The 482,095-nt window shown below is 44.6% G+C and overlaps 9 protein-coding genes and 1 long non-coding RNA gene across 27 annotated transcripts; 6 read left to right on the plus strand and 4 right to left on the minus strand.

Annotated features, from left to right (window-relative positions):
* Positions 1-23,677: 23,677 nt before the first annotated feature.
* LOC104138534 (urea transporter 2) lies at positions 23,678-65,440 on the plus strand. The gene is made up of 18 exons (XM_068926385.1): positions 23,678-23,761; positions 26,135-26,324; positions 27,686-27,814; positions 29,641-29,833; positions 30,963-31,110; positions 32,673-32,807; positions 33,556-33,605; positions 35,151-35,403; positions 49,521-49,602; positions 52,486-52,681; positions 54,550-54,712; positions 55,414-55,603; positions 55,988-56,116; positions 57,267-57,459; positions 59,530-59,677; positions 60,282-60,416; positions 61,397-61,446; positions 62,280-65,440. The coding sequence occupies exons 1-18, from the start codon at positions 23,734-23,736 to the stop codon at positions 62,454-62,456; spliced, it is 2,589 nt and encodes an 862-aa protein (XP_068782486.1). The 5' UTR covers positions 23,678-23,733; the 3' UTR covers positions 62,457-65,440.
* Positions 65,441-85,733: 20,293 nt separating this feature from the next.
* On the plus strand, positions 85,734-94,627 carry LOC104138533 (sialic acid-binding Ig-like lectin 15). The gene is made up of 5 exons (XM_068925950.1): positions 85,734-85,785; positions 88,713-89,096; positions 92,080-92,439; positions 93,507-93,537; positions 94,531-94,627. Exons 1-5 carry the CDS (start codon positions 85,734-85,736, stop codon positions 94,625-94,627), a joined length of 924 nt encoding a protein of 307 aa, XP_068782051.1.
* Positions 94,628-96,584: 1,957 nt separating this feature from the next.
* On the minus strand, positions 96,585-154,321 carry LOC104138532 (ectopic P-granules 5 autophagy tethering factor). Of its 4 annotated transcripts, none has more exons than XM_068926194.1 (44): positions 154,228-154,321; positions 150,170-151,108; positions 147,995-148,238; positions 147,031-147,167; positions 146,325-146,432; positions 145,709-145,782; positions 143,510-143,618; positions 142,795-142,909; positions 142,165-142,315; positions 140,740-140,895; positions 140,123-140,280; positions 136,186-136,340; positions 135,498-135,638; positions 135,072-135,236; positions 133,692-133,811; positions 132,110-132,369; positions 130,669-130,809; positions 129,092-129,236; positions 127,953-128,150; positions 127,303-127,413; positions 126,369-126,488; positions 125,323-125,489; positions 124,907-125,134; positions 122,574-122,697; positions 121,498-121,642; positions 120,840-121,011; positions 119,712-119,874; positions 119,000-119,142; positions 117,540-117,696; positions 116,381-116,575; positions 115,024-115,237; positions 114,072-114,232; positions 113,746-113,953; positions 112,869-112,944; positions 111,836-111,939; positions 110,823-110,998; positions 108,939-109,124; positions 106,256-106,465; positions 105,981-106,125; positions 103,738-103,980; positions 102,690-102,909; positions 101,070-101,285; positions 100,033-100,147; positions 96,585-98,523 (listed from the first exon to the last, which is right to left on the minus strand). In XM_068926194.1, exons 1-44 carry the CDS (start codon positions 154,285-154,287, stop codon positions 98,341-98,343), a joined length of 7,758 nt encoding a protein of 2,585 aa, XP_068782295.1. In that variant the 5' UTR covers positions 154,288-154,321; the 3' UTR covers positions 96,585-98,340. The 4 variants fall into 4 exon arrangements, with proteins under 4 accessions (XP_068782295.1, XP_068782294.1, XP_068782296.1 ...); XM_068926193.1 differs by having other exon boundaries at positions 133,692-133,814; XM_068926195.1 differs by lacking the exons at positions 150,170-151,108; positions 154,228-154,321 and adding an exon at positions 149,204-149,438 and having other exon boundaries at positions 133,692-133,814.
* Positions 154,322-155,559: 1,238 nt separating this feature from the next.
* LOC138064309 (proline-serine-threonine phosphatase-interacting protein 2-like) lies at positions 155,560-181,968 on the minus strand. 9 transcript variants are annotated; one of them, XM_068926202.1, is made up of 17 exons: positions 181,858-181,933; positions 180,027-180,134; positions 179,690-179,841; positions 170,663-170,763; positions 167,950-168,027; positions 166,786-166,820; positions 164,769-164,875; positions 163,514-163,576; positions 162,895-162,993; positions 162,532-162,577; positions 161,636-161,715; positions 160,658-160,756; positions 159,640-159,736; positions 159,234-159,315; positions 158,041-158,075; positions 157,462-157,519; positions 155,560-157,278 (listed from the first exon to the last, which is right to left on the minus strand). In XM_068926202.1, the coding sequence occupies exons 3-16, from the start codon at positions 179,816-179,818 to the stop codon at positions 157,470-157,472; spliced, it is 1,101 nt and encodes a 366-aa protein (XP_068782303.1). In that variant the 5' UTR covers positions 179,819-179,841; positions 180,027-180,134; positions 181,858-181,933; the 3' UTR covers positions 155,560-157,278; positions 157,462-157,469. The 9 variants fall into 9 exon arrangements, with proteins under 9 accessions (XP_068782303.1, XP_068782304.1, XP_068782307.1 ...); XM_068926199.1 differs by having other exon boundaries at positions 155,681-155,818; positions 181,858-181,905; XM_068926200.1 differs by having other exon boundaries at positions 155,704-155,837; positions 181,858-181,906.
* Positions 181,969-181,998: 30 nt separating this feature from the next.
* Positions 181,999-190,740, plus strand: LOC138064311 (uncharacterized). Of its 5 annotated transcripts, none has more exons than XR_011137570.1 (5): positions 181,999-183,113; positions 183,233-183,411; positions 184,481-185,549; positions 186,450-186,716; positions 190,550-190,729. It is a non-coding gene; the product is annotated as an uncharacterized lncRNA (long non-coding RNA). The 5 variants fall into 5 exon arrangements; XR_011137568.1 differs by lacking the exon at positions 190,550-190,729 and adding an exon at positions 186,829-186,965; XR_011137569.1 differs by lacking the exon at positions 190,550-190,729 and adding an exon at positions 186,829-186,965 and having other exon boundaries at positions 185,328-185,549.
* On the minus strand, positions 186,891-195,057 carry LOC104138531 (ATP synthase F1 subunit alpha). The gene is made up of 12 exons (XM_068926208.1): positions 194,584-195,057; positions 193,546-193,624; positions 192,285-192,454; positions 191,288-191,461; positions 191,034-191,200; positions 190,739-190,887; positions 189,589-189,740; positions 189,234-189,458; positions 189,020-189,127; positions 188,202-188,346; positions 187,830-187,980; positions 186,891-187,100 (listed from the first exon to the last, which is right to left on the minus strand). Exons 1-12 carry the CDS (start codon positions 194,641-194,643, stop codon positions 187,019-187,021), a joined length of 1,662 nt encoding a protein of 553 aa, XP_068782309.1. The 5' UTR covers positions 194,644-195,057; the 3' UTR covers positions 186,891-187,018.
* Positions 195,058-195,352: 295 nt separating this feature from the next.
* Positions 195,353-206,228, plus strand: LOC138060896 (HAUS augmin-like complex subunit 1). Its single transcript, XM_068926210.1, has 9 exons — positions 195,353-195,444; positions 196,123-196,297; positions 197,459-197,594; positions 198,642-198,776; positions 199,741-199,864; positions 200,656-200,721; positions 202,370-202,441; positions 204,373-204,420; positions 205,908-206,228. The coding sequence occupies exons 1-9, from the start codon at positions 195,424-195,426 to the stop codon at positions 205,989-205,991; spliced, it is 861 nt and encodes a 286-aa protein (XP_068782311.1). The 5' UTR covers positions 195,353-195,423; the 3' UTR covers positions 205,992-206,228.
* Positions 206,229-214,179: 7,951 nt separating this feature from the next.
* LOC104138505 (arkadia (RNF111) N-terminal like PKA signaling regulator 2N) lies at positions 214,180-260,660 on the plus strand. 3 transcript variants are annotated; one of them, XM_068926213.1, is made up of 6 exons: positions 214,180-214,313; positions 229,180-229,996; positions 248,554-248,736; positions 253,731-253,857; positions 255,462-255,521; positions 257,641-257,723. In XM_068926213.1, exons 2-5 carry the CDS (start codon positions 229,273-229,275, stop codon positions 255,487-255,489), a joined length of 1,062 nt encoding a protein of 353 aa, XP_068782314.1. In that variant the 5' UTR covers positions 214,180-214,313; positions 229,180-229,272; the 3' UTR covers positions 255,490-255,521; positions 257,641-257,723. The 3 variants fall into 3 exon arrangements, with proteins under 3 accessions (XP_068782314.1, XP_068782312.1, XP_068782313.1); XM_068926211.1 differs by lacking the exon at positions 255,462-255,521 and having other exon boundaries at positions 257,641-260,660; XM_068926212.1 differs by lacking the exons at positions 248,554-248,736; positions 253,731-253,857; positions 255,462-255,521; positions 257,641-257,723 and adding an exon at positions 236,448-243,223.
* Positions 260,661-270,379: 9,719 nt separating this feature from the next.
* LOC138064195 (E3 ubiquitin-protein ligase ARK2C-like) lies at positions 270,380-315,801 on the plus strand. The gene is made up of 8 exons (XM_068925795.1): positions 270,380-270,521; positions 303,380-303,689; positions 305,370-305,495; positions 308,643-308,772; positions 309,698-309,802; positions 310,544-310,639; positions 311,706-311,812; positions 312,520-315,801. The coding sequence occupies exons 1-8, from the start codon at positions 270,461-270,463 to the stop codon at positions 312,635-312,637; spliced, it is 1,053 nt and encodes a 350-aa protein (XP_068781896.1). The 5' UTR covers positions 270,380-270,460; the 3' UTR covers positions 312,638-315,801.
* A 5,490-nt stretch (positions 315,802-321,291) lies between these two features.
* On the minus strand, positions 321,292-470,997 carry LOC104138530 (lipoxygenase homology PLAT domains 1). The gene is made up of 41 exons (XM_068925839.1): positions 470,715-470,997; positions 447,182-447,296; positions 439,792-439,872; positions 438,778-438,962; positions 425,228-425,326; positions 423,537-423,685; positions 420,858-420,981; positions 418,787-419,037; positions 417,683-417,818; positions 414,509-414,669; positions 413,255-413,341; positions 409,635-409,770; positions 408,081-408,235; positions 404,712-404,872; positions 397,711-397,787; positions 396,672-396,868; positions 396,148-396,340; positions 395,251-395,411; positions 391,940-392,237; positions 391,010-391,164; positions 389,605-389,738; positions 388,544-388,692; positions 387,161-387,265; positions 386,284-386,412; positions 385,383-385,547; positions 381,180-381,361; positions 378,205-378,321; positions 374,213-374,375; positions 371,893-372,047; positions 370,822-371,031; positions 369,290-369,413; positions 364,442-364,650; positions 359,269-359,454; positions 356,409-356,536; positions 351,626-351,743; positions 344,849-345,026; positions 339,182-339,367; positions 327,427-327,597; positions 326,147-326,285; positions 324,539-324,700; positions 321,292-321,958 (listed from the first exon to the last, which is right to left on the minus strand). The coding sequence occupies exons 1-41, from the start codon at positions 470,977-470,979 to the stop codon at positions 321,478-321,480; spliced, it is 6,777 nt and encodes a 2,258-aa protein (XP_068781940.1). The 5' UTR covers positions 470,980-470,997; the 3' UTR covers positions 321,292-321,477.
* Positions 470,998-482,095: the final 11,098 nt, after the last annotated feature.

Here is a 482,095-nt window from a genome sequence, read left to right on the forward strand (position 1 = left end):
AAAAAAAAAAAAAAAAAAAAGAGAGAGAGAGAGAAGGAGAGACTGCAAATGGACCTCTAACTAATACATACATTCATTTTTGTATGAGTGTATATGTACATGTGTGTGTATGTATATATATCCATAAAAAATAAAAATGTGTGTGTTAACACAGATAAAATAATATATTAAAAGGAGGGAGACAAAGGGTTCTTTGTTTTAAATGTGGTCCGAGTCCAAAATTTGTGACCGTAATTTTGTTTATAGGAAATCCTTTATAATGCTAGTTTAGTGTTTCCATATGGAATTCTCATAGGACTCTTTTTTTTTTTTCCCCCCTCCCTTTTTTATTTGGATAAGGCAAGAGAAAAGTGAATGTACATTCCAAAGATGCATAGTCATTCCGGATCAAATTCAATGGATTCTGGCAAGAGTTGAAAAACACAGATGCAGTGTTTTAGGTCTCCTGCTGTGCAGCCTCCAGCCGTGAGTGTCTGGTTGAAGCACTTTGTAAAATCATGAAAACCCTATTAAATTCATGAAATATGATATACTGCATTTTCAAGCTAACTTTCCATTGAACTGTCCATGAAGATGGAATTTAGCTGGCTTGCTTATACGGCGAGCATGCACACACAAACGCACACACACACATCCATGTGTGCACGGGCAGCAGCCCAGTCGATATGCCAGGAGTTGCTGCAATCTGTCAGGTCTTCTACAGCTGAACCTTCCTCTCTAAACCAACTGAATCAAAGTCTGAGGACACAGTTTTCACCGTACCTGCTCTACCTTTCATACCACACAGCTCGCTAAATGACCTCCCAAGAGTTGAAGTGCCAAAGAGGTCCTGAAGTTTCGGTGAAGGAAAGTTAGCCTCCAACCTTCGGTCACCCTTATACCTGCTTCCTTCTGACTGATGCGCATGCAGCTGCCCTCACCCATGTGAAAACAAAATCCCTTGCTAGGGAGCTACCCAACCAAAAGCAGTTTGATATTTTTACTTCATTTCCTATAGGGTTTCACATAATAAAACTATCATATGCTTAGGCTTGGATTTCTTTTCTCTCTCTCTATTTTTTTTTTTTTAAATAAAAGTGTTCTGTTGTTAAAATTGTCCTTGAGACCCAGGCTCTTTGCATGCCTGTCAGAGTGAGAGAAGTATGTATTTTAGTGAAACTAGCCTGGCCTTGCTTATTTATGTCTAGGCACCCACTTGGCTGAAAGTTGCAGTAAGTTTAATAACATGTGCATTGTACCTGAGCTCACTATACAGCTGCATAGGGTTTTCTTTACCTCTGCATAAGGCGGATGGAGCCCTCCCATAAAATACATTGTACTTCCAATTGGGCCTTTTACTGAAGGATCTGTAGGTACTTTAGAAACACTGAAATTCATAAATGTTCAGGCCAGAAAGGACATTTTAGCATTCAGCCCACGTAATGCAGACTGTAAATTTCATCCTGTAACTGCTGTATTGAGTGTAGCAATGTGGACTTCCAGTTTTGAGATGAAGACTTCAAGAGAAAAGGAATCCCCTGCTTTCCCTGATAGTTTGGTCCAACAGCTAATCAACCCTTCTGTTAAAAATATTACCAGCAATAACTCATGAGGTTTATGATAATATTGTTAACGGGAGGTTTTGAGTGGTATGTCCGTGGTTATGTCTGTCCAAAGGAATCTTAACTCCAACTTTTTTGAGCGAGAGTTGTGATAATATGCTTCCTTTTCCCTCCGTGATCTGATCAAATTCTGGTCCCCCCCCCCCCTCAAAATCACAAGAGAAACATCCAGAACTTTGGCCATTTACTTTAAAAAAAAAAAAAAAAAAAAACAAACACACTAATCCCTTTAAACTGGAAATAAGGACTGAGATGTCAGGACGACAGCGCATGTTTGACACATTAGTTGGTCCCAGATATGCCAAAATGGAGATAATAGGTGGTTTGCTATTTCCCATTCAAAATAAGAAGGATAAAGGGATGTCACAAGTCCCTTAAGGACTCACTCATGTTTTTATAAATAAAGTTTTGAACTTGAACTTGTGACACTGGTGTTTGCATAAGGGTTAGAGGTGGGTTCTCTTAGGTGGTGATCAAATGAATTACCTTCTGGAGCCGTCCATTTATCTCCATTGACTAAAAAGGAAGTCTAGAGTGCCTTGCCCAGACTTATGTGTCTTTTTAGACATTTATTTTGGGTGAGAATCCCATTTTTTCCTTAGGAAAATACATTGAGATCAAGAAAACTGCCAAAGTGTTATTATAGCTGTGATTGTCTAGGAACATAAGCAGAAATGGATTTACTAGAGATAATATACCTTCTTTTTCGCTGGCTAGAGGTTATAGGGTGGTGTATTTCTGTACCACGTGCCTTCAGTGTCAAAGGGTCAGACAAGTTATTTTATATGTTTTTGCAAATGTCATTGATATTATGATTCATAATACAAAACTCTGTAGTGTTAATTTCCTTTAAATTCACTGAATCATACATTCCCAGATGCTACAGGAACATTAATTAATGAGGTTTATGTTAACAGACATCTTGAGAGGATTAACATGCAAAAATTAGACAACTAAGTGCATGCCATTTAGGCTTAAAGTGCAACTCCTGCTGTGTTGTGTGAAAATGTTACGCAGAAAAGCACCTGTATTCTCCATAGTGCAACAAAATAATGGGGGACTTATTAGGCTTCACTAATTTGATCTACAAAGTGGCAGGTACAGGACGCATGCATTTACTGCTCTCTGCATTTTGGCACGGAAGGCTGTTCAAAGGGAACATGCAAAAGAAGGTTTGGGACTATTTTACTGGATATCCTGTTAACAAGCTGAGAGAAAAGAAAGTGACAAATTTGGGAGGCCCTTGGCTTCTCCTACCCTTCCCACTCTTACCTGGTCCCCCGTAGGGTACAGCCATCAGCTGATATCAACCGCAGGGTGCATCACCCTTTTGACAGAGATAGAAGGGAATAATCCCATGGGGTGACATGTGACCAACGTGCATGCGTTCAGGTCATACATGGGGTCCCTGTCCTTTCGAAGCCTCCAGAGACTGAAGGAAACGTGACCTGGAGGTCACATTAGGCTCCTACGAGCATTTGCTACCACCTCTGATTGAAACATCACACCCTGCAGTTTGGTGAAAACTCACATCTTCTCCAATTGTATAAGGATACGCTGTCTGAGGACCCGAGCCTCACAAGCACGGATTTACAGACTACTTCAGACACCATCTAGGTGAGGAACACAATCCACAGACTTTGCAGAGGTCTTACCCAGCCGCCCTTTACTTACACAACAAAATAAACACAAAGCCGAGATAACAAGACAGTGTTACACACTTCTGTGTCTCAGGTTTCCCACCATTTCTACATGGTTTGGACTTGTATCAAAGTCTTTTCATGGAGGCAATATCCTACTTTCCTCCAAACATGCGTACTTCTTGTTTCTTTTCCTCCTGTCTCTGAAATGGCTAGTGAAATACTTCCCTTCTGTAGTTTCTTCCTCTCTGTCAGGTTACCCCTGGTCAGGTCACCAGGTGATCACATTTCTCCTTAGTTACTTATCCAGCCAGAACGTTTCTTCTTGCCAAGAACCTACTCTTTACTTGACTAGTGATCTCATTCAAGTAGAAGATCATGACGATTTAACAGCTCCTTACAGTATTCTCTGTGATGCTTCTCATTTGCATTTCAGACCACTACAAAGGCAAAAATGAGCAAACACAGCAGCCACTTAAAATAGAACTTTAGGCATTGTCAAGCTGTAAGCTAATAATCTCAAATTAAAATTCAGAAGAGGAACAAAGGTTCCCAAATCACCATGCTCAGTGAAACCCTTAAATCTATTTCACAGGGACCACTGAATTGTCAATGGACCATCTCATCTTTCCTTTTAGTCGCCTATCTAGCTGCACATATCCCCAGGTAGTAACTGACCTTATTATATTTGGACTGTAAACCCTTTGGAGCAGGAATGATCTATTGTCCTGCATTTGTGCAGCATCTTCCAGTGTCCAACTGCATGGTTAAAGCAGCAAGTGCTACCACTGTGCAAATAACACCACTTGGCCTAGCTCTAGTCATTAGGATTGGTAGAAATAGCCAATGGTTCCATAAATTTCCACTGTCAACAGCCACAGCTATTCGTTACTTCAGATCAGACCCGTTTAAGGTCAGTGGTGTTTTGGATCACAATCTTTCTTCTTCCTCTCCAGTAACAATAGCACTGTTAAAAAGGAACACTGTGTTCATTGCTTAAATGTAATGACATGTTTTGTCCACTACACAAGGAGCCAGATCCTAAAATCTGCTCTGCTTCCTCAGGCAAAACTCCCACAAGACAATTCAAAAAGACCACGCTGTTACTGGCACTCCACTTAATTTGCGTTGGGGGTTTCACCATGGAGTAGTAGGGATGGGCGTACTGCCCTAGTTATTTCCTAAAATCCCATTTAGAAAATTTATAAGTGGAAATTGCAGTTAGTTGAAATATAGTTCCCCTGTCCACTTGCAAATCCCAGTGATGAAAGAAAAAAAAAAATCACTTTGAATGAATCTGAATGTCTCTCTTGCTTGTGGCATTCTATTTTTAGATATAGGCTTTGTGCTAGATGTTCTACGGCAAGCTTGATTATGTTCGCTACTTTTATTCATATTATTCTTATTATTCACATTACATTCCTTATAGAAGCCTTAATCATAAATCCCACTGGGCTAGATTCTGTACGTACTCAGCCCAGAAAGATGGCCCTGTTTCAAAATAGCTTTGGATTGAAATATGAAACAAGATACAGAAGACTGATACAAACAAACAGATGGGAAAACATGAGCAGAGCACAGGGCAATATCGGTCAGCCGAAGAGGCAAGATCTCAGCGCGTCAGAAGTCTGATTGTTACCAAATGCTACATTTTCACTGTTCAGACCACTGGGCTAATTTCATTCACTTATTTCTGTGAAAGCAGTTAGTCTCACCACCACCACCTTATTTTCCCAGTAAGCCTAGAAACAACTGGCAGGTAGAGGGAAGAAGAGAACATTGGAATCAAAAGATTAATATCAAATTTAATGAAGATCTAGCATGGCCTTTCCACAGAAACACTGGGAGAAGGAACCTAGCTGGTTTTCAGATGGACAAAGATGGCCCTGCGTATGGGATTATAAAATGGGTTTCCTGGTAACAATCAGGAAATGGACTGGATGACCCAGCACTGCAGTTATAGATATAGTGAGCTTTTTTTTGTTTTACACCCAAGCTAAAAATATACAGGGATATGTTTCAGGTAACCAAAGTGAAATAAAGAAAATAAAAGTTATAAAAAATGGAAACTATATACAAAAATAGTTTTATGGAGAATAGAGGCCACGTGGCTGAAAATTATCAGCTAATTTTATGAGCAGAAATCACATTTGCATTGCAGATATGCAAGTTAAACTCCTGTTCTTGCAAACAGGCATATTCTCTTACTTGGTTCATTGAAGGGATCCCACTAAAGCAAAAGCTATTGTCTCCTTTGTTCTCTCAGAAAGGTTATTTAACCTGCTCAGAACTCTAAATTATCACAGCTAAGCTACTTCTGGCCCAGATATTTCTCACCATACTCTCCACAAAGATTACTCCTATGCTTAAAGAAAGAGCTTCAGATCTCCTGCTTCCTGAAGCATTTAGAAGACTCTACCATAGATGTCAAAATAACAAAATAAAAGGACTCATGATCTCATGGTATTCTTGAGACTGTAAATCAAAGTCTTGTAGCCCAATCAGCTCTGGTGTAAAGAAGGAACCTGACCATCTTATTTTTGTGAATGGTTCAAAGCAGTGGGAATTTCAAACTAGTATTTAGTTGGGGAAGGAACAGCAGACCTTCATGAGTGGAAAGGAATATGTAAATGTTAGAGGCTGGAGTGAGATGAAGAAACAGCCACCAGCTGTTCTTCAGAGCTGAGATCCTCTCCCATGCTCATTGCGGGCTGAACTCCTGCAGGGTTTGGGCTCCGCTCCTCATGCTTACAGCCCACCCCATTCTGGATGTGGTCGATACCCAGGATATGGTGGACTCTGCCTAATTGCAAATCCTCATGCTTAGATCCTCATCACATCTGCCAAGATGTGATGTTACACCTCAAACAGAATTTGTGGGCTTCTTACAGAAAATTTTCCCTACCTTGTTCAGCTAGTCAGAGCAGATAGTGACAGGGCTTTCTCCATCAATAAAAAAAAAAGTATAAATTCCTCCTGTGATCATGGGTACAACAGTTATCTATTTACAGAGTTGTTCGTAAGCATCTCTTCCTTCTTTCTAATAGCAGAAATAATAAATATCCTAGGCGTTAGACTAGGCACAACTTTTCCCCAGCGTTGGCGCAGTGACTATGTTTGGACATACCTCAGCTAAGGCAGCGCTGTCCTTTTCACAGGTTGTGGCCCTCAGTCGCCCAGGGGCTGTTTCATACGCTGCCGCTGCTGCCCTCATCATTTTGACTTGCTGCCTCTCCACACTCTAATTTCTCTTGCTCCACGACAGCACTTTCCACCACAGGTCTCACAGCATGTTTGGGAACATGCATCAGTTGAGAGCTGAAGTGGGCAACTATTGGCTAAAATTTGCAACCTGAAAAGGCTATATATACTGCAGTGCCAAAGGCCTTCATCCAGAACCCACTGAAGTCAAGAGAAAGTTATAATTGACTTCTGTGGGTGTTGCCTCTAGCTCATGAGGATTCGATTTCCAAGGCTGTCGATCCGTTGCCCTCCATGAACGCTAATTTTTCTAATGCATTTTTCAATGCAGTTCAGCTATCACTCGGATAATTTCAAATGTGCCAAGTCAGATGGATGTGCTGCATGCCATGGTCCATAAAAACGAAAGGTCAGCTATTAATTGGCCTCAGTCTAAGCTCGGTGATTTTGGAAAAGTCCCTTTCACAGCCACAATATTTAATTTATATATAGATATATTTGGATCTATTTATTTCAACAACAAAATTCTCTGGTTTGCAGCCATTGATTTTATAAAAGAGATAATAAAAGTGTAATGAGCATGAAGACGCAAAAGTGGAAATGACACTGAGAAGGTAATAAACATTAAAATAAAAATATAAACAAGTCTATAAACCAAACCCTGGAGACATTTGCCATATGCAATGTAACTTTTATACCTCTTACTTCATAATGCATAACTTTCAAAGAGAATTAATTTAATCCTTTTGCTAACCTTACCCAACCCCAATCAAGTAATAGGTAGTAAGAAAAACAATTATATGCACACACAGTAAGCTTTCATTTAGTTCAAGTGGTGACTCAAGTATTTTGATTGCATAATAAAGACCCGAAACCCATTTTACCAATAGCAGCACCGAAACCTCAGCAACTGTTTTCTACATGAGGCTGCCCAGATATTTAAACCCCGCTTATGTTTTTAAAGCAGAGGTTTTATGGGACACTTACTTATCTGTGCCGGCCTCTCCAAATTTCATCAGTTATTTTAGCCATGATTCAGTAATATGCTGAAAATACGGGAGCAGTCTTTCAGGCAGGACTGGGCCTGTGGCCAAATTTTGCTGCCAGACCAATAACCAGCAGCGCCGGAGAGAATGACATCGGGGTCCTAACCCGAGCAGGCAGGAAGGGAAGGATGTGCTTCCCCTTCGGCCCGCAGCACAGGCTGAAGTTAGGGGCAGGCTGAGCTTAGTTGGTGCCAGGGCTTTGAGGGGTCTCTCTTCAGCTGAGACTCTGCTCAGCGGGGCCAAGCGCCGGTTGAGCTCTCAGTAGGATGCCCAAAGGGCCTCGTGCAGTCTGCAGGACTCCAGGCAGGATGCACGTCCTAGGATGCTGCGAGGGGGTTGCCAGGATAGAGGCATAGGGTCGAAAAGCCCTTTTATTTATTTATTTTAATCTTGTTTCGGCCTTTTTCGCAGGCAAACAATGCCAGCCTTACGCATCTCAGGTCCAAGTCTCAGTTTCCCCACCTGTAAAATGGAAAATCAGACCCTTCACGCACCCTTCCAAGGCTCAAGATAAGGCTATTTCTAGAGCAGACTGAGGCCTTAGACAATGAAAGAACCACCAGAAAGTCCAGAGACAAAAGATGGTATATGCTGCAGAGAGAATAATTAAGAGGCTTTGAGAACCAGGAAAGATTAGTTCTGTAGTAATAAAACCCTGCAGATCCTGCTGCCCTTGAGTTCTGGTGAAGTGGCTGAGATATCTATAGTAGTATAAAGGGTGCAACCCTGTGAAGAGCTTCGTTGTTAGCCAAAGGCAAGATATGAATCATAATAATGATTGATTTGTGTATCAATTAGTTTTAGTGCATCAAGGTAGTTACAAGGCAGGAATTGCAAAGGCCAACTCCCATCCCATGTATCCGGCTGCAAATGACTGTTGAACTTCAAAACTAATTCCCTTTTCCAGATTCTCAACTTCTTAAGCATTTACAACTCAAAACACTTATCTCTCCCATTACCTCAACCAACTTGTTGATATGTCAGATGAGGAACATGTTGGCAAATTGGCTGCAAATGTTTCTTCTCTTTCCCCTAGCATGTCCAAAACACACAGATTACGCCATCCTGAACTCACATAAACTCCCAACTGTGTTTATTTCAGAGCTGTAAAGCTGACTTGACTTTTCAAATTGATACAAGGAAATAGAAACAAATCACTTTACAGCCTCCAAGTTGGCTTCTGCTGCCCAAACATCTTTCTTTGTGCCTCAGGCCTCAACAATTCCCCACCAAACGGGGCTGAGAACAAGCTCTGCCGATGAGTTAGTTCTCACACATGTCTTTTAGGGCCTTTCACACTCAGATCTTTTTCTTTTTTTTTTTTTTTTTTAATTCTCTAATGTCTGGCTTTCTTTGATCATTCACATATTTACTAAGGACCTTGCCAATGTCCATTTAAACCAAACGATGTCTTCTCAAATGGTACCAGTTCAGGCTGTCCAAAAAACTACCTTATGGCATTTTTCTCTAGTATAATCTATAATGAGAACTGTGCAAATAATTGATTTTTCATTTAAATGCTTGAACTTAAAAATGAAGAAAAAATAGCAATGGATCAGTTTGAAACTGTTTCATTTCTCTCAAAGGAATGAAAACAAGCACATAAACACAATAAATGTTTCATTGTGGTATTTTTCTCCTTTGAAAAATTATCGCTGAATTTAGCTAAACTAGGCTTTAAAAACATCAAAACTGTAACCCTTTGATTTTTCCCTCCCTGCATTTGATCTATTTTATTTTGTTCTGACAAAGTACTCTGCTAAATACAGCTGTTATTTCTAGATGTGGAAACTTCTTTGAGCAATAAAATGTATCTTCGTCTCAAAAAAATATTCTTCTACACCCTGAGGGGGAAAGAGAGAGAGAAAGAGAGATTTAACCTCTTCTTCCTTGATAGCACAGAGCAAAGAGGTATTTTACTCTTCCATGAACACATTAGCCAGGAATTTCAAACGCTCCGAGATTGTTACTAAAATCTCTCTGGTAACTTCGGAGGCAGGTGCTGTTTCATCATCCCTAACAGCAAAAGCGGAAGAGCGAGCAATGCTTCGCGGTGCCAAGCGGCAACGGGAACTAGCGGTGCCCTGCCTAGAAAGCAGTAATTCCCAGTATTATGGAAAACATAATCTGTGGCTGAGGGGAGAAATATCTGACGTCTAGGGCAACATTATTTATGGCACGTTTCTTTCATTGACTGTATCACCATAGCATTTCAGCTCTTCCTAGGAACACGGGAAATCCCAGAGTAGCCTCGTAATTTGGCCAGTAACAAGGACCCTCGGGTCCATCTTGACCCCAAATCTAACCCTGCCTTTGGCTCTCGATGAGGCACTCAGACGAAGGGATTCAAATGAAGTGGAAGCAGCCCTCGGCTTTTCTCTTCGCGACTGGCAAACGTCAGCCAAAACCCTGGCTTTCCAATTCAACTTTTCATGACCCTCCAGACTAATCCTAACCTTAGCACTGGCTTCAGTGCAACTGGCAATTTTATATTATAAACCTCGTTATGCATCCTTTAGTCTCATAAACCCTACGTTACCCAAGCACTGGCTGTAGAGAAGGCACTCAAGACCTCACAAGGCTAAGAACATGGCATTTAAATCAGCTGACATTTCCTGCACGCGACAGGCAACCTTCATTGAAACAAAATGTTGCATTTGGAGCATTACACTAGAACTAGCCCTAAATCTAACCTTGGCCATAGATAAAGCAGATTCTTCGGTGTGAAGATTCACTGAGAGTAAAATAAGCTGATACAAACTGTATTCTTCTTCACAGTAGTGCCAAAGTTCAGCAACAAGCTTGTATCTGCAACGCTTCCTTTCAAATCCCCTGAAAGTAATTTGAACAATAATACAGGGAATGAAAAAGGTATAAAGCATCGCGGAAAACTTTAGCATGAGGCATTCAAATAAACCGATACCGATATTCTCCATCATAGGAGTAACACATTTGAAAATAACCTCAGCTCCGTAATCACCAGTTTCACAGAAGCCATCCTGAATCTAAAGTCTAGCCTGTGCTAGGAATATATATCATGCAAAAATTAGAATAAGGCAACTAAATCAACTGAGAGCAACGTAGAACTTTCCCCCACAGGATCAACAAAATTCAACCCTAATCTTCATTCTGCAGCAATTCTTTTCACAACTCCAACCCTATGCCAGAACTAGCTTCTTACAGTAAAAGGCACACGCTGATAACCAAAAATTAGGAATGCAGCATTTAAAAAAAAAAAGAAAACATACAAATCCTGAACATCTCTGTTGTGAACATATTTTAAACTTTCAAATATAACCCTAAGACCTGCCTCCATGTTCTTCCAAACCACCTCCGTGCCTGCAACCAACCTTAAACCTCAGACAACCCAGGCTGCCCAGCCCAAGGGTGAGCCATTCAAACCGGTGCCTGCTGCGGCAGTGAATGGGGTTTTGTTCACACACATGGGCTGCAGTTGGGAGTGTGTGACACAGAGACACTACTACCACATTTTCACCTCTTTCTGCTTGAATAACTAAGTATGAACTTCAGGAATTGGCTATGACTTTGGCTCTGCTTCCTTGTTTCACAGACCCTAACTCTAACCTGTCTCCAACTCCCACTCCCTCAGTCCCTCTCCTCCAGATGAGTCGAGCACTGACCTAATCCTGGCTCTCCAACCCTTCTTCTCTGGGAGCCCAAGCTGAGCACATCATATCCAGCCCTTGGCTGAGCTATTTACAGTACTCACACTTGCAAATGAAACACAGGAGTAGGTCTGGCAAAATATTCTTACCACTCTCCCACCCCTTTCCTCACAAGCATCAGCGTTCAGCTAGAGTAGATGCCTGCACAAATCCTAGTCTCACTTGTCCTCTAACCCTACTCCCAAAATTAGCTATGGACTAGGCATCCGCTGGCCCCAGGTCCCACCATAGCCAGACAAATCGTCACCTCGTAAAAACTGCCCTCTGCATGAAAAGATCAATCAATAATCTGAGATGTGAAGCCTTGAATAGAGCCTAACCCTGGCTCTATTTCAAAGTCCACAACTCAGGTGATAAGTATCCAGGAAAAAAAAAGCAGATTCTGATGGTGGTGGAACTCCTCAACTTGTTCATTTGTCTCTAGTTCAAACTATCTTCTACAGAAAAAAAAAAAGGGTATATATTTATGACAATGTTTTCCATAGGAATAATATTTTCTGTCTTTCTGACAACAAGCTACAAACGTCCATCTGAGGATGACTCTTCCTATGCTGTGTCAGTTCCTGGATACACATGTACCACCTCTCAAAGCCATAACTCCTCCATTTCATCATTTCCTGGTGAATGCCACCAAAAGCCTGGTTTGGCACCCAGTGATAACATCACCCCATATTTCTGGGGAGGGCAGAAACTGAAACTACATTTGACACAACACAACAAGGGTGGCCGCAGAGTGAGCCAGCGATAGCCCCCTTTGCCTACCCAGCACACTAGGCACACTTACATCATGGTGTCCACAGTAGGCGACCTAGGAATTGTCAACTACCTAGCACTGTAGGTATGACAGACCCTTAGATACGTCTATCTAGATCTGCAGACCCTACTTTAATGAAGTATTATGTCTTCTTGGCCTTGCAAAACTGAACAACACAGGCTATGATTTGTCCATTTTCCATCTTCGCTCTCTCCTGTTTTCCCACCGACCTTTCTTTGGTTTGGCACGGTCCCACTCCGAGCTGCGGTATCACCTCCACTAGTATAGATCTAAAAGACTTCCGGGCATAACCTCCTATGCCTCGACAACAGTATAACCTGTCGGATGTTTTCACAGTCCAAAGGGTAGGGGACACAGCCGCTGTCTGCTCATTGCACAGCACAAGGCAATCAGCTGAATGACAGGTACGCGGCAGAGGAATTTATCAAGGAGAAACAAGTCAAGCGAGTTCCCAAGGTACAAATCTGACATGCACTCACTTGTCCAACACTGAGCTGGTTCAACAGCTCGTGGCCCACGCTGACGAGGGGAGGTTCGCTGCACGTCTATGCTGATGCGCCTAGGTGCACGGGCTGACCCTGCACAAGGAGAGCGGTGGCAGGCAGGCACAAGAAACCGAGAAATCCGACTGTGCTGCAGCCGTTAGAGAAACAAAGATGAGGATTACAGTAAAGGAAGCAGGAGGCAGCGTAGCAGGGCCACCACCGGGAGCGTGCATAGCTCCTGCTCGCGTTAGGGCAAGCTCAGTGGCAGGCAGCAAACATCCTCTGGCCTGCCCCATGAACAATCTCCTTGTTGTTTCTGCTGGGAGGGTGAAAACTTCCTTTGCCTCCTCCACAGATCTTCTGTTTAATAGCTTTGCCACAGCAGTCAGAGTTCCTGGAGCACATGCTGCCCTTCATATTAGAATTAGGATTAAACTAATTTGTGCATTTGTTATCCGACCCTCCTAGCACTCAAATTGAATTTTAAAACTTTTTGAATTTCTGATAAATAACACCCGCCTCTAATTAGAAACACCATTTATTCAGGTTTTGTGTGCTTTCAACCTTATTAGATCCTTGTCACAACTTTGTGTGTGATTCAAGCATCCTGCTTAAACACAAACACATTGACCACCAAAAATATGTCAAAGATGTCTTCTGACGGTAGGAGGCATATGATGTTTCAGTTATATGATATTTCAGTTCCCACAGCACAATAACAAAACACTAGACGAAAAAGTTTGTAGCCACAAAACAAAGAACTCCACAGAAGTGCAGAAATCTCAGGAGACAGCGATTTTCTCCTGAAAAATCCCTAATGCTACTCAGCTTTTAGCGTTCCAGGTTTCATTCTGAAATCACACTTCATTTTATCTGTAACCTTGTATTACAGATATGTTAGACTGCGTTTTTAAAAGACTGAAGTGACATGCAAGATTTTGAAAGATGCAAAATTTTAAAAAAGTCATTTTCAAGTTTTCACATCCTAGAGACTTATGTGGGGCGGGGGGGGGGTCATTCCGCTTTAGCAAAGCACCCCGTTTCAAAATTTCTACGTTCTTCGCAAAACAGCATTTCAGTTTTTCATCGAACTCTTTGTCTAGCTATACATAGATATACTTAGTAACCTAAGTGGCATCTCAGTAACCTAGGATGTGGCACGCAGGTATATCCACTGGTGGAAGGTGCTGTAGGACTGCACTGGAACGTGCACCGATTCAGTAGCCTGTAGAAACCCAGCTCGCTCCTGCAGTAAACAAGCCCCCATCCGCTAGCAGTGCCAGGAGCAGCTTTTACATAACGTTAGCACAAATCCAGAGCAGCTCCAGCGAGGTTGATGGATATGACCCTTCTCTCACTTATATTAGTGTTATTCTATTAACTACAGAGGGATAAATCCTGAGATGAAAACCAGACTCCATCAAGTAAACTCTGGACTTAAGCTGCTGTAACAAAAGGGACCCGGGGCCATGGAGCAGTGCCAATTTCTGCCAGGAGACTCGGCAGCTCTGAAATTATTATCTGCAGCTCTTGCTCCTCTCCTCTTGCTCCATCTTAGGGTCTGACGCGAAGGCCTTGAACGTTGCGGGAATCCCTCCGCTGCATTCAAAAGGCCGCTTCCCGGTGTGCAAGTTTCATTCGTTTTGCTCAGGAACGGCAAGATTACTACGCGGGTTTGGACATAAAACCCAGCACTCCGGCACAGCTGTCCTCCCGTAAGGTGCCCTACTTTTTCATTTTCCTCTAGTCAGTTAAGTTCCAATGCTGTGAGCAACTCGGGAAATTGGGCCTGTCGTCTATAATCTTTGAAGTGTAAACTTCAGATTCATGCAAAACGGAGAGCAGAAGTGATGAATGTATTTTTCAGGTGAGCAATGCTGCAGACTTCAAAGGTTCAGGATTAAGTCTGTGAAGCTCCTTAAAGATTGTCACCTGAGTTTCTCAAAAGCTGGCTGAAAATGCATCTGTACATCCAGATAAACGTATTCTTTGATCTGAGTGATAAAAACAACTGTTTTTCTACATGTAAACTCCTTTTTTGTAAATGTTTATGAACTGTGGGAAATTATGTCTCTGCCAGAATTTAAAATAAAGTGATTCAATAGGTTTGCTTTACATTTACCGTTCATTATACTCACTAACATAGCAGGAATCCCAACAGAGTTTTCAAGAAAGGTTCATGGTGTTGTAGTTACCAGGGAAACACACGATAAATTGTTGCTATCTAAGAAAGAAAATCCCCATTAACTTTCTATTAAAGAGCAAGCGATGTGAACTATATAGAGAAATGCCTTTATGGTTACCCTATTAAAACACAGTATGTTTTGTTTCAAATCTTAACCAAATATTGGCCAAGGTCTGACATTTTTATTCATTGTGAACAGTATCTAGCGCTTTACAGCCTGTGGTCTACCATGCATTGTTAAAGCCAGTCTAGTTTTCAGCTGGGTTGGCCCAGGAACAGCAGACATCGGGCGATCATTACCACAGTTAAAATGTTTACGGGCGTAGTTTTGCTGGTGAGAGGTTTGATTTTTTCACGCTACGCTAGCAAAACCTCTAGTGTAACTCACATCAAAATAAAGTTCCTTTGCCAATCCCTATGATTCGTACAGGGCACCAAATCCAAGTGGGAGGGTTTACAGCTATAGCTGCCAACTAACTCTTTATAGTATAGCAAGGTCTCTGAGTGTGTGTCTATGTTATCAGTATTTTAGTTTGGACCTGCAGCACACTTTTGAAATAAATCTCCCAATTGTCTCTCCTTTCCACACTTCTGTTTGCATCCCAGAGTGGTCTCAGACCATGCAAAGTGGATTTTTTTTGGATAAAACTAAACCGAAAGGTATGCTCTGGAAGTGAAGCCAACATACTCCAATCACTCATGGTATTAAGCCACATGAACCCGACTAGAGCTAGCCTGAAATAAAAAAGAAAGCACTTATAGCATGGATATTGTAGCTGTTTCATTCAACAGCTCTGCTCATACTGGGCTGCTCTCCTTGCTAAAGGCGTATTTAGCCTGACACTTTTCCATTCTCTGTTTCCCTTTTGCATTATGTGGAATTGGCCTTGGTCTAAAGTAAAGCATTACATGTCACATACCACCTTGGCCACAGCAGATCAGTCGTGGAGACGTAGATCCTTCAATCCTGCCTCACCCTCCATGCTCCAGGAGTCCAAACACCATGTGCCTTCTCTTAAGCAGCCATATTGAGAGACCAGGAAACTTCCTTGTTCACACCTGCCTTTGCAGATCAGAAGGGCAGTTTAAGAAGTTATCACCCTCAGCTGTTAACCACCACTTCTCAGAGGGAGGTAATGACCCCTAACTCAGCCTTTGGGACTGGCCACAAGAGCTACTTCTACCTCATTACAATGCTAACAGGCTGCCAAAAATTCCATCTTAAGCAGCAACTAAACTAGATATGGTTTCTTCCACATTAAAATATCCTAAAAGCATCTCATCCTCTCCTTCCCACTATCAGTTACAGTATCTCAGCTAGGCAGAGGGTAGCTTCCAACCAAGAATAGTAGTTTTTACAGCTACTTCAAATGTTTGACTGTCCATGTCTGTCACACTCAAGCCTTACAGAGTAAGTCGCAAAACCACAGTAGCAGCTGAGAAGGATTATTCTCATTTAATAAATGGCCCTAGAGGTAAGAAGGGATATTCAGCAGCTGACTTCCCTAAGTTTCCACTGTGAATTAACAAGACAGCAGAGCTGTCTTCTAGTGTCTTGCTCCATTATTCCCAGATTGCCACTTTGGGGATTAAGGCATTAATATTGTTGGAGCTGGTATTGGGACATCAGTGCTTTGTCTCACACAAGAGGACTTTTAGAGATATTTCTGGCAAACGGAATCAGAATTATGGGTCAGGTGGATGTGGAATGACAGAGAGTGAAGAATGGCTCTGAAAGTGAAGACAGCAGCTCATGGTCAACGTGAAGGGGAAAGAGAGAGGACTGCAATCAAAGTGAAATTTGGAAAGACAGTGCTGCAACAGGGCAGGAATGACCATCAAGACCTCAAAGACAGATGTTGTGCTAAAGGAGAAGGGATATGATGGGAGCCTAAGTGAGAGCTTTAGCTGCTTGGATGGATAGAAAATCTCTTCTTTAGAAAACAGTCACACAAAGAACTTGCAAGATTTAGACGCAGCTTGGATGTGAGGCTCTAGAGTGAGCTGAAAGAAAAGCAAGACTTACGTGTGGGGCAGATAGGATGGGGGTAGTGACAGATGAGAAAGGTGAGCCTAAAAGCATTGACTCCGGAGATGAGGGGTGGGGCTTTTTTCTGGCACGTGCATGGACACAACCCTACTCCAGGTCAGATGGGATGGCCTTTTGACAATATATCTTACTTCCCCTGCCAGTTCTCCAGCTAAAGTATTGCGTGCCTATTCTGCTTATAGTCGTGTTTCTAAGGCCGTAACCCTTTAAAGGAAGGCTGGTTATAGGGAAATTGAATTCTCTTTGAAAGCAGGGCACTGGTTTCAGCCCCCTTCTCCGCTCCCAGGCCATTTTGCTGGTTCCTCTGAACACCCAACTTCTAGGGCATCGTAACAGAGCTGTGGCGCTACTCCAGCTAGAAGTTAGACATCGCACAGCTTCACGCTGTGGGTTGATCTTAGCTTTAAATCTGTGTCATTGAGATGTAAAATAATGGAATGAAAGTCTCATTTGAGTCGGCTGGACTAAAAGGTTGATCTGTTTTCTTTTTCCTTTCCTCCTTATTTTTATTTTTACTGGTCTATTTCTTAAATTCATTCCTAAAACAAGCAGACCTTTTTTGTTTCCATTTGCAAAGGATGAAAAAAAGAGAGTGAGACACACACACAAAGCCAAAAAGAAACAGAGAATCCAAGTGGAGAGGTATGTGTTATTGGACAAGTGTTTAATTTATGGAACTTGGCCCACAGAACAAGAGTTTGAATTGTACTTCAATAAGTGGAGCTCTTAGAATAAATGTGGCTTGTAAAGTTGTTTTACAGTCTGCTTTGCAGAGCAGCCAACACCTCATGGAAACCTTTGAAAAACATTCTGTTTAGAAGCGACGGTGTTTATATTTCATATTTTCGCTATTTGTTTTCCCCTCTGGTTTTATAACTGAAACCATATGCAGGAAAACAGGATTTTTGTGTCTTAAAATATCTACCTAGGCTGACTGCTTTTATTATTAAAAAAACAGCTCACATTTTGAAAATTCTTTATATATTAGGCACTTGGTTCAAACACTAACTTGCCCTTGTTTGATTCACCAGTCAGCTACAGATTTCCTGAATGATCTCCGGATAGTCGCTTTGCTGGGATTCATCTCCCCTCTCCCTAGGTATATGCAGTGCAGAGGTCTACATCTGAGCTGGCTGGTTATTTTTCCCACTATAGACAACAAATGTAACAAAGTTTAGGACATGATTCCTCTGTGCAAGATGAGATGGGATGAATCATGCTCTAGACCTGTCTGTTGCCCAGCTCTCCACTGTCTATGGTGGGAGTCAGAGAGAGTTGCTCAGATATAGACACCCACACCAGAGATGTCCTTGTCATGCCAGACTTATCCCATCCGAGTCTCTCTGCATAGCCAAAGGAACGAGACGGACACCTCTGGAAGGAAATCTATCCCACCTTGAGAATGATGAGGGACACACCTGGGTAAAATGCCCCAGCCGGAGACAATACCCATCTCTCTACATTGACTGTAGACAAAGGCACAACTACAAGCCTTTAGATGGCTCATGGGAATCTCACTCTACCAAGATCATTTAGAAGACCTGTGGTAAAGCGGGAAGTCAAACCCTCCTTCTCCGTGGTCACACACACATATATGCATATATGTGCGATCCATACATAAACTGTATGAGTGCACTATCTCACCAAGAGGCTAAGACAATCCAACAAACAGACTTTGTGCCTCTGTTTGTCACATGAGGAGATACTGCTGCAACGGAGAGGATAGAAGAAGCAGTACAGAAAAATATCTCCTTGGAACTAAGCACAGTATTGCATTATATAGAACACAGATTGGAAAGGAAGATACGGGAAGGCTCCAAGACCACATCATAAAAGCCAAGTATCTAAATTAGGATGTAAGAGTCATATTTAGCCACATAAGTTAAATTGCCCTGATTGCTAACTCTATTGTGTGGTAGTTGTGTTTATACAGATATGACAGAACTGCTTTGGAATGTGTGTTCATTTAATGCCTGTGATAGGAAACAAGTTTATTTGGGTATTTCGTTTCTTTTGGGTGGATTTGTTTTTTTATTTAAAAGTCTGTGGCTAAGCATTTTGTACCTGCTTTCTGCAACTGTATTGCATTCAGCCTCAGTGAGTATTTTGAAATGCCCTACTTTGTTCATTTATTTTCAGCGTCACGGGCTGATCCCTGGTAGAGCCTTGCTCAGTAAAATCATTACGACTCAGCCAAGCATTCTGTCACCATCCCAAAGTTTTGCCCTCTAGCTGTATACTGTATTTCTTTACAGATTTCTTTTCTATTTCTTAATGGTCTGCTCTGAGAGCAACGTGCTTTTACAAACTGTTTCTTTTCAAGTCCCTACGAGGCCACATCCCTTGAAGTCAAAACTTTTTCTGATCACTTCTATGCTTTCAGCCTTCCTGGCTCCTCTGCTGATTTCTTTTAATCTCCATGTCCTAGAGTCAGGTGATACCACGGGACTCGCATTAAAAAATAACCGAAGTTTCTAGCCTGGGTGATTACGTGGGAAAGCTACCAAACACGATGACAAAAGACTGAAATAGCCTGAAAACGAACATGGAAACCCAGGACTTGTTTAAATATCTTGTAATTTTAAAGCTAGAATTTTCATTCTGAGGAGGGAGGTTAAAGCACAGGCTTGCAGTACCTGGAAAGGAGGAAAGAGCAATTGTCCAGGCTTGGCTTCGGATATCTTAGTTTAAAGGCTAAGCTGCCTATTCAAGCAGTAGAGAGAGCATGAATCTAGAGTCATAGCTCCAGCCACACCTTCTCTGCTGTCCCCTTGCCTCCCTCCATAAAATTTAAAATTGAGTCATGGCCCAGAACTGCATTGGTCAACTGATGGAGGGGACAAACGGCAGGTGGGCGGGAGTGAGAATTGCGGAGTTTTCTATTATACAATATTAATACGAGAGCCCCTCAGTCTCGCTAGGCTTCAAGCACTTCTTCAGGGTGTGTTGCAGTGCTACCCAGTGAACGTTTTCTCTAGGAACAGAAGCCAAAGAGTTAAGACCGCTAGGAGGCCTAAATTCAAATCTCTGTGCTATCGTTACTCTGCATACTACAGAATGCTGTAACAGTAGTGCGTTTGGAAGTGCATGGGCACAGCCAGGTCAAGAGATGGGCCCTAACCAACAGGTATTACACTGCAGCCTGAGAAATGTTCATACAAAGCCGGACAGCTCATCACTACGCTCATGAACCAGTGTTTGCTGACAAAATGCCCTTTTCTCAAGAAATTCTCCATCAGCCCTAGGTGTGCCATAAGGCTCTCATTAGCCCTAATTAGCTAATTGTTCAAATGGTTTCCCTATTATTCATGGAGTATGGAGTCTGTACCACGGAGCATAAGCCTATCAATTGGCAGGTGCTCGCTGCAAAGAAACTGTGTCTTTCCAGGGTGATGTTCCTGTAGAGATCACTGTGCCCTTCAGAGCCCTGAAGGACCTTCTCTGCCTGCTTGACCCCTTGAGCCTCTCTCCTGCAGGGCCCTATGGTTCACCACCATGGCAGTGCCAAGCGTTTCGGCATCCCCACATCTCTTTTTGCACTTTTTCTGTCTGTAAAAAGTTGGTAATTCTTCAGCCATCTCCTCTAGTTCTGTCCTAGGTTGCTTTACTGTCTGAGGTGAGTTAGCTTGCTGTCTTCTACGCAGGGATTTAGTTCCCTTCTCATCCATAGAGAGATAGCAAACAAAAATCATAGGAAAAGAGTATGATTTTTTCTTAGCCTCAAAAAGGTGCCCTTCTTGATGCAGATTACAGGTCTATTACAGATGGCTCAATGATTTAAAGCACTAGCCTGGGACTCCAGATCCCTCCTCCATAAACTTCAAGGTTGACCTTGGCAAAATCTCTTGGGCTGGAATGTCTCTCACCTAAAAATAGCCATCTAAAAGCTCAGCAACCAGGCTCCCTCTACAGCCAGTGGAAAGAGAGAGCCACCCCCTTGTTCATGCCTAAGATAGGTGTAGAAGAAAAAAAAAAAAAAAGCTATGAATCACTTTCCAGAGGTGCTAACCTTTCTCTATATTGACCGCAAAGGGCTCTTACGTGACTACTTTGCACTGCACACTTAAAAGTTAAAATGTGTGAGAGAGGGCCAGAATTTTAAAAATATATAGGTCCCACATCTCCGTTTCAGTGGGAATTAGGCAGTCTTGTAAATCTGGCCTTTAGAAGCTTTGCAGTGATGTTTCTGCTTTGTAAAACAGAACAGTAATTTTTCCTAGTAAGGATTAGAGTGACTGTAAGATGTTCAGATGCTATAAAGACACAGACACGACCATTCAGTATTTATTCTCCCTGTTGGTTACAGCTGCGCTGTGCTGCTGGTGGTGAATGTTGTTCACAACAAAGGGGCCACTACCTTTTGCTACAGATGTGTCCCCATGACTGGGAATCCCATGAGATGTCCCAGCCTCCTTTGTGTGGATCCCACAGCAGCTGTCCAAGCCTATCCTGCGTTCTACCCTTAAACTCTTTGGAGAAGTCTCCTGGAAGAAACGTGAGCAAACAAAGAACAGGCGATACCGAAGAGATCTCTGACATCAGCAGCATCAGCTAAATGTGAATGTAAAGGAAGAGTGCTGGAGGGGAAACAATCCCTGTGGCACCCTCTCCATGTGCTTGCCTGATCCTTGCTCTAGAGTCTCTTCTCTGCTTCCGCTGTTGACCTTCAGCACCTGTTTCCCTCCCAAAAAACATGAGGTGTTTGACTAACACACTCGGGTTGAGCTGTTGCTGTTTTCTTCTACAGTCACTGGAAAGTATGGGAAGTCCCAGAGGCAATTTCGGGCTGAGGTAGGTTGAATCCTGCCCAAAGGGGCCTAAATCCACACTGACTACCAGGAAGCCCAAGGCAGTGACACATCTTACGCTGCCAAGTGTTTATGGGATGTGTCCAGGCACAAATGCCCAATTCCCCTGTGAGACTTGGTCTCTTCCTATCTCACAGGGATGTAGACTCAAAATATTTGACCATGAGCAGATTCCTTCAGCCTAAAAGACACACAGGAGGAGAAAGGAGTCTCCTGCTCAGTATTCCCTGTGTTGATATCCTCCTGGCTGCAAAGTAGCCTTTTAGATCCACAAGCAGCTAGCCAGAAATGACAGTCACCAAGGCTGCTCTAAACTGACCAGCAGTTTGACTCAGCTGCTGGCCAGAATCAGATTACAGATAGCAAAAAGAAAAAAAAGCCACCACCTTCCTCTTCTTTTGCTCCTCTCTTGCTCCTGCACTAGGTGCAGCTGGGCAGGACCTGTGAACCTGCCTTGCTCGGGACCACACGATGTCAGTAGCAGAAGAGGAGTAAGGTTTTGATGGTGTCTGCTCCTTATCTAACCACATCTGTTATTTATTACAAAGAAGGAAGGCTCACTGCCTCCTATAATCTGCCACTGCCTTAGGATCAAGTAAACTGAGCACAAGTTTGGTTTACGTTTTACAGGTACACCTAATTCCCTTGCTTGCCAGTACATCCAGCCTGAGGCTGACGCTTGTGCACAAGGTCATTACAAAGACTCTTGCTGCGGTGGGGACAAGCTGCCGGCAGAGAGAGCCAAAGCACTAGAGAACAAGAGCTGCGCAATGCATCTCCAGGGCTGCACTGAACACTATGCTGCCAGGGGTGAACGGAAAACCTCTAGGGATGTTCAAGAGCCCTCTTATTTGTGCATCCAGAACCATAGATATTTTTACTACCTGTCTGTCAGTGTTCCTCCTTGCAAAATATCCTTCCTTCCAGCCACGCATCCCTCCTCATCCTACCCGCCTGCTGCTACAGGCTTTACGCTGAGAGCCAGCCTGTTCAAGCTACCAGAAACCGGACTCCCACCAGAAGGTGGTGCCCATATTCCACAAAACACAGAGCAAGCTCTCTGCAACACTGCCCACTTTGTTCAACGCCTGGAAATGGAGCCACACAGCTCCAAAACAATCAGAGCAAAACGCCAAAGCAGCTGAGGCCAAACTCCCTGAAAAGTGCAATGCCGTTTTTGTGAAAAATAACCTGCAACGTAGCTCACTGGGGTGCAGTGCAGTATATTTTATCTTACAGGTTTATGCCTTAATGGGCTTTTTAATAAATAGAGCCCTGCAATTGCAATTAGGAGTTTAATAAACTCACGATCCTGCCTGGACGTTCACCTGCTACTTAAAGAGCATACAGCCATGAATCCATGCAGATCAGTGCTTTTTTTTGTCCAGAGCTACATTTGGATGTGGATTTCGGCACAATACTTTGCTGCTACCACGTTTGCTCTTGATGATCAAAAGTAGATGGGGGAGACCAAGGGAGACCACAGATTTGCTGTGATATATGAGAGCACTGACTCAGAATCAAGAGGAATACAGGCCCTGGCCTCTTCTCCGGTATTTTCTGATCTCCTGCTGTCTACTGCTGTACTGGCACCTTGCATCACATCCCTCAGGCTCTCTCCTAGCTGAACAGCAACAAGCTCCCTCCTCAGTATCATCAAGAGTAGCCTTACATGACCAAGCAGCACTGGTTAGCATGCAGATATCAGTCAGTTGTGCAGCAGATATATATCTCGCAGCCTATCAGTAGCCCATCACAAGCTGCATCAGGGTGCGGTGCTGTGGGACACCTACAAACCATGTCCCTCTTCCCAACTGCAGCTCTGTGCCGTGGCTCCTTAACATCAGTGGGTCATATCCAGATCCTAGTCTCCAAGGGTGGACATCAAGGCAGCAGGCACACTGCTGCCACAGACCATAGCGCACACAGCTCCTGGTAGTGCTTCAGGCAAGGTCATGGCCGCATGGATGTCCCTTCTCCAGTGAATAATCCCCTCCTTGACTAAGAACATCATCGTGGGGCTCTAAACTACAGCAGAAACTTGTCAGGGCACAACCGAACAGGTTTTCTAATACAGGCTTTGTGATTTACAGTTCCCTCTTCTCACTGCCTGAAGAGATGGAGCTTGGAGAAATTGTTGTTGCTGAATGTCCCAGTGAGAGAAAGCCGCATGCAGAGAAGGAGCCAAGAGCCCGGGACCTGCTGTGGAAAAGCGGAAAGCAAATCTACCAACTTTTTGGTTACCTCACAGGAGAAATGAAAGAATGTGGAGACTGGATGAAAGGTAAGTGTGGGGTATGTGTTTGGGACTCTCCAGGTAGGAACAGCCAGGGGGGGTCATCTACACCACTGTCAGCACTTTCCGACACAGGGAGCAGAGGGGCATGGTCAGTCCCCCTCACTGGGGACTTCTGCCTTCGCAGCCCAAATCATTTTGTTTTCAGAAAGGGAATCCTACTGCATACTCTTGCCCTTTCCGTGACTGCACACATAATTTAGCAGAGGGGAAAGAAATTTTTTACGCTTAATCAGTCATGTGTCACTATCATCATGTTTCTTAAAGCAGTGCCCTCAATTACATATCAGGACTGGGGAGTTGGTTTCATTTGTAAATGGTTTGGATCAATGAATGTCCTCTCATCCATGTGTGGGCTGACAGTGGGGACTTGACTCCCGATTGTGCAGGGAAATGCTCTCGTATTACCAGCCTTGGGGGAACAATAAGCATTGTGGGTGTTATGTGGCTATAAAATACAAAGCAAGTACTGATCTCCAAGTTTTATTGTCCAGACAGGAACAATACATGACCAGATGGTCCCTGTTACCCAGAATTATTAAGGATATGGAGCTTTTGAGATGCCGTGTAAGACCGTGGGTGCTGTGTCAAGACTGGGTGCATTAACAGTACAACTCCAGCAACAGAAGAGAAATAAGAGAAATAAGAGACAGCTGCATACCATCTGCCTGCGCAGTGGCTATTCCTGGGGATGTGGCAGCCAACATGCCCCCAGGCAGGGAGCTTGGCTGGCCCACAGTGTGATCCCCAACCACAGGAGGATTTCTCCTCCTGCTTTCTCTTTTCCAGTAGGTAGGAGCTGCTACTCCAACTCCGGTTGGTGCTCCAGTTGTCCATAGTTGGTAGACAGCTTTTGTTACTCAGTGTCCTGAAAAGTCTCCTGCCCCTCCCTACCAGTTATATTTGAATACTTACCGTTAATACTTGTATCTGAAACCAGCAGCATTGCTGATATATTTCACAACTCAACACCATTCATCAGTAAAAATTATTTCAAATGAGCCCAGTCCTTTTTCCTCTTCTGAGGAACACGTTCCTCCCTCACTGTACCTGTCCAGTTCCCCGACCACCTAGGTCCCGGAAGTGCCTTAGCTAGCACCAGCCCAAGGGGATGCTGAAGAAGTCAGCTACCAGAACAGTATCCAGCCCTTCAAAGCTCCTTTATCCAGGCTACTGTCCTCAGAAAACAAGACTGGAGACTCCAGTGCAAATACAACACAGAATGAAAGTAGAAGAGAAGGGAGGGTTGTTATTAGGAATAAGGCAGCTCTGATTAAAAAGTAGCCTGACACTTTGTGCCATGCCCAATTAATAATTTAGTCAATCATATATTATTAATGTAGCTGAGTAATTCAATTAATTTTAATATTTAAGAGCATGAATGAAAGATGCACATAAACGTTTCATGAACAGGTGCTATATTACTCACAAATAGAGCTTCTCTCACATTCAAATCTCCTTACAGCGTGCATAATAATGCACAGCAGTACAGAAACGGTTACGCTCTTCCCAGAAGCGTGGTGCTAAGAGACCTCAAGTCAATTTGCAATAGAAGAATCAGCAGTAAGGAGTTACTGCCGTGCTACTGAGACCCTTCTCTGCACATTGAAATCATGAGGAGCACTGCAGCTAGATAACCTCCAACAGGCAGCCGCCAGCCCCATATACATCCCACTGCCCTTATGCACTCACCTGAGTAGCCGAGCTCAGCACCTGTTTGCCTCTGCTCTATCCAGATTCAATAGTCTTCTCTGGAGAGCAATTCCCATCTTGTACAGGCCAAACTGTGTCTTTCCACTGAGTACGGTCAGAACTGTAACTATTCTCTTAATTCAGGTTCTTTAGTTCCTAAAGTCCATTTTTAGGGAAGTAAACACCTTTACAAGCCTGAACCCATCACCTATATATGATGTGCCTCAATGTTCTGAGTCTGGCTTTTTCCCTAACAGTAGAAGTGTTTTCTTTTCATATTTCCCTATAGACATACAGACTAGTTTCAGTCTTTGCCTAAGTGTCTCTCTGCAGCTGAATTATACACAGAAGTGGGTCTGCTTCCTCATTAAATTTATAGCAGAATCTTATGCAATCTACCATGCAAGAAAGACTATTTTTGACCATCATAAATAAACCGATTTTTATTAATCCCTCCACAAACTTCATAGCAGTGCCCAGTCCATCCCTGTTAGCCTTTCAAGTGCCAGATGCAAAATATGTTCAGACAGTAATAAATCAGAGACCAGTTTTACAGTACTGTTGATACTTTGCCTCTATTCTGTGGCCAGCAAGTGACTGTAAAGCCAAGTGTGCTGTGAGTGCTGCAGTGATGTTTTATCTTTAGGGCTTTTATTTGATTTCCTTCAGATAAACCCCTAATGGTTCAGCTCGTGGACTGGGTCTTGCGAGGGACCTCTCAGGTGATGTTTGTCAATAACCCTCTCAGCGGGATAATCATTTTGGTGGGGCTTTTCATCCAGAATCCCTGGTGGATGCTCACAGGCTGTACTGGGACAGCCGTTTCGACATTAACAGCCCTGATCCTCAGTCAGGACAGGTAGGTGGTACCTTGTGTCTGGGCACTTAATAAAAATTGATCATCACATTATCAAGATCACGTTGATGGGTTATAGTCCATGTGTTTGTGTAGCTTTGCTCTCCAAGGAGGTCAGTGGACAGGTGGGGCTTGCACCCTATGCCATAGAGATGAAACAGTATATGCTGCTGTTATGAGGCCAGGGTGGCTCGGTTGAGCACACAACAGTGCCACGTGGCTCCCTTCCCTTCCCCCGGGTCTCCATCATGTGCAGGTCAGCTCTGTTTCTGAATCCCTCCGCAGCTGAAGCTGGGGCGTCCTCATTCCAGAGGAGACCTTGTCCCCCCACCCACATGGAGAGTTAGGTAGGAGACTCTGCTTTGGGGGAAATGGTGGCGGTTTTAGACATGAGCTAGGCACCCAACGACCAAACACTGTCAGGGCCTAGGTTAGGGAACACCCAGCTCAGATAAGTGAGGGAAGCCAGCGAACTCAACATGCCTCCAGCACTGGGTCACACATCTCACTCTGCCTCAACAAGTCCTCTCCTATAGGCCCTCACAGAAGCCCTCTTACCCACCACACAGTACTTTCTGCAGCATACAGTGTCCCTTACAGGCTTCTAAATGTCTCCACATGTCCCATAGCATCTCTCCTATCCTTCACAACACCTCCAGCTCCTCAGAAGACCCCCGCAGCCCCACGCACATAAAGGCATACACACTCCGCTCCATGTTGCCCCAGGGAAGCCAACTGTGACTTCTGGGTTCCTGTTCTTTCTCAGTCGTTGACTCCTGAAATGGTTTTTGTGCCTAGGGAAGGGGGTTTTGCAGGTGCAGACTTGAGAGATTTTTTTTGTTTGCTCTTTTCCTGCTTGTCTCCTGTTTTAAGACTCCATGGGTCATTCTGCCTCTGGGAGAGGCAGACAGTGGCACCTTCACAGTGTCGGGCACAGAAGTCCCCAAGTGCCAAGTTCACAGCTAAAGGCCAGCAGACCAGCTTGTGGATGGCAGTAAGGTGACGACAGCGCTATGGTCCCAGTGCAAGGGTCCCTGAGGAACTGGCCTGTCATAATAGCTGATTGTAGCTGTGAGAGCAGATCATTATACCTCTCTGGTTACCATTAAAATACCCCATCATTTCAACCTCGCAGGTATTCTGTTCACTCCAGGTACCCCATCGCCATTTAGCTGGCTTCAAATCATGCCTTTCACACACCAATGCAAATTGAGCATACAGCAGCTACCTCGCTACTCTTTCATCCTTTCCCTATGGTCGCTTTACCAGGAGCAGGACACTTAGAAACTGCATTTGAGTGAGTCCCTGGGACAGATCACCTTCAGCAGTGCTTGCTTCCTTGTACGCATTTCTTTCGATTGCAGGTCAGCCATTGCAGCAGGGCTGTATGGCTATAACGGGATCTTGGTGGGACTGCTCATGGCTGTCTACTCTGACAAAGGGGATTACTACTGGTGGCTTCTACCTCCTGTGGGGGTTATATCCATGGCCTGGTAAGCATCATTTCTCTCTGCCCCAAATACCAGTCACTCCTCCTCTAGAGATGATTTCCTGGAGAATGAGGAACCCCAATATATGCAGGTCCTCTCTGTGAGTCCCCTACACCAGCCCCCTCCAAGTAGTCCCCTTCTGTGGGCTGTGACACAGCTTCCACCACTCCACTGTGGTACTGGAAAGGGCATTCATCAATGCACAGAGCTTGAAGGGTTTCAGCATGAGGCTGAGCGAATCCACAACACCAATTATAGCACATGGGAAAAGCTGCCCTGCTTCACTCTGCAGATGCCCCTCGTCAGCAGGCCACGTTCAGGGTGGCTGAAATTGTGCCCGACACAAATGGTTCTTATGTATGCAGGTGCTGAAATGACCTGGCGCTTTCCCTCCGGCTGAACTGAATCTTCCCTGTCTGAGATATGCAACCAGTCATGAGCTGAATGAATTCCTCCAACTAACTCTTGAGTGCCAGACAACAACCTTGATTAAAATCAAGTTTACCATTTTTAAAGACAGACCTTAACAGCACTACAGAATCCATTTAACAGCCTTAATAGAAATTAATTCCAGGTTTACATTTTAATCATTGTTAGTGAGAAGATACAAATCATTATTGCATTTCACTGCTTCTAAAATAAGATTTCTTCATATTTTTTTTCTTTAGTCACTCTGAATGAAGGTCATTTTGTAAAAGCCTCTCAAAACCCAGAACATGTTGCAAGAATGTTTAGTCTGTCTTGTCTGCCAAAATTCCTTGAGGCTTTTTTATTCAAATTTTTTTTTAAAGACCGTAAGACTCAGGGGGGAGAGCTGAGAGATTTTAAAATTAGACATTTCAGTGATTTTTTTCCAACTGATATTTTAAATTTCAAGTTTAAAAGCCAGCATTTTTGAAATAGTTTCTTTTTTCTTCCCTGACAAGATGTACAACTGGCAGAAATTATGTATTTCAACAGAGAAAAATAGGACACCACTGTCACAGAAGGGCTGACTTTTTTCTACAACTACAAGCAAGGAAATTTGTAAACTGCTCTGGAAGCTGGACTTGTCATAAAAGAATAGGCTTCATCTGAGATTATACAGGGAGAACAAAGCATTTTCTCACTGATGGTATCCACACAACAGGACACAAGATGTTGCTTTTGAAACGCCAAATAGTTTAGTTTTTTAAATTAGAACCAGCTTACAACCTTCTAGGACTCAAATCTAGCTTCTTGAAAAATGTATTCAAGTCTAAATTCAATTTTAAGCGTGCAATGTCCACTCCTACTTGGAGGTGGACCATAAGAGTGGCTCAGCTCACACATATCAGGAAAGCTAGGCTGAAACCAACAGAACATGGCCCATTTCCATCAAGGACAGGACGTGGCTATTCACTCCATCCCACATGCTTTCTGAGCCCTGTAAGAACCAGATAATACCTTGTCAATTTGCTCTCAGAAAGGCCATTCATGCAGGACGCCCGCTTCAACTGGAAATAGGGCAGTCTGAAAATCTCCTGAGTAAAGCGGATGTTGTAGAACTTATATCCCAGCTTCTACAGCCAAGACCTTTGGGTAAAGTCATATACAGCATTTCAAATGCTTCTTAGCATTTGTTTGGTCTCTAAATCATTTGAGGGTCACCCGAAATACTTTACCTACTGAATAGACTCTGTCCTGTTTCTTAAGAAGGAAGCTCAGTTCACAGAAAATTCCATATAAAGTCAGAAGTATTGGGCAGTGTACAATTACGTCATGAGGTTATGACCAACGTGGTAGGATGTTTCACCACTGTAACCACTACAAAAAAGCTATATTTGTTTATTTTTCATTTTTCTTTTCAGTCCAGTCCTGTCCAGTGCTTTGGCATCAGTTTTCAGTAAAGGGGACCTTCCTGTTTTCACTTTGCCTTTCAATATTGCAGTAACTTTGTATCTGGCAGCCACAGGACACTACAACCCCTTCTTCCCTACAACCCTCATCCAGCCTGTAACATCAGCACCCAACATTACCTGGTCTGCAATTAGTGCGCCCCAGGTAAGCTTCCCTACAACACCAAATTTATCTTATTTCATTAAAAAGGTGAGCATGAAGGCCTTCAGCTCTGGATATCAACTCTGCATGGGGCAGAGTGGGCAGAAGATAGGCACAACCAGTAACAATTCACAGAAACAAATCAGGTCAGTCGTTAACAAATGACACTGCCATAATAGCCCCAGGGACAGCCTTGGCCGATGCCCCAGAAAGGGCTATGGTGGGGCACGCTGATTTGAGCTAATTTGTACCACCATGGCCTCCTTATTTTCTAGCCTTTAGCCAAAAGGGTTTGCAGCACCTCCTGCTTATATACTTCTTATGTAGTTGTTTTTCCTTCCTATCCTTTCTTTCTTGTCTGCACAAACACTAGAATCACAAGTAAGGCTACTCTCCAGCTTCATATTCAGAAGGACCATGTGTTAGCCCAGAAGTTATTCAGGTATGTTAGGAGGTATACTGGGGTTACACTTATCTCCTATGTCATTGTTAGATGATCACATCACATACTCAGCTGTACCTACTATCTGATAGAGCTATCTTGTTCAATTGCAACACAGTAAGGTTTTTTTTCTCCCCCCCCCATGTCTTTTCAAGTCACTCTGATCAGCTGAATTTATTTAAAACTTTGAGGAACCACTGTACTATGTGCTAAGTTCTAGGAATATTGGACTAAAGTCCCTTCCAGAGCAAACCTATTCAACCCCAGAGAGAGTGGGGACAGGAAAAAATCTGGTCTTTTCTTCATACCATAACACACACTGACATACTCAGTACCAAGAGCTAGGAGAGGCCACTACAGTCTCTATGAAGGACATCATGAATAGTTTTCCCAGGCTTTCATTTTTGCAGAGACATTCTCCTGAGCTGGTCCCTTCTCTGCTTTCACTTCCTCAAAAAAGGAACCATATTACTACATTCCAGAAGAAAGAAAAGTCTGTCTTGGACTGGTGAAGTTCAGACCAAATAGTGCACTAACTGTGGTCTGAAGAATATGTGTGCCTACATTCACCTGACAGTCCAACAGAACCAGGTTTACTTCCTTCCTAACCGATAGCTTTGACAAAATAACTGCTGTGTCCTCTTGAGTACAGGGATACCCTAACGTGCTCTTTTCTACTGGTTGCTGCAGCTCTTGCAATCCATACCAGTTGGTGTCGGTCAAGTATACGGTTGTGAAAACCCTTGGACTGGAGGCATCGTTCTCCTTGCTTTACTTATCTCGTCCCCATTGATTTGCTTACATGCTGCAATTGGATCAACAGTAGGGATGCTGGCAGGTAAGAAATAGTATTTACTGTATCTAGTATTTTTTGTATCTAGGGTATCTTCAGCCAAGCCATTATATAACTCTGTCCAGACTCCACACTTCCATAACTTTCGTACTTTCATACTTGGGTCTACACTCCATCTTTGAAACTGGCTGTGAATTGGAAGTCTTAGTGAAGGTTAGCCAACATGGTGAAGGCAAGAACCAAAGTAGATTTATATTTTGAAGCTCAGAATTTGTTAGTACGCTTAAATCATGCAGGTGGTTTCTTCCACCCTGCTTACCCTCCTACCATTGCAGTTGATGAATCCCATGGAGACAAAGAAACTTAGAGAAATAACTCCACTGATCTCTTGACACCACAGGCATGCAGATGTCTGCCTCAGAGCTGATCAGTCAGATCAGCTTCTTCTAGGATACAGTTTGTCCTATCCTGCTGCAGACATCTAAAAAAAGGTTACATGAATCCCGTCCACAAAGGCCTGTCTTTCCACTAATCAGAGAAACAACCTCGAGTTGAGAGGTGAATCTGACCCTTGAAGTTAGGCAAGATTACTGCTATCCATTTGATCAATTGTAATAAAAAAATGTGATTGAATAAGTGTGGTCTGAGAAACTTACTTTAAAAAAAAAAAAGAAGGCACAGTCATCCACTAATGAGTTTTGATTTGTATTCTGAAATGCTTTGTACAAGATGCGAACTGCCTCGTGTCTGGATTTTGAAACACAACTATACACATATTGTATGGCTAGGAGCATTTGGCAAGTTTTATACAGGTCTGACATTTAATCCTGAAAAGAAGGATCAAGAGAAAGTACTTGGGGACAGGCATGGTGATGTGGAACAGAAAACAAAGGAGGACATTGCAGTGGGAAATGTATTAATCTTAACAGTGACACAAACAGCTACACTCAGCTGAGAAAAGCTGGGAGCACCTTTCAGTGGCCCGTTCACTGCGTATTGTGCTGTCCTTTTTACTGGCACTCAAGCCTGTGAAAAATCTTGCAGAAGCACTTAAGCGGTCAGGTTTGGAGCAGACTCTGAGCTGCTGTCCCACTGGAGAATTTCCACATCAGTGACAGAGTGACCATATCCACTATATGAGCAGAGGTTACTAGGAAGAGATGGAAAAATCCTGCTTACTCCCACATAAGGCACTCAGCTGTTCCTCTGATCTTCAAGAGCAGGGTATGTATGAAGCTTAAATGATCAATGTGAGCCCCAGTTTCAGTGAAGGACACCCAGGTGAGAAGGTCATGCTATACTCTGGCTGGATCTTCCATCTGGGCATCTGGGGGACTAACTACGACATGCTTAAGGCGTCCAAAAAGTTTTGCCTGAAAGAGTCTTTGAGACTGGGCCAAACTCCAGCTCCAGAAACATCATCACAGCTCCAAAATAACGAGCCCCATCTGACTCCATCCCGTCTCTGCACGCGGCAGTTATGTGAGTGTGAGCACAGTAAAATTTGCATAGGCGTCAGAGGGAAGACACAACGGCCTCCCAGCAAATGACAGCTCCTGCAGATGTATCTCATACCTGACCTCACAGCACTGCTTTTTGCCTTGCAGCGTTGAGCATTGCAACACCGTTTGACAGCATCTACCTCGGCTTACACAATTATAACTGTGCGCTTGCTTGCATTGCGATTGGAGGCATGTTCTACGCCCTGACCTGGCAGACTCATCTGCTGGCCCTTGCCTGTGGTAGGTATCTTGTATGAAAAGGGAAGCCAAAAAGATCCATGTAGCCAGGCAATCTATGAACTGTGTAGGATTAGAGTGACGGTTACACCTCTGCTGCAAAACTAGCTATTGCACAAGAGTTATTTCTATGATGGCATCAGATATGAGCTTTGGACGTCCAAGTTGCAAACGCAAGAAGGGCTTTTAGGCACTCTTAACACGGAAGCATCGAGAAAGGGCAGAAGTACAGTTTCTGTGAGAAGGCGGCTATGCCACAAGCAGGCCTTCTAACGGATTAGCAACCTAGATTCACAGAAGCAGCCATTTCATAACTCCGCATATCCTTAGAGGAAGTGTCTCATAAGAACATCAGAGCTGTCGCACATGGTTCAGTGCAGTTTAAGATCCACCTAGCCAAATGCCCTGGCACAGAGTGGTGGAGAGTGGCCATGATTCCCCCACTGCACACAGGTCAAATTGTATTAATGCATAAAAGAAATACCACTTGTCACCTGTTCTTGACAAAATAGAGTGCTTTTCATTCACCATCCATCTAAACAAAGCAAATTTGGGCCAAATTTAGTTCAAACAGGCAGATGCAGCACTTCAAAATTCAACAGTTAGTGAAGATGTCAATGTTAATCTCGCCACAGGTAGCTGGGGAGATACCTTACAGGGCATTTGGAAAGAATTACTATTTCTGATAATTTCTTTGGAGGGATGAGCAAGATTTTCTCCACCTTGAGCTAGCTTTTGTCTTTTTTTCCAGCATTATTTTGTGCCTACTCTGGAGCAGCTCTTACTAATATACTATCTGTGGTAAGTTGGGGGTTTTGTTTTTTTAAATACATTCTGGCTCTCTTGTGATATCAGGACAGGGAGAGTTTTGCAGCATTTCCTTGACAGATTTGGCAGTACTGAAGTGTGAATTCTGCAGCCAGTGGCGGATTTTGTACAGCGCCTGTGTCAGCTGAATTGTGCACTTACAGATGCTACAATTGATAATAAGATTTCAAAGATCTTCAAAGCATCTGATTCACAGTAGGAGTGTGCATGTATTCGTGAATTCCAGCAACAACTCAGTTTGAGATATAACATTCAGTTGCATGCAATGCTGGTGAGCAAATTCCAGTGGTCTAAAGTTTTACTTATTTCTTCTGAGGTCTTTTTCTCCCCTACCTCCATTATTATTCAAGTTTGGTCTGCATAAGAGAACTAGTTTAATGAGGAGGAAAATACATTTTTTCCTGTCTTTTGAGCTGTCCAAACATACCGGTCTCAGAGAAAGCTGAAGCTAGTACTGTCAAGCTTTGTTTCTTTTTAAGGTCTCTCTGAGAGACCAAAGCAAAACCATATTTTAAGGAAATTGATTTGGCAACTTAAAAGATAAAGCATACTTAAAACAAGCAGCTTCACACATTAAACGTATTCATCTGGCATCCTGTCAATACAGTGTAGGTTCCTGGAGAGGGCGGCTTTGTTAAGCCACACCTGCTTCTAGGATGCATCAGAGGCAGAATACCTTTGGGGTTTTTGTTTTGTGGGTTTTTTCTGAAGATGAAAGACCTGGAAAATGAGAGACCCAAAAGTTATAGTTTTGTAATCAACTTCATTTGCCCACCTGAACCTAATTAAACCTGCTGCTTTTTTCCCTTAGGATCTTGGTTTTGCCAGATCCTTAGTGAAGTTTAAAGGTGGGGTCACGCAGCAAGACAGCGGGTTGGACTCAATGCCAGTAACGCACGGGTGTTGAGGACAGTGAGAAAGTGAATCTATGCGACCGGTACTTGCAGTAAATGGTATTTTGCAGGCTGCAAAAGTGGGATTTGGTTTGTGGATTAGAGCACTTAAAAGTCTGCATGTGAGCTGGGTGCCTTGGCTTTCAGCAGAGCCAGCAGAGCTCTGGAGCTTGATTCAATTGCTTAAATATTGCTGTTGAGCACCATCCTGGCCTACAGTTACGCCTCCAGAAGGAGCCAAGTGTCCAGTGTAGGATGCCTTATACTGCCCAACACATTTCCTGTATCACAGGATACCAGTGCTTGAGCTGCTGAATTGACATTTGGTTAGCAGAATAACTTCCCAGATCGCACTGACTAGCTCTCCTTTGACTGTAGCAGGACCTTAGCTCACAGGTAACCACCTCCAAGTAGCTACCTGCATCTGGGTATCCTCCTCTGCATCTGAACAGGGATCCGGTATGGGGGATTTGAGGAAAGCATGTCCTGTGTCAGAACTGTCCTCAGGGAAGCACAGACTCTCCCAGCTCCTCAGCTGCAAGAATATAGGAACAGGCAGAAGTGAGCAAAGGGAACATGCAAAGAGAGATGTCAAAATGCATCTGTCTGTCATTTCCTCTCCCAGCTGGGATTACCACTCTGCACGTGGCCTTTTTGCTTCTCCGCACTTCTCTTTTTGCTGCTCGCTTCAGACAACCCAGCCATCTACAGACTCCCACTCTGCAAAGTCACCTACCCAGAGGCTAACCGCATCTATTACCTGAGGATGACGAGAAGAGCATCGGAGAGCAGAAGAGAGGAGCAGAAAGGAAAGGAGCCAAAACCCTCTGGCGGTTCGAAAATCAGAACTGGAGGCACCCCACTGTGCGGTCCTAAAAGCAGCCATTCTTACTGATTTCCAGTGCTTGGGAGTCAGCAGTTTCAGAAGTTTTTCAGATACTAGCAAGGCAGCAATACTTTGCAGTTACAAATATCACCTTCAGCAGCATGCTGCAGGCTGGGGATTCTGCGTAGCACACTTCGGAGGAAACACGATTTGCCCTTGAGCTAAGCTTTCTAAAAAGCACTCAGGTAGCACAGTAATGGCTGTCTTATCAATCCACATGCTGTTAACTTGAAAGCCAACTCTTTTCAATAATAATTATGAGAATAGGCAGAAGAACATAAACACTGACAAGAGGCTATATTTAATTTTAGATGGGTAATTTAACAAAATAAATACGCTGGGAGGGACTTTGTATCTAATAATAATAAATAACATAAGAACTGCTTCAAGTGCTGCACTTTAAATTAAAAACATGTATATCTGAAAAAGCAATAAAAAGATTGATTTCTTCCTTTCTCGCGTCCCATCAGTGTCTAACCCCCGTTATCCCACTTTATCAGCTATAATGAACACAGGTAAATGTTCTTTCAGAGTGTATACTATTTTTAGTACTGTTTCCTGACTCATCATTAAGTTCTAAGACAATGAAGATATGAATATATGTGCTTTCATTAGACTGGAAAAGTGACTAGGTAGTAATGATTGCAAACGCTTTTTCCTTGTATCGCTTTCCCCATCTTCCAAACAGAAGATCTGTCTCCTGTTGAATGGACAGGAGCAAGTCTGAACCCCCCGCATGCATCCAGTAGGAAGTAGGAAGACTTTACATGAAGACCAAGACAAACGTTTGCAGACGGTAGCAACTACTGCAGTTCTTTCTCTCCCCTTCCTGCAGCAGCACTTCCTTTACGTTAAGCCGTAAGTCATGAACTAGTTAAAGGCTCCTCTTGAGGTTTGAATGTTGGACTGAGATCCTCTCACCTGTCCTCAGTGCCTGGCCCAGCCCACTATAAGCTCCAAAAGCACCATCAGAGATAGCTGTGGGAAACCACGAGGACCTTCTTGCCGCTCTGCCTCCCGTGGGTGGCTGTTTATAACAGGCCCAAGGTAGGAGGAGAACACTGCCACTTTATGCTCCCTCCAAATCCTTATAACAGGGAAGGGCCAATTTCCCTAACAGGGACTTTTCCTGAGGACCTTTTCTAAAACCACTACAAAACAAGCTTAATGAAAAGGCTTCCTTGTTCTGAAATCACTTAATTAGGACGCTTGGTTTCCTTCAGCAACAAGCTGAAGGCCATGCTGGCCTTTGACAGGTCCTTTTGCTGAAGGTGACTGATGGAAAAGAGCTTTCCCTGCCAAGCAAACAAGGGACCCAAAGGACTTGAAGATTTACGGTAAAAACCCAGAGAGACTATGCAACCACACAATGCTCAGATTAGATGCTGTCCTTCCCTTCTCCTGCTGTGGTTAAAAACCACCACATGAGGAAGCTTGCTCCTCTTGCACAGCTCAGTCTCACCCCTCCAGGATCCTCAGCTGGGTCATATGGCAAATCAGGGGGCTGTGTGGCCCTATGTGAACTGAAGCAGTGGAAATCTGGAGAGAAGGCTCACAGGAGCGCCTTGTCCAGGCATCAGCACTGTGTCCCTTAGCAAGAATCACCTGCAGAGACCCCCCTGCTGCGCTCTGACAAGCAGCGGGAAGCTGAAGGCACAAGTGTGTTTCTTTAAAACAGGAGCAAGAGAGAGGAACCACTAATTTAGGCAAAACAGATTGTTTGCAAAAACAATCTAGTATCAAAGCATTGGACAAAGGCAATTAAGCCTTTAAGCTATCATCACAGGGGGCAGCTGGAAACGGAGCAAGAATCTTGGCCAGTGCGAAAAGGACCATTTGTAGGCTGCGCACGCAAGCTGCCTGTTTCTCCAGAAAAAGCAATAGAGGTCAAGGACACCATCAGAAAAGGTCTCAGCAGGCAGGAAAGAAAGCACAGGGCTATAGGAAACATTGAGGAAGCCCAAGCTGCCCTTTAAGCCGTGATGCAAGCAAATCTGCACTGGTAAAAAGCAGTCCCCCATGGTCACTGCAGACCGCAAGAGCAGGGATAAAGACACCCCAGTGTGATTTCTACCGCAGAGAAACAAAGGCAGGCAGAACAACACATGACGTGATATACAGCTGTCTGAACACCTTCCCTCTATAACTGCCAATGAAATATTAGGCTTACCCAAAATGGCCAGACCTATTCGTCTGCCCTGCGCAATTTAGTTTAGCTCCTACACGCATCCAGCATCAGAGAAACATTTGATTAGTAACATCGTTAAAAAAAAATAAATACAAAAATAGTCTAATAAGGTCAGCTAAATTATTAGAATCGATATTATTGAAGAAAAACTTAACTGGGATTAATTACAACACACATATTATTTAGCTTTAAAAAAATAGTAAAGCCCAACCACAATATGGCTCTTGAGAATTATGTCATGTAAAAGACACTACAAAAATAATTCCTCAGTCACAAGCAAATCCATCCTGAAATCAATTAGCAAAGCAATTTCTAGAGTTAAAGCCATCCCTAAACAATAGGGTACAAACAGAGCTATTAAGTCTCTAGCTAACCAACAGATTTGAATAACTACAGTTAGTACCTATAATTCTTGAGAAGAGAGCAAATATGAAGGGTTTCCTAGAAATGAGCAGTAGATGGCAGAAGCACTAACTACAGTTACCAGTGGTAGCCCCAGCAGTCTGCTGCCTATCGAGTTCTGTAGGAAATATTCACTAAGAAAAAGAGTTTTCAATTTTTTAATGAAACTAATAAATTTTAGTCAATTCCAGTAGCTCCAGAGAGCTAACATAAGTGTGTCAATTAAAAAAGGTAAGTAAAATTGTTCAAGAGAATAAAACAAAAAACATCTTCTATAGCTACAGCTGTCACTCCAAGAAGCTAAATAAAATAAAAATTCTTGTACAAACAGATACCTGCCCTATTAGTTGCACACATAAAAGCAACCCCCTGAAAATTTGCCCTTCAAATTGAACATCAATGGCAAACGGGAGCAGACTGTAAGCATGTTGTAAGCAACATGGAGGAAGCTGCAGCATAGAGACCTCTCCGTGGGAATGGACATGACCATCTATGCCCTAATAACTGGAGTCCAAGGTAGAAACCATACATATTGCACGGCTCTAAGAAAAATGCTTACCTCATTGTTCCAAAAGTCACTTTTTTTCTCACTCTTCTAATTGATCCTTAACACCCCCTCCCTACTTTTGTCCTTTCCAAGACAACGTTCCCAGCTCTTCTCACATGGACATAGGTGTTCCTGTATATAAAATCAGCGGCAGACCCTCTTACAGGAATAACTGAGGGAAAGCCAGGAAACCTCCCAGCTCAGGGTATTGATGACTCCCAAATGACCTGTTAATCACTCTTCATAGTCAATTAGCAAAGCTGCACTTACGAGCAAATGTGGAGGAAAAGGATTTGCCTTCTCATTTGACTTTAGTTCTAACAGATTAGTACCATGGTGCCATCCACCCTAGATGAGATACTTCCTAGCTCCTTTCCTTTCTGAGTACTTCTCCTGATGGCCCTTTCCAAAGGGAGTCTGGGCTGCAAAGCATTTGGGCCTCTGAGTAAGGCTGGGGCAATCAGATCTGCAATTTGATCTGCTATCACAGGTCATTTGCAAAAGCCCCAACACTCCAGCCCTTCCTCAGCACCCTGCAAGGCCCGTATCCCAGTTGAGAATGCCTGTTTTTTGCTTTCTGCTCATTTTCTTTTCTAACTTGCAGCAAGATATAAGTTAAACATGAGCTCTTAAAATAGGGTGGCACTATAACTCTATGAAGCAGTTTATAACTTGCAAGAGCTCAGGCTGGAAATGTTTGCTTCCTTTTTGCTTTCATCAGGAAGTTCAGCTGAAGCCTGTTCAGCTGAAGGTTCATTAAGATTGAAAGTAGGAAGAGTTTGACAAGTTAGAGGTCCCGGAGGTTTGCAAGGAGCTGACAGGGAAAAAAGAATTTATAGCCAAAGGCTACTAGAGAATGTATGTTTAAAGATATATTTGCAGGCTTCTGGATGCTGTAGGAAATTCCTCTGAAGTTTGGGCAGCATCTTTTCCCTGGCTCCGAGGGGCTTTGGGCCATCCTCGGCACCATCTCAGGTCCCTGTAGGGAAGGAAATTACCAACCAGCAGGGATTCTGACAGGAGTGAATGGTGGAAAGAGTAAAACAAACCACCTAAAATCTGCCAAAGGCCCAACTGGGGTGCGCTTCAGCTGTCTAACCCTCAGAAAAAAATTATAGTAATGGAGGTTGTAGCCCTTGAACAGGCCTAAAGCTCACTCAGAGCTTGATTTGGGGCCACAGATTTCTTTAGACACCCAAGCATAGGGACCTGTGCATGCTCAAATCCACCCAGCCGATGTCTAATAAAACAGATTTTATAAATCACTTCCCTCTTTGTGAATCTTGACAACAGTAGCCTGAATATGGCTGAACCTCAGCCCAAGGCCAGAACTAATTATTTCGCTCAAAGCCTAGCCTACCATGGAGAAATATCTGCCGAGTATGGAGCAGCATGACCTCAGCATTAGCTGAGAAATGGAGTGCTCCCTGCTGGGGTGTGAGGGCTTTAAAGGTCAAAAATAGCCTCTTTAAAACTTGAAAAGTGCTCAGCTGGTGCTGGTCTGAGTAACTGAGGTTTGATTTGGCCAGGGGCCCACACTGTGGCCATGTTTTCGAACCCAGACACAGAGGTTTTGAGTTCTACAAAGCTCCTCTAATAGCTGAGGGAAATAAGCACTTTTAAGGCAAGGTTTGCCAGACTTGCTTTAGGGTGCCATGAGTAAAGGGAGCCAAATGTAGATATCTACATTTAGTGAGCCGAACGCCACCCAAACACACAGCCTATTGCACTCAGAAGCGACTAAGAGGCACTCAGGAGAGAACAGCAGCACTTAAACACAGCTTCTATCCCAGGCTGCTGAAAAACCATTCATTACAAGCTGGCAAGAACAGAGAATAACACAGCAACCTGCTGTGAATAGGAGTACGGAGACAGCAAATTAGTTTTCCGAGAAGAGAATCCCAGATAATTGCTTAATGGTGAAATATAACAGCAGATGCACTCAGAGGAATTATCTGAAGAGAAGCGGAAGGATTTAACAGACCCTTGTTCAGCTAGGAAAATACGAAGTCTACAAAGGTAGGACTTTGTCTCATCAAGAGACCAGCTCTAGATTGAGGTACCCGTAGGTCTGGACATCTTCAGCTAGAAGGACTTGCTGCTTTTGTCATCCAGTATCACAGACGCTCATCTCTCAGGTACACCTCCACGAAACAGCAGACACATCACTCTCTTTTGGAGCCGGCTGCCGAGATGAACCTTGGTCAAAATGAAGAAATGCAAGTGAGAAAAAAAATAAATGACAACAAAGAGGAAAGGTGGTCAAGCATGATGGACAAGAAGAAACACCTAGTCTTCTGGTGGGAGTTCAAGGGAGACAGGCAGGATGAGGGAAGCAGGTTGAGGGATGCCATCAGATGCTGGAGGTTATCCTCAAAGCAGATTAAAGCCTGACATCCAGCCATCCCTTCCTCTACTAGTGGGTCCAGGGCTCACAAACAGCAGCATGGCGGAAGACCGTTATAGGAGACGGTGACACCTCTCAGCCCAGGAAGGTTACCCAAAGCTGTAGGACTAGAAAAATCCATTGCTACACTTTCATACGGTGATAGGCAGAAGCACCTGGAGGGCTGTATAAAAAGCAAAAGCCAGATAAACACAGAATATTGGGTTCAAGTCTGCTGTCACGGACTGCAGGAGTTTCTTGCTTGTTTGCTTCCACTCTCAAGCTGCCAGTCATCTCTCTACCCAAGTGCATGGGGGGCACAAAAAGCTTCCTGTGTCCTTTCTTCTGCTCCTCTCTTACATGAACCTGGGCACCATTCACAGCTTGAAGGTTTGTCAGCTTAAAATAACTATTTTCGTCTTCTCAGACAATCTCACAAAGCCCCTCTGCAATGTCAACAGGTCTTCTCCCCATATCTGCAACTGCAGACTGGGGTCTCTGCACAAATAAGAGTATGGACTTGGCAGATGTCCTCCATGGTCCCCGACAGCCTGCACATGGAGCCAGCCAGCAACCTGAAAGCCAAATCCAAAGTCTTGGGATGGTCTTTATGCTTCGGAGGGGCTCAGCCCCAGAGTGCTTCTTCTGGGTACCCCAGCAGTACAGGGCTCAACACACTGAAAAAAAAATCTAAATTTGATAGTATGTCCAAATAAGATAAGCCTCTAAAATTTCTACTTGCTGGAAAGTTGCTCTGTGCTTTCTCAAGGTCAGTGATCCCTAACATCTGAGGCTCACTCAGCCTTTTACAGATCGCATTTGCTGGGGTAAGAGGAAATATCACCTTTGCAAGGGTGAGATTGGTGTGCTAGATATTGTCCTCTCCCTCACCTGTAAACAGAAGGGTGTATTTTAATTTGGAACATGGAAAAAGAGCTGAAACAGGAAAACAAATAGTTGGTTGCAGTTAATTTTGCAGTTCTCAGGGGGTCTTTTACAAAATCCTGCAGCGGTTGTCATAACTGGAATTCACACATCCCAGTGGCCAGCCGAGAAGACCAAGGATAGCTCTGCGGGAAGCAAAGGTTTCTTCCACTGCAACGTTCCCCCTGGGAATGAGCAGAGAGTTTGCATCTGGGCATCTCTGACTGCAGCTCAGCAGCTCCTGAGCACCCTCGAGTCCATCAGTACGTTTAGCCACTTACACTGCCGTGGAGCTGCATCCTCACGTCCTTCTCCAGGGACAGCCCTTCACCTAAATCTGCGCTGCTGAAATCACAGCATAGTCAGGCTTGGAAGGGACCTGGTGCAGCTTCACATAGTACAGCAGGGGTGAAGCACCAAATGCAAACGGGAGCCCTTACAAACACATCCAGCTATCTCAGCCACCCAAAATGCAGAGGCACAGGTGTGTGGGCTGCTCTGCACGCTGCGGCAGCTGCAAATCAAATTATGCTATGCATCAAATTGCAAGAGGCAGAGAGAGAGACATAGAGACACCCTCAAGCTGTGCGACTAGAATAATCTGGAGGGTTTTTTTTTCCCCCGGTTCAGGGCTCCCCAGTCTGCATCTGACCTTGCTTCTCTGCACTTCCCTCCTTCCAGCTAATTGCTGATAGCTCTGTTGCTCTGTCATCCACAAATCTCTGCTTTGCAAAACCACTTAGGCAGAAGCCAAGCAGCCCATTTCCTGGCTGTGGAGAAAACCAGAAAGGCAAAGATGATGACAGACTATCAGCCCGCTATGGTTTCTTACTGTAGCTGAGTGAGTTTATTTCACTTGTGTGAATTAAATCCTGTTCAGGGCATTTTCCATTCCCAGAAAAAAAAAAAAAAAGAGTTATCCAGCAGACATGACTTGTTTTTCTTTTGTCTATTACAAAACGTGACTCTTTCCTGCAAGTAGATTTGCATGTGCTTGTGTGCGTGCACGAAAATGCTGCTCTGCAATACTGCTCACAAAAATCCTGCAAGCATCTACAGCCAGTGTAACAATACTGCTACCCGTTGCCTTGATTATTATTTTCCATTGTTTCTGCTGTCTGCCAGTTCATCTCTGGAAGCTACCAGTCTTCTTTGTCTTGTTATTTAGAGACACAATCCATGCTATGTACATCACCTTGCACTTCCATTAAGACCTTCTTGGAAAGATAATAATCACTGGGATTTATTTGCTGAAACAGTTTCTTTTGGGGATTATTGCAGCATCCTCCTCTTTGCTGAGGCCTAACACATTTGTTTCCTACAATGTGCAGGTTTGTGAGAACGGTTTATTTCCTTGAAAGCAGGCACGTGCTGGGTGAGACTCGAGTCCCCACCATGAGGGCAGAGGAAGGGGGAGGGAAATGAAACTCTGCTAAACTAAAATTAGATGGGGGGGAAGGGATAGTACTGGCTGCAAAGAGAGAAAACAAATGCAAACAAGAGGATCCAGCCAGATAATTACACTCTGCTTTTTTTGACTTATATTTCACAATTCCCTGGTTTTTCTTCAGACCTCAGAGATGTCTCCTGTGGTGGTCACCACAGCTACACCAGCACCAGTAAATAGGTTGATACCACGCACCAGCACATCACCTCCTAGCCTTGTCAGTCCCTAGTGCGGTCCTTGGCACACGTTGGCCTTGGCTAACCAGCACACTCCCAAGCAATGCCTGGTTAGTGCTGCAGCGCTAGGGTGGGCCAAAAATTGGCTGCACCAAGTAGTCTGGATACGGCTGCCCTGATTTCGAGGGTGAGAGAGTTTAATGCTAGGGACACTGACTCTTCCTTGCCAGTTGGCCTCAGGGCTAGAGACTGGTCCCAATGACAAAGTAATTCCCAAGTACAACCATTGCCTAGATGTACTGGGGCGCAACTCCTCCAAGCCCCAGGGAGCTGCGACCCACAAGCTGTGGCTGGGACAGGGAGCAGGTTCAGGCCCTGGGTGCTGCCCCTGTGAGATTTAAAGATACATCCCATGTGGCATATTGACTCTGGCAGGCATCCAGCTGGTAGCCCTCAGGAGAACCAGTCTGACAAAGGCATATTACTCTTAAGAAGGTAACATATTTACATTCTTCACTCTTGCTAGCAGCAACTTCAAAAAAAAAAAAACTTGAAAAATTTGCAACTAAGAGATGAGCTCTTTGCTAACCCAGCGCTCTAGCATTCAGAGCATCAAGCTGCAGGAAAAGTGTTTGAATCTCTGGGTAATGTTGGCACCTAATTTCCGTGATGGCTTAGACTTTTTCTATACCCTGCTTTGTGCCATAAACCATTGACATGCCCCCTTTCACACATGCCTGTCCCACTCCCACACCAGGAGACAGAGGCTATGGCTCTTATTCAGTAAGTGGATTTCCAGATGCCAGCTATGTGCTCTTGCAGCTGCACGGACTGAGACGGTGAAGCCTGGAGCCCTCGAGCTAATACGACAGTACAGTAGGTCTCCAGAGGCAGTGGGCAGTGGAGTAAGGTGACATGAGCGCATTATGAGAACTGCCTATTTTGGGAGTTTATGTCAGCAGCTGTATCCACAGCCTTACATATGCCCAGAGCACAGGGAGATTTGACCGAGCCAGAACCAGAGAACTGGTGTTTGTGAGATCTAAAATCGATGGCAGAATATTCGCTCTGGTTTTCATACGTGGCTGTGCTGGAGGCACACCACGAGAGGGAGACGGACACCAGAGCCAGCTCTCTGCAGCCTTCCCAAAGGCTGCTGGCTGGTAAAAACATGCCACGGTCGCCATGCAGAGGAATGTCAAACAGCAGCTTTCTCTAGAGAATTTTTACAGGCCAAAATGAAGGAATAGAAGCACTCTCTGCCTTCAGCTTGGCTTTTGTTCCACTCTCTATAAACCCCAAACTATTTCCCTCAGCAAACAAGTGCGAAGTTGAGACAGATCCCTCGCATGCTCTGTGCCGAAACAGATTTTTCCACTCTGCTTTTGCTCATAAAAACAACATGATGAAAAGCAACGAGATGCCAACAGATGCAGCCTTGCTGATGCTGCTCCTCTAGGCACCCTGCATCTGGGACCATCCAGTTCTTATCCAAGCAGAGGAACTGCCTCACCAGCTTCCACAGGATCACCCACAGGCTAAGCACTACTCTTCCTATGTCTCTCTCCCCCTCCTGAGATCTCTGAGTTCATTTGGGTTTGAGGCATTTGCCCATAAGGTTGCAAAATGCTCTGTTTGCTCCACAGCTCCAAGAGACTGAGCAACGGTGGCTCGCCAGGAGGTTCCCCAGCTCGCTTTCCAAGCCCATATCTTCCCATGCACAAGACCTCCTCGAGAGCAAAAACACCCCAGGACTAAACACCCACTTCTTCTGTATCTCCACAGTGAGCTGCTGACAAACCTTCCTGGCAGTATTTTTAAAAGCCACAGAGAACCAAGCCTTAAAAAGCATTTTATAATAATAACCTTCTGAGGTGAAGAAAAATCTGTAAGAGTCCTGGTGAATAGGGATGCGAGAGGAATGAAACCATGTCTACAGGCATTTTCAGTCCTTCTTGTTCCAATCTTGCGCTGCGGGGCTGAAAGGAAAGGCTGGACGGAGCTATTTGAAAGCACATTAACTTTTAATTCTTTGAGGAACAGAAAAGTGGTAACCGATTGCCACCACTTGGGAGACCAAGCGCTGCAGACAAATTTCGCCCACTAAGGAGCTCCTCAGAGCTGCTCACAGAGCGACGGGGCTGTGATCCAACATACCTCAATCGCCATTGCAACCTCTCCACCCTCCTCCAGAGAAATCGCAGTTCGGGAAAACTTCTGAAAGTGAAGCTGGACATTTAAGTCATAGTTGACCCTGTGTGGGGCAGGAGGCTGCACTGGATGACCTCCCGGGGTCCCCTCCAACCTGAATTATCCTATGATCCTAAGTCACTCAAGCAATTTGGTTGGAGACGTGAACGGTATCATTTGCTATGTAAATTCAGCTTCTGGGACTGAATTGCCCACAAACGAGGCATGACGAGGAACCCACAAATACTGGCTACATTTCACACATCCACAGTTCAGCCTAGCACAGGCAGGCCAGGACCTGAGTTTTAGCAAGCTGCAGTGCTCCATACGTAGATTTACGTCATTTTAAAGCACCTGCTGGAGTCCACGAGCTGGTGCAGCTCTCTGTGCAGACCTAATCCCTGCAGTGTAACCTGACCCGAGGAACACGGCCAAATCCACCAGTATAATGGCAATCTGATGCTAAGTGGTTTCCAATGCACCTCTTAAGGGCAACTGAGCCTGGAGAGAGGTGTGGAGAAAGAGCATGTGAGGCTGGATTAGGGCCATAAGAGTTTTTCCTGGAAGAGCTGACGAGTTCGAGTGCTGTACCCGACTAATGCAGCTAGATAGCTTCTGCCTGGCTGGCTGATAGGCTCAGGGATCATTCAAGCATGTCTCTGGGATAGTCCAGGTGCTATACTGTGTGGCTCAGCATTCCCTGTCTGCTACTCAGGCTGCTTGGACACTTGAATGCTTCCCTCTGTATGCCCAGAGCCACTAAAATATTGCCAAAACTGAGCCTATCCAGATCTACCTTGAGTCTGGTTGGAATCCACACATCAACCCCTCTTGTGACCGTGTCAACCACTGGGCTCAATCCAAGAACTGTTCTCAGGGCCACCTTCCCGCAGAGCACAGGAAGAGAGAGAAATGCGTCAACCAGCTTCACTGGCAGAGAAGTGATGAATTAAGCCATGGATTCAGCCCTCCTCAATCATGCAGGATAGGTTCCAGACACCAACCCCAGCTGCCTTCTCCTAGCAATAGGTGGTCTTCACGAGTGCCTATAATTAATAGGGAACTCACTGGTCACTCATACGTGTTACCTGTATGCTCAGTTCTCATCACTACATGATTTCCAGGCCTGGCACAGACCAGAGGGACTGGGACCCCAAACTAGTGGTACTCCAGCTATGAGGCTATCAAGTAGTCACCACATGAGCATGGTCTACCTCGTCTGTTAAAACAGGAGCAAAACCATGCAGGCAGAAATGCAATACTTGAGCAGAAAAGGAAAATGTAATAGAAAGCCTGTCCCTGGCCAGGGATGGGTCTTTTAAGCTGGAATGAGGTGCTGTGAGGGTTCTGGTCTCTGAGTTATTTTCCTCCACTGTTTAATCTATAGTGCAAAACTCATCACCTGGAAAGCTAGGACACTGCAGGGATGTAGCAATGGAAGTTCAGTCCCTTTCAGATGCAGGCAGACCTGGAGCTGAGGTGTCCCACTCTCCAGGCAGATGGTAAACAATAGGCACACGACACTTCTTCCTCCCTTTTAAGAGTGATCTCTGTCATTTCAGTCTCCCCACATTGAATCCCAAACCCCAAAGGAATAGATACCTCAGCACTTGAGTCCTTCGTACTTGTCCTGCATACAGTTGGAGGTTAGTGGTGGACACCTAACTTTGTCTGGACTGAATTGTGCTAGGGAGGTTTTCCACGGCTCCCACCTTCCTACACTGGTTTTATAGGAAATTTCAGTCTTTAACTTACGCAATCAGGATTATTTTGGCTGGGTAAGGCACACAGCCATGGGCAGGCGTTGCAGCTCCTGACTCCAGCACCCAACCTGGGATGCGGCCCAGATCTTTTGGGAAGATAACAATCTTGTTTGAATCTCAAGGAATCCCTAAGGGAGTCGCTGCAGTAGTTAACTGTGCCAGGAGTTGGCCACATCGACGACCGAGCGAATCCGTCACGTGGCAGTGGATCTCATCACTTCTGCCTCTAGTTTGCAGAGCGGTTGCTACCAGAGACCTCATTCCCATATAGGTATCAGCGACTGTGATCCCATCACTTATTAACCCGCTCTTTGATAAGCTAAACAGAGAGTCATTACAAGACATTCAACTCAGATGTCAAATCCCGTGGCTGTTTCGTGAATCCCCTCCAATGTGTCAACAACTTCTCTAAGGTCCAGAATTAGACAGGGCAGTCCCGAAGCCGGTTCCCTGGAGGGCAACCTTGGCTGCTGGGTGCTCAGAGGCACCGCCGGCACGCTGCAGCAGGAAGCAGCGCAGTCTAACAGCCGTCCCTGCCTGCCTGCTGCTCCCTGAGCCTGGGCCCTTTCCCAGACAGCAGCTGTTTTAAATGACACTGAGGCTGGGCAGCCCCCAGAACCTCCCTGAAACGTGGGAGACATAAAGTCTAAACCTTGATCTAAGCTCTCGCCCAGAAGCCCAAATTCCCCGTGAGGATCTCCCATCTAAATTGCCCACTGCGTTTCTCTTCTTTTGAGATGCAAGGATTCATTTTACCAGGAGGGAAGCAAAGGCAGCCCAAGGAGAAATGAATAGTAAAGAAAAAGAATTGTACTGAATAGGAACGAAGCCGCTTCTCCCGCAACGTCTCCTTATCTCATGTAACATGTACTACTGGGCGCAGAGTCAGTGGATGGCAGCATCTGGCTCACTCGCAAAGACTGGTGCCTGTGAGATTAGATACGGACTTGCTCACGCAGCAATACTAAACTGACAACTGCTATCGGAAACCCGGCGCTGAGAAAAAATGAATGCAGTCTCCTGTTAAAAACATCTCCATCAAAAGCGAGGCACCCTGGGAATGAACACAATGAGAATAACATCATTTCAGTTAACGCAGAAGCTGAGCTTGTATTTCCACGGAGCTGGAAGCAAAGCCATAAAGCTAGATGGGTTCTGGTTCAATTCAAACTATTCACTTCAGCACTTGGGTAAAATTTCAGGGTCGCTTCTCTAAGCGATCGCTCTTCTACAGTGGTTTAAATTAGCATTAACAGATTCGTTAACTTCACAAGCTTTTTCTCTGCCCTTTCCTGTATAATTCGCTCTCTCAAGACTTCCCTCTCCAGGCTCATCTCTGCCTTTCACAGCAATTTCACAGCCTTATAAACCTCTCAAATATGCCACAGTTCTAATATTCCAGATTCCTCCAGCAAGCCAGGGAGGCCAGGTTAAGGGGAAAAAAAAAATCTCAAGTTACTGGTAAAAAACAATTAAACAATGAAAGGCCACCAGGTACTCGCTGGCAGGTCACCACTCCGGTGTGTTAACACAATTGTGCTTCTGAAAACTACCCAGAAACAGAGCCAAATCGACACACTGCTATGGACACTCCCAGGTCAGGGGTGGGCTCAGGCAAAGTTTTCACATCTGGCTCCAAATTATTGTTGTGGCTCTGAAGTCTCCCCAGTGGAGACACCGCAGTGAATGCTTTTGCTGTTGGTTTCCCTCTCGGCTACAGAGCCAACAGCGATGTCCATGCAGAGACAGAAGGATTGTCCTGAATAAGGAGATTAACACCGGTGAGGTCTAGCTCAGGTCCACTGTGAGTCTGCTGTGAAGCCTTAGAGGCTTAAGCCAAAGAAGGGGGAGAAAAGACTGGGTTAAAAGGGACTTAGTCAAAAACAAAAACAAAAAAACAAACAAAAAAAGCAGCAGGGAAGAGGACATTTGAAGAGGTTATTGGCAAGAGACCAAGGACAAAACAAGGGGAAAGGTGGAGAATTCAAGCGGGAACCTTCTTGACATGTGTTTGGAGCTCGCAAAGTGGGAGGAGACACAAACTAATTAGTAATATCAGGACAGGAGCCACGCTAGCCTATATAAGCTGGTGGGGCATTTTCTTTTTCTATCGTAACCCTGCTGTACTGCCCAGCGAAGCAACAGCTCTCCCCGAACTCATCGAGAAGGTAAGCATACTTTGTTCATTTCTTTTAATGGACAGCAATAAACATGTACCACGTTATTGACTGACTGACTTATCTCTGAGTCTTGCTCCTTGACTAAAGCACAAAACAAACAGAGTTTAGACCCTCCTCCTGAATGAAAGCACTAGGGCAGGCTCAAGAGGAAGGCTGAGGTTAGGGAACGTTGCAGGGATCTTAATTATCACGAATTCTCTAGCAGGCTGAGGACTTCTTAGTATTTCTTAGCCCAGTTGGCTGAACCTTTGAGAAAAACACTGGAAGTCTCTACCACCTCCTTCCACTGCCTTTCTATTTTGCAAAATGAAAAATGCCCAGACAGTAATAATATGCAGTTAATGTGATAGTATATCTGGATTTTGCTGTCGCGGAGACAGATCTCTGAAAATCTAAATGGGAATGGGTTTAATGAATATTTGAATCTGAGATGAGCTTCCTTTTTGAACTAATGCTTTGAAATGTATCTTCTGTGGAAAACCCTGACCTTCTCTCTAGCAGGGGTCAAGTGCACTATAATCTCTCTGCTTTGGGGAATGTGCTTGTGCATGCTTGTGTTCGTATACATGACACAACACTTCATACCCACCCGGCTTTCCTCAACCTCTAATAATTGCACAGGCTGTGCTGAAGGTAGAGTTGGGGAGAATCTGGCCCTTTCCTCCCATTGTGCTTGGATGCAGGAATTCCTCTAAAAACACACTGCGCCCAGCGCTGGCTGGCTGCATGCTGCACAGGAACAATGCTGACAATGCAAGATACAATGGCTGCAATTGTGTGGCAGCAGCCTCTCAGGCAAACAAACACCACCTGTTAATTCAAATCCTCTTGATTTTAAATCAAGAACTACTTGAATTTTGTCAGAGAGGGAGGAAAACTCCAGCCAAGGGGAGAGAGCGCTAGATAACTTTTCTGCCTTTTCAGGGACAAAAGACCAACACCTAGTGATAAGAGAACCAATCTGGAAATGAGAATTATCCGTGAGAGTTAAGATAATAAGCCAAATAACAGCCTGTGTTCCTATACCAGCCACAAGCACACAATGAATGTGTCTAGGGCTTGTCTCAACTTCAACAAGTGGATAAAAAAGTATTTGCAGGACAGATGCTGCAGGACTGAGGCACCGGCATGGAGTTTGCTAGGCTACTGCTTTAATGAGGCATTACTGAGATGCCGGTCAGTATGGCGTGACATGGAAGAAATGTACGCAAGTGGAAGGAAAATTGATTTAGGGAGACCCAAAGTTGCATAATATCAGTGCTTTGCTACAAGACACTTACTAACTCTGAAAAGATGAGAAAAAATCAATAGATTGGCTTCTTGGCCCTGTGATGACTTCTTTTTCATACATGAAATATATATTTTTTCTCCTGTTCTCAGGGGTTCCATTTCATAGCCAATACAAAAATATTTAGATGCTTTAGCTGAGAAACGCTCAGTCTTGCTTATGTGAACATCCTTTCCGAGGAAAACAGTGAGACACTTGTCCAAAGGCACAAAGTTTTCTAGGTAAGAGGTGCTGCAAACTTCTGGAATCACTGGGGAACAGCAACAGCGCCCCAAACCTAGCTCTCATTTATATGGTACACCATGCTAAAATAGTTTGAAACGGTTACCTTGCATTTTCACCACAGCACAAATCAGTACTTGAACCCTAGAGGTCAGAGTCACATCCAGACTGCTGTTTGCCTGGGTCATCCTGCTGCTCCTTTATCACGCTAAACTTAGATACCAGCATCAGGAGTCCACACTGGCTTTCCTGTCAAATGTATGTCTGGAGCATCTCTCCAGAGCTTATTCAAGATCACGTAGGGCACCTAAAGTGACCTATCTGAGCACAGAACTTACGGTCTTTAGTTAAAAAACTGAGATCAAAAAACACTTTCACAGAGTGGTGGAAATAAGGAACATAAAAATAAAAATATCCCCCAGGAAGTCAAGCACTCCGTTCCAGCAGAACAGTCCTTTCACAATTATTTCCATTTTCCTCTTCCTTGCATCAAGAAAAGAAGCCCACTTTTGGACACTGAAAACTAATTTTAATTTAACTTTAATAGTAGATCTTAAAAAGATCTGTTGTAGGCTGGCCTTCATGCAGTACCCATCAGAATACACACATTTCAGCTTAACTTTAAATTCAAGCACCACTGTCTTAAACTTCTCTGAACATCTCCACTGTTCTGGAGTCAACAGCTGGGATAAGCCACTATTTGAAGGATTAACTCCCTTGTTTCTCACATCCTTTTTTAAATAGCTGCTTTTGGCCACTCCATGAAACAAGATAAGGTGTTAATGGACCTTTGCTCTGAGTATTTGTGGCACTTATTGCTGCTTCTTCTTATGTCACAAGTCATTAAAAATGCCAAAATATCCTCTTCTACCTCTCCTGGTGTCGGTTTCCAAGTCACTGTTCCTTTCTGTTTTCTTTTGTCCACTAAGTAGAGGTAGCTTAAGTCCTCCGCAGTCTGTGCTTCTAGACAAACAGGAGTTTCTGAGGAAAAGGTAAATATACGTTTTGATACTTTCTAATGTAGGTGCTTGCAATCATCTTAGCCATTAACCCTGTGAAGGGAAAATGCAAATCATCCAGGAATCTTCGGCAAAATGAGCTGATCCTGCTTACCCCCAGCCATGGCGAGAAAGCCCTCACTGCTGTGGTGATAGCCGAACCACCGCACGCAGGAAGACAGCTGTCACTCAGAGCCTGGGATGCGATTCGGGGTGGCAGTGAAGCCAGCAGGACTAGATCTGGCTCTTTACAGTGCTATGAAGACCCCACCTGAAACTGAGCGTGCTCTTGGCCTAACTGTTACATACCAGGCTGCTCTGCAGATGATGGGTATGTTTCATACTGATTTCCTTCCCCTTTAGCATACACAAACTAATAGGAATGGCGACCCGAAGTTCTCTGAGAAATATATGTGATCCTTCCAGTAGCCCAGTCTTGAAAGACACATCACTTGACGGACAGAGACATAACGAATGTGAGTTTAAGCTGCACTGCTGGCCAGAACGTGCCCATGATCTCCCACCAAGCACTCCACTATTGAATACTCTGGAAGAACAGGTATGCAGAGCTTTGACGCAACCTTCATCGGGGTGAAGTTCAGGGCAGGCTGGTGGCACTGACTCACTCGGTCACCTGGTCTTCTTGCCACGCCAAATGCATTGAGCTGATGCCTGTGAAAATCCAGAACAAAGGAGTTCTCCAGACTCAGACTTGCACTGTGCAGTACTGACACTCGCTCTACACAATTTCCATCTTGGCAGCACAGCTCAGGTGCCACAGCCAAATAGCACCCCAATAGCAGATAAAAGGCTTCAGATCTCACAGGGCCTTGTGTGCAATTACTATATATCCAAGGATAAAAATTTGCGTGAACAAGAAAGAAAAGAGTCTCCACTCAGTCGTTCACCCCAGAAGTTCTTTGCAGTTCATTCTGGTCCTGTTCAGTGCAGCCATGAATTCACGCTGCTTCACTGGGAATTGGGAAGTATGCACTTAAGTGCCTTCCTGTAGCAAAGCAACAAGTATGTGTTTTGATGAATTAGGGCCTCTAGCATGACCCTGTTACTTCTCCACTGTGCAAGCTGACCAGACAATGGCTCTGACGTTTCTTTGCGTGCATGTTATGTTCCAAGCTGCACAACGTCTCCAAATTCCTGCAGCACAAACAGCTTTTCGCTCAGCATTCAGGGAAGCATATAAGGTATGCTAGCACTGGACACACAACATTTCTTTGCAAATGCAGCATCCTTTGCTTTTATGACTTAGCAACACAGAAAGCATAAGTTAGGTAAAAAGAGAGATTCTTTAAATTGAAAATGTAAATGCACTTTCACCAGCGAACAGCATTTATCTTGGCTGGAAATTGTTGCTACTTGATTTAACTGAAAGTACATCCAATTCACTTATTCCATTATTTCAGAATAAAAGATGAGAGAAGTGAAGGTTAATGAATCAAGGTAATGAATTATAACTGAGCCAGGAAAAAGCCTTTCAACACTGAGAAACTATCCCTAGCATACTTTTCTTTTCTTCCTCCTCTATTTAAGCCCCTTATCTATTGTTTCCTATCCACAGTTAAATTCCACACTCTTCTACTTAGTGGTGCTGTCTTCAGCCATTTTCTTGTGGAACCTATGCTTGCAGTAACTGGGCCCTTCCAGAAAAAATATAATCTTTATTTATTATCTGCGCAAATATTTTCTACTTCATGAAATACCACTATCAGCCCTCTAATAATATATAATAAGAAATTGGCCAGGATGCACGTTAACCAGCCACTCTTTCAACCAGACTCAAAACCGCTTAACCATATGTCTTAGATCTGCATGAGTAAAACCTAGGAGTGAGGCTGCTTTAGCTTAAGTAATCTATCCCTATTTTTGAAGTATGAATTCTCTTCCTCAGCTGCCAAGAAGGCTTATACCAAAGTTGCAAGTGAATCAAAATCTAATTCCAACAGTTATGTGCTGATATCATCTGATTTAGACTATCAACTCACAACCTAAATGCTTTACATCTCACATAATCTGTTATTCACCAGTCAAAACTAATGCAGCTCTAGTTTTGTATTCATTCAACAATGTGCTTTGTCTCATGTTTTCTTTGCCCTGACAACTACCAAAAATTAGTCTGATCCTTCAGGAAACCGAGTACACACCAGGGAAAGGTTTGGCCATTTTTAATTTGCTGACTCACTTAATCATCGAAACAACTTCCTAGATATGGTGGAATCTCCATCACAGAGAGTCTTGAGATTCCAGCTCCAGGGAGCCAGTATCTCCTCAGGAAATCCTGCCCTTCCTGAAAATACCCTTTCACCAGGTGGCCCTAGTTTCCAGTATGCAGCAATAATGAATGATGGAGAGAGTAAACAGAGGCATTGTAATGTAATGTCTTTTTTTTTCCCCCCATGAATTCTACCAAAGGCTCAGAACATCATCATGGAAAGCAGCATTGATGTTAAAAGAGAAACCAAGGGGGAGAGAAAGCCAAGAAAGCAGAATCCATTGAGCAAAGGTGGAAAGAGAGTCTGCAAAGCTGTTGGCTACATTACCGGGGACATGAAGGAATTTGGAGGCTGGCTAAAAGGTAAACCTACTTCGTTGTAACTAATTAGGGTATTCCAAAGAACTATATCAAAGCAATAATAAGTAACTTCTCAACCACATGATTCCGATTGGAGTGGAACAAAAATGACTGTCCTAATCGACTTCATTTTTGTAGGAGACACTCAGCTTTGTACAGAGAGCTACATACTGCTTAAACCTTGAGGAAAACTGAGATGACATTTACCTCCCAATATGCTATGTATAATGTGAATTTTGTCTGATGGAACATAGCCCAGAATGCTTTTGTGTTCTGTCATTCCTTATAACATTCTCTCTCCTTTCAGCTGAGTAGTTTCTCAGTCAAGCCTAATGCCACTGTGACGTTAAATTACACATAGGTAGGTGTGTTTGCTCCCCATTATAAATCAGCAATGGGATACTTCCACAAGTTGCCATCTGAGACACAGACGTCATAAATTAGCCCGTTCATATGAAACTGGTCCAGTGTACTTTATAACGGGGGACTCTGGCAACCACACTGTTCATCTCAGCTTTCCAGCTGCAAAGCTTAGTATAGACCATAATAAATTCTGGTCAGCTTTTACAGTCTTGTTGATTCATCGCTTCAGTCGTCCTGCCAAGTTCCACTGCCAAAACTCTTCTTGAGTTTCAGAAAAAAAATCCCAAATCAGTCTCATCTCTGTGCTTTTTTATGTATTTATTTAATTTGATCTCTTCCAGATAAACCTCTCATGATCCAGTTTATTGACTGGGTGCTACGTGGGATATCCCAGGTGATGTTTGTCAATAATCCCCTTAGTGGGCTTATCATAGTTGCTGGTTTCCTGGTGCAGAATCCTTGGTGGACACTCACAGGCTGTTTGGGAACAGTTGTCTCAACTTTAACAGCACTTGTTCTGGGTCAGGACAGGTAAGTTCATCCCTTGCCCCTTGAAAACCATACTGTCAGGTCAGTGCTGACATGACATGCTGAAAAAGCAATTTGGACGAAAAGCATGTGTTTAGCCATAGCTAAAACTGTTAGGAACAGATAGCTCTTCCAGCCAGCTGCATCTGATGCGTAGGGACACAGGGTATGCAGCTGTGTGCAATGACAGGCTGCATAAATGCATAAGGAGTAGTCGGGGCTGACAGGACATGTAACTCAAGCATGTGAGATTGAAGGTCAGTGCACGAGATGTGGCAGGTCATCATCATACAGAATCGCGACTGTGCACGTGGAGGAACAGTGTGATGTGAGCACAGCACTTGCAGGAGAGAAGATTTCAAGATAGCTGGCTTTTGTTCCACACAGATCAGCCATAGCAGCAGGCCTGTATGGCTACAATGGAGTCTTGGTGGGATTGCTCATGGCTGTCTTCTCCGCTAAGGGAGACTTCCACTGGTGGATTCTACTCCCAGTAGCACTGGTGTCCATGACGTGGTAAGTCACGCATCTCTTTGGCTCCTTATTCCAGTCCTCATGTCTCTGCATTGAGACTGAGCCAAGATATTATTATGTGCTGTGCTTTACAGGATCCAAACAACAAAGAAACATAACTGGCATGCTTGTGCTTCTAAAACTGTATCATTATCTGTACTTTTAAACCTGAATGTAAGCCCAGAACAAATGAAATACACATTTAATCACAAATAAATCCAAAGGCCATATGGACATTGATGGTTACCCATAGTTAATTCAGTGCCTTAAATGTTAGCCATATTGCTGTGATGCTTCAACTCATTTTTGTCTCAAGAGAAACATTATTTTCAGCATTCCCTGCCACCATCAACCACAAGTGTTTCATCTATTTAAGCTACCATATAAAAATCTCATAAAAATTTACCACTCTGGGTACAGAATTACAAAAGCTGTTCAGTAGTTCTAAGATGATGGTTGATGCTAATGAAAACAAACAACTAAAAACACTTTACTCGCATATGTGACACCATACTCTGTTGAGTAGTTGGACAGTGAAAATTTTGAAAATTGGTCTTTGAGCCCCAAATGTCTGGCTGGAGATTACTAAATCATCCATGCAGATCATCGGCCTGACTGAAGTTCATGTAGTTTTATACTCATTTTAATAAACATACTTCCCATGCCAGGAGTTACTTCTGATGACCCTGAACCATAACCTTAAACAAGAACATTTCTTTCCAGTTCACTGAGATCTGGCCCTGGCGTCCTAAATTCAATCCACTTCAAGTACTTAAAGAAAAATTAAGCACTGAGATTGAGCTGGAGAATAACTCCTCTGAATCACTGGAGCTTCACCAGTTCATACCAGCAGGATCTTGGCCCCTTCACGGTCACCAAATTAAACACAATATCATATTGCAAAACTCAACAGGAACCCGCACGCTGCTAACTGAAATGCCCTGGGAAGGGTATAAAATTTGCAAAGTGACCCTAACATATCTCTCACTGTCAGAAAAACTGACGAAATCAAACAGCTTCTAAGAAAAAGAATGGACAAAATGAATTTCCTGCAGTTGTCCAAATACTTTTTTTTTTTTTTTTGCCTAGCAGAGTTACTAAAAGTCATTTGTGATCACAAGCTCCTAGTGAGATCATTATGTTCTTCTTTCAGCCCCATTTTCACCAGTGCTTTAGGCTCAGTCTTCAGTAAGTGGGATCTGCCTGTTTTCACCTTGCCTTTCAACTTGGCCTTGACTCTCTATCTGGCTGCCTCAGGACCCCATAACCTCTTCTTCCCTACAACTCTCATTCAGCCTGCAACAACAACACCCAACATCACCTGGACTGATGCTGAAGTGCCAATGGTAGGACTCCCTAAAAATACAGCCTTCTCCATTTACAAAGAAATCCACTATGGAGCCATATTACCTTCCTTTATATTACTGCGATAGGGTCTGGCAATACAACATAGCATTTATAAAACAGCTATTACCCAATACATAAAGGATGACTCCAGGAATTGACATTTTTGATAGCTTCAAAACGAGAATCTTTTTCGTATCTGGTAACTTTTGTTTACAATTAGATCTAAATGTAAATATTATAATCTTCAAAGAGCCTCTGGAATCTAATTACCCATTACTATGGGTATACTGGTCATGGATCTATAGCTCAGGCTATGCTGAGACTCCAGTTAACTTACAGGTTAATTTTAGTGTTCTACACAATAAGTGTTGTGTTTTCAAAAGTACATCAAAATTCAATCTTTCTGTTAAGAAATGAGCATACAGATATTACTATGATGGAATTATTACAAACTTGGGTGCAGGCACATATCCGTATATTTTTAGCTAACATTCAAGTGGGACCTATCCAAAGCAATATTTTATTCTCCTGCATGGCAGAGTAAACAACAGAGAGAGATAATAGAGTAATAGCTTTCCCCTAAGGCTCAGTAGACTATTTTAAGCAGTTCCCAGAGAATGATTAAGAAAAAGAAGTTAGCTGATGCTAAATAGCAATCCACATAGGTGACATTTCTAAAGGGACCTTTATCTATGATGGATAATTTCATGGGGACCATAACTGGACTGTTCCACACGGATGGAACAGAACATTTTGAAGAAGAGTGTCCCAGAATCATCTCTAAGCTGTAACCAAGTAGGACTCTGTCCCACCAACTCTGCAACTTTCATGCATTCATATTCCTAGTGAAGGGTATGTGAGGAATACAAATAGATACACTCTTACCTGGAAAAAGTCTTGTAATGCTGACCAAGTCGTACTGGTGTTTCGTCCTCTGATCTGCCCATCATCTACCTAAGCACTTCCATCTCCTAAACTGATTATCATGTTCCATAACGAGTTGTAGAAATGGCCAAGTCAAAGTGAACGGCGCATGTAAAGTCAATGAAGAAACCCTTCTGAGTCCTTTAATGGCTGATATTTACCCTTGACATTATCATTATCAGAGATCAAAAACCTGACTGAGGAATTATTGATACCAGCTGAAGGAACAAGGCTTTATTTATTTTCCTTAAAGCCCCGTGGCAATGCCATGCTGTCTCCCTAGAACTGTAAAAACTTTCCACTTACAATCCAGAAAGCAAGACTGCATCCAGCAAATGCTGACTACAAACCAGGCCTGTATTCTGGAGGCTGTCACAGTCTATACCTGTTTATTCTTTTCTCTGCATCTTAGAAATAAAATAATTAGAGGGATCTACCTAATTAGGGAGGTGTAATGCTGTAGACAATACTTGATACATAAAGGGAATTTCTATACTGAGGCAGAAGGTAAATGTTCTCATTTCTTGTGACTGTCAGCACACCAAGGCCCCCCATTACCTAACTTGCTTTTGGGTCACTTATTAACACACCCTATTACTAGGTTTGCAGAGGAAAACAAAGAAGCAGCTCAGTGGGATGAGAAACGCATGAATACGTGAGAGAGAGTCACAATAACTAACAGCTCCATCACACCCTGAGTCAACTGCCCAGAATAACTGCTCTGTTGCTAAGTCAAAGGAGACTCATCAGTGAATTTGACAGGACATCAGAGAAAACTTGGAGTAATTTCCATTCTCATCTGTCCAAAGTGAGGACAAATCCATTTTTCTGGTAGGGGTTTCTAGGCCGTATATTTTTATAACAAGGAGTCCCCTCAAGAGTGCATTTGAAGGCAAATTCCCTCGGTTTCAAGGCTGACGTACTGAGTTGGATTTTCTGATGCACGGTAGTGCAAGCTGCTGCCTTGGGCACTAAAAGTCCATCTTTTTCTTCCATCCAGCCAGCTATTTTTACAAAACCTCCAGAACTTAACAGAACTTCTGTCATTCATTCAAATTAGGTTGAAAGTGGCCAAGAAAACTAGGTTTTTCAAAAAAATGAATTAACCAAGCAGATAACAAATTGTCCTTTTTTCATTCTTGCAGCTGCTCCAATCCATTCCAGTCGGAATTAGCCAGATATATGGCTGTGATAACCCCTGGACTGGGGGAATTTTCCTGGTTGCTCTATTTATCTCTTCTCCACTCATTTGTCTGCATGCAGCAATTGGATCAGCAGTGGGGATGCTGGCAGGTAAAGATTTGATTTCTGTCACAGATTTATACAGAAGCACAGGGAATGAAATAACTGGAGTGGCTGGAACATTTATAGTCACAAATGTTTTTTCCATTGGAAAATGACAGCTTGAAAAAGAATATAGACTTCTGTCTTATAAATTCTTTTGATGGACTTCCCCATTTTCTTAACTCATTTTACGGGAGTGGAAATATTAGGAAGAAAGAAATGTATTTTTGGTTAAAATGTATTTTTATCATGAAATACTTCATTTCTGGACATAGTCTGATGTTTTTAGGAGCAGTTTAATAAAAACCATAGCCATGAGTCTGGATGCATTTACAGTTCAAATGTACCCTCGTTCACCCATACATCTTTCACTGAAATCGCAAATCCAATGACTCTGAGCTGGGCCAAATCCAGCTCAGCTGCACCGGGGAAAGTCCAGAGTGATTGCACTAGATTAAGGTGGCTTTAGTCTTAGATGGTAGCAACTTGACTGCAAATAGGAATTTGGTGTACGTACACAAGCTTGAGCCCTCTAAAACTTGGATTCACTCCATTTCTCAGCTGCTTTCATCTCTTTGGCCAAGGAATGACATATGTTTGACTTATTTTACAGCACTGAGCTTAGCAACACCTTTTAGCAAAATCTACGCTGGCTTGTGGAATTACAACAGTTCCCTCTCTTGCATTGCAATCGGAGGCATGTTCTACGCTTTCACCTGGCAGACACATTTGCTGGCAATTGCCTGTGGTACGTACCCTATGAATTTTCCCTACTGCTTTATTTCCTTGTGAGGTGAGATAAGATGCATTTGTATTAGGGGTGGTCACATCTAGACAGGCAGATGGACTTAGGTGAGATGGATAAATGATCGAGACAGATGTTAGAGTCATTGCTCTAACACACCCTCACAAAATAAAAACAGTGCAATTGCCCTCAGCCAAGAATTACATTCAGAACAAAAGAAATGATCAACGGAAGCTGATTAACTAAGGTCTTTGAAATCAGGTGTTTCTTTTTGAGGTACTAAATGCGTTCACTCGTTGTTGTTGGATGCATTATGTTGGTCTTTTTCAGCGTAGATACCGTTTCCTTCTTTGGAGAAGGGCATATCTAACCCTTGAGAAACCTTGAGCTCAAGATCAGCTTGCACCTGTAATTAGATAGTTCATTTTCCTAAGTCTATTGAAATGGCTACCAGAGGCACGAGCTAAGCACCACAGAATCATCGAAGAATTATTTATAAGGCAATTCCAAATTTCAATATCACGGAGAGCTGGGACTGAAACTATTGCTTATTCAGTGTGCATATAAAAAAGATTTAGCTTTGTATCTCATTGACTCACCTTCTAGCCCTGGAGGCAGGATAAATGTGGGAGGCAGGATAAATGTGAGTGGAAGGGTTATTTTCCTGTTTAACCCCATCCATCAAGCTACATACTTTCCACATCAGCACATGTTTCAAAAGCCTCTGTTTCCATAGTCACATTTTTCATTACTCCACCTCTTTTTCTGTTTTGACCTTTCTGCGGGCTCCAGGTTGAAGGGGACGTTCTGTGCAAAGGCAAGTTCTAAGAGGGGGCTATCCAGAAAGTTTTGTAAATACTGACTAAACAGGAGGAAGGAGTTACCCAAGACAGTGTGAGAGCTTGCTCAAGATGTTTGTCCTTTCCAGTCTCCTCAATGCTATGAGCAACCGAACTCACCAGGAATTATCCTTCTTTTTACAGCACTCTTTAGTGCCTACCTGGGAGCAACACTGGCTAATATGTTGGCTGTGGTAAGTAACTGGCTCTGAGTTTTGTTCAAGGGCTGAGGGATCAAATGAAAGAAGTCCCGTATTAAATAGGGTTTCTTTTTTTTTTTTTCCTTTCCTCAGTTTGGGTTGCCATTACTACTTACTATTAGCTCAGTACAACATAATAGGGAGGTCTTATTTCTGAATACAGATCTGAACATTTTATAGTTTTCCTCGCTTGTGAGGGAAATGACTGAGACTCGGAGAACAGTTCGGCCAAAGGCAGAACAGAGGCAGGAGAGGGGACACAGTCTGCCCAAGGGGTTGTTGTGGTCCCCACTGAAACAGGTCACTTACAATCATTATTTACCACTTGTCATCCTTGGAGCTCACATGAACATCCACAAATCAGCCCTCAAAACCCCCCAAAATAGTTACATGGCCTTACTTTGTACCTAACGTAACTGAGAGAGATGAGAAAGAGACCCACCACATGCGTGAACAAACCCTGAGTTTGTTTCTAATTGCCTTGCCCGAGCGCCAAAAGGCGGTCAGTACAACAGCCTGGGTTAAAACTGAATATTTCTGGTATCCACTCCTATTTTAGCTTCATGCAAAATCACAGAAGAGGCATAAAGAGAAGGCAGCCCTCTCACCAGAGTTGATAGATGCTATATGTTAACACACAATGTCAAGGTCTCATTAAGAAATCCTGCCTCTCTGGGAAGATGCTCCATGCAAAAATGCATCTCAAGGCTTCCTTGAGAAAGCATATTCCAAGCTGTCTGGCTCTGAGTTTTGTTCAAGGCCTGAGGGATCAAATGAAAGAAGTCCCGTATTAAGTAGGGTTTCTTTTTTTTCTTTTCTTTCCCCAGTTTGGGTTGCCATCAGGAACCTGGTCTTTTTGTTTGTCTGCACTGACATTTCTGTTAATAACCACAAACAACTCTGCCATCTACAAGCTGCCCCTCTCCAAGGTCACCTATCCAGAAGCCAACCGAGCTTATTATCTGAAGGTGAAGAAACATCAGAAGTCTTGCTGTGAGGTATAAAGGTCCAAGAAGAGAGATGCTTTGCAGTGTGTAAGGCAAGAGCACAAGGTGTTTCCCCCTAAAAGTGATTTGTGTGCTACAAAGTCAGAAGACAAAAAAATCACTGCCTTCTGAGTGAAGAGACTTCCTCCACGTTTGTTTGTTCCATCCTGTTTAGATGATAGAATTGTGCTGTGTTGGAAGAACCCTTCCCAAGATCAATCTGTAATGATTTAAGAGCATATATGCTTTAAAAGACACTTGAATTTTAAGCAGCGGGGAAATGACTTAGAAGTTGGAAAGAAAACTCTGTTCATGAAATCCAGGTCACACCAATCAGATGTAAAGCAAGGAAGAACAGAGCATTTCTTGGCATCTGATAGGACTCCTAATTTATGGCTAGAACCAGCTTACCACAGCAATAGGATGAGAGCTTAGAGAGCTTCATAGTAGCAGAGAACTGGAATAAAGAGTGCTTTTTGCCAAGTAGAAAATAGGTGGTGGAGAATTCTACCTGGAGGATCTCTCAAGCCTAGCAGAGAGAGAGGTCCATTAATAATCACTGTATACAGGATGGACACAGATAAATTATGGGCAATGTTGTTAACATGTGCAAGACTTGTGGTAAAAAATCACAGTAACTGGGGGTTTGTAAAGCCCCTGCTTTTGAATGTTTTAGTGTGCACTAGTCTCTAACATTTCATAAAAAAAATTTCAGGCCCACCCAGTTGCAGAGAAAAGTCTGTAAAATTGAAGCCAAGAAAGCAAGTGTCAGTGAAAAGAATCTGTTAAAAACAAACAAACAAAGAAACAAACAAACAAACAAACCCCATGATTTTATTTTAATCTCATATTGTTGTTTAACAGATTTGGTCATGGGTTGAAAAAGAGGGGATAGCAGCAAAGTCATTGTTGTCCCATCCCTATATAATGAAGTAGTTCCTTTCAGTCTGTGCCATAAGTAGCATTAAGTTGAACTGATCTCCTTGACCTCACTTCCTAAGCTTTCCCCCAACAGTCTACAAATATCAAGTAGGAAAATGTGCATGTCCCAGCTTACTGCTGAAGTCGCTGCTCAGCCTTTTCCCCTCTGCCCGGGTGTTCAGAAGGGGACAGACGGTGGCCTGGTGGATTGTAGCATAGATAACCAGCAACTCGTGCCGACTCTGGTCCTGGAGAACATCATGGCAGGAGATAAGTGTAGCTGAGCTCTGCAGCAGACAAGTGGTGTGCTACCCTTGTATGGACTCCTAGGGTCTGGAGATAGTGAAGGAAGAAGTTGACTTTGCACCCCACAGACAGATTCCTGTGGCCACCTCAATGGGTGTTATCTCAGCCATCTTTCTGCTTGACTCATCAAGATGAGTCAAGCCCATGAGCCTACTTTTCCTGGCCCATGAGCCTGCCTTATCACCGTCCTCCTAGTCCCTAAATCCCAAATAAATTTAAGACTGGCAATAAGGAAGCTGATCACTCCAGGTAATAAACTACCAAAGGGCATGCAAAGGACTTCATGGAATAATTGTCAGTGAGCATTCAGCTTCTAATCTGGGTTTCTGTGTGATGCACAGCTGGTGTTGAAACTGGATACACAGCAGAAACAGAGAGAGGGGTCACCAACCAGAGAATATGAGCCAGATTCTAACATCTTGACCACAAATACTTTCCTCCATGCCCAGGTCCTTCAGCTGGCATTAGTCTACATAAGCTAGTAAAGCTGCTCGCGGGAAAGCAGATCAAAATCTGTTCCTCATGTGGCAGAGTAAATAAAATGTAGATCGTGAATACGGCAGCTGATTTATAAGGCCGGGAAAGGAAAATGTCTTTTTTAAACATCAAAAAGATCTGAGTGAAAAATATTTGGGATGAACTACTGGCACTATTTTCTGGCGAAGTGTTAGGTTTTCAAATATTTGACAGTATTTCTTTATGAATGACACTGCAGAGATCACTTGTAAAACGTACCATTTGCTGTGTTTTCCTCAGTAAATATCTACATAACATTTTTATGGTGTTAATTAAAAAAAAATACTCATAGTTCTTTGAGTTTGATGTAAGTTTTCCTCTATTTTTCATCACTGAGCTCTTCGAAAGACAAGTAGCTCTTAAATTACATCAAATGGTCTAGAAGATATTGGAAAACAAAATTATGAAATCGGCGGCGGGAAGAGGAGATCCCAGGTATTTGGGAAACTTCCATGCATTATATTTAAGGCATTTAGCTGCATCAACATCTTAAATGTACAAGTGCAAAGTCTGCTTCTGCAACAGGAGGTAGAGTTAGCTGAAGGCATAGCATGTGCCTCTAGAAGTACAGTCAAGGCTGAAAAACTCATTGCGAGCAGGACATAAGGACCTGATCCAGTGGTTCCTAGGGAAGTCACTGGACCCCTAGATTGGGGTTAGATTAGGTCAGGGGATGCATCTATATCCCTGTCAAATTCTCACGGAAAGGGAGAGCTTTCGGTGTCTAAACTGAAATCTCCCTTGTCAGGGACTCACGCCCTAGAGACAGGGGCCAGGGCTAATGCAGTGAGGCTAAAGGTAAAGGCTAGGTTTCATTCATATGCCAAAATCTGCACGCTAGTATAGAGTACACACTTTATGACCAGTGTAAATCAGCACAGTTGCTTTGACTGGTGCTATTTCAGGTTGCTGTTGCTGAGCAACAGGGCCATTTTAGCAGTACTGTGGAGGAACCACACACGCAGAAGAGAAAAACAACAAAAGAGCAAGGCCGTGTCTCAGCCGTTAGTATGACTTTGCACATCGTCCAGCATTAATCCTTTATTCAACGCTCTCCAGAGAATTCAAAGTCTTGCCGTAACCCTATGCAGAGTAAAGTTTATTTGGTAACTTGTCACATATATCACTCTGTCAGAATATGCATGCCATGCTTTTTCCAATATCACCCCTAACAGTCTTTTCTTACAGGGCTAATTTATCTTATTATTGAAACTGTTCTGTAAGGTTTTTTTCTTTATATCAAATAAATACTATTCAGAGTTCACAAATCGCTGGTGTTTTCAAGAACTCTTTTTGCATCCTTGCTTTTGACATACAAATAGAAGCAACATCAGAATCATAAGAAACTTTTCTGCGGGGCCAGAGTTCTTCGGGCTCCTCTCTCGACTACTTCCTTCCCAGTGCAAACATCACATAGCGGAAAAAAATCTCACAGCATTAAACATCTTTAAAAAGGGGGCCACTTGAAAACACTGACATCCGCTTGGAAAACAGATTTCATCCAAAAGTCAAATTCAAATGAACTCTCTCACTGTAATTTGTTGATAATTGTCTAGTCTTTTGAACCTTGACATTCAGTACAAAGGATAAATTGATACAGAATTTGGCCAGAAGTAGGAATAATACACCGGCTAAGAAAGAGCCCAACACTGAGGAAGCAGAGCTACGTATTCAGAGGAAATACGTGAATATACTTGAACACTTCCCTCAGAGTCCAAGCGCAGTGAAAGCTAATATGGCCAGAGAATTATTAGTCGCAAATGAACATCTTTCTGATGCTTTCTCTTTGTAATTCTCAAATCCTTACCATGGAAACATATCCTCAGTTGGTAAAGTCTTTTTTTGTTATCAGTAGTTCAGCTTCCCTTGAGATTTTATATGAGATGGAGAAAGTGTGTAACTTGCAAAGTGAAAAGACCCCAATGACTTAAGAACCTCGCCCTGTTTATTCTCAGAGGTATAGATAGACCAAGGTAATTAGGCTCCCATACAATAAATGGGAAGTGTTCAAGCAGCAGTTGGAAGTCTTAATATTTCACAGATCCAGGACAAAAGACTTGGGTGAGGTCCCCAAAGACTACATCTATAGCAGGAAACGAAAAAGCTCAGGTGCTGGCACATGCACATTATCACCTCTTAACCGCTAGCATATGCCCTGGCACAGCGGCAGGTTGACAGCCTTTGTCAACCAGCATTTCCCAGGCAATGCCGAGACATGGCTCAGTAGACAGCATGGACCTCTCAGCTCCTCAGCACACCCTAAATCGCCTAGCATCTAAAACATTGCAAATGGGCTCTTGAGGTTAAATCTTTGAATGGGCTCTGGAGGTTAAATCTCTCGTAGACACCTCCTGACTGACCATGAGGACTTGCTATCTCATTTCAAGCAAGAGTAAAACAATTTTGCTTTATAGCACTCCTGCAGTTTTCATCAGCAAGAGCCCCTTTATGCCTCTGTCAGCCACACAAGTCCTCGTGGTGCCGTATAGGCTGGCGTTTAGATCCTGAGCTTCCCACACTGCCGGATGAAATCCTGCATGCAATCCCTGTATTTCAAACTACCCTAGAGGGAGATGCAGCTTGAAAGCTGTTCCTAAATGCAGAGCATGTTTAACCACCACGAGAAGAAGTCCTTAGAAGAAATTCAAAGGCTTACAAGTGAGCAATGAAATCAGTCCTGCAATCAAACAAAAGTATTTATGCAGGAAAAGATGACTCGGTTGTACTTGCAACATCAGAGCAACGGTTTCCGCTTTTAGGTCCAGTGAAGTCACCGGGATTACTTTTGTGAGTAAAATAAAACCACACGTGCACATGATTGCAAAAGTGGGGATTTAAAAATAAACACTTTCTAGGAAAATCTGTGTTTTCCTTTCTTTTGCCCCCAGTAAAATATATATAGATTGGAAAATGGATGGGAACCATGAGCGTGGAAAACTGACAAACTACAGAACTACTACAAACCCCCCTCACTTTAGATTAAACATTCTTGGATCGGTCATCAGTTTAATCAGGTAAGTTTGAGATCAGCAGGAGTCTGAGGATCAGATTTTTTAATTAGTATAATTAAAGAAATAATACTAAGAAAAGTGTGCTCCTGGCATTGGTACTGGAAAGAAAAAGAAGGAATTTTGGGGAGTGGAATTTTCCAGCAGACACTGCAAACAGTACCAGTGCCTCAGCCATAAAGGAAGCTGACAACCTGCTATAAAACACATTATAATGTACAGTTTTGGTGGGGGAGGATGTGATACTCCATAAAAAAAAATCAGCCAGTCTGGACTCCATCGCTGCACAAAGGATTTACTAGAGATGAAGGCAGTATTCATGTTGTTATACTGCACTGACAGCACAGCACGTACCACAGCGCAGGACAGCCCAGCATTGTGGGTTTCAACTTTATAGGAAATCTTTTGATTGTCTAATAATAGATTTTTTAAAGTTTTATTTTAAAATAAATTAAATGAAGGGAAATAAAGACACCTTCTCTTTATCTTTGGGCTTTCCTTTCTGGTAAAGGGGCAACTCTAAGAACCTTATGCTACTGCTTCCCTTTTGATGTGAGCTGCTTATGAGACACACACAGAGGAGGATATTGGAAAAGATAATGAAACTTTAATACAGCTCCTAAGAAAGAGAGAGGGAAATTACAAACCGATGTGAATAAAAATAACCTCCCGGGTCCCTTCCAGCACTAGCATTGCAAATTGTGCTGGAATTCACTCTCGTGCATAGGATAAGACCTTCTGCCACCCTGACACAGTAATGCTCTGCATTGTTATTGCAGAGACTGCAATGTCTGTGAAAGGCATTACAAATGGCAATCAAATTTATAGGGCAAGACAGTTATATACATCTAGAAAAAAACGCAGAGGAGCAGATACAGCCCTAGACTCCAGGAAAAAAAAAAAAGAGAAAATGGCACAGAACACCAGTGAGCTATGAATTTAACATCCTGACTGTTGTTAAGGATCTGCACGTCAGTCTCTAGGGTTTAATCCTAAAAAAAAATCGGGACAGAAGCACGACTTCGTGTTAAATGCCCAGCACAAGAATCCAATATATGTGCCTCTGACTACACATTTCTTGGGTAAACTCTTTGTGTTTGTCTTTCTCATGCCTGAAAAGAAGATATATCAACCTCTTTTTCATCATGCCTTGTTTATCTTTACCTTTCAGATTCTTCTGTCGTCCAGGCAATGCTTGTCTCCTACTGGGCTCTCTTATCACAACAGCACCTGGTGCTCACTGAATGCTGCCCTGCTAAGGCCTAGATATACCCCATCTAACCTCAGGACCCCTCACTGAAGCGCCAAAGTTTGAAGTCTGGTTGCCCCAAGGGAGAGTCAGTGGAGAGGGATAAGCACTTGAGTGAAATAATTGAATCCTTCCTAAAATAGATAGCTAAGATAAGTAGGAGCATTTTGACTTTCTCTACTGACTACTTTCTCTACTATTTTCTCTACTCGACTCTCTACAGCCTGTGCTGAGGCTGAGGGCAACTAGATGTAATTTTACTTTACAATCAAGTTAGATGGAACACATCTGGGCTTTAAGAGTAGATCCACAAATGGGTTAGGTCTGCAGTGAACTAGTTCTGAAGATGTACCACATGACTACAAGTTGGCTAATTACCAACTTAAGCCTAAATTCAAGATTAGATTCTCAAAACTGCTGCCTAACTGTGCCTTGTACCCCAGAGGCACACTGAGTCTTCACCTGTAATGTGTCCAGAGGTAGGAATAGGAACACAGATTAAGAAAACTAAATTTAGACATCTACATGTTGGTATCTGCATTAAGTGTCTAAGTCCTGCTATAGGCAATGGAAATCCAGTCAATGATGTCCCATCAACTGCAGTCCAGACAGCAATTCAGCTGGCCAAATATAGGGGTCAACTTTAAGGAAAGCTGGATCACTCTCCAGACTGCATGGACAATATTGACTATAACTACATCGACCGTAACAAAAGTGTGGATACCTACTCAGGCAGAGACACCAGCAAGTAGGTTTGTCAACCTGGGAGGTGACCCTGCCCCAGACGCACAAGTCCTTGCTCTTGGACACCTACAGACCCATCTGCATCCTGAGCCACTCATGCCTAGCCCAATAACCCTCACAAACCACGTGCTCGCCCATCTAGCTTGCCTGGAGGATCTAATCCAGCAGGAAGCCTGAGTATTTCAGAGCATGCCCACAGACCCCATGCACCCAGATACCCCAAGAGGAGGAAGAAGTGGCATTCCTTTCTCTGTCTTTAACCATACCTGTAATCACCGCTATACAACATGGAAATACGCTATCCTTACCGATATTGCTATATGCTCTAATTATCTCCATTATGTATTAATTTATACAGAGACTGGAATCTCTGCCCTACTGAGTCATGAATGTTGACAGATTAATGAGAAAACACAAAACACAGATTAGTGGGTGGCCTAATTCTAGATAGTAGCCCGAAGGAATGGATAAAGGTTCTGATGGACTTAACAGAAGTGACACTTATGTCACAGCTTCCTCAAAGCCTTCCTACTGGGAAGCTCCCAGGTAGCTCCCTGCCCACCACACTGGCTTTGGTGAATCTCACTGATATCTCGTGATATTCTCCAAGCTTAGACATCTGCCTCTGGCCAAGAACACCACGGACAGCATTACAACTCTGTAAATTTAATCCATCTGGCTGGCCTTAATGTGCATTCATTAGCAGAAGATAACATTAGAAGTAGGCTAAATCAATATAGACAAAAGATTAGAAAAAATTGAAAAGACAGTATATACCTGATCTTAATGTTAGTTGTACCAAGTTAAGCTAATGGGATAGCAGGAGAGCATAAAAAGCAAGAGGTAAGATGTGATTTTTCACTAGTAAGGCTAACAAAATACAAGCTCAACTCTCCAGAGCAGAACAGGTATATTTGTTTGCCTTATCTAGCAAGAGTGTCACAGTAGATAATAAAAGAGATGCTCTAAGACAATTTTCTTTTCTACCTTTAGAGACACAAGTTAGACTCCCTAATAATAAGAAACCTTTTCTCTCATCTTTGTTATCTGTAGCTTCACAGGCTTTGTACTGCAGTCTTCCACTTCACCATGGATGAACTGTATTGCACATTTCTTATTCACTGTGTTGTATTTACATTTTTAGTAAAGTACTTACAATATCCTGCGCAATTCTCTAGAGCGTTTCCTTGAACTCCCTTGTAAGTGCTCTCTTTATGAATCCCTGATGCAACTGGGGAACTGTAAGCAAAGCACTTACAGGCTAAGAGCTGGACCAGGGAACCTCCCAGCTTTTCTGTCCAAGGTTACATTGAAAGCAAAGAACATCACTTATAAGTGGAAAAGGCCTCTTCTCTAAATAAAATTAGGTGTGAAAATGAGCGGGTTGCTCTTCAAACCAACGTAATGGAATTACACACTCATAAAATATGAGCGTGAGTTTAACTGGGGTTTAACTATTCATGGAGGAAAAAAAAATTACATTGATTTCTTTACATTCAGATGTTAAAACACAAACGGGAGACTCAGGAGTCAAGGGGCATCTGTCTAAGGAGTCTTCACTGCTAGTCTGTGAAAAACATCATCACCTTATTTGTCAGCCCTAGTGAACTGGCCACTCATCTCATTAGCTATCCTAATGCTGACGACCTTTTGTGTGGGTAAAATAGGTAGATGAGGTCCTTCCAGTGCCTTCAAAGTCTCCTAGCTAACTTTTGCAAAATTGCTGTATAACAAATAACCAGAGTCAAAGGTTCTGGTAAGGTATTTCACAATGATGAGTTTATTACTGTGTGCTGCAGCGCATACAGTCTTGTGCTACAGTCGTATTACGTGACTCCAAGAAATTAAACTATTAGATATGGCCTCCCTTCCAAGTATCACTCAAACACTACAACATGCATCTTTCTTGTATGCATTAATTATTATTCTTCATTGTTTGTAGAAAGTAGGCAGGTTATTGCTGCTAGCTCACAAGCCCCTCCTAGTTCCTCAATCAATTTAGGAGTGGTCTGCTTTTACTGCTACTGATTTTGAAGACACAGTTGCAGTTCAATGTCTTAGGCTTTCTTCTTTCGGTGGCGCATGAAAGCCTGGCTCTAGAAACATTTTGCACCCATTATGGAAGGTAACAGTCAAGGTCCAGTAAGACTTAAAAAGCAGTATGAAACATTTTGCCACAGTTACTTTACGACCAAAAATTGGGGTTTATCTAAGCATAAAATTAACTTGGTTTGTGACACGGAAATACTGAAGAATTCTACTGAAAATCAGAAGTCAAGAGAATTCAGAGCTGAAAAATCAGAGCCAAAGAACAGAAACAAGTTAGTTTCAAAACCTGAAATATTTACCATTTTCTGGTTTTCAGCTATAATTATTTCCTGAAATCAATACCCAGTACAAGAGGTAGAGCACGGAAAAGTGAACTGTTTTAGTCCTATCTCATCTTCTCAGCCCCAAGTTCTCACCATGGTTTCACTATTCATTTACTGTGTATTTTCATCAAATTCTTTTCCTGAGCAAAAATCTCCCTATGGAACATCTCTTGTGGCTTTTTTTTTGTTAGGGGTGACCAACAAGCTACATAAGAAAGAGCTTGTGTTACCTCTGTCTCCCCTGACTTGAATCTTCTCTTGTCTGCAGGACAAGACAATAAGAAAACCTACCTCCTGTATCTGGAATAACTTTTTTTCACAATAAGGTTTTCATTATACATTCCCAGCTCCTCATCATCTTCCCTTTGCTTTCTTCTGCTTCTGTGAGCTCCCTCTCCTCCTGACTTCTGCTGTTTTCACACAGCTTCCTCTCAAGTCCATTTTCTACCCTTGCTCCTTCCTATCTTAGAGGATAGCTGCTCGTAACCTCAATCTTCCTAATACTGACAACCTTTTTCCTTTTTCCTTCCCTTTTCCTTTGGCTCCTCTCCCTCTAAACATCCTATCTTTGCTTTCTGATTGTCTCTTGGGACACCTCCTCTATCCCCAGTAAAACTTTTTACTTCTTCACCCCTTCATTATCGTGGTTCCTCACCAAGACCTGCTCGCTCTGACCCTGCTCCCAGGACCCTCTGCCCACTCCGCTACAGGCACTGAGGTGAGCCCCCGCTGGAGGATGATTCCTGCATCCTTTGATTGGGGTCACACAGGTGCTAGCAGGACAGCTTCATTAGCAATGTGCAGCGCAATCGTACTTTTTGAATGCTGACCGTGGGGTACATTTATGCTTCCAAGTCCTGGGCTTGGAAATGTCACCCTTCGTTCTGCACCAAGTGATCTTGCAGTGATCACTGTGGTAAAACACACTTCCAACACGTTGGAGGTTTTCAGAGGAAAGGCAAAGGCAAGTCAGATTTGCTGTGTTTACATGAAGAGGAAACAACAACACATTAAGCACGAGACTTCTTTAACTCTCGTGTCCAGCACAGTCTCTGTGTGGACCTTCCTAAGCAGAATAGAGTAAGAGGAAAATATAAGGAAACAGTTTCAGCACCAAAAAGGAGGCAGAGGTTTACAATGGCACTTTAGCTATTTTTAGAACAGCTGCTACTGTGCTTACTGTTAAGAATACAGAACAGCAGTAAGGAGAGCATTAGTGTTACTACACTGTGCTGGCGCTACTTACGGGCCAGGACTCCACTGCGCAAGCAACTGTTCATGCACAAAATAAGATGGGAGACCTGTGCCTGCAAAAGTGCCCAGGCAGGTCATATGGGACATCTTGCCACAAGATGTGTTTGACGTCTCCTATGAAACGGACCCACACAGGCAAACATTCATTTTAGGTAATATATCATGCTTGCTATATGTGCGCTTGAGCTTTAAAAAAATGTTAATGACTTTATGATTGGTTTGCAGTTTTACTTGCAACAATACTGGATGTTAGCTTTGCAAAAATTAAGTTTGGAAAGTGCTTCAAGTGTCTATAGCCTGGAAACGTCAAAAGGCAGAAGCACCAGATTAAAAATGGACGGATACACAATTGCATACAAGATATATGCGTAAGCACACACACTACATGTGGGTGTATTTGCATTATAGTTCTTCTTCCCAGTCTATACGAATTCTGTGCATTCTGGGTTCTCTGGAAACTTGGAGGAAATCACGCCACTCCTGCATATGGCTATTTCTACCCAGAACACTTGTGTGTGACACTTTCCTCTACTCACAGGGCAGAGGAACCCACAGCAAGTGGCAGGATCGGACAGCAAATGCAGGATCTTCAGCCATCTCCTGCTCCCTGAAACGTTCTGCCTTCACTCTTAGCCAGAGGAAGATACAACCCTTTCCTATGGGAGGTTCATACACCCCCTGCATACAAAGCAGGAGTTTTCATCTGAACAGGAGGATCCAGAATGATAACCCCCTAGACTCATCTCTCTGATTCACATGAGCGTAACCCAACAGATCACTTATCTTCTTTGACTTACCTACACAATTTAGATAAGGATGACTCAACCCTACCTACACACAGAACATCTTTAAAATACACACCCGCCTCCCCTGGAGAGAGAAATCCCACTTGTAGTTAAGTGTTGTGCAGTGGTGGGAGCTTAGCAACAAGGCGCACTTCTGTAGGTAACCTTTCTGCCAGCCACTGTTGGCCACACAGCAGCTAGCAGGCTTTCTGCACGCAATAAACACAAGTTTCATCCTAGGTAGAAGGAACACAGCAGTAATTTGGAAAAACTGTGCAACAGTGAATCACCAGCACACAAATTGCAAGTCAAAAAAAAACCATAAGGGGATATTGAGCTGCTGCCCTTTGCCCCAAGCATCCCCTTCCTGTTTTGGCGATGCTGCAGTGAAGGGCTCATTGCGCCTCTTCCCTCTTCCATCCCCCCATTCCTGGAGTACTCTGAGCATGTTGTTAGTGATATACATCATCATCGATCCATCTGAAGAAGCACTCTGGCTTCTCTGGCACCACTGACCACTTAGACGTCACTTTGCCACCACATGTCTCTGGATGCCAGCAATAGCATTGCAGCTCTTCCAAAACAACAGTGGGGTCTGAAAGCACCTCTACACAACACAGTCATTTTTGTATCTGTCAGAGAAGAGGTCCTTAGTGAGATGGGGTGTACAACCCCCGCAGTGTGCAACCACAGTTTGCTCTGGGGCTCTCACATGCCCCAGCCACAACAGTGTCCACCTGTAGGCACAAGCAGAAGCGGGACCCTTACTTGAGTTCACTCAGCCCTTGCAGCCCTCTGCAGCTCTGTGGAAAGTACATACCTTTCATTTCTCTCCTAAAATACCTAAAGGTACAGTATTTCATCTCCACAGGGTGAACTCACATGCACCGTTGCCCAGGGACAAGAGCAGCATTCCCGTAGGACTGGGAGAGCAACAAAACTGTTACCAAGGTATTCAATTCAGGTTTCATGGACTCCTCCCTCAAGGTAAATTACATACTATTTGATCGCTCTTTATTCACATAATAAGGAAGACAAGGTCTGACTACTTAGCTGAATCAGAAAAGACAAAAAATGGATTCTGGAAAGAGAGGTTCCACACAGCACTGCCTCAGACAAACCATCTCACCCAAAACATAGCAGGGATTTCATACGAGGGAGAATGGGATTACATTCAGCCAAACATGACTAATACAGCATTGGAATGAACTTGCTGTGTCAGAATTTTTTTTTCCCAAGCCAAAGATGAAAGTTGGTAAGATGCAGAGTCAGAACTGCATTAGTTTCAGAAGGGCAAACGCTCACTAACATAGCAAATGATAGATGCTGTGAACTGAAAATCATGCTGGGAATTAAGAGAAGAGCAGGGACCAAATCAGAAATGGAGATCTATGCTTATCCCTGAGAACTTTGCACATGTGCTGAAACAGGGGGTGACAGAAGTAAGCTACATCAAATGTGTTTGGGAAAAGGGCTCAGTTAGATTAAGACATCCAGACTTTCTCTGCTATCGTAAGTTCTTTTTATAGAAATGTTTATTGTTTTATATTTTGCTCGAAATGAAAACTTCCCCAAAAAACCTTCCCCCAACTGATACCCCTGGGAATCTTAAGTCCTTTCTCATCTTCAGCAAATTTTTGTCAAACACAAGATTCAGAAGAAACAGATGCCAAAGAAGAAATGACATTTTCAGGGACTACAGTCTCCGTAGCTCTGGCTTAAACCCCTCTGAGATTTTGGGGAATGGTCCCTCACAGCAAGTCAAACCACACATCAGCCGCTTTCCAGTATAGCTGAAAATCATAGCTGCAAGCATTTTGCTCCTTCCCAGGGTGGTAGTTCTGCAAACAAGCAGGAATCCAAAAGACTCCCATGGACAAACCAGGCAGAACCAGTGCCATCCTTCAAGCCACAGCACGTGGCAGGCCAAAGACTTTGGAAGTCTACGATATCAGAGGAGGAATGTTAGAACAAAAGTCATGCAGGAAAGGCACATTGTCGTTATAATTCTCCCAGAGGAGGTCGCTAACTTGTGTGCTACAGATTTACGTAATAAAGCCAAGGAGGTAACAGAGGGCCTATTTGCCATGTAACTGATAATCACATTGGCAAGTTTTGCAAGTTCATTTGTTTCATTGTCCTTTCAAAGAATTATGGCTATTCATAAGACTTGCAAAAGCCTGTGCTTTTAGATGAAGCTGTGAACAAGCAATGAAAGAAACGCATCTAAACATCTGTGACTTCAGACACGTGGGGCTGTCCGTGCGCTCTTCAAATATACATAGCCAGATTTCTCCTGATCACAGGAGGGGTAACCAGCCAGCGGTGCTGGAGAAGACAGCTGCTTTCAGGCATGTGACAAGGCCATCCACAATGTAAATTCTTCTGGGAATCCATCCAAAAGCATTCAAAGGATAACTGAATGGCATTTATACATTCAAAGAGAAAAAGGGCTAAAGGCTGGGAAACTAATATTTATTCAAAATAGTCAAGCTTGACAGGCAAGTAAGTGATTACACCACAAAGACTGCACATCTCTGTTCTGCCTTCCCTTGCTATATCATGGGCTAATCTTTCTACAATATGATTATCTGCTACAGGGTAAATAAAGCCTTTCGCCTACAAGAAGTTGGCTCTATTTCACCTATGTGCGCTAGACCAAAATCCATCTGTATGACCCAGTCACCTGCAGTCCACTCCTTCAAAGCCTGTCTGGATGGTGTTAGTCAGCCAGCTCCCCATCAGAAGGGGAAACACTCCTTTCCCCTCCTACTGATGGAAAATACAACAAGGGGGAATCTAGGGCCAGATACATATCGTTATTTAGGTACTTAAGGACATACTGTGACGAGGTGATTTTTAAACATATGCAGATAAGCTCACACCCAAACCAATGGATTGCGGAAATCTCAGAAAGGGTTTACTTCTACCTTTTTGGACTGCAGATCATCGTCACATTTTTGCCCAACCCCAAGTTGCACCTCTTTTTCATCCCACTTTCTAACTGCGTTTCCTCACTTTTCCTCACTTCACCTTCTGTGTGTTGAGCAGCTTCCCTCCTCTGGCGCAATTTGACTTTCTGATCTTGCCTCAACAGGAACACTAAGCTTTCATCAAGGTCCCAGTGGTGATTCAACGGCCACTTGCACAGATGGCTGTAAGCAGGAGGTACTAAGTGATGCAAATTGATGTATTGTTTGTTTCAACTCCACGTGTGGTGAGAACTGATATGAACAATGCACTCCCTCAAACACTTCTCCTCCAGGTTATCAGCCTCTGATCTTAATCCCAGGAGTCGATGTCATAATTCACAACACTAAATGAGTGTGAATTCCCCTAGGCAGGGACCTTATCTCACTTTGTATTGAAAGAGCCATGCAAGCTTATGGCAATAGTGCAATTAAGTAAAGGTTACAGAGGCCCAAAAGTGTTGGCCTGAGCTGTTCGGGAACACCTCTATTTTATTAGAGACCAGAGAAAGCAAAAGTAAGTGCTTTTATACGCTCTAACTCACGTGTCTCCTCCTGGCATTTTCACCAGTGGGACCTCCCAACCTAGCAGATTCCGGTACCAACACAGAAACTGCCAGCCTTGGGCACCTACCAGCATGCATGTGAGCAAGTGCTGTGATCTGAAGACAGCATTCAGCACACTGCAGAACAGTGACTCAATAACCTTGAAAGGAGTTTGCCATTTATTGCCACTAAAATCTTCCATTGGCTATCAGAAAGTTCTTGTGAGGCAAAGGTAGATAAGAAGCGAATACATGGGCAATAATATTTTAGTAACATGCTCTGTTTAGCCCTCTTGTCTGCACCTATCAAAATAGCACACCCTCTCTCAGCACACTGAACTCTAAAATAACAACCCCAAATGAGATAAAATAGCAATACAATCCCATCTCCAAATCACCTTCGAGGGAACTCCTGCTACAGACAGCAAAAATGATTCCTTCTCCTGGCTCATCCATGGGAAAATCACTCCACCAGGGCAGGCAAAGTTGCCACAGCACTGCCTTCATCTCAGCTAGTTCTTCTCCCAGCTAGAAAAGGAGCTGAGCCTGTATCCCCAGGCTCTCCTGATAATTCAGCTAAAGGCCTCCTTTTTCAGTAGTACCTACACTGCTTACCCTTCACGCAGGTCATGAACTACCTACACAGACTATTGGCAGTGGTACCCTCAAAGGCAAAAGTGCCTACAATACTCTAATAAGGGCATGCCCTTAAAATATACTTGCATCTGCCTATGACTCAACTGCAGATTTAACTGCAATACAGACAATGCCGGGACAATCAGATCAAGGTTGTCAAAGAACATTGCTTCTGGATGCAGTTCACGGGAAAGTCATCACTCTGTCTTGCCTCGTGGATCACCTCAACAGCTTGACTTCAAGAAGCCCATCCACAGCTCACCTTTCCGCTCACGTTTTCCCTCTGTGGTGGGGAAGGGCCCGAGTGCCTTGCCTCAGTCCTTCCTCTCGCACGTGGAAACTCAGTACCTAGGTCAAATTCAAGTTTTGGAGCTCAGTAGAGGAGCAAATGGATGAAAACCATGTGTGTTATAACGGAAGTTATATACTAGGTCAGATTAGGCAGTGCAGTGGTCTTCTTTGCCCTTTCAACCTACCCTTGAAAGTCATCACCTTCAAACACGTATTTAAGAGTGAGCACAATGGCTACATGCTCACACAGAATGGAGAACCTCTTGCTGGCACTTACAGGTGCATAAGCTGAAGAGTAGTCAGAGCACCTCCGGAGGTGTAAACTGACAGATTATGCCAAGAGGAGTAATTCAGCTGATGTCTGTAGGTGAGCAAGGGAAAACAGCTGCATAGTCCAGGCCTTAATCACATTTCACATATGTGCCAGCTTGGGGCAGTATGGTTAAAAACAAAACAAAAAAAATTGCCATTTGGGTCAACGAAATGCTATGAACTATTAGACACTACAAAAGCGCTGCAAATCTGCCTCTAAGGACTCAGGGCATTAAGTGCTTCTGAGTCTGTTTTGAGTCTGCAAAATGAGACAGCACAGAGGCGATGGCGACCTGAGCTGAGACCATGCACTGGTCCCATTGCTTCACTGGCTGAGGCTGTTGTATTAAGGGAAAGTTCAGGACCTGCTTCTGATACCCTGTGCAGTCATGGATGTAATCAGTCCATGCTCTTTTCCCAAAGTGCAGAGCACAGGAACACAACTCCTATCTCAGGGAAGAGCTTTGAAACGCACAGATAAAGGAGCATAAATCTCTTAAGTCATCAAGTTTTGCTCATTCAACAAGGAAAGATACAGCACACAGGCTTTCTTCAAGGTAGAGGGGGAAGGGTGAGCCAGGACTTCTTTTGTTGTGACATTTCAAGTGCCTTTAATGAGACATATCATTTGGATCAGGCTAAAGGACAAGGTTTAGTGGCTCTGTACTGCCAGTTGGCTCACCCCCTTTCTCATTAATTCCCAGCATCGCACATAGCAATCTGCTCTGTGCAGAGCTTCAATGCTTAGCAGTCCAAGGGAAATGAACTGCCCAGTAGCGACTGCCTTGCTTGGCCAAAACTCCGCATGCACAGTTGAAACTGCAGACAGGACCTGTATGCAGGAGGTACCTGTATGAATGCTGCATCTTATGCAGAGCGCTCATTTGGCGTTATTATTCGCACGATGGCACATCCAGGGTAGGGAGGAAGGACAGCAGTGGTTAACTGGACCCAAGCTCACTTAGACTTGAGAACCATTGTGTTCAATCTTAAAACTCTCCATTGGTGTCTTTAAGCAGCAGTCCAGTCCCAGGTCTCTTTTAGGTTGTCAGTATGGTAACCTGATGGTGCTATCAAGCATTTCAAGTCAAAGCAGTGATTAAGCCAGGTGCATCTACACTGTTAGTTATGCTTATGATCAAGCCTGGTGCTGAGACTAGATGATCCTACTGTAACCTCTGCAAGCCCATAATAAAAAGTTACTCTATCCTGAGCCCTAGTGCTGCCTGGAAAAGGTGGGCACAAGTGTTATCATGGCCCCATATTCATTTTCTCATATGGTTTTGACCTGTCTTGGTATGGGCAAAGTTGAGCATACCACATCCCTATCTATCAACAGTTGGCCCAAGATGCTTTGAACAATCAGGCTAAACAGCCAGCAGTGGGGACAGAAAGTCTCCTTTTAAAGAGATCAGGCCTATTCTTCATTTCAACATATGGACATGACTGCAGAAGTCAACAGATATGTGGACAACGCCTTACTGGAGAGAGCCTTCCTTATACGCTTGTTCTTCCGTCCATGATCCTCTGCCAGCAATCAGACAGAGGCTGAGTTTTTCCTACAGTGATGGTCTGCTAGAGGAAAAATACCCAAATATGGATTTAACTTCTTTCGGCTTAATTTCACTAAAGGCAACAAGGGCTCACCAGCATCCCTGTTGATACCCCATCAATTCACCACTGCACGTTTGATGATGGAACAGCCCTAGGTATTGCAGCAACAACTTCGCAGGTGAGCAGCTGAACCTGGTTTCAAATGGGATCAGCAGGAGCTCAGCGCAGTGGAGACCGTGCCCTGTAGTGGTGCTGAGTGCCAGTAAGCAAGCTCAATGTCACCTGCAGGAACGCTGCCTGGCTTAAGCACCCTCCATCCCTTATTAACCCCCCACCCCGATGTACTTTTCTTGCGCTGCAGGTTCTTTGTTTTTTCCCTCCAGCTCTGTGAGGATCAAGCAGACACACAGGGGAGTTTGGCGGCCCATTCTGAGAACTGCAGCGGCTCCCTGAGAAACTCAGCTGGCAGAAAACAGTCGGAGGGAAAATTCCACTGGCTTCTTGGATTCACCTCCCAGCTACTTCGCAGGCCCAATCTCTTCAGGGAAGAGTGCCAGATTTGACAAAACATAAGGCTTTTGCATTGAACATGTGCAGACTGGCACCCTCAAAGGAATAGGGGCAGGACTTATACATGCCACTGAAATAATTAAAGTAGAAAACCTTGGAATTAGAATTAAGGCTCAGAGGGAGGGAGGGAACAAATGGCTCCAGTCTGGTCCTGGAATAAGGGGGTGCATTGTCAGCAAAGGCACCGATACACCAGCACAGAGGAAAATCTCATTGTGTAGGTCCTCACTGCAATGAGTGCTGACATGCCCTTCTCCAGCTACATGCTGCAACTTGAATGCACTTCGCTACCCTCTAGGACTGGACAGGCACTCAGATTGCAGCAGTTTAATACAGTGTTCAGCACAGAAGAAATCCAGAGGGTTTAGCTAGCAAATTGCTGTCTGCCAGCAGATGTGGTGCACAGGATATCACCGGAGGGAAGGGCCCATCAGCTAAGAAATCGTTCTTGAGTGCTTTCTGGTCTCCCTGCAGAGATTGTCAACTGTCCCTTACAAAACGCTGCTAGAGACGTTAGATGGAGCCAGACAGCAGCAACATGGGTGGATTCAGGAGACTCACCAAGTTGTAGCACTGGTTAATACCAGCAGTAGGAGAATGATGCTCAGCGTCAGCCATCTTTCCACATCTCCTCTCCAACGCTAACCTCTACAAGAAATCAGCCAACTAGGAAAGGTTAAAAGAAATTAGGAAAAGCTGCAAGGCCAGTAAAATATTTGTACTAGCAAGATAAAGCCACTGACCACTTGAGCAGTTTATTTGTACATTATTCACCTTTTCTCCTGTGATTTTGCTATCAGATTGTCCTTTTAAATTGCAAGCTACGTGATATGGCATGTAACTCCTTACAGTGCTACTAACAGATAGTTAACTACAGCCACAGCCAGACACAGACCTCCTGAAACCACACATCTCCCACCTTTCTCAGTGCCACTAGCACTCAGGGCAGACAGCTGAGGCAAAGTCCAGGGAAGCAAAGGCTGATGATGACATTTGCTAAAGGCAGTGGGAACTAGTCAGTACCATGTTCTAAGGATGACCTTCAAAAACCTAAGACTGCTATTTACAGGACCACACACAGCCATAAAGGTGATGGGGGCATGAGATATTCTCCATCCGTTGACAAAGAGCATGCCATGAAGTGGCCATACCATTAGTAGCATAACAGATATCTCCCTGTACTTTGCTAAAAATTTGTCCTTGCCTACATTTGATCGCTACTGATACTTTTTTTTACAGGCTCACCTAATTTTAATTACAGATTCTTTTTATTTAAATGGGTTCCATCTATCTTCCAAGTGGCAAAACACACACAAAAAAAACCCATTCCTCCCTATTTCTCTAGATTCCTTATATTTTCATAGCACAAGAAAGCAGTGGAAACTAGGGTATCTCTGGAACCAGATCTGCCATTGATGCTTTTGTACAAGTACTGAGGGAGGACATTAGCCAAGTGGCATAAAAATTGCTGTACTTCCCTATGGTCCTTAAAAAAGATTTGTCGTGAAGAAAAAGGACACTTGATAAATATGGAAGGCTTCCTGTTTTGGGTGTTGGATCGGAGGCAGCCTTCAGAAATCTTAGACACTCTCTCAGCACAAAAGCAGAGGAAAAGGTCATTACAGCTGATACCGAGTCTGAATCATATCAATCAACAGTAGATGACTAGAACCATTCCTTCATGCCCACACTCAGCTTGTGCCAGATGGCTTCCTGTACATCACCGCAGTTCAACAACTTGCATCAGCAAGATGCTGCTCTGAAAGCATGCCTTGTAGTCAAGTCGCTCTCAGTGAATTTGCACACGTGCAATTGTCTGGAACGTGGTACATGAGCCTGCTGATACAGTGCAAGAAGAAAAATGGAGTCAAGCTCCCTTGCTCCCAGCAAAACTGCCAGAGCTAGCCCTTTCCAGGGCTGAAGAATAAGACGCTAATTTGCATTTCACCTCAGACTGGCACCTTTGCTGTGTTTCAATGCCTCTGAGAAAGCACAAATCACAGCCTGAGAGCAGAGACTAATGTTTGAAGAATTTTATTTGCAAAAAACACCTTTCTTCCACTTATGTGAGTTGCCTACCTAAGCTGTATGCCCCTCAGATAGGAGGGAGCAAAATGCTGGTCAGCACAGGCAGTTTCTTGTTTGTATATACTGTGTTGTCAGGGCTTTTAACAAGCCTAAGAACACCGGTATGGCAAAAGGCAAATGCAATTTGTCTGCTGGAAAGGAGGAGAGAAAAGATCAAAAGATTAACATACTTCTGGTATCTCTATTAGTGGCTGAAAATGGAGACTCAGCAAAGCACTTAGATACACAAGACATAACTCTTCAGAGCGCATGGCGCTCTGGAATGCACGCCGAGCAAGGACAAGCAACATACCGGTGTCTGAGCATCAGACAAATGCCTGGTAAAACCCATCCCAAATATCTCAAACTGGGCTACAAGTCTTCATTTACCTCACAGGACGCAACATTTACCTGCTCGAGACATTGCACGATTCCAGCTGCCCAACAAAGCATTAACTCTTCCTAACCACCAGACATGTTCCAAGACATGGTCTTAAACACACGGTCTGAAGGCAAAAGTCATAGTGTGTTGTCAGCAGGAGGAGTATACAATTTCAGAACAAAATAGCACTTTTTAAAGCAAATTGGTGTGTGATGTGGAGGGGATCATTTTTCAAGTATTTTGCAAACATTTACAGTTAAAGATTTTCACCTCTCTATTTTCAAGCTGGGGAAACATTTCACTACTAATAGTGAGATCATATTTCTCATGGTCTGAAAAAGTAGTCTGAAAAAAACAACCAAATCCAAAAGACTGATACTTCTGCACTACACTGGTGACCCTGCTAGCAGGACGTGATAGGTTTTACACCCAAGAGCTAGGCAACTTCTTGTCCACCATTTCTTCCAGGTGTCCTCCGTACCCCGAGGCTACCTCGGTTGAAGTCAGTGGCCTGACAGCTGCTCAGCAAGATGGCACCCACTTCTTTGCCATGGTTCAAGCATTTGTAAGCACTGTGCAATCATTATGGGCTGTACTCCCTATACTTTAGAAAGCAACAAAATTTTCTTCCGACCATTTCCGTAAGTACTGGATCAGACCCTAAATTACTGTATTCACACCACTGTAAGGAAAATTCAGCCTGCCATATAGAGTGGGCAAGATTTACCAGCTATTCGTCCAGAGGCCAAAACAAAGTGAAACATCAGAGAGGAAGAGGTTCATGATGACTGTGAACTGCAGCTATTCTTACCATTGATTGTTTAGGCCTCACTGCAGCAACATGCTTTAGGCGTGGACTTTACTTAAAGATCAGAGTTGGTGAGACCCACTGTGCTAAGAATGGGAAAATCGCAACCCCAAAAAGTTGGTAGAACAAATAGACAAAAATCACACACAGCCCATGACGGAAAATGGGGAAGCTAGCCAGAAAAGGTGTATAACAGATTGGATAAGAGTGCGGATCTCTCATCCACCGTTTCTGCCACTCAGATGCCCAGATTACTCTGCTGACCGCAGCATATGTTACTTCTCACAGATCTCCTGAAAGTTAGGGAACAAAGGGAAGACCTGGCATCAGTGTTGTGGGGAAGTAGTTAGGTCTCAGGCACAGAAAGTAGAACTCATTACTAAGCAGCTTTTTCTTACATTGGCTATGGGAGCCCTCCAGTGGCTGCACACCCGCTGCTGTCCAGAAGAGGAATCACAGAGGTGCATCTGTCCCGCTCCCCAAACAGGAGAGAGGCAGCAGGCTCCTATAGTGGACTAGCCTCAAGGAGGAGAGGAGGGAATCACTCTTGCCTCAGGTCTGAAGCAAAAGCCGCAAACTTCAAGCTAAGCCCAGAGAGGGAATACCCACTCCAAGACTAAACTTAATGTCACTGGATCACTAAATGGGAGAGAAGAGTGAGGGGGGGCACAAGCAGCATTTCATAAGCCCTGATCTCTGCATCTCAGCAAACTGCACAGCAAGTTTGCTAAGGCTAAGCCCAGGAGGAAATAGCAAGTATTTGCATACGGATTCTGAGCAAAAGCTGGAGCTCAACTTATTTCAAATGCAGGATAACAAGAAGGAGGAAAATGATTCATCATCTGTCAGAATCATGGGAATCTGGGCAGAACGATACCACGGGGCACTACAAGAGTGAGATCACAAATCTCTGCACCTGCTCCACGTCCATGATATTCAAGATATTCATGATGCTGAAGATATTCAAAACACATGCAATTCCTGCCACCAGCACAAAGCCATCAGAGCTAGGGAAGCCTGGTCAGTGATCTGTTCTACTTCACGCCTCACCACAAGTGAGATTGCAGCCTTTCTACCCACATCTCTAGTGCTGGTTCTCACATGGTAAACCAGAGAGGTCCTTTGTGTGATGCCCTGCATGACATGCACCATCAGATTCACCCAGTGAGCCCTGTGGATGGTCAGAAATATGTATTTTCGAAAGCGGTGGAGGAGCCTACTGCTGTTCTCACCCAGCCTTACAGGCAGTAGATGATATCTTCTAGATAGGTGGCTGGAAGACTTGCTTGGAAATAGAAAACCCAAGGGCCAAAGCCACTGGAATAAACACAAGACAAAACAAAGCCCATCTACAGAGATGTAGGCCAGCAGAATCTATTCCTACAAGTCCAAAAGTATATTTCTCACTGATATGATGAAGGGGAGAGATTCTCATGATGAGAAGTAGCCACATCATTTCCAAAACAATCTCAAACAACAACAGCTTGGGGCACAGTGGTCAAAGGCCACTGAAAGAGGTGGGGTTCTACATCCAGGGATGACAGCAACCAGGAAGCACAAGGGGTAGAGCACAGCGGGCTTGCAGAGTCCAGATTCAAAATGAACTGCCTCAAGCAAGGAGAGTGAGGGTCTCACTTGCTGTCCTCCTTTGGTAGGACTTCCTCATGATCAGCAACCAGGGGGCACCTGAAAGCTGGTCCCTTTTGTCCCATCACACACATGGAGTGGGAGTTTACAGCCCCAGTCTGCAGCCCCCATCCCACCCCCCCCACTTCAGCTGGAAAGTGGTAATGCTTTGATTTCCTCCCTTCTATTTTTCACATGATTGACCACGAAACTATTAATATCTGAATCCAGTTCCAGTTCAGCCAGACAACTCATTCCCTCCAAGGAGACGAAAACCACAGCTTCTTCCATTCCTGGAAAAACGTTTTGTGGCTGCAAGACCAGTAGCTCAGACGTAGCTCTGGTTTGCTGATACATCTCAGTGGCGACCGTCAAGCAGCATGAAAGAGTTCGGTTTGTTTCTTCTCTGCCTCCTTTGCATCTTCAAGAAGGGTGAGTTCTGAACTTGTTTTTCTTCTCGCTGTAGTCAAAGTGCCAGTGGAATTTACTGGTACAACTAGTTCTCTAAGAATTGTCCAATCCATCATGCTGCTTAAAAGGATCCTGATTCCAGATGTTTGTGACAACACTGGAAAAACCTGAAGTTTGACTATGCAATTGTCAGAGGTGTCTTTGGTTTGTTTCCTTTCTGTCTTAATTTTTGGAGGGAATTCATCTTCATCTAACTTTCCCCTATGTTGTCAGTTAGATGCAGCATTTTCACCAGCATCCAGAAACGCTGCTTGACCTTCCTAGGAGTTATTTTGCAATGCATGCAATTTGCTCAAATTCAACTGAGCACTTAAGCTCATGTTTAAGTAGGTGCTTAACTTCCATTAAAATTAATGGGATTTGGTTAAGGGTACTGTCAAACACTACTTGCTAGAGCAGGGCTAGTTCTTAACGGTGTCTGTGGTGGTCTCCAGCTCTTGATCTTGTTATCATGTTTGTGACTGCAAATCCTTTCTACTGACAATTGGCAGAAGCACTTACCTGACAGCTCCTTTCAGGAGTTATCTTGCGTGAACAACTATTTTCTGCTATTTGCCTGTGACCTTTTATTTCTTATGAGGCCTTCAATCCCAGGAACAAACGGAGACTGGAAAAATAGCACGAGGAAGCTATGGAAGACCCACCATGTCGAAGCTTTAAGGATGTAACAAAAGCTCGACAAGGAAATTATACACCAGATGCTGACAATTCCGTCCACTCATAATCTGGGGTCTTCAGGTAGATAGTGTTTCTATAGAAATGGATGAAGTTAAAGACATTAGAAGGACTTATTTTTAACGCTATTTCTCATGTGGCAGGCGAGGGAATGTTTATGTGCTAACAGAATGCTCTTTGCTTAAGGTAAAACAAAGTGCAGATGAGAAACGTGGCAGAGAAAAGTAAATCACGTACCAAAAAGTACATGATTTGCAGTCCTCCAAAACTAAGGGGTTACACTGACACACTTGAGTACACAGATGAATTATTCAAGCCACGGTCAACAGTGACAGGAATGGAAACAGTAGAATGTCAGCCCTGCATTCTCTGTACTCACAGGTCTGCCTCTGATCAGAGAAACGGTCAGAGTTATGGTAAGATTCAGAAGATCCAAAAGAAATCAGAAAGCTAATCAATAGCAAAAAGGGCTAATTTTGTAGTGTCAAAATAAAGAACATGAAAGAAACTGGAAAGCAATAGCATTCTATCTTTGTACTGCCAGTTCCCAATGTTCAGAGTCCACGAGCTTCATGGAGCTGCCGTGGCCATGTAGCCTGCTGTATCAGACTACCCAGGCTGCGAAAGAAAATCGTATTGTTATAGCAAATGACAAGGCAGCCCAACTCCAGACCTCAGGTGATTAAAATACCGGCTTGGCACCAACCGCAGAAAAATAACTTAAAGAGAATCAGTCCTGTACTGGCCTTGGTACATTGTGAAGCATACAACAGGTTAGTACTAGCTGCCCAGTCATGGAGAGATTTGCCAAATGTTACAGAGAACAGATATGAGAATAAGGAATAGCCCTTATCTTCAAATTTACTTGTACTGATTAACCTGACAGCTGAATGCCCACAAATCACAGTGAAGCCAGCAGGATCAGGGATCTGCAGCAATTATTTATTGGAGGCCGTTACATTTTCCCCAAGTATTTTCCTCTCAGCTACTGACGGGAACACTACTAACTTGATGAAGCCACCAATGAAGCTTTTTAAGACATAGATGTAGCCAAAGACATTCCTGAAGCCACAATCTGGTGCAACAGCTGTTGTAACTGCCATCACAGTCAGTAAATATACATATCCATATAGAAAGGGAAGGGCTTCCTACAGTTCACGTTTGTTAATGCTAGGGGTTACCGGTGGATGGAAGTGGGATGAGACACCAAGTCTTCCCTAAATATGCATCAAAGAGGGGGTGCGCTGCTTCGGCTGAAGGCTATTTTAATCAGATAGAAATAATCAAATTGAGTCTGGAGGCTATAAGGTTCAACTCCTCCAACAGTGCTAGGATTCACCATGGCCAGATTTGGCCAAAAGAGCAAAATTCCAACCGTTTGCAACATATCAGCTGGAAAATTCAAAATTTCCCCTGTTGTGACAGAAGGACAAGGCCTGCCTGGGAAGTTACCGGCAGCTAGAGTCCATATGATGATAACCTGCTCTGATAACAGAGGGCTTCCTTCCTCCTACAAATCACATGGGAGGAGAGAGAGGGAACTTATCTATTCACACCAACCTTCGTAAGATGAGCATCTCCGAGTCTATATTTGTGAATAAGATATGAGAGGATCTAAATAAGAGGTCACTGTGTGACAACAGCAGCATTAGCTGTTAAAAATATCAGACGTTACTACCCTCCCCAGAAATAATGCAACCACCAACTCATTTGCATAACAAATTCTAAAACACAGGAGTGTGTGTGCGTGCATTGGGGCACGCTCAAATACAGGGCTATCCTACTGTATTTCAGTGCTGATAGTCATTGAATTTCTGGATACGTTCAAAACTTTTTTGCTTTTTTTCAAATTCCTCGCCTCCAAGCACACAAAAGAAACAAGTGGCAACTGCAAAAGACTTATCACAACTTAAGGTGCTACTGAAAAGCAAGATGCCTGCTCAGACAGCAAACTGCTTTCAACATGAGCTAGCTAGACAGTCCCCTCAGTTCAACTGAAGATCAGTAACTAGGCACACCACAGTGACACAGCTGTTTAATCACCTAGAAGCCCTCAGCAAGAGCCTCAGTCAGCACAGGGCCCACCAAGGGAACAGAGCACCCATTTTGACTAAGATTAGAGTAGATGCAGAAAGGATTCCCTAGAATTTTCCTCTCCTTCCCCATTCAACGCTCCAGGTAAATCAGTCTCAATTGTTTCTTTTTGCTTCTAGGTCTGCAGTCCAGTGGCTGGTCCATTCAAGTCCCATCTGATGTTACTGGTGAATTAGGGAAGACGGTCATTCTGCCCTGTACTTTCACACACCCCTACAAAATATTTGACCGGACCCTCACTGCCATTTGGAGGATCAGGGAACCTTACAATGGTACAGTCGTTTTCAAGTGCGTTGCTCAAGGCTCCAGTGAACTCTGTAAGACTGCTGTCAGCTATAAAAACAAATACAAACTGCTTGGCAACCCACGGCACAAGGATCTTACCATCAGGATCGACAATCTGACCTGGAGTGACAGTGAGAGATATTTTTGTCGAGTGGAGCTCTCTGGAGATATTCACGACAAGTATGAAAGCAGGAATGGGATAAAGCTCCATTTGATCGGTAAGAGAACATGAGAGCCAAAAGAGGCACCACCACCCCATGGGGAAGTGAGAGCGCCAAAAAGATGAGGAAATTGATGAGACCAACCAGACCAGTGACAACAGATGTTCACCTGAGATGCTCTTCCAAAGGGCTGGCTATTCTAACCCTAGTCAGCCTGGGAAAAAAATCTTAACAACGGGGCTGGGTACACTCTTCACCCTCTAAAGTCTTCCAGTATGAGGTGATACGCACAACACAAGGAACGGAATAGGAATAAAACAGAGCAGAAAATGTGATAAGGAAACAGCCAGCCCCTCTGGCTGCCAGGGGTAAGGGTCAGCCAAGTCCGGGGCCTCCCACTTCTTCCCTGCAGCAGAAAATCTGTGCAGCTAGCAGTCAGCAGCTCATGGGGTAGGGTTAAAGATATCCTTTTTGTCAGGACTTAAACTGGAGAGCTCAGCCGGTGAGTATGTGTTAGGAAACAGGCCTGCATGATAACAGGGGCTCAGGAGGACAAGATATCTGGCACCCCTGTGCCAGGATTTGTAGGTCTAAACTTCTCTGGAGCACGAAAGGGTAAGTACAAACAACTCTGACAAAAGTCAGATCCTAGGAGCTGGCATACCATCTTCATAGCTCTCTATGAAGAGGCCTCTCTATTCTTCCCCTCTCACAGCCACACTTACTACCACCATCAAGCTGCTTCATTACAGCGCCTTGTCCTCACCACACAGGATCACAACCAGGCCACAAGCTCCTTGGTCTCACCAGAGCGTGGAGCTGCACCTGGATTAGGGGAGGCAAGGAGGAGCTTCACCTTCTCTTGAAGGTGTTCACAATCTCCAGCCTGGACTGTGAACCCTGAGCAGAAAAACCCTGAGCTTGTACTGAGGCCTGTTACCTGTCCCTGTCTGCGAAAGCAGCATCTGAAGCTGCTTTAGTTGCATGTAGCTAACTGAACATAATATTGTCCCACTGGAGACAGTGCAGTCCCAGGCATCTCCAGACTTGGCCAGAGATCCCTTAAAAACCACAGGTGCAACAGGGACAAGGCAAAGCATCTTCGACAGACTGCTAGACAGCAGTCACACAAGGTGAAATGCCTATCCACACCTTATCAGTGACAGAAAAAAAAAAAGAAGCTGCAAGAGGGACATATGAATCCCCAAATGAGTTCAGGACCCAGGCAACAGTTGTTAATGGGCATGATGGACGTACACAGGGACAGGACAGGACATGCTCCTTCCTGAGGAGTCTGTAGTCTAAACAGACACAGGCCAGGAGGGAAATACAGACACAGCGACAAACCACACAGCAGCTCGATGCCAAAACCTCCGTCTCAAAGTTACACCTTGCCCCCACCCCAGCATCACACTGCTCCTACTGAAACCCATAAGGCCTTCACAGTACAGAAATCCAGCATAAGAACTCGCTGCTGCAGCAGGACTTCTTGTTCTTTTTCAGCTGATAATCTGGCTGAAAAAATACCTTCTTCCAGGGCTGCTTAGCATGACAGGGACACGGCAGAGTGAGAAGAGGGTGAATTTCCAGCACAGACCACACAACTCTACCTGCACCTCTTCACTGTGTTCCCTCGCAGGCACGTCCAGGGCTCCCACACTGCGTGTGGCAAACTCACCCCCAGGCTGCTATGTGCTCGAATCACACCAAGCATTCAATTATAAGGAGACCCAGTTCAGGAAAACTCTAATTCTATGTCTGAGGGTGTGCTTACAGATGTAGAGAGTGCTGGTAGACGCACAAGGTCTCGGGAAGAGACTCAGACCTTAACCAAGAGTGCAGAGATACTGTGCGTTGCATCATTTTGCTTGTGAAGTGAAACTGCCTTACCTCTGCTGTGCACTGCGGGGCTCCAGACAAGGTACAAGCATGAGTTAAGTTACTTCTCAGGAACTTCTGTGTATTGGAAGCTCTCATTTAGAGCAGCTCCTTGGCTTTCTTAAGTACCCCTATCCAGAGCATGACCAGGGCAGAACGGCAGCAAGATTTGTGTCCTAGAGGCTGCCTGAATTTAAACACTAGAGGCATGATAACCAGCCTTACCCTCCTCCATCTCTCCAGTTCCCTGTATAGTTCCCTCCGCACCTTGGCCAACAGATCTAGCAGGAGAACACCAGTGGTTAAGACTAGCTTGGTCATGTCAGCCACACTTCCTTGGGAGACTAGACCAAATGTGACGTGTCTAATAAAACCTCTCAACATTCTGCTTCCCCCAAATGCTCTTCACCACTGTTCATTCAGTCATACAATCTCACGTGCTTCACGTACAGGATATGCAGTTAATAGCCCTGTCTTAGTATCAATGTGCTACCCTAAAGCAACCAGGGGGCCAAACCTGGTGGTCACTATCAGGCTGGAGTGAAACACCAAATACAGACTGTACCAGAGAGGGGAAAGGAAGTAAGTGTCCGGACAATAATTCATCAAACCTGGCAAGTCTCAAGCACTGAGCAAAGGACTTGCACAAATGGACCCCTCCTCATGGGCTCTGCAGGTCACAAACCAAGGGAAGAGCCGTGACATACTCAGAAGAGAGCACCACAGTCACCTGCTCCGTGACCCACTGCCAGATGCAGCCAGCCTGTCCGAAAAGCTGACTGGCTGTACCCACTGCCTAAGTCACAGATGGCACTGGGCTGTAATTTATGGTAAAACCACAGAAAACAGCCCATCTTCAAGGATGGTTGCCCTGCTATAGCACAGTGCCTCTGCCTTGTCCCATCACACCAGGGTGACGTGGGCTGAAGTCAATAACAACTTAGTAATCTGCCTAAGAAACAGCAGGGATAAAACACAGTTCTCATCTCTACGCATCAAGTGAAAAAGTGGGGGGGAAAAGTAAAGTGAAAAGTGAAAGTGAAATTTGATCCCAGTGGTACCCTGTTATAGCATGTTGAGAGTCTGCTATGACCAAACATTTTGCATGAGAGCTGGCTTTGAAACTCAACACACTCTCTCTCTTTTGCTCCCATTTCTGCAGCTGCCCCCAGGATCATCAACATCACCGTTAGCTCGAATGGAGATCGTACCTTCAAAGCACGCTGCACAGCTGAAGGGGAGCCAGCACCTTCCCTGACATGGACCGGCCCTCACTCCAGCAACTTCACCTCCGTCACGAACACGAATCACCAGGTCACCAAAGAGCTCCAGTACCTGACACACGATGGAAAATACACATGTACTGCTGTCAACAGCCACGGGAGAGCAGAAGGGGCTGTGTACTTCTATAAATTCAAAACGTCCAACAGCTCCCTTTTCCTGATCCTGATTTTTGTACCGTTGGGAATTAAAGTACTTGTTTTGCTGGTGATAGTGAGCTTTACTGTTTTCTGGAGAGGAGGTACGTATCGCTCACTATTTCCTTTCGTAGTCTTCCTCCATCAGACCGGTAACAAGCAAAGCAACGCAGCAGATAAAATCAGGCAGGAGATTTTTTTACGATTATTTTCCACCTTAGGAAAATGACATTTATAATGGGAAATCCAAGAACAAGTAAAAGGAAACTCCTGGCTGGCTGGTCACAGCCTGCAGAAGTGAGGTCTTATTCTGGAAGGAATCTTTAAAAAGATGCAGTGAACAGGAGTTTCCCTAAGCTTGAGGAGAAACGTTAATAAACTAACAGATGTGCAATTAGCTGAGAAACCGCTGCCTACGAAGTCAGATTTTTGTTTTGTTTTTTTTTTGTTTTTTTCTGGGGGGAAGTAGACTAATTACTAACTTTTTCCATTTAGCCCTTGGGCAGGATTTACCTTCACTGCATTCCACCAAATAGTTTAATTTCCCAGGGTCAGCATCCTCATTTTACAGATTGCCCATCTCAGTCCCCACGGCCTCGATATCAGAGTGCTTCATAATCATTAGTGAAATCTCATCTTCCCAGTGTGCCAAGGCCATGGGAGCAGGGAAACATCTAGTTGTCAGAGATGAGAAACAGCTCACAGCGAACTAAGAGACTGCCCAAAGGTCATACAAGAAACCTCCAGCCAAGAAACCCAAAGGCCCCTGGCTCCCAGCAGAGCACCCAGCCTAACACATCATTGCTTTTGTGCTACACTGCAGTGAGGATCAGTCCAGGAAGAGTTCCTGGGTCTGGGTCTCAGGCCAAAAGAAACGTGACACCAACAGGTATAAAAATAGTCTGATAGCAGCAGCTTGCAGGGAGCTACTACTTGCCTTGAACTGCAGGAGGTATAAGAACAGCCAGAAGTACTTTGCTCCTTATATTCAGGTGCCTAATTCCTACCCTCCTGAAGGCTAACCACAGAACTAATCAAACTTTTTTTCCCCCATTCACTGGCATTTTATAATCACCCTGTAGTGCAGTTTCCCTAGAACTCTAGGTCAGTTGTGGCTTCCCAGCTCACTCTGACCACACGGCTAACTCGCATCTTCCTTCTTGGTTAACAGGTCCCTTCACTACCCCAACCAGCCTGGCCCGGTAAGAACATCCTGCCTTCTATTCATGTCATCCAGTAGAAAGTTGGAGATGGCCAAGGAGAGAAACTTGGCCTTGGTCTTGGCAACAACCTTCTGGCCTGAGAGCAGGCTTCTGGGACAAGGACAGGGCTGGGCTGATGGCCAAGTGACCCCACATGAGGGACCACGGCCCGGGCACTGCAGGGAGCGCGTTCTGGCTTGGGTATAGGTGAGAACACACCCTACTGATTTGAGGATGAGCTGCTCTGAGCATAAGCGCCTTGGGCAGCAGCTTGCAGAGATTAGACGTAGCAGCAGCAAGGGACTAGCAAAAAGTTCAGGTGGGCCACTGGCCCAGAACACGGTAGGAAGCTGTGATGAACTAGCAAAAGAACCATCCACCCCTGGGATGGGTGCAGGAACCGGTGGGATGGGGTCACGTCCAACCTGAGTTACCCTGTAACCCTTACTTGATGTCTCCTTCCCTCTTGCACATCCAAGAAACGTGGTCATCTGAGCAAGACGCTTAGGTGCACACCAGCAGAGGCAGAGGGGACTTGCAGGTAATTAGGAAAAACATTTAATTGTAGAAGCATAGCTCTGCTGATTTAACAGTCTAAATGATACCGCATCCTTCACTGCAGTATCATGTATTTGTATCATGACAGAAAATGAAAGCTTAAAAGCCAAGATGCTCCATGCTCTGCATATGCATTAGAAGACCCTTAACACTATTTCTAAAGTGGGAGAGGTTTGTCACTACCCTCTTTAGCTTCTGAAACAGCAGACAAGCAGTAGTTAATGCTAATAGTGTTGGAGGTCATTCCGGAGCCTTTAAGATGCAAAACATTAGATGCAAATCAGATACTGAAGAACCATCTGCTATAGAATGGAGGATCCATAAGCAACAGTATAACACATCCTCTGATGCTCCTTAACTCTTAGCTGACGCCACACAGAAAGACTAGTGCAGCCAAAAATGCATCTTCACCTTATTCACTTCTCTCATTGTCAGGCCACAGTCACAGGACTCCACCTATGAGAACCTGGACCGCAGGCACTGCGGCAGCCCCACTTCGCTAACAGAACGAACTGCAGCACCACGAAGTTAAGGATCTGGTCTGTGACACTTGTACCTGCTTGCGCGGTTTGATTTCCTGCTTGTCAGGTGCAAAATCAGGTCATTTTAGGGTGCTTAGCTCCCCAAATATAAGACTGCAATTGACTGATATGTGGAAGATCAAACAGGACTTCCAGGTACATGTTCTCCCTCCTGGCTGTGACTTACAAGCATGAGCAGCCATCAAAGGGAAGACGGATAAAGAGAAGGATGCAAAGGGAAGATAAAAAGGCGGCTGGAGCTGGAAGAGCAGAAGAGTCGTCTACTCAATCTGTAGTTTTCAGGCTGTATCAAGATAGCGCTTAGCAAGCAGATGGGAGTCTACCATTTCCTCCTGTCTTGAAGTAACTTTTTTTGCTACAAACTTTTTTTCAGAACTACTTTTTCTCCACTCCACTTTTCCAAATACATGCAGCTTATTAGAGCCAGCAACTGGACTATTCTGCTATTTGAAACTTCAGGTGTGAAGAAAAACTGTTGCAATTTCTGTAGATTTTTTCTTTTTTAATTCCTTAACTTCCAAAAGAGGTGTTCTGGAACTTTAAAAGAAATCTTAACTTTCAAGAGGAGCCCAAACAAAATGAAAACAGGAAAAGAGAAGTCTTCAGAAAGCTGGGAGAGTTGAAAACAGGAAATTGAAAAGGTGGTCTGTACTGCAAGTTCACTTGCAGCTCTTGCTAGTACTACCACAACTGGTACATAAGTAAGTGCACATGCACACACAAGCACTACCTCAGGGCTTTGAGATAAATGTCATGACCATCTGCCATTACTTCTTATTCAGGCCAAATACAAAAAACCCTGGTCTGGGTCACTTGTGAATGGTGAAAGAATGGGACCAACGCATTGCCAGTGCCAGAAAACAGCACTAGGCTAGAATACAGGGCCACATCCATTTATCCCTTTGGCCAAAGGGTGTTCTTTCACCATGCATGAGTAGACAGACCAAGATCTCAGCTTTCATAAAGCATTTTAAAGGGGGGAGAGGGTGCAAGGAGACTTCCCATGCTTTTCCTCCCTCTGTTTAGAAATACTTTTTTAAGATTTGATTTGGGAACAAAAATACAAGTATGGTAGAGTAAGTGGATTTGTATTCTTCCCTCCTACCAGTGCTAAATTAGATCAGTTTAAGACAAACGGAGACGGCACATGCAAGCTCTTTACCGCATCAGGTGTAACACAGGACAGCCTGAATGCAAACAACCTTCACCAAGAGGTTCTGGCAAACCATTTCAATTGTAGCCCATAACGAACAGTTCTCTGAGGAAAAATTGCAATTGGCTGAGCTTCATCAGTAAGAACAGCCTGAAAACATGATCCCATCAATACCACGTCCTTTGAAAGACTTCATACATCAGCCTCTGCAACAATTATGGAAAGGCAATAATCATCATGCCTGTACAGAGAGCCACACAATAAACAGGTTTGTTTAGACTTGAAAATACTGCAGACAAAGAATGAACAGTTCACCTAACATTAATGACCCAAAAGTCAGCATCTAGCTTTCATTGTAGGCAGAGTGAGAAACAGGTACCACCAGAGGGCAACTCATTGCATCTGTTTCAGACAGTTTTCTTGATGCGACGCACACGCACCTTCAGACCTGTAAGCTGTAACTACAGGAAACGGGACAAAAGGAAAGGGTGACACTAAAAAGCCCCAAGAGATTTGTGGAGTTTTACTAGGACAGAGAAGCATCACTTCTGCCATTTCATAGCTGAGCTTTCTCCTGGGCCCTGGGAACAAAAAAGACACTGTTGCGTTACGTACACGTTAGGATGAACAAAAGCAGAGCGTGGATTTAATCCCCTCATTTCAGAGAGAAGGCTCCCTAAACCTCCATCAACTGAGTAACTGAGTGGCACTCCCCCAATCACACTTTCATCTCCAAGAACAAAGATGCATTACCTGCTTGGAGTCTTTCATCAAGTTGAAAATACCATGGTGTTGGTCAGGAATTACTTGATTTTTCATTTTATTTTGCATGGTCTTTGCAGATAGAGCATGTTATAAATACATCATTTGTAAAAACTCAACAGCTGAAACATTATCATTTTAAAAGTGCTTTTCATACATATATTTCTGGCTTTTTCACATTTCTTATACACCAACTGATAACATCGAACCTAATAAAACCAGTGTTTTTCAGTCTTTGGGGAAAAAAGAGAAAAGAAAAAAGCAGCAAAACATATTCTTCCAGTTGTGAAATTTCCAAAAGAGTCTGTTAAAAACCATGCTGCATTGATGGTTTCATCTGGTTAATATACAGAGGATGTACATATACGTGTAGGCTCGCAGATAGAGCAAAGAACTGTAAGACCACATGAAGGTGAAGGTGATCCAATGACCCAGCTGGCATAGTTAGCAGGATCTGTCAAGAGAGAGGTGGTTTGTTCTCCAGCACTGAAATCCCAGGTAAGTGCAATCCTTCAAAGCGATTCGTTATTGAATGGACAGTAGGTAGCACACTTCCTTTCCCTAGTGACCAAAACTAAAGTTTAATGTGTGACCATGTTCTAAACACAAAGGCACAGTTCATACAGGAAGAAAAGAAGCTGTCATTGCTCCTTCACAGAGGTCTACAGATTGGGACTACAGGACCTTGGGCCCCCTGGAATAGGTCCAAGTTAGGCAAGCAACTTGGAAACTCACCTTCTGCTTTCCCTAAAGAAAGGTGCATCTTACACTCAGACAAGGCAACAAAACCAGAGATCATTAAGCTGAAATAACAGATTTACAGGCTCATTGTCCATGCTTTGGCAACAGAATTTTAACAAATGATCACCAAATTCAATACAAGAAAAATAGCTTTTCACAGTGTCATCCAAAACCCTGTCACATCATGCCCAGCTACGAATAAAAGAATAAACTTCAAGCAGTGTCCACTTGACATACCACTATCTCCTAAAGAACCAGACTTTCAGAATTAAGGAATCCGTTACCTAATGTGAACATAATCACCTGTTCCCTTCCCAGATGCTCAGAAATCCTGAAAAATCAGCTTCTAGACATTATCTGACTTAAAAACAACATGGCCAGAAATTAGTTGCATTTAATTAAGCAATATGGAAGCAGACCCACTAGGTTTTAGAAAATAGGAACAAAAAATAAAAAATAAAAAAAACAGTTCTTTAGTTCAAATTTTAGCTTGTATTTAGAGAAGTGGGAGAAGATTGTAAACATGCCTTTCAACTACAGAGTTCTGTGGGATAGCAAAAAATTTTTTAAATGCTATGTTCCCAAATCTAATGAGTTTGCAAGTCTCTGAACACACAATCACATAAGATTTAGAGGTATCTTGGGTAAGACGGTCAAAACCTCTTTTATACACAACCCTCCATCCAGTTTGCACTGGCTCAAGCGATGACACATCGGAAAATGAAAAGGCACAAAGCAAAAACTTAAGACGCTGCAGGAAACAAGGATGAGCTTTGCTGTCTAATGATTTGTATATCTCCCCCACAGGTGTGTACACACAGGAAGACGCGCAGGTCTTTTCAGTAGACAAAAATTGAGCAATTCCACAGGCCTACATATCATAAGAGCTTTAAAGAAAAAGAAAAGGATAAAACTTGCCAGTGTGCACTCACACCTCTGACTTATTTAAAGTGGAACTCTGCAGGTAAAAGTTACTTGTGCAACAACAACTTCAAATGTAAACCAGAGTAATCCAACATTGCGTGAAGCTTTCGGAGCTCAGTGCCGCTATCGGATGCTGTCCAAATAATGCACTTCTGGGTAGAGAGTGTTAACAAGGAGAGCCAAGAGATTATTGCCATCTCGAAGACAATGTTCTGGATGCTTGATGAACTGAGAAGCCTGGGAAAGCTGCTCTTGATAATCCATGTATTGTTTGTTTGATGCCATAGATTCAAGAGCATTCAGTGCCTATAGATACAAGGGAAAACTGCATTAGCTGTGTAAACTTCGGTCCACATCTTTTGCAGGTGTAACAAACCAGTTGCTGAACCACCATAAGCACGATTCCACTGGAAGTTCCTTATCAGCTAGAGACTATGGAGTATTCTGAATAAAGCATTTGTACAAATATGATCAGGTAATACTGCTTCAAGTCACCTCATATTTTCTAAGCTGTTCCCTCCCTGAAATCAACACAACAGATGTTCTATTTTAAGGCTTGCTATGAATCTGCAATATAAGTGTTGACATATATTTACATCATGCACTAAAGACATCGTCTTAGGGGAATCAAAATACACATGAAAATACAAACTGCAACAGTGTCTTACAGACATCTTTAACTTTCACAAATGTATTACTTTGCTCCCAGTAATAATATTACAGGGACAGCATCAGGCTAGAATTTGTATGTTAAAAAAAAAAAAGTTCCTCACCTATGTTAGCAGTACCGCCTACGGTGAACGTTGTAAATGAAATGCGTGCAGAAAAATCTTATTTCTCAGAGAACAGAAACCTTATGCACCTACATACCGAAATAACATGGATGGCATACAAACTGCAAAAGGAATATTTGTCATAGGGCTTTTAAGTCCTGCTTTCACATAAGCAAGCGTTAGTGCAAATATCAGCTTAGTGTCATTGCAGCCTATAGACTGTCCTGAAAAGCAGGACAACCACGAGACAGCATTGTTTATCATTACTATTTTTTATTCCTTCTGTTATGTTCCAAAGTTTCTGAACTCGGGCTTTATGGACATAAATTGATCTGTACCTTTTATTTTTTAGTTTAAGATTAGAAACGGAGACCTTCGTATTAATATAGAAGGCTGTGTGAACAGGTTTACTTGGGAGTCAACTTAGGGTCCCTTTAGCTTAGGGCTCAGACATACAACCCTCCAACCACAGTTCAACAAGTTACCATCCATCAGCTGAAAAACAGTGTGCCAGCTCTCAGGTCCATGACAACGGCCAGGCAAAGCACAGTAGTTCAGACTCAGCTTTAAGATGTTTCAAGCCACTACATTTTAACTTGCACTTGATGTGAACTGCTGTGTACACACTATTGATCACAGCAGCTCAACTGGAACCCAAAACACACCCAGGTGGAACGCAAGAGCAAAGTTTTAAAAACTCACACCATCTCCAAGCCCACCCTGCCACTGTCTCTGGCAAATTCCAAGATGGTGGTTTGAAGTATAGGAAACGTTGCATGAACTTGTGATACATCCCATTCCCATGAGGACGCAAGGGAGAGCAACAAACTATTTCCGGATTCAGATGTAAAACGTTAACCAAAAAATTAAACACAGGAGAAAAAGTCCAGAGCGTATTCATTGCTGAATAAAATCAAAAAGTTCATACAAGGATTTAGCCTGAAGCTCCAATGCTTGCAGTGACCCTTACGTGCCTCACCACACAAGCCAAGATAGCACACAGAGAGAGCAATCCAAGAAGCCAATGACCGGCACACAATACCTGCTGGGCCTTCTGCGACAGCTTCGGCTCTGAACCCACTTTCAGGCGGACTTGATTCTCTGCAGGAATCTGCACCAAGAGGAAGGCGGACAAACTGCGGGCAACCACCCGGAACCTTACACAGGGAAAAGGAAAAGGGACATCAAATTTCAAAGTCCTCAACAGCACAAACTTAAAGTTCTGTCCTATGAGACATCTCTCACACGGGAAACAGTAGAGGCTTTGGAGGATCTTTTGAATGCATGAAATAAAAATACTGTAACATATACCCTACAAATATATCATGATATACACTAGAGGATAGTATAATACCATGTATATCAAATGTGGCACCTCCCTTAAGGCTTAGCTATAGCCTTGAGGTTGCATCTGAAATATTTGCTTAACAGCCTTTGAAACATCCACATCACCAAAACCAAAGGATGAGCTGAACAAGAATAAGATTTCAGAGTAATTTCAACAGCATCAGGATTGCATCCCAGGAGGTCTTTATGAAGTTACACTTAAATACTATGTTGGATTGGTGCTCCACATACATTTACGTATTTCTCCTTGGCATTCTTTCCACTTTAATATCTTACAGCCAAGTTTGCTCTCTCTCTTCAGAGAGAAAGCTGAGTAACAAGCATGTATTTCTTTAAACATCTCTTAACATTTCCCAACACCTCAAGGTTAAGATGGAACAGGCAGAGTGCATATAACCATACAAAACACTTGTGATGCGAACTGGAGCAGCCTTCCACAGATGAGGTTAAAATATTTTCCTCTAATAAACAGCCTACCTACAAACTCAGAGATGGTAGCTGAGCCAGAATCACACCCACTGCAGTTACTATAGCTCACTACAGTTTCTCTCTGATGGGTCCAAGTAACTTCATAGATCTGGGGACAGCTTTGATTCAGAACATCTTTCGACATTGCTCGACAGATGTATGATCTGCTCGACAGATCTATTACAGTCTGGATTCAAGCTGCAGCTTTTTTAACATGACAACTCACATTTGAATCAATGAACTCACTGCACCTCCAATCCTTACCTGGGTGACAACGGAGACCTCCTGCCTAGCCCAAAAGCACCAAGTATGCCAGAAGTCAGTCTCTCTTCAGCCAGCTGACTCTGCCTGCCCTGTATTGAGAGCAGCGTCCGAATGACGGATTCCATCAGAATGGCATCATCTTGCTCCATCTGAATTAGGGATAGCTGCATGGCCTTGTGCCACCAAAGAAACAGCTTTGCCTCCTCCTTTGCTGAGCTTTCGGTAGATTAAAAAAAAAAAGTCAGAAGTATAGGTTAAGAAGATTGTGCATCTCCCCATTAGCCCTGTGAAGACTTCAGGTGGTAAGTTAACAACAGCTAATCTTAATTTATCAAGTCAATGTAAATTATTGTGCAGCTGAAACTCTTATTATTATGGACTAGATGCAGAAAATAACCAGCAGGTGTTCATAGCCTGTAAGAAGACAAAAAACAACGCTTCCTTTCAAGCTTTAAATCTAAGAATTAATGATATTGCAGCCATAAGTGCATTTAAGCCTATTCTAAAACTTGGTCTAAAACTGATGAAGCTGGATCTCTACCCCTTTCCTTTACTTGCCATTAAAACACCTTAGGAAGCACTAGCTGTTTCCACAATAACTTAGACTTAAAGATATGATCTTCTAGAAGAGGAAACATCGAAGGTTTTTGCTGAGCAAAGCACAATGTGAAGTTCCCTTGTGATATTTTTAAGTCTTCCTCAAACAGTTGCAGTTGAAGGTAGTGAGCTCAAGTTTTCCACATATAGCACCAGCACGAGCTTTCTGCATCAAACCATCCTCAGATTACTCTACCCAGCTGTTTCCCTCAGGCCAGGCACACTCAGTTTTGAGGCACAAAACAAGGATTTAACTGGCTGCGTAAGGTGGCTTTGCTGGCTTCTCCCAACTGTGGTACTCAAATTACTACAACTGTAAGCTACCTGCATTAGTCAAGGTATTCTCTGAATTCCAAGAACACAGAGGGAACGTGCATTTTCCTAAAATGTTCCCTCACAGCAAGTAGGAACACTATCAACATTAAAATACAAAGATATTCACCAAGTTTACTAAATTCTGGCAATAATTTTAGCAGCCTGTAAATACAGCTGTTAAACATTGTAAATACAAAGTATTACCATTCTAACACTAAAGCTATCTAGAGCCATCCATCATGTTGTCCCACCACAACCTTGTTTCCCAGAAACACACACCTCTAACTTTGGTCACCCCACCAGACACACTGGATTTTATTCAGAACTGCTGACATTCCTCACTGCACAGCTCTGAACTCAAGACCTTTAGAGTATCAAACTAAGTATTTAGCACATAACCCATCCCACCTAGTGGACATTCTGGAAAGTGAACCCCACGGTGATTTAGGATTTCAGTAGTAATTTTAACTGAGCATAAATCCAGGCTGCCATTGAAATCAGGCTCCTCTGATCGAAAAGAAAATAAGAGAAGTGTTCAACCAGACAAAATTTCCCCTTGTGTTTCATCACATGGCTATTGGTCTTGGCACTGGGGCCAAAGATACATGGAAAGATCGACTATCACATCCAGCAGCCAGGTTATAGTGACTATACAACTACAGCCTTACTTAAAAGTCAGGGCACATTCAGAAGACTCGAAATCTGTACCTTGGATACACTTGCTCTAGCCATTTGCTAAGGGTTTGCAAGATTTTCATTTCATTGGTAAGCGTCTGGTCAGTGTTTAGACATTGTAGCAGGTAGACATATAGGGTCAAATAGCTTCCCAAAGACAGACACTCCTGCAGGAACTCCTCCATGGTTAGCTCAGGAACTTGGAGGGAGGCAAGTATAGGGCCCCAGCCTAAATCCTGGTGGTGAGGATACTCTAGAAAGAAAGCAAAAGGACAGCACAAACAGCATAAGCAAGCAGTGCTTGGTAAAACCCAAGAATGAAAATTACCTTACTGTTTTCCTTTAAATGGCAGAATTCAAACTGTTTTAACTGTTCCAGATAATCAGTTTGTGACACCACTGTGATGGCTAAAGATTAAAACAAACCAACCAACCAACCACACACACCCTGTGTGTGCTGCATCTCCTCAAGGTCAAAGTGAGATGTTTTCCCAGGGTTAACTTAGTAAACTTTAAAATTTTAACTATGGAATTGTAAACATTTCCTTCAGGTAGACTGACATGTTATCAAATAGAGCGTGGTAGAAATCATTATGGAGATCTACAGGGTTTATGAGGGGGTGCCACAGAATTTGAGAGATTTCCCAGTAGTGCTCCCCCACCCACCCAAACCAGTTCACAGAACCCTACAGGAGGGGACACGAATCTCTGTTTTGTCCTCTTGGGATGGTTCTTAAAAATTATCCACCTCCTTAGCTACAAAAAGGGCAACCATTACACAGAGCAAATCAGTTTAATAGAGAATTGACAGATACAGTTCCCAAGAAAACAGTTAAAAACAAACCCAAAGCACAATGACATAACTTCTTTATATCTAATTCTCACAGCACATACATACGTGAAAGTTAGGAGCCATCCAGTACAGAAAAAGGAGCTCTGATTACGAAAGGCAGACTAAAAACCAGTTCAAGCTATCAGGCAGCATGAAGTTAAAAGGAGTCCCGGGTGATTCATATTTAATGGGCATCAAAAGACTGATCAACGCTCTTGACACAAGCGGCAGAGCAAGCCGCCCTCCTACCTTCAATGAAATAAGCTGTGATGCAAGCTTCTGTCGTCTCAGCCATATGCCGGACAGAGGCCAGACTCTGACACGCCGCTGTGAGAAGGGGCATCGCCAGTAATCCATGCACTTTACGGTCAATCCACCTTCGCAGGCTTCCCCGTAACGACTCAGCTGTTGCGACGCTGGAGTTGTTCATCATCATCAGTGTTTCTGTGAAGAGGCTGCTGAGGGCCATATGACGCGTTTGCAGATTCATATCTGAAAGTCAGAAATCAGGGAAACGCAAACCATTTCAGCATATGGAGGCTAGGCCTTAGATGACCTACATTCAGCTTCATCCCCATACACTCCTTCAGGTCCTGGGAAAAGTCAGTTGTTCGTTACATACCTGCAATAAGACACTCTCGTTCCTAATAGCCTATTTCCTTGATGACTTAATTCATAATTTACAAAACAGCCAGAGTCAGTTGATAAGACTGTACAGCACCCAGTATATCTAAGCCTATTTTTCAGTTAGGGACTTTCAGCACTACTACAGTGCAAATAAACGGAATAGTAAAGCATGTTTATGGTCTCCAAGAAAGTGTAGGTATAAAACTACAATTTAAAGCCCAGCTCAGAGCCAAATCACCAAATTTTTAATGATTTTATATGAAACATGATCAGGTTGAGCCCTGAGATTTTGCAATCCTCTTATGCATTTTAGGCTACCTCTCAATCCCAGCATTCACATCCAGAATCTTTTTCTGAAAAAAGATTTTTGATTGTTTAAACGCATTAACATGGGCCACATATAAGTGTCCTTGAAGTGCACATATTTCCTGCACTTAGCTCTTAAAAGTCTAACTGCAGAGCAGAGCTTTCCACGTGCTAATGAAAACATAGCGTTGCTATAACAGAAAGTTTTCAAGCAACGTCGCAGATTGCAGCGAGGAAAAATTTCAACTGCGCATAAGGGGAAAAAAATTATGCACAAAGAGGGACTAATTACTGGGAAAAAGTTTCCCAAAGTGGCTATGAAATCCCCAAAGTGTCCCCAAGTCCCTCTAGGTCAAGCACAGAAGCTAAATCTAACGCACACCACCTCTCCCCTGCCACGACGCCTCAGGGCTCCTGCTCCACAGCCTGGTTGTGCTGGGTGAACACCATGGAGCTTTCATCCATCTCTTTTAGCCCCTTAACACATGCACGTACATGCACAGGCTCACGAGATGGAGCTGATCCTCTTATTATTGGAGCTCCTTTCTCCTCCAAATTCCCTCTGAACTTTCTCAGCTGTCAGGAGCGTCAGCAGCAGCAGACAAGCCCTCATTTCTATTTCAGCCAAAAAGAGTTCTTCCAGCTAACTCTGTGGCTGCCCTACAGAGCTTCCCCAAGTTGAGACACAGACACTGAGACCCATTTATCAGTGTCACAAATTTTCAAACTGAAAATTTACAAGGGAAGTCATTTTTATTATAACATTCCTGATGTGATTCCAGTAACTTATCTTGACAACACTAAAGCAAAAAAAAAAAAAAAAAAAAAAAAAAGTGTCTGCAGTTTTCTAATAGAGGGAACACTTCTGTTCACTTTTGCTAGTATACTTGTGTGGATCGTGGACAGGACGTGACATGACTCCTACCAAGCACTTTGCTGTAATACAGCAAAATGACTAATTTGACCCAAACACTTATTCTGCTTGGAGGAAGGTCAGGATGGTACTAGTACCAAAAAACTAGGTCAGTAAAAATCCTGGGGGTATGGACACACCATACTACTAATGTACACCAATGTAATTTCCCTACTTCAACATTGTAAAATTTCCTGATTACAGTGTTTTAGAATCCTTGCTTTAGAATCACTTGTTCGACTGCGAGCATGTATTTGAAAGTGTCTTTTTTTTTTTGCGGGAGAGGGGGAGAGGCACTGATAGCAAAGAAAATCCCCTCAAACTTTGTATTTTAAAGGTTCTTCAGGTTCAAACCAATGACAGGGGGAAAATCCATCTCTAACAGATCTAACGCTCCTGGACTAGGAATATTGTATGCTGGCCAGTTTCAGCTGTAACATAACCCATTTTTTCTGTTGGTCCTATCCTTCTTGACAGCTCTCTGGAGGATCATATTTTTGTTTTGTTACCTAAAGCAACATGTCCTACCCATAAGGGAGACTTTACAGTAATGCAATTACATAGTCAATAAAAGTCCAAAAATCCGTACGCTAGAATAAAGGATCTTGACAGCTTTAAAACAGTTCATCACCTCATTTATACAAACCTGGAGGATTAAAGATGATTATATCATCTAGCAACTTGGACATTTCTTGTTCCAAAACTGCAAGAGTAATCTTTCCGCTTTGTTCCAAGGTGCTAAGAAATTGAACCACTTGGTGAATATATGCTCGGCACTTCAGCGTTGCATCCTGTTAATTAAAATTTAAAAAAAAAAGTCATTCCTAATATTACTTCCATGGTCTATGTATGATACATAAAAGGTGGGCCTTGCAAGTGACCAAAACAGCTTAAAGACACTGCAAAAACAATTCAACTTACAAGGTGGATGTGAGTGTCCGAAGATGCACCAAAGCCTGCTGAGATTTTTAGGAGCTTCACTATCAGTTCAGCTGCTGCATCCCTGGCAAGGATAACAGAAGGAGGATAGTGGCTGTTGCAGTAGCTGATGATGCTTTGATAAGATGAGATGCCCACAAGTTGCCAAGGAAGGGAGCTGGTCTGTCCAAGGAGATTAATTACTGGTGATTCCTGAAGATTTAAAGACATGATTCTGAGCTCTACCTTCTTTGATGTTTTAAATTAACATTTACAATACTCGATATTGGATATAAGTTCAGACTTCAAAGTTTGAAGTAGCCAGAGCAGAAAACCCACAGAAATAAATGATTGCTGGGAGTCCAGCTGAAAAGCAGCTGCTCATTTCAGCAGCAAGCAAGCACACACATTTCGCCTCTACTAGTCACACAACGGTATTTAGACTGCTGCAACAGTCTTAACCAAGCACTGTGGCCAAAGGGAGACACATTAATGTTTGATATCTAACTATATAAAGAAAGTTCAAAAGAAACAGAGACCCTAACAGGTAAGGCAACTCGAGCAGAAGTTAAAAAAAGAAAAGTAAAAAACAAAGTTCACCGCAGATCCAGGGGCAGAAGCCAGGTCTCAGAGTTTTCTATGCACTGAATTATCTACTAACCTAGAGGGCTCGTCAATTATGCGTTCCTATAAATAACATCCTGAACAGTACCAATAGCTGGCTACAACATCCACAACTCTCACAGGCAGTGCGAGTATGCAGACTGAAGTTTCTCTGCCAAAAAGAAGCAGAAGGTCTAGCCTCAGCTACCACCTTCTTCCTCTCAAGGGTTTCTCCAGAGAACAATAAAGAGCAGCATCACCTGGACGCTGAGAAGTATCAAGTTACTTTAATTTTACAATGAACAAATATTGGAATTGTGTTGACAGCCAACATAACCTAAATGCTTTAAGGATTCAGGACTAACCAAATGAAATTATATCAACGAGAACATTACACTGGTTACAGCAAGTTGTTGCTCAAGTTGCCCTCGTACTGGAATACGAGGCTCAGAAATAAGAGTTTGACATTTAGGTCAAGTTGCCACAGGAGCACACTGGGAAGTAAAAGCAGAGTAACAGCATGCTATTTGAAACACATTCCTGGAGGCTAGAAGGAAATTCCTAAGGTTGACTCACACAACATACAGACAGGTATCTTTTGAAGCTTAGGAAACTTCTCCCAGGCAAAAACATTCAAGGCAAAAACAGCCTGCTATCCACAAACTTCAGTAATTTTCCTAAACTGGAATACAGCGTTGACCAAAGGCCGTGGTGACATCTTGACAGAGCATCATGCAGTGCTTCACAGGAAACAGAAAACGGAAGACACTGCACATGGGAAAAAACAGATGTGAAAGGGGATTTCTTGGAGATTTCCCAGCCGCTCTGGAAGAGTCTCCCAGAAGCAGTGCACTAAATTGGACTATATCATGCACCCACAAAGAGCTCTTAGCAAAAGCAGGGTTTGGAAAGTTCATTGCAACACCCCGTGTTTCTCTTTCCTATTCTAACACTTCTTTTCTTTCTCAGGCAAATACTGAAATGCAACCGTAAATGTGACAAGTGCTGAGGAATCAGAGATGATGAAATTTGTCTTCAGAGCGAGGAAAAAAAAAAAAAACTCAACCACTTTCAAGAGATGCAGTAAACTTTCCCCAATAACTCGTCACAGACAGACACTGACAGGCTTCTTAAAGATATATTTGGTCTTCAAGACATTATATCACTGTGACATGTCATCACAGTCTATATGTCATCCTGAGTTAGAAGGGGGTGCATTTTATGGTAAGAAATAAATGTTCGCAAGAAGCAGTTCTGAAGCCTGAATGACAGTTATTTATAACTTCCCAGAAAACATGTTAAAATAAATGAATGGATATTTTCCTCTTAGGCAGCTATAAAAGTATAAAGCCTGATTTCAACTATATCAAACTAGGAGTGATATTTCAAAGTTTATTGTTTTATAGTCCTGGGTGATCAGAGCTGGAAACCCACACCATATGGAGCCTGGCTTAGCTTTAGGTCCTTAATGAAAGCAGCAGGTATCGTGACACTACAGGGGAAACGGGTAAGGGCAGCATTAGACTAGCCACACTTAAAATTGCGAGGACAGAAATAACGAGAGATGCATCTTCCTGCAGAGAGGAAAAGGCTACCGCAGAGCCTGGAACAGCACAGTTCATGAGTGGACGCAGGACTCGTTTGTGGAGTCTGCCGATATTACTATGAAGGATCCAATACTTAACTACAAAAGGAAAAGCAATTGCACAATAGCTTTACATGATAACTAAATTTTTTAAACACTACTGAAACTGACCCCACATATTTGTTCCCTCTCCCCACCCAGAGTGTCACTTTGTGACTCCTGGAAACTGCCAGTACTTACTTGTTCACTCTTTAAACACAACTGGGTAACAGCTCTTATAGAAACTTCTTAAAATGAACAGCAACTCTTCCTTTCTTCATCCAAGTGATACCAAATGCCTCACATAAGGACTTAAGTCTTAGCCATCTCAGGAGTACTACTGTGCTCTACACTTACATCCTACAAGTGAAGTAGTAGTCACCACCTGCCTCCTTGGCATGGCAGCAAAGTAATCTTCTTCTTCAAAGGCAGACAGGTCTGAACCTTTGCAAAACTCACCTCTTTGCCTATAAGCTGCTCCTCCTTTGCCAACAGGACCATCATATACAGCAAACAGACAATCATGTTGTGAGTCTCAGGACGGGGGTTGGGAGTCCAGGCATCAGAGAGGACACTGACCCAGTTTATCTCACATAAAACATAACCCAAGAATAAGAAACAGCTCTTGGGGCTGCCTCTTTCAATCTAGCAAGGAAAAAGAAAAAACAAGGCATATCAAACAATGTAAAATAAAAATAAATCCATACTTTCCAGCTCCTTAACCAAACATAAATCTACAGTAGCATTCTAGGTCAACAGCAGTAGACACACACCACCCCTCCATCACTTCCCACCCCCCACCAAGAGTCACCCATGTAACCTTCTATCCCTCTCAAATAACTGGTACTTTATGCTAAGCTACTACAAACCAGAAAGAAATAATCTGTTAAGTTTAATTGCATGATTGCAAAGATTTTGTTTTGTTTTGTTTTTTTAATTAAAGGAAGACAAAGAAACTCTAAAACCTGTTTAGAACTGCATGAAGAATTCAATCCCTAGAGAAGTAAATCCTGGAGCATTTCTACCCTCAACTGCAACCTTACATTGTAGCAGACAACATGAAAAATGAAAAAAGAAATACTGGGGATCACTCTTTCCATATGGTAATTTTAACGTCAAAACCACTCCACAGGCAGTGGCAACATTTATATATAGACTCATTTCCCCAGTCCATAATTATTATGGCCTACAAATAAAAAAAAGTACATTCAAAAGTCTTAGGAAGCGTCCTCTATGATGGCATGCTTTCAGTCGATTAACAGCTATTCCAGAACATGAGAAACTCGCTACCTACTGACAACCACAGCAGGACCAAACTGATAATAAGCATAATTATTTCCAAGAGGTGCAAACATCCAACGACAATAGGCTGGAAGCAAGTGTGTTCTGACTGCTGCCCACTATCCCCGACTCCTAGTATTGTTTTAAATCTTCCTTGCTAATTAGCGCTGATCAAACTCTAGGCCTTTCATGGCAAGTTTACTAGGGAGTTGTTCTGTTTCCCTCCCCCCCGCCAAAGGGAAACACTGTGCAGAGACTGCAGCGTGAACAGTCAAGACGACCACAGGAGTTTGAAGTGTTTAAATCAACAGTACGGCCTCGGGGGTAAAGGAGATTTGTTCTTCTTCCTGCCACAGAAACCATAAAGACTTCTACAGGCTCATATGAGACCAAAGACTCAAAAAACTCGTGTCAGATCTATGCATCAGCAGTACCGACTCACAGGCACGCAATTACCTGCTGAACTAGCCAGGGTACAAAACATGGGAGTTAATGCTGCTTTTGAATTTACAAGCCTAAACTCTTCCAATTGTGAGAAGATGGGTAGTATCTGAAGCAGTTAATAGTCTGCTCATACAAAGTCAACTCACCAATGTTTTGTGAGCAAACCTGAATCAGCCCCAAAAGGGGCCAAAAGATAGATACGTTATGTCAAGCTTTTAACCTAACAGTCAGAGGCCTAAAATTTGATTCACTGCATCAATCGAGACTTCTCAGCCTCAGTTCTCAGTCTGTTACAGCACTTCCCTACCTTGTAGGGTAGTACGAGAATAACACTGCAATAGCGAAATATACGAACTCTAACTACGGATATACGAAATACATATAATAAATGAGACGTTCAGATACAGCAGTGACAGACTACAAAGTCTGCCTTACAGCTCCCCACAACTTCATATAAGACTCAGTAACACTCCTTCACAAACACCATGCATCACAGAAAGAGCAGCTGTGCTTTCTGCAATAAACTTTAAAAGCTTACCAGTTAAAGAACTGTCTCGAGCACTCCATTACTTCCAAGGACAACACAGATTATGAACTCAACACATACAAGGTACTCACTTTAAAGAACTCTTCCATAAGCATCCGGTCTGGATGCATTTCCTTCCACGGAAGCCTTCTGAATTCAGTATGGAAAGCATAGAGGATAAACTCTGGCATTCTGGGGGCTGTACAACACTCACAGTAATGCATTAGATGCAACCAGAGCGCCCCACGGTGGCCTGGCAACAACTTATCTAGAACAAAAGGAAATAGTCCAATTAACACCAGAAAAAACTCCAGGGAAGCTTGGTTACAGGAGAAAAATCCAGGTTTCAAGACAACAAATGATAACAGCAAGTTAAAAGGACATGAGCCAAAGGCAGAGGGAGGGGCAAAAAGCAAACCAACCCACCTCTTTAGGCTTTTAGATTTTTGGTCTCTAAATCCACGAGTGTGGAAATTGTACAGATTTCATGCCCTATCTCGTTCTTTCAGAAAAGTTGCTGGACAATAATCTGAAGTTAGAAAACACTCCTTCCCTGTAGGACTTCACTGCTTTTACAGATTCTTTAAAAAGAACTAATGAATCTGCAATCTTAGGATGATATGCCGCGTGGCGATATGGTACTTATTTCCTTAACATTAGTTTGAATTCTGTTCACCCCTAGAAGCTGTTGGCTGTTAAGCAGCGTCCGTGAAATGATTTGGTGGGTATTTTCCATTCCTATGTCTAGTTATGCACTAGACTCAACAAGCAATGCTAAATACAAGCTCAAAATGACTGAACCTAGAGATTAAATTACCCCTCCTGGCTAGCTGCTGAGACACATGCATTGGTCGCTGCTACATCCTTTGCTTTCCTCCACGTTAACTGTACCATCTATCAATCACTTTATCCGCCCATGCCACAAAAACAGCTGTCTTTTAAGGCTGAGATAAAGAAATATGCTGTTGGTACCCCCTGCAGTCATCATCTTAGCTAAAAGCCCCTAACAAACGAAAGAATCCCTTGTTTCACATCTCAAAAAACATGTTTTGATGAGAGAGAACAGAAAGTGCTGCTAAATTGAAACAGCATGGACTTCACTCACCTTTAAAGCTTTCGTGCAAAAGCTCGACGCAGTCTGTAAACAAATGGACCATGCTGGATGCTACAGCAGTGTCACTCTCTAACCAAGGGTAGCAGGGCTGGTTACTTGAGAAAACAGAGGAAGTGAAGCAATATAAATTTCAGGGCTGACTTACCAGCATAAATACTTAGACAATTTAAATACTGTAAATCACAGCAGACAAATATAGTACAGGTTGTCAGCAGCCCTTTCAAATTCAATCTTTAGCACCATCCTTTTCTCCCTTAAAATAGGAAAATATTTTAATGTCACAGTGAAGGCCCTCAGTACCATTAGGCAAGCAGAGATTGCTTATTTGATATTTCATAATTGAATTACAGTTCAAAAGTGCAGAAATTTCTGAATGTCAGCACATATCACCGGCCATCAACCTCCTAATTAAATGCTGGAGATGCCTTCACAACTCAAAAGGCTTTTGGCTTTGAAAGAAGGTTGAATTCAAGTGTGTAACGTGAGAAATAACTCTTCTTGTGAAAACAGAGGTACGCAAGACAACTGCCAGTAGACCACTGTAGGACCAATTTAGCTAGATCTCTCTTTATACACTACTGGCATTTGAGGTTGTACTTGACTGGATATTTGGGGAGGGTGTTTGCTTTTTTTTTTTTTTTTTTTTTTTAAACTAGAGTTATCCATACTATGGAAGCTAAAAAGAAATAAATAATCTAAAAACTGTATTTTAATGCATTTCCAGAACTAATTGCAAACTATGTTCTTCTCCTCTCCACTTCTCGAGGAGTAATTGGTTATATTTCTTGTACCTAAAACAATTATTCTACAACGAGTCAGGAAAAATTGACTTAAGCAACACATGATTTAGTTCCATAACTGTTAAGGATATGACACAAGTAATAGCTATTTAAATTAAGGGTTACAATACAATGAGTTGGGGGAAAAAAAAAAAAAATCAGGTGACAAAGTAACCCATTACTACAGGGCTAAAGTCCTTACTTCAGCAAAAATTGATTTAATTTTGAAATGCATCAGTACATACCTTGCATCTTCCTTATCTAAGACCAGTATCCACGGTTTAAAGAGTCCAGCAATGATTGAATACAAGGACTGCAACGCTAGAGGAAAATAAAGCATAAAAGTTCACCTAACGTTAGCAACAGTATCCAAATCACGCTTTTCTAGACTCAGATAAAATGACCTTTGCTTATTCCAACATTAAATCAATTCTGCACGGTCAAATAAAAAAAGAAAGTACGATATGATCGTCATTAACTTCAGTTAACAAAACAATTGTCTTAAATTTAAACAACAACAACAAGCGTTTTGCATTGTTTAGATGTTTTATTAATACCACTTCAACCTCTACAATCTGAAAGATGCGTTATTATCCACATTTTAAAATTGCACATACTAAAAGAAAAGGTTTGTAAGGCTATTTTCTCCAAGTCAAAATCAAACTATGATAAAATTCAGTAGTCTTTTGCACTGAGCATAAGCTGGGGAACAAGAGACCATATTTTCCTTTGAAGAAATTTGAAAGCAAGTTCTGGATCAGGAAGTGAAAACAAGCTTCCTCCAAGAAACAAAGATAAAAAAGGAAGAAGTGCCACACAGCCATAACGTAGCACCGACATATCCTTCCTGTCCGCATTTTAATGGACTCATCATTGCATAAATACAGAGCGATCAAAATTTTCTGAAAGCTGGCTAAGCACAGCAACTGCCCTTCCTAGCACCGCAGCTCCCAGGGTCTGCCAGTGCTGAGATGCCAGAAAACTCCTTAGGATGGCACTCATATCCTTGCAGAAACCCTCACAGTTAGGATTTTACTGTATATTTAAATGAAACTATCTTCAACAGAAGAGATTAAGAACAGGATCAGCTTCTTTAAGTCATTTACTATTAAGGCACATTACCCGCTAGAATTCTGTTACTGCCAACAGGCTCCTGGGCTAAGCTGACAACTTCAGTGTCAATGAGCCGCTTAGTAAGATACTCCAGAAACGTATTCACTTCAGCCACGTAAGGACTCCACTTGGAAAACAGGCCAAAGGTCCTGAAGTCCACTGAAGCCAGTCGGAGTTTGCAGAAAGAGGTAGAAAGCCATTCTATCGTCTCTCTAATCTGTGAGAAGCAGAAAGCTACAGATCAGCTAAAGAAAGCCTGCACGGCAGTTATTTGTCACTGGCAGGCATCTGTTTTAAGGTGTAAAATGTAGTTAATCAACCAGAGAAGTGCCCACCTGTTCTGCAGAGAGCAGAGCTTCTGCAGCATCCCGCAATGCAGGACTTCTGGTAGAATCACTCTTCTTGAAGCTTCCCTGTTCAGTCACCGAGAAGCCACAGCCCAAAGCTTTCAGTGATGCCTTCCAGCAGTCAGGGCTCAGAAGCTGCTCCGAAGAGCCTTTTGGAGAAAGAGAAAGTAAGCACTTACGAAAGTCACAATAAGGATATTTATTCCTTTCTCGATACAAGCTAGAGAAGCCTGAAACTGGAGCTCTCTAGTACGGAAAAAAAAAAATTTGGTAAGGCAACGCTTTGAAAACATCAAGGTTAAGGGCAAGAGACGTCCAACGCCCAAGCACAGGTAACGTAGATGCCAAAGAGGAATGTTAAATACTTTCTTCTCGGAGAGTTTCCCAGGCACTTCATACATCCGTGGCTACCATAGTCTACTAAGAGATAGTTGCTGCTCATCACATAGTTTGACAGAAAGGAAGCACTGCTGTTCCCATTTCAGAGGCACAGCAGATTATAGGTAAAATCTAATGTCAAACAGAACGTGTACAGCAGACTTCAGTATCAGTCCCAGGTCTTCATAATTCTTGGTTTGACAGTGAAGACTGCTCAAGAACAGGGATGCTGCACTGCAGATGGTGGCATAATTACCAAGTGCTTCCATTAACAGAAAGCTCTTCTTGGCCCTTCTCCTGTAACACGGGCCGAAAAATCCGTCATCACCAACGTGCGTACTTTGGTCTGCAGAAGAATGCTGCTTTCTAGGTAAAGCTAAATTAGGCCTCATACAATCGTATCGCGTAGCGCACACACAAAAGCGCATAAAGAAATCTAAGGAAAAAAAAAGTGTAAAATCATTCTGTTTGTTGCTGTGTAACTTTTCTAGCCTAAAAATACAGACTACACGCAATAAAGTTCTGCGTGAAAGAGTTGGAACGCATTGGTTCAGATACTCACTGTGCATGAACAATCTTAAGAAATCACTATAGTGATCAGGGAACTGATACTGGAGAAGGTTGGTCCAATGCTTGCAGAAGATATTAAACGGCATTAAAATATCTTCTTCAGGTTCAAGGCCACATGCATTGAGAGCCAAGTGAATAGATTCCAGAAGCCTGGTGCGTTCAGATAAAGGCGGCTTAGTAATGTTTAACCATTGCGTAAGGTCGAACTACAACAGAGAACAAGAAGCAGTTATAAGCAGAAGCTCTAGCATTTAAAAATAAGTCACAATATCTTTGGGGAGATGGTGAGGAATAAATTTTTCGGGGAAAAATTCAATTTTTTTTTTTTTTAATATATATTCAAGATAGACCTTAGAAATTTGCATTGCATCATCTCTAGCTCTAAACCAAGGTAACCCTCTCTAAAGGGATATTTAGCATATATTTTCAGCATACTACAGAAGTTCCTGACTTCATGAAATAACCTTTTTTAATCTGTTCTCCAATTCAGAAAAGTACATGCACATTTCTATTCTTTAGTACCACTGCCAAACCTTAACACTCGCAACCGTTCGACTGGGCTAATCTGCATAAGTCCATTAATTCAGGCAGCGAGGCAAGGCCTTTGCAGACTCTAGGCCACCTGTTCAGACCTAGGTCAGCAGTGACAATGGTGATTTTTGACACTAAGGACGACTCAAAGGCGTGAGGAAACTGGATCATCTGCTGCTCACAGCTGCCAAACCCCATCTCTGTATTACCAATGAAGAGAATCAGCATGATACCAAAGGATATCCTAACTTCACTGATAATACGGGGAGCCAGTATCATGCAGCCCTGAAACAAGAGACACGCTAATTACTTGCTCTTCTCTAGCACTGGTGTTTTTTAAAGACTGCATACGTGGCACCAATGTTCTTCTCACCTAACAGAGGTGAGAGATTCAGCCATCATTCCCAATTTTTATTTTATTTATTTTTATCACAAATCGGGATTGATTGCCTTTTGGGATGATAGGCTCTGCAGAGATATCAGACAGAAGAAGCCATCAAGAGCCTCCATACTCTCATATCAAGAGTAAGGGCACACTGAAGAAGCAGCCCAAGGAAACACACACTGAGGCTATTTGGGCAAGGAAAGCGTAGCTTAAGCTTCCTATTCAGTCTTGCCCTCAGCCTCTCCTTAGCTTTATTACAACAAGCACCATTCATATGGGCAACAGATACAAACCCAGTACTTTAAAATAACTCTGATGGCTAGTTCTGTAGATCTCTCTCTTCCTTAGCCTAAAGTCAGAGTCTTTAGGGATGCAACACCTACACAAGCAACCCACAAACCAGCAAAAGAGACAGCATTCTTGAGTAATTTACCTTTGTCAGCAGCATGAAGACAACATCGCTGTTATCGTCACTTAGAAAGGCCACAACTTTCTCATACAAAATCACAAACTCACTAGGAGAGGCAACAGGAGTGAAGTAAGGAGAAAGGAGAGTACAGAGCCTTCGATTCTGGAGGATTGTCTGGAGGAGACGCTTGCACTCTGATTTGGTCCCACTGATAAACACCTGAAAAATGGGAAATGGAGAGAAAAATGGCCCAGTATGAACCCACTGGAAAAATACCTCTTAAAGCTTTTTGCCAGGACAAATACACTTTTTCCCCACCAAAATAGCTTTCTCAAAAACAAATCGTATGTGATCAGTTTCAATTAAATACTTCCACTCCACAAAATCTAACTGTAAAATAAACGCGTTTACCTAGCACGCTTAAGAACAGCGCTTGTAGCCACAGAAGCGGTACAAAAAAAAAAAAAAAACCACACCTAGAAAGCCAGTTTTTCTGATGGGTTAACAGAAGAAAACGAATCCGTATTTCAGTAGCACCAGCTGACTTCGGTAGAAATTTAAACATAATTATGACAAAGGAGAGCTCTCCTGCACCTTAGCCGTCAGAGGTGCATAAGGACAGTCGTACATGGAAACAAACAGCATCTAAGAGATCAAAACAACTGTTTGGACACAAAGTAGAGGCTAATGCTTTTTTTCCAGAGCACTCATGTAGTAAGCTCCCCAGAGCAAACAACAGGCGCTTGCTTACGCTGTCTGTTAGCAAGCTTCTGGCTAACTCCCGACAACGAATACTGCAAGGCTTTAGAACGGAGGTGCCTAAACACAGAGGCTGAAAACACGTCAGCTAGGAAATAATTAACAACAGCAAATTATAGGCCAAAACTCTATTTTAAGCACGGCAACTGCCCACAACTTAAGTACTTAAGTACCTACTTCGACATTTAACACATCGAATATTTATTGGCACTAAGCAGACATCTCAGAGCAACAGGTTTTTTTTTTTTTTTTGCTTATATGCAAGCTTGAATTCTTCTACAGCTTTGCATACAGTTGGCTCAGATAAGAACGGCACAGAAGCTCAAAAGTTAATTTTAAGCTTCCAAAGGTTTTAGACCCTCATTACCAGCAGGCAATTGGTATACATGTTAGGCACGCAAAACTGGAGAGAGAATAAACTCACTTGGCCTAGGATCTCGACGCAGGAAGAGAAGAACTGCCTTGTGGGAGGGTTGCGCTGGGTTTCATCACATACATACTCCACTACTGTAAAAAACAAACTAATTCCAACCTTCTGAATCGCTGGCAGAGGCTGCACCTTGTAGATATTTACTAAGGCCCTGTTTAAAAAAAAAAAAAAAAGCAGATTAAACTTAAGTATGGAAATCAATCTACGGTAAGAAAGAAAAAAGGTTTCTTGTCAATGTACGGCAATTAAGATGGGCACTTCAGCGTTACAGAATAATCAAGCGAGGTTTATCTTAAGTAATTTCACTACCTTCAATGGGTACCTCCAAACCTCACAGTCTCCATAATCAGAGTCAGAAAGTGATCATTAAGACAGTATAGTTCAAGAAGAAAAAATAAAAAAAAACAAAAAAACAAACTACTACTCCCTCATGTGCTTAGGCCATCTGAACTACATTTGTCCTGCAAGAACACTTACCTCACTTTACTTGTTAACTTAAAAGACTCAGTAATAAAAGAATGAAAAAAGGATCAATCTTTTCTAATGCACTGTCAATTAAGTGTTTTATTGAGCTCAAATCAAACCCTCCGCAGTCTGAGTCTGAATAAATTACGTTAAAACAACACTGGCAGAACATGGAATTCCACAGATGTAAATCCCAAGGACTGGATCATGTAACAGAATTCTTCAGGTTAATGATAAGAAAGAGCAAGCAGAAATAGCTGCTGTTTTACTTGTAGAGCAAGTATGCCTTGTAGGTAGTCAACTACATTTAAAAACAAACCAACAAAAAACAACAAAACCCATAGTTTTCCAACACCATTCTTCTTGATCTTCTAGACTTCAGCTAGAAACTGGGATGAAGTCTTCAGGAGGCCTTCAGGAAGAAAAGGCCTTAGGCTAATCTATTCATTCACCCCAAAAGTCAGATTATATAGTCCTCTTCTCCACTGCAATACATTTTGAAAAGTTGCTACGATTGTTTCAGTCATAACTCTCATCATCACAGAACTACCTTCTCTACTATTAGAGGGAATGGCCTACAGACACAGGTATTAAAAACGACTAGTTATAGCTCACGGCTGATATAGCTGTGATATAAGTTGGCTATTTCTCAGAATTTTACAGAGCATCCCTGGCATTACAAAACTTGCTTTTACAGGGTTAGAAGGGCTATTCTAATGCAGAGCACAATCAATTAAAGTAGAATCCAGTGTCATGTGCCACGTTGAGGCTGAATTACGTGCCATGTTGAGGAGTTACCTCTTCTGATAATATGTGGAGTTGCTCCTTTAGAGGTCTTTGTTACAAACATACAGGTCTCAGGATTCAGACTCTGTTGTCCAGCCAAGCTGATACGCATTACCAAGAGCACACAAAGCACATTGTCACTCCAATACACAGAAAACTAAGTAAAAAACAACACTGCCTAAAACAGTGTCTGAACAACCTACGTTATAAAGTTTTCCACATGTACTGCTGCTTCCACAACACCCAGAGAAGGTGGCTTTGTAGCTTCTGCTTGCAGCTGTCTCACTTCTTTACGCAAAGCATGAAGCTGCTGGCTCACTGCTTCGTTTTTGTGCTTCCCTTCAAACTAAATGAGAAAAAGGTATTCATTTCAAAATAATATCTCCTGCTAAAATTCATCCAATGCTGCAACTAATTGCAAAAATGAGGCAGAGCCCGGCAAGCAGCTCAGAGTATAGACCGTTTTCCCCAAGAATTTTGATCAGATTTAGTACGTTCTGCCCAAGTGCTCGTTCTGGGCCACGATCCTATTTAATTATCACATGGTGATATGATCTATGCCTTTTATGCAACACTTAGTTCACAGGGACTGAAACTTAGAGGGGATCAAGATATTCACATACTGAGCAACATTCAAAAGCTTCTGTAAACGCTTTCATACTTTTGTTCTTATGAGCGAGCATATTCCTACGTTTCACACATCAGGAAGCAGCTGAGAGCAAAAGCTGAGAAATACAAACTTCACTCAAGGACTGACTCTTCTGCAGCTGATCTGCAGCTCCTTTTGAGCAAGGATCATTAGGCGTTTAAGGGTACATAGCACCACCAAACCAAAAAAATCCACTCTCATAACCATTTAATCATTTCAATAGCCCCAAAACAGCCCAAGAACAGAAACAAAGCCATGTCTCTAACCTGGACTGTTAGAAGAGCTGCTCCCTGGCAGCCTTTATTTGAACTTCCTCGGCACTCCAAATGGAGGGTGATCTGTTCTTCCCGGTTGACATACAGCTTCGGTATTGTGTCCAGTATCTCACTATTGAGAGCAACATGCTGGGATTCCCAAATGGCTGCAGTTCTGAAAAACATTTATTGCTAAAGTTACCAAAGTCTTTAGCAAAAACAGTAGCGCTAAGAATTTAAAAGCAAGAGGTAGGACTTCAATGTGATGTGCTATACAAAGACACGTGACACTCTTCTAGAAAAGATAAAAGGTTATTAAATGAAATAGAGTTAAGTTTCAATGTAATACTACCTCGAAGTATCAACAAGTGGCTTAAAAACAAAAACTACTCAAGTCTGCATGAGTTTTGTTTTTGTTTTTTTTTGAAGTGATTCTATTACAATCTGACAGGAAATTAAACCATAGACAATACAACTTCTTCATCAGACAGAAAGACAGACTGTGGGATGATTCAGTCAACAGAAAAAAGCCCACTTAAAATCGCTGCTGGAAGCATTTAGATACATCCCACCTTGGCCTTCGGTTTTTTTTTTTTTGACCTTGTTTTTTTTTTTTTATATTGTTACTAACCAACTACATTGGGTGAGACTAGCTATACATTCACTAGCGCTCTTTGAAACTCTGAAAATACTTCAGCTGGATTCTCTTAGCAAGAGCATTAAAAACAGTCTCCGCTCTTTCATGCGCAAAGTTAACAATGCCAGAAATCAGATTTCTCTCTGGAGGGCTCCACTGCCTCAAATAACCATCACTGAATTTGTTTAAAAGGGCAACTAAATTCACTGTCAACAAAAACCTAGGCTAAGGGGAAGCTTGGTTTTATGAAGTGTTCCAAATAAGAAAAGAAACTGCAGATGTTAGATGTGAGCTGATGTAATCTCAGTCATTAGATACAACTTGCACAGTCAACAAAAGCAGTGGAATAACGATATCATAGCCAAGTTAAAAACACGGGGCCAAGAAGCAGAAATTAAGTACTGCTAGTCTTATGCTAACACTACAAATAAGGCTGCTATAAATGGCAACTGAAAGACAGCTAGATACACTAGTAAGGCAGAAAAAAAACAGCTAAGTCTTACTTGGCATGTTGCTGCAAGATGTTAAGGTCCATGCGTATAAGCTGAATTGCTTCTTTCTGACTTACTAGACTGGCAGAGGAAATAACTGGCACAGGAGCTTTCACTGGCTGAAGTGGAAGAGGGGGCTTGGGAGTATCAAACTTCTTCAAATTATTCATTATTCTCTCTTTGGCTAGAAAGGAAAGTGGAAGCACGTTTTGTCAACAAGAAAAATTTAGAAACAAATGAAACTAAAACATTACTTAAGAGAATTCTGACTTTTTTTTTGTGCATGAAGCATGTTTTTAACAATGGACAAATATTTATTTTCCCCAGGATTCCTCCCTTTTTATTATCACTGAGCTGATCTTTCTGTTTGCGTTTACCAAGTTTATTTCACCCAGCTCATTTTCATTCACTAGCTGCCTTACACACCATGGGAACCCAGGCCCCACTGCTTCTCTCTGTTTCCCTCAACCATTCCTACTCTCTATTCCTCTTATTTTCTACTTCTTACCCCATTATTTTTAGTTCATCTGACAGACGCTCCTAGTGCCAATCTGTTAAGCCAAAGGCATCTTCCTTCCTCTGCAGCGCTATGTTCCTAAAGGAACCAGGACTTCCACACGTTAATAATTCCCTCCACCCCAGCTTGGTTAATGTTATCCTTATCTCTTACCTAATAAAGGGTTAGTGAAATCCATTAGCCCTACGGAAGTACTAGGGGCTGCATGCGATTCGAGCTGAACCTGGAGCCAAAGGTTTAGGGCTTCCTGAAACTCATGGTGTATGAGTTCAACGTTGACATATTCCATCCACAAATCCTGAGGCACAGAAGAATCACATTATCGTGACCGTTTTGTTCATTACCACATACCATAAACCCATCCCAGTAGCTGGGGCACTAAAATAATTAAATCAAACTAGAGCCTCTGGTTTTAAGTCACAGTAGTATATTACTAGGGGGGAAAAAAAAAATCTAAACTACAAAAGAAAAAAACCCACACAACAGAAGTCTTATATATATAGATAAGCCATGAAAAGCATTCATGACCCTTAGAGAAGTCCGACAAACACATGTGGTCTAAATTCTAACCAACTAGGAGAGAGAGGAAGAGACAATTAAAACTCCTCTCCTTTTAAAAGAAGCGGAGGAAACCAAATTGCCTAAGCATGAGTAACTAAAATCAGAGTAAAGCAGGCTGCATTTCAATACTCACATATACTGCAGAGAACAAAGCAGAAATACACTAGGAAGCACAAAAAGAGGCTCTTCCAAAGCCTCCCTCTCAAAGCTCTTTTAACTATTAATCTCTCTTCAGGCCGAATGGACAGAATAATATACACTTCCCACGTGCTAACTTAAATTTGATCCAGACTTCTTATAAACTGCCAATGTGAGCAGACTTGTGCTTCCAGTCTTTTGTTATTTAAAGATTCAATTTAGATAATCTCTAAAGTTCTCTGAGAAAGCAAAAAAAAAAACAAAAATTATAGAACAGTACAGAATAAGGCATGTCTCAATGAGAACAGAGTCAAGAAGCCTGCGCATGAATGCTGACTTAAATGTAAAGCAAGGCAATTGGGACAGCATGGGATTTTTAACAAAAAATGTTAGAATTGTAAAGCTACCATACTTGCCATGGGCATAGCAAAGACCAGTGACACTAAGTCTCTCACACTACTAAAGAGCATCCACTTTACCAAGAGAAGTGAATTTTGGATCCCAGATTGCCAATGTTATAAGCACTTCACCTGTTGATTCTGCATGATTTTAGCAAGTCTATATGCATCATACTGCTTCGGTAAAGAAGGAATGTACGTGTCTCCTTTCTGAAAACTCTCTTCTTCTAACCACAACACAAAAACATTACAAAGCCTGAGAAGAAAAAAGGAAAAAATAAATTAACATGAACCTTAATTGCAGGCACGTGCAGAGCATATATTACACGGTAGACTGATTCTAGGAGTTAAAGTCAAGGCAACAAATCATGCTGTAAGGTGACAAGGTTCAAAATTTAGATGTTTCAGATGCTCTTAGTTCAGTGGAAAGACACTATTTAGAAAATACAAAGGGCAATAACCAACACAATTTTTAAAAAGAAAAATATTTATTCTAAATAGCATAGGGGACTCAGGACAGGAAACGTCTCTTATGTCAGGAAACTACATCTATAACCCTATTCAAAAGGCCAATGAAGAAAAAAAAAAAATGTTTGAGCAAGTTTGGCTCCTTGCCCCACCGCTTCTCTAGAGAGCCTGTTCCAAAAGCTCACACCTGCAATGAATTGCTACACCTTCTAACTTCTTTTTAGACTTAAGTTCATGTCTGGTTTATTCTCAATTCCTCCTCTGCTAACACTGTATTACATATATAAATATATATAAATATAAATATAGATATAGAGATATATATATATATAAAACATATATATATGTAATACCACACATTTTATTCGCTGGCATTCACTGCGCGTTTATAGCGAGTAAATACATCCCCTCTATCCACTTCTGCTTACCTAGCTCACAAGCCAAGTTTCTGGTCATGTTCCTCAACTAAAACAAGCTTTTTCCATTCTAGTAGCTTTTCTTTGCAGCTATTTTAGTTGGAATTTATCATTCCTTCTCACTGCTGTGCAACTCCATACATAGTATAGCAAACAATATTTAGCCAGCGTCTAACTGATGAATACTACGCATTCATTCATTACATATGTATTGTTTTACAGCAACCGGAAAAACTTTGCCCAAAACATACTAGAATCATTTTAGTCTTTTCCACAAACAGGTCATCCTCAGTCATTCACACAAATCCTTTTCCCGGTCCTTTCTAACATGCATTCCCAAACAGGCTGTAAGGTCTCGGGTCGATTGAATGGCATTAAATCTTCATGTCGTGCTATTAAATACCACTAGCAAACTCATGTTTTATAACCCAATATAATTGATGAGAAAATAAAACTGGATTGGTCCCAAGATTCAGCCCTGACAAACTCTACCAATATTTCCCCTCCCGTCCAGCTGGCCGTTAAACTTCCTGAACATAAGATTTACTTGGCTGTGGAGCAGTCTGACTTTCTGATGGAGTAGGGAAACCCTTTGAAATGAAAGGCTGACAAAATATTAGTCAAACTATAGCCAGTGAGCATGTCTGGATTATTTTTCATATAGGACTGAAAAGGATTTATGGTTTCCCTTGTTTGTACAGTATCTATTGACTGCTGAGGAGGACGCATTTAAAAGCTTAAATGTGTATACGCAAGCCCCCAGAACCAGGGACTCCTTCCAAATAATCCTTTCAAAGATAGTTTCTTGAAAAATCCAGATACTGTAACACGGCAAATATTTTTAAGGTAGACTTCTCAAACCAGAAATCTCCGTGTAACAGAAAAAAGAAACACGGACTTCAGAACAGCACAGTTAAGGCTGCAGTGTGCACGAGGTACAAGGCGCTGAAAAACAGCCAAGTTAAGACTGCTGACAAAAATGAGTGTTCATCAGCTGAGCTGCAGTGACCGACCACGTGCGTCATCTCAGCCCACTCCAGCACGAGGAGACGCTCTTTCACAAAGCTCTTAGTTAAGCAAAGTCATATCACTTTCCGGCTGGTATGTGCAACACTGACTGCTACCGCAGCTCAACTTCAGCACAGCAACTGGGCAAACTGCACTACCTGAATCATGCGTTAAAGTCCCAAGTTCACTGGTGATGTTACTCAGACATAAATTGGGCCCTAGTCCATGACAAACAGACACAGACAAAGTAGCACATTTACAGTGAGTGATACACATATAGGTAGTGGCTATGTCTAAACAAATATTTGACCAATATGGGGACAACTTTAAAGAGCAAAGCTCTCCCAACAGGAGAGTGACAACTGTATCAACGTTTCTAGTAGTAAAATCAACCCCCTCAAACAAAACAAGTTGCAGCAACAGAAGGGCAGACTTGACCATGACTCCACGCTTACAAGAAACGTCTGCGGTAAATCTAGCTCAGTCAAGGGTCACGTCCCTTCGCACCTCCCACTGCTAAGATTATGCTCGAGTAATTGCTCAGGTCGTTGTGGTGGGAAAGGTTTTCTCTACCTGACGAGTTCCTTATGCAGTTCTGGGGAAGTCAGGTAATCTGATGAGCAGCTCCCCTTCTCCGGTGATCTGTCACTGCCATCTGCAGGGCTGTCCACTCTAAGTGCTTTACTAGCAGCATGGTGAAAGTCTGCTACCTCTATTAAGCGCTGTTTCATTTCATTTAACAAACTAATATGAGCTGCACTCTGGAAAAACTTTCTTCCAATGCAGCCATCTACAGGTAACCTAAAAAAAGGAACAAAGAAAGCTCAGTAAAAAGCGTCAAATCAACAAACTGACTTTTGTTTAAAGAAGTTGCTGGTACCCGCCGCTTTCAGGTGAGTTCTTAGCATGAACCATTTACTAATCTCGCTTACGACGCGACACACTAGCGCTTGCTATTCTGCTAGAGCCTTTACGCTCAATGGACTCACCCATACTGTGGTCCTGGCCGGTGAAGGTAAAGGAGGAAGAATTTCTGCCAGATTAGTGGCATGAGAGGGTGATCAGCAGGAGTAGCAAGGGCCTGGTGAGCCCAGCGGTAAATCATTAGCCTCTGAAGGGAGGGTACAATGGGCAGCTTCAGCTGGGTCTGGGCTTTCTGCAAAAAGAACATTTTCAAACAAGTGTCCCACTGCAATTCCCTGTAACAGGCTGTTTTCCATGGAAATAGATATGCAAACCAAGGCACAAGTGTTCTCCAGACTAGTTCCCAAGGGCTCAAGACATGTGCCAGCCAGCCTAGATGTAGCCCAAGAAAACCCGTTTCCTTAAAACTTCCAGGTTAACTTCTTCATCAAAAGACACTGAAACAGCTGTGAGCAAGGACAGCCCAAAAGTTATACTCCCAGACTGCAGAGCTTTGGTTTCAACTTGCTTCACTCCAGACTTTCTAACTGAGTTTGGGCAAGGAACATTGCAAATATGGTTTAAAACACATCAGACTTTGTGCCTTGTTAAGGGAGAGACCTGAACAGTTCTGAAAGTTTTGGAAAATAATTCGGACACACCCGCAAGCAACCAAATAGAAAACAATAAAAGCCCAGCTTTGTGTGAAATTCAGATCATCTGAAAAACACTCTTTGAAATATAAGGAGTCATTTTCCAACCTGTAAGATAAAGTATCTACACTTCTCATCTCAGGGGTATAAAATAAATCCACCATAGATCAAAAGGTGTTCAGATGACCCAGGAAAAAAAAAATCATATAAAAGTACTAATTACTGAATTAAGTTTTCTGTAAACAATGATATATTAAGACCAGACATTTACCTAGTAGCTTTTAAAGGCACCATTCAAAAAAGTAAAGGAAACCGTGCCAGAGGCATATATTCTCCTGGACAAGCCAAGCAGGTAAGGTCTTAAATAGTTATACTTTTGTCCTGGTAAGAAAAAGTGCCTAAAGAAAAACTAAACAATCCAAGAGAATATTTTCCTACAGCAGTTTTCTATAAGAGAAGAGGATAAACAGTTCTCTCACCTTCAAAGCTTGATCAGGAGTTAAGGCATTAATAACCAACTCCCCCTCCACGACTCTGCGAAGCTGTGAGTCTTCTTCAAATATTGACTCCATATTTAACACCACCCATGAAAACCAGACCTGTACAACCCAGTAATAAAGGAAATACTGATCACAAAACGGGGCAGGAGGAGGAGGGGATTTTTGCCGTTTTCTTAACCAGAATGTTTTTTCCAGATTCTCATTAAAGTTGCAAAAGCGGTATCACACGAAGACACAAAAAATCAGCAGTTTCCTCCCTGTCTGCATTCATCTACTCCCTTTTGTATTCTGTTCAAATTTGTGCAAGAAAGAGGAAAGCAGGTTTATGGGACCGTACATAGAACTATCCAGAGAGTTCTAGATTAACTAACCTAGTCAAAGATCATATCAAGGTCTCCCCTCTCCCACATGCACTACACATCTCCAGTTGGGATACTGCCAGGTTTTTGTTTCGTTTGGTTGGGGTTTTGCGGGGGTTTGTTTGGTTTTTTGGGGCTTTTTTTGTTTTGCTTGAATGAGGTACAAAGAAGAGAAAGTGCCTAATATCCAAAATACTCATCAGAAAAGAACCGATCTAATAGTAGAGTAGGTCTTTGCCTGTTTTCCCTCATTAAGCGTGTCAGGAAGAAATGAATAATATTTAGTATTAATTTTTACTAATATATCCAATTATATGAATTCTTGGACACAGATCAGATTAAAGCTTGATCAGTGAAAAACGTCCATCTTCCCTTTAGCGTAACAAAGTCGCAGAATTAGGCTAAATTAGGATTTTATCACAGGAAAACTCAAAAACAGAACTAGGGAGAAAGAAGGAACAAGAGAACATCTGCAAAGACTTGTGACAGCAGTGAACAACTCCCACATATTGCTTATGTCGGGAATGTTCCTGCAACACCATCACACCATTTACCTGAGAGGAATTTGCATTGCCCTCAATGAACGAAGGTGTCACATTGCCTGCCACAATCCAGCTGACAAGCGAAGACAGCAAACCTTTGTCACAATGATAGCCTAAAGCATTCTGCAAGGAAACACAAAACACCGGTTTCTGTGAGGACCCAAGAGATGATTTACAACCTACAAAAACGTCACCGCACCTTAATCTAGGTTCCTTCCTACATCATGTAGCTACTTCACAACCTTCATTTAGAAAGCCATCATTGAAATGCTTGCTTATACTTCCTTTCTCATAGGTGCAAATATTCTGTTTCAGTTTGCCACTGTTTGCTTTCTCGGCAAAGGATGTTCTAAATACATCATTTGTTCTAAATATAGTATTGAACACATGAAATCCACAGACTGCAGATTAAAATGCTACGATAGAACACCTTCAAATGAAACCTGTATTATAAACAGGTTTCTATTATTATTCTTCAAATATCAGCTACGTCATTAATCTTGACCTGTTCCAAACAGACCAGAGAGCACAGCCTCATTATCAATCATCAGGACTGCGCTGGTTACACTTAAGGAAAATATATTCACATAAAATATTAGAATGAGCAACATGCAACTTGACCACCAGCTCAACAGCCACACCAATACACCACACCCATTTACCTTGTGTTGTTGGTAGAGCAGCTTTTGCACACAGTCTTCTTGACTATATTGAAAAGCAGCTTTACATAAGTCATCCAGCAAGAGCAGCGTTGCCCTCTCCCTGTGCCACAGCTGCTGGCTGGTGAGCACCTGAACCCAGAACTCCAGTACTGCCGCGGACCCCACTCCGTTCGGCTGGCTGCTTAGAAAAACGTGAGTCTGCCAAATTAAAAGGTAGAATTACCAAGAGCTTGCACCTTCAGGTAAAGCGTAAGAATTTATTGAAGAACTCTTTAGTTCATATGAAGCTGTGGGCCTATCCTTAAAACAATATGATTTTTACCTGAGCATAAAGAGCATTGCTATAAGTTATTTGCCATCTCCAGCCTTCAAGCGAGTTGCTGCAGCCTAGAGATCTGTGAAGTTTTTGCAATCAGCAAAATAGGTACAGAGGCCACGCACAGGACCCTCTGCAACCTGCAGGCATAAACAGCACCTATTTCTGAAGCGTTCCTGCAAGAGCATTTCCCAGAGCAGATGTGTTTCCCTTTAGCCCTTATCCCTCTCTAACGTTAGTAAGTCTTAGTTCATGATCTGTTTGCACTAGAAAAATAAACTACTACTGTTTTCTAAGCCAGTAATGTTTTTCATATCTTGACCATAAATCAGTGGTCAAAAGCAAAACTTTCGAGTGCTAGTATCTGCTGCATTCCTCAAACACAAGTAGGAAAGCAGCGTTATAGTCGCATTCCTTTTTTTAACAGAGTTTTGATCTGGCATCTGAAAATCTGTTTTCCAAGATAGCACATCTGCTTGACATGCTCAGAGTCATATGGATTGCCAGATTTAGAGTAAGGATAGGATTCCTTCCCTATCCCCCTCCCAATATCAGACTGGTACAGACCTTAAGTGTTCTCTACTTCCCTCTGAAACGCTGAAAACGGTCATCTGTTAAAGCAATCCCAGAAACCCAAGACACCATTTTTCCTGTTCTCGAGGACGCAGTTTAAGCCAAAGCGTTTCAGGAAAACAACCCCAACTCTGACCCTGACACAGGATATTCCGTGGCTGCAAGACTGGCAGATTCAGCATCCATTCTGACTTTAAACTCTAAGCCAGTCAAAAAACCCTACCGCTGGTGGTGGAGACAAAACACTTACCTGGATCATACTACTGAGTAACTTAACATTTTCTCCATAGCTCGCTCCTGTCAAGTGCTGTGTCACCTTATGGGTAACCTGCTGGGTCACACCTTGAGGAACTCCACTATCCAGGTGAAGGAACAGTTGGATGTTAGATAAAAACCTGGGGATGTCAACAAATTCAATCAATTCTAAAATTTCTCCTACAACATAATATTCAGAAGAGCTGCTTCTAAAAAATTCAAAATTTATATAGTATGCAGCACAGCTCAGCAGCACTGGTTGACCCCCAATATACAGGGCTTGGCTTCAAAACCATGCTGCAGAGTATTAATTGCTCCACTTAAACCATATCATAGACATAGTATGTGCAATTCAAGGCAGCTTGTAATGCAAGGCAGCTTATCAAGACTGAATACAACCACAACATGCACACTTGCACAAAAGTTAGGAAAAATTTATATGAGAAAGGAGTCTATGCATTGAAGATTATCTACACAGAAGTTACCTTGCACAGAAAATTATAGCTGCAGCACTGCCTGCTTTAGAAAAAGAAAGAAAAAAGAAAAAAAAAAAAAAAGAGGCATAGGCACATTCAAAACTACTCTGACATTAACAAAATAACTAAAACCTATCCCATAAGTATTTGGAACTGTAGGGCATTCCCAAAACCCATGAGAACTGAACAATGACTAACACAGCAAAATAAGCCTTCTTGCCTGACCTAACTGTACAGCAATGTATCTTGAGTTTTCAGACAGCAAACAGCAGCACATATGTTTGACAGCCCAGAAATTCACTTTCCACCTTTCTGGAGAAGACAACGCTCATCATAAAAACGTGGTAAACCCGAACAGAGGTTTCAGCACCACGTTAAAAAGCATATCCTTGTCAGTACTCCAAAGCCGCAGCATGCTCAACAGAACAGCAGTAACTATGTGACAGAGGCTCTGTCAAGCTAGTAACTTAAATGTGCCGCAGACCGTTTTCTGGCACTGAATCCAAGTGGCATCGAGCAGCCTGCCCATCCACTATTAATCCTCGTACCCTCCAAAAGAGGATGGCCCCATCAAGGTTGCCACTCGGGAACATTTCTTAACCCACTTTAACACCCAAATCCAGCTCAAGAAATTGTTTGGGAGACTGGTAGGTGGACCAAGTCAAAAGTGCACCAGGGGACCCTATCACTAGTTTACCAGGACAGACAGTTGAGGTCTAGCTCAACTAGACCTCCCAGCTGTTGCTCAGCTTACCACAATAGACACAGATAAACAGGCGACATTCTTTAACTATCCAGCTCATCTAAAGACAACCGCTCTTGTCAATACAGCTGTCCTGAGATTGGTTTTGTGGCACAGTGGCACTGTCGTGAAAGACATTTGTACACGTGATGTCAATAGCCCAGGTTTCCATAACTGTGTCATTAACCGGAGCCAGTGACAAAAAATAACTTGGCAAACCAGAAGTTCTTCTAGTCACCTGTGTCACGTTCACACTAGATGCAAAACCCAGAATGAAACATGATACGTTTAACAGTTAATCTTAACTTTCACTTTTCTTTAGCGATAAACATATTAGGAACATATCATGCTTACTGTTCATTCTTCAGGAGGTAATACTGGCAAGAGTAGAACAGGGGTAAAATTTTATCCAGCACATGGACTACCGTTCTCAGATATCTAGACTGGACGAGTACACCCAAAAGAGAGATCCCTTCGACACAGAACTTCTCAACACTGTCAAAACAGAAACAAAATAAATAAGCAAAAGCATAAAAGTTGGGTGACGGAGCACTGAAACAGCTTGCCCAGAGAGGTTGTGGAGTCTCCTTCGCTGGAGATATTCAACACCCGCCTGGACGCCATCCTGTGCAACGTGCTCTAAAGGACCCTGCTTGAGCAGGGGGGTTGGAGTAGGTGATCTCCAGAGGTCCCTTCTAGCCTTTGCCATTCTGTGATTCTGTGATAAGGACTATCAGCAGCAAGAAATAGGGTTTTTTTTGTAACCTGAGATATACAGACATTCATATTCTTTATACATAACCTTTGAAGTCCTAGAGAGTTAAATCCACAAAGTTTTTTCTTCAGTTTATTTATCACAAAAGTGATAAGATCAGCCTTATTGTTCACGCAGAAGAGGAATGTCAAATGATTCTTCGCAATGCCAAATAGGGTGATTTAAAAAAAAAAAAAAAATCAAAATTAAAGACATTCCTTGTTTTTCTCTGTGTTCAAAGTCACAAACCTTCCACTCTCAAACCACAACAGCTTCATAATAATCTCAAGTTACTCTAATACTATGAAGGGTCATAATACGCAGATGACAATCTTGGCCTCAAGCAATGGCTGGGGTAGGAAGAACTCTAAGACAGTTTCTCTTTGAGGAGTAAAGCAACGTTCCACGCAGAAAACATAGTAGTCAAAACTCTAAATAAGAGGAAGATAACTAAAGTGATCGGATTCAGAGAAAACAGACCTGAGAGAGTCTTTGACAGAACTCTGCCCCTGTATCTGTACCTTAAGCAAACAGTACATTTGAGTCCAAAGAGCCTTATCTACAAACCAGCTGAGAGCACTCGGAAAGACTGTGCTGGAACACTGTTAGGGCTAGGCAGTTCAGCATTAAGATTATAAAGCTCTCAATTTATTGCTATCAGCATGAGTTTTCTTCCTCCTCCTCACTGACTATCCTGCTAAAAAAAAATTGAACTGCAGGACAAATCTTTCAGCAGATGCGGTTAAAAGTTATTCCTGTCCACAATGGTCACACTAACCCCAGCAGTTTCAGTATTTTTTTTTAAATCACTATTTCACCCAAACATGCAAAAGATCAAAATCACTACTAGCAAAATAAAGGAAACGGCATGCTGTTCAAAACTACTGTCCTTGACAAAAGCTCAACCCTTTGCATCAGAAGCCCTTTATCATCTTTAAAAAGGCAGAGAGATGTTAACAGCCCTTAGTTCATCATTAAGTAGGATGCTCAGCAGCCAGGGCTGGGCATCCACTCAAGGCAAACACAAGAAAGCACACTTACCTATGACCTAGCGTGGTCATTGCCAGCGCCAGGTAACAGCCGATAGGGATGACTGCTTTAACAGCCTTCAGGAGCGGGTGAAGCGTGACCGACTCCGTCATGTCGGGCACACTGTCAGATATGGGGACTGCAGGCCGGCCCTCCTGCACGCCACGGTCATTTCTGTGAAGCTTTAACCTCAAAATCAAACCCCATGCCCACTGATTAAAGGAAGTCTCTGGTGTTTCTCCGTAACGAACAATGCTGGCTAAGTAGGAGACCTGAAACAAAGCAGTAAAACAGGAATGAGAGGAAGCACAGCCATGCTACAGCAAGTACAGCACTAGTCTAGGACGTGGGTCAGCTCAGATGAATTTCCTCTTCTAACATGACCCTAGATCAAAAAAATTAAAAAAAAAATTAAAAAAAAAAATCAAAGCAACAGTCATTATTTTTCAGACCCACTACGCAGCACTGCCAGTTAGGTTTACCTGAAAACCCTGTTTCTAAGTTCGTGTTCACCCCCAGCCCTTTTGGTAAACTCTATCAACCTACGCTGTTTGACCAAAGTTTTCCACACTACATATCTGTCTTGGATTCAGTTTTATTTGTACTTAAAAATATATATTTTCATATGTAGCATTATGCACTACTTACATAGTTCAGTAATGCTTTTCTATATAAATGTATAGGTATATTTTCTCTCTATATATGTGTGGCATTTATATTTACATATAAACATAAATATTTATATAAATATATATTTATATTTACACATAACACACACACACACACAATGTTTAGTAATGCTCAAGACCACTGGTGGGAAAAGAAAAAACACACAAAAATATCATCTATCAACCTGAAGACTAAAATCTGCCAGGTTCTTCTTGGAAAGGAAGCCTGTAATGTAGATAGGAAGAGTCTCTGTATTTATTGGCGAGGTATGTTTGTCTGTTATCGTGAAAAGTCTGTCTGGATTTGAGCACGTTTTAAACCTCTGGGAAAAAGTGTTGTACACACTCTTAGAGAGCAGCGTGAATTTCAGATCTGGAAAACACTGCAGAGATTTCATCCTCCCTGAGCAGGGAGTAGAAGAATCTGAACAGAATTTTTACTCAAGTTGCAGCTATAGGGCTCATGCAAGTCAGCACAGACCTAGCAATACAGGTGGCAACCACAGTCGAAATGAGCCAAAAAAAAGAGAACTCATCTAGCTGGCACAAGGCAACAAGCAACAATCAAGTAGTACAGAGAAACAAGACAGGACAGAGCGGAGACAATAAGGAACAAAGTGCGGGAAGAAAAGACTGGGCAAAAACACATAGGAGGAGAGCAGAAAACGCTGTACGATACTGAGAAGACAAAGCCTAACACAACGCTAAGAGCTCTGAATAAATAAATTTAAAAAAGCATTTTGGATTTAACATCCAAGAAAAAGAATTTTTAACCTTGACCCGTCTATCCTTCCATTCCCCTTCTGTAACTTGGGGCCATACCTTCCTCAGTCAAGCGTGTGCTGTAAAAATCAAAAGGGGTCTCGTCCCGCAATTTTTCTATCATTAGCAATAAATTATTCCCTATTATTCTGAAGACTGAATACCTGTTTTATGCTTTCAGAAAGCAGCCCAGCGTATGGTTTCTGGGGGAGATATTTCTGATACGCTTCCAGGACCATCAATGCAACTTCAGAATGGACAGCTGCATCCAGATGAAGAGCATCCTGCTAGAACAGTATCACAAACTTCACTTTATTTTAAAATCACATCGTTCCGTTGCACTAAACAAAAATAAGCCTTAACCTGAACAGCCAGAAAGAGGATGAGTGCTGTAATACTTAGCAGAAAATTTGGCCAGTAAGAAAAATTCTGACCCAACACTGAAGGATAACGAACAGGCATTGAGCATTACAAAGCTCAGCAGCTAAACTATTTCCAGAAAAAGTGACCTTAATAACCAGCTCATGTACCCTTTGTGAATTTATAGTAATTAACACACTATCTATGGATCTTTGGGTTAAATCACTTAGTATAAAGACTGGAAATCTCACAAAACAAAGAAACAAAAAACCCACCATCCTACTACAAATTGTATCAAAATACTGGAATTCCTCTTATCAATTACCACTTTAAAGAAGTGTTTTCCCCATAGCAGAGGGCTCCAACCTAACTCTTATCTCACAGCAAAGATCTCACATTTAAGTTTTCTCAAGACCTACTATTCCTTCCTTTTCATGCCTGTTATCAAGAAACGAGGGGCAAAAGTAAAGCAAGCTTCACGTCAGAGTATCAGCAAAGGGAAGAGTTCAGTACAATCAAATGCATTTAGTATTCTGTGTATCACTGTACTCCTATATCTAGTCTTTTAACACAGGCAACAGGACTGTCCCAAATTCATTTCTGTTTCTCTGGAAAAACAATTGACCTGGACTGAGTCCCGAACAGATGGAGCTCCCAGAGTAACCCATTCTTTTCCAGGCTTTTAAATCATGCTCAGGGCTTTGCATCTCTTCATTTCAATTATGAGTTTTTTTGAATTGTACAAAGTATACCTGCATATAATCCTTCAAACTACAGTAACACCAGTGTCATACACACCTCTCGGAGGATTCCTCTATATCTGCACTATATCTGCAGCCACGGATTACCTTAGTCAAGTGACTCACAAGAATTGTCCCATCAAGCTGTTTCCTCTTGTTTAGAAAGAGGAAACTCCTGCTTAAATATCGCTTTTAATCTCAGCTGCATCACTATGGAAAAGCGACACAAACAAATCCTCAGGCAGAACGCTAGAAAATCATCGCTAAGCCTGCAGTGCCATGCCTTCAAGTGCGCGCAAAGCAGCTTATCATACCAAAAGCATGCTATTTTAACTGTTTTCACAAATTCATAACTATAGTCTCAGACTGAGTAATACTTTTTCCTCTCGAAAACTGACCAGGTGTCACGCCTCCTTTTTTTGTTTATTCATTTTTAATACTTACATGTTCACCAAGTCCCCAGTTTAGACCTTCCAAGATAATGCAGGCTAGTTTATTCTCCACTGTGGTTAGGCTGTTATTTAATAACCAGTCACGAATCAGTGCTATCTCAGATGAAGAAGGCTTCCACAGGTGCAATGGCAGTTCTTTAAACAGATACAAAGAAACCTTTGAGGACAGAAAACAGAACAAAAGGCTAATTGGTACTTAGTATGAAACAATAATCAGCACTAAGCCTTTCTACCACACACTTAAACAGTGATATGATCCAAAAAAAAAAAAAAATCAAAAAAAAAAAAAACAAACCATGATTGACAGCTCTTTACCATGATCCAGGCACACCCAGCTGTATCTTACAACACTGCTTGGTACGGTCTCTTCCCAGTTTTAAACAGGTGCCTTCTTTAAAGGACAGAGGCTAGCACTTACCATCCCAACTTTTTCAATGGTGTCTCTAACTCTATCCAGCAGTACAGAAATAATCTGTGTATGGGTGCTGGCAATTGCTCCCAGGAGTTCTCGACCAACTTTTGAAAATGTCTCTCTTGTGGAAAGACTAACGTAGGACACCTGAGAAGACGAGCAGAGAGAAGCTACTCACTATGGTTGGCCTTCACTGACAGTGCGATATTCTCTCTTCTGGAGAGCACAGAACCAAATTGCTCTTGCTCATCCTGCACAACATGGCTGATAAGTGCAAATGCCTATAGTAAAACTGATTATCCTAACATCCAAGACACCTTATGAAATTGTTACGAGACAACGCCAAAAACAAAGATCAAAACTGAACATATGAACAGTAACAAAAAAAAAGAGAATATACACAAGGAATTTCAGAGCTACAAGTTAAACCTGAGAGAGAAGAATCAAGCAAAGAAAAGTTTTTTTGTTTTTTTCCATTCTGGTTTGGTCTACAGAAAAGCTGTTTTTTCTCCCAAAAGAAAACAAGCATTTTAGGATATTCTAATTCAGTCTTAGATTGTTCGGCCATGAGACCAAGAGAACTACTTGCAAGGTTTATAAGCTATGGAGGTGAGATATGCTTCACACTTTTCATTGCCAGAAAGACTAAGAGCATGTTCATCCTTTTGCTAAACAGACCAGTAACATTACTCACCTCATATATCTCCAGAACAATCATTTTGATAAAATCCTCATCCACATCAGCCCACTTGGTTTGTGCCATCTGAGCAAATGTGGTAAGCAGACAAATTTCTTCTGAGCAGTTCATTGATTGGAGATACTTTTCAAAACTTTCAAGGTGCTCCGGATCTAGGAAGAAAAAAAAAAAATGCACAAAACAAACATAAATGAAGTGCTATAGGAAGTATATCATCAATACTTACTCGTTTATTCACAGTTCAACCCCAGAGAAGGGATCAGAGACAAAGAAATTCTCATCCCTGGCGGTCTGCAGATTAGTATCTCTCTTCAGAAGTGACTGGTACCAGCTGTTTTGAAATACGGGGCAAAAAAATACTGTAGTGTGTAGTGATGGAACAACGTGCCCACATGCTTCAGCAAATATGGCAGGAACTCATGATGAAAACTAAGACTATTTTAAGAACAGGTAGAATTTAATTTTTAATATTGACTATGCAATGCTGATCATTCATAGGAGGACCTGCTTGGATCTTTTTGCTTCTAAAAAAATACTGCTATGGTTTTAGCTTCCAATATATATTGTAGCAATTGTATAGACTAAAAACTGAATTCCTGCATATAACTTAGAGTTAATTAGCACTACAGTCACGAGAAGATGAAAACTAGGCACACATCCAAGCGGAGCAGAGAGGTTTTGATCAAGAGACTTTGCCAATTCCACATACTATGATTTCAAGCAGCAAGTAAACTAGGGAAACCATTCTACACTGATTACAAAAGAGACAGTACTGAAAGCATCTAGCCCTGGGCCTCAGTTACATCCAAGAGTTGCATGGAAAGATCACTTTCATTTCTCGAACTCAGTGAAACAAAAGTATGGAGCAGACTCTTGGAAAATACCTCTGCAAAACAGAGAACTGAAGTAGCACACAAAAGATACAAGATGCTCTTGCTTGGATTCAAGACAAGTCTCTCCTCATAACCATTATGGACATGTTGCAGGTAAGTTTTAAAATAGGATAGAAAGAAGTAGCCAAATGTAAAAAAAACATTTCTCTCCATTCCTCCCTTCAGAGGCTACCACAAAACTTGAACAGCACTTTAAAAAGAAATTGTCTTCAATTCATTCCAAGTAAACTAAGTAACAGGGTCTGCGCTGAAGAGCAAAGGAAGTGTTGAAAGCTGCATTTGGGCTGTAAAATAGCTTGGCCAGTGGTCTGCTTCCTCTGTAGTGTAACATACCAGCAGAAATGGTTTACAGTGGTCTTATCACAGCAGTTGAACATACAGAAAAAGTACTCATTGAGGTACTCAACTATTCAATCTGCACAGCAGAGTGCATTTAGCATGCTAAGATTAAATACTTCCACTTCGGTTACGTTCTTGTTTCAAGTGCCTTCAAGAATCTTGCAACTGTACCCCAACGTGAGAGGGTCAGACTTAACAACCAACACATCTCATGAAGAAGGGCGCTGGAGAATTGTGCAATTTAAGTTAAGAGCTTCTCAATAGCAAGATAAACTAGATTTTTGACACGTACATGTGAGAGGCAAGTCACAAAGCTGCAGCAAGCTCTGTCCCATCCACTCATCTCCCCTTTCTTCTCATGTTATCTTTTGCCTTAAGAGTAGAAGTCAGGAAGTTCATTTTTAAGGTAGTGGATAAGGACCAAAAAATATATATATATATTAGGTCACCACTGTATAAACAGGCATAGCAGAGTGAGCCAGAGAGCAGGGAAGGGGCAGAACACACAAGTCATGAACAACCCAGTGACAGCAAATGTCATATAACCTGCCATCACTGTAACCAGGGTCTTCCACAGACTCTGCTCTGCAGGCCCTAACGCCATCCCCACAAACTCACGTCAAGCTGCATCTTGGGACTGAAGGAAGGGGAGAAGAAGAGAGGGAAAAAAACAGGCTCTGTCTAAATCCTCCTGCCTCAGAGCAGAGCAATGTCATTTTCACCAAGCAGTTGCTACTTGACCCAATTTCCTTTCTCATCTGCCTATTCAATTACACAACAGCCCACTGTTAAAGTTGAGAGACCCTAAAAATCAGTTGCCCCTCAAATCTTGGTAATTTCCCTTAAACATGACAGTAATGAAGCTGGACAACATTTCTGGTTACAGTTAAGTTCTCAATACCTAGTGCAATGGAAGCAAAATGACAAAATTGTCAATTCTACATTTATGAAATTTAGGGAGAACAGACATTCGTGTCCACACAGATGTCAAAGCTCAAGGAAAAAAAGCTATGAAGTCATCGCTTACCAATGAAAACGTGTGTTCCACAGTAAATTTAACACTCGTCCCTCTCAAGAACACCTCAAGCAATTAGACTTCCGTGATTTCCCCCAGGGCTTTATTCTACATTTGGCAGCTCTCACAGTCCAGAGGTTGCCCTAACAACTACGTTCCACCGCTTTATTCCATTTTATCATGCTGATTCTGACCGTCTCTTAAAAACAGCTATTCTCCTGCCTTTACATGTGCGAGCCTAAAGCTTTCAACAATGACCAAGCCTCACTAGCATCTGCAGATGCACCACTGTCAACATTTCTCAGAGTTAATTCGGGAGATGAAATGAATAAAAAGGGTCTCCCTGCCTCGCCTCACAAGAATGTTAACGCCAAGGACTATTAGGGTATGATTTATGGGAAACTAAGTCAGCATTTTATCATTAAATGTCAGTCAAAAGATGGTATTTCAGAAGATTAGATGGATTTCACTAAAAGTATTGTTGATTTTCCCTGTCTAGACATTTATGAAAAATACCAACAGGCTGACATAACCCAGTAAGGAGAATGAAGAGGATAAAAAATATCCTGCATCAGCATACCAGGGACTTCAAAACACAGAAGTTAGCTAGATGCAAAACACCGCTCATTACTGCCAAAGCTACAATCCACTGCATCGTATTATGCTCTCTTTGTTTGAGACATCAGCACTTCATAAAAAGTGCATAGCTTCAGTCTTGTTATCCCTGTCCTAATCTGCGTAAACTGACTTACACGTTTGCTGAGTTTGCACAAACATAAGAAATATGCTCAATAAGCTCTCAAGATCTCTTATTGTCTTCCGCTTCCCCATCAAAAAAATTTCTTTGTGTGGCAACAGCTATCTGGGCTACCAGCTAGCTGAAAAGTAAAAGCAACCAGGAGTAAGATTTTTTTTCTTCCATCTGATAGTCCCAAGAGGGAAAGAGCTTGTGAAATGGGGAGTTACTGCTTTGTTTAGCCATCTCCCTGTCAAACAAGTCCTGAAATGTTTTCCACGTAGAAGGCAGCAAAAGGAAAATAGCATTCAAGTACTTTGAAATAATCCTGCCATAGCTAAAGCCACCACAATTACTGCAGAGATCAAAGGACATAAGTGAAGGGGAAAGAACGGATGGCGCACAGAGCAAGAAAAGCATCCAAAGAAGATATGAGATAAGGGCAACATGCATAGCTATGAAAAATAACAAGCAGAACTCCAACATAATAAACTACTGAAGACAAAACTGTTAAGTTTGGGGGGGGGGGGGAAGAGGACTGGTGTATTTATATGACTAAGAACAGTCAACAGCTCACAACCGAAAGAGAGCTAGAAGGGATACAAAATTCCATGTCTGGATTTAAAAACTCAATCTCCAAGTAATTTTAGAGATCAAGATGGCACCTGATACGATTATACACAAAATGTACCTACTGCTTGGCATTCTTACAGCTCTCTGAAGCAGCCAGTAGTAGTCACTGTTGCAGAGAGAAAAATCAAAAGGACAGTAAATTTCAACCTATATGACAATTCCTGATGAAATGAGAATTCAGTCAAACTGGTGCTACAATCCCACAAACCGCTTCAAGATACTTCTGAGGCCTCTGGACCAGTCATGCAGCCTGAACAGAATTAATGATGCAGCAGTAGCTGAATCAGTTAAAACTGGTTCTGAGCAAAGGGATTCTACCTTTGAGCCTCTGCTTGCAGTCAGCAGGTTGTAGAGTAGAGCAGAGTTTTTCCAGGTGCTCGTTCTCCGCGCAGTGCATGACGAAGAAGAGCTTCCAAAGCATGTTGCTGGATAAAGTTCCGTAAGGCATCTCAGACATGAACAACCAGACTCCCAGCCTGTTGGATTTGAAAAAGCAGACAGAAAGTGTTTTGTTCTGTCCCAACACTTGAAAAGGAGACACATGCCCAAACTCTGCCACACAACAGAATTAGGAATGTGAGAATGTGTCTTCGCACCTCTTTCTAAGCTGATCTCATTCGGAGCTAAGCAAGTTCCCCTAGTCTGATCCCAGGGATCAAGGCTTTTAAATCCCTCCCTATCTTGATACTACCAGTAAACTGAAAAATCCTGCATATTACAGACTTATCTACATTATTAAGAGTAAATATTAAAGCTCCTGCAACTCCCAGCTTTAAATATCTATTCCCAGTTTAATTATCTAACTCCGCCAAGCCAAAGCCGGTTTCCACTGAAAGAGAACATCAGGGTGAAGGAACTGATTTGGTGTGACCTTTTGCCAAGACACTCATTCCAGGATATCGGCTTTTCAATGCAGTATTTTGGTAGCAGCCTACCTTTTGGCCTTCAGAACATGTAGAACAGCTCTAAAGAACAGCTCATCAAACTCTAGTTGCAATTTCTCCACAGAGTAGGGATGCGCTATTGATCCGTATTGTTTATTGCAGCTAACGTATTGGGCCCAGTGGTCACTGACGTGACAAAGTGTCATCCTACACAGCAGAAATAGAAGAAACAAGTTGCAGAAAGATCGTTAAGTACGTCACCACAGTATAAAAACAGAGACACGTGCAACTAGACTAGTCTAGTTACAAGATGAACAAGTTCAAGTCTCTACTCTCTAATTTCTAAGAGGCTTCCATATAAATAACATGTACCTTCCCCACCTCTTCAAGTAAGTTCAGTCTATGAACTCCAGTGCTATCCTTTCTTGGTTTGGCAAACAAACACCACGTACTCCGTTATACGAACTTAGTTTTTTCCTAATTAACTTTTGAGCCTTAAAGCAATCTTACCTTATAAACTTGCAATACATGCAAAAAACCCAGATAGGAGTAATTATGAGAGCACTAACTTACTCAGTATAGCACAAAGGAAAATACGGATTTTGTTTCAAGGAGGACACTGTTAAGTTAGAAAACATAATCATACTAGTCAGGACATATGAAGTAACTGCTAGAGATTCAACAATAAAGAGCAACTTCTCCAAATCCTTTTTCTTATGACAATATAAGGATTTTCAAGGAGTGAAATATCCTAAAACAATTCTAGACTACAACAGAGAGAAAGCAGAAACACCAGTTATAAGTAGTGGTGATCAGAGAAACTGCTGGATTTCCACGATCTTCCAGGACAAGCCTGAGCACATCCCTGATGGAAGTCTGCCTGTCACTCCACACCTCCCCCAACTCCTCTTGCCACAGCATTTCAACCCTGCAATTGCCCACTACCCAGGCAGCTTTGGAGTCCAGAGCTCTGGGGCTTCAGATTCCTGGATCAGCTAACCCTACTCACAGGGCAAAGGCTACCCAAGAACTGAGTTTTCTATTTTATTAACAGCTTTGAATTTTAAGCCAGAAAGAGAAAGACATCTTATGAGAAATATATTTTCTTCTGCAATGGAAGACTCCATAGGAGCAGGGCAAAATTGGCATGCGCACACACACACACACACCAAATTGCTACCTACTGTTTATAAACTGTTGCAGAAGGCAGTGTTATGCAAACAGTCCACTCTGTCTTATGACTTCAGCACTTCATAAGACCTCATTATGCTGGCAAACACCCACTTGAACAGTGAAGTTACAGTAAGGATGATAGCACCACAATAATCCAAATAACAGACTTTGCAGAGGAAGCACAAGCTCATGCACATGTCTTTACTTGTACTATATCACTTGTGACTAAGAACTCCTCACTTAATGCAAAAGTAACAGAGTCTGTGCAGATTCAATGGTATCATAGAGAAGATATGCTCTTACTTGATCAGCTGACCAATTCGTTTCACAAACTGCCGGTAGCGGGCTCTGTTAAATGTTTCCAGTCCCACAGACAGAAGTTCTACTAATGAGTTTGCAAAAGCAAAAATCTTCATCATCTCATAGGGAGTTGTTTTTTCAGGAAAATAAGAACCTAAAAAAAAAGTATTCATTGTCAACTGAAATTTAAATATGAAAATATAAATAATCTATACAGATTATAAGGTCTTCAGCAAGCAGTATCTTCATATACTTGTCCAGAAATTAGAGAAAAAAGGAAAGGTGGGGGGAGAGAAAAAAAGGAATTGGAGAAAAATCACAGTAACATTACAGTCATCAAGCAAGGGGGAAGAGATTAGCTCTGAAAGCACATTTGTTAGCATACCTCTCAAGCAGATCAAAATTCAAGGGAAGGACTCTAGTATTTTGCATGTTGGCATTGCTATGAATTTGCTAGTGCTAAAACGTTCAACTTGACGTTATCTCATCTATTTCGGCTGTGAGCTGTTTGGGCAGGTTCACTTCTTACTCAGTTTGAAGAGTATCTCTCACAGCACAGTAGCATTTTTGGTTGTTTTAGTCATTAATACATTTAACATAACTAAAAAGAAGAATACTCAGCAGTTGATTTACCTCCAGACTTAATTCCAAGAAACTGCTGAAACAGTTCATGAAAGGGAAACTGTGACAACAGGACAATCAAGTCGTCTTCCAAAAGCAGAATCCAGCTTGTTTCAGGATCTTCATCCTGCAGACAAATTTAGCTTTTAATAGCTTTCCCAGCAAAAGTTATGGTAGAAGAACTTAGCTACCGTACTAATTCCAGTTTGCTTGCTAGGGGAAACAAAGAAAGCACGCAAGAAAGGACAACTGAACTCTCCTTCCCACACACACAGGCCCCTCAATTCAGGCCTGCTTGTGTTTTTATATAACAGCACTCATCAGCTAGAGAACAGAACTAAACATAACGTACCCTATTAGCATAACCAACATAACCCCCTAAAGGGAAGCACATATTCAAATGCACGTCTATTTCCATATCGTATATACATATTGAAATCCATTACGTTGCATTAAACAAGCTGTATTTTTCCCTCCTTTCGCATGCAATAGTTCCAACAAAGTTTAACTTATACCTGTTAACATTCATTACTGGAAACTCAAGTCTCCAGTACTATCTACAGTCATACCACAGAGATGCAAGGAGACAAAAATAGGTCTAAATTTAAAGAGATGCTTTATAACCGAGTAACAGTCACCTTTACTTCCTCCAGTTCACAAGACCAATACAATAAGCTTAAGCAAAAGCATTAAGAAAAAAAAAAAAAAAAAAAGTTCTTTACTGTACCTCTTCTCCTCCTTCATCTACTAGTGTCCAGTTTCCAGATTCTTTTCCAGATGAAGAGGAAGTTTTTCTTTCACTTGGTTTCATATGGCACATGAAGTCCACTCGATTCCTGAGGACATAAACCCATTTAAGGTGAAAATCACAATTAGAAAAATTAGAAAAAAAATAAGAATTCTGAATTTAGTCACCTCTTAGTTAAAAGAGGACATTTTAAACCAGATACAAGAAAATAACCAGTATGTCAAATACCCTGATGTCCTACAAAACTCACACCAATCTGATGTCTGAATTCAGTTTTCCATCTTCCAAGCAATATTCTGAACAACGTAAGTGGCTAGCACCCCTGTACAGCAAGTCACATTAAATAGGTAAGAAACAACGCTATTCTTTGTTTGTCTACACTAAAAACCCAAAAGTCAAATTAAAAGGAAAAGTTATTGCTAAGAAGAGGTACTTCACAACTATCATTTAAGGCTATCAGCTGGGGAGACTAACAGGGCAAGCGCAGGCCAGCTCCACTCCACATCTTGTACAGCCACATTAGCTAGACACCACATCAAAATTAGCAAGGCTCATCCTAGGCACGCTGAGCTACCGCAACTAAACAACTTCCAGAAAGGAGCCGCCTCCCGTCAAGCCAGCTCCAAGTGCGGCACAGAGATTCAAGTTTGTCTGTCTGAAACCATTTTGGCACACGTTAAGAGTTGCCCTGTTCTAACGCTCACTCATTTATTCTAGCCTTCTTCAAATGAGAAAGCGTATTTGTTTCAACTTCCAATACCGCGAACCTGACAAAATCTAGAGGAAAAATAATTCATATATCAGACCGCCTTATATCTGGGACACTAGTTTTCAGGCTGCGTACTGCATAAATTCTTAGTTGTATAGGCATATACCAGGAAATCAAATGAACATGCAAAAAAAAAAAAGGACTAAAAAAGGTTAAAATCGTAACATTTAACTTCTTATCAGCTAGGAACGTACCGGTAGAACTCTGCACATATCGCTACAAGACACCGGAAGCATATCACCTGAGCGGTCACAGATTTGGAGTGAGGGAGTATCTCCCAGAACTCATACTCTGATAACATGAACATTTTACAAACAGAACACAAGTGTTAAGATACCAGTTTCGCAAACCAAATTTAGAATTAAAACTTGTTCTTGACATGCACCAACCACAACAGCGTCAGCCCTGCGATGGGCAGAACAGCCACAGCGAAAGTTTGGCATTCTTGCATCAACAGTTGGGAGAGCCGCTCCAGACACCCCAGAAGCGTCTACGTTCAAAGTGCAAGCAACAAAACACGCTAGCAACGTGCTAGCAACGTCCTCAGCACGCACTTGTTCCCCAAACAGCTCTAGATAGGAACTGTAAAACAAAACCCTTTACTGTAGGCTCTTATTTTAGTTCCTAAATAGGAGTCCAAGTTAATTTAGGGTCAATCTATCAAGATCCAACTGACAGCCCTACGGACCAGCAGTTTGATCCTTTGCAATTAACATTTACACAAAAAAACATCAGTCTACCGTTCTTAAAGGGTACAGACTTAATGTGTTCGGGCCACAGACTTGCAACCTTCCTACTGCAATGAGCATGCCCAAGTGGGCAACTATCTCCCCATGCTAATCTCTAACAAGCAAATCAGAGAGAAAGGCTAATGACTAAAGAAGAACTCAGAAGGGGAGCAGATTATGCTTATTATGTTTTATCCAAAGCACACAACAACAGTTTTCGCTAATAAATGATTTCATTAACTAGCTTTTCCAAGCATCATGTCTTCCTTCTAGATAAGAGGGGAAAAAAAATAAAGATCACAAACTCCAACTCTGCTAAACCCTTTCCTCAAGCACTTTTGTTACAGAGATAGTATTCCCAGCAGGTAATTGTGGAAACGCGGTCAAGAACGTTATTTCAGAGTTCACAATAACAAACACGCAGGTATGTCAGAAATCACTAGCTATTCGACAGGTGAAAGCAAGTTCCAGCATATGGCATGCAGTAGGGTAACATAATGCCAAGGCTGTAATCTGAGGTGAATAAAAAAAGTTTGAATTTAACTACAAATCTCTTAGCCGTGCCTGCTTTTATGACTTTGCCTGCTGTATGCTTTCAGGGTTGTACAGGTAGACCCTGTACCATTACATTTTCAACTATTAATCCGAATACGTTTATAAAAGCATATTTTTCACACTTACTTGACAGGAGACATAAGCAAGGCAAGAGACTGCATGAAATGAAAGACACCTGAAGGGTTATCCAAGACTTTGATCTGAAAGAAAACATAAAATCCATAAAGTCTAAGTTAACCAAAAGGCAAGTTAGTTTTACCAGAGAAATTCATATTCCAAGTTTCACATTCCTTGTTGCCAGCTTTTTGTTCAGATGAAAAAGTATACACGAAAGACAACTCCAGCCCCTTGGAGGAAATGGTGCAATGGTACAAGATTAGATTTTCTCAACAGAAGGAGGTAAAAAGGAATTTAAAGGGGTAGGGGGGGACACCAAGCACACTAAAAGCTCCACCCAATCCTCAATTCCCTTTTGAGTCTCTCTAGCCAAGGAGGAGTGAGAAGAGGTATTGCATTTCCCTGCTAACCTTCTCGCGGTTGAGACAACGCGTGTGTGCGTGTGTGTCTGTGTGTGTGTACACATATACGACTTGACAACCTCCTCACTGTTATCTTGACTCCACACACCCAGAAACATGCAGCAGTCACAGGGGATTGATTAGGAACTAGACATTCTCCTCTCCTATCCACTCCACTCCCACTCCAACCTGCCAAAAAAAAAAAAAGAATTAAACATTCACACCTGAATGAATGGAACAGCCCATTCACCGATCCCAGCTGGACACCGGAGGATGTGGTTGAAGAGGAAGAGATGGTCACCTGGACAGCCAATTCTTTGCAACACTGACACCTAAAAGGAAAGTGTACAGGAACCTTGTAAATAATTTCAAGGTTCATTCTTTTACAGTCTCGCTAAACAGAAAAATAATGCTTTTTCATTTCTCACACTTTTCAACGAGCCTTGGCTTTCATGGCAAGTAATAGGAGAACAATGTTGAAAGGCTGCTGTTTGGCTTATGAGCTACAGCACCATTTTCTCTGGTGTAGGAAAAAATGTAGTAAAATTGTAAAGTAATTAAAACTAATTTATTTAAAAACTAGTAAGAACAAAAGTTTCCCAAAACTGACAGGACTGAACACTCTTACTTCCAAAACAAGAACAGCAATGCGCAATATTCGTTAAAACACTCATGTCCACCTTGAGCAGTGTGGGCTGCCAGCAGTGATAGCAGTTGGTCATGTGCCAGACCTCATTAAGACTGTTCATCTCCACTGACTTTATCAGACAAGGGAATTCACTTTAAAGATTCAGCAAGAGATTCTGTTCCCCAATGAGAAAAAAATAAAATAAAAAAGGATTGCACATGGGACAGCAGTGAGAGAAACACGACTTCTGAACTGATCTCAGGTCCTCGATCACACAGCTATATCCATGCTCACTCCCTCACCAGTCTCCGCAACCAGGTGAGAAGGTCACTTTGAAACTGAGGGTCTTCGATAACTCTACGAGTGAAACTGAAAAGAACGCTGATACATTCTTTCAGGTGGCTCAAGTCTGAAGAAAGATTTTCTGACTGCTTCGAAACTGTAAATTAAAAACAGAATTAAGGAGCTTTGATGAGCAACTCTTGCAGTAGTAGCATAAGCAGCGGTTTGGAGATTCTATAGAAAACTTCCTCTCTCTGTATATAGATATAGAGATGCTTCAACACAGTGGCTCTCTAGAACGGACAGAAAAGATGACTCAATTATAATATTATATAAAATACTTTAAATAAGTACTGGACACCAATTACAAAAAGAATATACTATAGTTATTCTCATAAAAGGCCTCCTTTCAGCATGAACTTTGTAAGAACCAGCACATTTACTATGCATATGAACAACTGGGGCTGGCGGAGGACTAGGAAGAATAAATACACAGTAGGAGGGATATTTTAGCTAAAAGATGGTATTGCCACAAGCCCAAATCAGTGAGGTGCTTCAGAAAACCAAAAAGATATCTAAGGATTAGAGCTGTGAGATTGCAAACAGCCTTCCAAAAGGATTAAAGCAGCAAGATCCAGCTGGTTTTAAAACAGTCTATAATCAGTCTGGAAAAGGGATTGTATCGTATGCTGCCTTTGACAAGGGGTCAGGATGTCCCACCCCATCCAGTATTCCTCCAGGGTGACCAGTGGCAGTAGATAACCTAGACAGAAGGCAACGCTCCTGCACTCAACTTCTGCTCTACTGCAGGCTAAGGTAAGAGAATTAGAGTTTTTCTGCAAGAGAATAATTTCACTGATCACTGCATAATATCTACAGAAATACTCCTATACATAAAACCCACCACAAGAACTCCAAAACTCCAGGCAAACAAGGTGTTCAGCACCCCGGCAGCACAGGCAGCTGCCCAGACAAGCAACACACCTTGTTCTTGCTGCTGAAGAGCCACCGACCTCAGCAGGGATGAGCTGTTGAGCAACCTGTAGATATAAGACTCCACTTGTAAGCGAGACAACACCGAAGTGTACAAGTGCAGCGCCAGCGTCTGATGCACGTGCTCTGCTTTAACTTCAAACAGCTTTTTCAGTTCCCCCAACACGCTTTCATTCATCTCTACTGTTTGATAGCGATGGTGACCTGACACTTTGCACTGATCTGCACAGACACCCTGAAAAGAAAGCAATTATTTTATGTAAGTGGTTTTTGTCATTTTGTTTGCTTAAGTGTGCTTACAGAAATTAACTCTGGCACAACCCTCCACTCAATAGATTTCAAAGCTTTCATGAAAGTGGCCACTTTACAGATGGAAAAGACAGAAATCTGGGAGCATCTTACTTAGTTTTCAGAGTTGCTGACTGCTGAAGATGCAACAGATCCCAGACTTAAAAAAAAAAAAAAAGAAAAAAAAAAGAAAAAAAAACCCTTCAATAACCCAAAATTCAGCAAATCGATATCAGATGAAGTAACTTGTCTCTATCAGTGACAGATGTGAACAAAATCAGGGTATTCTACTTCCAGCTGAGTGCAACTGCTTTTTAGTTTATGGATTTTCATAAACATTCAGATCTGCTGTCTTAAAGCCAAAACATACACTGACGCAAGCTAAAAGCTTTTACAGGCTCCCAGAGCTCAATATTTATTAGTACTTCCCCAAAATACACTCACAATTTCTCACATGAATTGCACTCCAACTTTTCCCAAACTGGAATTCAAGGCTGAGAACAATCTTCCTCCGCCCCAGCTCTAATTCCTTAGCACAAGGAAACCACAATAAGTAACATCCCTGTTTTTCCCTTTTACGCAGCCACAAAACGTGCTTCGCAGCATGCACTTAGGAAGCTTGGCTTGAATGTATTCTTGTGTTAACTTAGTTATTATAATAACTAAGTTATTAGAATTGATATTAAAAAGACAATTATCTGCACATACACACAATAAACAGTAATTTGGAAGGGACTGAAGCAAGCAGCAAACCGGCAAGCTTCGCCCACTGTATGTTGACCAGTGGAGATGTAAGAGTGAAGAGAAAATTACTTTCAGTGTAGGAACTGATCAAAATAAAACTGGAAGTCTAATAATGTTCAGTAGAACAGGTTCACTGCATTTTTATTCTCTAGTAGAAAAGACTCACACCTGTTCAGTGGATGTCTCTCTGCATCTTCTTAACTCTAAGGAACTGCATAGGAGAAGCACTAGCTTTAGAACTGCACTTGTAGGAAACAACAGTGAAACCACCATACATAACAGTCTTCAGCGCTCTTACCATCGTGTTATCAGAATCGGTTACAAACAGTATCAGAGAAATAGTTTCATTGCTCCCACTATGACCAGTTCCAAAAACAAGTTACACAGAACAAGTTCAGGGGAAGATTTCTCCGGTGCATGCACCAAAAACCTCCCCAAAGCACTCTGGTTTATTGACAGCACTGCTACAGAGTACTAGGGCCACCCTGGAAGTTGCTATAACCACAGTTACACTTATGGAGCAACAGTTACGGGAATCGGATGCATCTCACACTCCCTACGCTCCACTCCCTATGCTCCAGACAACAGGGTCAGCGGGAGCAGGACTTGTTCCACTGCACCCGCAGCCTCTGCCAGCAGGACAGTCAGGAACAACATCAATAAAAATTACTGCTGTAGGCAGCAGTCCAGATGCAACAGGCAGAAGCAGCACCACGGTAATTTTGAAGTCCTGGCTATAGTCCTATTCCACCATGGATCGCTTGCGCCCAGTCCTTGTGAAGGACTGGAGTGGCACAAACGTGACCCAATCACAACGAGCAGAATTGACTATACACATCTCACTCTGACTGAGTACAAAGGAGTTCGGCTCCAGAAGAGATCATTAACAGAGATTGTGCTATCCTATATTTGTCAAAGTTTAAATCAAGGAACAAACTGTCTTAAACGTCAACAGGATGATATTCTTAAGTACTGGAGGGGGGTTACTGGGACAGTGCAGAGAAGGAAAAGCAAACGTAACCATCTCTTTCACAACAAACCACCCTCAATTCAGTGAACACGATGACACGGAAAGTTAATGTCTGGAATCATGTCCAAATAGTTTTAGTTCAGAAGTAGTTTCAGTAACAGCACCTGCACAGTTTTCTGTTCTTCTTTAAAAGTCCACAGCCTCCCCTTTGCGTTTTGGCAGTCTGTCGTCACGGCCTGCAGCTCAGCCTCAGCCAGTAATAGCTGCTTCCTACAGCGCATGTAGTTCAGGAGCAGTTCATGAAACTCATGCCTATCCTGATGAGCAACACTTCCAAATTCCTCTGCATAGCAGTCAACATTTTCCAGCCATGAACACGGCTCAAAAATTTTCAGCTGCTCTCTGGTAAACGGCACCAGTTCTGGTTCAGTTGGGATTTCTGGATACAGCCTTTCGTTGTGTAATAGCGGTTTGACTGCCACTACGGTTGGTCTCTCGTAAGACAGTTCAGCTGACAAGTCTGGATAAACAGGTTTCAATCCCAAATGTTGAACATACACTTTGGATTTCTCACAGGGCTGTGACATGGTAACAGGAAGCTTCTCCAAGGAACGGACAAGAGGATTTTTAACATCTTGAACGCTTTCAGTTCCTTTGTCCTGTACAAAGCCCACTAGTGTCTGAGAGCCAGCAGCACTGGAATGAAAGGTACTACCCAATACATCACAGCTTCCTGATTTACTGCCAACAGCCTTCCCAAGGCTCTGGGGCCTGCCCAGCTTGCTTCTCCCATTCTTCTCATCATTCCCCCTACAACCCTCACCTAAGGGATGAGCTTTGTGCTCTCCTCCATCTGCTGGAGGCCCTAAAGTCACTGTTGAAGATACTTCGCTTGCTAAGGTTAAAGTACTTGAGGGGATGTCACACGCATCATTTATAGTTTTTCCATCCTCTGCTTCATCATTGAGCTGGATTTCTGCAAATCCTTCAGGATGTTCCACTTGCACTTTACTGGCTTGAGAAGACACTTCTGCCACAGGCGGGAGGAAGACATCATCAGACTCCTGGATCTGGGGCTCTTCATTACTTTTTTTCTTTTTTTCCTAGAAATAAATTAACAGAGAGTCATTAATAAACAAATCTCTCTTCCCTGCATCCCAAACCCAACCATCATCAGAAGTAGCGATTGTTAACCGCACAACTCCAAAAAGCCCTTCTTACCAGGTTAGTTTTCATAATACTAAAGGTAAAAAGAAATGCACCAAACACAGATCCTTGTTCCTTAGCTCCTCATTAAAGACTATCTATCATTGGTCAGTTCTGGAATGATGCTTCAGTGTTTCTCCATAAAAAGCTATAAAAAACCCAGAACAGAGTCTGTCTTATTAACGTACAAAATAATCAAAGTACCAGGACGCTGACCTCTACAAAGAGTCACTAGATTGTGCCCCAGTAAGTTACTTAGAAATGCATCTTAGGTTTTATTGAGATATTTTAATGCACTGAAAAGAAAATAATTTTCAAGAATAAATATTAATTTTGAAACAAAGAGAGGTCTGGAAAGCATCTGTAAATTATATCTAAAATCATCATGAAATCTGTACAACTACCAAAATATCTATTTTCTATAGGTGTTACATGCTAGAGAGACAGAAAAGCTTAAAAATAACAGACATTTAAATTGCAAAGAGATTATTTACTTGCAAATTAAGATCAGTTTTGAGTAGACTCCCCATAACCCTAGCCTGAAGTGTACATTTGTAGTCTCCTTCCCAAAGCACAGTTTGTGAAATAATGCTACATATAAAAATCAATAAAGATGTGATAAAGATGCACTTGTAATTAGAGTATACTTATCTGTTTCTAAAAAGAGAAATTGGGAAGAGCTGGGTTACACCCCTCCAGTTTTGAATGACCCACAAAATATAACAAAGAACATAACAGAAATTATAAAAAGCTTCCATATTCCTCCAGAAATAGGGAGGAATTGTGGATATTTGCTGGTAATTTCATGGACACTTTCACCAAGCAGCTGATGCGTGATTTTGTCTTATGAGAGGGCATATAGGAAAACAAGTCTAAACATCAAGGCCTTAGCTAACCTTGATCTCAACTGCCTACTTTTAATTAAAGCAGATGCTCTCAGCTCCCTTACAAAAGGGTAATACACTGGCTTTTGCTTGCAGACTGCTCTCAACAGTGTATTAAAATCTGCAAACACTTTTGATCACAAAACGCTGCTGACACACTCCAAGACTAGTTAGAGCTATGAAGGAGAAGTTAAAAATACATCAGCACAACGAAGCAGAACCTGTAGTTACAGTAAACATCTCCTGACAATTAATTACAAAGTCAGTATTTTTCAGAGGATACTACATCACAGTTTTGTTGACAGCACTGTGATCTGCACGCTTCACAAACATGCAAGACTGCTGGTTCGTTCTTCTCTACAATCTCAAAGTTCCTCCTTGCAGCCCTCGTACAGTTGAAACTCCCTTTATCTCTGAGGAGCATTCTCCCACCACCAGGATATTCAAATGTTACTGTTAGACAAAAACAGCTTCTTGCAAAATTTATGAAGTGTCTGTCAGCTCTCACTTTCGGGGTGGGGGAGGGGGAAGCTGTAATCTTAACAGGTATTTCACCTGAGAAGGGATGAGAGAAATCAGGCCCTGAATTCACATAAAAGCTTAACTTGTTGTTCTCTCTTCTGAGCACTTTGCCTTTAAGTCTAAAGATGACGTTAGCTCATTAGGCTTGTCCTGTGCCTAATCGTTCTTTCCTAGCATTGAAGTGAACTAGTTTCAGCAGAAGACATCTATGTACAGACAACTATCCTTTCCGGAAGTATTTCTGCAATAACTGACTAGCCTTCAACAGTTCTGGGTTCACGGGTTTTGCTACCTCACTGTGTTTGAATCAGTTTATCGTTACTGGTCTGCCCAGGCTCAGCTTTGGGCATGCTGTTTTCAGAAAGCCCCAGGCTTCATCCCACTCGGCAGCATGCTGAGCCTGTCTGGGGCAAGGCAGCCCTTCTCCCAGCTCTCAAGAACGACACCTTTTCAAAGGTCTACGGCTGCCTTGGGACAAGGGAATGGAAAACTCCTTACTGTGGTTGGGCCCCAAACTGCATCCTCAAACATCCCTGCACATTAACAGAGAATGAGGGTGCAGAATATAACATCATCATCATCACCCAGAAAGGGAGCAGGTCACATGCAGCCCTGCAGCACTCTGGATTCTCACACGTCCTGATCTCCCAGGAATCTTCCTCCCTCACGAGTAGTTTCACAGTGAATTACACCTGGAAGGGACAGCCAATGACCGCAGCCACCAGAGTCACTGTACACACGTAGTTAATGAACCACCAGTCATCTGTGAGTCACTGCCTTCCTGCAGGGAACTGATTCTCTTAAACAGCAGCCTCAAACATTGACAGCCCTGTGCATACTGTGGCGCTGAATCAAAACACAACCATGACATGCTTACTCTTCCAGCGTGAGATTTTTTTTTTTTCCTTCCAGGCCTTACTTGCTTTGGATTCAGGAATCACAGCTGTAGTTTGCACTTCGGTTTAACCCTGTTTACCAAATGGTGTTCAATAAATGCATCTGGTTTTTTTTGGAAGACTCTGACAGCCTTTGCTCTATGTAGTACAACTTGTAACAGGCAAAGCAAAAAGACATAAACAATCACATAGATATGCTTCCATTTAAACTCAGCTCCGCGGCAAGATATTTCAGTTCAGGCCTTTCCCATGCATTACTGAAATACCAATACAGCGCAGCTGCAAGAAGAGCAAAGCCTTCGGGAAGCCGATGGCAACAGCATCCTGAACCGCGAACACATTCACGTCCACCTAAAAGTTACACCTGGCAACCGAAGCACCGGCTGCTGGAGAAGCAGCAGTACTCCGCGCCAGGCACGGCCTCGCGCGCTGAACGGCTCCCAGCCAGAGCGGCGCGTACGAGCGCCGCGAAGGCTCTTCGGTCCCACGCTAGGCCGACCCGTCGCTGAGAGCCAAGGAGCCCTCGCGCGGCTTCACCTCGAGGGCAAATCCAGCGGCCTGGACGGGCAGAGCCGCTCCAGCAGGCCCCGCGCCGCAAGCATAAAAAGTTTGTTTACGCCAACGCCGAAAAGAAGCCCCTTGTACGGCGCAAAAACCATCGCAACAAACGCCGCCGCCGGGACGCCGGAGACCTCCCCCCGCCCGCCGCCCTACCTTGGCTCTGCCCTTGGCCCGGGCCTTGCGGGGGGGCCGCACGGCCGCCGCCTCCGCCATGGCCCCGCCGCGGCCCCGCCCGCCTCGCGGCTGCCCCGGCGGCGGCGGCGGAAGGGGCGGTGGCAGGAGCCCCGCGCGCGGCCAATCAGCAGCGAGGCGAGTACGGCGGCGGCCGAGGGACGCAACACGGCGGCTGCGCGGCGGGGCGGGGCTGGGCGGTGCACGCAAGTCGGGTTGGGTGGACGCCGCCAGGTCAGAATTTGTCTGCCCCACTTGGAAAACTGCCCGGGAAGAGAAGTTTCTGAAGGCACAAAGTCAGCTCAGTGCTGAGGGGCACGCAGAGGTGTTTGACAGTAGCCCCACGGAGGGGAGGGGGGCACGTCTCTCCCCCCGAGCTGAGGTCTGCTGGGCTCTAGCCCCACGCCGAGAGCTGGTGTGTTGAGAGCGCGAGAGCTCTGCTTTGGGGCGACTTCTGCGCGTTTACTGACTCTGCAGCCCAAGCCTCAGCCTCAGCGGGGAATCTCCACACCCAGAAGAGCCCTAGCCCCACCTATGGCCCTGGGCCAGCTGGGAAATCCCAATAAAGACAAGATGCAATGTGTTTTAGAGCAGGCGCTTTCCCGTCACCATGCTAACCTCGTTTCGGCAGCGGCCTGTGGGAACTGTAAGGTTAAAGTATTGCTAAGCGTAGTCAGAGTTCAATTTTCTTCCTCCGTCTCATGCTCACATGATACCAACATCCAGCACCTGCTCTGCAGAGCTGAACTCAATCAATCACCTACAAGCTGGCACGTATTGAAAACATATTAACATGACTGATGAGTTGCAGATCCCACCAACCCTCAAAAAAAAAAGGCCAAAACCAGGCAACCTGGGGGGCAAACTGCCTTACATGTCCCAGGCCGAGGGTGAGATTACCTTTGGCAAAGGATTCTGCACCAAACTACAGGGTTTGTTCTCCTTTTAAAGGCCATTTAGATCGCAATAGGATATGAATTCAAAATGCAATAGCGATTCCTGAAGAACTCCATGCTTAGGCAAGTTATAAATTTGGGCCTGTGGCATTGTGGTCTAAGCGACGTAACAGTTCATGGCTGATCACATGTATTTGTTCTCATGCTAACCTTCCCTGGTGCGTTCTCTCCCACAACTCTCTTTGTACTTAAAGAAAACAACTTCTGAAAAAAGGGCTCAGGGAGGATGTGCTCCTGTGGGCTTCCTTACAAGAGAGGCAGCTCACCCCTCCTGATCATCCAAGGATGCTTGGAAGGTGTATTAGACCCAGCCTGATGGGAATGAACAGCGCAGAAAGCAACACATCCAGCACACAAGTTTCAAAACTGTTATTTTTAAGTTATATATTTAAAGAACTAAAACTACAATAGATTCCTTCAGAAGAATATTAGGAGATTTGGTCTTCTAGAGAAAAATAGGGCAAATTATTCCTTTACATGTGCACTTTGTACATTTCATTACAATGCAGTCAGACAGAATTTAAAGCTCACTGTGGTCTCTTCCACACAAGGAAATACAGCAAAGCTCCAGAAACCGATGATGGGCTTGGGTACGCACTGAAGTCATGCAGATTCACCTTGAAGAACATCATACAACTGAATGAAGAATCATTTTTGTCACTTCAAAGTGAGTCATGTGGCACCGGATTTAGACAAATAAAATTCTATCCTGATGTCCCTGTGTCCCATCCCTAGGTCTGATGGACGTAAGGCACTGAGGGAGCTGTTAAGTAACACTGCACATGGAGACTTCGGTGAGGCTAACAGCCCTGAAAAATGTGTGCTTATGAATCAAAGCAATCATCAGACACGAGGTAACAAAAGGGGCACAAACTTTGAGGAGATCTGATCAGGAAAGAGTCTCATGGCTCCAAGCCAACATTAGTAGCCAAGTTTGTTTCTAATCATGTGTGGTCAGTCCCCAATTGCAAATGGAAATTCTGCTATGGGCTTCAGAGGGAAACAGAACCAGATCCCAGCAGGATTACTGCTGAGTATGCCTCTGGGAGACAGGAAACGTGGTCAGAAAAATATTTTTTTGTCAAGCTTATTATTAGAGCAGAGGAGGAAGGGATCAGGATAAACAATTGACAATTTCCCTTTCATTTATGCCATCACTCCAATGTCCCCAAAAACTGGGTTCTGAGCCTGGATCTAGCATCAATATGTGTCCAAAGTGCAGGGAGTCCTAGAAGTTAGCCAAAGTCAGGTCTGCAGAGCCCATGAACCTAAAAAAAGGCAAGCCCCTCTACAGAGGGTGGCTGGAAGAGGCGACCGACTTCCTTTCAGATCTTCAATAGCCTTTTAGGGTGAGTGACTTCCCAGCAGCTCTGTAGCAACTCAGCCTCCCTTGGTGGCTGTGCCGAGGGCTGCTACACCAGGCAAGATACAAATCAACTTTCAGTATCAGTGCCTAAACCTGGAGCACATGTACAGCAAAGCCAGACCTGTGTTTAGCATTGTAATCCCTGGTGCTGCTCTAAATAAGCTCCCTGAGACTCATTACTAAAATTAAGTCCAGATTACAAACTTAATCACACTAATGACAAACTTTAGAAGTGGGCCAAAGTGGAACCTCAGCTTTGAATAACCTTAGACCTGCGTAGGATATGTATGCTCTCAACACAAACCAGCGTGCCCAAAGCATCACACAGAGCTCCTCTTGGCACATGTGACTTCTCAGTTATCTAGAGAGTAAAAGGCTCCAGACTCTTCCAGATGAGCACACATTAAAAGAACTTCAAATCAAAATTTCTGCTGACACAGAAGATCCCCTTGTGTCCAGGTCCAGTGCTTATATTCCTTTTCTTTCCCTGAGTGTGAAGATGAGATGTCTGTCTCCAGAGTTTGCTGATGAAAGGAGCAGATTTTTAGCAGCCACGTTCTGAATGTACAAGTAATTATCAGAGTCCTCAATTACTTTCTTAAAACGGAGAAGCACTTCAGTTCTGTATTGCTGGGAATAACTAAAAACATGGCCTCTGCCACGCTGGTCAGACGGACAACATCTTCTGCTTGGAAGTACTGCCCAGAGAACCTACAGAATAGGATTTTTGGTGTCTAAATCACAGCTCCAGCTCAGACAAGTTTTGGGAGGGCTGACGTGATTGTCACTCACAGCTGGTCACCTCCAAATGTCATCCCCTTTCTTCCTCAATGACCCCCCCTATGCAGCTGCATCTCACAATAAATCCTTTCTTCACTGAATTCAGTTACTTACTGTGGCTGTTAATGATGTATCAAGCTGTAGCCATCGACTGTAACGTAATCAGGATCATCTAAAACACAGCACAAAAATAGTAGGTCTGTTCATGAGGAGCACTCATAAGAGCTCAAGGGACTTTACACAAGGACAAAAACACTACGTACTACAGCCCACCCATGATAAAGGGATGGGAGGCAGGGATGAATGCAGGCTCAAAGAGAAGATTTGCCTCAGACCCTAAGCCCCGCTACAGTATCCCATCACTAAAGCAGCACTGAAAATGATATAGCTAGTGCAGTTTAAGCAGAGAAAGGCCCAAACGGCAGAGGCAGGCTGGATCACAAGCCCAGACATCCTTAAGCTTCAGAAATGCCTATACGCAAGGCTTTGATTAGAACATCTTCCTGGGTGAAATCGAGGCTCCAAAGGCAGTGGCAAACTTTGCAGGAATTCCTGTGGGGACTGGATTTCCTACAGGAGCTTGGCCTAAAGCAATTCCTTTCGAGAGCTAATGGTCATGAAAAGAGAGCAGAGAGGTCTTCTGTGGTGGCAGAAGCCACATAAAAAAAGGACCGACGCCCACAAGTAACTCACCTGGCCCGCTGGTCGGGGTGGGTAAAGGTCCTCTCCTGCACAGAAAGAGACAGAGCTGAAGATCTGCTACAGGATTCTCCCCCTTCCTAAAAAGTCTGTTCAGGCTGTTGCTTGACTGTGTGACTCCCCACACTGCACTACCCAGAGCCTGTGAGAGGGCCCGACGTTTGGCTGGCCTGGGTTTTAGAGATCTATTTCCAAGTCATTTCATGGTTCGTTAACCATCAATAGACTGTTTGGCAGACACGGGAATCAAAGCCGATACAGTGTGGGAGAGGAAAAAATAACTAGAAAGCAATGATTTGGCAAAACATTTACATAGGAGTCTTGGGGCATGACACGTGCACTTTACAACATTTTGACATGCCCCTCCCCAAACTGAGACCTCAGAAAGTCATAATTGGGCATGACTCCTGTAGTGACTCAACAACCAAAACGGGACACTCATTCATCTTAAGCAACAATCTTTAGCCCTGAATCCTCCTCTTCCCTGTGGCAGAAGCATCCTTCACTTCACCCTCCCTGCCCAGCTTCTGCCCTGGGATAGTGTATTTTCTTGTCCTCTCCTCTCTCACTGCAGCTGATGCTGTTCTTCCCTCTACTCACACATGCCTTTAACTGATCCAGCCCTCCTCAGATAGATAACAAAGGCAGGGAGAGGAGAACCATGCAAGGAAACTCAGAAAGTTTCAATCACTCTTGGTAGATTAGGAGCCAAAGGCTGCTCTCTACGGGATCTCCAATTGTTTCCAGAGACAGCAAGACACAACACTTGAAATTCCATGGCTGCCCAAGGACTTCTCTGCTGTCCAAGGACTACAGCCCCTCACTTCAATCCAAAGGACCACCGAAGAGGCTTGGTACGAGAACAGATGAGCACAGGGTGTCCAAAAGCACTTTTAGAGTAATGTTCCCAGCCATGAAAAGGGAGAAATGACCCCAAAAGAGAAGTGGGAGCAAAAAACTCTACTCTGAGTGGACTTGAGGAGGTCATTGAGCAGTTTACTATAGGTAGTACATTGGTATAAATCCTGCTGTAGGCAGCGACGCACTGCATAGTCCATGGCAAGTATTTTCCCTTAACACTCCCAAATCAGGATTCCAACAGACTGAAAGCAACAAAATACAATTTTTGGAGAGCTTCATTTGCAATAGCTAATCCATCATTTGAAATTTCGCGTTATATCCCTTACCTTGATATAGGTACAGGCGCCTGACTTCTCACAGGTGTTGCATTTCTCTGTGCATTATAGTAGTTTTCATAAACAACAGGAGCTAGAAAAAAATTGACAATAGTAAAGTACAGACCTTTTATAAGCATGAACTAATTTCCAATACCAATATTCAGCTGCTAAGCCTTTCCTCCTTCCCTGGGAAGACGTCTGATCAGCTTAAAAGCTTAAAAACTACAGACAGGGGAGATCTCTTCAGGGACTGGTGATAAGTGAGTGGCAGAGGCAACAGTGCTGCATGCCAGAGAATGAATGGAGGGACATTAGAAACATTTTTTGCACCCAGACTGAGGCTGATCAGAGCAACACCACCGTGAGGAGGATTAGCCAGTCAGCACTACTTTGGGAGATGGCACTGAGCTCTTACCTGGGGCCAAACTTCCAGTTTTGCGTAAATTTACAAAAAATTCAATATCCTTCTCAATGCTGCACATTTCTAAACTCTTGCGGATTTCCTCATATTTCTGCAAAGGAGAAATAAAAAGCATTTCTATACATCATGTTGAAAAGCAAGCATTGGGTTTTAATCATCTCTCATACCTGGGTTGAAAGCACAGTGCTCACCCTCAGACACAAGCTTCTGTGGTAGAGGAGGCAAGGGGGGAATTCCTGGAGGAATTATCATCTGTAAAAGCTCTGGTCAAAATCCTCCTGCCTGCATGCTCCTGTTGCTGGCTGGTGGCTGATCAAAGGCCACAGGCCAACCTGGACGTGACACAGTCCAGCGCATAGGAAAGCAAATAAGGCTCTGCTTTCCCATTCCCAGTGCTCGCCAAGGAGCTCCTGCATAATCTTTGGCAAAGTCACTTCCCACTACACTTCCATTGCCTCGCCTTTTTCAGCTACAAGTTTCTTAAGCCAGGGAGAACGGTAAGGGGGCTGAAGACATGGGTCACAGCAGTGAAGGTTGTCGTCTATGAAATTCTAACCGTTATGCCAAGATGCTTGACCGAACTCTCGGAAACCCCTCTGGCTGCGCTGAGGTTAAAGCAGGTAGCCATGGCAAAAGTGGTGGAGGAGACTGTGCAGCAGCAGGCACAAAGAGCTGATGTAGGAGTCTGCACCATGCTGCCCAGCACTTTGCGAGAGTTTATTAGACCACATATAGAGCAGCATAGAGCCAGTCCACTGCTGGTGCCTGGTCCTGAGCTGATTAATCTTCCCAGGTCTTGGAGCCTGAGACACACGGTACAGAGAGAGATGGGGTCTCTGTTGCTCCAACCACAGATACCCACAAAAGCTTAGACTTAGAGGGTCATTATTGTTACTACAGCCTGACAAAAAGCTGGGTAAAAAGAACCCAGATGGGTCAGCAGGGATTCAAAAGAAGACTTCTCCAGTCCAAAACAAAAATGAAGGTTTGGAGAGTGCTTGATTTGACTTACGTCATCATTCTGCACACAGTCCTGAGAGAGCTGGTTGGCGTGAAGCCACAGGGCACTGCGGAAGTAGTTGATCCGTTCGCACTCCTGAGTCTCAAAGAACTGAAAGAACAAAGACACAAAAGGACATGAGGGTCCTCTGTCAGCACAGCGAGAAAGGTCATGACTGCAGTGGGGACTAGTCCTCCGAGTCCAGCTGCTCACACATGTCCTAAGCAGCAGGGTGATCTGAGTTCACATTTCACCTCTTGATCGCATTTTAGTCTTGCCTCTGCTATCTACCAGAGAACTTTACCTGACCCTGAGTAAAGAAAGTGGATGTGAGCAAAGGCACCTCTGACTGCTGTGATCCTACGCTCTGTCATCCAGCAACATCTTTAAATGAGAGTGCATCCCTTTTTGCTGGATGGTTTGCATCCCCAAGTATCATTACAAAGAAATCTATCCCCAGCAAAGGAGCAGGTCAGGAGACAAGTCTCCCAGAGGAGAAACCATGCCCTCTATGCAATGAGGTATTTATATCAGTTTTATATATATATATATGTATGTTTGTATGTATGTATGTATGTATGTATGTATGTATGTATGTATGTATTGTTTACATATATATATATATATATATGTATTAGCAGTTATGACCTTTGCATTGTCACAGTGAAGTGACTGTTCTAGCCAGACGATGGCAGCACCAAACATGCAGGTAAGTAACAGACAAAAAGGTCACTACTTAAGTGCATTGACTGTCAATTTTAAAGGGTAAGGAAAGAAAAAAAAAAAATTCAGAAAGCTTGAAGCAGTGGAACCTTGAATCCAGTAGCCAAGCATTAGAAACATGCAGGTTAGCTGCAACAAGTCCTGCTGTTTTACTGTGGAGAGAATACAAAGCAGTGTAGGCAAATCTGCTCTAGCCCTAGCTCAAGCAGCAAAGAGAAGGAAATCAGAGGACCACACTGCAGCAGGAAGGCTTTCCACAGCATTTACCTCACAAGCTTTGATGTGTTCTTTCTGCCATTCTTCCCGGATCTTCTCCAGTGCAGCAATATTCTGCTGGTAACTCCTGTCTGTGATGAAAATCAAATTGTCGATTCATTTTAAATCAATTAATTAAAAAAAAAAAAAAACCTTACAGCTCTGTATGTGGAACATCCAAGAGAACAATTCTTAGCAATGCAATGCAGACGTGGAGAACTGTGGATCATCTACAGTACACAATGTGAATGGGACATAGTTTAGCATATGCATTTCCATTCGTTCTGGTTCTCCGCAGCGTGCGAGAGAACTTGCTTGCATTCCTTCCAAGGCATAAATGTGCCTGCACTAGCTAAGCAGAGACTGGATCTTCTCCCTCCCATGTGCAGCCTCGTGGCCTTGATGCACAGTTACGGTGGGGCCCTACACAGCCTGCCCCACAGCTCACCAGAAGGCTAAGCAGACGTGACACATCTCCTGAGTTCACCCTTTGGACAGGGAGATCCATCGCACAGGCACACGACCAGAGCAAAAGCAAGAGCTCCTGCCCTCCCCACCTGCCTCAGGCACTGGGTGCCAGCTTGGCACTGTTAGCATCCCCAGCCCTGGTGCCTGATGCCTGCTTGCCCATACTGCACAGCAGGAACAGAGGGAGCAGTCATGGCTGGGGTCATGCAAGCAGGGTGACAGAGGCTCCTCCAGGGCAAGTGCCTGCCTGACAATATCTCTAGACAGGTGTTTCTGAGGAGCTGCAGCTAAACCAAGAGCTGGAGAGTCCACCCCAGCGTCCAAGTGCCTTATCACAGCTTCACACCTCTCGAAGGGCGACCCTCTACACTGCCTCCTGCCCCAGAAAACACTCCACTCGCCCTCCAAACATAACCAGTACACTTCATTTTCACACTCACCAGAGTCTTCCAGAGCTGACTTTGTCTGAGCCAACTTCAGGAAGAGCTGTCAAAAACAGGAGAAAGAAGAAAGGTATAAGACAGCTGTGGTGTATTGCCTATGGCAGTGCAGTCCAACTGGGGAAGACTACCAGCCCTCCCATCTCACCTCAAACCCCAGAGCTGAGAGAAGAGACACGAGGCAAATTCTGACCAGGAAGAGACACTAGCTCAGCCAGCAGTGAGTCTCTCACACAGCACAACACTGTGTAGAGGTGTAGGTGCTTCCCAGTTTGGAGCACGACCTTGAAACGGTGCAGGAAGCCTGCTGCACTGCTCACTTCCCTTTCTGCCCCTTCCCCATGGCCACCTGCCTCCCTTTACCTTCTCCTGCTGCTTCTGTGTGACCAGATTTGCATTGCGGTGCACAGCCTGCTCTGCCTCGTCTTTGTCCCTGCAGCGTTGTTCATAGAGCCGCTTAGCCTAGGAGAGCCACCAAACGGAGCAGGAACATGTCAGCAAGCAAAGAGATGGAAATACAGCTAATAAAATCTGGCATGCAGGATACTTTAGAGGAAAGCACAGCCTATGAATGAAAAGGCTGGTACAGGCAGAGCACTCAAGTTCCCAGACGTCCCAGCCCTACTGCCTGAGCAAAATGACAACACAAGCTGCTCTTTGCTCAGGCAGAAAAGCTCACGGTGATTGAGTCACTGACTTAAATCACTCTTATCTGAGCCTGCAAAACTGCCACCAGCTATTTCCCTTGCATATTCTTCTGTTTTGTTGAGTAGGCTCTGCATACCGTTTATGCAGACACAACACAGAGAGAACTGAGACAGAGGAAGGCTCTTGTGGTGAGGTCTGCCCCAGCTCCATGTGGGTGCATTTCAGCTGTGCTAACTCGTAGGGCAAGAAACAAATGTACACAACACAGGTACTGCATGTGCCCACGAGTCCCAGGCGTGCGGCTGCAGGAAGCAGAGCAGCGTGTTTGCTGTACCTCCATGGTCTTCTTGTACTGCAAATTCCTGTTTTTGTGAATCGCCTCCATTATGAGCTCTATCTGTGAAGAGAACAGACCCCGTGTCAGCATGTCTCTGACCTGAAAGCTCAAGGGTGAACTACAAAGAGGCAAGGACCACATTATGAGATGGGTTTAGGCACCTTCCTCTACCTGGAGTTAGGTGCTCCAATATTCTAAACCAGTCCGAAACATTCACCCTTGTTTCTATCTAAGCCTCCATTTGTATAAGCAAAGGAGCTCTGTAAATGAAATACTAACAATATAGAGTACTGTATGACCTCCATAGGGCCTGGCAAAATTGGCAAGCCCACACTGGCTTTCCCCTCTGCTGAGGCCCAACCAGCCTCTGGTTCTGATAGTTTTCCCTCATTTTTCAGACAAGGGAACGTCAAGCCAAAAGAAGTTAAAATGCTAGGCCCAAGTCCCCTCAAAATCACAGCTAGAGTCATGTTCCTGGCCCTTACCCTGTAACACAAACCAGCAGACACCAGCGCTCCCAGCCATATTTTAGGAGCTCCCACGGCCACGCCGAAGTCTCCATCACCCCCACAGCCTCTCACACCGCTCCTAACATGCGAGCCCCAGGCGTCAGCTCACACCACAGAGAGGAGGCACAAGCTCCGCGAAAGGGAAGGCACCACATCACTAGGCTGCTACTAAGGAAAGTGTTTGGGGGGGGGTGGGTCCCAAATCGTAATGCAAATCTCTGAGCTACCAGTTTACTGCAGGGACACAGGAGATGGGAACTAAATTCATGAGTGACAACCACGGCATGATGACAACCACGGCATGCGACTCAGTGGGTCGGCAACACCTCCCATGCTGGGAGAACAGCAGGGGACACATCCAGTGCTCCTGACCTGTCCCCAGCTGTCCCAAGCGAGGCACCTTTGCCTGAAAAATCTTCCTCAGCAAGGCTGGAGTCCCTGGAGCCAAGCCCCCGCTAGCTATCACCGGCCCTGGCAAAAGGAGCCCAAATGACAGCACTCAGCCGTGAGGAGGAGGAAGTCGGAGGTTGCTGCACAGCTCACCAGTGTGATTGCAACATTTAGGAGCAAACTCTAGACTTCCCAGAAGCCATGAGCCGCTAGTGGCAGGGAGGGGGCTGGGGCACAGCAGCACACATGGGCCAGGAGCGGTCCCTCGCCAGGGCAGGAGCTTGGCATTCATGCAAGCCCCGGTACACCCTGCGGCAAAGGTGCTGGCTCCCGCGTCTCCCTCAGCTCCTGACCTTTTTCCGATGCAGTTTTTGCTTTTCTCTGAAGTCCTCCATTTTCTTTGCTTCCTCACGAAGGGTTTGTGCCAGCTGGATGTGACTTTGCCCCACATTGTCTACCTCTGCAAAGGAAAAAAACAAATATATATGCCTAAGAAGACTGTGTTGCTCAAGACAACTGCTTTAGCTGACATCAAACTGACCCAGGAGACCTCTTCCATCCAGGGTCCCTTATCATCATAGGCCTCACCTCACACATCCCCTTGTCGAAACATACAAAGCAGTGGCACTTTTAAAACACCCTTAAAACATAGCCTGTCTATGTAAAGAGCTATTCAGGATCAGTCATGACAGGGCCTGCACTTCAGTTTAATAAAACTTATAAACAAGGGAAGTTAGTGAAAAGAGCACGCTCATATTTCCCCCTCATCCAGATTAATTCAGGCGTGTTTCAACACATCACACCCTAACGCACCTGTCTGGAATAGGCATGGCTCTTGGCTAGCAGAGAAGCAGCCTGGGGCACTGAAAAATAGATGCTAAAAACTTCAGGCACATCTTCACTGTCGCATTGAGCTGGCCGGGCTGAAGGAGAGGGGCCATACCACAAAACAGCAGCTCATTTGCAGCTCATGAAGCTAAGCTCATTCGGAGCTAAACCAAACTGCAGCATGCCGCTAAGCCGTTTTTGCACTACTAGCTCACGACTCAACAGCAGCCCGCAGCTATTCATGGTTTAGCTACTGCAAAGACGTCGCTCACTACGGACATCAGCCAAGGTACGAGGCAGCAGACCAATCTGCATAGGGTGGGCAGCAGCAGAGCTCTAGCTGCACAGATTTGTACAGCACTGGCCCTCTGTGTACAGATGTGGCTGCTTGCTTACACGCTTTCACTGCTCTCAGCCAGGCTGGCTAAATTAAAGCCAGTACATGTGCATTTACCCAGGTGGGCCAGCTGGCTGATATTGGCTCACAGCCAGGGCAGGAGATGCCCTCACAGATGGGCATCTGCCAGGTTTGAGTGCCCATCTGGAGATGCTTCAGAGAGAGCTTTTCAGATGCAGCAAGGGCCCGCAGGACCCCAATTTCTGCTCAAAAGACAAGCTAGAGCAGAAGAGCAGGAGACAGACAGGGCACCACCAAGGAGCCCTGGAAGGGTTTTTCAGGTCAAGCTAGGGCATTGCAGGTGGACAAGTAAAACTGCTAAAGACGAAGGGATGTATTTTACCTTTGAGATGAAGTGCTTCTCCCTTCACCTATTGCAGTTCAGCAATAAGGCAATGACAAAAGACCTCAGGACCCACGGCAACGAGCGGGCAGCGTAACATGGCCAAAGCACCATTTTTTAGATGCTCTGATCAAAAATCTAAGAGAGTCCAGGAGGGACTCCGCACAGGTGGGCCTTCCTTCTCCCGCTTTTGCCTGGAGCCCTCAATCCCCAACTCAGTCTGCTGGGCTGTGGGTCTCCAAGAGGCTGAGCTAGGCCAGGAGACATGTATGTAGTCCTAGGACAACCACTGACTTTCAGAGATTGTTTCACCACTTTTCCTTCCCCATGCATTTCTATGCATCTGCCTGAGCAGGCACATGCGAAGTATCTACCCTGCTTCTGGTACCCAAACTACCTCTGTCTGAGCTCATTCAGGTATCTCGGCACTGCACTGTACAATGGAAAGCTGTGGTGGAAAGACGGATGTCTCAAAAGCAGGGATAAATACTGGAGATATCTGTGAGGATTAAGAGCCTGTAGTTTCTGACACACTTAGATACTTCTGCTGTGACACACTCTTCATACACTGCAGTTGTTCAACTCGCCTAGAAACCACGCAGCTGGAGGAAGTGCTGGGGAAACCTAAGGAGAGGAGAGGAGCAGCAGGTTGCGTCCTTTGCTCTACAGTCTGATTTTACAGCCCATGACTGACTCAAGTATCATAGAGTTTTGGAGACTTCTCTAGTATTTTCTTCCCAAACAGCTACCTGCAGGCTCCAGTGCTGCCAAGTGTCTTAACAAACTTGAAGAAGTTACTTACGTTGCTTGAAAACATCAAGAGATCTCTTCAGGGTGCTGCAAAACACAGGCACAATATTAAAAGAATGAGAAAGCATTGCCAGGCCCGCTGTGCAGGCTTTACCAACAGCAATAGCAAAGCACTTCTCCTAAACTGGCAAGTGAGTCCCCGACTGGACACTGGCCAAAGCAGCCTGAAGCAGGTTTATCTACCTTCTTTACACTTTCAGCTTTTTCCTTCTAAGTGGGTATAACACAGCTCACTTGCTTAGATATCTACTCTTTATCTTTTTTCCAGACATTGAATATTATTAAATGTTCTGAGTTGCAACAGAAATGTTTCAAGCAGCCTCCCATAAGTACCTCTTGGACTTATGAACATTTTCAACATGTTTTATTGGCCAGTGGTTGGAAATGTAGGAAACTTTTCTCCCTGTTAATATACGGTGATGAAAATTTCAGAAACATATTAAATAACAGTCCAAAATAAAACTGTAAACAAACAACCAGAGGATATCAAACTGGGCATGTATGATGTACAGAAACAAAGCAGGCAACAGAAGATGCCAAGGGTCATCAGGGAAACGGAGTTAGAGGACTGGGCACACTGGTTTTCTCCCATCTCCTCGGGGGGGATTTAGAGGTGAGGTGCTCTAGCTGTCCTCTTTCTTCCAAGGGCTTGCCCAGGGAAAGCTGGCAACACCACACGCTTCAGAGCTAAATTCTGCTTACAGCTTGCCATATCCACTCTGAGAGCCAACCACGGTGGCAGCGCTGCCCGCGCAGGATGGCAACGCAGTGCCTTTGAAGATGTGCACAGTTTGACTCAAGAAAGTAAAGGTACTTTCCTCTAGCTACAAAAAGTCAGGAGCAAAACCTAGGTCTCCTGATCCTCACCCCTCTGCCTAACCACCAGGCCACATCTCATCTGAGTGTCCACGAAGCAGTGCACTTTGGTTAGTCTATGGCTGAAGTGAAGTTGGTGGAATCCAGCTCGATTACTGGCAAAAGCCAACCTAACTGCCCTTCTTCATTCACAAGACCAATTTCAGAACATCTTTCAGTAACATCGCCATTGCATTTCAAGATTGTTTTATCTCTCACCAGCCTCCTTCATTCACCTCCTCCTTCATTGTTCCAACTAAGGACACCCATCAAAGCAAAACACACACGTGACTGAACTTACTTCAGCTCTGTCTGCCCACAGGGCTTCTTCTTTGACAAGTTAATGAGCTCCTTGCCATATTTTTCTTCTATGATTGCCCTGTTGAGGAAAGAGGGACGATAGAGGCGCATTTCAGAAACTGACTCTTGTTTTCAGCAGAAGTCAAGAACAGAAGGAGTTTCCCAAGAGATGCCCCCTGAGTTTGGACAAGGGAATAGCGGACGAGATGAACAACATCCCGTGACTGCAGCGACGGTGCTAGCATGGCCATTTCCCTCCCAGGCCACCACAAACCACCCAGTGCTATATGCAGAATCCTGCCGACTCCCGACCTGGTGGAGGTTATACAGGAAGGGAACGCAGTCACACTGCTGTGACCCAGCACACAACCCTTGTGGGTTGACCACCCACAAGGAGCTAAGATCCACTCTTATTAGATATCTCATCCAATCTCCTGTCCTGCCACAAACAAACCACGCGCGGTTCGTTCAAGTAAGGCTGTTATTTGCAACTACCCAGTGGTCATTCTAATGAAAACACACTTTGCTTTGCCGCAGCTCTGGTACCGATGTGTAGCCCTCTCCATCTCCCAGTAGCTGATGGTTGTAACAACCACCTCCACAGGTGATGGAGGACTACGCAGGCTGGCTTAGTCCAGTCCTGCTGGCTAAGTCCAGTCAGGCAAGTCATCTGAGTAGGTTTTAGCTCAGTTTCCTAAGGGAGCAAGGTTTGTGTGATCACACATTTTCTGCACCTTGGTCATCAGTGTCTGTCTGTACCTCCACACAGAGTGCTTTCCAATCCACTGTCTGATTTCAACCCTATCGGATGGAAAGGATTAGGGGGTCTCAAAGACAATTCAACTGCCCTACACTTGTTCCAAAATTCAGCTGGGCCGTTTCAGTTGTTTGAGAGTTGTACAGGACTTTTTAAAATGAGGCAATAGCTACCATCTCCTCCCCTCTTCTCATCTTTAGAGATAAATTCTGAAGAAAAGCCTACCTCTTGCGGTGGTAAGATCTAGGTAACACCTTTGAGAGATCATATTGTCCTCTCTTCTTTGAAGAGAGAGTTCAAATACAATACACAAAAAGATCACAAGAGAAAACGTGAGTGTTGTATTCTAGCACCAATCAGCCTTTTGCAGTTGGTTTGAAAGCTGTACGGACAGTCAGGGCTGGACGTGCATGATCAAATGTGGATATCTATGTCTGAGCTAGCTGCCCTAGCTGGCTACAGACAGTCAGTGGAGAGAAACAAGTCCTGCTACAGGCTTGCACTAGAAGCGCTACTGGATAAAATAAATTGTTTCCTAAACTGTCTTTATTTCTAACTCAGAGGCAGATGGCTATATTGTTATTTCCACAGTTTGGGGGTGGCGTTCACTTCATTTACCTCTTTAAAAACTACACAAGCTTGTAGAGGAATGGAAAAAAATAAAGATTATAAATTGATTTTTTTCCTCTATCTGACCATTTTCATGAACTTCCATTTGAGATATGGCATCAAATCCAACAGGCATGTCCTCTGTGGCTGGGACTGTGTAATAGCTGTAGTATTCATGGAGAACTGTGCCATGAACAGAGAGGGATACCAGTAGCAAGCCCCGGTTTGGGAGAAGAGCACTCTTGAGACAGCCTGAACTTCTGCAATCTCTTCCTGGCTAGATACATTGGTGAGGACCTACAGCACCTTCAGCGGTAAACATGAAAGGGGCACAGGGTGCAGAGCATGCGTTTTGCACTCTCTCCACTGTCACTGATGAGCGGGCTGCAATTCTCATGGTTCAAGTACTCAGTGGATGGTTCCTTTGGCAGCTAGAAAGCTCTCATTTTGCTGGAACATGGGGTTTCAGACTAAACAGATGTAGGTGCATTAGACAGATTTTAATTGTAAGTCCTCCTGCTCTTCATCCCCATTACATGTGTTTCAGGCTTTTTTGTCCCAAGTTTTGTATTCACAGGTTTGTTTCCTCCAGTTCTGAATACCGAAATCACATTAATTCAGGGTTGTTCTGCAACAGTCTTTGTTTTTAGCCATTGCCAGCCAAGTGAACTATAAAGCCAAAATACTTTACTAGACCATCTCAGTTATGCCTTTGTAGCCTACACAACCTCCACTTAGGTCAAGACCTCTGATTAATAAACATGCTATCTAATGCTATTTCTTTTTAACATAAAGGCTGTAGGCTATCCACAATAACACAAAGACAGGAATAAAGAGCTCAGGACTCCTTGCAGTTTTCCAGTTCTGTCTGCAAAGACACGTGTCTCCCATGCTAAGATATTCAGCTGATTTTGCACAGGCTGAACTGTGATTCTGCAGGGACACTCGGCACGGTGAACTTCCTGGGAGAGCGTTTCACCCAGGCAGGTTACCGATGCCTTGCAGCACATAAGGCTGAAGTATTCAACTGCTCCTGATTCCTCTTTCTTTTTTACACAGATAATTCAAAATGTGAGCATCGGTTGAGCCCTGGGCTTTGTAACTAGCAGCATCAGCTGCTTAACAATTGAGGATTGCTGAGTATGGGACTTCATACCACAGTACCAGCCTTGTAAGGAAAGGACCATGTAAAAAGACAAGCTCCTCATCATTCAAAAATCTAAGATGCTTTACACAGTGAATAGCTAAACACAACAGAAGACAAACTGGGAATATAAGAAACAGAAGTGAGTGCAACTGCTTCACTTCCCAGGTTCAACCAAATCCATTTTCAGAGGCAACTCCGTACCTTTCCTTCAAAAAGTCTTCAAACTCTTTGCAGTTCTTCCTGCCGTCATTCAAATGTTGAATGATGTTGTCATAGCCAACCGTGCTCGTCAAATCCGTACTCTGAAAACACAAGTTAAGAACAAAAGTCACATCCCTATCAGTGCAGTCCGTGGCCGTTGTCACCTCTAGCAGGATTTACACAAGGAATGGCTCAATCAGGAGCCAGTGTGCCAGTGCCTGTTCCTGTTTCACCTATAAACTATATAAAAATATACAAACTTTTTGTTTTGGGCTAGGAGGCAGTTCCAGAATGAGAAAAGTGAAGCCAATTCAGGACAAGGATCTTTTATGGCTTTCAGAAAACAGAAAAGCTCAGCCTTAGTTCTACAGCATCGTAGAAACACGCTCTCCCCCGGCCTGAGCGTGGCTGGCCCCAAGGCACATCAAAACTGCTCCTTTAGCGCTGTCTCCCCTCCAAAGCTGGCACAGCCCTTTCCATCCTGTCCCTTCACAATGCCCATCTCTGTTCTGCAGTTGAGGAACCGAGACACAGCCCAACAGATTTAGATCCTGAAAAATATATTTGAGAACTTGCATAGCTTTCAGAAGAAAATGGACCTATGTGGCTCACCCAGGTTTATACCGCAAAAACACAAAGATTAAGCCCAGATCTCCCATGGCCCACACAGCATAATGAGACATCTCCTCCTAGGAGTTTAGCTGTCCGTGCTGGCGTAGTGAAATAAAATGCTGAAAAAGCTCCAAGTCTCGAGATACATCCCATATTACTACTGCTTCTCCCAGTTTCTGCAGACACCAAGATTCATCTTGGTTATCATTCACTTGCACTACTCTGGGCACCACCCTCATCTCTAGCCTTGCTGTAGGACCCCCACATCCAGGTTGGAGGTGATCTCGCAGATCTTTCTGCCCAGGATGTCTATGCTGCAAGCTGTCCTCACCGCCCACGCAGTAGCGAGTGGATGCACCCAATGGCTGCTCCTGCAACAGCCTTTTCTTTGGCCTTGTGAAAAGCAATCCTGTTCCACTCACATCAGTTCAAAACACTAGTGCCAAGATCATTTCCCCCACTACCAGGTCCTCCTCCACCAATGCTGCATGCCCTCCGCGAACCACCAGCACCTCACATAGGTCTTCAGTCTCCCAGAAATATCACCGCCACTGAAAGGTCCTGCATCCTACCACCGATGGGGCCAACTCCCATCTTCCCACAATCAAGTCCCAGCTCTGCAGTGCCACTCACGCTGCAGAGAAGCTTGCCATAGACTTTCCTTCAAATTATTTCTTAAAAATGCATATTTTGCTGTGATGTTTATTAAAAAAAAAGGATACCTATGACAATGATGTCGATGGGCTAGGATGAAGGTTAAATAACACAATCCCATTCTTTCCTCATAACTCTACCATGGCCATATGCTCCATAGGACAAAAAGTGGATTTTTGTCCTACCATTGGTCAGGATTTACCACCCTGGGAGCCTGGGCCAAAAGCAGGACTCCTAAGTGCTATGATAATATAAAGAAGAATGCTCTGACCATGAACCCTCCTTCTGCAGAAAAAGCCCAAAGCAGATGCACGGAGCTCAACAGAAGGTGCTACCTGGCATCTTCTGCAAAAAGAACTGGTTTGTGTTGTATGGGACAGTACGTATAGGAGCAAAACATATACGGAAACAGGCTGCAGAAAGGAAGCAGCGGCAGAAGCAGATATGCAGCTCAGAAAAAGGAAGCAGAAGCCACAAATAGTTATTAAAAAGCTTAAGGAGGAATAATGGCAGGATGGAGAGATTCAGGAAATGGTTTCAAGCAAAGATGACAGTGTGTAGATAACTGGAGGGAAAGCGTGGGAGGCAGAGGGAGAGATTTCTCAGGAGTTTGTACCCAGCATGAGAAGCAGGACTAGTATTTGTGGTAAATCACGCATTTCAGCATTGCGGACTTCCCTAAGGGGTCAAGGATTTGAAAGTCAGTGGCAAGAAAGCAAGACATAAAGCAGAGATCTGGTGAAATAGAACCAGCTGGAAACCCCCGGGGACCACAGGTCAGTTTTTCTCTGTCTGTGCCCTGGACGGGGAAGAAGGCACTCTGGAGCAGGACCCTAAGGGGCGAGCTGATCCCCAAATAGCCTCTGTTCGTTTAATGAGCTCACACCTCCCCAAAGTGAGCTTATTACTGAAAACATGCAACTGGTTCGCAGCTTGTGTTGCATCTTTGCTCATGTGAAAAAGGAAGCACGCTTACGCTGAAATCAATTCTCATGACGGTTGCAAAATTCAAGAACATCCTAACTTGACTTCCTATCCCCCATTTAAAAGGAAATAAGATAGAGGCAGAGAGCAACTTAGCGGCATACGTGCTGCTCAGTCAGTCTCAGCCTGGGAAAAACACAGCAATCAAACAGGTAACCCTCTATGTGCGTAGCAGAGAGAGCGCTAGTAACTGAAATAAACAGGGAATGAGCTCTCAAGATCTGCACACACCACTCTGGAGGTGGTCAGGAATCCCCCTCCCAAAAAATCCCAAGATTTTCCCAATAAAATAGCAACATTGATCCAAAAAAGGCCCAAATTAACCCATCGGAAAAAAACCCAACTACAGTTCCCCAGCTGCCCACCTCTCAATTTCCTTTTCAACCTGTAGATGCTCTGGACGAGCCAGAAGAGGCCAAGTGTGGGGTCTGCCCAGGCCACCATCGGGGACAGCCAGGCTGCCTGACCTCCATCTCCCAAACCTCGTGTCTGCCTCCTTTCCCAGAGAGTGGAAAAGGAAACCAACCTTCCTGGCTTGCAACCAGGAAGCCTATAATCCCTCCATTTCAATTGTCTTAAGATGTGTTTAGTTTTTACCCTCTCCCTAAGAAAAATGGCCATTTATTTGCCTTTCCAACAGATTCAGATGCGTTTTTGCTTTCTGTTTTGGGGAATGAGCCATTTTTTCCCTCCTTCCTCCACGGACAAGGTGCAGAAGACAACCCCCAACCACCCACAGAAGTCAGGGCTGGCTGGCTTGTTCGGAGAACAAGAACGAGCCAGAACAACCTTGCCCTTATCAATGGCTCTTTTTGGAAAGAAATGTTCACGAAAATGCATTTTGCATTTTCACAACCTCCTTAGCTCACAGGAGGATGGAGATAGAGAAATAGTTACCCACAGGCCTACACCCAAATGGCTCCTACACAATGCTTTGCTGCCTGGGCCTGACAGCTCACTATGGCAGACAGAAGTGCCCAGGGAGGATATGACATGTCAGCACAAGTGGGAACAGCTGGTTCATCTGGCCCCAATACTGAGAAAAATTGTGACGGCATCCATCACCAAATGTGCGTTAAGCTCTTTATTTTATAGCCCTTCCTCCTCCGCAAGAAGGATTTAACTCCTGCATGTATGTACTTCCTAAGCACCTTCAAGCCCAAGCCTGGACCAAACTCTATTGTGTGACATGTTATACAGAATACAGGACATAACCGACCCCAACACCAGCAGTAGTATAAAACCAGCATAAAACAAGTGGATGCTGGCCCACGGGAAGAGGGTCCTTGCCCAGCAGAAACTGTGCTAGGCAGAGTAATGAGGCAGGGAAACAACTTTTGCAGGTCGTTCTGGGCAGATGTCAGCACAGAAGAATGAAGAACAATGCAACAGGTTGCGGGATCTCCCAGTGGCAGGGCTGGGAGGTAGCAATGGAAAGGAAGGGGAATAGGGAGAGGACAAAGCCATGGATGCAGAGGGAGGACAAGATTTAAAGATGAACATTAAATACACTAAGTCATAGACAACCATGGAGTAGGATGGAGTCCTCAGTCAGGGATTTAGCTAAAGGAAGGACAGTACAGATTTTAGGAACTGTTGCTAAAGGAGGTTTTGTACTTTAAGTCAATTCTCCATTCTCCACTAACGCAACAGCTGAGCAGGAAGAAATCTCCCTGGTAAACAGGGGCTGGCCGCGTATCGGCCGTACAGCTGCTTCCTGACAAGCACCAAGCAAGCAACCCGAGGCACGCAGCACCCGATCCTCCCGGTCATCCTGTCGGCTGGTAAAGCCAGTGCGCCACAAACACGGCATGGTCCTGCTGTCGCAGCGCACAGCGAGCAGAAGGGCTTCAAGGCCACACTTGTGTGCCATGAGTCCCAGGCTGGAGGCACAGCAGCCATCCCTGGTTGCACCGAGCCCTCCTCAAACTCCCCCTACACACAGCGCTTAAACATCCCCTCGCTCCCTGGTGATTTCTTTTCTTTCGAGTATTTAGCAGGAATAACGCAGAAAGTTATACAAGAGCAGAAGTTCTCCTTGGAAAAGGGAAAAAAGAAATGGCTGCTCTGCCGTCGTACCTTAAGAGAACAGAAGTTACCCCAAAATTGCTGCCAACCCCAACTTCGCTCTGCCAAAATCAATACCTTTCTTCCCTTCCAGGCTAGAGACTGATTTCCAGCAGGGCTTCAGCTTTCACAAAACCAGTTCCCCTCCGTCCTCTGCCGCCATGAACACACAACTCCGTCCTCCGTCCACAGCCGCCAGCCTTTTCACCGGAAACTGCTATACTGGCTTGTGCATAAAACACCTGCTGTTGGAAAGGTGACCTGAAAAGCTCTGATGGGGAACGGGTCACAAAGCCCATGTTATCAAAGCACGTTTGGCCAAAAGCAGGTAAATGATCTGGATGAATTACACCAATGGGGAGGTTTCTACCTCAAAGCACCAAATCAGATCCCACCTCCTGTATAGGAGTCCTTCAGGGACACACACGGCGATGGCTATGATCTGAAAAGCATGGATGTAAACTCTTCTCCAATTTCAAGCAGTCTCTGGCACTGCAAACATCTGCTAAAATTGCCAAGTTTTCCCCCATCGGGAGCCTTTGGCAGGTCTGGGAGGAAGCTGGGCTGATATGCTCCAGGGATGCGCGACAGCCCCATCTCCTACACACGGCACTGCCCTGCCCACGGCAAGACCCTCAGGCAACGGGGAGTGTGCCGTCAGCACCCACCAGCCCCACACCACTGTCTGAGCCACCCAAACCAAGCTCAAGACAGAGCTCAAGAAAAACATGGCACACACGGGATGTTCCCGCAGGTTTGGCTGCGGGAAAAGACCCATCAGCACCCGGGAAAGGGGGAAGTAGCTGGAATAAAATCAGATTGGCTCCTTCAATCTGCTCCTCCTCTCATCAGCAGCAGGGTTGGGTGTCATCAATAAAGTACCTGATGACAGAGGGATTTAAAAAAAAACACCCAGGCCCATTTCACAGCTGGGAAACTGAGGCACAGCTAAACCACTCATCGCCAGCGTTCAGCGAGTCAGTGAAGAGCCAGCGAGGGAAGCTAGGTCTCCGGCTCCCAGAACAGCGCCCAATGTGCCACTTCCCTTATCCGACGCAGAGAGTCCTCAAACTCCTTTTCGTACGAGCTGAACGTAAGAGTTTTGCAAAAACAAAGTCGATAGGTGATGAAAATTTGACGTAGTTTCACAGCCTTCACTTGATGCAAAGGCCAGAAGGATTTTCTTTTCCTTCCAAGGGGCTCCTTCTGAATAACGTCTCTTTAGCATCAGGCTCAGCCCATTGCCACCAGCCTGAATTTGGCTTTGGGCGCTTAAGAACTGGCAGAGCCCTTACTGGAAAGGCTGACGCATGTTGGATATGCAAACTGGAGGGAAGCAGGGAGGGTATCGTGACCGGCACAAACCAGGCTGTGGTTTGGGACACGGTCCAAGGCGGGGGGGAGCCCTGGCAAGCAATGGCCTTGTGTCCTCTCTCGCAGGCAATTTTGGCTCAGTCTGAACTAAATGGTGCTGGGGGAGGAGTAAAGATGCCAAAACTCATTGGAAAAAAAAAAAAAAAAAGGAAAAGGCAGGATCTAGGAGCCTCCAGGAGGATTTGGACCCAGCATATGCAAGCTGGGGCACAACACATGGAAAACGAGAGGGACATCAAAGAAAGAACTAACCATGACTACACTGCTGCAGCAAGATCAGGTCTCAAGGCTGCCTTTGCTCCTTCAGTCCCTTCCTCTTTGCCAGCCAGCTTCTCACCTCCTGCCAGTGCAGCACGAGACCATCATGGTCTTTACCGCCTCTTGGACTCCCTAGTGGAGCTATTAACGGACATGCTATTTAGGGTATTGTCCATGGAAACTGAAAATAGATCATTTTAGGTGACAAAGCAGCAGCTGATGTTTCCAGAGAGCGCACAACGGATGTAAAACGCCGAAGGAATGGAAACTCCCATTTCAAGCTTTACAAAAGCGCTCCAGGGCTCAGCACGGCTCAGCGCTACTTACCAACAAAAGCAGACACTGCCTGCTGCCCAGGTTTGCTCTATTCCACCCCTATAGATTCCTATAGACCCCCTATGGGAGAAGGAATTTCTCTGCTCATGAATAACTCCAGCAAGCTGAAACAATTTGAAGTTTCACAGAACAAAAAAGTAAATAAGGGATTCAAATCCACACCACACGTGGAAAAGTGCCATTTCCGTTCTGAAATGTGTGATGCTTCAAACTGGCATAAAATTACTGCCTGGAAATTTGCTTGCATTTTTAGCAAGAGGGGCTAAAATGCTGTAACATGGCATCTGCATGAGTCACAGCTGAAAGGAAAACTGTTTGATTTGACCTTTCCATTCTCTACCCCACTTTTCAGTGAGGTCTCCCTGCAGACCCATACCTTACAAAGACAACAGTGTGGGAGAAAAAGCTGTTCGTCCTAATCTCCCCAGAAATAAAAGGGTTTGGGCACAAAAAGATTTGGAAAGTGTTGCAGTTTAGTATTTGGTCCTGGCATTTTTTAACCATGCCTTTATATACACACATCCTCAATTCTTCACAGCTTGAGCTGCCAAGTAAAATCAGAGCTGGGCAGCTGTGGAGCCAACAAGCCAAAACACTCAGCAAGGGGCACTGCGCTGCTCACAGAGTCCTGAGTACTGCTTGAAAGATCTTTATTTATGCAGAGGTTTTAGTATCTCTTCTCAACCTTACGTGCTTAGAAAAACACAGCAGTAGAGGGATGTCTATTTTAGTATTCAGAAACACTGCGCAGAGGTAAATGGCTGTGCTATTCTGGCTCACAGGCAACGCAGTCTAGTCTCAAAGTTTCTCAAGGTCCTGCAGAGGTTACTGGGACCAGAAAAAAATCTTTATGCTCATTTCTCCAGGGCTCAGAGGTAGCACCAAGGCTTTTTGAGGTATCCCTTTCCCCAAGGAGAATGAAAAAACAGATGGCAAAGCCTAAACCAAGAGGACGGACCCACTTCACTGCAGGTTGAAGTTGCTCTTAGCTCTCGTTCAGTGCAGGCGCCATAACAGAAGAAATGAGTGTGGTCCCTAGGGCAGTGTAGGACCCCAGAGCATCGTCCTACCACCCCATACGATGCAATGCCTGCCCCAGAGCAGCACTGACTGCACTGCAAAGTCAGCTGAATTTTTTATGTTGGGAGAAGGGGGAGCAGTTTGTATCCTCCAGCTGTGCATTTTTTCCCATAGATTGACAGCCCACTCGGACACATACCTAAATTCGAGGGCTTGCCAAATTGTGGCTACTTGTCTCTATGAGCACAAAGAGTGCAGAAGGGGTTGCAAGAAGCTGCAGTTCCTCTCCATCATGTAACCATCCTCTCCATCATGGGTACAGCATACCAGACAGAACTAATCGTAATGGGGAGGAACAGCCACCTTAGAATGGCATCCTATGAAAACCAGCATTTCAATTGATAATTTTCCATGCAAACTTGTAAGAGCTGTCCTCGCTCTATACGAACAAACGCACATCCTGAAAGTCCCAAATATGCATGTTAAAAAAAGAATAACAGGCCATCAAATTCTATGCAAGTAGATCTGTGCATAAACCCCACCTCACTCCTTTTAAATGGCAGCCTGAGGATTTAATAACGCTACTGATAAACTCCACAGTACAAAGACAGTCCCGTTTTAGAGAAAGACAAGTGGAGGTAGAGGGAAGTGAAATGGCACACCCAATGTCACACTGTGAGTCAGCAAGCAGGGAAAGAACCCAGGAGTCCGGGCTTCCAGCCCCCCCGCAACCACTGACCATGCTCTCCTCTCATCCTACCCCAGGGTAGCGTGGAAACAGGAGCCTCTGTGAAAGGAGCCAGAGTTTATCCCAGACCAGCCTCACGAGGCCCTGTGGGTGCTGCACAGCTAGAAAAAAACGCAGCAAAGAAGAAGAAATAGAGCCCAGGTCACTGTTTCAACAGGAACGACCTGAGCTGCCAGAGCACTGGGTTCACCTCCCCAGCAGTGGAACCCAACCGACCAAGCTGAATTTCCCAGGGTGCAAACAAAACATGCTGTCCTAGCCACCCGCTACACCTTCCCCCTTGCAAAATATCAGATACAGCTAGTGATAACAGGGGCCCGCTACAAGGAATCGCTGGTTCCTTTTCAGACGCTGCATCTCCCTTGTTCTGCAGTTTGGGGCAAACGATTTCTTTTCCACTGCACTTAATTTCTGCTGAGAGAGATGCAAGAGCTCTTTGCTATGCACCGGGGGGGATACGTAAGTCTCTTGCAGAAACTTTGTCACGTACTTTGTTAGAAAATGAAATACATAAGTGCATCTTTTACTCCAGACAACTTGACTGAGCCATAAACTGTTTTACTAGAATCACTTTTTCTTGATGTGAAAAGTTAGTATTTGTGGGCACCTAAAGACTTAAACACCTACATCTCCTTTTCAAAAGTCACTTAACCTGATCAACCTCAGTGGAAGTTAGCAAGTCTCAGTCTTCAACATCATCGTCTCTGCACATCTTTCTTATGTGCTACCAAATACTTCTTTTCAAAGAATCCTGCTATACAATCTGCAGATAGAAGGGCACTTGTTCTTACCTTATTCTAAGCACGATGCTCTCATTATTCTATGAACCTGCTCTCTGGGCTGCGAGTTCTTAGCCAATAGACTTAAAGTCTATTTTAGCATTACCATCGCCTCTGTTTTTCCCACCTAGTTTTACAGGTACCTACAATGACCACTATGTTCTGATCAGACCAAATGCCTTGCTGGTGAGTTACCTGAAACACTCTGCAAGAGCAGATTTGGGGAGAACCAGGCACAGATATCCAGGAAATGAATGAAATGAAAGAAGACATCCCATGAAGAAGAACAGCAGGTTGCAAAAACAGATGAAAACAACACCCCATGCTTGCTCAACTCACAGCAATTGCTGCAGAGGAAACAAACAAGATGTTAGGCATATTTTTATTTGTAGTGCAGCTGTGAAGCTGCCTGCAAAAGAGCTCTCTTAGCGCAGGCTGCGGGATGCAGCAGCGCTTGAGCTGGGGCTGTTCGGGGGCAACGCCGGCCTACGGCGCTGCTGCCCCCCACTGCTGCCACAGTCCCCATACTTACAGCTTTGGGCATCTTCCAACCTTGGCTCCCAGGTGAGCCAGAGCTTTAGATAGATGCAAAAGAGCAAGACCTCTTCATTCAAAGCAATTTATGAGCTTATGCTGAGACCTAATAAGATAAGCAAAAAAACCAAGCAAGGGAACAGAGGTTACAGCTGCAAGACCACATGGTTTCCAAACAATTTCCATCCAACATATCGAGCAGCAGAGAACAAACTCAAAACCGTGCTTTCTCAAAGCTATGCCTCCGCTCACCCAATGGCAAGGCCATGCTATGAACCACATCAGGGAACAGGTTCCAGTACAGGAAAAAATAGACACACGCAACCCACCAAAGAAATGAGAACAGTTGGGGTTTACTGCTAAATCTGTCCCCAGACGAGGTTCACAGCACAGTCCCATTGCCTGCTGCTGCAGCAAAGCAGAGGGTGCTGCAGCCCACAACAGGGGCTTCGAAACGAGACGGGGAGATGAGACTAATGTCACTTTTTAAGTTAATGAAACCACAGCCTACGGTCTGTTCGTACTTGTGATGGGGCCAAGGTCCCAGTAGCCAAACAAAATAAGTCACTTCTACTCTCACAGAAAAACTCGGACATTTATTGTCATTCAGCAAAGTTCAAGCTTGTCCCTACAAAGAAACTCGGCAGTCATGATTCACAACCTGCAGCGCGTCAACGCTGCAAGCCGCAACGCTGCAAACGCCTCGGCGTTTGGGGGGTTTTGTTATATTTAGACTTTGTCCCATCAACTGCAGGGCTGAAATCCTCTCCCTCTGCCTCCAGCCCATGCCTAGCCCACAGCACCCACTGCCACCAGCGGAGGAGAAACACAAACTGTGACGCTTCCTGGAACAGACGCAGCCCTCCAGAAATTTTCCCTTTCCCGTAGAGTTGTCCTGGCCACTGCAAAGTCATCTGGTTCAAAAAGTAGAGTTCTCCTTCCTCTTCCCTTTTTGGTTTAGATGAAGTGAATAAAGAGGAAAGATTGCAGGAGGAAGTTAGCACTCTCTCACTGTACGTACAGCATGCGAAAGCCATAAAAGTCTCATTAAAACTCAGGTGTTTCTGCTCATCTCTCATTCCCCTTCCCTCCCAAGCACCTGCAGCTGACGCACTGTCCCTTGCGATTTGTCTGTAGACAATTTGGGATAGGATCTGCCTTTCCCATATACGAAACGAACGCAGCATGGTCTTGAGCTCTCCCCTGAGTCAATATTTGTCACACTCCTCTCCACCCTCAGCTAGTCCGACAGGAGCAAACCGAAGAGAGACTAACTCCTAGTCCCAGGGTTTGCTTCGACATCGAAGCAACCTTTCCGGCCGTGGGAACTGGTTCGCAAGCAACCAGTTATTAATAGCGAAGCCTCAGCCCAGCGCCGACTTGCTGGGGCACGTTTGGGCTACGTGGGGCAGGTGGCGAAGCCAAGGCCCCCCCGGCTTTTCGGCAGCGCTGGCGGCACGCGGAGCCGCCCAGCCTTTAGCGCCGGTGGCCCGAGCCTCACCGTTTTCGCGGGGACGCCAGATTTCAACGGCCGAGCGGGCTAGGCACGCGGGTGGGAGAAACCCCCAACGCGAAGGCGCCCCGGGGACCGAACCCACCCCAGCCCGGCGCGTCACCGGCAGCCGAAGCCGAGCACGCAAGCCACGGACGCCCGCCGGGCTGCGCGGAGGCTGGGAGAGGGTCCGGGACGGCGAAGGCAGCCCCTCCGAAGGGGGCAGCTGGACCCTGCTGACGTCCCACCAAACCGCTCCTCAACCGCGGCCACCACTGACCCACCTGGGTCCTGGTCCAGCCCCTGCCCCTGTCCCCTCCGTGCCCGGCCCGCTCACCCAGAAGTGGTCCCTGAACTGTGACTCCCTCATGCTGCTGCTGCTGCCGCCGCCGCCGCCGCTGCCGCTGCCACCGCCGCCGCACTCTGGGCTGGACCCGCTGCCCCGCCCCACCCCGCCCCCAACGGTCCCCAACGGCCCCCAACGGCCCCCAACGGCCCCCAACGGCTCCGCTCGGCCCCCAGCAGCCCGGCTCATCGGACGCGGGCAGTGACGTCTCGCCGGGGCGAATTCTGCCCAAGTTCTTCGGAAAACTTAAGGGTTTTTCCGTTCGTTTCTTTCCGGGTTCGGAGGAGCAGGGCGCGCTGCTGAAGGCGGGCGGGCGGGCGGACGGACGGTCAGCTGCGGGCACCGGAGAGGAGCGGAAACGCCGCCAGGAGAGATCTTTGAACGACGGCCCAAACGCCGTTTACTCGCCCGGAGGGAAGGGGCACCCAGACCTCCGTCCGATCAGAAACGCCCCGGCGGGCTTCGGCCACGTCCCGCAGCACGCGGTGCCCGAGAGGAGCCCGCGCCGGGCTCGCGGGGGAAACGCGGCCTGACCCAGGCCAAGGGGAACCGAGAAGAGCCGGTTTGCGAGGAAGGAAAGCATCCGACTGCGGTAGGACTGAGCTTAGCTTGGCTCTTACCGCTTACGGACCGTGCCCTGCGCGGGCCCGTCTCTACGCTGGGGCTAGTTGGCCCGGGGCGCTGATTATTAAGGAATTGAGCTCCCCCAGTTTGATGAAAATAGGGGGTCGGACGGAGGAGACGTCCTCTAGCTGAGATAAGGGCAGCGGCGTGAACTCGCACGTTGTTAAGCCGCTGAAAAATTCTCACAGGCCAGGGCCCTTACAAACACCTCAACTTTCGGTGAAGTCCTGCCAGAACTCGCTGCGCCGCAGACGCCAAGTCCGGCGCACCCAGAAACACGCCCGTAGGGAGCCAAGCGTGACTCCTTCCAACGCTTTTGCGACAAGCTCCACGAATGACTTGTTTTCCTGAGAACATATAAGTTATCGTAAGCACAGAGCCCGCCATCCGGTGCTTGGGGGCACCCCTTCGCACGGTGGTGCGTGACGCAGCCGGCGCTGCAGCACAACGGCAGCAGCTCTTAGGAGCATCCCGCCGCGCTTACCCGCCACAGGAAAGCAGGCAGCAAGGGCAGCTGGATACCAGAAGGGGATTTCAGCAGAACAAATAAAGTACTCGCGCTGAGGAGGCTTTGCAGACAGGAACTTTCTTTGCTCTGGGTTCCCCAACCTCGCCACAGGAAGGTACGGGCTCAATAAGATAAATTCACGGGGAGGAACTGCACTACAGCTTGCTAGAGTTTGGAGGAATAGTTTGGGAAAGTTTCACAATGCATGCGTCCTGTTCTTATCTCTTGCCTCAGGAGTTTGCAGTTGCTGCCAGAGACGAGACCCTGGGTCAGTGACCTCTGAGCAGTTCTGAAAAAAAGGAAAGAAAGATGAAGGCAGATGACACTGCATGGGAGGAAAGCCTGATTCACACGCACTGCAGTGATCTGCGGCCACTGCTTTAGTGCAAGGGCAACTGAAAAAGTCCAGTAAGGTAAATAAGGCATTTTTTCCTTGTTTAAATAAATCTGCCCAGTTGTGATACAAGAGGCCACTGCCACTTGGCAGACATTTGAGATTTATACTGAATAAAGCAAGTCTACGTGGATTTTTCCTTCAATGCTAGTGGCTGCAGTTCTTGCCATGTTAGCAGAGGCAGCGTCATATTTGTGTGTGCTTTCACCCCAGGCTTTGAAGAGGTTATACCAACCTCATCTAAAAATGTATCAGTTGTAGTGCAATCTGACCAGCTGCAAATATACAAAAAACTCCAAAGCGTGAAATCTGAATAATTTTTTAGTCACATTCACAGTAGCACCTCAGGGCTGTGCTTGTATTTGATGCTTTATCAGGGACGGACAACCCCACTAGAACTTCTCATAACGTTCACGGTATTTCTTGCTGGTATCGATTTCTTGCTAAGACCTGTTAGCCCATTTTGGACAAGGGCTCCGTGAGGTTTCACGTGAGCAGTCTCTCATTACTTCTCCTACATACATTCATACATTCTCCATCTGATCCCATCTCACTGGAAGGGCACACTGTGAGACAGGCAAATAAGACCAAATGGGTTTGAGAAACAAATACAGCAGGACAAAATAGCGTGGCTCGAGGCACAGCAGCTTAGAGCAGTGTACGCAACTGTCATCGTAGATACCACAACGCAACCACACATCACAACTTTGGTAGCGATCACACGTCGATTCAGTATTCTTGCAGCATTAAGTTTTATCTGACTGCACAAACAGAGCAAGCAAAAACAGACACAGCAAACCACGAAGGAAAAAAATGCAACACAGAGCAAATGGTGCCAGAGCAGCACAGCAGGTTGATTCAGGAGTAGCGGGCTCATCTGAAACCTTGCAAGTGTTTCCTTGTTTTAGAAGTTTTCCTCCATTCTGGAGGTTTCTGTGATCTCCATTGCTGTTTGCTGTTAAGATGATTTACTTAGACCTAGCCCGTATGTACTCCCAGCATGAAGCATGAAGCCCTTCAGCAGTTAGGTAGAAGCAAAAGCACCACCCCCCACACACCCATCATGCAGCCATTTCTCTGCTTTTCAGCACCACCCCGCGGCCAGAACATCCCACAGCACCTCACAGACTTCCCAACTGATCTCACTTGGACTCACCAACCTTGAGCTCGCTGTTTTCTGACTGCAGCGGTACAGAAGTAAAACTTGGCACAGCTACACACTAACCAACAAGTAATTTAGGCTCAGTCATTGCAAAAAGAATAAAGAGAGTAGTAAGCTAAAAATGCTATCTTGAAAGAGATTTGGAAGGCAGGTATGTTCCAAATTTGTATTGCCATATTGCTGTGAACCATAAGGTCAGGTTAGCACTCTTCAAACGGGAACATACGTAAGCAGCTTCACAGTCATATAACAAGAGCTAGTGGATAAGGTGTTTTACAGACAGTGTCTGATAATAACTATTGCCACCTTCGACAGCCCCATTCCATCCAAGTACCACTTTCAGGGCAGAGAATGCTTAGACTACGCAAGTATTTAGGGCAGTCTAAGCAAAAAGGCTGAACCACAATATTCTCATGCTTATGAAGCTTCCCAGTCCCATGTTCTTGCACCACACAGAGAGAGATGGGATTGTGAAAGAGAAAAGTAATTCAGTGGGAAGCCCTCCTACAGGAGCACAGTGCTACTTTAACCTGCCAACTCTTCCTAGTAAAATGTGTGAAGCTACCAGACTAAAAATAAGTTAGCTTTTTTTCAGAATTTCATAAACATATTTTAGTGATACCTTCCATAGCTTACATAATTTGCTTCTGAAAAACACAACATTAAAAGATAGCAGCTTTGCCTTAGTGTGTCTATGGTATGTACATAGGTGCTAAGTTATTTGTAGTAGCAGTGCTTGCTCTTGAGAATTTGTTTTTTCCTCCCCTACACAGACAAAAGGAAAGGATACTGACTGCAGTGATCCAGAGACAGGAAACTCGGTTGCCCCACACAAAGCAGTTCCTTATGCTCTGCTTCAGCAGTGCTTGCAGCACTTAGCGCTTGCACTTAATCCTTAGCATGGATCCTGCCAAAGGCCCACCACTTTGCTTAGTGTCCCATATTGCCTGACAGCAATGAGACACTGAATGGGACCTATACAATCCTGTTGAGGGGTAAGTGGGATTTCTTAACTACCGAAGGGAAGAGAGGGCAGGGTGACTGCCTAGAATGCTGTTTCAGAGGCAAGTGCTCACACTCTCAAAGTTAATCAAGCTGATACTACAGAAGCTTGTTAGCCTATAGCTGTGTGAAAGACTGAGACGAATTGCTTTCAGCTATTTAAAATAGCAACACAGGTTTGAACCCTGAGGCAGGAGGCTTCTATAAAGGGAATAAACTGGAGTTCGAACAAAATAGCCCCAGCAGAAGCCCTGAATAATCACAGACGCTGCACAATGTAAACGCTCACCTAGGATGAAGGGCAGGGTTCTAGTGTACCAGAAGAAATATGAATACACCACAAGTGGGATGACAACCTGAATTGACCAGCAGGTACTCCCCTCAGTGTGAGGGCCAAGGCAGAGCTAGAGCATTTTAAGCTAAGGGCAGAACTGAACTCCTCCCCACACACACACCCCCCCCAAGATACACGTTCCAACACCATGATCTTGCGCACTCACATAAGGCTCACCAAGTGTAGCATGCAGAAAGTCAGGCACAAAAAAGACAGTCAGGTCTATAATTTCCCTTGCCAAGCCATTAAGGATTGCAAGTTTACTGACAGGACTAGAGTGAACTACCGAGAATGATGGCATTTAAATCTGTAGCCGTTTGAAACAGCTAAATGTGCAGTTGTCTCAAGATACCAGGACAGACAGTTCTGAAAGAATCAGTCTTTTGAAAGCAAGTATAGTAATACTGTTTGAAGATTGACCTATAGTAACAGCTTACTATTCAGCTGGTCAGAGTCCCCCCGCCCCACACCCCTTTCACCTACAACTTCTAGAATGCCATACTCCAGCTGCATGTTTGATGTTTAGACAAATCTAACCTTGCATGTGTCTTTGTGGCAGGAGACAACTTCAGAAGCAGCTCAGTTTCTGCCAGGCACACTTCTATTGAGCTTCCTTTGACAGGCATAACTTCAGGAAGCTCAAGGCACCAAGAAAATGAGTTACGCAGCAACCAACTTTGAGAAATAGTTTGTTAGAGTATCAGACTTGTGGCTGCTAGAAGAATACTAAGAGGTCCAGATCAGCTGTCTAGCAAATGACTAATGACTCTCAGTTCTGTCACTATGGGAAATCCCTAAAACACAAAATCCAACTGCTACCCCTACGGTAAGTACTAGTACAGTTGAATTTGATCCACTCAACAATAAACACCTCCTGATTTTTCTGAGTTCCTTTAGCAAGCCTGCGTCCAAGTTAGTTTAACCCCTTGTTCTCCTAGGCACGTGTTGCTAAAGTAGACAAGTGGAAAGCCAGTAATTTAGAAGAGTCAGAAGAACCAAGCCTTTTTACATGGAAACTTTTATTCTCAATGAGATCTGTACATTCAAGTCGCACATACTTTTACATCTTTGATGGAGCTGGAGCACGGGATCACAACAAGTCTCGTCTGTGTGAACACGGTTAAGAGTTTATGCCTCAAAAGTAGACAGGAAACTTGTGACTATTTCCTTCAACTTCGCTTCTGTCTGGTCAGAGATCTTCCCTTCAGTCCTGTTGAGACAATTGACCCAGGAGTAAATGTTTGCTCAATCTCTCACTAAAGCAAGAAAACTATACAATGAACCTTCCAATTTCTAATAAAATTAGCAAGTGAGTTAACACACTTTTGCCTGATGCATGAAGCTTTACCACTGAAACTATACTAAGCTCCCTTCTCCCCAAGAAGGGGTAGTACTCTATAGGAACTAATGTTTGTCACATACTTTCAGAATAGCTGTACCTAGTTCAAGAAGGTCCTGTCTTCAAGATAAGGACACAACAGTTTTAGACACAGAAGGCAGGCAGGTCATCTGACTCGGGGAAGACAAGTTAAAACCATTTGACAGCAAAGGACTGCGGAAACACTCAAGCCTCCAACAGCCAACTCAGTGGCAAGGCAGGCAGTGAGCAGCACTTAATCCACAGTACTGTAATAGCTTGAAGCTATCAAAAAATTTGGCAACTGACTGGGCAAACTGATTTCAACACCAAATTACAGGAGACGCATGCAAGTAGGTTTATTTTAAGCTTCAGGTAGATTTCTTAATTAAAAACTGCAGATGAGAAACTGAGCTCCGAACTGCAGCTTTAGAGCCGTTAGCAGGTTCATTTAACTTCTGGAGTTCTAGAGACAGGCATAAGGCCTGATGTTTTAGGATACCCTAACAGTTCAGTGATCAGTATCTAAGACTCCAGTTCTCAGGTCAGCGTTCTCAGAATGAAGATAACAAATCAACATACCTGATAGTAGAGAGGAGGGCCTGGTGCTGGCTCAGAACATGAGCTAGGAAAGCACTCTCAAATTTAGTGATTTTGCCGGGCTCCAGCTTGTCCAAGTGACCTCTTACACCAGCATAGATGACTGCAACTTGTTCCTCAATAGCCATGGGCACTGCATAAAAGAAAGCATTCATACCATTGGTACTTCTCACATCAGGATATACCAGTACTATACACGCTTTCTTTGAAGATTGACTGCATATATAAAAAATATGGTTCAAATAAGCCTGCCATTCAGCATGTCCACAGAACGCTGTTCTTAACACAGCCACAGAAACCCACCCCATTAGCACACTGCAGGAAACGCAGACTCGTTACATCCAATGCACTCACCATACTGTCCTTGCTTGAGGAGCTCTGTCAGGCGCACACCACGATTCAGCAGCTGTTGCGTGGCAGCATCCAGATCAGAACCAAACTGAGCAAAGGCAGCTACTTCACGATACTGAGCCAATTCCAGCTTCATGGTACCTGCCACCTACAAGACAAGACACAAGTCAGACTGAGTTTGACCACCTTTAATCTGCAAACTGCTGAACTCATGTTATCTTCAGCTAACAGCTGTCACAGGTCATTTTGCCTTGCATACAAATCAAGTGAATCTTGAACAGATTACGTGTATTTCCACAGTTGGTTTAGCCTTGTAACTTGCGCTACAACTCGCACTTCAGACTTTCCCCTTGCCACCTGATCATTTCTACTTCAGAGTGATCATCTGAAACATCTCCCAGTCTTAGGAAAAAGATAAGGAGAATCTAAGAGTAGGTAGGGGGAATAATTGGATACCAAGAGCAGAGCCTGTATAGGGCATGCTATCCCACCCTAAAAGGGTCACAGTTGATATTTCATACCTAGATTAAAAACAGTATGGGGTTAAGCAAGCATTCTCTATACCCAAGTAGATTAGTACCCAGTTAAGCATGCTGAAACTTACTAGTGCTGCATCTTTAAGCAGCTCATCATTCCCTTCCCACCTCTCAGCAGGAGAGGGAAACAAAGATCACACAGGTTGCTCTTGGAGAACTTGAAAAACTGCACAATACTTAGGAATTCATGTATGTTTCCTCTGTATTCACTACATGCTAAGAGTGAAATGGGTTAGACAGCCTCTACTCTACTCTAATGAGAGCGAACAGCAGTTTCATGCTTACCTGCTTCATAGCCCTGGTCTGAGCAGCAGAGCCTACACGGGATACAGAGAGACCAACGTTGATAGCTGGACGGATACCTTTGTAGAACAGCTCAGTTTCCAAGAAGATCTGGAGGAGAAAAAATGTTTTATCATCTTAGTCAGATGTCCGAAAACTTTTAGAGACCTGCCACTAAGTGACACAGAAGTACTGACATACATAGAGCGAGTCCTACCTGTCCATCAGTGATGGAGATGACATTAGTTGGAATGTAAGCAGACACATCACCAGCCTGAGTTTCAATGACAGGCAAGGCAGTCAGAGAGCCACCTCCAAAGGAATCATTCATTTTGGCTGCTCTCTCCAGCAGACGAGAGTGCAAGTAGAACACATCACCCGGGTAGGCCTCGCGACCAGGTGGACGACGCAGTAGCAGAGACATCTGACGATAGGCAACAGCCTGTACGGTATAAAGGCAGCTCTCAGACTTCACTACTTCACTGGAAAGCTTGCATATCTACACCTGAGGTGATCTTACAGCTACAGACCCCAACACTAGAATACAAGCTCTATAAGCAATGTTTCCTGACCTGCTTGGATAAGTCATCATAGATGATAAGTGCATGTTTTCCATTGTCTCTGAAGTATTCCCCCATGGAGCAGCCTGAGTAGGGAGCCAGATACTGAAGGGGTGCAGCATCAGAAGCTGTGGCAGAAACCACAATAGTGTACTTCATGGCATCTGGAAAGAATCACAGACACACAACACTAAGTATATTACCTTATCACGCCAATAATTAGCAAACATAACATGCATGTGAAGTACAAGTTACAAGGCAGACAAAACTAGCTGCGGAAGTGAGACCAGGCAGCATCCCTACACTGTTACCAGAAGGAACGCTGTGCTACATTGGCATGCAGGTTCTATCTGACTAGCTCCAGGAGTTTTAACAACAAAGTTATAGCAGCTAATTTTTAACACTTATGGACTTCTTTCCCATTCAAAATGAAGTTTAGACTCCAATCAAAGACACTTAAGCTCTAGAAGTCACTCAGAGGACTACAAGTCCCTGGTTTCCTGGCTTCTGCAAGGAACTACCTTAAGTACCTTTTGTTTCACAGTCCCCAACAAATTAGCCTCGTTAAAACACATTTCTTCTGCTAGATATGACTCTACTTGACCAGTAGGCAAGAGGTAAGGTGCCTGATCTCTTGCAAGCTTTGTTACAGATGCAGCATGAGTCAACAAGATGATGGCATCTTTCTAGAAACACTGATTTAGTCCATTACACACTGGGCAACAGAAGACTCTCCACTAAACTTGCAACTGTCATTCACACTGATTTGCCTACATTTGAAACAAATGCTACATCCATAAATACTTATAGATCGTAACTGGAACCAGGCTTGCCTGACTGCCAGGAGGAAGCTCTCTGAACTCCACTGAAAAAACTAGAAAGCAACTTCTTCAAGCAATCTAGTAGTTTTGGAAGGGTTATTAGTCTTCCAATGTTCTGTGGTGAAAAGGGTTTTTTCTTTTTTTTTTCCTAGATACCTAGGATTTCTTCTCCAGAGAAGCGGTTCTCACAGAATTCTGCCTACACTTGCAACTAGGAGAGTTCGTGGCAGTAATCAACATTTCAGTCAGTCAGCCACTACTTTAAATTTAGTACGCATTGTAACAATGACAACAGGATTATCACCAGCTCCCATCACAATCAGCCATCTTCACGTCTGTACCTGCATCAGTGAGCCTCTTTACCAGCTGAGCAACAGTAGATCTCTTCTGACCAATTGCAACATAGATACAGTACAGCTTCTTCTTCTCATCTGTTCCATCATTAAATCGTTTCTGGTTGATTATTGTGTCAATTGCAATCGAAGTTTTCCTATGTAACACAAATAGAGGTTACTGAGTTCAGTTGCCTGTGGCTCTCCCAACCTCTATCCAGTTTTGTGTTTAGCTTTGTACATTCAAAACACACTGTATTGAAGTCTCTAGATATGAGAATTTTAGCTTAGACATTTAACTTACCCAGTCTGCCTGTCACCAATGATCAGCTCACGCTGGCCACGGCCAATCGGCACCAAGCTATCCACAGCTTTAATACCCGTCTGCATAGGTTCACGCACAGAGATCCTGGGAATGATCCCAGGGGCCTTTAAGCCAACTCTCCTACGTGTCTTAGAAGTAATAGGACCCTTAAAAAAAGAAAAACACAAAAACTAAACTGTTGCAGTCCATGACAGAGAAGCAAGTAGAACCAGTAAACACCTAGTTACACTTACCTTCCCATCAATAGGATTGCCCAGGGCATCCACCACACGGCCCAGCAGCTCTTCCCCAACTGGTACATCCACAATGGCACCAGTCCTCTTCACAACATCTCCTTCCTTGATCAGTCTGTCATTACCAAACACGACAACACCAACGTTGTCGGGCTCCAAGTTCAAGGACATGCCCTAGGACAAAGATCATGTCATCCTGAGAAAACCCATATCAACATTTCCAGTGAATTCTTGCTGGTTTAGTACTTAAGTGATTATTCTACAGCGCAAAATATTGGATAGAGGCTGCCTCAATCTTTCAACCTTCTTTGTAACAATAAAATATTCAGTATTCTCTTACATCCAATGCACGCATCTTTTCCCATACTGCGGAGAACCTGCCTAACTCTTGAACTTTATTTAATAATTTGTTACACTTGTAGCAGTCTAGCATGAAGTCACTTCTCTCCCCAAAGAGAACAGAAAAGAAGAGCAGGGTTCAAATAGGAATTGGACAAGGGGAAAAAAGATCTGGTTTCTTATCTGCTTCACTAAATTAAAAAGCAAGTTAGCTCACTAAAAATGACCTAGAAGAGGTCTCTGATTTTTAGGGAGCAGTCTAAGCCTTTTTAACTCTGGTCTGTTAAGACTGTAAGAAGTCAGCAAACCGTACACTGTATTGGAGCTTAGAGGCCATTCTTCACCAGTGAACAGAAAAGCCAGCCTGAAACTAAAGAAAACAACATCCTATGGCAGATTAGGTCTTAACACTTCCCGGGTAAAGGCAAATAAAGCTCAAATGTTGGCCAAGAAGCAGATACCAATATTTGAAAGCAGCACATTATAAACAAAAATAACATTTCCTTTTCACAGTGTTATTTCAACTAGTTACTCCATATTTAAGTCATAAGGAAGTCAGTAAAAGCCCCATGTGGGTAATTCCAAGCACCATCTCAGATTCTCCTTAGAAAAGTCTTCTTCATATTTCCAAACTAAATAGGCTTCAGTGAAAGCTTACCTTCAGCCCAGAAGAGAATTCAACCATTTCTTCTGCTTGGACATTTCTTAGGCCATACACCCGGGCAATACCATCACCGATTGAGAGCACGCGGCCAGTCTCCTCAAGTTCAGCAGAGGTGTCAGCTCCCAAAATACGTTCCTCAAGAATAGAGGATACCTCAGCAGTGCCTGGAAAGAAATGTTCCAAACAGGATCCAGTATATTAAGGGGCAGTATGAAATCAGAAAGCTGGTCTTGAGCTGACCTTGGTTCAGGTATGCCACAGGACCAAGCAAGCATTCTTCCTTAGACATGATGCACAAGGGATATTCTTCACGTTACCAGTCAATAAAAGCAGTTTCATCTCATCATTATGAAGCATCACAAACGACTACATTAAACAGGCACTTATGTTCTTCAGTATGTCCTACGCTATTAGCGACCTCTCCTCTGGAAAGCCGTTAGACTAGAGAGATTAGACCCAGATCCCAAAGTACGGAACTGCTAGCTCTGCAGGCAGAGCATGTGACTTGACTGTAAGCATCAAAATAAATTCTCAACTCATTTTTAATCCAAGAGCCAAATACATTTAGACATTTAATGTATTTAAGGAATGAGTTGTTCAACATAACCTATAAAAAGTATTCTCCATCTTCTTCTAATTTCTGTTGGGCAGCATGTCTCCAATAGGTTTTTATTCTCTCAGTTAGGAAGCAGTAACATTGAAATTCATTTCCTAATAATACCTTTAGTGACCTAAACCACTTCAAAAATTGTACATGAACAACTACCAAAACCACAGCTGTTTGGTGCCACTGCCTCCTCTAAACACCAAGATGCTGGCAGTGCAAAGTTATACTCAAGGACACAAGGTCAAACCCAAGCACACTTGGGAAAGTCATCTACTCCCTTCTACTATTATAAAGCAGGAACAAAACCGCAATTTTGAGGCTTTTTCGGATAATTCTGCAGGAGTTGATCACAGAATTGAACCCCTGTAAAGGAGTTAACTTAAGTAAGCCAGGTTTGACGCGTGACCACTCCCTGTGAACAGTTACTAAAAGGTAAAATGAAACCTCACATATATGACTAAAAATAGCTAGTTCACTATCAATCACTGCCCTTAAGGGTTTTGTCAACTGATGTGCACGCCTCATATTCCAAGTGCAAATTATTATTCGTTTTCAACTATTTCTCTAAGTTAACAAGTTTTGACAGAGCAAGTTCTTAAACAGTACTCATATGTGCATACTTTTTTATTATTATTATTTTAGACTCACCAGTTTTCTGAAAACATGTTTTGGAGGCATGGATGTTTCTCGTAGCAACAAATGCTGCACCCAGGGTGTTTCTGGAAATCTAACATAAGCAACATGTCTCAGTTTTGAGTTACACAGCACACAGCTCCATTGACAAAGTGCAGCACTGGAACCAGGTCTAGCATTACTAATAATATGGCAAACTCTCCCAAATTACTTGCTGCATTTTTTTGCGTGGCCTTCATGCTGCACTAGCATCACAACTGCAGCACGGCGGCAACTCACACAGCAACACATCCGCTAAACTAGCCCCTTTTGCTCAGGGCATCAAAAGCTTGAGGCATAGAGAAATCGGTGCCTCCCTTGTGGTTCTGCACAAGGCAAAAATAAAATTTAGTCTTCAAAGGGCTGGCTTCTCTCAGAACAAAATCTAACTGCAAAACTGCTACAGGGTTGCTAGAACATACACAGTTCCAGAAAAAAAAAAAAATCTGTAGTGATCAACGTCCTAAACGGCTACAATAATCTTACATCTCACGGAGAGCTCCCAGTGCAGTCCCACAGCAACGCTAAGGGCATTTCTCTGACGGGCTGGGAAGGCCTCCGCGTTCACCTTCACCAGGGACAGCGGCTGGGAGCGGACCCTGACGGATTTCTGCACCCCACCAACACCGCACAACAAACGCGGCGACGAGGCGAGGCATCGCAGCTCGGACCGCCAGGCCTCGCGGAGCCCTCGCAGCTTCGGGGCCGTTGAGCAGCACCCGGCAACGCCACCTCCAACCTTGAGGGAAGGGCGCGGCGCCCCCTGCGCACCTCATGGGGGGGGAGACCGGCCGCTCCCCCGCGGCTCCTGCCGGGCCGGGGCACCGCTGGCGCCCGGCGCTGCCGAGGCGAGGGTGCCGGCACAGCCGCGCCGCCGGGCCGCGGCCGGCCCCCGCCGGAGCGCGCCCCTCCCGCCGCAGGCCGCGGCCCCTCAATGTCACCGCGGCCCCCAAGATGGCGGCGGCGGCGGCGCCCTCCCCCCCGCCCGCCGCTCGGAGGCGAGGGCGCGCTCACCAGGCCGGCCTGCCGCGGCAGGCAGCGGGCGAGGGCAGCGGCCACGCGGGCGGAGAGCATGGCGGCGGCGGCGGCAGGCGGCGGCTCCTCCGGACGGGACTACACAGGACGCGGCTGCCGGCCCCGCGCTCTCTCCACAAAATGGCCGCCGCGCGCTCCGCCCCTTTTGGCGTCGACGCCCCGCCCCGTGGCGGCCAGGCCGGGGAGGGGGCGGTCATGACCAGGAAGCGCTTCCCCAAAGTCTCCTTTCCCCCAGCGCCTCGCCGTTGTTTTATTCTTTCCCCCCCCACCCACCACCACCACTGGAACCGGCGGCCACTCCCAGCTGCGGAAAAACGTTAAAAAAAAAAAAAGAGGAAACGGTGCTTTTAAAAAAACAGCCCCTTGCGGCGGGTGTCCTTGAAACGGTCCTCAGCGGGCGGAGGGGCCCGCGAGCCCCGCCCACGGGGCGGGGGCGTGGCCAGAGCCCGGACCCCGCCCCTCGGCTCCGCCCGGCCCCGCCCCCGCCCCCGGCGGCCCTGCCCCGCCCCTCGCTGCCGATGGGCCGGGGCAAGGTGGGGGGCGGCGGCTGGTCAGGGGATAAACGAGCAGCGCAGTAAGCGCCGTGGGCGGGTGCAGCAAGGTCCAGAGCCAGGCGGGCTGCAAAGGCGTCCCTGCAGCGATGCGGCGCGTTCAGAGAGACGGGAACCCTCGCTCTGCTTTTGGGGCGCCGCCGCCTCAAGCCGGGGGGGGGGGGCGCGGAGCGGACTACAAATCCCAGGAGGCACCGCGGCCGGAAGGGGGGGGCGGCGCGGGGGAAGCCGGGAAGGAGGCGGGAGGCTCAAGGCGGCGGAGGCCGCCATGGAGGAGAAGATCCGGCGGGTAATGGCGGGCCCTGGGGTGGGCTGCAAGGTGCCCTATCCCGCGGCAGCGCCGAGGTGCCCAGGCAGGGGAGGCCTTCCCACACACACCCTGCCCTCGCAGTTCCGGCGGAGGATTGATATCGTCTCGCTAACGGCCCGGGCTCGCTGACCTTTAAATACAAGCGAGCTCGTTTAAGGTGCTGCGTAGTAAAAGGCCCCCGTGATCGGTTAGCGGCAGCCGTAACCGCTGCTCGCGCCTGCCGGTCGCGGTGGCCTTTTCTGCCCTGCTAGCCAGCAGACACCGCTCCCGCCCTGACGGTTTGGGCAGTTTCATCTTACCCTGCTGGAATGCCGTTCTTGCCACCTGCCCAAACACCTCTTCAGCATGTCTCGGTGTGTCTGTAGCGAGCGGCACGTGGGAATGGAAAGATAAATTGTTGTCGTCTGGAGATAAGCAAGTCCTCGGAGAAACGAGGGGCTTAAAAATGATTAAAAGTGAAGGGAAATAGTTTTCCAGGCATCTGAAGAAGACGCAAAGGCAGCTGTCTCCCGTTTTTCCGCTCATGCTTTGACTGAGGTCATAGAAGTTTTTCTTCAGGAATTTAGGACTTGCAGCACTTTCCATTTCTCACACTTATCAGCTATTTTGTCTCCGTTCGCTGACTGCTTAATGTCTCTTTTCCCACTTTTGTGGCAGGTTACCTTATGGCTAAAGAAAATACTCGGGGATCAGCCCATTCCACAGTATGAAGTGAATGCACGGACCATTGATATCTTGTACGAGCTTGCAGAACACAGTGAAGCCAGGGATAGGGATGTTTCTTTGCTGATAGATGACAGGAAGCAGAAAGCAGCAGAATACGAAGCAGAAGGTGAGTTTGAAGCTCCAGTCCTCAGTTCTGTCCAAGTTAGAGTATTTCTTAGTGACACTGTAGATTATCTCTGTTAAAATCTTAGGAGAACTTATGAAAGACTATCAATAAGCTGACCATTTCTTCTGGTTCAGCTTTTACTACCGTACACTTCACGCTTTCCTTTCAGCAACATTTACAGTGACATAAGGTTGATCAAGAAAACGTTTTTTAAACCAGCTTGAGCAGGCTGTAAGTATGGGCAAGCAGATTAATTGCTGAAACCTCCTGCTTGCTGGGCTGGATAGCCCAGCACTGAAATACTGGCTGCATAGGCAGGTGAGCAACTGCTGATTTAAGAGTCTGAGTTGGTGCTTATTTCCCATTAAGGAAAGCACTTGAGGAATCTGAAACAACAACGAGGCCATTAAGTTATGCTGTAGCTATCTGAAATTAGTATTTGATAATATATTTTTCTGGAGCAAGTGCATGGTTCAGGGGACCATAATACATTTTTAGCATATCACATACTGAAGGATTGTACCTTTAAAGGCTTTTTTTCAAGAAGGAGTTTTACTTTTCTGTGAAAAGACTGATTTTGTATACATGAAGACCCCTAAAAACCCTACTTTTTTTTTTTCCCTTCAAATCTTCTAGTGACTTGCCGTCAAATAAATCATGATGGAGACTAGGTGGTTGCATTAGGCTGTCAGAGCACGTGAGCGTTGCCTGTCAGGCGTGGGTGTGAGCTCTGCTGCAAACTCAGACTCCTTCAGAAGGAAGGGTCATCCCTCCTAACGCAGGTCTGTCCTGACAGGCATGTGCATGCCAGGAGCAGGTTTAGGCTGTATTGCCCAGTCCTCTGCAGAGGGAAGACCTGAGCATGCTCATCACCATAGCACAAGGGTAAACTCTTGTTTATATGGGTTTAGACACGCCAGTCAGGGAAGGAGTGGAGTAGCTCCTTTCCTCAACACAGTAGATTTGCTTGACAAGCAGAAATGTGACAGCAGTTTGTCATGTTTAAGTCTTCTTTTAAGATCGCTCTTCCCCTACCAGTGAAAACGTAACCAAAATTTCTGGAGTGGGATTGAATTCTCGCTTCAGAATTCTAGCTGCCCTCTAGGCCTCGCAAGAAAGGTGATATTAAAATGACTAATTTGGCTTGTATTTGTTTTTCAGCCAACTATCTGCAGGACCTTCTTACAGAAAGCCTGGATTTTTCCTTAACTAGTCTGTCCAGTGAGGGCACCAGCTACCTAAATGAGCTGGTAAACAGCGCGATGACACTTGAAACAAAGGACACTTCTCTTGTCAGGTAGTTCCTCCCGCTCCGCACCAGGGCTGATGATCTGTGTTGTTTCCCTCTGGCTTTTCAATTCGACAGTTTCAAACTGTACTTTCACACAAGGAATTTTACTTGTCCAGCTTTTTTTGCACCACTTGGGCAGCTTTAAAGGATGTGGGGACTGTGCACAAAGCTGCAACTCTCGATTCTTGTAGCAGGGGAAGTCTCCGAGGTCTGAAAGGTTAAGCCCCAGCCCACAGTTAAATCTCTCCTTTTTGCTGCTGCTTTTGTGGTTAGTGGCTGTAGGATGCAACTGCCAGGACTTCCATGGCAGGTATCACAAGCTGGAGCAGCTTTCACTCAGCTCAGGCAAGGCCTGAGGAGCTGTAACTGGTTGCTCAGTCTCAGCTCCTCTCCTTTCCCTCTCTTACCTTGTCTCACTTGATGTCAGGAGATTTCCTTAGCTCAGCCAAAGAGAAAGAGTAGCTGTTAGTCTGCTCTTTCTAGGCCCCTCTTCTTTGCCTAGCCTCACCCATAATACAGTGTGCTGAGCGCTGGCGGTAAGGAAAAGCCAAAATCTGCCTTGGAATCCATTGGTTTTTTAATGGTCTTCAGGAGCTTTGCTCCTCTAGCTCTCCTCCTGAGCCGGAGGGGCAGGTGGAAGAGGCCATTTGGGAGGAGGTGACCGAAGTACTGGTGGGCATGTCTCAAGGACATGTGTTTTCAGTGACTGGATGGAGTTTCTCTCACAGGTGGTTTGGCAAGCCAGGAGCGGAGCTCTTGAATATTTCAAGTTTGGAGGTTATATTTACTGGAATGCCAGGTCTTGCCTGGCTCTTCTGCTACTCAGATTGCTGGACCATTTCCTCTTCCAGATGAAATCTTTGTTAGTTAAAGGAAGCACGTATCCTCAGTGACTTCTTTTACTTTCCTCTCTTAAACTAACTGGCATTTGTCAGATGTGTCACCATAGGAGAACAAAAACACAAGTCATTTGTGGAAAGTGTGAAAAAAATAACCCCAAGTTTCAGAAGAGCTGACTCCTGAATGTTCCTACTGAATCTCTCGTTTCACTAGCTTCATCTCTGCCATCAATGATCTGACTTCGGATCTGCATGCGACAGAATCAAAAAACAGAGAAATGGAACTGGAATTGACCAGCATTAGAAAAAAACTAACTGCAGCGCTGGTGCTGGAAAAGCGGTTACAAGAGTGAGTAATGGGTGAAAAAAGGGAAAGATGTAAGCAGTACTGCTGATCTCGGCAGTGTAGTATATCGGCTGTGATCACTAGGCAAGGATCACTGAATTTTCAGATTTATGATGCGTATCTAATTCACAGTATTTGGCATCATCTATCAAAAGTCATGTGCTATAGGCACTTCCCAGTAATCAAAAGACATTTGGAGTACCATCAAAAACATTGTTTTAACCCCAAAATGGACTAAAAGCAGTTGTCAGATACGGGCTGGTGTCTTCCACCAGTTGCTTTCAGCTGAAGTTGCAGGTGAACCTGTTTTGCTTAGCACAGTTTGCGTGAGTGTTGTTGTCAAAATGGAGTAGGCAGGCAAAACAAAAAAGATTTCTAGATAAGAATCTCCTTTAACCAGTTTATGGTAGACCTTAAAAAAAAAAAAAAAAAAAAAAAAACTTGATTCCCTAAAGAATGTAATCTGTTTGAAATGTTTGGTGAAGCGTAGCATCAGTCCCTGCTTTGAGCAGGCATTGGTCCAGATGATATCCACAGATCCCTTCCAGTCTAATTATTTTCTGATTTTGTTATTTAAAGCCGTAACGCTAGGGCTGCTTGTAGCAAAGATACCGTAGCTGTGTGCTTCTCCCTGGTTTGCTATGGCCCTTTTCTGATTTTAAGTTTAGCTAGCTTAGCAGGTCTCTAACTGAATTAGTAAAGTACACAGTGGACTGTTGTTCTGTGCTGTTAGGCAAATGGCATTCCCCTTGGACAGTTATATCCCATGGCCTTTGCTAGGCTGGAGATGACTGCTGTGGATGGTTCCGCTGGAGAATCTTGCACGGATATATAAGTGCTTTCTCCGTTTTCTCCCTTCTGGTGTTGGTTATATTGCAGAGTTTAGCTTGACCGTAGATGATTAAGAACTATGTATATACTGGTATCTCTTTGAATGTAAAGATTTGCTTGTTTTTATATTTTTAAGGGACCTCAAGAAAACAGAGGAACATTTGGAGGTAGAAAAAGCAAAAGCTGAGAGTCGATCCCAGAACTTGAAGTTCCTGAAAGACAAATCTGAGGATTTCAAAATCAGGATCAAGGCTGCTGAGGTAGATGGAAGGAATTTTTTAATGAGACCTTGGGAAGTAGTGGCACAGCTATGGCTGGGTCCAGAATTGTACTTAGAGACATCCCTGGAGCTTCCCAGACTCTGGAACATTGGACTCTGGTACTCCTAGGACTCTAGTTACCATGCTTCAATTGTTCCTACTACGCTTACGCTTTTCCCCCATGACATCCTATGGGAAACGCAAGGACACTTTTCCTTCTTTCATGGAGAACTGTATTAGCTCAGATTACCTTGTGTTTACTCCGAGGTACTCTAATATAATAGTATACAGCCAGTGAGCAGCAGAGCAGCTTGCTCACTGTGGTAGCTTGTGTGTCAAAATTCTGAATATAGCCATTTTTTGAGATTAATGAGTGGTTAAACACTGAAGGCACAAGTTGTACTGTCTTTTCATTCACCTTTCTTGCATCATGAAGGGTATGGGAATGTTTTATGTAATTCTTGGATGCTGTCCAATATTTTGCCAACTCTGAGGTGGAAAACATTATATTAGACTAACAGCGTTTTATTGGAAAAGCTCTTCCCAGCCTTTGCTGGGAATGTTCTTCTCCCACTAGTTTTCTGGAAAGATTTGTTATCGCTAGTATAAATTTTAGTTGTAGCTGATTTCATATACCAGCAAGATCTATGGTTCAGATAGCACGCATTTCTGTTATTGTTAGCAAACCCAAGTTAATGGTAACATCTTTCTCCTCTCTGTTATTTTTTGCTGCCAGTTGTGTCTGTGTGGTAGGAGAATACATACTGTACAAACTGTCTTTTCGTTTGTAGGAGCAGCTTTCTGCCACAGGGTTGGACCAATCTTTGACGCATCAGTCATTAGTGAGCCTGTCTGAGGTAGGTCTTTTGGTACAAGATGGATGTTTCTGCAGTGGTACGGAGCAGCCTTGTTTGTTGGATGGTTTCAGGAAATGTATTTTGTCATTCGATTACCTGAAAAGAGGCCCAAACAAAAATCCCATAGGCAGATACCTCTGAAGTGGGGAATATCAGGTGGGTCTGTCTCTCCAAGAGGCCAAGAAGCATTGTTGGGTGCTGAAGCTGTGCCTCTTCTTCAGGGTTAAATGAGCACTTGTTTTGGATTTGGGAAGAAGCTTTCCCTCTGGACTGATTGAGCGGAATCCTTTTTTTGTTATATTTTGGTTTTCCCCCTTTTCCTCTTTTTGCCTTTGTCCCTGATTGGGAACGTAGTCTACTAGAGAATTTCCATGTAATAAATGCATAGCTGCTGAAGGAATATCCGCGGAGAATTGGCAGTCCCTGGTCAGTCTGCTGTCTCTGTGATCTCTGTTGTAAATGAAGTGGACATCCTGTGGAATATATCCTGTTACATGGTTGCCTGTGTTTTGGGAGTTACTGGATAAAATGACCCAGGTGATTCCCTCTAGGGTGTATGGAATAGACTTGCTCTCAAATGCTTCTGAGCAGGGGAGAGAGGCAGCGTGAAGTCCAAGTTTTGACTTTTATGGTGTGCCTTTTTCTTGCACCTTTAAATAGAACATTTTTGAATGTATTGTGAGCCCAGTAGGGTAGTAAGTTAAAGGAAATAGCGTGTTTGATGTATTATTAACTTATTTATTGGCTTTTCCTGCGTATTAGTTGCTCTCTACGCTGAAAATAGCTTTCTTGATTTTACTTTGCGGTTCTCATGAACAAGCACTGGGTGGCAACATTTACATTGCACTGTGATTCAGAAGAGTGCTAACCAAAAATCATTTGCTTTGGAATGTTACATATTAAAAATTACAGGCAATTTTCTGTAGGTCTTAAGTTTTGTCCGACCTTTGTCTTCTAGAACCTGAATATAAGGGCAGGTTTGATTCACTAGCGTTCCTATAGCTACTTTGCTGAGAGCTCAGTTAGTTGGGCGGCGTGGATGACTTCATAGTGGATTTTTTGCTTTAAGTTGATTGTTTGTAAAGGGGTGAGAGCTGTAGTTCTCAGCTCTAGGGAGAAATTATCTCCCTGTGCTCATCAAATGAGCAAATCGAAGGAGCAGTGCAAGTGGCAGGGGAATCTTCCTTTGCTGCTGCATATGCAAAGCTCTGTTTTTGCAGAGAAGCTAAAGGCACGAGAGCGTAGCTTCTTACTTCCTCCGTTCTCTCTGTCCTGGCCTACAGTAAGGTTGCCGACAGAAGACCTCTGTCTGGTGGATTCTGAGTTCAAAAAACTCCTCTCCTTTCAGGGAGGTAAGAGTGGGTGATTATACTGTATTAGAAGCAGCTGTGTATTTTCAGCCAGGAAGGACAATTAATGTATATGTCAGTGTTAAATCTGAGCTGGCTTTGACTGACTGATGACTATGATAACTGAAAGAATGGTAGATCTTTATTTTTCCATAGCTTTTGGGAAAGATCATCAGAGCTCTAACCAACATGTGTGAATTCTGAAACGCTGTAGATAATTGTAGATCTATTTCACTGATTTACATCACTTACACAAGTAAAACTGTAGAATAAACTCTGCTGCTTTGTTCTGTTCACAGAAACTGGCTGAATTAGAGCAAGAAATTGTGCCTTTGAAGAAGAAACTGGAGTCCTACCTGGATTTAACTCCTGTAATTATTTCTTTCACAGTTCTATTGTATTACCATCAGATTAGTTTTAATGGAGTTCAAAATGTAAAGACTATCGTTGCGGTGGTTTCAGTGGACAAATATTTGCTGTTCTAAATCTCTATCGGTCTGTATAAACAGAAGATTGTACTTAAACAAAAGGCTACTTATTTGTTGAAGAAAACCAAGAAATTAAGTGTTTACCAAGCAAACTGCTTTCTTCTAACAAAATGCGTAGGAACGTGACAGGAACAGAGTGGTGGGTGAGCTCTGTATCGAGGTGAATTAAACAGAAATTAGACAGAGAAGTTTGGAGGAGGAAATCCTTAATATAAAAATATCTGTAAGTTTTACCAGTAATTTTAAGTACACAGATCAGGCTGTCGGTATGGTGGATGCAGCACACCGTGCAGGGGTTGAAGCTCTGAGCAAGATTTAAAAGATTATGGAGAAGTACCCAAATGTAGGCTCTGTTTTTCTAAGCAAGTACTCTGGCTTTTGAGTATTGTCTGCTCCATCATTTCCTTTGGTTTCTGTAGAGGGTGCTGGATGCTCAGCTCTTCAAAAAAAGCAGGTCTCTTTTAGGCAACTAAACTGCTGTCTTGAGAGCCAATGTCTCTGTATCTGTTCTTCATTTTAAATTTTGGCTTTTGTCATTATTGGTCACTCTATCGGGAGTTTCTGTCAGACTGGTGCACGAAGCACCTTTTATTTAAAGGACTTCAGTCATTTCAAATTAGGAGAACCCTCGTTACCAAAGACTTTCGGTTAAGGGGACTTCTGTGAACAACTTTACAAAGACTTAAAGAAATCATGAGTAAACAGGGGTTTTTTAGTCCATAAAACAAAAGGCCTTGGCTTTGCACAAAGTCTGCACGTTGGCCGCTTGTGATGCTTGGGACCGCTGAACACCAGTTTTTCTCATTTCCTTTGAAAATTGCCCTTACTTTTACAGATGAGTATTAAGGACTTCTCTCTTTGGCATTCAGGGGAGATGTGGCAACAACTGGGGAGAAATGTGGAATGGGTTTTGGTTTTATTAAATAAACCTGTAAACTAGACAGTCACAGTTGAGTCTGACTTACCCGATGTGGTCCCTGTTACCAATGTATCTGAGCACCCCACAACCTGTCATACAGCTAACCTCATAATCCTTCTGTGTGAGAGGAGAAAAAAATTCATTCCAGTTTTATGAATGGGGCATAGAGGTCCAGAGAAACAGAGAAACTTGTTCAAGATTACATGGAAAGTCTATAATGAATTAAGTTTCCTGCCTGCTGGACCACCCTTCTCTCTTCACCCTCTCAGTCCCTGCGTTGAGTCCCTGCCACTAGACATATCTTGCTGCAACCTAACTTCTCCCTCATGTAGCTGCTGCTTTCTTCCTCCTACAAGAAAAGGATGCAGGGAGAGGGTGGAACTGCTTGTCTTTTTAATCCATCTTACTCCAAGAGGCAGCTGCCACCGCTTTCCTCAAGCAAAACAGGCCGTTCAAATTGGATTAGGTTCTTCAATTCCGTGCTCCCCCTCCACCCCGTCATCAGTGGAGACGGGGAGGGCCCTGGTGCCTCCCTTCTGGTGCAGGCAGAACGACGGAGAAAGGTTTATCCTTGCACGCAGCTAGAAGCGTTTTGTGCTTTGGAAGATTCGTGCCTGGATACATTTAATATCCAGTTCCTTGGTTGGCAGTTTTTGGAAATTCATGTTTTCTTAGACATTAGGTCTTACTAAACTTTAGAAACATACCCGACTGCCCAAACCAAAATGATGTTAAGTCTCTGGATGTCAGTACGTTTTGCATGTAAAGAGTATATGCAAAACTAATATAATTATTCCTGAATTCCTCTACGGCATGTCATTAAAGTCTTGCAGTAATAGAGGGACTTTGTGTTTCAAGCTGAAATACTGCTTTTTATACCCTTTTCTCTCTTTAGAATCCTTCCCTTGCACAAGTGAAGATCGAAGAAGCAAAACGAGAACTGGTAAGAGTTTTTAATTTTTCATAGAGACTTAAATGGGTGCTGTCATTCCAAAAAAAAACCTATGTGCATTAATTGGCTGTGGATTTATCTGCCGCAGATCGTAGTCTTAATGATCTCCAGAGGGAAATTTTACTTTGGTAAGGTAGAAGCAGTGCGTATTGGAAGGAGGAAGTGTTGGAGGGGTGAAGTCTAAAGCTACAAAGACAGTTGGACATAATGATACAGTGGGGATTAGGCAGCTATATCCTTTTCGATTTTGTCTGCTTCACCTGCCAGAGTGTTTTTTCACTCGTGTTGCAGCTTCTTGGTCCCATGACCTGCATTTCTGCTTCTGAATTCCCAAAGGGCAGTAAGGCCTATATTTTATTTAATGACTGCCTTGTGGCCTGCCTTGTGACCTTCCCCTATGAAACATCATGCCCGATTCATCTGTGCTTGTATAACCTGCAAGCATGATTGCTGGGAAACGTTTCATCTCAAGTTGTTGCGGAAGTTTCTGTGTAACTTCTCAGGGTGAGCTGGGCCCAATTTGAGCACAAAACCTGTCTTTATATGTTTGGGCTACATCCTGCTTGCTTGTGGACACCATGCATGATATTTGGTGATAAGCCTTACAACTGTAATCAGAATTATGGTTACGTGAGAGTATTTCGTACATTTTTGGGTGGGCTTGCTTGGGTTGGCAAGACACCTGTTTTTGTTTTAGAAATATAGATTCGCCTTACCAGCGTGAGGCCTTTATCAGGTCAGAACGCTCACCTCTGGAGTGAGTACCTGCTCAGCTTGAAAGTCTCACTGGGGCACAGTATAAGGCCATTCAGCTTGTTTAGCCCTTCATTTGGTGATTTCTTTGTAGTTCTTAGAAAGGAATTTTCCCTTTGTGTTGTAAGCTCAGTAATAAACAGTCTCTGATTTACCAGCATTCCTTAGCTGTGTCTTGTTGTAAGAAATTGAGAGATTGGAGCCCGGTGTTGCATTTCTGCTCAGCCTGGTGGTAGTTCCTAAAATTATCACACGGCAAGGACTGCAGGGCAGGGCTTCATGAACTGTTAGTGTTTGAAATGCTCTGCTTCATCTGGCAGTGCAACTGGATTGAAACTCTTTACTGCTACTGCAAAAGGTATGATGACCATTGAGGCTAACAAGCCTGTTTGGCTTATTGTGTTCATATACGTTTGATGCATAAAATGCCTCAGTTAACTATTTAGTTTAGATTTGGAAATTGTACTGAGAGCAGTGCAGTATGGAAAAGTACCAGATAGCGTCGGGTCGTTTCGTCCCTGGTCTTTGGCACGTTGCTAACTTCAAAATCGCTTAGATTGTCAGATTCCCATTTGCAGTAGTGAGAACTTCTAGTTCAATACTAGGTTTAATCAGTCCTAATAATATTCCCGATGTCTGATCATTGTAAAAGTATTTGTCTAACAAAGATATTAGAAAACTGCTTTGCAGTCACTGAGTCCTCTTGGTCTTCTCTCTCTTGCTAGAATGCCTTGGAGGCGGAGTTCTCATCGCAGCTTGACATGCTGACTCTTTCGATGCCAGAGCCCAGCAAACTCCGATTCACCTGAAGTGGCCTGCGTGGAAGAGGATGTCCTTTCTAATTGTCTATTTATTTGCACTAGTAAAACCTGTTGGACTTCTAAATGTACTTAGGCAGGTTTCTGCCTTTCTCTCCTCACTGTTGGATAGCACACTTGTGGTCTTTCGGCAATCATGCTCGGTTTTTAGGGTTCGTGTAGCGCTGTATTTGTAAAAATCACCCATTTTCCCATGAAATAAACCCCAAACACTCTTGTTTCCTTAAACAGTTTTTTTCCATACGTGATACAGATCTGTAGGTGGCCTCCAGATGGCAGCCTTACCAGGTAATGTCCCTGTCAGGTTTTGGTTGACCTTTTTACCTCCAACAGTCTAACTGATCCAGAGGTTTGGCTTCCCTCTTCCTCCCTGTCCAGGCTCTGCAATGTGTTTTTTTTTCCCCAGAGTTCCCTCTGTGGTGGTGCAAATATGTTAGGTCAGACTCTACACCTACTAGAGCATTGGGTTTTTGCTTATTTGTTTTATTCTGCCTTGCCAGCTCAGAATTGGGGACACATCAAGTTTTTCCACACATAGCATGTGTAATGTATACCACGTCTGTGAAGAGAAATTCTCCTTATGCCTAGAGCACATGTAAGTCTGGGCATTTGGGGCACTGAGAAATGTAACTGCTCCCTTCCATTTAATGTCTTCAGCAGGGATGTGATACATTAATCAAAATGACTGATACGGAAAATGTGATCTAGGGCTCAGAACAGTAGTTCCCAATGCCTAAGTCCTGCAGTCTCTGAGACAGCCAGCAAAGGGGATTTTCTTTTTCTGTATGATGATGGTCTGCTTTCTTGGAAACAAATGCTCTGACTTATTTCAAATCGGTCATAGTTCTGGCTTCACACGGTAACAAGTTTTATTGCCTGTGTAGGTAGGTAAAAGCTGAGATGAAATGTGCCGGCAGCGACCCCCTAAATTTCCATAGTGTCTCTGCAGTCTGAGAAAATGGAAACCCATTGTACTAGCCTGGAAGGTTTGCCTTTGTTCAAGACTTGGAGAGGTATCGGTCTACTGTTGACAACTTTTTTTTTTTGAACGTTATAAATAGCACTAAGCAAGGAGAGGTAGGAAGGTAGCTTTATGGATACTGAAGTAATAGCTTCAAAAACAACAAATGGTCTTTACAGTAAGACCTTTCTAGATCTGAAAATACATGGGTATTTTTGCAGATCCACTGTGGGCTGTGATCATGTTGAACGTCAGTTGTCCCTTCCAGCTCTGTCAACTCAAATGGGTCCCCAGAAGCCACCTGTTCCCTCCGTGTCTCTACCACACTAGCCATAAACACCCCCAGCATTTAAAAGCTGTTTTGCACTGAAAGACAAGAGTCCTGCCTCTTCTTCCATATTCCAGAGGAAGCTGCTGTTTAGCTTCAGGTTTTTCTAATTGAAAGGTTAGGAAAGGATTATTCGCCTTGGTTTTATGACCATTCGTCCTTAACTCTTTCTAGCCTAGAAGCTGAGGTAGCAAGAGCAGTGTCTTTTGTACAGACGGACTAAACGGGCTAAGGGGAAACTACCTCCAAGAGGTAACAGATGTGGAGCGCAGAGCAGTCGTAGTAGTGTGGTGCGCAGTACAGGTACAGCCATAGCTTGTCAAAGACCAGACTGAAAAAAGGCAAGCTAGTGGTCTTTGAATCTGAAAAGCAAAAGAAAATAAACTGATCTCCTTTTCCATTGGGGAAAGGAAAAGAAGTCATAGACTTCAAAGTCATCCTATGGTATTTAGGTAGACACTGGGGAGCAATTTAACAGGAAAGCCAATGTAAGGCACTGGAGTTCATGGCCAATGATGGCTAAAGGATCTTAATCACTGGAGGTTTCTAAGAACGATCAGAAATGCTTTGCTTAAACATTTATAATGGTAGGGGAAGTCGACCACGCTTTGGCCTAGGAAGATAGATTTGATGACTGCTTGAGGGCGCTACTGGCCCTGGTTTTCAACGAGAGCCTTGAGATTTATTCAGCTTAGCATTAGACAAAGGCCTTTTATTGCCCGTGTGTGTTATCATGACTCCAGGCATGGGCAGATTTCCTGAGGCTGTGGCACCTCCCTTAGCACCCCCTAATCACACAGTACAGCTCCAATTGGGAGACTTCAGGGTTTTTTCTCCCACTGTGCCCCTGGGGCAGCTTGCGCTGCTCCCCCTCACTTCCCGGCAGCAGAACTGATCACAACATGCAGGTTGGTTCACAGTATGTGCCAGGGGACCACGTGCTGGCAAATAGCCTGACTACGGACATCAGCAGGGCTGGACTCGGACTGAAGAGCTGTCCAAATATAGCTGCGTGTTGCTTTCTCGCATGGGAAACGTCAGGAGAAAAAATACCCAGCAGCTGCATCTTAGCCGCAGGCCACAGCTGAGCTGCCTGCAGCATATGCAGCATAAATCAGCTGCCAGGTGTCAGGTTATACAGCACTGCTTTTGATAGATAACAGGGAAAGTTCAATACACTGGATTTATGCAGCTAGTGGATTTCAAGTAAGATTTCTCAGCCCTTGAATTACGCATCTGCACGGGCAGAGTGCCTTGCAGAACGGTCAGGGGCGCCTCATGGCAGCATGGTCACTTCCGAGCAGTCCAGCTTTCTCGGCGCAGGGATCGGACGCCAGCGCGGGAACCCCTTGCAGAAACATCAACTCGTGAGTCTGAGCAGCAAACGTTTGATCTGGGGCTTCACCCTTTGCCCTGGCAGCTGCTCTGCGTTTCCACAGGGGTCACAGCAGGCCGTGAGGAGCTGCTGCACGTGGATGGGGCTGCCAGCCGGACTGCTCGCCCGTCGTATTTTTGGAAATAACCACCCAACTGAGAGCGACACGACTGCTTGGAGAGCATTTCCTTTCCTCCTTCGGCCCACGTTCGGACTAAATCAGCTCATCTCTCTGAACTCTGGGTCTGGTTTTTAGAGACGCCATGTGTTAACAGCTCCAAGCTGAGAGCCCCTGCGCCCGTGCTCTTCACGCTACGAGGGGCTCCCACAACTTCTGGGAGCAGCTCTTCTCTCTGCGGGAGTTTGAACAGCCGTAACGCGTCACTGCGGGACTGCAGCCGAGGTCAGACGGAGCTGTGGACTGCTCCACTTTGCTTGCACAGCACAAAAGGTATGCCTGCTTTATCGTAGTGCATCCAACTCCTCCGCCTAGAAAATACTAGGATCCACGTTTCCCCCCCCCCCCCAAAAAAATGTAACTAATTAAAATTACACACTTAGACACGTAAACCTATTGGTCAACCTCAAGTGAAACTTTGCATAAATGTATGTTTTACCACAAAGTGATATACTTTTCTTATCAACCTAACATTTAACTTAATAATTGCTTTAGGAAAAAGAATAGAATTTACCCTGAAATAAACTAAGTGATATGGATTTATTTAAAAGAAAACGTTTGGGTACTAAAGCAAGAATAACAAGAATTAAAATGACAGAGAAACATAAACTATATGGGGCAAAACTCAGACTATTGACTTGAAATATGTACTTATTTGACTACTCAAAATTCATTGAATGAGACAATGTGGGCGGAAAGTGTTTGGGCTGTATGTTTTGGCTATATTTTAGCTAGTCCATGTTGCAGAAAATTTCTATTTGCTGCAAAAATTCCATTGCAATTTTTTTTCAAGCTTCCTTTGACCAAAAGGGTCAACAATTTTTTCATTCACATACATTCTTAGTCAAATGGATGTAGAATAATAATATGGAATCTTTGCCATTAAGTACATTTAAAACATATTAAAGTCATTTCCTATTAAAAAAAGAAGATTATTCCATTTGGTAATGTCTCTGGTAAAACATTCCAAATAGTCTTCCATTTGGGGAACTTTTAAACAAACACAAATTTGATATTGCAACATTTCTGTAGAAGTATTTAAGATTTTTGTAATTATGTCTAGTACTGAACAGAAATGTGACTGTGGTCCTTACAGGTCTGGGAAAGATTTTGTATTTCTGAACTATTCATTGAGTTTTTAAGTTATTGGGGCACTACTGAATTAAAACCAGTAATTCTGGCCTGCTCGGCTTTGTACGTTGCAGGAAATCCTTCACCTTCATGTCTGAGCGCACAGTTGCCATTAATAACTTCAAGTGGCTTTAGAAACATTTCATGTTTTCTTATACACTGGCTTCATCACAACTGTTCTGCACCAGATCTGACCGGGAGGATTTCTGCTTCTCTAATTCAGAGATATTTCTTCTGCAAAAATCACCAGCGAATAAGCTGAGGCTTTACCGATAAGTATCTGTTTAAAGTAAAACTTGCAGCTCCTGCTCATCTCTCCCAGCTGGGTACCACCTGTGTGGTCGGATACAACTCTGCCTCCATCTGCCTGTAAGCAATTCAGCATTACACTGTCCTTCCTGAAACACAAAATCTCTGGTGAAAAAAAACAAAAAAATCTTAAAAAAAAAACAACAAACAAACCAAAAAGCCCTCCAAAACCACAACCTAATCTAATGAATGCGTCCCCTTAGCCCCTTGCTAAACGCTCCTTTAATGCTAATTAAGCAGCACAGCACAGCTGCTTAATTAGCCATCAGCGGCTGGAATAAACCAGCAGCAAGTAAAGGTTTAGCTGTCCGTCTTTCTCAGGAGTTGCGGCTAAGGGATGGGTGTGCGCCGGGGCTGGACGTGGTCCCGGTGAAGCTCTTGGCGTGGCCGGCTGTGCAACCGCTGCTGTACCGGTGTCTCTGTCCCCTCGCCTGCCCTCCCAGGCAGGCGGCGGCCGGCCGGTGGCTTCGGGAAGGCGCAGGAGCGGAGGGAGGTGAAGCCTTGGCTGGAGTTCAGCTGCGCCTTGGCAGTTTCCAGCGGCTTGGCAGCCTGCAGCCCGGCTTGCAAAACGGGTGTTGTACACGTTACTCGGGAGGTGAAGTTCCTACATATGGCTGTCGCGCGGGCTGCGTAGCGATGCAGCTGCGGACGCCGCCGTGGGCTGAAGGGCGCCCCATCGGTGAAGGGTCATTCTCCGGGGGCCGAAGCCTGGAGCTGCCGGAAAGCTCTTGGTCCCTGGGGGCGAGACCCGAGTTGCGGGGCCAAGGGGGAAACCAGCCGGGAACGGGGGCAACGCTGCCGGCCTGCGCGAGGGCGGGAGCTCCGAAACGCAGCCAACGCTGAAGCCCTGCAAGAAGCAGCTTTTACTGTGACGGCCCTTTGGAGGGGCTTTCTTCTCCCCCTCCTCATCTTTTGGCCTTTCTCCCCGAAAGTGCAGAATCCTTTCCGCTATTTCTCCTAATGTGGCATTTGAAAGCCTCAGACAACAAAGCTTTTACCGCTTCCCTTAGGGAGGCGATTTCCAGCCTACGGTTCCCTATTGGCGCCCTTTCCACCCTGACGCTAGGCTTCAACGTGCCCCTTCTTAATTTCACCCCGTTACGATCCATTAGCGTGTCGCCAAACAGCCTTCTCCCTTCCTGCCGCTTGCTGCCTTCAAATATTGGCAGCTCGCGCGTCTCACACCCGGGTTTCCAGGGGTTTGTAGGCCCCGACCGAGGCGGCCGGCGGGCTGGGACTGGGGGGGTTGGGGGTGTCTCGCAGGGGGGCGCACCCCGGGACTGTGCGCCGCACAGTCGGACGTCGGGCGGGACTGTGTGTGCGGCGTCGTGGGGGCGCGTGACTGGAGTGGGGGGGTGTCACACAGGGGTGTGTGTCCGGATGAGGGAGAGAGTGTGTGAGGGGGTGTGTGTGTGTGAGGGGGGGGGGGGTGAGGGGGGGTGTGTGTGTGTGAGGGGGTGTGTGTGTGCGAGGGGGTGTGTGTGTGGGGGGGGGGGTGAGGGGGGGTGTGTGTGTGTGAGGGGGTGTGTGTGTGCGAGGGGGTGTGTGTGTGCGAGGGGGTGTCTGTGAGGCTGTCACACAGGGCTAGGTGCCTGGATGGGAATGAAGGTGGTGAGGGTGTACGTGTGTGAGGGTGTGGGTGTGTGTGAGGGTGTGGGTGTGAGAGGGTGTGTCACACAGGGCGAGGTGCCTGGATCGGAATGAAGGGGTGTGAAGGGGTGTGTGTGAGGGGGAGTGCGTATGTTTGTGAGGGTGTGTGTGTGTGTGAGGGTGTGGGTGGTGTGAGGGTGGGTGTGAGAGGGTGTGGTGTGTGTGAGGGTGTGGGTGTGAGAGGGTGTGTCACACAGGGCTAGGTGCCTGGATGGGAATGAAGGGGGTGTGAGGGTGTGTGTGGGGGGGTGAGGGTGAGTGTGTGAGGGTGTACATGCGTGAAGGTGTGTGTGTGTGTGAGGGTGTGGGTGGTGTGAGGGTGGGTGTGAGAGGGTGTGGTGTGTGTGAGGGTGTGGGTGTGTGAGAGGGTGTGGGGGGGTGTGAGGGTGTATGTATGTGAGGGTGGATGTGTGAGGGTGTGTGTGTGTGAGGGTGTGTGTGTGAGGGTGGGTGGGTGTGAGGGTGTGTCACGCAGGGCTAGGTGCCTGGATGGGAATGAAGGGGGTGTGAGGGTGTGTGGGGGGGGTGAGGGTGAGTGTATGAGGGTGTACATGCGTGAGGGTGTGTGTGTGTGTGTGTGTGTGAGGGTGTGGGTGGTGTGAGGGTGGGTGTGAGAGGGTGTGGTGTGTGTGAGGGTGTGGGTGTGTGAGGGGGTGTGGGGGGGTGTGAGGGTGTATGTATGTGAGGGTGGATGTGTGAGGGTGTGTGTGTGTGAGGGTGGGTGGGTGAGGGTGGGTGGGTGTGAGGGTGTGTCACGCAGGGCTAGGTGCCTGGATGGGAATGAAGGGGGTGTGAGGGTGTGTGTGTGGGGGTGAGGGTGAGTGTGTGAGGGTGTACATGCGTGAGGGTGTGTGTGTGTGTGAGGGTGTGGGTGGTGTGAGGGTGGGTGTGAGAGGGTGTGGTGTGTGTGAGGGTGTGGGTGTGTGAGGGGGTGTGGGGGGGTGTGAGGGTGTATGTATGTGAGGGTGGATGTGTGAGGGTGTGTGTGTGTGAGGGTGGGTGGGTGAGGGTGGGTGGGTGTGAGGGTGTCACACAGGGCTAGGTGCCTGGATGGGAATAAGGGGGGTGTGAGGGTGTACGTGTGTGAGGGTGTGGGTGTGAGAGGGTGTGTCACACAGGGCGAGGTGCCAGGATCGGAATGAAGGGGTGTGAAGGGGTGTGTGTGAGGGGGAGTGCGTATGTTTGTGAGGGTGTGTGTGTGTGTGAGGGTGTGTAATACAGGTGCCTGGATGGGAATGAAGGGGGTGTGAGAGGGTGTGGGGGGGTGTGAGGGTGTGGGTGTGTGAGGGTGGATGTGTGAGGGTGTGTGTGTGAGGGTGGGTGGGTGTGAGGGTGTCACACAGGGAATAAGGGGGGTGTGAGGGTGTACATGTGTGAGGGTGTGTGTGAGGGTGTGTCACGCAGGGCTAGGTGCCTGGATGGGAATGAAGGGGGTGTGAGGGTGTGTGTGGGGGGGTGAGGGTGAGTGTGTGAGGGTGTACATGCGTGAGGGTGTGTGTGTGTGTGTGAGGGTGTGGGTGGTGTGAGGGTGGGTGTGAGAGGGTGTGGTGTGTGTGAGGGTGTGGGTGGTGTGAGGGTGGGTGTGAGAGGGTGTGGTGGGTGTGAGGGTGTGGGTGACGGTATGTGTGAGAGGGTGTGGTGGGTGTGAGGGTGTGGGTGACGGTATGTGTGAGAGGGTGTGGTGTGTGTGAGGGTGTGGGTGAGGGTATGTGTGAGAGGGTGTGGGTGGGTGTGAGGGTGGGTGTGAGAGGGTGTGGTGTGTGTGAGGGTGTGTTTGTGGGAGGGTGTGTCACACAGGGGCGCGTGCCTGGCTGGGAGCGTGCGTGACACAAGCGTGTGAGGCTGGGGGTGTGTGTGAGTGAGTGCATGCGCGTGTGTGTCACACAGGGGTGCCCACCTGGAGGGGAAGGTGTGTGTGGCAGGAAGGGGTGTAAGCGTGGAGGGGTGTGTGCCAAACATTGGGGGGGGGGTCTGGGTGTCGCACAGGGGTGTTCACTTGGAGGGGAAGGGGGGGGGGGAGCGCGTGCGTCAGCCTGGGCAGCGCTGCGCGCGCCAGTCCCACCGCGCGGTCTGCGCGTGCGCGCACCACCCCCGCCCTTCACCCCGCTGAGGGCGGCGGGGCGGGGCGGTCCGCTGCGGCCGCGGGGGGGCGCTGCAGGGGGCGGCGCGGGCGGCGGCCGCTCTGCCCGGCCGCTCGGCGGCTCGCAGGAAGTGACGCCGGGCAGCGGAGCCCCGCGGCCTCCGGTGACATTTTCTGTGGCGTCGGGGGCGAGGAGCGGCGGCGGCGGTTGCAGCAGCAGCGAGACCCGGCTCCTCCCGGTCGCTCATGCCCCAGCTGCTCCCCCGCGAGGGGGAGGCCAGGAGGGGCCCGCGTTGTCCAGGTGAGCGGAGCCGGGCCTGGCGGGCGGGCCCGGCCGCGGGGAGCGGGGCGGCGGCGGCGGCGGCACCGTTAGGCGCGCGGGCGGGCCCGGCCTCGTCGCCTGCGCCCGTTGCCTCAGCGGCGCTTCTGTGCCGCCTCGCCTTTGGCCGCCGCTTCCCGCACCGTTTGCCCTCGGCCCCCGCGGTGGAGGAGAGCGCGGGTCTGGCGGAGCCCTGCGTGGTGGATAGCACCGGGGCGGGGGGGGGGGGGGGGGGGGGGAGGACGGACGCGCCGTTATGCCGCCATCGCCTGAGTGAGTTTTGACCCCCGTCGCGGCCGGACGCGTTACTCGCGAACGGCGAAGTCCGGTCTCGCCGCCGTTTCCCCCCCTCCCCTCCCCTTGTTGTTGTAACCTTGCCCTAAGTCAGCCGAAACGCTGCCTTACCCCAGCTCTCCGGAGCAGCTCCTCATCGCTTGTGTTTCTTAATGCTTCTGTCGCCTATTACGCGATCGTGTTATATGTTTGGGGAGAGAAAAAAAAAAAACGCTTTGAAGAGCAAGGCATTTAGGCTCTCTAGTTTTATCTTGCTTTTGTTTACCTTGAATGATGTGGGCTTTTATATATATGTGTGTGTGTATATATATGTATATAAAATACACACACATATATACACATATATATATTTATAAACGGAAAAGTTCATGTTGTTCATTCGTTACCTTACCCGAGCGCCCCCCTTGAGCTCCTAATGTCTAGTGGGTTGCAGGTGTGGTTTTGAGCGACGCAGCAGTCTGAGAAGAATATAAATTTTAACTGTGTTACTGTTTTTGGTTTAGTTTTTTTTTTTTTAAGGAAAAACTAGTCTGAACAGACTTGTAATGTTTGAACTCCTTCCCCGATTTCAGTACCACAATGTCCTTTCAGTAGCTGCGTGAGAGTCTTAAAGCAGAAGGCCACTTTTTGAAAGACTCCCATGTCTTCTTTTTTTTTTATGGTCGTTTCTATAACTGGTAGGGAACGTTTTCAGCTCTGTTAAGTAAGACATCTAGTTATGCTCATGTCACTGTTGTTTCCTTAACAGTGAAACTAAACTACTTGTATTGAAGTTTGTATGCACCTTTTTCTGTGAAATGATAAGTGCACTAACTTAGTTATACAAGGTCTCAGTTGTAGGTAGTTACATACATAAAACTAGCACCGAGTACCTAAGTGCATTTCAAAAGCTGTAAGAACTTTATGAAGATGCTATGATATGAAGTGTAAATCCTGATTTTTTTTTTATTGACATCTAATTCTACATTTTAACATCAGAGTAAAATCTTTGAACTCTTAGGCATCTCTTTAAAAATGTAAACTTTCTCTTAAATCATACAAAATAGTTTTTACTTAGATCTAAGTCTTTTCTGCTACTTGTCAAACATAATAGGCTAAGTAATAGCTTCACTTACAGGTAAGAGCTAGCGTATTTCTGGTGTTCAAGTTAAAATTTTAAATATGAACAGTGTAACAGGTCTCCCCTTAAAAAACTAAACAAACTTTAAATGTAAAATATTTGTTTTAGGGTATCTTATGCTGAAGAAATCTATTAAGAAACTTAATGTTTGACCTCAGTGGTGTGCGGTATACTCAAAATAGGTGGAAACTGGGTGTAGTGCGCTCTTCTTTTGAGGCATTCATCTTGTGGTTCTCCTGGCCTAATTAACACCCTTAATTGCTGTTTCTGTGATATGAGCGCTAAAAGCCAGGCAGTCAGAGCAGTGCAGCTTCCCCTGTTGCCCCAGCAAGGGAAACATTGCCTTGCGGAATAAGTTCTGGGCTTGTAACAAGCTTTAGGTAGAACAGTAAATTAGTTGGGACGTGTTTGGTGATCTTAAACGTTTTCCTCCCCCCCCACCCCCCACTGAATTCAGATCACGTGTGATACATGATGCAGAAGCAGTGAGATGACATTGAACTTGGATATTCAAATGACAGTCATTTTTGAGAATCACTTTCTGAGTTCTTAACACAGTTAGTGATCTAGAGGGGTCGAGTGCTGGCCAAAAAAAAAAAAAAACTCCAGGGAGGATAGTTATGTGCCACTAAAGGCTAGTAAGATGTTCTGTGATTCTAGCATACCAGTAATGCTGGTTCTCTGTCCAGGTGATTAAGAGGAGGGACGAGAGGGAATGATGGAAGGTAGTATGTGAGTATAGGCAGCTGGTATTCGTTAAAGTGTGAGGATAACAGTTCTGACTCATTTTTCAATAGTTGCATTTTTAATTATAATGTGTCAACTATTTCTGTTTGCTCTTCAAACTAATTAATTACTGGTTGGCTAGCATATAGGCATTGCAGAAGAGGTCGGATGAGAAACTTATGAGAAATCAGGAAGAGGAAAGGACTGTGGTCTTACACGTTTAAGCGTATGATGTGTATTGCAGTACAGCCTGGCCACCTATGCTTCCACTTGATAAGTGTACAAAGCCTGCCTGCTTGGTAGAAATTACAGTGTGCACTCAAGTTGGGAAATGAATGGATGCATTGAACAAATGGAGGGAGGGAAAAGGGGAAGTAACACCAAGCCAAGCAGCAAGGCAGTTAAGAATAGTAGATAGGCAGCGGTCACAGTACATACAAAACAAGCACTGCTCTAACTGATAAAAAGGAGGTAGGAAGGATGTTTGTGCCCATTTGACAAATGGGCAGATCACAATGGCAGCTGACAGTGTGGAGGAGGTGGAGATTAATGAGATGAGGTTAAATAAGACTGGATGAACAAAGAGCAAATCTAGAGAATCCTGAGGGGCTTTGAACGCTAAGCATTAGGGAGAGAAAGTTGGTGTAACTTGATCGGAACAACGGAAAATAACTGCCTTGGTTGTCCTGATCCCTATCTCCTTACTACTTATTTACCATTAAAGTGTGGGTTTGTTTGCCTTGCCTTTAAGGCCATAACTGATTTTGTTCACTCTTCCTATCTGTTATATACTATCATGTTGAATCCCTGCTCCGCCAAAGATGCGTGTGCCATCTATGACCCACCTGTATATCAGTGTCTCACATAAGCATCTGTTACTTAGATGGTAGTCTCTATGTACCACGCTGTTGAAGTGGCTGCAGGCTATATTAACGTGCAGAACTGTCTCTTAATCCCTTCTGGCTAAAATATTGCTGTTTAAAAACTTTGAAAATTTGAAAGCTTTTCAAATAAGTCATTTGCAATTGTTTCAAGCAACCTATATTTCATTTTCTGTAACCTTTCAGTATTCGTGTTTTGACAGTACTTCTTGACAGAATTGGGTCTATGGTCATTCTCAGCTTGCATGTTTTTATCTGCAGTTGACTAAATGACTTATAAAGCTGTAAACATTGACAGAAACTGAGTAGCAGATTTAATAACACATTTACTAGATCAAAGTGAAAGACTTAAATACCGTAGTTGCACGCATATAACCTGCACCTCAAAACAAGCCCTTTTAAAGGGGAGGAAAAAAAGTTCTATAACTTGAAAATCCTTGCTGACTTGAACATAATCAGCAGCAATGGGGACCTGAAGATGAAGCAGTAGTGGAAGAAAGGGGCAGGCTCAATATTGGGGAAGAGTTCTGTACACTGTTGTGTACATGCACTGTTCTGTGCATGTTGCTGCGCAGTTGCAATAGACAACCGAAGCCTTATGTGCAAGGAAATAAATCAACTTACTGTTTTTTGTCTCGGTCTTCCAGAACCAAAGTTAAGCAGGAAGCCATCGCCCTTGCCTTTAAGTTTAGCAATACAACTCGAAAGCAGCTGAACTATTATGGCACTGGAATCTGCCACAACAAAAATGAATGCGTGGAACTTTAAGTGTTATTTTCATTGTAATTTGCATTATCATTCTCTCGCATCTTTGTTTCAGATTTTTAATGCGTAATAAAATTCGGAGACTGTGAGTTGAGATATAGGAAGTAGCTCCTACAAATGTATAATTCTGAGCAAAAAGAAAACCTGAATAAAGAGACTTTGTAAGTGAAAATGTGGCTATAGCATAACTATGATGAAACAACAGCAGAGGTTAATAACAGCACATCTCTGAGCTAGACTGGTGTGACTGATACCCTCTCCCACTTACTCAGTGTTGTTGTCGCCGAGGGTTAAAATTTGAATTTGTGGTTCCCTGTTCAGAAGTCAAACTCGTTAGCGTTACCTCTTTACTTGTCTGGTTAGCAGTAATGGATGCCATATGGTATAGTGATTTCTTCGTGGATGTGACTGTTTCTGCAGTTCGGGTACACACTGATTACTCATTCGGGCCCGAAAATGAGATACAACTCTGTCACTGAGGTGTTGCCATTACACAGTTACAGATGCGCTACTGAATGCACAGGGAGGTCGAGTAACATGCCCATGGTCGTGTGGTGAGCTGGCTTTAGATCCAGGACGATCCAACATCATATCCCTTCCTATTTAAGAGGATGTTTAGGGTTTTATATCAGTTTGGCCATGCAGTCTCTCTTTGAATGTTCAGTAATTTATTGAAGTAGCAGAACAGCACACAAGCTTTAGCGATATCACAGCTTGTGATATTCAGTCTCCAAGAAGAAAGCTTCAAAGCTGCTGGGACTCAATCTGAGAGCTTTTTAATCGTAAGTAGAACAGGTGGTCACTTAATTAACTGCAGGTATTTAAGACACTTTGAGGCTAGGATATTTATTTCCGTATACTTGGGTCATAGCTTTGGATTTAGAGTGAAACTTTTCCAGTGCCCTGTAGAATCTTGTTTTGCTTTAAAATTCCCTGAAAGTAGGCAGGCAGAGCCTGTCTGTCACTGGATAATGTTGTTATTGCGACATTCCTGCTAGAATGCCTTATTTCACAGTGCTTGGTTGTCAGTCTTTCAAGGTTGTTTTAGAGAAGGTAGACTTCATTTCCGTTCATCCGAAATGATTAGAGACCAAGTGACTCACTCACAGTAGCAGAGTTGGGAATAACAGCGAGCCAGACTTTATAATACCAATTGTCTGTGAGATGATGTAGTTTCTACCATTTCAGTAATTTGTTTTTCATTGGGAGTAATACATTTCCATGATACCCGTTTAAAAGTGCCACTGTATGATCCAGTAATACTGTAAAACTTTCTTCTGGAACAAAAGAAGCAACCCGTGGTAGTCAGGTTAAGGCCAAGACAGTGCTCTTCTATTGTGCTGTGGCCTTGTAATCAGCTGTTAATTGCCTGTCTCCCGAGTCTGTCCTCCCTCTTCTTGCTCTCCGAGAACGAACGCCAACTGTTGCTCTAGGGAGGGCTTCCGAGTACCTTGGCAAAAGCAAAATTTTAGGGAGAAGTTGAGTGATGAAGGGTGGATTGGGAAGCTGCCTGCTAGTTCCAAGTACTTGCTACTGTAGTTGGGATTGCAGTGTAAGATAAGGCTTTATTAGACACTGTCTCCTAATAAAGTAAGTTGAATGCAGATACCGATATCCTGAGGCCTCATTGTATTCAGTAAAATGCCTTTGGGAGATGAAGTTGTCATTTTGGGGAAGAATAGGCTTGTAATTAGCAGTGCCCATGAGCTACTGATTAATACAACAAGAGTTGTAGTTCCTCTGGAACTAGTAATACCTTTTGATCAGCACTAAGCAGAATATGTGAGGAGATGGAAAAAAAACATTCCTTTGTTTTAAAAAGCCTGGAAGATGAAATTTTATTTTCCATGATTCCAATTAATAAGTCATCTTAAAGGCTATTCACAGGCTTTGGATCCCAGGCCATGCTTCATTTACAGCTTTTACCAGCTCACTGTAACAAAATCCAGAAACTGCTGAATATTGCAGAACTGTGCTAGGGAAATTTAGTGAGCGTGTTGTCACAATTAGCCAATTATTAAGGGCTTATGAGAGTACAGACCTTATTTACCTCAATTTTTTTTTTTTTAAAGCTGGTTTTATAACAGACACTTGATTTCTCTTGTGTGTATGTGTTGTACAAGGTCAAAATGTTCTTTCTACTGTTTAACATTCATGTAGTGAATTTCACTGTTTGTCTGCATGGAACTCATCAAGCCACAGCAAAGTGGTGATGGAATAATAAGAACGTGTTGAATGAGCGGAAAGGGGTTGAATAAATACTCCAGACTTGATGCTTCCCCCCACCATCTCTCCTTTTGCCAAGGAAGCTGTATATATTGTCTATGTCGGCTGTTGCTAGCTAGTAGTTTTATTCTTTAGAAAGCTCTGACAGCTGATCCTTTTTCTTTTGGCTAAATAAAAATAACGCAGAAAATCATTATGGGATAGATCATGTTTTTATTTGAGAATACCTAAGTTGTTTTTCTTCATACCTGCATGGCTACCATCTGGTTTTATTTTGCTCTATTTAGAGCTGATAATTTAGTATCCTCTTAGGTATGCTCTTATTTAATCGCTGGAGTCAAATATATGCAAAACCCTGTATGTGCTGAGGGAAAGAAAAGTGTGTTTCCTTGTCTGTCGATTGTCCTCTCTGAGTAGAGGTCAGACGACTTCACCTACAAATACTATGGGAAGCATCTGAGAGTAAACATAGCGTTAGCAGCATTGTTCATAATGTAAGTGGTTTCTGACCCTGTCAGTTCTGGTTTTGAAATATGTAAAGTAGATTCTGTTTATTTGTAGAACCAACTCGTATGTACCTTGTACTATTTTTTTCATGTGCCAAAAACTTATTCTAAATGAACTCTCTCCTGCACTATTCCTTTTCCTTGTAAGGCTTTGTTCTCCTTCCATAGCAGGCCATGCTACCGTCTCACTAATTCTTCTTGTGTCCACAGATAGCAGTGCCCTACAAGAACTTCACATTTTCGGTTGCCTTAGTTTCTTAGGGAGCCTCAGTGAGGAGCCATGCATTAGGATTTGTGAAGGTATAGACTAAAAGGTTAGCTATCTAGATTAGGAGTTAGATGTGCTCTTCAGTATGATTTTGTAGCACAGGTGGACTTAGTGAGAAGGTAGTGGGTTATACCCGGTGGAGTTATCCCTGTTGCTTACTTAGTACTTAGTCTGTGACAGACTAATATCATGAATGCTTCCTTCAGTTGGAGCTCTTGAACATGTAGCAGCTACAGAATAAATTGCTAACAATCTGTTGTACTCTGAAGTCACTTGGCAGATCTTATTACCGGTCTTAAAATGATCGAGAATTTGGTATCAAGAACAGCCCAATAGCAATTAGTTTCTTATTGCTACTGGAATATTCATAGTTTGAATGCAAATGGATTTACCTTTAGTGTAATGATACCATTTACTTGTAAGTGCTATACCTCCTGCAGATTCATTTTATAATAATTAAATTTTACGCTTCTAAAATAACCTTATTCATTTGTTGTTTTCATTAATAGCTTGTGGATGAGAAAATGCCTAGAGGTCTGGGTTTAGGTTACAGATCCTTTCCAGACTTCCTGTAGAATCTGGACACGTCAACTAATTTCTCTTCTTCAGTTGATTGGCCCGTGAAATGGGTATGGTACTTCCCTATGTGACAGGAAGGTACTGGCTTTATACAAAGATCTAGTACTGGTGTTGAATTCAGATATGTGAAGCTTTAATACACCTGCAGGTATCTCTCTCATTTTCTGTATATTAGCATGAGGTAAAGATCCAAAAATAGGGCTGATCATAAAATACTTAAATAATAATACTTAAATAAAAACTGTGTAGCTTCACTTAGCATCTCAGTGTTAGGTCGTGTTTATTGGAAAGAAATGGAGGTCATAAATTCATACCACTGCTGGTTCAGTGACATTGGCCCTCAGATAACTTTAAGAGAACGTGAGATGCTGATGACTCCCTTTGTCTGATGCATTAGCTCCAAACGGAGCTACAAAACAGCAGGTTCAGGTTCAGTTAGGTAGGACTTGACAAAACAAAACTCACTGGTTATTGAGAGTATCTGCCCTCTTAATTTCAAAGATCATGTAATTTTGGAATGATGTTTTGCAGGATGAAGTGAATCAGTCCAATGCTCTCCCTCACCTCAGGCCTGTCACTGCTCTCAGGTGTGTTACGCTGCTCGCCTTTCTCTTTCTGGCCCTCGAGATTCCCTGAACTCATTCAGCCAACTAACCCAGCAGGAAACTCCCCGCTGTGATAAGGGGAACAGCTTTCTTCTAGAAAGTTGCATTACAAAAGGACTTGATGGGTGCTAGCTGGCCCTGCAAGCAGGCAGATCCACCTCTTTACAGTGCCAGTGAACTGTTAAGATGGGCTCAAGGCTGCTGGAGCTGCCGCCTGTGCCCCACGGCACTCGTTGCTGCTTTGATATCTGTAAAGAACAGAAACGGCAAGGTACAGAGGATTCATTTGTGCTTGTCTGAGCTGGACCTGCTTTGATTTTGCAGGAGATAGCACACGCTTTTCCTGTCAAAGCTGCACTGCTATTGTAACGATCTGCAGTTTGGACCCATTGGCAGACAATACAATCTGTGGTTACTTTCTGGATATTACAGATAAATGTTCTTAATAGAAAGCAAACCTTTACTCTGAAGATCAGGATTAGTTTGTTATTGGTGTTCCCAAACGATTTAAAATCTAGCTCTTCTGTGAGCTTTACTTTGACAGTGGTAGAATAGTAGACCAACGTTTCTTGAGAAGAAAAGCTCTGTTTATAGAGGATGGTATAAGCTAAAGGAGGAAGCAGAGAATAAGTTTATTTTGAATCATAAAAATAAATAAGCAATAGAGAATTTTGTTAATATCAAAATCTTAGGAAAAGATGGTAAATCCCTGTGCGTATCCTTGACAGGTGATCTATGCAAACTATACATGGCAGAGAGAAAAAGAAATTACACTTACGGCTTTCCCAGTGTTGATTTCTACTAATAATTTTATTGAAAGAACAGTGAAAACCTAACGGTGGATCTGTTAATATTTTTAGGAACAGACAGTTATAAAAGCTGCCACTCTCTAATTTAGAAGGAAGAGAGTGCTTTAGACTTTAAATCACTGCCCACTTGAGAAAAGGGTCTCAGTGTAAGAGAGACATGAGATTTTAGACGGGTAAATACAACCAACTTTGTTCCTTTTTTTCTATATGCTAATGAATTTATCCTTACAAGGATTGTGATTCTGTGGGATTCCAGCGCAGCTGGTGAATGTTTCTGGAACCCTGTGTACAGGCTTGTAATCTAACCCATAGTTGGTAGTTCTGTTTTATTTGAAAGATGCAGAATATGAATGTTTATGTGCGCTAAGCATTACAGCGTGAAAACATGTATTTACATGTAAATTCTTGTTTCTTATTGATGAAAAATGTTGTTCTTCAAGGTTGCAAATGATGCTTCACAAACCTTTTTTTTTTAAATACTTGTACTTCTTACTCCATCTCGGATAATTTGTATACACACCCTGTGGTACGCTCAATAGGCGCTGCAGAACCAGTTGAAACAGAGCATTATTTTGATCCTTTCTTCTCCTGCTTCACACCTTCATTCTGTTGGCTGGGAAAGGGTCCTATTTTTTAGGATTGCTACCAGGCCTGATTTATGAATCATCTGATAAAGAGCCAGCTCCACTCCCAGAAATGTGCCTTAGGTAGAATTGTATGCTAGTGAGTCAGCTTCAGGGCAGCATTTTCAAAGCAACACTATATAAATTACACAGTATCCATGTGGGGGTGGCTTAGTGTTATGAAAAATCTGCTCTAGAGCATCGCACATACACATCCACACAAATTTGAGTCAACTGTCTTGAGTTGAGTACTGGTTACACTTGTGTTGTTTTAAGCATTTAGGTATGCGTTACGCTTTTATAAGAAAATAAAGGGCATGTTCTAAGAATGTACAGTATCTGCAGAAAGGAGATAAAAAAAAACAGTACAAAAGACAGCAGCTGGGAAGTGCAGCAGGCATTGATATTTCCACATTTGTCTTGATGCAATTTAGCTTTTTCTGATAGAGATCTAATTATTTGGACTGATTGGTTTTTAATTACTTGTGACTACTTAGATTGTGATTACTTTATTGTTGGACATATCTGTATGTGCTGTTAGTACTAAGATATCGCAGATGAGTTTGAATTAAACAAAATAAGTGAGTTTGCTCCTAAAGGAGAGGAAGGCATTGCAAGCAGAAAAAAGCATGACAGACATGTAGAACCACCTACAGGGGTTTTGGATGAAGGTTCAGAAGTGTCTGGAGTTACTGGCACTTGACATCTTCAGAGTCGCGTGGTTTTCTGTCGGGGTGGACTTGACTTTGGTGTTTGCCAGAATTTTGCCTTCTTGTACTGTGAAGTGGGGGACTTCTATCGTATGGTCAGTTCTTTAGTACATGCGCCGCTTCTGTCCTTCCCCTTCTCTTCTTTACGTAGTCTGTGAAATGTCTGATTCGGAATTCTTACTGCTTCTGTCTGTCTGCTTACACTTTTAAAAGACAACTATTTAACGTAATTTTATTGGCCTAACTTGTTACTACCTCTCTTTCTGATTCTTTATGTCCATCTCTGGTTATCCTGGGTAAATGTGAGATGATATAGTCCACTGGTGATGGAAATAATTGTTTATGTAGGTATGAGCCATGTTGTTTTTAGCATGCTGTATAAATGTAAACATTTATATTTAAACTTAGCTTGTGTCATAGAAGTTGATATTCTACTTCACAGAATATCTTCTAGAAGGTTGTTGATGACTTTTTTTTCTTTTTCTTTTTTTTTTTTTTTTTTTAGTTCTCAGTGCTAAATGGTATTAAAAACGGTTGCAAGTATTTGGAATGCTTTGCCTGACTATTCTTTCCGTTTAAGCAATTGTTAGAACTGGCACAAGAAAGTTATATGGTCATAAACAGGGCAAAGAAGTGGTCTGATGGACTTTGAATAACAGGAAACGTGTCTATCATAAACTAAAGTTACTCTTAAGAGCAAACTGCTATGGAAAGCTGTTAGTACTGCTGAACTAAGCATCTCACGTGTCCACAGCTGGTGAGAAAAAGGACTAGCTTACACTTCGTTGAAGCTAAGCATTCCTTATAGTGAATCAGTTCAATAACATGTAAGATGATAATGTACAATTAAGGTTAGGATATCATGGTGTTTATAAGAGTATTTCAGGCCTTACCATTCGTTCATCATGGGTAGAAATTAATTTCCTTGCAAATCCTTGCATTTCGGAATTGGAAAGAAGAATATTTACTTTAAGGAGCATGTATGTGGCCAGCTCTTGATTGGTAAAGAGCATACATGCCGTATTTGACGCTATTCTTTGTGCAGTGGAAGAAATGACCTAATAGCATGAATTCCACAACAGTTGTTCTTGAGGAAGCTGCTAATACCACTTTGAATTTACCTTTTTGCTTTTTTTTTTAATCTGTTTGTGTCTTCAGAAATCTCTTCTTGCAGCAAACACAGCTGTGAAAGAAATAGTCAGTACCCTCTAGTGACATAAGAACCCATGAGTTCTACCTGTCGGCTGTTTGTCGTGAAATTTCTCTTCATGTAAAGAGGTGATCTGGTCCTTGCCCTCCCGTCCCTGTCCTTTCTGCCAGCTCCTGCAGACAGTTTCACTGGTGTTCTGGTTTTGTCTTCTGTTGGTTTAGTGAGCTGAGTCTAACCGAGAAGGGGTGGGTTAGTTCTGTTACATAGGAGGGAATAAGACTGCACGGTCATGAGTAGGCAGTAAAAAGGGAGACTATCTCTCTTTGAGGCAGGTGAGCTTTAGACTGGCTCAGCTGCCCCTGCTAATGTCCCCTTTAGAATCCTTCTGGATTTATTCACAATTGTGCAGTACTGATAATGCACAAACTAGTGCTTTATGCCTTTAGAAATGAGTCTATGATTTCACTCTTTGAAAATATTTCCTATGAAAAGGTACAGTTGGATATTTCTTCTACATATTGGTATTTTCTATGCGTGGTTGGAAAATAAAATAATTTCTACTAGAAAAATCTAGTGCTGAAGTTCTTCTAGAAATGCTTTTTAAAAAAAAAAAAAAGCTTCAGTGTCTGTGCATCAGAAAAAGGAGAATGACATTTCTGAGCAGTGTCTACGTAAGTATCCGCTTGCATCTGTAAGCATCACAGACTATCTTTCTGTGCCATGTTGTTCTCTTTTAAGAAAGAAACTGGTCATTCTCTTAAGGTTACCCTGAGATTACCTCTTCTAGTACTATTACCATAAAAGCGAATGGCAAGAAAGGATGGGAGCATTTCAGTACAGTCTCTCTTTTTCTGTCTGGTTAATACATTTCTCAAGCAGAATGAAGCAATATGTTCTTTTTCTTTGAGACCTGGCTTTCCTTGGCATAGATTTTTTTTTTTCCCAAAACTATCTGCATTCTTCCCTACAGCAAAATCTGTTTGAGTCATGACAGACATTTTTTCCCCAAAGTAAATATAAAGTTCCCTTTTCATATACTTATTAGAATTATTGGGGTTTTTTATGTGCCAGTTCAAGAGATCTGGAGAGTACAGGCCTCATCAGAACAAGTATTATCTCCACGGGCACAGAAATACGCATCGTTGTCGACCAGTGTTTGTGCCTTCTTCTCGCTAAAAATATCATTCACTTACCCCTGTGTGAGGGGAGGAAGGCACAAATTCCTTAAAGTGGTATAGGTGTGTACCCCTCAGACTTCTGTATTTTAAGAGTATAGGAGAGATGCTGTCTGCCTTTGCTGCTGATACAAGTGGATGTGCTGTTGGCCTCCGAATCACTCGGACTGAGAAAACTGTGAGCCTGCTTGAGTGAGGTGGGGACCTACTGACCAAGAGCAGGGAAGAGGCTGAGGTCCTTGGTAGCCTTTTTGCGTTGTTTTTCACTAGTGAGGTCTGCCGAGACCTTGCAGGTCCCTCTGCCTCCTAGCAGAGGCTATGGGAATGGAGCAGTGCGTGCACTAGAGGAGCTGGGACGTACTCAGGTCTGTGGGTCCAGATGAGCATCTGAAGGCGCTGGTTGATGTCAGTCTGGGCAACAGGATGGGGTGCGCTCTCAGCAAGTTTATGGACCGTACCAGGTTTAGGGGTCAGGCTGCTGTGCTGGAGGGCAGAGCTGTAAATCAGAGGGACTTCAGCAGGCTGACAAACCTCCCGAAGTTCAGCAAGGCAAGTGCAGAGTCCTGCATCTGGCGTGGGCTAACCCCGTGCAACAGGATAGGCTGCAGAGAAAGCAGCTCTGCAGGAAAAGGCACTGGCGGAGAGGCTGAACGGGGTCGGCAGTGCGTCCTGGCAGCAGAGGCGACCAGCTGCATACGGAGCTGTGCTAGCAACAGCGTGGTCAGCAGGGTGAGGGAAGTGATTTGTCTGCTCTGTTTGGCTCTCGTGAAACTGCATCCGGAGTACGGTGTCCAGTTTTGGGCTCCTCCGTACATGAAAGGCATTGCCAGAGCACAGTGATGTATGAGGAGAGGCTGAGAGAGAGCTCGGTTTGTTCACAGCACCTTTCTGAAGCGGGGATGTAGCCTTATTCTGTGCTACAGATGGGGTAAAAAAAGCAGCATATAGTGTCACAGGAAGCTTGCAATAATTGATCAGGAAACTGAAGAGGGAATTTTCTGGGTACAGAGGTGTCTCTCTAGTTCCCCCAGTCTTCCAGCATGGATGGTTATCCATGCTCTCAGGCTACTCAAGTATTAGTTCTCCTTGTCTGCAGAAATGTCTTTTTTAAAAACAGCAGATGAAAACTTAGCATTGATTTTTATTTTTTTTGTCTTAAGTATCTAAATTTTCTTTGAAGTGTCATAAACTTACTGTTTACTACGTTTTTAAACCCATAAACAATTTGTTCCACACAGTTTGTCTGTAAGTGGATGTGGTAATTGAAAGGTTTTCCTTAACTTCATTCTGGGTTGAATTCCAAATTAACCTTTTGGCGGAAGGTAGAGCGTGAAAAATGGAGATTAAAATGATGAATATTGTATTTCTAAAAATTTTCCCTGAAGATAGTTAGGTACTTTTTTTTGGTTGATAATGTGCAAGTTATCAATCAGCTAGGTAGCTTGTTCTTAATATTTGCACTGAAGCAATGCAATTTATTAAACTATAACTTGAAGTAAAATGTAGGATACTGATGTGAGTGGATACTGTTTCTTGCTGGCAGCCCATGCTATTTGATGCTGTCTTCCTGACAGATTTTGAGAGAAATGAGATCAGCGTATAGGTTTTCCTATAACTAGTACTTGTGTGAGAAACTTCCAAAGAGCATCTGAACGGTACATTTGATAGTGCTGATGATGTCTTACGTGAGACTTAGTAGCATGATTGTTCTCTTTTGAGAACAAACTGGTGTTAAAGCAGAGCTAATGCTTCTAAAGGCGTTATGTGTAGATATAGGGAAGCCCGTATTCCTGATGATTTGATGTCATTTCTTGGCACTTTTTATAAATTTGTCTTTGCTACGTGTGATTCATCATGCTCAACTGGAGGAGCAATTCCACTGGGAAGGTTGTTTGTGCTGTGGCTCTGTAATGTTCAACAGCTGTTCTGTTTCAGCTCAGAATGACTGGATTTCTTCTATGTCATATTGATACTGTGAGTTTGCAAATTGCCTTAAAAACACTTTAAGTTTGAGGTCTTGTCCAACTGAAAGTGCATTTCTTCCAGATATGGAACCTGGACTATATTCCGGTCTGTCCAGGTAGATGACTCCCACGTCTGGGAACTTTCAGTCTGATGTAAGAGTTAAGAAATACTTCTATCATTTTTTTTGATCTGTTGTGATCATTTTATTGAGATGAACTGCGTTGTACGCAGTAACGTTTTTCATGGGTACCTAGAAGGAAGAATAGTTTGATGTAACAGAATGGGTTCACTTGGAAAAAGTAAATGAAGAGAACCAAAATTATACTGAACTGTACTGGCTGTAACTGAAAACAATGGTTTTAGCTGATGAGTTGGGTAATATTGTGAGGAGTAGGAGGGACTGAGTTATTTGCGTGAATTATTCTTACTGTTCTGTTCTCCTGCAGGTTGCTGTGTTGCTGAAATCCATATCTAGTTCACCCAGTCTTCCAGACAACGTGCTCCATGCTCTGAGCCCCGGAGGAGCTTGGCGTTCTGAAATGAAGATGGAGGCGGTGGGAAAAGCAGAAGAACTCGTTGATTCAGAAGTTCCACCAAAGACTTCTGAAAAGCCAGAGACAGCTCCTGATGAAGATGGACCGATAGAACTGGAGACACAAACTCAGAAAGATAATGCGCCCGCTGTAGCAGACTCTACAGTGCTCTCCTCAATGCCTTGCTTACTGATGGAACTGAGGCGAGACTCCTCGGAGTCTCAGCTGGCATCTACAGAAAGCGATAAGCCAACGGGTGGTCGAGTTTATGAGAGTGACTCTTCTAATCATTGCATGCTTTCCCCTTCTTCCAGTGGGCATTTGGCTGACTCAGACACATTGTCTTCCACAGAAGAGAATGAGCCCTGTCAAGCTGAAGCTGCTGTAGAAGGCGACCCTTCTGGGGTGTCTGGGGCTGCAGTCGGGAGGAAATCCAGGCGATCCAGGTCCGAAAGTGAAACTTCAACAATGGCCGCCAAGAAAAACCGACAGTCTAGTGACAAGCAGAATGGCAGAGTTACCAAGGTAAAAGGTCATCGAAGCCAAAAGCACAAAGAAAGAATCCGGCTGTTAAGGCAGAAACGGGAGGCAGCTGCTCGCAAGAAGTACAACCTGCTGCAGGACAGCAGTACCAGTGATAGTGACCTGACGTGTGACTCGAGCACGAGTTCATCAGATGATGATGAAGAGGTTTCAGGGAGCAGCAAGACAATCACTGCAGAGATACCAGGTAGAGGATGTTTTTTAAACTGAACTGTAACGCATCTGACATCGTTTCTCAGCTGTCATGCTAAATTAGATGAGTGACACTTGAGAAAAACCAGGAGAACTGCAGCTCTGTGTAAATTTGAAGACTGCAGTATATTAACAAGGCATGGCAAATTTTAAAATCTGTTCTGAGGTTTCAGTGCGCTTTTGCACGCCAACAAAACATAGAAATGGTAAATTGGAGGAAGGACTACCTTTGAAGTGTGGAATTTTCAGATTTTTTTCCTTTGTAAGCCTATACGAACTCCTATCAGTGCTGTCAAATCCCATTATATGGTGATAATAAATACATTCTTAAGATAAGTGGCCAGCTTTGCTTTAATATAGTAAGACCACAGCTCTGCAGCTGTGTTTGAAATAACGTGGCATATCTCTTGCCTATCTTACAGTAAGGCCCTGTTCACTATTGCACTTGTGCTGTGCTTTCAGCTCTGTGTTTCAGTGCATGACAAATCTATTTAGCCTTATTGTAATTTACAGTCTTGCAGATCGCAGCTGGTCACCTATTTTAGGACATAAATACGAATTTGTTTACACAGGTGCCCAAGCTATTTCCAATCCTAAGTTTTTAACATTTTAGACAAAGGTATTAGCATTTTCTTGTGTCAAAAGGATCTATGATTTCTATATTTTTAATTTTCTGACACATCCACATTAAAAGATGGGAGCAGCAAATTACAGGGGCCTTCTCTTGATTTTATTAGTGAAAGAAAGATGAGTTCTTCAAGTTTCTTGTCTGCTGAGTCTCTGTTATTGAATTAGCCCAAATGCCGTGGACAGGATTTTGTGTGACTTACTCTTGCAGCATATTATACCATAGAACCGTCATCATATGGTAATCTTCGTATGGCAATCACAAATAAAATCACATAAAAATAAACCTTTTGGCTTGCCAATTTTTACTGGGTTACATGCCTTTTTCCCTTTTGTGCTAGAAGATTTTGGGAGATAAATATCATCTTTATAGGGCAAGAAAATTTAAAGGAAAACTGCATTAATTTGTCTTAACTTAGTAAACCAATATTTGCTAGTTGAATTACTTAAAATATTAATTTACATCAGATTTTACAAGTAACTGTCACTGTTTTAACTGACTTCATTAAGGTGAATGATTCTGGACGTCACCATGAGAACTGGAGTTTTTCCCACATATTGCTAGGAAGCAGGTTTCACAAAGGAAGTTAATGTTTATTATTGGAAAGTCTGGGAAAGGCATATTTCTCCTATAATTGTTGTTTAGTAAAATTTTAACTACCTAGTAAAAATAACTGTAGAATCTCTATTATAAAGTCTAGCTTCTAACTTTCATGGTGAAGTGCCTTGTTATTGACTATATTTACACTTTGGGCAATTAAGGCCTGAGTTAAAGCCCATTGAAGAAAACTGTCTTTCACTGAGTTTTGGGGCAATTCTCTCAATCCCTCCTCCTTGAGAAACAGGGTATGACTTTTTTGAAGTCATGAAGTGCCTTGTGACCCAGAAACATATCACATGGTATTTTCAGATCTGCCTAGGTTTGATTTCCATTGCCTAGATACTTCTGAGCTTACTCTAGGGTACTTTTCTACGTCGTTAGGCTCTTTGGTACTTGAACTCTAGGTGTTACCATGAGAGGCTTGCTGTGAAAAGGTCCCATTGTAATGGATGGAAGAACCTGTTGATTTCGTGATTATTACACCAAGGCCTACTTCTACACGGGATGCAAGATGTGGGAGTGCAAAAACCGTCTTGGGGAACAGTGACCTGTATTTCTTACTTCATAGCTCTGCATTCATCTATCTGATACTAAATTACATTGAAGACAAAAACTTTCAAGCTGTCATTCTGGGATTAGGTACAATGTGTATCTGTCAGATTGCAGTTTTCCTTTAAATAAAAACTAGTTTGGTTTGTGGGAAACAAATCTCTGAGTACAAGAGAAAAATATTCGTTATAGAGATAGGGACAAGGTGGACCAAAAATGCATCCTATGCTATTTCTGGGTTAATGAAACTTTGTGATTGCACTAGGTGCGGTGGAGCTATGAGCCTGACTAGGATTGCAAGGATTGCTCTCCATTGCAAGTGACTAATGGACAGATTCACACGCCATCTGTGATTCCTCCTCTTGGAACTGGCAAACTGCTTAAGTTAAATAACTTTTCTGAATAAAAAGCCATTACAGAGCATTACACTGTGCAATCGTCAAGATTTAGGAAACGAACAGCTAATCAGAATCTAGTACAGGGTAGCCAAAAGCATTACCTGAATTTCAGGCCACAGGTATCCTTTGAATATAATCGAAAGATGAGAGTAAACTTCAAATTTAACTTAATATTTGAACTTCAGTATCAAGAAACTGCAGTGCATCTGTCAGAAGGACATAAGCATGAACAAAAATTTGCATTTACTTTTAAAAATCTGCGCATTTTGATGCGGAAGAGTAATACAGGTAGCCTGTGTTCCCCTTAGTCTAATCATATTTGGATGCTTTAGCAGGAATGTTAGTTACAGTCTCAAATGTAGCTTACTATCGGGACTCATTTTCAGATGTCTGTTGTCTGAAAACAGCTTTGCCAACAGAGATGCTCTAAAATTTTTAGCAACGATATATTGTGGCCATCATCATATACAAAGAGAATACAAATATTCTGGCTCTTAGCTTCTATCAAAACACAGTGTTACAGAAGACGGTTTGCTACCTGTGTCGTCTGAAAATTGAAGTGACTCATTTGAGAATGCAAGTGTCACGTCACTAGGTCTCTTCCATTTCAAGAGGGTAGTTATTGTTTCAAACCATCTATGTGACTGGTTCAGAAATATGTTTGGATTGATTAGTGAGGAAAGGAAAGCGTTCAGTGAAGTGCATAATGGTGCCATGAACATCAGTAGTGCTACTAGCTTCATTTTATTGTACGTGCACACAAATTGTGAACCAAGCAGTTGTTCAGTAGAGTGTCAGTTCTCGCTGCTGTACTCGAATGTAATAACACACGTTAAAATACCAACAGTCTTTTCTTGGCAAAGACTAAAAAGTTGTGACGAGATCTTATTGGTGATACTTACGTATATGTACTGCGAGATCACTAGAAACCAAGCACAATGTAATATGGTATTCTGAAAAAATGATATGCTATCAATTTTTATATGAAAATGCAGGTGTGATATAGACTTCATGGACACTACTAAGAGTCTTTTCACTGACCTGAGCACTCACAAGCTTGAGTTCCTTAGTTCAGTAAATGCCATGATTTTTGAATTTTTGCAAATTAGGAATAATCTCGTTAAAATATAAGGTTGAGCCTCTCTGTTGGCATTTAGGATTTTCCTGCTCTTTAACAAATACTAGATAGCATCCACTCTGGGCAAAAGAGGATGATCTTTAGTGATTCTTGAAATAGATTTTGCTAGAACTATTGTTGTTAAAAGTTTTTCCTTTGAATGACTTCAGATTTGACCATGCAAATTAACTCTGAATAAAATTTGCATGAAAACAAGTCTGGACACCAATATTTAATTCTATGTAAACTCTTTGGTGGAAGGAAAGGATTTTTAAAAATACAAATATGATATGAAAAACATGTCATTTCACCACCACTGTACTCTCTACAGCAGAGGGGGAAAAAAATCTAAACTGAAATAAGCTTAATTCATGTTTTAGGCTTTCCGAAGTCTAAAGTTTGAAGTCTTATGTTGAAAAATGTGTTATGGCTCATTTGTTTAAAGAAGGAAAAAATGTTTTTAATATGCCGCAATCCAGAGAGGGGGCACAATGCACAATGTGGATGCTGTGAGCTGGTTTACCTCCTCCTAAGATTGGTGCGTAGACCTTGAATGAAGCATCTTACATGAGATGAGTTTCATGAAAGTAACTCGGAATGACAGTTATTTAGGAATAGGGGGAAAAAAAATCTGTTAAGAATAATTTGTAGTGAGATACTCATTTTAAAAATGTAGGGTAGCATAACAAAATAGGAGTCCACCATTCCTAGTTAGAATGAAGGTGCAATGTATTTTCTTTAACTGCTGCAGTGTCAGTTTGCCTAAATTAAATAATTTTGGATGTAGTCATTATTTGGGTAGTACTTAATGATTCCATAAAGGGATTAACATGGGGGATTTTTACAAGGTGTTACTCTGCAAGAGATACTGTCCTGAAAATAGCAATCGGATCTTATCATACCTTTGTGCTTGATAACTTCTTCTTGACTTGACTTCTAAAACTACAGTTGTAAGTTTACAGATAGCAAAGGGACTAGTGTGATTAAATGCTAGTGTCTTAATATTATCTGAATGCATTTTAGGGCTTAATTGTATAACGCTGAAGGCTACCCAGTTATGTTACGAACTTATATCCTGTAATATTTTAATTAGAACTGCAAAGGAAGTATTTGAAACAGATTGATTTGCTGCTACTAGTGTAGATGTCTAATGTGTAGATACAAGATGCCTTTTTAAAAATGGTATTGCAGGGTAATATATATTTCAATATACAGTCTCTTCAGTTTACAAAAGAGTTTCTCTCAACTTTGACTATGCTAATTCATCCTTAGCTTTAGAAGCCTAGCTAGATTACATCTCTCATATCACCATCCGTGATTTTTATTTCAATTACAATTAAAACTTACTCAACAGTACTTAAATATGTCTGATCTTAAACCTGTGGAAGTCAGAATGCCTCCCATTTAGTCTTCTGATCTTTGGGAGGAGATCCTTGATCAAAGGATTGTAAATAGAATCATAATAGGTGTTCAACACTAGGGTTTGGTTGGTTGGATTTTTAGCTAAAATGCAGTCAACAGGATTGGAGTTACTTGGTATGAAGTGATTTATTTCTGAGCAGAAGAACTGAATGCTGAATTTCCAGCCTGTCTGATAGGTAAACAGATGAGACAGAAGCCTTAAAAAGCAGGTTTTGTACTAGGTCTTTGGCCCTCAAGCGTGGCATTGCTAGCTAGGCACCACTTGGAAATAAAAAGAATAATCTTAGGCTATGTTTAGGTGTTACTGAAGAATTTATGTATACCTCATTTAAATAGCTCTTAAAAAGAATGTATTGTTTAAATAATATTGTAATTTCACAGTAAAGTCCCAATAAAGAATTAGTGCCTTATGCTTTTATTAGTAAATATTTGTTTAGGTTGTGCAATGGCGTTTCTCGTTCTTAAGATATTTTCTATTACTCTTAAACTAGGGATCCCACGAATTTCGTGTTTACCTATTAAATTGTCAGGTTATATAGCTGCTTTGGGTAGTTTAATGTGATGCTTTTCTTGTTTTGAAATGATCTTAAGTAATGTTAATATATTAGGGCAGCATGCACATTATTTATTATTCTTAAAAGAAGGCATAAAGCCTCATATTCTTGGGTTTTTTTGTTTGTTATTTTGTTTTTTCTTAGAGGATTTCTGAGTGAACTCTAAACTTAATATAGATACCACTGCCTTTTCTTTTTGATCTATACAGTGAAGTAACTAGCATGGCCTTGTTTCCTTGTCTGCTAAAATTGCTCCCGATAATCCCAACATCAGTCACTTAATCATCTTTCTGATGGATGTAAGGAGAGCAGTTTCCTTCTAGCTAGACCCAGGCTGTTTTCTGCTGGGTCTAGCTAGAAATGCTAGGAATAATGCGCTGCCAGCCAGTTCATTTTGAGATTAGGGGTGCAGTTCTAGTGGATGAGAGTTTTGCCAGTGATCTCGCTTAAGTGTTACATGGATTACTCCTGTGATACAGCTGTCTGTCTTTCAGAACGAACAGAAATTGTTTTCCCCTTATGTATCTGCATAATATTCTACATATCTGTTTGTGTATATATGTTTGTGCTGTATATTCTCTTCCTTGGTGTTTAGTATGTTCCTCCACAAGTAAACTAAGAGCGGTAAGGTTTGGGCTTGGCTACTTTAAACACTGCAGTCGCTATATCTGTCTTCATCTCTGTGATCTTGTGTACAACTTGTTTGTGTTTATCAGCCCATCATAAAAGGGTTCAAATATCTAAGTAAAATGTATACTTATTTAGATTTATCAATTAAATGATAGTAGTTTGGACTACAGCTTAAGAGAAGGAAGCTGCTTGTCATTGTATGATGTTTTGGGTTTGAATTCAAGTAAGTTAATCCAAAATTGCAAGGGAATTGGACTAATTTGGTTTATATTTAAAAAAAAAACACTTTGTGACAATTGTCTGATAATTCTAGAATAAAAAATAATTTTGAAGCCAAAATTTCTAGTATAACCTCAGTGGGTGTTAATATCTTTTTTTCCTTGAAGTTAATGCTGTTGGTTAATTTGGTGTTTGCCAATTCCTCCCCCGGTGTCATATCCAAGGGACGCAATTAGAAAAGTTTGTTTTCCTGAGTTAACATGCCTTAATAAACAATATTATGTTCTTACTAAATGATGTCTTATCAAATGGCCTCAATGTCTTTAAAGCTGGCTTCAGTCGTGCTGGGGGATCTGGAGGAGCGACCAGGGATATTCCAGGATTGCTTGACAGGGGCACCGTGTGGGATAGGAACTGCATAGGCAATGTCCTGGAAGAGGCCATGAACTGCTTTGCCGAGATGCAGAGGCAGACAGAGGAGAAATTTCGCATGTGGATAGAAAAGCTAACCCGTCTTGACACGGATGAAGAAAGCAAGCAACAACTGGAGCCCAGGGAGCCTAAAATGCAACTAGTTGGCCAAAGAATCCCCCCTACCACGCAGTCAGGGGCATTCATGCAGATGCCTGATAGCCAAGTACTTCCGCAGCAGTCGTTTAATTCTTACGTGGGCTATCAAAATGTTGATGCTACGCTAGAGTTTCCAGCGACTTTTAATAACAATTTTCCACCTATCTTTCCAGAAAATGGGAATATTGCAGAGCATGATTTGAATCAGTCACAAACTTAAAACACATTAACTTTACAAACTTGATGTTGCTTTGGATTATGCTAAAAGGTTTGCTTCTCTCTTCATATATGTTTGTTTTGTTTTTTCTCTTTTGGGTTTTATTACCATGATATCATTTTTTTTATTTATAGAGAATGTATATGTAGTTTAAAAAAACCCAGCACACAGTACACCCACGCGCATGTGCCAGCACACACATACAGATACTTTTAACAAAAGAACCCACTCTAAGCTGTCTTCCCCAAACTTGGGAAGATAGAATCCTTGTTTAGATACCCCAGAATCAGTAGAGCTGTGTTTGTTACAGTAGGAGCACTCGGAGTATTCGTCCAAATGCTCTTTTTGCATGTTAAAGCATTTATATGATGAAATCAGCTTTATATTTAAAGATGCAAAGTACCCTAGAGAATGAGATTAGATACAGACCCATAACATTTCCTTAGCTGTCCTCACTCCAAGTTTTACAACTGGAACATGTCACACATTAGCTTTTCTTCTTCCTTTTAAGGCAGAAATCATAAATAAGCTTACCCTAAAGACTTAACTATATGTAACGAATGTGCACAACTATTTTTCATCTCCCATTTAGTAGTTCATTTTTTGTCCAGAGCTTTTATAAATGTCACTGCTGTGTTGCATATGGTGTATTTAGAGGAAGCGGCTGTATTATATTGTGTGCACAGATACCCAAATATATACATACACATGTATGTATTCACCTTGGGTGGAAATCATATCTTCTAATTTTAGGTGCCTAGTTTACTCTTCTGCCGAGCTCCTTCTGAGTCAATGGAAAGAGATAAGCACCTACAAAGATACCTCCTGGCAATGTCTTTCTCTCCTATTAGTTGTCTAAACTCCCTGTATAAACAATTTAGAATAGATAACTTTCAGCTAAAGTGGGGTGAGATGAGTCACACCCAGAGTATGTGTGTGTGTGCATGCATGACCTGTGCGCACAAAACATTGCTGCTTTCTGATGTATATACGGTCAAACTGTATCTTTCCTGCTGGAATAAAGATAGTAGTGTCAGTCCTGAGATAAGCAGCTGTGGATGGATGCATTGAGTCCTGGCACAGGAATTTAAAATAAAAGGCTTAATAGTCAAATTAGTAAACACTGTGGTGGTCTGAAGGTATGGTTTGCTGGTCTGGATCAGGCAGTAAGAGCCTCTGAGCCGCCTTTGGATGCCACTGAAATCATTATTTACTTGTGATTGGGAATGCCGGAATATTAGTTTCATTTAAATAATACAGTAACTTGCTATTGTGTGGAGTTTTTTTATACTGATAGCTATCTTGAATAGGCAGGCTTGAAACTGTGATGTTTAAAGTAGGATTAATTTAAACTATATATTAGAAACACTTATTTAATTCTTCTATTAACAATACACACAGGGATTTTTGGTCACCTCTCTAGTAAGGCCTTCCTTCATATGAAGTAACTTCTCCATAGCTACCAAAAATGTATATTTATCATCAGTTAGGATTTGTTAAAAGTTTCTAATACAAATCAAATCAAAATATAGTAATGGAAATTAAAAGTTTTTGCATAGATATAATTTAAGCAAAAGAGAACATTGTAGGTGTCTCTTGGCTCTGTAATCTTGTTTTTTAAACCTCAGTCACTTCTGAATTTTTTCAAATTATTTTAGTGTAAAATAAATTTAGTGAAAATACCACTGTATCTTCTGTAGGCCTGATTTCTACCCTCCTCCAAAAGTCAGTGGGAGTTTTTCCATCAGTATTCGTGGGTTTTGTATCAAACCTGTAATGGGAACTCCAGAAACGCGTTTCATTCTCAGTTTAATACTAATGTTAGCGGGTTAATATTCTTCTTGGCCCAGACTTTTTTTTTTTTAAAGTATATGATGCCCTCATTAAAAAACAATGAGCTTAGAGAGCTGTATTATTTTCGGAGTAACTGTTTGAGAGACTATGCAGGGGATAATTTTTAAGTACTCAAATTCTTTACAGATCACCTTCATGCATAATTTTGATACAAAGATTTTGATATGAACTTGTAAGAAACTCCCTAGTCTGAAGTTGCGTGCATCTCTATAGGCAAACTTTAAAGGAGTTATTTTGTGTTTAATTGCAATTTCATAAACTTGTCCTCACCTGTTTAAAAGCCAGGATCCTTCAGGGAAGATTAATTGCTGATTTAAAAGATACTGAATCCTTCTGGTGTTCATAGATTTGATATGTATACCTTCATGATGATAAGAGCAGCATATTTTAAAGCATGACAGCTTTACGCATCTTCCCATGCATGCAGAAGTGGCTTTTTGCAGTGACTGTTTTTTTTTTAATGTGTAGGAGTCACTTAACTCAGTATGTCTGTAAGCATGCCCTTCACAATTTTTATAAAATAGTGTCTATAGAGCAATTAGGTATTTTGAAACAAATGGTGTAAGGAGATCAGTTGGATTTATTTTTCTCTCAGACTCATGAAGACTTTTATGTACTGATCTCATGAATGGATAATAGTGGATAATAATGAATAACTTTGTTAGGGACGTAGCCAGGGAAATTCCTGCCAACCTTCAGCATCTTGGTTAGGTAATTTTTTTTAAAAAAAACTGAAGCTGATCTTTAAGCATATAAATAAGATACACATTTGGATTTGGTTACTATAGGCAACGATAAAAACCTAGCTGTTACTACTGTTTTTTTTCATGTAAACAACAATGAATATGAAAGAACAAGCAGCGGATTATAGCAGCTGAATATACGGATTTTTAAACTATGCTGTTTCTAGGGTGAATTAAATCAAAGGCATCCAGAAGCCTGATGAGTTTATGGTTCGTGTTAGGTATAATTTTAACTTCCCCATGAAAGCTAGATAGTATTAAGAATACCTGTGCAAGAGCAGTGGCTGTAAATGGTTTTGTAAATGGTAAATATTATTTTGTTTGGTCACTCTTTTCCTTTGCCTCAAATATGGAGCAAGATCGTCAGCTGTCAGAAATCGGCTCCTTCAAAGTGGAAGTAGAGTTTGGTTCAGACAGTTGAATATCTGCTCCTTTAGCTTGTTTTCTGTGCGAGGAAGTGTGTTTCTCCTTCTAGGAGATGAGAGGGGATCGCTTCGTTGCTGTCCTTTAGGTGTAACACGACATGCTTGATGGAGATGATTGCAGAATTGGCAGGTTGTGCAATTAAACAGAAGCATCTGTCGTCTTGCGTTGTATTATGCATTTAAAAGATGCAGCCTATTGCAGGAAGCTGACCTTCGTATCCTGGTGCTAGTGAGGAGTCTGTTATTTCAGATGTATGTGCAACAGCGTTTGGCATGTCTTTGACAAAACAGACTTCTGGATTCCCGATACGGCATCCAATTTCAGATTTTTTTTTTTCTTGGAAAACTGGAAATATTTTTGCTGTATTATATAACTACAGTTATGTTTGTCATGGTTTCCATTATAAGCTCTTATTTTCAAAAGGCTTTGACTACAAACTTTCAGGGAGTTAAAATTTCTTCAGCTGAAATTTTAACATAAGTTTTAATCTTATCCACTCACTATTTTAATAAAATAGTTTGGCCTTATTTAAGGGTATCAGAGGAAAACTGTTCTCTCCAATGTGGAGCTATAACTTTGAATGTATTTGCATGCTCAGATATCAACTTATTACTTCAAAACGACCAAATTTAAGTTGAGGGAGAAATCAGTAGGAGTTTTGCACAGATGTGGAGGATGATAGGTTATAATTTAGAGTTTCTCTAATTACACTGTGTTTTATACTTCAGAACGGAGTGAAGAAACATTCTAGTTTCTTTAAAAAAAAAAAAAAAAGTTTACTTGTGATCTTACAGTTTTCCATGAAAGAATAAATGCATTGTCAGATATTCAGCTGGTGTAAATTGGCATAATTCCTGTGTTGATGGTGCCGATTTAAAACCAGCTGATGAATCTGGCCTATTCAGTTTTATACGTTGGCGTTCTTAATGCTGCAGTAGGTGTTGATGAGCACGGCAGACATTCGTGCGTGAGAGTAAGAGGACGCTCATGACCACAGATTCAGGGTTTAGTTGCAGGTGAAACAGAGCTACTTCATTAATATATATATATATTTTTAAACTAGTGCAAATGAAACAGAAATCTTGATATAAAATCTAAATTTAAATGTCACTAAGGATCCCTGTCCAACTAACAACTCGGTAAATGAAAATTTAAAGGATCTGCTCCTAGAGTTGGACCCTGTGCAGAAATCCCTAGAAGTCTCTCGGGGTTTCGAGGGGGTATGATCGCAGGCTCGGAGGCGGCTGCGTTTGGGCCGCTTCCCTCCCTTTAGCGGGGTATGATGACAAAGGTCTATAGGAAATTCCACCCTTGACCCGAGTTAGTTCCGCATCGTTTTATCTGAAGGTTTGGGGTTTTACTTCACATGCCTTTAACGAAATGTCTGTACTTTCAGGTTTTAGTCTGAAAAAACTGTTTTTTTCCAGGTAAATTTTGTTGGGTATGTCAAGGAAAGGTAGTGAAACTAGTCAGGGTTTCTGTTGCAAAAAATAAATCCGCTAAGGGGAGGGGGGAAGGAAAAAAGTTCTCAGATCCTTCAGTTATACTGAGCTTCAATTTTACTTGTAACAATATTAGGACAAAGTAATTCAGGCAGAAATACGCATCTCAGCTATTTCGTGAGTTCTCAGTGTCTTTTAGTGTTCTTGCAGGATTGTTACGCTATTTTGTCAGAGCTGCTAAAGTTAAGAATGGAGGGCCAATCTTAACTTAAACTGAGATTATATTTGGCAATTATTTTACAAATTAAACCATATTTATTATCAATGATTTTTCTTGTTAATGTATTTTTTCTCTTCCTGTATCACGTGCTGTAAATGTGTGGGTTTTTTAATACTATTTCAAGGTCATTAGAAGTTAAATCTTAGCCCCATTAAAACCCAGTAGAAAATTTCTACTCGTTTCAACGGGGCTAGTATTTCACCTCACCTTAAAAACAGAGCTTAGTCTGCAGTTCAGGGGAATACCTCAGTTGACTTTAATGGGAGCCTTTGCCTGATCAGAGCGCGTAGGTCGGGCCCACGGGGTAGATGTTTGATTCAGAATCAAAGCGATCGAGGTCTGCGCTGTGGCCCCTGCAGTTACCTCTGAAAGTATTTGAGCAATTGCGCTGTAAAATTTGTACTGTAGAAGCTAAATACTCAGGCTGATTGATAAAAGATGGACAGTACCTTGCAAAACGTGAAGCTCAGAAACCTGCCTTTCTCACAAATGGGATCTCTCTTGTACGGTGGTAGGTGTTAGATCAGCGAAATGAAGGCACATGGAAGAAAAAAGTGTATTAAGTTTAAAAAATAAAAATAAAAAAAAATCCGCTGCTGTGTTCAGTCTCAGACTGATCAAGCAGAGGCTTAGCCTGGCCCATGCAAGTTTTGCATTTTGTCCTCAGCAGTCTTTCCATGGGAAGATGCAATTTCCACCCATAACCTGGTGGAGGATTCTGGAGGGGCGGGTGCGTGCGTTTGCCTGCCTTTTGCTAATGTAACTTGTATCAACATAGGGCTTTTTTGGCTAGCAGAGCTTTGTAGGAGTAGGATGTGACTGTTTTCAAAATCCTCTTGCTACGCTTCTGCAAGCAAACCTCTGGGGTAGAGACCTGGCTTATATGTCTGTTTCTGCACTTAATCAGTCATCAGGTGGCAAAACAAATGATATGATACATGTCAAATAAAAAGCGCACATCATTTCTTGGAGTTTTCAGTGCACAGCCACGTTCCATGTGCCTTTGCTTAACGCACAAGGAAAGTAACTTTATTGGGTGTTTGTATATAATTCAGTGAAACAAATCCAAGATATTTTCCATCTAGTCATCAAAAAGCCTGAAAGAATGAATGTTGAGCAGCAAGACTTGAATTTTTTGAGATCTCTTTTGGTGTGATATATCAAAAATGATCCAGTCTGAGAACAGATGCTCATTTAATCATGTCGTTTTGATTTTATTATTACAGTTTAAAAAAAAAAAAACAAAAAACTTTACTGTTTGAAATGAAGGAAAATATGAGGAACGTGAATTTCATCAATAATTTTTTTTTCACCTTATGATTTTAGGGAGAATGTTGTTACACTACTATTGTTTTTATTGTATTTACAGTGTATCCTTTACCTAACCTTGTAAATTTTGAAATGTAACTACTGTAACCTGGAATAAATAAATAAATATAAATAGTAATAAAGTGTTTCATGTTACTAAATAACACATAAAAGCAAAGATTCCTCCATTCCCCCTTTGGGGAATTGTTTTGGGGTTTAGCTAGCTTATGCCGTTTGAACTGCACATGCTTTAGGAAACTGTAGCTCTGGGCGTTGTCTTAATAATACAGGTTAGTATTGTTTATCTAAAACATAAGCTGTCATTTCAGCTTGTCGTCTTAAATGTGAAGCTGTTCTGTTTGGATCAAAGTTACTGATACGTTTACTGTAAAACTATTTTGCAAGTCACTTAGAACGAAATCCTCTGGGTCTCAGGTTTTGGCGTGCAATACGCTTTGATTACGGCAGTGATCATCTAATCTTAAAATTTATATAATTATAAAAGTCCATTCCATGTTTTGCCTAATCTTGAAGTAAGTAGGACTGTCTCCTAAATTTTAATGTCAAGTGTAAATGTGGGACTTGTTGGGTCTCTTTCTTTTAAAATATTATCTTTTAACCAATGCAACTTAATTTAGAGTACTGAGGTTCAGATGAAACAAAGCAGTAGATATGTTCGTAGAGAAGATTCAGAAGTGGTATCTGGGAGTGAGACTAGAAGACCCTGTGTCGGTTTAAGCTTATGAGTGTCTGGATGCCTTTGCGTTTTGCCTTTTTAGCTTTTGCGTGGCTCAAGAAAACATTCTTAAATGCCATTTTTAAAGAAATCCTCGAAAATTTACCAGTTAAAAATAGCTCAGTAATTTGAGGGAAGTGCTATTTTCTGTTAAGTCGAACTCCTCTGCTTGTTAGCCTTGGGCAAGCCACGAGTCGCTGTTTGCCTCAGTTTCCCCTATAGGCAAAACAAAGACAATAGCCACTTCAGAGCTCTTTGAGATCCACTAATGGAAAGCTTTCCATAAGAGTAAAGTGGTGTAATTATTATTGCTGCTATTGTTGTGCCTGTTCTGTGTGTTTCGAAGCTTAGGGTGATATTCACACCCAAATAAGGCTCCATGTCTCATCGTCGGAAAGACATTGATGACTCCAGAGGGCAATTCAGACCGCTAAAATTAGGATTTTAATTTTGGATCAGGGTTGTCCCCTGGAGTCTTCAGTCCTTTTCTACTTCTTGTGGAGAAAATATAGTGAAGTGCATAAAACAGTGTACATCCCATCCCTAAGGCTGGAATTGAGCTTGCTGAACTTCAGCTGTCTAAAAATGAGGTGCCTTGTCTGAAGTAGTTGCCTGAGCTGTCTCTGTTTACAGGGGGTAGTGAGGTGACCCAAGCTGATGATAAACTGCCATTTAGACCCCCAGTTTTCTTCCTTCCTTCCAGGATGAGGTTACTTTGCCCCCCGAAGTTTCTCCCGCTGTTGATTATAGAGGGAGTTTAGGTGCCTGGCGGAGACTAGATGCCTGATTCCAAGCAACCTAAAGAGGGATGATGACATTTTAATGGCTTAATTCCCCTTTCAGCTTCTGCTAGCTAATTTTTTTTTGTTTGTATGATAAAGTGACCTAGTATGGTGGTGCACAGCTAAACAGCCGTTTCAGCACACCGGTAGCGGGTGCTTTGTGTAGGATGACGTTTTTAACCTACAACTGCAACTTTAAGGTTGATTTGCAGCACCACCACCGCTTGCTTGTGCCATTAGAGTGACTTTAGGGAGCAATAGGAGTATATATATGTTATAACGCAATATAGATCACTGAACTTTGAGATGTGGCTCTATGAAAGCACACCAGGGGCTCGCACACGTGAAATTACTGCATTTGCTACGTTGCAAACTTAAAACTTCGTATGCGTAGACATGGGTTTTTGTGCATGTGGCTTTTACCTCAGTTGACTCAAGTGGAATTAGTTGTGAAGAGCTCTGTAAATTAAGAGACAATTGGATACTTGGAAGCTTTGTCCCTGTAATGACCTCTGCCTCTCAAGTCTCCAAAATCCTCCCAGTCTTTCCCTTCCCCCCATTAACGTTAAATGTCAACCGCTATATTTTGCTGCTGGTACTCATTAACTTTCAGCCTTGTCTTTTTTTTTAAGCATTTATTGCTTTACTAATGAATTAAAGCCTATCACCAGTGTAACATAAGTCTTTTGGCTACCTCAGGTTCTTAGAGGATTTGATTTGTCTTAAATATATTGTGTAAATGACTGACCGAAGAACCTCCCACTTCTGCTTTATTGAATTTTGATTCTGTCGTGGTTTTGTTTTGGTGTCTGCTTTTTCTGTCTTTTGAAACCCTGTTACTGTCAATTATTACAAAAGAGCAGCACCGTTCCCAAAAAAAAAAAAAAAAAGTTGATAAAAGTTAGAATTGTGCTTTTAGTTAATCCTTCACCTTTTCAACCTGAAAGCATTTTTTCATTTCGTGTTTCCTAGCTGAAGTGAATTGGCCTTATTTCTTGGTACCACGCGTTCGCTTTGCGTCCCACCATCAGCCGATTGTGTCGTTGGCTGGGGAAGTATTATTTCCAAATGTAACCCCTCCTCCCCATCCTTGCGGTGCTGAAAAGGAAACAGGGAATTTTTAGAGAATTTTTTGGTAAGTCTGGGCTGCAGCTTTCATCTCGTTGCAGTTGTTTACAGCCAAACTGTACATCTCTGCTGATGTAAGTGTACCCTGGACAGCTACAGCTAATCGCAATGGAATGATTTTTCTTTTTTTGTTTTGGAGCATCCACAAGCTCTTTGCTGTGCTGTGTCTCTGGGCAGAGAGTACTAGGGTTTTTTTTAAGTAGGCGTTACCGCTATTACATATGGAGGCATTTATTGCTTATTTCTTTTATGCGTGCTGAGAATCAAAGGGTTTTGTTTGAGTTTTGTGACCGTTATCTTGGCCGAGTTGGTCATTTACTGGTGATAGGTATGGATGGCCCTGGTATGGGGGAGACTTTTGTTTCCAAATATGATTTTGAAAGGCAAGGCTGAGAAAAGCAAAAATATACCTCTGCTGTGAATATTTTGTAAGTAGTCAGCTTGTTTCTTCCAGATCCTTAAACTGGTGGCTGTTAAACTGACAAATATAATTATAGTATGTAAATTCTATTGAAAATATTTTTATCTGTTTGATGTATGCTAAATTTAAGCTAAGTTATAAGGTGTGCTGTTTGGAAGTGTGGAAGATACAAGAGTGGAGCTACAGATAACAAGTTTATGCTTGTATTTCCTACTGATGAAGACTTTCACACAAGTTATTTCTATGGGTAGGTGATGAGAATATCACTCTGCATGTATATACATTTATTATACATTTTTGCATGATTATACATGTAGGAGTGGTACAATTTTGACTTGAGACTATTGGTGCCTTTTGTCCAAATATAATTTCACTTGGGTAGACACGTCTGTCTAAATTAATTTTTGCTTCTACTTTTGGAGATCTTAGTAAGAAGTGAGAGAAACAAAAATCTGAAGGAATCACACATAGCTCCTGAAATTTTAGATAACCTACTGTGAAAATGGTCAAACAGTCAATATTGTACTTGACCCTCGTATCTTCTGCACTCAACTGTTTATTTTTATAGATCACATAATATATGTTCACGCTGAACTCTGATGATAAGACTGAAAACATTCCCCTCCATGTGTCAGTCCAATTGTAACTTCTGCATGTAATTCAGTCATAGGCTTGCACAAATAATTGACCAAATATCAGCCAACTTAATTTTAAACTTGATATTCCATTATTTTGTAAATATTTTTATGAAGAAAAAGATTGTCTTTCAGTTAAGTATCCGAATTTCTTTTCCAGTCATAATCATCAGTGTTTCATGTTGCGAACAGTTTGGTCTTTAATACATTGACATTTAACTACTCATTTATTTTTGTCGGGTCTGTTTTAAGTTTGTAATATAACATTGTTTTATGAAATTGTTAATTTGGAGGCAGGTCTGATCTGAAATATTTTGTGAATTTCTTCATACGTGATTGCAAAACTGAGCTCTAGTATAACTTAAGCAATATGGTCACTCTTTAATGAAGTGTGTTGCTAACCACAAAATAGGAGTTTCTTAAAATATTGTGTTGAATGATGTTTCAGGGACCAAATTAAAAACAAAACAAGCACCTTAGTAGTTACAGCTTTTTAGAAAACTAAATTTTAAGCTTCTCGTTCATACTGTTCTTTTCGTCTTCAGCAATAAACATTTAACACTTCTAAAAGAAGCCAATCTTTCCTTTAAAAAAAACTTTTGTTTTTTGAGAATCATTTTTTTTTCTTTAATCCTTTTACAGTTCTGAAGCTCCTATCTTTCTAGAGACGTTATTAGTGTGCTGTATTAATGATAACCTTCTTTATATATCGTACCTCAGAATGAAAAAGCTCTTCAGACATTCGGTTGTCAAAACTGCTTTGGATTTACGGCATTATACTACCAAAGCAGCTGAGCTTTGGCCCAAACTGTTTTTCCATTCAGCACTCATTTCTGTGGATGAAGTCTCAGCCCAAATGAAGTTTTGGTTCTGCCACTGTGGGGGAATGAGAACTTGAGCCTTTCTCACCCACTTATCCATAAACTGTAGTTACTAGATGCGGCCTTATATTTGAATTAAAATGTGCTTCCTTTCAAAATTAGGATATTTTTCCCTCCTCTCTTTGCTTCCACATTAATTCTTGTCTTGAATTTGACTTTATTCTGAGCCTCTTTTCTTTCTAGTGTGCTCTCTAATTATAAGTTGTTTTCATTCCTCACAAAGAAAATACTCCATCCTAACAAAATAGACCAAAAATTATCTTTTTGTTGTTCCTCAATAGCAGTTATCAGAACAGTGTCAAGCAAAATCTCTCCCTCTTTTGCCCATCAGTTTGGTGGCCAAAGATTTATGTGGTGAACGTACAGAATTAAAAGTATATTTATCACGGCACGTTACAGTTTTGTTTTGTGTTATTCTTTATCTTAAGAAAGCAAACCCAAAAAACACTGCAGTTATGAAAAATTCTCCTGTCCTTGACAGGAAAATGTTATGTAAGGAAACTTGCCTAATGTTAAATTTATTGCAACTGGATCAGTTATAACGGAAAGTTTTATCAAATCAACCCTAAAGTAATGTAAGCTGTCGTTTGAGTTTTATAAAATTCTCTAGTTAAGTATCTTGTCTTGTCAAATTTAATGTCCTGTAGTTCAGAAAACTCTCTCTTATTTCAAACGGAGGTTCTTTATCCTTCTAGGATTGTAAATGCAATGTTGTCAGATATGGAGACGTTTATGTGTTCATGTAAAAGATGATGGCCAAATAACGGATACGATGACAAGACAAGCTTAAACCGCTGTTTTTCTTACGTCTGTGATTTCTGTGTATGCAAACATTAAAATGTCTCTGAAATCTCAGCCTGTATTCATTAACTGAAGTTTAATAATTGATAGTTCCTTAAGAGCTTCCTATAGGAGAATGCATTGATCCTAAAAACAAGTTATTTCTACTTTTAAAAGTGTCTTTCACAATATGCAGATATCTAATACCCATTGCTTTTCTTTCTTTCTGCAGATGGACCTCCAGTTGTAGCTCATTATGATATATCAGACACGAATTCAGACCCAGAAGTGGTAAATGTGGACAATCTGTTGGCGGCTGCAGTAGTTCAAGAGCACAATAATTCTTTAGGAAATCAAGACTCAGGATCTACCTGGAGGACCAGAGGGCTGCTAGATGAACTGAGTGCTGATGCAGGTTTGTTTAAATTCTCCTCCTCTGATGTTTGTTCCAGCATCTCAGCCAGTGTCCTGCCTTCCTTCCTTTCAATATTTTTATAATTTATGTAGCTTTAAAAGCACCTTGGGTGGATTATGCAATACAACTGTATGTTTATGAACTGTGTTTATTAAAAATGCCTGACATTTATCCCATTATACGGCTAGTAAGAATTGACAAAAATTCCTGCAATGTATTTTTTCCCACCCCAGTTTTCTTACCTCTTTTTCTACTCCTTTCCCCTGTAGTTACTCTTTGGAATTTAAATCTGTGGGGGTGTTTTGGGTTTTATATGAGGGTGAGTGAAGTGCTACTGAAAGGTTGATTATGATCACCCCTGTCCTCAGCTAGTAAAGTGAGTAACATGCTAGTAAATGATGAGGTCATAATCTCGCTTTAGTTATTGCAATTGTCTGTGTATTTGTCTTTTTTTGTCTCTCGTTTGTCTTTTTATTTCCTTATAATACAAACATTAACTGTTGCCTTATGCCATCTGCATGTCTAACATACTGTAGAAGATTGGACATACCAGCATCAGATATGGAAGGTGAGAAGGTGCTGATAAGAGGGTTTAGCATCAAGAGACAGGAAAGAAGTTAGTTTTAAGAAAGCAAGAGCAGGAACATTGTGGAAGGGTGCAGAGTGCGTATACCTCATAACAGTTTTTCAGCTCCACCTAATACTTGCAGCCTTTCACTAGCGGAAGAGTTAAACAACAACATGAAGCGCTGCTATGTTTTGGATACAGAGAGTTAGGGGGGAATATTTCCTGTCAAGCAGTATGAATATTATTTGGGATTTCAGATTAACTAGCCTAGATAAAGCCTTTGGAAAATGAGAAGATATGGAAGTAGTGTTCATGCTGTGGAGAAAATATCCTCCTAAGGTCTTTTTTTTTTTTTTTTTTTTTTTTTTTTTTTTTTTTTTACTTTTAAGAAGTTGAAGATTTCTTGTTATGACCTGGGCTATTTGGTAGAGGCTTTCTGTGCTCAAAGAATATTCATTAAAAGATAGGGAGGAGGACTATAGTTAATCTTCAAAGAGGTTTTCCACTGTTATACAGTGAAAGTCCATTATATGAATGTAAGAGTCTCTGTGATACTCTTTTCACTATGGTCTTTGGCTGGTTATGATCTTCCAGTCTTTTTTAAACTGGCCCGTGTTTTCCAAGCTCGCTAGTATTGTTAGCTGAAGAGCAGCTGACTGATAGTCAATTAGCCATTTGACCTCTAACAAGCCCACTGCTTTATTAAATGATGTATTAAATTATTAGAGCAGCTGAAGCTGACTTTATTATATTAGCATTAATGATTTGGTACTTCAGTAGAAAGAAAGGAATGTAAAAAAAAAAAAAAGTGAAAGTTTATTACCAAGCTTCTTTCCACGTTCCTCTTATGACTACAATGATGTGATGTGTTGGAGATTTGTTTTCCTTCCTCCATCTCTATCCAAGCGGCCTACCTTTTGCAAGGAAGGGCTTGCCAGGTAAAAGACATCTGGAAAACTTTGTGAAACTTCTTTATCCCTGACCCTATGAGAGCTTGTCTCAAAGAATTCTTGCCTGGTGCTGGGACTGTCTCATCTTTTAAAAGATGAATCTTTTTTCCCCCTGTCTACATCTGGCCCTGGAGCTGCATACATTCAGGATGAATGTATTCTGACTCTATAACATATGTCAGTACTGACGTTTCCTTACCGTGACTAGGACTGCACATTTGGAAAGCAGAGTTTTCAAATCTTGCATCTTGTTCTCACCTTAATCATAAACCAGCATCTAGTTTAGCAGACTTTAAGTGATGTATTCACATGGGAAAAAAAATAACATAAGCATTATCTGAGTGAAAAATCTTACTAGGGCACACTGTCAAATCTTTGTGGATGGGCAAATGTTTTGGGCTGTTTTGCAAGTTCTGGTGTTGAAGGGTAAACAAAACATCATCTTCAGGCGTCATCTTAATCCTAGTCCAAAGAAAATAACAGCCCAGGCAGGTTACTAGGCATGACGTTTGTATGGGTAGAGGCTGTATATCTATCTGTATGCTATAATCCGGATTTACAATGAGCTACCTGTTGTAATATATACTTTGCTAATTGCGGTTTCTCTACTGCTGACTTCCTTTTTGTTGTCTGAACTTTAACGATGATAAAAATGTGATAATGTACTACTCTGGGCTCTCGCTTACAGCTCTGGGGATTCAGTCTCGGTCTGTTTGAGAGCTTTGCCCCTCTGCCATACATCACCACATGTCTAGCAGAGGTTGCAGCACGGTAGTATGTCTGCCCTTCAGTCACTGCAGCTAGCATACGAAGGCAGACCGATCCCAATAGCAGTTTGTGTGAATCAGCGAGCAGTGAATGGGAAGCGGCCAAGGGCTGCTAGCGTTCTGCTGCCAGTGCTATAGCAGCAGGAACTTTGGGGAATGGGGCGGTGTGGACCGCTAGGGGTAGTAATCACATACATTGCCTGGTTTGCATCGGCAGCACTTGAATCAAAGCCTCTGAGCGCTTCTATTTCATGCTTCACAAGTATGCCCAGCTGCTTCTCTTTAAGAAATACATGTAGCCCATTTGAGGACTTTCTGACGGTCACTGACATCTACCGAGAAATGTTCAGCTGAACCGTCTGTTAGAAAAAGTCCGTCTTGGCTATTGTTCATTTGAGGTTCAGCTAGCAAATCTTTTTTGTCTTGTGAGGTGGAAAGCGCTCCTCCTTGTGCGTTACGGCACCCAGCTTTCCTTCCCTCCCTAGCCCTGCTGAGATACTGTGGCAAGGGCCTTCGTTTTCCAAAACTAGTGAGCGTACGGTATAGTCTCTATCCTTTTTTTTTTTTTCCTTGCATCTTTTCTGAATACTTTAAGCAGTCATTAGAATATGTTCCTGGCACTCTGCCTAAATTAATTTCTTCTTTTTATATCCTCTTGTCCTCTACCCTGGGGTATAATCAGTTCTGCATGTTTTCACAGTTTTGAAATGCTCTAGGTCATTATTGCATCCTCCTCCTCCTCTCATCTTTGAGGAGATGTCCAGTCAAACTAGATATGTATAATATGTCCACTTAATTTTTCTTGCTCTAAAAATGATTCTTCCCCTGTGTAATGCAGCTGTGCTAGTTGTTCCCGAAGGTAGTCTCATCTCCTTCAAGGCTTCCCAGCTTCCCCTCTACCGCTAAAGAGAAACAATAGGTTGAAACGTTGAAATGGTTTATTTTGTGTAAAATAAATATTCATTTCCTGTTTTGCGTTTTTTGGGCAAGTATTACTTGATATTTCACAACATACCTTCACTAACTGCAGTTAAGTACTTTCTTAGCAGTACTTGGCAGAAAATGTAAACCTGCAACGCTCCCTTAGAGTTTTTGGAAAGGATTTGTTGCTTGACGAACCGGTTAACTGGATAGCCATTGAGTAACTGTAATAAAAGGACAACGTTGCTGTATGTAGAGCTTACGAAAAATAGACTTTTCAAGAAGAATCCCTAAATGGGATATCTTCATATGTGGCATGTATAATTTAAACAGTCTTTTGTCATGCCTGAATTCTTTAAATTCTCTAGAGGCTCTTATACTAATATTAGAAGAGTGTGTCGTGAATATGATGCTACTGTCTCTTATTTAGCATCGTATTTCACCTTAAGGAAATGCAAATCAATTTAGTGCTAATGGCAAGTATCTCCTTAACCAAAATCCTCCTCAGCCTCTTGGAAAAAACAGTCAGACTTGCCAGTTTCCGAAGTTTGTCTGTATATCCTACTTATCTGCATTAGAAGAGAGAATCTTTCTGAAATAGACAAGTCTAGTTTTCATACCCATTCTCCCTGCTAAGACTAGCTTCCAGTTAGGCTGCTGAGTTTTCATGATGAGGACAGCAATACTGTAAGCACCGAGATTGGTGCTCATTCTCTACTTTTTTTGATTCATTCCCTAGATCTCCACGCAGCCTTACATGGAGTTCTCTCCATGGAGCCTTACATGGGTTTAGGTTTGTCATCTGTGCTGAATGGGGCTGAGGTTGCACTGGTGATCTTGATATGGCAGTGTATGTCATACTCTTCAGTCTTTGGAGTCACTCTACAGTTTTTATTCAAAAACTATCTTTTTCTGGGACAGATTGTTCAACCCATTAGTATGCCCTTGAAAGGGCACGTTACCGCGATAGTCCCTGTGCTGCCACCCTCCAGTGGCTGGGGAGACACCTGCCAACTAAGTAATGAACTGGAGGCCTGGGGTAAATTCCTGATGAGGGAATTCGGGGTCGCACTAAAGACCTTGAGACATTGCAGTCAGCTCGTATACGTACGGGGTTATCGTCATCTGAGAAATAAGATTGTTTCCTGGAAGATGGTAGAACAATTCTGCAGGCAGAAAAGGTTGGTTGGCAGAAGAGTCTTAGTTTGGTTGCAGGAGACGTGGCTGGCTTTGGACTGTCAGCTGCGTGGAGCAGTGTGACAGAAACTGATGGCTTTGTTGTTTTTTCATTGACTTGCTTCCTCTGGTTTAGAAAGATAATGACGCTGAGACAACAGGACTTTGTTTTTCCTTAGTTTGTGTGATGTTTCCATCCATCCTGTAGGCTTTATTTGTCACAATATCATTGGATTTGATTTATTGACAGTAGTTTGTCGCATTGTCCTATTTCAAAGATGTTTAGGAACAGTCTAAGTCTTAGCATTTTTGTAAAACAACGGTTGGAAGACTAATTACAGCTAAAACAGAGAAGTTCTTGACACATTAGTTTGGCTATTGAGATCTAGACCGTCACTAGATCGATTGAGATTGAATAAATCCAGTGATTGTCATCTATCAGGCTGTCTTATGCAAACTGAGGGTTGGAGAAAATGATCTAGTTAGACTTTTCCAATCTAACTTTTTCTATCTTTTTTTTGGTTGGTTTGATGAGAAATGCCTTTCACAGCTGATTTCTGAGTCATTTAAGCTGTTAAACATAGGCCGTATTTGCATTTTCCTAACCTATAGGTCATTTGGATCCAGGATACCTTGCAAGTGACAAAACCTCTTCTGGTAATGCCCAGATCAATGAAGAAATCAATATCGCCTCTTCTGATAGCGAAGTAGAGATTGTTGGAGTTCAGGAACATGCCAGGTATGAATTTGCTTTTCTTCCTTTTTCAGCTTAAATATTTATTTAATTTTGTCAGAATAAGTGTATTGCCAAAATTAACAAAGTGAACAATTGCTGGCTTTCAGTATTATTTTTATCCTTCCATGGCTGATGTGAAAAAGGTAGCAAGTGTTGCACTTCTTTTTTTTCTATACTACTGGTCATGGTAATGTCAAAAAGTGTTTTTCTTTAGAATGATTATCATCTTCATATATATTTAGATTAAGCTCATGGTTCAATATCAAACAATAACAGGTTACACATATTTAATATTGAAATTGGGAAACATTGGTAGGAATTCAGTCTTTAAGGGCATAATGTCTGTATGTAAATACATAGACCAAAATATTTGTGTTGATCCCTGTTTCCTTTGGAAATAGTCACCTACCTTAAGCATTTAAGTACTTTCCAATTCATTTAATTAATCAATTGCCCTAGGAGTAAAAAATACTATCAGTTTTGCAGTGGCTAATGTGATAAGATAACGCCTCTAGCCTACAAATACATCCTTATGAATCTTAGTCTTATCTCAAGATACAAGATAGTTCAAATCCCCGAACTAGATCAGCGATAAGGAGGAAAAGGTAGATGAGGAAGAGAAAATAGATAAGGAAGTCGGAGGTTTCTCAAATTCTGATAGCTGCCCAGCTCTGCTTCAGCTCTTATTCTAGATGGGCATGTTTTCATGTCTCTTCGTCGTTAGTCTAGGGTCCTTCCTTGGTTTAAGGTATGATGAGACAGTTGAACAAGACTGGCATTTCCACACAGAGTGGAGAGTTCACTTTGTAAAGTAAAAATAGTTGTGATTGTAAACACACGAATTCTGTCTAAAACTAGTCCGCTGCCTGATGGATGTTTGGAGGAGGAAAGGAGCTTGAGGGGCATGGGACAGAGCTTTTTGTCCGTGTTCCTTTACCACGTCTTCCTTGAGGAAAGGAAAAAGGGCGTGTGGGACCTAAGTTTCCAGGTGGGAAACTGCACAAATAGTGTGAGCACAGTCCAGTCCTGTTGGATGTGAAAAAAGGCCTTTTAAGGTGCTGAAGGAGGAGAGACTTAACTTTTAGAATACTGAAAGTCATTCCATGACTGACTCTTTTGGGCAGATATTAACTCCTTAGGGACTAGCCCTCCTGACTGTTTATCCAGCAGCCCCAGTGCTTGCACAATCTTTGTACTAATGACAAGTACCGTTGACTTGTCCTCCGTTAGTAGTTTGCGTGTGTCCAGCACTATATACGTGCATCCCTTCTGCTTGAGGTCCCCCTTACAAAAAAACTTTCCACGCTGATTACCTCAATAATATTTAACATGTACAACAATGGGAATGTTAAATAAATGTACAGTTGCTGTTTAAAATTAGTTTTGGTAGATATGGACCTATTTTGCATGGAAATAATAATTCATGCTTCTCGGCAAGGAAGACGGACATGTAACGCTTTGTTCTTGAAGCACGCTTCCCTTGCTGTGCTCGCCTTTGTTGATGTAACCGCTCTGCCGTCTATCAAAGACCAATTCTTGTCGGTTCCGATAAATACTTGCACGTTTTGGTTGCCTGAATCCTATTTAGAATTTTATTTCTCTTGCAGGTCTAGGCTTGCAGTTATGAAGTATTGATGGGCTTCTGACAGGGTTGTCGTTTGGACAAGGTTTAGGTTTTTGATCAGTATTTTTGCATGCTTAGTTAGTATGATGTTTGGATTCAGTTTTTTGCTCACACTTTTTTTTTTTTTAATACTGTGCTCCATATTTCATGTTGTTGGATTGGTGTGAGTCGTGAAGCTCTTTGAGTTTGTCTATGGTTTGTAGTGTTTCAGATTGCTAGTGAATTGGTGGTGTTTCTCATCATTAGAATATTACTTGGCATTGACTTAGGACACCAAATCATATTTTGCAGTTTATTTTAATTTGTGTCCAGTAAACTTTTTATCATGCATGTATATAAAACAGTCCTCCTCTGTTTCTCCTGTTTCTCTTTTTTAATATTTTGTTTCCTTTACTTGATATCTTCCCCTTAGTTACAGGTTGGAAAGCATGTTCCCTAAGCTACTGTTTGATTGAACGTTTTGTTCTTGGCTGCTTGTGTGACTTGTTTGAGGGTATACACTTTTATTTTTGCAAGGTATCATTTCTGTGAGGAATTTTATAGACTACTTTGTGTCATCTGCAGGGAGAAAAGTTAGCATTAGCTTTGCATAAGCACTGAGAGGACTGCTCTGTATCAGAATGATGGACCATATATAACACGTGTCATATATATTTTACTTGGGTTACAGTTTTTCCTTGTCAGTTATGCTTGCAGGTATTTCTTCTTAAAGTTTTAAAAAAAGATTCCCTGCATTTGTTAGAGTTCCAGTCTCTTATTACACATTTTTTGTAGGCATGTGTTTTAGGTATGTATTTTAAAACTGAAGAAGTAATAGAAAAGTCATTCTGAACATCACATCCAAAATGAAATAGCGTATCTGAGGAAAAAAATGTGACATTTATATCCCGATACATTAGAGCTTGGAGAATGAGATTTTCCATTCTGTTTCATGAAACCGTCTCCAACCGGAGACGAGAGATGAGCATAATCTAAGTAGTTCAGAGAAACTAAATTAAACCACCTAGAATCAAAACGAACATAACGTAAATGTCAAGAAGACTTGACCAGTGTAGAAGACTCTGGTTTGTGAAATGCAGTAGCTGTGCTATCATAAGGAGGTGGGCAAAGGTTGCCCAGCAGCCAGACATCTCCTGCTTGTATAGGCAGCCAGGAGCAGCTGCAGCACCCACCAGTGCTTACAAGAGCAAAACAATTTTTGAAGCACTGGGTATAAAGTTTTACTGGCAGTTGTTTAAGATTTCCAGCTGTGAATGGAGTGACAATCTTAAAGACTCCGGTAAATTCTTGTCGTTAGTTCATCGTATAACAAAATTAATCTTTCTTTCATTTTATTTTTTTCTAATTATTATTATTTTGTACTCACTTGTCACATATCCATTGTCAATATAACAAGTAAAAACACTGTGCAAATAAGTAGATGTGCTTCAGTTCAGCAAGGCACTTGAGTGTATGCTTATCTTTAAATACGTGATTTAGTCTTATTGACTATAATTACTGAAAGCTTAAATGTTTTGCTGAAGTGGGGCTGTACTGATATACAGTGAGCATTTCCAGTATGTTTGCAATTTTTGAGTTAAGATGACCAAGTCAAAATCAAGTATAACAGCTGTAATAACGTAGGTACAAATGGCTCTTGTAATTATTGTACTGTAAGTATCATTATGTCCTTATTTTAACATGGTTTTGATTTCATATAGAAACAAATCTTTTCTCTTTGCCTCCTCAAAATTTTGTCACTTCGTTTTTTTTCCTCTTTTTTGAAGTCCAGCGGGTAAAATGACTAGCTGGAAACCTTCTGAATAGTGCACAGCACTGCATGTGATGGGGCAGACTTCTTCAAGATCCTTGGGAGCCATGCACACGTTTCATAAGAAACATTGCTGTACACCCACTGGCAAAATTAACTTCTTAAAAAACCCAAACAGTATAATTTGAAGTTTAGTCTCAGCTTTCTTACTGCTAAACTTGCAGATCAGTAGGTATTTAAAGTGTCATGGACTCTACAAGTGGAAAACCCCCAAGGAAATTTTGGAGAGGGACATGTTAACAAGATGCAAAAGTGGTTTTTTAAAAAAAAAAAAAAAAAAAAAAAAGAAAAAGAATCTGGTGCCTGAAGTGAATAGTAGCTTTAATCCTTTTTGCTTTTTGCCTTGCTACAGGTGTGTGCATCCGAGGGGAGGTGTGATTCAGAGTGTGTCTTCCTGGAAGCATGGCTCAGGCTCACAGTACATTAATGCTCAGCAAACGCAATCATGGACAGCTGTGACTCCCCAGCAGAATTGGTCTTCACCCCCAGAAGTAGTAGACCTCACTCTGGATGAGGATACCAGACGCAAATATCTACTGTAACGCGGTGTCACTGTGTTTTTGCCCCCATCCCTTCTCCCCTTTGTGGCACAGAAGTTCATTGGTATAGCTTCAGCTTCAGAAGCCCTATTCCCGGCATTATGAAATGCAAACTCATGAAGATTTCCATTTCCATACACATGTAGTGTCATTTTAATATCATGTTAAACATTTGTACCTTCTCAAAGGAGGATTCTTCCCAGAATTAAAACCCAATAGCTCCAAATTTAAAACACACACATCTACAGTTACTAATTTTTTGTGCATGTTAATCTGAAGAAATAATTGTGTATAAAGTTCTGCTCTCCCACCCTTTCTCACCTCCAACTTCAAAACATTTTTAGTACTGGGTTTGTTTGTAGAAATTAGTGTTTTGCTGTGTGCGCCTCAGTGATTTTGAGAAATGCTGTGTCCTCACTGATTTCGGTGGAGCTAGGGGTATCCAACACTTCCGAAAATTGGGCCGAGAGTATTTATACCCAAGCTGATTTGGTTATGTTACCAGCAAGAGGGACTGTCTGTAATGCAAAAGGCCCATAACATATGCACTGAACAGCTTTTAATTAAAGGATTTTTATTTTCGATATAATTTATAGTTTACACTCTTTTCAGTGCTGAGTCTTCTGCCTACTTGACTACTGTGTTTCACTGATCATTTCCCACAGCTTGTTACAGTCTCATAATAGTAGTGACTTAACTAGCAGCTGCGTATTGCAAAAGCACAGAAAATGGCAAGTAATAAAAAGGCCCAGCATCCCTCTCCATTTTAAATATATCCGAATTTTACGTATATCTGAATCTTGCCTGGGGTAGGGGAGGGAGGGAAACAAAACATGTTGCTCAGAGTCCTCATTTCTACTGTTTGCTTATTTGCTTCACTGACTGTCTCAAACTTGTAAAGCCCCTGTCTGGCAAAGCACTTTAGCAGAGGAGCAGCGTTAAGCCCCGGCAGTTCACTGAAACTAGTGGGGGCATTCAGATGCTTCAAAATCTGCCCTAGAGGATGTTGCAGGATCAGGGCCTAAGTTTGTAATTGTTTTTTAACTAGCTCTGCACCATTTTCCTGGCTTTAGGTCATGTCTCTTATCCTAGTTTTGGAATTGCTTTTTAGGGTATGATCCAGGAAACGCTTTCTACCAGAATATTTACTACACTGAAATCAGTGGAGCTACTTATCTGAGTGGCCACGATTTTCTGTAGAGTATATTGAATTTCCTGGCCCTTCGTCTGTCATTTTGAGGCTTTCTCAAGGCAAAAACCAAAGACTGAAAAACAAGATGATGTTCACTTTAAATGTCTATTGTGCAATTAAAATGTTCCTTTATATTCAGATGTTTTTAATGGAAATTTTATACAGCTCTATCATCAGATTTTTGCCATTTAAGGCTGAACAGGGAGTAGACAGGACATGAGAAGTCCCGTTTTGCTTTAGTGTTGGCTGGTTTCGAAATTTATTTGGTTTCCAAAATTTTTCTGTGGGCAAAAAAAAAAAATAGGAAATTAACTTTATCACATAACTTTAAAAATATATATATCTATGGTGGTATAGTTAGCAACAAACAGCTTTTTCTTTAATAAGCAGAAAGGTTATGACTGCACTTTAAAGAACAATTAGTTAAGGGTTTTATATTCCAGTTTAAAGCTTTCTAAAACATTGAACTGTGATAAGTGTATTGCATGACCAGAAAATATATGTGGTGCTTGTAGTGACCGATTTCTGTCCTGGGGGGGTGGGAGGGAGTGGAGCGAATGGAGTCCGTGCTCATTGCAATCGGGAAAAGCCTGCGTCCTTGGGACGCTCTCGCAGTAGCGGCTATTGATCTGTTTCTCCTCATTTGTCAATCGTGCAACTCCGCCGGCGTTTCAGTGGCCTAGCACTCATGCTGTCAGTTAACTTTGGAGCAGTGATTTAGTGTGGCTGCTTTTTACTGTTTCATGAAGTCTTTTGAAAGATCAGTTTTGAAGAAAGCTGCAGGGACCCATTTGTAGTCCTTCTGTTCAAAATGCAAACTAACTATCTGAGGTTTTTTTTTTTTTTTTTTTTTCAGTTTGTATATGATGTGACTTCCATGTATATATAAAAAAAAGACTGTGTCCTAACCAAACTTCCTCCAATTGTGCACTGTGTTTGTTTAAACAAATCATGTATTGTAGTCTGATGCAGGTTTTCTTTTATTTAAAACACTACATATTTTCTTTTATCCTTAACAAATTTTGAAAGGGTAGTGATCTGAAAACCACAATCACTGGATAGCTAAGAAATATATCTGTGTTTTTGTTTTACTTTTTTTGTTGTTCGTTTCTTGTTTTCTTTTTTCCTTTTCTTTTTTTTTTTTTTAAAAAAAAGAGGGCAAAAGGTGCCTGGACGTTTTTGCTCTTCTCAGCAGGAAAGTGAGATGTTAGCCATTGTGTGGCTAAGAACCAATGCACTTGGGGCCTGATCCAAAATCCGTTGGCGTTGACGCGGGGCTTTCCATGGACTTCAGTGTGCGTTGGCTCAAGCCCTCCTTGGTTGAGCAGTTCCTGTGTTGCTGGAGTTTGAACTCGGAATCTTCTCTAGTGAAGACGAATCATCGCTTAGATCGTAAATGTTTAAAACGTGCGACTCTAGTTACAAAATTTGATTCTTGACACTCATTATTTAGTTCTCGTTTTCCATCTAGTATTTAATGGTCTTTGGAGAAAAAAAATAATAATAAAACAGAGTGTTATATATATATAAATATATATATTTTTGGTGCAAGATGAGACCTTCTGTTTTTTGAAATAAGTCTGTAGCATAAAGGTTAAACTATTTTAAGACAAAATAAAATAGAGTGTATTATTTAAACAATATCATCATGTTGGTGATTTTTTTCCGTTTTCCTTCAGTATCCTGCTGTTTGTAGAGTCCCTAAAATAAACCCTTTAAGCTCCGTGACTGGGTTACAGTTACCCAAATTCAGCGTTACTCCTTCTGACATGTGTTTATTTTGAATGTCTAGAATGTAAACGTGATTTCCAGACCACAGAAGCTTTCTTTTATCTCCTAGACCAGGGCAAGAACAATATTTCTGATTATAATGCTGGCGGGGGTGCCGGCGGATACGCAGGTAGCAGTACTGTGAGGCCCCTGTCCATCGCACCCTGCACTTCTAGCAATGCCGTTTCTGTGCAGTCGCTGTCTTCAGGCACAAAACATGCTTTTTGGGTGCCCACGCAGCCTCCTTACTGCCGTTTCCGCATTTAAAATGGATGGGTAGATGAGGCATGAAGCGCTTGCCAGGTCCTCGCGGACCACAAGAGATGGTGCCACGCTGAACAGGGTTTTGGGAACCACCAAACTACCAGGGAATTCACTGCTTCAAAGGAAGAGAGTGACGGTAACTGTACTTGCATCGTGCTAAACTTAGTGCCCCATTGCCTTCCAGTCTTCTCAGCCTAATATGGAAGTAGGAAGAAAAGCAAACAAATTATTTTTCCAGCTTGTCCTGTGGAGAGGGGAGTTTGATTTAGTTCTGGTGTTTTTATCAAACGAGAAGGCTCTCACTAGTGTGAATAAGGAGGAACGTTTATCCGTTTATTTTAAATATCAAGATGGAAAACGAGAGGGAAGTTGGTTGGCTTTTCAGCCCCATTGAGTTCTTGGCTTTTGTGAATCTTGAAAATACAAATTATGGGCCTGGTGGTTGTTTCGGGCACTCATGCAGAAATCAAAAATTTCATTTCAGGCGTATCGCCAGCTGAGGGAGAGCAGCTGTTTGGTGCAGATGTGGAAAGATGAGAGCTGACATATTCCTTAAATATTTTTTCTCCACCACCAAGAGGTACCCTGAGTGTTTGGACTTCACCATACACAGTATTGAATGCTTAACATTTCTCCTTAGTCACTCAACACATCCTTCATAGCTTGGACTAGTTTGCTTTATGTTGCCACTTAGCTTTATGGGAACCGTCATTTTTGAGGTAGTCTGAGAACTGACCAAAGCTTGCCGAGCAGCTTTGATTTATGTTGCTTTTCTCAGTGAAATCGCTGGAATGTAGATTAATTTATTGGCTGAAAATACAGTTTGTCTGCCCTGAAATGGGAACTGCAAGGGCCTGAGTAAGTGAGTTAGCTGTCCAGTTCCCTGGAGGAGCTGTAAATTCAGCACCCTTTGAGTTCACCACCTCCGCTTTCTGCAGTATTGCTGCTTTTTCCCCTCTCCTTTTTGGGCCATAGTTTGTGAACGTCAACTTGCTGTAGCTTTCTCTCCGGAGCATCACAGGAACGGAGCTGAAATTTCCCTTCTCTGCAAAGGCAAGGAGCAGCCCTCCTGCAAAATGCAAACTTTTGACAGACAAGTCCTGCATCTAGATGGATCCCGAGTGAAAATAAGGTGAGTGCCCTCCTTTTACTGGAACTGAACAGTGGCTGAGGAGTCTGAAGCCTCGGGTCTATATCCTGATAACGGTGAGCTTATCAAAGCATAAATGCGTTTCTGCGGCGGATGCCCGTGAACGGTAGGGGTACGTCGTCAGCCTTCATTTCATCCGAGAGGAAGCCGGGTTGCGCTCCTCGTAGCGCGACCCCGCAGACGGGGAGCACCCTCTGGAGCAGAGCTATGGGCCAGCGGCTTGTTGGCTCCCAGGCTGGCTTTTTTGTGATGAGTCCACTATTTCCCTAGGAGACAAACCCAGGGGGATGCTGCTGGCCTCACGCTATAAAAGTGCTGCTATGCTGAGCTACGACGTAGCTGTCATGGGGAAAAAATACCCTACCAGGTCACAGGGCCACCGCAGGGTTCACGTGGCTAAATGCCAAGCCGTGGGGTACGAAAGTCTGCTAGCGAGCTCTGAGCAGCCTGGCTATGAGCCCATAGCTCCCGGGGGAAAGGAGGGTTAGGGCAGGTTAATTATCCGAATTAATTCTCAGCAATCATATCTTCTCTCATTCCTCCTTTTGCTATGCCTAAAGCTAAGCCTTTTAGTCTTCTCCTCAAAAAAGGGGCGCTGCACTCCCCTGAAGGCTGTAGTCCCTTTTCTCTCTGCCAATTCTCAGTCACATTCATTTTTAATGGCTGTAGGTGATGCAAATTGAAAGCAGAACTGCTGGAGTCCGACCAGCACCTTCTACAACGGGTTTCCTATGTGTTGTCTCTAACAAAATGCCGTAGAGCGGAGGATTGCGCTTGGCTTGTCCATGGCTTTGTAGCGCTGATCGCTTTTGGCTGGCCCAATAAGGGCCCCCAAACCTTTCCTCTGTTTCTCTTTGGCCAGGTCACTATGTGCACCTTCAGCTCTGTGTTATCAAACTCCATGTCATGTGTATCACTCCACCTCATCCAAGCTCATCCAGTTCTTCCAGAGGTGACAGGACTGCACGAGTCTGGGCGATCAGCAATTTTTAATAGAAAACGCCAACTTCATATGCCAAGGTCACTCGCAAAAAACGTTAAAGTAGCTTAGTTTCAAAGCTGATCTCTCTACGGGAGCCAACGTCTAGCACGGTCCCCCAGTATGCATTTAATTGCCTGCATCCTAAAATATCCCGATGTCCCTCCTAGCTGCAATGACGGCCCTTTGGATCACCCCAGGGCTCTGCAGCGTGCACCTCGAGGAGAAGCTGCCGTTTGGAAACGGGGAGGCGCGGGAATTCCCCGTCTGCGCTTCTGGCTACGCAGGAGGTTCTGGCCCTTTGCGTTACGCTCCGGCAGTGCTACCTACCGCTGTCCTGTGAACCCAAAGAGGACCTTTACCGTCAGGGGTGGCAGGGCCGGAGGGAGGTTTTTAAGACCCGAATAGGACCTGTGTTGCCCTCGCATTGGGTGCGGTGTTCTTACTCATAGCTCATCTTACCTGGCGCAGGATAGGACAGAGATTCATGAAAGTATAATTTTACTGCTTCTCCGCGTGATTGCCCTCCCCATTCAAGTCCAGTTATTCACGCTCTCCCTGGGCTGCCCGTGACAAAACCACCAAGTAAAAATACCCCTCGAGGGACCTGCGCCAGTTACAAATCACCCGCCGAACGCTCCACATCTATTTTCTGACATCTCACCAACCCTTCAGCTCTGCCAGCGTTTTGCACCTCTAATGATTTCTATCATCCACACAACGAAGCGTTGCAGGACGCAGTGACAGGCTGGAAACCATCTCCTTCGCCGGGCTGTCGTTCTCCACTCCATTAGCACCATCTCGTCCTCGTTTCCGAATTGCTCAGAGTTGCAACAGTCCATCCGAGACCTCTGCTAGCAGGGAAGGGCACCGTGAGAAAGCCTGCAATGAAGCAGCCGTGAGGGCTGATGAACAGATTTGGGCAAACGGATGGTTCTGCTGGGCGTTTGGGGTTGGCACAGCGAGGGAGCCTGTAGGTCCCACGGACAAGTATTTAGGGGGAGCAGTAATTTATTGGTAATTGGTAGGTGACTCCTTGACTGCTCCTGCAGCTTTGCATCTTCTGGAGGAGGTGGCCGACCCCCTGAGCAGAAAGGTTGCCTTTCACACTGTGGGAGTGGACCTCAAACGAGGGGCAGCCGTCAGAAATCACCCTCAGTTTGTCAGAGAGCAGAACTCTTCAGAGAACTGTTTTCGGTCTGTTTTGGTCTTAAAGTACCTGGTGGGTCTGGAAAGGTAAGAGCAAGAGATTATCTGGACAAAGTTCTGGCAGCTGAGCAGACGTAGGAGGAAGAGTTTGGAGAAACACCTGCATTTCTGTGCTTTCCCAAGCCAGCCTCGCAAACTGCTGGCGGTTTGTTCTTGCAGGTCCAATTCTCCCTGAAACAAAGGAAAAAAACAAGCCTTGAGAGTCACCTAATGCTTAGGCATCGTGTTGGGCTTGGGGAAAGCCAGAGCAGCCGGTGGCCAGGGGCTGGGAGCACTGTGGCTGTATGCGCTTGCTGTGTTTGTCTGTGCTTTGCAGTGTTTGTTTTTGGATGTTTTGTCCAGCATCCCCAGAATACAGCAAATAACCAGCCACTCCACCGCTCCCCGAGGGAGCAGCAGCCCTTTATCTGAACACCTAAACCAACCTCGTGGCTTTTTGGTGTCTAGAGGCTTCAGAGAAGGTGCGACGCTGCTCAAATTATCATGCATTACTTACACTGGAGAGAGTAAACAGATGCCTTCGCTTAAATAATTGAGGACGCTGTGTCCTTTTCCTGCGGTGTGTCCTTCCGTGAGCAAGCCAAAGGTCTTCTTGCAAGGTGCTTCCTTGTGGAGCTACTCACAATTATGTCAATAGGCGGTGTCAGACATAGCGTTGACAACACCACCACCACCAGACCAGCGAAGCAGAGGTCTTTGTACCGATGCTGATGTATTAATTTGCCTTGGAGGCGTCTCAGCACCGTATTCGCAAGCAAAGCTTTCGTAAGTATACAGGTAAACTGGCACGGTGTGATTCATTTTAACTCCCTCCTCCAGCACGTCTCTGCAAAACCTGCTGGCCACACAGGCTGTTGGAATAGCAAACCAGCACCATTGCCACCAACCTTAAGCCCCAGTTTATCTGCACAGGCTGTCAGACATACCCTCAGTGAAGAGCATCAGGTAGCCCCAGTGCAGCCCTTGAACTCCCTTTCACCACCTGGGGCCCTGACCTGTAACACCTGGCACATGATTAAGTGTCAAGGAACAGCATGCTGCCCTACCACTGCTGTAGGAAGACAAAAAACTCTCAATATTGTTCTTAATTCACTTTTTTCCATCATTATGCCCACTGCATACTATTTATAGGTCAGAATTAAGGCTTTTCTTGGTTTCTCAGGTGAGCTGCAAGTCCAGACTCGGTCTCTGGGTTCACCCTAGGCTTTGAAGTCTGCTGTCTACCTGCAGTGACCAGGGTATAGGGGGAGCTTGCAACTCGTGGGATCATGGCAAGTCACCCTCAGGGTGAATTTACTGCTTCTCTGCTCCATGCATTTCTCATTTGGCAATGCCTAGGGCACGTCCTCTCAATTTATGTCGCTTCACAAGCTCAAGCATGTTGGTGAGGAGATCTGTGGTGCTCGGCTGATGGCAGGGGGTGTCCATGGTGGAAGCAGGAGGAGGAACAGACAAGGAGATGTAAAAAGGGCAGGTTTTGATGGCACCCACGTGAGCAGGTCATAAAGGTCACAGCACATCTGCCTGCAGCTTCCTGGGACAACCTAAAGCAAGGGACTGCCTACACCCAGGTGGAAACAAAAGCAACCAAAACACAGGGCAGATGCAAACCATTAAGAGAAGATGGTGGGAAGACAGCAGGAGATTTCAGACACCCAGATAAGGAGACAAAACACCGAGTAAAGAAATCCTAAGGACCCTGCAGAGGTGGGACAGGGTGGAGACACAAAGGCCAAAGTCATTCTCAGCTCCTGAAGGACACAAATGACATCTGGAAGCAGCACCTGGTCGCCAACCCCAGAAGAACCCAGGACCGCTGCCTCGGGGCTGGATGTCGGGGCTGGTGGCTCCTTTTTAGAGTAGAAATCAAGAGATGGCTGCTTCCCAGTCTGATGACAGATAGCCAAGTGATGGAGAGCAGAGGGCTACTGTGCTTCGCAGCAGGACGTGACTCATTTCTCAGCTGCTGGAAATGATCCAACACCCCGAACAACCGTTTTGCCCTTGCGTTTCCATTTCCCTACCCGAGCGCAGGCAGCCTGACCCACTGCTGCAACCTGGCACACCAAGAGTGGGGCTCGTTTCTGCGGAGCTCGACTGTCCAAGCTGGTTTTCCCCCACCACCTCGATGGAGGAGGGACAGCAGCTCACGGCAGGTGTCTTGCATAGGCTCGCACGGCTGGAAGCGAGGTGAAGATGCTGCTTAGTTCACCTCCTCCCCAGCGGTCTAGCCCCAGTGCTTCTCTCCCACCGTCACTAGGATTTTGGCTGTCTGTACCTTTCCTTCCAGGAAGGTAAGTCTCTCCTTGAAGGCAGCCGTCAGCGGGACGCTCTCGTCCGCAGAGCCGGACGCAGCCCCTCGGCTCCTCTCCCCCGCAGCTCTCTGCTGGTGGCTCCCCCAGCATCTCCCCGTCTTTCTGTGCCTGGCAGCGAGACGGGGATTTGCCCTGGGTGCCTAAACCCACGACCGCCCTGCCCGGCGGGGTCTGCCCCGACGTGATTTAACGCCAGCGACGGAGGACCGGGCCGAGAAACGCTGGCGGGACGAACGTCCCCCGCTCTTTCGGGGGCTCCCACTGCACTGTGGTCGCTCAGCATGTAGTGATTTAAGGGAGGCCAAAAAAAAAACAAAACAAAAACAACCCCGCCATGGACCCTGGGTGCAGCGCTCACCGCACCTCTGGCCGCCGACGGTTGTTCAGCCCCGAAAGGCCGGGAACGGCCCCGGGAAAGGCGCTAGATGGCACCAAAGGCGGACGCGGTTTCGCGGTTTTCCTAACCCAGCGCTGCAGAAACCCCCGGGTTAAACCTCCCCGAGTGGGGTTGGGGCGGGGGGGGGGGGGAAGCAAAAATAGTGCAAAGTTACTCGTAAAAACGGAGCTATTTTGTTTCCAAAACGGTCCAGCGCAAACGGCTTAGAGGGTTTGCTGTGCGTGGGGCGTTTTGCTCTGGTGGCGTGGGAGGGCGATTTGGGCACGGGGCAGGGTTGGGGTCAGACGTCAGGGTTTGGAGGGAGCGGAGATTTCGGATACTGGGAATTAACCGTACGGAAGGGATCGCAGCCGCACGGCCGGGGCTGGGGGGAAGCGGAGGGCTGATTTTAAGGGCAATCTGGGCCTTTTGTGGCTTCGCAGATGCACTGGGCTTTGGAGCAAAAGGGTGTGCAGGAACGGGGTGAAAAACCTAAAAACTTAAAAACAAACAACAAAAAAAAAAGGCCGCACTTTTTGTCTGTAAGTAGCCGGGGTTTGGGGGCAGGTCTCCCCGCAGCCAGGCCGGGTCCTGGCATTAGGTCGGGGCCACGCAGCCGGCAAGGAAAGGGTTAAGCAGCTTCAGGTTGCAAACTGCCCCGTTTTAATCCAGATCGGGGGTGGGAGGGGGGAATAAATAAATAAATTAAACAGTAATCCAGGCGAGCCAATCCATAGCGCATAAACGTTAGGAGCCTGCCGCCTGCTTAAGCCCTCCAGCTGTGCGCCGTGGATAAAAGTTAAGCGCGGATTAAAGAGGCTCCCGGCCCCGGGGTAGCGGGGCCAAAAGGACGCAGCCAAAAATGTAGCAAAAATAAGGAAAAAAAAGAGCCGGAAACGGTGCAAAGGGCAGCAAAAAGCCATCCCTCGGCGTCGCGCCGAAAAAAGGCTCTCGAGGGCCGAGGAAGCGGCGCGTCCAGGCGGTTTTAGTCCTTTGGCGAGTTAACAAAAACCTGCATTTCGGGCTGATGGCAAATCGTTCTCACGATTTTTTTTTTTTATTATAATTATTTGTCGGTTGTGCCCTGGGCTGCTGCTCCGCAGAAACCCGCGGGGCTGTTTGCTGCTCCGCGTCCCCTCGGGCATCGCCCCGAGCCGCTTCGGGGGCCGCGATGCACCAGTCCGGCGCAACCCCTTAATCGGTTCTCAGCCTAACTAGGGCGGCCGGACAATAGGCTATTGTCTGTCCCGCCGCCAGTTCCCGCGGGGCTTCGCCGCAAATTTGAAATGGCTTTTAAAAAATAAAAATAGAGCGGGTCAGAGCTCTCGCCACATGTCGCTTTTCTCATGCAAATACTGGGGGGGTTTCAGCGAGGGTGGGAAGGGAACCGAAAAAAATCAGCGGTGTCGAGGTGCGTGGTGCGCACGCAGGTGCGTTGGGGAGCCCGATGCGTTTCTTGGCGTAGGGGATGCAGGGCCGGAGGCGAGAGCGCTGCGTGGATGTGGCAACGTGTGCGTGTGGGCACCCATGGCCCTGTGTCTGTGCACCCCGTGCACATGTGTGTTTGCACCTTTGGGTGTGCAGCATGCATGTGCCAGAGTGCGGGTGTGTGCATCTGCGTGCATGTGTCTTCCTGTGGGCATGTGTACCTATGTGCAGGTGTACAGGTGTGCAGCTGTACGTGAGCGTGTCGGTGTACGTGTACGTACAGGTGTACATGTGTGCAGGTGTAGGTATCTGCACATATGTGCGCATGTGCAGGTGTGGGCAGGGGCAGGGGTACATGCTAGTGCAGGGGTACATGTGTGCACACAGGTATATGTGTGCAGGTGTGTGTGTGTGCACGCAGGTGTGCATTTGTCCATACGTGAACATGTGCAGGTGCACGTGTGTGCAGGTGTGCATGCATGCAGGTGTGCACGTATGCAGGTGCACATGCATGTGCAGGTGATATGTGTGCAAGCACATGTGTGCATGTGTACAGGCATGCACATGTGCAGGTGCACATGTGTGCACAGGTGCACATGTGTGCAGGTGCACACGGGTGTGCAGGTGTGTGCATGTGCAGAGGCCTGTGTGTGCCTGTGTGCATGTGTGCAGACGTGCATGCATGAGCAGGAGTGCAGGGGCACATGCGTGTGCAGATGTGCATGTGTGCAGATGCACATGTGTACAGGTGTACATAAGTGTGCAGATGCCCATTTGTGTGCAGATGTGCACACATATGGATGCACGTGTATACATACCAGCATATATGTTGTGCTGGCATGCACTTGTGCAGATACCGATGCATGTGCAGACGGGCACACGTGTAGATTCATGTATGTGCAGATGTGTACATACATCTCCTGGTGTGCATGTGTGCAGATGCCCATGCATGTGCTGATGCACATTCATGCGCAGATGTGCACCTCTGTAGATGCACATGTGTGCAGGTGCACATATGTGTGCAGGTGTGCACGTGTGCAGTTGCACACATGTAGATGCATGTTTGTGCAGGTTCCCATATGTCTGCCGGTGTACATATGTGCAGGTGCACATACCTGTGCAGGTGTGCATGGGTGCGGGTACCCATGCATGTGCAGATGTGCAGGCGTGTAGATGCACATACGTGCAGGTGCACATGCATTGTGCCAGTGTGGACATGTGCTGATGCTCATGCGTGTGCAGATGTGCATGCGTGCAAATGCACGTGTGTGCAGATGCACATATGTGTGCAGGAGTGCATGCATGCCGTTGCCCATGCGTGTGCAGATGCACATGTGTAGATGCATCTATGTGCAGGTTCACACACGTCTGCCGGTGTGCATGTCTGCAGGTGCCCATACATGTGCAGGTGTGCACGTGTGTGGGTTCCCCTGCGTGTGCAGATGTGCACACATGTGGATGCACGCGTGTGCAGGCGCACACATGTTGTGCCGGTGTACACTTGTGTGGGTTCCCCTGCGCGTGCAGATGTGCACGCGCGTAGATGCACGTGTGTGCAGGTGCCCATGCGCCTGCAGGCGCGCACAATCGCGTGCAGGTGCACGTGCGCGCAGGTGCACCCGCGCGCACGCGCCCTCGCGCCCGCGCGCCCGGCCCCGCCTCCGCGCCTGCGCCCCTGCGCCGAGGCTCCCCGCACGGCGGCGCCACAGCGCGCTCCACCTCCCCCTCCCTCCTCCCCTTCCCCCTCCCATCCCGCGCCGCCCATTGGCCGGGGCGCGGCGGCGGGGCGGGGCGCGGCGGCGGGCGGCGGGCTCCCATTGGCCGCGGCCGCCTTTGTGTGAGCGGCGGCTGCGCCCGGCTCCCATTCGAGCGTCGGAGGGGCCGGCGGGACCGAGCCGGGCCGCTGCCGCCGCCCGCCCGCCCGCCCGCGCGCGCCACAAAGGCCGCAGCATGGTCCTGGTGCACGTCGGCTACCTGGTGCTGCCCGTCTTCGGCTCCGTGCGCAACAGAGGTACCGCGGCGTGCGCGGGGGCCGCGGGTTCGCGTCCCGGGGCCGCTGCTCGCGGTGGGGCTGGGCGGGGGGGTGCCTGGCCGCCGCTCGCCGCCCCGGCCGCGGGGGTCTGCCTCCCCCCCCACCCCCCCCAGCCACCACGGAGAGAGGAAACAAACAAAAAAAAAAATTGGAAAAAAATATTTTTTTTATAGGCTGCTTTCCCCCCCCCCCTCCCCCGCCAACCGATTAATCCCCGTTTTTTATTTGTTTATTTTTAATTTAATTTATTTTTTTGGCTTCCCTCCTCGTTTTTTGCCCGCTCCGGCGCAGCCCCGCGCCCGACCCGCTCGTGAAGCTCCCCCGCTCGCCCCTGCTTTAATTTCCTTTTGTTATTTATTGATTTATTTTTAAATTATTATTATTTCAACACCCCCTCCCCGCTCCTTCCCCCCCCCCCTTCCCCACCTTTTTTTCCCCGTCGTAGCGTAGCCACCAGGCCCATTTCCAGCGTAGCCGTAGGCGATAACAGCCATTTTTGTATCTTCATCTTGTTTAGCTAAGTACATTGCACTGTAAATTCCTGTTAAGTGGATTCATTTTGCTTTGGTCGCTGGATGCGCTTTCCGCCGGGGGGGGGGACGGGGGTGGCAGTGGGGGCCGTGGCCCGGCGGCCGGGCTGGGGTCAGTCATGGCCCATGTGAAAAAAAAATAAAAAAAAAATTAAAAAAAAAGGAAAGGGGGCGGAAAAAAAAGTGGGGAGGTGCAGGGAAAAATTTCTGCGATTTGTTATGATGGGTTAAATTTAAAAGAAAAAAAAAAGGGGGTGAAAATTTTGCAATGGTGTGCGATTTGTCAAAATTCATTTAAAAAAAAAAAAAAAGCCGCGATTAAGTGCGGTATACCTTAATGCAAAAAATAAATAAAAATGGGGGAACCGGATCTGTGGTTGCATGGAGGGGGGGGGCGGCGGCAGCACCCCAGAGCCACTCTCAAAAAAGAGAGGCGGACTACTGGCAAAATGGGTTTCCATTAAACAGGGATAAACATATATATTTTTTTCCTCTGCTGTGCCGAATTACTTCCTGGTCTTATTCCATGGGTAAAATTTTATTTTATCTATTTATTTATTTTCATTTCTATTTATTTATTTACTTATTTATTTATTTCTCCTGTATTATATTTATCCTTTTGGTTGTGTACCTCCACTTTTTTTTTTGTTTGTTTGGTTGTTTTTTTTTTTTTTCTTGTACTAAAACTAAAGCATGGTCTGTATTATTATTATTATTTCTTTTAAAGAAATTATTTATTTATTTAATCTCTCTCTCTATTTATTTATTTATTTTATTTTTCACATTACCTAGTTGCCGATGTAAAGCTCTCCGTAGAGGCATTACCCTGCTGAAATGTAATGTGCTGTAGCCTGTACATCTGCTCCGTGTACGCCGCTTTTGTTCTGTTGCCCTTCCATGGCATGGTGGGCCTTGCCTTTTTGTATTGTGTGCATGACGACATTGTTACACACGACTCCACTAATACTAATATACGATCTTCTCAATAAAGAAACTAGTTTTTTCCTCTATTAACCTAGTGTGCTTTTTCTATTGCTGTTCTCCCATTTATTGTCGTATCCTGCTGTTTTTTGTTTTTTTTTTTTGGTTTTTTTTTTTTTTTTAGATCTCCCCCCTCCCCTCCCCTCACCTCCTCGCTTTCCCCATCGTGAAGGTTTTCCAGTGAGTGGATTTTTTTTTTCCTTCCCCCCCCCCCAACCCCCAGCATCGCAGATATGGGGGTTTCTGACCTTTTTCCGTCCCGTATCTCCCTTCAGCGTTAGTCCGTGCACACCTACTCTGTAGGTGCGCGCTGCGTGTTGCCGTCGTGCCTGCCTATAACTCCGCTTCGCAACGGAAGAGCAACAACAACCACCAAAAAAAAAAAGTGTGTAAACACAAACCCTCGTTATTAAGCGAAAGGGACAGGTAGATATTTAATTTATATTGTTTCATCCCCGCTACGACATGACACATCTCATTTCTTTTTTTTTTTTTTTTTTGCGCTACCCATCTGCGGAGAAGCACGTCCTCCGCGTGGGGGGGGGGAGAGGAAACATTATTTTTAACTGCCCCCTTTGGTTCGTGAGATGCAAATGAACCCAGAAGTGGAAAAAAAACCCCTCTCATTTGTTAGCTGGATATTTAACATATATATATATATATGAGTGCCCTGCCCACCATCTGCTAGGCGAGAACTTGCGGTGGCCGCCCCCCGCTATAAATACCGTCCCTCGGGCCCCCCCCTGCACCGCGCCGGGGGGGGGTCTCAAACCCTCGCCGACGCTCCAAGGCGAGCGGCAAGAGGCGAGGTCCGCCGTCTTCCCCAATACCCCCCTGCCGTTGGGCTCTCAACTCCCGGCTTGCAAAAAGTTCCCGCCAACCTTAAAATATTGCAAGCAGGGAAAAAAAAAAAATAATAATAATTGGGGGGGGGGGGGGGGGAGTCAAACCCGCTGCGGTCAACCAGCTGCTTCGCTGCAGCTGCCAAGCGCGTCCCGGTCGCTGCCACCAAGTCCTCGCTCCCCCCTCCCGGCCCGTCTGCCGAAGGGGGGTTTGCAAAACGCTCCGGCTGGGGGGGGGCCGCGGGAGGTTTGCAGACGAGGCCCCTTTTGCCGCGGTCCTTGGTGGGGGGGGGGGGGAGCGGCCCCGAAGCGAGCCCGTCGCCGCCCATCGTATTTTCTTATTTTTTTCCCCCTTTTCCCATCCCCGCTTCTTCTTCATATTTCCTTTTCCGTGTCTCTCAATGCCTGTCCAACCATCCTGTCCCGTCCCCGTGTCCCCAACCCGGTGCGAGCGCAGGCGGGTTTTCCCACGGGTGTCCCCCCCCCCCCCCGCCTTTGTTCCCGCGCCCCCGAGGAGGGATGCTCTGCTGCTCGCTTGCATGACGCCAGAAACGTGCATGCCTGGCCGGGGGCTGATCGCTTCCTCATTGCGATTATTGGTTCCCCCCCCCACCTTTACCCCGCCACACGATTTTATTCATGCAAAAAAAAAAAAAAATGCACCCCCCCCCCCAGCTCCCCACCGACCCAGGTAAATGCTCTATATACACCCAAATCCGCAAGCAGCTGCCCCAACGTCGCCGGGGGGGGGGGGACACAGCGCAGCCAGCGTCATACACCACGTTGGTGCAGACGGGGGGGGGGCGTTCGCCGCGAGAGTGAAGTACCTGCCTCGGACGGGCTGAGAGCCCGGTTGTGCCCGGTCCTTTCGCCAAACCCTCTGGCGTCCCCGGCCCCTCCCCGGCCCGCGGGAACGGCCGGCTCCAGCCGCACCGCGAGCAGGGTTTCGGTAAGCAAAGCCCCAAATCCTGCTGATTTGGGTTTCGGTAAGCAAAGCCCCAAATCCTGCTGATTTCTGCTCGGCTCGATCCTCCCTTGGAGAAACCGGACGGAAGGAGGCGAGAAAACGGGGAAGGGGGGCGGCGGGGGGGGGGGGGGGCGGACGTTGCTTTTGGGGTCCGGTGGGGCGCGGATGCCGTGTAGCGAGAGCATCCTCTCCGGCCGAGCGGCCCGCGGCGGAAATCGGCCTTTCTGTGCCGGTTTAAACCCAGCCTTGTGGCCGCCTCGTGTCGGGGCGGGTTTTGCGCGGGCGGCGGCGAGGAGCTGGGCTGAGCCCCCGCGAACTCGTTCCGCGGGTGGCGCTCCCGGGGCTCCGCTGCTGCTCCCCGCGGACCGGGCCTTATTCCCACCTGCCAAAAAGCCGCGGCGGCAGCTCCTTCCCCCCCTAACTAGATCACCTTAAACATCAGCAGTCCCCGACGCCGGAGCTGCTTTCGCTACGGGGAGACCCCTAAGTGCCGGCAGCGGTGCCGCCGGCTGCGGCCGGCTCGCTCGGGAATCTCGCGGGATTTGGGAATTTTGCCATAAGCCTGCGGCTCCCGGCGTCGGGTGATAGCCTAAGGCTCTGCTTTTTGAGCCAACGCAGGGCTAAAACTCATTGCAACCGAACGCTAAACCCCGGGAATCAACTATAACCTGGGGGTTTGGGGTTTTTTTTTTGTTGTTGTTTTGAAGGAAATGCAGTGATTTGGGAAGGCGAAGGATGAGGTTTTTTTCTTCTTTTCTGGCACGGCCGCGGGGCTCCAAGCAGCAACCTCAGCTGGGCAGCGAGAGCTAGGCCCCAGAGGCTAAAAAGTTTGGGTTTTTTTTTAATTTCCCCCCACCTCTTTCTGGGGACGGAGCGGCTCGGACAGCAGCCGGGGGCTGCGCGGGAGGGATCGCCGCTTCTCCAGCTGCGCCCCGGCGCTCGGCCGTTACTTCTTCCTTGGTCTTCTCTTGCTCCTACGCTGCTTTAGGAAGGAGCTCGCTCTTCTGGGGATGGCCAAATTCGCTTAACCCTTTCTGCTCCTCCTCCTCCGCTTAGTGTCGCAGTCTCCCGGGGCCTTTTCTCGCCCGCTTTTCGGGTGCGCGAGGCGCGTCCCAAAAACCTCAGTATTTGCGACGCCCCTTTGCTAAAGGAGACCTTGGAGGCCGAGGCCGGGACCTTTGCCCCCCCCCCCCCCCCCCGCCCCAAAAGCACTCGCCGGGCCACAAAGCCTTGGGTTTCCTGCTCTCCTCCGAAGAAACGGCACCCGACACACAAGGAGGGCACAAAGTCACTGCTCGGGGGCAGGCTGGGACCTCCCTGCCCTCGCCCCGGGGCGCTCCTCACCCGTCTCCCTAGATAGCCGGGGGTGATGCCAGCAGCTCTGGGGACCGTGGAGCCCGGCGGCACGGCTCGCTCACTCACGGGGACGTGCCGGGTCCTCCTCGGCCTCTTTCTCGAGCGCAAGCTGAAGCATTCGCCGTCTGCTAAAGCAACAGCTCCTCTGCGCGGAGCAGCGAGCGCTCCGGGACGGGGTTCGCTGCCCACGGCGCCTGGCTCCGGCGCAGACTTAATTCGACTCGCGGGAGCTGCGGGCCGGTGCTGCGGAGCCGCCCGTGCCGTGCCTCGGTTTCCCGGACGGCGAGGGAGGTTTGGCGCGTTGCGCCCGGCCTCCGCGGAGAGCTGGAGCATCATCTCCTTTGGGGTGAGGACTGCGGCCGCTCTCCGGCTTCGGCAACGCTTTTGAGTGGGAGAAGCAACGTCTGCTGTGTGCGGCCCGGAAAGCGGTCGATGACCTTTTTTTTCGCTCTCTCTCCTTCAACCCCAGTATACGTTACTGTCTTTAAAATAAACACCAGTGCCCGGTCCCTTGGGCACCCACCGCAGCTGGCTATTGGCAAGCATCCCTGGGCCCCCAAACAGACCGTTTCCCACTGGGCTTTTTTGCCGTGCGTGTCTGGGCTTTTCCCGCTTGCGTCTTGGCGGTGCCCGCCTCCCTTCCTCCGGCTGCAGAGGCAGCTCCCGTGCTCGCGTATCCAAACGGGTCCTTGTTCCTCCTAAAGCTACGGATGCGTTAGGAGGAACCGCTCTGGGGCAGTGGACGATTCACTGATGTTTCCCAAATAAATTGAGACCTGCCCAGTCTTGTTTCCACGTTGTGACTGCTAGGAAAGTTGACATCCATGTAAGGATGATACTTCTCCACTTCTTCTGGTAGCGGAGAAGCTGCTTGCTCTTATGCCCCCCCCCCCAAACAGCGTTGGGTTGGGCCCTACTTGGCACGGCCACGTTTCCGCTGCGGCGTTACCTGGGTTCGCCCAATACCTCGCTTTTCGACAGCGAGGATGAGCTGGCGTGAGGAAGGAGTCTCGGATGCGCGGTGAAGCTGCCAGGATGCAGGATCGGGCACCAAGTCCTAAAGGTCTACTCTTGCTCGCACCTCCATGACCCCCCCCCCCAAATCCATCGGCTTGGAGACAGTTGCTTGGGGCTGGTCCTGGGGTTTATACTGTAGGTGGAGGTATTAACACCTGAGGGGTTTAAAAGAGGCAATCGGTAGCGAAATGGCCACAGTCTAAAAGCGTCTTTGTTTTTACAAGAGTTTGGTGCCGCAGTTGCCGTCCTTATGAGCCGATCAGACTCTCTTCAGCCCTTGCACGACGTTTGCTGGCAAACTTGCGCAGCGGCTTTCTAAATCTCCGCGTCTGGAGGTAATTGGGGTGCTAACGCTGGCAAAGAGGTGTCCCTCAAAACCCAGCAATTTCCCCGTCCGCCGGGTGGCGAATATCACGCCTCTTATTTGCCTGGCGGGAAAGGAGCTGTAACCCTCGTGCAGACTACTGCTCTTGTTGTTGTCGTCGCTATGTGCACGTTCCTCTTCCTTGTGGCCGGGCCTTTAATATTAATATCTTAATTTCATTTATAAATTCACTTATCAGCTTTCATTAGTCATCCCGTTAATGATCCTAGGCAAGAAAATTTGTCATTTGACGTCAAAAGGCAGATTAAGGGACTCCTAGAGCCTTGGGAAGCGGCTTCGTTCCGAACAAGAATTATACTGGTTGGCATATGAGGCTAATACTATGTATAATTTGCATCAGCTGCTCAGGGAAATGAGTGATTATTTTATACATTTAGCCGAAAATAAGAGCATTTCTTAATCATGAATGGTGTTACGTTGCCCGCACGCTCTGCAGCGTTATGAATCACTGGTCTATAAACATCTCGTTGCCTGGCTCACGCCGGTAAGCCGCGAAGGGCCAGATCCTGCCCGCTCGCCGCCTCGGAGCGGTGTTTGATGGCACAAGTAGCTTTAATTGAAATAAAGAGGCTCCCTCCAAACTCAGCGCTAGGAGAGACCGCGAGCAGATGAAGTTCTGCGCAGCCAAAATCGAGCGTCCTCAGTCTCGGTGTGCTGGGAGGCGAGGGTGTTGGTGGCTTTCGGAGGTGGGCATCCAGGGCGCAGCGGGGGGAAAAACTCAACATTTGCTCAAAAGAAAGAAAAGAGCAGGGCTGGACTCAAACGGAGGAGATGTAGCATGCACTGGCGCTGACCCTTTCAGGCCCATGGCTCGAGGCAGGCTGTGCTACGCGCTACGGCATGTTGGAAAAAGCCTTATCTTGTCCAGGTGCTGTTTGCGATATCCCACAAATCTCCTGGGGCCGAGATAAGGAAAGAGGCTGCCTTCCGTGCAGCGACAGCGAGGAAGTATGTGAAGTTGCCAAAGGGGAGTGAGGGGAGGAAGAAAAGAAAAAGGCTCAGAGCACGCGGCTTTCACTGCTGGCGTAATTGCAGAGGGAGTGCCGTGGCGCGTTTTCGGTGGGATGGGAAAAGGTGCCAAAACTTGTGAACTTTCTTACTGTTTAAGAGTGCCTGCTTCAGGTGTCCCGTGCCAGGACTTGGCGTGAACGGGCTTCGCGGTATTTGCTGGAGACCGTGGGTTCTTGTTAACATTTAATATCTCAGGCTAATGTGATCCAATAAATCCTGTGGGTTGCAGCCGGAGCGGCCAGGACTTCGTCCCTGATGCACCAAAAACTCTTCTCTGATAGCTTCCGTTCAGCCCTCGCTGACCTAAATGGGAACTCCCAAATTAATTGGAAATAATAGAGGATTGTGTTGCAAGCGCCACCCTGGGGAGTCTGGAGATGATAACGAATGTGGTTTGGGCTGCAAAGGCTGAGGGATGACCGACAGCCCTGGGAGTGCAATGTCCCATTTGCAGAGGGTGCCACTGCGCATGGACGGCTGCTGCGTACGCAAGGTTGGGTGTCTGTAATGGCAGGAGCCGCAAAACCCATCATCCATCCTTGTTTGCCTTGCCGCTCGGCTCCGTCTCTGACTTCCTCATTTATTGCATTAACTCATGGCGGCTGAACGTCTGTCTTTGACGTGGCTTCTTGAACCCACGAGCTGAAAAACGGCAACTCATCGGCAGCACGCGGGAACGGCGGGCGGGAATCAAGCCCCACAGTGAGGGATGTGGTGTCCAAAGCAGCAGCTGGGGCGATGCCCAGGTTAGTGGTGGCTGCTGGATTAGCAGCTCAGCTCATGGCACTTCTCTTGCCCTCAATTGCTTGAGACCGGAGCTCTGTGAAAACAGATACATCTGTTTTTGATGATGATGATTATTTTCCAGGTCACTGGCTGAAAATTTACTTTCCTGGCTTTATGTTGTTTTGGGGTTTCTCAGCAAAATGGGGAGGAAAAAAAAAAAGCTTTTAAGTGGTTCACTTGAACTGAGATGAAGCAGGCCACAACCCTAGAAGTGAAACACGATCTTAAGGTAAAGTCCAAAACAGCATCAGCTGGAGGAAAAGAATAAAAACGCTGCGTCATAATCTCTCAGTCAGGTTATTCATACCAAAACACTTCAGCTAGCCGTAATTTTTTTTTTATTGGAGAGATAGAGCCAGTATTTCGTCCTCACTTGGGCAGCATGACGCGATCAGGCAAAGGAAGAGGCTGCCCCAGGGCCCTGTCTTTGACTGTGCCCAGGAGCTGATGCCGGGGAAGAGGTTTGCAAGGCCAGAGGCAGCAGCAGATGCTTTTCCAGGTCTTTCTGCCGTTAACACGGGGGGGAGCAGCATCTGGCTGGTCATGCGGAATGACTACAAGGGTCCTTTGGCCCCTGTCTGTGCCCTTCATCCTCCGTCCACACGTCCTTCAGTAACGGTGGGCTCACTCATGTAAGCTGCTTTGGCGTGAAGGGACAAATAGCATGTTCTCAGTGGCCTTCTTCGACTGGCGCAGGAAAAATCTCTGTGCCACACGCGATTAAAAACTCGCCCATGGAAACCCTGAGTGTTTTGCCAAAAGACGTAACGCAAGTGCTCTGGACATGAGAGTGTTTCGTCTTATTATGAGTCATCAGCACAGAAAACCCTCTTCTGCCAGATCTGTATGGCCTGTTCGGCCATCCAGGTGCTTCTTCTCTAAAACTCTAAAAAAAGCAACCAGGCAAGGCTGGAAGGGTTACACCAGGGACCCGAGTGGAAAAAATTATCCATGGGCAGTTCTAAGTATGGAAGAATGGGATGTAGGCCAAGGGGATGGGAAACAAACCCAACTCCTCATCCCTTGGCCAGTGGCAAGGTCCACCCGTCAGGAGTCAGGGTGGAGGAGGGTGAGGTGGCGCGAGGGAAGCCAACACACGCTTGTTAGGTGCCAGATTTCACACTTTCTTCTCCTGTAACAAGCAGTTCTGAGCACCGTTAACCGTTAAATCAAGGGCCAGACCTCAATAACATCCGGGAAGCTCACGGTGGTTTTTGGGATGTGCTATGCTGCACTCGTCCAGACCGCGCGGGCTCGATGTGAGCTGTGCTGAACCCCCTCCCCTGTCCTGGGAGCTCCTTATGCGTGGCTCTTAACCTGGGCTCTTAACCTGGGCTGACCTCTACGCTGGGGGACGCGGGCGCAACCCCGTCATCCTCTGTCCACAGAGAAGCAACATTTGCTGCTCTCCAGCAAATATGCTATGAGGCTGATCCTAGATCTTAAGGCCAGAAGAGATCGTTACCATTGATTAGTGCAGGGAGTTGGACGAAATAGGCTGTAAGCCAAACCTGGTTATTCCCCCACCAAAGCCCATCATTTCGGCGTCCAGCCTGTTACATGCAAGACCCAGAAGTGGTGCTCCTGGCCAGCACTGCTGTTTGCGCTCTATTGATTTGACTTCTCCACCTTTACCCAGTTGCTTTCCCACCACACACTTTCTCTAGTTGTTTTATACATCTGCCATGTTTTTCCCCTTGTGAGTGGTGGGTTTTTTTGAACTGCTCCTTCCTCGCATTCATTCTCCAGGTGCCAAAGCCACAGAATCGCACAATGGTTGAGGTTGCAAGGGATCTCTGGAGACCATCTAGTCTTCTTCAGGGCTGGGGCTTGCTCTGGGGCTCAACTTGTTGGGAATGCTGGAGGTGCTCAGGCAGGCTGGTTGGGTGCGTGGGGGGGTTTTAGGCAGGAGAAAGGCGCTGCTCTCCATGGGATAGCACACCCAGAAGACGGAGGACCTCCTTAGGAGCTCTGCGTTTGCTGCTGAGACCATGAGGCTGTGCTGGTGGCAGATGAAGAACAAGCACTGTCCTCTCCCCGCCGCCCCAGGAGGACGGCTGTGATTTATACTATAATAACAACCGGTGCTGGGAGCACAGTCAAGCTCTCTAATAACAGGAACATTAGCTTTAAAGCAGCACTTCTCGTGCAGAGAGCACTTTGCCAGGAGAAGGGAGTGTGGGCAGGCGACGCCGCAGCGAGGAGCGTTGTGTGGGGCTGTCTGCCCCGGCACCCCTCCCTTCACACTGCGGTGCCGACTGGGGATGGGGTGCAGGTCCATTGTCCAGCCTCGCTCCTTCCGGAAAATGCTTTGTTCAGACGGGGGGTTGTCTGAGAGACACTTTCCAAAAAAGTGGTCTGTCTGAGGGGAATGGGGGGGCAGCAAGGGCTCATCCCGTAGAAGCTCATGGAGGCCCCACATTTCGGACAGAAAAACAGGGGGATGAAAATGCTTTACAGAAACCCAGTCATTGAAAATATCCCTTGGGGAGAGCTGCCATCCAGGCCAGCTCGGGAGCTAGATGCTCACAGCAGCGCCGGGTGCCTCCTGTAAGGCAGGACTGAGTGAGCGGGTGCCAACAGGGAGGAGGGACGTGCCAGGGCTTCAACCACCCTATCTGGAGCTGCCTCCTCCGCAGAGGACCTTGGGGGAGCACTCTCCAAACCCAGCCCTTCAGAGGTAAGTTGGATGGAGCGGGTGGGTGTGCGGAGCTGGCATCCTGCCCCAGGAGCTGAAACACTTCTTTCCAGCCCCTAAATAGACCCAGCTCCTGGTTGCTTTTCTTTCTCCATGTTTCAATGTAAAGAACAAGTCCGTTCCTAGCGCTGCCGTGACGCATGTCCATTCGCGTCGCTCCAGGAAGCTGGAGCTTTTAGAAAGCCAACAAATATAATGAGACTTTGTGATTTAAACAACAGCAACACAAAAAGCCCCCAACACAACAGTGACATGAAAATGCAAAGCGTTTGCCAAGGTCCGGACACCAAAAGGCTAAAGAAAAGGTGCTTTGTTCTTATTCAGGCCTCCCGCAGAGGGCCTGCTCCCTGCACGCCCCGCAGTTTGAGGTTGTCTGTGGTGCAGCCTTTAAGCTGGTCTCTCCTCCCTCTTTTTTTACCCTTTCAGATTAGCAGAGGCTTGTGCTGTATGTTTGCTCCTACGGCAAGGGTTTTAGTGGAGCTCAGGTGTGGAAGTGCTGGGTGATGGTAGAGGAGAGGAGTGCACGGCACAGCTGTAAGCCCAGGTGGCTCTCAGGGCAGCTAAGCATGGACCAGGACGCTTATCTCCATGGTGGACCACGGGTTCTTGAACGTTTACAATAAAATTAGCAAAACAGAAGGGACAGAAATCACTTATGTGGCCAAAATGGGTGGAATGCTCTCGGCTAAATCCAAATGAGAAGTACCAACACCCGCTGTCCAAGCAGCGTTCTCCTGCATGGCAGCCCTCGCTGGTGGGTCTCACTGAGGTCCCAGGAGTGTACCTGGGCTGAGTGTCTGGTCATTGGCTCCTTCTGGAGACCAAATTTGCCTGACAGGTTGGGGATCTGAGCACCTATCTGCTAGGGCTTGGTCAGCCAGTTCAGGCTATGTCTAAGACAACCGGTTTAGAAATTAGCAGGATTGCTTAAGAAATACAAGACAAGGGTTTTAGGCCGCCTGAGTATCCTCTTGCCTGGGTACTGAGGAGCGCTGGGAAGGGGAGAGATGTATGCAGAGAGGAGAGCTCAATTTTTGTCTGTCTCTTGAAGCCATGCCACTCTGGACCTGCAGCCCGGGAAACACATGTCTGAGAGCTGGGGCTCACGGCGGTAGCACGGCTGGTGGACTGCTCTCCACAGCTCTGAGAGTTGCCCTCTTGCAGCAAACTGCCTTGCATTGGTTCGTTCATGCATCAGGGTGATGGGAAATAAATTACTAGGTAGGAAAAAACCTGAAGAGGCAAAGGAACAGGGTGTATACGATTTGGCCCTGGCCAAATCTGCACATCAGGTGTAGGCTGAAACATCTGTTTTTGGTGAATGTCTCTCTGCACTTGAGTCCATAAGAGAGCAAGATTGTTTTATGATATTGTGCAGTTGCCCGCAGCCCTGAGGAGCGCTTGGTAATGAAAGATAAAGCTTTCCGTGTAATACACATGCCAACATCGGTAACGACAGTGATGCATCTTCTCCATTAGCTCCCTCCCACTGATTGATGGGCCTGTCTACATGAGATGAACTGTAATTCAGCTCTAGTCCCTTTCTGGCTTCTTGGCCTGCCCTCTTTATTAACTCTTGTAGGATAAACTCCCTTGTGGTTTCAGACCACTTGGTAATTGCTTCAGTCTAAGTGACATCCCCTACGGGAGGATGAGAACAAAACCACCTCCTTGTGAAGGCCAGCTGGCTCCTGGGGCCGTGCCGGGAGCATCTTTTCTGGGTTGGTGGTGACACAAAGGTGAAAGATGCTGTCAGCTTCACACTTAGCACCTGCAGAGTTGGCAAAAACAAGAGGACTGCAAAAAAGAGCACATCTAGGGGCTTTTAGAAACTTCTTTTTGTGATGGGGGAGGGTAGAGGGGAGCTTTTTGCAGCTCGTTTTCAAGCTTTCTCTTCAGGCTTGCTGATGAAAGTGATGCTTATTTCTGTCTTTGGATGAAAGCTGAGATTCCCCCATGCTCTGGCAGATGAGGACCCAGCTGCAAGAGCCCTGTAGCCACCCTCTCTCTCATGCGCCGCCCCACAAAACACGCAAAGGCATATTGCTGGTGGGAACAGCTGCCCTAGGGTGTGATTTACTTCAAGCTTGGGTCGGGGGAAGAAGCAGTGGGTGATCCTCTTTGCCAGCCTTCCCCTAGAGAAATGGGCCACGGCACCGTGGGCCACATCTGGAAGGTGGCAGAAAGTCAAGGAAAACCAGCAATGAGGAGAGAAGGGCCACGCTGCGGGTTGGGGGTGCTGGTCAGTGTGAAGAGAGGTCCTAGCAATATCTACGACCTCCTGCTGAAGGCCACAGCCCTCCGTGACTGTTTACAGAGCTGCAGGGACCCGGCCACATCTGATCTGGGCAGGGAGGAGGGGTGGCCCTGGGTGGGTTTTTGCAAAATGAAGCGAAAAGGGAAACTTTTGGCAAACCAGCATAGCTGAACCTCAGTTCTGCCAGACGGCTCTGAAGTGATGGGCGCTTTGGTTGAACGTGACACATAGCCTCATAGGGAAAATTGGGGATTTAGGAGTGTGTCAACTCTGCCCCAGCTGTATCTGTAATATAAGGGCCCCTATGAGTTTAAAACTATATTCCGATTAATGCTAGTAGGACATTACACTGCTGTGCTGCTAGCTGGAAACACAGGTAGCCAAAATCCATATACTCCATTGAGCAGAAGAGTAAATGAGCCAAACCTGGGGTTCATTCATTCAGGAGGAAGTTTTCCATCTGTACAGCTTTTGTTGTTACGCTCAAAAATAAGAACACTTCTCATCGTAAAATGTCAAAAATCAAAATTCACCCATCCAGATTACTCCATATGTGCGAGGGGAAGGTATTCGGAGTTTGGGGGCTTGCAAACTTCTCTTTGGGGCTAGATGGGGTATGGTTTTGTAGTATCTCTCTCTTAAAACTGCCAGGGAAATTTTAGGAGGGCCGCCTGTCTCTCCACTTGTACTCTAGAGATGCCAGGCTTAGGTGAACGTAAACTTAAGAGCTTGGATCCTCACTTTAATTCCTTTTTGTTTGTCACCAAGAGCTCTGTGGAGTCGATAGAGTTTGTGACTTGGGAGCAGATTTTATTTTTTCCCAGTTGCTGGGGTGAATCTTAAAATACAGCTTTATAATTACTACTTTTTCTCTCTTGTATTTGATGTCTGCCAGAACCACTGACTGATGAGCATTAGACAGGTTAGTACTATTCATGCTGCACTGTTTCATGCTGCTGACTCCTCTTCAATGTGATGCCCACCAGGACCCCCAGGTGCTTTTCTGCAAAGCTGCTTTCTTGTGCTGTTGCACGGGGCTATTCCAGCCCCGATGCTGGACTTTGTGTTTGCCTTTCCTGAACTTCCCTTGGGCCTGTTTCTCTAGCCTGGTGGGTCCCTCTAAACAGCAGCCGTGTCTCCAGTCTGCCAGCGCCTCAAAATGCAGAAAGTGGTGGGAGAAAGCAGCTTGCTGGGCTCTCGGTGAAGCCAGGTGGCTGGTAGTGGGGTGGCACGGGCAGAGGTGCGGGTTGCAACCCAGGGCAGCTTCCCAAAACCGAGGGATCAGGAGCACAACGGAAAAGCAACTCTATTGCCCCTACCCACCACCAAAACAGAGCTCTCCCTTCTCCTCGACCCTTCCATAACATGCAGCGCTAGACATTTTCTTCCTGCTCTCCAGTGGAGTCTCCCCCTCCAAAAAAGGGGGCTTTCTGTGAAAAGGGAGCACCTCTTTCCTGGCCACATCTCCCAGGCATCTGCGCAGGGAAAGTCCAAAGCTACCACGGGTCTACCCGTGGTCATGTAGCCACTCTGTGCCCACAACCAGGAGCAGAAACCCACTGTCCCCAAAACGCTGGACACACTCCCGCTTCCCTCGGCCAAGCTGTCCAATTTCAGCCCTGAGCAGGAGAGAAAATGAGTCCTGGAAGAGCAGTGAGCATTTGCCTTCCGGGCCTTTTTTCTTCAGTTTAAGCTGTTATTCGAGGCATCTCCGCAGTTGGCCCAGCATGGCTGGCCGGGTGCCTGACTGCCCAGTTGACGCTTTTCTCTTGGGAGCTCCTAGATAAGGAAGTGTTGAAAAAGCACATGTGGGTCTGGATGGGCAGCGGATGTGCTGGCACAACATGATGATCCCATCTTGGCCCCTGTGGCCTTCCCTAACGTTGAGTACGTGCCTTTGCTCTCCTACCTTCGTTTCTCCGTCTGTGCAACACGGCGATACCCATCCTGCAGGCGGGTGGAAGAGGGAGCTGCCACCGCGTGTAAAATTCTGTGCAACAGTGCACATGTGGATCAGTCTGCTCCTTAGTAGGTAAAGTTCCTGCAAAAAATGTAAATGTAGATAGGGAAAAGTGAATCGGTGGTTTTCACTCTCTTTTCCGTGGTCCCTATTAAGGAAATGTGCTACAGGAGATATCTGGAGAACTGCAAAACCGTGGTCAAACGTCTCTGCTTTCTTTAGGAAACCGTCATATCTAGAAACAAGGAAAATAGCTGATGGTTGAGATTTTTGACAAAAAATAACAAACTCAACTCTTTTCCAGTGTCATGGACATACCTATATATCTTTTTTTCTTTTTAAAGAACGGTTTTAATGTTCTTCTGCTTTAATCCAGGGTCAGGCATTCTCCCAAGGTCACGTAATACAGTAGCAAGAACAGTGACTCAGATCCTATCTTTTCTATGAGATCTGCTTGAAAATAATGATCTGGGGGAAAACGAGGTTGCCGACACTAACATTATGACCTTGTTATCTAGATGGGTACTTCAGTGCTCTGATGAATAGTTTTGCTTTCCCCATATATTTCACAGAGCTTAACTTTTTGAGTCTGACACCTACTTTTGGCAGTGCCAACCGAGACGGTGCCACCGAGTTTTGTTGCCGCTTTAGAATAGCAGTGGATTTGTCAAGGTAAATCAGATCTGTAGTCACCGAAAGGGAATTAATGTGAAATGCCTCGATGTTAGTTTTACAGTCACTTTAATAGGCGTAACTACGCTGTTAAACCGTTCTGCCCTTATTTCACTCTTATTTGTACTCAAGTGGAATAAACACTCTGCTTTTAGGAGGATGAATTTTACAGAGGAAAAAAAGCTATTATAAACCTCCAAGAGCCTTGGCAATAATGGCGCAACATCTTAAAGGCTGAAACCCAGACACCGTTTGCTGCGGTAGGGCTTTATGGTTCTGCTTCATCCCCTTCCCCTCCTCCTCCTCATCCTCCACTTCTTTCCCCTCACCCCGACCACAATGTTAAAACGTCTCTGATCTGATGCTACCAGGCCCGGGATGGGCTTATCCGAGCCCAGAGACCAGGGATCCCGCAACGACGAGGATCTTGTATCTTCTTTAAATGCTCCGGTCCCTCTTTGTGGCAAGCAGGAGTCTGACATCGGGGGGCAAAACCTTTAATCTTGGCTATAAAGTGAGAGGCTGAAATATGTTGCAGGGGGTGAGGGCTGGAAACTGAGGTAGAACAGCAGTGCTGAAATCTGTTTTTTTTTTTTTCTTCCGTCTCTCTTTCTTTAAACGGAGGTTCGTACAGATTTGTCACAGGTCAGGAAAACTTAAGCTGTGATTTGTAGAAGATGAATGGACCTTTAAAATCAATTTTGTGGTCCCCCGTGTCTGCGGGGTGCCAATCACTGTGTGCTGGCGTTGACCGCGCTGCCCGGTTCCTCTTGCAGGATCATTAAGATGCTAGAGCCAGTGTCATTATGTGGAGGCTGAATCGAGCCGCCCGATAATGGAATTGAGCTACCTGACCTTAATGTGTGACTGATATTTAATTTGAAGTCTCTCTGAACGCTGGCAGGCTGCAATAGAAACAATATCAGCCTCGCAACGCACAGCCTCAGTCCCAAGAAGACATCAAAATAAATTAAATTTAATAATTAGCAGAAATCCTCGGGGCTTCGAGGTCACAATTGGAACTAAACATGGTGGATTTTTTTCTTCTTCGAAACCTCGCCGATTCCTGGCAGGATCTTGTGTGCCATGGGGAGGAGCGCAGCACAGTCTGTTCACCTTGGACTGCGGGAAAATTCTGTGGTGGTCCCATGGGTGCATGTCCCCGTGCTGTAGCCATTACCGTTGCCCTCTCAGTTGCCTTCGGTTCACTAGGACAATGTGCCTCGAGACCCAGACCCAGGGGGGCTCTCCGGGTGCAGATATACCCAGCGTCAGGGGTGAGAGAAGGAAAAGCAGGAGAGGGCACCCCAGGGCTGGGGCACTTCATCAGGGGTGAAGCCATAGGTTTTCATCCCAACCTCAGCCAGATCCTGCCCCACGATTGCTGAAGACAGGTAGTAGGAGGAGGTGTCACAGCTGGGACCCCAAACTGGCCTTTCGCCGTGCAGGTTCCCTCCCTGCTGGATTCGGGAGCTGGTCCTCCCCTCTCTAATTACGGTCTCCTAAATGCCTCCTGAAGATCCAGAGCTGTCGCTTCGTAGAAGGTGCTTTGACATCATTTGGGAAGGAGAGGTCTCCAGGCTCTGAGATGCAAGAGTGACCTCCACACGTGCAGCTTAGCCCTGAGCTCTCTCACTCTGAGGCTGTGAGGCTGTAGCTCCTGGTAGAAACTCAACCCTGCAGGTCTTCTTTGGCTCCTGTTACCGGCAGTGGCAACATACTAATCAGCGTGGGAGCCCCTACCGAGGTTGTAACTGTAAATGCCCTGCAAGCCTTGGGTGCACAGCAGGCCTTGCTGGTCATATGGGAAGCGGTGGCTTTGGCTCCCTAACAAGTCACCAAGAGCCAGCGAGGATGCAAGCTCCCGGTGAGGGATATGCAGGTGTGCAAAATGCCTTTCTGTGGGAGGCAGGTAGAGGAGAGGATCGGGTCCTCGTTCCGCCATCCAAAGCCAAGTTTATTCTCTTCCTCCTTCCAGTTTCTTCCTTTGTAAAATGGGGTATATTAACCAGCTCAGTCCTTATTGCACTAGGCAAGCGCTCTGCAGTTCCCGCGTGCTATTTAAATACAGAGTTCGCTACCTTGGGAGCCCTGTGATTCACCACGACACGGAAAGTCTGCTTGAAGGCTGTGCCGAGAGACCAAAATCAAACAAATTCCAAATGGTCTCACAAGTGAAGCTGAAAGGTCATAACAATATCAAGCGAGGGGTCATGTGTTGCACGGCAGGCCTCTGCTAAATATCAACCACAGATTAGTCCACCCTCTCTGAAAGGCTAAGAGCTATAAAGACTCTGAATTCCTTCTGTCGTGTGTTCAGACCCACAGCATCTAAAAATGGCACAAGCCACCTATCAAAGGGAGATACAACTTCAGGAACAGCAAATTCAAGGGAAAATGTCAGGCCGGTGAGGTATGTGAAAATGAATTTGGAAGATTCACGGGTTTTTAAGGCCAATAAGGGACTTGTAGATCATGTGGCTGGTGCTAATTAATTTGGCATTTTGCCAAGTGTTGTCGTCCCTGTTTAATCAGCAGCTGTAAAGCAGAATGCTGTCCGTCTGCCAGTCTCACGTCCCAGCTCCTGGGCCCTGGAGCATCGCACCTCATACGGTTTGAATGGAGGGACAACCACTCTGAAAGAAGTGGGAGCGGGCGATAGAGGAAAGCTCAAACCAGTTTGAGGTTTATTAACTGCTTGTTTAGGCCTTAGCTGAGCTGGAAAAAGCAGTGCTTAGTCAGGGTGTGCTGTACAGTTGGATCTGCTTGGCCATTTCTGAATATCCATTAGATACATCACCAGATCCTGTATTTCTTTGAAAAATCTAGCTTTTTAAAGGCCTTGTCTGACATGAGTGCTGTCTGTCCGTGCAGGAACTGTGCCAAACCCAAATTTCATCGGGGAAAGAGGAAAAGCAGAGTCAAGGAATCGGTTTAACTGGGCGTTAGATTCTTGCGGAAAAAGTTCAACAAGACGACAGATTTCTCACCGAGGTCATCAACCTTCTAACACTACCATGCTAATATATCTGGCAAAACCCTTGGATCTTGTGCTGACACGGGCTCCTGACCTAACCGGATTCAGTAATTCTCCCCTAGTCCAATTTCTGGTGTCCCGATCTCCTATGACCTCCACAGGTCCACGACTAGGAGTTCAGGGAGCAGCTGAGCCTCACCCCCATGAGAGCTGGTGCACAGCTGTGCACATGCCCGGTGCAGGTGTGCAGTCACTGTCGGCTGGGTATTTCACAGGAGCTCCTGCATTCAGGAGTCTGCTAAGCTGCCAGCACCGTCGGGCCACCCCAGTGCAGGAGCAGTGCCAAAAATGATGGAAATGCACTTTTTCGTGGCTGTAGCATCGTTCGCTTCCTCGCCTCTTCCTGGCAGCTCACCCCACTCCAGTCATTGCCACTCGTGTTTATAGGGCACTTAACCAGCCCTATAAATGGTTCATAGGTTGCTCCGTAACCTGAGCGAGCTACTCAAAAGGGATGAGAAAAAAACTTTCTCTTTATTTCTTTGTTTCCATCCACATGGCCCTGAGCGCTGAATTCCCCCTGATTTCCAGTTTTGTTTCTCAACAGCAAGCCTGGCTTTGGAAAACAAGCTAATGGAAGTGACCCGGTGCCATTAACAGGCTTCTCCAAGGGAGTTTGCTGGTCAAAGGATTAGTCCAGCAGCGCCAAGGGCTGTGTAACCTCTGTGCGCCCGCTGCGCCTGCTGGTTATGTTAAATGGCAACGTGCAGGTTTCCAAGGTAGATGTAATGAAACAGCATCCACTTGAGAGAGGAAAATGTTTCTGTCTGAGTGGGCTTGGCAAAGCCACTGTCAGGAACAGTAAAAATCATAACAGGAGGTCAGTTCGGGTCCCATCCAGGCTATTTATTCCTGCATGCAATAGGAGGAGATAGCTCTTTAAAAAAATACTTTAAAGGGAGATGAAGTGGCCTGCCATTGCCTTGGCAACCCTACCTTTGATTGCTTTAGGGCCATCCAGTTTAGCCTGTCCACTGTCCTGCGCCGTGTCCCCCATGGAGGGGCCCCTTCTCCTCCCAGCAGCTCTGCCGGGTCCGCAGTGCTGCCCGTACCGCAAGGCACCCACGACGCATGATTACATACTCTGTGGTTGATTTAAGGCAAGGGCTCTTGATCCAGGCCAGTTTCTCACCCGGTGCCACCCAGTTTAGCTCTGTTTGACCCATTGAGCTAGTCTGGGAGGGAGCAAATTTCTGGAGGCTGCTTCTTGCTTGAGGAAGAAGGAAGATTTTGCTGCTAGGTTCCTTCTCCTCCTTCCCCCTGCAACCTCCTTGTCTGGTTGAGCGCCCCTCATTCCTCCTGCAGTGGCTGAGCATACCTGAAGAAGAAACAAGATCAATAATTGTAGGTTCCCTTTGGACTATGGCTTGCATATGGGCCTTTTTTGTCCCCGGCTAGTTTCATTCCGGATTTGCTGGTAGTGTCTGGGTCTTTGATGTTCACCTGCAGCTCTGCAACACCTTTTTGGGTCGAGGTTTAGATCTAAAAGAAAAAAAACAAAGCCTCCAGTGAAGACAAGCCCATGGGGTGCAGACAGGCTGCCTTCTTCCCTTCAGACAGATTAAAGTTAGCATGAGTAGTTTTGCAGTGTGGACACACCTGGCATATTGACCTGGTGCGAAGCAAATGCTTCCCAACCTTGGACCGTGACTGGCGCTTTCTCCAGGAGCCAAAGAGTGGGAGCTGGGTTATTTCCCATCCAAATGAGAGGTGTGGAAACCTTTTGGTTGAATGTAGCTTGGATGTGGTGTTGCAATCTGCTCACCTAAAAATCCTTGTGAGGGCATGATTGCCACAAGCAGGTCTTCCTTTTTTGGGTGGCTGCATGCAGTTGCTATGCCGTGTTGGGTAGCTTCACATCAGAGCCTTCTTGCCGTGACACCTCCTTGCTTTAGTGGCTAGTGTTACTCGAGGGCAGACATCCAAAAGCCTACCTGTATATTCAGGCTGTTTGCTTCTGATTCCCTGCTCTTTGGTTTGGTGAGTCACCTGGACCCGCTGCTGGTGCACATCTACACCATGTGCGGGCAGTGCGGTGGGTCTCAGGGTTGCTTAGATAGTGCTGGGCTGCACTAACCGTGTGAACATCTGAAAAACGAGATGTCACAGGGGCACAATTAAAACAGTAATCCGTCCTCAAAATGTTGCCGACATTGATTAAGGGCTTGGAGAATTTTCCGGTGGTTTAGCCCTTGCTGAACGTCAGGCTTTTGCTTAATGTGCCAAAGATCCGGCGTTGCGAGTCACCTCTGGAAATCCCGGCTGGGTGAACAGAGCTGGTTGCAATGCGGGCACTGCACAAAAGGCATTGATCCTTTTAAACAGCGGAGATTAAAAAGGCAAGATATTTGAGAAAGGGCATTGTGGATTGTGTGTATCCAAAAAAAAAAAAAAAAGGCTGCCATTCCTTCAGTAAGCTGCTTTTTCAAAATTATCTGAAGGTAGGAAAACAAATCCTAAACATTTTTCTTTTCTCATTTTACATTCTTAAGCTGGGAAAAAAATGGCTTATGAGATTTAAGCTATTTATTACCAAATAAAACCGCATCTGGTCTGTGTGCTTCGATGCCAAGTTTTGGCCTCATGAGAGCACAAATGTCGAGAGTTATGAGCCCCTCGAAAGTGAGGTTTATGATGGAAACATTGACTTAGGCTTAACTCTGTCGGGGCTGCCGGATGCTATTAGAGCATTTTAGAAGCTGGGAAATAAGGGAAATAAGAAGCGGCTCGTGACATGGAGCAATACCTGCAGCATCCCACTTGATTGCCACCGGGCCACCTGCAGGGCTTCTGCCTGTGACATTATCACTTATTCCTTGATGACCGCTTCTCGGTATTGTATTTACCAGTAAAATTGTGCATTTCTTTCTAAAGCGTTGTGTATGCTACAGAAATTGGATGTTCTTGATGGAATAAGCAGGAATATGATTTCTATTCCCCTGGCAATGGCCAAGCAAGTCCCTTGCAATCAGGCTCCTTTGACTTCAGTTGGAGGGGAAATCATTTGTAAATGGATGGATTTTTAAGCCGGAAGGGACGGATACTATCATCCACTCCGTCCTCCACGGGACTCCTCTAAATTAACTCCTGCCAGAGCCAGGGGACGTCCATCAGGAGAACATCCAGCTTTAGCTTTAAGGGTCTGGGAGTAGGATGCGCTTGCAGCTGCTGGGATGCAGCCTGGACATGCTGGTCCTGGCTTTTGCGGCATCCTTGGGGCCTTCTCTGCATTTTCTGCCTCCTTCCCAGTTCTGGCCCAAGGCAACATCCCACCAGGATAAGCCCTGGCTCCCAGGTGACACAGCAAAATGCTTGGGCTGATGCTTGGGGAGCTCTGGTTTTGCTGATTATCGACCTTTCTCCTAGCACTTTCCCCAAGTCACTTTCCCTTGGATAGCCTACCACCTGCAAATGGGACCTCTATGGGTGGCTTTACATTTGGCCCTATAAAATCCCTATTGCTGTCTGCATAGAGATCTCCTTTATATATTATTACAGCAAGGCTTAGCAGCACTAACTAGTGCCAGGGCTGCGTGCAGAAATGTAAAGCAAGAGCTATTTCTGCCTCAAGAAAGTCATGCATGTACTTAAAACACAGTTCGCTCGCTCCTGGAATGACACATACCTATAAACTTCAGGATATCAGGTTTAACAGGGAGTAGGCTTCCAGGATCTTTGATTTCAGCTACAAAAGCTCCTCCTTCTCGGGGGATAGAAGGGGAATTGCTGGGAGGCGGAGTGGCAGGGCTCACGATAGCCAGGGTTTTCCTGGGCTCCGGTTCAAGTTAGGTGAGCAGCTGCAGGGCTGCTCTGTACGATGGCTTTATTGCCGATTAGCATCTCATATTGCTTGGGGATAAAAATCGATTTGCAATATCCTTGGTAAATGTTATGCGCTACTCCTAGCATGTCTCAGCAAGGTTTCAGAGGAAATCTGAAGGGTGGCACAACTGATCCCTTTGCAGGGGGATGTCCTGGGTCCTGACTTCTGTCCTGACCTCTCACTGCTACAAAACTCCTTAGCCTTCAGCATTAATAGTGGCACTAATTAAATACCCACCACTTGCCACTGCTCTTTCTTTAATTGCCTGCCTGACCTCTTGGTTGTCCCAGGACTGCTCCCTCCGTGAGGTCTGACGGATGTTTTCAGTGGAGCATTTCTGCAGGTGAAAGGGGCTGTGTGTGCACTGTGGTCAAAAATCTGCAGCTTTGGGGTTGATTTGCCAGAGAGCCATGGGAAGCTAGCAAAGGAGAAAGGCTGCACTGCAAAAACATCCCCTGCCCAACCTAATGGGCCATTCCCAGAAACGCTGAAATGTTCCACAAGTCTCCTGACAACCTGTCCCAATTCACTGCCACTTGGAGCTGTGGTGACATGCTGGGTGGGACCTACCACTCTGGGCTTCAGCTGCAAATAAACACATAAAGAAAAGGAAAAATCAGCTGGGAACTACAGGGTGACAAAAAAAATCCGTGCATGCAAAATGGAGACAGATGACATCAGTGTAGGATAACCATCCCCAAAATGGCATCCTCTGGCTTTTCAGGAGCCCCTTCAAATGCTGCTCCAACCTCTTCCTAGCAGGGACGTCTAAACCAGGTGAGACCAAATCATGCCCCAAAACACCTCTCTCCCCTTGACAGGGAAAAGCTGATGCCCTGGGGAGAAAGCAGCTCTTCAGATGATGATGGTCCAGGTCGGGCTGGACTCATGTCCCCATAAAAGTCAGGTTTTCGTCCCTCTCCTTGATGTCTGTGTTGCGGCTACACTGGACGAAGCTGGTAGGTCACCCAGGCTCTGGTGGCCCTGAGGGAAGCTGGACAAGGGAGCCAGACTTGCTCCAATGATGACAGCTCATATATAAGGAGGAATTAGTGGCCGGACCCCAAATTCCAGGACTGGCCAAAATCAAATCCCTGGATTCACCCCACTGAGAGCTGATGGAGATTGTGATGGACCCACCTATTTAAATTCAGCCAAATGCCCCTGTTTTGGAGGGAAACTGAAGCACGGAGTGATGGCACGACTCTTGCATTGTCTTTGGGGTTGGTATTCCTGGGGTCCCATCTCCAGGGCTTTGATTAAATGCTGGTTACCAACTGTCCACAGCAGGTGGTTAGAAGCAGCTAAGGGTTTTTTAAGTCAGGTCCTCAGCAGCTCCAAGTGGCTGGCAAGTGTTTCGGATGCTGCAGGAGTAAGGAAGCACTGGAAGCCCACGTATTGAATTTCCCTTTCCAGACAACTGGCTGCAGCTTCTTGTTGCCTGTCAAAGCCGAGGGCTCCCGTGTCAGGACATTTTCACATTGCCAAGGGATAGTACTTGCTCCGAGTGTCTCCCCCAGGATGCAGGCGGCTTCATTTCTCCCGGTTGCTCTCTGCAGACAGGTCCAGTTGAAAGCCCTCTGGCACGCTGGGATTTTTTTTTTTTTTTTTTTTTTGCTGAATTAAGGATGAATTCCTTTCCCCAGATGACTTTTCCCATTTCCAGGTTGGGGAAAGGCAAGGAGCACTTTCTCTCCACGCTCGAAAGCTGCTCCAGGTGTCCCCAGTGCAGACTGGTGGCTCCAGGGCTCTTCTTAACACAGCAGTGTTCAAAAACAGATCCCTGCCCCCAGTTCGTGCGGTCACGCAGCCCCGCGAGTGACATGCAAGCGCTCAAAAGATGACACTGGCCTGACCAAGGGATGTTTGCATCTTCTGACCAAGGGGACCCCAGGCTCCCTCTAATTCCTTTCTTTGCATTTTGTTTGCAAATCGGGCTAGTAGTCCGAACCCTGGAGAAGAGTCCTGGAGCCCGGGAGCCGGCCGAAAAGCCCCGCTGCTGGCGTGCATTTGCCGATGCGACACATGCAAAACGGGCTCGCCTTTCGGACGCGAGCCAGCTGCGACGGCCGGGCGGGACAAGGGACAGGTGAAGTAACCCGAGCGGCCGGCCGGCAGCCGAATCCCCTCCGCGTTTCGCTACCCGTCTCGTGCACATCCGTTTGGCAAAGCCAGGCCCGGGGGGTGCCCCCCGTTCCCGTCGCCGGGAACGCACACGCGTGTGCTCGGCGCGTGCACGCCCGGCAGCTCAGTGCGAAACGGCGGCCCACGGCCAAAGCTCCCGGGAGCCAGCGCTTCCCAGGGCGGTGCCGGGCACGGACGATCCCCCCCGGGGATCGGGGAAAGCGATGCCGCACGTTTCCCACCAGCTGCTGCGGCGAGCCGAGCTGCTGCGGGGTTCGGTAACGCCAGAGGGGATTTCTGCATCCCTCCGCCGCTGCTTTAAACCCGGCTCGGCCAAAACCGAGGGCCCAGCCCGCTCCAAGGTCGGCAGCGGCGGGATTTCACGAGACTGTGAGAAACGCGGCCGTTCGGGGAGGAAGAGCTGGGCTGGGTGGGAACGAGCACGCCGAGCTGCGGGGACCACCCATCCCTCCGGACACGTTAAAATAGAGATGAAAGCCTGGGAAAGGAGGAATGAAAGTGGGACCATGACGGTTTTTCTTCCAGCGCGTTTTGACTTTTTGCGCAACGAGCCGAAAATCACAAGTATGCCCTTGAATACCGTACTTGAGAATAAAGCTCTAGCTAAAACAGAGCGTGCAGCACGAAAGCAAAAACTCAGACAAATTGAAATGCATCGGCGCTGCTGAAGTGTTTCTCCTTTCCCCGCTGAAAATACTGCTGAATTCAACACGCTCCTGTGAAACATCATCCTCAGCAAAACTATATATACATATATGTACATATATATATATATATATATATATATATATATACTTTTTTTTTTTTTTCCTCAAAGCTACTGGAAAATGGTTCCCTGAAAAAGGCACGTCTGTATAAACAGACATCTCTGTCCCAGGCTCCCGCGACGGCTTCCAGGCTGCCAGGCCGGATCTCATCACTGTTTCTCCCAATTCCCACCGCTCGGCGTTCGCCTCAGCCCTTCCTCTCCTCTCGGGTGGAAACGTGCTGATAAACGTTACTTACTGCCAGTTTTAAGTACAATCGGTTGAAAGCACAGTTTGGGCTCTGGAAGGAGTCGGACCCTTTTGTTGGTTACGTCGGGGTCCCCTGCGTGGACCCGGGGAGGCTCATATGCCCCCTCGTGCCTTGTAAATGCCAGCTTGATTTTTTTTCCCCTGGCTTTTAGCCAAAAGCAGAAACTTTTTTGCTTGTAACTCCAAGCAGAATAAGGGGTAAAACGTGCGGTTCGCGTACGCCGGGGCTGCAGCTCGGGTTTGCTCGCCGCAGCGGGGCACTAGACGCGTAGGACGGCAGGCTTCGCCCCGGGCTGGATTTGAGCTGGATTTGAGCTGGATTGTGTATTATTTTTGGCACATTTCTACCAGTTTCCTAAACAAAACGACAAAGCTGTTGGGGAAGGTGCTGAAATCGAGACGGATTCCTTCCCATCTGATCTGTTTCTCTCCAATTCTTTCCTCCTCCTCCTCCTCTTTTCCTCCCCTCCCTGTTCGCCTTGCCTTCAGCTTGCTGTCCGCTAACCTGAGGCAGATGGTTGTGTTAAATGCATAATATCTGTGTCTGTGCAAGGCAGCTGGATTTTTACGTGCCTGAGCACACAGTGGGTTTGGCTAGGTTTGGTCTGGGGATTTCTATTTTTTTTCTCTCCCCACGCACATCATCATCTCCCACTCCCTCTTAGCAAGTTAACGCAACCTGATTAATAAGGGTATATTTATAAATAATTTGCAAAAGGTTTAATACATGACCAGCGACCCTAAGGCGGGGCACCGGGCAACTCGTAGCGTGCTTGCAAACAGAGCACACGTCTCCCGTGGCAGCGGGTCTTCGCGGGCTCACGGCCCCCCGAAACCAAAGCCGTTCCCGGGATTTTCCCCTTCCGGCGTCGCAGGACCTTGGACTCGACGTTGCCTTCCCAAGGTCTCCAAGGGGCGTCTGCACGGGAAGGCGAGGGCACGTCCCGGGCCGCTCTCGGCTATTGAGATAGCTTGGTGCGCGCACACGGGCTCCTCGTGCCTCGGCAAGCAGACCAGGTTGCCTTCCCCCGGGGGAAAATTCACACGCGTCGCAGGCGGCTTAACGACATAAGACAGATTTTGTTTTCCTTTCCCCCGCGCCGGCGCTCCCCGGGCAGCAGCTGTCTGCTCGAGATGCCCATCTCCAGCGGCAGCTCGGGGCCCGATCCTGCGGCCCCCTCCCTTGCACGCCCGGCCCCCTTTCTCCAAAAATACCGCTCCTGTGAGGAAAGGCAGCAGGAAGAAAAGGTTCCCATTTCAGGGTTTTTTTTTTTTTTCTTTTTATAATAGCCCCCGTCTCTCTGAGAGGGTTACCTGGGAGCTTTGCATCTCCACGACGGTCAGTTTTTAATGAGCACATAAATCCCAATACCCTTTGAGCCTTACTGGGGAAAATATTGGCGGAGGGGTAAATTTGCATGTGCATATATATCGCCTAATCTCGACGGATGCTGAAGGACCAGCCGTTCTCCCGGAGCTGGAGAATCCCCAATGACAGAATTCCCCAGCACGTTTCTGTGATTAGATGTCACCTAGAAACCTGTAAAAACATATGAATGTGTCATTTCTAATGGTCCACCTGGGAGCCCTAAGGAATCCTGAGCGTTCCTTCTAATGAAAAAACATCCAAGCTGCTTCAAATAATGTACAGAAACAATAAATATAACTGTAGAGCTGTGGGAAGAAAACTGTGGAAGGGAGAAAGCAACAGAGGGGAGGAAGTGATGAATTTCCACGCAGTTTTCCACTACATTTGAGCGCGGCGTGAGTGGCAGGGTGGGAACTCTGCTGCACCGCTCCCCCTTCCACGATGGCAAGAGGCTGAACAAGTCCAAGCATCCGAGCTTCGGTATCGTCTGTTAACTTTCTAAAAACAAATCGGTAGCTCCTAAATTTGAGACTGCAGCCTGTAATGCCGTCTTCCAGCTAAACATTGAGTGCTTTGTAAATAGCCGTTAAACCACCTTCCCAGCAGGCTTTTCCATTTAGTATCACCTTTGCGGCACAGGTAGGGAAACTGGGCCGTGGAGTAGCTGAGGTTCATACCTGCAGAAAATACAGAGCAACTGCTAGGTCAAACCAGGGTCAAAAAAAAAAAAAAAAAGCCCAGATTACTTATTTCCTTTTTAACCATTCAAAACTGCCCAACTGTTTTGCACTACCATATTCACCAGAGGAAGCATCTGTATAAAATCAGGTATTTCCAGCTACGCTGGGAGGAAAAGACAAACAAGGGGGGAAACAGCCCTCCTGGTTTTCTAAAAATACTGCACAGATAAGATGCTTGCATTGAGACAGGCATCTCTGATCTCCATGACATTTTGCCCTCTACCAGTTCACAGGAGACTCCAGAAATTGGAGTAAGTTATCTCCTTTGCAGACATAGATATGACATGTGGCTCATCTCAGAGCTGCTGATCTGATATTGCTTTGAGCTATCATCTGCCACAGAAAGAGCGTATAAATAAAAGGAAGAAGCAACAGGGCAGGGAAAAAAGGATTTCTGGCTGGTGGGTAGCCTGATGGAGAGCACAAAGAAACTTATTCTCCAGAGCCCAGATACGTGAGACCGGAGCTAGTTGTTCCAGGCGAAAGGAGCACCTCAACAAGCCTTGCACAGCAAGAAGGACCCTCTCCTTCTGGTACTTTGATCTGCCTGGCTGACTGGACACGGGGACACAAGCTCCCTATTGGCCTCAGGTCAGAAGCCATCTGCTGCAAAGGCACGGTGCTGCCTGCAGCCTTAGAGCAATGAGGACCACGTTGCCTCTGCATCGAGGGCACTGGGCTTTCCTTTTCCCTGCCAGCTGGAGAAGTTGCGTACTTGCAGAAAGGACCACTGCAGCTCATAAGCCCATTAGCTAGCTTTGAGGTAGGCCATAAAAAGCCATCCAAGAGCTGGCTAGCACCTCTCCCTGTAACGTCAAAGTATCCCAATGGAGAAAGATGACCTTCAGTAGCCTGAGGACCGCAGCTTTGGAGCCTGTTGTGATGGACACAGAGGTCTCTACCTCGCTGATCCCAGAGTGGTGCTGCCTTCCTGCAGCCCCTGGTGGGAAATGTGGCCCGTGGAAGATGCGCTTAGCAGCTCTGGAGCTCAATATACACAGTTCCCAACCTCCTTGTCTCCGCTGTAAATATGTTCTCCAGGCTTAGCTGAGAAGTGAAAATGACAGTCCTGCTTTTACAGGGAGTAGAAACAAAAGGCGGGCTGATGTATCTGGGTTGATGTTGTTACAGATTGCTCTCGGCTGCGCCAGACATTACTAGCTACACAAAAGGCTGATTAAATACATGAATCAAATTTTCTTGAAGCATTTTATGGGCAGTGATTTTTCTACTGCAATGCAAATATGACCTGGAATCAAACTGTGACTCAGGGAAGAGAAGGAAGATGTGCTAGTGGATTCATCATTAACAGGCCCTACTAATGTGAGATCTTCTGTTGTGTCGAACAGGGGTCAGCTGCCTGTGAGCCAGATTTGGGTGTTGGTCATCGTGAGTTATCTGTCTGGAGTAACATTGCTTAGCTGGTGTCAGCAGAGTGGCACTGAATTTGCTTTGTGTGTGTGAGATCAGCATGTGCCCTTGAAAAGAAGTCTCCACCAAGACCCCTTGTGGCTTGATACAATGAGTAGAATTGGGTAAACTTATCAATAGATAACATAGGGATGAAATGTTCTGTTTTGCACTGTTATTTGTTTGCTAGGGCTTTCTGGGGTCCACCACTCCTATGTTTGGCAAGTATTCGCTTTTTGTTGTGCCTGCCGGTTTGGCTACGCCAGCTGCCATTATTTCCGTATGGGACTGGATCACTGCTAATAGGTGTAGATTTGCTGAAGTGTTCCCTGAAGGCTCTGCTTTTGTTTCAACATCCTCATCAGCAAATGGATTAGCTGTAGGGAATAAACAGCTTCAACACGGGATGGTGAATTATGTTAAGATGACATGCTGGTTTTTATTTAATCATATGGTCTTAGTCGCATCTTGATAGTACTTTTCCTATGGAAGGAAACTAGTGAACTAGTGGGTATTCAGAAAAAAAAAAATCTGGTAAAAACTGCTTGACTTCATGGAAAACTCTAAATTTGTCTGCTCAGCTACTTTAGACAGAGGGGTTCATCAGAACATGGGTAAAATCAGACTGCAGACAGCCCGGTGAATATGAACACAGCAGTCTTCAAAGGGGGCACTTCTCTCATTTAGCTTCAGTAGTCTAAACGTTGGTTCCCTTTAGATTCCCTCTACTTTCTGGACTGCAGGGGAACTGTATGATCAAGTCCCTTGCCAGGACTGTCTTGGTGGGGGATGAACAACCCAGATCCAAAGGCTCTTACAACAAGGCCCACCTTGTGCCCCTGGTTTATCACAGCTCCTTGCCTGGGAAAGGGGCTAGTCCATTCGCCTTCCACTAGGAGCAACGGGGTCTTGTTCAAGGGGGAAATTGATCTTGAAAGAAGTGATCTGGCAAGATTTCCCCCAGTTAAAATGGTCGATTTTTCTTGTCCCCTTCCTGCCTGGTGTCCTCTGTTCCTACCTTTCTCTTAGGACACTAAGTGCAACTGCTTCCTGTGTTGCAATGGGCAGCTGTGTCTTATTTAACCGCTCAAGGGGATGAACTTCACACAGTACTGCTTACTCTAGACATTTAAAAATCAGGAATTGGACGCCCAAAATATAATAAAAAAAATCCAAACTGTGAAAATCCTTTTTCTTTGTCTTCTGCTTTCTGAGAGCTGAGCCCAACTCACCAACTGTAGGTACCTCAGAAGCACATGCCTCCAAAGGGGGATTCACCTATTGGTCTTAGGTCCTGTTTCATATCTACGTACACATAGCCACTCCTCACTTAGATGTCACTTTTAGGATAAGATGAATTGTGCTCTAGAGGGTCTTCTCTCTGCACTCTCTCTTGAGGAGACATAGACTATCTTAGACTTGGATGTCTAAATTTTGGCTAGAAGGCAGGTGTCTCCTGTCCAGTCATCTCAACTTGTAGAGGATTAAGGATTAGTAGATGGCTTTAGGTCATTCAGTCTGCAGAAGAAAACCAAATCCCAGACCCCATCCTTGCTCTAGGAACCAAATCCCGTCATCCTGCGTTTGTCCTCACTGATGGGAGGGTTACGGTTCCCCCATAGACTCTCGGGTTTGCTGGAAGCTCGGAAAAGGTCCTGCAGGCATTTTACTGAATCAGCTTAAAGCCTCCCAAAATGCAAATGAAAGGTTGGAAATCCCTGGGTAAGGTTCCACCGGGCTTCAAGAGAAGAAATAGCCTCAATGTATGAGACCTTACCTTTTTTCTACTTTTCTTCCGGGCTGCAAGATTTGTCCCACGAGAAGCAGGGGGATATCACTAAGCTTTGTTATCCTATGTTGTGGTAAGCCAATTTTGCCGGAAATACAACCAAGCTGCTGTTCGGTGGCAAAGGTTTGTGTGTTTGGGTGCGTAGCAGGATTAGCACTTTGAATTACTCTCACACCTTTCCTTCAGGCCTCATGAAGACCTGGGATGGTTAATGGCTCACCTGGGAGAATTGTCTGGCCAAAGCTATTCTCCATCTGGACAATTTGTCACTGTTAGAGGTTAAGTAGAGGTTAAGAGGAGTCCCTCTGCAAGTGCCCAGCAAATACAGCAGCTAAGAGGCATCTCCCTGCCATTGCGTGGCTTTGCCCGCTGTGGCTCAGAATCTCAATTTCATTTTTTTGCTTGGAGACTCAGCCTTTACCACCCAGCAGGGCACAGTGAATTGGGCACGGGTCTGGGGCAGCAAATATAATTTACAATACCAGGGGGAGAAGTATGTCGGTGTTTCGCGGGTCTGGGTTTGTAGCTCTGTCATTGAGGAATGGTGGGTCTGATCCCAGCTCCTCCAGTTTTAATTAACAGGGTAGTCAAATGGTGCCGTTAGCTGACAGCGTGAGTGATTATCACCTTCAGAAGTTCTGCTGTTGGTGGTACGTGCATTTGTTACATGCCAACAAATGCACGGCTCTCTCAGAGGGGCATTATGGAGGATTAGTTCGTATCTGAGAGACGCTACATGTAATTACTTATGCACTGCTTTGCAAACCGTTCCTTTCTGCTAGCACTTCTGCTGTTATTTCTCTTGCTGGCATCTGGCTTGCTTTGTGCATCTTCGATTTCCATAAGGAGGTGAACAGAAAGTGCTGAGGGCTACTGTGCTTGCCTAGCCCTGTCCACCGACAGACGGGAGATGCAAGCAGAAGGGTTCTTAGGATCTGGGTCAAGACACTGTGTGCAAGCCAGGGACAACACTCAGTGTCTCATGGTGCTGTTCCTCCTGGAAATTTTGTGCCAGTCCCAAAGACTGAAAAAAAACCCATACCCTGTAGGAGTTTTTAAGAAGTTTAGGCGTTCAAAAGACTGCGTAAATGGCAGGTCACCTGTTCTGGGGCTGATCCTCAGTGGAGAGGCATTTCTAACAGCTCACTTGAGAAGTCTCATCCTTCAGCTCTGAGCTGCCTTTCTGCCTAGTTTAAGAGCCCAGAGTTTTGCTGTGACGCCTGTAAGTGCTCTGGAAATGTAGGAATTAATGCGCTGGACTGAGCCAAGGGCCTGTCTAAGCAAAGGTCTCAAGGGAGATGGAAGCCAGTGCCAGATGTTTTGAAAAAAGCCTCTGCTAAGGATGTCTCTGACACCTCATTTCTTCCTCATTCCCACCACTTTAGTAGGTGATCTCATAGCAGTTCATGCTGGGTTTGCTGTCTGTAAGCAGTTCCTCCATGCATGCAGATTATGAGGCCTGGCTTTTGAAAAGGGGTTTCTTCAAATACCCAGGATCTTAATCTCTGCTCTCAGAAGTGGAAGATGTCAAATTCATGTCCTGCAGTCAGTGAAAGATAGTTTCTTAGAGCAGAGATTATTTTCTTGCCTATAAGACATTTTCAGAGGGACAAAGAAACACCTTGCATTGTACGGGAAGTCAACAACCTTTGAAAAAATTCTGTGAGCCGATAACCTGCAAAAGCATAGTTAAGATAACTGACTTTTTTCCTTCTCTACAATGTTGAGACTTTTTTTTCCTTCTTCTCTTTAAGAAAGGCAAACCAAACCAAGCCGAAAGAAAGTTTTCATTAGTATGCATTTCAGTTTCGCGCCAAAAGTTACTCTGAATCTAAAACCCAACAATTTTTTACCAAAAATGTTTTGGAGGAGGAGAACTATTAGTCAAAATTGACATTTCCCTGTGAGTTGCTCTGATTTCGGCTAATGGACCTGTCCTTTTCTTCCTGCCTTGCTGGTGGAAGAGAGCAGCAGCCACCTGCCTAACTCTTGCTCCAGCTCAGCAGCCGTGTGACCTGCCGTGACGGCCGCCCTCTTCTCTTCCAGGTGCTCCTTTTCAAAGGTCTCAGCATCCCCATGCTACCTCCTGCCGGCACTTCCACCTGGGTCCCCAAGCTCCGCTCTCAGCCGACTTCGCCCTGCCTCCTGCGGTGCAGCCTCAGCCGGGGCTGACACCCCACATGGCCCCCGCACACCAGCACAGCGGCCCCCTGCACCAGCCCTTGGCACCGGTGCCAGCCCTGCCCTTCCAGGACGTGGCGGGACCCTCCTTCCTACCTCAGGCGCTACACCAGCAATACCTCCTCCAGCAGCAGCTCCTTGAGGCCCAGCACCGCCGGCTCATGCCCCATCCGAGGTAAGGGCGTTTCGGGCTCAGATAGCTGGAAAACTGGTTTTCTGGGGGATGCCCAACAGGCTGCCAGGAAGCTCTTGCAGTCCTCGCTGCCGTGAAGCATCTTTGGCCAAGGGCGCAACACCGGTACAGTGCTTGCTGAGTGTGCTGGAGCTTTTGCAAGTTGGGCTGCAGACCCCCAAAGGACTTTTGCCAACAGCTGCGCTCCAGCTTTTACCTCTGGCTAGGCCCTTCCCACGGGGATCCAACATCTAGTTTGTCCCACGGTCAACTATTATTGTCCCACAGGAGAATCACGACCACAATGCCTTGGTTTTGCAGTGAACCAACCCTGGATCAAAGAGGAAGCAGTAGACTGCGTGCAAGAGCTACACTTTTGTAGCTGTTGTTTCAAAACCACATGAGAGATTTTATCCACATGTTCCTTAAGTGTTTGGTTTTGTACACAAAGAGCTCGCTGCTCTGCTCTAGGCTTCCTGGCTGTGCTCTGGCTGCATGAAGAGAGAAGGATGCTGTTGATCTGAAGCATGTTCAGTCAAAAAAGCGGCCTAAATTCACACTGGGCTGATGACTGCAAAGAGAATTACTGCTTCTCTGCAGAGGTGGAAATGGATGTCTGGCCTTATTCTGAGTCTGTTTCTTGAGCGAGAGATTTAGATGATATGTAGGACAGGAAGACGTTTTTGGAAACATATGGAAGCAGTTCATGGGTTGCGCCCGTGGATCAAGGGCCGGTGAATGAGCCTCTGTGGTAATGCTGCGTTTGGGAAGACGGCTGCAGAAGGAAAAGTCTTTCCTCCCCCACACTTTCTGTCTGCAAATTGTGCATTCTTCTCGTCCTTGTTTTGTTCTACATAAGCTGGATTTTAGGTGGATTTAATGATTAGTTAATAATTGGGTAGCGAACATATGCGAGGCTGAGGCACTGATGAAACAAGTGTTTACCTCTTAGTCATAAGCCAAATTCATATAAAACCATGGAGTACAATTCCACGCGGAAACGGCTTCCATAAACGCTGTCAGCATTATATCTGCAAGCAGGTTTTCTGAGAAAAGTGATCCTGGTGTAGAAAAGGTCTTACTCACTCCCAAGGCCCATTTCTGCAAGCAGCCAGCACCAGCTGCATCGGAGGGAGATGTCCAAAACCTTACAAGAGTGGGGGACACAGTCCTGGCAATGGGGGGGTTGTCCCTCAAGAGAGGAGCCTTTGTGCTGCAGCTGCCTGAGAAATATTGTATCTAGCAGTTTGCTGCTCCATTTGCTCCAGCGTTTTCCTGGAGATTTACTTTGTGATGGCTCCCTCCCCATCAGTAAGCAGGGACTCGGTAGGGAGCTCGGGGTATGAGTCTGTAATGCAAATCCTGCCTGCGCATCCAGCTTGCAGCTCTCTAAATATAGACGTTTTGGTATCTGATGCTGATCAAGTAGCACACATTCTTCCTCTGAGTGAAGGTAGTCCAAAAGGACAAAAGTCATGAGGCGGGCCTGGAGCCCTTAGAAAAACCTCGCAATATTTTCTACCGCTTTCTGTTCCCTGCCTGCAGGACAGCAGAGGCAGGGGAGAAGGTGCTGGACCCCAGCCTTGCCTGTCCATCACACAGAAAAAGGTTGGATGGAGAAAGGAGCACACCTGCGCGGTGTTTTCCGTGCCTCTAACACTAGCTCATCTCCTCCTCCTGCAGGCGGGCTCAAGAGCGCATGTCTGTCCAGCCTCACCGCTTGCACCCCAGCTTCGACTTCAGCCACCAACTGCAAACTCCACAGCCCATGGGGCCCCAGCCCAGGTACTTAGCCGAAGGCACGGACTGGTAAGTCTTCTACCTTTCCCTAGTCTTTTGAATGAGGTTTTAAAAAAAACCCTAAGCGGGCGGTTGGGGTTAGCCAGCCATCTTGCCTCGGTGCTTTCATGAAAAGCTAATGCTTGTACTCATTAACTATAGCACTGGTAGCGTGCAAAGAGGGAAAACTCATGACTGGGAGGGCCACGAGCACATACTGAAGTCCTACGCAGACCGAGCAAGTGCATAGCTTCGGCGTAGTCGTTTTCTGCAAATGTTTTGCTAGACGTGTGTGATAACATCGAGGCATCGGCATTCCCGAGCTCTTTCCACCCACGGACGTAGGGTGCACCTTAAATAGCAACCTTCCCCGGGGGATTTTCCCTCTGTAAGGCATCGCCTCTGGTGAAGCATCGCCCAGGGTCTTTTTCCTGCAGACCAACATCTCTGGCTGAACAAGATCTTCTGCAGTCCACCATTGCTCAAAAAGAGCAGCCACAACCCTCTCCGTGCCCTAAATTAGGGAGGTCAATGCTACCCTAACCCATAGAAGTAAATGAATTAATATTTGTTAATAGTTTGCACACTATAGTGTTCAATATCCTGGAAAAGCTGAGGAGGAAACTGGTTGTTCTGTTTTCAGAGCAGGTTTTGAGGTCTTGCACAATTACGAAGCTATAAGGCCCAAGTTCAAAGAGTAAGAAAATAAAAGCACATTTCGAGTAGCTGCTTGTTAGCTGAGTGAAGCCTATTCTGTGCACTGAATGGAAAAAAATAGCAAGTGAACACGTAATCAGAGACGATCATAATGCGTATGCACAAGGGGGCCAAAATAAAATGGCACAGGACATCTCAGTTACGACATTTCTGAACATCTAAGTGCTTTGCTCTGCAAATAGAGAGTTCTTTGAACATAGGATTTTCTCTCCTCCAGGGGTAGTAATACACAGCCTAAAATATGGCCAGATCCTTCTGCCACTTTTTTCTCAGATGTCCCCATTACTGGTGCCACTGAGATCTGAATTTGGCCAATGTGATGTTGTTCTGATCAGTTTGCAAAGCAGCTGATGTTCAATTTGGATGGAGTCTGTCTTTTTGTCTCTCTTGGTGTGTCTTGTGCTTAAATATAATCATTAGAAGAATCTGATAAAGCATCACTTAATGTTTCCCTCTTCCTCTCCCCCTCTCCCCGCCATGTCGTTCCACAACCTTGTAAAACCTGAAGAGCGGGGATGGCAGGAAAGCATACACTGTAAATATATGTATTTGGTGACTGACTTCTCCTTGGGGCACTTGGACAATTTTGCCCAGTGACCAATGTAAAAACATTTGTCTAATATCACAGAATCACAGAATCGTTTAGGTTGGAAGGGACCTCTGGAGATCATCTAGTCCAACCTCCCCGCTCAAGCAGGGTCACCTAGAGCACATTGCCCAGGAAAATATATCACCACATCAGCTCCTCTGGCACTGGCTTGAAGGCAGTAGTGTGCACCTTCATGTGAAGAGGGGATGGCAGGAAGAGCTGGAGGTGATCAGTCATCTTGGACAGCCAAACCTTGATTAAAATGCTCATATGAAGAAGCAATAAACTCCTATTTTGTTCCTGAAATGATCTCATGAATAGACATTTAGTGACTGCTATCCAGTCTTTTTGTCTCAGGCCTTATCCGTCAGTTAATAGCTGTTGGCAGCCCGTGCAGTGCAGGCGTTGCAGCTCTTGGATCTCACAACTGAGCATCAAGGTGCTGTGCGTGGAGCACACCCTAGGAGGTGATGGTTGGTTTTGGCTTTCTTCAGCTAATGCACTCTGCTTATCCACGGCAAAACAGTGGAAAAACACCGTTCCATGCAGTATTCTGCTCTGGACCTACAGCGTCGCTCTGAGAGCCTAAATATCAGATTTTAACAATCGGATGCACAATTGCACAAATGGTTCAGCAGCGCTGTTGCTGCAACAGCTTACGCAAGTTAGTAGTTGCCATTAGTCTTTGAGACATCTCTTCACCACTTGAACTCAAAGCACTTTGTGGACAGAGCTATTATCATGGCTACATTTCAGGCAGGGAATTGGGAAGGCAGAAAGGAGATGGCCAAGTCATGCATCAGGCCAGCGGCAGGGCTGGGAATGGATCCAAGGTCTCCTCATTTCCAGCCAAGCCCTCCGTCCACCTGGGAATAGTCTTGAACGATGGGATAAATATCTGAAAATGTGACTTGGGAGACGGAAAATGCTCTGTGCTGTGGATTCCCACCCTGGTTGCGCTCCTCTTGGATGTCTCCTGAGTTTTATGATGGCCAAGGTTTGTCTATCTAGCTGCCTAGCTTGCTCCAGCTGGCATGGGACAAGCAAGGTTATTAGAGTGCCGGCTTTTGTAATTATGATAAAGCGAATGACATTCACAGCACTTGTTTTGTGAGAGATTCTTTTCGCTGGAGCAACAAGGGATCAGCTAATTGGATTAGAGATGGAGATGCTGTGTTGGGTCTCCACTCCCAGCAGCGAGGGGAAGAGGGGTGTGTGGCGTCTTTGCCTGCCGGATGGTGCCTGCACGAAACTGAGGCATTTGCAGGCACATTAATGATTTTTGTTTGACGGAGGGGTCCAAAGCGCCGTACCGCAAGCTGGGAGCTCTCCCTCAGGTTGCAACGTGGATCTCAGTCCTTTTGAAGTCTCACCATTGAGATAGGTTGTTTTTTCTGGAAGAGTTGAAGTGCCCAAAGCCACCGAACTGAGTCCTGGCCCAGGTGCTCAGCCAAGTTCCCGTTCTGCTTGCCTAGGCCAGGCTGCAGGAGCAGGGTTCAAGAAGAGCGTGTGCTTCATCCAGAAATATCTTAAACCTATTACCTTTTCTGGACAGACTGTGGTCCCAGGGCTCTGAAGTTAAACTGCGTCCATAAAGCTCTTGACTCTGGCTAACACATATGCCAACTGGCAGTAGCCTCACGCTTTTGTGCTGGCTGGGGAAATGGTGACCATAGAAATCCGAGGAAACTCAATTTAAAGCAGTAGCATCACCCTGGATTGAGGCATTGAGATAGAGGCACCTGTGGCAGGCGAGATCCCACCAGTGGGATGTTGCTCTCTTCTTCTGTGAGCGTGATCTGACTTGTCAAAGGCAACAGCATAAAAACCACACCATCAAAATTGCATATTGTTTGGTCTTGCGCCCGCAGGGATCTCAGCGTCGACGCAGGCCTGACTCACGCCCAGTTCCAGGTCCGTCCGGTCCCCCAGCCCTATCAGCATTACTTGGCTACCCCGAGGATGCACCACTTCCCCAGGAGCACGTCCTCGACGCAGATGGTAAGTGAAACGCTTTCTCGGCAAGATGTTTTATGCATTGTCTGCCAGCAGGCAGTCAAAATAAAGGCTGCTATCTCTCTATCACCTGTCTGCTGAGGATCCCACTTATCTCCGGCTGTGGGAGGGAGCATTTGAAAGGATCGTGTTGCATCAGCGCTCTCTGGATTAGAGAAAGGGGGGGGAAAAATTGCAAGGGAGGACGTTCGGCTGCTTTGGAAAGATGCAGTCGGTGCTATTACTCCAGACTGGTGCTTGTTGTAACTGAGGGTGAATCTGGCCTTGATCCTTGGGAAAAGGCTCCAGCATGCAGATGACTTCGTGGGAGGTGTCTCATTCCCCATCATCCCCATGCACGTCCTCATCACGCAACTGCCAGCTGCATCGGCCTCACCGTTGTCTGTAAATTCTCTGTTGCATAGGCAGAGACCGGGTCTATTCAGGGGCCCTTCTCCTAGCAGGGTGTTGTATTTTGAGTTGAGCCACACAGGGCTCTGCTAGTCCTTAAAGCATCCTTGGAAACCCCATGGTGGTGTTATTTCCTCAGCATCTTGGAGTCAGATCTTGACACCTGCACCCTATGGTAGGGTAAAAAAAGTCAGAGCTCAGATGGAAAGGAATCCACCCTTTTTAAAAAATTCTCTTTTTAAGCTAACCCGTATAGAGGGCCTGGAACCACAGTATTATAGGTGCGGCAGAAATTATTGCAAGTAGTTTGTTCAGACAAAATGTATGTTCTAAATTATCAGTTTATAAGAGATTTACTTAATAAACCTCATTTTTTCTTGTTTATTAAAAGGCTTCCATTAATGAAGGTGTCAGTCTGCTCTTTAATTTTGCATTTTTAAAGTGCTTATTTTAAATCAGGATACATGAAGGGTTTTTGCTGTACTAACACAGGCGGCTTTATCTTTCTCGCTTCTCGCAGGTCGTTCATGAAATCAGAAATTACCCTTATCCTCAGCTTCAGCTACTTGCTCTTCAGGGCCTGAATCCAAACAGGCACACATCCGCTGTGCGGGAAAGCTACGAAGTACGTATCTCGCAGATTGGAATTATTATTAAATTTCTAAGCCCTGGGAAAGCGTGCAAGCTTTGACGTAAATTCGTACAGCTCCGCTTTGCAGCGCGGTAATCGCAGAGGGGGGATGCAGGAAGGGCAAGGATGGAGATACAGGCTCTGCTCAGTCTCCTTGGGTCAGCAAAAGAAAGGGGCTGAGATGGGGCCAGCTTGGAAATATCATCCCCGTTCCCGCATCACCTGGGAAATGATGGGGAAGTGGCACTGATTTGATGAAGTGCTCATGAGCAGGTTGAGGCCTCTGGCAGTTTCAGTGTTAATCGAGAGGCGAAGGGGTTGAACAGTTTTGGTAAAAGACGGTCTTGTCTGGGTCTGCCTGAGGTTGACTCTGGCTCAGTTTATGACTGTAAGCAAAGTGCTGATTTTTTGATAGGCTTGCGTTCCCCTATCAAACAGAGATCAAGTTCCACTTTAATTTCTGCAATATTTGACATCCCGCTCTCAGCTCTGCACCTTGAGCCCCTAGCTCAAAATTTGAGCTTATCAGCTCAGGCTCCAGGGATCAAATCCATCCTTAAAGCCCAACCAAATTGCTTTCCATGGAAATTTTCCTAGGTAAAACGTGGTGGGGAAGGAGCGTCACAGGCCAGGGCCTGGTTCCTGGTGGCTCCCGCCGGTGGCTCCCACTTGTCCCTGGGGCCTGTGTCCCAGGCATTGTCCTGATGGCTTTTTCCTGCTGTTTCTCTGCTGAAGGAGCTGCTGCAGCTGGAGGACAGGCTGGGCAGCGTGAGCCGGGGCGCCGTGCAGAACACCATCGAGAGGTTCACCTTCCCGCACAAGTACAAGAAGGTGAGCTGAGAAGCGGCAGTGCTCGCAGCCAAGAGTTGTAGGTATGCAGAGGACAGAGAGAGGATGTCAGTGGGTAGTCAGCCTTAGGGCTGGCAAACCAATGCTGTAAATTAAGATATTCCCAAAACTGGGGAGGAATGTAAAATACAGACCTGTCCAGGCCTGTCTGTCACTGGCTATTTGACATATTGCAGGGATCCCGGGCTGACGTGTTCGTGGGGCTCAGCTGGCTGTTTCTCACTTCTAGGCTAGGAAGCTGTGGGCCAAATTTTCAAAAGGGTGTCAGCCTTCTCCCACCCAGCGCGTGCAATTTCCCCCCTCTATGACTTGTCCACCCATGCTAAGAAAGTGCACACACCGAGGGGGCGCTGTGCATGCCAACCCACCCCTGTCTGCATGCAGGTGCCACTGCCCGCGGCGGCAGCCTTTGGGAGGCGAGGGAGCCCTTCTGCTGCACCAGCGCTTGCTCAACGCCCTTGCTTTGCCAGGGTATCCCCTCTGGGAGAGCCCGCCCCCTAACCGGTAGGAACTTGGGGCCAAAAGTCTTCTCCCGGCTGGGCTTGGACTGAGTCAGATAGAGCTAAATAGAAAAGGGGAGAAATGCTTTTTTGTGTAGTAACCTCACCTGCTTGCTGAAGGTACCTTGCATTGGCCAGGTTGGAGGTGATGCGAATCCCTCTGTGTCTATCTTGGAGTGCTTGTCCCTTGGATGAAAAAAAAAAAAGGATGTTAATAAGACTGGATGTGCGTTTGGGAGGAAAAAAGTGGGGAGCTCTCAGATGAAGCCCTGCCTCGCGGGACAGAGTTTGCGGACGAGCCCGTGCAGCTGCCATGCCTGGCAGTGGCGCTCCTCTGGGGCTCCCTGACACCTTGGGGTGCTGCCACCATCCCCATGGCCAGTGGCATCCTTCCCGCTCTGGATATTTTGGCTGGGCAGACTTCCCTAGCCTGGTGGATCCAGCCAATAGACGAAGCCCACGTCATTCACCTTGGTCCAACTCCACAGTCTTGGGCAAGTGTTAGAAAGTCCGGTCCTAACTGATTTATATCTCTCACCTTGCTGCAGAGAAGACCGCAGGAGGGCAAAGCTGAGCAAGAGGATGGCGAGGAGTCAGACACTGACGAGAAGTGCACAATCTGTCTGTCCATGCTTGAAGATGGAGAAGACGTGAGGTATGATCCACTCCCCACTTCCCTTTGCTCCCCACTCCACCACCTCTCCATGCAATCCCAGCTGTGTTTTTGGGGGGTAACTTGCTGTGGGAGTTGTGGAGGGTGGTCCTGGCTCCTGACCTGACAAACCCCCCCTTGGAGCTCTGCAAGGTCCAGGCAAATTAGCATTATTGCATGGACGTTAGTATGGGCCATGTGTAGAAAAAGGTCTGCAACAGCAGGAGGGCTGTTTTAAATAGTATTTTCCAGATTTGGATCACCTGCATGAAGGCCGCGTAATTGACTGGCGATAGGCCACGTTGCAGGTAGCAGAGGAGGACAGATCTGAGGACCCTGAGATGGCCACGTGGAGCTGAGGGATGTTAGCACTCGGGCTTCAAGGATGACCAAATTATGGTAAAAGCCCGTGACCCTGGGCCATGGTCTCCAGCTCCTACCCGCTGGGAAGGACGCAGATGTCCCCCCCTTTTCACAGCTGTTTGCCAGCAGCAGTCAGGGTCATTAAACATGGCAACAACTTGCTTCAGGAGCGTGTTGGTTTTTTTGAGTGTTTTTCAGCCTAGAAAAACTCTGTCATCTCCAACACACTGCCCCCGCAGTGGCCCTTTTCAGGCCAGCCTTTCCAGGCTCTCCCACGGTGTGAGGCTGGTCCCATGGACCTCCTCTGGCCATGTGACCTTAACGGCAAGGCGCTCTTCTTTCCGCAGGCGTTTACCGTGTATGCATCTCTTCCACCAAGTGTGCGTGGATCAGTGGCTGGCCACCAGCAAGAAGTGCCCGATCTGCAGGGTGGACATTGAAACACAGCTCGGCTCGGACAGCTGAAAGAACTGGCTGGACGCACCATTTTTCCTTATCAGGTCGTATGGCCATCAACCCTTGCAGCAAAATTTTGCCTTCTGAGCCATTTGATTGAGAGGAAAAGTCTGCAGGCACGTTAGCGAGAAGGAGGAATTGGCGGTACGATATCTAGCGGTAGGAGATATTGCACGTACAGGATACTGGCCCAGTGAAAGGGAGCTGGCGTTCCCGGAGCTCAGAGACCCCGTGCTGCAGAAGATTTAGTCTTGAACACGAAGGAACTAGTTGTGGTAGTCTGGCCTGTCAATCCTGCATTTCATGAGGATTGTATATATACCTCTCGAATAAGTAGAAACACGTTAGGGGTTCTTTAGCTATTTCTATGGATGGCAGCTGGAGCATGTTAGCTTAAGAAATGTTGTGTTTGATGCCCTACTCATCTTGTGGTGGACATGTTGCTGTTACCTAATTTGCACCAAATATTTTTCCATAGATTCCTTATTTTGGTGCCTGATTAATACATTACAGAGGGGGAATAGAAAGGTCGAACTTTCCCACCCTCAGGAGGGAAGAGGCGAAAAAGCAAAATCCTGTTTACAGTCAGAAGGGTTGCGCTCTTTGCCTCTGTCGCATGTACTTCCTTTCCTTGTGTTTACAGTGTGTTGCAAATTAAGAGACGCCTGAAAAAAAAAAAATTGGGAATGAAACGAATGAAGCAATAGGGAAACGCTTCGTTCCTGCTTATCTGCTGGTGCTGGACACTTTCTGTAGGGGCACAATATTGACATGCATTCTGTTTCTTTTGTTTCTATATCTTAATGAAGTAGCTTGACATACCAAATCGGAGGAAGGCCACGGACTGTCTTTATGATTGTAATTTTTCATACCACTTTCTCCTGCGAGCTGTAAGGCCTGTTGGCTTTGGCGGCTGTTGCTGGCGCTCCACGTTTCCCCCGCCGTGGCGTGGACCCCTGCGTGATGCAGGACGCTGTATTGACCCATTACCGTGCTTGCCACGACGGATGCACCGCAGCGCGGGGCTGTCCGTGGGTTCGAGGGCTCCTAGACTCTTTGCCAGTCAAAAAAGATGATCATAGGGGTCAGCTCCCGTAGCTGTGCTTTGGAGTATAGCTGCTCGGAAAACACGCTAGGAAGGTGATGGGCGATGCGGGCCTCCTTCTCTGCAATAAGAAAGCACAAGCCAATCCGCAAGCTAAAGGTGGTGTTCAAAACGGAGAAAACTCAACCCGGCAAACTTTGTGTGAAATTCCCAGTGCCGCGGTCCTTTCCCCACGTCCCTCTTTTCTGGTCCCCAGAGGGACGGAGAGCTCTCATCTTCTGCACGTTGCCTCACCCCCGGCAAAAAATTGCAGCGCTTGAGGGCTTAGAAAGAATAAGAGAAGAAGGATGCAGCTCAGGTGAAATTCGGAAGTCTATTTTTTTGGAGTTTTTTTAATCCACTCTGGCTCACGGGCTGCTGTGGAAAATCTCTCAGAGCAGTTCTGATAACAGGCTGGGAGAAAAAAGGGAAAATTCTCGTTGTCAGTAGGAAAATGCTGACGACAGGAGCATTTCAGCGCAGGAAGGGAACACAGTTTTAAAGGAGGATTTGCTGCTTTCTAGAGGGGCTGGATTTTAAAATCTTGTGAGAGTACGCGTATCTATACACACATGCATTTTTATATATATATATATATACACGTATTTCACTCTGCATCCATACGGAGCACAGAGCGACTATTAAAATGAAACCAGTGCTAATTTATCTGTCTCATTACAATCATGCACAAAAACAGAGTTAGGAATTAGTCCCTGAAGTGCCAAAGGAGTGGGGCTTTGCGATCCAGGCTCCTTTTGAAATACCGACTGCAGACTACTAGCCACGAGGCCTTGGCTGCAGCCCGTGTTAGAGCTGGCCTCTCCAGCCTCTATCCGAAAACCCGCCGGAGCATCGGCGTTTGCAACCGAAAAGCCTGTTTGTTTGGGTTTTTTTTCTTTTTTATGATGCTTTTTTTTTGTTTGTTTAATGTAGTAAGGGAGCAAAAGAGAGATGCAGAGCAACAAGGAGAGTTAATCAGAAACTGTATATATTTAAACACTTATGCGGAGGGGATGATTTCTGGTTCCGGCGAGCACCCGTTTCGCTGGAGCCCAGCAGCGCTCTGGGAGCAGAAAGGAAAGCGGAGGTTACCGCCGGCGAGATCGCAGGAGTGCTGTGAGCTGGCGTTGCTGACCCCCGAGGCCCGGGCTGCGTTTTTCCGCTCGGGAGGACGGGGTTGACGAAGAAGCTGGGGGTCCATCCTGCCCAGTCGCTTTGCGGGTTGAGCCCGGGAACGGTCGGGCGGTCGAGAGCCTCGAGGCGAGAGGCGGTCGGTGGGGAGCGGTGGGTCTCGCTCCAGCAGCAGCAGATGCAAACAGCGTTAAAAGCACTACTAATGCCACTACTAACATTGATGCAAGAGCAAGACGTTGCTTCTAATATACACTGTAAGCCAGGCTGCAGGGCAAGGAGCAGAGCAAATCCCGGCCCTCGCTTGGGGCGAGCCGCGCGGTGGGGAGGAGACGAGCGCTTCCGACCCACGTGGGTGTTTTCTTTTTTTTTTTTTCCCCCTTTTTTTTCCTTTTTGTTTGTTTTTTTTAAAGCCTATGCGAAAGTATTACTCTTTGCCTAACGAACAAGCACAGTTTTTAAAATGGGTGAAGAAAAGCACCCAGCTCCCGTGGTCTCGTGTGAATGACGGATGCCGAGGTGCGTGAGGACTCACAGCGCCTGAAGTTGCATCGGTGTGCCAGGTTCCCTTGCGTTTAAAGAGTCTGTGCGAGCGGATTGCGATAACAGAGTGAATTAAAAACAAAACAGAAGAAGCCACCACCACCACCACCAACAAATTCTCTAGAAACAAAACATTGATAGTTTACAGGGTTTTGTGAGTTTAAATGCCTTATATTTAACAATCATAATTTATGACTAACTTGTAGATATTGTGGGTTCTTATTTAATTATTTTTATAGTTGTTTTTTGCATTTTTAATTATAATTTATTTATTTAGAAATTAATACTAATTTTTTTTATTACTCCTATTACCTCATTTTTGCATTGTTTCTGGGAATGGAATGCTTTGCATGCGTCGGTACTTAAAACAAAAATTAAACATGGGACGTGTGTGTGTGGGGGGGTAATGCTTGTCAAAAAAGAAAAGAAAATAATAATAATAATTATCAGGGTGTGTGATTACGAACTGTATTACTGTGGTGCTGTTACCTTGGATACATTCCATAAAAATGCAAACCTTTGATTCTGTATGCTGTGACATAGTGGAAAACTGCAATATAGTGACGGTGTTTAGCACACATATATATATATATGTATATATATATATATATATATACACACATATATATATATATATGAATATTATTTGCACTCATAATCAAACTCGGGTGATCCTTCCACTGGCCTCCTCGCGCCTCGCCGGCGAGGAACGGCGCTCCGCAGAACCAAAACCTTTCCGTCGCTAGCCTGGGGCCCGCAGGCGATGCCCGCCGCGAGACGTCGCCCTGGGGGGCAGCGCCAGGGGGTCCAGAGGGCTCGGGAAGGCCAGCAGGGCGGCCCCGGGCGGACGTCCCGCGGCGGTGGCACGGGCAGAGCCAGCGCTGCCCTTCCGCGAACGCCTCCTGAACAGCGGGCGCGTGAGCAGGTTCAAGCGCCCTGGATGATATTTTAACCTCTAAGCCATAGCCGCCAGCACCCGCGCAAGAGGACGGGGTGGGAGGTGCGTCTTATCCAGCCGTTTCCCAACCCCGTGAGGGTCCGGATGCAATTATTTTTTTTTGGGGGGGGGGGGAAGGTGGTTTTAGGAGGGCACCATGTGCCTAAACCTTTAATTTTTTTTTCCTCTTCATCCCTTCAGGGTGCTGCTCTGCTTTGTCTTACCCCGTGCTAAAAACCCGTCCGTGTTTTTCCTTGCTGCTTGCCAACGCTCCTCCCCTGTAGCCCGGAGCTTTGGTTCGAGCTGTGCAGGGACACGGGTCGGTTGCTGTCCCCCTCCCCATCCCTGCAAAGACACCGTGAAAGGGATACGTAAAACAAGGAGCGAGCAAACAAAAAATCCTCCCCTTTGATGGCACGGGCTAGTGGAAGGATCACCCACACTTTTGTACTCCTACTGCTGTTCTGTTGTGCTGTGCAACATTTTGCTACATAGACTATTTTATAGAAGAAAGCTAGAAAATTATTTATTATTAATATTAAAGCAATAGCGCATCGAGGAAACGAAAAAGACGTTAGAAATTGTGTAAATGCTTAGATTCACTTTTGGTGGATTTTTTGTACTTTATTTATAACTAATAAAACGAACTGCATTGCTAACTATATACCTGTGCCGCGCGGAAGTGACTCGGTACGGCGCGCGCCTTGTCGCCGTTTACCCCGTCCCCCGTCGTTCCTCGGCTTCCCGCCCCCGGCGGAGGTTTGCTGAAGCCCTGCGAGGCAGCAACCCCCACCAAAGTCGGTGCCTAAAGCCTCCCCAGCAAAATCAGCCAGTTTGGGGTGAAGCCCTTCGCTTTTGGTAAATTGTTTCCGCCTCTTTCTGGACGGGAGCGGCACGCCAGCGCACGAGGACGTGTCTCCCCTGTCCGTCGCCCAGTGAAAAGCAGTGATTTGTGACCGAATCCTTGTCTCCTTGGGTCGACGCAAATTCTTCTTGCACTGCTTATGTGTTTGGATTTGGAAAGGTAGATGAGGTGCCTTCAGGGTGCAAAATATACTCTCTCTTAGCTGGTTGTCACAGGGGGTCATGATGGGAGCACGTGGGTACCCTGGGGCAGCTGCCGCCTGGGTGCTCGCAGCACTGTGCGGTTACGCCTTTAAATAGTGCTGGGATGTTATCGGCTGGAGCTGAGGTACTCGCGGACTCCAGATACGTCCTACGTTGGTGCTTCGGCTTTGCGATTTGGCACCAAAACTACTTTCTAGAAGCAGCCTGGAAGTTGTCTGTTTAAGACAGATTTGTCCTCTAACTGCAGCCCGCGTTGCCTCTAGGATATCCTAGGGGGTCCTGCAGAGATCCTGACGGATCTGCCATCCTCCCAACGGAGAACCATATACCTCCCTGTGGCGTTGGGTTTTTTTAATAACTAAGGCAAGTGAAACTTACTGAAAGAACAACAGTGAGGCTCTTCCAAGCCAAATGCATTTGAAGGTGTTTCCAATCCTTTGTCACCTACTGGAGGATCCAAGGGGCCCTACATCCAACCCTGCATCCTCTACAGCCCAGTTTAGAGGTCCATGTGCCCAGCACCTGGCTTTGACTATCTGATAGGCTAAATAAACCTTGTAGCGAGGCAACTGCTCTCGTAGAGATTTGGGTTGCTGTCGTTGGGGATTGTTGGCTCCTCCAGGGACTAGGGATGCACCATGTTCAGGCAATACCGAACAGGCTGACCCGCCTGGTCTAGCTGGGAATTCCTCGTGGAGAGCTCGCTGATGCCCCTTGAAGGGGTAGCGGAGGTGAGCGCCGTCGCCAGAGATCACAACCGGTTTCGTTTTCAAGGTGCCGCCATGGGGATCTGATAACGTGTCCTCTCACAGCAGCCTCCTGGGGCTGGGAAAGGTCGGCCCTGATTTGTGTCTTGTGGTGACTAAGTCGCCGGCTGGCCCCAGGCTCCAGCTCGCAGCTGTACAGACCTATCGGTAGGTATCAAACTTATTCTTGGCTTTTACGGGGCATCTTTTGCTTGTTAAAAAGGACATCTGTGCATAATGTCAGGGTGGGGGAAGATGATAGCCAGCATGCTTCTCAGCCTTGGGTTCTTCCATCTTTGCCCACATAAGGCTGGTGTGGCTACATGATGCTGTGGAATATGTTTCCTAGATATTTTAAATAATTCTCTGCATCCTGGAGCAAGAAGCCACCATTCCTACCCAGTGTTTGACACTGCAAAGGACTCTCTGGTTATACTCATCTTCACTGACAGCACCAAAGCGCCTTCATCAGTGCAATGCTCCACCAGGCTCCCAAAGTGAGCCTTCTGCTGGGTGCTACCACCTTTGTCCTTTGCTCTTGCTTGTCATTCGCATTTATGCTTTTTGGCTGAAGGCACATGCATTAAGACCATACCCATTAAGAAATAAAGAAGAGAAAAAGTTAGAGGGTTGGAGGTCATGAGCAGGAGCCATGCATTTGTCCAGCGTAGAGCTTCGAGGCACTGTACCCCTGCAGGTAGAAATTGCCTGAGCCCTGCAGAAGGCACAGCGCGAGGACCATTTTGACTTCTTTTTCACAAGTTCTCCACTCGGGCCAAGACTGTATTGCTTTTAGCAGCTTAATGCAAATCAGACCCTTGGAAAAATCCCACTCAGACTTAATACTTTTGTAGCATTAGTTGTTGTAGCAACAGAACGACTCCCCAGAGCCAGGGTGGAGTTGCATTTTGCACAAGCAAGGGGCATTTTTAAAGTCTTTAGAAGAAAAAAAGCATTTTTTTTTTCATGCCTTGCCAAGGTCATCTTCCTGGGAGACAGTGGGGTTGCTGACCCCTTATTAGCAATGTCTCCCTTGGCCCTTTTTTGGGAAGCATTGCCTGGAGTTCAGCACAGCTCTCAGGCTGTCTTAGCAGGGGCACAACATGCACATGACTGTTTCTGTCCAGGGATGGGTAGACGTTTTTGATGTGAAGCCTGATATTTTCAATCCCATCACCCACCAATGCAGCAACTGCAAAACTGCAATGCACCAAATGCACCAAAACAAATTTGGTGACCTTCCCCCCCCCCAAAATAGTGCATTCCTGCTTCAATGGGAGCTTGATCCATGGATGTAGGTACTCCTATATCAAAAAAATCCGGGATTCCTCCCAGCTATGAATTTGCACCGAGGCCATGTGGTCTCACAAGCACATTTTCATGCAGCTAAGGAGTTTTTAGCAGTCTGTTTGCCTCGTATGGAGGGAGTGTGGGTGGATGGGGAAGCGCACCCACTGCCCCAAGGGCTGGGGGCAGGTCCCCAGTCCCGTGACGCCTGTTATTTCACAGGGCAATGATTGGTAGAGGTTAAAGTGTTAAAGCACGGCTACACTGAGCTGTAAAATCCGCATCTCAGCATTCCTGGAGTCAACTGGAAAAGCTGGCGCTACAGCAGTTTAATGGCAGAACTCCTGTTTCCCTGCAGCACAAGCGTTTTGCTAAAATTTGGCAAATCTGTTGACAGGAAGGCTTTTCACAGCCCTGGTTGCCCTGGTTGTTTCAGAACACCCACCAGGGAATCACCACTTTGCAGTGATGCTGCACGAGTGCAGCGAAAGCAAAGGCTCTGGGCTGCGTGCGCGCCCTCCAGCCGGCTGGGGAACATGCAACCAGCCCAGTGTGGTCCCAGCAATGTGCCTACTAATACCAACGCCTGCCCGCAGTCCTCCCAGGGCCCGTGCTGCTCCTGCGAGCTCCTGGGCCCGGCTCAGTCCTTGCTCCGTGCTTGGCAGCGGCAGCCTGCGGTGGGGGGGATGCAGCAAAGGGCTAACACAGACACTGAAAGCAATTATTCTCATTCCCATCGGTGGGTTTTTTTGATTGCTGATGAGGTTGGTTCATTTAAGTAACTTGCTCTCCAAGACCACGACCTTTTCCCTTGACCAGGTAGGGACTGTGCAGCAGGACCAACCAGCTCACGTCCCCCCGGCAGCAGCAGCGTCCCCAGCCTGCTGCCTATGCCGGTGGGATGCCAGGATGCTGGGGCTCAGTGCGTTTAACCCCTTTTCACACAACGTGCTTGTTTAAAACTGCCTTGTTAGCCTGCAGCAGCCAGCGCCGTCTCGTTAGTTCAGCCTCCACCTCTTCCTTGCTCAAACCAGATTCCCCAGGGGAACGTCATCCCGCTGGAGGCAGTGGGAATTTTTCCAGCTGGTGAGCAAAGTCTGGAGCACGCCGGAGCCGCTCCTTTGCTCTCTGGGGAGGGAGATGGGACTCCCAAATGAATGATGTTTAAACAGCTGTTCTTGTTGGTACCTGTAGAAAGAGGTGAGCACCTGGGAAGAGCTCACATACAGGAGCACCAATTCTTATTGCAGCTGAGACATTCCTGCCATCATGAAAAATCAAATAGAAATATTTCACAAAAAAAAAAAAAAAGGAAAGAACAAGTAAAATGAATGGCAGCTGCTCTGAAAAGGGATTGGTATTCAGGCCATATAGGGTAAAACTATCTTGAGACAGCTATGAATATAGTCAGACAGCTTCCTTGAAGGGGGATTGATTAGCTCTTAGATCTTTTGCTAACATATTCCTAGGAATTGCACTGGCTGCTGTAGCCCTCGCATCATGGCACTTCTGCCCTGGAGCTGGCCAAGTCCAGCCCTCAGCCAGAAGCCAGGTCCGGCACAGAGGGAAAGCGCATGGGAGGCCTTGGCACCGCTCAGGTCCCGCTGCCCAAGACCATCCCTTCCCTTCCCAAACCTCCCTGCAGAAAGGCCTGCAGCTTTCAACGTGTTACCATGTCAGCTCCATTTTCTGATTCTTTCTATTCTTCTGAAAGGGGAGCTGGTCAATAGTGGCAGCCAGCTGGCCCTCTCAGCCCTGGCAGGGCAGGGTGGTGAAAGCAGGCGGCAGCATTTGAGCTGTTACTGAGACAGCTTATGGATCTGCTGTTTGTGGCTTCTAATCATAAATAAGAAAGAAATGTATGCAATTGCACAATTTTATAGACACTTTAAAAAAAGCAGTGTTACAAAATGTTGACCCAGGAACCCCATCTCACTACTAAAAACCCTTCAATACAAAAGGCCAATGTGCTATAAAACCATATAACAAGAAAAATGCACGTGCAGAAGGGTCTAAAACCCTCCTGCAGCTATGTGTCGTGAGTCTGTCCTGCTCAGTATCTAGGAAAGAGCTCTCTCCAGATTAAACCATCCCCTCGGTTCTCATCCAGCCACTTCCCACAGGGAAATATGGTGGTCACTCCAGTAGCTGAGTTGGTGATCTCCACCCGCTCCACCAGCCAGCCAGGCGCCAGCCCGCTGTTGTCGTGTTCAATCCGGACTTTTTTCAGCTCCCCCATGTCCAGCGTTTCCAAGTAGAAGCGGTTGGTTTTGCCCCGCTCAAACAGGTTCCTGAACTTCTGCTTCAGAGCACGCTTTCCCGAGTCCCCGTTTAGCCCGAAGATGGTGATGAACACGTTGGCATCGGTACCTGCTCCCTTCTCAAAGCCCGTGACCACGATGGTCTCGTATCGGACCGGCACCAAGCTCCGGGCTTTGCTGGCAAAGCTCTCGGTGACCTTGGCACACTCGAAGACTTTGTAGTCCCGTCTCTTGTAACGCAGAGGGATTTTTGTGTTGCACCTGAAGAAATATCTGCCGAAGGAAAGTGAACAGCAGGTTAAAGGTATGGACGGCCTCTTCTTTGTGCGCTACAGACCGGGTGTGCTACTCAACCACACAGTAGCGACGTCGTTTCAGTACTTTTCCACATATGTGCTAACACTAGAGTTTCTGTTTAGGAAGACCGTCTTGATTGAACACCGCAACTGCTGGAAAATCCGATATATCCCCAGACGGACACAGACACCCTGCACATGCTGGGGGTTGGTTTTGGGCACCTGTCTCCTCTTTTGCCCATGAAATGGCATGTCCATTTGCAGAAGTACCGAGGCAAGACAAGCAACCAGCCCAGCACGTAACGCAGCCCCGTCACGACTGAGTTTAAACTGATTTCAGAACAGGGTTTCACCCATGCAACTGCACTTGGAGGGGAGAGGTGCAATGCTCCTCATCCGCAGTATAGTACAGGATGAGCTAAGAGATAGGGAGAACAGGCAAAAAGGCAACGTGAAAGACTGGAGGATTATATATCCCCCTCTTTCCTCATCTAGCTCGCTCAGCCCATCCTGAGCAGGCAAGGAAAGCATCAAGCGCACAAATGATAGGCACCAGATGCTGAAAACCCTTCACTCTGCAGTGCTGCCTCTGGTGATGTGCAGGGAGCACATAACACATTCATAAACTACTGCATACCTGGCGCATGGCCAGGGGTTGGAGCACTGTGCTTTTAATGATGTATTTCATTTCCAACAACGCAGATCATTTCCAAATGAGCTTTTTTCCCCCCCTTTCCTCCCCCCTCGCCAAACTGCAGCAGGTCCTCTCAGAAGGAGTGTAGCTCGATTGCATGTGTGTAAAATAAATACCTCAAGGAAGGGTTACTGCAATTAAGTAGTAATGCATTTCTTACGGCCTTACAACCCTTTTGGCGTTTTCTGCAGCCGCAAAAAAGCTGTCCTTGCTCTAGAGAGAAGTTTTATAAATGAGAAATTCTGGTGAGAGCAAAATTTTAGGGACAGGAAAACAACAACATGAAAATAGGGGGGATTGCCTGATGCTGCAGTTTTATTTCCTGGGCAAGATAATATCTGGTGTTTTGGCATTACGATGGAGCATGACAGCCTTCACAAGGGGATGGAGGGGAAGAAAAAAGTTGACCTTTCTAGCCCTGGGATTTGCAAGGAAAAGCATCTAAACGTGGCCCTTTTGCTTGCCAGCAGATCTAAAACCAAAAGGCAAAAAAAAAAAAAAAAAGTCATCCAGAACGATTGTTAAACCAATCTCATAATTCTTTTAATTTGGCTTAGCTGGAGCTTTTTTAAAATTTGTTTTGTTTTTGACACTTGGGATTGGCAATACCCAAAGAGAGAGCTTGGTGTCAAGGTGAGATCTGCTCCATCTGATAATTTGGAGAGTAAACGCTGCTGTGATGAAGCGCCGTGTCCGCAGAGGCAAGGTCCCGCTTCAGATGGCAGAGCCAGGCTTTCCTGGCTACCCTCTTTAATTTAAAAACAACATAACTGAGACTTTATGAGAGGATCTTTGTACTCTTCAAAATGGACTGTCTCAGCAGAGATCTCCATGCTCCCAGTGAGCTTGATGCATGGATTTGATTGCACGGCTGGGTGTTAAGGGTCCCAGATTTTTCCTCACCAGGAGAAAAGAACATGTTTTAATATATGATTGACTGAGTTTTCATTCAGCAAATAGTATTGTGGCTCTTATGCTGGCTGATTAATTTGCTAGGAGAGAGTCTTAGCATTAAAAAAAAAAAAATCACTTCAAGGATTTCTTCTCAAACACTCAATTGTCTCAGCTGGAACAAAGCCCTTAAAGTTACATTCTTTTGCCGCAGTGGAAATATATTGGAAAAGAAAAGAAATCCATTGAGGCTATGGGTATTTTCTCTGAAGAGGAGTTTGTTCTCCAGATGGCTACTCTTCTTTGGTTCCTGTGTATTCCCTGTGCTAACTGAGCCCATGGCTGTCACCTCTTGCAGAGGCAGGGCTCAGACCACTGCTTGTAGGGGCTGAAGCGCTCAGAGATTTCCTGAGATCTTCAGAGACTTTCATTCTTTGGTATAGAGGTTTTCAGTTATATTTAAGCCGAAGTAACTGAACAGTTGTGATTTGGTAGCTAACTGCAGCCTTTACAGTGGACCTTTCTGATCATCCTAGATGTATTGTTCATCCAAAGTGACTCGAATTGGAGGTTCAGGCTTTGACTCGTACTCAACCTTTTTCTAGGAGCTGTTTTTACAAGAGCTACCTAGAGGCCAGTCTGTGCAGAGCATCCTACAACCCTCTCTAAATTTCAGTTAGCGTCAACATTTTCTGCACGCTGAGGTGTTAGCTTGTAGTTGGTGCAAAATTCACCCTAAACATACTTGTTTTTGAACTCAGCTGTGCAAGAACCTTCTCTAACAGCTCAGAAATTGCACAGCAGCCATCTATACACCAAACCACTCGCCCTCAGCTTTCAGAAAGGGATTAAGAATTGGTGAGACTTTCCAGCACCGCGTAAGTTTGAAATACTGCAGAAAGATGCATGCAGAGCCACTTAGCTTCCCCATGTCCTCTTGGAGTTGCCCCTTGCGTACAAGAGGACACTTACTTGTTGCAAAGCTCCATCTCTGTTACGATAATCTCTTGGACATGCCAGTACACATCAGCTTTTGCAGATGACTTCTTTCCATCTTTTGGACAGTGACCAACACAGATGGCTGCAATATCCCCAACAGTTTTTGAAGAAAACTGAAATGTGTCTGTTGCTCCCCTACAGGAAACAGAGAACGGTTTCAGTGAACGTCTTGAAGGCTGGCAGTGACTTGTTTCATATGGACATTAAGTAATTTGCACGTGGCTACGGAAGAGAGAAGATAAGCATCCATTTAAAGTCATTTGATTTAACCCACAATCATTCAACACAAAGTGTAATTTCCATATTTAAATTCAGTATTTTCTCTGATTAGGGGTGACACTTTAAATTACTGCCACTAGGACTCTCCAGGATAAACTTGAGCTGTTCCACATACAAAATCAATTTGCCTCATTATAGATAAAGCTAAAGAATGACTAATTTCCTCTCCGGCATTCATTCATTCATTCTTGACAGATACTGTGTCTGCTGTTACACATCTACCCACCGTAGCTGTTTTAAATTTGCTAGTTCGGCCACCCTTCCTGCTTTAGGAGCCCAGCTTGAAAATTAGCTTAGTTAAACAATAGGTCTCTGTCAAACATTTGGCTGGCTCCACTGTCATGTCCCCTACATATCTTTTAGGCCTGTCTCCTTGGCCTGGGTCATTACTCCAACCTGCCTTCAAGGAGGGACTGTGACTAATGCTTCGGAAGATGGTGTCTCTAACTCTATTTTACTCCCCGTCAGTTGAGTGTCAGGAGGATATTCCTCCCAATCTGTCATATTTCACATGAAATCTCAGTCATTCAGAGTCTAGATCAGTTATAATTTTTCCTTCCTTTGTAGAGCCTTAAGAAAGACAATTCTTCCCTGCAAAGCAACCAAACAGCAGCGTCCATGGCTTTGCATAGGTTCCTCTCTCCTAATGGCCTGCTGTCTCCGTGAGCAAAATGAAAAGCCCATCTTACGTCTGGAGCACTTTGGCCCCTCATGGGAAGGGGAATCTGCCCCCCATTGCACAGATATGCCTCCAGCTCGTCCGCGTGCAAGGCTGGCATTCGGCTTTCCTCACGCGACAGTGATCTTTCAGCCCTTCCCCCAGATTCAGCTGGAAAGTCAAATCTGAGCAGCTCTGACAGCATTTAGCCTCCAACTATTTTTACTCTTTCTCTGATTCTCACTGCCAATGAGATGCTGTAAAAGGAATTAAAACCACCTCCAGCTTCCTCCTGCTCCTCCCAGCTCAAAAAATTACAGGCTCCCCTAGGGCTCACCGGAAGCCCTTCTGTATGTAGTAATGCCAAAGGACACACACACACACACACACACACACACACACACACACATGCACCCCTTGTCTACATTTCCTTTACCAAATATCTTTTCCCTACCACATTTAAGCCTGCACTGTGTCTGCCTATCAGAAAGTAATTTTGCATGTTCCTTTTACTCTGAGTGAGGACCCGTTAGGCCTTTTAGAAGGGGGATGGGAAACAGCATGACACAAATGTAACTCCATAGATTGTCCTGGCGAAGAGAGGTGGTGAGGAAGTCTTCTAGTCCATCATCCAGTCCCACTACCTTTCAAATCTTCTTTTCTTGGAGGAGTTTTCCATAAGAAATTCTTTCGAGCGACCCAGCTTTCCTTCTAAGATGATCCAGATGTTTTCCTTGGTCTCTGCATCCTCTCTGTCGCTTGTTACTGTGACAATCTCATAGGCTTTAAAGCATAATTAACACACATGTTAAGCAGTAGAGGAAGAGCAGATGGTCAGAGAGAGATGTCTTCATTTGACTGTCATTTTGGCTAAAAACTCTCTTTCTAATATTCATCACAGCACACAAGAAAGCATTTACAAAATAAGGATGGAACCACGCTGGAATCTGTGGGACTTTTGACTTCTGCCCGCCTAGGATAGAGTACATGGAAAGTATGAGTACTGCTTGATCAGCTAGCATGAGTGGATGGAGCTGCTCTTGAACAAGCTGTGTCCAGCTCCCTGCTGGGAGGTCTCCCTATTCAATAAGGTCTCCCTATTTAAGGTGGCCCAAATCCTTCTGCTTTTTGTGTCACTGTTCCTAAGGTTGCCTAGCCTTACAGGGAACAGTGAGGGCATCTCTCTACCCAACAGGATGTGCTCTGATGCTACAGTGGTAACAAGTATGTGTGTAAGTACCCAAGACAAGCAAGATGGCAATCACAACATTGTTTTTGGCAGGGGCAATGTGAAATCACAGTGAAGGAACGTGATTCTTGATTCTCCAAGACTCTCCTGAAGCAGAGCACTGCTTTTACAGGAGTGCTGAGATGTGCTTAACAGACTTGGCAGTGTGGTTAAACAACACTGCTCTTTCTCTCCCTCACCACATTAGACGCCAGCGTAATTACCTTGGACTCAGTGGAATTATCCGGTGCAGGGCTACGGAGTGTTAAACTCAGCCGTCATGTTCAGCTGGGATACGTGAGCCTTTAGGCCAGAGCATATTAAGGAGGAAGCTGGAGCAATGTTACTTACAAAGCTTTAAGGACTGAACTTATTTTCCACCTCAAAGATTTAAGCCCATTATTTCCAATGAGAACATAACCATGTATCCTTATGGCTTACTGCTGGATTGAACCGCTGCAGATGGGACTCTCTTAAGTTTCAACCTAGAATGAAACATTTTTCTTCTTCGTAAATCCTGATTTGTTTCTTTCTTATCGCAGTACTGCACTTCTGAAGTACTTTTAGTAATTCAACCTTGAGAGCCTGCAAACGCAAAGCCCGGCTGTATGGGAACCCTCATGGAGCGGCTTGCAGATGTGGTCTTATGCCCTCTGAGGTCCCTTAGGAAACGCCACAAGTGGGCTCTGAACTTACCAGTCCGTTCCTTCAGTTCCATTATGTTATTATTGGCACAAGCCAGTTCTCTTATGAGCTGCCCATCATCTTCACCTTTAGCCAGCCAGCGATCACACTGGAAGCGAAATGTCTTGTCCGTGGCGGAGTCCATCACATCAATATATTCCAAGTGCCAGCCTGGTGCAATTCCTTTAGAGTAGAAAATAATAATAATAAAACTGTATATTTCCACATCTTTTGGGTAAGTAGGTGGTACGCTCCTCCTCAGAAGCATCCTGCTGGTGCTGGAAATACTTGGTAACAGATAACACTTCATAATAATACTTCAGATAACATCACCAATGAATATGATGCTCTTCTGATACCAAAAGCAATGCTAACCACAGCTCAAGACCACAATCTGATCCCCCTTCTAGACTCAGGCAGGACCATGCTTTGGAGGGACTCGCTGGCTTTGACCAGATGTAGGCAGAGGTGTTGAAATGCTGCCTCAGACAAGCTAGACTGCAGGCTAGCAAGGCTGCTAGACTGGCAAGGGTCTGGCCCAGCCCTTTGCACGAGAAGGGCTCTGACGTGCATAGCGGCTTCTGCCGTAAGATCAGGCACAGCACCGAGCAGGGAAAGCCAGGGCCAGCATGTGCTCCGTCGACACACCAAACCTGGAAAGCCGTCCTGGGAAGAAGTACTGCTGCAACTTAGGGATAGTATCGCCTTGCGAAGCCCCAGGGTAATCAGGGCCTGGCAGAGCTGTTTGCCAGAGCCAGAAGCACAAAATCTCCCGAAAATTAGGGAGGTTTGGGGCAAAAGTTAACGGCACATCTTCTGCTATAGAAACTGCTGGGGATTCTTCCTTCCATTTTAAGGAAAACAAGGCCAAAAAGAAGGATATGAATCTTTTCAGCGTCTTTCTTACAACATCAGTCCTTTCCTGCTAATGGGCCCAGTCCTGCCCTTTCTCAGAGGTCAGATAAAATGCTCTATTGGAAACTATTCAGTTTTGAGAGATTGCACAAATAAATGTCCTGTTCCCATTTCCACCCTGCCTAACCACCATCCCTCCACCACATACATCCTTAGTTATTCAAAAAGAGATAGCAGCATGTGCATGCTTTTTGGGGTACCTTCCTGTCTTGGGAATGGAAGCTGGCCCCAAGCTGTAGGGTTTAATGGGTTTCTCTATGGCCTGTATTATCTCCAAACTGCTTAAAAATGTTTGCAAGGGTGCAGGGAAGACAGTGAGGCACATGGAGCAGCCCTCAAAGGTCTGTGGAGATCTGATTTCCAGAGAAAGACCACCAACAGGATCAACTCCATGTGGATCTGAAAGTAGATTATAACTCGCTCCTTTGACTCTGTCAGATATTACACACAGGGAAATTACCCATGCTGTCCTCCTCTCTCCAAGCACCCACGGTGAATTCACTAATGCTGTGACCGGACATGAATGTGGTGCTGAGTGAAGTGATGACTGCTCAAGGAGAGACCACCAACTCACCTAGCTTTTGCCTTGGTTCCCTCTGAGGATTTGTAGCTCCTCTAAGTTTTCTATTTAATTTTTTGCAGCGGAAAAGCAACTTTAAAAAAATCAGGAAAAGGGCGTTTGGGAACAATTTCCTGACTTATTTGTTGGAATAGAAGGAGCCCTTGCTGGGTTGGGGGGACAACACGTTCTGACAGTTCTACTTACAAGTCCTGTTGCTAGCCAGACAAAGCAAGACTATGTTCACAAAGGGAGATCTCTGCTGTCTCATTATTTACACCCTGGAGGCATTAGATAGCTCTCGCTCTTCCAAGAACTCGCTGCTATGTGCCTACCTCCTTAGTCTGCAAGAAACAATCTTATTGAGCCCTGAAAAAAAATGATGGCACCTTTCCAAGTTATGTCAACAGGTCACCCTGCTGGTGTGGACTGCGAACCCTCCACAGCGTGCATGTCAGCTGTTCCTTACTGGCTACAGGCGTTTCTGCTGTGTACCTCAGCTCCCTGAACCTTCTGCAAGATAGGAAATCACTTGCTACAAAGCACAGTCCTCAGTCAAATACAATGCTTGCCCCTTAAATTCCAATTTAAGTAATTCCTTAAATGCCTGGGGTTGGAAGGTACCTCTGGAGACTGTCTATTCCAAACCCTGGGCACCACTTTTAAGTGTCTGGCTCTGTTTTCTTTACACCCTGCCCCCATCAGATATTTATACACATTGATAAGATCTCCCCGAGTCTTCTCTTCTCCCAGCTAAACAACCCCAGCCCTCTAAGCACCTCCCTGTGTGGGAGATGCTCCAGTCCCTCAGTCATCTTTCTGGTCTTACACCGTACTTGCTCCAGTACGTCCATGTATCTCTGCAGTGGGAGGACAGGTCCACATGCCAGTGACAAGACCTTTGCAAATACCAAGGATGAGGCACCCGGGCATGGGAGTTGAATGCACTGCTCAAACACCCATGTCCCCATCCTGACTTCAGCAGCAGGACAAAGCATGCGGGGGTGGAGGGGGCTGGCACACAGTACCCTCGCAAATCCTCGTCAGTTAATGCCTCAGGGGCAGATCTGATCAGGTTCTCCAAGGCTCCCACCACAGTCTAGCAATAGCAGCTTACTCTTTGGGGCCGTTTGGAAATTTATTCTAAACATGTTGGTGGGGTCAGCCGTTAATCTTGCTGGCAGGCTCATTTCCATTTAAGCTCAATGAATGCCTCTGCGGGATATTCAGGAGACTGTTCTGCTTTCATCAAACCTTTACTTAAAACAGTACAGGATGAAAAAAGAAAATATGCCTTCCCTCTCCAGCAAGAGAGATCGATGACTGCAGACTGGGCTAGAATAAATTGGTGGTCTCAGTCCTGATGATTGCAGCAGAGAGCGGCCTGCTTGGGACAGGTCAGTGCTAAGTGCTAAGGCTGAATGAGATGCACATACCCTATGCCCTCCTCTCCAGGCTGGTCTCAGCAACCATTCACCATGAGACCTGCCACAGTAACCTGCACTTTTGTCGCAGCGGGAGATGGGGCCAGAGTTGAATTTTCAGCACCTATTGGAGCTGAAGGCAAAGCAAGTGCAAAGTGCAGCTTTTCCTGGCGTTTCCTGCAAAAGATGCCTCTATTAGCTATAGGTTATTTAAAGAACAAGCTCTGGGCTCTATCAAGGTGTCAACACTGAAAAGCAAAACCCAGCAGGACGTCCCTTACAGCCAGGGCTACTGCAAGTTAAGGAGCTGGCTGGTCACTCTCAGAAAAACGGTGCTAGCATTTCAAAGCCTCCTCCTATCTGCTTTAAAGAAGTTTCTCTTCCCTCTCATGAGAATCAGTCTTTTCTTTTCCCTTTTTCCGTCCTGATGTTTAGCAATTTAAATTACCCTGAGAGATCTGGAAGCTGTATCCTATATTGCTTTTCAATGTCTGCAGAGAAATGAATCCATCCCAGGCGAATGCTGTACCGGCTATGTCCAGGGCAGCATATCTTCCTGCCTCATCCCTCTTCCCCAGCTCCAGGAGCAGTTCTCACATCCAGCCCTTCAGTGCCACAGCACTGAACTCTGTTCAAAAGCTGATATGGAAGTGGAAGGACTTGTTCAGGACTGAAGAAACTATTCTCTCTGACCACACTGAAAAGATTGGTCTTTTGTGCTGGGCTAGAAAAAAAATGCAAAGCCTATTTATTCATAGAGTCTGACTTTGCTTCACTGAGCTGATCTGGCTCTGTGTGCTCTTGAGCACACCAGTGGAAGGAAGATGAAACCATGTTTGCAGAAGCACTTTTCAGGTCATAAAATCCTGGTTTCAGGATTTTACCTTATTTGAACTTTCTGCTCCTGTGCGGTCCTTGCAGAGTAATGGGCTCAGGCATGTTACGCACTTGAAAACTGACAGGACGGGGAACTACATTGCATACGGCGGTAACTCAGGAGACCGCAAATCCTCAGCACAAGCTAGTTTATGGACTGGGTGTCAGTGAAGGAGTGAGGGAGAGGAATCAGCAAGGCAGTGTGGGCGTAGTGGGGTGAAACAACTTTCCTAGTGCCTGGCCACTACTAGCACAGCCTGGCCATGCAGGAGAAACTGGAGGATCTGAGCAGCACTGGATTATCAAGGTCCCAGGATTTCCTCTGGGAGCTGGACGGTGGATCCTGATCCACTGCAAAAGGCTGGAGCTGCTCTGTCACTCAACTTCCAGTGTTTGCATAGCAGCCAGAGCTGGTCTGTTCTGTAGCCCTTAGGCACCTTGACCAGCAGCACCAGGAACATGAGGGCTCAGACCCAAATCGGCTGCACAAATGCCCTGGAAAACATGGTGACTCCAGGGACAAACTGGGCCTCCATTTATCTCCATTACTGCTTTGGAGCAGGAGGGAAGAAACAGCAAATGTCTGAGCAGTCCCTGCTTGACTGTACAAGGTCTTGGTCTTTAAAATAGTCCGTCCACTGCTGTGCTTTTGTGGATGATCCCCTATAACAAGTGTTCAGCGTTTGTAACAAAAGGTACTTCGTTCCCAACCTGTTCTGCCGCCATCAAAATCCCCAGCAGCGAACCTGCCCTAATAAAACCCGTGGCTATGCCACGTTGGCTCCTTAACGGCCCCACAGTTGGAAGTGACATTTTCAATAGCATGCAAAACATTTCAAATGTAATTAGAGGAAGAGAAGAGCTTTGGGGAAAACAGAATCACTTATTTGCTTGACTCTGGCAGTTGTATAATTTAGTGTCATGTAGCGAAATGTATTCTCTTCCCAAGCATCCTCATCCAAAAGGGCAGTTAGTTGTCCATTTATCCTCCTTTCCAAAAGGGCCCTCGTAGATGCCTGAGTGATGTTGGACAGGGGTCCTCTGTGTACTCCTGCAAGGTCTTCACAGGACCATCTTGCCTTTTTCCCAAGCGATGCTAAAAAGACTGTGCTTTACTGATGTTAGACAGATGCACAAACATTTCCTGAGGCTTGGAGAAAGAGAGTGAGAAGAATCTAGTCTGGTGAGTTCACCACTCACCAGGCAGTTGGTCCTTCTCTTTGCTTTAGTGAATATTAACTATTCCTTGCAAAGTGAGAGCTGGTGGATCCAAGTGCTTGCTGGCAGGCCGGGGAGATGAACCACATCCAGGCTTGGAGACACACATCCCTGTAGAAGGGAAACTGTCTCCTCTCTCTGCCGCCACATGCATCTATTTTCCTCTCTTTAGTTTGGAGCAGGAAGCATTCACCAAATTTCATGCAAATTATTGTTTGGCAAATTGTCAGAAACGTCTATCTGTTTTGTGAGCTGTGTAGCAAATGCGAATAAGTGTTATTTCACATGCTGGGCGACCTGGCTGGCGTTCTCTGTAGCCATCCTATCTCTAGCACGTCTGCTTCAGTTTGGTTTTGAAAGCACTTGATGTCTGATCAGGGATAATAGTTGTCATTACTGGTGCTTATGTTCACATAGGAGTAAAAGAAAACTCATGCTCCGGATGTTGATGGCTCAGGCACCAGTGAAGACTTTCCACTGCCCAACCATTCACAGCTAGCAATTGGTACTGCTCAATGCTCTAGTAACATGATTTTTCCTTTTCTTCTCGTATGTTCCTCTGAAATATAAAGTAATCACCATTGCAAAGATAGTTCATCAGCCTCACGCCCTCTGATGTTATTCATCTCTTGCCTGGTTAGATGACCATCCATCCTCATACCCCATCACATGAGACATTACCCAGAAAGTGGTGGGAGTTTCGATAGAAGTGTTAGATTGCTAGAAATGGTGCACTAAGTGTGAGGTGTTAAAATAATGGCATCTAGCTTTGCATCAGTACATCTCAAAACACTTTAAGAAGGGGAATATATTTTTATCCCTAATTTACATAAATGAAAATGAGATACAGGGATGTGATTTACACAAGGTCATCCAGCAAGCCAGTGGCAGAATAAAAATAGATGCGTCTGTATCACTCTCCGTTAAGATCATGTTAGTTCACACAGCCACATTTCTCATCAGAGCTGACAGGCAATGAAATGCCTCTCACAACCTTTGACAAAGAAAAAGCTTAGCACTTGGGACAGTTTCAGAAAAAATGTCCCTCCTGCGTTGTCTATGCAACTTGTTCACTGCAGGATTTGACTTGAGTCAAAACCACCAATCAATTACTCTCAGGCGAAAAAACCCCGCATCTTACTGATTAACTGCTACTAAGTGCCAAAACACTTAACTGCTCAGAGTGAAGATATAGCAGTTGCTCAGAGGATATTCTTGTGATTGAAGCATATTTCATGTTTTATTGAGGCATACTTGATTCAAAAGCATTTCGCAAGGGTGCAGGATGATTTGTTGCCAAGAGGAGCGAAGGAGGCTCATAGCAAAGAGAAGATTTTACAGAACTGATAATTTTGCAGGTACTAGTGGCCTAGCGGGCTTCTTCACTCTGTAGTGAAGCATTCTGCAATTACAGGAGACAGCGAAGAAATGAATAACTCTACAAGGTTAGTACCGGGGTCTTTGTCTTTTCTTCAATGATGTCTCCTGCTTTCCTTGCTTATATCTTTTTCTTTTTCTTTTTTTTTTTTTTCTCCCCTACTTCTTCTCAGCTCCAGACTGTGAGATCTCTGCTGCGTCTTCTGCTTGGGCTGCAATGCTGGTAGCATATATTTGTGATAGACAGACAGATGAGGGTAAGAAATCTGCTGCTGAAGAGAGAGGAAGGCGCACGGTGAGCTGGCCCAGTTCTACGGGGCTGCCCGGTGGGTCTGTGCTGGGGTCTCCTGAGGGGTGAAGGCTGGATTTGGGAAATCTGAAGGACTGAGAGGTCACAGCATGGGTGCTGGCATGTGGCACAAAGGTCTGCAGCTTGTATTGCCGCCTTTGCCTTGTCTGCGGCACTGACTGCAATCCGTGCAGGCCGATGCACGAGTCGAAGCCGTGCTCCTCTCCCCTGAGCCATCAAAGCAAAGAGGGTGGATGATGCCGGCTCCTCTCCTCGGGCAGGTTTACGTAGCTATTTCTCTTCCCCTCACTTTTTATTTAAAGCAGAAACTGTTCAACCAATCTGCCCCATGGATCTGTAGAGTTTATGATGCACTGAGCAGAGGGCTTAAAAAAGACCTGTTTTGGAAGCTCTTATAGCGGAGCAAATCCCTACAAAGGTCAGAGAAAGCAGATCTTTGGGTTTCTTTTAATAATTTATGCTCTGCTAGCATCCAAAAGGCTTGGAATCGTGTCTCTGAGTTGCAGAAACATGTCTCTGGAAATGCAAAATGCTGTGAGTTCAAGGCCTGGGCAATCTGAGATCAGATCCAAGATGCTGCTCCTTCAAAAAGCAGCTCCTTCAGAGGAAGAAAAGGGAAAACAAGGACATACTAATGTTCTTGAGTCGAGTCCAGCTCAAGAAAGGGGAATAAGATACTTTCTCCCTTGGAAGAGCCACCCAAAAGGATGCATGGGGGCGGTTAGGCTATTTAAGACTCAAATAGACAGTGCACTAGCAGTTGGTGTGATTGAGAGAAGGGCCCGGTTCAGGCAGAGAAGCAGTTGTACTGCATAACCTGGTTATTTACTTCTATCTTTTGCTTCTATAATAAGACAGAGAAGTCTGTTTTATGGGTAATTAGACTCTTCCTGGCTCCCCTTGGCTGATGGCAACTGAGATAATCAAGAATCTGAAATTAATGACTTTAGAAAAACTGTTTATTGTGTGGGCTCAAATCTATCCAGGCAGATGAAGAACTAAACCTAGATTTCCCACCTCGCCAACACAACACAAAATAAAACCACCTTTTATAGGTAAATCATTCAATTACTGAGATATCAAGAAACTTTTAACCATTCTTCCAGAATGGTGATTTAGTCCCTAAACCAGAGAAAAAATTGAGGCCTATATTTAGAAAGCCAGCCTTTGTACAGACCTACAGATACTGATCTTGAATAAATGTAGAAGTAAATGAACCGAGATATGAGAAAAATACATAGTGCCTTTCTGAGATCAGGAGATGGGGAGTCTAAAAGCCATTAAATTTGCTCTGGGAGTCTAAATATATTAGGTCAAACATCAGTATCTCAAAGTAAGCAGGGGCAGGAAAAAAGATATGGAGCAAAACTTAAACCTAAATTTCATTCACATCAATTTATTGTTACCAGATTTTGCCGGTGAGCTCTAAATATTTAAAAATCAGGAACAAGCTATGTGAAACTGCAGTTTCAAGTCTATAGACTGCCTGTTTTCAAACGAATGCTGACTTCCTCCCTAAACAATTTTACTGAAGTCAGAGGAATTAAATGGAGGCTAAATTGCTCCTTTATATCGCATACAGAGGTGCCACTCAGCAGTTTTTGTGGGGAAAACGCCACCTCAAAACATTACAGTAAGACCATAAAACTGACACTCTGACATGCTTCTCCAGAAGAGACAAATGCAATGTTTACGGCTTGCACTACCTGACAGTCTTTCCCACTGCAATTACTGACTCTCCCACTCTGAATACCCCAACGCAGCCAAATTTCAGCGAAAGGATAAACAAAAGTGGGTTGTGACCTAGTGGCAAACCCTCTGCAGTAAAACTTCCCTGAGGGTGGTCAGCTGGGGCTTTCCTGGAGCCCGTGGGCCAGATGTTGAGCTGCGTTTCATGGCAAACTAACCACCTTGGGCAAGTCATTTAAACGCATTTCATCTGGAAATGGAGACAGGCTGGTTGACTGATTGCTGGGACCAGGTCATGTTTGAAAAAGAAAAAAAGGAGACACGTAGGGGTTAGCTACTTCCTTAACTAGTCTTTGTGCTGTACTAGAAGCACCTAATGTGACTCAAAGCAGGCTGATGCTGCGATTCTGGCTGTTTATGAAGAAATTTTGGAAAAGGACATCATCCACGCTCCAAATATTCAGCATAGGAGGGGCAATGGGGTAGTAAAGTGAGAGGCTGGGTCTTCCACAGCATCAACAATCGTTTAGTAGCTCTAAAAAAGAGAAAAGTGAAGAAAGAATGATCAAGAGCTAACGCCTCAAGGCAATGGTAAAAATAAGTGCATTTTTGTTTAAAACCCAAAGTTCCCCAAGCATCTGATAAAAAACATGCATGATCCTCGACCCCTGAGCCTACTACTCCTTTCCAAAAAACAGAGCCAGGAATTTCTAACCAGTGGCACAGCCAATTTATATAAATTATATAGACAGAGCAGATATATATGCGAAGGACAGCTATAGCTCGGGATCCAAGCAGTAATAAATACTTTACCCACCCAAAAAACTGGCATGCTTCATTGCATGAAGTTTTAGATAGGATATGCCTTTCACATGACTAATGCAAGAACAACGAAGACAACATATGTTATGATTTAAAGTACAGTTATCCTTCTTACAGGGGGGAAAAACAAGTACATTTATGCTGAACAAAACCTGAGCACATTGTTTGTCCCAAGGCCTAACCCCACAGTCAGCTAGGTCTGCTAAAAGCCTTATTAACTATTATTTATAAATGAAAAACAGTGATATGAGGGAAATAAGGAAGGAGAATGTGAGGTTGCAATGTGTACTGTTATTCACAAATATGAACAATTTTCTCAGGCTCTGAACACAGGAATTACTATTTTAGCTGACCTGTGGTGACTATCCAGGTACCTACTCTTAGTTCACAGCAAATTTAAACTAATTGGGCCCATTTACCGCACAGCCTAGGGCTAAGCTCTGTTACCTCCCTTTGCCGCTAACCAAGAGCATTCAGCTAGCATTTCCCACAGCTCAGCCGCAGGATGGTAACTCCCTAACCTGCAGCAACAAACTCATCAGTGGCGTGGAAAAAGTGAATCATGATGACTTGTGCAAGAGGGAAAGGGCACCAAAACTGCATGTAGGAGCCCCATGCAAGACAAACAGGAGTTGTTCTTCACACAGCAGGGAGAAGACCTGTAGAACCATTGCCATGGGACGTTGCGGATGCCAAACGTCTACCCGAGAGTCTGGGCAAGCACTTGGATGAGAAAATCCATGGAAAGTTACTTAGTAGGCAAAAATGACATTCAGTTTCGGAAATCCCCTGAGCTACAAGCAGTGAGGCAGAGAGGACTGCAAAAGGATTATTATATCTGCTTGCTCAGTTCTTTGTCTTCCTCAGGCATCCAATTATGGCTGCTGGTGGAAACAGCCACTGGCCTTGACAGACCCTCGGTCTAACCCAGTTCTCATATTCTTAAGATCCAGCCTGTTCATGTGCCTGAGCCCTAAGGATCAGCTCTGCATCTGATGGGCATGTTTCATTCTGTTAGCACGACCCATCGCTGGGGAGCTGCAAGGTCTCCTAAGGAAAATGTTCTTTTTATAGTGCTTTTAATTGGTAATATATTTGGAAATGAATGCGCAAGTCCGTGTTGATCACTTGCTGATCTCAGAATGACATCCAAACCTCACTTGCAGCTGCAGAGGTGCCTTTTTGCTAAGCTAAAACTCAGGTGGATATTTGGCAGCACTTTTCATTTCAGCATCCTAAATCCAAATTCAAAGAAAAGGGGCTTAGGCAACTAAAATCAAAACTAAGTAAAATCAGCTCCCTTACTGTATTCAGTACCAGCTGTATAACTTGAAGTCACAAATTGTCCTATGTCGTAGAAGTGAAGAAATACGGGCCCAAACCTTGCAGTAACTTGGAATAAACAATAACAAAGCCAGGTTAGATGGATGGTCGTATTTCCATTATTTCACAACAGTCAGAGATTACAGTGAGTTTTCTTTTCATCTTTTTTTCCAGATAACAATAAGGAAGCAAAATTCCCGTGGAAGAGTCTGATACAAAGATAGCATCTTACATTAATACTGTGTGAGCTGCAGGCTTGCCCACCTGCCACAACGCGGAGCAGTCAATAAGAGGATTGCCGGGGCATGTTTATACTGCAGTGTAACCTCAACCCAGCTATAAGCCATCTACTTCAGCGTGGACAGCAGTCCAGCCAGAGAAGGACTGGGCAGTCCTGCTGCAAATCCTCCCAGGACTTTGCATAAACACTGCTGCCCAAATCACCTAGCTAATACCAACTCAGGTGGGCCTATGGGAGCTATCAAGCTTCACCTTTGGGCTGCAGCAAGGGCCTGACGTTATCAATAGATTGACTGTTAATGGAGGATCATCTCTTTTAGATGAAGTCTGAAAGAGACAGGGCAGGAGTGAGATGAAATATCCTGACAGCAGTGCAGGTGAGGCATTTGTCACAAGATGCTACTTGGTACCTGAATAACAGCACAAATAACTGCTACCATTTATGAAACCGGGAACGGTGTCCGGCAGCAGGGAAATGACAGAATCTCTCTCGGCAGGGCACTGCACACTCACCATATGATGGAGTGATTCTAATAAAGACAGGCACAGATCTTGATTTCTGTCTTCTAAAGCTCACTGCACGATGCCAGGCTGCATTACCCTGTGTGTCAGCGTCAGGTTGATAGTGTCAAATTGCTCGGAGAGCGCCACAGTGGCCTGTGACAAACGTACTGCACTGATAGAGTTGCTGTGTTGGGAAAATGGGCTGGATGCCTGTGCTTAGGAGGAGTTACCATTATCTGTCCTGCAGTGGTGGCTATAAGCTCTGATCAAAGCTATTAAAGCAGATCCTACACCAGCAGGCATGGAGACGGTCTCATGCCTGAAGAGAATATGTCTGTTCAGACAAGCCGAGACACAGGAGGGCAAGCAAAATGCTTGAAGTTAACCAAGGCTGCAGCAGGGCTGAGAGCAGTGTCCTCAGCCTGCACCAGTTCCATGGATGTGGCTGCCTTTGCTAAAGTGCAAGCCTTGTCCCAATCTCTCCCACCCTACTCGTGTCACTGCACTGACCTTTGTTGTCATGCCAGATTCGCACTTTGCAGAGATCTCCCAGGCTCAGCATGTCAGGGAAGGTGAATTCGTCCATCTGGTTCCTCTCAAACTTGTTAGACTTGTTGGACTCCTTCAGAGCGAGGGTCCCGCTGTCTCCATTCTCTCCAAACAGAATCAGGGACACGTTGGCATCGGTACCTGCTCCTGGAAGGAGAGAGCAGAGCGTACTGTCGTGAGCTACCCTGCCAGATAGGACTGACACCCAGCCACCAAATGTACGGAAATGGCGGCAGCAGAAGCAGGCTGCAGGTGGCTGCAGTAATGTCCAGGTTCCTCTGGGCACACCCAGTGGATAACAGCGCATCAGTGCAGGAACCTGCAAGGAGGACTCCTCGTGGTAGCTAACAAGACAGCCCTTCCAGCCCATCTCTCTAAACAGCCGGAATGCTTTGCCCTTGCATTCAAGGTATGGTGACCATGATGATAACAATACTTATAAGTATCTACTCCTGACATAGCCCTGTGCATCACACTGCTTTACAGAGGATGTCAGCGTCATGATTCTTATTTTCCAAGGATGTCTTGGGAAGCACAGTGATTTGTACACCACCATCCAGCCATCTATGGAAGAGCATTAAAGCATCCACTGTCCTAGGCTTCCCACCGGGTCACAGACAACTCAAGCACTGCCACAGTCAGTTTTCCAGAATGTGGTCTCCCTCTGCATACTTGTCGTGGTCCCACAACCTCCCCCAGGTTGTCCTGTTGTGTCCAGGACGCTTCAGCTGTGGTCTGCCTTGTGCTGCTCCCCCTCCTGTGCGAGGCACAGGAGTTTGAAGGCAGAGTAGAGTGCAGATGATGAGCCAAACTAGAGCAGCATCATGTGGACCTTTCTCCTCAGACCCTTCCCATGGGTCTTCTTTCCATTATACCTGATGCTCAAAATATTGTCCATGTTACATTTATGAAAAAGTCCCAAATTCTCGTACAACAGCTTGCCCTACCAACTCCCACCCTGCCTCATGTACGTGCTTGGAAAAGAAGCATTTCCAAGGTGATCTTTGCTACCTGATATTGAATTTCATATGCCCATGACAGCTCAAGTTTTGTGGCAGAAACAGTCATGTTGTCATTTTTCCATACTTTTGGAGAGTTCAAGGCTGTACCATCACCTGCAATGACCTTATGAACATTTTAGCTAAAGGGGTCACAATGATTTTACTTGCAATGTTTATAATTTGACCAGAATTATGAAGTCTCTCCTCATTGCTTTTTATTTTTGATGGCGTAATAAAAGAGCAGATTCATAGAAGGAAATTTGATTCCATATGCGCAGACATTTATTGCTGTGTCAGAAGCGAGGTCCTTGAATTCTGGCAAATGAAAACAAGATCATCAAACCCAAATCTGGCTTACAAAGAAACTCAGTGTCTGCTGCCCCTGGTTAGATATCCCAGCTTTGAAAATGCTAGCTGCCTGCCAAGCCGTTTCTTATACAACAGTATCATAAATCCATTTTGGGCCACACGGACAGTATTTCCCACAGCTCCATTCACAACGCAATGCGGAGGCAAAGACAGGGAGGACTGAAAACTTTTTGGGAAAATCACCACTTCTTCAGGATAATTATTTGAATACAGAAATTAGGAAGAAATCACATCCCTCCTTATAGAAGGACCAAGAAAACAGTAAAAGAAAAAAAAAAAGAGGAAAAAAAAGAGCCATACAGAGAAAAGGTAAAGCAACATTTGGTGTCCACATGAAAAATTGCCTGTGTTAAATTGAGGCTAATTTTCAGCAGGTCCCTGGGAAGAACTTAAGAAGGAAGAGAAAGCATCAGGGATTCAGGCAGTTCATCTGGCCGTACCTTTTATGACCCTAAAGCTTGCTGAGGTGAGGAACAAAGCAAACTAAAGTCCATTTTCTTACAAGGAGCAGACTCCCAATTAATGCAAGGTCTCAAAAAGCAAAGAACCAACTGTTTCTGAGCAAAACCTTCCCGGCAGGAAGAAGCTTATGAAGGCCTCACGCCGTGACATTTCCCTCACAAGCAATTAGCGGGAGATGGGAAAGAAAAGTACAGAAATTGCTGAATCAATGTACATTTCACCTGTCTAGGTCTTTTTTTTTTTTTTTAATTCAAGGAAACTGTCAAGCACATTTAGGAACTGTAACAAATTTGACAAATGAAGGGCTGAAGGCACTGTTATTGCACAAGCCCTGGCTAGCAATGAGGGCAATCTCAGTGGCCTCAGTACTGGGGTCTGTACCATTGGATGCCTTCATTGACACCCTAAACGATGACAGAGAGTGCATGCTAAGCAGATTTGCAGATGACACAAAATTTGTGGGAGTGATAGACACAATGAATAGCAGAGTTTCAACCCAGGTGGACCCTGAGAAACTTGAGGACTGGGCAAACAGAGACTTCATGAAGCTCAACAAGGAGAAGTGCAAAGTGCTGCACCTGGGGTGGAGTAACCCCTGCACCTGGGCAGGACCCAGAAGTTATGGCAGCAACATTCACAATTAGGTTGAATCTAAGCTAATAGTGAGCTCTTGCTGTGTGATCAGTGCAGACCACATATCGGGCTATGTCAGGAGGAGCACGGTCAGCAGCTGAAGGGAAGATGGTATGCCCTTTGCTGAGCGCTGGGGTGGCCTCACTTAGGCCATTGCACCAGTCTGTGCAATGTCAAGTGGGATGTGGAGACACTGGGAAGGGCCCAGCAGATACCTGCTAAAATGGGCAGGGGCTGAGGCATTCAGCCATAGGAAGAAGTCGAGGGAGCTGGGCTGGGGCAGGTGGGCAAGGGGGAGGCCCGCAGTCAAGCCGTGGGAGCAATAACGATGGCAAAGCCACACATGGTAGAGGTGCTGGACCACTCACTAGCCACAAATTGCATCAGGTTGGGCATCAGGAAAAAAAATCTTTCCTACGAAAATGGTGCAGCCATGGAGCAGGTATCCAGGGAAGAGGTGGCACCATCGTCCCTGAAGGTGTTCAAGACTTGGCTGGGCAAAGCCATGGCTAATCTGACTTAGCGCTGGCAACTGCTCTTTGAGCAGCAAGCTGGAGGAAATAATCTCTCGAGGCCCCTTTCAACCAAAGTGTCTAAGATTTTACAGTTCTTACTGAGCAGACGTATCATTTTTTTAGCCAAACTACAAGTTTGAATCATAGCCCTCTGAGGCCAAAGAATGTCCTTCTTTCGACTTAATAGAGACTTGGATAGGCCACTAGGCACTGACACCGACTGTCTTAAATTATGTAATTTGTAGGCTGTAGCTGAGCTGACAACATACTAATTAATCTTATAACCAGAGAGATAAAAACCTCCTGCTTCGTTAATGCTTGTAAAATGAGAAAGCAGTATTTATTCTTTCTCAATCTTTATTGCATTGTCATGTATATGATGCCTGCATGCAGAATACAAAAAGGCAGTGTGAATCAAAATTAAAAGACAAGGATATTTTCGTGCCACAGAAAGCGCTGTTACGTACTCTCGTTCCCTTGTAACTCTGTCTGTGAGTCACGCTTTGAAGAAAGTAAATTCGTGCTTTATTTTTCTTTTCCGGGCTAAAATAAATCAAAGTTTTGGTTTGAACCAAAGATTCCCCACCTGTCTTGGGATGAGTCTGCCTTAACAATCTCTTTTCCCCTTAGCCGGTGTATTCTGAGAGCTGACATCTGAGGTACGTCTGGTAGCCTTTAGATCTGATCTTTGAAAGAGTGGAATCAGTCCGTTTGCACGAGAAGGTACTTTCTCTGATACAACCTCTGTATATTATGTGATCATCTAGGTTGGAAGATTTCTGGAAAGTCAAACTGTAACTCAAAGCTTTTTTGAGGAAAAGTGAAATAGAACTATTCTTAAGCGTGTGGGGAGAAAGAGGAGGGAATGACTACTGCTTTCTAATTTACTGTAGAACAGTTTTGCTGGGATTCATTTTCCCTAACTTTTATCACCTAGTTTAATTGTCCTAGCTCTGCCTGGCTTGGAGGGAGGAACAGGGGAGGTCCTGCAGAGGATGATCCAGCCCAGATTAAGACTCTTTTCTTGGATGAATTGATTAGACAGAGCCTAGACTAGAAGGAGTTTAGACCAGAAGTACAATTTTTTTGGAGGGTGACAAATAGGTGAGATGAATCCTACTCTATGTTTTTGGGTTTTTTTTCAATGCCTCTGATGCACTGGAAAGTTCAAAGCTATTGCAGAGAAAAACTTTATACATAGAAATAAACACGGCTGACTATTCACATTGGAGTATTGCTCTCCCTAGACAATATCAGTGCGACAAGAGTTGATATAACATGTTTTAAAATAACTGTCAAGGATAAAAGGCCTTTCTTTCCTGAAGTGGTCCAACTGGGAGTGATCATGGAACATATAGTGATCAAAGCGGGGAGATGGTTCATGACTTGTACCCTCTTTTAGAGAAACTGGATGAAGTTCAGCATTATGCCAGAGTGCCGTAGGATCTAATCATAAACAGACCCTGAGAAACCTCTCCGTAATCTGTTCTTTCCTACTGGTTGTCGCGGCTCATAATGAAATAAAATGCCTCATCATTAATACCCATCATCCTTCATTCAATGGGAAGGGCAGATCTGTCTGCTGTTGCTGTCATTTTCTATTCTCCTCTCATTTCTATTTCCATTGCCTTTGAGTTAGGGCTGAATTTCACAAAAAGGTCACTGAAAGATCTACCACTATACTAGATGGATTGCCAGATACATAAACAAATCCTCCTTTCTCTTTTTTGTTTTTAGTATTTCACGACATGCTGTTTCAGACAAGCAGCAGGCGGCGCAGATAAAAAGTGGTGAGGTGGCCCTAAGATACTTTGCCAGGGGAAATTTGATATTCTCATCTCAAACCTCACAAGCTGCAAAAATTACCACTGGTAAATCAAGAAAGAGAGGTGAAGATCAGAAGGTGATATGCATGCTGGTGCGGCAGAACTCCCTCGGAGGGTCAACCTTTCAAATAAGGTATCTTCATGATAATGTGCAGCTTGCGTTGATTTGGCATGCAGCAATTGTACATAATGGTTGTAACTTTCACTCATCAGCCTGACAGAAGTTCTTATGAAAAGAGGCAGTGATCCCAGGAAATGACATAGAAATCCCATTTCTTGGCTCTGGAAGCTGTGTAGCTTTCGTTTAACTCTATTTCATCTCTTGTCTGATGTGTATTTATGGAATGCTTTTTCATGAGATAAACGGCCTCAAAACACTTTAAAAAGGAGGGTGAAAAATTGCCATCCTTTTTGGCCAAGGCAGAGACTGCAGACTGAAAATCTAGAACCCACCAGCTTTAACCACAGTCTTCCAGCCTATGTGGTCACAAACCTGACCAGAAAGAAAAAGGGGTGTGTGTGAGGGGGGTCCTACAGTTGCAACAGGTTCTGGCAACAGCTTCTGATTAAGGTTTCTCTGAGGAAGCAGTCAGCAGTTAAATTTAGACCAGGTGTCAAAATATTTCATGTTCGCTGATCAGATGAGGATGGATCCCACAGGGTAGCACTCTCATGACAAACAGCCAAAATGGCAGTGTTCCAACATAGTAGGGCTGAATTATGCTTTTTTGCATAATTTCAAATTAAGCATGAGATGTTTGCCATTGCTAAAAAAATGAACTTCATGCTAGAAAAGATTTAAGACATCCACCATATACCTACCTCCAACATCACTGGTTTTAACCTGAATAGTGTACGTTGTGTCTTCCATCATCTGCTCATCATTTATCATGGCTGGCATCTCACACACAAGACTTCCCGTGGCATTTTTCAGCTTTGACAGCCATTCACCATATGCAAATGTAGCCACTTCTTGATTAGTCAGGTTCTTCAAGACAATCTGTGGAGAGTCAAAACAAGGGAAAAAAAATCAGCTACCATTTGAATGAGGGTACGTATGAAGCACACAGTCTGGCTGGACATGGGCAGCATGTCGTTCTCAGCAAAGCCTTGTCACAGCCTGAAAAACAATACCGAACTCTTCTGGGTTAAACTGAGTGCCTTGAAATGGACATACTTGCTGTGGTGACTTGTCCTGAGAAATGATCTTCATACTATTGGACCTTTTCATGCATGGGGTAAAGCACAGGAAGAACTTTGCTCCTCTGACATAAGTCATGGACAAAGCTCACCTGTACGAGGGTGAGACCTTTCCTGGAAGTTGGTCTGGAGTTAACTTCAAAGAAGAAGGAAAAGACAGTTATTAAAAACCCCACTACCTCTCCTTGAAGTACACAGTACCTTTCTTTCATCTGCCTCTTTTGTGCAAACACATGGCAATCATTATATGGATATGCAAAACAATCTCAAACAAATTTAAAAAAAAACCCTCACAGGCAAAAATTAGGCCAGCAAAACTTCACACACTTTTCCCTCTGGGAAAGGGTGATAGAACAAACAACGTGCAACATGCAGATATTAGTCACACTGCCTAATGTGTTACTGTAAGGAGCTCAGATGCTGTGGCGATAGCTGGTAAGAACAGAATAGGAACCTGTTTAGAACAAGCCAGAGAGCTACTCCACCGAACACTTAATAAAATATCCTCCTTTTTGTGTCCTGATCAAAGTGGCCTTGATGGAACCCCAGTCTACTGGGAGGAAAGCATTCCACTAGCCTGCAGCAACAGAGACCATACGTGAGTGATGCAGTGTGTCAAGAAACAATGACTTGCTACACACATTTCTGCAAAAGCCGTGTGGGCATAAGCCCAGACACGTGCCAGAGAAGTGTACATGCTATTGGGAAGAAAAGAATCAGGGAATAGTAGAAAATGTTAGGTTGAAAGGGACTTTAGTCCAAACTCCCGCTCCAAGGAGGGCTAACCGCAGGGTCTTGTGCAGCTGAGTTTTGAAAAGCTTCAGGGATGGATATTGCCCCAGCACGCCGGGCCTCTGACCACGCTCACTGTGAAGAATTTTTTCCTTACGTCCCATCAGGATTTTCCTTGTTGCAACTTTTGTCTGCTGTTCTTGCCCTTTCACTCTTCACCTCTGATAACAGGCTTGCTCATTCTCCTCTTAGGCAGAAGATTGCTATTCAATTCCCCCTTAGCCCTCTCTTCTCCAGGCTTAAAACCCCTCATTACCTTAGCCTTTCCTAGTAAGTCATTTGCTCCACCACTTGACTGTCTTAATGACCTTCCAATGCACTACCGTGTGTCAGCCTAGGAAACTCAGAAAACTTATCTTGAGAGGAAATATGCTAAAATTCTGTCCTCAAACTGTATGTGTCCCAGTCTATGGCCTTCTGTTGACCCCAGCCAAACTTCACTGGAACCTTTAGCAGTTCAAAAGAAGAACATTGCTCAAGGTTATAAAAAATGGCTTAAAAGAGCGCAATAGCTACACCACTGCTGAAGCACTAGCAGTACTATTTGTGCCTTGTACAGTTTTGTGGGTAGGACCCTCATCTGAGGTTTTTCTTCTCTGACTGATGATAAGCAGGGATCTGTAACCCAGCATCTTCATCCTAGAGGTACAGGACATTGTGGCTTATTAGAGCTGACCCACTTTTCTATAAAACTGCCTATTCTCAGCCAGTAACACTACTATTTTGTGCTTAGAGAACAGCTTTTTGATTCAAGGAGACTGAAATGAATCCCTGCTTTGAACCAAGCAGAGCTCAGGTCTCCACCTCCCCTGGCTGGTGCCCTTTCTGCCAGGATATATAACAACAGGAAGTCTTTTCATTCTCAGGGATGAGTGAAAGATGTCCGTATCCTCTTAGCTAAGAGTCCAATCTAGAAACATTTTTTGGGCTAAAATTTGAAAATCAGGAATAATGTCAGGTGAACTGAAAATTACTTTTCCCCTTGGTACATAGACTCTTTGCTGGAGAAGATTCAACCAGCTCTGGCTTTCTGTCCTGCTCAAGCATGGCAGCGACGTTGTTAGTAGCAAAATGTCCTGAGAAAAGCTTACAGGGAAATGACAGGAAAACAGCAGGGGATAGTAGCAGATTAGAGTTGCCAGCTGGAGTGCACTCGTAGACAGCGAGATCAGACCTCGCACAAATAACCATCCCATGTCCAATGTTCCAGATGCTGTCTGGGAAAAACTGCCAGGCCACTAAAACCACAAGAGTAAATTACCCTCTATTTCCCTCTTCAGGCCCTCACCTAGAATGAACGGTTTCATCCATATGTAGCTTCATGTAAGCGGTTAGCACAGGCAGTAACAACAGCCTCTGCTGTCTCACTCTTGGACACTGCTCCAGAGAGGAGTAGAAGAGACACAGAGGTAACAGGAAACATTTGGCAAGCTGGTAGCTAAGTCAGACTATGGCTCTGAGGAATGAGATTTACCTTACCTAGCATGAGCCACCTAAACGCTGGGCACCTAACGCAAGCTCATCATGGTGGCTTTCCCTATGGTCGATGGACAGAGACGGGTACCACCAACTGACCCCATCTTGCTGCAGTTGCCTAAGTTGGGGGCAGATACATGGTCCCTGAAGGCAGGTGGTATCTCTCCACTGACTACAGAAGAGGTCTAATCGTTTGGCAGAAGAGGTAAAAGCTGAATGCAGCTTTTCAGTGACTAAAATTGCATGCGATGAAGCCCATCCTAGAAGGAGAAGTTTTTGGGTGCTGCGCATGAATAGGATGATGTGGGATTTTGATTTGGATCGTGAGAATGAAAAAAGTGATCTCAGAACCTGGCCTGGGACTATTTTTATCTTCTCTCTGTTGTTCCTCTTGAAAGAATTAGCTATTCCTTGGCAATAAGGAATTTTACATCACATCTAGATTATTATTTAGGACACCTAAAACTTGCTGTGGACATCCTGCATACTTTTAAGTCTAAGCACTACCACTAATTGTGCACGGATTTTAACTGGGCTGTAGAATGCTTTTAAAAATAAGAAGAAAGTTGGAGCACTGTATATGAATAAAATGTTGATGACTTGCTTTGTAGCTGAGCAAAAATGGTAGCTGACAGGAACCTTCAACCAGCAACTTGCAATTAATTGTGCACCGTGTGCTATAACAGAAAGGTTTGACATGTCAGTTCATTTTGGCTTACCTCTGCCCTCCCTTCTCTGAGACACAGTGTAAAACACCTTCCTCATGGGCTCACACACACCCCCGCACACACACCCTCACCCACACCACCAATGCTGGAATAAATGGGTCCTGGATTTCATCTTTAAAAGCTTAACCACACTTTTCTATGGTTCTGTTGCATGTCGTTAGTCTTCACTTAAAAACAGGGTCCTCTGATTGTAAAACAAAAAGACGCTGCTGCAAAGAACAACAATCAGCTCCTGCTATAATGAACTATCTCAAACTCTCTTAATCTCCTTTATATAAAGGAAAAAGAACTGAATAAAGACAAACTCTCGTATTCAGGATTATTTGTGACGTTTGAATGCAATGCAATTAGTACTTCATTAAGACAGCTTCTTATCTGCCTGGCCTTGACAGCACAAAGTAATATCAAAATTCTGAGAACCATCTAGGCAGAATTCAACAGTCTTACAATTCCCTGTTTTTCACTCAGCAAGCTCTCGTCCCTTCTTATTCCTAGCTTTTCTACCTCATATCTAAGGCACTGGACAGCAGGTGAAATCATCATGTGGTCTGAGGAGCAGGCTGTCCCAAGAGGAGGTTTCCAATGCATGCATTTTAATAAGTCTCTTAATTAGAAGTCACCTATTCTCTGTTTTTTTCAGAAACACGGAGCACGCCGAGCCCGAAGGTAGCTTGATGTGGTTGAATAGGAGATTCAGCATTAGGTTAGACGAAAATATCCAAAGTCCATGTCTCTCCCAGCAGTGGCGAGATCAGAAACTGCTCCTCAGCTTTTCAGAGCTTTCCATATGTCTTTTTGTGCGTGTTCCAGCCCTTCAAACTGCCTTGTATGGGCAAAGGGATATTCCACTTGCAGAACTGGGCAACATATCTATAAAATGCCCCACATGGGCGCACAGACATAAATAGTAGTAGTAATAACAAGAATAATCAACAATATTCATTCTGGCCTACCGCATCACAAATCAAATTTTGATTCCTCTAGTAGATTAAGTATCAGCATTTAAAACTTATTGTCCTTTTTGATGGAATTTGAATCTTTAGTACCAAATCATTACTTCACTGAGATTCTGAATAAAATTTCAATGTATGTTATCTAGACGAAGAAAAAATATGACTACCTCCCTGTCTGTAAATTGAATCTTTTGGCTATGTACAACATCATTGATAATCCGTGCATTTTAATTGGCATTTATGCACTTCTATTTCTGGTAAACTAAAAACAGTATAAATTATGGCCAGCAAACTGTTTACAGAAAGACCAAGAAGAATTAGAAAGGTCATTTATTGTTATTTTAATAGAACAAGGAAACTGAGAATATCCTGTAGATAAATGGAGCAACAAATGGTTAATTACGGGGTTGATGGCTTAATCTAGCTTCTCATTTCACTGTGCTAGTTAGCACTAACTGTGAACCATCTGTCTGAGAGTTTAGCACTACCCCCACAAGTATTTCATTATGCAGTTTTAATATGCACTTTTGACAGAAATGGAAATGGGCTCAGATCAGTTTTCATGTCACACCAAGCTACATAAGTTTTCAAGGCTGGAATACAAATCAGAGAACACAATGGCTCCTTCCTCCCCGTTTCCAGAGCACTCCTGTCCTGACTCACCGCCTGGCAATGCAGTGTTATTTTTACCTTCTCAGGGAAGGTGGGAAAGGAAGCTAACAAATAAAGTTCTGTACATATCACTGGAGGTAGGAGAGCTCTGCCCTTTAATGTCTGTCTTCTGTCCTGGAAACTACAGGTACAATTTTCAAAAGCAGCTAAAATCCCATTGTCAATGAGTTGTGTGCAGGGTCTGTTGCTTCTGTCCATCCAGAGGAGTGCTATAAACCCATTAGCTGGCCAGATAAGAGAGTCATGTTTTCCCAAATCTCTGTGAAGGGCTTCCTGGGAGGGACAATCCACCAGACTCAGGTGCTAGAGCAGCTGGGCAGAAGAGGCAACGGGGCTGCGGGGAGGTGGCACTCACGACTGAAGGTGCAGCCCCTTGCCTTTGAGTTATTGCTGATTCACGAGCACAAGATCTGGAATGTCTCCGGGTGAATAAGCTTTATATGATTTCATTTCATGTGGATATGATTTATAAAACACAGGGGAAGGTACAGGGGAAATGGCAAAGGGAGTTTGACCGAGATGACTGAATCGAATCAGAGAACAGGCTGAGTTATTCCTTAGGCACAGAGAGAAAAATTGTGCGTCCGTGGCATCTATTTGGCAGATATATGCTGAAGGTCTAGTGCTTTCTAAAGCTGCACAAGAGTCGCTAGGAAAAAAAGTTCAAAGTGCTAATGTCCAAGTACCAAAAGGAACTGCAACTAACTCACGCTAACTTTTTGGACCGCGCTACAGCAGGTGAAGAACTTTTCATTACAGGCCCAGAAGCTGGTGGCCACCTAGGACCAGTGTTTAGAAGCACACTAGTTATGGAAAAAATAAGAACAGCTTCAGACTAGTCAAAAAAAAAGACGATCCAATAAAAAATTGTGCACTGTTCCTCCTGACCACAGGTTAAGCCACTGGCTTTTTACCTATTTTTATCTAAAAGTTAAGCTACACAAATCCAATGGTATATCTACTCCTGAAATAACATGCTAAATAAACATGGCAGAGATGTGTCCTTCCCTTAATGACATCTGATGGTGTAGAATCAGCATGCCACTCCATCTCTCTCTTAGAAATATAATTATAGGACCCATAACAAGGTAATTACATCTTAGTGCCCAGACAGCAGTGTGGTTTACATAGATCTGATGGTTCTGTAGAGAAGATAAAGACAAGTGCAGTGCTTTTTTGCAAGGCAGAACACTAGGGAAAAATACAATCAACAGAAATAGCTGGAGCCATTTTGCATGCTGTATTCAAAATACAAAAAGAGAAGGGCACCCTACTTGTACGAACAAGAAAAGAAAGAAATCCGCCCGCAAGCTAGAGGGAGAAGGGAAAGGGAGAAATTGACAGTTTTGCCTGAAAGGACGAATTGCTTTGGAAATTCCCCACCTAGCCCAGGCCCACACTAGTTGTTCCTGCCCAGCAGAGAGAGATCCACTCTCTCATGGAGTCAGAGCAGGGCAGGAGATTGCCAGAGCTGAGGGTACATCCTGGGGGCCAGGAGATACCGCAGGTGCCCTGGTGGCAAGGCAAGGCTCTTTCGCAGGGAAGCAGAGCAAGGTCTAACAGCAGGGACTGCAGTAAAGTTACACGGCACAGCTTTTGCCCTTGCTTTCTCCTCCTTGTACTCAAGCCCTTCAGGAAAAAGGCACGAGACACCAAACGGAAAGAAACAGGAAAGGAACATAAACGAGACACTCGCTGCCTTTCTCCCCTTTCCCGAGTGCTGGAAAGCCTCAACGCCAGCAGGTTACAAGGAGACAACGTGATGTGAAGTGCATTACCCTTTCCAGGAACCAGTGAGGGCGAGTCCCCTTTCCATCCATCCGGATCCTCATCTTCCTCAGGGGCGCAATGTCAGCAATCTCCATGATGAAACTGTCTTCTTGGCCTCTCTCAAACCTGGAAGGATTAAAAGACCAGGGAGATTTCCCACTGCTTCATGGAGCCGTTGCATGTTGTTCTCCTGTCCATGCTGCAGCTCAGACCCTGCGAACAGCCTCATTTAGAGTTTATGAGTGCATTTTATTGGACTCGAGCTTTTCTATTGCACAATCAACAGCTACTGTGTTTTTAGCAAGACACCTTTGTCCAGAGTTGACAGGGATTCCTCCTCCCCTGGAAAATCAAGCCCATATGAAGTTTCTGGAGTCGTTCCAGGCAGTCTGTGGCATGTATTATCATTCTAATTGAAACCAGAACAATAGGCAGAGGCTCACAGTCAGGTTACTGAACATCCCTTTCTTCCTCCTGGCATCTACCCATGCGCTTGCCTGTAGCCCACCCCAGCTAGAAGGCAAAGCGATTTTGCTTAATCTTCTTTCACTAAGATGCTTCAAGTAACTTTGCGCTTGCTGTGGTGACAGACAGTTCCTGCAGCTCAGCTAAATTCGGCAGCCTGATTGCGAGCCAGAGTCCAAAGCTGAAGCTTAGCAAGCACAGGCAAACTGTGTTAGAAAGGGCCCCAAACCAATGATTCCTCACTCCCGTCCTCAATTTTGGGAATTTGGATCTTCAAACTAGCTCCATCTTTGGTAAGAACCAGGGCAGGTTTGTGTAACATTGCTTGAAGCATCCTGCCCTACGCTTGGCTGCTGTACAGAGGCACAAGGAGGTGTAGGGACCGCTAGCCCATAGCAATGAGCAGAAAAGAACAAATGGGAAAAAGATAGCTAGCACGTACTTCTTGAAGAACATATTACACTGGCCAGGGTTGCAGCTAGCTTCCCTCCTTACTAAAATCAACGATGCTAAGAAGAAACCTTGGCTCCAGTGAACCACATTTACAAAATATGCTATCTTGGGCTTGACATTACTCTGTTTAGAGCAAATGTATCTTCTGGGATAGAAGCTATAGAGCTTGCCTGAAAATGTCCTGTCTGGCAGACCTGCTGCAGGCTTGGAAGATGGAAATCCAACATTTGCTGGGTGGAAGGGCAGCCAAATGCAGTAGATCTACCAGACACCACCCTGACCACTCTGCTGCTGATGTTCCTCCTTCATGCAAACCTCTCTTTGTGAGTGAGCTACAAAGTAGGGCCTATGTCCTCAGAGAGCTTTGGAAGGAGCGCTGCAAACTGTGGGCACTTCCATCATGCAGATAATGCATAATGATGATATCTCATTCCTGGCAAAGTTCTCAGCCTCCCACCAGCTGTGCAGTGCCAGAATACGAAGAAAAAACATTTCTTTATCAACTTCTGCTCAGATTACACCCTGTAGCCTGCATGTGATTATCCTCACACCATTATCTGAGCCTGCATAGCTGCAGATGTTAGCAACAGGGATTGGCACAAGGCTCTGAGTTTTCTTCCAGGCATTCGCTTCCCCACATTCCCAGAGGCATTTGGATAGGGTGTTTTGATCCCGGTCCATTTCTAGTTATTAATGGTTATGTTTGCTGTTCAGAAAAACTCCTCTCTGTTATTTGTCTTTCTGTGGTACTTGATAGCGAGACAGTCTGTTTTACTGTGAGAGAGCACGCTTTTGTGCTGTGAGTGGATTGATTTTCATTTCTATTTAAGGAAAAGGTGTGACCCTTCCAGCCTGAATTATCCTAGGCTCCTATGATTAGTTTTCATTACAACCACTATTACCTACAAAGCTGCATAGAGGACTCTCACTCCATGCCTTTCCAGGGTGAGCAACTCCAGTCTAAACAGTCTGTCAAAAAGGTAAACCATTATTTATATTCAGTGAATATCCTATTTACAGTTTGTAAGGCTGATATTCACCTGTTACTCCCAAGAAGTCTTCATACTACAGGAAAACACCTGCTAAAGTGACAAACTGGATGACCCAAGAGCTCTTTTCCATCCCTAATTTATATGAACAGGAGCATAAAGCCTAAAAAAAATTGAGAAGGAAAGTAGTAGTCAGAGGAGCTGCCTGGCACTGCGCCATTTCCAGGACACTGAAGTATTTATCTGAGGGATTTCGTTAAGCTTTCTTACCCATGCCTGCACTTATAAATATTTCTATTGCCCAGAGGTCTTGGCAATAACAGTAATGTAGCTAAAATTGCCTCAAATCGGTGGCAGGCTAGACAGCGGGTTGTCCGTAATGCGCTAAGCTGCTGTGAGTGAATTGGCACCAGACGGCCCCGATAAAGGTGAAATGCCTTTTACCCATTCAGTTGCGGCGGCTCTGCCCCGTCCCTCGCTGTGGGCGTGAAGGTTGGCGAGATTTCCTTGCAAAGCAGGAGCCGGGGAAGCCTGTGCTGTTAACAGCTGGATGGAGACAGGCAGGAGCGGTGTGCAAACAGGCGGCGCATGTATTTAGGGGCGTGCGCATCCTTCGCGGAGGGTGCTCACGAGATGACGTGAGCTCTGTGTTGCTGGCGGATGAGCTGTGATACAGAGCTCCTCCAGCTAGTGGAGGTGCGCCAGGACATCCCCAAAGCATAGCACAGCATCCTAGGGTTAACATGTTAACGGCTGGTTTTTATATGTCCTTCTTGATACAACCCCAGTGACTTTTTCACCTTCTTTTGCAGATCTTACCCTGCTAGAAGACATCCCAAGCAACTAATACCTCATAGACTGTGTGGCCCTCCTTTATCGTGTCTTCATATCATTATAGTACAGATTATTCACCCCATCTGCACAGACGAATCTGATGATTTTTTGTAGGCCACATGGTTCAGGGGTACCACTTGCTCTGCCACATGGAGTGAAATTGCAGTCCCTCTCTTGAGTGGTTGGAGCTGTCTGTCCCCTTCAGAGATTTTTGGTTGCTTGACTCTGATGGGAATTCTGCTTTACTTTTGAATGAGAACAGTCACAGTCCATTTTCCCATCTATGGAATTAAATGTTGGTCTTGAAATAGTGGAAGATAGACCAGTTGAGGACTGTCCTAGAAAGAGGATGCCACTAATGCCTGGACACACTGGTAACCTAGGTGCATTTGTCTCTCCATGATGGGGAAGGGGCCAAGACCTAAGGCTTTCTGTGGCCTGCCTGATTCAGCCGCGTTCCTCATGGAAATAGCCTGGAGATTTTAGTCAGCACCTCTGCTACATTTTTCTCAGAGCAAGCAGTACTCATGCCTGTTACGCAACTAAACACAGAAAGGATTCAAGCCTAGCTCGTCATGCTTGCCCAAACACCCACTTTGCTATGATAAGTGCAAGTAAAACATCCCCTGAGCAAACACCTCTACGCTGAGAGCCTTATCTGCAATTATCCAGCCCGCACGTGATACCCAAAGCTGCGGCAGAGGAAGCGCACTGCCGGGAAGCTGAGGTGAAAGTCCAGCCTCACCTCAGCAAGCCAGGCTAGAATTGCACAGCCAGATGCTCCAGCTCTCCTGCCATTCTGCTGATGCTTTGCTGAGAATATCAAGATCAGAGCTCATCAATGAATTGAATTTAAGCCTGATGAAGCCCGTTTCTAAAAGATGTTTTGTGCTATGTTCATTCTGGAGCGTGCCAAAGCTTACTGAGGGAGGTGTTGGAGAGGAAAAGGAAAGCTTTAGGAAATGGATATGTGGCATGTGGGGTTTTTTGGCTTCAGGTTCTACAGCACACAGTATGGCACGCCACAGAGCTCACGGACCGTTTTGGGCTTTCTGCAAGCTAAGGCCACATCTGCAAAGACAGATGCCATGGCGTGTCCTCTTTGCATCAGCTGCATAGAAGCCAATTCCAGTTCCCAAACCACACGCTTACATTAGCACGGCACAGAGCCCAAGCTGAGAAATTCCACTTCTGAGCAGGGCTTACCATCTCTGGGATCCCTCACACGGCTTCTGGATCAAAGCTGGCTCACATCTGGCTGGCTCAGTGAATGGGGGGAGCCAAATCAGGACAGACAGCACCTCCCCATCGTAGGTGCTTCCCGAGGCACCGACCAGGTTTCTCTGAACCTGAGAAAAAACTTCTTCACTGTGAGGGTGACAGAGCATTGGAACAGGTTGCCCAGAGAGGTGGTGGAGTCTCCTTCGCTGGAGATATTCAAAAGCCGTCTGGATGTGATCCTGGGCAATATGCTCTAGGTGACCCTGCTTGAACAGGGAGGTTGGACTAGATGATCTCCAGAGGTCCCTTCCAACCTAAACGATTCTGTGATTCTGAGGCAGGCATGAGCATGTTGGTTTGTGTTCCATTCGTTATGTAGTTACTAATGTATATGTACAAGCATTCCCATCACAGCTGTTAAATAATGTCTAAATTAAATTACTTATGTTCCACAAATTATGCATTCTGCAGAAAGCCTGCACCTGTGATTTTCATGCCTTGCCCACAGTTCCTCGTGGAGCTGATGCAGGACTTCACTGCTCATACTTTTGCTCACAGTGCTTAGCTCCAAAGTCAGAGGAGCAGGTTAACCAAAACTTATATATATGACAAAGCATTATTTCACTAGCTACACAGTATGCTCCTTTCTTCTGCTCTGCTAAATGCATTACAATAACACTTCCAACAACGTCCAGTTCTAAATCTATAAAATTAGTGAGAGTTTATCTGTTTGATTCAGTGGGAGAATGATAAAAGCCCTAAGTGCTTCCAGACTTGACACCAGAAAGTGACTCTGCTTCTACACGACAAAAATGACAAAGTTACTAACCTATCTCCATTTTTTTCCAGCTGCAACTCCTCGGTCTTCCCATTGGATCCAAAGACAGTCATGTAAATATTGGCATCCGTACCGCCACTTTCAATGTCTCCAGTCACGACTGTAACTTCATACAGGATCTGTGAGGATTTGAAACAATCAGAACGTCTCATTCAAAACAGCCGTCCTTAACACACACAAAAGCCTCAGCAAACCCTGGACAGGTTCTGCCAGAGGTCAGCTTCTCATTACAACCCGACTTCTTGGGTTCTTCCCCCACTGCAGTTTCATGAGACAAAGTTAGAGGATGAAACTTGCTGCAGGACCTTCCCCTTCGCATCCTCTAGGTTTCTTCTCGTAGATTTTCAGCCTGCACACACTCTGAGAGCAAGAGATGTTCATTACGATGAACGCATGCTTGAGGAGCAATGAACACCAAACAAGCTGCTGGGCCACGGGCGTTAACTGTCATGTAGCTCCGAATGGTCAGAGGTCTCCATCTCTCTGCTGCCAGCATCTGTGATCGCAGTCAGCTTCCAACACCGGACCACTGAACAGCACCCAACTCAATTGTTCCTTTCCCTTGATTGCAAAACGTTTCCCTCAAGTGTGCAATGTCCATATGGGCAACATTCAATCCAATATCACTAACAGCTTTTACGTCTATACATCTAAATACTTTATACATCAGGAAAATGCAGATATCCAGTTTCTCAGGGGGATGCACAGTGCTGCATCTAGCCCAGAATGTCCCAAGATCTCATACTTGAAAGGTATGCCAATTTGGAGAAAGCTATTTTGCAACAGTTTCATGTTATTAACCTAACTTTGTTCTTTTCTTCTGACGTGTGAGTAATAAGATTCAGAAAAAAATATTTCAAAAGCATGCAAGCCTCAGTGGCTGTCAGTGGCATTAAGACTTCAAGGCCACTTAGATGCTTTCAAGATTGTACCTATGGTAACAAGACCTCCAGATTTAAGAAGTGGAAGAATATCAAGAACAGCCCCAACAGCACATATTTCAAATAGTCAGTTGTTACGCAAGTTCTATTGGCCTGAATTGCAGATGCCGCATAAATCAGCAATGCAAAGGAATAATATCATGAAAAAATTATTTTTCACGTTTGTTCATTCTTGACTAACTCGTTCATCCCCCATTCATCTGCATACATTTTTAACTATGGCATAGCATCAGATTTGCCACAGGTAGGAGAAGAAACTATTTTACAAGTGCATTAAAGTTTTTAATTACTATGGCAGACAATAACTCTATTCTCTGCTTCTGGGAAGTCAGATGCTCAATTTAAAACACAAATATGACAAATCAAGCCAAGAAGAAAGCTAAATTGAAAAGGATATGAAATGGGCACACGTGGCTGTGCAAGAATAAAACAAAATCAAAATAAAAAAGCATGAGCTTTCCTCAAGCCATTAAAGGTATTAGTTTTCTTCGAATTCTGAAATAAATTAAAACAGGCTCCATTTCCTAACTACAGCTATTTATGAGGAAAGAGCCCAAAATTTACTAGGAAACTGATCAGAAAGTGAAATACACACTTCTGATTTCATGTCTCAAACACCTCCCCTGATTTTCTTCAGACATTTCAGGAAGTTTCTGGCACAACATCACAAAAAATTTTTTTAGTTGGATGTGTTTATTTTTGGCCTACTTATGAAAGTAAACGTTCAGAATTGGGCTTTTAAGGGAAAACTGAACACAAGTCTTCGTTAGCATCCGTCTCAATCTAGGGGCAAGCCATGAGATCACTGGTAGGAGTTCTCAAACATTATCTAGGAGGTTAAACAATTGATGGGAAGTTTCGAAGAGATCAGGTTTTCACTTTGGTATTCAGCATGGGAGAGCTGATTTTCCCTCTTAGGTAAATTCTGCTGCTGAAGCCTGCGTTGAGCTGTTGAATACTTCACAGATGCTAAAAATGTTATCACACTTTTGTGTGTCTGGGGAACCAAAAAAGATTTCAGGAGAATATCTTTGACTTGGGAATCCAGATCAACACAAAGAAAAATTAATGTACTCCAAAAGTGTATCCTCACTGTAAACAGAGAAACAATTGTAGAGATTTTAAATTGCCAAGCAGGCATTAAACATAACATTGTCCCATTCATCTAGACTGTTATTTCTATTATAAATCTTACACCTCAAATCAGCATAGCTCAGCTTTCCAATTTGTACTTGTTTGAAATATGGCATAGAGCACATTACAACACTTTCATACATATTGAAAAAAGACTGTGCATTTTACCATCGTATATTCAGCTTTAATCACTTACACATTTCAGAGATCAATCTCACAAATTTCTCCATGTTTCAGCAACTTCCTGTTGTTATTATTTTATAATTGAATTAAGATTTCCCTATCCCAAATTAGAAAAGCTGATGTATAGCCGCACTACACAGAGACTAAGCTATCTATCTCCCCTGTCCTAATCTGATCAGTTTGAAATACCCCCCTCTGAGCAAATCATGATGGAGGTAGCTGCACCAAGGTGTTTACCTTGTGGCTGCCTCTGTCCACAGGTGCCAGGTGATGCAGAGGGTGCTCCAAGTCCACTGATGAAGATGTGGACGTGCTGCTGAACTGTTTCCTACCCACTTCACCCTACCCTGTCCTTCTGCCCGTGCTACGGCTGCATCCAACCCTTGTTATTACCTAGTGTTCTTCGTACAAACGATGCTAAGCCAACCCTAAAGAAATAAGAAATAGACCTTTGGAAATTAAAAGACTCAAGTCACATGCAGAAGTTAACGTATGAAGATTTTCTGTGCCTTTTTTTGGTACTGCTGATGAACAAACCATATGAACGTAGGCCTCTGCAACTGCTAAAGCTATAAGATGCCTTTAGAGCCTACCTTGAGGCCAACGTTAACACAGTCTGCATCCAGGATGTTGAGGATTCGTGAGGTGAGACCATCACCTTTGTCTCTGGCCAGCCAGCACTTACAGACAAAGTTATACATGACGCCTTTGGTGGGCACGACGATGGTGAGCTCCTCCACCAGCCAGCAGCTCTCAGGGGTAGCACCATCATGCCCCACCTGTGAGAGTCAGAAAACACTTGCTGGTTAAAGGGGATTTTTTTTTTCTCAGAGAGAGAAGCCCTGATAGGGTGTTTTAACTGGTGATGAGGGACGCAGAATCATGAGGGAGGGCATGAGGGAAAGCAGGACACTCTCAGCCCCACATGTAATCAAGGGAAACATGGAAGAGGCAGACAGCAACAGCCTACATGAAAACATGTCCACCTTCTTATTGCTCTTCCTCTACTCCATTGACCGCTGCCCACTAGTTAGCTCTCCAAGCTGATCTCTACAGACCCATTTTCCCCTCATTCCATCCCCTTCCAGCACTGTAGCAGCACTTAGAAGTAATTATCCAAAGCTTCACAGCCAAGACGAAATATGCAGCTAGGGGAACACCTACATGCGTTATTCAAGCACTCTTCCCTCAGAAATGCATGCCTGTATAAGCAAACTACATGTATCGGGCAACTTCTCTGCTCCACAGCTCCTTAAACGGCAAAAGCTCCTTGTTTATATATGACCCAACAGGTGGAGCTTATACCTATAGCTGGTTGATTTTCAAGGATCACCTCCAACCAAGCTCAAGAATGGTCCATCCCCATGAGCAGGAAGTCAAGCAAGAGTGGCAGGAGGCCTGCATGGATGAACAAGTAGCTGCTGGCAAAACGTGAAAGTTAAAAGGAAGCATAGAAGAGGTGGCAGAAGGGACAGGTGACCCGAGAGGAACACAGAGCCACTGTCCGAGTACGTAGAGATGGTGTTAGGAAAGCCAAAGACCATCTGGAGTTGAATCTGGTGAGGGACATGAAGGGCAATGAGAAAGACTTCCACAGGTACCTCAGCAGCAAAAGGAAGACAGGAAAAACATGGGCCTGCTGCTGAAAGGGGCAGGGGACCTAGTGACAGAGGAGTGCTCAGCCAGACAGCTGAAAACGGCATCTGAATAACACTGTATCTCACAGCTCAGCACTAGGCATTGCTCCAATGCCGCTCAGTGTGAAGCACAGCCCAGGCACTGCTGCGGGTCTTTCTTTCTGCAGCACCATGAGTTTCCCTCGGAGGTCTTCCAACAAAACCTTGACTCAGCCGGACCACGCTTACCCGGCAAGACTGAGCAAGGACCCAATGTGAGAGGGCAAACTCCAGGTATCCAATGACAGTGCAAACGTCTCCAAGAACCCAAAATGTGCCCCTCTTGAAGAACTTGAGACATTAATCCCAGGGCAGTCTTATCAGCCTAATTACATATTCTTTACACATTAATTACTGTAAGAAACTCTTCTCAGTCAGCCCGTCATTTCAATGAACTATCTGCACATAAAAGACTGAGTATAAGAAATACTTACAGCTCATTATCTTCAGAGCAAATGTTGTTTGTGTCATTACTGGGAAAACAAGGTCCTTAACCTCTCCTTTTTAAAAAATATTACTAGGATATGTAGGGTTGCTCAGGAAATATTTTTGTAATAACAACTTCACCTAGCGTGATAGATCTGTTGTATATTTTCTGCCCCAAAACTTGTTCTTTTTTGTCTGACTGTCTCAGCCATCACTACTATTAGGAGTTTATTACTACACTATCTGTGCAGCTGCAGAAAATTAGAGTTAACCACGGGGGAAATTCAAGTCTACAACCGATGCATTAATCCTCAGATTCCAGGGGTGTGAGATGAATGGGAATTCCCTCTCTGCTAGCCTGGCTGCCCTTCTCGCCACCTAAAGTCCTTCTGAGAAGCTGCGCATGGCCTTCCTAGACAAGTGATAAGGACAGCACAGATGAGGCAGTGAAAAAAGTTTGGGGCAACGGCTCTGCTGGGAAGCAGAGACAGAGCAGCTGGAGGGAGAATCCTGTTGGGGCCCATCAAAGCCTGCTGCTCTTCTGGGTTCATTTCAGCCACCTCCTAAAGCGTCTGTTCAAGACATTGCTAGACACCAGATTTGCCACCGCCACCTTTAACTCCTTCAGTATCAGCGATGTGCCAGGAGAAAGCATCCTGCATTCCGCGCTGCCGTTGAAATCCGCATTCGAGCAGACTTCCAAAGGCCCCAAGGACAACGTTACAAAGCGATACAAATTTCATTCAGAAGAATTTCGTTCAGTGTTGAATCATCCCCATGGCGGGACTTTTAGAGCAGAGTGCCAGGATTCATTTCATCTGTGAGCTCATTCCTGAGTTTATTTTTAAGCCTGATAAGAGCAAATGGCTGAGACTGTCCTCCAATGCAAAGCAAAGCGTTAGATAGGCCATGCCAATACAGTGAATAATCTGAAGCTGTGGTCACGCCAGCAGTGTAGACCTGGACATGCATACCAATATCAAGACAAGTTTTTTGGGGCTCAGGTGTGTGAACCATGCTAAAATGGTGGCATTTCAAAGGCAGGCAGATCCTCGGGCTATTCCGAAAATCTTTCTAGCTCATTCCCACTGTCCTTGGGGGACCATTGGGTGCTGCATATCACAAAAAATAAGACTCAACTCGCACTGAACAGTTCACAACCACATTTAAACCAAACACAACAATAGCGGAGAAAACGGAATAGAGTTAGAGAAGTAGATAAAAGAAAAGATGCAAAAAACATGGGATTTCCTGCATATTCTAGAAGGTGCTGAGAATATTAGAGAGACCGGAGAGTTTTCCAGGACCAGGTCCCTACTCAGCAAGGGACAGGACTTGCCATAGTTGCATGTCCTTGGCTCTACTCTGTGCTTGTGAATGAGAAAGACTCTGAACCAGAAGTGGTTGAGAGACACACAGACCAATGCAAGACTCTTCTGAACGCACCACTCTGCAGCAGCAGCAGTCTTAGAATAGAGATGTTTTTTCATTAAGAGAAGAAATATTAAACTAATTTTAAGAACACACTATAAAGCGTCTACACCTGATAACTTAGGTTATTTATTTTCATGCCAGCACGTCTCTTAAAGTACACCAATAGTAAATTTTATAGCTGTACGCTTACAAGTCAGGTGTAATGGGCCCCTTTCAAGTTACTTCATGTTCCACTGTTTCTGCTTTCACTATAGCATATTTGCAACAGGAGAATAATATCAAACTAAAAGTGGCATCATGCTGCAAATCTTAACGATCCTACTAAATCCTGCAACCTACTGCCTGGCTTTCTCTGAAATACAGGGGACTTCTGGAAACTTAATCCCCATGCATGTTATTTTCATATAGGAGCTTGGATTCAGAACCTCTCTCCTCCTTCTAGAAACAGCCAAATGCCAAATCCGAGAACGAACTGTTCCTCACTTTTCCCAAGCAGATAACTAGCAATTTACTGCACTGTCCCTGAACACTGCAATTTTCTACACGGAAAATATGGACTGCTTCCATGGCAACCACGGCCGACTGGCACATAGATGTCATCGCTGGGACGTGGATTAACGAGAAGAGACCTTTCAAGCACGGGGTGCTGTGTGAAAGAAGGCACAAAGCCAGGAGCAGATGGCTCCTCCAGCCACGAGCCGTGGGACTGCAAACTAAAAGGGAAAAAAATGAACGAGAGGTGAGGCAGCACAGCAGCAGGGTCACTGAGGTTAGGGGTGAAAGAGTGCAGAAGAATGTTATTCAGCTGGAAGTGTCTGTTTTAGGGTTGTTTTTTTTTTTAACTCCCTGTATGTCATTTGCAACCTTTTGAGTTCTCTCCCATTCGTACTTTTTTTTCCCTCCCTATTATTTCCTTTCCCTGCCTACCTCTATTTCCAAGTGTCTGCCCCTATTTTCCCCTATTCTTTGTCCTTTCCTCCCCTTACTCACTCTCCCCTTTCCAGCATCCCTGCCCATTTTCCCCTCCAGTCAGCTCTCCCTCCCTCTCTGACTCTGAGGGGTTATACTGGCTTTTTCCTCCCTCTCTGTCCTGGCATGACCAGGCTGTTTCCGCATGTACACAGGATGGAAGGGAAGGATTTATGTCCCTGCTTCACTTTCAAAGTTTGACCCCGAGATGGCTAGATAGAAAGTGCTACTAACACTCATAATAACTAGGCACTTAGAGTGCATTAAGAAAATAGCTTGATAATAAACTCAAATCTGTTCTGGAGACTTCTCAAGGTGTCAGAATCCGTCGTTTGAATGAAAGCTAAAAGGAGCTTTTCAATTTAACCATCACCTGCTGCAACAGGATGTACAACTGCAAAGATTTTTTAATTAGTTAAGATTTCTCTCTTTATATTTCTTCCAGCTCCCTCCTGCTGAATACACGAGCACGCACACAGATAGGTAGGTCTACTGCAACAAAGGGCATAGCACGAAAATAAAATAAAATTGGCTCTCAAAGTCATCAGGCCCTGGGGGTTTCAGCACTTGGGGGCTGGAACAGGCTTTCAGGAGACAGAACTGCTATGTGAAACAAGGATGATATTCACAGAAGGTCTGGAAGATTCATGCTAAGTTTAAGCTCAGTGATAGAAAGTCTATGCAAATTCCGTCTCCCTGAGCCACAGCAGAAAAAATGGTTCCTCTACTGAAGTCTATTTGTGCACGTTACTTATGAACGATGATTAATTTTGTTCTCTAAGCCTGGGTCCTCCAAGCTGTGAAAACAATTTTCATGTTTAGCTAGAAAATTATACAAGATGTGTTTCTCACGGCAGGCAATTTATGAAACCCAACTGGAAGTCCTGTAAAAATCAACTAGGAAAAAGACTGATGGAAGACTGCATCCTGCGAACGTTCACTGCATCTGTCAATAACAAGGCTCGGCTAAGAAAAAAAACCATGTTTCTGTCCCGTTAAGAGACAGGACAAAACTGAAACATGTTACAACTTTCTTATATTTCAAAATTATCTTCTGCCTCCTAAGGATCTCGGCTTTGCCAGCCATAAATGGTACTTATTTTCAGGTTTGGATGCACGCGAAATCTCATTACAATCTGTTTACATTCACTTTTAGACCCAAGTGCCTTTTCGTCACTGCTAGGTATAACAGAAGCATGTGCCCGCACTGACCACGTTCCTCATTCATGTCTCCAGTGACTGCACCGCATTCATAAAATACCTCCACTTTTTTGATCTCCCCAACATCTAGGCCCCAAACAGAGAATTTCTCCACGGAGCCATCTGCAAATTCATCTTTTCCTTCTGGGAGATCCAGCCACAGCCTCTCCGTCTGCACTTTCTGAGGACCCATGATGATGATGTACACCCGGCTGTCAGTGCTGGAGTCGAACTCTGTGCCCGTCGTGACAGTGATGTGATACGGGATCACTGCAACAGACAGATGTTCAGTCATCAGCAAACGTGCCTGCGTACACGAGCCTTCAGAAAACGAGAGCCTCGTCCCACAAGAGGAAGCGTTACTGCATGCTAAACAGTTTCACGTCCCGTCGAATTCAGTCGGAGGAAGGATGACACCATGCTGGACTGGGCTATAAGGGCATGCGGGAAATTACTTCCACGTACACGCTTCGGACTGAGGTCTGCAAGGGTTAATATTTCCCCAGACCACCGTCCTGGCTGCAATGAGGCTATGGGGGTATCACGCAGTCCGGATTTTCCCCTAACAGATAATAGAACAACAAAGGGCTTGAATCTTTATTTACACTAGGAGACCTTTCCTGAAGATGAGACAGAGTGTCCTAATCTTAAACAGGCTATTAGACCAAAACGATTTTACACTCACAGTTCAATAAAGGCAAATAAATCTATGCTGCCTCCAAGGTAAAGCATCACTGCCTGAATGTCCCCATACAACTACAAATGTTCTCGCTCATGCTTTATTCAAGGCTTGCGCTGATCTATGGGGTAGCTCAGGGTTTCAGCATCCCTTTGTAGGATGCAGGCCAACTATGAATCCCCTCTGTAATAAAGGTAGGCCACGCAATAATTTTATACATCGCACGATGATATCTATTGGGGAAAACCTTCAGGCCAAGGTTTGGGAATTAGCTTAGCTGGGTTTTATGTGGTTTTCAAAAATTTCAGTTCAGCTGTTAAAAAGGAGGAAGTGCCAGACTGCTTTTCAAGTGCTTTCCAAAAGCTCATTTGGGTAGGCCGAGCGGATGGTGCAGAATTAGATGATGAATACTCGTCTGATTTCTCAGAACAGTTGTGCAGGGCTGTTCAAAGCGTTCTGACAAAACTCAAAGCTCTGAAATTCACCTCGTCACAAGCTCCAAACTCAGCCCGAGTTCATCATCGCTTTTTCACTTTCAGAAAGGTTCATAAACCTTGACTAAAACTTGGGCAACTTGCAGAGCGTTTGAGACTGACATCTAATTTTCCTTTATGGCGACTGAGAAGATTTTGAGGGCGGGGTGGTGTACTAGAAACTTGCAGCAAGATCAGAATACGTATACATGTCAGGGAAGGCATAAATTCATGCAGACCAAATCTCTTCTTACTTCCGGACTGACCAGAACCCAAATAGTTTCATTCAATCACAGTTTTAGGCATCTGTGTACCAGCACAGAAGTGAACTAAAGATTAGATGAGAATTATTCTCCCCTGTAGGGCAGCATTTGCATTTAACTGTGCACATCAACGTAATAACATGCAATACATTCTTCGTGAAGTAACCACTGGAGATGCTGGTATTAGCAGCAAATAAAGAGCCCGAGTAAAGGTTTGTAGGCAGGACACATTTTATAAGAATATGTCAAGGGGTCACATGCAGAACAACTCTAGATTCCTCCTTTGAATAAAGCATATTTCAAATCAGGACAAAATGGTGTTTCTTTTACATGCTTTTTATCCTGTTCTCCTGGGACAAACTAAGTTCACAGGTCTACCAATGTTTCCAACTCATGTTGCACCCTTGAGTCAAAGTACTTGAAGCACCTATACTAAATATGAGAGAACTAACTGAAATTGTTAGCATTTTCCACTCTAAATAATGGATGCAGAGACATGGAGTGACTTGCTCTTGGGTAGGGGGAAACAGAGTTTGTTCTTTTTTCCTATAAAAACTAGAAAAATGACCCTTCTGCCCAGAGCACACTGCAGATCCCCTAGCCCTTCTCCCTTTGCTCGCTAGTTCCTTGACTCCCTGTGGCAGAGCTTAGGCTGTTCAAGGGCACATGTGCCCATCGCAGAGATCTGCGTTTCATAAGGGATGTATGAACACCACACCACCTCCCGCACCGCCTTCCGGTTTGGAGCAGAGTCCCCAGGCCAGGCCCCGTGGAGTTTCCTAGTCAACAGGATTTTTCTCTGTGCTCCATCCTCACATCACCTCCTGCTCCTCAGAGGCATCACCCACCCTGAGCACGGGAAACTCAGGATGGGGGTCCTCAAACTGCCCCTCCCTTTCCCAGAAAAGTTGCAGCACCATGTCCCAGTGGAGCCTTCCCTAATCAACTAGTTAACAGCTGGCTTTTTATGCAGCTCAGGAGGCAGCTGTCTGGCTCTCACGGTCCATCTTATCTGAAGTTCCTTTGAGATGCAATTTTCCTTAATGAGGCCATGTCACTGCAAGGCGGACGGAGGTGATGACAAGCTCCAGGACTCGGAGAAGAAAGACCACCCTGGCACAATGGGAACTATCCCTGCTCTGTCAGAGACGGGTTCTCATGGGAGATGCTGATGTTTTACCCATTATCTGTGAAATTACATGGAATGCCAACATGGCAGATGGTATCCATTGTCTCACCACACAAGTAATATCAGGGAGAACATGGGAATCGCTTATTTTTCATTTGAGCACAATACAGGATTACAAAAGAAGGGTGGCTCTCGGTCACATGGGTTACAGAGCAGGTTAAACAATGCACAGCATTACGTATTATTCAGAACTTAAAGGCTTGGGACATGCGACCCAGGTATGACACCACAACAAGCTACTGGGCATCACTGGAGCTACAGCAGTCATTTATGTGAGTTCCCTTGGCCCACCTCAGTGCAAGCTACCTTCAACTCCTAAACTAAATTCTATCATTTTGCAATTGGCTCACCATAGAAATTTAAGAAAACATTCCTTGTTTTGCCCTCACTGTGAACTATGAGAACTTATACAGAGAGCACCTGGGACTTGGCTGATGCAGAGTTACTTGTTAAAACACAGTATCTCAAACATACATCTAAACCCTTAATCTAAAACCAGAAGACCCAATGAAGGACAACAATGAACAACAGCTGCAATTTAAAGGCTAAGTCAAGGTATCAGAACATAGAGATGGTTGATCAAAAGCTATACAAACACATAAATCAATGAACTCAGGAAGTTTTCCTCAGAGTTTCAAATTCAGCTGACTGACACTGATCTTCTGGGCTTCCATCACAGTCAGGACAGAAACAACGGTTACACAAGAGGGTGGTACAGCAGGGCCCCAGCACGCTCTCCTCTGGACTGTCCTCCGAAGAAGCCAATCTTTCCCACTTCCTATCAGTGACAACCTAGCAAGATTAGCTTCCCGACACTAATGCTGGCTTTTGCAAACACAGCCCAGACTATTTCATTTTTTAAAAGTTGCAATCCAGGAACTGACTTTTATCTTTAGCTTTACTTTATTTGTCTCAAGAGACAGAACCTTGATGAAACTCCACATGCTGGAGCCATCAACTGTTTCTGTCAGTCATTTGAGGTGAAACCTCAGTCCAGGGCTCCCAGGTGCCCTGTCTTCGAGTGTCTGAAAGCCTTTGCAGACTCATCTTCCCTCTGCACATATAAGACCATCCACATTCTAGAAAAGAACAAATCCTCCTGAGTGCTCCAAATCAAAGCTTGTTTTCTGAGAGCCAGGAGATTTATGCTTAGCTCTTGCTCAGCTCCCAGTGTCCCAGTCCCCTCCCAACTTCACAGCAGCTGCCATGTACCTGTGTGCTGTAAGAAAAAAACTGCAGCATCGTAAAATAAATCATTTAAATTCATATTAAGCAGACATCCCTGGTGTTGAGGCACTACCAGCATGATTCTGAAAAGGAGAGGCAGCTCAAGCATGTCAAATAAGGTCTCAAGAAATTCAAAGTCTCCTTTTCAAATTCAGGACTCCTATGCTACATATTGAGTAGGCCAAAGAACGGCATGTGGGAGGAAAAGGACAGCTAGAGTCAGCAACAAGTAGAGAGCTACATTAAGGAATCATGGGGAAAAGAGCCCCCAACAGTCCAGGAGACGCTGGTATTGGTGATAACACCTCTGCCTTGCCCACCATCCCTTTCACTGCAAAGAGCTTTGCATACTTAAAGGGATACTTCAGGTGAAATTATACAAAGCTTTTCTAAACTCTTCCCTTAATTCTATCAGTCCCCTGTTCAGAGAGAGCTGCCACTTCTCCTCACCTTTTAAGTGCTGTATGTGATGAAGTCAGTGATGGAGGAGGAAAAAGAAAAGGGAGTATGATTCTTTAGGAGAGTGAATTTCTTTCTGAAGAGGTCCTATGGATGTTGTCGACCAGTTCCTTTTCCCAATTCAATGGTCTAGATGCGCTCCTCTAACTTTGGACATCTGAGGGATGCGATTTGGGGTTGTAGTTGCCTGTAGAAGTCTCCTATGCATTTACCTTGCTGTGACAGCAAGCAGCATATCCTTGGGTAACCATCTACCTATTTTCATACTGTTCAAAGCACCACAGTGTTTGTAGGACTCGCATCTGTTGGCAGTAGGGAACTCTGACACTCTAGTATGTTACAGATTTCCACAGCAGAGCAAGAAGAGGTTTAGAAATGCTGAAATTGCTGTTAACTTCATGGATTATTCTACTTTTAAGGCCTGAGAGCTATAGGAAAAGCAATAAGTAGAGAAGCACAAGCACTGACCTAGCCTTTTTCAAAGTGGTCACAATACAAAGTGAAGTGCAGCAATTTGCTTTTCTACTTCTCCCTGCTCTTCACCAGAACAAATGCGTCTTTCTGAGGCCTCAAAGTCAAGAACACATGCATGCATGCACCAAATATGTTGCTCTCTCACATGATCCTTCTTCTGCCATCTTGACCAAGCTGCATTTCTTCATCTCCTTCAAATTTGTACTGCTATCCTGGCTCGACAGGCTGAGGGATGAACCGTCCAGGCTGTTCCGTTCACCATCATAGCTCTAATTACACGTGCAGGAGGGTAATGAGGTTCAGTGTTCACAACATTATCAGCTGTTCCTATGTGCCTCAAAGAACAACTTTACAAGAAATCCTGGTGGTTTTCCAAGTAACATTTTGCTCAGTGAAGTTCAAATAAATATGACTTCTTATAATTTACTGCAGGTCATTCATTTACCTCATCGTAGTAACCTTGACAGGCCATTTTGGCTGTGTGTTACAATGCAATGGACCTAACAGACTTTAACAGCATGTTGTGACTTTTCTCTACCACGTATATGAGCCATAACCACAGAAAATTCAGGCAGATGGAACAGCAGATTTGCTTATCAGGGCATATATAGTGCTGTTAGACCAATCCACCTAGCATAGGTCAAAGACTGTAAGAAGAATGCTACAAAGTTGAATGATACTAAACATCTATTACATTAGAGGAATTACCGCAGATGCATTTGGTGACATTGTCCAATTAATGTGAGGTTCTTACCACACAGTCACATAATTAAAAAAAAAAATTAGTTTTCCCTCATTATGCGGGAATTAATATGAGCAACTGGGTAGGCACAACCGGAAAAATTCGTAGCATCGTCTGCTGCAGTTTTTATGAAGGGGCATATGGCAATACTCATCCATGGTATAACTCTTCTTAAAACCATTCATCATACCCAGGATGAGTTTGGCCCAATTTCATTAACAATAATTTTAGCAGTAACTTTCAATTAAAATGTCACTGTATTTTGTAAAGTGGACTTCTTAAATACAATGGACTTATAATCAGCTTTTGTATTATCCCTCACTGTATAGAAGCAGGAGAGGTCTATTAATCTTGTTTGCTAATTTTAATTAGTGCATGTACCTTGAATTCCAATTAGCTATGCCAGCCTGATAAAGCAATAAAGAACGTGCAAGTACAAAGGGCATTTCATTAAAAAACATTCTGCGCTTTGAGTGGTGACAGAGAAACTAGACTTTTAATGTTGGGCATGGCTGGAAAAAGGAGCTGAAAAGAGGAAGCCCATCCAGCCTGGTGAAGAGGAGCTCAAAAGGACCCAATATCTTGCCTTGAGAACTTAAAATAGTGGAACCTGTTACTAGCCCATGTTGCGAGCACAGCGAGGATGGCAGCAGGGCAAAATCCTTTACTGTGCATCAGCAAAGCTTTGCTTTGGCTTTCAGCTAAAGAGTTTCACTTGCAGTCTTTGACTTTTCTACTGAGACTACAAAGTGCAGGCCTAGCGATGCTGGGCTGAGATTGGCCATATTCCGGGTACTTGTCTCAAAGTCACAAATTGATTTCAGACAAGTCAAAAACATTAAGTCCCCGGTGAGCGGTCTTGAACTTCAACCAGGCGAAATGTCTGGTTTTCATTCTTATTAGTAGTCATTAATTGCTTTGAGGGGTAACTGTACCTGTTCATAAAACGTACGCTCTATCTTTTTGTCCTCCTTCTTTTTAGAGAGCCAGCGTTCACATAGGAACACAAATGATTCTTCTGTGTCCTCGTCCAGGATTTCTACTTTTTCCAGGAACCAGTCAGGACTGAACATTGTATTGTCATGACGAATCTTGATCTTGTATATAATGCCAAGGTCCACAGCCTGCATTGTAAATGAATCCTCCTACAGGGTGTTCAATGGCAATTGGTTCAGTTAATGAGCTCTTGACAAACCCTCTCCCGGACAAAAGCAAATGATGACTGTAGAGTGCAATATGTGTTTAAATCTGGTCTCATTGGACAGTGTTCAATTAAAAGCTTTACAACAGGCTATGCAGGCATCTCTGTGCATTAAAACTGTTCTGCAGGGGTGCGCTCTGAGGCATGCTTCTGCTATGAAAGGGGCTGCGCTTTTACAAACGGTTGGAAGGTTGAATTCTTGGCACTTCACCTCCTCATTTTTAAGTCAAAAAGTTCCCTTTTTAATCCAGTTAGCTTTGTACAGACAATCTGGATAAGACAATCTTTGCCATCATTACACCTGAGGAGCACCATAAGAGACTATGATATGATTCACGGACTGACCACAGGGTGCCACTTTTGGAGTCATTTTGTCAAACGCAGTCGCAGCTTAAGATGTGTTCATTTATCATGCTCTGAGATGAATTACGGTATATACTATGTATGTGCAAATCAATTGCACAGAGGCTATGGGAATGAAAGACTTCATGTTTTTTGTGCTTTCAAACCTGCAGCTAACAAATTCAAGCCATTTTGTATGGAAAAAATTCATCCATGTATGCTCAAAATTCGTTTCTGTATCAGTAACCTCACAGAAAGAAAGATCTACCCATTTGCTACAGTGCCTGTCATAATACACAACTGACACACCACAGATAGCATTTTAAGAGGTAATGAACATCATAAATGGAATCAATCAATTCATCCTTCATAGGAAAACCCAGCTTATAAAGACAGTCATGCACTTGTTTGTCAGGGTAAGGACTGCAAAATGAAAAGTGTTATCAACCCATTGCATTTATACCTGTGCTCTTTCAAACTTGTTGAAGTTCGTTTCAGATTTGCTGAGTTTTCTCTCTCCTGTGTCCCCCAGATCTCCATAGATATTTAGGAAAACGTTAGCGTCTGTCCCAGCACCATAGATATCGCCTGTGAACACGCTTATCTTGTATGTGTGAACTGCAGAAAGAAATGAAAACATGCAATTTCTGGGCAGGTGCATTGCCAAGGTCTATATTAGATACTGAATTTACTAAAGAAAATGGTCCCCAAACGTGCTACTCATCACTCACTTCTTGGGAGTTAAAACGCCGATTCCTTTATCCCTCCAGGCTTCTGATAATGACCCCACGACTGGGGAACCACTGGGCTGAAATTCGCTGACTTCCCTTTCCTACATCTAATCAATGCCTATATATTGCTTTGATCACATACCGTGTAATTAAAAATGCAAAGAATCATTACAGTTATTACTGGATGTGAAGTCAATGAGAGGTGAGGGAACTCAGCACCTTTTCATACTGAGGCTCAAGGGACCTACATTTGAGAACAAGTGATTCACAGTTGTGAATTCTTAATACTCCATCTTCCATAAACAAACTCCAGGGATTCAGATGTGCAATTACTACCGGAGTTAATGGCATGTATCTGTATGGATTCCTAAAACAGAAAGCGAACAGGTTGCTGAATCCTTTTGCTCCGACAGTATTTAATCAAGGAAGCATTGGAGCTGTACTGTTTAAGTACCCTTTCTTTTTCGCTTGCTCATTGATGATTCAATAAAACCCCATCAAATCTTTAGTAATGTGCTTTACTAATCCTGTTAAATACTCCTATTTTTATATTGCTGCTCTTGTCCCAATTACACAGGGAAAACAAACAGTAACTGAAAGCATCCTTCCCAGGAAAACAATTAGGAACTGTGCAAGGCTCTGATTACCCTGGTGGCATACCCTTAGAGGACGTCTACTTGCAAATCCCAGGGCAATACAAACGAAGAGGCACAAAGCCTTAGTTATGGAGGTGTACTACAGATGGTGTTAACATTCTTCTCTGTACATTAATAGCATCAAATAACGCATCTGTATCGTCCATTCCATACCTAGCGCTCTCAATAAAACAGGGCCTAATCTACTTTGTAATTTGTGAAAGACTTCCATTGATTTCTCTGAGAAATGGACGAGGATCATCATTTGACACTATTCATCAAGTTAGGTGCAGTTCCGGGTCTTCTCATTATGTCCAGAACCGTTTTACAGAGTTATGGCTTTGCACTTGAGAGACAACTACACATCAGTAATGAAGGAAGCAATGTGTATATTCTGTTTAATCAGTTCATTCCTCTTTTGTCTTTGCTTGCCATTCCTGGAGACCTTCAGGACTAACCTAATCATATAAAAGATCATCATTAGAATAACATAAGCCGGAGTTTCTGTTGCTGTCATTTACATTGTGCTAGTGCCCAAAACGTATGAGGATTCATAGAGATATAGAACACTTCTGTCCCAAATTATTTATATCTAAAAGAGGACTCCCCAAACTTAGCCCTAGCTTCCAGCCAAAAGAAGCCTTCAGTTATCCAGAAATCCTACTCCAAGTTGCAAAACTTGTTTTAAGGCTTTGCCTTTAGAAGGAAAAAATGAGTTAGGTATGTTGGTCAACATCCCGTAACTAATGCAAGGCAAAGTGACCTGAGTTAGGAGGTTAAAGAAACTACTATGTAGGCATCTAGCAGTTTTGCCATTTACTGTTATTAAAATTGCCTCTCTCCCCTTGGGAAAAGGTTTCACATAACCTACCACGTGATTCCTAATAGAGGAGAGAGCATACCTTCCTCTGCTAGAGGCACACTGTAAAGGCTCAATTCTCCTTTACAGCAAAGCCCCTTTTCACTTCCCTGGCAATGGAAAACACTTACAATGTAAATTCCACCCTGACAATGGTGTACTGTAAATGCAAATGAGATTCTGAGAGAAAAGAAACACAGAAACGAATGATTTTCTCTGTTGAATCATCTTGTTACCAGATGCAAGAACCATGAATGAAGATCGCAGCTGAATTTGATTTGCTCTACCCAGGAGGTAAGAAGGTTCACGATTTCTCTGAAGGGCAGGAAGAGCTCAGGGTGAGAAAAGGAAGTCCTAGGGGGAAAAGTTAGAAACAGCCAGGCATATAGGGAAGCAAGGAGCTTAGGATAAAACTTCATGGAAATGCTTCAGGCGTCAGAGAGGTCAGAAAATGGGAAGTGAAAGAAACACAAGCAGGAGCATTGCATCCGCTTGAACAGCGCTTTGCTCTGAAAGATCAGGTGAATAGGTCCCTACCTACTTCTAGGGTTATATTACCTTCTAATGGGTCTTCAACTTCTTCTTCTATCTGCTTTAGAGTCCCATCCTTCATGAGTTTTTCAGTAAAAATATCAGACGGTACCAGCTCTCTGATGATCTCTCCATCATCTTCAGACTTTGCAAGCCATCTTTCACATGGAAACGTGACAGTTTCTGAACCCTGAAGTAAACATGACAGAGATAAGCTCTTCAAAACAAGCAGCTCAGAATTTCTGCTCTGAGCACCCTCTGACACGCAAATAAGGAATTTCAAATCACGTATGTATGCATGGGTATGCATATGCAGACTTGAAACAGTACGCACTGCAACGATCAAGCCAAACAGGCATGGGACAGAGCAGAACAGAGTATACCTTTATGTGACAGACTATTTCAGTCATTCAGAGTACAAGAAAAAGACATTCGGAGAGACAGAGAAAAAAAGCACTGAACATACAGCAGAGAAAAATATTCTCAATGGGTGAGATTGGCTATACGATCCAATAGACTTTGCCCTTTCTCATTTCGGTGGGTTCCACTTTTTGATCCTGCAAGTTCCTCAACAGGACTACACTATTCCCACTGAAGCTACGGTTTATTGAGACTCCACGATCCCTCTTCAATCCTCATTCAGGCAACGTTCCCTTTGAAGTCAGTAGGTGGTGGGTTTTTTTGAGTCAGTACTTCAAGATTTTGCCCTATAATTCTGCAATTCAAGCTGGTTTCCAGGCAATTCCCATACGTGCATTAAGAGGAGAAGAATACTGATTTAATTTTTGATCCTTTGTTTTATCTTTACTTTGGTGGAAACAAATATGATTTCTGCCATCAAAGGAGCAAAAACAATAGAACATGTGTTTTCTGCTTAGCAAATAAAATCAATCCCAGACTACTCATTAGGAGCAGACTCCTTTAAGGCCTCCAAAATGGTAAGAGGCAGGAGGCTGTCTGCGTACTGGGCACCCCAGGCTACGTCTCCCTAAAGAGATGGGCATGAGCCATCATGGAACTTGCCGAGCCCACAAGTCTGAACAGAAAAAAGTTAATTTTAAGCCCATAGTAACTAAGCAAAGCAAGAAAAAAATGGCCCTTTCCCTACTGACAACTTCTCTCCTTAAGCAGCACAGAAGCTTTCTGCTGCTTCCAGAACTCCATGTGTCACTGCCTTTATGTACACATATATAAGAATGCCATTCACCTTAATTACATGCACGTAATCACTTATCAAAGTAATGCAAGGCCCTCTTCTTCACTTCTTTTGCTATTTAAATATTAAAAGGTTGCTTTATAGTAAAAGAAGGGAATAGATCTCCCTGTAGCGATACTGAATATTGTTATCACTGTACAGCACCACATGGTATTATCTTGAGCTGCTGGATCCTGCCCTCCCTGCCGCAATCACTGGGGAGAAGTTGGTTGTGCAACTAAGACCAGGGGCCCGTTGCAGTCACTGCTAGCAAAGTATGAACTGGACATTACACCCCTGAGTACAGATCCCAGAAAAAGTGATCTGCTGGAGTTATGGGCCTTTTCAGATATAGGCTTTGGGTGACTTGCTTGCATTTGCAGCAGAACCATCCTTTGACCCCAGGTATCCCAACTCTTTTGCTGTTGAACAAACACAATTTTCTTCTTTGATGCTCTCTGTACTGCTGTTATTGAACCCCAGGACTTGTAATACGTAACTCCACGAGGTGTTTAGGAGTATGACTGGTACAAAACAATGCCAAACAAAACAGTTCTTTAGATGATTGCAAGTATTTTGCCTTCGGGAGTTATTTGTACAGTATGAACGAAACAGAACACCTAACGACCGGTCACATCACAACTTCCACTTCCTCATTTCTGTGCTGGTGTCTGGCCACATAACCTATATTCTCTCGCCGTATGCCGAGCCGATGAACATCAGTTGCAGTGGTGTTCTTCCCCTGCTACAGCCTGGGAAGCAAGGGGCTCTCCAGAGCAACACGTTTCAGTGCTGAAATTCCCCCCTCCCATTAGAGATTCCTCTTCAGTTGCATCTCTCACTGAAGCTTTTAACTGCGCCTTAATGTTGATAATGTTGGTTGTACGTGTCACTGATATGAACACTGTTCATTTAGTAACGGGATACCTAGGGAGTTGAGTGCTTGCGCAATGGGGAATGATGTACAGGTGCTGCAAGAGTTAATTGTGTCATTATTGTTAATCGCCATGCCATTGCAACAGTTTTTATTGGAGTTTCCTTATTAGTGACTGCATTAATATTTAAGTGACGTAAAGTGCACTATTTTGCGTTACCCACAGTAAAATCCTCTTGTAACTAGGAACAGGATTTGCTTCATGAGACTTTGACTATGGCCCTAAGCTACAGGCAAGGTATGATAGTGTGCTAAAAGTCAGTGCTTTGCCCTTCTCCAGGTTGTAACAAATGAAATATAATTATCAGATATAATTGGCATGCCTAGACAGAGCTTTATTGGCATGCAACAATTCAAGTTTGCTACCCAAGTGCTTTCAATTTAATCTGAAAAGTTACTGACCTCATTTTTCTTTTGCAGCATTACAGATACATCTAGACACATCTTAACAGTCTAATCAGGTAGCACAGCTTTCAGAAGCGTTGGCAGCATATTGCTATCCTGTAGCAGGTCAGAATATCCTGCAGCTGATCAGCAGCAGCATGCAGTGCTCTGCTTTTTTCTTTTTTCCCATTCCATAATCAAAAGATCAGCAGAATTGTAAATCTCTCCATTTTAAGGTGTTCATGGTTTTCCTTCCTTCCTCTAACCTCCCAGATTTCTCACTATCTGTCCTTCAAAAATTGCTGTAATGACTGTGCTGACGGCAGAGGACCCAACACTGAACTTCGGGAGCTGCCCAAAGTGCTCAGTTAAATGTGGCTGTAGAAAGAGGCCAGGCATCCCAGGAATGTCTTTTTCCCTTGTTTTCCATGCCTTTGCAGATCCTCCTCTTCATCCTTCCTAGCCCATGACCAACAGAAATATTACCAAGAACAATATCATCTTGTTTCGTAACCTAACCAAGCTGTACAAGATAAGGGTGAGTCAAGAGGCAGATAGCAGGTTGGACAATAGTGGACTGGCAAAAATGTCATCATCAGAAGCAAGCAAAAGCTATTTACTAGTGTAGAAAGTCGTACAGGAGGATACATCCTTGAACGTGATGAGGAAGGTCCAAGGCAGATCTTTAAGTCATTTAGTGAGGCAAAGAGAGTAAAGCATATCCTTGAAATTTTGAGGGAAGAAGTGAGATGAGAAATAGGTTCACCGCACCTGAACAAGCTGTGGGTTCACCAGCATTACATATCAGGAGCCGTTGGAGGAGGGGGCAGACCTGAGCTATGAGGCCTCTCCCATTAGCACAGGTGAAAGCTGAAATCATTTCAGAATAAGAGGAGAAAGGACAAATCAGAGGAAAGAGCCCAGCTGTTCTCAAATGCAGCTGCTGCTCAAATCCTAAAATGATCCTGAAGAGGTGATTTTCTTCTGAGCTTTCACTTACCTGCAGCCAGACTCATTCCTACTGCTAGAGCCAATACTCTAAGCAGGGCCAAGAAAGAGCTTCTTATGTGAGTAGGATAAAGACGACCAATTTGGCTCCTTTGGCTTAATCCTGTTGACATGTGCAACCAAAAGTCCTAGGACCTAACTTGATGGGTTTTATAGGACTGATTCAGGGACTTGCGTCAAAAGGTTGAGTAATAGCATCAGTGCCTTGCTCCCATCCACTGCCAGGAGGAAATATGTTTATTCTTGTCATCAGGTATAAGGAGAAAAGCACCTTTTAGAAATAACAATTGCATAGTCTCACAATGAACATTTGAAGAATAAAACATGATAATAAATGCTTATTCTCAAATCTCTAAGCTCCAGAGAGTTCATTAGTGTGCATTGCTCTTTAGGGATTCATTTTTCACTGTTAATCAAGTTTTGTATACTGAAGATCTGCTTTGGGAGACGGAAGCAGCTGCCAATGCTGCTTCCAGGGTGCCTTGATTCACAGCCTACCTTTCCATTTGGCAACAGTCTCCGAATTGCCACGCGATCCAAATGCCATCCGGAATTCAGCCCTCCACCCTTGTGTCCTATGCGAATCTTTTCAATAATGTCACCAACATCCTCCAGCTACACAAAAAAAAAAAAAAAGTTAAAATTATGACATGAACAACACGTGACTTTCAATATACTCTTTTATAGCTCATTTCCTATTTCCAGTCTATATGAAGTCCTGGGGGAGCAAACGTTATGCCTACAACATCACTACGAACAACACTACTTATGCCCTAACTGATTTAGCTAATGCGTCTTCATGAACGTCTATTCCAAAAAGAAAGAAAGTTGTGTGTTGCGCTACGCAGCTTACCCAGTGTAGGAGATGGATTTGATTGCACGGCAGCAATCCTGCATCTCAAGCTTCTTTGTGGGAGGGGAAGTAATTTATAGAAATTGTAATGTTGCTGCATCTTGAATTTTCTTTTTGTATTTCCCTCCTTTTTAAACACCTAGGCAATTAGACGGTTGCGCCCAGTTATAACATTGGAAGAATAGCTTTGAGACCAAAGCACAGTATTCACAGCGTGGCATTTTATAGTTACTGTTTATAGCACTGTTATTCTGCCACAGAATCCAAGTGCCGTTCTGAGCAAGTCAAGAAGATCAGTATCTTAGGAAGTGGCTGCTATTTTTTATGCCTTACCTTATTATCTGAAAAACTTGTCACTATTTCAATACTTTTAAGCTACCGCCCTTTCAAAGGCTTGAACAGGAGCAATACTATTTGCTCCTCTGCAGTATATTTTGGTTATTTTGGTGCAAGCTTTTGCACACTTGGGCTTTAAAAATCCAAAAGTGGCTGCAAAACTCCTTTGCGCACAGGAGAACACTCAGCTGTCTTTCTCTCCATAGGGACTTGAAATCTTTTGTTCTCATAAACTTAAAAAAACTGAACTTCTCAATTTAGACCACTGGAGACTACGCTCTTCTTCATCTTCCAGCTGACAAAATTGCCACATACTGAAGCAAAGACCTCAGTGATTTTAGGAGACTCCTGGACTCAACAGGACTGACTGCAGTACTCAAAGCATCAACACTAACTGCAAAGTAATTATATGTTCCAAATTCAGGTCTAAAATTCATGCATGTACCCAGGTATATACTGGGGGAAAGTATGTTACCCCTCCTCTGTCCTGTCCAAATACTCATCTTTCAATGAGGCTTTCAGTCAATTCATAGTAATAAGATTCTTGTTAAGAAAGAAGTGATTTTCGCTCTGCTACAGGCATCTCCTGCAAATCATCACTTTTAGGAACGTAGCTGAGACCCATCTCTAACTTTTGGTGCCTCTTTAGCAAATACAAAATGCAGGGCAGTAAAAGCACTAAGACAAACAGGCCATTCTCAGCCTGTATTTCCCGAGTTCCCCAAATTGTTTTCAAGGTCTATTGAGCTCCAAATTATGGCTCTACAGAAGTAGGTGAGGGAAGAATATATTTTGCTTCATTTCCTTTCCTGCAGCAAGAGCAACTGGTGAAAAAAGAATGGAGTTTGAGGATAGGTTAATATGAGGCTATAAATCTAGAGAACAAACTGCATTCTCACATGCTTCATCTAAGAGGAGTACTGATGTTTCAAAATCTATCAAAATCAAAATAAATCTTATGAAGTAAAGAAATAAAATAACACTCAGTTTAAGATTTATACCTACGGATAATTGCAACTTCTGTCATGATAGTCTCTGTGGAAACTCCACCAAATTAAGTCTTATTCTTTGTTTTTAAGGAATCACGCTGGGGCTTCATTTTATGATTCATGCTCTATAACAACAATGTGGGCTGGAAGTATTTTAACTTGTTTGAAAGTTTTTTTTTTAAATTTGCCTTCAAATATGTTACAAAAACAAACCAAACTCAAAACACAGGCAGGCTGTAAGGTGCTCTGTAAAGTCAGTGGCAGCGTTGCTCCTAGGGAGGGAAGGAGAGGACGTTAAGCAGTACCAAAAGAGTAGGCCAGAGCAAGATTGCCTGTGTTTTTACTTCTCACAATTTCTCGATAGGAACTTATTATGAATAGCAATTGCTGAGTGCTGTAGGTGTAAATGAGCTCCCTGACCTATATGCACAGGTTTGCTACCTGCATATGCATGTGCAAATGCTTCAGGAAACACTTGATAAGCTCTTTCAAAAATTTAGCCCCAGGTAGTCAAAAATCATGGTGTCTACAGCAAAGTAACAAAGTCTCTGTCCAAGAAGACAGAGGTTGCCCCAGAGTTCGAACAGATGAACAAACCATCCACCTCAAATGTAGTACTACGTATGTAGTGAGCACTGCAGGCCAGGCCATCCAACATGATCTGAAACTGTAGCATGAAATGACACTTGGAGACCTTAACGGAAAGCCTCTAGTTTCAGCAATATCGCAAACATTTGGTTCATGTTACCTTTAAAAACATTGTGAACTGTGAAGAAAGCAAACATGCAAGCAAATAAGGGTGTGAAGGAGAGGGAGACTTATTATATCCAATGGCCACAGAGACTAAGACCCTCTCTTTTATCTAAAGATCAAGTATGGCATAGAAAACGGAAGAGGTAAATGCTCCTACGCGTTGACCTTCCAAAATGCCTCTCAGCTCTGCATGGAAGGGCAAGTCTCCATATCCATGTGTTAGGACATCTCAGCTCCAAAATAAGATTGCACTAGTCCTTGCAATGCTTAACATGGTGTTAGACCACCGGGACATTGTGTGATGATAATTTTGAGCTGCTACTAACTGGAGCTCAGTGAGAAAAGATTTGCTCCAGAATCCACAAAGTCTGTTGGAGAGCAGAGAATTGAACCCAAGTTCCATGAGCAGACCACCCTCTCCAGTTCCAAAAGCTGAACAGCTTTCCCTAAAAGAGGAAAAATTGCCGCTTCATTTTGTCTTCCTAATCCCCAGAGGGCAACCTCTGCTCTAAGACTAAAGCAAGAAGCAGCTTTGATTTTACCTCCACAATGAACTGATTCACCGAGTTCCTTTCAAAATACATCCTTTGCTCTCTCTTGTTGAGGCACAGGGATTTCTGCTGAGTGCAGATCCCGTCGCTTCCATAGAGAACGATGAAGACATCTGCATCTGTGCCAGCTCCAAAGATATCGCTGGTGTACACCGTGATCTCATAAGGGACAACTAAATCAGGAAGCAGCAGAAAATAAAAACAAAACCAACCAAAGTCTGTAAGCAGCAGACCAATGCTCCTAAGAACATTTCAATGAAACAGAATCTGTGTTCGAAAACTCATTTAAAGAGGATAGGGTAGGAATCACACCTGTGGTTATAAGAGTTATCACGCTGCAAGTCATATTCTGACTTTGGTCACCTCTATAAAAATTCAGAGAAATTTCATTTAACCCTATATAGCCAGCTGACCTAGATCCATGTTCATTTACTGAGATTTTGGGTTCAACCACCTGCCACCTGAACTTATTGAAATAGGATTTCCTTCAACAGCTCAAGTCTTAAAGCAGACTTAAAGCATCTGACAGATGAAGCTAAGCCAACTGGAGGCAGCATAAAAATACTCAAGATAGACTTGTTGGTGACAATTCCACTATTACTTTCGTCACTGAAAAAGTGACAGAAATCAATCCCAAGGAAAAGAAATAAAACCTTTTGCTGGCCACTCTTTGATCTAGTATTCTCACAGTACCCTGTTCTGCTCTGACAGCATATAGTCCTTAACACCAAGGCATACCGAGTAAAATGCCAGTTCTCAATGTAGGACAATAAGGATCAAGCCCTTACATACCTCCTTACTCTGTTCAATTGTTTTTTTCCAGAATGTCCCACTGCCCAAAAATCTGATGCCTCCTCTTGTCCTTTTCTATTTTCACCATTTCTCAATGCAGTGTCCCATTGGAGCATGACCCAGGAATAACAAGCTTCACCCAGGAACTAGATCAAGGCTCTGTTCCTGGCTTTGCTACAGATTTGCTGAATATTGTTAGTGAAGTCATTTCCCACCTCATTCTCCAAAGCGAGACAGCGTTTGGCTCACAGATTAGGAAACCGACGTTCGGATGCCTGCACGTCAGATAGGTATGTGAAGCTCCGCTATAGTGAAATGAGATCTAACCACTAAAGTCAATGGAGTTTGGAGAATGAGTCAGATGACCAAACGTGGGCATCTTCCTCAGGGTTACTTGAAACATTCTCCAGATCCATTGCCTGGGAAAGACCAAATAGCTATTGATAATAATGGGAGATTAGACATTTTGCTGTTGTGAACACATGTAAATTGAGGCATCCCAGTCAGTAAACTGAATCTTACCCCTATCTCTCTTAATTGCTTTCTGAAATCTGTGAAAGAAAATTGCTAGGTGAGATTTGGACACCACTCATTTATGGCAGGGACTTCTCTTTACCTCATACAGATAAAAAACTCTGTGCTCCATGTCGCTACCTGTGAGCACAGCATTTGACACCCCCCGCATCACCATGAGGATCCATCCCCTGCCATCCCTCTCCCATATGCTGCCTACTCATTTTCCATCATTTCCTGTCCCTTGCTCCAATCCTTTTCAGCTGCTCGTCATCCTGCACCCTCCTACGCTGCAGTCGCTTTAGTCATCTATGCTATTCTTTACACTACTGTACTTTGAGCTTTATTTCAGATTCAGCATCTCCGTTAGGGTAAAGGGAATGTTTCTGGCACCTTATCTGTTGCTGCTGGAGTAACTCTGATTATGCACATCAGAGGCTAATCATTCATTAAAATCCAGGCTCTCTAAACAGAGCTCTCAGGAGAACAGCGATGAAGAAGTTTTCTTCTACAGAGAGTAAGCCTGAAGGTACTTAATATTCTTTCTGCCCAGCCCCAATGACATCCACTCTTCCGTGCTGCAGGTAAACTGCAGGAATAATTTCTCCAATATGTAAGGAAAAAAAATCCTGGAAACCAAAATCACGTGCTACGCACTTTGAATTAAAAACGATCTCCTCTGCTGAAGTCTGTAGTGCTTGCTCTTGTTGCTTGAATATTAACATCAGCTTAGAACTGAATCAGCAAAGTAGCACCATAACAAGGTCACTAGCAGCACAACTTTCAGCTGTCAGACTCCCATTTCATTTACATGGGACTTTTAAGATCGTATCTCCACAGGCATGATTTTAATTGGGATGCCGATGACAATGTTTTCATCATCTGTTCCTAGTAAAACAATTCTGGTGTAAGTCGTCATAAAAAAAGTCAGACCATCTTAGTTACCTCTGGCAAACTGAAACCATCAGGTCAATAATTAGGAAACTAGAGTACAGTAAATAGCACGATGGGAACAGTTTAATTGGAGAAATGGCCTAACATGACGCAGAGGCTGGTGCAACCTGTTTGCCAGAGAGGCCTGACTACTTTCTGCCAGGAAGAAACAGGTTTACGCACACTGTGCACTCAAAGCATGGCATTCCAGAAACCCTTACCTCCTGTGATATACTGAGGCATTAATAAATGATATAGCCAACATATGCATCAAAATACATATTGACTGGAATAACACACAGGGAAAAGCCTGGTGAGAAGCACGTGCAAGTTCTGTGGGTTATATCGACTCCTGTGACCATATTCACTTCATCATAGCCATCTCTTCTTTCAACCATAAAGACTGTTGTGTCTTTCAGCAGACTAATGAAAATGCAGAAGGCAGCAAAGAGCATCCATTCTTCTGCTCCACAGATTTTAGGGAAAGAAAACGAGATATACTGAGAAATAAATAACGCCTTAGTCAAAGTGTGGAGGCACAAAGAGAGATCATTGGCAGATCATTAGAAAAGAGAGATGATTCTGGTTTACAGACTGCTGTGTGCGAGGATCTGGAGACTGGAGGGAGGGTAGACCAGCCAGTATATAAGAGGCTTTCAGCATTAACTAGGGTGTTTGCATTTAAAAAAAAAAAAAAAAAGCAAAGCAGTTGACAATCTTCTACACAGTTATTCTTACAGCTACTTCTGAAGAAGGAAACTGAGGCAGAAGAAGAGAGATTGGGCAGCAGTGGGAAGCATATGCTCTAACTTTTGATATCTAAGCAAGGAACTTCAGGAGGTAAGGTTTTTGATATAGTCCATGCACACACTTTTTCTATCAACTGTTTGGGGATTTCAGGCTCTAGACCCTTAAGCGTGGTGGTGTGAATGACTTGTGACTTGCCCACAGTGACCCAGGAAGCATCTGGCAGGGCTTGGGGTGGAAATCAACTCTTGAGTTGAGAGAGTTGAGAGTCTGCACCCTCACCATCGTGGCCTCTTATTTAGTGAAGGGAAGAGTCAATTTTGATAATCCCCTGAAGATGGGCGAGGAAGAATTTGCCAACAACTTGCAATAGGGAGGTCGGGAAGGCAGGAGTCCCAGGGCTGTAAGTTCCCTACGTACATTCATGGATGCACACATAAATAAGGGCTTAAGAATAAGAAAACCAGTGTTTTAAGTAATTCATTTCAAGAAAGCTGTTTTATCTGATTCTCAATGTCCTGGAGACAGCAAAAGAATTTGCCTGAACAGAGAAGTTGTGTGTGTCATGGCAGACTTGAAAATTATCAGCTTAGCACTCAGAGAGAGCTGTCAAAAGACACTAGGTGTACACCAAAAATTAGAGGAGAACAAAGGTAAGATAAAGGTAAAATTGGAGAATGCCAAAACAGAGACTGGTGCAAACACTCTATCAGAAAAGCACAACATTGAAGAAACTCTGGCAGAGGGTCTTTCAGCAAGAGAGGGGTGCACAGGGCCAACAGCACCGGGCAGCCAAGGAGAACTAGCTTGGAAGAGAGACCACAAGAGTCTGCTTTAGCAACAGAAACATAAATATTAGAATGGAGCAGGATCAAAGAGAAAACTGGAGACAAGGAAGCCAACTTGGATTGGGAGCATTAAGGACTGGGAGAAGATAGTGCAAGAGGGAGCAAAAAGGCAATCATAGATAGCCATACGGTTTCTAACCACTCTCTGATTTGGCAAATATAACACATGGAGGCAGGAAATGTTAGTCTAGAGCACCCAGAGGAACTTTCTTGTAGTAACAGGAGTAATTGGCATGTGATGTATTTATAAATCTCTCAGAGCAAATCCAAGGGGAGGCCAAGCCTATAAAACCTCACTAGCTCATGGAGTTTTATCTTCTGTAATGATGGGTGTATCTTGGGGAGATGACATTCTGCTCACATGGGATATATTCCACTGTCTGCAGTTCTGCAGGGAAGATAATTCTCTCAATGGCTCCATCATCCTCTGATTTGTCCAGCCAACGGCCACAGGGGAACTTGAGGCACCGTCCCAGGGATGGGGCATCGATTTCCACCCACTCCAGGAACCAGCCAGTTGAACTACCTGTGGTAGGAGGGATACAGGGATTAACCCACAATAGATAACAGCAAATGAATCTTTGCACTCCAGGCCTCTGAGAAATGAATCTTATTCTCTTTTGCCAATGGAAGAAGAGAATAGAAATCATAAAGATGATAGCAAGTGACTCTCCAGATCTGAAATAACGTGCTTTACATTTGGATATGCAACAGGATAAAGACGTGCACGTGGGAGAGAGAATTACTCCATTACTTGGGTTAATTTGCCCCTGTAATAAGACAGGGAAGTTACCAACAAAGATGTCCCTTCACGCCTCATAGGGGAGGAATCCACGTGTCCTGTCACCGCTTCCCTTGTCTATAGAAGAGACATACCTTTGTGTAAAAAGCAGCTAGCACTTGATGATGGAAACAACAAAACCATTAACAAACAAATGAGACAGTTATTTCAAGTCTATAGACCCTACATGGAACACAAAAAGGCACATTTTGATGCGTATGAGAATTCTCTCCAGAAAAGGGCTTGCAAGATTAAAGAGTCTCCTGTAGAAAGACAAAGCTACGTGCAGTTGCCGTCACTGTGCTCTTAGTGCCGCAGCCACAGCAATGGCATTTGCAGCAGTGACTGCAACAGCCAAGGGAACAGCAAGGATTTGTCACCAAAAGGTTAAGTTACCTCTAGGGTTTTGGAGGAACGCTATTTTATACAGCCATGTGCCTAATGCACTAGGAAAACCACATAACAAAGCAGGTCATCTTACCTTTATTGTCATGGCCTATCTTGATTTTTTTCAGGTCTCCAATGTCCACAGACTCTACTGTAAACTCATCTACCTTTCCACGCTCAAATTTGTTCTTGTTAGTCTTTGAGGCCTTTAGGCTGACGATCCCTGTTGTAGCGATGCAAACAGGCATTGTTTAGGGTATGAAACAAATGCTTTGGGAATATTACTGGTGGAATGAGGGAAGTGGCTAAAACAGGAAAAAAAAGGCTTTTCATCTCAAGATCTTACCCTTGTCCCCTACCTCATTCTGAACCCTAAATATATAGCTATAGCAGTATCCCTGGCCTAAAACACACACATGCCTTTCTTGAGTGATGCACTGGCAGCGCCACAGAGCCAGCACTGTTGCAGTTGCCATTACAGGTAAGGAGAATGGTCCTACCCGTTAATTCACTGCCACTCTCACAGTCACCACATCACTGCACACACAGCTTGGCTGTTTCCAAGAGGGTTTGCTCTTCAGCTGATTAAACACTTCTGGGCCACTCAGAGAGGCAGAGGAGGGCTGGATTGCAGGAGCACGCTGATTCATTGCTGAGGAAAGCAAATCATTCACCACATTCACCGCTCAGGGATGCAATCCCAGGCAACTGCACGGTTTCTATAATTGAAATTAAAGCCTTTAGATTGGCAGCTGGTGCAAATCAGCATCTCAGAGTTTGACAGTGATTTACAGCAGCTGATGGTATGTCGCCCGCTATCACAACGTATGTGGAGACAGCCAGAACATGTGGTTGTCCTGAAAAGGAACGAGGAGCAGGTACTGAGGGAACAAAAGGAAACTGCCCAGCCTTTTCAGGCAGTTATATCTAGCAATGAGGTCCCATCCTTTTCCATCACGTGGTAGTCTTACCTGTATCATCTTTACTTCCATAGAGAGTGATGAAGACATTGGCATCTGTCCCTGCATTCTTCTTGTCCCCAGTTTTCACTTTCACAGTGTACGTAGTTGATTTAGCTGCCAAATAAAAGATCTTGATTTAAGAATGTGAAGTCTGAGTAGGAATTAATTCTACTTTTCTTTGCATATATGTGTTTGGTTTGGGTTTTATTTCCACAGGTAACAGCCATATTGTAATCTCTAATTCTTGTCACACGCTGTGATGGTTACTGGGGTGAGCTGGGCTATCTGGTTGCACAGTCCTGTCCTGCTCCAGTCATGCAGTATGTTGTCTGCATCTCTGCAAATGAGAAGTGTGCTCAGACTTCCCATTTGCTTTCTGGGAATCTCAAAGGCTCCTCAAAGCTGCCTCTGCCTTCTGAAGTATTTCATTAAAAAAAAAAAAAAGCCTCTTTATTCTAATAGCACCAAGCAATATACGTGCATATACCACATATCAGAAAGTATGTGCACTTTGACATATATAGTTCATGCTCACAAACACACCCTTCACAATAGCATCATCAGGGAGGTTCCCGTCACATCATCATCTAGAATGTGCAGTACATATGAAACTTATGGAAAATTATAGGACAGACTTGTGCAGACTTCACTGTACAACAAAAAAACCTGCTCAGGATTTCCAAAACAGTATCCTGCTGCCATAGTTAGGCACATGCATGGCTTTCCAAGACACTGCTCATCCAGCAGGTCCTCCTGAAGTGAACTGTTGACTATCCAGCATTTCTGGAAGTTGTTCATGTATTCAAAAGCCTATGGTGGGGGTTGTTAAGGGAGAGTTTAAGACTTTTCACTGCCACCGAAGCCAGTGGAAGTGCTGGGCACTCAGCACCTTGCAGCACCAGACCCAGGAGCAAGAAGCACAAAGTTGTTTCAGAGGATGACAGACATAAGCAGCAAGACGGAAAATAAGACAAATTTAGGTCCCTTCCCTTTCTCTGATAATGTTTGCTCTCTGCTCAGTTTCATGTCCAAATGTTTAACGACATGAAATGGCTGGGATTTATGGCTTGGATTTTAATGACTAATATGCATTTCATTTGAGGTTTATTCCACTAACTGCTTTGCAAAAGATGATGACCAAATGTGATGGCCATCTTCCTAGCTTTTGCACTTTGGGTCCAATCTCCCAAGATGATTAAATCGCCTAAAAATGAGGAGTGTCCACTCCTCCTTGGCTGACACCGCACTTCACACTTCATTCACACCTGAGATCTTCGTGATTCAGGGAAGAATTACAGCCCAGTGAATGCTAATGGCTAATGCCCTTAGCACTACTAATAACTTGGTTTCTTTTCAACCCCATACTGGAAGAAATACAAGGCTAACATAAACCTTTCTGTTCCAGGCCCAGCGTTGCAAGAGACTGGCCATCATTTTCCGAATCTTTCTTTACAAATGCTTCATCCACTGGGACCAGCTCCCTGACAATCTGACCGTCATCTTCCTCAACTGCTAACCACCGTTGGCATGGAAAATAATACCTACAAGAATGACAGCAGCACCCAGCACTTACACAGGACTTCACAGTTTTAATAGCATAAATAAGCACAAATCAGAGGATACTTAAAAAAAAACAAGATTACTCAAAGCTGATCAACACATTTGTTTTCACCCTTGAGTTTTGGTATTGTTTATGTGAATTTTACCCAGAAATATGTTAGCAAGCACTTACTGACAAGCGCTGCTAGTGACCTGTCAGCCCTCTACACCTGACTCCTTTTCGTTTTCAGTCCCAGGAAAAACTAATCTACTCAAGGGAAACTCCACTCTCCCAGGCAGTGTATGTTTACAAACAGTGGACCCATCCTGAGAGTCCCATGAACAGTCCCACCCACCAAAGCATTGTGCAACGTTAAGCATGTGACTTCAAGCACGTTACAGCTCAAAGGCAAGCCTGTATCTAAGCCTTGTAACAGCCTAGGCTTTGCCCACCCCACTACCTGTGAAATTCCCGGGAGTTTGCTTGGGTCAGGACTTTGCCTTGGTGCAGCTCCTTGCACAGGGACAAAACACAAGGTGGGAGGTCAGGTGCCTCCAGAGGGGACCCTCAGAAGGAGGCCTGTGGGTGCTGATTCTGCAAGGACCTCTTCAGGATGGAGAGTCCCTCCCAGGAAAAACAGAGGAAAAGCTGAGTTTTCCTTCTGAACATTGCTGGCTCCTAAACCACAGAGACGGTGGGACAGCAAAACCCCGCACAGGTGCCCGAGTCCTACGCTCAACCTAGCAGCACCGTTATCACAAGACTCCCAAAGGATGTGCACTCCCTTTGAGTTAGTGAGGAGCTGCAGCTATGCCCCTCTGCATCTCCTCTGCCTTCTTGTGGTTCTGCAGGCTCTCTGGGAGAACAAGTCCCTGTTTCTGATCACATGAAAGGGGTGCGACAGGCTGCTCACGTGGTGCTCTCCTTGAGATCAACAATCTCTACTCTCTCCAGAAACCAGCTTGGGCTACCACCAGAGTTATCGTGGCGGATCCGCAGCTTCTTCAGCTCACCCAGGTCAACGGCCTTGATGGTAAACACATCCTCCTGCACAGGAGACAAGAGGCAAATGAATGTGTTTCCCAGAAAGGGAGGAAAAAAGGCACTAGCTGGGGGGTAATTTTTTCCCATTAAAACAAAGGGCATCTGGAAGTCTCCCTTGTACTCCTAGGGCTGGATGTACCAGTACAGTTACAGAGCTGTGAGCTCTCCCGTTAGCACTTGCACTTTGCTCCTGTAAGGCAGTAAGAGCCACCCAGCCCTTCACTTCTTTCTTTACCTCATCCACACTTCAGACTCCTCTAGGTTTAAGCCACCTCTCCTAAACCTCAGTCCTTCCAGGGTTAGCATTCTCCCTCCCAGCCTGAATCTGGGACTGACTACAAATGTATTAACTCTATGGAAACTCTCCTGTGCGCCTGCATGTGCTTTATTTCAAACCACAGAATTTTTTCCTTTTGTCATTTACCACAACCATGAGGTTCATTCATTAGTAGTATTAACATGACAGGATGGGCCTTGTTATCACAATACGTTAAACACCTTAATGTGATTAACTTGTTAGTAGACTTTGGGTTTCTACTCCTAAGAGCAGAAGGCGTTACAATTGCAGCTTGGAGTTCTTCCCACCGAATGAAGAACCGTGTGCAGGTTGCAATTTCTTCAGCGCCAAACTCATAAATCACAGCTAATGGCTTATTTATCAGCCTTAGGTTCTTTCTACTGATTGCAAGTTTTCCACAGCTGCTTATTGTTTCTGTAATTTTTCGTTATTCAAAACTATTCCTGGAATAATTTCTTCCAGGAATAGTTGCTTGTTAATTGTTTATAAGCATTTTTATGGAAAATATTAAATCTACAAGAGGTGTTTAATTGGATTGGATTATAATGTAATTATAGCACACCATGTGATATTGCCTTTATTCCCTGACTGGCTGAGTAGAACATTTAGAATATTTGCAATCTAAATACTGACATGCTTGAACTGCCTAACAAACGCTCTCCGATATTAATTTAAAGTTTGTGGCTTTCAAGTATTCCTGGCAGGAAATGTTATTACCAGAATGCTTACAGGAAGCAGATGCAAAAGGTGGCTCCAGTGCAGAAGACTGTTAAGCTTATTATTCAAGTGTATTTCCTCTGGAAAATGCTTTGAGGCATTTTGCTTTAGATTATATATTTAAGAAATAAAACATATCTGAGCCTTAAACTCAAAGAAGAAGCCAAGCCAAGAAACAGTAATGAACGACCAGCTTGATAACTGAGAGAGACCTCTGCCAGCTTTCTCTCTGCTCGAGCGAGGTGAGTTCATGCATTACCTGGCCCTTTTCAAACTTGTCGAGGCAACTGGACCTTTTTAGCTGGCGTTCACCCGTGTCTCCTCTTCCTACGCCATAGATGTTCAAGAAGACATTAGCATCAGTCCCAGCCCCCCACACGTTCCCAGTAAGAACGTGGACTTTGTACGTGTTCTCTGCAAGTGAAAGTGCAAAGAAAATAAGATAATAAGAAATGTGAAGATGTATATGGAGAAATATGGAGATAATAAGAAATAGCCATACTGCACTAGATCCATGGTTCTCCATGAAAGCGTGTGCACCAGAAATGCTGGGACAGTTGGCGCTGAAAAGGGTTTTGTTTGGAGTTTGTTAAAAGTCTTTACCTTTTTTCTTTCACCACCTTCTTTCAGCCTTTCTCATTAGCCATATGAATAACCAAAATCTACTAAACTTATCCACAGTGGTAACTTGGGGAACTCATTACCCAAGTTTATTACGCATGGCACAAGATCTTTTGTGAAACATCCATTCCTCCTGTTTTGCAGGGGAGGGTATTGTGGGCAGAGGGTCCTGCAGGCAGGAGACAGGGAAACGGTGCAGCAGGCAGTCACAGCTATAGCCTTTAATATCACAAGTGCAGAAAAAGGGCAGAGGTAAATTGTGAATGTTTCGGCTTCTGAGAGCTTACTAGATACTCCTTGGTCTTCCCCAGGCCAACCTTGGCCAATCCTATAGTAGCACTCTAGGATATTCCCATTTCAGGCTGTCTCTTCCATCTTCTGCCTGAGGTTAACCACCATCCTCTTCCTCAGCAGAGCTGACAGACCAATCCATAGTTTAAGCTACACCATGGGCCCGGGGCAGCGCGACGGCTGGGAGCCACACACACTCACACAAAGCACGCGAGGTGTTTATCAGCCTTCAAGCGACCGTTATAGCTACACATATAGGCACATTCATGATATTTACCCTCCAGGGCAGATTCTCCATCAGGTAGCAGCTCCACCACAAGCTCTTTGTCCTCTTCATCTCTAGCCAACCAGCGGTGTGCCACAAACGTATAGACATCCATTACTTCCTCTGCCTCGGCCTCCTCTTCTTCCTCCTCATCAGACTTTTTCTTTTTCTTCTTCTTCTTCTCAGGCTCTTTCACGTTCAGGGCAAGTCGCTTCAGCGTGACGCTTTCCAGAAACCAGCCATCCCCAATGCCTTTCCCATCATGGCCTATCCGAATCTTATAGATCTTGCCAACATCTGCAGCCTCTATCTGCCACCAAGAGAAAGTCAACACCCAACAGGATTTATAAGACATGTTCATTTCAGAAAGAACTGTCACCAGTGCCATCTTAAAAATGAGGATCATTGCCTCTATCACCCACTGGAAAAGCAAGGATAAGGTCATTTTTTAAACAAGTTTACTTTTTCCTTCCTATTTTATTCTTTCCTACTTTCCATCACCAAATCCCATCTGAAAGCACTGAACTGAAGACTTACAGAACAACTATGGCAGAGATAGGAGTTTAATTCACATTTACTAGACTCCCCACTTCTCCATCAATCTCCTCACCAGTATTGTCTTCATATTGGCATTAAGAGTGAATATACTGAATATTGAACTAGCTTATGAAATTCTCAGTGCATGAATTCTTTTTTGAATGAATAATAAGATACATTCAATATATAGACGAGACATGAACCAGGCAGAATCAATAACGGTATAGGGGTAAGGCGCTAGACTTGGACTCAGAAAACCTAATCTCTGACACAGATTTCCTGTGTGACCTTGGGCTTGGTCTGCCCGTCTCCTTACTTGACATCTGGAAAATGAGAAGAGTATCTTCTCACTTCAGTAGGGTGTAGAGAAGATAAAACCCATTAGTCACTATGATGCATCAGTGGCAGGAGGCTATATAAGTAGGAAGATTTCCATCTCTCTGGTAAATACAGCAGATACAAAACCCTGTTGTTTTAGATTATTTGTCCAGATTACTACCTAATGAAGTTGAATAGAAGGTTTTACTGCATGCAATAACCAATACCTTGTTTCTGATGATCGCCTATGCCAATAGGCACTGTTTATGTTATAAAACTAGAAAACGTTTGCTTCAGGCTGAAATTTGGCAACTTGGCCTAGAAGGTTTCAGTCTAGAAGCATTTTTTTTTTTCCTGAGTAGATTAAAACAAAATCAATTGCACACAGGATGCTTATCAGAAAACTAAAATTGATCCAGCTGTCCTGGCATAAAGAATGTGTCTTTCTCTGTACTGCTTCATTCTTGAATTTGCTGTAATCATCCAGCATGCCCTGCCTATAACTGATGGTATTTCCTACTAGCATGTAGCTCACACAGTCTTATTCCTGCCCATATCTGTCTGTAAATATTCATATGATGAGAGAGAGAGAGGATCTGTCTATTAATGCTTCACAGCCTCTGCCTAGTATGCCCAGAAAAAAAAAAAAAAAAAACAGAAAATAGGCAGACCTTTAACATCCAGCAATAAACATCCAAGAGAGGAAATAAACATGGCTATGTAAACAGAGCATTTTATATATGGCTTTATTATAAATCTGATATTGGCTAATAGCTTTTACTTATAAATTTTAGAAAGCTTATTTTCTTTAAAATCAGAGAAACCCAATCTTAAAATTATAAATAGTCTTTTAAAAGCAAGCATTTATGAAGTGCCAGTGATCTTGAATCACACAGTACTCGATAAAAATGGATAATCACCAACTCCACTTTATAAAGCAAGAAACCAAGGCAGGAGAAGATGAACAGATCTCAAAAATGTACAGTTCAAAACTGTAGCAAAGCTCTGGTAGAAGACACCTCCATTTGACAAGTGGCAATGGAAAAGATCTCCCAGTCCTGCGGGGGTGGGGGAGGGAGCATGCTAGACTAGCTCCAAGTAGATGCTTAACTATGAGGTGAGATGGATCTCACTTCTGTGAGACTGCAAATCCACAGAGAGAGCTCAAGGCACCGCAGTGTTGAGCCTTGTGCTGTTAGCACATACACCAGATGTGTCTCAAATTCCATTTCCATCTGGATTTTGCACTGTACTGTCCAGATGTTGGCATCTGCTGAGTTTTCTTCCATACAAAAGGATGTGGCTGTGATATGTCCTGACAGCACATCCTCTCCCCATTTTGATCCCACCTCAGGGCAATAACGAAAAGCACTCCTGCCTCCCAAATCTTCGTTTCTCTGCAGAGAAACTCCAAGAAGTGGGCCACAGTGCAGCGTAGCCAAGCCTCACGCGGGAGAGGGTGCCAGGCCCCAATGCCTTGCCCACCCGCTGCTCAGCCTTTTCGGACCGGGAGCTCCTGCTAGATAAGCCAGGCCCGGACTCATTCCCTCAAGTTACACCTGAAGCTTTTCAGCCCTGCCAACGCTCTGCTTACTGTGGGGTTGCTCAAAAAGAAGTGTGACCTCCACGGAATGAAGTTGGACACTGTGGGCACCGCTAGAGCTGGATGTCAGCTTAGCAGAGACCTTCTGGACCACAGTTCTGGAGTGAGGTGACTAATTCCCACTCCCAGCTGGCGGAACAGAGGTGACGATACCGCCATACATACAGGCATTTGAACATAAACACAGCCACGGCTGTGAATTGCTCAGCTCCTATGTCAACGGGTCTAGCAGAGCACCTTGGTTGCCTAGTTGCTGGCCAGACCAACAGCCGGAAGAGCGTGCCCCACACGTCAAGTGCCATGATCATGCAGTGCACTAGGGGCACAGGTAATATCATCCTTGGGGCAGTCACACCTTCACAGAAATTAAAACATCAGGTTTTGCAGGACTGAGGCGATGATATGTACCTGTGACAAACGGCATATATAATTAGAGGCAAGGTTGGAAGTGAGTAATTCCCTTGTGGAAATGTGTGGGATTCCTTTTTCCCCAACTAAATTCCTTTTTCCTCAGCTAGACAAAGAAAAAGGACAATATCGTACGATCAGGCACAAAATATAAGCTTGAGGTTTTCTGAAACCTAAAATGAGTATCTCCTTTTGGAAGGAAAGGTAAATGAAAGCAGTTGCTGGACTATCGTCTTGTATGGCACCTTTGCTATGAGTCGCTGTGATTATGAAAATCACTCCATGAAGTGCAAAAAGCAAGAAGAGATGGATAACGGATAGAGGATACAAAATAGACTTGGCAATTTTGTTGAAGTCAATTATTTTGACTATTGGCCCAGTTATTTTATTGCTGTCTAAATTTTGGCTGGTCATTTTCTTCCTCTCATAGAAGCATCAAAGGCTGCCTTCATCATACCTTGAAGGTATCCGTTGCTCCCCGTTCAAAGTTGTTCGATCTGTTTTCCAAGGTGAGCAATTCAGTTTTGCCAGTCTCACCATAAATCTGCATGAAGACTTTGGCATTGGTGCCTGCGGCCCGCACGTCTCCAGTAACTACAGACACCTCGTAGTTTATCACTGTTCCAAAAATAAATCAATTAAATCAGCAGAGGAGTTCAGATACTACATTCCTGAGGGCTCAGACTCAAAATGAAATTACCCTGTCTTAACAAATGACCGTGTAGCTGAGGCAACTGGGTGTTTGCTCTTATCCAAACGGTATGTGAAATAACATGACTCTTCAGTGACGTCTAACTTAATAGCTTTCCCTTCTACAAGTATTAAAGCAGTATCAGAGAGGTGAAAAATAGAGCCTTAAAAGGGACTTTCATTTCACTATTAGCTATAGAGTGGTTAAATGATCTCCATAACATTGGAGACCATTTAGGGATATCTAGGGAGGGAGGTACACAGAGCAGAGGAACAAAAGAACATCTTTTTTCCTCAGGACCCCAAGGCAAGTTTTAACCATAACCTTAAAGAACACGAATCCACTGATGTAAGTCAAACGGACACGAGTGAGGCACATGAATGTGAAGAAGGATGAACCCAGTGATATAGTAATGAAGAACTGCCCAGAATGCAAATTCTTCCTCCAGTCACAGGAACTGGAGGTGGAAAGCTCAGTAACGCTTCTCCAAGTGTTGCTTTTTTAAAACCAAAGCAGCAGAACAATTTACTTTCTCCACCAACAAAAGCTGGCCGGGACAGGCACTTTCTGTTTAGTGTGGTGGACTGGTCCTTAAGAGAGCCATTAATACAAATATAGTCATATATTTAAAACCCACACGCTTCTCAATGTGTCTTTCCTCACATTTCTCAATGGCAACAATCTCACTTGGATAGACCTCCACCTCTACCCTTCCATCAGCCTCATCTTTGTCCAGCCACCGGTTGCAGGGGAACATGTACTGCTTTCCCTGGACTGGAACCGTGATCTGGACGCTGGCCAGGAACCAACCGGATCGGAGACCCACGTTATCGTGCCCAATCAGTATTCGGTTGATCTTAAAGGAAAAACAAACAAAACCAGGAGGGCAGGAAAAAATGGAAAAAAGACATTTACTTAATACATTAAAATCTACTTCCCCCAGCAGTCTGTTCTTCCACTATGTATGTCTAAATCATTTCTGTACATTTGACAATAAACTCAAAGCAGACACTTCACATGCCAGCAGATATTATAGACTGCAACTATAATAGCCTGTACAAAATGTGTTTCTTAATCTCCTACCCAAAGGTCAGAGTCTCATAGATCACCTACATTCCTTAGCAATACATCGATTCTGAATGCAACCACTGGCATGAAGTACAGAGCTACCTGCAACTAGTTCTTACCTTTCCAATATCCATCATATCTAGAGTAAATTCATCCACTCGTCCACGTTCGAAATAGTTGCCGAGATCGTTATCAGAAACTAACAGAGGCTGTTTGCTGGTATCTGCTTTTTCCCCGTAGAGCTTGATGAAAACTCTGGAGTCTGAGCTGGCACCTGGAATATCTCCTGTCTTCACACTGATGTGATAACTGACATCTGAAATGAAAACGCAAACACGTGACTGGTATTTCCAACACTCAGCGAGACAACTGCCTTCAAATGTATATAGGGGAGGGGGGCTTCCGCTCTAGACACCGCTATGGCTTTGCTCCTCCATTCATGCATCCAGCATCTCTGGGCCACGCCGAAGATGCTACCATACCTTGGAGTTATTCACCAAAATATGAGAGATGCAACAGACGATACATTAATTTGACAGAAAATATCTTATGTTCTTCCCCCTCATCATTAGATGAGTACCACGCCATGCAAATGAGCTTAGGCAACAGAGGCGATTTCACCTATTTTTATACTTGCAATTTAATTAAATAAATTGACCTTTTTATCTGTAACAAGAAAATTAACAAAAAAGTATCTCAACCTGAGTTCAGTAAGCACCATTTTCTAAGGCAAATGGTAGTATTGGAGCCCTAGTACTCTAGGAAAAGAGACTCTAACCCTTTTAGCAATTCTTTTCCAGGAAAACAATATTATTCAGTAGAATTTACTCTATCAAGGCACTGGCAATTCAAGATCCTTTGGAGACAGCTATAAAAAAAGCCATTTGTAAACAAATCACAGCATTATAAAGTAAAGTTTCTTTCTACATATACAATGTTGCAATTATCCTTTTCTACACAAATTAATCCTCCTCATAAACTAGGATTTAAGGGTTAGATGCATTTCCCCGCCAAACGACCCACTGCAACTTCCCGGATAAGAATGTCAAAAAAAAAAAAAGTAGATTTGCTGTGAACTGACATGAATTAAGTAGAACAAAACAAATACGTGCATAGAAAGCTCAAACCCAGACCTTCTTTTTCCCAAGCTAAACTCACTTTTTAGCATCGGTGACTCCCCAGCAGGCACTAATTCTCGGACAATCTGACCATCGTCCTCATTTTTGTCAAGCCATCTGGTTTACAAACAGAAGCAAGTTATCTTGGTATAATTAGGACCTGTTAGGCCTCTTAAAGTCTAGGCTGGTCTGTACCTACTAAAAATCCACACCATAGTCAGAATGATATTTTTAGGTGGCTCTATCTCTATTAAGGCTGCAGGAATGTGACCCGACCCTACAGCAGGCACACTTTAAATCTGCAGTTTTCCCAGAACAAAGATTGCCAGAGCCCTGTTTGCAGCACACTAGATAAGCGTCTCCGGTGATTTCCATCTGTCTGGAAACCGCAAATGCACTCTCAATAGGCACGAGTTACTCCTGCAAACTCTGAGTCTCTTGAAACTACTGACCCTTCTTGACCCAAATACTTACTGCTTTTATAATTACTGCTTTTATTACCTACTGCCTTGATTACAATCTTTATGACAGCAGTTACTGAAATCTCTCTTTTCTTATTTAATATTTGTTTTCTCTAGCTTCTCATCTCTCTTTTCTTCCTTATAGATAACCAGATAACCCTTTCTCCTCCACCAGGGAGGCACTGAATAATATTGTGCCCAGCTGCAGGGCTGGACATGTGGAGATAGCTGACACCACCGGAAGGAAGAATTTCCTTTGTTTCTTAGCATTAATATAATGATCCAACTACACTAATTAACAAGAAGTGCTCCGGCACAAAGCAAAGTGTGGCCATAATCTCAAGAGAAGAAATTTGAAAGGGAAATAGAGAGGAACCAATTGCTGATCTGGAAACCATTAGAGCTACTCCTTGAGCCTCAGAGAGGGAGGAATTACAGCTCAAAATGCACCGTATGGCACGCAGCAATCATCGTACAACATACAGCAAAGGCCCTGGTATAAGTTTCTCATTTTTCATTTCCAAACCTTTCTGACAGCTTACTGCAGCGGCACACAAGATACTCCTGTAAGTATGCATTCAGGGTCAGGTTTCCCACACCAGTGCAGGAGGACCTTTTCAGTGTTTGAACAGCAAATCCTGAGGGCAGAGGCGGTTCCCAGAACGCCTGTTGTTCTCAAGTACACAGCTATCTGCAGCACTGTCTTTTGCTGTTAAAAATACTGCTTAACACCAGTGCGGGGTGAAAAAAGGACAAGCGAGCAGGCTCTGGCAGGTCCTGCAGAGCATTTAAATTGCTATAATAATTCCCACAACTAGAAAGGGAAAAACAAAGCCCCAGAAGCTGTTTCTTTTTAAAGAGGGCCACACAGCTATGTGAACGACAGCTGGCTGAAGACTTGCTCCTGCACAAACACGAGCAACACATGCGCTGCCAGCTGCCTGCAATGTTGCCTTGCCACGTGCTTTCTCCTTGAAAGACCCTCACGCCAAAAAAAGAGGAGATTCCCAAATAAGTTTCCACCTTTGATTTTGCTGATGAGCCAGTCTGCAAGGATAGCAGTGAATGACCCTCATAACAACGTTTTAGGGATAGAAACAAATGCGCCCCTCACTGCCTCCTCGCTGGCAGTGAGCCAGCACAGCTTATAGTCCTGATCACTTGGATTTGGCAATGGTGACCAAGAGGTAGCCTGATATATCGGAAGACAGAGGATGACACATCTCCATTTCCTCCATCTGAAGAAATGCCATCTTTTCAGTTTCCTCCTCTTCCTGCCCACACGCAGGGAAACAGTATGCACCAAGAAACCATGCAGAAAACTAGCACTGGGAAAGGATGCCAAACATGAGCTAGAGCACGCCGATCCCCAAAACTCCAGCCACAAAGTCATCATGCAAAAGAGAGGTGCATAAACCACCCATCACACAGACACATGCACACACGTTGTTCCCATTTCCCCTCTGGGCTTTCGCTGGTTGTCGGGTACGCAGCCTACCCTGTATTCTTCCCTTTCTCTCTCTAAAGCAGGTGGCCATGTGCAGGCTGCTTGGAAAGGGTTAAAAGCTAAGGGGATCAGTATGATGTTTAACACCACGTGAGGTCGTCAGGTGTGATGTTGCGCCTCGGTGGAGGCTGAGGGATGTAGCAGGGACAGAGTAGCAGAAAAATCAACGGGGAAGGCTGTGAAGTTGATGTCAGGAGTTGAGCAAGGCTGGAGTATAAGGGTGGAAGAAGAGCATGCCAAGATGTCATGTTGTCTTAACAAAAGAAGCCTTTGTAAGAATTGCTGTTTTGGGGATTGGGGGAGGGGGGGAGACGCTTTACCTGTTAAAACTGGTCCTTAATACCTTTGTATCACGTGGTTCTTGATGCTGGCTCAGGGTTCACATCCTTGAACAGGTATCGGATGACTAGGGGTTAAGTCATTACAAAAGTCACGATGCTTCTGCGTACATGAAAGTTAACTGGGAGGACCCACAAAACGAGAGGCTGAGCTCCACCACCCCAGGACACACCGAATTCAGCATGAGCTTCAGGAAGGCAGAAGTCCACAAGGTGCTTACTTCTGCTCTCCTGCTGCTGGTTTTTGTGTCCTGCAAGCTGCTGTTTCTGCTCCTGGTGCACATGCTGTTGTTTCTGTCACCTTCATCGTTGCTGATGCCTTAGGGAAATGTGGGGTAGTCACAGGTGAAGGGGGTGGGATCAAAATACATTCCACAAGAAATAGATCTCTCTGTGCAGGAAAGCAAATTCTACTTGCTTCATCTCTGAAGATGGATGAGAAAAATGAATCCAAAAAGGAGGACGCATCCCTAGCTAAATAACTTCCCTCTACCAGTGTTGGCAGCTGCTCGTGGCAAGGGAAGGAGTTTGTCTTGGACTGAAAGAGGAAGATAGGGGATTATCAACAGAAGCGACTTAAGGCTGCTGCTCCTGAAAAGGCTGCTTGCTTCATTTGAGCCGAAAGAATAGCCAGATATGGCAGGAGAACTATTCTCTCAAGAAGACGACTTCAGTGACAAAAGGAAGCATTTGGATGAGCAATGCAATTGTGTTCCTTTTCTTCAGCACATGTGCTGCAACATCCTAATTTTGCTCAAATGTAACTCCAGTAGCAAATCACTGAGCAACTAGGGTTTGTAGTTTTACACCGAGCACAAATGAATCGACACATTATGAACACATTAGACCACAGAAAATAGAATTTTTCAGTACAGTGCCATCATATTCCTAGTACAGAAGACTCATTTTGTTTTACCAGGTCCTTAGTTATCTCTGATTAGCTTCCATACCATTTTGATGCCTGTAACGCATGTTGCTCTGGCTTTTGCAAGGTGTTCATGTGTCCTGTATCACCATCTTCATCCTAAAAAGATGCTGCATGCCGATAACCCCCAGCTGATGCAACCATAGCATGAAAGTTACTTCAGAGGGAACGTCTAAACAGGGGTTCAGAGACTCAGGGAAACACTGGACAAAATCTGGTATGCTATCGTATGCAACATTTTATATGTAGTGGATGATAGTCTGTGCGCAGCTAGAATGAACAGCACATCTAGACGGACTCAGACATCCATTTGTATTTGTATGTGTGCATCTATATGCATAGCATATATAAGTACATACAGAAGGTCTAGACAGTAGAGGGGATTCTATGAAACAGAAGAAGGTTTCTTTGCATCCTTTGTGTGAGGAGCACTTTTGGCATTTCACTGAATAAATGTTCTTTCCCTGGGGCCTGAGGAACTCGTAGTGCATCATTCCCTTCACGGCTTGTCTGTTGCTCTTTAGAGAATTAACGATGTTCCCTTACGCTTGCACTGGAGAAAAATTAGGATGTTGTAGTCCATATGCTTAGAAATATGTAACAAAGTATCATTGAAGATTTCAGCAGAGCTGTAATGATTTATAGCATATAAAATTCTATCCTATCATGAATTCACGACTTTGCCTGATCGAAAGTTCTTTTCTGTCTGGGATATAAATATTATGAAAAATAGGCTATTTTAGAGAACATCAGCTTGTCCATACCCGGACTTCCACAGAGCCTTGAGGAGAAAACGAAAACTGAAGAATTCGGTTCTAAGTTTCAAAAAGGTTTGGCTCCGATTCTGGGGTGAAAGGTGAACTTCCTCATTTTGAACTTTCCAGTGGTGTTCATAAATACAATACTTATAACACATCAGGCATCATAAGGTATAAATGGTTCAGCTGTACCACTGAATGATTCAAAGTTCAGTTTGGAAAAAGCATAACTACTATAACGTCATGTGGTCATCAGGCAGGGATAATACTGCAATGCGCCTGAGTGATGGACTATTCATTCTGCCAAGAACACTTGGGGAAGTTACTTACATTTCTTTTTGGAAGCACAGTTCAGATGACCGCTTTAAAATCACTTACTCCAAGAAGAGTTACAAGCCACTCTCTTTATAGCCAACTGCTTTAGGAGTTGAAAGCACAGGCCTGGGAATCATTACTGCTGGCTTCTCTTCCTGAATTTGACACAAATTCACAATTAATCCACTTAGTTTCTCTTTATCTCTGCTGGCTCCCTTGTACAAACAAAGATAGTTTGTCTCAGAGAACCATTGTGACTATTAGGTAAAAGATGCTCTTACAGAGTCGTAGAAAGGCTTTTAAATGAAAAGAAAAACCATAGGCATGTGTATGAATATGTAAATAATAACAACAGAGACTTCAGTGAGTTATATGCAGTGAAGACCCGTACTGGTATCCTTGGGAAATTAGATATCATGGGAGCTGTTTAGCCAGCTCTCCACTGTAATATTTGCTCTCAGCACCCCAGCCTAGCTCTTGAGGAGGTAAGGACCCTCTGGAGGTTTCTGCACAGGTTAGATGTATTGCTGTTGGAAGGTATTTTGTCTTCCAGCTCATTCACAGCAGCCGCTAAGTGACAGCAAATCGATGGAGTAATTGTCAATAAGGACACAGCAGCAGAAGTTATTTTCTCCAGACCACATGACTGTGCTGTGTAGAAGAGCAGAAGTTGATCAGGTCTTGGAGATTAAGGCAATGAGAACATCAGCATATCCAGCCAGTCACAGACTGACCAAGCAGAAATGGAAGCTTCCCTGGTGTCCCCAGGATGGAGTCTCTAACTAACCTTGCTTGCACTGGCTCACTAAGAGAAGGCTGATCTTCTTGGCCAAGTCTTTATCAATGTCTCAGTTCTGAAGAAGCAGGTAAAGCAAGCCCCTCTGAGCACTTGCCAAAGCAGCAAGGATGAAAGTTGTCCTTGACCCGCAGGACTGGAGGGAAACGTCCAACGCTGCAGGTCATGGAGATGTATACGGAGGATGCAGTGGGTGAGCACCTTTGCCCTCAGATCTCTCCAGACTCCATGACGACACCTGCAGACTGCGATGATGCCCTAGTCTCTCAGGAGACACAGGCACCAAAGATGGTGGTAGGGAGCAGTTTTCCCCTTGTGTGGAGGTGATCAGTCATGTTACCTTCTCAATCTGAGAGGAAGGGATAATGCTGGTACAAGGACAGCAAATGCAGCTACATGAAAGACACTGTTCTCACTTGAGAAAGGTAAGAATAGTGGAAACCCATCATATGTGACCTGACTGTACCCTATGGATGCTTTGGGGCTAAGGTCTTGCCTCCTTCCCTTCCCTTTCAGGCCCTGGACTCAGGGAACACTTCCACATATGTCACCCTTATGGGAACGGGTTCATCCCTTGGAGCTGAGGGAAGGCAGCTAGTTAAACGGCCAAGTAAGGAGACAATTCAGAAAAATCTTTGACGTGAACCAGCTGCGTAGTGCAGTTAGACACAGAAATATCTCTAAAGAGTCTCAGCAAAACAGCTCTTCACGTGGACGCTTCATGTCCAAGTAAAAACCTGTCTAGTTCGGTTGCTTAACTCAGTAAAACATATGGTTGTTAAATATGTATTAAAAGGCAGCGATGACATAACACAGTGGTTTGTTCTCAAAAAAAGGAGAGACTCGCCTGCTTTTCACAATCAAGATGGTATTGCATCTGCTGCTCAGAGCTGTCTCCCCAGTGAGTTTGCCTGCTCTTTGATGTGCTTAGCAATGCAGAGGGTGTGGGTCTGGCTCTGCACTGTTTTATATTAGGCTGACTCCCCTGATCATAGTGGAATTCTTCCTGATTTATAGTGACAAGTGACAAATAACCAACTTAGCAGTTTTATCCTTGTTAGCAATTTAAGAATAATTGTGTTTGCATTTTACAAGTCCGCTTGTCTCTCAGAAGATGGCTTTTTAGAACAGGAACTCAGTGTTGTTCAGTGGAGCTCAAAGGGCTTCCGTGCTACAGGACTGGACATCCTGCAAGGGCAGCTGGACTTTACAGGACACCAAACTACACTGAAGTTGGTCTCCTGTGTTTTCACCCAGTTCTCACTGGTTTGTGCTAAGACGTTGAGGCAGACCCTGGTTAGCGCTGGGACAGATGATGCCTCTGGCTTCCCTGTGGGTAGCCTCACTGCAGTACATTCCTTCTGGCCACTTGGTTGTTTAGGAAAGAGAAGAATACATTTGTAACTCGCCCATGAGGCTCAGTTACAGCTCTATGCCCTGTGACTTTCTCTCTCTCTCCGCATGAGATGCATTTCCCTTCATGCAAGGAGCTCTTGAGATGTCAGCATAACGATCTTGCATTCTCCCAACACAAAAATAGCATCCCATTGCTCTTGGGAAGATGGGATGTGCATGTGAGGGACCAGAACCTTGTCCCACACATGCAATAAAACTAGGAGATTGCAATAGATTGCAGACTGTATTTCTGCAGCAGGCAAGCGCACTGACACTGGATGTGGGTACTGGAAGGTTGCATGTTATCTTCAGGAAATTCGCTATATTACTGAGCTCATTGTTGTAAAGTTCACAATTCAGACTGCTGTTCACTTAGTATCTCAAACCTCCCAATCCACACGTTTTGCTTTCCGGCTTAGCAAAAATAAATGCTGAAAAGGATTAAGCTGTGCTCAGAAAATCACAGTCTTGGAACAATAGCTAGGATCTTTGAAGTCTGACAAATGAATAGATGGAGGCATAATTTGCAAGCATTGTTTCCAGTACCTGTAGCAGGGGAATTCCAGAGCCTCACTTTCTGGCTGTCCTTCTTCCCTCACTATCACTTTGTCAAGGTACCAGCCACTGCTTCCTCCTTTGCCATCATGCCCTATCCTCACCCTCCTCACCTGTTTCAGCGTCACTGCTTCCACGAAGAATTCGTCAGCCTTTGACAAGGAGAAAAAAAAATGATAAGGCAGTATTTCTCCTTAAAAACAAACAAACAACACAACAAAGTTTATTGTCACAATCAAACCAACGTCATCGGCACGCTGCAAGACGGTTCTTCACAAGATGGAGGAGTAAGTACAAATTAATTTACCGAAGAATGAAAGCTTGAATATTTGTGCTAGAAGTATAACATTAGAGTTACAAATATATGATCTGCCGGCATTTTAAATCTGCCACGTCATTGCCTGCCCTCCACAACTGCAAAGAAGAAGAGTAATTTGGTTATTAAGAAGTTCACACAGACAGGCAGGAAATCCAAATTCAAACCCCTGCTCTGATATAAGCTTTCTGAGTGCTCTTAGGCACTCAGACCTTCAGACCAAATCCGCAGAAGTGATTAGAGACACAGTTTGAAGATGTGACAACACATTCAATTCAGACAGCATGGGCTACCAAGCGCGACTTGAATTCCAGCTACTCCCTGGCACGCAGGCATCCGGGCATGGCTGCACAGGGGTATCTCCAGCCACCCAGGAGCTCGTACTCAGAGTTGTATTCAGAGGCTGGCATGAACCTAACCAAGAATCTAATGGTAGGGATGGTGCCTTCTTTCTGTGAACACCTCACAAAAGACCTCAATTTTAGGTCTTTCTCTCCTGGAAAAGGGCTCAAACCAGCCATCTGCAGCGTAATCTAAGTGATGGCCCCTCAGGACCACAGCTGAGTCTCTTACCCAAGAGCAAAGTGGGAGAAGCAGCTCCTTCCACTGAAGGAAGAGAGATGTATTAAGAGTGGGTTACGCCTGCGGGAATCAAGGCCAGATAAATATCTATGGTTCACGTACAGACGCACGCATGTGTATGGTAAATACCTATATGAACACCCAGCATACCTGAAGCATACAGACTAACATACAGACATGACTGCTGTGGTTACCATCAAGTAAGAGACAGCTAACCGAATGCTGCGATCCATTCATTCTTCATCATCTCCCACAAGCCTGTGAAGCACATATGTGGGTAGCGTATATCCAGTTAGCTCCCAGAAAACGTGAAGGGAAGGTAATGGGGTTCAATTGGGGAAGAATATTTATAAAAATCCATTTTATAATTTTCAAATATGGATAAAAATATTCCTAAATTTTTTCTGCCATTGAGGGAAGAATATTAAGCAAACCAGCCTTTAAAATAAGGACAACTGAAAAATACTGCTGCTTTTTTAAGTGTTAAGGATGGGTTTACATGCGTGAACTAGCATTACTGACAAACTCAAGATTGCTGAATCAGGGCCTTAAGTTATCAAAACCTCACTGAGTCAGACTAATTCACTGAAGTCTGATTCATTAGGCCTGATGCTCATTTAACTTATTAATGGCTGATATAAATTAATGAGTAAGTAAATGAATGGAATTGCCGCAAAGTAAACACCTAATTTAGAGGCATCTTTAAATTTTACCTTCTGTATAGGCTGTTAATTTGCATCTGTAAGCCAACTTTTCAAGTTAAATTGGTAATCAAGGAAGGTACTGTTGGTTTAAGTGGCTGTAGATCAGAGACCATGCTGACTTAGCTACCTTTCTTTTTAACAGTATATCTGAGTTAATCAATGTAGATATACTCATTCAGCCTCTTGAATACACACTCTAAGTTTGTCAGGATCGATCCTTTAACTGCTTCCAGCTCTTCATGCCAAAAGAACAGTTATTCATTAACAGATCCCATTTTGGTTTACATCGTCTGGATGCCATTACTCACATGAATTGATTTCCAAAATTATTTTTCCTATTTTCCTTTGTTTACTTCATGCAAGTTTCCCCATAACTCATTTTCGGAAGTTAAATAAAACAGCGATCATCTGTGTTTAAAATACTTCTGTCTCCTGTGAGCCAAACATCTTTTTTTGGAACTTCCCAGAAACAGTCTTCAAACCAATATCGAAACATGACTCACTTTGCTACCATCTTGACAAAACAAGAATTCCCCAAAAGACAAACGCTATCCTTTGCAGTTTGAACCCTACTTTTTAGAACCAGGTTTTTCATATCTGTAATGTAAATGCATGGGCAAAAATTTTAGGTTTGCACTCCCCATGTCTGATAACCTTTATATCATTTCCAGTCAGAAAGAACTTCTCACTGTGTAAATGCCATGCGTTTCCAAAGACACAGGTCTTATGAGCACGAGAAAAACTTAATGAAAGTTCTTCTAAAGACTAAAAAAATCTCAGTGATTTCAGCGTAGAACTGGAACTTCCAGGCACTCAAAGGAAAATCCAAAGCATTAATGCCTGTTTCACGAGCCTAAATTCAATGATCAGGAGGTCACATTTTCAACACTCTTATCCTCATCTTCTTTCCATTCAAAATTTTCAGTCAAATCGTAACACAAAAGATGGGAAATTTGCAGAGCTCTATGATCAGATTCTCAAACTCTCCGTTAGGAGATACTAACTAGACTTTACTAGTTTAAGTTGGACCCTAGAGATCCAAAATGTGCCTCATAATTGAGTATATATAAAGTAGGGCTGACCCCATAGATCAGATCAGCACACGATTTGCTTGTTAATGAAGCAAGGGCGTTAGCCACAATTTGACCTCTTCGTTATCTCCTGCTTTCCATGAGGAGACTCAGTCTCCATTTCAGGCCTTTTCCATCCTACTCATTCGGGACGCAAGCATACAAAAACATGTTGAAAAACAGACTGCGAGTAAGACGTGAAAACTGAGTGCAGCACTGTGCAGGGGAGAGCGAAGGAAATATAAAAGGAAACATTGAGCTTCTGCTTTTTGCATTAAATACAACATTTTTCCTTCCTTTGCCATAAAAATCAAAATTTTCCACTCTCTGATGGAGGGGGGAAAGCCCCTCCTTGCTCTTGGAAGATGGATGGATTTCCTGGAAGCCTTCCCCAATCTGAAGCCGCGATTTCAACAGTCAGTACTTAGCTGGGGAGAAAACCAGGAGACTCTTATGAACCTACCGCGGCCAAGCAGTGGCACGCTGCCCCTGGCCTAAGTCTCCCTCCAGCTGCAACCAGCTATGATACCCTACGCATACAATTCACATCCGCCTATTCCCCAAGGCCAAACAGCAGACAAATCAGCTGAGCTTTCAAATGCATATCTCGAAAAAAAAATCCGCAAACCATCACACACTTTAATCGGTACCTTCCAGCCCGTTTGAAGGAGCTGCCGCGTGGACTTACGTTGCCTTTTTCAAACTTATTAACGGTGTTGACGCAGTTGTACAGAACGCGCTCGCCGGTGTCTCCCTGGTCGCCAATGAGGCAGACAAAGACGTTGGCATCCGTGCCGCTCCCACTCACCGTCCCGGTGCAAACCGTCACTCGGTATTTTATCACTGTGAAGACAGAAATGTATTCATTTTGGCAACCCAATTAATTGTCATGTACATTTACTGCATTTTCTACGGACTCGCAATTAATTTCAGGTGTGGACACTTTCAGTTGGCAATTCTGCGGATATATTGACCTCTATATTTCAGGTTATCACTAGCAAAAGGAAAAACAAAATAGGAAGGCCTGAGATGTTAATAATAAAATAAAATCCCTCCAAGCAACCACACAGAAACGCCATCCCCTTCGGAAGGAATGGCTGAAGTCCGCAAAGTGTTCAGGAAGGAAGCCTGGCACAAACCATGACTTGGAGGGTTTCTGCAGGTTCAACCACAATCGTATTTCCCTTTCCTCAAGGCAAGGTGAGAAGCTACGGTCAAGCCTCCCGAACCCACTTGCAAGACTGACACTTGGGTGCTGCTGCTTGCCTCCACTCAGCGCAACTGCTTCTTATGGGGAAGTGCCTGTATTTGAACTCAAGCAACCCTCTCCACAGCTGATTAAAAATACATTTCCAAAACAAGTTTATTTACATTTTAATGACGTCTGCAATTACAATTACTCTTCCTCTTCTGCAGAACAGCTCAGCTGCATGCAGATGACGGAGTTCATAGGAAATTTCAGAAAACGGGAGGCTCGTGATCTACAGAGCACGGAGCCGCATCTCTGAAAGCGGTTGTCGTTGGATGCATCAGTGGAAGTAACAGAATGTCTTGGGCTATTCCGCTCTCCAAAATTCTCCCTCCAAGTACGTTTAATTCTTGTAATACAAGGTCAAGATGGAAAGATGGGCTTCAGAAAGCCAACAGAAAGCTCTGTGGCTTTCCTTAATTAACCTCCCAGTTTGGGTTTAATTAACCGAAAAAGGTGTCTGATTGCTCACAGGTAATGAAAGGTCCCTATGCCCTTGCACACATTGCTCTGTGCAAGCATATATACATTTATACACATAGCTGCATAAACGTGCATATAATTAAATAACACTCTAAGTGCAAAAATGAGTGTTAAATTTTAGGCTGCACTTCAGTTAAGCATGCTTTCCTTGAGCATTCATTCAAACCTAGCATTCCACGTTTTAAGGGCGATTAGAAAAAATGCAAGTTGAAAAAAACCCAACAAGTTGAAAAAAAAAAAATACAAGTTGAAACATGCCACTGAAAACAATTGTGCTATGGTCAGATCTCTCCCGTCTCCCACCACAAAGAAATCTGCACAGAATACGCGTCTGGGATTTCTGCTGCTTCCTGCAGCTAATGATGCAGGCAGAAAACACTGCAGAGAGAAAGCGCCAGAAAGGGAAACTAATTGAATTGCACGGGTCTTGCCCATGCATCACTGGCACAAAGAAGGTTTCTTTCCACTCAGGCCCTTAGCAAGCCCCCGTGCAGAGCCCACGGCTCTCACCTGGCATGACTTCAGTCACTAGAGATCCCTCTGCAGGGAGTTCCCGCACAATCTCATTGTCATCTTCATTTATATCTAGCCAGCGGCCGCAGTTGAAGGAGTATTTTTCTTTTGTCAGCGTTTTCAGCAGAGTTACCTTCATTAAACCAAAACACCGCGTGAGTTCAGAGGCTTAGAGACGAAAAGCAACAAGTTCCTGACAGCTTTTTTGCCTGGGAAGCGAGAGTAGGTCACAGCAAAGAAATAACACACGTTAATAAGGAAGGCGTCTTTGAGACTCGCACGCCGCGGCGCGCCTGAACGCCTTCCGTGTGGCCTTCCTGAGGCCACCGTGTACCGACGAAAAGGCTGTCACGTCGGATGCCTTATTCCTTCTGTTCCCCGCAGGCGCATCTCCTGGGCCAATCGCTCCCGCATGCTGTGAAAGTTTTGATCGATGCCATGGCTCTCAATAATTGCTTGCTGTGTGCCACACTGTGCCCCAGACAAAACGGAGATAATTTGTGTCCTCCGAAGAAGATGGAAAGCCACAGAGCAAGCAGGGCACACCAGGAAGCACAGAGGAGCAAATGAATTTTTTTAAAGCGTTGTTGTCATAATGACTTTGTTCATCACAGAGGAGAATGAACTTTGCAGAGAGGAACCTTCTACCTGTCAAGAAGGCCATGATGACCAATGCATTTACCACTGCCATGCAGGGTCACTAACATTTATCGACTCCAAAGCAAAAGGCAAAAACAATACAAAAATCTTATTTAAAATGCAGTTGTCTAGCTTCTTTGCAGCATTATGGTCCTGTCCCTCTAGCACTGCTTGTTTCCACTGACAAGTTCAGGACCTCAGTTCTAGTCTTCAGCCCATCAGGCTGAGCGGCGGGATGGAAACATCAGCTAAGTGCCGAGTGGAGGAAAAAAAGAAAAAAAAATGGGGGGATTATTAGGAAAGAAACAGACATCAGGACAGAAACTATCATTATTCCCCTGTACAAGTCTACAGTTAGAGCACATCTTGGATAGCAAGTGCAATTCGAGTGCCCTCTTCTCAAAAAAGTGTATAGCAAATTTAGGAAAATACTCTGAAAATGATGACAAGGGTAATCAAAGATCTGGAGTAGCTTCCTCATGAGTAATAAGTTGGGACTCTGCAGATGGCTGGAGGAGTGGAGGCAGGGAGGACAAGAGGAAGGTCTACAAAATAACAGGTGGTATGGAGAAAGCGGAGGGGGTCAAGTGTTGACTCTCTCTTCCGACACAAGAAATAGAGGGCACCAAATGTTGCTTGTAGAACAAAAGTTCAAAACAAACAACAGGAGAGCCTGTGAACTCCTTGCCAAAAGCTGTTATGGTTGCTAAAAGTTTTAAAGTTCAAAGGAAGTCTGGAAGTAAACAGAGCTTACTTTTAAAGTTTTGAAGTAAAACAAAAACAGAGCAAGCTACTAAATTCTTGTTATTTAGTAGGTCTGATCGGGAATTAAGTGCCTGAGCTGGAAATAATTCAGTGCTGGAACAATATTAGGGGGAAGTATCCAAAACGCTTGTCCTCTAATCACCCACTTAGGTCCCACAGGAGAGAGGATGTCGGGCTAAACAGACTTTTGGTCTGACAAGTAATGGCTATTCTTACATTCTTGTAATAGAAAATAGACCCTTACCCAGACATGAAATAAGCTCAGCCTGAAATGCGTAAGGAATGGAACAAGGCGTTCTTAAGACTTCATCTGGAGTTCCCCGATGCTGAAGCGGATGCATGGGTGATGGGATTCATGTGCAGTGAGCCTGATACACCCAAAAAGGTTCGGACTTGCTGTACATAGCCAGATTGACTTCATGCATCGTGGACACATATGGCCAGGCAGTTCAGTTGAACCTGAATCCTCAGGGGCAGATCCCTCTCGTTTAAACCTAATTTCCTTGAGGGAAAAGAAGATACCCCCAAGGGAAGTGTATGGAAGGACAAGGCATTCTTGGTCACCGTTTGTGAACAAACTAATAAAGATGACTGTGGTGGCCCAAAGTCTGACCACACTTTCTCTTTGCTAAAGACCAAAAGTCTTTAGACCTTTTCCTGCCATGTGGTGAACACAGCAGTACTTGATGCCCTCTCTGCACTGGGGAGGTGTTGAGTTGTGTTTGCCTTCTCAGCTCCTTGGCAACGCAGGAGAACAGAGCGTGTCAAAACACAGTAGAGGCACAGACGAAAAATCTCTAATCATCATAGTTACTCATGGCTGCAGAGAAAAAATGAATGTTTTCTTAAGTGCAGAGAAAGTTCTCCAAGACTAGCAGAAGGAATATAGGTGAAGCATAGAGATGAACTACCTGCCTTCCAGACCTAGGCAAGGGCTGACAGCATAGCAATCGTTGCAGATGGAACGAAGGAAATAGGAATGAAGATTAAGAAGAGCACCTAGTATATCTCCCAGACAGCGCACTGTGGCTCCCTCCTGCACAACCTTTGCCGGTTCCTCCAGTCTGCACGCGTCCAACTCCAGCAATGGAGCTGTCAGCCCATCAGGACAGGCTAGGCTGCACTGTATCATAGGTGTCCTCCTTTAGCAGTTTTTCTTCTCCTTATTCATGACCAAACTAAGCAGGCCAAGAGAGGACTTGTTTGCCTCTTTTGGTCTCTGAGAGCAGGAAGGTCCCTGGCCGGTAGAGAGAAGTGCGTGTGTGGTGGCAGGGGGATGAGAGTGTCCGACATCAAGAGGACAGAGGAACGTGCTTTTTAGCATCAATCTGAGCTGCAGGAAGCTGCCACGTCACACTGCTCTCCTTTTCTACATGCTCCAACACAAACGCAAGCATCACATTTGCCACTAATCACGGGCTTATTCTTTGCAACCCCAAGTGCTACCCAAGGACTGGGTGACTTGCTGCTACTCCTCTCTTCGTGCCCGCCCCCTCCTCCTTGCCTAGCTAACCTAAAGCCTAGGTCTCACATCACAAAGAGCAGTTCAGCTCCTAGCTTGCCTAATACAGCAAGAACTGCATATGAAGCCCCAGGTTTTGGGGGCTATGAAAGCAAGAAAAGGAGTTAGCATCTACTGTTTGCTAGTTGGGAAGTCTTACATCCTCCACACACCCCTGCCTGCAGCAGTCCTCCCTCTTTTCACATGTTTCCAAAGTCCCAGCACAAGGACCAAGGCTCTAGTGGAAAAAAGCTGCTAGGACTCAGCACAGGGACAGCCCTCTAAGCTAAGAGCTTTTTTGGAAGAGTGTCAATCAGCGCTGGGAAATGCTCTCTCTCTCCCATCATCAGAGCCTGAAACTACAGGTGTGACTCCATAAAGGATTATGGAGACACCCTCCACTTCTGCACAGTGCACACAGGGGGCTGTCCACCAGACTGAACTGACAGAGAAGGACTTTTCTCCAAAAAACATGCAGTGAATGCTTCTCTCTCCACATCTTTTTGCAGAGGCTACAGTGTCTCCTCCTTCACATCCCACGTTCGTGTAGGAGCTCCACTTTCACCCTTCACTCAGCACAGTCTGTGAACGGAGGCACCTTGCACGTCAAACTCAACTGCCAGCTGGCAAAGGCAGTGATGCACGACTGACAGTACACGCTTTTGTGACCAGTGTGGCTTTTCAGGGTTAGCTTTTCTTGTTGTCCTCTCACCTTATTCAGATGCCAGCCTGCAAAAGGGTTCCTCTTCTCATGCCATATCCGAAGCTTATAAAATGTACCGAGATCAGGGAGTTCAATCTACAGAGGGGAAAAAAAGAACATCACCCGTTTCTGTAGATCAACAAAGCACGCACACAAAGCATACCACAAAACTTCCTTTAAAAGCTAAATCAGAGAGGAGTTAAAAACTAATGTTCTTAAAAAGTACTCAGCCCTAGTCTGCAAAGATAGCTTGATACCTCTCTTTTTGTGAGAGGACAGCATAAAGGCTGAATCCAGACACTCTTGATCATGAGAGCTCCTCGAAACTGTTCCTCCAAATAACAACTAAAGACTCGTGTCAACTCCAGCTTTTTCTCATACAGGACCTGCAAAACAGTCATACTTTCTGCAGGAGTCAGTTATGTATTCTGATGCAAAGGAGGTGAATGTTTTAGCTACAGCCATGGATTAAAATCCTTTGCTTCTCAACTTTTCTCTGACTAGTCCACAGTTAACTTTTAGGAACATATTTGAGAACAGGGAAAGGGGAGTTGAGGACACAGGAAGACCCTCCTCAACCTCCAAACTCAGCATGCTGCTTAAGCTCAGCCCCAAACATTCACAGAGGCTCACATCCGTGGAGGGTGAAGAGTGGTTCACTCAGGACAGGAAACATCTCTGTTACTTCTCCTGTAAAAAACTAATGCCTACTGAAGCACTGCAGGGGGAAAAAGAGATCAAGTATTACCTTATTCCAAAAACCCCAAAGGCCATGACACCTAACAAGCAGCCCCACAGGGAACGTGGCTGCCTGCTTCTTTCTAAGGTCGCAGTGTGCTCCTTGTGGTCTCAGAAAACACTCTTGGCAGGCAAATATTAAGCCCATTCCTCCTTTGAAATGGTCTAAGTGGGTGCAGCAGCTCTACGATGGGGATGGGACTGTGCCTGAGGGTAAAGGCTGTCTACTTCAGGGGCTACAGAGGAGATGCAGTACTTAATGCCACCATGACTTGAGGTCATTGTCACCTGAGCACCCCGGAATATCAGCCTAAGCCCTGTTTGGAGAAGGCAGGACAGATCTACAGGTGGGGAAATCATTGCATCACCACCAAATTGCGTGAAGTCTCCTCCACTTAAGAAGGTTCTGTTGAGATCTCATGCTGAAAGAAAGATCTCATGCCTTTGGCTTTCTATACAGGGCTAAAAGCTTATGTCTTGAAAAAACATACTAAGCCAAATTTACCACTGGCTCAAGGGCCATACCATGAACTTGTCAGTCTGTCCAGTTTCAAAGTTGTCTGAATTGTTGTCCAGCTTTATCTCATCTGACTTTCCCTTGTCTCCATAAACCTGGAAAAAGATGGTGGCATCTGTCCCTGCATTCTTAATGTCGCTTGTCCAAATCCACAGAGACCAAGGATTTTCTACAAAAAAAAAAAAGTCTTAAGGCATATTTTTTAAAATTTAGTTTTTAAATGTAATTAAAAACATTAAAAGCAATAAAAACATAATTCTCATTGCTTCCCTTGGGTGGTAGAGACAGCTGGATGAAAGACTATGCAGACGTTTTATCCTTTTCTGCACAAACATTATCAGCTGCTGCATGATGTACTGGAATGAGATTGCCTGGAAATACAATAATAATGTGTCTCCCTTTAAAATAAAATGAGAAAACACGTAAATCATCACTTTATAGGTGACTCATTATTATATGTCATACATTAGTAACAGGGTAATCTAGGCAACTGCTCCACCTCTATAGTTTCAGTATACTTCTCCAATACTTATAACTCTAGCTTCAAAGACCATTCTTAACACACGGAAATAGTGTGTCTTTCTTTTTGTCGAAGGGAAAGAAGCTCCAAGTACCTAATATGGTGCAATGCAGCTCCAGGTAGCTCCCAAAATTCTCTGTAGATGAGCGGCTTCTGGAAAAAGCAGCAACATGGATGCAACCACATATCACTTCACCCTGAGCTAACGAGCCTTCCTGAGATATCAGGCCTATTATCCCAGATATGCATCTTGCAGGACAGGTACTAGGCTCGGGTATCTCTTGCTTGGATCCAGTTCAGGTATCTCTCGCTAGGTTGCATTATGTGGGACAAACATGCTCAGAGGGAGGTGAAGGTATTCTTTAAAAGTGTTTATATGATTTCAACGCCAGATCCCACCCAATTTCAGTTAGCACTTGCGTTACTCCAAGTGACGTGCCCAAAGTCTGCAGCAAAGCAACAAGCTGAATTTGCATTTCTTGAGTCCTCACCCAGCATTTTAACCATAAGAGGAGCCCGCATGCAGCAAATTCACATTGGTTTACAAATCAGGGAATGGTTGCATATGTAAAGGTGACATTAGTTCCTCTACAGAGCTCTGCATCTGCATTCTCACTATATCGATAATAATTTCTTTCACTTCTGCAGGCCTTGCGGCACCTACAAGAGAGGGAACAGGTTTCTTTCCTGACTCAGACATCGGCTGAATTATTAACAAATTCTAATGAAAGAATTGCTAACCCTTTTGGTATGCCTGAGCCCACATGAGCACAGCTTGACCTTCAGAGCCCAGAATGGAATATAAAAATACGAAGACGTGCATATAAATTAGCTTTTTACTGATCTACTCAGCATGTAATTATAAAAGGGAGGGGACCGAGCCGCCCAGAAAATGAGGCGGGAGAAGAAACTCTTCTTCAGAAAAAGTTTCTCCCCTACTTAAATAGCATTCAAAATTTTCATGAACACCGTCTTCTGAAAAGCACCAACGAGCCTTATCCGAGCAGAAATGGAGCTGAAGCAAGTTCGCTCATGGCATGTGATATAGTGGCCAGGGAAAAAAGCAAGCCCAAACTGGACACAAGGGACTTCTTTCATCTTTCCTGCTTGGCCTCCCTGACCTCTGCAGCTGAAGGGAAGGAGGAGAGGAATGACGCATGTACAGGGAGGAAGGGAGGGAACCTTATATCAGGAATATATGCCGACAGAGGGCTGGCAAGGAGAAATTGCGCCAGGAGAAACCTGGGTGAGCTAGGTGTGCAGCTGCCAGGGGAGACCAGGCATTCCCCAAACACCCATCATCATCCTCACAGGGTTTGGTGGACACATTCCCCCCTTTCTCACCCAAACTCCCCTTCACATCAAGCAATCCAGGCAGTTAGGAAATTCTCCGAGCTAGAGCAACTCTCCCCCAGGGTACAAACACAAAGGAGAGCTAGACCTGACACAGCGGTTCCTAGGATAACATGCAAGATAAGGTGGGGGGAAAAAAGGCCGAGAATAAAAACAAGCTACATGGCGAGCTACAGCTCGCTGGGGGAACAGCCTGCAAACGCTGTGCAGCGAGCCGCTTCACCATGGATACCCAAAGTGAGGTTGAACCGAGCTTTGATCAACTCCCAGAAAAGGACGGTCCTGCGTGCACAGAGCGATAGGCGAGATGACATAATAGGTCTTTTCTAACTCCAAGTCTTACGCTTCTCTAATCTGGCAGCTAAAGGTCACAGATTTCTCAAGGCTAATGCTCTCTGTCTATCTGCTGCACTGCGGCAGCAGGGGAATTAGCCTGTCAATAACAATCAGAGCTGATAATAGAGGGTTAAAGGTTGCAGATGCTTTAGTTAAATGGACCGAGGCAGAGACGTAATGTGGTTATAACACTGACTAACATTTAGATAAAGCTTATTTAAATGAACTGCTGCTTAAGCAGGAGCCCACCCGAAGCATTCTGATTAAACTGCATCTATTATCCTAATTAAAACATTCTGCTTACACACACACACTAACGCGGGCGATCCATCGCGTGGTGCAAACGCAGCCAGCCAGGCTCAGGCGAACGCACCGTGCTGGTGCGCTGCCCTGCACCGCACCGAGCAGCATCTCCGAGCAAACGCACGCGCTTGCCTCCCTCTAGAGAAAAGGCTCCAAATGCAGCGCTCGCTCACCTTGGGAGGCACGTCTGACAGCTGGACTGACCAATACCGTGTTTTTTCTCTAAGGCCCCAACTAAAAGAAAATTAAAGTTAGCAGGAAGAGTTTGGTTTTTCTTCCTGTTTTCCCCCAGATCTGTCTTTTTAACATATTTAGGTTTAGTTTCCCTCAGGACCAAGCAGGTCTTACTGCTATGAGAAGAAACCTATACCTGGCTTGTCTGCAAAGGTGAGGTGATGGATGCAGCAGCTGTAAGACTAGTGAACCTAGGAAGGCTGCTAGATCCCATTTCCTTTTATTACGAAGTGAGTGCAGTTTCTTCAAAATATATTAAAGGTTTCATCTTTTTTGACTTCCCAAACCAGGATGTTCAAAGAGGAAACTCAAGCAGGAGCTGATTCCCTTAGGCCCCAAGTTGACCGTGGGTCTGCCCACGTTGCGCTGCACGGGTGGCGTGCATGGCGCTGCCACAGAGCAGGGTCGCAGGAGGCTACTGCACGCTTGTACATACTTTTTAGTCTTTTCTGTCGCAGGGAGACCATTTCGTAGAGCTCCCGCTCTATGAGGCCATCTCCTTCATCTTCATCCAGCCATTTCCCACAAGGGAAGGTTTGCTCAATACCAGTGAACGGGCAGTAAACCACCACCTAGAAAAAGAAACCGGAGAGATGAAGGTGAATATTCTGTCACTGGCAGCCCACAGGATGCTGATCCTGAAATCTTAACCAACTGAAGCAATGACAGAGTCGGGGAGCCTGGTCCTGCTCCAGGTTCCCTGCACCAGTCTGCAGGAACAAGCCCGGGTTATTGCACAGTTCCCAATTAGGAGTATATCCAGGACCCTCCTCTCTTGTTATTCCCACTCCTCCAAAGTCCAGCAAAACAGATCCAAGAAGAAGTGGCAAAATACTCCCAGGGGAAGGCAATGTGAACAGGCAGTGTAGCTGCAGGAGTTCATGTTGCGTCAGTGCCCAACACATGCCCTGAGCCCCACTGCAGTGTTTTGCGGGAGACATACGGTACAGAAAACCTTCAAATGCATCCTGAGCTACCTTTGCTTTCCAGGAAAACTGCACGCCCTTCCACCTTCAGAGCGTAATAGCAGGCATGAACCTGGCAGAGGGGTAGGCAGCTGCTGCACTCTGGTCCCTCCCCTTGGCCCTGCTGGTGCTGCACACAACCCCCCGCTGCTCCACCGCCTCCCAGGGACAGCTGGGGTCAGCCACTTTTTTTCCTAGCAGCATCTAAGAACTTCAGGAACGCCTGAGTATAGATGATAACTTTGAAATGCTCAGCACAGTCCAAGACCACGTTTCTGTCTAGCCCCTTTGGGCAAACATCTGACGGTGCTTTTGGTGCTGAGCAAAAAAATAAACCCTATCTTTGCGACTCCGAAGGGGCAATCAACCCAATTAGCGAGGGATTGATTTATGCATTTAATGTGCCTTTGAGGCAATCAGCTACTACCATGCATTATGTATAACGTTGACTTGCTAAACCGGGGATATTGTCACCCAAATAAAGGCAGAATTTTTAAACCTATTTGGTTGTCCGGGCCAGGCTGTGAATAGGAAACAACCCGACAGCTGCCTGCAGACCAGCAACGGAGTCTCACCTTTTCACAAAACCAGCCAGAACTGACACCGCAATTATCATGCCCAACGGTGACTCTGCTGAGAGGGCTGAGAAGAGCTGCTATCTCCACGTTAAAGAGATCTGTCCTGGCGCGCTCAAATTCACCTCCTTCCAAGAAAATCTTCCCACTGTTCTTTAAACCTTTGGAGCCGTGGAGGATTACGTGGATCTTGGAGTTTGTGCCAGCCCCTCTGATATCTCCTGTCACTACAGCAACGTTGTACACAATACCTGAAGGAATCAGGAATTCGGTTAGGAAGAAAACATGGAGGAGAAAAAAAGGCTGGGAGTCACAATTCTTGACTGGATTTACATTGGGTTGTACTGATTTCCCACGGGTCTTTCTTAGTTTTCAACTTGGACCCAGTGCAAAGCTTTATTTGCTTTCATTCCACGCATACATCTGAGAAACACATAGCTGATTTCATACTGTCCAAGAGAAACAGGTTCATGGTCACAAACTCGCTATTGCATGGTCCACTGGAAGAAAGCCTGAGACTGTAGCTGTGGTGTTCTGACATCCTTACTATAGTGATAATTTAGTGAAAGCATGCAAAAAGTTGTACTGGCAGCTAAGTTGCTTGATTTTCAGAGGTACCAAGCAAGCACCAGAAGCGTCAAAGGATGCTGAGAGGATAGGGCTGTTGCTCTCGACAGCTGGGGCAAGATGTGTAACAACACTACACCCTGGAAACGTGGGTTTGGCAGCCTCTAATGCTGCAGAAGCCAGCAGGACCTGCACTACCACTGTGCAGCTTTAAAGATCTCAGCAAAGCAAGCTTTGGGAGAGGTAATGTCTTTTATTAGCCCCAAATGGAAGAAAGAGAAATGCTTTCTGGAATAGAATTTATATGTATAAAAAAACCCTCTGTTTTTTCCAGCTCTATCTGTTGGTCTAAGAAAGATAAGACCTCTCCCTACGCACCCTGCTTCACAGAGGACTCATTAACAGGCATATCTTAGGCCTGCCTCAAGGCATTGAATAAGGAGACACGTCTGTAACTATAACCGTGTTTTAGGGAGCATGTCTAAATAGTGAGGGCCCAAGCAAAGTCCTGCCTTGGCCTAAACCACCCATAAATCTCAACAGGGACCTTGGAAAAATTAGGAACGTCAGGACTCACTGTCTTATAAACAGTTCTGTCGTTCTGTAAAGTTTGCATTAAAAATTGCATTCGGGCACATTTTACTGCGCAAATGGAATATCTTCAACAGAACTTATGAGAGCAGAAAAACTGCACGTTGAGGAATGCAAAACAATAAGGGAAGCTTTCAGTAAGGGAGCTGCAATCTTTTAGTTAGAAGATTTCTTTCCTCTGTCTTTATTTTTCACAACAGGCATCATGCAGTCAGGTTTCCCCACCCAGGCCACTTCCCAGCGCACATGCAGGGAGTTATACGAAGACTGCAGACGTTGTAGACCTTGAAATGAAGTAAAGAGCACCTGTTATGTTCATAGTCACAGTGTTTACCTCTCCATTAATGAATACGTACAGGCAAAACACTATCCAAATCATCTTCTGCCTGGTGGTAATTTGTTTTACTGACTTTATATCCAAGTTTCCTTTAACAGAGACATAACATTTGTTTGCCTCTGCTCTAGTCGGGTGGGATAATGAAAAAGTCAGTTTTAGGGCTTTGCACTGCCTCTCTTGTTTTGTAAAAGGATCCATCATTCCCCAGTGCATAACCTGAAGCCTAATATGGATTACTGTGTGGCACCTTGGTGACTCTGGGAACAGCAATCCACTTTCTGAAGGCTGCTGAGTGACTCGCTGAAGTACATGCTGGATCTTTCACCCTTATGCAGGTGCAGCAGGTCATAAATCACCACTTAGGCCCTGCACGGCTTCGCCAGTGAGATGTGGAAGTGGAAAATGCGGTGGTAGTTGAGGGACCCTTGCATAAAACTGCCTGTCACCAACTGCTGGTCCGCTCTAGGTCTCCCTAAGGCCAAGGCATTTAACCTTCTAAGGAAGACATGACTAGAAACATCAATTAAGCCTTTGTACCTTTGCATTTCCCACTGTGGATTCAGCCCATGACTTTACCTGTGGCTTCAGTGCCCCCTACAAGAATGTCCCTCTGGATTTTTCCATCATCCTCATCTAAAGCAAACCAGCGTCCAACTGGGAATTGGTATACACACTTGTTGCCAATATCTTCAATGATCACCTAAGAGGAAAGAAACAATTCTTTGCAAATATGTGCAGAAAAAGCAAAGTTGTTACAGGAGGAGGTGACAGAACAGGAGCTTATGTACATTGTCCGTTTCACCTGACATTTAATATTCACGCAGGACCCTCTCCCCTCTGTGAGTGGAACTAATGGAATTTCAGACAATTAGCTAGTAAAAAACTGGGTTTTTTTCTTTTTTTTTTTTTCTCTAGTGAACTCAATCTGCATCTCTCTCAGTGTGCGAGACCAAGTGTCTCTTCTACCAAGACCAGCTGGCTGGCTTGTCTTCAGCCTCTCTTGAGCCTGTTTGCCGGCTACTCTTCTTCGTTTCACTAACAGCAGCTTTTAGTTCTGCTTTGGGAACAGCCTGTCTTCATTCTCGATCAGTTTTAGGGCCATGCTATGAAACAGCACCCATGGATTTTAGGACAAATGAAGACCACTGCATCAGCTTGCATGAGCTAGTAATACCACCTTATTTCACCCAGTTATACCAGTATGGAACCATGTGCAAAGATGGCCATGAAACCTTGTGGTAGGGACAGTTTCTAATTTGGAAGTACTTGGCTCTAGGACTTGGTCCTACTCTAGAGAGATATTCTACAGAAACAAGCCAGGGAGCGTCTTCCCTTTTAACAGCAGATTAGGCCAGTGTTACCCCCTTAGAGTTTCTTGTGCCTCCTGCTGAAGCATTTGTTACCACCATACATCCATGTTCCTGAAGCTTGCAATAGAATTACTGCAGTATTTTAGATGAGCAGTGCAGTCCCAGGGATTTTCAGCCAGAACTGAAGAACTCAAAGGCTCCACTTGCCTCTGGCTCACAGAATGAAAATTCACTATTGGGGTAGAATGTCATTGCCACATTTCTCTACCTTCAGAGCTAACAGGAAGGATCTGAAACCTATCCCTTGTGAAAATATCTGTGAAACCATTCCTTGGGAACCTGAGGTTCCCATCCTGCCGCTTGTCTCACATTGTACTATTGTCTGTAGCACTACTGATTCTCATTGCACCTCTGTAGACACGGACCACAGTGTCTGCCGGGGTCAGGAACATCAGCGTGAGAGGGCAGCACCGTGCTGGAGTGTTAAAGACTGAACTACATAAGGTTTAGGAGAAACATCAACACTTAGATTTCCCTCTACCAGCTGATCCTCTTTGGGTTCAGGTTAACATCTTTATTCATGTATTTAGGGGGTGGAAGACCAGCTCTGAGTATAAGCTGCACTGAAAACACAAGAAACATGAGAAGAACCTCTAATGATGCTTAGCAAGTTCCTCCAGGAGTAACAATGCTAGAGTCCCCAGGTCCTGGAGCAAATTGGAGAAAAACATCTGTCAATTCTTCAGGATAACTGGGCTATGGTTTAGTTTGTTCCTCCAAACTTCCAGCTGTACTTACAGGGCAAGAGCTACCTTTTACTTAATCCCAAACATCTCAGTGGTTACTGTAGCAGAGCATAGGATTAATATTTTGGCTGCAACTGGTCACTGCTTCAGGCTTTGGGACTAAAGTGACCTAATCAGCATCAAAACAATGTCATTCAGACTTCATTGGTACTATGAGAGCCAGGATCTTTTTTCATGTTTTTTTTTTTTTCCTCCTGTTTATTACAGGAAGCTCAACAGCTCTGTTTTTCATCTTCTGCATTTTCATTGACAGTCAACATAATAACTTTTAGTGCAGTGTATGGGGATGGTAGAAAAGCATGTGCTAATATTTGCATTTGTAATACATCAAACCATCCTGTTACTGAGGTTTTACAAACCTTGGGTCAGATCTGCCAGGGATTAGAGCCAACTGTGTTCAACTACACCAGCACAGGAAAGAAAACGAGATTAGAGGAAAGATTCATTGATTCCTCCTTTTAAAATATTCTTTCAGCCATTTCACTAAAAGCGGCAATGCCTTCAAGCCTTAAAGTAGAAGATTAAAATGTGGAGGAAAGTGGGAGTGGAAGACAGGTGTCTTTGTGGCAGGGATATAAATATTTTGCTAGGCCAATGATAAATCACTTAAATTTGGTCAAGCTATAAGTCTTTGCAAATTCTGAATGTGAACAAACTCAGTAGGTATTTCTTAGAGTCTGGTATCTTTGCTGTCTTGGTAATGAGTTAAACCGATAAAGTCATGACGGCTTGGAGGCCCCAGCTTTGAGAGTTCCTCCTCATCTGGTAAAGCAGCTGTGCAGCAGCTGAGGCAGGAGAAATAAGATTAAAGCGGATAAATGCAGGTCCTAAGAACTGGATTTTCTCACTGCCATAATATCCCCTGAGATGATGGGCAATTTACCGAAACCCAAAATGTCCCTCTTTTTTCTAGCTACCCCATTTTAAACCAGTGCACAGAAGCAGTGGGCACACACTGGCAAAGGGAAACTGCATTCTGAATACTCAGAGTATGTGTAGACCCAGCCATCCCCCTCTGTCATCAGCCCTCTGGCAAACATCCTTACATTTCTTGGTATCAGACCACTGAGAGGGTAAAAAGTGAGACATTTTGATTCCAGAACATCCTTATGTTAAACATCTCCTAAGGAATAGCTAACCTTTGCAAGGAACCAGCCAGCAGAGCCACCCTTGTTGTTATGACCTATGTTAATTTTTCTTAACCTTCCCAGATTTGGAGCATCAAGTGTGAACTTGTCCTCTGCTCCTTTCTCAAAGTTGTCTTTGTCATTGTCCAGCTTCCTCACACCTAAATAAAAAATAAAAATAAAATAGCCAGGGAGGAAAGGACAAGTCATTAGCACGTGCATGCTTGTAAATAAAGAAATATTTAAGAATGCCACACTGTGACTGGACCAAATACCCGTCAGGTATTTCTCCAATCAAGCTTCAAGGTAAACGTACAAGGCTTTATATTCTAATGAAAAGGCACCTTGTCTTGAGCACACAGAAGACCAGGATTTTCATGCTAATATTGTAATTACTTACAGCTCTCAGAGTTTTCAAAAATATATATCCAGATGGCTCGTACATTTTTTCCTACCATCACATAGTCCTTTTATTTTAAATGTCTTCAAAAATTTCCAAACTGTTTAAAAAGGGTCTGGCCACAAGCCACAGATTTTGACATCTGACGACACAGGATTTTTTTGCTGCCTTATGCAGGAAGGATTTATTTAAAAAATTAGGATCCGGCCTGGGATAATGGCTTTTCCTGACCTCACAGGAGCTCACCTTTATGAAAAATATTAAAGCACTGGCCCCTGATGCAACCAACGTAGTTACGGTGCTGGTTACAGTACGGGTTGGGATCAAATCTGCCTAAGCACCCTGCAGAATCAGTGCAGGGAAAGGCAGTAGACGGCAATTCATCCCTCTTCCCTCTGAAGAGGATGAGTCATTTTCTAGAAGCGTTGCTTCTCTGTGTTGATCTGACAGGGTGCCTGGACAACCAGCATGGATTTAGACACCCACCTTCAGATGTCTCAAGTGAGATCAGATGAATCCCCTTGTAAAAGCCTGTAAACTTAATCAAGGATGAAACCCATCCACTAGGCTTTATAATCTGCTCAAGGATGCTTGGCAGACATCATATCATTATTCCTTGAATTTGACAGGATAGAAGAGAGCGTATTTGCTAGTTGGGTCTCTAGGACTTTCCGTCTGCTCCTTTCCATGGCAGGACCCAGAGATTTTGGTCTGGGTGCATCTTTTCTTACTATTCAGTTAAAAACACCATTTAAAAAAATTAAATTCAAGTGGCTGGGCCCCTGTTTTCCTATAACGTATATAAAAACAAAAAAAGCAGCAACTACCACTATTAAATCAAAGCCAGCTAACACAAACGTTGTTTAGAGTATCCTTCTAAACGGTCGGGCAGGCTCAGCCCCAACCTGTGCCACACTGAAAGGACATTATCCCTCCTGCTTCACAGAAAGGATCTGACACTCAGTTCTCACTGCGTGCACTACAAATAACACATTTGTATCAGATCCCTTAGTGGACCGGCACCTATTGCACTGCTTTGTGTTGGCAGTGCTTCTTCCCGGGATTTGCCTTCTGGTGGTAGGTGATCACAGACGCGCTCACAGTCCAGCTACAGCAGCTCCTCTGCAGACGCAGCTTCGGGGAACTGTGGACGTGAGCAACCCTAGCGCCAACAGCACCATTTGTTGTGCCTTTCGCTCAGCCACATTATTCTGCATTTGCCGGATTGCTGCTGTGTGTTGTTCAGATCACAGGTCTGCAGAGCAGGAAGAAATATTTTAGGAAACGATTTGCATTTGAATACCTGTGTCTCCTTTCTCACCGAAGATATTAATGAAGACATCTGCATCTGTTCCGCTGCCACTGACATCGCCAGTGAAAACTCGGACCACGTATTTGTTTACTGCAAGGAGAGAGGCAGAAGTCCCAAAACATTAATAAGGCAAACCATGGTTTGACACAAAACATAATAGCACAAATCAGTTCATGCTGTCCTCTACGGTCTTGGAAGCATGTCCAAACCACGTCTCCTGGATCACGTACACTGACCCCCAAATCATTTTTCTCTTCTCCACAAGATGAATAAAATCCATAGACAGAGCTCCGTCACCTTGGCTATTCGCTGCCCAGAGCAAGGGGGACAGATCACTCAACTCCTGGCCTTGATGTTGAAAGTTCAAATAGATGAGAGAAAGGAGCAAGTTTTGATGATGATACATAGCTATTAAATCAACCCAGACCTACACGCTGGCCTTGCTTTTTTCAAAACATCTTTGAGTCACAAAATCAGCCATCCGCCGTTTCAGGCCTGGCCCCTCCAGGCTGAATGTTGTCCTAGAGGTATTTTTGCACCTTAGCTAACGCGAAGCCTGGCTGGCGACAACAAATATTTTGAGGAAAGGTCAGCAACACTGCCCAATCATAAAAATTTGAAGGGGCTCACTATGTTACTCTGTCTAGTTAAAAAACAAACAAGCAAACCAACAGAAAATCCAGTACTTTCTATTTTATGAAAAAGCAGGAATAAAGCCCAGGAGCTGTGACACTACAAGGCTATATGATGCACGGCTCTGAGGAATGCAAAAATCCCACGGGTGGGCCGCACACATGACCATTTCACCTGCTCCATGTCAGTGAATGTGAGAGGCAGGGTCTTTGGAGGGATCAGGATGGGACTAACCTGGCTCCAAAGGACGGCAAGAGTGAACTTTGCTTCTTCTGGCATCAGTGAGAAAATCCCCAGGATCTTCAGCTCCATTTAGAGCAAACACGAACAACCTTCAAAATCTACCACTGAAGTCTGTGCCTGGCTTTCTGACTCCCTTGTTCCTTCAGGCAGGCTCAACCCTGACAGAGGTCTAATGCCATATGCTCTGCACAGAGCCAGTCACAGTGCTGGAGACAGACAGCTAAACAAAAACTAAAATCGATAAAGAGAAATGCAAAACCTACTAATGAACAATACATGACTCCATATGTGCCCTCAACGAAGAATTGGCCATACCCTGCGTTACTGAGCCCTGCTTAGATGATGCAGCAAGCTCCGGGGTACGTCACCTCTTCTCTTCCTACACTTAGGCATACTGCGTGTGCAGAAAGGACAAGTGCACAGGCCACATCTCACTTATCTCCCCCGCAAAAATAAAATTCCAAGCATCTGCCTTAGGTAGGACAAATTCATTACAACGTTCATCTGACTGTAGAAACCAAATTCAGAGCTGATCATAAGTTTTTACCCTCATTTACAGATCACATCAACTAAAGGAGGAACTATCTCAGCTAACTTGATTGTCTCATTTTCCTTGGAGATTTCAATAAACAAATCTACAAAAGCTAAAGCTTCAAAATTCACTTTCTGCCCTAGGGCAATTCAGTTCAGGAAACCAGTTACTCACTGGACCTAGCCTAGCTAGATGACAGAGGACATTAAAATTCAGCCCAAGTCTTGGCTAGATCATCATCTTGTTACAATAATGATAAGAGAGATTTTACCTTCCAGGGAAGCAGAAATTTCCAACTGTTCACCTAAGAATGCCAGCAAACTGTAAAGTTCATTCAAGTCCTATAGAAACACAGCCCTTGGCAAGTAACGTTCTTTGCGACCTATCTTCAGCGAGCAATCCTCTCTCTCTCTCAGATGAACTGTTTTGTCGTGTCATCCCCACAAAGCTCTGTGGCCTTCTGAGCCTCTTAAAGAGAAGCGGTGGAAAACGAAGCAGGAAAATAAATATACATACATACATATATATCCTAGAAGATGCATACAGAGAGAAGTGCTTTGAAAAGCTAACATGTGATGGCACGTTCAACTCTGAAGATACTAGGTCTGTTTTCGCTAGGCACTTTCCTGGGAAAAAGCTTTCCCTGGTTGCCTCAGCCGCCCATGCTGTTTTCCACGTGTGGTCCCCAGTAGTGGCTCAGGTTAGAAACTCCTTTGCCAGGTGTGTCCACCCACAGGTAGGGGAGAAGCATGTCTGGGCTTCCTGGCCGACACTGGGAATAAGTTTCCTCAGGAGCTATGGACCATCACAGACCCCCGGGTTACCGCTCACAGAGCGAGGCACTTGCCTTCTCCAGCATAAACAAACCCTAGTGCATGTTATAAAATTATGCTAAAAAGCAGCAGACACTTTGGTGCACGCGATTGCCCTGAGGCAGAGCATGTAAGAACAAACATATGAGAAGCAGTTGTTGGTCCATTCCTTGAATTACAAGGCTGTGCTCAGCTCCTGGGGAGAGGGCTACAAGGGCAGGCCCCAAAGAGAAGAGGAAGATCACCTGTCACGGCTTAATGAACATGCTCTGAAAAGACTAAAGTTGATTTGACATTCTTGGCGCCCTGTAACAAAACTAGCCATCGCAGATACAATAATAATGATAAAAATGCAATAAATACTAAATAACACGAAGAAGGGTAGAGCTGGGCTCAGAAAATACCTTAATATTTCTCTCTAACTCTTTTCCTTCGATCCATAGAGCTCTAACAACCTTCTAGAGATGTTCCAACCGTAAAGGTTCTTATTTGCATTAGCCAAGGATAAAGATAGCACAATTTACAACTCCCATTCGGCTACTAAACTGCTCTAACTAAAAGTGACCCTTTGTACGTGGGGATCCTCAACCACAGACCACATTTTTCAAAACACTTTGCTCCATTCACCACCTCTGCAATATTTATTCTGATGTCAGTGATTAATTTTCTACTCCGCTTTTCAGGGGCCAGAAGTGCCTGATGGGATAAAAAGGTCCACAAAAGGAAAAGCATCAGCGGCTGAAGTTAAATTGCCACTGTAAGATCAAGCTTTATGTCTCTAAAACGTAGACCAGAAGGACACCTGAACACATGCAGAGCATCAAGGAGGACACGCAGAGAACAGAGAAACACCGGTTTAATTCTATGCCAGATCCAAAGCTTGAAAGGTTTGCCAAGCAGATTTGCCATAATTCAAATCTAAGGTATGCAGTGTCATGACCTGACAACCTGCTTGGAAAACCAAGTATTACTGTGCTACAAGGGCTTTACTCTGTCCCATAAAATATGAGTGGGGCTAGAGTGCACAGCACTAAGCTTGGATGCCTCTTCCCCTTACGGATGTGTTGCAAAGCTACTGCAGGAGCGTTTGCAGTCCAAGGGAAGTATTCCTACTCAGAAGCTTTCTCCTTTTTCATATGTTCCCAACTCTGAAACTATATCCACACAAACCAGTCCTCATACCTGTTCCGCACAGCTCTGCGTGCGGGACCAGTTTTGGCCCCTTCATCTTCAGAAAGCAAAAGTCTGGGCCATACTGAACTTTTGCCACTGCTCTCCCCCTTTCTGAACAATTCAAGACTTAGCCACAGCAGACAGAGTAGCACTTCATTCAGCACAGGGGTCCTTTTGGGTTCATACATCAGCACATCTTCCAGAATTAAATGGTGGAGGTGCAAATTTAAAAACAAAGCGATGCTACGTCTTCAAAAGGCAGTGGGGATTCAGCTGCTAGAAGCATGCAGGACAAGGCTCGCATTGCAGCCAGGCGCGATCCAGCTGAAGTCAAGTACTCTTTGTTTTAAGCACGGGTGGATGTTGTTCCTTATTCTGCAAGCCCTTTATCATGCTTTATTTAAAAAAGTAACATCATCTTTTTCAAAAATATCCACTTGGCTTTTTTTAATCTCAGTGCACAGCTCAGAGTTCATCCGTAAAACAGAGATCAAGATGTTGCCTGGAGATTTTCTCTGGATGCTTCTCCCAGAACCGGGAACAGGCAAAATGCTAATGAACGGCTGATAAAAGCTGTGACTCCATCTAGCTGTGTAGGCTCACTGCGGCACAGGCACGGGGAAGGGAGATTTCCTCGAACTGAAATTAGCAGCATCAGAGGCAAGAACCGCAAGATGCCGCAAGCCTGAGAGCTCACAAAAATTTAGTAGCAAGAGCAGTAACTGTTTTCTCCTGTCCATCCTCTCTCCTCCAACCCGGCCGTCCCAGAAAGGCACGGGCAGTCGGTGCCGCGATGCTGTCCCTGGGAAGCAGCGAGGTGGCACTAACGGATATGACCCCGCTGCATTAATTTAGCAGAGGTGTGACAGGCGAGCAGCTTGTCTGTCACTAATCAACTCAGCCACAGCTTTCAGCAGCTGAAAGGGGAGATTAATATTCCACCGTGAGCTAGATTCAGTTTCTCTCCACCGAGAGGGGTTTATTTTCGTGGAGGAGAACAGCGGAGGGCTGAGACGCCGCAGGGACACCTGGCATGGCAGGAAGGCCATGGGGCTGCAGCCCTTTCTTCTAGACCTGCCCGCCGACATCACCATCCCGAGGACGCAGGGTGCAGCACTAACATAACACCCTGCCCAGGTTCCTCTCATCCACCCCACACCACCCCAAGTGCTCTCATCCACCCTCTCTCCTGCCTAAGACCACGGAAAATGCACGGACACATCGCAGCCAAATTTGGGGGCCGTTTTGTTGTTTCCCCCTTTGGTTAAACTCAGGCCTTCCTTCCACCTTCAAACTGCAGTTGACTGCTCAGCTGTGCGATATTCATCTGTTAATGCAATTTATTTAGCAATATGATATCGTGGTCACCTGAAATAGTGCAGGATAGAGTTGCCTGAGGAAATCTTGTGGCTGATATTATTTGGGGCACTAGATGTGGCATTCACGGACAAGCTGATGAATTCACAGCAGCAGGAGCACCAGATCCAGGCAAAGAAACAAGGACGACCGTGCTCCACTACAGAGAGCTACCACCTCCAACAGGGCACAGCAAGTTCTCTGTAGGCATCTCCGCCTGTCTCTCTCATGCGTGACCTGCAGCGCAGCAGGTTGGCAGCACAGCATCCAACAGTTAAGAAACATCACTGCCATCAGAAGTAACATGCACGGGGTTAAAAGCAGGAGACTAAGTTGTAGGCAGTGCTGGATTGCCTCCTCATAAGGCAACTTTTAGCAATTATCCTTCCGCTTACAAAGTGCTCCCAAGGGTAGCAACGTTTCGGACTAGAGAGGATGGAACGGGTAGGGAGGAGGCACCGCTACTGTCTCTGAATTGTTACAGCTGCCAAAGAAATAAATCTGTGGTTAGCAAGAAAAGCAAAAGAATTGGTGCTAGAGGAGGAGGTAAGACAGTTTCCACCCCTGACTCTGCCACAGTCTTTTTGCCTGACCCTGGGAAGGTGCTTTAACTTCCCTGTGCCTCAATTCCTCGCTGTCAAATCAAGCCAATAATTCCAGCCCACCAGAAACCCGCTGATGAAACATCTCCTCAACGGAAAGCATTGCTTCATCAAAATGGAAGCTCCTTTATACCACTTCAGACAACATTTTTCTCAGCGACAGCTGGACTTCTTGGTTAGTGCAACCTTAAAAGGTTGGACAGCCCATGGCATGTTGGGCAGACAGCTGGGACCTGGAGTCCCCAGTCCAGCATGCTGGATTCAGACTAAGAATTGCAATTTAATTCTCTTCCTTCCTACGAGAGAGCTTACCCCCACCAGGCTAACACCTACACGAACTTCTCCTGGCCTGCAGGTGAAAACACCTTATTTCATTTTTGTACAACACCATGCTATCTCTGGAGTCTCTACAAACACTGCAGAGAGAATAAAACTCACCCAGCCCTAATCATTACACCTCTCTCTTCTGCAGTAGTGGGGACTCTAGAGATAACAAGGCGGAGGAAGCTGTAACGGGAACCTGAAGCCACCCCTATTAAAGCAAAACGAGGAATCCTGTTGAGTTCAGCAGGAGTCAGCTCTGTCTCTAAAGCAGGGCTCCTTGTTGCATAAAACAATTGCAGGCAGTTAGGGAAGATCATTCTTCCCCCTCAAGGAAAGGGTGGAATTGAAAAGATCAGTCGGGAGGTTGATGACTCGAGAGTAATTAATCTCTGTCAAGAGTAATCGACAGCTATCTTTCCTAACGAGCTGCACTTGGAGAGGTGAAGAACAGCTTCTTAAACTGAGGGTGCAGATTAGAAATTCAGATTACAAGCACCCTTGGAGAGCAGGGGATGCTGACGAAGGAATAGCTGCACGTTGCTTTCTGCCCCGAGCGTGCTGCCCAAACCGCGGTGTGAGCAGGGGGAAACGCCGGGTGCGTTTGCGCGGCAGCGGCGCGCGTTGTCCCAGGCAGCGCTGAGCCCGAGCCGGCACAACCCAGGGCAGCGGCTCCCTCCACAAGCCTGCTCTCAAGAGAGATTATTGCCGCTACGAAGGAAGCGTAACACACGGGAAAGGGAAATGATTAAGCTTGCTCTCCTAAATATTACATTATTCTCACCCGTTGTCTCATGCTCTTCCTGCCATCAGCTGAGCTGCTTGGCCTCCCTGTCCAGCCTAGAGACTGCAAGACTCGGGGACTTCTATGTGAAATCAAAGCATGCATCAAAATGGTTAATATATTAGGATTCAGCCTGGATCATCCCTCTGCAGAGCCTGAGAGAGGCAATCTACCCCATGCAGGAGTCTTTGCTTGTAGGATATGCTAAACTGATGTTCCTACTGCGACTTCAAAGCCAAGATGACATGTTGAAGTGAGCTCTAAACGACCTTGCTCAGGAGGCAATAGCAGTTTAGTTGCAGAGGCATGGAGCTGAGCACGGAGCAACCCACCTCGTGACAGCACTGTGGAAATCCCTGTTCACTTAATTCCCCATGATTTCTCATTGCTTTTCATTAGTTCAGCCCCAGGATGGGAGCCCACGAAAAACAAAAACAAAACCAGATATTGCACAAAGGTATCCATTTCCCTCCCCCTCCTGCTTCCCTGAGCCAGCTATAATTGAAATTGGGGAAATCACTGAAAACAACCTCTTGAGTAAAGTATTTTTGCTCGGAATGAAGAGTAAAATAATTTTACAGTGTTGTTTAAAATTATACTAGCGCTGTACTTCAGTCTCACCTTTTATATGTAACACTTTCTAAAGAAAGTTACTTTATTTCAAACCTGACAGCGTAAAATAATGACAACGTCTAGATATAATTGGTCAAATTTATGCCCATCTTCAGAGCTGTTCATTATCTGTTTTACACTGGATACACGTAGATCTGTATACCAGCTGCGCAGAGAGATGGCTCATTCATTTCCAAACTTTTTTCTCTTGCAACAAGAGGTCCTTATTTATGTGAATTACAGGTCCCTATTTACATCCCATTTCTGAGCTCTGTGTATCTTGTCTTCCTTCCGGTTTACAAGTCATCAGCGCTTCTTTTCATTTCTAACTTTTCAGTTCCTCCTTATTCTTGCCCAGTTTTAGAGATAAAACATCAGGCAAAAAGTACATTACAAAACCCTCCATAGCTAAATTGTTTTAAGCATGGTGGCACTAAGGTATAAACGGGTATAAGTTGTAGGGAGAGTAAAATCCTTATCAAACCAACAGATCTAGTTTAAAAAAAAAAAGACATTTTTGGATGCATGGTGTGCTTAATAGCATCACAGCTTTCTTCTGACAATATTACTTGGGTAGTAGAAGATATTCCACCATTCAAAACCTTGTTTATTGAATATCAGTGTGCAGCAAAGCCTTATCCTTAATATGGACATTTGTCATTATTCAAAAATAAAGAATTTAAATATATTTCATAAATATATTTAGCTGCATTTGCCTGTGCTGGTTACACACTTCCTGTTCCCAATATAAATAAAGTTGAGTTTTGATAAATAAGTAAAGCTGAGTTTCTGAACTTCTATTAATATTTTGTTCTCCCTACCCCAGATCTCCTCCTCTTTCCTGACCATCCACATCCTCAGAAACACCTTTTTGTTGTTCTGTTCATTCAAGTTTCAAGAACATAACAGCACATTTTAAATTACGACCCAAGGGTGGTAGGAGAAATCCCACTCCTCCGCACACAAGACTCTCCACATCTGAGGCTTTGTAAAACAAGGCTACAAAGCCCACCAGATGTCGTCTGCTGATGTCTCACATCCAAAATGCTGTTCTTTATCATAGCTTCCAGCGCCAGTACATGATTGAGAAATACTGGCCACAGCTTCAGCTTGGATCCAGTCCAGCCCTTAGGCACATACGTATCCCATTGGGACAGGATGGACTTAACTACTGACTCAAAGTCAAGCAGGTGCATCAACAGCCCTAAGTGTTTTCTCAAGCCCCAGCCAGGTCACTCCCTCATAAGTCTTCAACTCAGCCAACATTAAAACCTTGGACAATGAACTGTGAAGTCTTAACATATGCTTCCTTCCCAGAAGAAAGAAGAAACAACAACTCATATTCCCTGCTCAAATATATAAGTTTTAGGTCCTAGCAGACCTAAAAAACTCAGACAATATCTATGGCATGTTAACTCTATGTGCACTCACGTAGATGTTCTCAAAAGCACACCAGGCAGAGAAGCCAGTGTAGTCTGCTCCTTTGTATGGACAAACTGCCTTCATAATAGCATTTTAAGGAAATTGTTCTCTGACCAATGCCTGGCACATTTAAGTTATGGAATCATAAATTCAACGCAACTGAGTTGAGTGCTCCCATTCCCAAGGTCCAGGTGGACGATGCGTTGCGTCTGCCCTGCTCTTCAGAGCTGTGCTGGACAATATATCCATTGTAAACACAGTCATTATTAATAGGCCAGATCAACTAAACTTTACCCAGAAAAGGTGTTATTACCATTGAAGTGAATGGAGTAGTTATACAATCTGAGGTCAGACACACACAGTTGTGTCTTACTGTGCCTTGAAATAGTTGGACATGATCTGTTGTCTGATGTACGTTTATGGCCTATTGTGTCCAGTCTTAAAAAGTTTAGGAGCGCTGATGACCAAGGAGCCCGCTGAAAGTCAGTCCTTGGCTCTGATTTTTGTTTGCAACAGCCATTTTGGCAAGACTTGATGCACATTTGACAGGTCAGCATTCATTTCAATCACACAAAAGTCTAAATTCATTTTCAGGTATTTGTGCCCTTGCACATGGTTTTAAGCACCAAACAAGTAAAATTCTCCTTTGGAAATGAATGTTCCTGCTTTCTCTCTGTCAGAGAGTGCATACAGAGAATTGTTTTGGTAAGGGAGAGATTTCAATCTTCCAATCCCTGCTCAGGGCTAACTAACGTATCCTCTGGTCCTAGCTAACCTCAGCCTCTTTTGCAAATGCAGACAAAATATAGCCTTGTAGAAAATATTCCAGCACTACATCCTGAGACCCTTCGGCCCAGCTGAACCCCAAATCTCAGGACTCCCTGTTTTCCAGCTAGGAGATAGAAGCTGTGCACGTCACACACGGGGATGGAGAAATCCCCGCTCAGTGGGTTCCTGCAGGCAGTGCTGTGTCCAGCTCTGAGGGAGACCTTTCACCACAGTCTGGGAACCCACCATGGTAGGGACCATGAGTGTGAGGACCACGAGCGTGGGAGACACAAGAGTCCTCCTGCAGAATGGCCTAAAGGCTTTTAATCCAGAGTGTGCAGAGCACATAGTGACAGGAATGTCCTATTTCTCTTCCTTCATCCTCATTTTTCAGCCACAATTTTAGAAGACCATGTAAAAACGGGAGAGGCAGATTAGCACCTTTGCCAGCTCCATCATCAGCTCTCTCCTGAGCCTGGTAAACTACCAACTTATCCTAAATTTGGTCTTGTTTATGGTGACATGCCTGCACTAGCAATCACATGGACTACCATTTAATTTTTCCCATAGGCTGATAAAACTTCCCACCACAAGCCAACTGGGCTGAGAACAGAGTGGGCTGCAGGTATCAGGCAAAGGGCTGGGAATGGGCTCCCACATTTTACGGGGTTTTGCACCTCCTCGGGTCAGTAGCTCTTATTAGCGCACCCAGAAGCCATCGCGAGCGCTCTCCTCCCCCGACCACCGTTTGCTTTGGCAGGACATCAGACACCCTCAGAGCTCCTGATCGCAAACCCGCAGCCCTCCAAGGAAAGCCTTGAACTTCGAGCAGGTCCTCAGCATAAGAGCCCAACCACACTAGGGCAAACTGAAGGCTTCAGAAGCTCAAGGCAAGCAGCGTAAGGCCACACAATAGCCCTTCCTTGTAATTAATACCTGTAATGTAAATTAATCCTAGCCTCCAGTAGCAGCTGCTGGGTAAATAAGACTCTGTGGCACTATCGCTGTCAAAGGGCCATGGGCATACGATGCCGCGCGTATGAGAGCAGGGAACAGAAGAGCATTCAAGCAGCAGTGCTTAAAACGTAACCTGCTCTCCTTGAGAAATGCCTGGCATTCAACAGGGAAAAGACAGGAGCTGTATTATTCGAATTACTAAATGCAGTCACTCAGCTGTCTGCAATCATTAAGTCGTCCTGCCATCCCCAGTAAGTCTGTCTGGCTCATGAAAAGCACTCAACCTTTTTTTTTTTTTTTTCAGTCCAGTTTTTCAATTGTATGGTGGCTATTGCTCGGGAACACATTCTTTTCTGTCTTTTTTTTTTTTTTTTTTTTTTATAACACCCCTATTTTCTCCCTTAAATTGACCTCTTCACAGCTCACAGCCCTATGGGGATTCACTGGTTCACCTGTGCTCCTCACCAAGATAGAGGACGAGTCTCTCGCCATGACTTGGGCATGTTTTGGTCCAAACACCAACAAACCCCTTCAAATACAAAGCCTCTACAGAGCTTCAAGGAAACAAAAAACTTAACAACATCAAATCAGTCTATTTTTCTCCAGTCCACCTCCCACGCATATCACAGAAAACATGCGCATCCCAGCAGTGACCGCTGGCTCAAGGTAGGAAGATGAATCGTCAGGTCAAAGATGACAGAGCTCTCTGGGAGCAGATCAAAAGCTGAAGATGTTGTAGGTCGGAAGACGGATCATGGAAAAAAAGTTGTTTGGTTACCTCCAAAAAATGTACCAGACTGCAGCAGGAAACGGAGCGTGAAAGCAAGGCACAAGGCTGAAGTCTGTAACATTGATGACCTGATGGTTCACAGAGAACTAAAGAAAAAAAGAGAAACAATGACTCAAGAAATATGACCAAAAAGAGGAGAGCGGCACTGAACCCTGCTAATCAGAACACAGCCTTAAGAGGGAGCAAGGCACATAGCTACAGGCACACTAAATCACCAAACCACATAATTATGCATTTGTCTAGTAGCCTGGAAAATATGAGTACTCTCAGAGTAAACACCTCTCTAATGAAAGAAAGGAAGAAATTTAGGGCAAACAGCTTGTACGTACAAAGAAAAATCATCTCGCCATCTCATTTCAGACCTTTACGGATTCAGAGGGAGCCAAAATGAGTTCAGACAAATTTATATTTGCAGCTGACAGTTCACCTCAGCAGCCTGGGAAAGTTTATCTTTCATTAATTATGGTTCAAGGGGAACGGCAACCTGAGCGAACCCTCTCCTCTTACAGACTCGTACCTGCATCTGGAAGGCGTCCAACCCTTTGCCCGTGCCTCTGGCCTCAGCCCAGCTCCCTGCATTTCCCTGGAAAGGCTGCAGAACTGTGGTGCTTCAAAGCAGGCTTTTCGACCCGATCAGGGTGACGTGAACACACGTTCCTGACAAATATCTGGTTGCAGCTCTTCTTTCACACTCTTAAGGTGGGGAAAAATCTTATCTCTATTTGTCCTGAACATACAGCAGCAAGCGTATCGTCAGTGCTTGATATAATATCAAACCACTTCTCCAGAAGAGTGAGTGCTTAGGACTAGGTTCGCAGCTGGCGAAATACAAAGTTGCTCCAGCAATTTCTTCGGAGCTACACTGATTTTTACCAGCTGAAGGGTTAGCCCACAAACTGAATTTTTTCCTGCCGAGAGACAGGTGTTGAACAGGGTGGAGGAAACCACTTGCGTTAATTCGAATCAGCTCTCCCAGACAGAAACAACAATAAATTCAAAGAAATCGTCATGTCGTTTAAAGATCTATTGAGTAGTTGACTTTGTCCTCCCGGGACCTCTCTTTAATTGTGTATTGCTTTGACTCATACCTCACCTTCTCCTGACCCCTCCAGCCCCCCAAGTATCATTAACTCTTCCATTTCACAGGCTCGGTGGGTAAAAGAGCAGTAAAGCACTCAGCCCCAGCATTCCTCGGGTGGGTTTTTGGCAGAGCGTTTCCAGGCGTGATCTCATTCCCCTACGGCATCCACCCTGGTGAGTTTTGCACCTGTAAAATCCTGCCACATACACTTTTTGTCAATGGATATTATTAGTGCATGCTAACTCATGCACTATCCTTTAATATTTGCATCTTCAACATATTAAAACTGCCTTAGGAGGTCGCACCTTACTGGTAGGGAGGGATTTGTTTAACAGTCCATGGACAAACAACACCATGGCATGTTGTTTCAGTGTTAACTTTAAAGAGAATCTTAATAAATACAACAATTCTTTGCCTTTCTAGAGGATCGATCAATGCTCAAAGCACTGTAGTGAAGTTGGCATTAAACTGCCTTTGCATGCAAAAAAAGTCCTGAGGTGCTCGTGTTGATAGCACTAGAGGGCAAAAAAACTACTATTTATTCTCAAAAAGAGGTGATACTATCAAAAGCATGAGTCTTCCCTCTTTCCTACCAAACTATGCCTTTCCTCTCCCTCAGACTGGTGGCTAATGACGGAAACGCTTCGCTTTCCATGCTCATAATTAGACTTCCAGAAAGGAGCGGTGCATTGGTGAGGACACCAGGCAGATAGATAGATACAAATTTTTTCCCTCATTGACAGTTGGAGCTAAACTGCCGACATACCACCTGAGGTTGATTTGCTGGCTCAACTTTCACATCTCGATCATCTTCCCACTCACGTTACACGCTCCATACATCACCACATGGCCTATACGCTGATATCAATTTGGGAGTACACGTCTGGTTTGCAAGCTGTCCTGGCTTCGTTTCAACATCATTAGCTTAAAACCACTCTGAAAAATAGGCACCAGTTCAATACGGATATCATACACATTCAGTAAACTGGGGTAGAGTTATAGGGAGGGGGTTGGCTTGTTTATGGAAATTTCCTGTGGGTCGTTAGCAGAGCCTGGAAACACTAAACGTCATAGGCGGGATTGCAACCACACAGTCTCTTCCAGCAACACACAGTGATACCAGCTACGTCTTCTGGGGTGGGGGTGCATCTCAGGCATCTTTAGCCATTTCGTCTAATTTAAAGTAGTCGTCTTGGCTCATTCTATACTCAACAAATGAGAGAAGCGTTTCCACGTGGTGATTCATCTTACCCAAAGACGTCAGGTCTAACACGGAAGAAAGACTTACCCTCGGGAGGCATCTTCCTGTATCTCTCTCCACTGACTATAGAGAAAACTTCAGTCAATTAGCTTAGACTAAACGGTTAATTTTTGACGTGGCTGAGGTCATCTGAAAGCAACCCTGCCCTTTTCTGACAAAGGACCAGAAAAATGAGCTTTTGGGGAAACCCTTACTTTTGGGCACATCCATGGGGTTCAGGCTGCCGATGAGATCCCTGACGTACAGTCCGTCTCCATCCTCCTTGCTCAGCCAGTTGTTGCAGGGGAAGTAGAAACGGAGGTGAGGTCTATTCATGTCCGTCACTATCACGCGGTCGAGGAACCAGCCTGCGTTCAGTCCGGTGTTGTCATGCTCAATCCTAGAGGAGGAGCAAACTGCGTGTGAGGGCCTGGATTTGATATTTTGATTAAGACCAGCTACCAGCACAATAATTTTGTCCAATATTTTATATTGGGCAAATCTAGAGCAAGTATACCCCAAACGGCTACCACGGCCTGGCTATCCAAAGCGTGTCAGGGGGCTCACGCACCTCAGCAGAGTATTTTGTAAAAGAAAAACCTTCCACGTGCATTTGTGGGCAGACGTCATATGCGTGTATTTGTGCCGACATTTGCAAGGGGATGCACGCAAACATACGTACATGTGCATGTTCATTCAACGTTTGCCTTCGTTCGCCTACTATACATTTAAAATATATGTAATAATCCTGCCCGCCCCATATCCCTTGCGCTTCCTTCTCTTCTTACTCTGTTCTATCCACCTTTTCCCGTTTTCCCAACTTTCTCTCCATCACTTACTAATTTTTGTTTTATATAGGCCAATCAGGTGGTGATTAAACAGCACAATTACCATTTATATTACCCTAATTCAGCAAAAGGGAACGGCAAACCCCGTTTTGCTCAACAGGACATAAAAACAGCCGTAACCGCTTTTCTGCGTGATTGCGTATGACAGAAATACAATACTTGGTGGGGAACGTAGACAGTTATAAGCAATACCGCAGGTGATTTCAGGCTCCAGTTCAAATCTCAGACAGTAACCAAGCTTTTACCACCCCTTAACTTCACCTTGATAGGAGCACGTTCACGGATGATGAATAAAACATGGCCCCGCTGAAACCTCTATTGCCTGTCATCCGATTAGCACCTCGCGGAGCCGGTATCGTGGTAGTAACGCCGTGCAGGTACCTTATTTTCTTTATTTGTCCGACGTTGTTGGTTTTCACTCGGAACACATCTGTTTTGCTCCTCTCAAAGGCTGTGCTGCTCCTGTAACACACACACACCAAGAGGTAGGTTAAGAAAACGGCAACCTTGTCAGCTAGCACGCGTCACGGCTTGCCTGAGCGCTGGCGTTTAGGGACGAAGAACTTGAAGAACTGTCATTTCTAGCGCTGGGCAAAGCTACTTCCCAGTATCCTCTGTCTTGTGGCGGGTTTCAGGTGGCTGTAAGTACTGACAGTCAACGAGGGAGCAGACTTTTTCCCTTCTCAAACTCTAAGAGCCTTTGCAGAAGCGGAGGTTGAAACTTTGGGGGAAATGCAATGCTGGCCCAAGCAGATGCAAACCTTGGATCACATTCCATATCTCCTCCAAGAGTAAAGCAGGACAAAGACTTTCCAAACCCTCAGCTAAACCACCAGGCTAGGGAAGAGCTGTGGGAGCACGCTAGACTTTCCCTTTAGCACGGGGCTTTCAGAGGGCTCTGAGAAAAATTGGCAGCAGCCAGAGGGCATTTCAAGGCAGCACCAACGGGGCAAAAGTTAAATTGAGAACCTCAGCGGTTTTTCGATGACACCTCGCCTGCGGCTCCTCAACGCTGCTAACCCACCCATCGGTTACGGAAACACGGAGCCACCGGAAAAAAAAAAACGCTCAGCCCTCGCAAGACGCCGCATGCCGCCTTCGCCCATTTGACGGGTCTTTCGTCTCCGTTCCCCGCTGCCGGCGGTGCCCTCTCCTTGCAGAGCGGCGCGGCCGGCGGTGCCGGGGCGAAGGGGCTGGCGGCTGCCTTGCCCGCGGGTCCGCGGATCCGCTCCGCAGCTCAGCCAGAGATAAAAGCAGGCAGCACAGGCTCGGCTCCCCTCTTCCCACTTTTTTCTTCAAACGACCATCGAAACTCCTTTTGCAGCTTTCTCCTGTGTTTTCTACCTGCTTCGAAGCAAAACGCCTGGAGGATAGGGATGGGTTTTTTTCGGTAAAGCGTGCAGTTTGCATTTCGCAGGTGCAGGTGGAAGGCAGTGTGAAGAAGGGGAGCTAGGACTGCATTCCCAGCTCTGCCTCCGGCGTGCTCTTTGGCAAGCAGCTTCATCCTTTCCGAGATCCTGCTTCCCCCCAAAACCACTATGAATAACGGTATCAAGGCAAAACCTGTCCTTGCTCTGAAGGCACAGCCTCTCCCAGTCCCCTTCCCTGGGGGGGCCCCAGTTTCACCTGGGCCGCTGAGCAAGCTCACGGATAATTAATAGAGCAAAAAGCAGAAGCTGCGTCAAAACGAGCAAGAAACTACAGCCCTTCTTATTTAAGGGCTTTATGCACAAAGCCACCGTGACAAGCGGCTTGCGCTCAGGAAGTTAACGAACACTAACAACCCCAGCAACGGGGTTCAGTTTTGCTCTGCTCCCTTCTCCGCATCATTAAAGGACCTGCACGTGCCTTTGTCTAAAGGTTACTTTGTGCGTTCGGCAAACGCCCGTCCCGCTCCCAACGCCGCGCTAGCACCGTCGCCGCTACGCGAAAAGGCTAAAACGCGTAACCAAATCCGGCCCAGCTCGGACCGCTGCGGGGATGGCACCAAAGTATTAAGCGAGACTAATTAGCCAAACGCTTTCCGAGCGCCGGCCCCGGCGGGCTGCTGGTTTACTGCATCCGTGCGCCGAGAGGCAGAGAGGAAACGTTGGGGCTGCGACCGCTGCCCCGAAGAGCCGGCGGAGCTGATGCTCCACGCGTCGAGGAAGAGCGTGGGGAAGGATTTGGAAACGGGACTGCCGCCCCGGAAGCGTCGCTGTCAGAAGGTGGGAGGAATTCGACCTTCATCTGTACGTCTCCGCTCCCTTGAGTTGGATGTGTAGCGTCAAGGAGAGAAAAAAAAAATGTTTTAAAGAAAACAAAAAAATAGAGAGAGAGAGAGAGAAGGAGAAGTTGCAGCTGGGCTAAGTCAGAGGCTGGTGCAGGCTAGGGCTGCGGTAAGAAACTCAAGAGTCTGCTCAGCGCAAGGAACTGGTTCCACCGAAGAGCGCAGCCCGCCGGACCACACAGCTCCAGCGACAAATAAAGCAGAGAAAAACCTGACTTGGAAATTTCAGCACTAAATTGCTAAAGTTCCAGCTCGCCTGGGACCAGCCCCGGGGCTCGGACGTGGCCGGCCATAAGCAAACGCTTAGCCTAAAGGTTGGCAGAGTTTCTCCTGGAGCCCTGTCATTTGGTTGGGGTATCAGGCTAGGGTAATTTCAGAACTATGTTTCAATCAGGTTTTTTTTTTTTTTTTTTTTTAAATCGCACGAATTTGACTGACTTTAACAGCAGTTGGGCAAAACACTGACAGACTATAAACGACAGAGCTAAGGAAGAAACATCCAAGGAATCCAAGCAAACTTCACCGAAGGCTGAGATCTGAGATTTCTCGGTTGCATTTGGTATCTGAAGTTGCTCTCCGCTTTCTCCTCTTGAACGACCGCCCTACCTGCACAAACCGTCGGCCGGCTGATCCGGCGCTCTGTCCCCTGCCGGGATAAGCCGCGTTGCTGAAAAGCGCCACGAGGTTTGGTGGGCGTTCCTGCACGATACCTTCGGCCCTCTGCGCGGGTCTCTTCCGTGGGCCGCCCGAGCCGAGCGCACAGCCAACGCCGGCCAGCGTTTCCCTACTACGCGAGAGGTCGAAGGTGAGAAACGTTTCCGCCGACGCCACGGTTTGAAACGCCGTGAAATGAACGGCTGCACCGGTAAAGCACATTTGTTTTTCCAAATGAGGGGGAAGGATTAACAAGATTTCATCGCACCGCCTGAATAAAAGTCTCTCTCGAAACTGAAATTTTGAATGCTTGCAGAAGAGAGCCTTCATTTCTGACGAGCTGACAAAACTCTTTCCAAAGGCGAGCTCTTAGGAACAGAGGGAAAACTTGGGTACTGAGCACCGCAGAGGCTTAAAAATAACAACCCCAACCTTTAGCATGACCGCAGTGACCTCAATGGCCTTAGCTTGGGCGGATGGACTTTTGGCTTTTTGCTGTTCGGCTGGTCATACGGTCAAACCACGCTCGCTCTCGACGCAGAGCTCCACCAGCCGCGTCGCTCCCCTCCTCCTTGGAGGGGCAAACGCTCCAGAGGCTTCCGTCTGCGCACGCGTTGCTAAGTGCCAACTTTTCGTGACCCGTTTTGGCGGCACGACTTGCATAAAGAAAATAGAAACCACACTGCACGATGGTGACCTTAAGCGCGGTGTATACCTTTCTGTTACCTACGCCTCGGCCGCTATTTTCGGGAGAAACGATACGTAAAGCGGGTAGTGCCATCTATAACCTTGCAAAGGTTGCTCGGCCTTTCCCAACATCAAATTGCATTGTTACTTGCATCTGCTTTGCCAAATTCGAGGCTCTGTTTTTCTTTGCTGAAAATTTGCCATCCCATTCCTGCAGGGAAGTGTGTTGGAAAATGTTAATGAGAATGAGCTCAGGCGGTTTTTTTAAGACCGAGATTAAAGAGCGCCGTGTAAGCGTTACAGACTTGCACTGCTATCAGGCCACAAGTAGGTACATAAGCTGCTTTAAAATAGCAAACGCCCTGTGTCTACTGGGTCGTTAAGTATACTGCAACTTTTTCCTGAAGAAGTAGTGCTTCAGTCTCCAGCAACGATGCGAGAAGGCTTTGGTTGCATTTGTAGTTCATGTAAAACTGGTTCATTTTCCTTAGCAGCCTGAGCAGCCTTTTCCATACCAGCTTTCTAACACTTTCTATGCTAACTTTTGAGCTGAAATAAGCTTGCGGCCCTATATTTGCTTATTTATTCTAGAGCTGTTAAACAACAAAATCAGATCTTCTGCAACCCGGCCTGACCCCGCTGTAGGAGAGCTACAAAGATGAACTTGCACCGAAGACCGCTGCATAGGTACCCTGCAACTCATCTTGGTTGGCTGGCATTAGGAACGAGAAAAGCTCTGTATCACAACTCAAAACCAGGTGGAGGGAGCTGCCAATTGAAAGTATTCAGATATGAAATTAAAAAAAAAAAATCCATTGCACGCTTCTCAAATTCAGTGGCAGCATAAGCAGCTAGCTGTCACTCATCAATTATTTTATCTTTCTTTCGGATTGCCGTAGCTGCTAAATCTTTTTCTCTCTCTCTCTCTCTCTTTTTTTTTAAAAGGAAAAAAAACCCATGAATATTTATCATGCTTGTCACAAGCAGGACGGCGTGAGCCTGGCATTGAAAAGTGGATGTTTACACTAACAACAGATAAATAATTTTGCTATTAAACCCTGAATGGGGGGTGGGGGGAGGCAGCAGCTTTCCCGGCTAAGTTTTACAGCCTGTCCTACCCTGCCTCAGCCTGAGAGCAGGGAATCATGAGCAAGGAGGGGTGGGAAAAATATGCTAGGGAGGATCAACACCGGTGGGTCTGTGTTGGACCAGGGAGAAGCAGCTCGTGCCTGCAGGAACAGTCCCAATGGCTGCCGAGGTGCCACCAGGCGATAGAGCAAGACCATCCTCTGCCTCCACCAGTGTCACGATGGAGGTCGGGAAAAGAAATTTGATTTTCGGGAGCACTTTTATTCTCTGGCTGAGCTACTTGGCTAAGTCTGCCCTAAATAGATACCTCTTTTGGTACAGAATTTGGGTGCTGCCACTTCCAGAACTCACGTTCCCCGTGACAAGCCGGCGTGAAGATTCGCGTCTGTTTTTCACAGCTACCTTACTATCAGCAAATATTAAAAACACATGATATCTCATCAGCTTGCCATGTCTTCCCCGTTGCTGCACATGACAAACGGATCTGAAATGTCATGTATTTCACCACCAGCACACAATCACAAAAGCAATGAAAGACCTAGTCTAACCAGAGGCTGAAGTGGTAGTACCGTCTTTAGGCAGTGCATGGTATTTTATCTTTTTGTCATACACCGGGAAATATAAACACCTATAAAGTGTCATGCATTTGCAGTCATGTCATAAGTGAACTCACGTAAACGTGAAGTTGAAAGATGCATGAAATTCCATCCTTTTGCCATATTCACAAAGCTGCATAGCAAATTCGGGGGCAAACTGGCTGTTTCACTGTTTGCTTCGTGTTTCGAAGATGAGGCTATCAATTAAGCAGCAGAGTGCAGAAATTCCCGCCGTCAGACTAGCTTTCCCCTCGCTGCTGTTTGCTCAAGCGCTGTAACGTGCTAGACTTCGCTCAGAGACGCAGCAATTTCCCTCGCGTTTGGGAAACCCCCGGGGGAAAACTGTAGTCGCAATTCTAGCAGTCGCCTCCCACGGGACCAATTTTTAAGAGCCCTAAGTTGCAGGAGGTTGGCTTCGTACGCCCTTTGCCTTTGCGTGCAGACACCTTAGCCGTCTGCTCTCTGCAGCAACGAGGACCAAGCCCAAAACGCTGACCCAGGTCTGAACAGGCCCAGACTGCTGCGGCTGCAAGCTAAACATGTTCCCACTTTCACAAGAAGAAAGAAGGAAATAAACAAACAAACAAAAGGCCAGTGCAGGAGGAAGAAGCAGGCATCAACCGAAGCGCCAGCAAAGCTGGCTTAGACAACTGCTAACTCATTTAAGGTCACAGCTGACTAAGAAATAGTAATTCTGCCACTGGGATCTCCTGACTTCCTCTCCAAGGGGCATGTGCTTTTTTTTCCTCTCTCTCGAGCTCCTTCCCAGCTAAATGGCTCTTTATGGAAACGCTGACCACAGGAAAACTCCCTGGAAGCAGATACCTCCTTGGTGGCTTTGCCAAGTGCTACTAGGCAGGTTTGAGAGCTGCGCTGCGAAAGCAGCTCTTTCCCCAGCAGAGATGTTGCCGTTGACCCGCTATGGGGCCACGTCATCTTTTACCTCCTTGCCTCGCTTTCCTTCTCTATTAAATCAAGGGAAACAGCACTCGACATTTTAAGTCCTTTGGGATATCTGGACAAAGTTCAGAGAATAAAGTGTTTTGGTTAGATATATGATATATAATCAGCGAGTTGTCACTGCTGTTTCTAAGGATACTGCGTTAACAAAACTCCTTTTGCTAGCTCTGATTTCAGAATTTCAAATATGGCAAACAGGGCTGAAATTTCATGTATTTTCTTTACCATTCCCATATCATTTTCTTTACAGACTCTCATGTTTGAGTTGCTTCACTGGGAAGAGAAGCTCTTTTGAGGGTAAAATTTAAAATAGTTGCAGGTACCTCTTGTCGGTGCTGTAGAAATGGAGAAAATGTGATGTTACCGTGCGGCATTAGCAGCGGGTTAATATTTTCTGATGCACATTTTCAAGAAAACCAAAACAGTGAGAACACCAAAACCCAGAGACACACAGCTCCTCCTAGACCCTGTGGGGAAGGGGTTTCTGCTCTCCGCTAGCACAATTGTCTGCCTAAGGGGCAACGAGTCTGCACAGAGCTGGAGCTTCGCTGGCAAACTGTCGCCGCTCTGCTGAAATGGGCAGAGATCCACCAGCCTGCCTCTTCTCCTTATCCACCGGCTCTTCTACTTCACCACTGCCCAACTTCTGCAGACCATCATCCTGCACACCTCAGCCAAAGCTGCCCTCAGCAGATGGTTCAGGACCAGTTTTTAGAAGAATAGGTCCACATTTGCTAGTTTTAGTGCCTGAGTGGAGGTTTCTGCTTCCACAGCTTGGCACCTCATTAAAAGTCACATCATTTCCCCGGGAGCTGGGCACCTGCTGACTCTGAGGTTCACTGTTTTGGAAGGAGGAAGCTACTGAGGGAGTCAGAAGCCTCATCTTTAGTCCTTAAATTATGAAATACTGCTTTCATTGAGTTCAGCACAGTGGTAATAACTGAGAAGCTGCATCCAGAGGATGCCATTAGCATTGCTGCAGGGAAACTCAGAATGGGGCATGAAAATGCTGTCCACACGCAGCAGGTAGGATGGCAACAGCCCAAATCGCGTAGGTGGCTACTTGTTAACAACATTACTTTAGACGTACTGAATTACTCTTCAGAGAGCTTCAAGGACACCTGTCAAACTGACTTAGCATTTTAGGCTTTGGTGGGATTTTATGCATCTGAATATGGCCCATCTTGCCTGCTCCAAGAGCACATTTTCAGCTCCTAAATCAAGAGCTCCTAATTTAAGCTTTAAGAAAGGCAAGTCAACTTCCACCCCCCACAAGCATGAGCCTTATATAATCTGGATCTGACAACACGTTTCGGTTTACAGAGAGGAACGCAGGTTTGCAAGGCATGGGGTAAAAAACATGCAACAGCAAAAATCCCCATTTCCCCTATTTTGAAATACCTGTTAGATGTATTCCCTCCACATCCATCAGCACAATATTATGTTTCATCAAAATACAATTAAAAGTTACTGAAAAACAAGCCTCAAGGATACAGACGTCACTCCAGAGACTCACTTGCTTGTGAGATGAGTCTTGGGAGTAATCCCGAACTCTCCAAAGAGAGTAACGAAGACGTTGGCATCAGTTCCCGCTCCCCGGACGTCACCTGTCACCGTCACCACCTCGTAAACTGCAGGGGGAGAAAAGAAAGATCAGGACAAGAGGAGAAATCCCCCTCCCTACGCTTCATAGATCCAGATCGCTCCCCAACTGGAGCTGAAGTACCCAGGGCTGGGTCTGTTCCCACCACCGAAACAAGCCCATCTCCCGGGCAGACGTAATCACCACTGGAGACTGGGACAGCTGGTAAAAATCACTGTTGAGCTAAAACGGCTGAAAACAAACAATGGAAAGGGATTAAGTTAGCACAGGCTTTACCAAAAATGAACCACTACTTCTCTGTGAACACCTATTACCTCATCTCCCCTACTGTAATGCATATGTGCATGTAAAATATCTAACAGATTAATTCACGTAAACTGTTAGGCTACAGCTGCTGAGCCATTATTCATCTACGCACACGTCAACGCAACGCAACATACTTGTTCCCGTTTGCTCTGGTAATATATTTGTATAAAGCTTAGAAATCACTACAGCCAGGAAGTTCGCATTTCACTTGTTCTACAGACTTTACCAAAGAATGAACAGTAAATCATGATGAGAATATGGTAGGCAAATGCTTAAATTAGAATCTTAAAGCTCAATCTATTTATCTTTCCAAGCAGTAGATTGAGTGGTGACTTCATTACCGCACATCAATATCTTCTTGGGAGAAATTCAGGTAAAAAGAGCCTTTCTACTGCACTGGAGGAAAGCATGACAAAATCCCATGGCCAGAAGTTAAAGCAAAAGAAGGTTATGATCAGACACACATTTCTTAAGGAGGATAATGAGTTACTTTGGAATAAGACTCAAGGCTTGGCAACCGGTTACTTTTCTGAGGGACAGGCTGTGGTTGCCTCAGAATAGAGGAAACTGGGCGAAATTGTGCAACTCCGCCAACAGCCAGACCAGGCGTCCCAACGGCCCTTCTTGGCTTTAGATCACATGGTCATTAGTGAATAACTGTGTTTCAGGCTTAGACCTAGAAGCTGGAGAAAAAGCTAAACTTTCAATATTTTGTCTTGCACAACCTGACTGCTATGTATGTGATTTCTCCAACCTAACGCTGTAAAAAATGTCCTTCGCGGCAGCATCAGCATTATTACATATTGTATTATTGTCCACTTTTTCCTCACTGCATTACACGTGTATTCAGAAGAGTCCCTCCCCCCCCCCAAAAAAAAATTGGTTTACTATCCGCTTTGAGCCTCAGAGTTTTGGCACACTAGCACTTTATGCCTCAAAATATCACAGAGAAGAAATTAAACCACTATTTTAGCTGCAAGGCATGGGGACAGAGTGCTAGAGTTAAACCCAGGCTAGTCATGTAAGGTTGATTGGAAGCAACTCCCCATTCCCAGTGGCTCTATTGCACTGAGACAGGAAAAAATATTCCAATGTTTTCCTAACCTCACCTATTTATGAATGTGCCAAATAGGATAGAAAATGGACAGTATTATAGTACGGGTAGTAAGATATAATCTGCGCTCAGCTAAATTTTAAGAAACCTTTGGCTTGGCATATTTTGCTTATGAGCTCAAGTAAAAAGGAGATTTCTTTTCAGCAGTGTAAAAAAAAAAAAAAAAATATATATATATATATATATAAAATCCACAGCAGGTACATGAGTAATATATATGAATGATGTTTTCTTTTCACCATCCTCCTGTTAGCACTCCTACATGCGAACAGGAGATATTTGGCATAGGGCAAAGAGCCAGGTAATATAGTTGCATTAGCCATTAACAGACGAACGTCCTGTAATCCACTTGGCCCCTAGTGATTCGCTATGGATTACTTCACGGTTTTTGGTGCTGCATCGACTCTGCTTGGGAAACACCAAGCTTACCTCATACATTAAGTCATAATTTTGCAATAAAAGCAAAAAAAATTAATAAAATTAAATAATTTTTCAAAATTCTTGCATAAATTTATGACTTAAATTTTGGACAATATTGCTGCACTCATTTATAGCATCGCAGAGGCTCCAGCTCTCTTCCTGCTTTTGGGGAAAGATGGGATAGCAAAGAAATTACATACCTGAAACACCACTGTCAACAAGCCCCAATACTCCCCCCTTGAAAACCAAAGCCCTTCTCCAGGTCCCATGATGGGAGCCACACAGCTGTGAGAAAACAAATCATTTCCCTCAAACATGAGGGGTGATCTGGGTCTGAGCCTGGCAGCTCAGTGGTCCCAGGTCCGTTTCCTTTCTCTGGATTTCTCTTATTTTTCATCAAACGCTGCGAGCTGACAGCTATGATCTTTGCCAGGAGCATCTCTGCAGCTCGAGCACCCAGCAGGTAGAAAAGGCCACGGTGCTGTCAAGGCAGCATTTTCTATACCAGGCACCATCGCATGTGATCTAAGGAGGCGAGAACCATAGATTAATGACATTTTTTAGCCACTCCAGGAGCCTACTTCTGAATGAATAGATATTCTGGCTTTGAGAGAACACGTCCAACTGTAGCAAATCCCAAGCATAAACACCTTGTACCTTGCTATTTGTGACAATAAAGCTGAATTAGCCAAAAAGCTCGAAATTGGATTTTTGTGGAAGTCACTTATAACCAAGGGTGGAATCGGGGCCAGAAAGATCAATTTTGGAACTTCAGTGCCCCAACTGTGAAGGGGAAGATTAAGAACCGGAAAAGACAGAAGTTAAGTTCAGACAAGGAGAAAAGACAGAAGTTAAACACTGGCACAGGTTGCCCAGAGAGGTTGTGGAGTCTCCTTCCCTGGAGACATTCAAAACCCACCTGGACATGATCCTGTGCAACGTGCTCTAGAGGACCCTGCTTGGGCAGGGGGGTTGGACTAGATGATCTCCAGAGGTCCCTTCCAACCTCAGCCTTTCCGTGATTCTGTGAATATCTCAAATTTAATACCCGTTTCACTGTGCAAGCTAGGTATTCCCTTCCCATCGATCCCCTTACTTTCTTCTTGGGTGTCCTCATAGGTTTTCCAAGCTCCTCCACATTTTAAGTCCCCATTTTCCAAATTGCTCTGTCCCCAAAAAAGGTTTAAATTACTTACCAAGGATTCACCTCCATCACTGGTATGAATATCCTTAGGGTCATGGGCTGTTTTCCCTTGTCCTGGTGGCATTAGTAGACTAAAGTTCACCTAAGACTTGCCTCTATGGTGCAAAAATGCCAGCCTTTAAAAAAAAAAAAAACCCTTTTTGATGGAAAATATGCACCTAAATTCTCCAGAATATCCCAACTTGTTTTGAGCAGGGGCACTATGTAAATAAGTCTGGCCATCTGTTTATCTATTCACTTTTCTTATCCTACACCTGGATCAGTTTCACATGCAACATATGCTTATTACCAGGCAAAAGAATAAAGAAGAATAAACCATCCAGTCTATTTGTCAAAAGGAAGGGCAAACAAAGACCGCAATACTCCTCTGCAAAGTAAACTTGCAAAGGTTGATATTTACCCATCCTTTGACACTGCTGCTCATAGTTCAGGACTTCTCCTGGGTTTGTTGCTCGGTCCAACATCTAAAGACAAATTATAGCAGAGTTTTTCACAAGAGAAGGAGGGTTTGGTAAACCATGCCAGGTTTGGCTGCATCCTACTATTTAGGCTCTGCCTCAATGGGAACAATCACAAAATGCAAATAAAGAGCGCATCGGCAGGACTTCTGTAGTTACCTTGGAAGTTCCCAAGTGTATCTACAAAATTGCCCGCCCTCTCCCCTTAATAATTGATGGGACATCAGCATGTAAAAGGATGCCCAGAACCTGACCAAATTACACTCATCTACAGCATTACGCATGGGAGTGCTTGACTTCCAGGCTAGTCTCCAAATCTTGCTTTTCTCCCAGGGGGCTAGGCGAAGTCAATATAACAGCTTTTAATATAGACACTGATAAAGATCTCCTGTTCCAAATGCTATCTCATTCAAGTGGAATTTTGTTCATTTACCTCATCTGGTAGATACTGAATCCCCAGCTGACTCTGTTGTTCAGCTATTTGGCATTAAGACTTCAGAAAGCAGTGCAAGTTTCAGCAGGTGAAACAGACCTGATTTGCTACAGACTGCAAACCCATTTTTGCTTGTCATGGGCATATACAAGCTCAAAAAAAATAAAATAAAAGGAAGAAGGTAGACAGTAAGTGGACAGTAGCTTCTTTGCTGAAAATAAGCATTCAAACACGGTTATTTCAAGAGTAAAACATAGACGGCATAAAATCAATATCAAGTTACATTGCAACATCATGGGAAGAAGTTCCATCCGCTTCCTTGTCTTGCGGAAAGAGTTGACAGCATTAACCTGGCCTTTCAATGGCTAGAGCAGAGAAACGTTCACTTCAAAATTGTTCCCAATATTACTGACGTGCAGACTGACAAGAGGAGACTGAAATCTTCTAGCCAAGAGTATGCAAAACTTCCTTAGCTCTGCGAGGAGGCAACTTCTTCCAAGCAAACAAGTGCTTTGGCTAATATAGTCAAGTTTTTCCAACTCTGGCAACATGCTTAGTACCAATCACAACAGGGACTGTTTATCCCTTCGGGTCATGTACTCAGATGGGTGAGTATCTAGAACCGATACTTATAATGGTGCCTAGCTTTTGTCTACCAAGAGATAAAGCAATGAAAGCAGAAGGACTAATAATAAAAATAGAAAGGTTCAAACAGGGTTGTTTCAAGCCTATTTGATCCACTGATTCGATCAACTCATCAACGTCTTCCTCCAAGAGATCTGCAAACTTTAGCCCATACTTCTACACTGCCTGTGCAAAGTGAGCAAGAACTAACCCCTGTGGCACCAGAACAGTGCAAGAAAATGGCAGAATGCTGTCTTTATCATTGAGTATAAATCCAAAAAACCCACAAACTACTTTGAGATTATGGCTGTTGGAGTTACCCTCAGAGATGCATCCGTTTAGCAGGCTGCGTTTACCTTGGTAGCTGTAATAACTGTTTGCACTTCACAGTATTTCCAGTTGGGAATTCACTGATTATTCTAATTATTCACTTAATGTTGATTCATGCAAAGCACCAATCACTCTGGCTCCTCCTGAAACTCTTCAGCATATGTTTATCTTTGAGTACTTCAAGAGAACCTTGACATTTACGTAAGACACTTAGAAGTTTTTAAGGGTCTATGCTGACCAAAGGTTATGGTTGCCTAGATGATGTTCTGTGCACGCACACTACTTAAAACACTAACCACAGTAAATATTTATCAAAGGGATCATCATTTGCCCACTGTGAAGATGCGCCTTTGAAATCAGCACTTGTTTGTTTTTATCGGGCCAGAATTTGAGCAATAATCTCCTGCCATATACAAAATGAGTCAAATTCTTCTCTCATTCACTCTGGGGCAAATCCTGACTAACTCCATTGACTTGAGCACAATGACTTTGGATTCACATTGGCATAACTGTGAACAGATTTGGGATGCACATGCTACAAGAGCTTGCTCATTCTTTACATGCTCTAGCAAAGCAGCCTTTGAATTGGGCATGGATGCCAAATTAATTATTCAAAGCAAAGGAGAGATTTTTTTTTCCATGAATCTTTGGACCAGTTACATTGTTATCCATTTCTTCCTATTCATAGATTATAAGAAGAATTGCAGAATTAGGAGTATCTTGGATTTTAAGATACCTCCTAGACATGAATTAGGGAGGTTTCTTATGAACTTACTGCTGGTACACACAGATAGCATTATCTTGCATTCTGAAACACCATTTGTCTCTTAAAATATACATCTAAAGCTGAGTTGGGTCCCACCTGCTCCTGCAGGCAGAATAGTTGCAGTCTGGAGTTTGTTATGCTTCATCAGCTATTGCAAAATCAGCGTTTCATTCTAATGCACTGTAGGAAGCCAAACTCGATTCATCTGGCTCTCCAGCTATTAGATAAAAGTGCTTTTGCCTTAGTACCACCAGAAGAAAACATCTCAGTTCTTTGCTGGAACAACAAAGTAGAATTAGCTTAGCGATCGACATCTTTGTTATTCGCGTTGAAATTGCACTGGAGGAAAACACCACGCCTCAGGGGAGAAAGGCGTTTGCAGGAAAAGCCTGCTCCATTTCTTTCATTACCTTTGGAGACAGTGGAGGGGCTGCCAGGACACGGGGTGTCTCTGTATCATGGCTCTGGACAACAACGTGAGATGTTACTGTCCAGAGGAAAATGTGTAATGCAGCCTGGATAAAATAATGATATTGATTTTTATCTGCGACACTGAGCAAACAAAGTCTGCGCCAGAGCAAGACGTTTGCAAAATATGACCGGGAGCAGCATCCTTGGTCTTGGAGCAAAGCAACAGCCCCGATTCACGCATCAGCTCCACTTTCTCCTAGCTGTCTAGGATCTGACAGCAGGATAACTGAGACCAAGGAGAGAGGCTCTCTTCATGCCAGCTCTGTTATCCAGTATTTGGAAGGCCCCAAGGAGCAGGAAGAGCAATTTCAACAAAACAAAACAAAATAACTTCTTGCAGTCTGCAGCCAGCCCAGGCTTGGAGACACTGCAAGGTGGGAGATCCTTCATGTTCTCCAACAGGGGCAGAGAGACATACTTCCTCCCAGTTTGGTTCCGAGTTGTTTCTGCTGACAAAAACACGCCAGCAGAGACACATTTTAAAAACATTCAGCCTGAAGCAGGGAATCCAGGACGATCAGTGTCAGTGCAATGAGTTAACGTCTGGCGGAGGCATGGGCACGGGTGGACTGGGTCGCCCCGCACGCAGTGACAGCCATCCCACCCACAGGTATGCTATCCATAGGTCCGTGGAGGGTGACATGATGCGCTTTGCACCTCTCTGCTGAGGAACGAGCACTTTTTGCCCAGGAGACCCGATTCCCGGCCACATTGATGCCTCGCATGGGGAAGGACCGATACCTGTCGGAAGCTTGCCATAAATACAAGTGGGATGTGTTACGTATGTCTAAATGCACGTTGCTAGACCTCATTATAAATAAACCGTAATGGCAAATACCCTAACTTAACCATTTAAGAAAAACAGTCACTACTCAAACAGCACCTTAAAAGCATCCTTCAAAAAAAAAAAAAGTTATGAAGCACAACCTTCCCACCTCCTACTTTTTCCTTCTTTACAAACATCTTCTGATTAACACTGAGAGCTCTCAGAGAGGTCTGAGGGACGGAGATATCCCACACTTGTATAAAGCGAAGTGACTGCACCAAACTGATGCTGAAAAATATGTTGGATTTGAACACTGGGGGTGAAGCAAGCAAAACACTGCCATTATCTAGTAAGCACAGCGGATGCCAGAAATGATGAACCACCACCCCAATATCTGTCAAGTGAGTCCTGTAATGCATGTGATTTATTATTATAATTATTATAAAGCAGGCTGTTTTTAAAGTAGGTATCACCTTGCAGGTGCTCGTGACATTGGCAATGCATCCTCAGGGAGATCTCTGGACCACGGCAGCCCAGGGACCCACGAGGAAGGACGAACCACTGACGTGCCCCACGAGCACTGATGGGAATTGATCAGAGCCAGAATTTAGAGAAGACTAGAGAAGAAAGAAAGAAAAAAAAAACACACACACCCCCACACGCATACACACCCCAAAACCAGTTTGTGCCTTTTCCCTCTCTGTTTTGTCCATTGGATTTCAGTAAAATCCCCACTCCAGGCTTTCCATCTGGCTGGAAGCAATTCTCTTTTTTTTTTTTTTTTAACCCCCACAGTATTTGGACACTAGTCCAAGTGCCCATGGACAGGATGATAAACAGGTCCATGGAAAACCAGGAGGAGATATATCTGGCAAAGTACATATGGGAACAGAGCTCGCAATCCTTAAAAAAAACAGCGCAATCCAGAAATTGGGAGTTTGAACCCATGGAAGGAACTGCTGTACCTCTGAGCAAAAACAGTTGCTCAGTTTTCTTCTCTCCAATCAGAGAATGAAAAAATAACCCAAGCAAAGCTTGGATTTTCTAAAAATGCAGTAATCAATCAGAATTAGTTTCCTAAAAGGAAAGAACAAAAACCAAAAAACTCTGCACTTAGAATTATTCCAGCCTGATCTAGTTCTAGCCCTGCATCCTTTAAAGGTCACCTTCCCCAGAGAAGGCTCCTTGCCCTACAAGGTGGATGCTACAGATAATTAAATCCAGGGGAATGCTTCTAGAATAAAATATATAAATCTATATTTAACAGCTGCTTCTCAGTGAAGCCTTATTCCGTTTCTCTTTAGGCACTCTCAGATATTTTCTCATGAAGCCCACAAACCAAACACTAAAAAGTAGCTGCAGACAGTTAAGGGCATGAAACAGAACTTGCAACTCCATTCACGTTTATATATTTCAGGTATGAGGAGGGCAGCAATGCTTGGAGAAAAAAAAAAATCAAATAAATAAAAATCTAGCCCTCATTCATTTAGGCTTTCCAGGCCTCAGACAGCACATCAGCTGCACAACGTGTTTGGCAGCCTCGCGCGTACAGCTGTTCCTCGCTGCTGCTTTTGGTGCTGCCAGCTGGGCTAAGCCCTAGCAGATGGATCACATATGTGCAACAAGGACGGCTCCTACATGTGTCCAGGACTGCTGGGTCCCGCCCACAGAGATGATGGAGAGGCAAAGGTGAGAGCATGCACAAGTGCTTGGCGGCTAGCTCCGGCCAGCAAGCTCAGCTCCCACCCCGCACGACCGGGGAAGAGAGGAGACAGCTGCCAGAGCCCAAACGCACAGGCTGGAAAATCCCAGTGCAGGCTTGCTCGGAAGCATTTCGTGATTGCGTTTATCTGCACGACTGCGATGGTTTTGTACTAGCAGCAGCCCTAGTCGATGGCCAGTCGTGGAGGGCAACAAAGAGCCGCTGTGGTTGCTTGCAAAGCACCACCCACGGATTTTTATCCACTAATTTCTAATTAGTAAGGCCCCATTTCAACGTGACACTTCCAGTCCAGTTTAATTCTTCCACGGGTATCTAAAAACCAGGCCCAAAGATTTTTAGGTGCCTATGTAAAACGCTACCAAAAACCTCTCGCGGCTCCATCCACATTTCAATATCAGAGCTAGTTTAATAGTAGCTCATTTTGCCATGCAAGCTGATAGCTCCTAGATAGACTGATCTAACACGCTCTAGGAGTGATCTAAACTTTTCCAAAATTATGTTTAATAAGGTCATTTGCATCTCATCATTTTCCATGGTTAGAAACGAGTGCAGTTCAATACAGCTTCAAAGCAGGTACGACACCACCTTCCCTCGGTAGCAGGCTTTTCATGTCCCACCGGATCACAAGACAAAATTGCCACTGGTACAAAACTCATCACTGAATATTTTATGCCTAAAACCAAAGCTCATTTTAGTGGTGAGGAGGAGAAAAAAATATATATATATATGTCTTCCAAGGAGGATTCCTTTTTCATTCCAGTTCAAAATATTAATCAAAGCCTCAGTTTGGGAGGATCCATGGGCACAGGGCCCAGATGAGGTATTTTTGCAACTAAAGCTTGTCTGTCATGAAAGGGTGATATGGGCCTCCAGTTCTGCATAAAGCGCAGGGGGAGCTTGCAATCACACATTGCTCACTCTCCCCCTCAATTCCGCTGAGAAATTGCATTAAAAGAGAACTTAGAAGTGAACTCGATGTGTCCTGAATGCTAGAAAGAGCATTCAGGACACACTGAGCTTATTTCTAAAGCCCTAAACCTTTGCTGCAGTTACCAAAGGAGTATTAGGCACTAAATATAACACAATAAAATGGATGGTGCACATCGAAGGAAAGGATGAGTGGCTCATACATTCATTTGCAAATCAACATGGGCCATTCCCTCCCCTAAATATCAACATATTAATGTCTCAAATGTTAACAAGAGTATGCATTTTTAAAAAACCTTATTTCAGTTTATAATTATTGACTGGCACTGCCAAGATCACTGAAGCCCAGCTTCCCACATTATGCAATATGGATAAACTGGCAGTGAGGCATAACAAAAATTACTCAGAATTTGTCCCTGCAAAAGACCATTGCAGCCTCAAAGTACTATATTTCCTGGGAGCCAGTCAGGGCTTTCTCCTTAGCATGGAAGTATACATTTCACATGGACCTCTACAGTGGCTTTATTATGAGTCGCCTAAGCTTTTCTAGCCTTTTATTGTCACAAGAACCAGTCATTTAGGAAAAATGTATGCATGGAAATGCCTTATCCTTCACCCTCTATAAAACAGTGGTAGGGACGGTGTCCCTGGAGCCACTGACTAAGCAAGTAAAAAGAAAGAGGGTGAGGAAAACCCTACAGCTAAGCCAAAAGAGAAGTCCTGAAAGCTCTTGAGCCAGCAGCTCCTTAATGCAATGCAGCATGGGAGAGAGAACTGCCTGTCCAGGGTTGAACATTTCAGACCGTGTCATGACCCCATGGCATCTCAGGGCCACAGCCACCAGCTACCAGCCCAGCTAGAGAGAAGACTCAGTTCATGGCATAAAGGCAAGTTTGGGGCAGGAAACATTTTGTTTCTTCCTGCCATCCTGGAGATATTCACAGCTTTGCAACCTAGGAAGCAGGCAGTGATACCTAGCCCTCTCCTTCAGATTCTTCTAACCCCCAAATCTGAGCTGGGAAGATAAGTAATCCTACCAGTCTCTCCTCCTTGTTGCAGATGAGACTGGAGATATCAGGAGAAAGACACGGAGAAAAAGTAAGAATTCCTGCAAAGAGCTGGGTTTCTGGCCCTCAGACATCCCTGCTGAACATGGGTAGATGGTACACATAGAGTCTTCAACATCTGATTGGTAGGCAGCCAGGCTGTCGTATCAATAGTTTCTGGATGCCATCTTAACTCAAAATCTACTGAATGCCCTAATTAACCTTAAACTATGCAGCATGCCCTGTTTGCAGGGTTATTATCAATTGAAGACACGTGGTATTAAGTAACTTTGCAAATACCTATTAATAAATAACTAACCTAGTTAACACTAAGATCACCGGCATAAACAATAGCTGCAATTTAGTTAAAAATGCCTGTTACCTCTGCTATAATTTCCTCAGGTATACTATCACCCAGTCACTTCATATCTTTTGTTGTCCTGTCCCCAGGAACTGGATTCACCCTGTTCTTCAGTCATCAGTCAAATGGGACAAAGGGGCAGGGGGGATCCCTTCTCAAGTTTGCCAATACAATAAGATAGAGTGGACACCGGATGACATTGACACCATCAACTGCCTGCTTATAAAACATTTACCACATCCCTCTTTTCTTTTTACAGCAAAAGGAATGACGGATGGTGGACTGAGAGACTTCTCTGCTGAATATTCACCAGTACCAAAGGTAGCTGACATCTCTAAAACTTCTGGTAGTTTTTTTTTCTTTTTCTTTTTCTTTTTTTTTTTTTGCAGAGGTTACTCATTTCTCAGGTTTCTGACTCACACTAGTCCCTTCAGTCAATAGTCCTGGGGATGAAAAGCAGCAATGGTCTCCAGGTTCAGATCACACAAAATAGGAATCTGCTGCTTGGAATGAAAATACAAAGGAGCAGCAATGCAGGCATGTGGAATAGCTGCAACTTGAGCAAAGGGAAGGGGTAGGTAGACTTGCTCCTGAGTTTTTGCATTTTTGGTGCCAAGTGACCCAGTAGCAGAAGAGTAATCTTTCCATGGTGGAAAGCCAGAGTTACTTATTGGTTGCATATCTGTTACACAGCACCCTTCTCCTCTTCCCCATTTCCCTTCTCACAGTAAGTGCGGCAGGTTTTGATCCAAGTTTTTTAATTTCTGATAGAGGCTATGAGAGTCAAGTCCCTGCATATTCATTTCCCAGTGTGTTTCAACCGCAGGTTATTACCTTCACTGCAGAAATTGTTGACAAACTAAGCAGAAGACCATAGAGAAGTTATTACAAGTGTTTGTTGGACATCCCCCTTTGAAAAGTTCAACAGTTATTACTCTTCTACCATTAAAAAAAAAAAAAAAAAAGCAGTATGAGGGGAGATGACTTCCATCCCTTCAAAGAGCCATCACAGAGGAGGTCAGATTATGTGCACGGCCTAAACACAGCCTATTAAGGAGAGCCTCATTTCTCCTGAATCAGAATAGTTGAAACATTTTTCTTTTCCTAGTACGTCCATACGCTGTTACAGAAGTCATGAATTACAGTTAACCCATAACCACGCTGCAGGGCTGAGATACTTTGCAAGACTCGTTTGGCGCACTCACTTCTCAGCGTTGCCATGTACAAGACGCAAGTGTTATTACCCTAGTTAACAGATGGGGAAACCACAGCGCAGAGAAGTTTAGTGACTTGCCTCAGTCTCACCAAGATCCAGTTGCACAGGTAATGGACAGAGTCACCCCTTGGAGGGCCATTACCTCTTTCTTGCCCACCTCTTTGATACAGAGATAACCTTTCTGTACCTGGGAGCACCCTCCCACCTCCCGAGAGCTGCTGGTTCAAACAACGGAGCTACGCCGTGCGTTGTTACTACTTACTTCATGGTGTTCTCGCCTCTTGGCTACGGCACCGTAGGTTTGTTGAGCTGGGCAGCACCAAACTCAGAACAGCGCAAGGGGGATTACGAGCTGCCACCCAGCAGGGTCTTTTTTTTAAAATCCAAGAGACGCTAGATATTACCGGTTTGATGGCTACAGTCCTTCTCCAGACCATGCTCTTCAGATGAGTGGATCATCCAAAAACTGAAGTCACTGGGTGAATATTCTAAAATACTCCAAATAGACTATTTATAATAGCACAGTATTAAGGTTTAGAGAGGACTAGCTGTATTTCCCCAGCTTATTTGGTTACTTACAACAGCCAGAGAGATTGTGCGCTGCACCTCCTGCTTCTACATCAGTCCTAAGCAGCCCACTGCCTGCTCATCTGACTGCAGCAGTCGCCAGCACGCTCCTGCTGCACATGCTTGAGTAAGAACGCGCGTCTTCGCTGTGTTTCCCGCTTACATAAGGGGAGTCTAACTACTGACTGCAGCTTCTGAACCGCACTACAACACAAATATTAATTAGGAGAATGTAATTACAGCAGCACCATGCATGTGGCAAAGTGACTTCACAAACTGAAGAGCTCGTGCAGGCACAATCCGCCAGCGCAGTGACACATTAAAAATTGTTTAATTAAAAATACTCTCTGCATAGGAAAGACAAGTGCCTGCACCTTCAGGCATGGTCCTGAGACAGGTGTTCACAGAGCTCACAACAGCCCAGCACCGTAACTGTCTGCTCAAAAGAAGAGCTAAGAAATGATGGAGCTGACCTTTTTTTTTGTTGTACTCATCTTCTGTCACATTGGAGGAGTCTGAATGATAGTCCCGAAGCTCCTGTTCATACATCTCCACAAAATTGTCATCTTTCTTTCCTTTCTTGGATTTGTCACCTTTCTTCTTCTTTTCTTTGCTCTTTTTGCCTTTTTTCTTCTTCTTTTTCTTTCTGTGCCCGTAGTCATCCTCATCCTCACTGCTATACTCTCTTCGCTTGGCTTTTTTCTTCTTCTTCTTCCTCTTCACTTCCTCATCATCGTCAGAGTCCTCAGACTTTGATTTATTTCCAGTCTTTTTCTCTAGGCTTTCATCTTCCTCTTTTTCCTCCTCTACCTCCTCTACTACCTCCTCTTCCTCCTCCTCCTCTTCTGTATTGTTCTTTTTAGCCTTTTCTTTCATGTCATTATTGTTTTTTCTCCCCTATGCTTTTAACAATGCACACTAGTGTTGCCTCAACTTGACTTCTGCCACCTGCCCTTGGCTCCTTCACTTGTCAGTAGAGTCCTTTTGTCCTTTTCCTCCTGCCTGGGGTTAGGTTGCTCTAATTTCTCACTGCTCTTCCTCCTCCCTGGCGCAGTCTAAGCATGTCCTAGATTCCCCTTTTCTTCCCAACCCTCAGGTGCTGTCAGCTCACCTCCTTCTTCTGACTGGTCCTGCCTTCCTTCCACCTCTTTGACTGAAGCACCTTCTTCTTTGTCTCCTTCTGTCTCTCCTTGTCTTTAGGTTCTCTCTGTCTTTTTTTTTTTTTTTTTTGGTACTATTATTTATTCATCACTGTATGCTGAGAACTTTCTTCTTTTTTCGGTACTGCCTCGGTCCCTGCTCAGGGTCAGTTAACAATCTGGGTCTACAGTATCAGGATATGCCAATCAAGGTTGTAGCTTTCTGGAAGATCAGTCAGAAGAGGGCACATGGTCAAGTCACTTCTTGCCCTTCATACACCAGCTCACAAGGTGGGGAAAACAAAGGCAATTCTCCTCCTCGCAGCCTGTAGCAGCTTCAGAAGCCTCATGAAAAATTAGTGTTATTTGGTCATGTGATTATAAGACAGATGGGTAGGTGAAAAAGGAGACCCACCAAGCAACCATATCGTACTGGTCTGCATTTCCTCTCCATTATTCATGGTGTCAGGATCACCTTACTGATAACAAAGGTCTCAACTTTACATGGATTTTTTTTTTGACCAGCCCAGCCAATGACCAGAAAAAACAACCATCTCCAGGATCTCCATATGGACACCTTCACAGCGCCAGCAACGCATTCCAGGATCCAGCTCCTCTGTCCCCTAGAAACTATGTCATACTTCCAACTAAATCAAAGTCTCTACTCAATAAATGCCAAAGAAAAACTCTACACTGATTTTACTCGAGCTTCCCTGATAATGGCCCCTCTTGGCCCTCTTCCCCATCCAGACCATCAGCACAGCTGTGCTCCAAGCTGCGTGATGCCATGGATGTGCAGCCCCGGGCACTTGCCATGGGTTGCCACCCAGTCCCACCACAGAGGATGCCACCACTGCAGAAGTGCCGGCAGCTTTCTCGCCTGGCAGGGAAGAGGAGCACAAATACCGTGAGACTAGGTCAATCTCTGCTGCAGTCAGGAGTGGATGATTTAAAGTCTAGCTGCAAACGGGAAGAGAAAAAGAAGAAAAATCATCCCCCTTCTTATTTAAAGGCGCTCTGATGGGTTTTTGTCATAGAAAATGTAATTTAATTTAAAAAAATTGTGATATGGAAAACTATATTGAATTTCTCCAGTGTAGCCCAAGTATATGTAAACCAAGCAGGGCAGCTGCCCTGGCACTAAATCACACTAATGGAAGAACTGAGACCTGAATTTACAGCAGAGCTGAAGGATGACAGTGTTCAGTCTCCTGCTACCAACCGCTAGAGTTAAGGGCATAACACAGCCCACCAGCTCCTCAAATGATGAATGAAGTGCGCGGCGCTTGAGGATATGCTGCCCAGAATAATGCTGCACAAAGGACTGCGGGGTTATGCTACAGGCTTAGTAGTAGAATAGAAAACACACACATCTCAGAGTACCCAGTCTCACCAACTCTGCAGCGGTACCTAAGGGCAATTTTAATCCTTAACACCCCATTGGGTGAAATAGCAGCATTTTACATTTCCGTTCCTATCTGGCAGGTGCCCTGCCTTACCAGGTATTCAGCAAGTATCAGTCTCCAGCAATTTAAAATGAATTTTAAAAAAATAAATAAATCACTGTCCTTCCTAAGGACACTGCTTTCACTTGCCGAACGCTGGGGACGTCACTGCTGCAGGACCTGCACCGCAGACTTTCAGGTTCTCTATTTGCTGTAAGACAGCGAGAAGGCACAGAGCAGCTTTTCCCCTCTGCAGGTCACTTCCAAGACAGGAAGCCCTCAAGGAAGCAGTTGCCAGAGGGGCAAATCTGCACCAGCCGCTTCGAGGTGCCCATCTGGGGACGTGGCAGAGGTATTTGATGACCCAACACTTTTCTAGACAGACAAACACTTTGCATAAGCAGCCGGTGTGCTGTATTAATAGCAGTTACTTTCCCTTCCCCTCTCCAGGATAACCATCAGCCCACAGCAGAAGTCACAGGCGCAAGCTTCTCAGCTTAAAACTGGGAGCTGGATTTAAGTCACAGTGGTAGAAAAGCCAACAAAAAAAAAAAAAGAACAAGAATCTTAAAAAAAAAAAAAAAACACCCAAACACACAGGATATCTGTGGAAGTCACAGCTCATTTCTTTCTGCTATGGTTTCTGCTATTTGGTTTCATCAAAATCAAATCCCTGAACACTGCTGCTCCAAACAGCTCCAAATCCAGCTTTGCGCAGCAAAACGCAGTCAGCCGCAGACGTCCAAGGCCAAAAGGGAACGTTATGGTTGCTCAAGGCAAGGAACCCAACTCAAAAATTGGTCCCTTTCCGCCCAAAACAGCTTTTCTGCAGCTCCAGTGAGCACCACAGGCAGAGTCCCCACCGGTGCTTGCAACGATGCACCAGGTCCTGGAGTCACGTTTTGGGGAGAAACATCTGGGGCGCTAAAACTACCAAACACCACAGAGGAGGAGGGAATTCACCATGTCTTGTTCAAGTTTTGTGGCGTTTTGTGATTGTTATTGTGTTGGGTTTTTGGGGTTTTTTTTTTCTGCCGTTTAATGAAAGAAACGCCCCGAGAACGTTCCAGCTCGCTTTTGTTCTTCTGGCAAATAACAGCTGGGCGCAGAACAATGGGGCTTATTGGTGCATAAAGAACTACTGGGAAAGCAACCAAGCCTTTGGTGAGAACCATTAGTTAAAACTGTCAACAGTATTTATATGGGTTTGCAGCCTATGTTCTTACTGTGCGTGCAGCAAGAGAGTCCCTAAAAAAGGAGGGGGGGGGGGGCGGAAAATGAAGGACTAGAGCCAGAATCAGCCGGAGCGCGGTGAGCCCCAGCTGACTTGCTGAATTATAAGAGACTTGCAGCAACACAGGAGAACAAAACTTGTCCTAACTCACCTGCAACCTTTTGCCTGCGCTGCTAAAACTTGTACAGCACCTGTCCCACAATAACCACATTACTTAAGGCAAGAGCAGAATATCCCTTTTATTTCATTCTTCTCTACGCGGTACTTATAGCTGTAAAATCCAGCTGCCCTGTACCCAGGCACCACGCGACAGGACTGATGTAACCCAAAGTAACACTTACTCTGCTCTCCTTCCCAAGGCAGTGAAGCCTCTCGTTTCAGAAAAGGCCTTTTATAAATATAGGCTGCTCTGCACTTAAGGTTAGAGAAGTCAGGAAATGGGATAAATCTCCTCCCTCGGCCCAGCCACCCCGCAGAAAGCCTCTACCCTCATCCATCCCCCTCCCTGCAAGTAGGGCATCGCTCCCTGCATGCCGCACCGTGGGGCTCTCCCCTTTCAGGCCCTATTCAGCAAAATATCCAGCATCTGCCCTGCAGCAGAAATGAGATTAGAGCAAAGCGCTGCAGGACTTTTTCTCTTTTTTAATATATAGTAAGGCAACAACTTTCCCCCACTCTTGGACAGTTGCTTGAAGATGCTCAGCCCAGGGTGCCGTACGCATACAGGACGTCTACTTCAGACAGTAAGCGTACTTAGCATCCCAGCAGCACATACTAATGATTTCCTTCAGCGGAGTCACTTTGTTTCCCTCCCATGTGCATGAGCAACGTGCAAGACTGGGAGAGGAGGTGCTGTGGGAACCACCAGCCCGTGTTGCAGCACCGGTCCTTACAATCAGGCCTCACGGTGCCAACAAAGAGCTTTGCTTTTTCTTCCAGTACTCACTTTTTTTCCCCCTCCTGATAATAAAAATATATAAATATCTGCTTGTGCATCTGCATTGCAATCCCATCAGGCCACCAGCTCACCGAGAGGCAGTTTGAGATATCGGGGCAGAGAGCCTAGTCCATCTCCAAAAGGTTTAACGGGGCTGCAGGCTTCGGTGGGAGCACGCTGCCTCCAAGCATATGGGCATAACGGCCTCTGCTGGTAAAAACGAGGCTTAGCCAAGGGAAATATTTTCATAGCACAACGTGGTAGGGGCTGCTAGAGGTGCTGCCTGGAGAGGTGCCACCATCCCTGGTGCCAAGGCCCACTGGAAGCTCCATCGTGGGGATGCACTTGCAAACCTGGAGCCCCATCTCCTTTTATAGCATCTCCATCTCCAGACCAGAGAACCTGCTTTAGCCACGGTCATAAGCAAGAGCCGTAAGAGCAGCAATAAAGGGTGAGAGCTCTGACCCTTGCACTGATAGGGATCACGCCCTCCTTCTGCGCAAACACCGTCAGGAGTCAAACATCTGAAAAAGCCAAACCGAGATATTTATACCAAGGCTTTCAAGAACAGATGGAAAACTGCAGTGCTCTCCTCTACTATGCTGCTTTTCCATGGGACTGCACTTTCCTCTGATTTTAAAGGCACCTACCAAACTCCAGGATCTACTCCAGATATCTACAGCTGGCAAGGTTCATTAGTAGTTATGCATGCACTAACGCATTAAAGCTTAAAATAGCTGAACGTCTGTGAATAAAAATCACAAGCTGAGGCAGAAAGAGTATCTTCATGCTGCTGGTATAAAACAGCTTCCTTGCAAGAACAAATGTGTAATGCTGGTGAAAGACATGCTTTTTTTTTTTTTTTAAAATAATCAATTTAATTCACAAGGTTTAAGCCAGGCTAAGAATTAATTAGCAACAATTAAAAATAGATCGAACCGTGATTATGGCTTATCATGTGTCCTTAGAAAGTCATGCTGAGCCCACGCATACTCAGCAAATACAAGATGCTCAAAATCTCTGTCTGCTGCTTTTTGCATGAACATAGGCGTCTCAAAGCTTACAGAAAGCGTCATACTCAATTACTAAAGGAGCCATGCACCACGGATTTGGGAAGAATATAATCCAAGCTGTCGTCTTCAAGAGAGTTTTGCAACACGAGAAAACGTGAAGGCACTAACTACATTTTCCCTTGCTTCTGACTGCCTTTTCAGAGAGGAACAGAAAATTAGCTCTGCAGAGACCAGAAATTTCAAGTGGACATAAAGGCACTTTAATACATAAGGGATCGGATTGCCAGCTGCTTTAAGCAACTTAAAAGAAGTTAATTCCGTTTATTCCATCCGTGCAGGCAGCCCTAATGAAGGCGTGAGCTACAGTTAATAGTATGGCATGTGGTTTCTCATTAGAGGGACTTTTCCCTTCAAGACTCGCCATTCGAGCCCTGCTGATTCCAAAAGAACAAGTGATTCAGCCCCAAGACAGGAATTCATCTACTCCTTTTTGAAAAGGGGAATTCCTTGGGCAGGACTTTCTTTAAGTTTCCCCCAGGAAGGAGCAACATGCCTCCTCACATCCTAGACCGTTCCAACATACGCATTCTGCCAGAAGGCTATAAAACCCAGTGTTTTTAAGAAGATCAGGGCTCACATTAGCCTTAAGGATTTCAGAGGATGCTTTTTGCCCTCCCTTGAAGAACATCACAGAGAAGAGATTGAAGCAGAAGCACGGATGATCGGGGCACCAGGAGAGAAGCAGCTGGCTTTGAGCGCCGCAGCGAGCCCAAAGCAGGCAGCTTTGCAAGGCATCGAGCACAGTGAGATTTATAGTACGAGCAGAACCATCAACGCTTGGGTTTACAACCCCTCTGCACCCTGGGCTGCTGCAGGGGGAGGAAATTAAAAGCTCAGCCCAACGCGCTCCTACCCTGGGAAGGCATGTTTGGAGAGCACCGGGGCAAATGATCCTCAGATCATTTCACCCAAACTTACCTTCTCATTTAAAGGCTGGTAGAAGAGCACTCAGTGAATGCACCATGCAGCTGCTTTAGGCTAAAATGCACAGAAATAGGGTTTCCATGTCACGCCCAAGGCTATCAGAAAATGTCAAGAGGCCAGAAACGTCAACTGCCTACAGCCCTTGCTAGTGCAGGGGTTGGTCACGGATGCCTGGACACCTGCAGAAAGACGGGGTAAAGAGGGGAAATAGGCTCATGCTTGCCATTTGTGCTTCACCCAGCATCTCTCGGCTCCTCCCGCGTCCCCCAGCGACACGGCCCAGGGGAGCGCGGCAGCCGCAGATCCCGCTGGGAGCGCCGAGCAGAGCAACCGCCCGCTCCCCGGGCACACCGACGACAGCTGTTCTCTCACGGATTAAGAATAAGAACATCTCCTCTCTTAGCAAAGCATGTTAATTAATGGCATTCGTTAGGTAGCGAGCCAGGAAAGTAGGTAATTGAATTGCTGAAGGACACAATGGCAGGAGAGATAGTGGGCCTAAAGCCAGCATGGCCAACGGGGTGAAACCTCTTTCATTTATTATATGAGAGGTGAGGACGTCAAGCATGAACGAAGCACCGCTAGAGAAACCAGAGACACTAGGCAGGCACTAAATTATCCAGATGAGTCCATTATATCTATTGCTGTCATGCACTACCCGAGGGATACGGGACCAGCAGTGCCTCGGGACCCGAGCCGTCTTGCCGATGTAAAGGTTTCCCTGGGCCAAGTGCCACCTAGAGCAAGTTCATAATTTTAGGAAGAACACGAAAAGGAAAATCCATCAGCTAGCTATTTGCCATGGGAAATCATGAGCAAATAAAACGCAAATAAGATTCCACTAGAAGACATTGCAGCCCATGAAAGGCTGATTTAAATACTAGCTACAAAAATTATTTAAAATCCCCAGACTATTTTGCAGCATTAAACGCCCAGGGAGGCTGGTTAGTTACCCTGGCCAAGAGAGAAACAACCAAAGATCAGGCAGGGCAACTGTTTTACGAAATACCCCATTGCCATCATCATCATTAAAATAAATAACGAAAGGAAAGAATAAAACACAATTATGGTGGAGACAGATGGCCTTAGCCATTTTGCTGTGCCTCTCTGGGGTTTTCTGGCATATGACCATCCTTGCCCCATCCGATTTAGCAAAGCAGGGGTAGAGATGAGAGCAGAGGAGCCCGATCTCACCCCGAGCCAGCACAGTCACTGGTATTTTCCCCGCACAAGGGTTTAGGGTTTGCACCTTGGGCAAGTCACTCCAGGGCACCAGGTTCAGCGGGAGGGAGGCACCTGGCCGCATCTGGGAAGCTTGTTTCAATTTAACGGGACACCCATCTCAGCACCAGAAGAACTTTATGAGATGAGATTTATTATTATTATTATTTTAGATAACAAGCTTAGGAACAGAAGGAGGCCGTGAGCATACTCATTCTAGGACATAGACTCTTTAAAGAGATTTCATTTAACCTAAAGTGAAGCTTTGGAAAAACAACAATTTAAGCATAAGAATGGTATTACATACCTATTCTTTCTCACCCCATCCCAAGGAGCCCTGGTAGCCCTTGCTCTAGCAGTCAGTGGAAGTGAGACTGCCCAGAAACAAGCAAATCCAACAAGCTAATTCCCTTTCATTTGCCAGCCCTGGAGACACGCAAACACATTTTCATTTTTTTTAAAGAGCAGCAATGCAAGTACTTTTTTTTTTTTTTTTAATTGTCAGGTTTAGTAACTGTTGGTTTTACCTGTGGATCTTGGCGCTGGGATTTAGTTTTAGAACGAGTAACATGACAGTGTGTGAGTAAATTCTCCTGATTCACATAAGGGACCGCACTAGAACAATATATCCAACACAGAAAATACACTCTTTCATTTAGGACAGATTTTAAATTACTTTTGGATACATTTAACCCCTTTAAAATTGGAATTCAAGCAATCTCACTGAAACCTTGTCTGGTTTTCATGTTCAGGAACAGAAACCCTATTCAGTGTATACCTCCAGGGGAAAATGTTACCACTATCCAAAATAGCATTAAGATTTAATGCAAACACAGTAATTCAGCCTTTTAAAATTCAATGATGGATCCTCTGATTTGACATACAGTGAAGCTGATTGCAGAACTACCATTAACTTCAGTGATTTGGCTGCAAGCTTCCTGACAAATTCAAAATTACATCCAGATCACACAACATCATTTATTACGATGTAAGCCATTATGTAGTGAATTAAAATCAAAACTAGCAGATGTTTCTACCGCTCTGTTTATTTAAAGTTATACAACTAAGTAACATTGTTTTTAATTTTTTAGTTAAACCTACACACACAGACTGCGAAATCTGAATACATTTAATATTTGTTACAAACTATATGATCCCGATGAGAATTTACTGCTGCCAGCGAAGCCAACGCCATTGTTGACATTAGCGAGCAGGAATAAACGTTTGCAGAGTTCAGATCGATAAAATGACTGTTCAATGGACAGACCCTGCTACACCTCCTCCAGCTTTAACTGAGTTACGCCTCTGCGAGAAAAAAGCCAGGATCCCCATATCAGCCTCAGGTGTTAGAGACCAGAACAGCAGCGATAACTAAGACCCTGTTCAATGATTAAGGCCCAGATCAACTTGGATTTTATCACTGTATAACAGCCACAGTCCTACCTGTGCTGTAAACGATGATTTACTTTAAGACAGATGTAGGCAACATAATCGGCACCAGAGAAGCCTCTGCACGCTCTTACCCAGCTGATGGCGGGAGGGAAAAAGTTGCAATAACCGTATCAAAAGGGACGATCCTTTCCCCAAAGACCCTGTTTAGATGATGCTGGGCTGCTAGGACGAGGGCAGCAGCACGGCCAAGATCCTGAGCAGGGCCCAGCAGCCAAGCCAGGAACGAACCCAGCTCTGACCTCTGCTACCTGCCCCTTTCTAGTAGCCCTCAGTCACCAGAAAAAACACATGCCACCCCCCCTCCTTCAGCCATCACAGCAGGGAGGTTCTCCAACAGCCTCCCCAAAGCAGGGGTAGGCACAGTCCCACATATGGATTACACAGGGGCGTGGGACCTTCAAGAATCAAGTGCTGCCTTGTGCCACAGCTGGGACTAGATGTGCTGATGCACATGGTCCCTTCCAGCACTTCCAAAAATAATCATTTTGTGAGCAGGTGATGTTACCATGGTATGTCACAAAATAAATACTCTGTAGGAGGATTTAGGGCCGGTCTTCCCTGGCTCCAGCACTACTAATTTCTCAGCCGTTGTCTGTCTTGGCAGCACTCAGCCTTGCCTCAGGCCTGCTTCAGCAGTCCCTGACTTCTACAAAGGTCAGAAATCCTACAAATACTTTACACATCTGCTGGCACTCAGTAGTGGACCAAGAATTACACAGCTACTCTCCTCTTTAAGTCCCAGAGATATGACAACATTAATAATGACGCTGCCCAGACCAGGGACTCTGAAAGGCAGGGCCAAATGTCTAGCCAAAAGCCTGGGACAGAGCTAGGATCCTCTTCCAGTGCAGCCTGTGCTGTTAAAATAACCATTTCTTTCCATAGCACCTTGGAAATGAGGCACACTGAGCATTTGACGTCTTTTCTCGAAGATTTGAGTGTTAGCATAACGCATTAGCCATTGATCAGACTGCAACTGAAAATCTTGTCCATTAACTCTGCTCTAACCACAGAAAGAAGTTGAAAACAGCGGCAGAACTGCTGGGGTTTTTCTCCTCCTTTTTTTTTTAAATAAAGTAAAGCTGCATTTTTGGGATCCTGTATAAATGCCTGCTTTCTCTTCACCTTGTCACCCTTTCAAACACTAATCATCCCCAGAAAGCTTACCATTTGGGGATATTCCCTAGGTAAGAGCTGAATGTGCAAAGAACCATGGTTAGGAAGGACCTGAAGGAAGCCTTCTGCAGGGCTTCCACAGACTAGAAATGCTATCAGCCTACAAAACCTACCCACACTGTGATACTCCACTTCAAGTGCCACCTCCTGGCATTGTTTCCATAAACTCCACTTCCACACCTGCGGAAGAAAAGGTTGGTGACTCCCTGTAGGAGCCAGAGGAAGATCTCTCTGGAAGAAGACAAGCTGCTCCTGGTCTTTAGGGCCTTGAAAAGCAGCCCAGAGCCACCAAGATTTATGAGACATTTCCTTGGCTAGTCCTTCTGCCTTTGGCAGGCAGAGCAACGGTGGCTGGAGGCTCTTCTGGAGAGCTGTCATCCAGCAGGTTTGTTCCTCTCTTCTGGGGCTCTTATTCACACTGAATTTCAGAGTCGTCCTATAGCGTTGCTGCCCTCACACAATTTCCCCCCCCCTCCTCCTCCAAAGGACCCTTATCTTGAAGGAGGATTAAGGCTTTGCAGCAAACTAGCATAAACAAGGACTGAAAGAATGTCAACTTTGGCCTACGTTTCTTCACTCAGATTATCTTATCATTGATGCAAGAATTTGGGGGGGTGGGGAGAGGGAATCACCAAAAATTTTTGCTAAGAGAATTATTTTGTTTAGAAAACTTCAGCCAAGGAGGATTAGAGGCATTGTTACAAGCTGCCAAGAAACAAGAGGGCAAGGATATACACATCTCCCTGGGAAAGGATAAAAGTAAAATAGTTGCAGCTGAATTTGCCCAGATAACACAAAATAAATACAAAACTTTCTGTTAAGCTGACATAAAAACAGAAAAGCTCTTCACGCTGCAGGGATCCAGACCTAACCCAAGAAATATGAATACCCCTTATCCATCTGGGCCATGGATTTACTTTCATGCTGTCATCATTGATCTCGTTATTTCCTGAAGGAGATGCCACGTGCCGTACTTATCTGCATATAGCTGCAAGTGGCTGTAATCATGCAAATAAGCTTCCCCAGGACCTACCACATTTACTTGAAGTTCCTCCCCAGTATCCCCCATGCTATTGGTCCACAGGTGCCCCCATCCCCAGCCACGCAAGAGGTCCCCATTCTTTTACAGCAAACAGGGCGTCAGTGCTCAGTTCTGCCTGGTAATATTAGTGAACCAGAAAAGCAGACCATCTCCAATTTATTTCTGAGCTCTGTTGATTTCCCTTCCCTCCGTTATCAAAGCATCCCCTCTCGTTATATATCTAAAGGGCCATCCAGACATAAAGCATCTGCTCTCCAACTTCCCACGTTGGAGAAGTCATCACAGTCACAATAGTGGTTAACACCACTTCCACTGGTCAAAGTCTCCCATTCATTTCTTTCAGGAATTTGCCTAACTTTGACTTCCAGCTATAACTTTATAACTTGCTGGATGCCTGCTAGAGTGAGGCATTACTGAGTCTGGTTCCCCATGAGGGTACTGGCACACAGTAACCATAATGAGTCAAACTCAGGCTCTTGATTTCTTAGCTTTCAAGCATATTTTTCAAGCTTTTAATCATTCTCCTTTGAACTCTCTATGATTTTCATATGTCTGACATTGAGACTATTCACGGGCATCACGCTAGAGCCACACAGAGGTGTTCCCACACTGGGTCCCCCTCGTTAGGCAGCCACACTTTCCACCAATGCTTCCATAGGAGCTCACCGTCAGCAGATAACCTACAATAGCCCTCCAATTTCCCATCAGTTGCTTCTTCCCACGAGAGTGCTTCGTTCTCCAAGCGTGCCCTGCACTCCCTGCTGCTATACAGACAGACGTTTGTTCAAATTAAAATGAACAGCAGTCACTTATCACGGCTCATAACGTGGAGATAGATCACCCCATCATCCTTCCTAGTGTTTTGCCCTCTTTTACTCTCTGTTCTCCAATTCTATTCTTCTACTGCACATTCTTCTGTAAATCACTGTTTCATGTTTCCTTCCAGGTGATGGACAGGAACATTAAACATATGGCTCAGAACCAGAGAAGCATTACCAGTCAGGGATAACACCCTGGTCACCAGGACACTTAGCCCATTTTTAACCTGCTTATGCATCTGTGAAGTTGTTCTGTGTCACTGCATGTATTAGGCAGAGAGAGAGAGTTTTCAGCCCATGAAGTGTAGGTCAAGAGCCAAAAGTCCCTAAATGAGAACTTATCCCAGAACTTTGACTCTCCTGGCCAGGTTTTCTTCCAGTCCTGGCCTACTTTGCACACAGAACTAGTTGGGGAGAAATCCCTACTCTTCCATGGTATGGAGTGAGGCACACAGTTGCCAAGAAGCAAGCAGCTAGTGATTTTTCCACACTATTAGCTCTGAAAAGTTGGATTCTTGGAAATGCTGTCTAAAGCCCAACCCACAGTCCACCTAAGAGATCATAAATAAGCAGTGTAGCTCATGAGCTACCATGGAGCTCAACTTCAAAGACAAGAGCAGAGTGACACGGTTACTCATATTTTTAGCAGCTGGAAGAAAGGGACAGCATGACAGGACCAAAGACAGCTTCTAGCATACTTCAGTGTACAAGGATCAACAGCAAGTGAAGCACACACACAAGCGTAAAGGACAGAAAACAGGAGTAACTCAGTCCTGCTGGTGCTGCCTTTGCAAAGGGCTACACGAAGGATGAGCAGAAAAGAACAAGACAGAAGAACAACATCAAGAAGCTAAAATGATTTGCTACGGAAAATTTAGAGGACACCTCTATGAGAGGAGATGAAGAGGGGAATGCCATGACCACATTACCATTCTGGGAGCCCCAAGTAAGACATAATCCATGCCAAGACTGGCTCTGCCGACTAACCAAACTGAAAAGCAGACAGCAAGCAATCTAATTCCCAGCATTTTCTAGGGGAAAAAGGCTACCCCAGATCGTGGTATCCCACCCAGTAGGGGTGGTAAACGATTAGAAACACACAACATCCTGCTTCAGCCCCCGGCATCGTTTCCAGCCCACACTTGAGCTGTGCTCAATTTCAAGCCTGCAGGCAGAGCTGCAGGGGCTGGAGCTCTCCAGGCGAAGCCCTCCTGCTCTATCAGGACAGCGACGGTGTTGATCGGCTGAATCAAGGCATCATCTCTCTCTCTGTCTTGCAGCATGGCTCTGCTGGGTTTCTCCCTCCCAGCTAACCCAAGAGCCGGGCTGGGCAGGGCTATTCCTGGGGAAGTCCGTGCTTCTGGAGCCCGCTAGCACATCAGACCCCAAGGTCTAAACCCAAATTAGGTATTTCACCAGTGATATTAGAGCTGTTTAGACAGCAAATAAAGCATTGTCCCACAATTCAACAGCTTGGCTCCAACACATAAGGGAGAAATCATGCTACTATTTAAATAGCGTATATCTTTTCATGAGAAGCTACAAAGCAGAATAATTCAAATATACAGTTAAGAAAGGGCTTGTAAAAGCATAAATCTTGGTCATTTGTCAGAGTCTTGTAAGATTTACTAACACATCACTTCATCTGCAAATAAATAAAGAGACCTAGAGCAATAAAAGCACAAAAGGCTTCTCACCCCTTTTCAGATTTACTGCAGGATTTTTCAGCACAGTTCTGCCCTCTTTGCTAGGGCCACATCTTCAAAGCTGTGGTGCTCTGCATTATTTCATTTAAATTATTAAACAATAAACCTCTTTCTTCATACCGCAGTAGCGGCCAACGCGCCCAACACCCATATGGACTTATATAAATTTGTTATAAACATAAGCCAGCAAAACATGACCTAGCTGTTTAGTTCCCACTTATTAACGTCGGTAAACTCATTTCCTCTGTGGGTGAAGCTGTAGTAGGGGAATGAACAGGGCACTTTGCCCACCTTTGTACCAATTTCTGTGTGTTCTTACAGATATCCTCCACCTGTGTTACAGAACAGCACTCATTTTTGTTCTCTGCTTTCTCCAGCGGAGGATGAAAGGGTGAGACAATGAATCCCTCAGCCAGCATGGTGCTAGTTTAGATTTTCTACCTGGCTATAAAACATTGGCTTCAGGCTCAAGATAAAGAACAACCATTTGCAGCATCTCTTCTCAGGGTCAGGACATTTTATCTGCATATTATAACTACTTTTTCTTTAGGGAGATAAAAGGAGCTTTAGATGAGATTTGGTTTTTGGCTCTGCAATTCTGGGGACAAAAAAGAAAAATCGTATTACAACTTCTGGATAAACTTCAAACTGATGCTGTTGGGTCTTGCTTGCAAAGTTTCTGGAGGGAGGGAAAAGAGGGTCATATGCACCCACAGCTTGGAGCATAAAAGACAAAAGATGAAAATCTTTATCCTACTAGCACACCCACGAGCAGACTGAAGCTCCTTTTTCCCCCACATTGCAACTTATCTCACTCTGGCGCTGCCCAGCCTCTTCCCTTCTTCAGCTGCTGATCGCAGATTGCTTAATCAACCCTGTTTGGAGAGAAAACTTTCTTCTTGAGGTCTCAGATGTGTCACCATGGGCAGCCAGGAGGGAAGCCAGGGTACACCAGCCAGCACTTGGGCGTTTAAGTGCCAGAGCCAGTCAGCTGAGACCCATTTCAGACTTAATGAGGGCTTTAAAGAAATATGAAGCCAGCAAGGACCTATCAGCGTCTGAGACGTGGAGGGAAGATGATAACAGGAAAAAAAAAAAAAAGAAAAAAAAAGGACTAATTGCACTTTGAGTGATCTGCCATGACAAGATTTACTCACAATTGTACAAGGGAAGAAAAGAAAAAATATTTTGTGTAACTTATCATCAGTACAAAGAATGGTAAAAGCATCTTCTGAAGGCACAGATCAGATTTGTTTGACGGATTCTATTGTATGTAACCAAGAATACCTTGGGTATTGAAGTTAAATGGACCATAAGGTACTATTTTCCTTTTCAGTGTCCAGATTCGCTGGATTTGGTCCATATTTCCTACCTGAGCACTGAGCCATCATCCCCACCTCCAGCTGAAATTCCTCTTGCCTGGCACAGCGGCTCTTGGCACCTCTCTGAACTACAGATTTCCTCCCTCCTTCCCGAACATTTTCTGCTTTGGCAAGGGGATACATGGATGATTGGAAAGAACTGCTCACGATGGCCAGCTTCACCTGCAGCGGACCGAAGGGCAGTTCATCATTGCTTTGCAATAGGAACAACGTTGGGCCCTCGGAGAAGTCCTAGGAAAATCTGATCCAGAAGCTCTGGTCTGAGGACACCGCCTGCAGTTCTTCCTCAGCTCACAGCTTGCGAGATGCACTTTCTTTTTAAAAAGGAAAAGTTTCCACTGAAATTAAAATTTCAGTGGAAAAGTCCAAAGTGTATTATTTCAGACATGAATCCCAAGCAAAGGGGAGGATGGGAGAGATATTCCAAAAGCCAAGCACAGCTGGGCTACGGAGGTTAATAAAGAATAAGACAAATTGCAACATGGATTTCCTAAACACCCTCTGCGCCCAACTAGCCTGAATGCTCACTCTGATAATTGGCTATTTTAAAAAAAAGAAAATGTTCTGGCTCTCATATTTTGCACACCAACATGTTACAGGATAGGTTGCTGTGTGGAAAATCCCTTCATTTAGCTGTAGAAGGTGTGGACTGATTCAAGCATTGTGAGGTAAGGAAAAGGAGACAGCCAGGGGTTCTGCTGAAAGGGGAATAAATAAGCTAGAGCTTATGGAAACCAGGGGGAAAATAAAAGACATGGGTCTAATTAAGAAAACTATGGGAATCTTCAATATGAAGAAAAAAGTCTCTTCGTTCCTTTGGCTGAAAACGTGCTCCAAGACATATTAGACAAGGTATTTCCAGACGAGACAGGCAAGTATTAATTCCACTACTGACAATGACAATAGTAAGAAATACTATGTACTGTTCTGATCACCTGCCGAAAAGTAATATGATTAATTCACACTGAGACAGACACTGAAAAACGCTTAGTGGGTGATCAGAGGAAGGGAGAGCCCATCTTATGAGCGGAACCAAGTAATCGCTGCCTGGAGATATGATTATTTTTGCTAAGTAGAGCAAGGAGAGAAGAGAGATTTAAGACAGAAGGCAAATTTGAGCATCAGCTCCCCACACTGGAAATTGGAAGGCTGGAGACAAAAACAATGAATTTTTTGAGCAATCTTTTAGAAATGAGACACGATACCCAGCCGGCTTCAGGGTGGAGCTGAACATGTTTATGAAGGAGGTTACAGCAGAGCTAGTAAGGGAACAGGCACGGTGACCTTCTGATTAGGTCATCTCCATGACGGTCTCCAGCAGGTAGCCACAGCAATGAGAACCACTGTTACTGCTGGGGCAAGTAATAGGGCATCTCTCTTTGGTCACCTTGTAAGGACCTATTGAACCTGAGCTAAGAGTCAAGATTTCTAATCTGACTTCTTACCCAAGATTTCTATCCGATGAATGTGCATGCTGTTTGCACATTATGACTTTACATATACATATATGTATATCTATGTGTGTGTGTGATACACACACACATATATCACAAGGGTGCAGGGCATCCTTGCACCCTGCACTGCACCGATGGACGCAGAAGTGCTGCAAGAGGGTTACTGGCACCCCAGACTCATATCGGCCGCAGCTGGACTTTTTAGATTAGCCTCCATCCAATATGAGCATCAGTTAGTTTAAGCCACGATCAGATGCCTCAAATGATGGCAGCAGTGATTGCCGTTATGTGATTTAGGGCTCACTAGGTAGCACAGAAAGCTGAAGAAAAGTCCTTGGAAAGTCAAAGGCAGGAAAGATGCACTTACAGCAAGGAAAGCTGCCTATGGGTGGGTAAGCAGAGATACTATCTGCCTTATACATGGAGAGAGCAAATTATAAGTGATGGCCACAACACAGATCTTGTGAATCAGCAAACACTTTGGACCTGTGAGCACTTGCAACGAAGGAGTGAGGTTTTCTGGACTCCTAAAGTCCACCGTCTCTGAGCTCTGGAGACTCCCTGAACATCTGACCAGCAGTTTGGCAAGAGCTTAGTAGGGTGAATGCAGATTGCAGCTTAGTTTTGCGATTGAAATGCATCTGTTAGAGGATAGACTGTCTTTAAAGTGGTAGCAAACTGCTCCGCTGTCTACTAGTCAGATCTGATGCTTTGGCAACAGCTCTCAGGGCCTCGTAAAAACGTCTGCACGTTGGCCCTCTCTGCTACCGTCTTGCCTGGGTTTGTCATTGCCCAGGCCAGCCCTACCGCCTCCTACCGCTGCCAACGGAGAGCTGGCCACTGCTATATTTTGAGTTAGATTTCAAGCAGCTGAAGTTTGATGTTGCAGTTACTCACTTAATTTGCTTACACTGCAGATGTTCACGCTGTAGATGCAAATTCGGCTGAGTAGGCAGGCAGGTGCGAAGGACGCAAAAGCATCTCCATTGTACAGTTCAGCACGTTATAAATGGAGACCGCCTCGCAATTTTTACCCAGGAGCACATTCGTAATTGCTCTGAAGCAGCTCCTAGACCTCGGCTCATCAGAGACCTCATTGCATGCAATGGGTCCAGTCGTGCTAAAGAGAAGGAGCAATGAAGCCAGCCTATGGCCTGAGACAGCTGCAGATGGCAAGGTGAAGCTGGAGCACATTTAAACTATGTAACGCTGTTCCGGGGACTGATCCTAACTACCACAGCAAAAGCAGTCCTGGTAGCAATGGAAAAGAGTACAGGGAAAAAGCCAGCAGAAAAATCTGTGCATAGCAAGGCCCAGACTCCATCTACAAAGAATAGCATGGTGTTACCCTTTTTCCTAGCACTGATGCTCAGTTTTTAAGTAAATTCCAACAAAACAAAAAAGCCAGGCCAGAGGAGAAGACAGTCCAGTAAAACAAACCACATAGGGTATCTCGGCTCAGTAGATTGGGAAGAGAAAAATGGGAATGGACATTTAAAAGTTGAAGGGTCAATGGCCATCAGCTAGGGCAGCTTTGCGTCGACCTATGTGGGAAGGGGGATACTCTCTCACACATCCCACAGTCCAGTACAATCTGTAATTTCACTGCCTTTGGGGCAAAATCAGAGTAGTCTCACACACACAGTTTTTCGCAAGGTCATATTTTTATATAAGCAACTTCTGGACCATGGGTTGCGAAGGTCTTAATTGACCCCAGTGAGAGTTTGAAGACTAATGTCTGCTCAGCCACGGTTATCTTTGATAAGTGCACCTTGCTCAGTTTTCCCTTCAAGCCCTTCATCTGAAGAAACACCTAAGAAACGTGTAAGACATATCTCTATTATAAATAAAACAGGAGCATTAATACTTAATGTACTTAATAACCATCTATCAAGATACAGTAATAAAGTAAAGTAAGTCTTTAAAGTCCTGATTTGGATCTCGCTTACATTTGGTTTTACAGCACAAAAACTATTGGCTTCAGCAGGGTCATCTGCAGTCGAGTAAGGGAGGTCAGCCTGACCTTGCATCGCTCTAATAAACACATTACCATAACAGCACGTCCGGAGTCAAAAGGAGTTTGCCACCGGTTGCAACAGTAGCATAGCGTGAATAATACATGGATATAAGAAAAGCAATTAAATCCCAATATCAGAGCCCATATCATGGGCACGCGCTGCCCTGCAACACAAGCCGGCTGTATTGGGACGAATGCCTTTTTAAAATTATAAAGTTACGGGTCAGCGAGATGTCTGGTTTGCCCCTGTAGTTATGCAAAACAGGAGACTCTTCTCCAGGTTTAATATCAGCCTGATTTTTTTTTTTAAAAGATCTCTTTAAGGACATGAGCTCAGCTTTCAGGGGAAACAAAGCCTAACATTTACCTCAGACAAGCTCACCCCAGACTGGTCCAAATTTCTGTAAGCAGGAGCACCAAAGACCTGCATCTGAGAGCTTTGGAAATAAGCTTTTTTGTGGGGAAATACAGAAGTACAGCAAAGACAGGAGACCAGAAAGCACTCAGTCTTCCCCACCCATATTCACAAAGATAATGTAGCTGTTAAAAACCTCAGCGTCACAGAAGAGGGATCTGAAAGAAAAGCTGGGAGGTTTCTGAAGCCTCTTTTTGAAGAGGGATGTGAAGTTGCTCCTGCTGCAGCAGCCCGAGCCTCTTCCGTGGCTTCTCCTGTTGCCACCAGCAGCTCTGGGGTGGTTCCAGCTCGGGGAAGTGCTGGGGGTGAAGGCCCTGTTTGCTACACCTTAACTGGGAGGTAAAATCCAGCAGCTCAAACTACAGTGACAAAAATCCCAAAGGAGGAAGTAGTGATGTCAACAGTCACCTGGTCCTAAACACAGCTGATATCCTTGACGCACAGATAAAACCTGCCCCAGCTCTCCTGCTTTTCCTTCTTGGAAAGCTCCACTATTCAATTCAGTCATACAGACTATCTCACAAGAGGCCAATGTTGGCCACGTCTACTTCGCAGTGAACTTTACTTGGTTACTACTAGCAGCTTCTCACCACAAGAGCTGCAAGCTTTAGTCTTAGCGTCAAATACAAGCAAAAGAACCATATGCAAGAAAGAACCTTAAGACAACTTCATCGCTAAGACACAGCCTGAAGACCTGTTGCCATATCTGCAAGGTTTGCTGTATGATCCAACAGTAAGGCCAAAAATTAGAAAAAGCATGAGCATATTAATAGGTTCCTTCAGCATTTAAATGAGCGGCCTGATTTTTGTAGGGATTTGTACCTGCCATGGACTCCAGTGATAGGTTCACCTGGCTAAATGTAGCTACCAACATGCAAGTGTGCCGGTCATTTGAGAAAACTGGTAAATTGGGGCCTTTTTCTCCCCACTGACTATAAACAGAGCCCAGGCTCGGGGCTTACCTGCAGGCTCTGGGGTAGAGATGCCTAAAATTGGGAGAGATGAATTTCATGCAAGTATTATTGTAAGAGCTTCGTAACTGCAGGAGAAAAAAGCGCAGACTCAACACTTTTCTCTACCTCTGTTTTTCCCTGTATGAGCCAAGAATATGAACACAACGCATAGCTAAGTTCATTACTGTTATTCTCGCTGTTTGAGGACGCTGGCCAAAGAGACAACACGAGTTCTCACCTGTCACTTCTCAGAGCCTTTCCACGTTGGGGCTGCTTTTCATGCAGTCAACGCGGTCTTGGCCTCAACTTTGGCCCGAGCCATTTGCCACTTGGTAGAGATCTCATTTGGCCCTCAAAAGTGATGAAACTTCACAGTCCGAGATGAGCCCTGTTCAGTTGTCTAGTGCGAAGATCATGACTGAGCTTAGAAAGAGGCAGTCAAGGCTGACAACCCAAGTGGGCCAGTCGTGGTCAACATGAATTTTGGATGGATCACTGGGTACCTGTACATATGCCTGTCTTTAACAGCAAGCAAAGCCTAAAATCCTCCTGCCATTTTAATTAGCTATACGCATGGTACAAAATTGTGCAGCGGAAAACAATAAACACAAATTAGAAAGTCCCTCAGTAAGAGTTATAGAAATAATATTGGCTTGGACAAGGGAGCAGTGCCAAGCTATTTTAATGGCTTCTGAAGCATCTATTCTAAATAAATATGTATATTTATGGACACATTAATATTAATGGAGAATTCTATTAAGCGCATATTTGTGTTTAAGAAATACCCGATCGTATATCTGAAAAAATTGAGTTTGATAGCCAGAGTGGAAAGTATATTCATAGACTGCTAAATGCAAAGGAAAAGAAACTTACTGATTTAGAGACTCTGACATTAAAATGATCTTCTGCTTATTTCTCTCTCTATCAGACAATTAATGCTGTACACTGCTTTGAAAGCATGCGTTCTGATGGTAAGTATTTAGCACCTACACATACCAACAGAAAAAGAGTAGTTCTGGGGTCCAGATGAGACGTAACATGCATTCAGTACTTGTGATTAGTTAAGATCTTGCAATGCAATAGTGTGGCATTAATGACTTTCTTCAACAGCTTCCAGTTAATATTCTGCTTGATGAAGTCTTCCTACGGTTCAGGCCTTGTGCTATTTTACTGGGCGTCTTCCAGAGTCGCAGCATGTTACCGCCTACTGTTAAATAAATGAGTGTTTCACCCCAAAGTGGCCACTTTCCTGTAATGCATACAGTAAACGTCATCTTATATTGTATTTTGCTAATGTAAATAACATTAACACAGGGATTAACAAAAATAGTAGTAAACATTTTGGAATTCCTTAGCTTAAAAGGTAATAAAAATATTTATGTGTTATTGCTACTGTTCTTCAGCACAAAATTGAAGTAATTCATAGAGCCGGAAGATAGCTGTTGTTCAGGCGCAATCCAGGTCTCCTAGCAAAGTATTCAGACAAGCGGGGATCTTTTGCTGGGTTGAGCACCCTTAGTTCAGGCTGAAGAAAGAGGATGGGAAAAAAGCATTTTGTTACAAATGCATGAACATGTCAACACGCTGTTACATAAACAACTTAATGCAGTGCATCAAAATCTCTTCTTTTCTGCCAAATCCGTTTCTCCTATTTTTCCCGTAGTGCTGTGCAGAGACAGGCAAGCTGTCAGCAGACGCTCTGGTCCA

Source organism: Struthio camelus, chromosome W (genome assembly GCF_040807025.1).
Source record: "Struthio camelus isolate bStrCam1 chromosome W, bStrCam1.hap1, whole genome shotgun sequence".
In the NCBI taxonomy this organism is placed as follows: domain Eukaryota; kingdom Metazoa; phylum Chordata; class Aves; order Struthioniformes; family Struthionidae; genus Struthio; species Struthio camelus.

Bases quoted from the DNA above. Each gene is read 5' to 3' on its own strand.
- LOC104138534 (XM_068926385.1), top strand. From the start codon at position 23,734: ATGAAAGAATGTGGAGACTGGATGAAAG. The intron at 23,762-26,134 runs GTAAGTGTGGGG...GATTTCCTTCAG, and splicing joins ATGTGGAGACTGGATGAAAG to ATAAACCCCTAATGGTTCAG. The intron at 49,603-52,485 runs GTAAGCATACTT...CTTCCCCTTTAG, and splicing joins TCCCCGAACTCATCGAGAAG to CATACACAAACTAATAGGAA.
- LOC104138533 (XM_068925950.1), top strand. From the start codon at position 85,734: ATGAAAGAGTTCGGTTTGTTTCTTCTCTGCCTCCTTTGCATCTTCAAG. The intron at 85,786-88,712 runs GTGAGTTCTGAA...TTTTGCTTCTAG, and splicing joins CCTTTGCATCTTCAAGAAGG to GTCTGCAGTCCAGTGGCTGG. The intron at 92,440-93,506 runs GTACGTATCGCT...CTTGGTTAACAG, and splicing joins TACTGTTTTCTGGAGAGGAG to GTCCCTTCACTACCCCAACC.
- LOC104138532 (XM_068926193.1), bottom strand. From the start codon at position 154,287: ATGGCGGAGGCGGCGGCCGTGCGGCCCCCCCGCAAGGCCCGGGCCAAG. The intron at 151,109-154,227 runs GTAGGGCGGCGG...ATTTATTTCTAG, and splicing joins GGGCCAAGGGCAGAGCCAAG to GAAAAAAAGAAAAAAAGTAA. The intron at 114,233-115,023 runs GTGAGTATCTGA...TTTCTCCAAAAG, and splicing joins CTTAAGATTGTTCATGCACA to GCTCTTCGGAGCAGCTTCTG.
- LOC138064309 (XM_068926202.1), bottom strand. From the start codon at position 179,818: ATGGGGTGTTGTTTTCATCTGTTTTTGCAACCTGCTGTTCTTCTTCAT. The intron at 164,876-166,785 runs GTAAGTAACTTC...TTTCCTTTGCAG, and splicing joins TCTTGATGTTTTCAAGCAAC to AGGTAGACAATGTGGGGCAA. The intron at 162,578-162,894 runs GTAAAGGGAGGC...TGTTTTTGACAG, and splicing joins CACAGAAGCAGCAGGAGAAG to CTCTTCCTGAAGTTGGCTCA.
- LOC104138531 (XM_068926208.1), bottom strand. From the start codon at position 194,643: ATGCTCTCCGCCCGCGTGGCCGCTGCCCTCGCCCGCTGCCTGCCGCGG. The intron at 191,201-191,287 runs GTAAGTGTAACT...TCTTTTTTTAAG, and splicing joins GCAATCCTATTGATGGGAAG to GGTCCTATTACTTCTAAGAC. The intron at 190,888-191,033 runs GTAAGTTAAATG...TGTGTTACATAG, and splicing joins ATTGGTGACAGGCAGACTGG to GAAAACTTCGATTGCAATTG.
- LOC138060896 (XM_068926210.1), top strand. From the start codon at position 195,424: ATGGAGGAGAAGATCCGGCGG. The intron at 200,722-202,369 runs GTAGGTCTTTTG...TTCTGTTCACAG, and splicing joins CATTAGTGAGCCTGTCTGAG to AAACTGGCTGAATTAGAGCA. The intron at 204,421-205,907 runs GTAAGAGTTTTT...CTCTCTTGCTAG, and splicing joins AAGAAGCAAAACGAGAACTG to AATGCCTTGGAGGCGGAGTT.
- LOC104138505 (XM_068926211.1), top strand. From the start codon at position 229,273: ATGAAGATGGAGGCGGTGGGAAAAGCAGAAGAACTCGTTGATTCAGAA. The intron at 248,737-253,730 runs GTTTGTTTAAAT...CCTAACCTATAG, and splicing joins TGAACTGAGTGCTGATGCAG to GTCATTTGGATCCAGGATAC. The intron at 253,858-257,640 runs GTATGAATTTGC...GCCTTGCTACAG, and splicing joins GGAGTTCAGGAACATGCCAG to GTGTGTGCATCCGAGGGGAG.
- LOC138064195 (XM_068925795.1), top strand. From the start codon at position 270,461: ATGGTCCTGGTGCACGTCGGCTACCTGGTGCTGCCCGTCTTCGGCTCC. The intron at 305,496-308,642 runs GTAAGTCTTCTA...TTGCGCCCGCAG, and splicing joins TTAGCCGAAGGCACGGACTG to GGATCTCAGCGTCGACGCAG. The intron at 308,773-309,697 runs GTAAGTGAAACG...CGCTTCTCGCAG, and splicing joins GCACGTCCTCGACGCAGATG to GTCGTTCATGAAATCAGAAA.
- LOC104138530 (XM_068925839.1), bottom strand. From the start codon at position 470,979: ATGACAGCTCTCCAGAAGAGCCTCCAGCCACCGTTGCTCTGCCTGCCA. The intron at 417,819-418,786 runs GTGAGACTCCGT...TTCTTTTTCTAG, and splicing joins CTGGCTGGTTTTGTGAAAAG to GTGGTGGTTTACTGCCCGTT. The intron at 326,286-327,426 runs GTAAGTTCAGAG...TATGCTTTAAAG, and splicing joins GGAACTGAAGGAACGGACTG to CCTATGAGATTGTCACAGTA.